The sequence below is a fragment of the Misgurnus anguillicaudatus genome, chromosome 4 (genome assembly GCF_027580225.2).
Source record: "Misgurnus anguillicaudatus chromosome 4, ASM2758022v2, whole genome shotgun sequence".
Lineage (NCBI taxonomy): Eukaryota > Metazoa > Chordata > Actinopteri > Cypriniformes > Cobitidae > Misgurnus > Misgurnus anguillicaudatus.
In genome coordinates, this window is record NC_073340.2 from 3239612 (window position 1) to 3816327 (window position 576716).

The window sequence follows — 576716 nt, forward strand, 5'->3', positions numbered from 1 at the left end:
TTTGCTTCAAAAGTACATAACCCACCTGTTAAAATCATTTAACAACTCCATAAATGTTTCTTAGTTATAAAAAAAACTTTTTATTGTATTTACTTCTTGTTATTGCACTTTAATTGTTAAGATGTTTCTACAATTAAAAACAACTAGTTTGTGATGTATATTCCCATGTCCTTTTTGAACTATAGAATCCCCCACCTTAGCCTGCCGTAAAAAAGTAACTTTTCCTCTGAGTTAAGTTAAAATGGCTTAGTTTTTTAAGTAGATTTTTAGACCAACTTTACTAGTACAAGTAAAACATCATTAAAGTAACTGTACTTTTTCTTGAGTAGAATATTTTATTACTCTTTCCACCTCTGCGCATTGTAATAAAGACACATTGTAATAGAGAGGCGTTACCCCGATAGATGTTAAGATGTTTATTGTGTGCAAAGAATCTTTTGTTCATTTTTACATGTGTTTTTGAAAAATGCCCTTTACACAAACATGCGGTCAAGTATTAGCTGAGCCTGAACTGCTTAAGACGCTGTCACTTTATGAAGTGCTGAAATGTAAATCACTTAACTATAAATTGATTAAGGTTAAAAACAATCTTTGTCCTTGATAAAGACAAATAATCTACCTAATTTATCTTTATCAAGGACAAGAATTTACATTTAGCAGACGCTTTTATCCAAAGATAAGGAAACAATCAAGCGATTTGTCATAAGGAGGCAGTAATACAAGAGGTGCTTATACCAAGTTACAAGCTTTTACAATTCTGAAACAATACCTCTTGAGGGAGAGAGTTAGTTAAAGGTGTGTCTACAGTCAGTATCAAATTGTCAAGTAGCCTATATTTGGAAAAGATGAGTTTTAGTTGTTTTTCGAATGTAGCAAATGCAAAATTTCTAAATAAATTTCTAATAATAAAAATTCTATGAAAGTATTTTCAAATAAAGTGTGTTTGAAATTTATTTTGCTAATGGAATGAGAGATCTTATGTTAATTGAATTCAGCAATCTTCATTAGATTTACAATACAAAATTAACATATTTAGGAAAACGAGTTTCCATATTTTTTAACTCTTTCCCCGCCAACATTTTAACAAAAAAGTTGCCAGCGGCAGCATTTTTTATGATTTTCACAAAAGTTTAATGCCTTCCAGAAATGTTTTTCTTTTATAAATTATAAATATAAAGATTAGAAATATTTAAAAATATTTAATCTATATTAATCACATTATTGTATTAACTCGTGATTAATAGAAAATTAATTGCACATTTTCATTTGTTCTAAATTTACCTTAATTTTACTCTTTTCAAGTTTTTAATAGGGTGTGGAGAAATATAGATGCTTTATTCCAGTATATGTTTACACCAGCCCGTTTACATTTTCCACAGATTCAACTCCGTCTGCCTCCTTATATCAGTTGTCAACTTTTCATAAGCCAAAACTTAAAGTAGTAGGTTAAATTGACTTGCAAAACCAAGTTGTTTTAACATCATGCTGAATTTTTAACAGGGTACTTGAATGAGAAATGATGGATATCTCTGAAATCGTGTGTTAAAATTACACAACATATTTTTGTCAGATTTACTTGATGCATCATGTTGTCTCTTAAACATCAGTGAATGTTTGAAAACCTTTTTGTAAAACAGTTCTGTATTTCGTCCTCAGTGTGAAAAGATGAATCTTATAAAGCTATATTTCAAATAGCCCATTCAGGGCAAAAAAACAAACTACGCAAGAAAACAATTTTTAAAGTGTCTAACAGTGAACCCTTTATTCCTCTTTTTTTTCTCTCTTTTATTCTCTCTGACACTTGTAAATCTTCCTTTCACTCTCTTTCCCCTTTTTGCTCTCATACTCTCTTTGTAATACTTCTTACATGCACATCCTTCCTCACTTTACCTCTTAAATCACAATTTAACCTTATGCTCAAACAGTACTAAGGTTTATTGTGAGTTAACAAACTTTGACAGTTAACAAAGCTATATTGATATGGCAGTCAACTTTCTGCTAAAATTCCAATACACTTACAATATGCAAACAGTAAAGAAAACTACACTTTAAACATAAAGGTTCTTTGGGGATATATAGAAACATTTATTCTAAGAGTGTAGAAGAAAATGAAAAAGAGAGAAACGTATTGCTATCCATATTTGTCTAATCTTGCTTTCAGATATTACAGGCATTGAGATATACCTGTTTCAACTAAAAGATATCTTTATAGAGACACCTGGCTGTGGAGCAGAAAATCCAGTCATAGACATTTTTTTCTAAAGGTTTGATCTGTTCATAAAATTTTATGTGGTCAAAGCTATTAATATTATATAGCACAAACAGATAAAATAATTGATTAAGTGAATGTTTAACTAAACAAGACAGACAGGACAAGATGAATGAAAATGAAAGGTGTAAACAGACTGATCCTGCCTGTTTTCCTAATGAACATACTGAACCCCACATTTGAGTTAGATCACTATACAGCATGCATGTAAAGTAGTCCAGAACATTGGATGGAGGCCAGATTGAATTTTAAGTGACCACTGTCCTAAATGTGTCTTTAGACTCTCTCTCTCCCTCCCTCTCTCTCTCTCTCTCTCTCTCTCTCTCTCTCTCTCGCTCTCTCTCTCTCTCTCTCTCTCTCTCTCTCTCTCTCTCTCTCTCTCTGTCTCTCTCTCTCTCTCTCTCTCTCTCTCTCTCTCTCTCCCTCTCTCTCAAATTGAACATTAATTATAAAGTAGTTTGCACCCCCTTTCACATGTTTTGCACTCAGTATCTTTTTCTCTTGATCACCGCCCACTGGCCCCTGCCCCTATATAAATGTGTTTTTCAGCATGCAATACAAAGAGCAAGAAGCCATCAAAGAATGAAATAGTGTATTGATAAGGATTATGTCCTCATTCCAGGAAATTGTCATGAAGTTTAAAGTCCTGTTTTATTTATGGTTGCTGGGTTTAATAAAGCCAGGTGAGTACTTGTACACATGGCTCATTATAGTAATAACACATTTCTTTATCTATCTATATATCTATATCTATCTATATATATATAATGATTAATTTTTTAATCTCTAAATGTTTGCTACAAAATTGTGTGTGTACACTGTAAAAAGTGAAAAGTTTAATCAACTTAAAAAATTACTTTAATAGGTAACAAATAACATTTTCACAAAATATTTTTCAATTAAACATATAAGTTGAAAAAAATTACATTTCTTAAGTTGATTAAACTTTTCACTCAGTTATTGCATATTCAGTGAATACGCTGCCAACAAGACATCATTAAAATGCACTGCTAACTTATATTCAACATGCTGTACATAGCTATTTGTTTGTTATTTTCAATGCTGACTCACTAGAATATTAAGGGCAATGGGCAGTTAATCAAAGTAACAAACAATTTATCACCCAATAAATAAATTAAAACTAATAATAAGTGTTATTATTCTATACAGTTAGCTTAGGATACTGAAACAACTATATGTTTTGATTGTTGATGATATATTCCTCCTTATACAGCTTCATTACTGAAAATTATTTCTGTCTCTTAATTAAATCATCACTTGTAAATTTTAATCTATAGTACACTTTGTCGAATATTTTTATTATTTTGTTATTTTTAATTTTTTTGAAAAAATACAATTGTAAGGAACATGAGAAATTAATAAAGTAAGACAAGCACATTTATTTCAAAAGTTTCAATTCAATGTTAAATTTGGTTTTGTGAAATTCATACATTTTTGCCTTATCCATCTCATCACAAATACCTGCAAAGGGTGACCATGCACTGTTTCTCCCATGGTACACTAAAGATAGGTCTTTGCTAAAAAGCCCACATTTTCTTTTTGTGCACTTGACTGCTTGGCTTAAGAGCCAGTCTGAGTGATGTCTCCCAATTACAGTTTTAACTGGTGCAGAACACACCGCAAAACTAGACTGACAGAATCAAAAGATGGCCCAACACTGGCTGATGATCAAGTGTCAACTTTACTATTTTTTGTTTAAATAGTTTTTTAAAGAACCTTTTACATCCAACATTCTGTTTCACAAAGGTTCTTTGTAGTGAAAATTTACTTTAAATCACTGTTTCCCAATCTTGGTCCTCGAGGACCCCCTCCCAAAAAGTTTTATATGTCTCCTTATTTAACACACCTAATTTAACTCAGCTTGTTAAGGACACATGACATGTTTACCATTTTGGAAGGAGGTTGATTAGTTGAATCAGATGTTTTAAATAAGGAGACGTCTAAAACTTTTTGGGAGTGGGTCATAGAATTCCCAGAATTGGGAAGCACTGCTTTAGATTATAAAAATGTACAAAATATTTTTTTTTGAAGAACCTTTGACTAAAAGGTTCTTTGAGGAGCCAAAAATGGTTCTTCTAAGGCATCACTGTGAAAAACCTTTGAAGTGCTTTTATTATAAGAGCCTCTAGATTGGGCTCTGAATCCGAATGAACATTTCAGAATGTTCTGGGAACCAAAAAGCTAATGATACCCTTTTAACTTCTATATTCCAGATCCTTTTGGCACCACTGTCTAAACTAATCTAGTCAAACACATTTCCACAGACAATGTTGAGGATTAAATTAATATATTTGATTTAATTTTTCTAATATTTTTCATTACTGGAGTAGCCTAATTTTACTTTAACCCTCAAACAGTCCTTGGGGTCTACATGGCCACAAACGACATTTCATTAGTTAAAAAAAGGTTCCCTTCATCTCAGAGATATAAAACTTTGAGACTTTTCCTAAATAATGTATCTTTACATACACAAAAAAACTGGGCTTGATTCGGTTGTTCAAAATGTATGTAAAAATGTTTTTTATTAATCTGTCCCTTGGGGTCAATATGACCCCAATAGAAAGTGAATGGGGAATGCAAAAAAAATTAATTTGTCAAAAAATAAATATCAATAAATCCAGCATAAATCTGAAAATGTTGACACAGAAATGAAGGCCTGGTTCTTGTGCACAAATGCAATGCAAAAAACACATGCTCACACAAACTCATACAAACACGCACAGATATGACTGCCACAGAGAGCATTTGTATGGAATTTGCAAATAAAATCAGTCACAAATGCAGAAAATAAGATATAAAGGGGTGAGACCTAATGCACGCACATGTACACTCACAAACACACACGCGCACACAGACACACACACACACACACACTTACACTCTGTGGCATTTCAAAATGCATCAAAAATTATAAAAAATTACTATTTGAAATAATATTTATTTTTAGTGTCTTTTCTAACGTTTATAAAAACATAAATTCACAAAATGTATCAGTAAAGTAATGAGCAGTTGTCCATATCTAGTAAAATGAATGGGTCTCTATGGGCCTCTGCTGGTCAAATGATTTAATTCCTAAACAGTCATTCTTTTGTGTTTTTTTCTTCTAAAAACCGATGGCTGAAAACAATTTAAAATCAAAATCTAAAAACAATTTTCATCAAATTTAGATAATAATTTTTATGAATTTTCATACAAATTTGAAATTTTCAGGCAAGCCAATGGTGGATTTGAGGAATTTTGTAGTAAACAGGCACAAAAGTACTTCAAATCTCTCAAAACACAGCTTTATTGTATAGATGAGAAGTAAACAAAAATATATATATGATTTATATTATTGAAAATGTATATTTTTCTTACAATTATGCTTTCAATTTTGGGGTCATATAGACTCCAAGGGCCAGAAGTGTAAACAGAAAACGAGGAGCGTTTAAGGGTTAAAACATGCATCTATCACAAAACTGTACCTCACCATCAAACATCGTATTGGAAAAGAAAGAAATTACTAAAGTAATGTAAGTCAATAAGATAACAAAATTATATAGTATTAAATAGTTTATTAAATAGTTTATATGCTCATAGTAAGAAAGTCGTTTATAATTATTAAATTAAACAAATTCTGTTAACGTCATTTTTAGGATATTTAAAAATACCTGCAATGTTCTGGAAACACTGCATGCTAAACTCTGCCCCTGGATATCCTGATGCACAAAGGGTGATACCGTTCAGCACTCATTTAGCTTTTGTGCTAAGGAATCAAGGGAGCACCTGTGTGTTTAGTTCGGTGGTGTGACACAACATTTCATTCTCTCCATCAGAGAACTGAGACTGTCCTTTTCTGTCACTAGTAGTCACCGTAGATTGATCCTTAATTGTTGGTGACTTTAACATACACATCGATAGCCCACAAGATGCGATAGGACTAGCTTTTATGGATATTCTTAACTCTCTTTGTGTCAGGCTTTTCCAGCATCTTCTGCATTCTAAAGATTTATAAGATTCATCTTTTCAGGACAAAATACAGAACTGTTTTACAAAAAGGTTTTCAAACATTCACTGATGTTTAAAAAGGCAACAGGATGCATTAAGTAAACCTGACAAGTAATGTCAAGTTTACTTGTTGGTCACAACTTCAGAGATATCCATCATTACCAATTCAAGTGTAGAAAAAGGACCCGTATGCACACAACTGTAAACACACCTTAGACTTAATTCTGTCATAGGGATTTAATATTATTATTATTGAAATATTACCCTGATGTTATCTCAGACCATTCCCTCGTCTCATACACCTTTCTAAAACAGTTGAAAAAATGACAAAAAAAAACTGAGCGTTAACAGAATCTAAACTACAGCACAACAGCAATGATTTTATGAGTTTCTTCACAAACAAAATCGAGCTGATTAGGCAATCAGCAACAAGTATATCCAGTAGCACACCGAACGACATACTGTCACATCAACAACTTGAATTATTTACCACCATTATACTGGAAGAGCTGTCAAAACTAATAAAATCATCTAAATCATCATTGTGTGTATTAGATCTTGTTCCCACAAAACTGCAGAAAGAGGCTTTCCCTGCAGTGTCAGAACCTGTGCTCAATATAATCAACCCTTTCACTAGAATTAGCAACCTGATCTCACGAATTTCCGTGGCATAGTCACGGAATTTTGTGCTAATTTTTCCGTGGCATTCTCACGGATCTCCGCATTTTTCCGTGGCCCTGCTACGGACTGCCTTTTTCGTGGCATTCTCACGGATTGGTTACTCAACTGTTTTGTCCTATTTTCTTACCATTTAGGGTACGTTCCAGCCTTCAAACTGGCATTTATTAGGGCCCTCATTAAAAAGACCAATCTTGAACAGGGAGAACAAATTTTACATTGATTTCCATTTTTTTCTAAAATACTGGGGAAAGTATAGTGGCTAGCCAACTTCGCACATTTTTAGAATAACATAGTACATTTAAAAAACTCAGAATTTAGGCCTCACCTTCAAAGAAACAGTGCTGCTTAGAGTTACAAATTATCTCCTTTTAGCATTTGATCATGGAGCAATCTTGCTCCTCATATTACTGGACACATGCTACGTACATCATATACATTTTAAAATATTGCTAATAAATGCCTTGAATGTTCTAGCCCCTCCATATCTTCATGAGTTACTATCGGAGTACAATCCATCACAGACATTCTGGTCTCTCAATAGTCCCTAGAAAATCATCTTAACGAGGTAGATCCTTTTCCTACCTAGCGCCTAAGCTGTGGAATGACCTTCCCAGCAATGTTCAAGATTCAGACACACTCTGTCGAGATATCTGCCAGGTACCTGGTGAAATAACAGTTTAATTTTGATTTAATCAGGATTTTAAGTATATTTTTTCAGATGATTTTTATTCCAAGCATCTTGCAGTGCAATTCCTGAAGCAACCTCTATAAAGTGACATCACCATCATTTGTTCATTTTAATTCCAAAGGTCGGATAATTTATGTGATGGCTAAAATGTATATTCTGTCATATTTTGTTCTCTCAAATTCTGACATCTCTTTCTTTGTTTTTTCTTAAACTCAGGCTTCTCTGCAGATGTTTCTGTGTCCCCGGGCTCCTCGGCTATCCTTAACTGCTCTGTTACATTGCCCCCTATGGTCGATAATTCACTTTTAAGGACCACCTGGTCTTTCAATGATTCAGTCATTGCCTCAACAAACCACACTGAACCCGGCTTTTTCTTGAACACCACTGCCTCCTTTATTGGCGCATCCCCACTGACAGTTTACAATACAACTCCAGAGCAGCAAGGGGTCTATGAGTGTAATGTGACCTACAATGGCACAGACTACTCAACAGATGTGAGCCTGACTATATTTGGTGGGTTACCTGTATGAATTATACTGTATGCTTCAAGGTTCTCTAAACACATTTTTGTAATAAAACAACAAGAGGTCCTTGCTATCTGATATCACTAAAATATTTGGCCTGAGAAAACACAAAAAAGAAAGTAATATAGATATGTATACATAGATGCATAATTTGACTGCTCCATATATGTAGATGCATGTGCCATTCTGGAATGGTCCTGATGCAGACGTCACTCAGCTTATCAGAATAGGAGATTTATATTCCCGAAAAAATTTGATAACTTTTCACAGGTAAGAATATGATGTTTTTGTAACTTAAATATTTTTGATTTACCATTGGAGTGCCTCTGACGTGCTTCCGACCAAATTCAGATGCTCTACAGGAAAATCTGATAAGATAATCGGTTTAAAGGCGGAGTGCACAATATCTGAAAAACACTTTGGAAAAGAGAGTCGGGACGACTACCAAAACACATCTGAAGCCAATCAGCAGTAAGGGGCGTGTCTACTAACCAACATTGTTGCCTGGGTTGCGTATGTGTGGGGCGGGTCTATCAATAGAAGGTCTAGATTCTATTGGGGTAGGGGTGTGTTTGCTTAGTTGATTTTAAATATCAACATTGGCTTTCAAAGATCATGGACCTTTAACCACAAAGACGATCTGGACTTTACCTAGGATTGTAGTAAGGGGGAAATCGGCCCAAATTCATTGAATAACAGTCCTTTGCAGATTCAGGAGACTAACAAATGGTATCCAAGGGTATTAAAACCATAGATATGTATAAAGGCTAGATGTGTTACGACGTAGTCTCTAGCATCATCGCCTGGCGGCCATCCTACCTCAGACAACTCGCTCACCCGCAGCACTCGTGTAGGTACTTTCAAATGACCACAACCTGCCCAACCCTCCACCGACTCTCAAACGGTTTGGCTTCTAACAAACTTTATTAACGTGGCTATAATTCTGGATGCTTTAACATGATTCGTGAAAATTATTCATTAAGTATGCAGTGTCATAGGTACATCTTTGATGTTTATAACAAGCCAAACCATTTGAAAATCTGTAGAAAATTGAGCAAGTTATGGTCATTTAAAAGTACATGCTCCATTAAACACAATGCTACGAGTGAGCGAGCGCCAAATATGTGTCTATCCCGATGACCCTTTGCCAAATACCAAACATTACTTTCATAGCACTGCTGAAAAAACAGCATACCAGCAAGACCAGCATATGTTGTGTTTTGGTGCTGGTTTGCAAGTGAACACCAGCTAAACCAGCATCAGCACCAGCTAAGCCAGCACCAAACCAGCATTAGCACCAGCATCCCATGCTGGTCATACCAGCAAGACCTGCATATGTTGTGTTTTGGTGCTGGTATGCTGGTGACCACCAGCTAAACCAGCATCAAACCAGCATTGACCAGCATAATTCCCATGCTGGTCCATGCTGGTTTGATGCTGTTTTTTTCAGAGGGGGAGATACAGTAGAGATTACCTAAATATTGACAGCCGATGAACAAAATCCTTCCACATTTAACCCGCAAGATAAACAATCCGCATCAACAGTTTTAAAGTAATCCAATTCCAAGGGAAACTACAGATTTGGCAACACTGGTTTACGAACCACTTTCAACTCTTCCAATATGGTGGACGACTTAGGCCCTGTTTACACATACATGGTTATTTTGAAATAGTGAGACATTTCCCTTCGTTTGGTCCTTCGTTTACACACAAACAGAGAACTCGCCTCTGAATCCGATTCTTTCTAAAAACTCTGGACAGAGTGGAGATTTGGAAAATCTTTGGTACACCGTTGCATGTAAACTGAGACAAACGGATGTTTAGGCAGCCAACGTCATACTATGCACCAGAGCATTTTTTGCTGTTTTCGGGATTCTTATTGGCTTACGTGGGCTTGAGCTTCTCATTACACCACCACCTAGAGGTTTGGCATGCTCTTACACGAGTATACACGGGTACTTGTCAATTAACACTTTTCTGAAAACTGACGTGTATTTTTGAAACCGAAGAGGTTGAAATGTCTGTTTATAAAAAATAGTGTAAACGTATCTTAATGATGCATCTATGTATATATATGTATGGAAAGTAGGCCTTATATCAACTATCAGTTTACCTAACAGCTGCATGAGTTGTAATGATGTCATGTCTTATCTCTTATTAGCTGTACTCTTGTGCAACAGCTATGATGTGCATTTTATGTTTATTTTCACACCTTCAGTTTTAAGGTGAATCTTTTTTTAGGTCATTGTAATATTAATTTATTAACAATGTTAATGTTATACATACAGTATATACTGCCATGACAATCGTAGTCCAAGCACACTACATACATTGTAAGAAATCTTTGCTGCCTTAAATTTTTGTTGAAATCAACTCAGATTTATGTCATGTCAACTTACTATTATTTATCTTGACAAGAGATCAGTTGCTACAACTTATAAAATGAAGTTGACTTTTTTCAAATATATTTTATAAGTTGCAACTTATCTGTAGTTTACAACAACTCATCTCTAGTCAAGATAAATAATAGTAATGACTTTTAAATCTCAGTTGATTAAACTAAACATTTAAGGCATCATAATTGATGTCAAGCACACCAATTTGCAGGACAGGCAGGCACACCTACCAGATCTCATTGTTTAGCACCTTTAAACTGGCATGTTTGACATAGTTGGTGTCTAAAATGCCAAAGAACCCGGAACTTACAAATGTCTTTTGTATCTATCAATATGGTTCCTTTTATGTCACACATTTGGTTATAATAGATAATAATTTTTCGGTCTTTCAAATCTGTTACAGTTCCCCCTTCGGTCTACATCAAGTCACCTGAGGTGGTTCTTAAAAGAAAAAGTGAGTTTGAATGTTGGGCGATGGGGTTTAGTCCTCCCGCAATAATGTTTACTTGGACACGTGCAGGAGAGAAAATCCCAGCACCCCATAAGCTGCAAGTTAATCGTACAAAGGATGGTTTTTATGATGCTGTCAGCTGGTTGACCTTCATCCCTGAACTCTCCGACCAGAACACAACATTTGGCTGTGAGGTCCAGCATCCAGCACTGGCGAAACCAACCACAAAAACGTTTAAGCCGCAAGTGATAGGTATGTTTCACAATTTACAGAAGTAATTTGTTTGCAGCTGGAAACATTTTTGAAATGTATTAAGCGATATATAGCATCAATTTCATACTTTGATTGTACAGTATGTTAAGATCTTATCAGAAATGACTGTTATAGCAAAACAGATCATTTACTAGATTATTTGGCCTAAATGTTACTATTCCTAAAATAACAGACTAGTAGTCATTTAGCTCATTAATGAAATAGATAATGAAAAGCTAACATCACCTGTGCTGCATACTGTGGCGGCACATCTATGTAGGGACTGCGCTCAGCTAGTGTTATTGTTTCAGTAAATGTCTGTTCATTGATTTGCTTGCTTAAGGCATTGAAATCTTGACGGAGAAGGAAAAGTAAAAAAGTGGGAACTGCCAGAGCAATCTAAATGCCAATGCCAAGCAACTCCATTTGGGTAAATTAATGGCTTAACAACAAAGATTCATATGAGTTGGCAGTCCAAAAGTGAATTAAAGGCCCGAAACACTACCTCCACTAACATACCATGTGTAACCCCAACTTCTGTGACTATTGAATTATGTCACCCTAGTAGCCACTGTACCAAAGGTTGGATTTAGGGTTAGATTTGGTGTTAGGATTAGGTTGACAACAATCTGTGCTTTCGAACAGTGACAATGTCTTGCACCCTGAGTTTTCTATGCTGCCTTGTTCTCCCTATAGAATCTCAAACATGGGAAAAAACGGTACAACATTTTTTTTGTCCCAATTCTGAGTTTTTTTTATAGTTTGAAAAAGGAATTTCTTAGTTTGTATATGTTTGTATGTGTTAGTTATTTGTTAATAACTTAATAAAGCTTGCCCAGCAGCACCTACTTCAATGACATGGTCACAAAATTCAATGGTCACAGAATTCATTGTAACACCGGACATCGTGACCTATCCCATACACTGTGCATAAGTTTAAAACTATTCTGTTATGCGTTTTTACTTTTCAATTTCAGTTATTGTGTAAAGTTGTTGTTTGAGAATAAAAGATGCACTGCAACTCACTGTTTAATTTCAATTTTGAGGAAGTTTTTAGCTGGGGCCCACTTTTGCACTCTAAGGGGTGGTTTCCCGGACAGGGATTATCTTAAACCTGGACTAGGCCTTAGTTTAATTAGAAAATACAACTAGTTTTAACAAACATGCCTTACTAAAAACATTACTTGTCTGCATTATGATGTAAAACAAAGGGCACTGATGTATTTTAAGATATGTCAGTGCAAGTTGTTTTCAGTTTGGACAGCTCTACCATTTATTTTAGTCTAGGACTAGTCTAATCCCTGTCCGGGAAACCGCCCCTAAGTCTCTGTTTAGTAGTAGATTCAGCTATACCTGGTCTATTAATAGATATCTAACTGTGCAACAGTGCATAACAGTGAACATCTTCCATGTGTGGGCTTATGCCATTGTATACATCAGAGAGAAGCTAGAGCGTATGCTTCCTGGTAAGCTAAATATAAGGTAAGCGGTGGGACCTTTCCAAAACAGTGACCATCACAAGAGACTAATCTAGCTTGACCAATCAAAGCATTTCAGAAAGAGGGTTTTAATAGGGTCCAAAAGTACCAAAGCATTTGAGACAGACTGGGACAAGGATTCAGAAATAAAGTAAAATATGTGGAAAAAAATGTGTTTTCTAAACAGAAAACCATAAAAAAACTCCATTACAACCCAAAAACAAAATCAAGACTTTGAAAAAGAGCACAATAGAATCACTTTAAATGCTTCAAATCCCTAGAAGAGAGATGTATGTGATAAGGAAAACTGTTCTGTCTGAGACTTACTGTTACACCTGAGGTTTGAGTTCAAAGTTATTTACTACTTACTGGTTATAAATTAAAGTTTTATTTTTATTTTGTTTTATATTTTTAATTTATGTTTGCACAAAGTTCAACCCTAAATCCAAAAACAAGATAGTTTTCAATGTCAGTGAAGGCACTCTGTAATCTTGTAATTCAAATTATGTAACAGATGTTAGGTGAGAGACAGGGAGCAGCTGAAGTCAACTCATATGGATCTATACTGTAAATCTTTATCCAAACAATGTTGCTTGACGTTGGCATTCAGTTTGTCATGGTCGTGCCTACTTTCTTTTTCTTTCTTCAAACAATTCAGTCTCTATCAAGCTTTCAATGCTTCATGTAAACAAAACAATGATCTGGCAGCTACTAAACAATAACACTAGCATAGCGATATGCTGCAAAGATGGTGGTGCCTCCCCACATGGCATGATGTAGTTATCTAAGTTATTTAACTGTTTTATTATGTATTCACTTTTTTCCAGTGCTTCCAAAGGTCACTCTATCTACTGTCCCCTCCGCTACTCACACCTCTCCACTCACGCTCTCCTGTGAGATCACTGGTTTCTTCCCTCACAATGTATCTGTTCTATGGATCCAAAATGGAAAAGTTCTTCACGAGCATTCATCAGCTGTACAGAATGAGTATGGATTGTACAGAACACATAAGTACCACACCTTGAGTCTGGAGGAAAGGAACAGAGGGGGAGAAGTGCAGTGTGTGGCCCAACAGCCCCATGTGCTAGAACCTGCCTTTGGAACCATTGACCTATCCACAGTGGACGCACGTGGTACTGTGCAAAAGAGTATTTGATTTAAATACAATGATAAGAAAATGATTACGAATCATTTTAGTGCTAAACAGAACATATGTAGAACCTATGTTACAGAACGTCTCGGTTGCGTATTTAAACGTCATTCCTTGAATGAAGTGAACGGAGACTTTACGTCGATAAGCAGCAGGTGCATTGCATAATTAGCTTTTTTACTGAAAAGCCAAGCATATGACACTCGACCGACTCAGCAATGGTACAGCCCGCAGTGGTGAAGGGATGTGATGTCTCCATTCCCTTCCTTCAGGGAACAAGGGTTACATACTTATATGACCGACGTATTGGGAATCCTACCAAAGTGCCACAGATGCTGCCCCTTCCAGTGCCTTGCATAAGCCTTCTGCCCCCTTCTTTTAACGTAGGAGGAACAGGGCCTTATGCAGAGAAGGCCGGTTACTGCTTGTTCCTGTATAACCCACTTAGAGTAATCTTAGATAACACTGGGAAGCGTACCCACTCGGCAGTAGCTGGGAATGCTGCGGAGCCACATCCCTTAGTGGTTTGTTAGGTAGCAAATTATGACATGGAATAACTGCAAGGGTCTTACTGCATATTGAGGTCTCTGGGGTGGCTTTTCAATAGACGGTGGACTCCCTGGGGGTGGAGTCGCCACTCGCCAGGGCACGCTGCTTGTGACAGCCCATCGGCTGCTCTGAGCGTGCTAGGTATGTGAATGGCACGAAGCGACCTCTGATGCTTCTAAAAGGCTGTTTACACTTGGTATTAACACGTGTTTTCATCGATCGGATCACAAGTGGACGACGTTAATGCCAGGTGTAAACGGTGTTCAAAACGTTTTGAGCTCGTCCACTTTCGACCAATTTCAACCACATCCAGAGGTGGTCGAAACCACTTTCGATCGGATCGCTTTGGAGTTGCGGAACAAACATGTGGTTGAATGTGTTCGAACAGCCACACGCCTTCTCTCCGCCCATTTATCTAATCTGAGGTATTAAACACAAGTTTTACGTCTTTTTTGACTTTTGGCGTGAACATTCGGTGAACAGCGCTATTTTTAGCCTTTCATTGATAAAACTAAGCGGCTGATCTCCGTAATTTCGTTTTGAAAGCGTGTGAAAGTTGCGCAATCCTATTTCATCAATTGCGCTGAAAATTCAAAGAAAGCTCTTACATACTCATGTACAAAACACTGTGCAGTATGTTTACTTGCTAAACAAGCAGTGCACTCCAACATAATATTAGTTTGCGTCCATATAAACTCATAATTACTCCCGCTCGGGTTTGAATGACAGCAGAGAGACTCGCCCACCATCTCACAGACCACCCCCTCATGATAGTATTCAGCACAGAAGCGGTCGAAAGTGGACAAAAGAGACGGATTTAAATACCAGGTGTAAACGTAATGGGTCTCTCTCGTCCACTTGTGATCCGATCGATGAAGACACATCTTAATACCAAGTGTAAACAGCCCCTAATGCTGCACTCAGTGGTGTGTTTACCATTTTGGGGGCCCTAAGCAAAGACCAAGAACCGGGGCCCCCCATGCCCCAACATTGCTTTATGTTTTTCATTTGAATTGTACAACAGTAATATTGAGTATACAGAAATAAGATATATATATATATATATATAAACCGATTTATTTTGTTTTGAACTCCTTAACAGAACACAAGATTTTTACAGTTTGGTATTGCATATATATATATATATATATATATAATATACTGGAATATAAATATTGCTATATATATTATATATTCATATTGCAGAAACAAGCTTACTGTGAGATACAACAAGACATAGACAAGACAAAAACTAAAGATGAGATGTTGATGACATTAATGAGATACAGAAAATGATTTATGTATTTTTTTTGGCGTCTTTATAGCCTATATATTTCTATCTGTATTTTACGAGTGTGGACAAAACATGTGTGTCGCGGATCAAACCAAACTACCAATCACAGGTGTGAAGCCCATGGTCTCAAAAGTCAACTTGACCATCGAGTGAATGTTGTGCAGTTGCGAGAGCACAGAGACAGTCGAGCAAGCACTCATCCCAGCACTTGCATGTGTGACTGCATTTGTGCATGCTGAGCAGAGTTGTGCTTTCCCGTGGAGTCTTTTTCGCTCATGAAGTAGCCTTAATGCGCCCTCGCGAGGAAGCTTTTCCGTGTGCAAATTTTATTCTGCGTGCCTACTTGCACATCTCTCGCTCGCGTGTGTTTATATGTGCCTTAGATTTGGGTCTGAATAAACGCAGCATACTTTTGCACACTTTGTTGCCAGTTGGTGGCCCCCCAAGTCCCAAGCAATTCTGTGGTTTGCCTGGTGGGTAAACACATCGCTGTGTGCACCCGCCCCCAAACCAATCTTGGAAATGGATGCATTGAAAAATGCTTTTCTGCCACAGCATCTTGAACAGCATCTTGTGAAGTGCATGGTTCAGTGAGCGCAAGTCCAAGATCGGTCGTAACTCACATTCTTTCTTGGGTTTTATAAAGTAGGGGCTGTAAAACCTTTACCTCATGTCGGCAAGAAGGACTGGCTCTATCCCTTCCTTCGCCAGTAGGACCGTGATCTCTGCACCTAATACATGGGCATTTTCAACTTTCACTGTAGTGAAGAAAATGCCAGACAACTTGAATCACATAGCCGAGTCTGAGTGCAAAGTGTCACGTTAGGAACCAGGAAGAAGACCGAAGGTAAGTAAATAGTACTTTATTGAAACACACACGAAGTTAGAGAATAAACAGGGGGGTATTTGTAATAGGCAGTTCTTGTAAAACTTAGCTGAATGGTAAATAATGTCTCTTTTGCAGTTAGAAAAGACTAGAGGTGCGGACGAGATTGGAAGAGTAGCATAGGAGTTCCAGGTAAGCGAAACAGGTGAGTCTAGCGTTCTGTGATTAGACCAGACGAAGACTGAATGTGAAGGTGAGGTACTTCAATGGATATGGTGATGGGACACAGGTGGTGTGATTAGTACTCTGGGGAATGGAAACAAGTGGGAGGAGTGAATGAAGAAGTAGATGGTGAAGGTGGTGGATTGAGGTAAGGAATTCTGAGCGTATTCAGCCCAAGGGAGATAGCGGCTCCAGCTGTCTTGGTACTGATGGCAGTAGGTTCGGAGGTGATGACTGATTTCCTGCATTTTATGCTCAATCTGGCCATTGGTCTGAGGATGATATCCCTAAAATAAGCTGATGGTGACTCCAAGGAGTTTGAAAAAAGGCTTGCCAAACCTTTGAGATAAACTGTGGTCCTCGGTCGGAGACAATATCTTCGAGGATGCCAAAGTTTCGAAATACATGATTGAATAGGGCCTCAGGAGTCTCAAAGGCAGTAGGGAGTTTGGGCAAAGGGGAATAGGTAGGGGTACCAGTTTACCTACGGGAAGCTTTCTAGGTGTGCTGGTGATGGCGCAGACTGAGCAACCTCGCACATACCTGAAGACGTCTTGGGAGATGGTAGGCCACCAGTACCGTTGACTGACGAGCGAGAGGGTTCACCTGCTACCTGGATGTCCACAAAGGGGAGGTTAGCTGGGACTTCCAGTGGAGCGGGGTTGTTATGGTTCTCTTGGGTTATTAGCTCATAGATGCCCCAAATTATCGGACTGACAAACATGGCTGGAGGAAGTATAGGCTCTGGCTGAAGATTTTCTGAAGTGGAACCGTGAAGTCGAGAATATCAGCCTTGGTGTTCTTGCTTCCGGTTCTGTAGGTTACAGTGAAATTAAACCGAGTGAAAAACAAGGACCAATGAGCTTGGTGTGGATTTAACCTCTTGGCTTCACAAAGATATTCCAGGTTACGGTGATCGGTTATTACCTCAAAAGGGTGGTTAGACCCCTCCAGCAAATGTCTCCATTCTTTTAGGGCTAGTTTGATGGCGAGTAGCTCCTGATTACCTATATCCTAGTTCCGCTCCGCTCCGCTGGAGATAATTTCTTGGAAAAGAAGGCACATGGATGGAGTCTGGAGGGATTGCCCTGCCGCTGAGAAAGTATGGCTCTGACCCCTGAGGATGAGGCGTCTACTTCGATGAGGAAAGGGATATCTGGGTCAGGATGAACCTGGACGGGTGCTGACTGGATGGCTTATTTGAGGATGCAAAAGGTGTCTTTGGCTTCTGGAGATAATACAAGATTTCTGGGAGCACACTTTAAAAATGAGGTGAGTTGAGCACTGATGTGACTGTATTTTTTACAGAAGTTGGCGAATCCTAGGAACCGTTGAAGGTCCTTCACAGTGATGGGTAGTGGCCAGTTGTGAATAGTTTCCACGTTCCTCTGAGAGAGGTGCGTTGAATCCACATGCATTGGCTATGGTGCTGGAGGAACCGGAGAGGCAGCCGGGGGCAGAGGATTTGCAACAGTAGTGGTTTTGTCAAAGGCAGACAGGCGTTGAGATACACAAATGGTTTTCTGGATGAGCATCTCCAATAAGTTGTCGAATATTGAGGTTGAGTCATGATAAAAGGCTGTCACGAGGGCACTTTCATTCAAATCACTGGAGGCTGCAAAAGTACGGAATTTTAGTGCATAAGTACTCACAGACAGTTTTCCTTGATGTAGGTTGAAGAGAGAGCCGTGTATGGAAAGATTGGACATCGTCTGACCCAACACTTCCTTGATATGCTGATGAAAACTGGACAAAGATTGGATTACTGAGGAATTCAAATTCCAAAGGGAATGAGCCCAAAGGAGCACTCGACCCCACCGACAGAGAAATAATGAAAGCCACTCATTCAGTGTCATTGGAAAACTGGTGTGCTTTTATCTGGAAATACAGAGATACCTGAAGTAGAAATCCGCTGCAATCCTCCGCCTCACCGCAGGGGGTGGTGCGGTCACCATTTCTTGAAGGGTAGTCCCAGCCATCTCCAGGTCGCCAGTCTCGGGGCTGCTTGCTCTTGCGTTTTTCCTCCAGGCTTTGCGGCGGGCTGGACGGGTGGGGTGGCCTGCTTATGACCGGTTCCTTTCTGCTGCTTCGATGGAGGTTGCTGGAAGGCTGCGGAGGAATGAGGGAGGCTGCAGCAGGAAACCCTCGACAGGGAGCAGGCTGAGGCACTGCCGACAATGAATCCCCCATTCATATGTAAAGCACTTTGAGTACTGAGAAAAGCGCTATATAAATGTAAGGTATTATTATTATTATTTAGAGACGCTAACATTCGCAAATTACATGCAAGACACTCCCTTAACAGTAAACTCTGTTTACACATGAGATTCTGTAAGGAAAGACAGAGACAGGATCCCAATGCAAAAGGTACTTTTATTTGACAATAGAAGATAACAGAATAAACTGCTGATGGTTAACGAAGAACAGAAGATGCCTCGACCGCCCACGGCCTTCCTCGATCCGGGGAATTACTCAGGTAACTGAACCCCGATGTCACACCGAACAGAGAGATAGGAGATGCCCCGGCCATCCTCGGAACGGGGAGCTACACAAGCGACTGGACCCTAATATGGGGTGAGGCAGGTAGGCCGCTCCTGTGCGCGCTGCAGCACAGAAGCCAAAACGATCAGGCACTCTCTACCCTACCACCGGGGAGAGACCAACCGAATTACCAAGCCACCGCAGCGGGAAACCACAGGTGGAGAAACAGGAGGGTTGATGGGCTGAGCCAGACAGGCTTTCCACGGCAATCTATGGATATACAGAGAAACAGTCATTAGAACCCGCAACATGGCATATCCTTAAGGGCGAAAACTCTGCTGCTTGCTGAGAGCTCCAAACAGATGGCAAAAGTCTCTGAGGGAATATAGTCTTAATAAATCCAATAGCAGGTTGTAAATCCACAGCGGAGAAATAAACATCCACAGGAGATCAAACAGCAGCTGAATCTCTGAAATAGTGAACAGCAGATAACACAGACTAATATATTAAAGATAACTTGACTAGACAAGACAAGATACGGCGACATACATCAAAAGCACATCAAGTACATTAAATGATGGACTCGCAAATACTGAGGGCAATTAAAAGAGCTTTATACTACTGCCGATTGGGAATAAACAAGCTTCAGGTGAGATGACGCAGTGAGGAAATCACAGAGAACCAGGAACCCCTGTGTGAGGCACGCGTGTGAATCTGTCAACAAACACAAAACAACACAGGGAAACAGGTCATACAGCAAACCGGTAAGACCAAAATCATGACATTACTCCCCCCACCACGGCCGCCACCTGGCGGACCATCGGGGGACTCACCTCGTCGCCGGCGGAGATCCCTTATCAGGCCAGGATCCAGGATGTCCCAGGCCGGTACCCAACACCCTTTCATCCGGACCGTAGCCCTCCCAGTCCACCAGATATTGAAAGCCTCTACCCCGGCGGTGCACATCTAGAAGAGACTTAACAGTATAAGCCGGGGTATCATTGATAAGCTGAGGGGCGGGAGGGACGGGAGCAGAAGGAACAGGATTAAGGGGAGAGAAAAATACCAGTTTTAACTTGAAAACCGGATGGACCCGACCGAGAGTAGGTGGCAATCTGAGCTTAACTGTCACCGGATTGATTACCTTATTAATAGTAAATGGCCCAAGGAAACGGGGTGCCAGCTTACGAGAAGGCTCCCGGAGAGGGAGACCTTGGAAGAAAGCTATACTTTCTGCCCACAAACAAAGCGATCTTATTACGGGCACAAACTTGACAGGCTAATACAAACTGTCTGACATCAGGACCCATAGAGGGCCACCAGAAACGTTGGCGGACGGCAGCCAACGTTCTCCAAACCCCTGGATGGCAAACTAACTTGGACTCATGACACCACTGGATAACCTCAGAGCGTAACGCAACCGGAACCCACAATCAACTCGCCGGACACTCAACTGGCACTTCACCCTCTTGGCCAGCCTGCTCTGCTTTCTGTTCGATGCCCCAACGCAGGGAGCCCACCACCCGCCCTTCCGGGAGGATGGTTTCATCTCTGGTGAGCTGAGGACCTTCGAACATACGAGAAAGGGCATCGGGCTTGGTATTCTTAGAGCCAGGCCGGTACGAGAGAGTGAAGTTAAACCGGTCAAAGAAGAGTGCCCAACGGGCCTGATGAGATGTTAATCTTTTGGCTGAACGGATATACTCTAAATTCTTATGGTCCGTCCAGACCAGGAAAGGCTCTGAGGTTCCCTCCAACCAGTGACGCCACTCCTCCAAGGCCAGCTTGACCGCCAGCAGCTCCCGGATACCTATGTCGTAATAATGTTCTGCTGGGTTAAGCTTGTGTGAGAAGTAGGCACACGGATGCACCTTGGCGTCCTTGGATGACCTCTGAGACAAAATAGCGCCGACCCTGACATCAGAAGCATCAACCTCAACAATAAATTGGGCTGCTGGATCTGGAATAGAAAGAACAGGAGCAGAGATAAACCGGGACTTTAAATTATCAAAGGCCTCCTGAGCCGCACTATTCCACGGAAACCTGGTCTTAATTTAGGTGAGAGCCGTAAGTGGCTGAGCAACCTGGCTGTAGTTACGGATAAATTGCCAGTAAAAGTTGGCGAAACCAAGAAACCGTAACAGCTCCTTACGGGACACGGGAACGGGCCATTGGGCGACTGCTTTAACCTTGGCGGGGCCTGGACGTATCTCAACAGCGGCTATGACAAAACCCAGGAACGAAACCGACTTCTGGTGGAACTCACACTTCTCTGCCTTAACATACAGCTGGTTCTCTAACAGGCGTCTAAGAACTCTTCGGACGTGTTGAGTGTGTTCCTGCATAGAGGGAGAAAAGATGAGAATATCATCTAAATACACAAAGACAAATTTATTAATCATGTCTCTCAACACATCATTAACCAGAGCTTGGAAGATGGACGGAGCGTTCGTGAGCCCGAAAGGCAGAACGCAGTACTCAAAGTGTCCAGTAGGGGTGTTAAAAGCCGTCTTCCATTCATCCCCCTCTCGTATGCATACCCGATTATAAGCATTGCGCAAATCAAGCTTGGTGAAGAACTGGGCTCCCGGGAAAAGCTCAGAAGCAGATGACATTAAAGGAAGAGGGTACCGAATCGTAACAGTAACATTATTTAATACTCTGTAATCAATACGGGGACGAAGGGAGCCGTCCTTCTTCTTAACAAAGAAAAACCCCGCCCCTGCGGGCGAGGTGGAGGGTCGGATGAGACCAGCACGAAGGGCATCATTTATATATTTGTCCATAGCCTCTCTTTCTGGACCAGATAAAGAATAAAGTCTACCTTTAGGTGGGGTCGTGCCTGCGAGGAGATCGATAGCACAATCATACGGCCGGGGAGGAGGAAGGGAGGTGGCCCGGGCTTTACTGAAAACCTGGCCGATGTTGGCATACTCTGCCGGGACCCCGGTCAAATCGGCCGCCGGTACCTGCGAAGGGGAAGACACAAGAGCAGAAACAGCGGAACCCAAACAAGACACATGACAAGACTAAGACCAAGACAAAATAACACCTCTCTGCCAATCTACATGAGGATTATGCTGTACGAACCACCCATGCCCCAAAATGATGGGAGACAAAGCGGCATGAAGTAGGTACAGCACAATCTTCTCACGGTGATTGCCAGAGATAAGAAGACTTACAGGAGTAGTGCAGTGAGTAATCTGTGCCATCTGCTGACTGCGAAGAGAAAAGACTTCCAGAGTAGACTTGAGAGGAACAGTGGAAAGCCCCCAGGAGAGAGCTAAATCATGGTCAATGAAGTTGCCTTCTGCCCTTGTGTCAAGAAGTGCGAAGGTGGTAATATCCTGCCCGGCGAAGGATATGGTGACTGGCATATTAGTGCAGGTAGTAGGGGAGAATTTAGGAGTAGTAGCGCCCACCAGGACTCCCGAAATCACTGATGGGCGAGGGCTTTTAACGGACAAACTTTTGCCATATGACCGGGCTTGCCACAGTAAAGGCAAAGGGCATTGCGAAGCCGGTGTTCCTTCTCCTCGGCTGATAAACGGAATTTACCCATCTGCATAGGTTCGGGTTCAGACGAAGAAGGGCTGGGAGAAGGCTGTGGCCGGCGAGGAGATAAGGATGTTCTGGGTTGTCGCAGAGCTTGACGCTGGGAACGTAAGGATCTGCGGGCTTTGATGCGGAGGGCTAGGTTAATAATCTCCTCCAGAGATTCAGGCAATTCGTGTAAAGAAATCTCATCCTGAATGCCATCAATAAGTCCGTCCACAAAGCGTGCCCGAAGGGCTTCTTCATTCCACCGGCAGGTGGCAGCAAGAGTCTTGAATTCAATAGCGTAGTCTGTCACAGACAACCCAGATTGGGTGAAACGAGTCAGGCGAGCGGCAGCAGCATCGCCGCAGGCAGAACGGTCAAATAATTTCTCCATCTCACCTCGGAATTCCTCGAAAGAACGGCAACAGGGGTCATGGGAATCCCAAACTGCAGTGGCCCAATCACGGTCCTTGCCGACCAAACGGGTGATGACGTAAGCCACTTTGGTGCGTTCAGAGACATAGCGGCGGGGCTGGATAGCGAAGATGAGCGAGCACTGAGATAGGAAAGCCCGACAAGCGGGTGGATCTCCGTCGTAAGGTGGAGGATCTGTTACATGGGGCTCCCTTTCGGATGGAGATGAAGATGGAGAATGCTCGCGTCGAACCTGATCTAGACAGGCGGTGAGGTCGGCGACTCGGGCAGCGAGATCGTCTATCTCTCGATTGGTGGAGGATAACTGGGCTGTGTGCTGACCCAACCAAGAGCCCTGCTGAGCGATCGCCGTTCTCATCGAATCGACCTCTGTGGGATCCATAAATGGCGAGTCCGTTCTGTAAGGAACGACAGAGTCAGGATCCCTCGACCGTCCACGGCCTTCCTCGACCCGGGAAATTACTCAGGTATCTGAACCCCGATGTCACACCGAACAAAGAGATAGGAGATTTCCCGCCCGTCCTCGGCACGGGGAGCTACACAAGCGTCTGGACCCCAATGTCACACCGAACAGAGAGATAGGAGATGCCCCGGCCGTCCTCGGCACGGGGAGCTACACAAGCGACTTGACCCCAATATGGGGTTAGGCACGTAGGCCGCTCCTGTGTGCGCCGCCGCACAGAAGCCTGAACGATCGGGCACTCTCTACCCTACCACCGGGGAGAGACCAACCGAATTACCAAGCCTCTGCAGCGGGAAAACAGGAGGGTTGATGGCTGAGCCAGACGGGCTTTCCACGGCAATCTGTGGATATACAGAGAAACAGTCATTAGAACCCGCAACCGGGCGAAAACTCTGCTGCTTGCTGAGAGCTCCAAACAGATGGCAAAAGTCTCTGAGGGAATATAGTCTTAATAAATCCAATAGCAGGTTGTAAATCCACAGCGGAGAAATAAACATCCACAGGAGATCAAACAGCAGCTGAATCTCTGAAATAGCGAACACCAGATAACACAGACTAATATATTAAAGATAACTTGACTAGACAAGACAAGATACGGCGACACACATCAAAAGCACATCAAGTAGATTAAATGACGGACTCGCATATACTGAGGGCAGTTAAGAGAGCTTTATACTACTGCCGATTGCGAATAAACAAGCTTCAGGTGAGATGACGCGGTGAGGAAATCACAGAGAACGAGGAACACCTGTGTGAGGCGCGTGTGAATCTGTCAACAAACACAAAACAACACAGGGTCTTACAGCAAACCGGTAAGACCGAAATCATGACAGATTCTCTCATAAACCCTTTAGACGCGTCTGCAGCAGGCACTTATTTTGACAAGACATGTTATGCACATAGGATAACTCAGCGCGCAGAACACATATTTTGAAATGATGAACTACACACGTGATGGGCTAAGGGCTATATACATGTTGCAACAAACTTCGCATCAAGTGCCCTCGAAAAAAGAAGTCACCAGCCGCCACTGCTAGCACCATTTCTTTGGTAATGAATACCAAAATAAAGTGCTTTATTACGCAATCCACAAAGGAAACATTTAATGTATTTCACTGAAGGTAGAGTATGCCTTACTAGCAAAACCAACATATAATTACAAAAATATGATTGCATCAAAACTGATTTCCAATACATTATTCAAGATTCCAAAATATTTCCATAGTTAAAGTCTGCTGTAGTAACTTCTAATAAAGAGGTTTGGCTATAAAGGTTTGGCATATAAGTTCACTAAAAACAAAAATAATTGTTACAATGATATTGTCAATAGTTTTTTGCTGTTGTATGTAGCAACTATATAGCAACCATGTAGAACCATACTTGTGTTTCTACATGGTGCTATATAATACTTGGTTCCCCTATGATTACGAGCAAGTGAATCCAATTAAGTGCTATTTAGCACCATTTTTTTTAGTAAATAAACTTGGTTAGCAGTTACCAAACAGTGACCACAACATTTTTCATTGGAACTGTAAAAAGTAGTAACATCAACAAATAATCAAACATACAGACTATCCAAAAAATCCAAAAAAATACCAGATTGTACTGAAAAGTGGGACTTGTTCTGTCCTTCAGAAGCCTTTGAGAGTATTGTTGCACAGGCCTTACCTCATCCCCTGTTTTAATGTGGGATATTAAAGAGTTTAGCTCCAATCCTGAAAAAAACTCAATTCTGTAAAGGCTTAAAATCTTGAAGACATTGACCATCTTGTTCAGGTGTGTTTCAATAGGGTTGGAGCTAAACTCTGCAGGACTGTGGCTTTGTAGGACAGAACTTGCCTACCCCTGTCCAGAGAATAATTCCCTTTAGAGTGGACTTTGTGCTTTGTTACTTTGGAGACCTTTTCATGCTCAAACAGCAACATTACACAAAAAGTTGAACATTTAAAAAAGCATAACAGGTGCTCTTTAAAGAAATGGTCTGCTGAATATGTTGTTAAACACTTAACTGCACTTGACCTGCACAAAGCCTTGAACACTTTTGGGATATAATGGAACTATTTGCCTAGTTTCAATGCATGACCTCGGTCCTATTTAATTTCAAAAGCATGACAAATAGCATTAGTCACTATCATCTCTTTAGTATAGAAAGTGAAAGGCTTTTCCAGATTATGGCTAAATCTGCACCTGCGTTTAGGTTTCATTTGGGCCTTGAAAGTCCTCAGCAGACTGAGGAAAATATGGATCTTACAATGACTTGCTTTCCATAGGTCTCCAAAAAAGCAGGGGCTGACTGAACCAGCCAAACCTTGAACCCATGGTTGAACCATGGTCGAACAGAACAATATTTAAACTGGGATAGGAGAAAGCTTCATGATAATATGTAAAGATATAGTTCACCCAAAAATGAAAATTCTGTCATCACTTTGCCCTCATGTTGTTACAAGCCTGTATTAATTTCATTGTTCTGCTGAACACAGAGGAAGATATTTTGAGCAATGTTTTTAACCAAACCATTTTTAGGAATTATCGACTTCCATAGTATTTGTCTTTCTTTGTGCTCAGCATAACAAAGAAACTATACAGGATATACAGGATTGTAAAAACATGAGGGTGAGTAAATGATGACAGATTTTTTATTTTTGGGTGAACTATCTATTTTATTAAAATACATACTTTACCTTTATGTTGTGAAATAAAGATGAAACACTTTTATTAATTTACTGCACTTATCTTTTTCAGCGCAAAATCCAGGACTAAATAAATCAGCAAAGGCTTCAGTGGCGATGATGATAATTTCACTCACACTTGTTTTCTTGCTCTGCTTTGGATTCTCCTGGAAGAGAAGTGATGGTAAGTCTGCTGATGGTGTATACCAAAGAAGCCTCATATAAAGACAAATCTAATATTCAAATTACAGAGCAGTATATGTTAGCATTCATCAAAATAGAATTTTCTTGAAGGCACATTCAGCTTTGAAGGTCTGTAATCTAGATGCTGACATGCTTTTGTTTTTTACCTAATGACCTAAGTGGTAAATACCGAACCCGTTCTCACCAAAAAGCGTACAAATGACACGCAGTGTGATTATCGTGCAATAGATACGCCAAATTCCGATTTTGCGTGCATATGATACGCCAGTCCTTCCCATTCACTTATATGGCGAATTGTTTTGTGACATTTTATTTATTGTTTTCTCATTTGTTTTCTGTTTTTTTTTTACATTTTTCGCTTGGGTTTAGGGTTAGAACAACTTTTTATTATATAAAAATGACATCCTTACCCAAACCCCAACTCTAACCCCAACTCCAAGCGACCATGGCTTAAATATAGATAAAAACGTAGAGAAACCTGTATATTAAATAACCTGCTTAAACAAATGTGAAATCTAACCCTAAACCCAAGCGAAAATGGTTTAAAAAACAGAAAACAAATGAGAAAACAATAAATAAAATGTCACGAAATGATTTGCCATATAAGTGAATGGGAAGGACTGGTGTATCATATGCACGCAAAATCAGTATATATTGCACGATAATCACACTGCGTGTCATTTGTACGCATCTTGGTGGAACGGGTAGGAACACCATATGACTCCTCTCTCAGAGAAAATAAAAACATAACTATTTTACAATGTAAGAAGACTTGTAGATAATAATACTCTGTTAGAAGAAATGGTCAAAAATGGCCCCAAGCTGTTACTAGGGCATTACCCCTTAACTCTTTACCTGCCAGCGTTTTAAAATAAAAGTTGCCAGCCAGGGCCAGCATTTTTTATGATTTTCACAAAAGTTAAATGCCTTCCAGAAAATGTTATTTTTAAATTAATATATAAACATACACTATATCAAATGAAAGAACAGACCCTCTGCTTTCAAAAAATAATAATGTTTCATCCTCCCTTCATTTGTTCTCTTTTAATCACCTCTCAAATATGTTGATTTCATACAACCATTACATTTACATTTTCACAGTTTATTTGAATGACACATTAATCACTCTTTTCTTATTGTTGTCCTTACTTTTTTCTCAGAGAAACTGAAGTCTCTAAATATATCAGCAATTGTTCTGCCACCCAGAGTGGTTGTGGGCAAGAAGGGCAGAGTCACAATCAGCGTGGAAGGCAGGTTGGCAGACAGAGTACAGACGACTTGGTTCCTAAATGATGTTCCTATAACAGACACTTCAAACACAGGTATCACACATCTTCCAGCAACATCCACGACTCATTTTACCTGGTAACTAAAGGTGATGATGTGAAATGAAAGCGCATATTTATGAGCACAGTTTTTTTCTGCTTGCATTGCCCTAAATTGTGTATAAACTGTTAATGGCTCATTTATGCTTCTTTCAGCCTCTGGGCTGCCACTAATTAAGATGCATTGTCTTGAGAAGCAAAATGTAAATAAGTAAATAAGAAAAAATATAGCTGCAAGCAACGATGGCGGGCCCTCGCATGTCTTTTTATCGCTATATGGTGCCTCCCAAAAAAAAAAAACTGTGCACGGGGCACGTGCATCAAGTGGGTGGACTATCAGTGGACTATTTCATGTTTTTACTGACCCATTTGGGTACTGTAAGTAAAACAAGTAAAACAAAGTAAAACAAACCCCACAATTTAGAGAAACGGGGGCACTAGTAAGCCACTTAAGAGACACATTTTGTCTGACCTTTTGGTCACCACCTAACAGCTGACAACTGTGATGTGTGTGCCAAATTTGCAAGCAAGCAGGCCAAGAGCCTTAAATATGCCTGATTTAAAAGTAAATTTTGGTGCAATGCTATGGCAACAACGTTCAAGATATAAAAAATCTGTTCTCAATTTAGCAGGTCTAATGTCTCTACATCATGTTGACAAAGTGTGGGGTCAATCGCATGAATCGTTTAGGAGGAGTATTTAAAAGTTTACCGCATGCAACTGTCAAAATATCCACCTTTATGACTGAAACACTCCCTGGTGCCTGTTGGTGGCACTATGCTTGAGACCCACAATAGGCAAATCGATGCGATCAGAATCTTTGACCAAACATACACCCCACTTGTCATTACAATAAGACAATTTTTACCTTAGATATTAGAAACTTCCTGTTTCTCTGATTTCGCCATAAATTTGTTCCCTCTCCATGGCAGCATCGTTCCAGATATCAAAAATCCCTTCGCAATTTAGCATCTCCAATGTCACGTCACCATGTTCACCACGTTTGGTGTCAATCACATGAATTTCCTAAGAGGAGTGTTTAAAAGTTCACCGCATGCACTTTTGAAACCATCCAAAATGGCTGACTTCCTGTTGGGCGGGGCTAATAGGTTTGATTGCGAAAGTTGTTCGGGTCAATGAGATCTATATAAGTACAAACTCTCATACATGTGCATACATTTTTTTCAGATCTGTGCACCAATGTTTGATTTGCATAAGAGGGGGTGCTACAGAGCCCTCCTGCCACGCCTGTGTTTCAGCCTTTTTCAGGTACTAAGGACGGACGACTCTGACATCTGTGCCAAATTTCAAGAGATTTCAAGCATGCTAAGGAACCCAAAGTGGACGCCAAGGGCTTACATATGCCTGAAAATGAAAGTAAAGTTTGACGCGTTGCCATGGGAACAGCATTTTCGCAATTCAGCATCTACAATGTCTCGGCATCATGTTGACCACTTTTGGTGTCAATCGCATGAATTCCCTAGGAGGAGTATTTAAAAGAACATCGCATGCAGCTGTCAAAAAATCCACCTTTGTGACTGACACACTTCCTGGCGGCTGTTGATGGCGCTATGCCCGGGAGTCACAATAGGCACATTGATGCAATCGGAATCCTTGGCCGAACATACACACTGCGTGTCATCCCAATAAGACATTTTTGCTTTGGATATTAGACACTTTCTGTTTCTCTGAATTTGCCATAAATTTGTCGCCTCGCCATATCATCGCCATATCATCGAGATATCAAAATCCCTTTGCAATTTAGCAGGTCCAATGTCTCGACATCATGATCACCACGTTGGGTGTCAATCGTATGAATTCCCTAGGAGTATTTTAAAGTTTATCACTGATGGGCCCAACTTCCTGTTGGGCGGAGCTAATAGGTTTGATTGCGAAAGTTGTTCTGGTCGATGAGATCTATATACGTACCAACTTTCGTACATGTTTGCCCGATCTGTGCACCAATGTTTTTTTCCATTACAGGGGGCACTACATAGCCCTCCTGCCATGCTTGTGTTGCAGTCTTTGCCCGGTTGCAATGAAGGACAGCTCTGACATCTGTGCCAAATTTCAAGAGTTTTCGAGTATGTTAAGGCACCCAAAGTGCCCAAAAGTGTCCCAAAAAAAATCTAGCAAAAACAATAGGGCTTCGCACCAATATTTTTTTTTCTAAAATCTAGATTTTCTTAAGACAGTAGATATTTGTACCGAAAACAATACAAAAAATACTAAGTAATTTCTTTGCAGTGAATCTCTGTTTGTGGACAGAGAAATTTTCATATAGTTGTTGAAATGTTGTATGTTTGATTTGAATAAAAGTGTCTCTCAAATGCCTAAATACCAATAAATGTAAATGTTATTCGTGTGTAGATCCATCAACTTTTCCTAATGAAATGCATTGTTTCAGCACAGTTTTTATGTCACAAATGGGGACAAACGCACATAATAACAAGGTTCCAAAGCGTTACAAGGGTTGCGTTTTACACAAAGGATGTTACACAAGTTATGCAAATGATTAAAGGAACAGTATGTAAGAAATGTATATCAATGAATCATAAAATGGCCCTGATATGTCACTAGACATTAAGAAATCATTTTCATTTCAAATACTTATATCACTGACAACAGTGTTCTGGCCAGGATATTGTCGTTTAAAAAGTGGAGTTGCAGCCCTCAACTGATGTTTATGTTGTCATTTTGAGTATTGGCCACCAGTTGTGTGATTGCAGTACCTGTTTTAGCCACAAGTTTTGTGATTGCAATACCAGTTTTGTCCACAATCCTACATACTGTTCCTTTACCTTCCATAATCATAAACTAGCAGTCTGTCTCAATCTGAGTGTGTGTGTCTAATTCTCTCTCTCTCTAACCCTGTTGTCAGGTGTGAAAAAATGTTGTTCTTTCCGTTCGGCAGCCTACACGTCTCGCAGCTCTTGTGTGTCTGAGGCATCTGATAAAGGTCCTCTGCTGACCTCTACTGCTGCAGGATATTACAAACTCCACACTCAGCTGCCACTGCGCTCATCCTCTGCTTCAAACAAACAGCTCTTCTCCTCCCTCACCTTTATACCCAATCTGTCCATTCACAAGGGAGCAGTCTTTAAATGCCGGATCTCATATAAGGGCAAAGACAAGACTGTGGCAGAGAGAGTATCTGATAAGTTTACTATTCTAGGTCAGAGGGCTTGTTGAGGTCTAATCTATCACTTCATATTCAACTTAATTATATTATAATGAAATTATTTTTTATGAATATAAACGAAGCATACTTTATTACAAAGATAACTGTACTTTTCTTTAATATTTGTAACCCCTCACTATTCTTTCCAGTGTTTAACATTAGATTCTCGTTTACTGTATAAAATAAGTAAAAGTGGATTTTTTAATGATTAATTTTAAATGTAAATTTTTCATTGTTAAAGCTTCTATTGGCTTTTTTGTTTAGCACCCCCTGAAATTTCGGAGATCCAATTCTCAGAGCCGAATGAGGAACGAGGTATCATATAGAGATAATATACAATATTTTAGAACATATAAAAATGCATAATAATATGAGATTGGCATTAACAGATCCTATGCTCAGGTGTTGTGACGCTGACAGCCCAGGCCACTCACTTTCATCCAGACATCATCACTTTTCGCTGGTTCTGTGAAGGAGGGGAGCTTTGCCCAGTGTCTATCCCTCCAGCTCTGGCCGCGCCTCGGCCTGATGCCGAAGGTTTCTTTTCCGCAATGAGCCAGTGCAGGCTTCCCAAAGCAGAGCTGGAAAGAGGAGAGACCAGAGTGTGGGTTACCGTTCACCACATGGCCCTCAAGCTGCCCATCACACGGGAAACCAGAGGTGAGTAAACCAGTGGTATGCAATGTATCCACTGGTTGGAATAAAATGCAATGCACTCAACTTGATTTTTCTAGGTTAACAAAGAAAACCAAAATTACAAGATACTTTTTGTATTTTTGGTCATTATTTATATAGGATAAATTCATTCAAACATAAAATTAAATTACAACTGCTAACTAAAAATTGTCGGAGGTGAAATTGGATCCCACTCCTAAAAACGACCTCATGTCATGTGAAAACAATTTTGCTAACTATTTTCTGAAATGTTTGTTTCGTAATGTGTCCTAATTCATATAGATTTTTTTAAATATGCTAATACTGTATTCGGAGCATAGCATAATAAAGTTCAAGAATAGAATGTAAACACATTTATTTTTCCTCCCAAGGGTTCATTAAAAAACCTACGGTTTCAGAAATTACCTCCTCTCCTTCTCCATGCATTGAGGGGAGACCCCTAACACTTGCCTGTGAAATAACAGGTTTCTACCCACCTGAAATCTCTGTCAAATGGCTGCATGTAAAGGGGAATGTGGCTGAGGAGGGAGAGGAAAGCAAGGTGGAAATAAAGGAAGGAGATGAGCTTTGGGGCCCTTTACAAACTCTGCCCAGGACATTTCGGGCAAATGCATTCTTGAAGGAGGTGGATGAGACGATGAGGGGAGATGAAATCATCTGCAGAATATTGCACTGCTCACTTATGAAGCCAATCGAGAGAGTTTGGAGGAATACTCTTATTGGTAAACTGGCACACAAAAGACTAATCAATGTGTAAGTGTCAATCATAATCGTTTGCTGTAAAGATGTATTTTACACCTTAATTCTCTGTTTTGTCTCTCAGTTGCTCCCTCCATACCCTCTTCTTTGTCAGTACACCGGGGCAGTGATGGTGTCAGAATATTCTCCATCCTTCTTATTGGAGGAAACCCAAATGCTGAACTGCTCTGGGCTGCTGGTGGCAAAATGTTCTTTCAACTTTTGTCAAAAGAGAGAGAAAAAATAAACAGTGAGGGGAAACCAGAGCTTAGGAGTGTTTGTGCTGTGGTGAGATCCGTAGGACAAAAGGAAAGTTGCAGAGGTGGACACACTGATAGTAAGTTTATGCCATCAAACACCTGGTTTACTAGACAAACAGCTCTCATTGTGCACTATTTTTCTGATAACATGGGTTTATGATGGTATATGTTTGCCTTATTGTACAGAAATCAGGCCACCTGCTGCAGACCTGAATGCAGAATACAAAATAAAAGAATGTGTGGATGGACTGAGATCAGTAAAAAATGACCAAACGCCTGAGGAAAAGGAGTATATGGAAAAGAATGAACCAGACGAGGACACGGAAGTGGATCCATCTTGTATTAACAGAGTGAGTTTGACTGATAAGCGAGAGCATCTAAGAGTGACTGTGGAGATCAAACATCCTGCACTGAGCTTGCCTGCATACCTTACATGGACAGGTAACTGATGTCTTACAATTCAGTGTTGTTTTTGTACAAGATAGTTTGCATGTGCAATGCTTGTATAGTCAAATAAAACCACAATGGCATCCACCACACGAAATGACTAGCATTCATTCTTTTACATTATTTAAATAGTACTTTTTACACATTTGTTGATAGAGTTACATAAAATAAACCATCAAGTTATATTAGTGGCCTAGGACAGATTCATTGCACAAATGTGTGGCCCACCTTTATGGTGGCTGATTTAAGATGCAGATTTAATATTGGGTAATACAAATATTACAACATTAGCATTGGCAAGTCAAAGACTGATGTTGAATTTATGCTAATATGTGTCATTGTAAGTGCTACTGTGTAGCTTAGTGGTAGAGCATTGCATTAGCAGCACAAAGGTCATGGGTTTAAAAAAAGTATACCTTGTTATAAGTTGCGTCTGACAAAAGGCATAACTGTAAATGTTTAAATAAAAATAAAACATTTACATAACAGAAATGCATTTCTCAATTTCATTTTTGTATTTTTTTGTTTTTTGTTTTGCAGAGCCTGTAGATGACAGATTTTTCTAATGGATCATCAAACCGGCAACCTTTTTTTTTTTTTAGAAATGTACTCAGACCTGACGCCACATCTTTACTGGATACAACTTAAGTTGTTATATTTATTTATTTCATAAAATCTATATTTTCTTTTACTACTAATTACATAACGCACAACGAATAAAAACACTACCAAACACTACATATTTTAAAGCATATCTGTCATCAGGTATTGTAATTAAATAAACCATTTACAAAGCAAGCTATGATATGAGTTTTTTGTAATGCGTCCGTGAGAAAGAATATGAAGTAGCACTGTGACTATTTTTCATGAGTTGTGTCAAACCTCAACCACAACACTTATTTAAATAAGCACACATAGGCTCAATGCAACGTGTGTTCACGCACGCACGCGCGCGCACACACACTTTAATAAAATATCTAATATATTAAAAGTTTAGGTATGCCTAAAAAAAATCTAGTTAGTATTAAACATATCAAGATTAAATATTCATGTTCTTTACATTACGTTGGATGATTTTAGAAAATAATGTAAAAAACAATAAATCACAAAAAATGCATTTTTTTTTACAGACTGGGTGACAGATAGATGTTTTATATGTGGATGTTTTGATGCACAACCTGTAATTTAGAGAAGTGTTTGTCGAAATGATGTGGTTGAATGTCACAGGCCCTTTGACGCTGCATTTATCTTTCTCACCACAAACCAACTCAGTGCTTCTGCGCTTGCTTTGGCTTGTGTTATGATTCACACCATCGTCTTCCTTATTAAAACGGACATATGAACGACATGAACTAAACAAACATGAGCAGCATTACGCATTAAGGATATTAATGACTAAAATAGTTGTGCTTGCGTGGGTTAAAACGCCTAATCAATTGAGATGATTTAAAGAAAAAATCCGCGTGGTTCAGACATCGACGCCAAAACTTTAAAGGGTTTATTAGTTTGTCAACACTTTATCATCGGCAATGGACACTTCTGACGGCTCTGTAAACCGTATTGGTCGCACTATTTGGACAGTTTGGGTGAGTCATTTCTTTCAAATGTTATCCTTATGAGAATAAATGCGACCCTGTCTGTGAAAACCCAGCTAAAGTCTTTTTTTTTATTTGCTGTTTTGTACACAAAATCATCCTAAATAACGCATTATGTGACTATAAAAAATTGCTATCTTTAATACTGACTGTGTAAGATTAAAGGCAATGTGAAAACAATGAGGAAATTCAAACTTTGAAACTTAGTTGTATACTGATACTTAGCCTGGATTTCACAGACAGGGCATGAATGACAGTAAAATGCACATAAATTCGATAAATTATCCGAGTTTAATACGTTATATTTCGCCTTATATATATTTTTAATAGTCTATTTGATTTTTCTGGCTTTTAAAATAATAAGTGTTACAAGGACACAGGTATCTTATAGTTTATTGAGTAATTTAACCTTTTGAATTGTTTTGCTTATGTAGGGTTATCTGTCAGGGGCTGTTGCAAGATATCTTAGCCCGGAAGTCACTGATAATGGAAACCAAAGTGTTAATTCTAGAGCAGATACTGTCAACAGGAATACAGCAAAAAATACTGACAGGCCAGTAAAGGAGATTGATGCTGAGAAACATAAGGAAGAAACAAAATATAATCCAGCAGAGGCCAGATATCATGTTGCCACAGTTGAATGGGAAAAAACTGATGTGGTCCAGGAGGACAATAATGAACTCCGTGTTGATACCACAATTACAGAAAGTAACCATTGCAAAACCGATGACAAGCAAACAGATGAAGCAATAGCTTTAGATGTTCAGGTGAATTATGAAAATGAAGAAAAACAAACAAAAGATGAAGCACATATTGAAAAAGAAGTTGCTATATCCATCAAGAAGCATAGGGCAAAAATTGAGTTAGATAGTTGTGAACGTAAGCAAGAGCTAAAAGAAACTGAGGACACTGAACAGAAAGATGGAAAAGAAGATTTTGATCATTATAATGAAGATGATGGTGAAGAGGGTGTAATGAGGACAGAAGCTTTAGATGACACAGAAGTTACCAACCAATCTGTCCAAGATGTAGATCAGAAAACGCTGATGAGTAAGATGGAGTATGAAGAGACAGAAAACATCAGGATTGCAGAAGATGCCAGAGACCTTCTCGGGGAAAACGTAGTTAAATATGTATTTGATAAAGAAGAGCAAATCATTTATACGGATCAGGAGAAAACTGAGAGTGTTGAGGACAAAGAAACTGAGTCACTAGTGAAAGATGAAGGGCTGCCTTCCAGTCTGGGGAGTTTAACACAGGATGAGGAAGACCTTTTGAAGCCTCTTGAGAATAAAAGGCTCAGTTTATTGGACGAATACCCAAACATTTCAGAAAATGAGGGGGAACAGACACCAGAAAAACAAGTAATAGATGACATTTTTAAAAATGTGGTTGAGATACCTGGAACTAGTGCTACAAGTGAGCCGAATGAAAACATTGAAGAAGATGAACAACAAAAGTGTCTGGACGCTGGTGACTTGCCAACTACAGAAATTTTTGGTGAGAAGGAAGCCCATGAGCAGATGCTGGGAGAAATCCAAACACAATCTCTATTAGAGTCAGTAGAAACACCGTCAGGGGGTTCAAAAGAAATATTTGATGATAGCATTGCACACAATGACATAGGGCTGAAAACATCGGTACATGAAGCAGTAGATGAAATTTGTGATGCATCAGAGGACACCCTGCAGTCAGATTTATTAAAACAGGATTCTCCTGAAACAGAAAATCATTCAGACCTTACTGTCTGTGACCTCCCTCAAGAACCAAGTAACAGACCAGCGATCGGATTAGTGAATTCAGGGGATTTGGACCAAATTACTGCAGTCGCAACATCTTTAGGATCTTTTGAGGAGATGAAGGCCAACATAAGCGAGCTGCACATTCAACCAGAAGATCGGTTACAAAGCTCTGATATGACCCAATATGAACCCTTAAATGACACGTTTGTGAAAGCAACTGAGTTTGAAACTCCAATGTTATCCTTAGAAATTGGTGCAAAACCAATTCAGACACTTCAGGAAATGGCCAAGTGTTCTCTCAAGGAATGTGTTGAATTAAGAAGTGAGCAGATTGGTGAAACCATGAAAACAGAGACTGATTCAGAAGATAAAGGAGAAGTCTTGATGACAGGCAGTGAAGCAAACAATGAGATTCTTGAGCTGAACATAGAAAAAGAAGGCATACTGTCTCAAGCAACAATGGAAACTATCAGTGAATCACTAAATCAAGATAAATATGAATCTTCAGAGCATGACGTCAATCGAACAGAACTTGTAGAGGATTCACCAGATCCTGCAGAAGCAAAAACTGAATTATTGAAGTCAGAGGTTCTGGAGGAAACCCAATATTTGCAGGGGAAATCAGAGAGATACACTGAGAACATCAAGACAGAGGTCGGACTGTTAAGTGAAACAGACACCACAATTACAGAAAGTAACCATTGCAAAACCGATGACAAGCAAACAGATGAAGCGATAGATTTAGATGTTCAGGTGAATTATGAAAATGAAGAAAAACAAACAAAAGATGAAGCACATATTGAAAAAGAAGTTGCTATATCCATCAAGCATAGGGCAAATATTGAGTTAGATAGTTGTGAACGTAAGCAAGAGCTAAAAGAAACTGAGGACACTGAACAGAAAGATGGAAAAGAAGATTTTGATCATTATAATGAAGATGATGGTGAAGAGGGTGTAATGAGGACAGAAGCTTTAGATGACACAGAAGTTACCGACCAATCTGTCCAAGATGTAGATCAGAAAACGCTGATGAATAAGATGGAGTATGAAGAGACAGAAAACATCAGGATTGCAGAAGATGCCAGAGACCTTCTCGGGGAAAACGTAGTTAAATATGTATTTGATAAAGAAGAGCAAATCATTTATACGGATCAGGAGAAAACTGAGAGTGTTGAGGACAAAGAAACTGAGTCACTAGTGAAAGATGAAGGGCTGCCTTCCAGTCTGGGGAGTTTAACACAGGATGAGGAAGACCTTTTGAAGCCTCTTGAGAATAAAAGGCTCAGTTTATTGGATGAATACCCAAACATTTTAGAAAATGAGGGGATACAGACACCAGAAAGACAAGTAATAGATGACATTTCTAAAAATGTGGTTGAGATACCTGGAACTAGTGCTACAAGTGAGCCGGATGAAAACATTGAAGAAGATGAACAACAAAAGTGTCTGGACGCTGGTGAATTACCAACTACAAATGTTTTCGGTGAGAAGGAAGCCCATGAAATCCAAACACAATCTCTATTAGAGTCAGTAGAAACACCGTCAGGGGGTTCAAAAGAAATATTTGATGATAGCATTGCACACAATGAAATAGGGCTGAAAACATCTACATCTGTAAATGAAGTAGCAGATGAAATTTTTGATGCATCAGAGGACCCCCTGCAGTCAGATTTATTAAAACAGGATTCTCCTGAAACAGAAAATCATTCAGACCTTACTGTCTGTGACCTCCCTCAAGAACCAAGTAACAGACCAGCGATCGGATTAGTAAATTCAGGGGATTTGGACCAAATTACTGCAGTCGCAACATCTTTAGGATCTTTTGAGGAGATGAAGGCCAACATAAGCGAGCTGCACATTCCAGCAGAAGATCATTCACAAAGCTCTGATATGACCCAATATGAACCCTTAAATGAAACGTTTGTGAAAGCAGCTGAGTTTGAAACTCCAATGTTATCCTTAGAAATTGGTGCAAAACAAATTCAGACACTTCAGGAAATGGCCAAGTGTTCTCTTATTGAATGTGTTGAATTAAGAAGTGAGCAGATTGGTGAAACCATGAAAACAGAGACTGATTCAGAAGATAAAGGAGAAGTCTTGATGACAGGCAGTGAAGCAGACAATGAGATTCTTGAGCTGAACATAGAAAAAGAAGGCATACTGTCTCAAGCAACAATGGAAACTATCAGTGAATCACTAAATCAAGATACATGTGAAGCTTCAGAGCGTGACGTCAATCGAACAGAACTTGTAGAGGATTCACCAGATCCTGCAGAAGCAAAAACTGAATTATTGAAGTCAGAGGTTCTGGAGGAAACCCAATATTTGCAGGGGAAATCAGAGAGATACACAGAGAACATCAAGACAGAGGTCGGACTGTTAAGTGAAACACATTCATTGGATACCACTGTAGAGGACGTAGAAAAAATAATAAATCAAGTTATGAAAGAACTGATAGAGACAGAAAATAAATGCATACAAGAAACACCTTGTGATGCAGAATTTCAAAAGCCAGCAGAATGTTTGCCAGCAGGTGCCTTATTGTTGGAGGGAGAAAAGGAAATGTTAGGAGATGCAGATCAGAGTTTGGTACAAATGAAGGTGGAAACGGTGATTTGTGAAACCGTCGAGATGCAAAAGGATGAGCATGATGTTTTCTGTCCAGAATTTGAACCAGCTGATGCAGGTTGTGAGCAGAAAGAAAGGGATACAGTTGGAGAAACACCATTCTCTTGTCATGATGAAAAAATTGAAACTGATCAACCGGGGCTGAAAACATTTGATAACACGAGCAAAGATCTTCCAGAGGTTAAAACGGAAGAAGAAGAATCCCTGGTAGACGGGTCAGCAACTGTTGATTTAGATATACAGGTAATGTTAAACATTTTATTGAGTAAATAAGGATGCATCTTAAAATGACCTCTTTGAGTAACAGCACGTTTTTCCATTCACAGCAAACATCTTTGGACTTTAGTGTTCAGAAGTCTAGAATTGCTCTGAAGAATCCCCTAACTCGACCACCAAAAGACCCCAGAAAGCTCATAAACAAGACCTCAACAGAACCGTCTCTTCAAAAGCCTCCACCATGTGGCCTGTTAAAGGCGGGTCATGGAGTTGGCGTTTCTATACAAAGTAAAGGGGTCATTGGAATTAAACTCCCAGGTAAATTTAGATCAGGACATTGCAGCTCCGCGAGGGTATAAATTATTGTATTATAGTATAATTTAATTCACATTTATTTGTATAGCACCTTTCACAGTTACACTGTCGCAAAGCAGCTTTACATGAGGACACAATGTAAAACACACAAAAAACCCAAATCAGAAAATGTAAAAATCAGTAAACAGTTTACAGTTGTAGTCCCACCATAGCAATATTAATGCAAACTATAATTCAAAATATGCTTAAACATATTAGCTAATCTCTTTTATTGTTCAAAAGTGATTGGTGAGCTGCCCAAACTGAGAAAAACAGAGTTTGGCCAGAAAGTAAGAGAAGAGGGAAAGGCAGAGAGCAGACTACAGGTGGAGGTACAGTATATAGACAAACCGTTTTTGAGTGTAAATGAACACATGGCAGTGTTGATGCATAATCTACAATACAGATTCATCTCTATATTATTCTTGTGATTTACATCATTTACGTTTTTCTTTACTTAGTCAAAATCAGTTGCACAAACAGAAAATTCTGTCAAACAAGAGCAAGCTTCACTTAAACCCAAATGGACACCCCCAAAGCATCCTGGGTAAGGCTTATAATATAAGTTATATTTACATTAACATGTATATTTCAGCTTTTACTGTGACTATTTGATGTAAATATTTATTTATTTTTGTCTATGTTTTGTTTTGTGCAGTATGGGCAGTCCTTTGATGATGGCAGAACTCAAAAGCAAACTCAAAGCACCTGTAAAGAAGTAATGCGTGTCATCATGTAATTATATTTGGATGCAGAGATGCACTTTTCATCTGTTTAATATTTGTTGTTTTTTTTTTCTTACTAAGGCACTTTGTGTACTGTTTTATATTTTGAGAAGTTGTGCTATTGCAGAAGTCTTACGCCTGAGCTTAGTTACACCATTTGGGTTACACAACATTTTATTTAACTTCTTCAATTTGATTAGAATCTTTTTTGTTCTCTCAGTAAAGAAGTGTGAAGTTGTGACTTTCTATTTCATGTGTGGGTAATCTTAATATAATGCAGTTGAAGTAAGGAAATATGAAGTATGACGATGTACATATTTATATATCTATATCAATAAAGAATTTATCATTTTTCATTACAAGACTCGTCTCTGTTACTACATGAACAATTGTGATAAGCCATCTCTATGACCGCTAGAGGCGACGGAGAGCCACGAGCGGATATGTGTGTATTTCAGTCCGCCGCTAGAGGGCAGCAGAGAGCCGCTGTCGGTCATGTATGGTGGGCTGCCGCTAGAAGGCAGCAGAGAGCCGCTGTCGGTCATGTATGGTGGGCTGCCGCTAGAGGGCAGCAGAGAGCCGCTGTCGGTCATGTATGGTGGGCTGCCGCTAGAGGGCAGCAGAGAGCCGCCTGGCGGTCACACATGTCTTGCTTTCCAAAAGGGAGGCGCTCGACGACGCCGGTAGAGGGTGGTGGGAGAAAAGGCTGATGAACCGGGTAGAGGACCTGAAATGGCGTTATGCTTGCGTTATATTTTTTGAATTGTACAAGTTTTTACATATCTTTTAAAGACGTGAAATAAGGTAGGTGTCGCTTGTTGGTTTCTTTAACCCTCTTGTGGTTTGAGCGGTAAAAGATTATACATTGGACGTGTAATTTGATCAGATGTCGGGAGAGAAGAGCTGATTTTTTTCAGGCCTTTAGCTGCTCGTGCTAGCTTAGTTAGCTCAGCTAATTCCGTATCGTCGCGGTCGAGTTTGACGTTAAGATTTTTAATAACTTGGAAATGAAGGATTGTCGGGACGGTGATGTGTTGGTTAATGTTATTTGGCGCTTGTTTATTAATTGAGTTTTCAGAAAACTTGTGCTAGTCAAATTACTCTTATCATGTTGGTTCTGATATAGAACATAGTTTTGAGTTTTTTACATTTAAAGTAACTATATCTTATAGATAAAACATTTATGTTAGTTGTTTAACTAACGGTCTTTTTAAATTACATTTTTACACCCATTATTTAAAAGCTGTTCAAACACTCGAGTGGTGTCGACACTGAAATGAAATGTCAGCCGAATATGATTAAAGTCCACTTAAAGTTAGTAAGTTTGCCTTTTAGTTACTTTCATATGACTAAAATCTAACTTGGTTAAATTTTGCGTAGTCAGTTTTAACAAATTGCTAGTTTTGGTCATTTTCTGTTATCCTAAAGTAAAAGTAAAAAACGTGATTTTACTTCATTTTATTAATATAATTGTAAACGCTTTGTAAGTCCATCTTTTAACAAGTATTTTCTTTAAAAGATAACTAAGCCTAAAATAATCATTGCCGTGTAGAATGTTAAAAAACAGCTTTTGCATTTGTTAGATGTGTAATGTGACATCATTGTTGGTGACTAATGTTGACCTACCCAAACCACTGATTATTGTTTTGGACGGATAAAATTGTATGACATCATGTTCTTTACTACGTATTGGGTGTGCTCGTGACAGTCTGCTGTATTCTTTACACCAAACAGGTTGCTGACCCAAGATTTGCCCACCATTTCTCCGCATCTCTTCATCTGGTGTCTGTGAAGAAGTTTGTGTTTGGTTTGCACGAAGAAGGATTGTTATTACTACACCGGCTGTATTCAGTGGTTTCGAGTGTGGAAAAATGAGTGACATGAGTGATCTAGACAGACAGATCGACCAGCTACGGAGATGTGAGCTCATCAAGGAAAATGAGGTGAAAGCCCTGTGTGCCAAAGCCAGGTAATATCTCAAACTGAATCATTTGTGGGACTAATATAATAATAAAATATTTAAAGCATTTTGATTTTGAGGATAAATGTATTCAACGCTAATGTGTTACAGAGAGATTCTAGTTGAAGAGAGTAATGTACAAAGAGTGGACTCTCCAGTAACAGTAAGTATTTGATTTGAGTTTGTGTTGGCACATTTGACTTCTATTCTAATAATATAAATATTAATTTAATCATGCATATGAATGTTTTAATGCTCTTTTCTTCTCTTAGGTGTGTGGTGACATCCATGGGCAGTTTTATGATTTGAAGGAGTTGTTTAGAGTAAGTCTGAGTTCTCACACTTAAAAATGTTTATTTAACTTAGTGATTTATGAGTGATTAATTTTTTTTGTTTGCATTTAGTGTTTTAATGGTTTATTTAAATCAATGTTTATTAACTTCAGGTAGGAGGAGATGTTCCAGAAACAAACTACCTCTTCATGGGAGATTTTGTGGACCGAGGCTTTTACAGTGTTGAGACTTTTCTGTTACTTCTTGCTCTTAAGGTAATTCTGGATGTGTGCGGGAGTGAATACAGACATTGAGGGAGTGATAAGGGCATGTTGTGGGAGCGGGTGGTAATGGTCAGAAATTCCGTGGGAGTGGGATTAGGAAAACAGTCTATCTATGCAAGTAAACTTGAACTTTTAAGTTATGCTCTGGCCAAAAAGTGTCTCGCATTGCGGATTCACTCAATAGCGATAACAGTGTGCTTTAAAGGGGACATATCATGAAAATCTGACTTTTTCCATGTTGAAGTGCTATAATTGGGTCCCCAGTGCTTCTATCAACCTAGAAAATGTGTAAAAGACCAACCCAGTAACTTAGTTTTGGTAAACCATTTTCTGCAAGCCTGTGAAAAAATAGCTCATTGAAATGTGGCTCCCATTGTGATGTCAGAAGGGGATAATACTGCCCCTTAATCTGCACTATCCAACCATTTAGTGCAGAGATCAGCTCATTTGCATTTTAAGGGACACACCTAAAAACAGCACATTTTTGCTCACACCTAAAAAGTGTCAATTTGTTGTAATAAATTATGGTATTTTGAGCTACAGCTGCACATACATACTCTGGGGACACCAAATATTTATTTAACATCTTTAAAAAGTCTTTTGAAATGTCCCCTTTAAAACAAGACCGATCAAAGCACATAGAATTTTCAACATTAATAAAAAGCATTTCATCTGTAGCTATCATTTTAGCAGTTAGCTGTGTCGTCCTTTCAACTCTGCTTGCATCAGTATAAGATGTTATGTTTGTGTCGCCCTTTTGTATGTTATTGGGGGTGGTTTCCTGGACGGGGTTTAGATTAATCCAGGACTAGGCCTTAGTTATATTGGGACATTTAAGTAGTTTTTACAAACAAACCTTACAAAAAACAATACTGGTGTGCATTTTGAGACAGAACAATAGGACTGATATGTGTTCTTTGAATTATGGCAGCTCATACATGCATTTTAGTCTGGGACTAGGTTAAGCTCTATCCGGGAAATCGACCCTTGATGTTTAAATATGAAACGATGGTGCTTTGAACTTGTGACAGCACTGCACATTTTGTACCCGAGTCTGTTTTTTAGTTATATTCAAGTACTTCACATTCGAGTACTTGGCTACGAGTGCCCATCTCTAGTAAATTTATTTTGTAATTGAATGATATTGATTATAAACGTGCCTTTACAGGTGCGCTATCCAGACAGAATTACCCTGATCCGAGGGAACCATGAGTCAAGGCAAATCACACAAGTCTATGGCTTTTATGATGAGTGCTTAAGAAAATATGGCTCGGTCACAGTATGGAGGTACTGCACGGAGATCTTCGACTACCTGTCTCTCTCAGCTATCATTGATGGCAAAGTAAGTCCTTGTTTGGATGGTTGATAGACTTTTATTACCAAGATTTCATGTTACGATTAATAACGCTTATTAATCCCAACCATTACTTTACTCAGTGGTTGAAGGGAAAAACCTCAACACAGCAGTAATGTTTTGTTTTATATTGCAACCCATAGATCTTTTGTGTACATGGAGGTCTCTCGCCCTCAATCCAAACTCTGGACCAGATTAGAACTATTGACAGGAAGCAGGAAGTGCCTCATGATGGCCCTATGTGTGATCTTTTGTGGTCTGATCCTGAAGGTAATTCTGAAGATTTTGTTTGACTTATACCAAAACTATTAGGTGTTTAATGAAAGGAACTAATTGTATGAATTGATCCCTCTTTTGATTCAGACACCACAGGCTGGGGTGTTAGCCCTAGGGGTGCTGGCTATCTTTTTGGCAGTGATGTTGTGGCCCAGTTTAATGCTGCCAATGACATTGACATGATTTGTCGGGCACACCAGCTTGTCATGGAAGGATACAAGTGGCACTTCAATGAGACCGTTCTCACTGTGTGGTCTGCTCCAAATTACTGCTACAGGTTTGTTCAGTTTTGCTCATAATTAAGATGACACGCTTTATTTAATACACATAAAACCTCTCCATGTAGGTTTCAGTATGATGTGATTTTTTTTTCACTTAAGCTCGGTTTCTGGATCGATGGGTCTCATTCACTAAGCATCTGCACTAGGGTGGTCCTTATTTTTCAACTTTTAAAAGTTCATGCTCTCACCCCACCAATATGTTTGAATAAATTTAAAAATTGGGCAATTTTTTTCAATATCAATTCATATTTAGAGGTTGCTCAAGACCTTTGAAGTTTAACACATTGGCATGTTATGTGATACTTTGTGCTAGCATGTATAATTGTTAAATAATGTATAATTGTTAAATAATATATACTTGTGGCAGCAGTGGACTTATTTGACGGTGCTCCGTGCAATTAAAACTCCTGTTTTAGTTGTGATATGTCTTTCAAAGCAAGAAAGCTTCAATGTGAATGAAGCACATTAGACAATATACACTGAGACAATGGCTGAAGCACCACGAAGCAAGTCCGCTATAGGGGTTACTCTGATCAAGAGACTGAAATAACTGGAACAAAGTTACCCTCCAAGAAGCAAGTTTTATGTGTGTTGTGCGTTTTTAAATGGTACAGTTTTTGCAAAAAATATGTGATTTCGGAAGATTTCAAGGCTTTGAGAAACCTTTAGATATTGTAGGAACAATTCAAAATTTTGCACATTGTGTTTTTATTGATATCCTAACACATTTAGGAGGTGAGAGTTGAACATTTAAAAAAAATTGACCCATTATAAAGACCATCCTAATGCGTATGTACGAATTTGTGCGTGAATTGTGCGTACAGATGTTTAATGAAAAAAATCATGATTCAACAAAAACTTTTACCCCTACATTCTATATTATTACATATTGTCATATACAGTATATAATACATTACTATATTAGTCCCTTTCACACATACAGTCTTTACTGGTAATTTACTGGTAAATTGCTGTTAACATGTCATGTGTGAACAGAACCTTTCCGGTAAATCAGTGCTCCCAATTTACCAGTAAGACAGGTTGTAAGATTACCAGTAATTTACCGGTAAGCGCTGTGTGTGAACGAAAATTATAGGATTACCGGCATTTAGAACGGACGACGTCAGACCGCGCTGACAGCTTCGGGCCAATCATAGCCCTTAATACAGATGACGCGTTTACCCCCGCAGTGTTTACTGACGTTTCCACACACATGCTGCTTGAAAGTTGAGCACACCTGAAGTTTACGTCCACATTTCTTCACCAAAGTTGTTTAAAACAGCTTACCGCCGAATTGCCGACGTCACGCCCTCTGTGAAGCCCAAACAGTAGTGTTGTTAAAAACGCATTTTCGGTTTGACGTCGTCTCATTCAATGTTGTTTGGTCATGAGCAACTTCGCGACTGTTTACCACAGACGTGAAAACAACAAAATACGGACCGTGGATATGAACGACGTGGATTGTTTACAAATACAACACTGAGCTCGCCGCGTGCTACAGGTACTACCGCTTTCTCCACGAATTTACCGTTATTTTGATACTGATGTGTGAATGATGTCTTACTGGTAAAATAACGGAACGCCACTGCGTGTGTGAACAGCACATTTTTGTATTTACTGGTAAATTCATTCTGGTAAATTCATGGTAATTTACCAGAATTACTGTGTGAAAGAGGCTATTGGCTAAATATTTTTTTTCTACACATAAAGATGTGCGTTATGACGCATCTTCACGCTTTGCTTTCTCACTTTTTAAAATCTATAAAAGCGTCTGCCTAATGTAAAGGTAGTGTAATGTAATGAGAAGTCTAAATCGCTTGATCTAGGCATCGTGTCTGTTTAATTTTTGATAAAGATGTGTGTCTTTGGTAAAGTCAAATTAAATGGCTTCATTATCGCATTTCATATATCATTCTTTTAACCAATTCCTGTTAGTCAGGTGTATACACTGGCACTGACAGCAAAACTTCCCAAATCAAAAATGCAAAGCAAAACTAAACTTTCCTGATATGATGATCATGGATTAATTTTCTAGCTCTCTTGCTTCGGTGACAAACTGCCTTTAAATTTTCTGTGGACCAGCGCTGTATAAAGCCCTTATATGGCGCTGGTTTGGGCGTCTTCTATGCAAATTGCCAACCTCGTGCATGCGTCCGCATATGTAGATTAATCTATATTATACCACGGGTCTGTTGAATGCTGTATTTTGATTGGCCGAGAAATGTTACGTGGGTATGCATTAATTTCTGATAACAGCACACCTAACTTTTCAAATGTCTTAAAAATAGGCACCAGAGCAATGTTTGTGGTATAAGAGGAATAATTGACTCTGGTCCTTTGAATTATTTGAAAATAATGCACACGCGCGGTGTAACGGCACTCCACGTTTGCACCTTGGGTGTGGGTTATATAATTCAATGGCCCGTCGTCAATCATTTCTTACTTGACTACTATCACAACAAGTATAACAAAAAAATAATATCCGTACGTTGGTGTTGTGACTCAGGCAGAATGTTTTCAAATAAACATCTCTGGACACATCCTCACCTAAACCATATGCATTACCCTTAAAATCAGAGGGAAACAATATTGGAATGGGACTAGTATAAAAGACCGTAAACCTAACATTGATACCTAATCCTGCAATCTGATTCGTTGATAGAAATGTTCTGGGGATGGACGTTGATTTTTTTTGAACATGTACAAGTATGCCCTGTACAACATTGATCTTTTCTGCACAAACGATATGTAGTGTTTCTCAATTCCAGTCCATGTGCACCCCAAAAGAATGTTAGACGTCTCCCAAAAAAACACCATAACTCCTCAGCCCTCCCCATAAAAGGCTTGTTTGTCTTAATGCTGCGCAACATAGAAATATCAGCGTGTGACATCACCGTACCCTGAGAATGATTTGAAAGTGTTCTCATAGTTTATTAATTATGACTTGAAATAGATGCATTAGAAGCGTATCTTGAAACAGCGCAAAACTATATGTGTGCAATGCATGTCAAATGATCAAATCTGATTTGAAGCTTGTGCTGTATAAACACACACATCAATCCGATCACAGTATTAAATGTTCATGTAAACGCTATGATAGGATTAATTAATCGGAATGGTTTCATTCCGATGGAGGCAAAAGGTGTCCGTGTAAAAGTAGCTAGAGTAAATAACATACTAACAAGCTGATGAGTTGAATTGGGGGGTGTGAGGACTGGATTTAACTAGCATTGATGTGGCTGATATAGCATGCAGTTTTTTGTCAGTGGTTTGTAAGCTGATGGCATTTGTAACCCTGTTTTTTCTTTGTCGTAGGTGTGGTAACGTGGCTGCAATTTTGGAACTTGATGAACACCTGCAGAAAGAATTCATTATATTTGAAGCCGCTCCACAAGAAACAAGAGGCATTCCATCCAAAAAGCCAGTTGCTGATTATTTCCTTTGAGCTTCCTTTGTCAAGCACTCTCAACAGGAAGTGATGCCCTGTGTGTACTTTCATTTTCTGACTCTGTTTCTCTTTTCCTGCCCAACTGTCTTAATTGTTTTCTCCTTAGTCTGTAATATTCCATTTTTTTCTACCTTTCAAATGGTCTTATCCTATTCTGTCGTTGCCATCAGGACACACTCGACTTTATATTCTCATACACTGCTCTGCAATCTCTTGCTCTCATTGTGCGCTGTAGATGTAGACATTATATATGTGAATAGCAGTAGAGACAGTGGAACAGAGCACAGTACAGGTGTAAAGATGTGACTGCTGGAAATACAAGGCAGTTAGGGTGTTCCTCAGAAAGCAGGAGGTTTAAACATTGAATTTGTGTTTTTTTTCCTCTTTCTTTTACATTCTCATTTAAGTTGTAAATGTGTCAGAAATATATGGCAATTTCCTGCTTTATTTACTATTTACAGTCTTCTGAGTTATAGTTTCACAGCTTTTTGTGAAGGACAGAATTGCAGATGCTGAGCGTCCCACACTGCAGTAACGTATGGACATTACCTACACTGGAAAACATTTGAAAGCAACACAAACCAAGTTGGATTTAGAAAATCTGTGTTTCCCTTTTGACTGTTCTCTCTCTCTATAGGACTTATTGTTGATTTTTATTTTTAATTTGTGAAAATAAAATGTACTTTTGTATAAATGAGATTCAATTGGTGCCAAGTCATATTTCATCCACATTTATTAATTTAATATGTTGGATTATTGCGTTTCTGGGATTCTCTGATCAGTCAACAGTGGCATTCCACCCACAATTAGTATATTGTCTGTATTATGTTATGATTATGCATAGTGTAATTAATGCACAAAGTTTCCACTGAAACAGGAAGTTAGGGTGGGACATATTGACTTTTCCCTCCCCTTTTGAATGGCCTATAGTGTTTAGTTGACCTCAGCATGGGATCTTTATCGTTCTAACAAAACAATATAGTAATACAACCTTTTAAAAGATATACAAAAGATCTCTCCAACAGGACAATGCTAGATATCTTAAATAAGGGGATAAGGGAAATACATTCCTTTTCTTCTTGGAGACGTATTTGGTGATGTGTAGCGGGGGCATTATTGTAAAATAATCTACATTTTAACAATGTGTCTCTATTGTTATTTATAAACCATTTAAAAATTACATTTAGCTCCCCTATTTTAGTTCTCCTATAAATTAGGCATTCTACTTATTTTGTTTATGGATGTACTATTTACTGTCCAAAATATACAAGTTTATGCTATTCTGCTTCTGTGTATGTAAAAGCATGTAACATCTCAGAACAAAGTTTTAGGAACACCTTCACAGTTTAAAACAAATTAGTAAAATGTTCTCATGTACAGTACAAAAAGTGCTCTATTACCCTTTATAAATTTTTATAGATTTAATTACGCATCCCTTCGGATCTTGTGCATTTAAATATATATATCTAGGAGAGATTTTATGCATGAAAAATTTCCGTTTGTAACTTCTGAAAATGAGGTGACAATTAAATTTATCAAGTCATTTAGAACAGCACAGCCTGGGATCTGATGAGAAGCTGATGTGCAGAATGACATCATCAAAATAGTCAATCCGTGATGCAGGACGCAAGAGACTACGTTTTGAATATATTAATTTATATAAATATATATATATATAAATATATATCCATTTATAAATTAGTTTGTTTTTATTTTGGAGCACACTACTTTATTCCTATCTCTATTCGTTAAATTCTGATTTTATGTGGATTTTAACGACGCCTGTAGTTTTGCTCCAGGCCATTGGGCGGCACTGCAGTTTGGCAGCAATAGGTTTGGCGCCTTCATTGCTTCTTCCTTTCCCGAAAAGTCGACAAGGCTTTGACGCGTGCTGTCGCTTGTGCTACCAAATTGCAAATCTGGATTTAAAGTCTGCACTGTGTGATTTCACAAACAAAAGACGTTTTCAAAAATAACAGGCAAGTTCATTTCTTCGTATTTATATGGTATTTGTTAGGTCTACGGGAATTTAAGATGTATGCGTTACATTACGGTTAGGCCTGAAGGAGCCGGTTGCACGTTTCCGTCCATACGATTACATCAGTATGTACAAAGCCCTACATTAGGTTAATACATGTTTACTATATTTTCATTTGCTTGGTTAGTTTTATTGTTTTCCGCGTGTTTTGTTGGCTGTCCTGTTAATAAAAGCATCCCCCTACGTCTTTCTCTCCCTATTTTTTTACGTTATTTTGTAGCACTACTAATGTCATCGTTCAATAATCGTCATAATTCAATTTTATTCATATAGAGCAATAATTTATATATAAAACTGTGTTCTGAAACTTCTTTATTAGCATTCATATGGCAAGTCATAATTATGTAATATAAGAAGAAGAGTCCAATATGCAATGCATAAAGAGCACTTGTGGATTTTAGGAATAAAATAAAAGGTTAGTGTTGTGGACAGGACTAAAAATAAACAATCTAATGGTTTTCGATACATATTCCATTATGAATTCATCAGCTGTTTACCATTATTTGTATTTGCATTTTCGGCCTTACTCCATTAATGGTGTGAAGTGTATTGCGTTTTGTTTCAGTAGGGGAAAACAAACCTTTTAACACTTTCATGTTTTAGGGGTTATTACAACGTATAGCTTTAGTTAAGATGTCCCATGTTTGAGGTGTCTTAATTTTAAAAACACTATTTACTGACAAATTTTGACACGCATAAGTGTTATTGTTTTGTCTCAACATGCACACCAGTAGAGTTTGTTGTAAGGTTTGTTTGTAAAACTACTTAAAAATCCTAAAATAACTAAGACCTAGTCCTGAATTAATCTAAACCCTGTCTGGTAAACCCCGTAAGGTTCAATATGATATAGATATTATCGTGAACTGAGGGGTGGGGGGGCCACAATTGCATCAGAGTGTGACGACCATCAGAAATAAAAGCATGTGACATGAGGCTGAGCATTGTCAGAGCACAATGTTGAAGCTACGGGGATTTAAAGGTAAAGTAAACTAAGTAAGCCAGGTACAACGTGTTCCTGGAGCAATATTTCTTTCAACCAGGGAGATTTTGGGGTTAGATTACAGACAGGCTTGTAAAACATTCTTATTACTGCAGATTTTAAGTTCAGGTTTAAGTAAGGACCGTGTTTTTTGGCAGGAATGGTTTTTGCCATCTTACTTGACAAAATCACCTCAACCTTCAGTTTTGCACTAGAAACGGTGCTGGTGTGAAAGCACAATGCATGCGTGCTGGGTATGAACCTGTCACTTTACTGTTGTTTAGTGGAAAGGTTAATTTAATCTTTCTTCTTGATTTCTCATTTTAGCGGTAAGACTCGTCTATTATGTCCCGTTTTTTTGCCACCGGATCCGACAGCGAGTCGGAAGAATCATCGTCCGCCGATGAGATTACCCCAAAAGCAAGCGGGACCACTTTTAATAAGCAGTGAGTAAATGTTTTTGTATTGTTTATTTTCTGTTGTGATCTGTTTTGATGCAGTAGTTGACTTGTTTTTCTTTAGGGTCCTGTTGCTAAGTGATGATGAGGAGGACACTAAGAGAATAGTACGCAGTGCTAAGGACAAGCGGTTAGTGCTCACTTACATCAGTCTGAAAGAATGACTGTAATTTTCTTTCTTAAATGTTTTAAATTACATCTTTATCACGTTGTCTAATGAAGGTGAAAAGGGATGTGTGGTGTCAAGTTCCAAAATAATCTCTAAAGCAATTCATAAATCAAGTGCGGCAAACATTCAGACAAAAAGTACATTTAGTAAAAAAAAAAAAAACATTAATAGTAAGAGGTGATCAGAATAGTCTTCAGGTTTTCTGTGGTTTCACCAATCTAAAGATGCTACATTTATAACCTGCTGTTCACACATCCTGATTTTTTCCAGGTTTGAGGAGCTCACCAACTTAATCAAGACCATTCGCAATGCCATGAAGATCCGAGACATGTCCAAATGCTTGGAGGAGTTCGAACAGTTGTGTCGAGCGTTCAATAAAAGTAAAACAATCGTGGACAAGGAGGGGGTGCCGCAGTTTTATGTCCGCCTGCTCGCTGATCTAGAGGACTACCTCAACCAACTATGTATAAGATACTGCAGACATATCAAACAGGAAGTCTATAGTCGCATATTTCGCGAAGAGACACGTTACCGGGTGCTTTGTGAGTGGTGAGCAACTTTGTCTTTGTAAATAGCTATGGGAGGACAAGGAAGGGAAAAAGAAGATGAACAAAAACAACGCTAAAGCCTTGAGCACGCTGCGTCAGAAGATCCGCAAATACAACAAAGAGTTCGAAACGGAGATTGCTAGCTATAAAGAGGTAAAGCAAAATGCTGTTGTTTTGTGGACACGTTTGGGATTTCATGGCTGTTCTGAGGTGTAATCTGTGTTTCTCTGGTTTTTATTTTAGAACCCAGAGCAGTCAGCTGATGAAGAGGAGGAGAAGGATGAAATTGAGAGTGGTTAGCCATCTCCCCACATGTGTCTTTGAACTGATATAGGTTCGGTTGATTTGCTTTTCAAGATGTGTTAAAAACAACGTATTTGTTGAGCAGGCTCATCCTCTGAAAGTGATGACGAGGGTGAAGATGACGGTGCAACGGCCAAGAGCTTTATGAAAAAGAAGCCTCAGGAGGAGGAGAAGAAAGCCCCAGAGGCCAGCAAGTTCCTCAAGGGCGCAGCTGTAAGTCGAATATTTCACAATGTAACTTCAACAGGCACTTGCGCATTAGTGTAATGTATTGTGATGACACACAAACTCATTTCATCTGAATATTAGGATGAGGAGTCTGAGAGTGATGATGACGACGACGATGATGACGATGAGCATTGGGGTTCGGACTCTGTGGACAGCGGTAGTGACAGTGATGACAACGAAGGAACTGCAGCGTCATTGGCCGTAGCCTTCCTTAAAAAGTATGGGCTTTAGCCTCGAGCTGTTTAGTCTCTCGCATGTTTATCTTCACATTTATATTCAAATGTCTTTCTTTACTTGATCCTCACAGAACACAAGATGGCGATAAACCATCTGATCGCAAGAAGGATCCAAAAAAGAAAAGGGTCCAGAAGATTGATCGACTGGTGGAAGGGGGTGAGGAAGAGGGAGGAGAGGGAGAGGAGGGAGGCTGGGAGAAGGTAAAGGGAGGCGTACCACTGGTGAAGGAGAAGCCTAAAATGTTCGCTAAAGGCACAGAGATCAACACTGCTGTCGTGATAAAGAAACTCAGCGAGATCCTGCAGGCACGAGGCAAGAAGGGAACAGACAGGTATGAAAAAGACAATAACAAAAGACAGACTGTTACATGTGTAACCCAGTTACTGAACACATCTCTATGGTGAACATACAAGTTTTTCAAATGTTATTTTGTAATTGACCCAATGAAGAAGTGTGCACTTTCTTAATGATGTGGTGTTGTTGTTTTTGTCTGGCAGAGCTGCTCAGATTGAGCTCCTTCATGCTCTCGCAGGCATCGCTAATGAGAATAACCTCGGTGAGGGCATTCTTGTCAAAATCAAGTTCAACATCATTGCCTCCCTTTATGACTACAACCCTAACCTGGCTGCCTTCATGAAGGTAAGACACTTACGCCGATAAGAATGTGTCATAATGCCCACTCGAGATTTAATTCAGATTTCATCTCTCTCTCTCATTAGGCTGACATGTGGAAAAAGTGTTTGGAATGCATTGATGAGCTGCTGGACATCCTGTTTAACAACACCAATATCTTTATTGGAGAGAACATTGCTGAGGACAGCGAGAATCTGGCAGTCTCTGACCAGGTCAGCATTACACATTCTGAAGTATTCATGACTCTCTTGTTTGCATTTAAGAAATTATATTCACTTTAAGATGATGTAATGTAAGGCTAGTAGAAAACTGTCTAGTCACTGGGTAACCTGAACAGCAACTCATTGACGACCTGAGATGCAAAAGCCGATAAACGCCTCCTCTGTCAAACATGAGATTTGACATTAACATGCTTTCGGCATGGATTATGTTTATCAAATACCTTATGGCGTTTTTCCATTGCATAGTACCCCACGGTTTAGGTCGGGTCTGCTCACCTCACTTTGGCTTGGTTAGCTTTTCCATTGAGTTTAGTAATGGGGATTATAGGCGTGTCATTATATTTGCACTGCCTACTGCCATGACATCATACAAGTGAAAGCGCCGTTGTACATCCCCATACATTTATTTATTTCTCAGTCCGCCACAAAATTAAAATTGGCCACCACAAATAGATGTTTGCACATCGTGTTTATCACTACCTCAGTCTCACAAGACAGTTTCTGTTCAAACACACGTGGTGTCGGTCGATGTGCTCCGCTGAGCCTCATTGAAGTTGCATTTCATATAGACATTTTTCAGCAGTAACAACATAAACAAGCGGCTGTTGCGGTCCGCACGTAACTTTCGGTAAACTCAGCTAAGAATAAATAACAACAAAGTTCCTTAAACATGGTTTATTTATATAACAAGCAAAATTAAACAACACAGATTACCTAGGAAACCAAAACATTTGTTATTTTCGATTAGGCATTTGTTCAAGAGATCAGTTTAGCAACTAGTCAGACCATTAAAAAAACGAAACCGGAAGTAATGTTCGGTTCCAGACGTGTATCACGTGCGTCTGATGAAACGCCCATATGCGAATGTGAGCGTCAAGAATGTGCTGCCACAAACTGCAAGTCTGGAAAAAACTGTTATAGTGTTTCTGATTCACAACATGTTGATGTTTTTCATCACTAAAAGGGAGTTTGGGAACTTACAGCAAAGCACAGATGTCAACAGTTTTACTCGAGACCGCGCAAGCTAGCACGAATGTAAAGCTAATGTTTTACATTATAGCGATGACGCTGGTAGAGATAATTCTCTAAGACCAATCAGTGATCTACGGTGTTTTTGCATCACGTTTTATTATCAGCTCGGCTTGCTTGGAACCCCAACCGAGGTGGTATGAAAAAAAGTATCTGGTACTACATACTGCACCCAATGGAAAATCCCATAAACGTAAACTGGCCTGACCCAAACCAAGGGGTACTATGCAATGGAGAAGCACTTAGTTTAGTGGTTCTCACACTGGGAGCCATGCCATCTGACATTATCAAATGCATTAATTTACCATAAATAAGGCTATAACCAAGAGCTTTGCATTGTATATTTAAATATGTTTATAAAACTTAACACTTTAATTAAAGTCATGTTTTAAGTCATACATTTTCTTTGAGGAGGCGCTGTATACAAAGGGGGGGGGGGGGCACGCAGAAAATGTTTGAGAATCACTCTTCAAATCCACTTAATTTCAGCCGTAGGCCATTAAAAAATTATAGTTTTTTGGCAGAATACACCAACAGCAAACTCATCAAAGTGCACATAAGATGACTGGGTTTCACATTTAAATTTTGGTCCCTTGTGAGTCCTTGGACCTGAATACAACCTGATTTGACTGTGACACAGATCACAACACCCCCTAATGTGTGGTTTAGTTTCTTCTTTTTTACAATCTGACTTTCATTACTTGCAAAGTTTCTAGTTGTATCTTCAGTGATTTTGTAACCTTTTACAGTCTTTCCCAAAGAAAGTGGATTTTTGTGTCAAAAGGCATGCACTTTTGTCTTAAAGGGTTTTACAGTGAAAACAGTCAAATTTGTTAAATACTAATGACTAAAGTGACATTTATGACAGAGAAGGCATTTCAGTTTGTGACCTTTTTATTGCCAAGTAAAATGACTGAACCTAAACATAAGAGCCTGATAAAAAATGCTCATTTACATGAAAACACGCACTTTGACTTCGCATCTGAACTCCTCTATTATTCTTTAGACATCCATACATATTAACTGGGCTGTTTTGGGTTCACCTTACCCCAATTTTGATGCATTTTTTAGGATGCCTGTTTAATGTTTTTTTTTTTTTTTTTTTAATGAACATGATTTATACAAAATGTTAATGGTCTGCTTGACCATGTTACAGCACAAAATGCATTGAGTCTTTCTATCTGCTTGTTTATAGCTGTAGTGCAGGTGCTTTAGGCTAAGTTCAATTAATGATTTTTATAAACTTGCAAACAGTTTGACAAATAATTTTACAATAACCATAAAAATTTTAAAAGTTAAAACGGAAAAATTATCACAAATCTAATCCCTAGCATATTTTTCTTAGCCTTTCCGTGTCCGTGGCTGTATTTTGACTCTGGTGGAAAGAATGGATGAAGAATTCACCAAAATCATGCAGAACACCGACCCTCATTCACAAGGTAAAGTAGATCCTGATTTCAGTCATTTCACACAAGCTCATCTGAGTGGGCCAGCAATCCTGTGATCTATGTTTTTGTGGCTTTATATCGGTCCTTCTCTCGTTCTTGCAGAGTATGTTGATAATCTAAAGGATGAGAGTCATGTTTGCGGCATCATTGACCGACTTCTACAGTATCTGGAGACTAAAGGCAGCACAGAGGAAGTGTGTCGCGTCTATCTGCGCAGGATCATGCACACCTACTATAAGTTTGACTACAAGGCACACCGACGCAGCCTGGGTCTACAGGGAGAGACTAAAGTGAGTCTAGAATTCAGTGTTTCAAAGTTAGACTTTACACAGACTTTAATCGGTGATAAATATGTGTTTCATCTGTTGTCAGGAATCCAGAAGGTGCTAAGCAAAAAAATTCATATAACTGAATAACAATTGTTGCAATTTCTAAAAATCACTACATTGTATAATGCAAAACTGAAAAGCTAATCATAATTCTCTCAGTATATCGGAAGTAAAATGTTGCTTTGTATAAAACCATCTGCTCAGTGCCTAAATGTAAATGGTCCTTCATACCCTCACAATTTCTCTGGGTCATCCTTTTATTTGAGCAGTCTTTGTTTGGTGATGAGAGTTTAAATTTAGCGGTTAACCTTTGCCCTCTCTCAAATATCTCTGTTTTGTCTCCATTAGTCGGAACAGGATCAGGAGGAAAGCGAGGGAGAGGATAGTGCTATTATTATGGACCGTTTGTGTAAGTTTATTTACGCTAAGGACCGCACAGACCGCATCCGCACATGCGCTATCCTATGCCATATCTACCATCATGCCCTGCACAGTCGCTGGTACCAGGCCAGGGACCTAATGCTCATGAGTCACCTACAGGACAACATCCAGCACGCCGACCCTCCTGTCCAGGTACAAACGCACATAACTTACTTTCAAATGTTTTCATCTAAAAACGATCTTTAGCCCAGAAATTGGTGAATGTTTTTTTGTTCTCTTTTTCAGATTCTGTACAACAGGACCATGGTGCAGCTAGGTATCTGTGCTTTCCGTCAGGGCATGATAAAAGATGCACACAACGCGCTCTTGGACATCCAGTCAAGTGGCAGAGCCAAAGAGCTGCTGGGACAGGGGCTTCTCATGAGGAATATGCAGGAGAGAAATGCTGAACAGGAAAAGATCGAGAAGAGGCGACAGGTAAAGCCACATTCCCGCTCCGGCATACACTGTACAAGAATGTGGCATGTTGTGTATGTGTAGTTTTATATAACTTGTTTTAAAAAATATGCTCTGCACACTAAGGGTGTCACGATTTCGATTTTAAATCGAAATCGATCGAAATTAAGTCACAACTTCGAATTAAAAAATGGGATTGTCGATGCTGCCAGGCCCCCATGTCACGTCCGGTTAGCCCGTTTTTAATGATGTAATATTTCAAATCTGTCAGGTGCCATTCCACATGCACATTAACCTGGAGCTTCTGGAGTGTGTGTACCTGGTGTCAGCCATGCTGCTGGAGATCCCTTACATGGCAGCCCACGAGTTCGATGCCCGCCGTAGGATGATAAGCAAACAGTTCCACCACCAGCTCAGGGTGGGCGAGAGACAGCCACTGCTGGGTGAGTGAGAGGGCAAAGGGAGATTTACTTTAATTGGCACGAATGAGAGCTAACATTGCTTTAACCTATGTTTGATTTTGTCCACAGGTCCTCCTGAGAGCATGAGGGAGCATGTCGTAGCTGCCAGCAAGGCTATGAAGATGGGAGATTGGAGAACCTGCCATTCCTTTATAATCAATGAGAAGATGAACAGCAAGGTGTGGGATCTGTTCCCAGAAACACAACGTGTGCGGGAAATGCTCGTAAGGTTCGTAATGCACGGGAGATACTCAGTGTATAGACTCGATGTAAATATGGCGTTTATGATTTTGTGATCAGGCACTGTTTCTTTATACAGGGTTCCCACAAATCCTTAAAAGTTTATTAATCTGAGGAAAAAATTCAAGGCCCTGGGAAGTTTTTGAAAATATATATACATAGATACAGGTCATTGAAAATGCTTGAATCTATTTTCTGGAAAAAAATCCATATTATATTCCCTGTCTAGTGTAGGATGATATCATAAAAATTCTAGCCTTTTAAGCACACGTGCTAAACTGTTCACTTTAAATGTTTATATCTTCTGTATGGGAATGTTGATTCATACTAAAATGCTTTTTTGCATAGTTGTGTTTGACACATGAAAACGTATGTAACTGTTGTTCCCTGAGAAGGGAACGAGACGCTGCGTCTGCCTTGCCACACTTTTTCTGTCCCTGTTAAGCTGTCTTTGGCAATATTTCAGATAGCGATATACTGCCTGGCTCCTGTGTCACCCTGTCTTGTCTTTAAGCTTCAGCATCGGTTGAATTTGATATACACATTCAGACACACTTACCCCTGGAGGCGTCCTCAAAGTGTCACTGCAGTGACGCAGCGCGAGTTCCCTCGAAAGGGAACTGTAACAGTGTATCTTAAAACACGATAAAACCTTGCTCTCGCTTGAAATGTGTCTCCACATTTACTCCTTGAATTTGAGGGTACTGGACCTGGAAAGTCCTTGAATTTGAAGTTAACTAAGGTGTGGGAACCCTGATTATACGTGAGCTACATGCATGAATTTAGGACACTTTTATTTTTAAGGCTTAAAATATCAATGTAGTGCCTTATTTGGTTTTAATTAGTGAAAAATCTAATTGAGTAAATATTTAGGGTTTTCTCAGATTGGTTGATTAATCGGAAAAAGAATCAGCCGATTAATCGATTATGAAAATACTTGTTAGTTGCAGCCCTACTTTGATCTCATTTTTCTTAACTTACAGGAAGATCCAGGAGGAGTCGTTGCGCACTTACCTGTTCACCTACAGCAGCGTGTATGACTCAATCAGGTACTTACACGTCAATCAAATCACAGCCTGATTGTACTGTAAACAAGACTGTAACATATCTTATTATGTGAGGATTCCTCATTTCTATTTCTTCTTCTGTTATACAGTATGGGAACTCTGTCCGAGATGTTCGAGTTGGAGTTACCCACAGTGCACAGCATCATCAGCAAGATGATCATTAATGAAGAGCTTATGGTATACAGATCATTCAATTTTACATATTGAAAGAACAATTGAACTATTCGACCCTCTGTCCGTACATACGTTTGCCCTTCTGATTCACTAGGCTTCTCTGGACCAACCGACTCAGACGGTGGTAATGCACAGGACCGAGCCCACCTCTCTGCAAAACATGGCCCTGCAGCTGGCTGAGAAACTTGGTGGCCTGGTAGAAAACAACGAACGTGTCTTTGACCTTAAACAAGGCATCTATGGAGGCTACTTTAATAGAGGTACATGAGACACTGCGATTTTAGTAAAACCTCACGGTGTTTTCACAGTCTAAACTTGACTTGACTTCTCCACACAGATCAAAAAGGAGGTTACCAACAGAAGCAAGGCTATCAGAGAGGTAACTATTCATGCACTTATATCTGTAATGTAAGCAAAGCTGTATGCCTACCACTTGGCCTGTCGTCACATGATGAGGCTGTTTTGATTGTTGTGCGAGTGTGTGTGTGTGTGTGTGTGTGTGTGTGTGTGTACACGCACATGTTCAGCTGTGTTTCTAAACACTTATTGCTATGCAGTTCCAGAACTGAGGGGAGGTTACCACCAGAAGCAAGGTTACCAACGAGGTGGTTATGAACCTGTTAAATTAATCTTTCATCTTTTCATCCACCCATTTACCTGCTCACTCATCACTTCCTTTTTTTTAATAAATGCGATGGGAATTCACTTTTTGGTCGTTCAGAGGCCCTACTTCACACTTTCTCGTCTTCCTTGACAAACTTAAAGGCTGAATATCTTGAAATGTCTTGAAGAGTACGTCTGTGGTTTTCTAACTGTGTTTTTTTTTTCTGTTTTGTGTCTGTCTAACAGATCAGAAAGGAGGCGGTTACCAGCAGAAGCAGAACTATCAGCGTGGAGGTTACAGGGGTCAGAATCAAGGCTCATACTGATTCCATTGTGCTTTCTCGGTTTGGCTCTCCACCAGTATACAACTTTGGATCCGTTTCATTACATCCGACCGCTTAGCTTGTCTGCCTGCTTACTGTTTTGCAGTACTTTACCAAATCATAAACTAGGTTTTTAATCTAATATCAAAACTGGCAACCTATTTAATCATTTTTCTATATTAAGATAGCTTCTGTTTACACTGCAAGTTTGAGGTATCTGGCATATCAGGCTAGGAAGAAATGTCAAGTTAATTGTGTTACAACCTGAATGAATTTAATAAATGGTATACAGACAGAACATGACACTCTCGTCAGTTGTGTGTTGCATTGTTTTAAAATATTGCTTTTTGTAGTTTGACATTAATTTTTCCACTGGTGTGCATTAAGGCTTTATGGTTGAGTGATGTTCACCCTTGTGTAAAGATTATCGTATATGTGCTGACGTTTGCTTTTAGCATATCTGTCATGTATTCAAACTAAAAGCCTTTCTGCTGTGATTGATGTTACAGGATAAAATAGTAAAAACATTGTCTTTGCACAGCGTATTTAGTAACACAAGGAGCAATCTGGGAATTTTTTGCTTGCTTTTGGCTAAAAGTCTATATTAAATGTAAAGTCTGATATTAAATGTGATCTCACTGAAATATGTGATATTAACCACCCAGCCAAATTTAAATGATTAAAAGGTCATTGAAATCTTGGAAACAGGATTTTCTTCTTTAAATGTGGGGGTGTGTCTGCTTTTTGTGCTGAAACCACGCCCACTCGCAGGAAAGCTGCCCTTTCTCAACTTTCAAACACTGCTGCAACCTAAATGGATACTGAGTTGTGTTAGCCCCGCCCAAATAATCTAGAAAACAAATGTGGAAAAACTATTAAACGCTGTAACTCCACAGTTCAGTACTACATAGTTCAGTCTTTTGTAACACGTTTCAGCAGTATATTCCTAAACATTTGTAATATAAAAAATATTTTCTGAAATGACTTTACATGGACTTGAATACTGTTAAGATTCATAGTGAAGATGCATTTTTCGCCAACAAAATAGAGTTATTTTGGTTCATACTGTAGGCAGGTCCAGGGGTTTGGGAGTTAATGAGTTAATTTTTGCTCCTAGTTTGTTAGTATTGTCTATTAAGAGCAAAGTTCAGCATGGCCTTTTCTCTTACACATCACTTTGCTAAACCCCAAAGTCTGTCTTCTTCCCAAGACCCAAGGTCATCTGACATCTGCTCGGTTCTCTTGCTTATCATGTTTACTGCTCAGCAATGTTACTTACCGCATTCAGATGCATTTGTATGATCTGTTTCTTTACATAAAGGATTAAAATGGGGGATTCTTGATCTGGACATAAGTTTAATGTCTCTTGTTTTTATAAAATGACTTCAAGGGGCGGTTTCCCGGACATGGCTTATCCTAGTCCATACTAAAATGAATGTTTGAGCTGCCTTCATTTAAAAACATCTTGCACTGACGTATCTTAACATATAACAGTGCTGTTTTGTCCCAAGATGCACGCCAGTATTGTTTTTTGTAAGCCGTGTTTGTAAAAACTACTTCAATATCCCAATATAATTTAGGCCTAGTGCTGGATTAACCCAAACCCTGTCCGGGAAACCACTCCCAAATGTTTATAGGTTTCAGTAAAGCTGCTTGGGGTGCACATTGTAAAAAACCTAATCCATGTAAAATCAAAACCTAATCGACTAATTGAGCCAATGTCAACCGTATGTTTGGTGTTGTTCCTTAACAGAATTATTTGTAGTGTTATTATTGATGCTCCATCATATTTAATGGAGGGGAGGGATATTGAATATTTGTTATTTACCCTTTATGTCCCAAAGTTCAGACTTCATGTCAGTGATTAACCAACAGACCTAAACTAAACCTCCCCTCTCTCTACCCCCCATTCATGATCTCTGTTCCCGTTTGTTTATTTGGACTGTAAAAGTTGGACAGAACCTTAGAGTTGCAAGTATTGGTTGTAGCGTCCATAAAAAGGTAAGAAAATGTATTTATTATGTTTTTTGTGACTTTCAAAGGACTTGTTGTGACTACGTTACATACATGTGGTATTAACATGTTTAGGAAATTGAACATTAAACTGATTTCACAACTTTGGCTTTTTCCTTTTTAATGCTTGCAGGTGTCATTGATGAAAAACAATGTTTGTGTTTGTATGTTGAATGACTGTATGTGAGTTGTGTTTGTGAAAACACCATATCTAAGTAAACACAGCAATTCCTCAAACTGAAAAAAGATAACGCTAAAATGGATCACTGTTACAACTATTCAGATTAGAGAATCTGTTAAATACAGGGATCTACTTATAACTGATTGAATAAATATCCTTTAGCTTCTTTAACTAGTATAAGTACAATAGAGATGTATTTTCTTTATCGGCCCCCCACGTTCCATCGTTTTCTGTCTCTGCGGCTCATGAGCATGGCTGACCCGCAGTCTTTGGCGGTAAAGCGTGGAGGTGGTGACCTCTGTAAGCCTACAGCCTTTCTGACATTTGAGGACCCGCAAGCATTTAAGGTGAAGAGTTTTGGGGAACTCATCCGAGCACTGGGAGTCTTCAGACTTTGCTCTTTCCCTCTGCTGGTTAGCAACTGTAATAAGGTGAGGCAAACTGCATCATATTTTTCTAGTTATTCAGCATCACCTGGGGCCTCATGTATAAAGCGTGCGTACGCACAAAACAGGGCTGGAAACGTGCGTACGCCAGTTCCCACGCAAAGGTTGTGATTTATAAAAAAACAAACTTGACAGGAGAATGGGCTTGCGAGGTGGGATATTAGGATGATTCATGTATGCAAACTTGCTGGTGATCTGTGATTTATAAAGGGAACATTGCTTTGTTATAAGTCTTCATAATTTTTGGTGTATGCCATTTTTGGCTTTTGTGCGTACGTAGACTTTTAGTAAGAATCCTACGCACAGTTTTATACATGAGGCCCCTGGTGCATATGCGCTCACATCATACCTAACCTAACCGAATCATGCCCAAGTACGACTGTCCCCCTCTTTTGCTCGTCTCAGTTCTAGTTTTTAGGTTAGTTTACTGTAATTATATGTGTTTTGAAATCAACAGTGCTACAAAGTGAAATGAATGAAGAATATTTATTGTTCCAGACCCCTTATTACAGATCAATGTACTGTCTTTTTAAAGGCAGAGTCCACGATGTTTGAAAGCCAATGTTGATATTTGAAATCACCTAAACAAACACGCCTCTACCCCTATAGAATCTGGACCTTCTGTTGATAGACTCGCCCCACACATACGCAACCCGGCAAGGATCGGTTAGTAGACACGCTCCTTACTGCTGATTGGCTATAAGTGTGTTTTGGTAGTCGGCCCGTCTCCTTTTCCAAAGCGTTTTTCAAACATCGTGGACTCCGCCTTTAAATGTATCACACCAATTCTGTGTACAAACATTGTTGCTTCCTGTCAGATGTATGTCATTAAACTTTATCAGGGTTGGGCAACACTTCAGAAATTAAAAATTGCGTCCCCTTTAACTTATGAGTGGGAATTTGTATTGGACACACTTCACCAGATGTTTAAAATGACAGGACACAAAATTAACTTGGAATTATTTTCTAGGGGATGACATTTGAAACATTTTATTGTACGTCTGTCTGTAAGGCCTTAAAACCTTAAGGTTTTTTTGTAAAAAAAAATATATATATATATATATTGTCATTTTAACCCTGAAATTTCATTAAATTATTGGAATTCCAATTTCTTTTCTTTTGGATTTCTTTGAATTCTGTCAATGATTTGGTGGGAAAAAACACAAAATGATCTTCATCATTTGTAGTTTTTGTGCAGCATCAGATTTTATTCAAAGATTAGTAAAAACATTGGCTTTGATGCATTTTTAGTTTTTGTGCAGCATCAGATTGTTTTCTCCCAATTTAGTTGTTTGGGGCTTTTTGCCCCATTGACTTCCATTATAACAACATTTTAAAAAAAAACTCAAAAATGGCCTCAACAACCCATAAGGGTTAATTGCGATTCTGTTTCTCTCCAAACTTAAGCATTTTAATGTTGAACTGAAATGTTTCTATTGTATACTAAGCATCATGTTTTCCATCTCTTAAATCCTTTGCTGTTAGTCGCCAGTCGTATTGAAACATGACTACATTTCTGTCATCTCTTTCTCTTTTAAAGTTAATGAGCATTGCAAGGATAGTGTTGGGTAAGCGAGTTTTCTCAATGGCCCTGCGTCCATCTGTGTACGCTCAGTTTGTTGCTGGGGAAACTGAAGGGGAGATTGCAGAATCCATGCAAAAGATTGCCTCATTTGGGCTTCATCCCATGCTGGCCGTTCCTATTGAAGAGGACCTAGGAGAAAGCACTGGGTAAAATATTCAGAGAATGTCATATCAAGAGTTTAGCATTTTAACTCTTGCCATTAAATAAAATTACATTTTTAGATATTAGCTTATCATTGGGTGGGCTTTTCTTAATGTGGAGTAACACCACACACTGAAAAAAGTGAAAAGTTAAATCAACTTAAAATATTACTTCAATAATTGGTAACACTTAAACTTTAGGTGAAAACTTTTCACTTTAGGTTAATAAAACGTAATTTTTTAAAGTGTTACTAATTGAAGTGATATTTCAAGGTAGATTTTAAGTTTTCACTTTTAAAGTGCAGGGCCTAATGAAATAGAAAATATCCTTCATAATCATCTTTTCAGTACTCCGAGTCCCACAAAATGGGATGGAGAGAATTTAGTTTTTGATACACTTTTCTCTACACATACAGGGAACGTCGATATGAGGACAACCTCGTAGCCATGTTGGAATGTGTGCACATGTCTCACAGTAAAGGCTGGAGTAAAAATCCAATGATGCAATTGAAGATCACAGCGCTTCTTAGACCTGAGCTGTGTGTAGGTTTCACAACATAAAGCTATTTATATAAAGCTAACACTAACTCATGTGTTCATAGATTTAAAAATCCTTTGTCGTCTTCAACTCTTTTTTTAATTTGGACAGGTTAAGCTGACTTCCCTGTTAAAGACTAAACAGTATGATCTAAACTTGCTTATTAGAGCCATGGAAGGAGAGGTATTAAACAATAGATGTCATATATATGAACTGTATAACTGTATATGTAATTGATATATGTATTTATTTATATATTTATGTTTATTAAACACACTTTGTAAAAAAAAGTTGGTTTAATTAAAAAAGTGGTTGCCTTATAAATTTTGGGTTAATTATTAATATATTAGTTAACAATAAATTTAAGGCAACCAGGTAACTTACTTTTTTAAGTTGAACCAACAAATCTTTTTTTAGAGTTCACAAAACCATTTGTCTGACTAATCTTACGTCATGTCAATTTGAAAAAAAGAAAAGAAAGATGTTGACTCCCTGCAGAATCAAGTACATAAACATTATCATACCCTGGTACAGATGGACAGCATATGGCCGTGGTGACTAAATTCATCTTCAAAGCGTTTATCCCCATAGCATTACATTTTGCACAGTGTCTGATTTCTATATGTATGTACCAAGATTATATATGTGACCAGAGAAATGTTTTTTTCCAATAGCAAATCCTATTTTCTGGCCTATCAGAGAGTGAAAACGCACATTTCCTGTGTGGCCTTCAGAGACTCAACAAAATAGGAGAGGTGCCAATATTTCTAAGAGATAAAACATCAGTCAAAAGCATGCTCCAAAAAAGTCTAAGAAAGCGTTTTCTTCGTGTTTGTCAACTGACAGGCCAGTGCTAATAAAGTTCGTGTTCTGGTGGATGCTGAGTACACTTATATAAACCCTGCTCTTTCGCTCATTACTATGGCCATGATGAAGAAATTCAATCAACAAAGTGCCTGGATCTGGAACACATACCAGTGCTATCTTAAGGTTGGTACATCGTAACTAAAAAATACTGTATATGTTTTCCCCCTGCTGAAAAACAACTTCTAAAGTGGTTTAAGCTGGTCTTTAGTTTGGTCACGCTGGTTTTTATCTGGCCTAGTTGGTCTTCAAATCTAATCAGCTGAAAATACGCAAAACTCTTAGTCTGAGGCCTGGCCAAGCTGAAAGAAGACAGCAAACCAGCTTAGGTTAGTTTAAACTGCTGATTATTTTGACCAGCACACATCTCAATGCTTGTATTAAATGAGTGTCAAGAGCTTTGCTTTGGTTCAGGTCAGGCTGGGTGACCATCATGATCTTAATAATGATCAGTAATAATAATTTTTTTCATGTAAAGCTGCGTGTATCAGTGCAGGTCAAAAAGCGCATGATATGTCTGCAGGAATCAAGGACCTTGTTGCTTGATGCCATTCAGACATCTGCGGATCAGATGTTTTGTCTTGGTGTAAAACTTGTCAGAGGTGCTTATATGGACAAAGAGAGGAATCTAGCGAAAAAGGAGGAGCGGACAGATCCGATACATGAATCATGGGAGAAAACTAACGAAAGGTATGGATACTGAACAATAAATAGTAATTGATATGTAACTGTTAATGACACATTGCCACTTTACATTTTAAATGTGACTTAATGTCCAACGTCTCTTTTCAGTCACTGTATTTATATGTCTACATTTATGTGTAGTTATAATGGATGTCTGGAGATTATGCTCAACCTCATTTCTGAGAAACCTGAACGCTACATGATTATTGTTGCAACTCACAATGAAGAATCAGTCCGGCGGACAGTAACACGGTAAACCTTTAGTGTAACTAACTTGCCATAGATTGGTCATTTCTCAAAGTATTGCCAGCAGGAGGCTATATATGTGTAATGTAATTATATATTTTTTTTCTGTATTTCAGAATGTTAGAGTTGGGGATCAACAGAGACAGTAGCTCGGTCTGTTTTGGTCAACTACTGGGAATGTGTGACCATGTCTCTCTCACTCTTGGTAAGAAGTTCATGATAGGATCATAACATTATCTAAAGTAGCACTAAATGGGGATTTGTTCTTGATTTTTCTCCTCTTTTAGCTCAGCATGGTTTCTCAGTGTACAAGTCCGTGCCGTACGGGACAGTGGACGACACACTGCCGTATCTGGTGCGGAGAGCTCAGGAGAACCGTACAGTGCTCCAGGGCATCCGTAAGGAAAGAGACCTGCTGAGACAGGAGCTGCGCCGCAGAGTTAGAGAGAAGATCACAGCGGCCAAATAAACACAATTCACAAAAGATACAACACAGTGTGAAATTCAATACAAAAGCTTATTTTTATACATTCATAACTTAAAGAGTGTATTTTTCCTGCACGTGTGGAAATTAGAAATACTCCCACCTGGAGGACATTTGGAATAATTCAAAGTCAACTTGAAATGAATAATATTTTTTCCCATTCCACCACCTCTAAAATACAATTTTTAGCAATACCAAGTTTTTTTATAACTTTAGTCTTTATGAGAAAAACAAAGCTCCAGTATTTCAGAAAGCATGGGTTCTAACTCTATATACTTTTCATATAACATTGATATTTGCATGCCCAAAGTTTTAAATCTTACATCACTATTTTGTAGTTTAATTACCCATGCAAAGTCTCTGTTACTGTTTTTAAAGCATTTTCGCATTATTTCCCATGAAAGAGAAATGTCATGATGACTCATGTCCATAATGTTGCTTCTTCCTCAAAAATAAAATGGTCTTTGAAGAGCCATCCTTTCTCCATTTGTTGGGTATTAATGCTTCTGGTTTGTGCCTTTTATTCACAGAATTCCTATTAAACACAAGTTTTTGGGAGACGTTTTTGTCACATCCATAGCACATGCACGTTTCCCTCATGTTAAATAGAAAACTCGTATCTAGACTGATATTTTTCTGATGTCTGGACACTATCATCATGGTTTAATACATTGGTAATACATGCATTCTCTGTGAATTTATATGTCAAGTTTTGACTGCAAATGTCATGTCCATAACACTGAAATTGCTCCTCTTACTTATTAACTTTACTTACATTCAGATCTGACTCAATACTAATATCCCAACCAAGTAAAAATACAGTTGAATGTACTAGAAATATACCAGACCATACATTTATACGGCATGGTTATTTTTCATGCTAAATAAAAGTGTAAAAGTTATACACTACCAATACACTTATTATAAGTATAGTTCTACTTCGGTTGTTCTTCAGTGCACTTAAACTAGAATACTAAATACCAGTAATACATCAATTCATTGGTAATACAATAAGGCTGGATTTGTTAAGAGTAAATGCATTCTAGATAACATGAACTAATGAACAATACTTCAACAGCATTTATTATTCTTAGTTCATTATAATTACCTGCATTTATCAGTACATTCATAAAATCAAATGTTGTAACTGTTAACATTATTTAATGTACAATGAACTAACATGAATAACTGTGTTGACATTAACAAACATTAATAATAAGAATAATACATGCTGAAAAACTATATTGTTTACTGTTTGTTTATGTTAGCGAATCCGTTTACTAATACAACATTTTGTAAAGTGTTACCAATTGATTTTTATGGTATTGAAATAAATGAAAAAAATTAGTGTGTAAAAACAGTACAGTGTACTTGAATAGTGTCTATAGATAAAATTGCTATTGTCCCCTTTTTATTTGTTACTTTATGGAACTGAAAATGGGTTACAATTGCTATTTACCTTAATCCTGACACATTGATTGTGAATATATTGCTACGTGATCCCTTTTTTTTAAAAAAAAAAAAGGTAAAAAATGATCCATAACTGGTGCAGTATCCTTTCAAAAAGTACCCCAATTGTAGAACTTTTAAAAGGGTACTGCTCCAGTGACAGCTTGGCACTGTTTGATCATTTTATTGTGTATTATAGCAGTTTTTTGTGGGGTTTTAAAAATGTAATATCTAGTAGAATTTGTTTTAAATTAAAGTACATCAAATCAGTCATTTAAAGTGTCTCTATATGTTCTTTTTAGTGTTGTGCTGTTTACCTAACCTTTTTTTAAACCCTCTCTTTGTCTTTCACCAAATGGAAAAGGGAAAAGGAATGAAGGTGGAGTAGGAAGTTGAGGAAATTGTCACCTTGACTTTAATGACTCTTCTTCAGTTTCAACACCTCTCAACACCTGATCATGAGCAAATGTCAGTAACTGCAGAACATACAGTGACCCAGAAGGATCTAGAAATTAAAGGCACATCTGCAAACTTACACAATTTCAAATAAATTCAAATTAATTTGAATGAAAAGAAAGGATTTACCAAAATTGTGTCAAATTCAATAGGTTTATGTTAAACTGTGACATGCTTGTCAAGTATGTAACACATACTCAAAATGTGACCTCTGTGTTTAACCCATCCCAGAGTACAGCTATTGCTTTAGCACTCGGGGAGCAATCCAAGTATATATCGCTGCAGCCCGGAGACTGCAGGTGGGAGGACCTTATGCTGCAAATGGGACGGTGGTGAATCCTCTGGAAGTTTGTACTTGATCTCGTCTTGGAATCGACCGCATTTTTACTTGGTCTCGTCTCGGTCTCAGACAAAGAGGACTAAGAATTTTATTTCAAGACCGGTCAAGACCACAACTATTGCACATCACAAATTTATTTTGTATCATTAATTTTATGCAGTTTATTCAGGTTTGACATATGATGTTGACATTGTTTAAGCATTGTTTAAGTTTCTCCCAATGACAATTTTTCTAATTTTATTACTTAAACACCTGCATTGTGTTAAGTGGATGGCAAGCCATGGAAAGACAGTTCAGAATGATCTTATAATCAGTTATGATCTTACAATCATTTATCAAAAATGCATGTGATTCATAAACCGAACGTACACACAGAAACCACACGTACCCCTTTCTTTCAGATGTGAAATCTATAAATCGTAAATGATCTTGAACTTGATCTCTGCCTTTAAAAAATGGTTAATTAATGTATAGACATATAAAAGAGCAGCAATAATGGCTTATATTTTGAAAACCTGCAGCAATTGGACAAGCAAAAGTGAGTACGTCTAATCAGACCCTGACGTGGCGCTATAGCACTTTTTCACGTCAAAATCAGTTTTTATATTTATGGACTTTGCTGTGGATTTTTGTGATCAAATCTGTGCATATCCATGATTTATAAATGAGGCCCCTGTTGTGTTTTCTTATGAGGTACCTTTATACAGTGAGGGTCCTTATTTACTGTCTGGACCCTTCATTGTGTACATGTTTATGTGTATAATCTGGCTATGCCACTGGCGTGTGTCTTTGGACACAATTCTGAAGGCCGCCAACAATACATGGAAACATTTTACAATAGGTTGCATTTGTTAACATGAACTAACAATGAACAATACTTATTCTTAGTTCATTTAACTAATGAAATATTAAAATGAATAAAAACTACTAACATTAGTTAATGCACCATGAACTAACATGAATAACTACAATATTGGCATTAGGTAACATTAACAAAGATTAGTAAATGCTGAAAAGCTATATTGATCATTGTTAGTTCATGTTAGCTACACTGTAAAAAAAAATCTGTAGAAATTGCAGCTGGGTTGCCGGTAACTTACCGTAGATTTAAATTGATGTTTTTACTGGCAACATTTTGTTCAAAGTTTAATGAACATTAAACATTTACAAGTCTTTGTCTTTACAGAGTAAAACTAAAAAAACAGCATCAACCAAAACATTCTGGTAAACAAAATCTGAAGCAAAAAACAGAAAAGGGTTGATGATGATTTCTGGTTCCCAGAATGCTTTGCATGAGGCTGTTATTGTATAGTTTTATTCTGTAAAGATAAAGACTTGTTAATATTTAACATTTATTTAACTCTTGCCAGTAAATAACATAAATTTAAATCTACGGTAAATAACCGGCAACCCAGCTGCAATAACATTGTAATTTCTACGGAATTTTTTTACAGTGTATAGTGTTACCCAATACACAATTTTTGTGATAAAATAAACCTGATTCATCTGATGAATCAGCTTTATCAGCTCTTTAGTCAAAGCTGTATGACGTGAAACAAGTTTATATGTCATATTTGGGGATTGATTCAGAAGGGCTCACTTGCTTACCCAACATCTGTTATAGAAAACACAATCCTACTGAAATGTTAGTTTGAAAAATAATTGTCATTTAATGAAAGGGTTTATTTCTGTCATTTGACATTTCAACTAAATCGTATAATTAGTGAGATATAGCCTTTTAGACACAATCTCTACTTAGTATTACAATAAACAGTTTTGTGGTCAGGTGTCTTAATGCATAAAATTTAAAAAACTTTATTTTGTAATTCTAGCACAAATAAACATGTACAGCTTTGTTTCTTAAAGATTTGATTAAAGCTACAGTAGCTACATTTCAGAATCAAAAACAAACAAACAAAAAATCTTACAAACAATAGAAATACTTCAATGTTTCCTCTACCATAAATGATGGTTTAACGAAATGTGCAGTGCTTTCTTCAGAGCTATAGGTATTAATGCACTAATGCAGAAATCTTGGTCATGCCTTTGAGATATTTGTTTTCTGTTTATTCTCAGTATACAGCTCTTCCTCCAAGATCAAAGTAAGACCCCTGACCATGAGCATGAGCATGCTGTGGCTGTCTATAAATATGCCTGAGGGGTAAATGCAGGGAAGATCGTGGGTCCTGGCAAAGACGTACGGAGTAGGGAGGAAAGGGATTATAAAGGGAGGGTGGGGCAGAAGAGGTAAGTGAGGGATCCAGCGGAGGGAGCAAAGAAGGGTGCAGTATCATATCTGGTAGATAGGGGGCAGCAGAATTCACCTGGGAGAAGGTGCCTATCTCAGTGGGAGCGACAGCGGGGTATGCATTTGAAGAGGCAGTGCATTGTGCGTGGGCTGAGGTGGGAGCGACATGGGGATTTTGAAGGGAAGCATGCACTAAATGAGAGGTGTTTGATGATTGAATGGGAGGAAAGGACTGAGAGGAGATCTGGGAAGGGTTTGCTGTTTGGGGAGGAATGTTAGGATATGACTGCGTAAATTGAATTTGGGCCGTTCTAGGAACACTATGAATTGCGTTGGATGACGGCAGAGTTAGGCTCTGAAGGGGATGTGGACCAGATGGAAGGTGAGTGGGGAAGGGATAAGAAGCGTGAGATTTTGAACCAGGATTAGATCCAGGAGTGTTGTACTTGGGTAGAGATTCGGGGAATGGCGGTACTTGATATGCTGTGGTGGGGTGAAGTGTGCTGGAAACGGCCTGTATATGGCCTTGATGGACAACATTGGTGGGTTGGAGAGAAAAAGGGCCAGCTGTTGGATAAATTGGGTTTGTAACTGATGGGACAGTGCTCAGGCAAGAAGTAGGTAATGATTGGGGAAGTGTAAAAGAACCAGCTGCTGGAATTTGGGTAGATCCATAAGTATTGAGGTGAAGGCTATGATTCTGTTGAACAGGGGGAAAGGGGAAGACCGTGGTGTTGGAATTGGAGGGAGTCATTATAGTGTTAGGGGTGGACTGTGCTGGAGGAAATGGAAAAGCAGTTGGGGTCATGTTTGGTTCAGATGGGGTAAGATTGGGGTTGGAGTTGCACTGTGCCACAGCGGGGAAGGGGAGGGATGTTTGGGGCAGGGTTTGGCATGGAGAGGAAGTTGGGTCAGGATCGTTTGAGGACTGCACCGGAGGGAAGGGGAAAGATGTTTGAGTTGAGTTTTGGTCAACGGGAGTTGATGCATTGGAGGAGTTTAATCCACCATCATCTACTTGATTTTGAGCAGGGTCAATAGTTAACCCAGAACGGTGACAAGAGGAAGGTGGGATAGACTGGAAAGTTGGATCTGTAGGTGTATGGGGACTTAAGTTGTCCTGACACTGAAGAGAGTGATATGATGAAGGCGGTAGAAGGTGCGGAGAGGTGCAATGAGATAGAGGAGGGTAAGATGAGCCTGGAGGAGAGGTTGCGGATGATGGTAAAGTAGTGGAGGAGATCTGAGAAGAAAAATCTGATGAAAGTATAGATGAATATGTGGACATAGAGGGTGGGGAGGCATTCGTGGAGGCCTGAGGAAGCTCAAGGTCAGAATTCTGTGTGGAGGACACACCAGAATAGATGGAAGATGACTGAGGCATAGGTACTGATGGGTGCACTGAGGAGCTGAGCTGATTGGTTGGAAAAGTTGACATGTATGCAGGAAGGTCCATCATTTGACCAGACCTGTTAGAAGAATAGAGCCATCATTAAATAGCATGTTCTCAAACAACAACCTTTGGTATTAAGTGTGGAAAATATATAAAGCAAATGAAAGGACTTACCCATCCATCATGGTGTTGTTTACATTATTGTCAGAGGTTGTTTGCTGTTGACTCTCCATTGAAGAGGGAATGTCAGACACCTCAGAGGTCAAAAATGCTTGACTAAGGACAAGTGGTTGGCCAGAGACCGTCTGTTCTTGCAGAGTTTGTACATCTGTGTGAAAGTTTTGGCCTGTGATAGGAAGGGCAGTATTTATCATTGAGAGGGCAGAATTTGTAAGTTCCACAGATTGTTGGAGGACCTCAGTTGAATCACAAGGGTCACATGACTCTACAAGAGAGGGGCAAAGAGAACATTTTGATGTTTTAGTTTGTGCGTGCGTGTGTGTGTATTATATAGATTCAGAGATAAATTTTCTCACCAATATCCAGGGACTCCTCTTGATTGGATGTAACTTTCCTCTTTAACCTTGCCTCTCTTTGTCTGGGAAAATTGTTAACAACATTTTAATCTCAATTCAGGTTTTGTAACACCTTTGTTATTGTTATAGGAATAGTTCACACAAAAAATGTAATTTACTCACCCTAAAGTTTATATAAACTTGTATAAATTTCTTAGTTCTGTTAAATACATGAAGATATTTTGAGCAATGTTTGTAACCAAACCGTTTTTGAGCACCATTAACTATTTTTCTTTCCTACTATGGAAGTTATGGTGCTCCTGTTTCCTGCGTGATTACAAATATCTTCCTTTATGTCCAGCAAAACAAAGAAATGTGTACCGTATTTTTCAGTCTATAAGCCGCGTTTTTTTTTTCATAACTTGGCTGGTGCTGCGTCTTGTAAGTCAGTACGAATTAATTTTGACATTTATGAGACAACATTACCGTCTACAGCCGCAAGAGTCAGTCATATGCTGCTTCTGTATTTATGTAATTCAATGAATTCGGTAATGTGGAATGACGAGTATGCGAACTTCACGCAAGTTGGCTTGTTTAGTTAATTTAGACTATTCAGCCTTCCAGGTAAGTTCTGTATGATATGGTTAATAGTTTAAATAACTAATAATATTACTTTAACGTACAGACATCTATTTAGCCTGCTGTTCTGTCTGCTATTGTTTAGTTGAATAACTCGCCTTTCCAGATGAAATGTCTGTTCTTCGGCTTGGATTTTGTAAAATAATTTTCGAAATAAACGCGACGTATAGTCCACTGCGACTTATATATGTTATTTCGTCTTAATGACGCATTTTTAAATGATCCGGTGCGGCTTATAGTCCGGAAAGTACAGTACAGGTTTGTAAAAACTTGAGGATGATTAAATTACAACATAATTTTTATTTTTGGGTGAACTATCCCTTTAATTGTTAACTATGTGGATGTATGTGTATAACTCACTTCTTGCAGTTCATTCCATTCTCTCTAAAGCCTTTTGCGAAAGGATTGGAGTTGATCTTTAGGTCAGTAATCTAGAAAAAATCAGATATAAAAAATTAGGAATTCTTGATTTAGCGAACCTGCAAATGCAAAGAGCAGTTTCTTTGGCTTGTAAATAAACATTTTATTCTGTCTATATCTATTTTTTACTCTTTTCTGCACCTTGCTGTTCTGGTATGCAGTGACCGTAATGAACTGTGTTTCAGGAAAGGTGAAGGAGTGCTGAGCTCTTCCCCACATCAGCACATCTCGGGCCTCAATCACATGGATGCGTGGCTGGTATCGATGCAGGGAGTGGAGGATGATCTTTGGAAGAAAGAGAGTTGGAGACCACTTTCATTTTATAAAGCATTACTTACATCTTTTTAATAATAACCAACAATGGTGTCACTTTTAATGAAAAAACATAGACACATGAACATACAATGCATGATTTGTCAATAATTACTCACATATCCTTGTGCGTCTAACGTGTTATTGGTGAGCTTGGCCCGGTGGAAGGATATGGTCCGGTTCTGCCAGTGCTCTCCAGTCGCAGGTGAATCTGGGTGGATGAAGACGCGGTCTGGTAGCCGAGCCTCCGCCCCACCTACAACCTGCCAGCTGTTGTCCTGAAAACGGTAGCGAGAGGAATCGACAGGTACAATGTCCAAAAGAAGAATGTAACGCAGTGATGGGTTCAATCCTGACAACTTCACTCGCAGCTGTGGAAACATTCTCCTGGGAACGGAGATAAAAAGTAGAGGTTTAAACAAGTATCATGGCCAATATTAAAAAATGACTTAAGTAGCATATCAGTCATAAGTTACTTTGATTGAAGTAGTGTCGATGGTCAATAAAATGCGCTCACCTGCCCTTCTTTGTAACAATCATCTCGGTGCCAACTGAACTGAATTGTTACCACAGTGATGCATTCTCAAGTTCCATTTTAACAGTGTCCTGAGGATTCCCAGGTGTCTCGGCAGTGGCAGGAGGCGGCTGCAGCAGCCGTGGAGGAAGGCCACGAGCAGCCATGTCACATGTTGTTGGGTATAACGGCACATGTGCTGAAGGCTCACGATCTACAGGCAACAAGTCAGAGTTAACTACAGTAAGATGCCCTTGTATTTTGTGAGTTGCACTAGGTTTCTAATACACCGATGATCTCTAAACAACACCAAATATTCATATTTAGGTAACACTTCACAATAAGATTGGGTTTGTTAAGATTAGTAAATGCATTAACTAACAAGAACTATCAATATAGTTTTTTTATCATTTATTAATCTTTGTTCAAGCCAATACATTTATTTATGTTAGTTTGTGATGCATTAACTAATGTTAACAAGAAATACAATCTTACTGTAAAGTGTTACCCATATTTAAAATAACCTTATAAAATACAAATACATTTATTTAGAAATGCATATAATTGCAGTTGGAGGAGGAAAATTCAGTGCAGGGTAAGCAACAGTTGTATAAACAGAGTACATGCTTAGATTAGTGTAATGTAAAATATACGATTATTTTTTTCAACTTTCATTTTCTCACTTCCAGTGAGTTGTTGAAATAATTTAAGTGTCACCAATTGAAGTACTTTTTATATAGATCCAACAGTATACTTTATCTAGTACTAGAACTGAAAATAATGTGCTTAGATGTATGTGTCACTTCATCATCAAATATAATTTAAGTAAGGAATAATTGACGACGGGCCATTGAGTTATAAGAAAATAATGCACACCCAACGTGGTAATGTGGGTATGCATTATTTTCAAATAATTTAAAGGACTGGAGTCACAAATATTGCTCAGGTGCTTATTTTTAAGAAATTTAAGAGGTCATGTGTACGGTTTACAGAAAAATAATCAACACCCATTAAAGATTTCTCAGCCAATCAGAATAAAGCAGTCAATAGAGGTGTTGATTCTGATTGGTCAATAGCTGTGATTTATTTATGATAAAACACAGCTATGCACTGCACCCATTCTGTGTATCACTGTGCAGCAACGTCATTTGAAACATTCTGCTGCTCTTCACAGTCAGTCAGGGACTTTTTCTAGTGGAAGGAAGTCTTTAAAGTAATTTTACTTAATGGAAGTTGCACCGATACATTTTTACGGCTTTAATAGTTGTATTCTGTTGTAACCGTTTTATATAAGCAATTAGGTACTAACGCTGAATCATAAATACTTTGCTTTACGTCATGCCTACCCACTCCCATAAGCCATGACTTTCCATTCACAATACATTTTCACAAGCATGTTTTTATTACAAGTGGACTAATCTCTCCTTCTGAGGGTTTTTAATTCTGTTGAAAATAATAAATTCTTTCTTACCTCTGTAAAAGCAGTCGCCCAGTCTCTGTGGTCCCAGGGCCAAACTAGGATACATTTCCACACCTAGCATTTTTTCGGTGGATGACCTTTTCTACTTGCTTTCTGTTTTCTCAGATCAACACCTCACTCATAATAAAGCAATGCTGTTGAAATGGTTTCCTTTGCGTTTCAAATAATCCAAAGGATGTCTGTTCGCTTCTGTATCTTCTCTTCTAATGCCTCTCCGTTTGTCTCTGCGTGTATTATATAGGTGAGTGTACCTTCACACATTTGCCAAATGGTGAGGTCTTCACACGTCCTCCCTCTTCTTCTGTTTCTCCAGGCTTCATCTCTTGGGCCCTGCACTCTTGGTCTTAAAACACGTGTTAAGTAAATACAAGCTCTTTCTCATAGACATAGACTGATAATGGATGAACAAAACTGTCAGGTCAACTTTTCTTTTAGTGTTGTACCACTAAATCTAGTACAGAAGTCTAAAGAAACTGTTATATATACAGACAGACCCCACATCTGAGAAAAAAAGTCTTGTTGCACTTAAATTTTTAAGTTTAATCAATTTATATCAATCAATTCATGCACTGTAAAAAATACTTTGCTGCCTTAACATTTTTTGTTGAATCAACTCGAATTTACAAGTTTTTCAACTTACTATTATTTATCTTGACTAGAGATGAGTTGTTATAACTACAGGTGAGTTGTTATAACTTATAAAATGGAGTTGACTTTTCTTAACTATATTTTATAAGTCGTGACAACTCATCTCTGTTGAGTTAATTTAACAAAAAAATTTAGGCAGCAAAGTATTTTTACAGTGTGTTAACCTTCTTGATTGTGAGTTGCTGCTATAAATTATAAAAATAAAGTTGAAATAACTTAAGCGAATTCAACTAATTTATAGCAACTCCTAATTAGGAAAAGTTGAAATTATTTGTAAATTTAAGTTGATTAAACTTAAGAATTTAAATGCAACAAGAAATGCACACTGTAACAGTTTTAGTTTTGGCCTGTGATAAGTTGACATAACTTATAAAAACAAGTTGAAATTGTTTAAATTATTTTTTTTAAATATATTTAAAAACATTATTTTGATTTGACAAAAAAGCTGCATTTTTTACAATGCAGGGCACAGTAGCATGTAAAACACACTCTTATGGTTCCAAGATTGGTTCTTACATGGCTGCGAAGAACCTTTTAAGCACCTTTATTTTTAAGAGTGTATTTGAAATGAATGACATGTCACAATCTTCAGTATTCATGAAACTGAGAAATACCCAGTGACCGACGGTTTTTGACATGATTGTGAAGTGCTCATCAGATAAATACTTTTCAATCTCATGAGGCCACAGGAGCTGAGACGATGACAGATTCAAAATAATAAATACCATAGATGGGCCTACAGATTAAATTGTACATATTTAACACCTGAGTGAAATAGTTTTTAGTCATAACATAGGTCAATAAATATACAATGTCACATGACAATGCAAACATTGCCGATATAAAGTAGCATGTATAGTATTTTATTTTCACATGCTGATCATCACGCAAGTTCTACTATAGGGTGGTATGACGGCCTCCGAATGCAATACCTACTGCCAGTACACTGCAAAGTTATAGCTACACAGCAGTTTGAAATGAGAATTGTGTTTGTTGTAAATGCTTGTATCCAAAACTGTGACATGTTTTAAAATGAAGCTATAACAGAAGTTGGAGACAAGCAAAAATGGATGACTTTTCAAGGATGCATGGATGATTCAAGAGTGCATTAGTTCTCAGAAATGAGTCAATTCCATATGGTTCTGGATTTTGGTTTCATGGAAATTTAAGCAAAACTAAGTTAGCTTAAGATGATGTCAAACATGACCAAAATGAAAGTTGTATGATGCGAAGCACATATTGACCTAGCTTACTATTGACCAGATGGTGAATAGACTTATTTCTTACGTAACATTTCTATTTTAATTCAGCATTTGCTCTCTGGTTAGTTCAATGTCTGCTCTCGGTTGGTGGTGAGGCGTGGACGCCTGTGACAGACAGTTTGGTCTTACTGCTGCAGTTTGGTCTTCAATGTAAACAAGGATTCTGACACAACATCCAAATGTGTTTTAAAAGACAACCCCAGATTAACACCTGCTTTCAAGGATGCTTTTTTGCATGCTGTTGGTTCACAAAAGATTTAGCTAAACTGTAACAAAATCCCTGACTTAGTCAACAAGTCAAGGATTTTCATGATTTTTTGGCATCATCTCAGTGAATTCTTTAATATCCATCATTGATCAAACCAATAAAGGTACTAAATAAAAGACTTTTTTAATTTGTTAATACCTTACTTTCAAGACTAAAAATGTTTTTAAGTAAGCAATAAGGTACGAGAGACTGTGCTGTATCGTTAATAAGTAACGGCTGAAGGGCGTTGTTAGGCAGTTAGACGAAGCGCAGTACCTGCAACTCCATCCGTTACTTATTGCCTCGAGTACCTTATTGCTTTTATAAAACGTTTACCACACAATATTAAAGTATGTATTAGTGCAACTTTCATGAAGTTAAATCAATAAAAGCATTCCTTCCACTAGAAAAAAATAGTCCCTGACCATGAACAAGACATTCCAATGTGTTATATGCATGAAAGCTTAAATAAAAACAACAAACCGTTCTCAAACTGATCCGTGTGGTGGCTATAAGGGCGCAGTGATAAACAGAACCGTTGGGTGAAGCCGTCATAACCGTGTTTTATTGTGAATAAAGCACAGCTATTGACCAATCAGAAACAAAGATTGGAACTAACCGTTTTATAATAGCTAATACGAGTGAAGTTAAATTTAGATGACCTTGATAAAGGCCAGTTTTGGACCTTCTGACAGCTCTACTGCTCCAGTGTTACCTTAACATTGTTGTTGTAGTTGTTGTTTTTGTTTTTCATTTACGCAGGGCTGTGATAAAAGTAAGGCTAGGAGAGAGAGGAAGTGGAGGTGCGACCCCTCGTGTCTTTCTCAGGAGGGGATGGACGTCATTACTTACCCAAGTGTGCTCACTAAAGAGTTTATAGGGACTCTAAGGCCTAATGGCAGCTAATGTGTTTATGATTGTCCAGGTGTGCCTCTTGTAACAACAGTAGCACCACTATCTCCATTCACATTACATCAGCTGTAATGAGGGGGAACTCTTTAAATCTGTTAACTCTGCTGTAAAAAGCTGATGAAGGATTATGGGTTACTCGAGACATCTCTGTTATCCACAAATCATCTCTATATGTATTAAGTATTATTACACGGCTCGTTAGAAAGCCTGATTCTGATTGGCCGGTTGCAACATTTGCAGGTTTGTTATTACCAGAGGTGCTGAGAATCATTTTGACAGGTAAAGTTTATTATTACATAAAAATTAAATGTCTTTTAATAACGTATATGGCATCATATTTACAAATGATTAAATCAAATAGTGTGTTCATGACATTTGAACATCTTGTATCTCAAAAATATAATATATAAATAATAATAATATTTTATATTAAAAATGAGCAAATAAATTATTTCAAATCAATATTTCTTGTTCTTTACCTTACATATGATGTAAATAGCTGTGTAACAAGGAGAATAATGTACAGGCAACTGGTTGTTATGGTGAAATAACCTGCTTCAGTGTGATTCACTGTCAGGACTTATTTCTGCGATAATAACCGGCTGCCTACTATATACGGTTTCATCGGACGCATGTGCGGTAACGCGATACGCGTCTGGTCCGAACTTTACTTCCGGTTTCAGTTTTTTTAATGGTCTGACTAGTTGCTAAACTGAACTCTTGAACAAATACCTCGTCAAAAATAACAAAAGTTTTGGGTTCCTAGGTAATCTATGTGTTGTTTATTTTGCTTGTTATATAAATACACTGAAAAAAATTATTCATTGAATCTAATCAATTTTTTAAGGTAAGTGGTTGCAATCAATTTATTTAAGCTACATTTAAACAAAAGTTTTATATTTTACTTTGCTTTACTAATTTTTTTTTTTTGTTTAAATGTAGCTTAAATAAATTGATTGCAACCACTTACCTTAAAAAATTGATTAAAGTCAATGAATCATTTTTTTCAGTGTAACTACGTTTAAAGTACTTTGTTGTTATTGATTCTTAGCGGAATTTTCCGGAAGTTACGTGTTGACCACGAAAGCCGCTTGTTTATGTTGTTACTGCTGAAACTATCTATACTGCTAAAAGACCAGCTTGCCCAGCATGAATCTTCATGCTGGTTTAGGCTGGTTTATGCAGCTTTGGTGGTGGTCCTTACTATCCAAATTTAGGGCTGGTTTACCATTTGGCAGGTTAAACTAGTTTTTAAGCTTGATGGGGACACTAACAATCCAAACACACAAGTTTGGTGTTATAACCTATGGTTGGTTAAATAATGGACAGAACGAAGTGCTGGGTTATAAATAGATCAGTGCTGGGTTGTTTTTTATGTCTTTAATCTGTGCTAAAATGTGTTTTCTGTATTGCTCTTTTTTTAATAAAGCAAAATTGTGAAAAGTGCTCTAGAAATACAATTGAGTTGAATTAACATAACTGACATAACATTTTACGTTATATATTTTTTTCTATTAATACCTCTATTCATTTAATACACTTTAAAAAATGTGAATACTCGCAAGCCATTTTCAAGTCAAAGCAAGAATTTGTACACATTTACACCTGTAGTGAATATTTGACAAAGGTGTAGGCATAGGAAATAAAATGTCCTTCATAAAGTACTGCCACACCTGTCTAAAGAATACAAAAACTAATTCAAGTAGGTTGAATTGGGTATAAACGAGCAAAAAAAGTCAAACCTTCAACAATGACTGTGTACATGCACAAATACATAAAAGAGTTGGGAAACATCTCACTTAACACATGACAAATGACACAGCCATACGTTAACATTACAACATATAAGCAAATGCCATCATATGTTCTACATGTTCATGATGACTTCATCCACCATCATACAAAACCACGGGCATGTTTCCCATGAAGAATGCATTATATCTCAGAAGTCTAGAATCACTGTGGTCAAAAAGTCAGAAGTTATGCTATTCATCTGGTGCTTTCGAAACTAAAACTGTGGTCACAAACCACTACAGTTCAGATAAGGGACATATATAGTATATATATTGAGCAAAATCTTTATTTCTTTATAGTTTATGTAGTGTAGTGCATTTCGCAATATCTGAATCTCAAAGGTTATAGTTAAAACGCAGAGATTTGATAGTAGTTTGAGTCCATTGTTTAACCATTTTCATTTTTAAGCAATCCTGTTACGATATTAGTATCATACCTAACCACACACACCCTTGGACTCACACAAATTGTTGTGCATGATCACATGCTTGGTTAGTCAAAATGAACACCAGAAACCCGCATGAGATAAGACATGCACAGCAAGGAAGGACTAACCGCAGAAAACTTCATATAAAAGGCTGAAGAACGCTTCTGACAAAGACCAAGTACCTGCTGCTGATCGAGTACGATTATTTGCTTTCTGTAGCAAAACTGATAGATTTCATTATATCTGCGAAGAGTTCGTTTTGTCACTAGTTTTTATAATGGAAGTGGTGAGTGGGATTCTTTTATTCTTGATGGCTGTTGGAGTTTATATTGTTTGTTCGGTTTACCTGCTACGCAATCCACTTATACTTCATAAGAAGAAACGGCTGGAATTTTACTGCAGACACATTTCACACAGAGGAGGCAAGTACCATTTTAACACATTTTTGCATTTCAATTTCAACAACAGAATAGAACACAAAACACTGTCAGAAAAAAATGGTCAACATATGTACCATAGCTGTTAGATGCAGTACCCTTTCTAAAAGTACACCTTACCTAAAGAGTTCATATTAGTACCTCCAAATGTATACATATCTGTAGCTAACAGTACATATTAGGATCTGTTTAAAGGTACATATTTTGACCATTTTATTCTCACAGTGTATTGACTTTGTTCTAAACTTCACATTTTGACTGACTGTAATGAAGTTGTTTTATCTTAAAGTGATTTAATTTTAATTTACAAGAAATAAAAGGGTTTTTATACACCTTTAAGAGAGTACACTCTTAAAAATTAAGATGGCATAAAAGCACCATTTCATTCATTTCATATTTTTATAGTGTAAATAATCACTTCGTTCTTCTATGACATCATGAAGCACCTTTATAACCAATTAATTTTAAAACCTAGTAATTTTAACCTTTTTAAAAAGGTATTATTCAGATATTATCAATGAATCTTAAGTTGTAAACTTCCCTGTTTAGTGTACATTGTGACAACTCTACCAACGCTCATTTTGCCTAAATGAATGGTCATTTGTTTTTGAATACACTTATTATTTTAGACTTTACTGTTTTTTAGGGTGTGGAGAGAAGATAGAAAGCACAATAGAGGGATTTACAAAGTAAGTTTCTTTTGGAGTGTTTTTTTGTTATATAGTCCCATATTTTCACCATCTAATCAGAGCATTACTGTAACAGTGCTGTTGACATGGGGACTGAGATGTTGGAGATGGACTGTCACCTCACTCTTGATGGATATGTTGTGGTTTCACACGATGAAAACATTTTGAGACAAACAGGATATGATAAAACACTGTCATCGCTTAGATTTAAGGTAGATTCGGACATTTTAATCACTTAAATGGGGCTTCACGCCCATTAAATAGCTCCACGCAATTTAATTTGTTATCTGAGGGATGGTTTTGATTTGTGTTTTAGGATTTGCCTCTTTATAAAGAGAAACTTGAAGTCACATTTTATGTTGGTAAGCTTTTTCTCAAAAGCTTTATGGCTATAAACTGTTATAGTACATGATTTATGGGAAAAGTTAAAAAGTTTTATCTGACACCTACTGTACACATGTTTCGGTTAGGACACTACAGTTCAGGAAAGGACAGAAGGTTTGCATTACTTGAAGATGTCTTCAAAAAATTTCCCAACATGCCAATGATACTTGAAATCAAAGAAGACAATGGATTGCTTATTAAAAAGGTAAGCCCATTTCCCCTATTTACCTAGCTGATATGTAAAGAGATTTAATCAAGTACGACATGTTTCTGGATCAGCATCCTTTTTTCTGATGAAAACATTATCATCAACTGACAGGATTTTAGGATTATGCTTAAAGCTTGGAGTAAAATGATTATCTATTATATTGATGTATTAGACCAAGTTAAAAATGGTCCCTAGCTGTCACTGTGGTGCTACGTTTCCAAAAAGCACACCCCTGCATCCAAAGAGGCCATACTAGTACCTCAGAGGCACTGGTACCAAATATATCTGTACCTACAGTAAATGGTACATGAATTCTAAAAAAAAAAATGCTGGGTTATTTTCAACACATCGTTCGGTTAAATTAACCAGAAAATGTTTATGTTTGACCCAACAATGGGTTAAACAACCCAGCATTTAGGCTTGAAACAACCTAGCACAAATCAAAACACATCCCAAAGGGTTGGGTCCTTTTAACACAACGCTGGGTTAAAAAATAAACCAGCATTTTTTAAAGTGTATGTATCATTAACTGTATGTACACATATACATTTGGTACCATTATGTACCTGTAAGTTACCAATATGACCTCTTTAAATGCAAAAATGTACTTTTTTAAAGGGTACCGCCACAGTCATTTTTTGACAGTGAGAAAAACGATTTGGCCTATGTGGTTTTTATATATATATATATATATACATACATAAACTGTTGTTTCAAAATTAACAGTTCAGCACTGATCAATGAAAATGTCCTATTTGGCTAAATCATGTCATGTTTTTACAAACCATTGTAATCCATAACCCTAAAATCAGAGGACATGATAGATGGTCAGATTTCCTCAACCCATTTGTGTTTAGTTATGTAGATGTAATTCATCTGGTTTCACTCTTTTATGTTGTTATAGGTCTCTAGTCTTGTAAAACAGTATGGAAGAGATGGTATTACAGTTTGGGCTTCTGAAGAATCAAAAATAATGGATAAATGTCAAAAGGAGGTACGGCAACAGGGTTTTCTCTGAAATTATTGAGCATTACAATCCTCACTCATATACTAATAGACTGTAGTGTTTAAATGAAAGAGTACATTTGTAGAGAACACAAATCTCCAAGATCTTTGGTTTATCTTTTCTTTATTTCTGTGTCATTTGTTCTGTTTGTAGAACCCACACATGCCCTACATGTTTACTATGTGGCGTGGAGCAGTGCTTTTATTGCTCTTTTATACCGGCCTCCTCCCCTTTGTGCCTCTGGGTGAAAGTCTACTGGTGTTCTACCTACCCAGAATTATCAACAGGTTGGTCTATATAATCTGCAAACAGTTAAAATTGTGGGAACTGGGAAGGATTGAGATTCGATAAGTTACAATGCCTGAGTTTCTTTCAAATGTTTCAAGAGGTGTTGGCGAATTTCATAACATATGAGAGTAGATTGCTATTATCTACACCAGAGGTTATTAATCCTGGTCCTGGAGGCCCACTGCTCCGCACATTTTGTATCTCTCTCTTATCTGACAGACTCAAATTCAATCAGGGTTCCCACACCTTAGTTAACTTCAAATTCAAGGACATTTTAAGGACTTTCCAGGTCCAAAATGTGGGGACACATTTCAAGTGAGATCAAGGTTACATCGTGTTACCTTTTAAGATACATTGTTACAGTTCCCTTTCGAGGGAACCCGCGCTGCGTCACTGCAGTGTCACTTTGGGGACACCTCCAGGGGTAAGTGCGTCTGAATGTGTATATCAAATTCAACCAATGGTGAGGCTTAAAGACAAAGACAGGGTGACGCGGGAGTCAGGAAGTATATCCCTATCTGAAATATTGCCAAAGACGGCTTTACATGGACGCAGGAGTATGGCAAGGGAGACGCAGCGTCTCGTTCCCTTCACAGGGAACAACAGTTACATACGTAACCCGAGACGTTTTCATGTGTCAACATTTGCATACAGAAGATATAAGCATTTAAAGCCAACAGTTTAGAATGTGTGCTTAAAAAGTCTAGAATTTGTATGATATTATCGTACACTACACAGGGAATAATATGGATTTTTTTCCAGAAAACTTCTTGCATAAAATAGATTCAAGCACCCTCAATGACCTGTATCTATGTATGTATATTTTCAAAAACTTCCCAGGGCCTTGAATTTTTCCCCCAGATTCACAAACTTTCAAGGATTTCAAGGACCCGTGGGAACCCTTTTCAATGAGATCTCTGCTGATGATTTAAATCAGCTGTGTTAAATAAAATAGACATACAAAATATGAGGAGCAGTGTGGCCGGGGCCAGGACCAGGATTGAGAACCACTGATCTACACAATGCATTTGACTTGCATAACTAATGCAATAGTTTGTGTTTTTCAGGACTTATATTCCAGAGGAAGCCATTCTTAAGAAAAGATTTGTAGTGTATTTACTTCAGATGTAAGCAGTCCTCTTCTTAGCCCTTAATGCCAGTAAATTCATTATAAGATGTTTTCTGCAAAAATAAATTTTCAGTTTTTCATTCTTTGAATGGCTCACAAAAATATATTACAATCGCTTTTTCTGATGCTTTATTTAGGTTGACCATGCGGAAATCTTTGTTTGAGCACTTAGTCAAGAGGGGTATACAGGTGAGCATGTTTTGTAACACAAAGTAAAAAAGGTTGCACATGAATCGTAAATCTAATCCAAAGTAAAATTTTTTCATTTCTGTCTCAGGTGCAGCTGTTTGTGTGCAATGAGGAGAGTGACATGGCAGCTGCGTTTTCAATGGGAGCCACAGGTGTTATGACTGACTATCCCACCCGGCTATCAAACTACTTGGAAAAACACCCTCCTCCTCTACCTCCTACTGTTTATTAGACATTTAAAAGCACACTAAACACTTTCTTACCGCTTGATAACTAAATACATTTACAGTACATTTAAAAAGATTTTTATGATGGCAAGTAGCACTTTTAGGAAACTGCAATGTAACATTTACAAAATGAAGGTTATACAATAGAAGTGCAATATTATCATTTGTGATGTACACATGCATAGCACCCTGTGTAAAACTGGATGACATCACACTACCTGCAGCGGATCTCGATCGCTTTCAGAGATGACTAAGCTAACCGTGTGACCCAGTTTTTCCAGCAGTTTCTCTTTGAATACGGACAGGTAGCCTCTTTCACTGTTGCTGTGGTCACTGAGAATCACACTCGTGCCTTTGGCAACAGCATCTAGAACCTCATGATGGGACATCTCACCTGATCCAAAAGAAAGAAAAAAAAGAGTTGGAGGCAGTTACACAGATTGAAAGGATAGTTCACCCAAAATGTTGTCATTATTTACTCACCCTCATGTTGTTTGAACCCCCAGTGTCTTTATTCTTTAGTATTCAAATGCAGTTTTTTTTTAAAAGTGTTTGTTTGGGGTTTACTATGTCAATGGATGGTGACCGAGGCACAGGTCAAGACTTTCATCAAATAATGGATTATATTTTGGTTTGTTTTTTCACCAAACCCTTTTCTGCTCCTTCAAGTCACTTAAAATATATGGCACGAATCAAGTTATTTGTTTATCAGTTTTGGGTCCTTTTGAAGATTGGAGAGGTGGTCACCATCCACTCCCATTGTAACCAGAAAACCCATAAACAACACTTTTTTAAATAGTTTTGGTTTCTGATAAAACCAAATGAGGGCGAGTAAATATTGACAAAAAATAATGACCATGCTCATGGTCTTTGTAGGTCTTCAATAAAATGTACTATGAGATATACCTGTGATGTAGAGATCTGCTTTCACACCCTGTAAGACTGAACCTCCAGACCCTGCACATACAGCAACTGTCTTCACCAGAGACTCTAGAAAACACATCATATAAATGCTGTTATAAGCTAGTAAATATTGTACGCACACTTTAAACAATTCAGTCTGTTTGCATTGCTTGCATGTGTACACATTTCAGTCTTTAAAAAATAATATTAATAATAACCCACCTAACGTTTGCTGGTCCCCCAGAGCCAGTCTCAAGTGGGGTAAACCAAGATGAGTTTTCATTTTCTGTACTGCTACAGCAAGAGACACCGGCTCATCCAGAACACTAAGTCGTCCTTGACCACAGCCTAACAAAGGAGGCTGGATTGAAGAAAAAAGTCTGTTAAAGTATGTGCTTGCCAAAGCCAGACAGATCCCTTAATCACAAGATGACTTAACAGACAAAGAGTTACAGCCTTATTACCTGTTGGACTTGTGTAACGTTTAGAGATTTGCTGGCATGTTGATTTGAAACCAAAGTCTGCACAACAGCAGTTAAAGCTGAACTTGGACAGGTTAGATGTACCTGCTGCCCTCCAACCTCATTTCTGGAGATAAAATGATGAAATTGCAATTTAACAGACAGTGATATATTGTATTTGCCTTCATTTAAACTTATTTGCCTAACAGGATATATTTAGTTATATACTTACTTTACTGTAGATAACTGAAAGGTTTCACTGCCCTGTATGCATCTGAGCTGTGTCAAAACGCTGTCTAGTTCTCCATCATTCAACAATGAGAATTCAAGTCTGTGTTTGTCTTGAGCGCTAGAGTAGGCTTGTCTTAAAACTGATACTTGCCCACTTCCTGTAGAAAAAGGATCATATCTATTAGTCAAAAGAGCAAGCTCTCCTTAATTCTTCATTCACAATGAGGTCTGAAATTTGCTTTCTTCCCATTCCTCCAACAAGCCAATCATTAATGCCACCTTTAATGCTGTCCCATGAGGTGTGCGGAGAAAAAACTGCAATGCCGCCCTCTATTGCTCGGACAGCCAATTTCTGCTTCCAGTCCTTCTGCACCAAGCGCTTGAAAGGTCGAAAAAGCGGTGGGTGATATGAAATAATCAGGTCACAATTTATCGTCGCGGCTTCATCCATAACAGCCGCTGTCAGGTCATTAGTCAGCAGGATTGTTTTGATGGGACGTGGTTTGCTGGGCTCCACCAACAGGCCAACATTATCCCACGGTTCAGCCAAAGACAGTGGCGCAAGCTGCTCTAGAACATCAAGCACTTTCTTTAAATCCATTTCTTCAGCAGGATGGGTGAAATAAGAAGAGTAGCGACAAATTATATCTGGCCTGATCAAAGGAAAATGGGATGCTGGTTGAACAGTACGTTGAAAAGCAGATAATGGGAACAGAGAATAATCCGAAAGAGACGCGAGAAAGGAATGAGGTGAAACTGGGTAAGAGCAATGATGTGAAGTAGGAAGCTTGGCACTATGATAAAATGTGCTGGTTTTGAAAGAGATCTTACAGCCAAGACAGCTGAATTGAAAGAGTCTTCCAGAAACTTTCCTACCTCCACCAAACATGAACAGGTGAACAGCTGTTGAAAAAATGAAAATATTTAACAATTAGAAACATACTTGAACTACATACTGTACACTACAGTTTAAAAGTTTACAAATATTATAAAATATGGAAATTCAAGTCAATAAAAAAAGAGTGCTTCTAAGGAGTCAAAAAACTCATAGCAAATCTTCGTATTACATCACATGACATGAAACCTGTCATCATTACGGAGAAGATAAAAGCACTGTCAAAACAAAAAGATCTTCTGAAAAGTTGCTAAATTTAACAACAAAATTGGAGTCTTTGGTAGGAAATACTACCACCCAGTGTGCGAGAGAAAAGCTGCATCTCAATTAGGGCTGCACGATTACAGGAAAAATTATGATCACGATTGTTTTGCTCAAACTTTTGATCACGATTAAAAATTACGATCATTTCTTATTTACTTCAGTATTTTTATTACACTTTACAGCCATGTATATTTAAGCAATATCGCTCGAGTAGGAGTGTGATATAGCTCTATATCATCACGGCTGTGATTAGGCCAGAGGCACGAGGCCGCAGGCAATCACAGCCGTGATGATATAGAGCTATATCACACGACTCCGAGAGCGATATTGCTTTTATACAACAGTTCGACGGCACACGTTTGAAAGACGAAAACTAGAAAACAACAACGGAGTTATTTTAAAAGCCTCTTTGTTTGAGAACTACTTCTTCCGCCACGGATTTGAGGGCTGCCAGAATGACAGGTAAAACTTTCGGCTGCTTTGAAGCTCATAACAACTCAATGGACGGAAAAGGCGTTTCTTTATATTACCGTTTCTTGGTCACAAAGTGTAGTTTTAAGATTAGTTCAGTCGAGAATGTATCTGTATTATATTTAAATCTGCAGTCGATTAGTAAAGATAGCGCCTGTTTGAACGTTTGCTTAGTGAGATTCGGTACGAATGAGAACCAAAGCATGAGCGGACATCAGTGTTCACTCGCCCCGCTGACCACCGCCCTCTCTGGGCTACATCTCTGACAGGGATTCCCTGGCTCTCATGTTGGCCTTGTTTGTTTATGATCATCAAAATGAGATCAAATCAGCAGTATTTGGTGTCATGATCAAACTATTACTTGTTTTTTTATTCATATTTAGTGTCTTTTGTGTTTGTTATTGTTTTGGCGCGAGGTAAAAGTTAATAAAACTATACTTGTGTAACGTTACTATTGCTTTCCCATTTATTCTTAACGCGATACGAGCACTCGATTATTATTATTATTATTATTAAACTTTGTTCTTGTCAGTACTATACAAAACGGTTTTTTATAAGTGTCAGAGAGATGTTTTTGCATGCTGCTTATAAATATACCAGTGGCGATATCTCATAACATGTTTTAATAGTCACGTCACGATAAAGTAAATGATCAATGTCCAAATTTAAAAGCTGCGGTGCTTACCTGCAGTTCCACGGTGTTTTCGCGTTCTGATAAAAGATATAGCTCCAGAAAAAAACGAGTGTTTATATTCCTCTTTCCAAGTGTTAATCGTCCACACGATGTGACAAGACATTTCTCCCATTAACTTTAACGTAACATACAAGAGCGCTGATCTTTGAAGGAATAATAACTTCTGATTGGGGATTCACAGACTGATTTATGAGCTAGTGAACTAATGAGACGCACGGAGAGTGATTCAAACAGCGCGTCTGTGTTTTTCCATTCAGAGATGAGCCTGTTTAGGACCTCCATTCACTAGGTGGCGGAATGATACGAAAGGTGAAGCGGTTACAGTGCCGTTATCAGTACAATATCGTATGGCTCTTAGCCAATCAGATTCGAGAACCAGAAAGAACTGTTGTATAAAATATTATATACATTTTATAGGCCTATATTATAAAATATTTTATTGTTTTATAATATACACAGCTCCTGTTCTCTAAAACATTTAAAATAATTCCGCAAAATTCTGCATAGATTTTACAAAAGAAATCCGCAGAAATAACAAAAAAACTCCTTACACAGATTCCTTACAGCTGTACTACTATTCCATTTAAAGCAGTTCAGTTTTTTTTTTTGCTTGATTCTAGACTGTCTGTTTTGTGCTTGGTCTTTACACATTAATTGTGACGATTGTCATTAATTAATCGTGGGGCACGCATATCGTTATCATGATAAAAATACAATTAATCGTGCAGCCCTAATCTCAATTCACCTCTTTGCCCTACACTCTAAAAAAACAAACAGTGCTATATAGCACCAAAACTGTTGATTTGAATCGTAACCATAGAAGAACCGGTTTTATTGCCATATAGCACCTGTGAAGCACCGGTGAAGCACCCGTGCAGAACCACACAGGGGCCATACAGCACCACTATAGCACCACATTTGGTTCTACATAGCACTATATGGTTCTACACAGGTGCTTCACCGGTGCTATATGGCACTAAAAATGGTTCTTCTATGATTACGAGCAAAGAACCACTTTTGGTGCTATATAGCACCGTTTGTTTTTAGAGTGTACTACGCCCTAACAGTATGTACTGTTTATGTGTAGGTAAAATAGATCATTTTGGGTGCAGAGCAAAAGACTCAGAGTATGCACACATTGGGACACTAAGGCAAAACGTAAGTGATGACTGTTGCCTGGACAACACTGTGATCCTAAAACAACACAAACATCAAAAATAAAGGACTCATCTTTGCATTTAAGCATTTCTTCATTCATTATTCATTCATTATTTGTAAAAATTGCATTTAATTTATATTTTAAATGATTCATTTAGTTACGCTCTTTAAAGGCCAAAGTATGGTCCACTTTTTATGCATACGCGAGGGTCTGCGTAAAGTGCGCGTGACACAATTGTCATCATCAGAAGGGTGTGTACGTACAGTTCACGCACTGCCAAACTTTTAAAAACCCTGTGTACTTTGTGCGTATAGGTGGCAAGGCTGTGCATTTGACCGTGTGTGCGTGTATGTTTGCGTGCACGTTAAAAAAAACTATTCTCCAGGCATAAGTGTACATGGATCTACACTTCGAATTTTAACTGGAAACAACAGACCATCCGGGAACTTTGAAACTTGTATTTTTAATACTATAATTTGGAAATATTTAGGACGAATATTATGCAAAATGGGGTGCAGGGTAAAATTAATTCTTAATCAGCACCACCTATCCTGCAGACATGAATTGGGCTTAGATCACACTGCATGTCTTAAAGGGGACATTTCACAAGACTTTTTTAATAAGTCAATATTTGGTGTTCCCAGAGTACGTATGTAAAGTTTTAGCTCAAAATACCATATAGATAATTTATTACAACGTTAAAATTGTCAATTTGTAGGTTTGAGCAAAAATGTGCCATTTTGGGTGTGTCCTTTTAAATGCAAATTAGTTGATTAAGAGGTGGTATTATCTCCTTCTGACATCACAAGGGGAGCCAAATTTCAACAACCTATTTTTTCACATGCTTGCAGAGAATGGTTTACTAAGACTAAGTTACTGGGTTGATCTTTTTCACATTTTCTAGGTTGATGGAAGCTCTGGGGACCCAATTATAGCATATAAACATTCAGATTTAAAAGGAAAATTTCAGATTTAAATGACATGTCTCCTTTAATGCTCAGTTTTGGAACTTCTGTGCATGCAGGTCACTTAAAGGACAAGTTCGGTATTTTACACTTAAAGCCCTGTTTTCAGATATATGCGGGGCAGCCGCATATGTCGAAATTTCAGTCAAAACCGTTCTATTTCATCATAAACAATCTGAAAACAGGGCTTTCATGTTCGGTGTGAAAGGGCCTCAACTTTATGGTAAAAATAGTTGTGTTGTGAAAGTGCTTTAGAAAATTTTGTTGAAATTGTTAGAATTCAACGTTTTATTAGTTTAAAAAGGGAAGTTGAAAATGTGTAGAATGAGCCATAACATATTGACCCCGTCGTAATTTTTATTTGCTGATAAGGACGTTAGAAGCTGGACTTCAGTTAAACAATGATATGATTCAGTAAGTTACTAGTGCTGCCCTTTGTTTGCCACTCCATTTAAACTTTTCTGGGGACGCTGTGTTGGATAATTTTCCAACAGTAAGTAACGTTAGTTCCCGTGTATGCAGGACACCTGCTGGCTGCTTTTCTAATTTTTAACGTAGCCCAATTTATAATGTGTATATAATATGTCGTTAATACAACTTGGTGTCTTGTAAAGCATACAGTGAGACCATCAAACGAGCTACAGCGTCTTGCTGCACAAGCAGAATATGAATTCATTGCGCGGTAATAATCTGTCTAAAACTTAAGTCAGAAGTGATCGTCAGAGATTTCTATATAATGGCTGAAAGTAAGTAAGTCACATTACATACAATAAACTCACTGTAATTCTTGCAGCAGTTGTCAGTGTGGAGAGAGTACAAGAATAACGCGTTGCGATAACGTAATATCCGGTGAGATTGTCATTCGCAAAGAATTCTGGTTACTGTATTTTTTTATTAGATCCGCATCTGATTGGTCGTACACCTGCTCACCGTTTAATATCGCTCATGCCCTTGTCCTTGGATCGAGTATATGAAATGAGCAAGAATAACTATCAAGTAATTTACACAGAGACGATTTATAGCTTGTCGGTGTGATAATTTATAAATGATGTGTGCGTGCATGCGTGCGCGTGCATTCCCCATAAAAGACTGATTTTTAAATAATGCTTAAATAATGGGTTGGTGATAGGAGTTAGGGGAAGGTGATACTTTAGTTTCCATAGCAGGTCAAACAAGCAGCTGGTATCATGAATAAGTGAGAGAGATTTATGAGAATGAAACATCATGTTATAGAGATTTCAGGGATAAACTTAAAATATCACTAATAATATAATATTATAATAAAATAATATTTCTAATATTATTAATGATTATACTCTAGCACTATTTTGGTGAAATACAATGAATTAATGTATGTCACTTACTGACGTGCATCTAATTTCATGCTTTGTACATTTATACAGATTTGAATTATAGAAAAACAGAGACCAGAACAAAACCAGAAAGTGTTATATAAGTTTTTAATCAAGCATTTTAGGGCATAAATTGTTGCCTTGGCACTGGACAGGAGTGTTTTAGGACCGCAGGACAGAGAGCAGTTGTAAGACAGATGTGCTCTGTCATATTGAGTACACAGAAAAATCTGAGTTGGTTTACTTTGTGTAATTGGTAGTCTAAGCCTTCAATCCCAGATGTCCAAATTTAGCATTTCGGTATCATTCAGCTATAAGAGAGAAAGCAGAATTAAGTGTAGTGTAGTGTAGTGCAATGTATTGTTTTGTCAAATCTACAGTAACTTATCCATGCTTTCTACCCAATATTCAGAGTTTACCAATATTTCCACATTAGTTTTCTCTTACGGTCTTGAAAACGTGGTTCCGATCTTCATGTTGTCAGGTTTTTGGGGTATTAATCTACCTTTTACCACTGTCAAGTCCCAAAAGCAAACTATGGAAATGGCAAAAATATAATCTTGAAATGGACCATAGGATCTATTTTTTAAGACCCAATGATTTCTGTAATTTCTTTGATGATGTAATAAGGTCAAAGCTTTTTAAACACGTCTGTCTTATGCCTGAGGAGTCAATGCAGTACTCGTTTTTCACCTTTATATCACATAATGCCTTAATCTTTCCAGTAGCCTTCCAATGACCCCTCTCCAAACCCCCCGGTACAGCCTGATCCAGGATGTTTTAGGATTTTGGAGTGTTTACTAATCACATACAGTGTCCTCTGTTCTGTTCTCTGACTGTCAAGTGCCCCACCATTCCTGTTTTATATTTTATCTCTCTCTTTTAAAAATTCTTTAGCATCAATTTGAAAACTAAAAGTCATATTGCATTATTTTGTATTAAAATGTTTTGCTTTAACCCTGAGAAACGTCAGCTTAACAGAGATATTCTCAGTGGTGGAGCACTGCGGTAGTAGCACAAAAAGGTCATGGTTCAAACCGAGGCATGCTGATTAAAAAGGTATGCTCTGTAAGTGCCTTTGGATAAAAGCATCTGCTAAATGCATAAATGTATTTAGTTACTTGAGACCGCATGATCTGTAAATTAAAAAAGACACTGTTTGGTGCAAAACAGATTGAAGTTGTACATTTAGTCCTTGTACATTTCTGAATCGTCAAAATTAGGAAACTTCCCAGATCAGTCCACAAAGATCTTGATATTAAATTGTTTTATTTTGTGCTGATTCTGATGACATGATATTATTGGAGCACTCAATCCATTAACCCAGTTTATTATGCAATTTATTTGTGTTTATTTAAGTGAAACAGGAAATTCAGCAAGTGGTTAAAGGGGAGTTTCTTTTAGTTAATTGTTACAGTTTGATTAAACCATGTAAAGACAAAAGGTTTTTCTCTTTGCCTTTAACAAAATCTGAAAAGTGGGATGTATTCTCTTAAATATTGGAAAAAATATTGTTCCAAATTCAAAATCTATTTTTTTTAAATATTATTCAGACAGAACAGAACATAATTATCAGTATCTGTCTGAGTATTGTCTATGCATTCCTGCTTTAGCAATTCAGAGGTTTCTTGTTTATAGACATGTGTCTCAGTTTTTTTCTGTACGGTTTGTGAAGTGCAGTGCATCCAACTAAAATCCCTTGTGCCTCTCATCCCTTGGCAATTCCATTATCCTCTTAATCTTTCACAGAAAGTTTCTCTTAAAAGTGATTTCTTGTCTTCACCATCTGCTCTTGACATACCGAGATTACCCAGCTTTTTTGTTTTATCCTGTGAAATGTCAGAAATATTGTTGGAAATATTTAGCCTGCAGGATTTGTATCTCGTTTAAATATATATATTTAAATTACACTGTTCAGAAAAAAACGTGAAAGTTAAGTTCAGAAATCAGATATATCATCTTAACTGTGTCTTTAAATCATCAAATTTAGGAAATCTGATCTGAGATCAGTCTGCAGAGCTGCTGACATTAGGCATTAATGCAGGCCAACACTTGTTAGGGTTTTATGATATGAGGAAGCCTTACATTCACATACACAGAGTAAGACATGTATTTATTACTAGTGATGCACCGATGTATCGGCCGCCGATATTTATTGGCCGATTTTTGATGAATTTGAAACCATCGGCATATTGGCAATAGCAGGAGAAAGGCCGATACTGATTGTTTATTAATTAACCGCATAAAGGCAATAAATTGCATGTCTGTTGTTCAAATAAAATGATTTAATTTTCTGGTGTGCACTATACTTAAGCACCGACAGAAAACCTTTGTTGAGCTGGCTCAAATGTCTTGGACAATAAAAGAAACATATAGTGGGGGAAAAGAAGTCCAACTTTTTTTGAAGTAGCAATTGGCATCGGTCGGCCAGAAGTTGTCTGTTTAAACCGGTATCGGTCCCAAAAAATCCTATCTGTGCATCCCTATTTATTACATAATGTTGAATTTTATTGCTGTGAAAATATCTTTAAAAATAACATTTTGAGGACATATTTTGATATTGAATTTGGTTAAATAAAAATAATACTGCACAAAATCCTGTAAGAATCCAACATGTAAAAACATATAGTTCGTTTTTATTGTATTTATATTTGTATGTGCATGCGTTATGCAGGCATGTGGGTATTTTGTATGTAGGGCTTGACATTATACATTTCATGTAGTCTTGATTTGGGTTCAGTAGTCATTTACATTTAAAAGGTTCTAGCTCAATTAAATTTAAGCACTCCCCATGCAGTCAGTTTTAATCATATAAATCAGAATTTCTTAGCAAGCAACCCTGTTTTTCATATCTTTGTTGTAACCATGGATGATTTTCTCAGCAGTTTGACAGCATCCTCACAAACTCTGCAAAAGACAACCATAAAAGCATTATCAGGTCTTTGTTCATAGATTCTGTCAACTCAAATTGTAAAGTGAATTAGCAACAGCACTTATCTTATGTGTCATGCGATAGAAATGGTCAAAGTCTTACCTTCAAAGTCTACTGTACCATCTCCATTGTTGTCCGCCTCTCTGACCACAGCATCAATCTCTCTGTGGTTCATGTGCTCTCCCATTAGTTTACTCATGGCACACCTCAGCTCCTCTGTAGTGATTGATCCATCACCATCCATATCAAACTGTGGATAAGGAAAAAGTTTGGATTGTAGCGATCTGTGTAATGTAGTTTATATTGCTCAGTTGATAGAGCATTGTGAAGGCAGCACATGGCTTAGATTCCCACATAATGAAAAATGAACTTAAATGCTGTATAAAAGTGTATTTTAAAAGTTCTGTATTTTGTATTCACTTCAAGATCAGCATCAGCCAAATTCACATAATTTGAGGATTTAAAGTTTGTAATATTTTTATCCCAGTCTAGACAATTGTAAGTAAGCAATTCATAGGTTGATTTTGGTGGAAAGCCAAAAATCAGAAAAATCAGAAAGCCGAAAGTGTCCATAAACACTGGAGCAACCATTTGTTTGAGTGTCCCTGCATAGCAACATTAGCTTAACCAGTGGTGTGAATTGGGCAAAACTTATTTATCTGTCCAATATCAGATTGCTCAGAAAACCTGTTAAGGGGATATCATTATTTTTAAAATATAATTTAGTAAGAGTAGTGAAGCCCAAATGATACCGTGTGTTAAGACTAAACCGGTTATGTAACGGGTCGGTTTGCTGTAGCCTACCATCACACTACACAAGGGGTCCGGGAAAGCCTGGTGAGGGTTTTAGCACCTTCTGTTTTGAGTAAATTCATACAACCTTTTAAATGATGTGCCGAATTACTTTGGAAAACACATATTTCTGTTTAGTTTGTCTTCTCACCTCTTTGAAAGCATCTCGTAGTTCCTTCACACCAATCATGCCTGCTGTTTCAGCCAAAAGCTTTGGAGCCATCAACTCTACAAAGTCTTCAAAGTCTACCCTTCCTCCTACTGAGAGAAAATTAACATGTTATTATCAAAACTTCCCTTGCATATTGTTTTGTTTTTATATTCTTTATTTTGTATGTGCTGATTAATGGTTTGCTAATGATTTTCTATTATTGAAATTGAGAGACAGTAATAAACGTAATATTTTTAAGGCCGACTGTTAAAATGAAAGTATAATTATAATAATGATGATGATAACCGTGATTTCATAACTAAAAATTTATGCCACTTACAATTCATGTTAATGTTCTGGCCTAACTCGATCAGTTCCATCTCAGTTGGCATATAACCCATTGTCCTCATCAGGTTTCCCAGATCCTTACAGGTAATGAGTCCGTCCTTATCCTTATCAAACTCATTAAATGCCTCTCTCAGCTCTAAAACAATAAGTTTACAAATACTCCACAATAATGACCAAGGCATATAAACAACATATCCTGTATATCATATACAGCAACAAACCTAATGCCATCAAATGGTAATACTTTAAGCAAATACTAATGCCTATAATGTCTACTAATAGTTATTGTCACAGTTCTTATTGAAATTGTTCTTCTAAAAATATTTCAGTACAGAAATACATTTTAATAACTAATAAATAACTGGATAGTTATTTTGAAAATTTTTGATTAAATGTCTAAGAACACATTAAAGGAAAACAGCACTGTTTTTCAATATTTTACTATGTTCTTACCTCAGATGAATTAATAAAAAAAATCTTTGTACAGCGCTTCATGAATGTGTAAGTATTTAGCCTATAGCCCCATTCATTCCTATGGCTCCAAACAAAAGTTTTATTTTGTGCAACCATACTTACTCGTATAACTACTCATGTAACAGTCTTTAAATAGGGAAAACATGGAATTGTTTGGTGGCTTCTAAATTCATCCCTGTTTGGAGCCATAGGAATGAATGGGGCTAAATGTTAACACATTCACGAGGCGCTGTACAAAGATTAAGTGCAAACAGTGAAAAAAGCTATGTATGTATTAATTTGTCTAAGTTGAGGTAAGAACATAGTATAATAGTAAAATATTGAAAAACTGTGCTGTTTTGGGATTCAAAAGGTTACATTCTATTTTACAGCATCCGTGTTACAGTTGATTATGTAGTTAAGTACTGAGTAATGTAGGGTTAGGGTTTGGTTTGCATGTTTATGTGTAATCAACTGTTATTACTATAGTAAGTGCATGTGTACACTCTCAGATAGAAAGGTAAAAAAGGCACAAACCTTGTCACAGGGGTGGTACCTTTTCAAAAAGTACACTTTTGTATCTTAAAGGGACCTCAAAGGTATCTTAATGTACTGTCCCAGTGACAACCTTTGTACTTTTTTCTGAGAGTGTGCATGCGTACCAAAGACACTGTTAAATAAAGTGTTACCCAAAGAGATTTTATCACTTAAAATGCTGGCTAAATATTAAAAATCTGCATCTTTAATGCAGTATTTGCAGATTTATTTGGGCCCCAGTGTATAATTGCTTAGCACGCTGTTTTATGAAGGCTGAAGTGCAAAGTATATGCATGCAAATATTAGAAGATAGTAGAGCTGACAGGTTGTATTTACCTTCAATTTCATCATCTGCCAATTGTCTGTCCTGCAAAACCAAAAAAAGCAGGTAGGTTAAGCCTCTTAAACATGCTTGATGCCCCAGTCTTTATTTTTCATATTAATCTAAAAATCCTAATCTACCTGTCTGGCCCTATTTTGATGACAATAAAAGAGTGCACTACAATTAAGAAGCCAAAACTCAATGGCACGTTTATCCTTTTTCAGTTGAATTAGAGGATTTATCGGCTACATTTGACTGAAGCTTTACTGTGATGACAGATTAAACCCTAACATGATTTTTATGGACCTGAAAATAATTATCTTTCTTTTAAATCAGGCCAAACTTACTGTTGCCACTTCAATAAACTAAAAAATCCATTACAAAATTTCTTATTGTATTTCATTTCTGTTTTTCCTCACATTTGTTTAAAAACAAAACAAACTAACAAGAAAGATGCCAAATAGGCATGACTGCCATTTTGCATTATAATAAAATTCATAATATATTTTGCAATATTTGTAAATTATTTAATTTACTCTCTCAGATATATATATATATATATATATATGATTATTTATTTGACTCTCTTTGAGTGATATATCAACAATATCTCATTTGTACGAGATGGCAAATTCGTATTTGTACGACCATATTCATACATTTTTGTATGATATTTGCTTTTGTCCCTGTGATGTTGGTTAGTGGTGAGGTTCATTACTGATTTTTCTAATGATAATAAAAGTTTGTTTTTTTCCAACTCACTTTGTATGAATTCATGAAATACGTACTAATTCTTGTGAGATCAGGCTGGATGTATTGATAGTGGTTGCACTTTAGGTTTCTAATATGTCCTATCCTAATATACACGAACAATGCATACAATGTAAAGACTGTGTACATACATGTTGTTACTTTAAAGTATATCTGCATGTAATTTCGCTCTTGATCCTAACCCTAAAACCCACCTCTAATCCTAAATCTACCATAAATGTACCCAATAAGCACAATGTATTATAAGCTTTTTTAAGTATAGTTAAAGACACATAATATAAAGTGTGACCCATATAGTAAATAATGAAACATCATAAAAACACTTACAATTTTGCCTCCCCGTATAAAGATGCATGCAGTCATGGCTGTAAGTAGGATTTAGCTGATCAGAGTGCTGTCAGTGAACGCCGTCTGTCCTAAGCTAAAAAAAAACAAAAACAAGGATTTACACAACCCTGCAACTTAAATGCATTGCACAGTACAGTTCTGTTTATTTTACTGTTATGTGGAACATATTTGCTTGCATTTTAAAACTGGCCTTTAAGTTACATACAGTCACATTATACCAAATACAATATTTATGTAAAATATTCTTACCCTTTTCCGTGCTCAGTCCTGAGTGAAATTCATTCAATTTGTCTTCATCTGTTGATCTTTTTTAACTTTGACACTATTTCTACAGACTCCGTCAGTCAATTGCTACGTTGACTTTCCTCCTTAAAGAGTCGGATTGAATGACTGTGCATGTGAGAGCTTTTTGTATGGTGTATAAAGTGTGTGTGTGTGTGTGGGGGGGCTCATACTGACATCAATCTGAAGGATGCACATCATGATATTACTAAAAAATCTAACTAAATATACAATATCAACCTCTAAGAAATATATTAACAGTAGCTTCTAAAGGATTGGTAAGATATTAATTTCCCAGAAAACATATTAACAATTAACAGATGATCCTGTACAAAAATATTCATCCCTTTGGCTATTAATGCTGTCTGTTGGCCAGCTTATAGGGACTGCAAAACTAACACAATATATACAAACTTTCATTGATCAGGAAAACAATACACAACATTAAAGGTGTAAATTTTCGAATAAATTGAGTTCTCTTTTTGTTTTAGGTTTAGTTAATTTTCTCTTATAAATTTACATTGAGGCATTTAGCAGATGCATTTATCCAAAGCGACTTACAAAGATAAAGTTTTAATAAATAAAATATGAAATAATTATGTACATGCTGGTATATTCATTATGGTGTTAATCTGTGGCATGATGGAATAATGTAATAGCAAAAGTCACTTTTCACAAATGTTTTCCTTTATCTATTTTATATAAAGTCCTATTTTTTTCAATATATCTTGTAACCCTGCCTTGAGAACCCCATTAGTGTGATTTTTATGATTACAGTTTTCTATATAAAATCATCCTACATAATGTAAACAATATTAAAAATATGAATATATAACATTGATATTTTTAATATTGACTGAGTAAGATTGATATTAAAGTAAAATCGGTGAGTAAAATCCAACTTTGATGCTCCTAATCTCGTCATTAGATTATGAGGCTTTAGCCTGGGTTTGCTCAGACAGGGTCACAAATGGTTATCAAAATAATTAAAGATTATTCGAAACACGATGATCTTCAATGTGTTCACATTCATAAGCTTTAACTGTTTACCTTGTCACTGTTATATAAATGCATGGATTCAAAACGTACCCTAAAGTCACAAATCTGTCTGCATAAGGGATTAAGTCTGACGCTTTAGCTGTGGCCAACTTTTTATTAATATTTATTTTTCCCTTATACTTTTTTTAAGACAGAGGTCATGCCAGATTGTTACCAGTTGTGCCAGATCAGATCAGCTGTGGCAATTATTACATAAGAGAAGGCAAGAGGAGAAATTAAAGCATGAGAGGGTTTTGTTTTTCTGCAGTGTATGTTGCAATATGAGAAATACTATGACTTTGCCAAATGACTTGGAAATCTCATGTCACCATTGTATGTGTTGGCTCTGTGATGGCAACTTGAGGAAATTAGTCGTTTGATGGTTGTGTGATCCCTGCTGAAAAATACAGCATACCAGCAAAACCAGCATATGTTGTGTTTTGGTGCTGGTTTGCTATTGAACACCAGCCAAACCAGCATCAGCACCAGCATTAGCACCAGCATCCCATGCTGGTCATACCAGAAAGAACAGCATATGTTGTGTTTTGGTCCTGGTATGCTGGTGACCACCAGCTAAACCAGCACATAATTCCCATGCTGGTTTAATGCTGTTTTTTCAGCAGGGATTATAAAGCACTTGTCAAGCAACCAAACCTTTTTGGAAATGTGATAATTGGTACCACCTTATCTTTCATGGGGTGAAATTTTATTGAATCTGTAATTTTTCTCTGCTGTTTGTGGTGAAACACTGGAAAGACATCTAGAAAATTTTTCCTTTTCCATGCTTTTCATGTTCTGCTATAGCTATGTAAATATTGAACATTCCTATGTTGAAATGTTAATGCCGAAGTTATATTGTGCAGCCCTACTTCCAGGTTTTAAATCTACTTGTTTTCAATATTGCATGTTGCGACACACAATCAGTAAAGGCAACATACAAGAGAGAAATTTAGTTGATGATTAACTAAAATAAACTGGGAACACTAGGAACAAAAACACTGGGACTAAACTACACAAAACATTGACATTACCTCTGCTTTCACAAAGCACGTTCTTGCACTGATAAGCACAGTCCACATAAGGAAGGAGGGAAGGGGAAATATGGGAGTTTTGGAGGAGTATGCAATGGACAGGAAACTGAAGGAGCCAGGAGTGGGAAATACCATGAAACAGTAAGGAAGACATCCCAGGTCTATATTGCAGGCCCAAGACAGGTGGAGACAGTGACCTGGCAAACCGGGGTGACACCGGCAGGAGGAAGAACCGAGGTGGAGCCGGAGGAACAGAAAAGGTAAAGGTGATTAGTGACAGCGACCGGTGGAGGGTTAGTGATGGAGGACCACTGAGGAGTAGAGGAAGTGCAATGCCAAGGGGGAGCAGGCAGGATGAGGTGGAGTCAATGGGCCCAGAGGAGTCAGAGGATCCACATAACAGAGCCAAGCTGATAGTGGAAAAGCCTGAGGCCTGACCTTTGCAGTTCCCTACACCACATCAGCTACACACCCTCCTCCCAGACCTCCTCACTTCTTTGTGTGGCTATTATTTCTGTTAGCTAGTTGAAGTTTCTGTGTAAGGCATAAGGGCACACTTTTCGGGAAGTGGCAACATGCTAACATTGGCACGACATTGTGTCTTTGCAGGGCATTGCTATCCTGACACTAATTTTGTGTACGTTCTTACAAGCATGACCTGACAACCGTTTCAGCACAACACGGCCTACTCTGTATGTGCAGTTGTGGCCACACCATGGAGCAGCAACTATTGGTCAATGTTGTGGTGTACAATAAGTGCTTTTAATTAGAAACAGCAAGTGCAAATCCAGTTTAATTGTAAACTGCATTTATTTAAATCATCACCAGTTATGTACAAAATGTTTTGCTTTATATCATTGGTCCCTGCTGAAAAAACAGCATACCAGCAAGCCCTGCATATGTTGTGTTTTGGTGCTGGTTTGCTAGTGAACACCAGCTAAACCAGCACCAAACCAGCATTAGCACCAGCTAAACTAGCACCAAACCAGCATTAGCACCAGCATCCCATGCTGGTCATACCAGCAAGACCAGCATATGTTTTGTTTTGGTGCTGGTGACCACCAGCTAAACCAGCATAATTCCCATGCTGGTTTGATGCTGTTTTTTCAGCAGGGGTGTGCTTAGACCCTGGCTGTATTATTTAATATTTTTCTACATTAGATAAAAAGCATTATCAGTCATGGACAAAACATACACCTAAATGACATTGTAATGAAACGCTATGTAAATTATGTATTTATTTCTATGCACGTTAAGATGGGGACACACATAATGAATTTCGCACAGATTATTAATGTAATTTGATCGTAACGTCTGATCATGCCTAGTCTTAGTTTACAATCACAGATAAAAAATATTTATGCAAGAAAAACTCTTTATGTGCGTTGAGTTCAACAGCAAGTTGTTAGGTACGTCCCCATCATTAGAAAACTCTTAATCTGTAATTTACGCGCTCTTCCGGTTTCCGGTCGGCTCCCGCCCCATTCCGCCATCATGAAGTCCTGAACAAAAAGCGAATGAGACAGAAAACAGGAATGGGCTTGTCTGTGACAGAATGAGGTGAATTAACGAATGACACCGACGGCATGTCAAAACCTGAAGACAATACGACCGGAAGAGGTGGAATATCGGAATGTAATTTGAAGTGTTTATCTGATTTGCTTGACAGCCAGCTGATTGTGTCCGTTAACGGTTAACAGCGGTATTATTTATTACAAACTAATGATTGGAAAAAATACCGGATACTCATCAAGATCATTACAATTAAAATAGATGGATCGCTAATCAAATCGATGAGGACTCTGTGTGTGAAGTGAGAACGGAGAAAAAGAGGCCAGATTTTCCTCAGGCCAGAGAGCTAGCTGACTTTAGCTAGCTACAGTGGATCCCATAAACCACGGTAGGACGGACTCATATAAATAATTGAATGCATTGATAGATGAAATGCACGGATAGAAATATCTCTAAAGTTCATTGTCAATCAATCACATGTGACAGCTGCAGCTATTTAACATTGCATGCATTTGGATAATTAAATTCACGGGTTTACACAATATGCTGTTGGAGACACGCACCAGTTTTTATGTAACTGTATGTCATTAAATGGGTTGGTTCACGTGCAAGATCGCAGCAGTTGTTGGACCTTTCATGGCATTTTCTTCTGATGTTTAACTTAATGTTTTAAAATGACAGTGCAACCATAAATTATACGAGTAAGGTAAAGTATTTAATTCACAGTACTACTAAGTTAAACGTGTCGTGCATGTAACTTAACCCTGGAAAACCAACCGATCAAATCTTAATGCTAAGAGAAGAGTTCTTGGGTTCTCCAGGGTTAAGTTATATCTCTTTGCTTTGTCACACATGGTGCGTTTTCTTCCGAAGTTATACTTTTTTTGTCAGTTTATTAGACTAATCTTTTATGTGTTTTAAACATAGCACAAACCTTGCATGTCTGATCTTAATCTGAATGCGAATAGGAACTTGATGAAAAGTTGTAAACCTGTATGGTGAGCCAGGTGTCTGGTGCATTGCTGTTATGACGATGAGTAATAATCACTTATGTTATTGTTAAGATAATCATTATATAGTGCTGTCTAGTGTATTTACTTTATAAGTGCTGTCTGTTGATGTAGCAAAGTGCCTTGGTCTCAGAAATGATCTTTTAAGATTTTGGTTTGATAAGATACCCATTAAGGTTTGTAGTTGACGTGTTCAGTTTCTTTTATTGGAATCAATTACTTAATATTTTGTCATGCATCATATTATAGGCTTAGCCTCTTATTTGAGTGTTTCTGTATTTAGGGTGTGTTATTGCTAAGGAAGTCCCTTCATTTGTGCTGAAATGTTGTACCTGTATGATTTTTTTCTGTCTTCATTGTTGTAGATGTTACATCAGGTATTAAGTTGCAAACTTTTCTTTGTGTGTGAAGGCGCTGGCCATGCCGTCGAGTGTGCGGGCTGGGAATCTAAAGGACCCAGAAGTGGCTGAACTTTTTTACAAGGAGGATCCGGAGAAACTCTTCACAGACCTACGAGAGATCGGCCATGGCAGCTTTGGAGCCGTCTACTTTGTAAGTGTGGCCATTATGACATTTAGAGCTTGAGTACGGCTCAGTGAACTGAGATGAAGTGATTTGCTATGACTCCGGTCAAACTTCTCATATGTTTCTGACGTTATTTGTTTGCATCTTATAGGCCCATGACATCCGCACCAATGAGGTGGTGGCCATTAAGAAGATGTCTTACAGTGGCAAGCAGTCTAATGAGGTGAACACACACATCCACACAAACATTTCCCTCACCTTTTTGTTAACAAAGAGAAATCATGCGACTTTATGCATGCATTGTGTAAACGGTACAGATGATATTTTGAGTTTCCTGCTTGAGATTTAAAGTGTTATGAACCCCCTTATGAAAATGAACCATGTTTTTACTGTACTTAAGTCACGGTTACTACAGTTTTACTAATCGCAGTTTTTAAAATCATGGTTTGTAAGCCATAGTTTACCATGGAAATAAATTACATTTCCCCTTAGTTATGCAAAAATCTTCTGCAAAATAAACACAGAATGGCAAGTTACTTCTTAATGAAACTTAATGACACTTTTGTGTTCTGGGCCGGAGCATGCTTGCATTATTAATGCAATAGTTTTAAAGAAAAAAATGATAATAAACACTTTTTCTCAGTAGGATAAAGATCCATTGATAATGATCAATTAATTTGTGCTTTATAGGTGTTTTTGACTTCATGCGTCACTGTGCGGACTGCTCATCATATGACATGAAAGTAACATGAGCGATTCTCAAGCAGACTGCTCCATGTGGTTTTTAATTGCTGTCATGGTTATTTGATGTAATACACTGATAGGTCTGTGAGGTGCTACTTGAAGTCAAGCACAGCTATTATTTTGGGTTGTTTGGGACACAGTGACACATGGCTGCATGTAATCGTGCTGCATGGATTAGAAGGGGACAGCTGAAGTGGAGGGAGGAATGTAAACAATGCATAATTGAAGTCAAGCTTACAGAAATGTGCTCTGGAACGTTTAGTGCTCACACCCGAGCTATAATAATATATATTTATTTATTTGAGGTTCTTTTGATCAATTTGTTTATAGAAGTCTGTGACAGACCCAAATCATCTCTGCTGCATAGTTGCATTTTGTCCATTTGCCAAATATGTTAATGTAGTGATTACTTCTCTTTTTGTCGCTATGACATTTCTGCACCATGTCAGAGATGTTAGCATGTCTCTAATAAGATCGGTCACAAACATGATCCTGCACGATCTAATGTGTTGGGTCTTAATAACCCACTGTCATGCATTGTGTGCAACACTTTTTGTCAATTTTGTTCATTTTTCTCTGCTGCTGAAGAAACTCTTAAGCCTCTTAAAAGTCCTCGTCCACACTTCTAACAATTTTGAACCTTAAGACCCCTTTTAAGGGTTAAGAGGCTTTCTGAATTACTTCTTTCTTTACTAGGATCTTTTCTTTAATTTTAAGGGGAAACGCTCACATTTCTAAGAATTTTTGTCACTCAGAGCATCTCTTTGCGCTAAGATTTTTCATGAATATAGGCCCTGATTTAAAAGCACAATGTCGTCTGACAAAATCACCATATATCAACCTACGTTAAAACAAACAAAAGAGCAAACAATATACAGATAAGTGGCTTGTCCTTGGAAAATCTATGTTATTTTGCTGCTGCAGCTGCTGTATGGTCAATTTAATGTACTGCTACTTCTCTCTGCCACTTATGGTGCTTTTTCATGGCATAGTTCCCCACGGTTTGGGTCGGGCCAGCTTACTTTTGGGGGCTTTTCCACTGGGTGCAGTACGTAGTACCCAATAAATTTTTTAGTACCAAACCGGTTGGAGTTCCAATGCAAGCTATGTTTTTTCAAAAAGTCACTAGATTTGTCACTATACACTTTCCCTAAATTAAGTTTCCCAGAGTCTCTTAGTTTGGCAACGCTGGTTTGTGTGTGCGTGATGCAGATCGGAGGCTGATGGATTGTGAGTGACAGATTCTTTACCGAAACAGTGCCGTAAATCTGTAGAGATCTTTGTTATAATGAGGAGTGTACAAATATTTTTGGTTTGTTACGTTTTGAGACTGTGGGTGGGACAAATTAGACTGTTGCGGACTGCTGTAGTTAATGGGAAACTGTATGCAATATGCATCTAATATTATGACTGAATTTAAGAGGGTGTGGACTTAACTAAAATGAGATACCTAGCATTTGGGTCTTTAATAAGGTGCACCAGCCTTTTTTCTTTTTATTAAATTAAAAATATTGAGTAATATTTTTTGGGAATGTTTTTAGTCTCTAGGATTTCATATGTTTATTGATAATCTAAAGCTGTTTTTATATAATTTTACTCATTTAAAAAAACATGCATTAATGGCGCTTTTCCATTCCATTGTACCCCACGGTTTGGTTTAGTTTGGGTCGGGTCAGCTTACTTTTGGGAGCTTTTCCATTGGGTGCAGTACGTAGTACCCAATACTTTTTTTGGTACCACCTCGATTGGGGTTCCAAGCGATCCGAGCTGATACCAAACGTGACGCAAAAACACTGTAGATCCCTGATTGGTCTGAAAGAATCGTCACTACCAGCGTCATCGCTATAATGTAAAGATTAGCTTTACCTTAGTACTTGCTTGCACTGTCTCCAGCAAACATGTTTTCATCTGTGCTCTGCAATAAGTTCCCAAACTCCCTTTTAGTGATGAAAAACAGGAACACCATAGCAGTTTTTTCGCCATTAGATGTGTAATATTGTGTTCTCGTGGACATTTAAAGAAGCACTTAAATGGAAATTCTGGACTGAAACAAAAAGTTGTTTTAGTAAAATTGTATTGATATTTGACTCTTTAATTTTATTAATTTAATTAATCTCAGAAAAACTGCAAGTCAATAAGAATATTCACACTTTTGAAAAAGTAACACATCAAAATTGAATGAAGAAAAACCCCTACAAAATATTATTTTTTTTTCAGCTTTTGTTAAGTTCTTGTTAACATTTATGCAAAACAGTAGTAAAGTAATGCAGCAACTTATCAACCTTGTTAAAGCAACACTATGTGACATTGCTCACAGTTCCCTATGTGGTTGATAAGTGCAATTGTCTGTTACAAGTGTCGTAAATACTGACGTTGTATACACCTCCCAATGGACAGGGCAATTCACATCAATTTGTTCACTAAAGCCCGGACTATAGTTTGTAATGTGTATGCGAACGTACTAGATTTATGTTTGCTGTGGTTCTACTAAAACCATAGTTAATCTATAGGTAATGGAGTAATTTTGTAGTTACTATGTTTCAAAAAATGCTGTGGTTAAACCATGGTTTTAGCAATAGGATGGCTAATTTTCCCACCTGAAATGCATAAACTCAGCAGTAAAATAGCGATAAAGCAGGTAATTACAAAATTACCATCATTTGATGGAGCATTTGAACTGAAGTGGCAGAGAAAGCAATGCAAAATGATGTTCTTTTTCTTTGTTCTTGCTGTAGAAATGGCAGGATATTATCAAAGAGGTAAAGTTCCTTCAAAAGCTGCGGCACCCCAACACTGTGGAGTATAGAGGCTGCTACCTGCGAGAACACACAGCATGGGTGAGTCAGTCTCTGTGTAGGAGGGATGCTGAAAGCATTTGAAAAGCTTTGTTCAGCGAAGGTACTGACCCGCTAACACTGTTTCCATTTACAACAAAAGCACATCCAGATGCACCACTTGTCACTTGCAAACTGCTGTAATAACTTTCTGTCGTTCTTCTTTTTTATCTCTACTTTTCATTCACTTCCTTTCTGATCTGTATCTAGCTGGTGATGGAATACTGTTTGGGTTCAGCCTCAGATCTGTTGGAAGGTGAGTGGATGTTTCAATTGTTTCTGGGGCTAATGGATGTTGGGATTTTGGGTCGGTGGTTATTGGATTCTCTGAATCCATATTGGCACTGAAGTTATTGTTTTATGCATTGAAGAGTATTGGTCAGATCTCACCACTTTCTGAACCAAATCTGGAACTCAAGACTGTTACTGTCAAGTAGGGCCACACCAATATGTTGTTGTATTTACAGTATCTCTGTGCTATTGATTTGGATATTTACTTTTTTACAAAATCTTACATATTGTGCCTTGAAGCGGGATAAAAATGCTTCATGTATTTTGTTGGCGATTATCAAAATTGTTGGTGCATCCAATTAAGCTAACTGTGCTGCGTGCACACTGCCAGCGACTAGCAACATTGGAGCGACCAATCTTATTCATTGCAATGAAAGCTTGTTGATCTTTGGCATCACAAGCGACAGTGACCATTGGCAAGAGAAAGTGGGTGTGTCCGACTACATGACAGTTGAGCAGAGTTTTACTTTATGCGAATGACGAGTAACTTAAGGAACAACAACCAATGAGAGTGAAGCAGTGGAGTTCACGTCATCCATCTTTCGTCATTCACTTAAAGGAGGGTTACTTATTTGTTTATAGATGTTCCTAGGACAACCAGAATTAGAGACGCCTCCTAAAGACCTCATTGAAAGAGACTAGTGACACACAGCGACGAAGACGCTGACATTGTGCACGCTTAGTAATACTAATTAGGACTGCTCAAATATGCAAAACAGACATGAATGCATTTAAATACGTAGCGTTGTTTGGTGTAAATTTGGAGAAACAAAACCAGGAAATCAATTTGACTTCTTCCCCTTTCCCTCAGTGCACAAGAAACCATTGCAGGAAGTGGAGATAGCAGCAATTACCCATGGTGCATTGCAGGGCTTGGTATACCTTCACTCACACAACATGATTCACAGGTATGGAGAAACTTGTGAATTGGCTTCTCTTATCTTGTTAGTTTGATAAAACAAATGTATTAGTAACAGTGTAATTCTCAGCACTTTAATGTATGTGATTTAATCTCAGAAATTAACCTTGATACCCTTTTACGAAGCCCTTTTGATCATGATCAAAGCTTTGATAACCCTGGAAGGATATTTTGGAATTGTGGATCATTTAAGAGGTTGTATTGTTTATTTATGATTCAAAAAGGTTATTTCTGTTCCTACAGGGATGTGAAAGCAGGTAACATTTTGTTGACAGAGCCTGGCCAGGTCAAACTAGGAGACTTTGGCTCTGCCTCCATTGTTGCTCCAGCCAACTCATTTGTGGGCACTCCTTACTGGTATACAAACACTTTCATTAAATTGGCATTAAGATTAACTTGTATTGTAATTGTAACTTATATGAATGTAAAATTCATGACACAGTCTAATTTTTTTAATGTTTAATTTGTCATGTGATGGTTTCCAGGATGGCTCCAGAGGTAATCCTCGCCATGGATGAAGGCCAGTATGACGGAAAGGTTGATGTGTGGTCACTTGGCATCACCTGCATAGAGCTTGGTAAATAAATGCATGCATTGATTGTTCATGTGGTGCTCTATTCATTTTTTACACTTTTGAAAGGTATGGGAATGTACTTTGTACAGTATATTACAATTCACAAATGTTTGTTTGAGTGACTAAAATCAAACAAATTCTGTAGTATGTGGCAAGTTACATTGTGAAAATCTAAACTCAGCAATGGCCATTTACAATGGAAATTTAGCAGCTTACTCTTTTGTTGTTTCCTCTTTCTCTTTTACAGCGGAAAGAAAGCCGCCTTTATTTAACATGAATGCTATGAGTGCCTTATACCACATAGCCCAGAATGAGAGCCCAGTCCTGCAGTCCAATCACTGGTAGCAAACTTTCTTACTTTTACACATCTCACTGCTTATTTCATCTGTTAGCCATTTAGCTTTCCACATGACTCATACATGTGTGTATCTTCTCAGGTCGGATTATTTCCGTAACTTCGTAGACTCTTGTCTGCAGAAGATTGCCCAGGACAGACCTACCTCTGATGTGTTGCTTAAAGTAAAAGATTTGAGGAACTTTAAAGCTGTCGTTGTAACACATTGTACACTTCTTGAAACAAACCTTTATCTGTTTTTTTTTCTCCAGCATCACTTCCTATGTCGCGAGCGTCCAGTAACTGTGGTAATGGATCTGATAGCGCGCACTAAAGATGCCGTAAGGGAATTAGATAACCTGCAATACCGAAAGATGAAAAAGATCCTTTTCCAGGAAACACACAATGGGCCCGCTACTGAGGGTACAGAGGAAGAAGAGGTGGGCTTAGCACCAGATGACTTTCTTCTTCTTATCAAAAGAACTTTGATTTTCAAGACCCCAAACAATAAAGGGACATGCATAATCATGTTCCCTGTTTATAATAAAGTCGATAAGCTCTGTTTGGAAACATAAACAGTGTTTCGATGGCACGGTTGATCAATGTGACATGAAATGTATCCGACTGGGTGTCAACCCTCGCTGGCATTGTTGGGAAAGCTGAAGCATACACTTAAACAATAGGCCTACACGTAATTCAGAGTTTGGTCAACTCTTTGTCTGCTTGAGTTTCAAGCATTTGAAATTGGACTCTTTGTTCTTTTTTACCTTTGTGTGCTGTATTCATCCTGACAATAGATCTGTATAAGGTACATAGAGAAATTTGAACCGTTGTAACTTTTCAGAGACCTTTTGAATCATGAGGACAATTGAGTTCAGTTGCAAAACCCTCTAAGTGCGCCTCACATGCTTTCTTGTAAATTAGCATTTTCTTCTTATGTTAAGGTTTAGTCATTTTGAATTTAATGGCAATGAAAGTGTTATCAGTTATTTTAACAAATGTCACTGTAGTCGTTTCATTGGTACTTAACAAATTTCGCTGCAAACCCCTCTAAGTGCATGCACGCTTTTTTTGGCCTTAACCTCGATTTTTAAAAGAAGTCCAATTCTTTGGACAGGATGTAGTAAACAGTTGCAAAATCACTAAAGATGCTACTAAAAACATTGCAAATCATGAAAGTAAGATTGTAAAAATGAAGAAACTGATCCACACATAAGGGGCATGTGATCCATGTAACTGCCACATTCGGGTGGTATTCAGGTCCAAGTACTCATAAGGGACACACGTTTGAATGTGATCCATGGTTGTTTCGTGCGCCATCGTTCGTACAATTCATCTTCCGTGCACTTGCTGAAAAATCGATGTTTAGTGGATTCTGTCAACAAGCGGTATTTCTGAATAGCCTGAGGCTGACATTAAGCGGATATAAAGCAAAGGTATTTGATGAACACATAACACGTGCAGAGAGTGGAGGTGGCGTTTAGTGCTTTTTGCATCTGAGCTTCTCAATTATTCTCTCATTGTTCTCAATTTTCACTACTGAACTTAGATTTTCTTGAATATTGGTATATTTTTAAGACGAAGTGATTATGTGTCTCACTTCCCATTAATTGTAAAATGCATGGAAATAACCATTGGTACAGTCCATCCTGATATATATTATAAACATATTGTGTTTTGCAGGATGTAGAGCAGTACATGTTGCGGACAGGAACGGTTAATAGCATGGAAAGCTCGCATTCCCTGCCATCCATGTCAATTAGTGCCAGTTCCCAGAGTTCATCAGTAAACAGCCTGGCCGATGGTTCAGATGACAGTGGTGAGATGGCTATGATGCAGGAGGGCGAACATACGGTGACCTCCAACAGCTCTGTACTGCACAAACCTCTGGTAGGTCTCCATGGGTTTGTTTTAGCTTTTTATTTGGAAACTGACACTTGCTTACACAAAACCTTATATACAAATTGTTGATCCGTCTTGTCTCACAGAACCACGACAACATTTACGATGACCCCTACCAGCCAGAGATAGACTCTCAGCAGCAGGGCCCCTCTGGGGGTCGTAGACGAAGGGGACGCGACCACTTTGCCACCATCCGCACAGCTTCTCTGGTGACTCGTCAGATCCAGGAGCACGAGCAGGGTTCAGCGCTCCGAGAACAGATGTCCGGGTACAAACGCATGAGGAGGCAACATCAGAAACAGCTGATGGCTTTGGAGAACAAACTGAAGGCAGAGATGGATGAACATCAGCTCAGGCTCGACAAGGAGCTGGAGACACAAAGGAACAACTTTAGCAGCGAGGCAGAAAAGCTCAACAAAAAGCATCAAGCCATCCTGGAGAAAGAGGTGATTCGAGAAGATCATGTTGACCTCTGTACATACTGTTTTCATTTATAAATGAAAGGTGTATTCAATATTTTGATTTAAAATATACATGATATTCAAGAATCGGTCCCTTTAAAGCTTATTTGTATTTACTGGTGATGAATCCCCAGAATGGGATTTTTGTAATAAATCATTGACTGTACAGCATTTAAATTATATAAGACGGTAGTTTATTCATAAGAGAAGTATTACTTACCAATTGTATGTTCTTTAAACAATAATATGATATGTACCATAACCCCTTTTTATCTTTTCTTCCTCTTTAGACTAAGGCTACTCTTGGAGATGAGAAGAAGTTTCAGCAGCACATCTTGGGCCAGCAGAAAAAGGAGTTGACCAGTTTAAATGAGGTCCAGAAACGGCAGTACAGACAGCGAAAGGAACAGCTCAAAGAGGTATAAGCTTGTTTTTAGATTTTAAGCAAATATATACAGTATTTCATCAAATGTTAGTTTTAGCTGGTAGAGATGCTGAATTACAGATCCTTATAGCTGGGGAAGGTGAACTGCTAATAAAATTAGCCCTTAGTTTTACACCTAAATTGCACTTTAAAGAATCTGATTTAATAATTATATATACATATAAAGCAAAGAGTTCAGATGAAAACCCTCTTATAGCTGCAGTCCATTACTCTGGCCTCTCTATCGCCATCTCTGATTGAAATATAAAATTGCAGTTATTTGCGGAGTAATGTTCTGCGTGTGGGTTACTCTACGCGAATGAATCTGATGTCTGTGATCACCTCATCAGAGCAGATCTGTCATTATACATCCATGACAGAAGTACATCCTAGTACATACGCATCCAAAAACGACCGATCTAAACCAATATTAGTTATTTATTTTCACCCATTCCCCCGGCAGATGTGCCGCCAAGCCTGTGGGAAACACTGAAGTGAAGTTATATATCTGCCGTTTTTGTTTTGACTAAATGATAACGCAAGTGTTTCAACAAATGCCTTACTGGTTCAGAGGAAGTTGTCTACAGTATTTAATCCCTTCAGATGTTGAAAAGCTCGGCTGATATTAATGCTTGTTTTAGCGCGAGCTTACAGTTTAAGCTTTTACTGTTTTACCAGATGATTCCCTAGATGTAAGAACGTAATAAACTGACATGTTTACATGCCGTTCTCCAGAAGATCGTAGCTTGAAACTTTACATATTTAACTCTGCCATCTAGATGACACATTTAAACTCTTAGCAACTGTTTTCTAAACCAGCACATGCGATGAAGCAGCCATTTCCTCTTCTTTGTTTACGGACGTGACGTTATCATCACGCAAACTCAAATTACGTTTTTTAAACTTTTTTTTTTTCGGGAAAACCGTCTGGACCAATCCCAATTATGAATCTTCATTATCATCTTAAGATTGTAGTGTTGGGCAATATGCCCCATAGTGAGATCGTCCTATCGTCAGCCTGTGAGATTGCCGATACACACTAGTATTGGGGGACAGGGCAATAGGTTACTTAGTTTTTACTTGATTGGTGGACAAAAGAAGAAGCTGATTGACTGAAAGAGCAACACTGTCATGGCCACACACGCCTAACCTCTCTAGTGCAAAGAAATGTCAGAGCCACGGCACGCGTATTACAAGCTCAGGTGCGAGAAGGAAACCAGTATTTCTGAATGGCCTGAGGGTGGGATTTAGTGGATTTGAAGCAAAAGTATTTGATGAACATAAATTCCATTAATATCATTCTCATTTTTTATTTAAATTTTGCATCTGAGCTCTTAATTATTTATTTAAAAACATGATTTTTCATAGGTGAGATCTCATATCAGTGAGTCTACAAAAAGCTATTGTATTGTACAGGTTGAGTTGTGTTCAAGAGCATGTGACCTTAATGAATGCTGAACTTAGCATTGTTAAATAAGTCATTATTAGCGAAAATGTGAAAGAGTTTCTCAAGTACCTGAAAACATCTGCAGTTGTGACATTGGTATAGAATCTACACAGTGTTTCCTATAGGACTTTTTTCCGGCTGGAGCGACAGGGGGCGTAACCGCACCCCAACCTCCCCACCCAAGAATCACACTCACACAGGGCATAAATAAGGGCACAGGGCTTATAAATAAATATCATTAATGTTAGTCATAACTCAACCAGGGCTCAACACTGGCAGGGCCAATTATGACAGAATGCACAAATCCATAATAATACAGCATGGGAGGAGCATGGTAATGTAATCCAACCAATCAGCTTAAAGAGGTCTCTATATATAGCCATACCTCACCTCTGTCCCGTGAGTTTTTTTGCAGCATCCCCCAGCACAGGTAAGTCTTCCTCACACTTTTACTGTTGCTGCTCTTTCTGATCTTTCTTGTCAAAGCCTGCCGTTAAAACTCTGCTCCAGCTTCTCTCTGCTTCTTTGATAAGGCACATAATATCACTTAGATATGCAATCAATTGAGCGCTTTACATCCCAAAAACTTTTAACAGCGGTTCAAGTACAAAAATAGCAAATTACATTTTTAAAATCTTTTACACAGTCTCCTCATATAGAGAGCGAGATGCAAGCGCGGACTATCAATTATTTGTTTTTATGCATCGATGCAGTAATTATTCACATTAGCATCGTGACGTATCGTTGAAAATTATTAGATTCACTGACTTAAGTGTGGCGGCCCGCCACGGCAGAATAAATGTAGGAGAAATACTGCTACACCTCTAGTATAAAGCCTGAGACCATGGAAAGAAACTAAACATTAAACATCTAATGTGATGTTTGGCTAAGGAATTTTCTCGGATATCCAGAAAGTTTTGGTCCTGTTTACAGGAACTCAATGAGAATCAGTCCACACCAAAGCGAGAGAAACAAGAGTGGCTGGTTCAGCAGAAGGAGTGTCTCCAGCAGCTCCAAGCAGAAGAAGAGGCAGGGTTGCTACGACGACAGAGGCAATACTATGAGCTGCAGAGTCGTCAATATAAGAGGAAGATGCTGCTAGCCCGCCACAACTTGGAGCAGGACCTGCTCAGAGAGGTAAAACCAGCTCGGGGGTTTCGAATGAGCAACTGTGTTTTTTATACAGTTTTATTAGGATTCTGTAGGAACTTTTGAAAAAATTCGCCAATTTTAGTCTAAAACATACTTCTTTGTCATTATATCACCCGCTTGTTCGTTAGATCCCCAATGTCTTTGTTCTTCAGAGCCCAAATGCAGGTTTTTGTGTTGTTTTGGGTTATCTGGTTACTATGGGAGTCGATGGTGACTGCCTCTACAATCTTCAAAAGGACCCAAAACAAATAACTCGGCCTGACTCGTGCTGTGTGTGTTATATACACTCGGTTTCGTTGTACATCCACTTGTTCAATAAAGAATTGAGATTAAGAGTGTTTGTTACTCACAATGTCTGAAATAAAACTTACCGCGGAGGAGTTAAGGAGGTCTTATGGGGGCGGGATCTGATGAGGTCAAATAAAAATGCGTAAAATGTTCCAGTAATAATTTTATATAATTTTTTATATTAAGTTTTAAAATGCATTTGCTCAAAATACCAAGCTAAGATAGTTAAAATATCCTATTTTGCTTGCATGCTTGTTAACATAATGGCAAAATCAAAAGGAAAGATAACCGTTGCACCTTTTGCCACGTCAAAATATTTTAGTTATCATCTATGCCCCGTTTTCAGAATTGACCAAATCTTACGAGTTAAGACTTGTCAAATGTGTTAACCAAAGTCACAGTCTCAAATATAAATAAGTTGAATTAATGCGCTAAATTAAAATGTACATATAGCAACATATAACTGCATATAATGTAAAAACTTGTCTCATATTTACCTTTAGATGTTTAGACATTTCTTGACTTTTGCTTTTATTTGACTCTTAACCGGCATCCAGCCATCTGTCCTCATGCTTCTTTTCCTTTCCTCCGCTTAACTTCACTATTTCAATATGCATTTTAATTCTATCTAATGTGAGTATATGTTTTGATCCATTGAGTTTGTTAATTGGTTAAAACGGATGAAAAATAAAATGACTTTCTGTGCTTTTGTCTCATATTTACACTTTTTTTGAATCCACAGCAAAAAGAGCAATTTTGCCTTTATTGTCCCAATACGTATGCAGGGAATTTTAAAAATGTGTGGGGTTGGGAACCACTGATATATACCTAAAACCAGGTGACTTGGTGATGGTTATGCCACCATCCTCCATTTATCACTACATTATTCTCAGTTTTCTTTCTGTATCCCAATTTAGGACCTGAACAAGAAACAAACTTTGAAGGACCTGGAATGTGCCATGTTGCTCCGACACCACGAGTCCACCCAAGAGCTGGAGTTTCGGCAGCTGGGCCTGGTGCAGCACACGCGAGCCGAATTGATCAGGACGCAGCATCAGACCGAGCTCACCAACCAGATGGAGTACAACAAGCGTCGTGAACAAGAGCTGCGGCAGAAGCACGCCGTGGAAGTTCGCCAGCAGCCCAAGAGCCTGAGAGTGAGTGACTGTGACATCACAGAGAACATTACAGAAGGGCCTCTGAGAGAAGGGGAGGAGACTAGTGAAGGGGAGGGGCATTGTGTTGAAGGGGTGGGGCCAAAGGAAATGCTAGAGGCTAAAGAACTGCGAGATGAAGAAAAGATAGATGGAGATGAAGGGCAGACTACAGGTGCTTTTGAAGAGACAGCTGAGGAAGAGAAGAGGGAAGTAAGTGAAGGAAATGTAAGTTTGAGTAATGACCAAATATTTACTGACCAACGTCAAAAGATAGACAGTGAAGGAAACGAAGAGGAAGCCAATATTGCAATAGAAGGAAGTGCAGAAGGACAATCAAAGGTGACATTTGAGGTCAATAAGGGAGAAGGCCAAACTGACATAGATGAAGGAAGTGATCCGAGACGAGAAGGGCTTGGGTGGGAGGTGGACAATGTTGGTGAATCAGAGAGCGAGGAAGAGGATAGAGGCGTGGCTGACGGCTGTCCCTCAGAGTTAATGCTCGGCCCCTCTTTCGAGCGTCCCCTTCGTGACCGCGATGCAGATGAACTCTCAGAGTTCTACTTCCCGGATACTTTGGAGGAACTTGAACCGCCGCCCATCTATGTACCTCCCTCCCCCACTTCCTCCTCATCCCAGCCCTCTTTTACCTCCCTTTTCTCGCACGCAATTTGTCTTTCTCTTTCGCTCTCCACCGCCGTACAGCCATCTGTCCTCACGCTACTTTTCCTTTCCATCTATCTTCTTTCTCTCCGTCGCTCGCCGCCTCTTCCCACTCTTGCTTCTATTCTTCTCTCGGGTGAACTTGCCTTCCTGGCCCTCTTCTTTTCATACTTACTCCTGCGTTCTTGTAGCGCTCTCTCGTTTTCCACATACCTTTCTTTAACTTACTGGGGCTTGGGTTTGTTCAGCTTGGGTCTGTCGCTAAGCCTGGGGCTCTATTATGTCCCTGTAGCCCTGATCTCCGCATCGTTCCTCAGCTCACCTTCGCTTTTTCTCACTCTGTACCTCATTGTGGTGCTTGTGGTCCGCCCAGCTAGGGTCTTCCTCCAGAACGCCCCACGTAAACTCAATCGCTTGTGGATGCGCGTTCTCTTCCGCCTGCCGAAGCCGCTCTTTACCGTTTGCCAGTCGCTCCTGGGTGGACTTGCTGAGCGTAACCTCTACGACATGTTCCCTAAAGCTGGCCGAAACTGGGGTGGGCGGCAGTCTCGAATCCCTGTGCCTTTAAAGAGTCTTCCTCCTGAGTTTCAGGCGAAAAGGAAACGTGCCATCTTGTTTTCACGGTATGTGCTTTTGTGCAGGCGGTTTGTAAGGCGACCTTTAGGCACTTTAACAGACTTGGCTAACTCCCTAGTGCTTCGGTTAGCCAAACGTGTACTTCGAGAACTGCCGCAGAATTACCTGAAAAGGATGCAGACGTTCGGTTTGCTCCGCAAAGAAAAAGCAAGCAAGCTGCCGAGGCTTCTGCCCAGAGCTGTGAGGGAACATAAGCGCAGGATGAGAGAGAGGAGAGAGAAGGAGAGGAGGAGAAGGGAGGAGAGTGAGAGAATATACAGGGATGAGGGGAGGTGGGAAAGCGTGTTGAGGAGGACACCCTCGGGGCGGAGTTTGAGAGGAAAAATGCCATGGAGATAGAGAGTCCTGGTAAAGGAAAATGAGTATTATCTGTGATCTCTGTGAGCATGCACATTCCATTCATCCATTACTGTGCATTTTCCCTTTTTTTTTGTGATTTTACTTTTCTTTGCTCACATGCAGTCTTCATTTGTGCAGGGAAATACTCAGTCTATATTAATGTACTGTTTTATTCAACTCTCCCATTCATTGTAAGTCACTAATTGAATGTAAATCTCAAGGCAATATTGTGCTTTTTGTAAAAGTTAAATTTTATTTTATTAACAGATAATTGGCGATCGAGGCCATGTTTGTACAATCTTTTACAAAACTTAACTTTAACTATAAATTTGTATGTTGCAAAACCAGGGCTAACTCTAAACCGCTCTTTGTAAAACTTGTGTTTAGGCCCGATGATCAAGCCATAACAGCATTGGTTTTGGTTTGATAATTGCAAAATTTACTGCATCTACAAAAGATTGCTGCAATTAATAGACTGCTTTACACTACAAGCCCCCCCCCCCCCAAAAAAACTACAAGGTTTACCAAAAGTGCAATAGAAGTTCTTCTTCAGAAATAGTTTAACCTTTAGTTTAATTTTGTTTCCTTTTTCTGTGAAGTCCTCAACACATTTTGGTGTTGAAATAGAAACTAGGCTGTATGTTATCACAAAAAGTGTTTAAAACCCTTTTAAAGCCCAACTTGAAGCAACAACATTTCTATTCATATCATTTTGTGCAGAAATACAGAAGATCAGTCCTCTTACTTATGTTTTAGAGGCAAGACCTCAAACTGCACAAACCTAAGCAATCACATACTGAAATATATTAAACTAAAAACTACAGCACACAGTGAATCGGTGCATATTTTTCACTTCAGTACATAATCTAAATGGTTTTTTTTTTCTTCAAAATGCTAAATATCAGAGAATTTGACTTATTAATTTAAACACATCTTATAACATGAAGTGAAATCTTCATTCCAAAATGTGGGTGAATTCTCTACAAAAATGATATATGCAATGTTATTTATAAGTAAATTTTAAAATAGGATCCCTCTTTTTACTGTATTATTAAATAGTGAGTTAGCTGATGTGCTTGTGTAGCACATATAGATATTAATATACTTGAGATAGCTTAGCCCGCTTTGCACCCACCACGACTACTTAAATATAGACTGGTGTGCTAGGCCATGGGTTGTGCATTTTTATTTATATATATATACACACAGTATAATAGTTTTGTTATTGCACTAGGGGCAATTATTTGACCATATTTACCATGTAAACAAGTTGTTTGGTCGTTCTTATGAAGTGAGTTTATATCAAGCATGTTTATGCAAGACCTTTCACACCAAATATTTGATTCTTAGATTAGCCCTAGTTTCTGATTGTTTGTGTGCAGAGGTAAATTTTATTTATTATTACTATAGATTATACGTTATGTGCAATTTTGCATATCAAAGTATGAAAAGCCATTGTAACAATCATTACTTAAGTTTGGACGAAATGAATGCAAAATGACAACCAAAGCTTAAATGTGACATACTGTAAGACATCAAGAGTTTGATGGTTGGTTTTATAAAGAAAAGCTTGCACTGCTCTGAAACTTATCTTTAAATACAAAAACGCCTTACAATTCTTTAAAGGGACCATTTGCATTTAACAATTTAAATCACAGTTTTTGTAGGCATAATTGTTCCCAGAAAGTGTTTTTTTTTCTACGTAAAGTAAGTATGAATAAGAAGAGGAGATGCATTTCAGTTTATGCCAAATGTGGTCCAGCTGTTGACTGTTGTGTTATTTAAAAGTCTTACTTGGTTTACACATGCTCCCTTTAAAACACACATCTTTTGTCTCTTATCTATTCTTTGAGGAACGTTTGCTGTATTTTATGTTTTGCACCGTCTGTTTAAAGGCCGTTATGTGCATTTCATCCTCATTTTATGTGTTTGTGCATGAATGGATGTTTACTTTAATGTCTAAACAAAGATTTATGTTATACATTTTCTGAAATAAATTTTTGTTTTTGTTATAATAATTGTCCTTTGGTCGTTTCTTTTATTTTGGTTTGTCGTTTTGTCTGAACTATTCTTCTCATTTCAGTTTTGTTTTTACTCATTGTAAAAATGTCATGAACTGCATTTTCCCTAATTTCATAACGTTCTCTGATGTCCACCTTTTAATGCTTGCAATTCTTTTCAAAAAACAATTTAGTTGTAACTTGTAATAAGCTATTTTCTGTTCTGGTTTTGCCCCGCTCTTTGAAGGACTGAATCAAACTTTGATGCTCTTAATCTTAGAATAAGATTATAAGACTTTAACCCGAATTTTACAGACATTTATAAAAACCTTTCTATGCAATTCTCAGAAAACAATGTAGATTATTATTGTTAAAGGGGTCATTCATTCATAAATGCAAATTCTGTCATAATTAATTCACTCTTATGTTGTTCTAAATCCACATGAGTTTCTTCATTTTGCTGAACTTTTTTTTTTATAAAACCCATTGGCTTCCATAGTAGGATAAAAATAAAAAAGTCATTAGATACTGTGATCTTGTGCTTACCATCATTTATCAAAATATCTTTTGTGTTTTACAGAATAAGGAAACTCAAACAACAAGGGTGGATGAATAAATTACAAAATACAGAACCTTTAAAGGCGTATAGAAATGCATGACATTTCAAATGATATGTAACAAAGCAATAGGATAGTGCAACAAAATCTGCATCTGTAGAATTCGATTATATGACATCATAATGAGACAAAATTTGAATTTAAGCATTTTGGCAGCTTGGTTTCAATAAAAGCTGCTTTTTGACAAATGAGGCTGTTATGAGTTCTTTAATTTACAGTATGTTTTCATAATAGAGTGACAGCCGTCAGCCACATCTCAAGATTTTTATAATCTTGTTAGTCAAATTCTCAATTCATGACCCCTTTACATTTTAATATTTGGGTCTAGTAATGTAGTGTTTCTTTAGGTAGAGGGTAGTTTGGTTACTGGGGTTAGTTAGAGCAATTTGTGAAATGAAACAATAAACTTATAATTTCTTACAGAAAATACTGGTTTTAATTTAGAATTTTCACATTCTTTACATTTTTTACTGGATAAACAAAATAAAATAAATCGTTTACCCAAAAATTGTAACTATAATTTAACTAGGAAGGCATTAAGGTGAGTAAATTATCAGGGTTATTTAATTTTTTAGGTGAAATGTTTATTTAACAGTAAATTCTCTGTTCCTTTTTGAATATTTGCCATTATTTAATATTCTTACTAATGACTTAAAGGTGGGGTGCATGATCTCTGAAAGCCAATGTTTATATTTGAAATCACCTAAACACACACGCCCCTACCCAATTAGAATCTGGACCTTCTTTTGATAGACCCGCCCCACACATAAGCAACCCAGGCAGGCAACAATGTCGGTTAGTATACACGCCCCTTACTGCTGATTGGCTACTAGTGTGTTTTGGTAGTCGGCCCTTTTCCAAAGTGTTTTTCAAAAATTATGCACCCCGCCTTTAATGCCACTTCTTATCTATGCCCTGTTAACCCCACTTTTTCTTCTCTTATGCTTGTTTTCAAACTTTGTCACCACCCTATTGTTATTATTCCCGTAGTCTAAAGAGCTGCAGATTAAGCGTCAGTTCCAGGACACGTGTAAAATCCAAACCCGTCAGTATAAAGCGCTGAGAAACCACTTGCTGGAGAACACCCCGAAATCCGACCACAAAGCCTTGCTGAAGCGTCTCAAAGATGAACAGACCCGTAAGCTGGCCATTCTGGCCGAGCAGTATGACCACTCCATCAACGACATGCTGTCCACACAGGCTGTGAGTAAGGCAAGGAAACATCCATCACAATTTCAACCCCATTCTGACCACCAGAAATCTTCACTCGAACCTGCATCATCAGCCCTGTTTACACCTGGTATTAAGATGCGTTTTGGTCGATTGGTAAATAGAGGCATAAAAGTTAGTCTTTTTGAGTTCGACCACTTTCGACCACATTCATTTATCGACTGGATTGCTTTGTGAAGTCGCTCTTGTGGTTGAAGAAATTGTGGCCTATTCTCCATCTATCTGTATTGATCTAATGTATGATTTACCGAGCACAATGTTTTTCCATCGGACATGACTTCTAGCATAAACCCACAGTCTTTGCCACGGGTCTTTAGACTATCATTGTTAAAACTAAAGTGGCTTTTTCATTTTTGTTTCACTTTGCGAGTGTGTGAAAGTTGCAAGTACTTTGAAATATCTGAGAAAGTCTTTACATAGACATGTACAAAACGTTGTACAGCATGTTTACTAACAATACAAGTAGCGGTACTCTGACATAATATTAGTGCACGTCAATTGTCAACCCATAATTTCTCCCGCTCGGGTTTAAATTAAACCAGAGGAACTCAACAATAGACTAGTGATCTTTGGTTCAGGTTTTTTCCAACCCGCACGTCCCGTTTCTATAATGTTATGTGGCCCAGTCCGCCTTGCAACACTGATACAATATTTTTACAACCCGCCCCGCGACCATTAAATAGACATACTTGGGATAGTAATGTAAATAAAAAAGGGCTTTATTTCAGCCTAAAAGTGCTTGGAAACAGCCACATTGCTCTGTTAACTGACAACAACATACGGTTATGAACCATAGAAGCCAACATGGTCATAGTAATAACAAGATAGGATAATGATCAACATTTCAAAGCAGCGTTATATTATCTATTGTTAAATTCCTGACCTTCTTTTCTCCCGCACCTCATCTTTAATTTTCACTTTTATTTCTCTGTTTTGTTGTTGTGACTGGCAGTGTGAGCTGCTGGCTCTTTAGTGACGTGAGGCCAAATGTTTGGGACATCACACACGTTAAATTGCTACGTAGCCCTAGGTATTTTAACATTATCAAATATATGAAAATATATATATTCCCTAAGATTTTATATAGGCGACCCACTCATCAGTACCATAGACCAGTGCTTCCGAATCCTGGTCCTCAACACCTGATTCAACTCATCATCCTCCTTCCAAAATGGTAAGCATGTCTTCCTAACAAGCTGATGAGTTAAATCAGGTGTGTTAAATAAAGAAACATCTAAAACATTCTGGGAAGGGGTCCATGAGGACCTGGATTGGGAAACACTGCCATAGACCATTCCCTCAAAGTAATCAGAACAGAAGTGGACAAAAGAGATGGATTAAAATCATAGACTGTAAAAAAATATGGACGTAGTGTCCCTGATGTCACCCATAGGAGATCATTTTTGAAGCTTAAAGTAGGCGGTGCCTGCCATCGCAATCTTGGTCGTGCATCACTCACGGATATCCGAAAATGGGTAAAGAGGCGGGACATGGGTGAAGCTAAGGGGACTTGTTGCTGAAACCACGCCCGCTTAGCTCGACTCTAGTGACAGCAGTGGCTGTTCGACCATCACTCAAGTGGCCATGTTACTCTTTCATCAACTTGTGATTCGATTGACCAAAACGCATCTTGATATCAGGTGTAAATGTGCTCCTAAAGATTTCACACACCATACATACATTAATGCCCAGCTGCCCATCATCCCTGGCTTTCTACCATCAACTGGGTTTGTTTGTCTTGAAGGTGCCAAACTTCGTTGACCTTTGGCCCTTTTGTTTTCCAGCTACGATTGGATGAGACACAAGAAGCTGAGTATCAGGTGTTGAAGATGCAGCTGCAGCAAGAGTTAGAGCTCCTCAATGCATATCAGAGCAAAATCAAGATGCATACTGACACTCAGCACGAGAGAGAGGTTAAAGACCTGGAGCAAAGAGTTTCCATACGTAGAGCACTGCTGGAACAGAGGGTAAGAAATTTGTATTAATCATGGCTGTAGTCAAACGATATGAATATATTATAAAATATGAATTCGTCACTGTGTGTCGCTTGTAATGTGAACGAGGTATAAGATGTTCATTGGCATTACTAACTGTACTGGGTTTGCATGCTGGTGTTTTTGTAGATTGAGGAGGAGATGCTGGCCCTGCAAAATGAGCGTACTGAGCGCATCAGATCCCTTCTAGAGCGCCAAGCATCTGAGATTGAGGCGTTCGACTCCGAGAGCCTCCGTCTCGGCTTCAGCAGCCTGGCTCTGACGGGCATTCCCTCCGAGGCTCACCCCAAGCAGGGATACCCGTCCGCACAGACCCCCCGTCCTTCAAGCCACTGGAGCCACGGAGGGGCGCCACATCCCCACTCCCGCAGGATTCCCAGCAGGGCCGAATCCTCATCCTCTTCTTCCCATGCCCTCAACCTACCGCAAGACCACCACTCGTCCCGCTCCTCGTCCTCTTCCTCGTCCTCTTCCTCCTCCTCGCATCACAACCGCCATCACCTTCCCCAGCACTACCACCACCAGAGCACACCTCAGCTGTACAGGGAGAGAGAGAGGGATAGAGAGAGGGAGCGGGAGAAAGAGAGGGAGTGGGGTGGAGGGAGCAGGGGGGATCTGGCACACCCCCACGTCTTCTCCCACCACCTTCCCTCCCGCTCCTCCTCCCAGTCCCTCGCTCTCCTCCCTCCTCCTCCTCCCGCTCCTCCCTCCATAACGCTCTCCTCCGCTCAGTCCTCTACTCAAGGAGTGTACGGAGGAGGTGGAGGAGGGCTGGTAGTGAGGGGTCCTAGCCTGATGGCGTTGAGGAACAGCCCGCAGCCCCTGCGCAGAACAGCGTCCGGAGGCGGCCCGGGGGGATCCGGCAGCGGAGACGGAGTCCTGAGCCGCAGTACCTCGGTCACCTCGCACATCTCCAATGGATCCCACCTCTCATACTCTTAAACAAAGGCTTGATTTGGGGAGTTTTTAATGCCAGTTGAAATGGTCCAAACCGTTATGAAAGAAGAAAACAAGAAAGAGAGCACATTTTACTTGCCGTATTGCTTTTTCCTGCTGTTGGTTGTTGTAGTTGTTTCTTTTTAATCATTTTTTGTAAGTGTAATAATATATTGGTTATACCGAAACATCACCACTGCCTTTAAGAAGTCTTAAAGGGATGCTGTGCTTTATCGATATCTTTTGTGTGACAGAGAATTCTTGCGAATGTGCACACACGAACACAGAATGTTTGTAAAGATTACTTTCACACACTTGCGCTTATTACGGTGTGTCGAAAGTTTCTCTTTCAGTCAGACTTTATGAATACATTTATGTCTATGAAGTTGCTCCAATGCATGAGATTAATGTGGTAAATACATTTGTATTTATATGTTATTCAGTCACATTTGAAATGTAAGGATACCTTTCCGAAATCATAGACGTTTAGAGTCACGCTCCCACTAATTGGATCTTTTATGGTGTATTTAAAGTGTTAAAGCATTGTGTCCACAGTTTTCTATAGTCATAATTATATCAACATTTTGATAAAATAATATGTGAAGATAAGTCTAACATTTAATTGCTAGAGAAAAGCAGAAGGGTGGTATTGAATCTTGGTTGTTATGACAGCGTTATAACTCATGGTATGATACTCAGTGTTCAATGGCATCATGATGACACTTTTATAATTTCTCAAAAACATTTGTTCAGGCCATTTAGTTGAAAAAATTCAAACACAAAAATTGCTTTGTTTAGTCCAGTGTGTGTTATGATTATTAATGAATGAATATTAATAATTGTTAATGACCAGTTTGTATGAGTTGGCTGAATGGTTTACGGTCTGATGATGTTGTCACTTTTGTACAAGATTTTAAGGAAGATCTTGCTTACTCAGGAGGGTAAGCGCCTAAAACCCTAAACAATAAAGAAAAACAACACAGACTTTATTTATTATAATGGATTGCAATGACTTTGGGAAGAGAAATCGTTGTTGTGTATTAATTTGACTGGTAAGAGGTACGGTGCATAGGATTACACTTCACAAAGACAAGCATTAGAAGTAAGTCGTATGAAGATGTGACGGCTACTGTGGTTGTGATTCTGTCCAGATCCAACAACAGAAGCATATATCTCTGTGATGGAGAGTTCTCTGTTCATTTGGGGAATTGCATTCTCATAGGACGTGTGGGATTCTTCAAAGTGCATTTGAAAACAAAGTGATCATTGGACAGATTCTCAGCTGAGAGGGAATATCCCTTGTGCATCTGTCGGAGAAATCAAAGAAGAAGAAGAAGAAAAGAAAACCTTGATGAACTCCGAATCAAGAAACACCAGCTCTGATATCTCTCTGTATAACCTACTACGTTATGCTTGGTTTAAAGTAAAACTGTGCATGCAGAACTTCTGATGTATTGAGGATGTTGGATGTAGTGTTAGGAGGGCCAATGAGATTGTACCATTGGATGGATTAACTTGTTTGTTAGATAAGGTTTGATATGACTTCATGATCTTAGGACAGTGTTGCTAATCCCATTCTGATGTTGAATGTTTTAAGGAATATCAACGGAGCAAGTCCAAGGTGAAGGTTAAACTTGTTTGGATCCATGTGCGGTGGTAAATGAGGCTCTCCTAGTTTGTCTGGTGTTTTGATAGATGGAGTCTATCTGTCTACCATCCTGTGTATGTATGTGCTGACTGTCAAACAGATTGTTAGGTCAAAAGTAGAGGTTTTGCTGGAAGGACATTTTCAGTAAACCTTGAAACGTATTAATTATTGAAATCAAGCAGTTTCTGACTTGTAGGGGAAAGACAAGTTGAAGAAAAATGAAATAAAACGTGAAGCAATTTATGATGACAATAAATTGATATTAACGTGAATCGTCTCATTGTCCTTATTATGGTATTTAAATCAGTTTAATATTATTTAGTTTTATAATAGACAAGTGTTTAAAAGAGTTAAACTATTCTCTATTCATACGACATTGATGACCACATCAACAATCCTCTATGCGTCATTGTGACGTGCCCTTTAAGACGTGCTTGAGATTCATTAGTTAATATGTTTTTATTTATTTACTTGTATATTTATTGACAGTAAAATAAATATAGTTTTTTAAGTACAGTTAAATAGTATACAGTGAAGAAAATATACGCGTGTTAAATACAAAGTAAAAATAACTAGTTAGCAGCTTTTGTTCTGCTCAATTTTTTTTCACATACAATAAATATAAGCTTTAGGTTTATTTATTTTCTTCAGTGAACATTAAACTGATAAGCAAAGATTATATAGCAAAACACGGATTTAGGATATTTCAGACCTCAACCCGGAAATGATGTCTGGAACTTCGCTCTTTGAATGTTTTGATGCTACGAAATCATTTGTAGCATTAATGTCTTAATGTTACTAAATAGTTTCAATGTTACTTAATTTCCGGTTTTGATGTGGGAAATATCCCAAATCCGAGATGTCTGGAACGCCAAAACACACAGCAACATATTTTTATTGTATTAACGTTAAGTTTAAAGAATAGAAACATCAATAAAAGCAAATGCTATTTTTTCCAAAAGTGACGTTTGTTTTAAAGTTACGTTTTATGAACCGTATTTGTATGTGTACTTTTTGTTGCTGCTGTAAGTTATATCTAAATATATTTTTTGCAACCCGTTTATGTGGTCTTGATGATGTAAGTAGCGCTGCTGTCATTTTATTTCTGTCGGCTCATGCTCTGCGCGAGCAAGGAGAAAAGCGACGGAAATAGGAGGGGGAGAAACCATCCCCTTTAAAAGCAACTGGGACATAGCGGAGAGCGAAAAAGGAGAGGAGGGGGTAGAAGAAAGAGGAATTAAAAAAGAAAAGGAAGAAAGATACAGGGAGGGAGGGTGAGAGAGAGAGAGAGCGAGCGCGCGATAAAAAAAGAAAGATGACATCCTGTGAATTGAAGCGCCGAGGTGGAGCGGCGGGCTGCGGCCGGGCTCGAGTGTTATTCTTCAGGGTCAGGGTTTGAATTCTACAGCGAGGCTTCGACAAACACCCGATTGGCCTGTCGGGGGAAATCGAGGGGAAAACACAGATTTATCCACAGCAGCCTTTAAGTTTTACTGTTTCAAATGCGTCAATCGCATTACGTGTAACCGTTATTTTAACGTCTATATGCATCATCTCCTGTTTTATAATGCATGATGTTACAGTTTAGAAATTGATCTTAACACTGATTTCGTATGCATATATAGTTTTAAAGTCATTTATATGAATAAATACTACGTTATTGTGATTAACGGTTCGGAAATAAGGGTTAAAGTTAAATAGCAGCAAAGTGAAAACAGTGTTCACATTTGCCTGGAAATCTGGGTTGGTTATTAAAAAAACAAAAGGTTTTAACCTTTGAAAAATCTCTGAAAACATTTCTAAACGTTCACTATTTGCAAAATACCGACGATTTAAAGGACGCCAATGAGGTGCTATTAATCATATTATCGTGTAGTTGATGATATTCATCGGTCTGGAACAAAATGGATGCCGCGTGGAGCAATTTTCTATTTCAGGTGAGACTGACCATGATGATGTGTGTATGTATGTGGACGTGAATGTTTACATTTAGATGCAATCTCTGTCTATCAACATCTATATAAAAATGTTAAAAGCGTTTGACCTCAGTTCAGCAACCAAAAGTTCCTGCACGGAAGTTTTCGATTCAAACTTAGTACTTTTTGATCGTTCTTTCCCAGACCACACCTTCTCAGACCCAAGTGGAGGGCACCCTCCAATCAGAACTTCTGACTGTCCACACGACCTCTCCTGAAACCCCACCCACTGAACACATTGCCCCGCCTCCATCGACAGTGGACACTGCAGTTCTCAATGAAGACCATGTACCTGGTGGGTGAGTGGGAGGGAGGGATGGTGCTCAAGGAGCGATTGGTATGTGGAAGGGAGGGAGGTTTGGAGAGGAAACTGGCAGGGAGGGGTTGGAGGTTTTCTGTGGTTGCTCCAATGTTCCACAGTGAAATACGGTAAAACGGCTCTCTGAAGCACAGTTAGAAAAACAAAGTTCAGCCGGAAGCAACGAAGGCACTTCAGGTGCCATTTTTAATGTTGTTTACAGTAGTCTTGGAATTTTTCAATTGGGATTTCCAGGCCAGGAATAGTACTCAAATCTGAAAGCATTTCTTTGGTCCCTTTTTGAGTCTGTAATTGTTTATCTATAAATCCATAATCAGGAACCAATGGAAAGGTCATGGAAATGTATTGGTCAACATCCTTAATAACTCCCAGTTTTAATCTCCAGAGAAACCGGTGTCCAGACCAGCCCGTGCGGCTCATATCTGCTCCATTTGCGGCAAGCAGTTCAAGAACAGCTACAACCTGCGGCGTCATCAATCCGTCCATACTGGCATCCGCATGAAGGGGGGCTCCCAGAGCCAAAATGCTGTGGCCAAAGAGAGTACAGAAAGGCACGCGGTCCCTCTCTCTCTCCTCCACCTCTCCATGCCCCAGCAGCAACCCCAAACACTTCCTCTTCTGACTGTGCTGCCCCCTCCACACACGCAAGTTCTGGCCACTCAAGATGGAAACGAAATTGCCATGGAGAGTGTGCCATCCACTGTGACCGCCCTCCCGCCTCCTTCACCCGTTGTCATAGCAACAGGGGAGTCTTTACAGGTGGGTGTATTCTCAGGGTACGCTTTCATGTGTCATAAAGTGAATCATATGTAGGGGATAATATGCAGCCATCTGACTGTTATCGCAAAAAATCCGTCAGGATCCTGGCATGCTGCTGGTTTTACGCAGTTATTTGCCACATGACTAAATTAATAGATGCAATTTTTTTTTTTGAAATATTTCATTGACTAATTTGAAACAAATGCTAGACGCAAATGTTTTTTTCCATTGAAGTAACAGTAACATATCAAAACTATACAAATAAAGCAAATGTAACTATAAATATATTGTTAAAAAAAATCTGTGCCTAGAATTGGTGAAAGTGTACTGTTGGCATTTTGTGAGCCAGCTTCTTGAGGTATTACCCTGGGATGCTTTTTAAACCAATTGGAAGGAGTTCCTGTCTTTTGATGGTCTCAATATCTCATTGGCTGCTTTTCTTCATTATTTATTCCAAGTCAACCATTTAAAAAACATAATAATAAAATAACAGTACTATTTTTGGGCATTCCTTATACAGTTGCATGGTCATATAATACATCACTATTGTTTTATCCCCCATCAGAGGCCAGTAAACCAGAACCCCAACACTGTGCGTAAAAACCATGCATGTGAGACCTGTGGTAAAGCATTCAGAGACGTGTATCACCTGAACAGACATAGGCTGTCCCACTCCGACGAGAAGCCATTCTCCTGCCCCATCTGCCAGCAGCGTTTCAAGCGAAAAGACCGCATGAGCCATCACGTCAAATCCCACCAGGGTGGAGTGGAGAAGCCCTACATCTGCCCACACTGTGCGAAAGCTTTCTCAAGGTAGGACAAACTTTTTTTTTTATCTTGCCTTTGTCCCACACTTTAACGCATTATCACAGATGAGGCTTAGCTAAAACCAGTACTAAGCCTTAGTTAAATGAAGCATCTTTAATAAACATACCTTAGAAATAGACGATACTGTGTGTATCTTGAGACGAATCAATGGCACTGGTTTATTGCAAGTTATTTTCAGTTGAGACTGCTCAAACATGTGATTTAGTCTAGGACTAACCTTAAGCCTTGTCTGTGAATATCTATTCCAGAGGAATATCTACTTATTTTCACTTTAAGCTCTTCTAATAGACATAGATTAATAAATTTATAATGTCTGTTTTTTTTCACAGGCCTGATCATCTGAACAGTCATGTCAGACAGGTCCATTCTTCAGAAAGACCCTTCAAATGCCCGGTATAGAAGCAATGACTATACTTCCAATATACACTCACCTAAAGGATTATTAAGAACACCATACTAATACTGTGTTTGACCCACTTTCGCCTTCAAAACTGCTTTAATTCTACGTGGCATTGAGTCAACAAGGTGCTGAAAGCATTCTTTAGAAATCTTGGCCCATAGTGATAGGATAGCGTCTTGCAGTTGATGGAGATTTGTGGGATTTTTCCAGTCTTCAACTGTCCAATTCTGGTGAGCTTGTGCAAATTGTAGCCTCTTTTTTTTCTATTTGTAGTGGAGATGAGTGGTACCCGGTGGGGTCTTCTGCTGTTGTAGCCCACCCGCCTCAAGGTTGTGGGTGTTGTGGCTTTACAAATGCTTTGCTGCATACCTCAGTTGTAACGAGTGGTTATTTCAGTCAAAGTTGCTCTTTTATCAGCTTGAATCAGTCGGCCCATTCTCCTCTGACCTCTAGCATCAACAAGGCATTTTCACCCACAAGACTGCCCCATACTGGATGTTTTTCCCTTTTCACACCATTTTTTGTAAACCCTAGAAATGGTTTTGCGTGAAAATCCCAGTAACTGAGCAGATTGTGAAATATTCAGACCGGCCCGTCTGGCACCAACAACCACAACCATGCCACGCTCAAAATTGCTTTAATCACCTTTTTTTTCCATTTTGACATTCAGTTTGGAGTTCAGGAGATTGTCTTGACCAGGACCACACCCCTAAATGCATTGAAACAACTGTGATTGGTTTATTAGATAGTTCCAATAATGAGAAATTGAACAGGCGTTCCCAATAATCCTTTAGGTGAGTGTTGTTTCTTGTAGCTTATTGCTTATCATTTTAACATGTGGAGGTTTGTGGTGTTTGGTACAGACATGTGAATCGAGCTTTGCCACACGGGACAGACTGAGGGCACACATGATCAGACATGAAGAAAAGGTTCCATGTCACATCTGTGGCAAGCTGCTGTCTGCTGCTTACATCACAGATCACATGAGGGTGCACAACCAATCACAGCATCACACTTGCCACCTCTGCAATCGCAGTAAGTATGATACTTTATACATATCCAACGTGTATAAATAACGGTCACATACAGAATGCAAGGACTGCGAGACGTGACGCAAAGGCTACGTCAGTTTACATAGATTTATTAGTTCATTTACTTTTCGTGTCTAAGAATGCAGAACGCATTATACAAATTAAAAATAGCATGTTGCTAAATGCATTGTTATGGACTGTTGGTCAATGTGGTCATTTACTCCTCAGGTTTCACCACACTGACGTACCTGCGTGTTCATGCTCAAAAGCACCACGGTCAGGAGTGGAAGGAGAGCGGAGGAGGGTTCGGCACCTCAGGGTCTGGCGGTGTTCTGGTTTGTCACCTGTGTGGTGTGCACTGCAAGACCCCCACACAGCTGCAAGGCCACATGGGAACCCATAATCCCCCAGTGAGTGACCCCAACCCTATAACCACCACCACCACCACCAGCGAAGCATTGCCGGGAAGCACGGTCACTCTGTGCAACATGGTGTCGACACCTACAGTGTTTTTGAGTGGGAACACGGTGGTGGACCTGCTAGTGACCGACTGCTCCAGCATCATCCCGCAACCTCAAAGCTAGCAGAGCAGGCTTGATCTATACGCAAGCTAGTAACAATATTGACAACGGAGCATAGTTAAACCTGTATGACTCAAAAGAGCCATTTATATGATTATACACTAAAGAAGCCAAGAAAAAACTGTGAAAGAAAGGAATTTTAAATGAAAGGTGCTCATGTTTTTATGACATGCACACACAGGAAAACACGTATGTACAACTGCTGTAGCATGATGCATTTTGAGAAAAAAAAAACACCTGAATGATGCACATAACCAGACACGTAGTTGCATAACACTTATCCCTCCTAAAACTAGTTATATCTATATTTTCTGGTCTTGCTGAGGGGGCAGGAGGACATTTTTTTTGTCTCTCAAAGCTGTCTTGGTTTGACCAAAAGGAATCAGGGCATAGTGGTGGACAAAGACACAAGCAGAGAGGGCAGTTTCTTCAGTGTAACTCAATCCACTTAGTTGCTTTCTTCTTTTTATATTTTTCGTTTGCATTGGACTCCTTGATGATAATGTGATGGTGTATTTCTACTGTACGTCTTCTGCCCATTGTTATCATTTGCTAGACCTGGCTCAGGATGGATTTATAAGGAAATCAAAAATTGAAAGAAGGTAGCAAAGTCGCAGGAATCCAAGAGTTAAACCTCGAAATGATTTTTTTTAATGGCATGTGTCTTTACTAGCATGCACACACTAAGTGATATGTGTAGTTTTTGTTGTGTGTACTGATAGTATCGGTGCAGTACTGGCCAAATAACTAAACTCGTGTCAGTATTCATTTAGCCACGAGTTAAATGCTTGTGGAAGATTGTGATAGATTCTGCTGTTTGGGTTTGAGAAAGTGACCTTGTATAGTAATTACTGTGATGGCACAACCTGGCATCATTTGTTCATTGCCCACAAAGGACAGGAGATCAATTGTAATACATTTACAAAAAAAAGTTTAAAAGTGTCAGGTGTTTTGCGTGAAAAAGATTGATTACAAGGAAATCGCATAAATGGCATGAGGTTAAGCGGCCTAAAATAAATAAAATGATCATATCTTATGAGAAACTATAGTTGTACAGGGCTCCAGACTAACTTTTTTTACTAGGAGCACAGTGGCCCCCAACTGAAAATTTTATTAGAACCACACTCTAAGTCAACATGCTATCCAAATATTCACATTTCTACTAATTTCCACTGTATTACTAATAAATACTTTAATGATAGATGCAGAAAGTACAATGTGCTGTTTTCCAATTCAGTGTCAAATCACAAAATAATGTAAAATTTACTGGTCGCACATGTGCAACTGGATGTAAAATTCAGTGGCACAATCTCAAATTTTGGTGGCAAAATGCCCCCCTTTGGTGGCAGTCTGGAGCCCTGCTGTGTATTGTAAATGATTTAGTTTGTGCTTGATGTAAAAACACCCGGAATTGATTTTCTAAAGTATTTGTCAAAAACAAAATGGAAAATAGATTTTATTTTACAGTTCTAAGACAGTGATGTTTGCATTGAGTATAAGTATTTGGCCATGACTGTATTTGTGGATGGATAGGCGTTTGATGGATTTGATAGGCGTGTTTAGTGGCTTAGTGATACAGCAATCCCCTTGTCTCTTAAAATGTTCACGTTTTTCATCCTCTATTTCTCTTCTGTGCTTTTTCTGATTATTACATAGACCACGATTAAAACTTCGAAATCTCTACCTGATTTTTGGATCAGTTTAGTTTAGTGCTTATGGATGAGGCCCCGTCTGGGAAAAATTTGGAGATCTTTGTACAATTGTGATCCTGCCTGCGAAAACCAAGTCGTATAGCATCAAAGTTTGATTTCAACCATTTCACCACATTGATATGAACTTACTCAGTCAATATTAAAGATATCAAGGTTATATTTTCACAGAATGTTTTTACTGTAGACTGATTTGATGTAGAAGACTATAAAACACACACAAAATAACTTTAGCTGGGTTTTTACTAGCAGGGTCACATGATCCTAAGCCAGAATTAGTAGTCTTGAATCACTTGACATGCTCAGCAAATGTTGATTAATGACTACTGTGATCTGATAAAGATTTGGGGAGACGGTCCTGCAGTGTTGCTTCCCTTGCCTATTTGCTTGTGTCTGCTTTTAAACAAGACTTTAATGTTGTACAGTCTGACATTAATGACAGCTGCGATCCCACAGTGAGACATGGCTTGTAGCTGGGATCGCATTTGTACAGTTTAAGAAGCAGCAATTGTAAAGGTCTATGGAAATTGTGTGTGCACCTACATTAGCGACTGGCCATCAAAAAGGAGTGCAACTGCATTCACTAAGTATATTATCAAACAACTTATTCGTAGATGATGTTTTCCTTTTTTTCTGGTTTGAATGGTGTGTTTAATGAAGGGCTTAATAATAATTGTTTAAGTGTAATTGAGAATAACACAGAGACATTAAACTCTTTACTAGGTCAAGGTTTCAAAACAGTATAGAAAAAGAATTGTCTTGGTTCCTGGATTTGTACTGGAGTGTTTGATCAGTTTAGTGTTGGTACTGTATACTGATATACCTGGTTAGACTCATTTTAAAATGAAACTTGTTCTTCCTGTTTAAAAAATGTAGTTGTTTTTATAAAAGTAAAATTTTATTTAGGTTCGTTGATATGAAATAATACCTCTAATCTCTGTAAGCTCTGACAATGCATCTTAATGCCATATTGTACACTACCGCATTTAATTCGTCAAACTCTGAAACTGTTTTAAATTCTAGTCAGTGAACAGGAAAAGAACAATGATGGGATGTATTTATATTTATATTTTTATATTTCTCCGCAGTATGCATGTCTATATACAGAGCAAAACAAAATGTTGATGCTTACCATGACCATTAATATTGTTATTATTATTTTGCAGATTATGTTAGACCATGTTATCATTTTGTAATTTTGACTATTAAAAAGAAAATTAGGTCATTCTCTCTGGGTCAAGCGAGTAGTAATGTGAACATTTGAGTGCCGATGTGAGCTGATGTGTTTGTGTGTAAGAGGTCTGACCCTGATTTTCTGTTTCCATTAACTTCGCCTATAAAAATAATCCATATCATTTACCAAAACTTCTGGCTTCCTGAAGTTTAAATGGGGCTATATTCACTGAGAAAACTGAAGTAAAATTGTAGATTAAATCCCTGATGTATTGTAGTTTTCATTTCTGCTTGAGGATCTCTGTCTCAGTACACCCACAGTATTAAGAAATTTGCCTTGAATATATTTATGAGGGTTTTGTTTTGGACCACAAAACCACAAGGGGCAATCTTTTTGAAATGTGAGATTTTTTTAAGATTCATCTGAAAGTTAAAAAAATCTATCATTTTAATCCATACAATGTATTGTTGGCTATTGCTACAAATATACCTGTGCAACTTAAGGCTGGTTTTGTGGTCCAGGGTCACAAATGTGGTGAGCTTTACACCACTACACTGAAAACTAGAATGTTGTCAGTTCAAAATGGGTCTACGCTTTTCACCCATTAAGTTATACTCGTGCATTGTCCTTCCAAGCAGTTCAAACCTATTGTATGAATTGTCTTCTGCAGTTTCTTGTAAATACAAATATTCTTGATTGATTGTTTCAAAAAAGGTTTTGGAAAGATGTACAACACTGATCTGTGAATATAGAACGTGTAGTGTGTGCAAGATAGCACTTTGTTATTGAAGCATCTGAGTTTGTTTGCAAGACTTTGTTTTCACACCTAGTTAGTTTGAGCCTTCCAAACGCTCTCGGAGCAGTTCAGTGTATATGTGAACCAAGTGATCTCAAGCTCCACTAAAAGGACCCAAAAGCGAACCATACTCGGTCCACATCCTTCTGAACGATCTGCAGGTCTGATTCAGAGATACTGAAAGCGCTTGCTTGAAGTAATTGCTGCCAAATGAGGTTCAACAAGCTATTGAAGAAACACTTTTTTTGAAAATAGGCTCATTTTCCAGCTCCCCTAGATTGAAACATTTGTTTTTACTGTTTTGGAATCCGTTCAGCTGATCTCTGGGTCTGGCGCTACCACTTTTAGCATAGCTTACACTTTAAAACCAAATGGTGCTAAATAGCACTAAAAGTGGTTCTTGGCTCATAATCATAGAGGAACCATTTTTAGTGCTATACAGCACCTATGAAGAACCATATGGGGGTCATATAGCACCACATATGGTTCTACAAAGGTGCTACACAGGTATTTCATATATGGCACTTTAAATGGTTCATTTATGATCACAAGTAGGGCTGGGCTGATACCACTTTTTCATGTCTGATACCGATGTCGATACCACAACATTGAGTATCTGTTGATACCGATCCAATGCCATCTTTATCGCTTTTTTAATCAATTAAGCTGGAAATAACATATTTGTTAGCCATACAAAGAGCATCATGTTTAAACACAGCTACAGAACTCAAATGTTTTACTGTGCAACAAATGACTGTGCAAATTCAAGACTCAATGAAACATTGTGCAAAACTGCTGAGTTATATTTATTTAAATGTTGACTAATAGCAACTTTGTGCAAATTCATGTTGCTCAGCAAGTCTTTGCCATGACAGTTAAGGTCTGTGTTGGTATTGGATCGGATTGTACTCCTCGACTTCTACAATATTCGATCCGGCCATTTTAGCCAATAACGGACTAATATCGATACTGAATATCGGATCGGCCCACCCCTAATTACAAGCCAAGAACCACTTTTAGTGCTATTGAGCACTGTTTGTTTGATAATTCATTGAATCTGATTAGACCATTAGCATTGCGCTCAAAAGTAACCAAATGGACGTTTTTCCTATTTAAAACTTGACTCCTCTGTAGTTACATTATGTACTAAGACCGACGGAAAATTAAAAGTTGAGATTTTTTAGGTCGATATGGCTAGGAACTATACTCTCATTCCGGACTTTGTCGGAGCCGATGGTGCTAATGGTCTAATCAGATTCAATGGATTATGCTAAGCTATGCTAAAAGTGGTAGCGCCAGACCTAGAGATCGGCTGAATGGATTCTAAAACGGTAAAAATCAAATGTTTAATGTCAGGGGAGCTGGAAAATGAGCATATTTTCAAAAAAAAAACTGTAGTGTCCCTTTAAATCCAAGTTTTTCTCCAACACTGTGAATGTTTAATGGATGCTTTCAAAAAAGACACAAGAAACTAATTTAGTGTTGTCAGCTTATGTACATTGTGTTTGTCTATTGTTGTAACCTACATGAGGATCAGATCACATTTTATGGCAAATCACTGTAGAAAAACAGTTCAGTTCATTTCTAGGGGTTCACATACTTTTTCCTGCCACTGTATATGGGTGATTATATAATTGAAGGTACATTGATATTCAAAGTCATTATTATTTTCTTCTTTATCAAATGGTTATATTTTTAATTATTTTTTTATAATTTGCTACTCATTATCATGGATTACAAGATATTACAGGTCATAACAATATATTTTCTGTAAAAGTGTCTTATGGATAAAAAACATGATTTCCTGTTGTCTGAATTAGTGTTAATAGTGTTAAACTCAAGGTAGAGAGTGTTGACAGTGTGTAACAAAACTGGCAGTCATACACAGAGAAACACATTCTTCCTCCCTCCCTCCCTCCCTCCCTCCCTCTGTCTGACTGTCAACACTGTTACTCTATGTTTGTAACAGAGACTGACAGTAACAGAATTGACACAGACTAATTCAGACAACTGGAAAACATGATTTTCACATTGTTAGACAGAATGGTCAAAATATGTGCCACAGCTGTCCATGGGGCAGTAGCCTTTTAAAGGGTACCAATAAGTACCAATCTGGTACCAATTTGTACATTTTGTAAGGGTACATATTTTTCTGACAGTGTAGATTTTTTAAAAATATTATATTTGTATGGTCTGTAACATTTTGCATTTTGTGCGCTTGAATAGCTGCACAATATGGTATTGATCATCACAATTGTAAAGCTTCTTTGTTGTATCCATTTAGACAGAACCCAAAATAAGATAAAACAATACCGACCTTAGCACCACCTTTTACAAATTCAAATACAGAAGTCTGTGTGCCCTGCTGAAAAAAAACAATAAAACCATTACAGAAAATTCTAATGGTTTCCATTAAAATACCAATAGCAACCATTAGCTTTTACCATTAAAACTACTAAAACTACTTTTGGGCCATATTCCATTAGAACCAATAAAATTCCCAATCAAACCAATAGAATTTCTGTGATGGTGTCTATTGTTTTTCTTTAGCAGGGTGTATAGTCTGTAACAACGTTGCATAGCCTACTAATAATAACAGCACACGTTTTCCATAAGTGTGGTGCAACAATTTTTAGATACATTAATGCTCTTGAGTGCTACTGACGCATTACTCGTTTATTTCCCTGAGGACTTTACCGAATCCTCTAACAAACAATTAGTGGATCCCACGTGCGTTATCATTTTGTTCTCCTGAGGGACGAACTCTCTGTTCCGCACATTGTTTTTCTCACAACATGAGCGTGAAATTTGCACCTCAGATGGTCTGATGGTTATCTCAAGCAGCCACTGACCTACATAACATAACATAAAAACATCATATGGGTGGAAAAGACCATGCATCGGAGTGAACTATGCTTTTAGGTGTTGAAAATTATTGATCTGGAGTCGGTTGATTTATTTTGTAAGCAGTGGACACGCGCTCTGCAGCAGCTGTGGTGTCATCGCACTGCTGTCCTCTGTTGTGTGATCGATAGACTGTAGCGCACAATATCAGCCAGGATAACCAACGGACTTTATCCAAACACCCTGAAGGATGGAGGAGCTGCTGCGGGCACATTCACGGTTTTAGTCGCGGAAGCAGCGCCTCGCACGAGCCAAATTGTGGGTTTTACGCAAACTGAAGCGCCAGCGGCGACGTCCGGAGATGTAGGAGCAATTTTTTTTGCGGAGAGAGCGAAAACCGGACTGAAGAAATAAGCAATTGCATTTCTGAACTACTGGATCCAAGTCAGCTTCAACGACAGATTAATTCATCGCTCCGAAACTGCAAATAACAAAAAACATGTCATTTGACGAAACATGCGCCCGCTCTTTGTTATTTGTTGGTACGGGGACACGAGGGTCGACAGGCCGCTGACTGTCACGTATGTTCATCCTTATCTTGATTCATGCAGTAGATTTTTATTTATTTTTGTTTATTATTCAGGCCTATACCAGTGCACCATTATACCACCATTATTTTCCTGTTATCTAATGGAAAGACGAGCATTGTCTTTCATCAACCAATAACATGACATTTCGGAAAAAAATGAACGGCAATATTGGCATCTGTCACGTCTTGTATTGTATTAAAGGGTGGTCGAACATTTTGCATGTAGATTGAGTTGCCATGCTGATGTATTCTTAATACTGTTTTTTACGTGGTTACATGATAGCGCATTGCGCATTTTTGTCAGTTCCTGAGCTGTGGTTCACGTGCGTTTACATTGATTTGCGAGTTTCTGTAAAATGAATGAACAGTATTGCTGATTTAATACAGAGAGATTTCTGGAGATCGCATGTTTGCATGCATGGGTTGGCCATATGTATTAGTGATGATAAGGGTTGGAAAAGGGTTCCATCATTTGTTTTTGATAACAGTAGGCGTCTGTTATGTCAGAAATACACACCATGTACTCATCTCTTGCTTTACTGTAGCATTTATAATGTTTTTTATTTCTATATTCTTTCATATATCGTTATTATAGCATGATATTATTGACTCAGAACATGTGACTTGGTTTTCATGTGTTACCCTTACATTGCAAGTGACTGGCCACATGTGGCACCATATGGGGCGTACATAATAACTTGATTCATGCAACATACAGCAATTCAGACCCAAGAGAATCCTTTTTATTTATTTATTTTGTTTTCTTTATCAGACTAAATATCAGGAGAATGTCTTTTTGTTTATAACTGTTTTACTCTATGTTTTTACAGAAGAGGCAGCTGGTCAGTAGAACGGCGAAGGGCATTTTTGAACACAGTATTACCAGAAATCAACTACGAGGAATCATGCTGTCCATCATAGCAGCAGGGTCTGTGTTTTTCCCAGGCCTTTTTCTGTTGTCCAAGCAGTGTCTCAGATTCATTCCTGGAATAAGATGGAATGAGGGGGATGCAGTCATGGTTTCAGCCAGGTAAACCTTTGGTTTTTACAGAGTTAAAGGGATAGTTCATCACCCCCATGTTATTTTAAACCTGTATGTGTTTCTCTATTCTGTTTAACACAGAAGATATTTTGATAAATGATGGTATGCACACACTTGTATTTGTTTCTCCTACCATGGATGTCAGTGGCTACAGTTAACTATGCAGTTACCGTCATTTATCAAAATATCTTCATTTGTGTTCACAAGATTTAAGAAACTGTAGAACAACATGATGATGAGTAAACTGAGAGATATTTTTTATTTTTGGGTGAACTATCCCTTTAAGTCCTTCAAAACATCCAATCCTTAAATGATGTTTGATCATCTGTACCTTTCTTATCTTCAGTTATCTCTTTGCTATTGCTGTATAGTCTGTGTTTAATTGTTGCTGGAGCATCATTGAAATGAATGCATTTACAGTATTATCCAAAATCTACGACTATACAAGTTAAAATGATTTTGTTTTGATGATGCTTTCTACTTTTTAAATAAATAAATTATTCATTAATTATAACACATTTTCTGATTAGCATAACAGTTTGAGCAAAGAAGTTGAATTGAAATATTAAATGCATTTTATAAATTCTTAGTATTTGGAATCCGTACAAATGACAATTTTAAGACTAAGGGCTCTATCATACACCCGGCGCAATGTAGTGCAAGGCGCAACGCAAGTGTCTTTTCGTATAGTTTCAACACAGCGCAATGATCATTTTCACGTTTAGCGCCACGTTGTTTTAAATAGCAAATACATTTGCGCCCAATGTTGCGCCCATGGGTGTTCTGGTCTGAAAACGAGGTGTGTTCAGGCACATTGTTGGCATGTTGCTATTTTGAGGCAACTAAAATAAACTATGCCGTTGACCAACAAAAACCTGGTATAAAGTCAGTGGCGCAATATTGTTTTTGTTATTTAATGAGCGCGTTAGAAATATGCACCTATAAACGGGACGACAAGCGGTTTTGCTTATCACATACATGGATGTGCAGCAGCACAAAAACGCTTTTAAATATGAAAGATTAAAGGATTGAATGTAAAAGATTATTATTGAGTCTCTTACACATAAATGAAATAAATGAGGACTAATTATGAGACGTTAGAAGGCGTAAAGAGCTGCTCCACCTGTAGCCTGGTAAGTAAATAAATGCTTTGCTTTAAACAATGCTACCCAACGGATTTATTGTATATGATGACTCTGTACTTGTGGATATGTGGCCCTAAATGATTAAGTGACCAAAGATGTTTAAAATCGTGTTTAAGTTTTAAAGACACTTTGAGTCATTTATTTATATTATTTTATATTCAAAATCTTTCCTTTAAACACATACCCAAATATCAGTAGATGTTGGATTATGTTAGGATGATTAAAAAACTTTTGTCCAACAATTTATGTTCTCAAATGTCAAGGTAGTACAACTGCAGTCATAGCTACTTAAATGTAATGTAACATGTTGGCTGTGTCTGGTTGCCTACTAGACAAAAATGCTATTTTATCAAACACATTTCAATTGTATTGAAAAAGTATACTTATGAATTTCACATCACAGTCAAGAGCATTCAAGCAGTAGTCTGGTAAATGTAAATTCATTGCAGAAGTCAGGTGGTGCAAACAGAAATTCAAAGTGTGCAACTGCTATGAATGCCCATAAGCAATAAAAACATTAAGATAAATATGAATAAGGTAATACCTTGGCTAATAGTTTGTGTTTTAATAAATGCAAGCTAATTAGTTTGTTTATAATTGTTATCATTTTTAAAATTATTAAAATTTATTATTATATTTATAGTTCTTAGTTTTTATGATAAAGTTATTTTTTACAAATGCAGGAAGCACATTAAAACTTATCTGGCAAATAGACAATAATAAATGATTAGTTGTGCCACATGACATTTTTTGAATACGGATATCAAAAATATTGTGACAAAAATCATTCAAATGTGCTGAATTGTTGTTTAATAAACAAAAAAAATTTATTGTGACTCAAAAATATGCATTACATATTTTTTTGTAAATATATATATTTTTAATATGTTTTTGGAGCTTGTTTTGTGACCCCATATCACCCAGAATCTTAAATGTTTCTGTTCATTTCCAAGTGAAATAACATGCATGATCTTCAATCAGGGCTGTCACAATGATTAAATAATCGTCTCGTCGCGATTGTTTGACTTCATCGCGATGATTTCAGATCACCCCAATGATTGCACATCTCTTAAAAAACACAAGGGGGAGCTGCAGCGCCTGTATAAACGAGACAGTATCAGATGGTGCTCCGTAGCCCCTTATGTAACCCTAAATTCCACAAGGGGGCGTATTTGTTCCTCAGACGTTGCACAATAAACGTGACATCCGAATATATTCATTATAAATCATGAATGAAAAGTGAGATTCGAACGAATGTCCGTTAGTGAACTAATTGTATACAGTATTTATATCGTAATTCGGTCAGAAACGTCAAGATTGTGAGATGAACAAATCGTTTTGGATTAAAGGGCTTGGATATTCCATTTCCTTGGACTTTTGGGGATTTATGAACAATTTGTTTTGGACAATTTCACCAAAGCGGATACAGGGAAGATTTTGAAGGTAAGTAAATTCGCGCCGCCCGGTTCAGGTACCTAACAACTAGATTACAGTTTTATGACTGCTAAAAATCATATTATGCTTTGTGTGTGCTCTTAATGGAATATCAAAAGTCTAAGCTTTCAAACGATGTGCCGCATGACCGTATATTTTGAAGATTTAATGCTTCAAAGTTACAATGACGTAATGCAGCCTCACGTGCAAGGGAGGGGGTATACCGTGTACGACACAGTGTTCCTTATCAGGTTAACTGATACATTGCAAAGCCTTTCAATACAGTGAAAAAACTGCATTTAAAGAATTGCTGCAAAACTTTGATAAGTTATGCAAGATTACTCAGTTATTGAAACATTTATTCTGCTTATTTCTTATGAAGAATTATGAAAGATATATTCATTAAATAATTACTTATATAAATATGTGTTATGTGTATTAATATTTACAGCCAGGTACACCTTGAAAAAGATTTAATTTAAATAATCACAACAATGTGTGAAAATTATTTCATGAACAAACAAAAAAATGTATGAGAATTAAATGTCAAAGCACAAAAACAGACAATTTATCATCAAAGCACTAAAACAGGCAATAAATCGCCATAATCGTCACAATTTATTAGGCAATTAACTGTCAGACAAATTTCATAATTGTGACAGCCCTATCTTCAATGTCATCTAAGACTTTTGGATGTATATTACGACACTCTTTTACCTGTTAATTTGAACAAAGAAACATCTGCATATTATAAAGTATTTATAGTTATTTTTGTAAATTCTCTCTTTAAGGTTGGTGTCATCCATCCAAGCTATTATGGCTTCTACAGCGGGTTACATCATCTCAACATCCTGTGAGGACATCATTGAGGACCAGTAGGTGCAACAGTCATCACTTTTGTGAAAAAAAGATCAATAATAAATCTAATAAAAAAAAATTGAAGTAGGTTTGTGCTGCTTGCATCTCAATGGACTGGATAAAGGCTTAGTGACAGGCAGGCGTATGAGATGTAGTTTGAATCATTTGTTTTAAGATGTACAAAAATTAATAAATCAGATGTATGTATGTGTGTAGTCAGATCTAAAAAAAAATCCATCTTATAGTTTGGTGTTTCATTTGAATTACATGGCTGATCATTTAATATGCCTGGTAAAACAAAAAAATATTAAAAATGTTTTTAAATTGATGACTTGGACCAAATAATAAAGAAAAACAACCAATAAGAGCCCAGAATAGATGGGAATAATAACAATGACAATGAGTTAAGTTACCCTAAACATTTAGTAGTGCATATCTGCTGTACTGTAAATATACATTTTACAACAGCTTAAAATGCACTTTAATCAGATAATTATTTGTTTTATGAAAACATTTAAGTGAAGTATTTTATAATTTGATTTGAAGTGAATGATCTAACTAAAAGCATTAAAATAAACACAGCAAGTGTTTTTATTTACAAACTACCACTGCTATATTATGGTAGCTGTATATGAAAGATCTTTTCTTTTTGGTAGAAAATACAGGATAAATATGCAAAACTATAAGTTCACTTTATGTTTCATTGCACTCCAACATTGGCTGACCAGCTCCTACATCTTATTTGCTGTGCCATACTTTGTGTACGATATCTACGCCATGTTCCTGTGTTACTGGCACAAGCTCCAGGTCAAAGGGCACGAGGTGGACAACGGGTCCAAATCTAAGGCTCTGGCAGTGTCTGGCTATCTTCGCCGAGAGTTCCTCATGGTCTTGCATCATGTTGTCATGGTCACTGTGTGCTTCCCCGTCTCTGTGGTAAGTGTCATTAGAGATATGATGCTTTAATCTTTATGTATTATGATTTTAAATCTACATTAAGCAAATTGACCACTTGAAACTGATTTCTTTCTTTTTCTCCCATAATCACTTCCAGTTCTGGAGGCAGGGGAAAGGCGATTATTTCCAGGGTGTCATGTTCCTGGCTGAACTCAGCACACCGTCTGTCTGTCTAGGCAAAATCCTCATCCAGGTATATTCATTATTGATTAGATGAGTGCTTCTTTGTCCACCCTATGCATCGGCCGTAATAATGTATGTACAACATTAAGCACAAGTTCAGTTACGTTGTACTTTAATACATTATTCATAGTAAAGTGTATTTACAGAAATGCTGACTTCAGGTATACGTGTCTGACCTATTAACAGTGTACAGAGCTTTTATGAACCTTGACAGGGTAAAAATAAATGGTAATGGATTTATTTAATGGAAAGACATGCTTAATGTAAGTAACATGTGTTGAGTTCATGTTAAAATAATTAAGCATTCTTTATTTTGATCAGTAAATATTCTTTGTTTCCAGCCACCCCTCTTAGCTGATCACACATAGCCCTCACGACTTAGCCTGGCTTCACAGACAGAGCTTAAAATGTATGTTTGAGCTGTTTTAACAAAAGAAGCTTGCACTGACATATCTTAAAATATAGTGCCATTGTTTTGTTCAAGAGGCACACTAGAAATATCTTTAAAGTCCCCCCCTCCCCGTAGTTGATAATTGTATCCCTTAAAAATCATCTTTAAAGAACGAAACGGCACATGTAAATGTTTTTTCCTGTGATTATATTGCCTTCATGACTTAAAATAGCTTGAATTTAACTCTGCACCCTTCCATTATATGCGGATCTATAAATATATGCAAATTAGTCCCCGTCTCTACTCAATCACACAAATTCGGACCATAGATATAAATATGTGAATTAGTCCTTGGCTCTGCTATATATATATATATATATATATATGTATGTACATAGCAGTCGCGTAGCTATGGGTGGGCCTGTCAGCTAGGCCCACCCACCTGCCTATCCAGTAAAACCTATTAGTTATCCTAATGAGTAAATTATGTTGCAATTTAAACTCTTGTTTGCTATTATAATGGAATAAGGTAATTTTTAATTTTGTAAATAGTAGTGCAATAAATAGCGCATTTCTAACAGCATCCTCGCCCCTCCTACACCCCACATCATAGAAATGAACACCCGATTTAAGGCTGACACGTAAGGAATAATGAGAGCTGCGGTGCTTCATTGTCTTAGAATGAAGGTCACGAAGACCTTCGCTGAGAAGACTTTACAGCTTGATGGTGCACCCTTTAACATCACCGTTGAGGATTCTGAACATGTGGTGTTGGTTCAAGAGCTAAAAAAAGAAAAGTCTTTGAAAATAACATTTGCGCCCACTTTTGCGCCCATGAGCCTTCTGGTCTGAAAACGAGGTGTGTTCAGGCGCATTGTTGGTGCATTGCTATTTTGAGGAAAATAAAATAGACTCACCACTGACCAACTAAAACCTGCTCTAAAGTCAATGGAGCAATATTGCTTTTGTTATTTAATGAGCGCATTAGTAATATATGCATATAAACGGGGCGAAAACGCGCATTTGCTTATCACATGGATGCGCAGCAGCACACAAACGTTTAAAATATGAAAAATCAAAGGATTAAAATGTTTAAAAAGATTATTATTGAGTGTCTTGGACATAAATGAGGACTGATTATGAGATGTTAGAAGGCGTAAAAAGCTGCTTCGCCTGTAGCCTGGTAAGTAATTAAATGTTTTGCTTTAAACAAATGCAGATATTGCATTTATTTAGAATTTTTTAATGCTACCCCACAGATTTATTATATATGATGACTTTGTACCTGTAGATATGATGAGATGAGAACCGTTTTTATGTTATGCTTAAATTTCAAAACACCCACGGCGCTGTTCTAGTGCTGATACGGCGCGTTTATAAATGATTTATCTCCTGTTTGTTACAAATAAACTATAAGTACAAACCTTTTCTTGCATATTTGTAAATTATTCTTTGAGATTACACTGATCATGTAGGCTATCCATACATTTACAACAATTAAAAGCCTGCTATTTTTACTTCAATGACTGAAAGAAAACGACTTTTAAAGGTTACATGAAGAATTTCGTCGCAAAACTCAGTTTTTAAAATTTTTGTCAAATTGTTATTATTTTATCATGTTATTATTTTGTTTTACAGTGCTACTTAGCTGTATTTTTTAATTCATGAAGGTTTAAATCAAAACAAACCAACTGCAGTTAAGTTGATAATTGGAATGAACAACCAAAAAACGAGATTTCTGAAAAAAAAAAAACGGAGTTAGCTCGTTTTGCAACGAAACTCTTCAAATACCAACAAATTATGCTACTATTTAAAGTATTTTTAAAGTACAAAGCTTTTCTTTCATATTTGTAAAATATTCTTTAAGATAACACTGATCATCTGGGCTATCAATACATTTACAGCAATTAGAAGCCTGCTATTTTTACTTCCATGACTGAAAGAAAACAACTTTTAAAGAAACAATTTCATTACAAATAAAAACAACACAATTTTTAATATCAATCTTAAACTGGTCGTCTTCTTCCACCGCTTAGTTTTTAAGTTTACAAATTCTGCCAAAATATGGAATCGGGATGGCGCCAGCGCAACTGACTTTTAAAGGGGATGATAGATGAGACTCTTATGGGTTTATTGCACATTGCGCTTGGATTGTTAAAATAGGGCCCATACAGGCTTTTGTTCTTATTAAACGGTGATATATTGAAGCTGGTGTAGTTGTGTGTTTGTATATTTTGATAACAGATGCTTTTTCGGTTAAGGCCTACCTGATTTTTTTTTCAGCAATGGTGTTAAATGATGAATTTGCACATGGTTTGTCTTAAATTATATTAAACACACTACATAGACATATAAACAACACTTTAATTTATCGAAGGCTTAGTCTTTGCTTAAGCTAAGCCCTGTCTGTCATACCAGGCTTTGATATAATATCCTCTCCAGCTCCTCCTAGTCGCACACCGGCCGCGCAGCACCGCGCAGCGCCCCCCCGTCCTAAAAAACTCCAACACATTGCTTTCTATGAGTATACGCACATCGGCGCCGACAGGTGGCGCCTGTCCGCGGGGCCCAGCTATGACTCATGAAGTTGTTAAAATCCCTGTTGCGCCACAGAGTGCCACTCACATAGTTAAACATTAAATAACATCATATTTGTCCCAAATCATTAACGATTAACATAGGCTGCTAACGTATATTTTGCATTTTGAAGTACGAAGTGACGAAGTTCACGCTATTTAATGTGCACTTCCGATTTACGATACCTCTGAGTTGTCCTAGACGCGACGCGGCGTGACGCTGAGCTGCGCGGCTGGTGTGCGACCCCCTTTAGGCATTGAATAGTTTACTTAAATTGTCTATTCACATTTTGCTTGGATATGATAATTAAAAAATGTAAATGATGACACGTATTAATTTGAAGTGGTCACTTTCATAATCTATCACACTTTCTTTTCTTCTTTCTACTTTTGCATTCCTTCATCAAGTTTTAACACACAATTCTCCTCTTATTTCTATGTATCTCTCTGTGTTAAGTACAAGCAACAGCACAGACTTCTTCACAAAGTGAATGGAGCTGTTATGCTGATAACTTTCTTCCTCTGTCGGGTCCTTCTCTTCCCCTATCTCTACTTCGTTTACGGAAGGTATGTCTCTTAAAGCTTCCTTAATCTTCAACCAATCATGAAAATTGTCTTAATATTTACCCATCATAAAAGTACAGTAAAAGTAGTCAGCATGACTCATGATCTGTGTCCGAAATATTCCATACTTTATAGTAATAGCATGGACAATTTATGGTATTTGAAAAACAGTAGGCGAAAGTACCTGGATGACCTAATACTTCTGGCTGTATTTTTAAGTGTGCATTCATTGGACTTTACTGTCCTGTAAGGCCACGTGAGCTGAGGAGCCATCACATTCAAGTGAATATAATAAACATACCCGAAATCTATAAACTGGACTTAGATACCAATAATGTATTCCTCGTGATTTAATTTAATACTTGTTAAACAACACATACATAAATTATGTACTTGGTTGTTCTGATTACATCATAGGTCAAAAGAACATACAGGTCACATGACAATGAAAACATGACGGAAGCAGTATGTCGAAATGTATTCATACTTCACCCACACATACTGTTTTAATGATAAATCAGTAGGTACTTTGTCTAATCCAGTACGTACTGTCGCAGTACACGATTTTATGGCTTCAATATGATCTTGTACATCATTAGCTGGGTTTCCATCCAAATGTAAAGCAAATCTTTTTTTAAATATTCGCAAAAAAAAGAAAACAAATATGAATTAGGGTTCCATCAACAGTAAATAAAACAAGACACGCTTATAAAATGGAGACATGACTGCATGTAGTCACGATTGGGCAAGTTATACATTTACTAGAAGTGCAGCTTGTAATTGCCAAACTGAATGCTGTGCACAGAAGAAGAAATGCAAAATTTTTGAGGTAGGCACTGACAGCAAGGGCATTACAACAACGTCAAGCCCCATATATGGGAAAGACAACTTCAGCTGATACAGCTAGATGATCAGTCACGTAGGTTTATTTTTTGCTACGTCAGAATTTATTCTGCAAACGCTTTTCCATCTCCCATTATTCGCTCTATTTTTTGCAAAAGTCAAAAACCACCTCAAGCAAGCGTAAAAACTTTTTTTGAATTAAGGGACTTTTAATCGAAATTAGTCATTTCAATCACTTGTTTCTTGTGCAATACTTTAAAACATGCATAAAATTGGGGTGATGAAAACCCAGCTATTGGTTCCTTTGTCACATATACCCTATAGACGCAACACTACTTTTGAGTTGGTGGCAGGAGAGGGCAAGATTATCAGTCAATAATGTGGTCTGTTTGTCGCAAGTATTTTCTTTACATAAACCGTTTACTTCATGTGAAGGATGGCTTGAGGGTGAGTAAAATATGGCCTAATTTTGGGATGAAACGGTTCCTTTATGAAGACTCACAAGGAGCAATATGGACTACTTACTGTATGGTGTGTTTTGTGATTTGGTGTTTTAGACATGGTTTTTAACAACATAAAGGTGGGTAAATAATGACAGGATTGTTGGGCAAACTTTTCCGTAAAGAGCCAGTAAGATGCCAATTTTAACGTCCTATCACTGTTTATAAGTCCCGGACAACAGGTTTAAATGCATGCAAGGTCAAAACACACATTAATTTTCTCAAAATATAAATTTTAAATGACCCCATTTCTCAGAGATCCCCAAACAATTCGTGTGAAGCCGTTCAACGACTCAGTCTGCCTAAACCCCACCTTTCAGTAGCCTACTCTGCTCTGATTGGTCAACTGAAAGAGTCTCCGCACAGATCAGTGGCACAGACCAACAATAGTGCAACATGTATTGACCTAGTGCTAACATGATTTACTGAGAAGACATTATCGACATCAATACACATCATTCATCATTAATCCAAGCAATAAAAACAGCAACGTTGTTTACACTCCTTTAAGTATTTATGTAAGCTAACTGGGCCATTACAAAACCACAAGTGAGCATACGTTAGCCGCTTGCTAACATGAAGTATATAAAGAGTTTAAACAACGACATCATTCATCATTAACACAAGCAATAAAAACAACGATAGAAACTAACATTTTACACTCATTTAAGCAAGTATGAAGCTATAATCACACTTACAGGTTGTGGTTAGGGGACGCATGTTGTTCCAAATAAAGTGGGTACTGAACCATCTTTCATTGCCAAACGTCTAGTAAATCCTTCCTTGAAAAAGTAATTTGAATCATATTATTCTTCATATATCTTCATCCTTTGGAAGTGAACACAACACAAACTGAAAACACAGCGTGATATGATGTTTACACACTAACTAGCTGTGGGCAGGTCATAGTTTTTGTTTCTCCAGCGGGCAAGGGTGTAGGCGGAGATTATTACGCAAAGTGTTGTAAAGTGTGACTTGGATAAAGTCAGGCTGGAGATTCAATCCATACGACGACTCGTTTCAGCGATTCAGAGTCGACTCCTACTTTAGAAGCCAATAACTTTATTAATCGTGCACTTTTTGGTTCAACTACTTTGCACATTGTTTACATTGATGGACAGCTACATGACGCACTGCAATACAGGTCAGTTTCGATTTTGGATCTGTGTGGCTCTTTAAACTTTCTTCCTTTTGAACCTTTTTCAGTGTCCTCTCTGAAGTGAGCACAAGGTGTCTTATCATCAGTAGAAACTGTACTCTTGTTTACACACCTCCTTTGAACACATGTATTCTTTTTCAGGTACGCCTCTATTCCTTTCTACCGTGTTCCTTTTGTAGTACCGTGGCAGTGTAATCTGGGAGCAGCTCTTCTTATGGCTCCGCAGCTCTACTGGTTTTCCCTGATCTGCAGAGGGGCGTTCCGGCTGTTCACCGGCAGGTCTTCACGCTCCTGCAAGCCCATAGCTCCGGTCAAGCCTGATTCAGAAGGACATGCACCATTGCCTCAGGCAGCTAACGGATACAACGCGGTGGGTCGGGAAACGCCCCCAATTTCACACTGAGGGGAGGAGCTTAAACCGTATGAACAAGACTAAGCTAAAAACCGAATGAAAATGGAAACGAATGCAATGATTAATCGGAAAAAGAAAGAAATAAACAGAGATAGACTAGATGCACTAATGCCGTAACACATTACAGCACAGCATTACATTTAGTTTACAGAGCATGTGTAATGTATATAAGACATATGCTTTTGTAGATCAAGGAATGCTGACAATAAATCTGTGCAAGTGTCTACACAATAACCAGACGTGTGTCAAACCCACACATTTGGGTAACCAAGGCAATAAGTGCAAATTTTATGCGAGAACATTTACCAACCCGGAGAAGCACTTTTTGTTCAAGGCACTTTGATGTGGTTATGAAATGTCAGGAGCGGGGCCGACGTCTAGTGCCTGAGGTCTGTACTCTGCGTATATATTGCGGTATTGCTGCAGATACATAATTTAATGATAATTCCTCAATTATTTACATATAGCACTGGTCTGCAATGAGCAACCCAAAACATCAGGCAATATAAAGATTTACCGTCTTTAGTGAATTGAGGACATTATTGAGGAAAGTTTATGCAGTTAAAAGAAATAGTTGACTGAGAAAAGAAGATGTTGTAATCGTATCCTCTACTTTCAAACTTCATACAGTTGTTTTATTTAGTGAAACATGAGATGTGATGTAGGGTGTCCCAGCTATTGTCTTTTCTGTATACTGCCAAGCTCAAAAAATAGAAAGGGTCGCATCAGTGCTCCACATGACTTTTGCACTGTATTCAAAGTCATATCGAGCCATATGATAGCTTTGTTTTATGTGATATTTAAACCATTATTTACTAATACTTTCCTCTTTAGCATATATTATTAAAAATACATTCACAAATTAGATTTCGGAGCAACACTAGAGAGGAAGAATAATAGTAAATTATTGGGTTTTTTAACAAAGCTAGGGTGGCATAAGATAACTTAAAGGGATAGTTTACCCAAAAATTTAAATTCAGTCATCACTTACTTACCCTCAGTTTATTCAAGGGAAGATATTTTGATGTTTGTAAGGAAGCAGGAGCACCACTGACTTCCATAGCAGGGGCGTAGCTAGAATTTTATTTTCGGGGGGTCCCATCTTAAAATGAGGGGGCAACTCTCTCTATATAGCATAACACCTATATAAATAAAACAGCTTAACACCTGCACACATTTAAAACAGCATATTTACTTCACCGTTTCAGCAGAACATGAAGTAGACTCCGTTGATATGGATGGCATATCATCCATATCATCTGATATTCTTCTCGTTCAACTTATCGTGCTTTTTTGAAAAAGCGTAAAATTGTACTTTGCGCGCCAGCTGCCATTGTCACCAAATAATAATGAACTCTCATGCAAAGATGACAGCATAAGTTACACACAACACCACGTGACATGAACTACTCCAATCAAGTTTGAAAACAGCTGTCAATCAGACTAAGAAATCAACATTTTCTTATTTTATTTTAAGCAATTGGAAATCTGAGGGGGCAGACATGTAAATGAGGGGGCCAAGGCCCACCCAGGCCCCCTCGTGGCTATGCCCCTGTAATCCATAGTAGGAAAAAAACTGCTCCAAAACCGTTTGGTTAGAAACATTGCTTAAAATATCTGTTTTGCAGTACACAGAAATTTATACAGATTTGGGACAAATTGTTACCGAGCCCCTAAGGTGACTTTGGAGTAAAAAAAAATCTAAAGTTTAGTTTCATGTGTTCACGCAAACTTTCATGTGCTCACGCGAAACCTTCATGTGCAGAATTATTTTTTAAGTTTAGTTTTGCGCGCACACGTAAAACTTTCGCTTTCATGTGAGCACGCACAACTAAACTTTATTTAATTTTTGCTCCATGTCCCCTTATGATGACAGAATTTTCATTTTTGGGTGAACTATCCCTTTAATACAGTAAAGTGGATTTGCATGTTTTGTTATTATTTGGGGGTTGGCAGTATAAAGTATTATTCATTTGTAGTGTCTAATATCACTACAGGTAAAAGAGAGACATGCAGGGTCAACTGATGACAAAATGTTCATTTTTTTGTGAACTATTCTTTTAACCAAGCTAATTCATGAAGGGCCTCCCTTGATCAAATATGAATAAAATGTTATTAGATCCTGTCAAATATATAAACAGGGTTTTGGAATGTATTCTTTTGTATATTAACTATACATGGTTTGCTCAGTCTCAGAAAACAGAGCGATATATGTAATGCAAAGTAGCTACACTGAATGTTAGACCTGTAATCCACAATAATCCACAACAAAATGGCTTTAAAGGTGCATTGTGTGACTTTTAGAAGGATATCGACAGAAATGCAATATAATCTACATAACTATATTATCAGTGGTGTATAAAGACCTTACATAATGAACTGTATTGTTTTTATTACCTTAGAATGAGCTGTTTTTATCTACATACACCGCGGGTATCCTTACATAGAAGGCGCTATTTAGCCCTGAACGCATTTTCTTACTTCGTTGTCTCAGCGGCATGTTTGTCCTGTGGCGGTACCGTAGCTTCTCTATGCGTTTCAAAAGAGGGGGGCGAGCTGTGGACCGAGCCGTTGGTCACAGTCTCACCGCTAGATGTCGCTAAAAATCTACACAGTGAACCTTTAAGTCACAACTCTGAATGGCTTTTACCACAAAACATTGTTTAAGATTTGCCGTTTACTCAACAGTATTCCTAGTATAACCTCTTGAGCCCTACCCTGCATATGTTTTTAAATGGGCATTTTAAAGGGATTCAATTATATTAAGCTGCCTTATCCTTATAATGTATCTTTACTTTTGTCCAGAGATGGATTTCCTTTACATAAACCTAATCCAGATATAACTGTACATGAACAATGTGAAATTTATTTGCACTTTATTCATTGTCATTTTTTTCTGTCATTGATTTGTCGCTGGTATTTGTTTCTTATGATTATTTATTGTGGTAACATTGACTTTATTATTATTGTTGGCCGTCTAGCCGGCCAGCTTTAATTTATTTTTGTTAGTTAGTCATTAAATCTCTGTTTAGTCATAAAACATGTTTTCCCACAACAGGTTTTATTTATAAAACAGCCTTTAAACACCTGCAAGTTTCACTGTGCCATTTAGCCTATAAAACATAAATAACTTTGCAAAGAATCTGCCACAAGGCCTGTTTTTGGAAGCTTTAAAGGGACAGTTTCCTAGACAGGGTTTAGCCAAGACTTAGTTATATTAGGACATTTGAGTAGTTTTTATAAATATGAATTACAAAAAAAACATTACTGGTGTGCAAAACGATGCACTGATATATTTTAAGATATGTCAGTGCAAGCTGTTTTCAGTTAAGGCAGCTCAAACATGCATTTTAGTCCTGGACTAGACTTAAGCCTGATCTGTGAAACTGCCCCTAAATGACTGTATGCCGATTTGAAACTGAGAAACATACAGGTGCAAAAAGTCCATTGCACTGAATCTGGGACATGACTTTGCATGTTTATATTTCATCTTTGTCCCTTGTGAACCTTATACTGTACCGGACCACATGCTCACATATTGAGCACCAAACTATTTAATCTGCTTCTGATGGCTTTCTTTGAAAGATTTGTTTTAGTTGGTTGAATTTTTGTTGTCTTGTTTTTACATATGTGAACCTGTTTAACCTGTTAACATTAAGTACAAAATGAACGCACTGTTGTAATTCAGTCTCATTGCAAAATATATACTCTTGTCTCATGTGTTGCATGTTGTATTGTTAATTCTCCTGGTCCATTTGTAATAGGTTTAAAACACACACACACACACACACACACAAAGACTGACATGAACCTCAATTTCTAAGTAATTTGGATTTAAAACAAGCATATATCAGAGACAAACAGAGTAAGACAGATCTAGATTTTCACAACAAATGGTTTCTTGACAGCTTTAAATTTGAGAGGTCATTCTTCCAGACACTAAAATTCAGGCAAAGAGGACACCTGAAATTTGGGTAACACTAAAATAAGGTTGTTTGTTTAAAATTAGTTAATACGCTATTTAATAATATATTTATGATATCAAGGGGTGGTTTCCTGGTCAGGGTTTATGCTAGTCCCAGACTAAAATGCATGTTTAAAGTGTCTTTATTTAAAAACTATTTTCACTGATACACACCCACACATATATATTTATATAATATATATATATATATATACACACACATATATACATATATCCTGATATAACTAAGGTTTATTCCTATATTAATCAAAACCCTGTCTGGGAAACTGCCCCCAAATGTTTTATCCGGTTAATGCACCATTGCATGACAGTTTAACATGAACAATTAATGAACCACTGTATTTGTATTAACTAAGCTTAAGGAATGGTAGAATAATAATTCTTGTTATTGAATGTTAAGTGTTACCAAAATTGATTGCACTGTACAAAATATTTTTCATAAAAAAGTTTGTTTAACATTTCAAAACCCAGTCAGGTAGATTTCTACAGCATCACTACCAATGATGACCTCTCAAGTATTTTGAACTACTTATTTTCATTTCATTTTTTTGTTTCAGGTCAATTTAACCTTTTCTTGCAGTTTTAAAATAACTTTTTTGAAGAAATAAAGAAGAATTGATAAGTAAACATGGAAAAAGAAATGTATGGATCTAAGCAAGACATTTATTTACAGTATAAAAAACTAATCTTCAGTAAAAAATCATGAGTAAATAAACAGCATTTCCTTGTCCAATCCAAAATGTCAAGTTTTAAATTAGGCTTTTTGTGTCTCAGTATCTTCTCTGTCGCGGACTGAAGACCGTGCTGGGATCACTGTCTCTTTCTCTTTCTTTATCCCGCTCCCTCTTACTGTTTGGTGATAAGGGCTGCTCGGACACAGGGCCCGGCCGGGTTTTATCACTTTTAAAAAGGTCACGGCCTGTCCTCAAAATCTGTTCCTCAATTTTCCTGTGCCGCTTCATGTCTGACAGCACTTTGTCTAGCCGAGCCTCACGCTTGACCGATGAGCGGGCAGAGGAACCTTGAAGTAAGAGAAGGAAGAAAATAGGTTAATAAACAATTAAGGATTAACTACTGCATTGTACTACAAGCAGTTTCATGCCCCATTTCAACAAAAATACAACGTTACACAAACACACGCACGCATAACCCCGAATAAACAAACTCTATCCATTGTTTTCATTGGGAAGCTGAACAAGATTAAATTTCCCTCACAAACAACAACAACAACAACACACTTCTTGGTTAATGTTGATTTTGTGTCAGCTCATGGTTGGTGTGCGTGTGCGCTATTCCGGTTAAAGTGCCAATAAAAGGACTTCCACTGTACTTCCTGCACTAAAATTACCCATAAAAGAAATAGAGCAAGATTGTTTCGTATGAATCTTTCATGTTTGGAAAAAACTTTCCGAAACTTCCAACTGCTCTTTTGACACTTTGCCTGTTTAGCATGAGGAATCCAACTCTTAAACTGTGTTAATAAGTCAGAATGCATGAAATAGCTTTAATGTGATATTTCATATGTATTAAGCTTCAATGATTATTAAATTATACCCATCTATGACCACTGCACTACTTTTTCAATATAGCTATATGCAAAAAATACATTTTAACATTTTGGCTTGGGTGGAATGTTCTTTGAAAAATTATATGCTAAAATTTAAAGGCGGGGTGCATGATCTCTGAAAGCCAATGTTGACATTTCAAATAAACAAACACGTCCCTACCACAATAAAATCTGGACCTTCCTTTTGATAGACCCGCCCCACACATACGCAACCCAGGCAACGATGTCGGTTAGTAGACATAGTATTAGGTTAGTATTCATAGTTTTCGAAAACAGTAGGTGAAAAGTACCCGGATGACCTACTACTACTAGCAAGATCACAAAGTGTTCATTCGATGGACATTTTACCATCTTGTAAGGCCACATGAGAGGCGTTGTCATATTAAAAAATGTCGGAAATGAATGCGTTTCTATTTAAATGTAAATACAAAAAGAAAACAGCTGTTCCTTGTGGTTAAATTGCACTTGTTCAACGTCATCCAGGTTAATGGCTCACCAGTTGTTATGACGATGTGTGTGACAAGTGATTTATTAACATTTATACTATATAGTAAACCGTACTGTTTTAACAGTCGATGAGTAGGTACTCCAATATGTACTGTCACAGTATGCGATTTTGAATGCAGGGAATATAGTATGAATATTTCCTGTCCTGTATGTAAAATTGTACACGACTATAAAATGTTTGACACTCATTGAAAGTGGAAGGCACATTTTAGACAGAAACTAGCAAGTTGTATTATTGAATATTGGCACTATATGAGCCTCAGCCCATCACCAAGTCCATACAACCCGAAACAAATATATACCTGGCGTTCTTCTGCGGTTGAGAAAGGAGTTCCTGGGAGTTGCAGTAGTTTGTTCTTCATCAAAGTCAAACTCTGTTGGTGTAAGAGCCCTGAAGAAAACACACAAAAACATAAAATATCAACACTGACCACTAGTTATTAACATGTTGGTTATAAATGTTTTGTAAGCACATCAATAAAACGATTATTAAACAACAAACTATATTTTGTCTCACTTGCGCTCACTCTCCTCCTGTTTAGCATCATGTGAGTCGTCTCCATCTCTCTCAGGCGAGGGGGTGCGTGGAGGGGTCGGAGGCCGGCGGGGCAGAGGGACCCACTGCAGCTCCAGAACTTCCCCTTTAGCCAGGAGTTCATATAGCCGTTTGATCTCCTCAGGTGGAGGCATCCAGTTCTTGGGTTCCTCCATCTCCTCGTCACTGTAAGGGATCTCCCAGTCCTCCTCCACCTGCTGGTGTTCTCCTTCTTTACCTCCATTCATTTCTCCTTCTGTGGTGGTCTCATCTTTCTGCTCCTCTACTTCCATGGAGTCTTTGTCTCGCTGTACATCTTTTCGTACACATGAGCGGGATTGAGGAAGAAACAGGAACATAAATCAAGTTGCTCTTGGGATAATGCATTGTAAAAAATTTTTACACTTTTAGGATTCTTCTGACATTACCCTTAGGACCAAAACATTTGTAAGGTATAAGTATTATTACAGTATGCAAGTTTTAAGTGTTAAGTTTACACAAAACACACACGTTTCTATACATCACATAAACTTTAATGCCTTTAATGTACGCTGTATATTTACATAAAACCATGTTATTTAAAAATGCATTGAGAGTGCAATGATAGAGGCAATGAAAATTGTACATCTGTGTCATCCTCTGCTTTAATGTCATTTCCAGTTTCAGCCTCCTCGACTCTGTCTTTTTCATTTTCTGCAGTTTTGCTCTGTTCTTCACTGACTTCCAGACACTGCACGCGCTCCGCTAGAGAAGACTGCGCGTCCTCTGTTGCCTGCATCACGCTGGAATAACTGCACAAAATATATGTCTTAATAACAATGCAGTACAAATATTTATACACAATAGACCAAATGCAAACGTTTTTTTTAAATACACCAAAACAGCTTGTCTTTTCGACTGCATGGGCTCCGAATCATTCAAAACCATTATTTAATTATTATTTTACGCAATAAAGAAGCAAAACGTACAGTTACTCCAACTACTCTCAGGAACAGTTGCGCGAAACACCAAATCACATTAGTTTGCGGGTTATTTTGCACAATAATACTGCATAAGCTACAATGACCATTGAAGATTGTTTATCTCGGCGCCTAGACATCATCCGCCTTATTTCCCGGATGAGAAGATCCGTTCACAGCGCCGCCTCGCGCCCGAATGACCGCGTTACCGTCTATTTTTATTTTTTTATATAAATGTAAATACACTTTCTGTAATATTTCTGATAATTACAACACGACTGTGTAAAGAACATTAATGTGTCTATGGTGGAAATTAATATCGAAAAGTATTTTACTGTAAATCAAGTGAAACCGTCAGGTTAACTCTGAAAAGACTTTTAATTTGGCGGGTGTTATCTCATCATTCCAGTAGAGCGGAAGCAGACTCACCCGGAGCCACACATTAACACAACTAGTACAAATCTGCAATGAGTTTTGAGTGGCCTTGGCAGTATAATTTTCCTCCGTTTTTCACGTAAGTAAATAGATTTCCTCAACAGTGTCATTGCTGCAGATAGGAAAGCGATGGTCAGTATCCATAACATTATCCGTGTTATAAATCGAAAGTGTCAAATTTAATGTCGTGAATAACGCTAACTTACCGTTTGCCGTCCAGATACTCCGCTTAGGAAGTAAACCGTTTTTATGCATATAAGCAACAATAACACAAGAAATGAAAACAAATGCGGTTAATCTACGTATTATACAGTAAGTTACAGTGGCCTTTATGTCAATACAGCTATCAAACGCTATAGCAGGTGATGAAAGCTATGACGAGCAGAATAATCTTTTTTTTTCATAATGTTTGCTATATAAATTGTTAGTTAAATTATTTACTAAACAGTTAACACCGCTTGGAAAGCCTGAATTTTTATTTTTTTACAATTGTGATTTGCTTGAAAAATAAGTTAAAGTATCTACTTTAGCATGTCAAATGGTTCTATTAAAAAATTGTAATCCAAAAAAAATCCCGAAATAACATGCCATCCTGGAAAAAAGTACAGTATGTTAATGTATAAAATTACTGTATTTCTCTCTCATTGAATATAATGTTTATGCAATTCCTCTATAATATGACCCTCCATGTATTACTCCATGTATTACAGATTACAACCAAATGCTGAGACGAGACAGAAGCAGTTGGCAGCATGGTGTTCACTTGTTCTGTCATACTGTCGCCATCGGAAGCTCTACACACTTGACGTGCTGGAGGCGCAGGAAAGCCCTTTGTTTAACAACAAGAAAACAGAGAGTATCCTTTGATGCCATATGTTGTACAGAATCTGTCCTTGTGGGTTTTTTGTATTTTAATTGAATGTTGTCACAGCTAGTCCCATTTTACACCCAGACCCAGTACGCACATTTGTCTCAATGGCACATTCAGGCCATTGTGGTGTAATCTTGTTGAGTGCTGTTTTTATGTTTCCATAACTTGTGCTGTTCAGGGAAACTTTCAGTTGAAGCCATACTAGTAGTTTTTGAAGAACTAAAAAAGAAAGGTGAGCTTAAGCTTGTATTGTCAAGAAAATACCTTTATTGAAAATTGTGTGTTTTAAAAAGCTGTGCTGTTTGTTTCTATCATAGGGAACCTGGAATGGTTAGACAAGAATAAAACGCGTTGTCTTATAATGTGGAGGAGACCAGAGGAGTGGGGCAAACTCATTTATCAATGGGTGAGAATATCTTCAGCCGTATATATATACAGCATAAACTTAAATTATATACATTTTGTTTTAAATGTGCTAAGTGCTTCATTTGGAAATACAGATGACATTCATAAATATTACAAATGAAAGCACAATAACATAATAATATATTGCAATACATAATTGAAAGACTTTCAGAAAGAGCTCCATGTTTTGTGCTCTGTTGTTATTGATTATTTGTGGAAGTCTTTAGGAAATTAAGTTTGGGCCACAAGGTCGTTTTTTTATGTTGTTACTGCTGAAAGTACCGCTTGCATGTACCAGGTATTTTGGTGCCCTGGCATAAGTTTTAACTAAAGCATACTTTTCTTCCCTTAGGTTTCAAAAAATGGCATGGTCAACTCAGTGTTTACACTTTATGAACTCGCTAATGGGGATGACACTGAAAAAGAAGGTATGAGAGCACTTACAATTCAGTTGTTTACATCTTTTGGCCAATAGGTGGTGCTATCACCAAATCTTTGTGGGATGGTTGTGATGTGCTGCTAATGCCCAAAAAAGCAAAGATACAGTAATTTGATGTTATCACCAATACTTATGATGACTTTATATTGTGTGTGTGTGTCTCCAGAAAGTTTTGCACAAGCAGTGACATGACAATAGACTTAAGTGAAACACATTTTTATGACCCTTAGTAAGTAGCAAGCTCAAACTTGAGTAGATCCCCTTCTCCAGTCATGCATATGATGAACCGTACCATTTAGCCTAAGAATGTGTAATTGCATTGACATGACAGAATGTTTAAATGATGCCTGAAGTCTCCAGCCCAGGAATTTTGGGAACCATTGAGCTTGTTTTCCCCATAGGAAACTAAAGAGGTTTAGGCTACAGTATTTGAAAGTTATAATCCATTTTATATTTTAGAGCAGTAGGTGGCGTTGTGCCTGAATTGTGCATGTTTAAATACAGATGCTTGTGATGTTGCATACCAATATGTAAAGTTTTTTGTAAGAAATGTTAAATTTTATAGGTGAAAATAAAATAATATCTAATAGTAATCATTTTTAGAAGTTGAGCTAAAGAGGAAAAATAATTTAGAAAATAGAAAAATGTTAAGGACTTAATTATAGCACCACCTAGATTTCAACAGATGTCAATTAACTTCTCCAGCGGATGACATTTCTAATCATCCTGTCAAGTTTAAAGTCTGTGACCTTGTGGTCTTTCAGTCTAATCAAAATCCCAGTACACTTAGATCTGTAAATACTGTTCTTTTTACTGTATCAGCAATATAATACATCTGTGCAACATGTTTTGCAATTACTTTGTGTGCCTCATGGTTCATTGTTGATTTTGGGATTGCTGTGTAAGGGTGGATTCATTACAGTGGTTCAAGCTGTTTATTGCCAAAATGACTGAAAAGCAGAAGGTGGGTGTAATACTATGTATTTCTTGTCAATTACCACCCTTTTGCCACTTATACTAACAACAGAAATAAGCAGTTATGAGAGCAAAATATGTGAGAGAGAATATATTGTATTACAATAGGTATCACTTAAGTATTAACATTAAGTCAAAATAAAACAACAGCTTTCTAAGTGAAAAGGTTTAATAACAGTGCTGATTGAAGATTATAATTGTAATAATGAATATATAAATAGTTGCACTACAAATGCATCAAATAGTAAATAATGTAACAATTAACTGTTTCCAGTCTGTATGAAATATTATCCAATACATAAAAATAAAAAATAGAGAAAGAAATAAAGTGTTACGACAGCAAGTGGTAAACATCGCCGATTGGTCTGCGCAGCACCGTATGAACTTGAACACACCTTTTGTCTTTGGAGCCCATCCTTGACCATGTGACCAAACTCAACTTGACACAATCAAACTGACCCATCAGAAGACCACCTTTAACCCCCACTGTACTGAACAAACAACAATAGTCTTTGATCAACACTGTTTATATCTTTTCAGAGTTTCATGGATTGGAGGATTGGATGTTGCTACGTTCACTGCAGGCCCTACAGACTGAAGGAAAGGCAGAAATGATTACCATGGATGATGGAAAAGGTGTCAAGTTTTTTTGAATTAGGTTTTCTCAATTCAGACTTTGGGAGGGGATGTTGGGATTCTGTCAGGCCAGCATGTTGTTTCCTCACAATCCACTGGGATGGTTTTTGGACTTATAAGACACTCCACTGCTTAACTCAAAGTGATAAGTTGCTATTTTGCAGATGAGCCCAAACAAGATATAAAGATCTTCCTTTTTGGAACATGTATAAATTGGTGGTTTTACACCTGACAAAACTGGAGGTGATTTATGAGCCCAGTGATGAAACCAAGATAGGATATTTGCATTATGCATAAGAAATTTAAAATATCAGACTAAATCTATGGTATACTAGAATTTTGATGTAGACAAACACTTTTCTTAAATCTTATTTTTGTGTACAGAAGTTTTTATTTCACTCCTTTTATTGCTGTATATCCTAAAGAATTCTTGATTTACTTGAAGATTTGTTCTGTGTAGAGCTACAAAGCCAAAAGACTCAGTAATAATCTCAAACATGGCTTTTGTGAGACCTACAATGCTTCCTGGTAAAGAGAAAATGTTCTTGAGTTAATATCTTGTTTCTGATAGCAGTGGAATTTGTATCAATGTTTTGCTAAAATTTTCTTAGCATTCGCTCATTTTCCCTGGTTGTCACTGTATCTTACCACACTGTATCTTTTGTACCATTATAATACTGCAAAAATAAACGAGGGGGACATTTTTGGTTCTCTCCTGCAAACAATGAAAGTGTTTTTCACTTATTGAAGAGCAATCGCCCCTAAGCGCAGAACACTTCATTCAAGTAAAATGTCGATCTCTCTTATGTTTAGGATTTCTTAAAACTGTCCTCCACCATTTGTGCAAACATGAGCTTGATGTTCAAAACATGTACTGTTAAAAATAAACACAAGACGGTTATTAAACACTTAACACATTAATAATGAATGTGATCCACACCGTGGTAACTCTAACCCACTCTTGTGAAGCTATAAGATAAACTAACTTTATGTATTTAACTAATAAGTGATTAAGTGTCTTAAGTGATTCCTAACGTTGCCAAAGCATTTATGAATATCTTCTTGCCATAAGTAATAACTGGACTCTACAGAGAAGCCTCCTTCCTGAGGCCAATAATAGTTTTTGTTAATTTTATATTTTTAGATGTTGAATGTTGGTTTGGAAGGGCAGATACAAATATGACACAATTAAAGCCATTGTGAATATATTTAGAATTAGCCTGAATGCAACAGTTATGGCTGTCAGCTCATATTTACAGCATGTCTGATTTTTGTTTGTGAATTGTAAATAGGTTTTCTGTATGTGGGTTTTTGTAGTTGCATCGTCTCTCAGAAATATTCTTGAAAATTATTAACCTCAGTGAATTCCACTACAATGCATTATGCAAATTTAAATAGGCTTTGTTTTTTTTCTTGGGATGCATGTAGTGAAACTCAAAATACCATTTTCAATGGTTTTCATAGTTTTACAAGAACAACCACCAGGGATGACAATTTAAGAGTTTAATTGCTCTTCAATTTCATATTTGCTTTCCATTTCTATCAAGTAAAATAATTGAATGCATACACTAATTTGTACAAACAGGACTGTAAAATAAAGTGCTACACATAAAAGTATATAAGCACACATTTAACACTTTAGTTTAGATCCTCTATTCTTGATATCTGGAAAATCATCATTAAACTGAAGAGTAATTAAATATTTATTATTTTCCTTCGAGTTACGCATTACAGAGTAAACTTAAATTAACATAGCCAAATCAAAGTTATTAAAAGATTATCATTACTAGTTTTTGATAGTAATGAATATCTGTGCGAGTAAGATTGTATTTTTTAATATAAAATTAGCACTTTTTCTAGTAAAACTTTATATTATTGTTGATATAAAAGTTGATATGCATCTTTGGATGCCAAATCAAAGTTATTAAAAGATTATCATTACTAGTTTTTGATAGTAATGAATATCTGTGCGAGTAAAATTTTATTTTTTTTATATAAAATTAGCACTTTTTCTAGTAAAACTTTATATTATTGTTGATATATAAAAGTTGATATGCATCTTTGGATGCCAAATCAAAGTTATTAAAAGATTATCATTACTAGTTTTTGATAGTAATGAATATCTGTGGGAGTAAGATTGTAATTTTTTATATAAAATTAGCACTTTTTTCTAGTAAAACTTTATATTATTGTTGATATAGAAGTTGATATGCATCTTTGGAATTTTTAACAAAGAAATTAATTATAGATATGTAGATGTTTTTTAACAGACATCAACTCTATGCCATTTCAATTTTTTATTAGATTCTTGATATCAAAATGACAATGACATACTTTGCATTACATTTTAACTTTAGATGTAATATATTTACTGTTATAAAAAGTAGCATTTTATTAGTAATGCTTCTATAGCTGATATCAAGGTTTAGTATTTTTTCTAGTGAATACAGTCTGAGTGAGTGTGCTGGCTGGCACAATCAACGTTACTTTAAGGGCAAGTGCCAGTAATTCCTAAATACTGCAAAATTATATAAATAAGGGGAATATTTAATGGGTACTCTGACCATTACAGAATGTCGTCATGGCATTGTTGATAAAGCACTTACGATACGAACGCAAGCCTGCAGTGAAACCCAATGCCGCGCGGGACCCAGGTGAAGGGGGAGGAGCCAACGACATTCACTCACTCACTGTCAAGAGAGCTGAGCACGAGCGCCACTGTAGTAGATCAACAGAATGTGTGAAAGCGTGTGGAGCGAATGCAACGTGCTGTTTCAATTTTGGAGTATTTTCAGACTCTTTGAGTAAGGTAAAAGTTAAAGTTTACTAGTTTGTTTTGTCATCACGATACACGATATATGCATCAAAACAAAAAGCGTGTATTTTGTTTTGATGCAGTTATTATTAATTATGTTTTTTACAAGAGTACTATTAATTATTAATTGTTATTATTAACAATTTGCGCGCATCTCAAAAGCTATTTAGTAAGAAAAATGTAAAATTTCGCGAGCAGTGATCTAGATCAGTGGTCGCGAGGCATAATGAACTTTGGTGCGCATGCTTATGCGGGTTTATTTCTCTTTTTTTCTATTCAGCAGCTTGTGATGCGTTGATCAGTCCTCGTCATGTCACAAACCAAAATTGAAATCCCTGGACGTGGTTTTCCAGGTTTACCTGTTGAATTAGAGGACGACTGTCTCACAAGAGTGCCAATGCTGCGGACTCCCTCACTGAGCGCGAGGAGAAACTCCTATGTGCTTCATAAACTCAATGTGGATATTGCCCCACAAATATACAACGAGACACTCTCCAATGCGCTTTCATGGTCTGCTGAAAACATATTAATATCAGACCGAATAACAGAAGCGGATAAAACAGATCCTCCATCTCCAAATTCTCCATCTCCTATCTCCAGCCCAGAGTCTTCTACCCCCAACCCCAATTCGTCACCTCCAAAAGACTGGAGAAGCGCTGTCGAGACTCCCCTGTCCCCTCCTGCCCAGGATGGCAGTTCAGATTCAGACAATGAGGTGTCCAAGGTCGTGCAGGTGGTACCACGTCGTCCGTTTGTAAGCAGACTGGAACAGGATGAAAAAGAGGACATTGAGACCAAAGCTGTGGCCACCTCGCCAGATGGAAGGTATCTCAAATTCAACATTGAAATAGGGAGAGGGTCATTCAAGACGGTCTACAAGGGTCTGGACACAGAGACCACGGTGGAGGTGGCATGGTGCGAGTTACAGGTAGGTCTAATAACTAATTTAAAAGTTATGTCAATGCTCTGTTCATGTAGAATTCTTGCAATCATATTGGTGGTTATAGAGATCTCATAGACCTTCAAAGAAAGTTAATAGTGATTTATGACACTAATAAACTCTTAGCATCAGGTTTTACATTATGCATTTATCCAAACCTACTATAAGTGCATTACATTTTTTTTATCAGTTCACTGGATTCAAACCCATGACCTTTAACAGGACATTTTGTCAAGTGTATGCTTGCTATGCTGATAATATAAAAAACCAGACAAAAAGTGTGGACGTGCTATTTGCCCGATTCTGCTCAGGTCCAGTCAGGCTTTACATTTTTATCTATGATCAGTCACGCCTCATCAGGTGCCAAAACTAAACAGGAACACTAGCTCTATGTGCAAACAAGCAAAGCCAGCCTTTGCTTTGTATCCACAGTAAGACGTCAGTATTAACCTTATGCTGTTTTAAATAAAAGTTCGATTTGTGAAACTCCCTCTTGTTGTGTTTCTCTGTAACCTCGAGCAGTTCTGTATTTAGCCAGTCGCTCTTGCATACCACCTCGTCCACACTTAACAGTGTTAATGCTCACGTTCCACATGTCTCTGTGCTCATTAGGAGAGGCGTACACACACCAGGGGCTTGCTCATACCCTCATGTATAGGCACTAGTTGTTAACCCCCAATCGTGGTCCCCCAGAGGACAATTGTGTTGCTCTTTCATAGCTCAGGAAGGCTGAGGTTAGGAATTCCCTCTTAAATGAAAACATGTCTCGAATGGTTCTCCTGCAGTTCCTTATGAGGAATACAAAAAAAAAGAAACAAATGAGACAATTGTTGATGATGTACAGCAGTAGATGTGTGGATAGTGGAAAATTTGGATTTTGGAAAACTAGTCTATGTTAAAATCCATGACCTTGGCACAGTTTGAAACAGTGTTGAGATCTCTCTTGAGATTTGTGAAACTCGAGAAGAGCATCGCTGTGTTTTATTACGTGCAAATGCGAGAATCCAGAACATAAATAGAGGTCTTCTTTCGCTCACCATTTAATCTTATTGATGCGTAAAGATGTTAAACATCTCACTTTTAATTTGTGCACTATCAGAAAAATGGTCTAAAGCTTTCAATGTGGCAGTATGCAAAGTACATCTTTGTACCTAAAGAGTTCATAATAGTACCTCAGGGGTACATGTTGATGCCAAAGAATGCATATTGAAACCTTTTAAAAGGGTACTGTCCCAGTGACAGCTATGGACATTTTTTTTTTACTTTTTTATGACATTGTTTTTCTCTTCTTGTTCTTGTTCTGAATTTATAATTTTTATTTATTACATCCATTTATCTTAAAATGCACAGATTTTAAAGGTCTTTTTTGTGTTTTTGAATCTTTGATTGTGTTTACAGTGCGCAATATAATGCGTGTTCATGTTTTACGTGTAAAAAAACGCAGTATTTTTCACACAATTTACTTATCTGGATAACGCTGTTTTCACTGTCCTAAAAACGGGCTGATGTCTTCCTTGTTCTGTGAAGTCCCTCCTTCAGAAATACATATCGAGTGTTGATTGTGTAGTTTAGTGTGTTGTGATTCAACAGCAGCTTAGCTTGCCATTAGCTTAGCTGGCGACTGACATATTCCTGTGGGCGGAGTTTAATCAAAAACTGTTTTATTGACGTCATTCAATCGGAAAGTAGAGGGCTGTAGTCCAAACCGGACATTCGCTGTAGCCTTCGAAAGGCAAATTTTGTTCTAAATTTTTTGTTCGAACTAAAGAGTTTAAATATCAATTCAGCTGCAGTTGGTTTGTTTTGATTTAAACATTCATAACTTAAAAAATACAGCTAAGTAGCACCATAAAACTAAATAATAACATGATAGCATAATAATAAACATGTTTTGACAAAAATGTAAAAAAATTGATTTATCTCGTTATGCAACGAAACTCTTCATATATTGCCTGGCAGTAAACTTTGAGCTTTATAATTTCGCAAGTATTATTTATGCTTTAACAGCAACATTTGAAAAATGGGATCAGGAAGAACGTGACCTTTAAAATAAGCTTTAAAACACTTTATTCTTATTAAGATTTTTAAAGAATTGTACCATTTTTGTATGTTTTTTTAATCAACTATATACCAGCCTGAAATTGCATTTCAGTGATGTTATCAGTATTCATGCTTTGAACCATTTCATTTTGTGATAGCTTTTGGAAAACATGTTTTGTTTTGATAGGAAAGATAGAACTTAACTGAGTCTGCATATTTTTGGGATGTCACCTCTATCCTACAAGTGTAAACACAGGCATGAAACGCACGTCAGGTAGATGGTCGCCATTACGTTGTCCTATGATGTGAGTTTCTCAGGGTGAAGTGAGGTCAGGAATCATTACGCTATTAAACCAAGCCCTAATATTGACGTAACGGGTGTATAGCCGGGTAAGGGCAGATAAACTCAGGACATGCTCATATGCAGGTGACTTAATTCAATTGATAGGTTGTAAGATGCTCCCAATATCAGAGATTCAGTTGCAACAACAATGATTGGATTACAGTAGATGACTTAAAATGTTTTTTTTCAAAGGCGTCACACAACTGCCCATTTTGTAAAAGTATTACATACGTACCAAATGACTCATGTATACACATCAGACTGTCAAAGAACTAGTTTGTTAAGTGTTATTTGTCCTTAAATAAATTAAAAAACCTTGTAACAAATTAATTGCACAACAATGACTGCTTTAGGGGTTTTGTTGCCTGTTCACATTGACATTATTTTCAATGTCAACCGAGTAATGTCTACTTTTACTAATGTTTACTGTATGTGGGTGTGTACAGAGAATTGATTAAGTTGAGAAAAGTTTAATGTTAAGCAAAGTGATGCAGCTACTACCAAGGGGAATGGAGGTAGTGAAGCTCATGTGATTCAAATATGTACAGGAGTACTGTAGTGTATATGATTTGTGTCTGCCCACAGTGAAAAAATGTATGCATGAAAAGGTGTCATAATTGTACATTTGTTTAAGGCTATGTCCACACGAAGCCGGTGCATTCCCTATCCGATCATTTTTTTTCCTTGCTCTAAAAAAATAATCCGTAAACACGAAACCACTGAAACCGACTGAAAGCGGTGTAGTATATATGCCGGACCAGTATGGGGCGCTGTAATTCTGCCACGGATATACACTATACACGGAGAAGAAGACTTTGAGCATGCGCATAACCAACGTATGGTGTTGTCCATTATCGGTTGTTGGTCACCACAATTGCATAGAAGCAATAGATTTTGCTGTAATAAAGCTAGTAGGCTTTAGTAGTTTCTGTAGCATGAACACAAACACAATCACGTAGTCCACCGTTATTGTTGTTGCTGTTACGTGTGACACTTCCGACACGTGATGTGATGACGTTTTCGCTTCACCAAAATATACGGATTGGCTGTACAGACGAAACCGCAAGGGTGTCGGTTTCAGATTTATCCACTTTAGGACCCGGTTTCAAAAAATAGCGGATTCAGTCTCCCAAAACGTCGGATCCGTGTAGATGAAACGCCAATACGATAACAAATTTATGCCTATACAGTGATACGCATCTCCGTGTGGACAGCCCCTAAAGTGCAACTATTTTATTTTGTGTATTTGGTATAAAACAATGTGTTTGCGTCGTTTATGGTTAAAAAAAAACATTATTTTTCACATATCGTACATTTGTATAGCTGAAGATTTTGTACAAAACTCATCGATCTGAAAAGCGTTGTGTCCCTAATTGGCCAGCTAATCTGTACGTTGTGATTGGCCTAAATATCTCTGACGTCAGCCAGAAATGTGACGCTCCTTACCATGTTTGAAAGATTCGCCCACAATGCAATGCTGACAGGAGTTAACTTATAATAAGCTGTGAGTCTGAAGCAGGAGGAATTATGATAATGTCGGCCTTGTCTACATCACCAATGCAAGAGAAGAGATTTACGTTGGATTGGATAACTTGCATCATCGTTTACTTTAGTGTTTGTACCTTTTGCATATCGTTAACATGTACAAATACACAGTCATACACCAAAACAAATGTAAAATCGTAAATCAGACCATAGGTGCTCTTTAATGTGATTAATGCATTGATAGATAACCTTTTGTCATGATTTTAGTTACGTAAGGGCCTTTATACGCGTAATATTTCATGCAATAGCTAGAATACAAACAATATGTATCTGGTTTGGTCTTAGTACATGGAACTGTTCCAAGTTATTTGCACAAGCAGCTTTCTCATTCAGTTCACTAAATAATAATCTATTTGGCTCTTTCTTGCTGCTCGCCAGTGCTAATAAGCGCAATAATGAATAAATGATGTGTTTTTGTATGAAAAAGATGTGTTTATCTATTGGTCTCAACAGCATGTCTGCTGTTCTCATTCATCCTGGCAGTGCTGCTTGGCCCACCCTACTGAAAAATCCAGCTAAGACCAGCATAAGCTGGTGAGCTGGTTTTAGCTGGTCTCCCTGCTTGGTTTTAGCTGGTATTGCTGGTGTGGCAAGCTGGTCTAGCTGTGTTTTGGTCACTTTGGACTTAGCTGGTCAGGCTGAAAGACCAGCTGACCACCAGCTTGACCAGCTTTGCCAGGCCTGGAGGACCAGCTTAAACCAGCTACTGCCACCTTAAACCAGCAAAAAACTGCTACCAGCTTATGCTGGTCTTAGCTGGATTTTTCAATAGGGCAATGAGATTATCCTTGAGCTAAATGTGAGCCGCTGGTTGTCTTACTTATATTCAGTTCTCCTCATTTGAAATGGCACACACTCCAAACAATACCACCAAAACAATTTGATCCTTTATCATTAATGGGATTGAATGTCAGTTTGGCTTGACAATGGATATTTGAACGAAGCTCTCACAAGCACCTTAAGCAAAACTAAATCAAAACTAAACATTTTGAAGAAAACATGAATGGTGCTCATTCAAAAGCCACTGCATTGCAATGTGGATGCTTGACAGAGCAGAACACTGATAAGCACACAGTATCTTAAGCGTAAGGTGTTCTTGTGATTTGTAGCTTGCTGCATTTATTTACATTAACTTAAGTGAAAAACACAACCGGTACTTTATGTTTCTGCATAGATCAGTAGAGCATTGAATAAGTAGCGCAAAAAAGTCATGGGTTCAAATCCAGGCCAGAAAACACATTCTGATAAAAAATGTATCTTGTAATTAGGGCTGTGCAAAATTTTTATACATATAACTATTTTAATATTTTTTCCCACAATAGTGTATTGATATTTCAATCTTTAGTATCGATATTTAGGAAAAACATTTAATCCCTCTGTGTCCGTCAAACTACTTCCTCCGCCACTTCTGTAGTTGTCGCTGTTCAGTTGCCATATGCGGCCATTGGGCCAATATCTCAGAAGTTTGCGGGAATGACAAAATGGCAGAACATTTAAAAATGCGCTTTCAAAGCCGACAAAAAAATTCTGCTATTTTTTTTTTTTAATTTAAAAAAAGTAAAAGTATTGCAATGCATCGCAGCATGCACCGTATTGTATCGTATCATGATACATTGTATTGCGCCCCATGTATCGTGAGGCCCTTGCCAATACCCAGCCCTACTTGTACGTACTACACTGTAAGTCAGTTTGGATATCTGCCAAATGTGTAAATTTATATGCCTAAATATGACATAGGTTCCTTCTTCAGTTTAAGTCTATATGATTTTACATTTATCACCAAAACTATAGATAATACTTATGGTACAGTACAGGCAGGGCTTTGTTCATGTCCCCAACCCTAAATGTGAATTAGCGATATTTGCATTAACATACCACAAAAAATGTACTGATGCTCTGCGATGCTGTTAAATAATAATAGATTTTTTTTATTTTGGATTTTTATTAGTTATGATATAAGAGAACACAATCTACAAACAGCAGATATGTACATATGGGTTGAATTTCAGATGAAAAGATCTGTCCATAATGTCCAAACTAATGCAAGTACCATACAGTTATCCAGCAATAGTGTTCCCCATAGAGCTCTTCTGAATTTGTGCACATTTTTAACGGAATACAAGGCAGAAAAACAATTCAACAATGAAAAATATTGCATAACAATTAATAAACAAGCTAGGATAATAAGAAAACCATAATAACCCTATTGAAAAGATCACCTCTGACAAGCATGCATTTCCATGGACCACCATAGCTTTCTTGATTACCAGCAAAAACTGCTGGCCAACCACAGCGGTCTTCATGTGGCTGATCGCCCAAGGGAGGCTTGCTGGTTAAGCTAAGCCTGGAAGAAACGCATAAAAAAACAGCATCCAAAACACAACATGTGCTGGTGACCGGCAATGCTAGTCTTCAAACAAGCAAAACATTTTTCCGAGAAATAGCATAAAGACAGATGTAATATTTTACAATTTGGAGTTTGTGGCTACACATCTCTTTATCCTGTCTGGACCGCTGTAAATTTCCAGCGTAGTCTTGTGTGAAGTTTGCAAGCACTTGGACCTTGGCTCTTTACTCCCCGTACTTCCTGTGGCTTGTCTGGTTTGTGATGTAGGTAATGAGCCATCCTGTGCTAGTAAACCCATAGTGCTGCAGTTAGTATAGCTGTAAGATGATAGTTTGCTGTGGAATTTTCCTCTGTATTACTATCAGATGCAATACAGTGTGATGTGTTAACGTGTTACCTTTTAGGTAGAGTATTTGGCAAGCACATGCACCAGTGTATACTTTTCTTGATGTTAAAATAGTTTCTCGTACCTCAGCTTTATTATCATGGTCAACTGTATAATCACTGTGTAGGTTTATTTGTCAGAAAAAAAGTATAAACACCTTGACTCAAAACATTGCTGTTTATTGCATTCTAACCAGCCTGACACAGCAAAACTGCTTGTTGAAAGAATAATTCAGTTCAAAATTACAGTTTTGCATTTAGCAGATTTTAAATGCACAAGAGGTGTTGTTGTAACCCAAGGTATTTGTGTTTGGACCCATAATTGATGGTGATCCTTTATAGTGAATTGTTGAGAATTGCAGTAAAAAGTTTGGGTTTCAAAGCAAAACCTGACATGTTTTTATGAGATTCACTTAAATTACGCAGCTAACAACATTGAGTAAGTGCCCAAGGGATCATGAATTAGAGCAAAAATAAGCATAATCAGGTCATCAGCATTCGGGGTCTAACAGCTAAATGATTTAGAGGCACATGGTAACAATTTGCTGTTTTTGCGGTCAAAATGTCCTGTCCCCTTATATCAGGGTACATGTTCACAAGGGCCCTGTGCACTTTCTTGTGTTATGAAAGCAGCTCTTAAAATGTTCTGAGTCGAAACCCTGCACAGCAACTTGACTGCCGTGTGAAGTAATACGCAAGTCTGTAGTTTATCAAACCCTGTTCCTTTGAATTTTATGTCATAGCTGTGCACTAAAAAGGGTCTTTTAAAATGGCCGTGACTATCTTATCAGCAGCTTCCTGATGGACCTATATAATCCTTCTCAGGGTAAAAATGAAGGGGGCTTGCAATGGTGTTCAACAGTCATGCAACCACACCCATCACGTAGAGCAGCTGTACACTGTGTATGGGGGCTGTACGTACTTGAGCAACTGGTATAGGAAGATTACAGCTGTTAATACAAAAAGCTTTAAGTGAACACGTGTGCACAGGGAGAACATTTGTGTAACTGGTGACACAGTGCAATTTTGCAAACACCCCCCCCCCCAAAAAAAACACTTATTTTGATGAAATACTTTTACATAAAACATACAGCATGTGCACAATGATAGAGACAATGTGTAAAATGTTTTTAAGATCATGAACTGATCTTATTAACTTTTGTCATCAAAGGGATCCTGAATGCTGGTGCAATTTGAGACCATTTTTATGCAGTGCAAGCATTTTTACAACTCGTTGCTCATGTGCAACCTGCAGATTTGGATTTCTCCCTTTGCCTTTATAAAGATATGTGTATTTTCTATGAGGACGTGCTCCAGTCCTATTATGGAGCGTGACGCGTCTTCACATCCCCATCAAACAGCTTATACAACATATATATCTCTCGAGGTCATTGCTGCATCATGCATTTTGACCGTTTAAACTTTCATTTTACTTGCAGCTGCTCTTTTCCACGGTGCATATACCTGATGAAGGTGCACAGACTAGTTTAATTCATAAACTGAAGACATAAGCCTTTGTAAAGCCAAACTGCTCTTTGTAGAATTTATATTTGAAGAGTTTCGTTGCAAACCGAGATAAATCCATTTTTTTTACATTTTTGTCAAAACATGTTTATTATTATGTTATCATGCTATTATTTTGTTTTATGGTGCTACTTAGCTGTATTTTTAAGTTATGAAGGTTTAAATCAAAACAAACCAACTGCAGTTGAATTGATATTAATTGGAATGCACAGCAAAAAAACAAGATTTTTGAAGAATAAAAAAAAAACTGAGTTATCTCGTTTTGCAACGAAACTCTTCATTTGTTGTGCTTATTTATTTGATTTTCTAATAAAATACCAAATAATACACCCAATTAAATAATATAACAAAGGCAACATCTGTAGTATTACTTTATCTAGAAAAAATGTTAAGAGTTACAGTCATCAAAGAGCTTGCATATCAGCTTGAAGAATCTGTATCGGGCATTGGTATCGACCGATCATGACGACAAGAAATCGGTAATCGGTATCGGCTACAAAAATCCAGATCGAGGCATCCTGAATGATTTCATGTAAAACACAAAAAATACTTTAGCTGGGTTTTCACTAGGGATGTGAACATTGATGCTGCAGTATCGATAAATCGATACTAGAAGCTAATAATTTGGTATTGATGTTATCTAAAAAAATAAATCAATATCTTAATTATATGAATGATTTCATCATAAGTAAGTGTTCTTGTGTGTTTGGCAATGCACATCAATCGGTCTGCGACTGCGCAGTGCATGACAATGACTATGAATACATTTTAATAATAACAAAACACCAAAAAGGATGACAGGCAATAATCACATACAAGGATAACCAACAACAATGGAGAGAACAGACAGAGTATTCAGGGAATGCATTGACGTCACTTTTCCACGTGACCACGCCGGAACTAGCCCCCGTCGAGTGGCAAACCTTCAACAAAATGGCTGGCTTTCATAGCGTTTGTGGCACAAGTGCTAGTAAAACTGACTATTATCAGCTTAAATTGGATTTAGTTGGACTTGATGGCAGAGGTGGACAATACTTAGTTACATTAGTTACATTTTCAAAGCATCTGTGCTTTATTAGGTTGTTTGTATTGGGAAAAATTTTACTCCACTACATTCTAAAGCATTGAATCATACTGTTTATTATTTGATATTGCATATTGAAATTTATTTAATACCTAATTACATTACTTGTACTTGAGTAAAATTATGTTAATGTACTTAAATATTAAATGTAAAACAAAAACATGTATTTATGAAATGTAATAAAGTAAAAATTATGATAATATGCTTTGGAATGTGTTTCCAAAGAAAACACAGATAAAATACAAATACTTAAAAAATACTTTTAAGTAGAAAGCAAAACCTCTGCTTGATAGTGACCCTGGCAACTGGTCAACCCACCTGTGGTCAGTGGATGTTGGCATGAACGATCTATTTACTTCTCCTTTCTGTGTTTTTTGGCCATCTGTAAAACGATAGCTCCGAATTCTTGTTAAATCTGTTAAAACAGCTTTTTCCTACTTATATGCGTTTTCACCGTGTTTTCGCTGATTTCACACTGAACACAAATGCTGACGCTCTGTCTTTTGCCACTCAGTGGGCATAACCGCAGTCACTTTTGGCGAAGGTGACGTCACGTGCATACCCTCTATATATGAGATAGAGTTAATGAGGATGATAGCTGGCAGTTGTTGATGATTATTATTAACACAGTACAGGTGAGGAAGTGAGGAGGAGGGGAAATGTAGTCCGGATGGGGATGAATATGGAAATTAGGCAGGAGAACAGATTGGATTGTGACAGACAGACAGATAGGAATTAATCAGGTTAATGTGGAAAAGGTGGAAAAGGTCACTCCTAGTTAAATACACACAGTTTGATCGGCAAGGGCACATACACCATTTTTTAAGGGGGCACAGTGTACTCAGCTCACAGAAATGTGTCAACAAACCTACATTAAAAGAAAATTAAAGAGCGTCTTTTCCTTGTCACTTCCACATACATGCTGATGACGTATGCGACAGCGCCGTTGCGTCTGCAACATGTAACCTGATCAAAACCCTATCAAATCAAAATAAGATAAAAAGACAAGTAACACACAAAAATATCCATTTGGCTCAAAAAACTAAGGGGGCCTTCATACACTTAAAGTATTCCTCAGTTACATAACAGTGAGTAAACGTCAACTTTTATATTTGGCAGAACTGTTGCTTATCATGGCAGTAACAATATACAGGACTCTATAGACGTAACGGTTTGGGGATCACTGAAGCATTTCAGTTGACATCAACCCAAAAATAATGACAAATCTCTTATGCTGTCTTTTGTCCGGTACAATAGAAACAACTAAACTTTGTTTGTTGTTAAAAGTATCTATGTTACTTCATATTTCCATAACAATAAGTCACTCAAAAGTTTCCGAAGTTGATTTATATCAGAGCTTCCAAGGCTATCTCATTTGTATGGATTTTACGAGGTGGCTAATTTGTATTATAATTAATTATTAATTAATTTGTAATTTGTATTAATTTGTAAGAGTTTGTTTTGTTATTGCTTTTTGTGATAATTGTAACTTTTTGCATGATTAGCTGATTTTATACAAATGAGCCAACTTGTAAAATATGTACGGAAGCGTCATGGGGCCTGAGCAGGTTAAAGTATGGAGAAAGTGTTTAAATGTGATCAAACAACACTTAAAACAACTAAACTCTTAACTGAGCGAGGGAGAAAGTGAGAGCATCAAACCATAACCTTCAAACAGAGAACAAAGGACTCTGTTTCCAAACTTTTTCACTTAGATTAAATGCTGCCAGCTTACAACTATCACTTCATTGTGCTTTTATATGCTTTTTCAGCTTGAGAAAAACATTGAGTCATTCTGTCTAATGAAAACAACAATGTACAAAATCTAAATAGAAATGAACCAAATAGATCAGCAGAAAAGCTTCAGCTTATCTGTACATTGTGTATGCAAACAGAATAAATACAACTTCTTGTTCTTGAAATGTTCCCCTGGTCTGTGTGTATTTTACTAATCTTCATAATCAGATCAGAGTCCTTATTACTCTAGATGAGTCTCCTGCCAGCGCTGCCCTGTCTGTTTGATCGCAGCATGCAGGCATGAGAAACGAGAGGTGTGGTCATGATCAATGGTGCTCGCCTCATCATCACCGTTACCGCTGCTGTTAAATATATTCCTCACTTCTTTTGTTTGTCCGACATCCGCATCCCGGGAATCCCGTCGCAACCCTCGCACTTTGACAGCACGTTGTGCTTTAATTTTAATTTGAACACCTCACCTCGTCAGACCTGTTTTGTTCAGTCAGTCACATGTTTTAATTGCATGTACATTTTATTTTATTTAAAGGTGGGGTGCATGATCTCTGAAAGTCAATGTTGACATTTGAAATCACCTAAACAAACACGCACCTACCCCAATAGAATCTGGACCTTCTTTTGATAAACCCGCCCCACACATACACAACCCAGGCATAAATGTCAGTTAGTAGACACGCCCCTTACAGCTGATTGGCTACAAGTGTGTTTTGGTATTTGGCCCGACTCCCTTTTCCAAAGTGTTTTTTTTGTTTTGTTGCAACAAAATTATTAGATAAATCCTTACAAAATAGGCAGCGGCAATATGATTCTTTAAAATAATTATTATTTAATTTTTTCTTTCACCAATTGAGCTTTGTTTATGTAACTAACGAGTAGTTTTACTATGGGCGCCCATCTTGATTAAATTAAACTGCTGTGTTAAGCATATTCTACCTGCCTTCTTGATATAAATTAATATAAATTTGATATGATTATTAATACTAATACACTAATTTGGGCAAAGAGCACTAATGACTTGTTAAAGATTTGAAGCTTAAAGTTGATGACTTGAGACTTGGACTTGCGTGTCTTGAATCTGAACTTGCCTTGGGACTTTTTTGACTTGCAAAACAATGACTTGGTCCCACCTCTGATATGAATTATTCACATTATGTTTGTAATAACGCCAAGCATGTCGTTTAGAGGGAGCAATGTTTGACTTCCATCCTAGTATTGTGCATCATACAACTATGTTAAAGAAATATTTACAAATAGCACAAAAATAAAAAAAATAATCTAAATTTTAATTTAAATTTAATACGACGGCTCCACTTCGGTCGTAAGATGGTCATTGGTTCTTACGTGTCATATGAAAAAACACACAGTCTCAAGACATGTGAAAAACATTGAGCATCTTACGTACCACTTTATCTTATTTCTCTCAAAACCAACCACCAACATTTAAGTTTTTTGACTTGTGCAGCTTACAATGACACGCCTGTCTGTTGTAAAAGTTACTCTTAGCAGGTAACTAAACCCGGCCTGCAGTACGTCCTGTTCCACCTTTGCCTCATGCTTGGGGACATTAATCTAGCAGCTATCCTGTTTTAGTGAATCTAATACTGGAGCAGTCTGATTGCTTGTTGGTTTCATGTTTTAAAAAGTTAGACAATGCTGAACTTTATTTCAAGCTTCTCCGTGATATTATCATTGTAGGCATCTGTAGCCCCGGCTGGTTCGGCTTTGTTTCAGCATACAGATGGCAAACAAACATTAACTATTTGTAAAACCAATTGTATTACTACAAAAACCAGGTTTACACTATTACAGTATTGTTAAATTGTGGTAAGCATGGTTAACCTATGGTGACTATGATTTTTTTGGTAAGTAAAACCATGGTTAATTTTGTTAGGTCTTCTACAATATTTTGTTTTGATTAGGAAAGGTTTTGCAGAAGAAATGTTAACTTAGATTTCATAGTTAAATCTATTTAAACAGAAAGTATTTTACCCAGTGTCTGTGTGCTATATATTTTATTCACATTAATAAATAGTAAAATATTAGTAAAACGTTTATTGTAGTAGAATATTGACAACAATAAATGCTGAGCGATAATGTATTATTAGCACATTGTAAAAGTTTGCGATACAATGTCCGGTGCTTGTTTGGCACCACATAAAGAAATAACTGGATATTTTTAATCAGTTTTCTCTACTTTTGCCATATTAAAACATTTAAGCAGGTTTCTGAGGTATGATAAAACACAAATCAGGGTACATCTTGGATTAGCTTAACCCTTTAACACATGCATGTGCGTGCAATCAACAGCGTGCAATAAAGGCTGCTGTGATGCACTTTATTTTGTCTTTACAATACAACACAATGAATAGACAAAGAATAAATTAAACGTTAATGGAAAGAGATGGCTTTACAAATTTTCTCCCTTTTTGTCAAAGAGTTTGCTAATATTGGATTAGAGATTGATTTGGGGTTTTTATCTCCTACTCACTAAGATCTATTAATGCTTTATTGTATTATCTTACTACATTCTTTATTGATCTTCATTAATTTTTCTTTTTCCAAAGACCAATTTCTTACTATTCACCAAGCAGAAAAAGTGCTGACACATATTTCAATTAATATTGTGTGTAAATCTCTATTTTTGTCTCTTCCCAAAGTTATATTCCTCCTCCAGAATCGCTGTTTTTTCTTTGTTTTAATTTGTCTATGGTCGGCTATCTGTTTCTCTCACAGCATGTTGCTGCCTTTGCTTTTGAAATAGTAACACTATCAAAACCTAACTGACAACACAATGCCATAGCCACATGCTTCCTGGTATGACTGATAGTAACATCATTCTCTATTTAGATCTTTAATGTTTCTCTTTTGGGGAATGGTCCACACAAATTACAGTAGCAGAATTGAGGTTTTGCTAACCTTTTGGTAACTTTTGGTCACCCACACACAACTAATAAGAAAGAATCTGCTGCCCCTTAGCCCCATGACACACACACACACACACACATTTTCGGTTTAAGTATAGACATGTTATTGAAAGAATTTGTAAGTTACAACCAAAAACTATTGATAGTCATATTTGTCTTTTTCTCATCTCATTACAATCTGTTTGAACTTATGGACGGCTCCTGCAGTTGAATCTTTAATACTATCTGTACATTCCAGCTGTCATTGGCGTGCATTGCTGTGTGCCTTAGGGCAGCTTCCGACCTACAGGTGTTACCACAAAATCCTGTGACTTTATAGATAATGTGATCTACATTTCTATTACAGTCCCAGACTTATGGGTAGGCAGGTCAATAGGGAGCAGAGATGCAGTGTGGCAGATTGTGTTCCTTTTTAAATATATCACAGGTTTAAAGTAGTTCATTTTACACAAGAAGTGGTTGTGTGGTTTGGTTTTCTACCTATTTTTGCACTTTTGGAGTTGTGCATTGCTATGGAGTTTCTAATGTGTTCTAGCCATACTGGCCCAGTAAACCTGGTATAGTTTACTAGTCACAAAAGCCTCCCACTAGTTCTCTATAATATTCTGATCTATACATATGGCTGTAATTTACCCATTTTAAGATTGATTAATGGATGAACATGTTTATGTAAAGATCAGAAAGGGATGGGACAGTGGAGAAAAAGGTTGCTGAAAGGACAGTTGGTAGACGTAAACGACATTATACAGAATTTTGGGTCCTCTCAAACTTTAATAACACCCTTTTGTCATCTGTCAGGAGAAAGGTTTTGTTCAAAGTAAAAATAATAAAGCAGGACTTATTCCCAAATCCTATTTTTGTCTGTATAGGTTAAAGGTCCGAAATATTTACAGTACTGTGCAAAAGTCTTAGGCCACCAGCTTTGTTGTTTTAGCAAAGTTTCATGTCCATCATTTTTTTTTACTCTTTTTTTAAGATACAAGCAGAAAATACAGGAAATATGTACACAAAATTAAAAACAAAACAGTTTTCAGAGCTAAATGTCTTCTTCAGGCATCAGTCAGTCAGTATTTAGTGTGACCTCTCTTGACACGAGACACATCTTGAGCTTTTTGAGGAGACTGAAGTGCTCAAAAGTTAAAAAATAACTACGACTTTACTTTGTGACAATCATGTTTACACTGTCTCCGACAATTTGGTCCATCATAAAAAAATTGGGTGGATTTAAATTTTCTGCGTTTGTTTTTAGGATTACGAATGCAAAAGGAATGCATACAAAAATGTTGGAATACATTGTGCAAAGATCTTTACAGGACTGTGTTTGTGCTGCTCAAAATACTGAATTTATTAACGCTTCTCCAACAAAGTAATTTTCCCGCTTTATATTCCAGCGTAACTTCTAGTAATAAAACGACCTCATTATCTAAACAAAACTGCTTGATGCTTTTGCCATATTGATTGTTTGTATTTATCACTCTGTAGAAGAATGCATATGTGTGTGCATAGTATTTCTTTACAAAGTAACATCGCCATCTACTGGCCTGGCATGCATAATATTATTGCATGCGGATGCATGAGGATTCATGTAAACACAGTTTTTTTGACAGCATTGAAGTGTTGTAGTGTATATTTCAAAAATGCAAAGAAAAAACTTTTCTGTTTTTACTACATCATTGTTGTGTATACATAGCCTAAGCGTCTCGACTTTCTGTTGTTTTTTAAATGTTTTAGGTCCATAACCTTCCTACCAACAAAATATTTAAATTGTAATATGTTGTGGTAGAGTCCCACAGCCTCTGTGTCACAAAAACATCCTCTCACTCCTCTCTTTACTCTTTATAATGACTATGTTGACAGGCAGTCCTAACCCCATTGGAGCTCTATACCATAAATGCTACTTATGTAACATCCAAATATGTGAAGCTAGACCAAAACCTTTCTGGTCTGACTTTACACATACTGTATGCAGACCCCTACAAGAAGACATCAATAAACATTTCAAGTTTATGGAAGAGTCAAGAGCACCAGTCATCCTAAAGCAATGTCTGGCTTACATGGACACAGGCCACAGGACAAACATGTTGATGAAATTTACTTTGTAGGGCAGTCGCACCTTTAAATGGAAGTGTAAAAATGAAACCCCTCTGCTATTGCTCATAAAAACAGGTTGTTTCATGTCAAAGTCACAAAGTTTAAATGGAATTATACATATTTAGAATTCAGCAACAGAATGTCTTCCAACAGGGTAGATTGCATCCATTTGTCATTTAAGACGTCAATTTAATTCAAATGCCAGGAAAGGAATATGGTGGCTTTTTGCAAAAGCACGTACTTTGTGACGGTTATTCCACAAGCAGTCTGCAGATTTCATGTTGTGCCATGTATTTGAAGCGGATCAAGTGTTGGATCAACGTGAATAAACAGAAAATGAAGTTGAGAGCTGGAAACCCCTGGAGCAGTTTGTCATTACCATTTTTTTCCTTTCTACTAGAACTGCGTCTTCTGATAGTGTTTATTCTTTAAACTGATGTTTGTTTGTTCATCACCCATGAACGATGAAGGAACGTTTATTGATCTTTTTGTTCTTTTTGAACTTTTTGACATCCGTAATTCAACAAGAAGTTGAAGTACCCTCCAGGTTTTAATTTTGTAAACTTGAGAGCGCCATGTCTGATTTTTTGTGAATTTTGATTTATTGGTTTAATCATTATAAGATTTAATTAAAGTACTTAATAATTTTACATAAAGTGTGTTTGTATGTCAAAGGTTTGGAAGACACTGATGACTAAAGGACTCAATGGACATGTGTTCATTGTCCACAATGTGCTCGACATCATTTACAAACCTGATGCAATATGCATGTGTTCATGGTTATAAGATTGATCTGTTAATTTCATTGGCTTATGGTGATCTCAGCTTTTGGCTTTGAGTGAATTGAGTTGAAACATACTGATTTTGTTTTGATTAATAAAATAGTAATTCTTGTTCCCTGTTAAAAAGACAAGCATTGCTTGTCACCAGAATATCTCATCCTTTGGATACTGGCATTGAGATGCTTATTGACCAGCATTTTCTGCTGCTAAGCAACATGCCTATTCTTATCTAGCAGCCAGACCATAACCAAAGACCATCAAGCAAATACAGATCCAGTTCATGGTCATCAAAATGGATAGATTTACAGTTTCATAAGGAATTATTAGTTGGATTATTGCTCGACATGATGCTAGGTTTTTGAGAGTAGTTTAAAAGGCTATGTGGATGTTAAAGGTATTCAGAGTGGATTTAGCCTAGCCAGTCTCACAAAATGATGTACCCATAGTCACGTAATTTTTTGATTCTTTTTCGAATACTATCAAGAATTTCCGCGGTTTTTCTATCCCTTAACCGAAGTGAAAATGGTTTGAAAATAGGACAAAACAGTTGAGTAACCAATACCTGACAATGACACATAAACAGAAATTTGTGATACGATCACGAAAAACCGCGGAAATTCGTGACAGTATCACGAAAAAAAATCAAAAAGTTATGTGACTATGTTATTTTGTGTGACTGGGATGATTAAGCACATTAATATGCATTGGTTAGAGTGCTCTGGGTGGTTTTTAAATAGCCTAAATCAAAACATACATAGACATAATTAATGCCTAGAGGGGTCATTGAGCGATTTGGTCCCTTCCTGCAATATGTGTTGTGCTGCACCTCCCCTATTCACCAATGTGGCGGCGCCTGTTAATTCATGCAAAAAAAAAAATTCATTTGTGTTTCAAAGTTGAACAAGATCATACAGGTGTGGAACGACATGATGGTTAGTAATTTAATGACAAAACAATTCATTTTGGAGTGAGCTAACCCTTTAACCAAGCTTTCTTGGTCCGTGTAGGACTAGAAAGAGTTAAACAGTAATGTGAAACAGCTGCACTCAACCCCCAGCAGTGTGTTCTGATTGAATCCATGTGTTTCTCTACATTTGTTCCTCTAAACATTCAAGCCTACAGTACCAAAGCTATTTACAACAAAAATGCTTTCCAAAAACTTACGTAAGAATATCTTTCAATAACAAACGGTAATAATTGTCTAGGATTTAAAAGCTTAACCCAGATTGGTTAAAATTCAAAAGAAACATTGAGAAAAACGTTATTGTCAATTAAAATAAAATCACAAAGTCTATGATTTTAACCTTAACCTTTCAAATAACTGCATCGGAAAGTACATTAAAAGTTTTGTGTGTATTTATAATAAAGGGTCAAAATAAACTCATTTTCACATTGCTTACCATGCAAAATAAATAGTCTCACTGTCTAAAGCTGTTTAAGGAATAGTTTACCATGTAACTTTAACCAAAACCATAACAGAAAACAATTCATATTTCAAGCTTATTTAGAGATCCATAAGTCACATTTAAATTTAGGCTTTTATAGTTATTTTTTATTTTTGAACAATTGTCATATTCATTTTTCAGTTTAACAAATTCTCTAACATTGTCAAATGATAGGTCAGACAACTTCTGGTATGTTGCTAAAAGGGACAAATGATGCCTAAATTAGGTGCTTTTACCAAATTGACGAGTTGTTTTTGTCATTATTAATGGGTTATAATATTTCATTGGTTCTTCTGCAAATGTAACAGTCTGCATTAACATTTTAATATACAGTATTTAGGGCACCACCAGCTTTGTTGGTTCAGCAAAGTTTTAATGAGATTTTTGCAAACAGAAAATACAGGAAAAATGTACACAAAAGTGTAAAAAATTTCAGAACAAAATGGTTTCTTCTGGAAAAAAAGTCAGTATTTAGTGTGACCCCTCTTGGCACTAAGCACATCTTGAACTCTTTTGAGGAGACTGAAGTTATGATGTCATTAGATTAGAATTACAAATGAGGGTTTTGAAAGTCTGCAGGTTTGTGCTATTCCTCAAGTGTAAGGAGCGCGCACACCAAAGCCTTTAAACGCGGCTGAAAGCATCAGGTGGACGCCGACTGTAGACTAGTTGTGATACTTCTGCTTTGTTTATCAGTCGTTGAACGACGGTTGGTTGTCGTGATATTTGTCCCACCACTCGAACTTTCGACATTGTCGAACTGAGCATTTCACCCAAAGTTGAAACTTTTTCAGCTCTCGTCACTCAGCGCTGGAAAAACATGGACAAAACCCTCCAGCTGCTGCCGTTTTTGAAACGCGCAGTGCTTCCTTTGGAAACAATTGAAAACATACGCTGGCCGCTGGCATGAATGCTTTTGGGGTGAACAGTTTGACTCTTTAGCTTATAATTGTATTCAGTTTTTTTAATACTTCATACAAATTTCATGTATTATGCAGTTTGAGATATAATTGTACATTATTACTGTACCATTGCAAAAACAACAAATCTAATGGTGGCATGCTGGCCTAAAGACTTAAGCCTAAAGCACAGTACTATTTATTTCAACTGAATACCGGGCATGTGATTTTGGACCACTATTGTGTTTTGACTTATTTGTGTTTTTTCTTTGTTTAGCGCATGTTTAATAGCTGTCAAACATGTGTACATTTTCCTTTGCTCTCACTGTCCCACACATACGTCAGTCACATTAGTACTAACATATGGCCAATTCACTCGCAAGCCCTTAGGTTCTTTCTTTCAATCATGATAAGTGAAGGTTGTTATGTGTCATTTTGTAATTACTGACTCACTGTGCCTTAAGCTGTCCTGAACCCAAACTGATAGATCTCTCTAGGGTGGTATAGTCACAATCTAAGATGCACTTTACTCCTGTTTAAGCCCATTAGGTTACAGACTTGCGGTTTATAACATGTTCAACTTAACCCTTAACTAACTGAACCCTTTAACTAATAAGTCATTAAATAAAAGTTATTAAAATGTATGGTCCCACTTCATATCAAATGCCTTTAACTATAATGTGTACTTACATGAGAAAAAAACATTTAATATATTGCACTTATTGTGTATAGGGTCCATTCTTTAAATGTAAGTAACAGCCAATGTAACAGCATTACGTTGTATACAGGCTTTCTTTTGTAAGTACATAATAGTTAAGGACACTCAATACGTTACTATTTTGCTATAATGTTTTTATTGAATAATTAATAAGCAATAACCCACAAACTAATCATTCATTTTAAAGTAAGGGGAAAAACCAGATAGTTTAACCTAAGAAAATGCGATACAGATTTTTGGTCAAACAATCCAGCACTAGTGTGACCAAATGTATTTGTTGTATTAACAGCTATTCACATAAACCACAAATCTATAAGATGCCATGTATTGTGACTTTGTCTTAAGTAAAATTATCTTTTACATAGTAAAATTACAGTAATATAAGACATAAATAAGACATAAATAATTGCTTTTATTAAGAGATGGCATCGTAATTGTAATAACAATTAGAGCAATTATAAAACAGTTATAATTGTTTTATTTATTTATAATGATATTATTTTCTCCGCAGGCCAATCAATGTAAACTTGTTGCATCAATAAATAAACTCAAATGCAATTTAGAGCTGGAGCTTTTCAATTTTCAGAATATGAGGAGCTCAAATGCAAAATCCACTAAACGTCACCAAATTAGGTCCTTTGCTTTTAATGGGCTTAATCCCAGCCTCAGGCCATTCATAAATTGGCAAAATCCGTTTAAACACTACTTCTATTTTTCATCAAAATCCTCTATGTGCGCAAAAGATGAATTAGATGAACAATGACGTGCGTAACCACAGTGGATCACATTGAAACTTGGGTCCCTTGTGCAGGGTTCCCACGGGTCCTTGAAATCCTTTAAGGTTTGTGAATCTGGGGGGGGGGGGGTTCAAGGCCCTGGGAAGTTTTTGAAAAAATACATACATAGATACAGGTCATTAAAAGTGCTTCAATCTATTTTATGCAATGTGTTTTGGAAATAAATCCATATTATTCCCTGTGTAGTGTAGGATAAAATCATACAAATTCTAGACTTTTTAAGCACACGTGCTAAACTGTTCGCTTTAAATGCTTATATCTTCTGTATGCGAATGTTGATTCATACCAAAATGCTTTTTTGCATAGTTGTGTTTGACAAATGAAAGCGTCTTGGGTTAACTTGTATGTAACTGTTGTTCCCTGAGAAGGGAATGAGACGCTGCGTCTCTCTTGACATACTTCCTGCTTTCCTGTAACGCCGTCTTTGGCAATATTTCAGATAGGGATATACTTCCTGGCTCCCACTTCACCCTGTCTTTGTCTTTAAGGTTCAGCTTTGGTTGAATTTGATATACACATTCAGATGCACTTACCCCTAGAGGCGTCCCCAAAGTGTCACCGCAGTGATGCAGCGCGAGTTCCCTCGAAAGGGAACTGTTACAATGTATCTTTAAAGGTAACACGATGTAACCTTGCTCTTACTTGAAATGTGTTCCCATATTTAGTTCTTGAATTTGAGGGTATTGGACCTGGAAAGTCCTTGAAAGGTCCTTGAATTTGAAGTTAACTAAGGTGTGGGAACCCTGCTTGTGAGTACTTAATACAACCTGAATGTGGTAGTGATATGAATTGACGCGTTCTCTAATGCTGAATTCAGTTGACTTTGATCATTTACAGTGTTCTTTAGTGATTTTGCAACTGTTTACTATCTTGTCCAAAGAGCTGAATGTTTTAGAAGTGTAGGTTTTTGCTAAAAAAGCTTATTTGCATTTAGAGGGTTTTTGCAGCGAAACAGTCAAATTTGTTATATACCAATGAAATGACTAAAGTGAAAAAAAGGCCTTTCAGTTACTTACTTAGAACCTTTTTATTGCCATTAAAGTGAAATTACTGAACATAAGAGCCTGATAAAAAAAATTGAATCTACAAGAAAACATGTCAGACACACTTAGGCTGCAGTCACACCAAAAGCGTTTATGGCAGTTGCAGGCGCCTTTTTTGAATGATATTCTATGGGCAGGGCGCGTTTGCGCGCTGTTTATGCGCGCCGAGCGCCTTGCGGTTTTTTACCGCCTGCCGCGCACGCGTTTTTGAAGGAGCGCTGAAAGCGGAGAAGCGCCTGACGTCATTCGCGTCTTCCATTGTCCAATCGAATCAGGGGAGATGCGGGCCTTAAGTTGTGGTGAGGGAAGTTTACAGTTGCTTTGAAGAACCGGACTCCACTCGCTGACTCTCTCCTTCGTGTTTGTGCACCTCTCATCCTCAAACAAGGTCAGAGCAAGCGCCCTCTTTTTAAAGTTTCTGCCAATATGACAGTTAACAGCAAAAGAGCGCTCACGCTTCAACATTTGATTGACAAGACAGCTGACTCGGTGGTTGCTTAGCAATATGAAAAGCCACGTCGCACTGCTCTTTTTTAAAAAAGGCAGTGCGTCGCGCCTTGCGTTTGCAAGCGTTTAAAGCGCTTTTGGTGTGACTGGCCCCTTAGAGGGTTTTGTATCTAAACTCCACATATATTTGCAGCATCTTTTAAAATCATCATTTTAAAATAGTTTTTGTCGTGCTTTTTCATAGAGCTACCGTACAGTAAGTGTTTGTGCACCAGTGGTCAGACTCTACTTACGGCTTGTCAGAAGCAATATTTTTATGGAAAGTTGCTGTTTTAGGGTTGCTTACTTTGGGTAGAGACAACCTAACATATACACAAACATTTCTGCTTTTAGCAAGCATTGGAAAGTCAAATACATGTTTATGATATTTACATCCTAAAAAGCCCTGATTACTAAATGCATGTTTTATTGTTAGTCTGGTGATTGTATGACCCTCCCCAAAACCATGCTCCTGCCAGTTTGTTTTTAAACAGAGATATTTTGGTCCTAGAAAGATATAGCACCTGTATTGGGGTAGATAATCACTTTACCTGGTGTTGAAACGGGTCTTTGTATATACTGTAAGTGGGTCTTAATCGCGTGACTAATATGAGGAGGGTTATGGGCATAAGAGTCAGTGTTGGTTATACACAGAATGTCCACACGGCTTGAATTAAGCAGTCTCATGTCAATACTGACATTTGACATCACTAATAAGATTAGTGGACTTAATATCTATTAAGTAGATATGTGTGTAGTGTATTTTTACAGTATGTTAAAGGGACCATGCTAAACTGAGATAGCGTGAGTGAGTGCCAACACATGTGAATTAAGGGACAATGCCTGTCAGTCATATAGTGTAAAAAATGCCTTAGGCACCAGGGAAAGTGTGGTTATGTTGGGTTGGGAAAGACACATGTTTCAACACGAATATATATAATTTGGTTTCCCAAGCGGGTAAGATTGCTTCTGTCAAATTCTTGGGTGTTTCTATTTTTTAAATCTTTGTTTATCCATGAAAGTTCAATTAAAAGAGATTTAGATTGCGATCAAAGTGAGAGATTTGGACATGTAGCCCTTTACTTTAAAATATTGCATTAGACCAGAATTTGGGTTGCTATCCTTTTACCTAAAAGTTAAATGTAGACCCTATTCTTCTGCAGACCCTCTGTCCCAATCCTATATGTATTCATCATCATACAGTGTGGTCACTGAAGACATACTGTAAACATACGGTGCTTTTCCCAGAACTCATTGAATGTGGGATTCATAGTGCTTGGAGCGGTGTCTCGGAGGAGTTTCCACCCACCTCACACGGCTAAGAGGCACCGGCCAGCTAAATCAAGCCTTTCATACCCACAAGAAGACAGAAATGGCCATGTTGCCAAGTAATTGCTTGTCTTTAGTCCAGTTGCAATTCACTGAGGGTTTTCAAAAGCCTATGTTAAGAAAAGGTTGCAATTATGTTAATGTGATTTTGTAATGGTGTCTCATGTAAATAAGCTAATTCTATGCGGTTTAAGTTGTCCTACCGGCTCTTATCTGCTTTAGCGGTTTTTAAATGCTAATTGCAGTCTTATATCTGCCAGAATATCCAGTAAATTGTGCTTATTAGAGGAGGATGTACGTCATAAGAATTGTGACAAATAAACTAAGTTGTTTTATTGCTTAAGAGTTTATGAAAGATCTCATTCATCCAAGTTTCTTCGAATATTTTTTGTGGTCATCCGGATATTACCAGATTAAAGCATTTACATATGACTTATAATAAATTGACATACTTCTGCTGTAAACATGGCCCACTTGATGGCCTACAGTATGTGGTATTCAATGTACAGTATTTGTTATGTCAGTGTCATGTATGAGGACCTGGGTTAAAAATCTAATGATATATTGAGATGAAGTGAAATGAGACTAGACTTGCATTAATAAATAGCTTTGGTGTTTGAATTCTGTTACTATAACAATAGCTAAAGGGATAGTTCACCCAAAAATCACCGCTAATGTTGTTCTAAAGTTTTATGAGTTTCTTTATTATTTTAAACACACAAGAAGACATTTTGAGAAATGATGGGAACCAATCACACAATTGATGGCTGTATAATGTTGAAAGACCCAAAACACCCAATGACCCCAAGTTACATCACTGATGATGTGTCTAGGTTGCTTATTAAATCTGGAAGTTAACTGGTGCCATCAACTGTGTGATGAGTGGTGGCGACCATTTTGGGATGAACTATTCCATGAAATATCCCAATTCATGTGCTCTGATCTGATTTGGTTGGTGGCGTCCAAAAGTGCTGATATTTGGTGTAACTCTACTTTCCAGACAAACAATCTCTCCAGTCTTGGTTTTTTTTTGGGATGTTTTTAGGTGATTTTTTGTCACTAAATATTTTTTACCCTTCAGACTCGCAAACTGACAAAAATGGAGAGGCAGCGCTTCAGTGAGGAGGTTGAAATGCTAAAGGGTCTCCAACATCCAAACATCGTGCGCTTTTATGACTCCTGGAAGTCGACTGTGAAAGGGCACAAATGCGTCCTTCTGGTCACTGAGCTCATGACCTCTGGCACTCTCAAAACGTGAGTTTTTTTCTTCGTCCTAGGATCTCTAATATCATATAAATGCCTAAAGTGTTTATATATCTGCCCTATAATTAGGTATCTGAAGCGTTTTAAAGAAATGAAACCAAAGCTTCTTCAGAGGTGGAGTCGTCAGATCCTTAAAGGACTTCATTTCCTGCACACACGCACTCCTCCCATCATCCACAGAGACCTGAAGTGTGACAATATCTTCATCACAGGGCCCACGGGAAGTGTGAAGATTGGTGACCTTGGACTGGCCACACTCAAACGAGCAAGTTTTGCAAAGAGTGTGATCGGTAAATCATTGCAAACCACTAAAACTCATTATTCAATATGTTGCTTTTAAATGTTGACTATTGGTCACACATATCCGTTCATTACTCTATCATTTATCATTCTGTCAGTCACATTCATTCCTTCTGTCATTTTATCAGTCACACTATCAGCCATACTGTTTCCATCTCCAAGGTCCTTAAAAAATACGTGATCTAATAAACGTGGCATTGCCCTCGTTCATTTGGATAGTGATGTAATGAGCAAAATTGTTCATACTGTCCTTAACAGGAACGCCAGAGTTCATGGCTCCAGAAATGTATGAGGAGAAGTACGACGAGGCGGTGGATGTCTACGCATTTGGCATGTGTATCCTGGAGATGACGACATCAGAATACCCATACTCAGAGTGCCAAAATGCAGCCCAGATTTACCGCAAAGTCACTAGCGTGAGTTTAATCCTGTCTGAAAACATTTTATTTGGGGTTTATGCAGATTGTTAAATTGTTATGAAATAAGACCTTTTTTTATTCTGAGTTAGTGAGCCTACACAACAGACAAAGTTTAGTTTTCATATGAATGCGTCTGTTTTGCAGGTGCGGAAGGTCATTTAAAAAACAAGACAGAAAAAAGATTTCTGTAAGCACAAATGGACTCACCCCCTAAAGTTCAGTGAAAAATGAAAACCCCAATGATTTACTCACTCTCAAGCCATTGCATTTATCCATCACCTTTCACACAAACACAATTTGAGTTATTTTAGAAATTGTCCTGGATGTCTTTCAGGCTTTATAAAGGTAGAAAACAGGGTTAATGACTTTCAAGATCAAAAAAATGCATCCATTCTTCACAGAAGTAATCCACACGACTCCAGGTGGTTAATAAAGGCCTTCTTATAGGCTAATCGATGCGATTTTGTAATGTGAAACACTTTCCGTTTTACTACCAAAATATGTCAAATCCATTTATTAACTTACAATTAAAAGTTTCCACGACGTCTCGCGAGATTTGGGTAAAAGTCTCATGATTTACATCCTGAACGTGATGCATGACGGGATACGTTTAGCCTTATGGGTTTAGTGTGCGTTAAGGGCACTGCACTTTGCCAGTTTTAAGACATGGGACAGTCTTGCGCACTTACTTCCTGTCGCGTACACACGCTCTCAAGTGGCCAAGACCGCAAGTGGGGGTATTTGGACGCAGCTGAGGTCAGGTGGCCTTTCTGTGTGGAGTTTGCATGTTCTTCCTGTGTCACCATGGGTACTCCGGTTTCCTCCCACAGGCCAAAAACATGCAAGTTAGGTGAATTGGAGATACCAAATTGTCCCTGTGTATGGATTAACTTGTGTATAGATTAACCAGTTCTAGCCATGAATATTACCATAGATGCTGGAAGGGGTATAGACAGAAACTATAATAACTAGCTTCTAAAATATCTCAAATTGTGTTCGTCTGAAAGATGAAGTAAATCATCGGGTAATTTTCTTGCTTTTTTGCTGAACTATCCTTTTAATGGATGCCTACAGTACTTGAAGTAAAATTTTAAATATTTAGTCACATAATTGACCATAACGCTTGTACAGTGTTTGCATCCTAACTTAAATCAATGGATGTCTCTAACAGTGTATACACACTTTAAATATGGCTATTTATCTGTTTTTTAAAACTTGACAATCTGTGCATTCAGTCTAAACCTGTCCTGACATTTTATGAAATTTTGCAGATAAGATCTTTAAACTATGTACATGATAAATATAACTTATTACCTTATTAAAGTAATAGTTATAATAGTGTAATACTTTCAGACATAAACAACAATTTGCAGTGTATTGGGCTATACAGCTTTACATGCATTACAATTAACTGTGACATGCATTCATATGTATTTGTGTATGTGTCTGTATGTCAGGAAACAATTTATGATATATTTAAACATGTACCTAAACTTCATGTATAGTAAACTGTATTTAGATGACGGCAATGCTTTTACTTTATGTTTGCTAAATGACGTGTGTTGAACAAACGAAACAAAGCCTGCACTGAAAACGTGTTGAGTGTTAATGACAAATCCAAGGCCCTCACCAAAGTGTAAATGAAATGGGCAGTCATCCAAGAATCCACACCTCACCAAACTCAATGCTTTATGGACCGCATGCTCCACAAATATTACGTGAGGCTACAGAAAGTGTCAAGGGGAATGACCTAGCCCTGCAAATCAACCCTAAAGTGTTATTCATTAAAATCCTATTAGAAATTGTGTAACTTAACCATTTAAATACTTTTGTATGGCTGGGTAGTAACCATGTCTGAATAGAAAACAGATAATAAATAAAATAGAAATATAGTCAGATTGACAAAATGTAACAGGAATAAATCTGATTGATCTTGTACTGTCATCAACTCATCAATAAAATAGAAAAGTTGTGGTTTATTTGAAAAGATTGCAATGTAAATCAAAACTAAATCAAAACATTGACATGGAGTCAAAGAGGCCACTTGTCTGTTGGCTTTAGGAACCATAATGTACAGCTAAAAAAAGCCGATCATAGGATTAGTCCATTTTCTTAAAAAAAGAAAAAATCCAGATAATTTACTCACCACCATGTCATCCAAAATGTTGATGTCTTTCTTTGTTCAGTCGAGAAGAAATTATGTTTTTTACGAAAAACATTCCAGGATTTTTCTCATTTTAATTGGCTTTAATGGACCCCAACACCTAACAGTTTTAATACAGTTTAAAATTGCAGTTTCAAAGGACTCTAAACGATCTCAAATGAGGCATAAGGGTCTCATCTAGCAAAACCATTGTAATTTTTGACAAGAAAAATAAAAAAATATGCACTTTTGAACCACAACTTCTCGTCTATCTCCGGTCATGTGACGCACCAGCAAGACCTTATGCAATACGTCATTACGTCAAGAGATCACGGATGATGTATGCGAAACTACGGCCCAGTGTTTACAAGTGTGGAGAAATAGGACCGTTCCGACATTGTTGTATGTTGAATGATCCTAATTAATGTCTTTGTGTCAGTTTATTGTTTAAAATGGTCCACAAATGTGCGTTTCATATATATAGCACGTGACCTTTCCACAGCATTATGCAATTACGTGAGGTCGCGCTGGCTCGTCACAGGACCGGAGATAGATGAGAAGTTGAGGTTTAAAAGTGCATATTTTTTATTTTTTTGTCAAAAATGACAATTGTTTCGCTAGATAAGACCCTTATGCCTCGTTTGGGATCGTTTAGAGTCCTTTGAAACTGCAATTTTAAGCTGTATTAAAACTGTTACGTGTTGGGGTCCATTAAAATCCTGATATGTTTTCCTCAGAAAGCATAATTTCTTCTCGACTGAACAAAGAAAGACATCAACATTTTGGATGACATGGTGGTGAGTAAATTATCTGGATTTTTTTAAAGAAAATGCACTAATCCTTTAAGTCTTAAATGGACTTTGGGTGTCAAAGCAGCAACACGGCAAGTAAAGAGAAATAAAGATACAGTAGTTGGGAGAAAAACACGGACATACATTTAAACATTTTGGATATATATATAAATATATAAATATAAGAAACTATACAGTATAATGTGAGCAATACATTGCACAATCCCCATATAGCCTGTATTCATATTGCACAGTTAAAATATACACAAACAAAATAAACACAATGTATATTATTATGCTGACAGAAGTTTTGTGGTTTGTAATATGTTGGAATGTAACCTTGGCAAGCAATTTAAAGTTTTGGTCTTTCCTGTTCAAGCACTGTACACCCAGGGCATTTGTACAGTTTTACTTTTATCAACGCTACTCTTCCCAGCATGAATTGAGAAACATCTTTTTTGTGTTGTTTTGAGACCTCATGACTAAATTCATTAGAAATTATTTGAAGAGTTATAATTATTAATAATTATGAACATCCATGAATCCATTATTAAACTTAATTTTCATTGCTGACTGATGTATATTTTACATACAATGTATTTAATATTTCAGGGAATGAAGCCTGACAGCTTCTACAAAGTGAAAGTACCAGAGTTAAAGGAAATCATTGAAGGCTGTATCCGCATGAACAAAGATGAAAGGTATTGTGCGACTCGACCTATTTACTCCCTTTTAATATATAAGGTAAATTATTTTACTGCTGTTACTATTATGTTTAGCATTTAGGACTTAGCAATAATTATCAAACGGGAAGCACATGTCAAACAAATAATTTTTTTTATTTGACACTTTTTATAGTACACTTTATATAGTACAGTTTGAGTGACTTTAAATCAATGCAACTGGCTACTACTGTAGGTATACCATCCAAGACTTGCTGGAGCACGCTTTCTTCCAGGAGAATAATGGGGTTCACGTCGAATTGGCCGAGGAAGATGACACGGTCAAATCCGGTCTCAAGCTATGGCTTCGTATGGATGGCACCAAGAGACTTCACGGAAAGTACAAGGACAACAATGCTATTGAGTTCCTGTTTGAGCTCTACAAAGATGTCCCAGAGGAGGTGGCACAGGAGATGGTGAGTTTCAGCCAAAAGTTATCGGTGTGGATTAAATTTACTGACGTTCTGCAAAGCTGTGCCCCGGGCAGTTTTCTAAGCAAAGGCCGTTGCTAGCACAACTAGTCTCACAGAGTGTAGTTAGTATGGTGTCACACCCCGGGTACAATTTACTGTGAGCTTTTAGTTTGTTTCTTGTTAAGATCTTATCTCCAAGGATGCGGTTATATTTCTCAATGACTGTCACTTTAAACACTAAGCACAAATATTTCCCTCAGGGATCAACAAAGTACATCTATTCACCCTGAGATACACCACAAAGTGCTCGAGCTGCAAAGCTGTAACATGATATTTAACCGTTGTTTTTTATCATCAATTTTTGATTTATTTTTATCACAAAAATCAATGATGTGTCCCCTTCTGCTGACTTAGATTTTGAAGTCTGTGTAAAATAATTATTTAATGTTTTCTCATTAATAACCACACAGACAAATTTGAATGATAAAAACTCAGCTGAAACCACGCCCACTTGAAATCACGTTTCCTGAAATTTCAAACACCGCTACAACCTCATTGGATGCTTGTGATTACGAGAAATGATTTTAGGCCCGCCCAAAATCCTGAATTTGGAAATGAAGAAAAACAGGTTTAAAGGTGCCATAGAATGTAAAACTGTATTTATAGCCATATATGAATAATCAACCCATTATCATGAAATTACGTACCTACTGTATAGTCACGTAAATTTGTGAGTCCCAAGCGCGACACCGACAAGTTTTTTCGCCTTTTTGTGTGAATATGTCACGCATTTCTGTTTACGTGTCATTGTCACCAGGGCTTGACATTAACACCTGCCAAATGCGGGTACATTTCGGCTGTGGCGGGTAAGACAGCCAATCCCACTAGCCACTTTGGCAGGTTAAATATAATTTTTTAATTGTAGTTCTCTTAAAAGTTATGATAAACAATGTGCAATGCGACACTGGGAGACTACAACTACCATGAGCACTCTGCACCCAGCGCAACGCACAGAGACCGTTTGTTGAGACGCATGCGCGCGCCAAAGTGCCACCTTCCAAAGAGCACGCGAGAGCTGGTGGATTTGCGAATGCACACGAAATCAAAGGAAACCTGCCAGCTGAGAGGTTCGCGCATCATTTTAATGTAACAATAATGCCCTCTCGACATTTCTCATTGAAAGTCTTGAATCACTTTTAACAGAAACTATGATCAAGCTTATAAAATACAATCTGCATAAACAAGTTGACAGTAAAATGCATGTACATTTCTTGACAGTATTTCCTGCTGTTGTTAATAAATATTTAAAGTGGTTGTCGAGGGGTTTTGTGTTTATCTTTTAATCTATTTATGCCTTAGCATGTTGTTCATGCACCTAAATATATGATATATAATCTTTACTGATATACCTGGTATATAAATGTTGTCTTAATTTGGGTGGTAAGACTGCATTTGAAATTCAATCTGCATCTAATTTAGCTAAACCAAGTATATTTGCTTAAATTAAAGTCATTTTAGGATGCCAAAGTCAAGTTTAATCATATAAAATGTATTTTACTAGCAACAAAATTGTGGCCAGTAAAAATGCTGAGTGGCTAGTAACTTTGGAAAACAACTAGCCACTTTGGCTGGTGAGCAAAAAAGTTAATGTCAAGCCCTGATTGTCACAAATTTGTTACTCTGTTTTGTCCAATTTTCTTACCATTGTCGCTTCGGTTTAGGGTTAGATTTACATAAAACGACATCCTTATCCAAACCCAACTCTACACTGCAAAAAAATTATTTTTGTCTTGTTTTCAGTAGAAATATCTAAAGATTCTTAAATTAAGATGCTTTTTCTTGATGAGCAAAATGACCTAAGAAAATAATTCTAGTTTTAAGACAAATAATATACAATTTAAGTGAAATTGTCCTTAAACCAAGCAAAATTATCTGCCAATGGGGTGAGAAAAAAAATCACTTAATTCAAGTAAAATTTTCTCACTCCATTGGCAGATATTTTTGCTTGTTTTAAGCACAAATTCACTTAAATTGTATATTTTTTGTCTAAAAACTAGTATTATTTTCTTAGGTCATTTTGCTCATCAAGAAAATACATCTTGATTTAAGAATTTTTAGATATTTCTACTGAAAACAAGACAAAAATACTAAGTAAGAAAGTCATTTTTTGCAGTGTAACCCTAAAGCCAGGCGACAATGGTTTAAAAATCATAAAATATAAAAAATTAATTATGAAAAAAAAGGTATAAACCAATACTTAAAGTGACATCCTAACGCAAATACCAAATCTAACCTAAACCGAAGCAACAATGGTTTGAAAATAGGACAAAACAGTTGAGTAACAAATACGTGACAGTGACATGTAAACAGAAATGCGTGACATGTTCATGCAAAAAGGCGGAAAACCGTGTCAGTGTCATGCTTAAGACTCACAAATTTACGTGACTATAGGTACATAATTTTGTGATACAAGGTCTGAATAAGAGCTCTGTATATGGTAATGAGCCTCAAACGCGTTTGTTTCTTCATTTTTATGTAAACTTCATGCAAGAAGGGGGCGGTTTTACCAGATATATTAGTAAAGGGTGAAAAATTACAAAGTGTGTCAGAGTTTAAATATCTTGGAGTTAATCGTAGACACTCACTTAACATTTGAAAAGATTTCATACTGTTTATAATGTCCGGACACTCTTCAACTCTTGACCCGCCTGGAACAAAACATCCAGGCACACTTGAGTATTTATCTACAGTCTCAGATAGTAGACCAAAAACAAAGCCTGTTTAACCCTGAACAAGCAATGGGCTAATTTACAAAACAGTTTCAAGGGCAACGTTTTAATCATCAGGGTGGAAATGCAAGAGGGAGGAAGAGGTCACATGATGATGGCAGAATGAAACTGGAGACTTCCTCCTGTCTGTAATCCAGCTTTATTAGTTCAGATTTTCACAATCTGTCTTTTATCACTCAATGCATCTGCTTTCATCAAGAACAAATTAATCAACGTGATCACATAATCTGACTGATGTGCTGATAGAGACGTATGGCAGGAAAAGAAGGCAACATTGGCCTACATTGTTTAGGTCGAAACACAATGTTCCAGCATGGGGTGCAAGGATATAGGGAGTGATGTTTATAAATGTACCAAATGAAGTCAAAATCTTTGTCTTGGATTGGTAGAATGGCATTCAATCTGGACAATGATTACGTGCAGCCATCTCATACTTGCCTGCTTCTATTGTAGACACAAAAAACTTAAAGGTTTGTGACTCTGTGTCAATATTTGCAGACACAGTATAATAAGCGTTTGTCTTTTACAGGTAGTTTTGGGTTTTGTATGCGAGGCGGACTACAAACTGGTTGCCAAGGCGATGAGAGATCGCGTGACGGCCATCAAACGCCAGCGCGAGAAGCATCGGAGGCAGGCAGAGGAGGAGCAGCAGAAGAAGAAGGAGAAAATAATTGAGGAGGAGTTTGAGCCCCCCTCACTCAAACCCATTGGTCAGATGCCTGAGAACCTCACTCCCCCTCCTGTGCAGATTCTGCCCACTCCTCCAGTCCCCGAATCCATGTGCTCTCCTGTTATTGGCTCATCCGATTCTGGGATAAATGGGACTTTTCCACCAGAGGCAGAGGAAACAGAGGCCGACCAGCACTTTCATATCCAGCACACAAGCTGCTCCTCAGCAACCTGTAAGCACTTTTTATTACAATAATGCTGTTTCTAGTGTTTACACAAACATCCACAACAGTTTAGAGAAGTCAAGTCTGAATCCCGACTATCAGTTCAAAGTTTGGACACACCTGACGAAAATGTATCTACCATTCAAATGTTTAGAGTCACTTACTTATTTTATATTTGTGACCCTGTCTGTCAAATCCAGGCTAAAGTTAGGAGCATCAAAATTTTAGTCACTAATCCATTCCATTGACTTCCATTCATTCAGAATTTTCTTTATATTATGCAGGATGATTTTATCAATTTTTTTGGGTTTTCACAGACAGGGTTACATTGAAGAATAATATTAAACTCTTTAAAACTATGGAATAATACAAATGTAATTACAGTCCTTTTCACACAGAGATTACGGAAAATACACAGAAAATGCATCTGGGATCGTTTGGTGTTTAGTTTAGTCACACTGCCATTGATTTCCCAGAATCTGTGTGTGCATTTACTGGTAAGATCCCGTAAAGACACATGACATATTTAAAGTCCTACACTTGGTAGTTTTTTCCCCAGCGTCTAAAGTCTGCTAATAAGTGAAGATTTCTCTCTTAAGAAGAATTAAATGCATTTTTGTTTATGATAAGATCGTAAAGGAGCAGGTGACGTGAAGTGCAATGATGCAGCTTTAGCGAGGATAAGGATGAGCTCCCTGATCTCTGCTTTAGTTCAGTTTGCAGACATTTCTCATCGTAAATGTTAATTTGCATTTAAACCCCGCACCCCCACCCACCCCCGTGTCATAGAGCTTAATGATATTCTTGTTGTGATGACTCGCACATGCCTTTTTTGTTTGTTATAAGCTCATACAGAAGTGCATGACGCCCCTTATGGCATTGATTCTGTTTTTGTTCATGCTTTCTGTAAATGTTACAGCAATGTTACTAGATTCCCTTTACAGAAACGATCCCAGAACATTTACGGGACTCTCTGCCAATTTTACGGAAATTTTCAGTGTGAATTGGGTTAATAAGTAGTAGTTACCCTTGTGCAAAAAAAAACTCTTTTTTCCAACCAGCGTTTGACCTTTTATCCAGGAATACATTTAGGCAGTGAGTGAAGCAAGGACTTCTCATTTATTTTGGCTTTTATTGGCTGCTTTTTCTAAATAATTTCCTAAAGTTATCTATTTCAAAAACATTTTTTTTTATGAAAAAATAATAATATGTTGGTTCAGTTATATATTTCTCCAAATATGTAATTTAATACGCCTTGAGATTATAATGTTTTGAGAAAACATTTGTCAAGTGACCCTTAACCTTTGAATGACATTATTATTTAATGTGTGAAATGAACCGGAGAGTGGCCAGTGCTTTAAACATTTAAGTATAATCAACTCTTTCTTTTACAAAAAAATCATTTTTATCTTGACTAGTGAGGGGTTGATGTAGCTCAAAAAAAATTAATTAGCTTAACTTATTTATTACATCATTCATGAAGGTAGATGAATAGTCAGATTGTAGAGCTTTAATACAGACTTCTTTCCAGAAAATAAAGGGGCCATGGCATGACAATCTGACTTTTTCCATGTTTAAGTGCTATAATTGGGTCCCCAGTGCTTCTATCAACCTAGAAAATGTAAAAAAAAGATCAACCCAGTAACTTAGTTTTGGTAAACCATTCTCTACAAGCACATACAAAAATAGGTTGTTGAAATTTTGCCCTCTTTATGATGTCATAAAGAGCTCTTATTAGAATAATACCACCCCTTAATCTGCACTATCCAATCACAGCACTGTCATTTAGTGCAAAGAAAAGGAGAGAGAAAATAATTCACAACACAATTGAGTTTCAATTGCAACAAACCACCATCATTGTGTTCAGTGTTTGAATTTCATCAGCTCATTTGCATTTAAAAGGACACACCCAAAATGGCACATTTTTGCACACACCTATTAAGTGGCAATTTTAACATGCTATTATAAATTATTTATATGGTATTTTAAGCTAAAACTTCACATATGTGCTCTGGGGACACCAAAGATTTATTTGACATCTTAAAAAAGTCTTGTGCCATGGCCCCTTTAAGTATAATATAGATTTGATCAAATTCTGCTTGTAATTAGACTGATGTACCTGTAATTGATATAATGAAACACCAATGTCAAAGTTCAACAGGTTCAGTAAACCTCACATAAACTCCACTGTCCATTGCCCTAACTTTTCTTAAATGTGTCTTTCTTTGGGTGCACTGAAAACAGCCTGGCACAGTAAACACAGACACAAATAAACTCTTTTAATAGTCAGTGTGTGTACAAGCTTATCAGGGAGGTGGAGTTTATTACAGTTAAATTACTGAATTATTTCATTTACTGAATTATTTCCTCTAGTATTCTAACATTGTTATCGACAGGTATAAGCAAATTTTCCCACTATTGCACGTTTGAGTGATTGTTTAAAAGAAGATCAGGGCAACAGTTGTTCATGGAGCAATAGTAGTCTCTTCCCAAACAAACATCTGTTTAGACAACCAATGACAGATGGCGAAAAAACAGATCAAATATTTCAGAAATGTGGCCGCTAGCACAGAAATTACACACTTCCGCTTTAACTTATCTCTCTTTTTATTTGTGTCTCTTTCTCTGTGTTTTCCAGCTGACTGTGAGACCGATGGATATCTCAGCCCCTCGGGTTTACAAGATGGCACAGAGATTTCAAATGCCAACATCATCAGCTCTCCAGTTGTCCCCACGCCACAGGCCCCACCCACAGAGGCCAGGTCCATCCCTACCACACCAATCCCAGCTCTACGTTTCCCCTCAGTGAGTTTTGACTTACTTCATTACAGTTTAATGACTCACTTAATGACAAGTTAAATGCAGGAGGCCCATTAAAACCCAATTTGTGTAATGTACTGTTCCGGGATGTGTTAGCCTCAAGTCATAATGAACTTCAAACATGTTGCTTTGTAATGACAATCTGATGTTGTCTAAGTACTGAGGACCAATTCTTTTTGTAGAGTATTGCAGTGTCTGCTAACACTGAGGGAGGACCACCAAGCCCTTTCTCCTCACCTGTGGACAGGTAAAGACTTGCATGCTTCACCCTTTATATTGGGTTGATTATTTAGTTTAAATTTAATTGGGATGCCAGATTTCTATCTAGACAGGTAATACCTTGGCAGTGCATATATATATATATCTATGTTAGATGGGAACATAGCATGCTAATATGGGATTGTTGGCTTCTTTAGTCTGCACTATGCTATACTTTCACAGTCATGCAAAAACTTTGTAGTAGTTGTTTAGTTTAAGACCCAGATGTACTGTCGAGTGTTCTTCCCCCACAAGGGGTAAATGAAAAGAATTGGTGTAGTCTCAGCTGGAGTGTGTGTGTGTGTGTGTGTAGAGGGGGTTATGTCATCATCTGGAGTTCATCTTCTTCTCTCATCTTTCGTAACAGAGCACACTCTTATCGTCCTATAGTATACGCTATGAACACCACATGCGCATGTTTCTTGGACGATGTCCTTAGCGATCGCCTGCCATTACAAGAGTTTTTCCTCTCTTAAGAACACATTCGCCAGCAAACAGAGATCTTTCAAATGAGTCAGATCCTGCCAAGTGGTAGGCTGGCTATAAATGTTTGTGGGCCTACAGTATGATTTTGTTTGGATAAAACTGAGTGCGGCATGAGACACAATTAGCTTACAGAAACAAGCTCAGAATGGACTCAGTGTGCCCACAGAGCTCTAAAGTCAAACATGTCTACAAACAGTACTTCAGCAAAGATAAAGCCAGTTTAAATACGACACATGCCTGCTTCTTTCTTTGGGCATTACGGTTGGTTTTAAAGGAAATAACTGGTATATCTTTGCAAGGAAGTGTTACTGTCCAGTTATGTTTTTCTGTGCTTGACTGAACTGACACAAGCTGCGAGGTCAGAGGTCAACAATAAATACAATACATACTACCGTACATGTTTGCTACCTATTCAGTGGGAACATAACACTCATTAAATGCACCATGTTTCATTTTTATATGAAAACAAATAAGGGTGTTGGGATGTAAACATGTTAATAAAGTTAAACAAATAAGAGTGTTGAGATGATGTCATACTACTTCAGTTGTTGATTTTGTGCTAAATGGATCTTCTTTTAAAGTGACTAGCATTTTTTTCAGTTACAAATGAACAAAAATCTGGAAAATAAACTTACCTTACCCCAATGGTAAGCTTATAATAATGATTTATAGCTGTCGGGTTGGTTTTCCTGAAAAAAGTGGTGAGTCTGTGCAAAACTTACTGGCATTGTGTTATGATATTAAAGATCACATTATGCAAAATCCACTATTTCAAGGGGTTTGGACATAAATGTGTGTTGGCAGTGTGTGAACACAAAAAATCCCAATTAAACCAAAGCAGTCTTATTAGTCGTACTGTTTTGATTGTCTTGTTAATGTGACGTCACACAAACAAAGCCACGCCCACTGCCACTGACTGACTGGTTCATTTTACACAAAAGCTTTTCTTAATGTGTTTGTTAGCACATTGTAGCGCTATTGGGGCTAAAAGATACTATTGTCTCGGACTGTATTCACAGGAATCAGATCTATTTTAACCAAAAGCGCTCACTTATTGTTGCTCATTTGCATTTAAAGGTACACACATGAAATCATTTGCTCACACCCAAATAGGGTCATTTTGGTCATGCTATAATAAATGATCTGTGGGGTAGTTTGAGCTGAAACTTTACAGACACGTTCTAGACATACCTGATACTTATAAATGTAAAAATGGACATAACATGTGCCCTTTAACTATAATATATTTCTCAATATAGTCTGGTTATAAGTAACCCACTTTTGTCCCAAATAAACTTGGAATTTGATTACATGTCAGTCTTGCCAAAATAACTTGAGATGTATGATATTGCATCATCTTAGTAAAGTCAACAGTGATTTCAAGATGTTTGGTTTCATTCATTTGTTTATTTTATTTATTTTTGGGCTATGGTTAGACGTTAAGTTTGCACTGACAGCACAAATTTTGCCTCGTTTTAGCCTAGACATCTGTGTTTGGACGGCTATTTAAATGTAGAATTGTTTGGTGGGTCCCAACAAGCCACACAATTTGTTGTTAAAGTTTTAGTAGCAAACACCACGAATAACTACAGACAGTTCAGTTTTTGGCATAACAGAGAATGTAGAATATAAATCTTTGTTTGTTATATGTAACATGCTACCGTTAATATGATCTTCTTCACAGTTATGCTTCAGATGTGACCTCAGGCTTGAGTGATGGTTACGAGGGCCAATCAGAGAGGGGGAGTAAGTTAACTGGCAGACGGACAGCATGCAAACTGTTTAGGAGGAGGTCTCGGTCTCGTCTACGCATTACAGGGGTGAGAATAATGCTGTCTTCCCACTCATTTTATTTTTTATTTCTCAATACAGAGATCAGTAAACAGTGTTAACAGGGTCAACATTAATAGCTTGAAACAGAAATGATATTGCATGGAATTCAAGATGTTGTACACTGTAGGGTACCCTTTGGCCATTGATTAGTGTACAATAAAATATCAAACTGCTTTTTCACAATTACACGATCTTTGGATAATTTGGACCCAATGTGATTTTAGTGATTGCATATTTATTTTTATTTTAAGTAAATAAATATACTTCAGTAGAGAATAATGTATCACTTTAACTTTAGATATGTTTCTCCACACAGCTGTCTGATAAAGTTGACCGAGTGGTTGAATGTCAGCTTCAGACCCATAATGATAAGATGGTCACCTTCAAATTTGACCTTGATGGTGACAACCCTGAAGACATTGCTGCAGTTATGGTAGGTTACTGTAGCCTTCAATCTTGAATACACACATATTGTGTACCTGTCCTTTCACACTTTATCAATGAAACTACACATGGCAGAGCCATACATTAAGTAAGGGATAATGTATATGCAGCCGGTTGTTATTGTAGAAATAAGCCCTGACAGTGCGATCAGGACCCAACGCAAAGCAAAGCGTCTTTTATCACACTGAAACTGGGGTTTATTTCATGATAACAACCATCTTTATTGGACGCAAAAATGACATTATTGCACAAATGATCAGCTATAAAAGCTACAGTAAACAAATTTCCCACTACAGCCCTTATCAGGCAAATCCAAGAAGCAAATTTTCTACTTCCTCTCTGTCACAGATTGACAGCTCTTTTGGAAAACGTCCTGTGAGAAAACCTTCGGTTAAGCACGTATCCAGATATCACACTCATCCAACATAATTTTGAAACATTTTCATCCCTTTTATATATCCGTAATCCTTTAAATGACTACTTGAAATGTAACTTCAAAGTGTTTGAGTGACTTTTTTTGAACATTGATCCTGGTATATTGATCTATTCATGGCCTTGAGCCACCTTGATCCTCCAAGTGAATGTTAGTATTGTGTATTGTGGTAATGACATTTTTCAGTTTTGGAGAAACTAGTCCAAAGCTAGCAGTTTCTACATTTTGCATGTCAGTTGTACAGAGCTATATTGATCATAAATTGTCGCGCACATGATCCAGCTCACCCACTGTTTCAACCATCTGGTATTGTTTGTCCCTGACTATAATTTGCAGGGGTGCAATGTAGCATTTTTTATCTTCCTCAATGACAAAGATGATCTATTCCACAACATCATTAAGAGTTTTCATGTGTTTTGGAGGAAATTTGCATAATGAGTATAAACACTAAAATGTTACCCTACCAATCATTTGAATTTAACAGTGATTTTGTGGGAGTAGATGAATGTCTATTGTCTGTATGGGCATCAACGTGTGTGTGTGTGTGTGTGTGTGTGTGTGTGTGTGTGTGTGTGTGTGTGTGTGTGTGTGTGTGTGTGTGTGTGTGTGTGTTTCTGTGGTGTTTTTTTTGCTGAGATACAGAGGCTATTTGTTTAGTCTCAGAGTGTTGGCAGCGTGGAGTCACTTCTCGCGTGTTATTGGTCGAAGCGTAAACACCCACTGCTATTAGTGGTGTGTAAAAGCTCAGCTTGTGGATGAACTTCATTAAACCTGCCTGAGAAGGGAGTACACAAGTGTGCACACGCTCAATTTAGGCAGTCATTCACTTTAAACAGTCAAGGAATATCCAGTTTGAGAAGTATTGCACAATCCCGGTTTCCTTATTCAGCACAGAGAGATCCCTTGACTGCTAATATGTACGACGTGCAGTACGTGGTACTTTCCTTCGCCACTTTTTCAGAATGGATTGGGTGCTTGTTGCACTTGTCTTTTCTCTCCTAATTGAATTGCCTGAATTTAAGGTGGCCAATTTGCATATAATCGTACTATGTGAATCATACAGAAACGTACAATTATTTAATGAAGCAGAACTTACAAATAACGTGTGTACGACATGAATAAAAGATACGAATGAGATTTATACAAATTAGCCACCTCACAAAAAGCTTATGAATTGCTGTGAGATTTTGTTGTTTTTTTCATAAATGTCTCTTTTGCCCAAAGGTGCATAATGAGTTCATCTTGCCCTCGGAGAAAGAGGGCTTTATTTACCGCATCTGTGACATCATGAAACGGGCCGAGTCGCTGATGAAGAAAGATTCATCAGGTCATCATGAAAGCTTCGGGGTCAATCGTCCATCCCATCATAATACCTCCAACTCGCTGTCTAGTTCCCAGGTGAGCCATCATCACGTATGTACCACTGTATATGCACATATAAACATATACTCAGCAGTATTAGATACACTGGATTAATCTAGATACTCCACCTAAATATTAAAATTACTCAGTGATGTACTCACCCTCAAGCAATCCGAGATACACATGTCCATGATCTTTCAGATGAACACATTTTGCGTTATTTTATTAACTATCCTTACTGTTAGATGCTTTATAACAATAGAAAACAGGGATCAGGTAACAACTTTTGACTTTAAAACACTTTAAAGTGGATTCATCCTTCAGAGAGGTAATTCACACGCCTCCAAGGGGTTAATAAAGGTCTTCTGCGGGTAATCAATGCGATTTTGTAAGAAAAATATTCATATTGCAAACGTTATAAATTATCATAACTAGCTTTTGGTAACGACGCCATCTTGGACTTTCACGAGAGTTTCAGCGTAGTAAGCATTGGTTGCTATAGGTACAGGTCACTCTCATGAATCGTGTGAGTCAAAGATGGCATTATTAGCAGAATTATTAGCTATTTTTTATAGTTTATGAAGTTTAAAATATGGATATTTTTCTTAAAAGATCGCATCGATTACCCACAGAAGACTTTTATTAACCCTTTGGAGCTGTGTGGATCACCTTTGTGAAGGGTGGATGCACTTTTATGGGCTTTAAAGTCAGAAGTTGTTCCCTGATCCTCTTTTCTACTGTTATAAGCTTGGAAAAGCAAGAACATTTACTATAACAACTACAAATGTGTTCGTCTGAAAGATGATGGACATGTGTATCTAGGATTGCTTGAGGGTGAGTAAATCATGGGGTTATTTTGATATGAGTATTGCTTTAACATGGAAACAACCCAATACATTTAGACATAGAGTTAGTTAGTTAGAACTTTATTATCACCTTGGATTTGAGTGGCATGGCTATTGATGCCAAACGTACAGATTTTAAGTGTTTCGGAAACTGCTGACCTGAAACTGGAAATCACAAGCTCAACCATCTCTAGACACATATTGGCAAAACTAGTTCAAGCACATAGATAGGCAACATATGACCACTTATTACAACCGAGTGTATCCCATCATCGTCTCCTTCGTCGTGACACACTCCTGTGTTAACAAGAAAAGTGAGTGGCTCATCATAGCCCTACTAAAGACAATGATGCAAAGTCTGATTCATTTCCGCGAACCGGCTCTTTTCGGACAGTTTGGCTCATTGTACCGGTTCAAAAAGCCGAATCTCCAGTTCCTGACATCATCAAGGAATGACATCACTACGCATTTATTTTCTAACTACTTGTATCAATGAAACATTCAAATAAAGTTGTTTGTGTTAACACATTAAAGCAACACTATGTAGTTTTTTTACCTTTAAATAATGTCTCTAAAATTATTTCAGTGATAGAACAACTTTTAACTGGACAAATTGTACTGTTGCTGCAACCTGAGCAGCCTCCTAGCTGCTACAAGCACACTCTGAAAGTGGCGGTGGAGGGTAGAGCACACAGTCCCGCCCCTCCCCCTGCCTGCAGAGAGTGTCTGATACCAGGCACTGTTGCGCTTTTCAACCACACGGGGGAGCCGTAAGTCATTTTTACATGGAAACTACATAGTGTTGCTTTAACATTCAAATAAAAAGTTGTTTTTGTGAAGGCATAGCTGGTTTATTGCCTTTCATTCACAAGTTAATAATGTTTGTGGTCACAGTTTCAATCACGGATAGTAAATGCCAGGTCACAACTGACCAGTTTTGACTAGCCTACAACTTGGATAAGATTCCTAAAAGTTTGGCACCTACAGCACACATTACAGACACTGATGCACAATTGCAAAAGTATAAAGAATAATAAACTTGTCTTTTAAACTCATTGGTTTTCCTTAAAACAACTAAAATATGATTTGCATGCACAATAAATCATACTAAAACTAAAGCTTTTTAATTAAACAAGCATATCAAGAAACTAATAAAACAAGAAACGCATCAGGCTTGATCAAATCCTCGGTGATAAACACACACTGTCAGCAAGTCAGCCCATCCGCAATCCTTGCCTCGTCAATCATCGACAAACTTCGACAGTTAGTTGAAACCTATGTGTTGAACCGGCTCACTTGGTTCTTTTTAAGTCCGACGTGATATTTCCGCTGTGCGTCCTGTGTCATCAACCCGGAACCTATACCTAAAGTTTTTAAAAAACTAAAGTTCGATTCAGTTCGATTTGTGAACCAACTCGACCGGTTACTTCCTGAAAACCGGCTCAAAAGAACGATTCGTCCAAGAACCTAACATCACTAACTAAAGAAACAGTTTAAACAAGCCTAAGCTTGTTGGTTAATTTTAGCTGGTCTCCCAGCCTGGCTTTCGATCGGTTTTGTACACTTTTTAGCCAGGTTGTAAGCTTTCCTATGCATCTTGGCTGAGAAGGAAGTAGCTGGTTTAAGCTGGTCCTCTCAGCCTCGCAAAACTAGTCAAGCTGGTCTTACAGCCTGGTCAAGCTGGTATTCAGATGGTTTTATCTGGTGGTTAGCTGGTTAGGAACCAAAACTCCTCTAATACCAGGCTGCCAAAACCAGGCTGTGAGACCAGCTTGTTTATTGTGAGTGTAGTGTACTAGTTTATACAAAAGGGGTTTTAGATTTTACCTCATTATCTCGAGGCGTGTTCTGTACCGCCTTTTATTATTCCAAACAGTACAATAAGGAAGGGTTAAATAAAGGAAAACTGGTTTAGAGTGACTATAAAATTATATCTCAGTGCAACTCGGTTTACATTAACCTGATGTGTTTGTGGGCCTTGGCTTGATATTGTCTCATTTATAGTATAGTACCGACTTAATATAGTTATACTGTTTCTAGCTATGGGTGCTTTTATGAGATAAAAGCATGAGTAACCTAAAACATAGTGGTAAATTTAGCTGTTTCAATAAAAAGTTTTACTCTGTGTCCAAACTCATCAGATCATATACAGTACAGTACAGTCTCCTATTACTCTAGCCTGCCAGCCCACTGATCTCAAGATATCTCTTAATTAGTATAGAGAAGCAAAACAATGGAGTGTTTTATCTGATTGTGGAGATCTATAACAGTGTAATGGATGTACACACACCCGCACAATCATGCATGGATCCCTTGGGGTTGCTTAACTACCAGTAAACCCTCCAAGAGAGCTCTGCCAGTGCCTGATTAGAACCAGGTGTGCAAGACGATCCACGTCCCAGACCCCTTTTCTACAGAGGTCTGTGTCTCATCGGTTGCTTGTCTCTCTGGAGTCGTTTTTCACAAAACTAGAGTTTAAATGCTTAGCATATAACAGAATGTAACCCTGTATACCCAAATCACATCACTCTTCTATTATACTGTGTGTGCGGATGTGGAGTTGAGAAGAGAGTCTGTGCAGAAGAAACAGTGTTTGTGTACAGATGAGGAGCTGCTTCAGAGCCACGGGGAGATTTTAATGGTAGTTATGGATTGCGTAAACTGTGCAGCACAATGACTGTTGTGTATACTGTATGACTGAAGTAGAAAAGCTTTAGCTGTTAGACTGCGACTGCTCTTAACCCTAATTAAGTTTAAGGACTCCGTCATTGAAGCATATTAGACCAATACATTTCACTTTAAACACTTCCCAGTTTCTCTGTTGGCTTCAAATGCTTCAGTTTCTAAAACCAAGTATTTACGAAATGTATTTTTGAATATGATAAAGATTGACAGAAAGTACAGCATCGCCAATTTATCAAACGCTTGATATTGATGATGATTGGAAGATAAATAATGACAGAAGAACTTGGATGCCAGATGGTGGGGAAAGTGATGGTAAAATAAGTGTATGGTGTTTGCACAGATGGACTGTCTGCTGACATGTCGTGCATTAGCTCTTCAGGGGACCCGAGTTTGAATCCTGGCTCCTGTTCCACTCTTTAATACCATTAAGCTTCTTGTCTCTCTACCCTGCACTGTCAAAGAAAGCTGTGAAGGCCAAAAAATAACTTTGTTATTTTGTAAAAAAAAAAATTGTGGGGATGCTGCTATGTTGCTAACTTATAAATATAGAGCTTATAAATATTAATCAGGTGTTACTGTAGGTGAATTAATAAAGGGAATATTAATTATTATGTTTATATTATATTTTACTATACAGTAGTAAAATATGTAAGAAATAATTGACGACGGCGTTGAATTATTTGAAAATAGTGCACATCCAAGGTGGTACTGTCCTACCGCTGGCGTGCATTATTTTCGAATAATTCAAAGGCCAGTCATCAATTATCCCTATTATACCACGTTTACCAGACATGGGTACTTGTGACTTGGTGACTTGGACTGGAGTCGACTTGAGTCGCTATTTTTGTGACTTGTGACTTGACTTGACAAAAAATTAAATACTTTGAACTTGACTCGGACTTGGAAGTTAAAGACTCGGGACTTGACTTGACTTGAGACACGATGACTTGAATGACTTGAGTGTTAATCACATCATGTTTTCAGTTTGAATATAAAATATATAAACTATTTAAAAAAATAAACTTTGTGTAACAACGCCATCCAGTGGCGTTGTTACACAAATTTGACGCTCTGAGAATGAAAGGGACATGTTTTTATATTGACCAAATTAAATGTGTTAATGTATTTTTTGCGCTCTATGGCAGGCAGGGTGGACAGATAATTACTTAACATGTTTAATCTGAGTGATTTCATAAGTTATTTACGCCTGCCGGCTGTGTACGAACGTTGCTTTGTTCCGCTATTTTGAATGGAAGTCAATGGAAGGTTCTAGTCTTTTTCCCCCAAAAGTGGGCGTGAACCTGTTCAGAGACATTCTATGACGTTGCGCCGGTTGTGCGTATGTATGTATACCACTCCATAGATGTGTCTGCCAATCTATGTATTTTATATCTATGGCTAACGAATGACACAACTGTTTTTAACACATGCATGTGCTGCTTTTGTGAATACGTGTCAGAGACAGACTTTATGAGGACAAAAAGTATTCTTGCATAGCCGGTTTCAGCAGTAACAACATAAACACGCGGCTTTCGTGGTCATCACGTAACTTCCGGTAAACTCTGTGAAGAATACATAACAACAAAGTCCTTTTAAAGTAGTTTATTTATATAATAAACAACACATAGATTACATAGGAACCCAAAACGTTTGTTATTTACGATGAGGTATTTGTTTAAGAGTTCAGTTTCAGCAACTAGTCAGACCATTAAACAAACAGAAACCGGAAGTAAAGTTCGGACCAGACGCTTATCGCGTCACCCCACGTGTGCCTGATGAAACAGTCTATTCATGCCAGTAATGAGGGCGAGTAACTGACAAAATGTTAATTTTAGGGTGAACTAACCCTTTAAAAGTTTCAATAAATAAAAGGCTTCTAATAAGAGGATGTAATCTGTTGCTCATTGCTTACCGCATCTTAGCATTTATATTATTGCCTCCTTAGAATGAATGGCTTCAATGTTTTTCTTACTTCTGTATGTAGCCTAATTGTAAAATATACACGTGTAATGAGTACTCCTACTTACAAATTGAAAATGCTTCCTCTTTATTTTTTAATGTTATATTGTTTGTACAGTAGATTAAATCTCCACCACAAGTTATTTTATAAAGTAATGGAATAAAATAAATTGTAGATGGCAAAAACTGAAATGACTCACATATATTTTGTTTCCTTTTAGCCAAACCTCCACAGTCTGGAACCAACCAATTCGTCTTCCTCACTACCAGGTAAACATTGAGTATTGATCAAGTAGAATGACGCAATGCCTTTCAAACCAGGACATTTTTTCACACGTGTGTATTGGTTTCTTAGCTGAATTTGGCCCGAGCGCTGGGGCACAGGCCTCTCCTCCAAGAGTCAGCAGAGACATTACCTCACCCGCACGCCCACTATTGCGTTCACAGTCTTTCCATAATGCTCCAGGTAAGTGACCACTTCTCTCTGATGTAAGAAACCTACTACTATTTCCTATTCATGCCTAGCTCACGCTTTAATCCTGTGAGTGGAAATAAACGCTGGCTATTTTCTAAATGTCATCAAGCGCTAGCCGGCGCCTTCTACACATGCTGAAGCTCAAAGATGCAGATTGTGTTTGACTGGCACCAGGGCATGTTGGGTAATTATTTTACCTGGAGGCAGCTTGTTTATTGTTAGTTAATGAAGTCTTTACATGTCTGACTAGAGGTTGTCTTAACCATGGGCGTCAGAATGATGTTGGAAACACTCTAATTTAACGCATATGTCTGTTTACTTGTCAGAGCTGTCAGTCAAATCCATTCCTCTTGAGGAGATTAAAGGATTAGAGGATTCCCAATAGATTAAAGCTTTCTCATATCCGTTTGGTTCTGGCTAGAGGGGATACAGCTATGGCAAAATCTTGTGAGATGTTGGGTTTAGGGTTAGGTGGGGGTAAGAAAAATAGCGGTTCTGGCTAGATATGATACAGCTATGCCCTAAATCCCATGAAATGCTTGTTTGGGAGGTAGGTTTAGGATGAAAACAGCGCTCATCTGGAGAGATTGTCTTAATTTAAAAATGTCTGTCATTTACGTAATGGATAATTGACAACAGTCATTGAATTATTCAAACATAATGCACACCCAAGGTGTTAATGCATTATTTTCTAATAATCCAAAGACTCAAAGTCAGTTATTGTGCTTACACCATGGTTACCACAGAAATGCTAAGACATTGCTCTGATGGTTATTTTAAAGTGCACCTATTTCATTGACTAAAAACAACATTATTTTGTATATTTGGTTCATGTTTGTATGGTTTATGGTTAAAAAAACGCATTATTTTTCACATACTGTAAGTTTTTTAACTCCAGATATCCTGCTTTCCTCAAACACTTTGATCTTGTACAAAACTCATCGATCTGAAAAGCGCTGTCCCTGATTGGTCAACTAATCTGGACTTTGTGATTGGTCTGAATACCTCTGACATCAGCAGGAAATGTGACGCTCCTTACCATGTTTGAAAGATTCGCTCACAATGCAATGCTAACCGGAGTTAATTTACAGGCGGTGAGTCTGAAGCAGGAGGAATTATGATAATGTCATCTTGTCTACATCACCAATCCCAGGAAGTAAACTGTTGCCTACAATCCGTGTGTTTATTTTTGTCCAAGAAAATAGATTTACGTTGAAGACGAGAACTCGCGTCATCGTTTACTCTGGGGTTTGTACCTTTTGCATTATCGTTAACATGAACTAATACACACTTACCCACCAAAGGAAATTTAAGACTCTTCGCTATTTAAGACATCTAAAAAAAATCAAGTGTGTGTTTTACAGGAAAATTATCAACACCTGTGAAACATTTCAGAATAAAGCATTCAATAGGCCTGTGGTATAACAAAATCTACATGTATTTTTGCTGACGCTTTAATTTAAATTGACCTGCAATCAAGTACGCAATGTGGAATCGAACTCACAACCTTTGTGCTGCTAATGCAATGCTCTCACAAATGAGCTACAGAAACGTGTTATTGACAGAAACATTTAAAAGATACATTTAAATCTTAAAGTAAGTAAGTCCAGATTACAAGATTAGATCTGTAGATAAGTACAATAGCAGAGATGGGTGGCAACAAGTTGTGCTGGGAGAATTGTGTGCTACATGACGTGCGTGAACATGTCATCTGTTTGCAGAGCTTCGGTCAGATCAGTGTGATCACAGCAAATAAAATTGTAATACTTTGTCTCATTGCCATTATGTTTACTCAGATTGTTATGGCCTAATCATATTAACATTATCGCATTAATCTGTTTGCATTTAGCATTTAGCTTATGCTTAGTGGTGTACACTTAACCACTTGACTTCACTGAGTGCATAAATAAAGGCAGTTAAAGATACAATTCATAAAATCTCCCGCTAGAGGGTAGCCTGGCTAACACCAGACCTGTCTTATAGAGAATGAGTCGTGGTCTGGGAACCATTTGCTCATTTTCTCGTATTTGAGGCGTGGTGGTTTACGAATGCCTATAGCCGTTTATTGGGCGCTATGAATGTCTATCAAATGCGTCTGTACGTAGCTCATAGCCAATCGTTTCAATTATACCAGATGACGTATGTAGAGCGACATCAATTCAAACATAAACAGCTTTTATCGGGTACAAGTGCAGCTGAAAGCTATGAAACTAAACCGGTAGCTGTATATTGATAATGAAAAGCAACACAATTTAGTGGCAACCACAGTACAGGCATACTGACAATATGATATTAATAAATACTTATCATGTCTTGCCATATACAAACATCCTTCTTGGATATGAAATTGTGTCTTTTTTTAAATAAACTTGCGTTCTTTTTTTTTTAAATAAACTTGCCTTCAAAACTACTTAGAAGACTGTCTAAGGCTGCATTGAAAAGTAACTTCGCGTCTGTTGCTGTGTTATAACAAATAACAAAACTGCTTCGGTTTGTCGCATAGACGTCGTCATCGTCTTGCTGCCCCCTCGCCGTTCTGTGATTGGTTCCCTATTTCAGGGGCAAAAAAGGGCCATAGTTTCCATGCTAGACTTGCAGCGTGAATACATTTGCGCGCAAGGCAGCATGGGGAAACCCAGGCTTGCTAGAGGGAGCATGATTAAAACAATAACAATAACGTAGATTAATGACGCTCTGAAGCAGCATGGAATGATGGGATTTGTTGTCCACCAGTAGTTTGCCGTCTTTCTTTTTTTGTTGTCTACCTCAAAACAGACAAAACAGCAGTGCTCAATTGAGACTAAATTATTAAATAGAACTTTGCACTTTTTACCAAATTCACACTTTTTAGTCTTCCACGATTTTATTTTTACATTACCAATGTAACCAATGTTTTGTCGAGTCCAGGTCTCGCACACCGGACGAGAAGCGCTGTGTCGCGTGTAGGCCAACTCGCTGGTGTAGCACACCGGACATGTATGTTCAATATGCGCAAGTTTAGTCTAACAGAGTCTACTTTTGCTAAATATGCGTTAGCAGCCTATGTTAATCGTTATTGATTTTGTTATTTAATGTTAAAGGAACAGTATGTAAGAAATGTATATCAATGAATCATAAAATTACCCTGATATGTCACTAGACATTAAGAAATCATTTTCATTTCAAATACTTGTATCACTGACAACAGTGGTCTGGCCAGGATATTGTCATTTAAAAAGTGGAGTTGCAGCCCTCAACTGATGTTTATGTTGTCATGTTGTGTTTTAGCCACAAGTTTTGTTATTGCAATACCAGTTTTGGCCACAATCCTACATACTGTTCCTTTAAACTATGTAAGTGGCGCTCTGTTGGGCGGCAGGGATTTGAACAGTGTCTGGAGTCACACTTTATTAGTTATGTAACATAGGTGATAGCCAAGTAATTTACATCTTAATGTGAGTTACCTACAAGGTAAACAGATTAGGAAATTGGCAACACTTTTTATTTACAATTTTTTTTTTGACTACATCAGGATTAAATTGACACAGCGCTGTGCTTCTCGGTTGGTGTGACCTTCTTAACTGTGAGTTGAAAATTATATGGACATAACTGCTACTACACTCAGAAATAAAGGTATAAAAGCTGTCACTGGGTGCATATTAGTAATTTAAAGGAACTGTATGTAGGATTGTGGTCAAAACTGATATTGCAATCACAAAACTTGTGGCTAAAACACAACATGACAACATAAACATCAGTTGAGGGCTGCAACTCCACTTTTTAAATGACACTATCCTGATCCTGGCCAGACCACTGTTGTCAGTGATATAAGTATTTAAAATGAAAATTATTTCTTAATGTCTAGTGACATATCAGGGCCATTTTATGATTCATTAGTCCCTTTCACACATACAGTCTTTACTGGTAATTTACTGGTAAAAATGTACGGTTGATAATGTTTATTTGCAATGTGATCTCTACATGTGTTTGTAAAATCCTCTGTACTCTTTTCTTCAAATCCAGTTGAACAGAAGCAGTGAGCTTTTGGCACATATTAAAAAACCAAGACTCGCAAATCTTGCCAGGCCCCCAACTGTTCAAGTGCAGTGTAGCCATGTCCCGTCAATTTATCTCTCCACCGCTGTCAGTGTTTTTCAGTCCCTCCTACAGAACATTTTGTACTGCTGCCTTCTGGCTTTCTGCTTCTATGACGCATTTTCTAAGTGCAACCCTTCTGACTTATTTATGCTGTAGATTTTTTTTAAGTTGTGGTTTCCAAGCATCCAGCGATAACCAAAGAGCTACTGTCGTAACGTTCAATGCAATTACTTTTATTCCGCTAGTTTAGTTGACGAAATGACTGGAAACCTCCGAAACGACCCGCCAAGCATGTGCTTTGGGATGGGCGCTGGTAATGCACATGTGGTTCGTATTTTCATTAAATGTCAGAGCGACTTACTTGCTTCATCAATGACAAAATCATGGTCATTCATAGAGGATGGTCTGTTGGCTCCGCTGTCAGTGAAGAAATCAATACCACTAAACTTTGGGTGTGTTTAAAATGTATTGTCAGTGTTTCAGGTGTTAAATAGTATTGACAAGGTTGATTCCTTTAATTTTGCAGTTCCAATCAATTTTTGGATGTTTTTTCTATGCATGGGGGTTTAAGGGCCTCCCCTTGAAGTTGGGCATGCAGGGGTGTCCTAAGGGTGCAAACAGAGACAGTTTTAGACAAAACTTCATGTATTGGCACTGTAAGAATATGTTATTGTATAAAGCCCTCTCTATTTGTTTTAGCATTGACAGTTACTGTACAAGATACAGTATGACGCAAGCATGTAGGTGTGTGAAATATAGTAGAACAATACAATAAGAGTGAACATTATCTGGTTTGGGTGGGTTTGCACAAAAGATGTACAAACAGAATGAACTGGTAATGCAGCCTTTTTTGCCATTCATATAAATATTTACATGGTTATAGTAATCATGGTTATTGCTTACTATAATAATTGGTGAAACATGTTCTGCATCAGTAGCTTTTGTTGATTTTGGGTAAACTTGGACAGCGTGCCTTAACAAGATATTTACACTTTTTTTAATGATTTAATTTTACAAAAAAATACCACCAAAAATGTAGTTTGCGTCACAACTTAAGTAGCAATGTTTTCTTTTTGCAGGTTCTCCTCATCCACATCGTGTCCCGTCAGCTTTGGCATACGCTCCTGATCCCAGAATGCTTCATTCCAAACTACCTCACGTGCAGCAGTATATACCCTCGTATATGAACAATCCCACACATTTTACCTTTCCATACCCACCTCACCCAGGCTCTCCCAAACCTACACACGCACCTCTATCACGCGTGCACAGCAACCCAACTTACTCCCTCTCCGCTCCAGCATCTACTTCCGGCTCCCCCGGTCCCTTCAGCCCAGACGTCTCAAGTCCCTTATCTGACATGTTGTCCCCATCTCCCACACCTGCTCACACACCTCAAATGTGGCCACCTCACACTCAACCCCTGTTTTCCCTGGCCAATGTGCTTTCGATGGCCATGAGCATGGCGCATTCGTTTATGCCCACTTCGAGCCTGGCACAGGCCATGCCATCTATGGTACACACCATACCCCCAGGCTACCAATCTCAGATGAGCCAACACACACATCCTCAACCTGGATATCCAACGATGTATGCGTCCCAGTATGCCCAGCCTGTACAAGGAGATGTGCCGTATACTCCAGGGATGGCCGAGTATTACCAGACTATGGATTCTCAATTTCGGAATCAGGAAACTGGGATATTACCGCCTACGTCTACTTCACCCAGTGTCATTCCCATTCCTGCCCAGCAGACAGCTTTTACTGTTTCTCAAGAGGGAATACCGGGAAGCGCACAGTATACACAAGAAACATCCAAGGAATATTCTCTGCATCATGAATACAGACCAACTTTCCCCAGGCACATGCTGGACCAGCGGACGAGCTCTGGGTCTTCATCCGGGCTGTCGTCTTCCTCACAAAACAGCCTTGCAAGCAGAGTAAGCTTTACAAAAACTGCGTTTTCTGCCTTTATTGAGTAAATGTTTTGCTATGCGTCTTGTTTTGTGACTAAAGGGCTATTCAGTGTTTTGTTTAAACTGTTATTGACTTCAGTTATGAAACACAGATTTTGCCTAATGAAATGGTCTTGCACTCTTCAAGGTATCGTCATCCAGTCCTAGATCACTGTCCCCCCCTGCACCACCAGAGACTACCACAGTATCTCAATGCCAAGAAATCTCATTAGCATCTGGTAAGACATTTGACCAATAAACACAGGCACACACATACGCACTTATGCAACCCTACAATGATGTATTCCTCTCTTGTTTTCTTCATTGCACAATGTGGTTTCATCATCATCTCGTAGTTGGTCTAAATACATAGCTTCTCGCACTCACAGAGTTTTGTGGGCAGCCTGTATATGTGTTTGCATGACCAAACTATCTGGTGGTAATGTTCCTAGTAGTATTAATAGCCTTTATGTGTTCTTGAATCTAAAGTATGTTGGTAAGACTTTTCATAATGTACTGGACCATAGTATTCAAACCAAAGACCGGTTAACCTTGCAAAATTTAACAAACATTTAAAAGAACTTGCTGTTTTTAACCTACTGTGCTGAATTTATACTGCCAGTATAGCAAAAGTAGTTTTGTACCGTACTGTTTGTACAGCCAACTACGAAAAACCACCCCAGACGTATTAGTCACACGGCTCTCAGTTTACACACAGCGTGAGTCTGTCTGATCAAAAAATGCTTTACAAATGACAGTTTTTATTTAAAGGTTGCAGTAGGACAATTATTCAAAATTACTCTTTACGCTTTAGTAACAAAAGTTATCTGTGAGAAGATGAGTTATATTTTGTGATTCACTGGAAAGCTTACATTCTTCAACTCTTTATACACCCATCTTTGACATAAATGTGGGCGCCGCCATCTGAATGTGTATGTGGCACATGTACATCCATTATCCACACTTCAATCCAGTAAAACCTTTCAAAGAAACTTCCAGTAAACAAGAAATACAATATTGGTTTAAAAAAAACTGATATTATGCTGATAAAAATATGCTGATTTAGCTGGTTTATTTATTCTGCTACTATATATTATTACAAAATGTGATTACAGTACAGAATATATACGACATAAACTGCTTATTAGTTAATGTTTATAACAGTTCTTAATGTGTTCGCACATACTTTTTTTAAATAGGCTTGTGCCGATAGACCACCCAGTATCATGAAATTACGTACCTATAGTCACGTAAATCTTTTCAGTGACACTGACACGTTTTCCACCTTTTTGCGTTGAACATGTCACATATTTCTGTTTACATGTCATTTTCACATATTTGTTACTGAACAGTCTTGTACTATTTTTTTACCATTGTCGCTTCGGTTTAGGGTTAGATCAAATCTACATCAAATGACAACCTTACCCAAACCCAACTCTAACCCTAACGCCAGGCAACAATGGTTGAAAAATCAGAAAATATAAAAAAAAATCATGAAAAAAAGGTATTAACCAATACTTAAAAGACATCCTAAGGCAAACACCAAATCTAAAGCTAAACCGAAGCGTTGGTTTGAAAATAGGACAAAACAGTTGAGTAACAAATAATTTTTCTAATTTTATTACTAAAAACACATAAGTGCATAAGTGGATGGCAAGCCATGGAAAGACGGTTCAGAATAAATGGTTAAGTTGATTTCAGCTCTTTAGTGTTTGTTCACTTTTATTTCCTTATAGACAAAGATAAATTCCCACATATCTGCAATGCCTTTGATTATTTAATCAACTTTTCTGATGGCATACACACACACACACACACACACACACGCACGCATGCATGCACGGACACACACAGACAGACTAAAAGTGCTTAATCATATGCATATTCCACATTTTATCATAAGTGTTTTAATGCAGTGACTTGCACAGGTCTTGGTCTTGACTTGGTCTCCACCCTTTAAACTCTTGGTCTTATCTCGGTCCCGGCCTGTCTTGGTCTTTGCTTGGTCGCGGTTTAGGTGGTCTTGACTACAACACTAATGTTCACGCAAAAAGGCGAGGGGACGTGTCAGTGTCACGGAAAAGACTACGCGACTATAGGTACATAATTTGCGCGACTATAGGTACATAATTTCATGATACAGGGTTGCGATAGACAATAGTATTGTTCATCAACGATCGTCGGGCATATCGCCAATAGCGGGCTTTCATGACAATAGTTAGCGATTAGTTATTATTATTATCATCATAGTTTCCCATTAACATGCGCATTGCGTGCTTTTCTTTGCATGAGAGGGTTTGTGGGCTTCACTTTGGTTGAGAGAGCTTGTAACGTGTGCAAATTACTTCTTGCATGCACCTGGATTAATGTAAGCGTCTTGGACTCTTGCTCAGACCTGAATGTGCGCGGCATGGCCTCCTTTTAGCACCTGAACAGCGAGTGTGCACATGACTGGCACGCAGGAAATTTTTGATTTTGGATTTAATGACACGCTCTGATTAATGGCATCAGTTTTAAGAAGGTTGGGGTCATGACAGTGTTGCCCTTGCTTCTTTTTTGTCCACCAATCAAGTGACTTGTCATAAATTAGTCAAAAATGGACAAATAAATAAATGAGTAAACTATTGACAACCCCACCCCCCCCCTCCGTTACTATCGTGTACGATACTATCTCACGATCTCAAAATGGAGCATATCGCCCAACAATAGTTTAAATAAAGCAAATAATTTTAAAATAAGGAAATAATTTCATAAGCCCTTGTCTCCATCTAAGAGGTGATGTAATAATATTTCCATAAAACTGAATACATGTAATAGTTTATTATGGCTTGTTCAAATAACTTACAATGTGTTGAGTGAAAAAGATGCTGCTGACCAGTGTTGGGAAAAGTTACTTTTAAAAGTAATGCATTAAGTTACTCCTTTTTGAAAAAGTAACTCCAATATGAATGTGTACATTTAAAAAGTAATGCGTTACTTTACTCGTTACTTCAAAAAAGTAATATTATTACATAATGCACGTTACTTGTAATGCGTTACCCCCAACACTGCTGCTGACTGTTGGACCGTGTGAAGCTTATAAAAACTCAAACGTCGATTAAAAATTGCCATTTAAAAGAAAAACCTCACACCAGAGGGACAGTTGTGACATTTTAAACCAACGCCTAAAAAAGCCTGAAAAAATATGTCTTTCCATGTACAAAGTACACTCAACTGACTTTCCCATTGTAAACTTACTGATATATCTCTGTGCTTTTATATTTGCGCATTTATTACCCATCAACAACATGAAATTATTGAATATATCTTCATATGATATATCAGGCCACTTCTTCATTTCATCCTCACACTGGTTCATACATGGCAGGTGTAGTAAATATTTACCATAACTGTTTAAATCATGTTTTATGTGTGCTCCCACCACACTATTTTGGCAATTAAAATGGACGTCTCGCACAAAGAAGGGAAATGCATCACATCACTTTCGCATTCGAAAATAAGGTGGATATTTTCTTATGTGTGACCCTGCCTCTGAAATACAGGCTAAAACTGTCATCATCTGAATTTAGGAGCATCAAAGTTTGATTTCAATCATTGATTTTATATAAGAGTTCATTTTTTACATGACCTTACTTAGTCAATATTAAAGATATTAAGTTTATATTTCTACAGAATGTTCTTTACGTGATATAGGATGATTTTATAGAAAACAGTCAATCACAAAAAAGACCTTAGTGGGGTTTTCACAGGCGGGGTCACATATATACCCTCTTTCTTGCAGAGACAAAGTCTATTGTGACTGTGGGCCGTTTTCAGGTGTCCCCCAGTAAAGCAGTTCCTGCCCCAGACATTGAAAAAACACCCAGTAAAACATCAACCGCACCTTCTGTAGAAAAAGACAATCTCATCCAGTCGCTGGATCAGCCTTTGGCGACTTTTGCATCTCAGGAGCAAAATTGTCCAGCAGAAAAGACTCAAAATGTTTGTGAAGCACCATGTGATCTATTAGCTTCTGCTAAACCGTTCGAGATGCAGAGCAGTCGGAAAGAAGAGCAAGTTGGACGGGTTGCTCAAGAACAGGGTGAAGAACATAAAGATGAGATCCCTTTAGATAAGAAACACAAAAGGAAGAAGGTTCGCAGAGTGGATTGTGGGACAAGTCTCTTGGGGACATCTGTGGACAGTGGTTTTTCTGTTGCTTTGGACCCAGAAGGACGGGCGTGGGATGGCAACACAGGCAGTCCTCCCTATCCCAGTCCTCTTCAAAACCTCTGGACCAACTACACACGGAGCTCCTCCTACCTGAGCAGCGACGAATCAGAGAGTGAGGATGATGAGATGTGGGGGGAGCTACAAGATCTAAGGGAGAAGTAAGTGGCTTCTCATTTTAATTAACAAACTAATGGCTTGTCTTCAATGTCTCGAGCATAATTGATGCTTAGATTTTATCTTATCAAATCAAAAGGTTGATTTAAGTCGTTTCTTTTTTATCAGGCATCTGTGTGAGGTCCAGAGTCTTCAGGCGGTGCAGAAGCGAGAGATAGAGGAACTTTATGCCAAGATGGGGAAGGTTCCTCCCCCGTGTATGGTATCTCCAGCTGCTATGCTCTCCAGCCGCCAGCGTCGACTGTCTAAAGGAGGAAACTTCCCTTCATCGCGTCGCAACAGCCTACAGAGATTGGATATTCATCCTTTAACAGGTTAAACACTGATCTCAGTATAGATTCAATTGAACCTTAATGAAAAACAATAGGCTCTCTTCCAAAATAAAGAAAATATCTAAATGATATCACTCCAAATGATTACAATATAGTCTGGTGTTAAAATATTGCTACACTCACTGTAAGAAGAAATGATCCCTACGGCTGTCACTGGGGCGAACCCTTTAAAAAGTACACTGTTGCATTTTAAGAGTTCTTATACCACGGGTCTGTTGAATGCTGCATTCTGATTGGCTGAGAAATGTTCTATGGGTGTTGATTATTTTTCTGTAAACCGCACACCTATCTTTTCAAATGTCTTAAAAATAGGCACCAGAGCAATGTTTGTGGTAACCGTGGTATAAGCGGAATAATTGACTCCGGTCCTTTGAATTATTTGAAAATAATGCACACCTGCGCTTCGCGTCGTGCCGCATTACCACCTTGGTGTGCATTATTTTCTTATAATTCAATGGCCCGTCGTCAATTATTCCTTACATATTTGTACCTCAGAGGTGCATATTGGTATCAAATGTAAGGGAGAGCACTGCACAAAGTAACCCTTTTTGGCTTTGGCTCTATCATTCAAAAAATATTTAAGTTAGATTAATCATTAATCATTAACACACACCTCTCTGCTACAAATAAACACTTAGAGGCGGTTTCCCGGACAGGGATTAGACTAGTCCTAGACTAAAATAAATGTAAGAGCTGTTCAAACTGAAAACAACTTGCACTGACATATCTTAAAATACATCAGTGCTTTTTGTTTTGCCTCAAAATGCACACAAGTAATATTTTTATTAAGACATGTTTGTTCAAACTAGTTATATTTCCTAATTAAACTAAGGTCTAGTCCTGGATTAAGATAATCCCTGTCCGGGAAACCACCCCTTAAAGTCTGTTTGTGGGACCTACTGTTATCTTACAAATACACCGAAAGTGACAGGAGTGCAAACATTACCCCATACTTGTAGATGGGGTTCATTGTAACAAACAGAGGATTTTTAAAAACATTAAATTATACAAAAAGGTTGTGCTTTTGCTTAGTAGCCTTATTTTTTTTAGGTTTAACTACACAGAATTCATGATAAATTAATGTATTTCATAAAATGTCATAAAACTGGGGCCCCCTTGGCACCATCTCGCGGCCCCCAGTTTCAAAACCACTGAACTAAACAATAGCAGACAGAACAGCAGGCTGAATAGATGTCTGTACGTTAAAGTAATATTATCAGTTATTTAAACCATAAACCATAGCATACAGAACTTACCTGGAAGGTTAAATAGTCTAAATTAACCGAACAAGACAACTAGCGTGAAGCTCGCATACTCGTCATTTCACATCACTGAATTCATTGAATTACATAAATACAGAAGCAGCATATGGCGGACTCTCACGGCTGTAGACGGTGATGTTGTCTCTTGCCTCATAAATGTCAAAATTAATTCATACTGACTTAGAAGGCGCACCTGACTATAAGACGCAGAACCAGCCAAGTTATGAAAAAAACGCGGCTTATAGACCGAAAAATACGGTATAACTGCCTATAATAGATAGATATCCATGCCATATTCATCCATCCATGATCCTTCATCTAACCATCCTTGTATTACGCAGCAATGCATAGAAATAGATTAAATAAGGGCTGTACATTAACACAAAAAAATCAAAATTGTGAGTTACTTTGCCTCATATTGTATAAACAGTTATTTTGATGTTATTATCATTGTATAGCCGAGGGTCATTTTAACACTGTGTGAGAACTAACCCCGCTATGTAAAAATGTTTTCAATCACAGCTATCAGTTACTAGGTGTTGATGACATGTTATAAAATTGTGTTGTGTTTTAGGTAACAAGACTGTGATTAAAATAATATAAGGTTGGATTTGGTGACTATTTAGAAATCGAAGATGAAGAAATTTACTTGTATGCCTAAAACACTCTTTCAATATCTTAATCTAAACACATCAAAACTTTTCACAAATTCACTTCTGACAGTAATAGAAAAGACCAAAAACACAGATTGCTCGGCTCTGTATAAATATGTAAAGTAGTTGCGTTACAATTAACCCCGCGTTACATATTAGGACCTTTTTAAAGGGCACTGCCCCACTGACAGCTTGGGAACATTTTTTTGACCATTTCTTCTTACCGTGAGTGTCTGGCTGGCACAGTGATACTGTATAGATAAAAAATATCTATTCTATTCATATTTTACTAATACTTTTGCTCATATTATTAAGAAAGTAGAGACATCAACAGTGAACAGTCAGCCCTATAGGCTACAGTACACAATAAAACAACGTAAGGGTACAAAGGCAACACACATATTGATTAAATGTATACCTTGTAATGCATTGTAAGTCACTTTGTATTATAGTACTACTGTATATGTGTTAAATGTATAAATGTAAATGTCCAAACTTTGGTGGAATAAAGGTTATTTTTGACAATTTCTTGCTTTATATTTCTTTTGTGTATTGCATTATATTCAAGAGCTTATTGTTACAATGCATTATGAGATTGACAGGTCCACAAAGGATAAAAGCAATCTTTTGAAACACCCTTTAGGGAGCCTGCCTACAGTATGGAGTCACGTTACCAGATTATGCAGATGTAGTATTGTGCTTTAGTTTCATATTAATTCATCAATGATTAATAATAATGAACCATTTTCTGTGTGATCTTCTGGTCTTTAGGAATCATGAGGAAAAATTCCCTCAGCGGTCACAGTAGCAGTAGTTCCCAGGAGGGTTCACGGCCTACTAAAGGAGTGACGTTTGCTTCTGATTATACTATAATGGTATGTTGCATTCACATCTTGGGTGTGTTTGTGATGTTAAACAAACCTTTAATTACCATCACTTTACTCAAATCAAAAATCACCGACCAAAATGTGCATTCTGGAGGAGTGATTGCCTCAAAATGAATGCTAACTTGTTTAAATACACATAACACAGTATTATTCCAGCTCATATAGACACAAAAAATAGCTTTTGTGTTCTAACAGTAGACTTTTACAGTAGTTTATTTCTGATAACAAGGGAAATAATCGACCTTCTTTCATATATCATATATTACACATATCAACTAATACACTGAGCTAACGTTACTGTAAAATGAATGTATGCAGTGTTAGCTACAGCTCCTTGAATTCTTGCCTGGCAGCCAAACCTCTCCACACAGTTGTGATCCATGCCCGTCCTCTCGCCTCGTCTTTAGCAAACCAAAACATTTATTTTCGACAAGGTATTTGTTTCAGAGATCAGTTTAGCCACTAGCCAGACCAATAAATAAATACAGACCAGAAGTTCACTTTGGTTCAGGTGCGTAACCGTGCATGTCCGATAAAATTGTAAAGAGAAGTTAGATGGTACAGTCTGTAAATAAGACGCAAATATGCTTTAATGTATGTTGTTTTGCGATTTTTTTTATGCAAGGAAAACCTTTATCTATTTAATTTTTAAGTCAGCTCTTGAATGTACCAAATGAGTGTTTATCTCACTGATATTCTCATACAATGACTCTTTCTTCATCTCTTTCATCTTAGTAAGAGTCCTTAGCCAGAACTACATCAGACTACCTCACTGATTCGTGACTGATCCTGAAACACCTGAGACTGAAGCAAAATAATATTCATGGATAAGCAGCCACAGAGGCGAGACTTTCCTTGCTGATCCAAGAATGATGATCTGGGCACGGTCCGCCACAATCACCGTCCTCAGACAGCCTCTCATTGAACTCAATACAGTCAGCACTGTATCATACACTGACATTATATACAGTAATACAGGCCAAACTGGAAGAATAAACAGAAAAGGTTTTACAGCTGGTAAAATGTGATGTACATTTTCTTTAGCAGAAATTGCTGTGTGAAGGTTTGACTTAATCTGCTTTATTTGTGAATAGCCATGTGTTTGGCGAGACTCTGCTGTATGTGATGCTGTTGTCATTGGATGATGCTCATTTATGGCTCAGCACTGAATATAAGTCTTTTTGCACTTTTTATCAAAATATACCCTGGATATGCAACCAATGAGCCCTGAACAGGCATATATCTACAATAATAATCCATTATTGGATCAGTCCTGCTGTTTCTGTTCTTTTGCCTGTGTTTGTGCTGTTGAAATTTCAACACAGACGTGTCTTTGTGATCTTATCCAATCCAACACAATAATCACTATAAACTTACCAGATCCGGACCACAGATTCTTCAATATTTCTGTTTTTTTTTTCCATTACCTGTTGCAGGGTTTTAGGATCTCTTTTAGGACACAATTCAATGTGAATTGAAATAATAGATACATATAAAAAATATATTTTGAGGGTTGGTGGGTTTGATGTTTGTGGCCCCAAGCTGTATTTGGATATTTAGATCACACTTACAACGTATGATGGGTTTTTATATTATACTAAAATATTAATTTATTTTTAAAATGATAGATATTCATCCATCCATTATTCAAATCTTTTTAGGGGTCGCAAGAGTGCCATCTTTATCCAGTACACACGCACTGACACAAGAAAAACATGCAAAGACCTCCTGAACAATAAATGTAAAAGAAGACATTTTCTGGTTGTCAAACGTAATAAAAACACGTCTATAGTTAATGTGAACTCTGCTAGGGTGACTTAAGAGGAACTGAACTTATACACACTAAATATTACCTTGTGATCAGTTAGGTAGAAGTAGTTACTGTAGGAAGTTAATGTTACTTTTGATATTTAGTTATTTAATGCAGCTATACACCTATAGACATCTCTACATATTTATGTTTGACATACATGTCCAGATCCTTTTAGGGGCCAACTGTATATATATATTTTTTGTTTTCATGATTTATTACGCCTGCTTTGAGATTTCTGTTTCTTGAGATGCAAATGTATAAAGAAGCATATGCTTATGTTCATGTATATATATATTTTAAGTGTATTATTTTGACTATGACTATTTTAGAGATAGTAATTTTGTAGCACAACAAAAGTTAAAACACAAGTATATCAGCCATATAAAAACCTTTTTGAAAAAAACAAAAACATGTATATAAATATGCACACTGCACTTTGCATATGCATATGTTTCAGTTTCATTGCGATGGCCTGCCAATATAAGAACAGTACAGTACAGCAAAGACAATAACAAACAGTTGGTTTCTAATGTTTACAAAGGGCAGTCCATTAAAGTTTTGTTTTTATTATGGTTATCAATGATCAGTAAAGTACAACATGAATGCTTTATGCCGTTTTAAAGCATTTTGTCTATTGTATTATATATGGTAGTGTTACAGAAAAGCTGCATATGAACTTAAATTATATTTAGGAGGAAATGACAGATCTAAAACAGATTTATTTTTACTATTAAAGTTGAATAGGGTTTAGATGTAGGCTAATAGATTTAGATGGAGTTTTCTGTCATGACGATGTCTTGCACCTTTGCATACAGATTGTAACATACTTCTGTCTTAAAGTGTTACGTTTCACACATGCAGTACATATGCCAGCAGGGGTTTATTCCCATAACCTGAGAACATTCATTAATGGCTTATTTAAAACTGTGAAATTGTATGAATGCCTTTATATACACTATGAACACACTGCTGAGGAAAGAGTTTAAGTCTTTTATCGATGCTATTTAGATTGGGGTGTATGGGACTTTATGATGGTTACAGTGTGCATTTAAAAACATTGTGGCTTTTCTCTTATGATTATGTATCATAAATCACATTTGTAAATAAATTCAATAAATATGAATAAAATCACTATTATTGGTTGAGCATTTACTTCAAAATCACAATAAGGTGAGGCATATTATAAACCTTATTGTCTTCTTTTGAGGAGATCTTAGATTGTTTTAGATGCATGTTGGTAAAGCTCCAGTAAAACAAATTATGTTGTGGTAGACACATTCAAAGTAAATCTAACAACTAAGATATATGTTCAAACTTTTAAACAATACTAACTGGCCCTCATTTGTTTATAAGCAAATCATACAACAATATTTTGTTAACTTGTAACAATGATTTATTTTCCTTTAAAAATCATACTGTCCACTGTTACTGTGTACAATGTGTGTAAGAAAACATCAGAATATGGAAAAAACTATGCACGTTTACCCTGTCATTTCAAAATGATTAAAATAAGAAAACGTAGATAGTTTCTGTACTCACAGCATATAAGAATGGCAAAATAGAGAGGGTGTGTCACATCAGCAAATACCTCATAATGACAGCGAGGATAGTAATATTAGGCACACATGCAAAAAAATCACTGCAAAAATAAATAACAAATGATCAAAATATCTCGTTTTATCAAATAACTTTTATAGATTTGAAAAGTATTTTTATCGTGTGTCATTTTATGCTCAACTGTAGTTATCCGAGCAATGTGTTAGACATGCCAAAATCACACATAAAAATAAAATAAGAAACATTTTACAAACTTACCATGTGCGTAAATGTTTGACCATTTAAAACAAAACCTCTGCTTAACAATATGTGCTCCTATTGTGATTAACATAAGGTCCCAAAGGTACTTTAAAGTAATTTCCCACCATTACACACCATACTAATATTCAGGACACATTTATTGTGTTTATAAAAAAGGCAAAACAAAAACATTTTTACAACAAATTGCTGCAAATCTTTTAAATTAATTGATTTATTTATATATCTGTGCCTAAAGCAGAACTTCCAGTAAAGCTGATATGTAATTACTGCAGAAATCATAATAACAGTGGATATTATGAATTTCACTTTCCATGTTTCTACAATAACACGGAATTACCATAGTCCATGAAAAATATTTACGGTCAAGACAAATGATTATTTCATTTCAACACAGGCTAGATTTATGTGTTAAAGAGTCTTCACGTATGAGGAATTGTTAAATGTATCTGCTGCCCTCTGTTGGCCGTCGGTTTGAATTGCAGTCATCGGTGACCGTCAGGGATGCCAAGTGCAACATTCTTGTGTTATTTTTTGTAGTATATGCAGAGATAAACAGATGACAGTTCAGTTGGCTCCTGTCTTCGAAGTGTGTATTTTAGCAATCCTTGCTTCTTCATCTATCTCATCCATTATTTTCTCCTGTGATACAGAGTAGAAAGTGTAGCCGTCTGGATGCAGCTGGTAAAGGAATATAGTAGTTACACAGATCCAGTCTGACTACTAGGTTACAGGAACTGCTAAACAAAATAATAATTATAGTTATTAATACTTCAATTCGCATAACCCATGACAAAAACATGACTAGTGATGATGTAACGGTGCACTATTAAGTACTAAAAACGTAATATCTTGTAACATAAACCAATGTACTGTATATGAGTTATGGGTTCTAATAACATGGTTTGGAACAGTACTACAATTAAAAATAAATTATAATATAATACTAAAAACTTTAAACATAATTTACAGTAAACCATTTAACATGACAAACTTAATAGGATATCTGCGCGTTGGTTGATCATGCAATAATGCACCCACGTGTAAATTAGCACATATTATAGATCTACAAATTATCTCCCATTTCTTATAACGTTACCTGTTCAGAAATGTACCAAACCGGATAAATTACCGGACTGAAGACAGTAGGATAACTCACTCTTACATCATGCCATTATAACCTTGTATAACAAGTTGTTAAGGATACAAATGCCAAGTACTACAGCTCCGATGGCGAGTCCTGTCGCAACGTTTCGACCCCTGAGCTTCTCTGTTTTCTTCTTCCATTGGGCCATTTCCACTTGTCGGATAAATTGCAGTTGTTCCCTACTGAGTTCTTCCTTTGTAGGGTCTATTCTCTTTGCAAAATTGGCTTCAGGCTTTGGGTCCCCTTGACTACTCTTGTCAGCCATGTTAGAAGCGCTGTCACTGTGACGTAAACGAGAGGTTATTTACATGTCAATGCTGCACTGTTTTTGCGCAGCTAGCTTTTGCAACCCAACGTTAACCCAGTTAAACACATTTTATAAAAATGTAGAAATGAATGTAAAAACATCTTAAAAACATCTTAAGTTTACTGTGCACTCTAGTTTAATTTAAATGTTTTAAATATATATTGAATACCTCAAGGTATGCGTCATTTTGTCGCAGTGCTTTTTTGTTTCTTTTCTCAGCGCATGCTACTGATAGTCCAATCACAAACGTTTATGATTAATAAACAACAATTTTGAAGAATTAATAAACAATGATATTAGAAACTTATAGTGAATATTTTATTGATACCACCCGTTAAAATAATCTGATTTAAATAATTTTACAGTTTTTTATATGTTAAATAATTTTAACATAAATCTACAGATTCAAAGACGAACGAGCGCCATCTTACGGACATTTCGCCACAGTCGCATAAATAGGTGGATCTTGAAAACCGGACGTCAAATTAAAGACTATTAATATAGTTAATTATTTGTGTAATGATAATTTAGCTCGACGAACATATAATGGAAAAAAAGAGCGACGTTATCATCTCCACACAGCAAACCAAGAAACCTGAGGTTTAGGGATGTGTCTATAGACATTTTATCTGATACTCTCGCCTACCTCAATAATATAAACAGATCCAACTTAAAAACTGTATCGTATCTGTGTGGAAATCTGAAAGATCAAAAAATAGTGGGTAAGTGTTAGCCTCACAATAGCACAATAGAAGTTTGTCTGCTTCTGTCAACCTGTTTTATTTACCTCAAGAAATACTGAGGGTGTTAGCTAGCGTAGTTCACTAATGTTATCAGATGGTAATACAGGCAGATTTTGTCATAAATGTAATAAAATACTGTATTCATGTATCGCAGTGTTTACATTGTAATACAAAAAAAAAAGATTTTACAATTGTACAAAAGATTATACACCATAAACACCATAAAACATTGATAACCATGTTTAGGGGTTTAAGGGGTTAACATTTTTTTTGTATCATTTACCCACCCTGAAGTTGTTTGAAACTTGTATAAGGGTATGTCTCAGATTTAGGGCCAAATTAGGTTACTGCAATTTTCAAAATTAAAATTCCAAATTTGACTAACTGGTATTATCAGTCCTTAAGTCAGGAGCGACGTTATGAGCTTGGCTGAGAGACCATAAGATAAGGGAATTTATGATTTTTTTTGCCATTTTCGTAACGTTAACTATGTCAAGTAAATGTGTCTTTACCATCACATCATCGAATATATGCAAAAAATTAAACTTAAATGATAAATCAGTGCTTGTAAAACATTTTGTGGTTTCACATGTAATCGAATTTATCTTTTAAAGAGATTTTTATTTGCAAGATGAATTATAGTCATTTACGTATTTCTGATTCATCAATCTACCCTGGCTTGGAATATAAGCTTATTTTAAGTGAATGCCATATATCAAAACTTTTTAATAGTGATCATTTAGACTGTTCAACATTGTCAGAATGTATAATTGTAGGAGGCTTTTGTTATTTATACATAATTTATTGGCAAAATTATGTTTTGTGCTGGTAATGACTGTGCTGGTAATGACATTTTTGTCAAAAAAATAGCCCTACTAGCTAAGATGTAACATGTAATGTAATGTACACCATTTTAACTATTAAAGTGATACAAATATTTCAATAATGTTTAAAAATACAGAAATACAACACATATGGTAATGACGCACAATAAGTGTACATGCCCAAGACAAAGAATAAAGAGTAGATTTACTTACTTTTCTGGACATCAAGGCATCAGTCTGGCAGCTTGAAATCCATGTGCTCCACTATGTCATTAGCTTACCATGGCTACCAAATAAACTTTTGATAAAAAACAGTGGAAAAGTCCCTTTATGCAGAGCGTGTTGGTAATGACAGCTAAACCATCCTAGACAGCAGACGACTCTGAGCCAGATCCGCACCGGATCAGCGCCAGATCTGTTGACTTCGGCACAGATCCGGAGCGGATCCGGCCCAGAGTCGTCTGCTGTCTGGGATGGGACAAGTAGAAATTACGCAAAATAAAGTACAAAATGCATATATATGCTTATCTGTGCATGTAGTTTATTAGTTCAAGTAACATTTAATTCATATGCATATATTTTATTTATTAATTTATGGTAAATAATGTTTGAAATATGGCACGACATGTGAAAACTCAACACCAAAAACAGATATTGTACCACAAAACACCAATAAAATGTGATAAAATTATTAGTAAGAGCAGCCATAAAAAGTCTAGGCTTGTTTTTGTTTAAAAACAATTATTGGTGTTCAAATTTATTAGATTTGATTCTTTTTAATAGAATTACACCCTGGCGACATAAATAGGCCCGAATTCTGGGAAATACCCATAAATGTCTTTGTTATGCTGAATACAAAGGAAGATGTTTTAAGAATGTTTGTAACTAAGCAGATCTGGGGCACAATTGACTCTCATAGTAGGACAAAATAATACTATGGAAATCAATGGTGCCCCAGATCTGTTTTTTTTTTTTTAGAATATCTTCATTTGTGTTCAACAGAACAAAGACATTTATACAGGTTTATACATGAGGGTGAGTAAATGAAGACAGAACTTTCATTTTTTTGGTAAACTATCTGGCACCAGCTATTACTTTAAAACTTTTTATAACTGCATTATCACATTTGTGTTTTAAAATGATGCAGATGTTATTTTTATCCACAGAGTCTGTGTTTTACGTTTGTGCTGAACTAGGACTTGACCCTGTGGTTGGATACTATGCCATTGAGATACTGAACAGGTAACTCAAATACTCATGATTCATTTTATGAAGTTTATTCAACTAAGTTCGGGAGGAGCATGGTCATGTGATCCAACCAATCAGTGCAAAGAGGTGCCTATAAATAGCAGTCCCTCACCTCTGTCCCGTGACAGATTTTTGCAGCATCCCTCCTCCACCCCGTCACCTCACTCTCATCTAGTTTCATTTAACCCAGTTAAAGAGGGGGGAGTACTCTGGATTTGGGCTAAAATTCCGAGCTCGGAGCCCTCTCCTCGGAAAGCACGCCAAATATGCTTTATCTGATTCCCTATTTAATGAACAACCTCATTAAAAGCTTCACTTTCTCCTACTGTAGGTTTCTGGCCAAATATCTTGAAGGTCTAATCGTCAGCCAGCGGAAGCAACCCACACGAAGTCTTTCATGTAAGGACAAAGGAAACTATACGGATCTCATCCACCAAACTCTCAAGGAGAAGTTCTTTCTTCTCACCCTCTCCAGTGTTCAGATAGCCAGCAAACTGGACCTGCACTTGAATGTACGAATGCAGAACACGATGAAGAACAAAAACATTTTTATATCACATTCATATAGTGGTTTATTTTGGTTGTTTTCTCATCTAGGTTGTAAACAACGACGTTGCGCTGAAATTTCTGCACTCAGTCAGTTACCCTTGTACCAAAGAGAAACTCCTGGACACGGAGATTTTTATTTTAAAAACTCTCAACTTTAATTTGAATGTTCCAAACGCTTTGACATATGTGGAGACTCTTTTGGAAGTGCTGGGTAAGTTTATTCAAACTGCAAGTATTCAAGGTTCACGCCATAAAGGCTTTAAAAGACCTCCAAGAGTTTAGCTTAAAGCAGTTATAAAATATTTTGATGTGTTTGCCATTGTTGTTTGTGAAGGAATGATATTATGGAGACATTTCTACGCTCCTAAACATGACACGGCACAAAGCAGAACGTGATTGTTTGCTTTACGTGTCGTGAGTGGTTCTCATGAGATTAATACTGTGACTTCCCATAGGCTATAATGATCCATCAGCCCCTGTGGAGCAGCTGCACCATCTCTGTGTGTATGTACTGCAGTTCATTTACCTGCAGAGGGAGTCCATCTACAACACATTGCTAGTATCTGCCACTGGATCCCCCAATCCTTCCTATGAGCAAAGGTACAGGCCTTTTTTAGGGTATTTTATCTTTCCCTGTCCACTCTCTGAAGATGAAGAATACTTTTATTTTGACATTATTCTTTAAAGGCACAATATGTAATATTTTTGCATTAGGAAATTAAAATACTCAATTAAAAGTAGTGTTGAGTTAATCATTACACTGTTTGGTGGTGAACGCTGCCACAGCTTGGAAAATGTAAAATATCTTGTGTTTGTGACAGAGCCAAGTTTATGTCTGTGACTGAAGACTTCATGCTTTTGGGAGTTGGAGTCATTGCTGTTGCTGCCTTTATTCATCATATCTCAACATGGGAAAAGGTATTTAAATAATAATCATTTCCTAGAAGCAGCACCCAGAGAAGTATATGATTTTATCCAGGGGGAATGTAAAAAAATAGGCAGGTTGAGGATTTGAAAAGTTGAGTTTATGTCAAATTTTTATAACTTTTGTCTGGAACACAAATAAAATGATAGGTGCAATGTTTATGCTTTTCTTTGCCCTATATGTTGAAAATGAATAATGACGGATGCTGTCGAGCGCTGTAAATTACGTAGCATCATGAAGTAGCTTTGAGTATTTTTAGCATTTTACATTGATCCATTTTACATTTATTGTGCACTACAAGCTTAATGTATAAATTTTTTTATCTGTATGTGTGTTCCTTGGGTTCGAACCCATGACCTTTTGCGCTGCTAATGTAATGCTCTACCACTGAGCTATAGATGGGGACCACTTTGATTTTACCATTGTGAAGCTCCCAAATACGGTTTTAGAGGATTGGATTGTAGTGGCCAGATGTGTGGATGACATTTTAATACTTTTATGTTTTGATTTTTGGTGTTTGTTTTAGCATCTGAGCCCACATTAAAGGGGCCATGGCACAAAACATTTTTGTAAGATGTCAAATAAATCTTTGGTGTCCCCAGAGCACATATGTGAAGTTTTAGCTCAAAATACCATATAAATAAGTTATTATAACATGTTAAAATTGCCACTTTGTAGGTGTGAGCAAAAATGTGCCGTTTTGGGTGTGTCCTTTAAAATGCAAATGAGCTGATGAAATTCAAACACTGATCACAATGATGGTGGTTTGTTGTAATTGAAACTCAATTGTGCTTTTTCTGCACTAAATAACTGTGGTTGGATAGTGCAGATTAAGGGGCGGTATTATTATAATAAGAGCTCCTTATGACATCATAAGGAGAGCCAAATGTCAACAACCTATTTTTTCATGTGCTTGTAGAGAATGGTTTACCAACACTAAGTTACTGGGTTGATCTTTTTCACATTTTCTAGGTTGATAGAAGCACTGGGGACCCAATCATAGCACTTAAACAAGGAAAAAGTCAGATTTTCATGCCATGGCCCCTTTAATTGTCATTGGAAGTAAAAGAGCAGCATAAACATTTAGCACTTGTTTTTGTATTCCATTGAAAGAAAACCATTTGAGTTTGGAATATCATAAAGAAAGGCAAATATTAGTGCAAGCTGCTTTAGATAAAATTGTCTGCTTAATAAATAAATGTAAATAATAAGTGTTTTAGTTGATGTGCGCTGCAGGTAGTGGAGGAGCTCACAGGTGTCACAGGAATTTCCGTCCAGAGTATTATGGACTATGCATATGTCACCCTGATGCACATCACCAAGATCAAACCCATCTGACTCTTGTGTGCTTTTAAGTGTGAAGAGCCGTTGTGAGCACACAGTACAAATTAGTAGTACAAAAACTGGTTATCTGTATATCTGAATTTTAACAATGAAAGATATTATTATTATTACTACTATGGATTGTCTGAATTGTAAACAATAACTAATAAACGCCAAAAAAGATGTTACGGATTGCTATGCTATAATAATCTCTGAACATTTTTCAACTACTGTTTTTTGACTAAATCTTCCTACTGTATGTGTTAAGAATAAATTATTAATAAAAATAAATGTACTAGCTGGATTGCATTGGTCTGTGGTTTAATAAAAAATGCTGTTGTCATACATTTTCCTGGTTATGCCTAATAGGCTTTTGCTGAGCCTCACATGAACAAACAGGAAAACAGCTCTCATCATTTCCACATTGGTAACGCTCATCCTTGGTAGATCCTTTGAGGGTATTTTGAGTAAAACAGCTCAATACTTAATGAAGCACATACGAAAGATCTAAATCGGAAGGGATTGAACCTCTTTTACAGAATACAGCAGTTTGTTGCACATATCCAAACTCATTGAAACGATGGGAAAATATACAAACAAGTGAGCATCAATACATAACCTAAACAGTCATTATTTCAGCTTGGTCCATTTAGTGGCACAGAATACCACGTTTCACCTTTAAAATCGACTCATTGAGACAACAGTGGCTATTATCACACTGGAACACGTTTAAGAGTAGCCATAATCCTTAATAAGCTGTCTTTTATTTGAATTTCTCTGTATCAGAAAGCCACTTCTTGACTCTATGTGCAATATATCAAGCAGATAAAGGAAGATAACAGATCCCAACTATAAAAAATGTCTCTTATCTGATGGTCCATACAGTAGCTCTAATTATGTAGACTACAATTGTGGATTTTCTATCTCGCTTTGTAATCTTATATATATATATATGACCACTTTTTTAATAACACATGAAGCTGTTCTAACATCATTATGATTATATTTTAGGATGTTCAGTCCAATGCTTTGAGTGCACTCCTGATGAATGGTTGCTGGAAAGCCAGTGTCTTTTGCCAGGTCAAAGAGTGGTTTGGTGGGGGAGATGCAGATGACAAATGCCCCAGGTCATCTATAAACTATAGACTCTAAAAGTTGGCAGCATGTGTCATAAAATAAAAATCAAGGTTGTGAATATTTATGATTTAATTTATATACAGTACAGTAGGCAAAGGTGTTGGGGTTCAGGTCTGGGCTTTGTCCAAGGCAGACCATCAGGCTAATTTAATTGTACTCAAGTAAAAGTAAGTAGTTTTACTTAAAGGGGACATATCATGAAAATCTGACTGTTTCCATGTTTAAGTGCTATAATTGTGTCCCCAGTGCTTCTATTAACTTAGAAAATGTAAAAAAAAAAGAGCAACCCTGCAACCTAGCTCTGGCAAACCACTCTCCGCAAGCACGTGAAAAAAGTCATTGAAATGTAGATCCCCTTGTGATGTCACAAGGGGATAATACCGGCCCTTAATCTTTAGTGCAGAGATCAACTCATTTGCATTTCAAAGGGCACACCCAAAAATTGTAAATTTTTGCTCACACCTACAAAGTGGCAATTTTAACACGTTATAATAAATTATCTATTTTGAGCTAGAACGTCAGATACGTACACTGGGGACACCAAAGATTTATTTGACATCTTAAAAAAAGTCTTGTGCAATGTCCCCTTTAAATAAAAGTACACTGTAAAAAATTTGCTGTAATTTTGCAGCTGGTTGCCAGTAACTTACTGTAGAAGATAAAGTCTAAAAATGTTTTATGTTCATTTAACTTTGAACAAAATATTGCCAGTAAATAACATCAATGTAAAATCTACAGTAAGTTACTGGCAGCTAGTTGCCAGTAATACCCAGTAATACTGTAATTTCTACAGAAATTTTTTACAGTGTAATAAAGTATAGAATATACTAGATTTTTATGTACTTAAGTACACTGTAAAACATTTCTGTAGAAATTACAGTATTACTGGGTATTACTGGCAACAAGCTGCCAGTAACTTACTGTAGATTTTACATTTATGTTATTACTGGCAACAGTTTGTTTAAAGTTAAATGAACATGAAATATTTTCAGTCTTTATCTTCTACAGTAAGTTACTGGCAACCAGCTGCATAATTACAGCAATTTACAGTGTATTTAATGCAAAACGACAACTTGTATTTATGAAATGTAGTGGAGTAAAAAGTATGCTATTTATGCTTTGGAACGTAGTGAACAAGTTTTTCAAAGAAAAACACTGATTTAGTACAGATACTTGAAACATGTACTAAAGCAGTAAGTAAAAATAAACGTCACTGTCCATCTCTGCTGAACAGATAGAGAGGACCTGCAAGATATCACAAAGTTGACTAAAAGACCACAAATTGGCTTTGCAAGCCTACAGTCAAGTGAGCTGATGGAGTTGGTACTGCTCTCTACGTTCTTTGTGAGTGGACGTGTCAGATGCGGGAAAAGTCTGAGAGACTCTCACAAAATGGGAAAGCTGTGGGGATGCCTCTAAGTGAAGTGAATTCTCTGACATGGCAGGATTAGTTCAGGTGATGTTGGTCTTGACTAATCGGAGAAGAAGTGGCTATCAATAATCTCTAAGAGTCAGTGGTGTCATGATTGGGAGTGAATTTCCTCTGTTATCTTTCACAGTTTAGCTCGAACACAAAAAGAAAGCAGATAATAAAGGCCTTTAGGCTTATTTGAAAATTACAGGTAGACATTTAAGAGATTGGGGTCTTTTATTAATGGTGATTGTAGGAGTCGGGGGCATTTGCGTAATCTTTCCTTTTTTACAATTGTTATATGGTACATTTTATGCTAAAAATTTGAGTATTTTATCACCAAAAAAATAAAGCCATATCCTCTACAAGATTTTTGGTTAATCACTGCGTTACAAGCATCTTTGTTCATGTCAGGCCCATTGGAATCCTGTATCATGAGCTGGAAAGACGTGTCAAGGCTCCATCCCTTCCATGAGGTCACCATAGCAACCCGTGTCTTTTACCAGTCACTGGGGAATTCCGTTTTTCACGGCTCTCTTGCCAAGTAAGCAATTGCTGCCCATCCTCTGTCTGCCTTTTGCTTGTCTTTAGCATCCAGTTGCTATGCAGCTAATGTTGCCATTACCATTATCACCACAACATAAAACATTCTCGATCATTCTAATCTCTACAGTATGTGCAGAACAGTCCCAGTTTTGATCAAATAACACACTGACTATCACTTATATTCATGTTGCTGCCCTTGAGTGCTGCTGCTATTTTTTATCGCAAGATAAAAGTAGAATTGTGTGGGCTACCACCTACTGACAGTCAACTGTGAGACATGATAGGGTGATTTCCTTCGAAAAGCAAATGATTCTGCTGATACATATCAGAGTCTCAGCGTCCTCTGAGAAGGAAATAAGTAAAAATAACACATTTAACATATGTATAACACAATATCACATTCATGTAGTTATGAACTTTTTTTTACTTGCACCAATGCATTCAATTAAGTAGTGGTAACAAATTCCCTCAATTATTATTTTTTTTAGATTGAATGACAGTTCTGCTAACTGCATTATAATGAGACTTGTAACGTGTTGGATAATAGTTGTGTCTTTATGTACTGAAAGTGTTTGACTTTAATGGAATTCAAATATTGGCATTGAATGGTCTTTTGTGTTTAAATGCCCTTTAGTACATTAGAGACAGTGGGATGTTTAAGAAAAAGATGTGGTTGAAGAGGCAGTGCTCCACTGGGACCCTGCTTGATTCAGCACAGTGGTGGAGTTTATTAAGAAGTTGTGGGCAGGTGGGTCTATCTATGTAGTAACTGCTTGCCAAATATCAATGGTTCAACTTAAAGATCACCTATTTCATTATTACTAAAAAACAACGTTATTTTGGGTATTTGGTATAATACAATGTGTTTGTGTGGTTTATGGTTCAAAAAACAAATTTATTTCCATATGCCGTACATTTTTGTAGCTTCAGATATTCTGCTTTCCTTAAATGCTCTGATTTTGTACAAAAATCATCGATTTGAAAAGCTCTTTGTCCCTGATTGGCCAGCTATTCTGTACGTTTGTGATTACCTCTGACTAGACGTCTTCACGGGTCCACGTAGAAACGAAAACACGAGGTCCGACCCGAGACCCGTTCAGGTTCGGTTCTAAAAGTTTCACATGTGCCTCGGACACGGGTCGGGTACAATAATAGCGGCTTCGGGTCTCGGGTAATTTAAAAATGAATGTGTTTTTTCTGAACGGACCCGAGAAGACCCGAACTCTCTCGCCTGTGTGCGTCAATGTCCTTTTCAAACCTCTCATCTGTTTGCCAAGAGCGCTTGCGACATTGTGTGGTTGTCGGAAGGTTAATTTTCGTTGAGACAAACATGTCAGTCAATTATAAATGTACATTTTAGCGGTTACGTTGGTGTCGTCGTCAGATAACAAAGTAAAACGAATGGAGCAGCTCGCCAAATTGGTTGCAAGGCCATCGGAGTTTCTTTCTGTCTGACTGCTGCGCGTGGGTCTGCAGAATGCACACACGTCAGTGCCGTTTACATTCGGTTTCAGTCGGGTTAAAATTTTTTTTTCACTAGTTTGGGTCGGACTCGGGTCTAATTTTCTCGGGTTTGTCTCGGGTCGGGTCTTTCTTTAAAATTGTTTTATTTATGCACGTCGGGTTCGGGTATGAAGTGATTCGGGTCATTTCGGGTCGGGTACATTTCTTTGGACCCGAGAAGACCTCTACCTCTGACGTCAGCAGGAAATGTGACGCTCCCTACCATGTTTGAAAGATTCGGTTACCATGGGTTTACACCAGATGTGAGTTCAACGATTTGCGCGAGTAGATTACATACAAAGTCAATGCAAAGACGCGTCCTTGCGTGGGGTGATGCAAATGATGCGATATGGGTGGCTCGTTTACCGCGGAAACACGCGCTATTCACCTCAAACGTGTCTTTGTCCAAGTTGAAAATATTCAACTCGAGCGAAAAATTTGCATGACATAAAGTTAAATCCCGCGATTAATCTAGAGTGAGTAACGTGATGGCCTGTGTTTGTCTGTACTTAGCATTACAGGCTGAGTCCGAAGCGGAAGGAATTATGATAATGTCGGTCTTGTCTACATCACCAATCCCAGGAAGTAAACTGTTGCCTACAATCCGTGTGTTTGTTGTAGTCCAAGAAAGAGATTTACGTTGGATAGGATAACTTGCATCATTGTTTACTTAGAGGGTTTGTACCTTTTACATATCATTAACATTAACTAATACACACTTACACACCAAAGGAAATGTAAAAACATTAATCGAACAATAGATGCTCTTTAAAGTTAGTCCATGCCAAATCCAGACTTTTTATTAGCATTGAAGTTAGAAGTGATGAGTTTAGATGCACAATATCCAAAGTGCGTCCATGTTTTCTTGTAAAATAGTATTTTTTATCAGGCTCCTACATTAAGGTTCAGTAATTTGGTAATTTTACTTTAATGGCAATGAAAAGGTTATTCAAATGCCTTATTTTCACAAATGTCACTTTATTAAATTCATTGGGATTTAACAAATTTGGCTGTTTTGCTGCAAATTTTTGGTATTTTGTAAACTTCATTTTAGTTTCACTATATCTTATTTATATTTCTTTTTAATATGATTTTTTTTTTACAAAAAATAAAAATATTACTAAGTAGACTCTAGTTAATATGAGTGCATAATAAACCTACATGCATACTAATAACCAATAAACTAAATTATAATTAAGTATTAAAAAATTAGCAAATGGTTGTTTAACATAGTTTTAGATGAAATAAATTAACTTAGCAGGACATCACAGATTGTCTGCTTTCCATTTTCCATTTAGTATTTAATCTACCCCTGTGTCTGTTAAGCCTTACTGTTTGGATAAGGACTATTATTCCAAACATGTTGATGGAAATAATGTATTTTGATAAGACAGAATAGCTTCTGAGTGTCTGAATAAGAAGAATGGGTTGTTCAACAACCATTAGTTAGGCAACATGTTAAGTAGACTGATATCATAACTGTAAAACATGCACACATGTATGGTCATTGACAGTGAGATTATAACCTTATTTGCTTCAGAATAAAGTGAAGATTTAATTTTGTATCCCTAGACAACTAGGGTGAAAATTAAACTGGAATTTAATGAGAGAGGGGTAATGATTTGGGCCACACGGGGGAACTACAAGAACAGATGGATTGACTGAATAATGTATTTCATAATCTTCATTAAGTTAACAATGGATTTTCTGATGTCAACTTCTGGTCCTCCAGACAATGCAAGAGAATGTAAAGTTGCGCAAAAGCAGGTTGAGAGAGAATGCACTGTGATTCCTTTAAATGCATAATATTTTGATTGACATCTTAAGCAAAGCTTAATGACAGCAAAGCTTAATGGGGTCCTATTATGCCATTTCATGTTTTCTTTTCTCTTTGGAGTGTTAAAAACTGTTCGTCCGTAAAGTCACAAAGATTAAAGAGATATTTTTTCTAAAAGGCTTATCCATGCCTTCCTAAAACGCCTCATTCAAACACTCCCCCACATATCTACGTCACTGTGTGGGAAGATTTGCATATCTTTGATTTGTGTTAACGCGTCTCATTCACTTTCAATGGGTGACGTCATGCATAGCCGAACTGAATTGTGGATCCGTCAATGTTGTTGCTCGCTGCAGAAGTTGAACATTTCTCAACTTTTCAAGTGGCAACGGGTGCGTCAGCCAATCAGATCACCTTATGCAAATAACCTAGACAGACCGGAGAATGTGTAGCGGCCACTGTAAATGTATGCATTCCCTAATCAAATTATTGTCACATCAGCATGTGCAGTAGTGAGTGTAATGTTAATAATAATACACTTTATTTTATGTAGCACCTGCTTTACAGAAAAAAATAATAGAAGTAAAGATGTGATGCCAAACCATGTAAGGCCTTGTAGGCCCTGACCAGAAGCTAGTGTAAGGCTCCAAAACTGGAGTGATGCATTCAGTCCTTGTTCTTGTCAGGTTTCCTGCAGCTGCATTTTGACTGTCATTTATTTAACATGGTTTTAGAAACCCTCGTAAACAAGGCATTACAATAATCAATGTGAGAGAAAACATATGAGCATTCACACTGCCACCGGCGAGAGCGTCAAAGTGGCCCAAAGTCATTCATTTTCAATGAGAGCCGGAGCTCACCGCAGCGAGTCTTGGACAGTTTGAGCGTTGAGGAGAGTTGAAATCAGGTCAACTTTATGGTAATGAGCTATGACGCGGTTTGCCGGCAACCAATCAGAAGCCGGAAACCTCCGCTTGAGAGGAGTTAAGAGAATGCATTTGAGCATCAGAGCATCCACTACACCTTTTCTATAGCGTCGTTGGCAGGGCAGCCAGAGCTTTTATTGATGCTCTTGCCAGTGGCGGTGTGAATGCACAGTAAGTGTTAACCAATTTTTCCAATGTTATGCCCAAAACACACCCATTACTCATTATAAGAATAGGAACACCCCTTTTAGACTGTGCGTTATGTGCCCAAACCATTTTTCCTATCGTTAAATAAGCAAAAGGGAAGTCACACACACACACACACACACACACACACACACACACACACACACACACACACACACACACACACACACACACACACACACACACACACACACACACACACACACACACACACACACACACACACACACACACACACACACACACACATTCTGGTTTCCATGTTTTGTGGGGACATTCCATAGACGTAATGCATTTTATACCACACAAACTATATATTCTATTGCCCTTACCTACCCCATTCTCTAACCCCAACCATCACAGAAACACTTCTACTACTTCACATTTTCAATAAACATCATTCTGTTTGATTTACAAGCATGTTTCCTCATGTTTCCATCACAAAAACACTGGTATTCCTATCTTTATGGGGACAATTGGTCCTCACAACGTGATAATTACCAGGTACACACACACACACACACACACACACACACACACACACACACACACACACACACACACACACACACACACACACACACACACACACACACACACACACACACACACACACACACACACACACACACACACACACACACACAGATCTATTGAATGAGCTGCTCTGCCAATCAGAGCAGAGCTCAACATTATAATTCATGACCCTTTTAAATAATGTAATAATAGACCATTTCATTCTTGGGGAAATTCTACAGTGGTAAATGGACATGTAAAACCATCTCTGGATTTTTTTTGCACGTAATAAAGCCACAAACCTTTTATGTAGATATCTGAAAACAATTTAACAGATTATTTCGGTGCATTCTTTGGCACCTTTAAACAATATTTAAGGAGTTCACATCTCTTCTGGACTCTTATTGGCTATATATTTTAATAAAATAAAATTGTAGATTTTTAATTAAAAAAATTATATGTTTGGCACAAGTGTATGTTTTTGTTATTTAAACATACACATTATTAAAAGATTTTAAGATGGAAATTTGTCTTTCCTGACCTTAATGTATAAAAACATACATAATATACAAAAGGATATATTCACAAAAGATACACTCAATAAACAAAGTTCAGATTATCATAAAGTTCAACATGGACACTAAAGCAGGTAATGGCAGGCAGTTGAGTTAAGTTTAATGATTTGAGTCATAAAACTGAAAGCACTGTACAGAATTTTTTATCAGATGAGTTTTCGTTAACAGGTTTAGTGCAATTCCATCAGTAGGTACAAAGCGTTTGCAGGGTCTGAAATGATCTTTTGATTGACGTCGACCTTGCGCCCCCCTCTTGCATAATAACGAGCGGCTCGGACGAGTCCCTCCCCGAGTTATGAATAATAAAGCAGTTGGTCAAGGCAGAGGTTGTGCGGTGCCGACTGGATTCAGTTTGAACCGATTACATCGTTTTTTACATTGCAGCAGTGCTGCAGTGAAAGCGCGCCGTTTTGTTTTGATTTCGACTGGACCTCTGCACTAGGGCTGGGAATCGATTCCAAAAAGAATCGATTCTTCGATTCCGAGGCATTGAGCAGCGTGAGTCGATACCAAAGGTTGGAATCGATTCCATAAGGGGAATCGCTTCCATTAAGGAGAATCGACTCCTCTTTAAGATTGATTTTTAATACAAATCGCGGCCATGGTTCCGTTCTTCGTACGTGGATTACTCCGTTAGCTGGATTTTAATGGTGATTTGGCTTGATCTTGGATTATTTGGTTCTTCGAAGCTCATCCTCAAGTTGCTGTCATAGCAACCGGTCCGTAAGATGCTCGGGAGCAGGTTTACTTCATGTAAACAAGATTAGATCGCACCTTTTTAATCAGAGGTGATACGTAAAGTCTGACGCATTCATGTATTCTCCATTATACGAGCGCAATCTGCGTAAGATGCACGATTAATATGAAGAGCTTTTCAAATTCAACACGTAATAAAAAAGGTTAGATTGAATATAACGATGTTATTTAAAATATATATAATATAAAAAAGCTGTACTTGTGGAACTTGTTTTTGTAAAGCAGACGTTTTGATTATTATTCTTAAACAAATGACAAGAAAAACGTATGACCATATTATTGAAAATTGATTTAATAAAGTCATTTAATAATTTATTTAGTAATTTGTATGCTATCTATTCTTTAAAATTCTTTTTACAAAGATGTTACCCTGTCCCTTTCATGTGACAAAAAAATGCCAATAAACAATTTTTTTTATTTTACACCTAAAAAGGCCTAAAAAGATTTTGTGTATGGCCTAAAAGGTTCCATGTGTAAAGGCCTAAAAAAGATTTTATGTGTTAAGGCCTAAAAGGTTCCGTGTGTAAAGGCCTAAAAGGTTCCATGTGTAAAGGCCTAAAAAGATTTTGTGTATGGCCTAAAAGGTTCCATGTGTAAAGGCCTAAAAAAAGTTTTATTTATTAAAAGGACACGCTACTTTTTTGAAAATATGCTCATTTTACAGCTCCCATAGTGTTAAACATTTCATTTTTACTGTTTTGGAATGCATTCAGTTGATCTTCGGGTCTGGCGGTACCACTTTTATCATAGCTTAGCATAATCCATTGAATCAGATTAGACCATTAGCATCATGCTCAAGAGTGAAGAAAGTTGCTCAATATTTTTCCTATTTAACACTTGACTGTTTTAGAAGAGTCAGGTTTTAAATAGGAAAAATATCAAAACTCTTTGGTTATTTTTTGGCACGATTCTAATGGTCTAATCAGATTAAATGGGTTATGCTAAACTATGACAAAAGTGGCACCGCCAAAACCGTAAAAATCAAATGTTTAACTCCATGGGAGCTGGAAAATGAGCATACTTTCAAAAAGTGAAGTGTTCTGTGTGTAAGGGCATAAAAGTTTGTATGTGTAATGAGTCTGTTCCTGAACTGTTTTTAGGTTTAAATGCTTTTAGGAATTTTTGCTATTTTATGATATTGGATGAAATATATGTAGGCTGCCACAAATAAATTAAAAATCTATCCACAAACATTGTGTGTGTGTGTAGGAATGCATGTAAATAAAATCTACCGCATATATGTATATGGTGAACATAGTCTTTACACTGTCTAACTGACGCAGGAAGCACGACGTGACAAATCCCCTAAGCAAATGTCTCGTTCTATTTATGACTCGCAATTAATACATCTAATAGGAAGGACAAATGGATTTGCAACAGTCGCTTTGACACGCCCGGTATAGAGTGTTTCTCGTTGTGTGGCACGGTAAGACGGGCCAATGTTAGACACTGTTCGTATAGAAAAAGAATCGAAAATAGCAGTGAGGAATCGATTCTTGGAATCGATTCTTTCGATTCCAGAAACAGGAATCGGAATCGGAATCGATTCCAAAAAATCCGGAATCGAACAGCCCTACTCTGCACAGCGTTGCAAAGAAACGCTGGGGTTTTGGAGATGTAAAGCGGAGAAAGTCTCTGCGAAAGGAAACGACACACTGAGACTGGCACTGGCAGTGGGCTGAGATGAAAACAGTCACGGGAAGGACAGATGACGCGGGAGAGCGAAGGTGGGACGGAAAGTGAATGATAAGCAAGGTAACTTACGCATATTTGTTGTGTGTAGGTGTGTGTACTGGTTCATCGAAAATATTAAACATATAACTGACGAATTCAGAAACGGATATTTTCTCTTATTAAAAAGACCATGGTAACCATAGTTACAGGCATTGTTAATGATATAAAGTAAATCATAATAAACCAATAGGCTAAGTATGTGATCTTTCAAAGAGAAATTGTGTTTTCTGCTTTGAGACTCTGGTGAACTTTTCATCGTAACTGTTATAGTTGATTGATTTGGTGGAACTGTTACCATGGTAATGTCTATTTTTAGTAAGAGACTACAGTAGTTTCTGCTTTGTGTTTAGAAACTAATTAAGTAGTTCAAGCTGCCTCAGGTAAATAACCTGTGGGATAGAAAGGTAATCAACGAAACAGTTTTGACCAGTTAGTGATGAACAACTAAAATCCCTCAAAGCGAACCATGACTTGAATTTGAAAATAAAGCTCAATATTGTTACAGATAGAATTTTAACTAGTGGGCTCACTGGGCTGATATCTGTTTACAAAACGTGAGAAGTTGGTCGTGTAAGTTCATACGAATTAGCCACCTCGTATATGATTTGCCATTTGATTGTGTTGAGATAAAATTAATATTGTTTGGCTATTAAACGTATTGTTTGACGTTTTATAAATAGCATTGTAAGGTATTTTACATATTTTCCTTACCAATAGCTGTGGTAATAATTATAGAGTTTCCTTTGACATGCTTTCTAAATGGGATGGATACATTTTGACAGAAATATACCTTTTAAGGTCATCATGATGATGATGATGATGTTTTTTGTTTGTTTTTTTTATTCACCCATGACCCCAAATTCCAGTGTATTCGCAACCTTCATATTATGAAAGCAGTAAACAGTCAAAATATGACGGAAGTAAAAGCAGAGGTGGGCTTCTGTGCCATGCTGAGTCATTTTTTCTGGGTAAACTCTTAATATAGTCAATCGGAGAGCACAAATCTGTGGTTCATGTTCAGTTCATAAAGGAAAATGAGAACATATTAGTAATCGGATTTGATTACAAAATGGTTTTGGTTGATTTTACCTGTTCTAGCTCTTAATGAGGCAATAAGCTTCAATGTTGATCAATGACATGACATGCATATTTTTGTGCTCGTGGGTATTTTGTACTATAAAAATAACTTGATACATTTATGTCATGTATCATTTTATTCTTCAAAACTTAGTTTTAATACAATTTCAGTATTTTTTAATATAATAAAAAGAATAATAAATTTGGCATTATCTCTTTCCCCGCCAGTTATCTTGTCAATTAAAGGTACAATTTGTAAGGTATTTGCAGTAAAATATCCAAAAACCACTAGCCCAGTGTTATATATTTTGTCCAGCTAATTACTAACAATATCTCTAAATTATGAGAAAATTGCCATTCTGAAAAGTGACACATCGCAGTGCAGTCGCCTGTCAATGACGTTAATATCCACGTTACGCCTTTACTGAAACCACATGACAACAGTGTCGTGGACAATTTAGTTTTGAACATTACATTAAACCTAAAATAATGAAATAAAACTATCTCATCGAACGCAACATTTATAAAATTTGATTACCTCATTACTATTACTTTACCTCCGTTTACATGATTTCTCATTCCCATCTGATTGATGGCCATCAGAGGTTGAGTAAAAGACAGCAAATCCCATCATTCCACGCGGCTTCACATTGTCTTTAATCTACGTCATTGGTACTGTTTTGGTTGTGTGCCCTCTAGCTGGGGATTCTACAAATTGTATCTTAAAGAGAAAACATTTCCCTGCCAATGACGCTTCCCTGACACGTTTTAACAGTAATCTATAATTCCGCTCTTACCCAATTTATAAACAACTGAAGCATCAACCAATTCAAAAACAGTTAAAACACTGTGTATGTTTTGATCATCTTTCTGAATCTGATCTCTTAACAAAAGTTATTTACAAAAATGACAATTATTTCAAATGTGGTATTCTTGAAGATGAAGCGTTTCTTTTTTGTTATTTTTGTTTATTTGGTTGTTAGTTTGAAAGCAGAGGTTCTGTTCTTTTATTTGATATATAGTATGTTTATTTTTATAGAAAAGAACTTTCTGGAAGGTATTTTGTGAAACTATGTGGGTCTATGTGGGTTATTGTGCGTTTGTCAGTTTGTTCTTAGATTTGACGGGGGTTTCATCGTAGCTCTTTTGTGTAACTGCTGCTAAAGTACATATATGAAGAGGTGCTTCAGGAGTTTTAAACCGCATCGTCTACAGCAGGCTGCACGATTTTGGCAATAAAAAATTTTAGCGCTCTTGTAGTATTAACCCTGCAATGTTCCCTCTCCTTCCCTTCATAGCCAAAAATAAAAAAAATCTAGTTTTCAACCAGCTCGACTCTTTCTTCACACCAAATAACCTCGTGAACAGCAACCAGTCGGGTTTCCAAAGCGGTCACTCCACAGAGACTGCGCTGCTCTCAGTCATTGAAGACCTAACGCTGGCAAGGGCAACCTCCAAATCATCTTTACTGATCCTACTGGATCTATCTGCCGCTTTTGAAACTGTCAATCACCACATCCTTCTTTCGACCCTCAAGGCTTTGGGTCTCTAGTACGGCGCTACTATGGTTCAAGTCTTACCTCTCAGGTCATTTAGGGCAGTTGTTTTCAACCTTGTCCCAAGGGACCCACTGCTCTGCATATGTCTCTCTTAACTGACACACCCAGCAAAATGTGCAGAGCAGTGGGTCCCCTGGGAAACGTTTAAAAAATGACTGATTTAGGGCATCCTGGAGAGGTGACGTCTCTACAAACTCCTACCTCTCAATACTGGGGTACCTCAAGGCTCAGTGCTTGGACCACTGCTCTTTTCGATATACATGACATCCCTGGGTTCTATCATTCGGAAACATGGCTTTTCCTAACACTGTTATGTTGATGACACACAACTCCACTTGCCGTTCCAGCCTGATGATCCCACATCTCAGCCTGACGATCTGACATCCAACTCTGGATGAAGGATCATCATCTCCAGCTGAACCTTGCAAAGACATGACTTGTCATATCGTCCGACCTTAAGATTCATCACAATCTTTCTGTTTAACTAAGTTCTTTGACCATTATGCCTTCCAGGACAGCCAGAAACCTGGGAGTGGTCTTTAATGATCAGCTTAGTGGACGATAATGGGGAAATATGCAATAATTCTGTTGGTACAGTAGGTGCAGTGGCGATATGCCTTGCGAAATGTCTTTCTTAGAGAAATTTTATTTTTATTTGCTTTTATTTTAATCATTTGAATAAATGCTGAATGCCCTTTACTGTTACTTAACTGTAATACTTGTGAAGATGACCCCCTTTAAAGGGATTTATTAACATTGTGAGAGGTGTAGAAAGACTAACTTTAGAGACAATGATAGACAATGCAGGTCTATGGACTATAAATAGGTCTAAAGATTATAAAGTTAATAGGTTTGTCTAAAAGCAGTAAAAGTGCCTCTCTTTCTATTGCTCTCTTGCAGATATAAAGAACTTAAAATAAATATATAAATATATAAAGAATCCGTCATTATTTCAGATTCAAAAGTATACTTTATATAAAGTATGTAGAGCCAGCTTACATAATGACAGTTTCACCGTTTGAGCTATAATGGCTCGTTCAGTGCAATGGGCTTGGCATTAACATTGGTTATCTGCTACCATCTTTGTAGCAAACATTTTAGATATAAAAAGACGGTTTATTAATTATAATATTATAAAAATGGTAGTAAGAAAGTGCAGCGCGTGGCCGTGAGTAAGTTTTCATCGCCATAGAAACCGGAGGCACGCTTGAGACTGCACATGTGCTATAGCGCGTTAGCGCTGACTGACTCTTCACAGCCGTTTTCTGATTGACTCAGGTTTAAACAAACCCGGTACTGACTCGGCCACGATTGACCTTTCAAAATATAGACCAGTGTCCTTTCATGAAGACATCTAATGGATACATCAATTTCAGGAACATGGAAGGATAAAATGTGACACTGAGCTTGCTTTGCGTTGCACCCAATTCATCTTGAAAAAGAGAGCATGCGAACGCACAGCGAACTCATCGAAAAGACACGACGTGCTCTCACGCATAATGTCATTATCACAGACAAAAAGACAAAATTTGATGCCAGATATACGTGGGCAGTTGTTAATATACTTGAGAGAGCCGCTCAAGTAAAGTAAATGTGTGGGAAACACCTTCCCCAGATAGCAAAATTGCTGTGGCCCAGATCTGGTTCACATCTGACACCTTCATCTGGCCCACCTTTGGCATGGAATGATGGCACTTGTGCGGTCCACCTCTTTTTTTCCAGATCTTTACCACAAGCAAACCATAGAAACGCCACATGTCAGCCAAACACAAAGCAAATAATGCAGATCTGGCCCAAATCTGGGTAATAGTTAATTTAAATTTTGGCCCAGATTCGGCCCAGACCCAACACCATTATCTGGCCCTCACCTGGCATGGATTGATGGCACTTGTGTGGCCCACCTCTTTTTTTCCAGATCTTTACCACAAGCAAACCATAGAAACGCCACATGTCAGCCAAACACAAAGCAAATAAAGCAGATCTGGCCCAAATCTGGGTAACAGTTAATTTAAATTTTGGCCCAGATTCGGCCCAGACCCAACACTATTATCTGGCCCACACCTGGCATGGATTGATGGCACTTGTGTGGTCCACTCCTGATTGACACGTCTCGCCCACGAGCAAGCCAGAGTGATGCCACAAACAGAGTATGAATCTCAAAAATGGTGACAATTAAATGAAAAACTTCATGCTGCAATGGATGCTGGGTATTAACATATTACAAATCTCATCCAGGACTCCCAGCATGCACTACGACATTGCTAAATAATGAACTTTTTACAATTTTCTTTGTCACCATGGTTGAGATTCATAGTGTGAATCTTGATGTTTGTACAGTACATCCCAAGTGTACCGGGTTATTTTTTGCCAAAATTTCTAAAACTCCTTAATGACAAACTGCTGTGAAAGTGCTGGATCTCATATACAACATTGACAGAAAATAAACTTTTGATGAGTAAACCCTTTAATTAGATGATGATTTTTACCATTATATACCAACCACCACAGAATTGCACTATTAACTTTACATTACCATAACAAATATGTTTTATACACACAAAGTAAGGCAACCAGGAAAAATTGGTAAAGAAGTCAAGGGTCCAACTAAAACAAACACTAATCACAATAATGTCGACTTAAAATTAAACAAAGCATCAACATCTAAACCTAATAAGTGAATTGTGTTTTCTACAGCAATATTTTTACTGAACACTCAAAAATAATGTTTTATAAAATGCAATGTTTCGCTATCATTTACATAACAAGCAAACAAGTCAATTTAAAAACAGTTGTTGTTTTAAACATTGTGTGAACATTAAAACAGGACATTGTCATAACGTTTGAAAATGGTAAAATGTAACATTGCTCTAACGTTCAAGCAACACAGAAATGTTCTTAGAACGTCAAGAAAACTGGACACTTTTTATGTTGGCAGAAGGTTTTTGGGAACGTTGCGAACTTTCAGGGAACGTTCTTAGAACTTTTCTCTGTTAGCTGGGTATATGGATCACTTCAGACTCACACACACATGAGGCGGTGCTTACTGTGCCATATCTTTGCCAAGACTGGCCCTGATGCATCTTTATACAGCTGGGCCACATTTACAGCATCATATATGGGCCACTTCAGACTCACACCCACATGAGCTGGTGCCTACTGTGCCACATGTTTGCCATTACCGGGCCGGATATGTTTTAAAAGAACTGGGCCACATTTGCTGCAACATATGTGGGCCACTTTGGACATAAACCCACATGAGCCGGTGCTTACCATGCCATATGTTTGCCAAAACTGGCCCAGACACGTTTGTAAAGAGCTGGGCCACATTTGCTGCAGCATGTGAGGGCCACATTTGGTTTATTCCAAGATTAGGCCGTGTCTGTTGTGCAGCATTTTTGCCAAAGGTGGCCCATATTTGTTGTTTGATATTTGGGCCACAATCACTATTTGGCAAATGGGCCACTTTTGGTTCATATTCAGATGACATGTTGCCATGGGCACCGCATCTTTGCCTTAAAAGGCCCACATGTGATTTGATATATTTGGCCCAATTTTGCTATTTTACATGTGAGCCACTTTAGGTTCGGGCCATAAGAAGACCAGCAGCGCCGCATCTTTGCCTGAAGTGGCCCACATGTGCTTGCTATCTGGGTCTGATTGGTGTAATTTGGACAATCTTAGCATGCAACACACAAATGATAGACACGTAAAACAAATGAAAGTTATCGCAGCTCCATGCCACATGTATATCGCATACACACTTATCGTGATGGCAATGCATTTCCGATATATCGTGCAGCCCTAGTTGCCAGCACCACCTGCTCTTGTTGATTTATCCTCTACAACATGAGGAAAATTAGACGTTTCCTATCTGAGCATAGTGTTACTGTCCGGACTCCCAGCCTGCCCAACCAAACCCCTACAGATGATACAGAATGCTGTGGCAAGAGTGGTCTTCAATGACCCAAAGAGGGAGCACGTCACTCCTTTCTTTGTCTGGCTACAATGGCTTCCTAAAGCAGCTTGCATCAAATTCAAAACCCTGCTTTTGGCCTTTTAAACCACCACTGGGTCAGCACTCCTTTACCTTTAATGGCTCATACAGACCTATGTACCCTCTAGGTATCTGCACTCTGCCTCGAGCGATGGCTTGTGGTGCCATCCCAAAGAGGAAAAAAATTACTATTGTGTACCTTCTCTGGTTCTGTTTCTCACAGTCTTCACTCTATGATAATAAACTTAATGCTCAGGTCACATGCACTCCTTCTGTATGAATCACAGATCAATTTCTTTTAATTGTTATTTCATGTTGAAAGATAAGTAGATTGCACATCCACATGCAGTACATTCTTAGAACGGATGTGTTAAAAACAACACATCAGTATTAGTTTGGGACAACACACAAAACGCGTTGTCCCAGAATCCATACATCTCTGTTATTATCGAAACAACACATTTTGTGTTACTTTAAACACCACTTTTAACACAAAATAATACATAATGTGTTAAAATGACACACAGAGCCAGATTTACTAACAGCTTGCGCCAGCACAAACCAACATTTAGGCTTTAAATAATAGTGTTGTAGTTCTCGAGACTGGTCTCAATACCACTTTTTAAAGGTCTTGGTCTCGTCCTGGAATCGACTGCATTTTTACTCGGTCTCGTCTCGGTCTCAGACAAAGAGGACTCTGAATTTGATTTCAAGACCGGTCAAGACAACAACTGATGGCACATCACAAATTTTATGCAGTTTATTCAGGTTAGGCATATGATGTTGGCATTGTTTAAGCATTGTTTAAGTTTCTCCCAATGACATTTTTTCTAATTTTATTACTAGAAACACCTGCATTGTGTTAAGGGGATGGCAAGCCATGGGAAGACAGTTCAGAATAAATGGTTAAGTTGATTTCAGCTCTTTAGTGTTTGTTCAATTTTATTTGCTTATAAACAAAGATAAATTCCCACATAATCTGCAATGCCTCTGATTATATTATTTACCTTCTCTGATGGCATACACACACACACACACACACACACACACACACACACACACACACACACACACACACACACACACACACACACACACGCACGCACACACACAGACAAGAAGTGCCTAATCATATTCCACATTTTATCATAAGTGTTTTAATGCAGTGACTTGGTCTTGACTTGGTCTCGGCCTGTCTTGGTCTTGACTTGGTCTCGACCCTTTAAAGTCTTGGTCTTGTCTCTGTCTCGGCCTGTCTTGGTCTTGGTCATGACTTGGTCTTTGTTTAGGTGGTCTTGACTACAACCATATTACAGTTTTTTTTATTCGCTTTGGTACTATTTTCACAAGTAAGGTGTACATTTTCAAAACTCTTAGTACAAAAATCCAAACTGATCACACTTGTAACACAGCTAGTCATTCTTTCAAAACCTGATTTAATGCTTTCAGTGAGTTGCACATGTTTTCAGTCCACATTATCATTGTTTTAAATACAAGATTATTGTAATATGTAATGAGAACATTTGGTTTAATCACCGAAACACAACAGTATGATCTTCTTTCAGTTTAGTAATTTTAACAATCAGTTCATCCAACAGCAAACATTGCAAGATACATGTTTCAAATCAGACTTAAAAGTCCTGACATTAATACAGTACTAAAAAATACATATTACACAGTTTCACATTAGGCAATACACTTACGTTACTTATATAATCTATCATTTCCAAAATATCCATCCTATGTGTAATCAAGTGAAGGATCAATGAAGACATCCTCTACAATCATTTGAGCAAATTACAGTAGTTTTTATTTTTCAGATACACTGTAAAATGTAATAGCTGAGCTTACTAAAAAGATTAAGTAAACTTAACTCATTTAATTAAGTTTGTTAACCTTACTTAGTTTAACTAAGTAATCCCAACTTTTTTCTATGCAAACTCAAGTCAACTTGATTAAACTTAAAAGATTAATTTAGCTCAACTTAAAATTTCAAGTATTTTCAAAAAGGATGACTGCACAGTAGGTGGCAGTAATGATCCCAAGGAGTAAGTGGTGGCTTAACTGAGTGGTTAACTGAAGAAGACGACAACAGCACATGGTCGGATAAGAGCATGGGGAGGTAAGTTTGTGCTTATATATCATTTTTATTTTTTAATTGCTACGTTTTTATCGCAATATTACAATCACAGTTTGTAAACAGTAATATTTTGTCGGTAATAATAAAACTGATGCATGCTATTTGATCACAATTAGCAATCCAACAACTGCTAATCATGTATGTTTAAAGATAAACATTTTCGTTCAACAGACATAAGTAACTAATATGCAGAGGTAGATTGAGTAAAAATGTAATTATATTAAAAGGTAGTTAAAGTTAAGCCTTATAGTAATAACTGCTTGAGTAAAAGTAAAAGTATGCAATGGAAAAACTGCTTAAGTAGTGAGTTTATAATTCGTGTTGGTGTGGTTTATAATAATAAACTACATGAAAATGCTTAGAACTGCTTATAAAAGGTAAAATAGAACCTTGCTTTCAAAATTGTTACTCAAGTCAATGTAATGCAGTAAGCATGTTTCTACCCACCTCTGGAGAAAAAAACATTAATAATTGTATACCTTAAAATGCCAAGTTATGTTAAATAAGAGATGTGCTGTATTAAAAGTTTTAAGTTTATAGAGTGAATGCTAAAAATATTGTTTTTACAATTGCTTTTTAGTATCTATCAATCAATACTATGTTAATTGTATATTATTATTATTTAGCAGGAGCTTGTTTCTTTGAAGAGAGCGCATACCCTTCATGGAAAGTCAGGTAATTAACACACATTTTATTTAGGGAATGTCAAAACTTTTTAAATCTTGATATGATGTTTCTTTTGTTATCCTTCTTTCATATAGTAACGTTACTGTGGAGTACAACCAAGTCGCAAGCAAAAACCTCAAGCAAGAATTGTTCTCATCCCTTGCTAAACATTGTTTTTGAAGATTTTGAATGAAAGAAAAGTTTAAAAGCTCTCGTATTTGTTTGTTTTAAATAGTTTAAGTCCATTTACTAACTTTTAAGTAATCTGTTCTGACTGTTGATCTCAATGTTTTATGTATTATTTGTCAGAAGAACATCACTGATGTCACTGCTCGGTGGACGGTAGTTCTCCCTGGTCTTGCTATCCTTCTTGCGGAAGACACTACAGACTTCCTGAAAACAAACATGGTTAGTATTCTTCTCGTTTAATCAATATGAGATGTCCTAATTTTTGTGTTAGCATTTAATTAGCATTATTAAAGAAATAATGTGTAAATAGAAGATAATTAAAGGCACCAAGGCACATCCTTTTGTCCCACAATTCTATGCGTGAGCATGCTCAGGATTGGTCGAGCCTGGTTGAGTTTGATAAAATAAAATGGTGGGCAAGAAAGCAACTGAGCACACATTTAGTGTAAATAAAGTAATATTTTCACTTTTGGTTGCATTTCTAGCGAGAAATTTGGATTGTAGTTTTGAACTCTTTCCCCGCCATTGAGTTATTCCGTCAATTAAGAGAATCAATAACTTCTAATAAATGCTGTGAATAAATGAAAACATAATTTATTTGCCAGGTAAAAGTTTTATGCCAATTACATAACCAATTCAAAAATTATAAAGAAAGCAAAACATCAAATATTCAAAGATCAGTCTGAGATGCAGAGGCGATTCTAGGGTTAGAGCTTTAGGGGTGCTGAGCACCCAATGAGCTCCGCTGCCACCACCCGCTCTTTTTTTCCTACAGAAACCAATAATATGTATATTGTAAAATAGCTTTCATTTTAACATTGGTTCAACTAACTCCAAAATAAAGATTTTTTGGAGACCTTTCAGGCATGAAAATGGGTCAGGGGTGAAAAAGATGAGAAGAATATTACCCCTAGGGTCCGGGAGCATGCTCCCCCTTAGAATTTTTTTAAAATTACATATTTTAAAGCATCAATCTGGTGAGTTTTCAGATGCATTTTTTGCCAACCTTTTTATTTCTAATTAATGGTGAGCTAGCACATTTTTGCCATTAATGCCATATTAAAGTCTCAGGACAAAAGGTGGGCTACACCAGCAGTGTGGGTATGGCTTTATGTGAATATACAGTGTATCGTTTGCCTTTGTCAAAATGACAAATCTCCTAATTTATAACTTTTATGCCTACAACATATGGTAGGTTTATTAATAGTTTGTTAATTTGCAGCTTTTATTTTAACAGTCCTTTAATTGAACCATAACCTTTACTATATGTCTAAAACAAAACACTTGTGACTCCTGCACTAAGGGTTAAAGACGTTGTCACCTTCATATTAGTCTACATGTGACAAACTAAAAAAATATTTATTGTCTAGTTTGATAGTCAGACAGTTAGTGATTTCACACATAACTTACCGGTAGCCTACTGGTGGTATACAGTGATATGTAGTTTGTTTTCACTCTGTTCCAAACGCCATGTTTTCATGACGACTGACCAGAAAAGACGCCCGTGATGTCATGTTTACATGACTCCCGATTGTTAAAATAAGTCTCAAATTAACGATAAATCATACAATAAACTTTAACAACGGAGACACACGTATGCAACTACCCACTGCATGCGTCTTGCGGAAGAACATTGTAACCGGCGCTACTTCTCTCCGTTTAAGTCTATGGACGAGTCACCCAGGTACTGTGCTACTCCGCAGCGCGCGGGTACCCGCCGGACTTAAATAATCCGAAAATAAACACTTATTATACGTGTACCATGGTGATTCATTATAAGACAAAAACACGAATTGAAAGATTGATTCGTGATGTACTCGCTCATTATAAACATAACGTAAACATTTTGTAAGATTTGAACAAAAAAGTTGCATCACAACACTATCATTCTCACTCTGCGTGTGTTTCACGCTGAATGACGGACGGGCTAAGCGATGCAGGTACAGAGAAGTAGAAGAGGATGACACCATTTGCTAAGCGGGGAGGTTTTCATTTTCTACCTTATTATATATTTTAAACCACAAACTACGGAGTATGTTTTGGACATTATTTAACCTGGTCAAAGACGAACGAACATTTTAGAATAATTAAATTTCTTGCCCCAAGTTTTAGGGGTGCTGAGCTCCTTTTTAGGGGTGCTGAAGCACCCCTAAAAAGGGGCTAGCCTCGCCCATGCTGAGATGTATACCTGACAGTAGCGAAATACATCAACATGACACTAGAGGTTTTAGTTTATCGCATTATGAGTGAACAAAGCTTAATAGAGGTGTTAACAGTGTGTAAACCGTTTTGAGCTGTCCACTTTCGACTACATTCAGATGTATTCAAAACAGATTAGAACCGCTTAAACCCGCTGTAACCCGTATGCTGGAAATAATTTTGACAGGTACAGTTTAATAATACACAAAATTAAATCAAATGTCTTTTAATAACATATGATGTTATAGTTACAAATGATTAAACCAAATATTGTGTTTGTGACATTTGAACGTCTTGTCTTAAAACTGAAAATAAACGGGTTTTTCTGTATTTGTTAAAAATAAGCTAATAAAATAGTTCAAATAAATATTTAATGTTGCTTACCTTATGAGTAAAATAGCCACATAACAAGTGGGATAATGCACAGACAGCAGGTTGTTATCATGAAATAAGCCCCTTCAGTTTGATACAAGACCCTCTGCTTGACACAGAGTCCTGATCACACTGTTGGGGATTATTTCTGCAAAACAACCTGCTGCCTATACAATATACCTTACTTATAGAAGAGTTTTCTAACAAGATATTATTAATTAAATATGTTCCAAGGATGTTTTTGCACCACCAGGAAAGAAGCTTCTGCTGAAAGGTCCAAATTATTATTGCCAATTCCAACTGAAGCACTGTTACAAATTTAAGTGTCACTTCAAAAACTAGTAACATCACCTTGAACAGTTTAAATTTTTAAATGACACATCCACTTTGCATTTGTATTATGAGAATGTATATTAATATTGCGTTTCTATCTTATTAGGACTGTGATGGTGACCCACCTCAACTATCAATAGGAATTCTCAGTCTGGTGCCGGAGGACAAACATTTCTCCACATGGTTTACAGCAATTATTTGGTAGGGTGTCACAGCCATGGATGGACTTGAGAAAGTATCACATGCCATGTGTTTAGTTTTTGGACTGATCGTTGTTTTAAATATGGAGTACCCCTTCACAGCTTATTTTTCTTTCCCTGGGGCACAAATCACTAAAGTCAAAACTGCCATCACTACAAAACATACTAATGTGAAGTAGTGTGTTTTGTGTGAAACAAGTCCGTGTTACTGTAGATCTGTTGCATTTTGGGGTTTTTATTTTTCGTCAACCTGGATACAAGTTCCAGAAAAACTCAACTTTAATTGCTGCAAAACTTTGATGTTTTAGTTAAGATGTATTTTGCGTGTTTCTGATGGCAGAAACAAGATTGTTACTGTAGGTCTGTTGATGCAATTTGTGATTTTTTTATCAGTCACATGCCAACCTGGATACAAAACCAAAACTGCAGTCACTAAAAAAAAACTAGTTTTGAATTTGTTTGTCAAGGTGTGTTCATTGTGTTTGTAATAACAGAAACAAGACTGTCTTAGGTCTATTGTTGCATTTTGGGTATCCAGATTGATGGGTGACTGAACACAAACCCCTTTCTTGTGTGTGTGTGTGTGTGTGTGTGTGTGTGTGTGTGTGTGTGTGTGTGTGTGTGTGTGTGTGTGTGTGTGTGTGTGTGTGTGTGTGTGTGTGTGTGTGCCGTGTGTGCCACAAAAATGTTTTACTTTGTACACGGTTAACATGTTTAAAATAAATGTTTTAACCTCATTTTGTTGCTTTTTGGCTTTACTCATTTTTGTTAGTTCAGCTTACTTACAAATGTAAGGCAATCAGTTTCCTTATATTTACAAGTAAAGTGAACAATAAAAAGAAGTTATCTCAACTAATGATTTTAAGTGAAGAGTACTTAACTTTACTTGATTAATAAGTTTAGTCTACTTGTACTGTTAAGTTTTGACAACTTAAAATCAATACTCTACCTTACTTGATGAATAAGTTTAGGCTACAAATAATATAAAGTTTTGCCAACTTAAAAGCAATACACTAACTTACTTAAAATTATGAGGCAATCAGTTTCCTCACTTTTTTAAGTAAACTCAACTTATTACATTTTACAGTGTATAATTGTAACATAGCTATACTTTCTGTAATGTAACTGAATGAGAACATAACATTTAGTGCACACATAACATTACTGTAATTTGGATCAAGCCTGTCTTGAGCATTTGGCCGTAGATTTTTGTCCACCTCTTTGAGGTCTCTGTGGGTGCCCATGCCCACCTCTCTGATGGATCCCTTGTCCACAAGATCTTCTTGCTGTCTGTCCTGCTCCATGTTGAAAGAAATTGCCAGTGTTTACACCCCCACTTTTACAGTATATCTACTGTAATGACCAGCTGTGGTTACCACTATGTAAAATCAATTAGCAATAAAGAGTATTTTATCATGTGTGGTTACACATAATTTATATGTTTGTACAAACACACATTTTATTTCTGTAGTTCTCAAAATCCATATACTGTATATTGCTGAAATGAAAATATATAGGTTTACCAAATGGTTCAGTGATTAACCATTAAGATCAGTTGAATTTAGTGCTGGTCAAATGTATTTACGCAAATGAGATGAGAAGCATATCAAAAGTATTGTGAGCATTGCATTGTGAAAGACAATTACTTCAAATGAAAAGTATTTCTTTGATGACACAATGATTAAGTGTGGTGAAAAAGTGAATGTATAATTTTGTGTGTTGTACTAAGTCAATTGAAAATGTGATTACATGTTTGAAAAAACTGACTTTTTGATGATCTGCTGTGAGTTTTGTACTAACAGTTGTGAGGTTTTACCACATACTTGTGAAAATAGTACCAAAGCGAATAAAAAAAACTGTAAATAATGACTGTTTGGATTTATTATAGATGTGCAGTGGATAATTAGCACTGAAAAGGTGTGGTCTAGTTATTTTTGCGACTGACCTTATTGCATAGTTTCAGATGCAACATTTATGGGAGGAGAATATTTAAATAATTCAAGCAACGTGATTTACTATGGTTTGCATGTGTGATGATGTTGGTATTTGCGCCATTATTTAAGGCCGAATAAAAGCATGTCTTAAATCATTTTGCTCTTGAAATGGCTGCAATTGTACTGATAAGAGAGACATCAGAGAGTGTGTGGTACAATGCAGAGGATTGTAAATCTTCGATCTTCAAAACTTACACGGACATACAGCTGTTTGCGTGATTTTTTCCCCCAAACCAGCCCAGACAGGAGCCCCACTCAAACATGAGCTCAGGGGCAGAAAGAAACCCGACCGGCTCACAAAAATGACCAATGAAAGTCCCCAACCGCAAGGCAGCCTCTGCAGTGAAGCAGTTCGAGCTCGCCGTTGGTCAGGTGAGTAGCGCAGATGGTTAGATAGGAATGTGACTGGTTTTGAATTCAGCTCGAAATGTTTTGAGTGTTTAAGTTACATGTTTCCACGTTTTCAGGCGTCTGTGACGACTTTCTTTTTCGTGCCTATTTCACATGATGGTTACTCAATTGTTTTTTCTATTTTCTTGCCATTGTTGCTTGGGATTGGGGTTAGAACAACTTTCTGTTACATAAAATGACATCCTAACCCAAACCCAACTCTAACCCCAACATCAAGTGAAAACAGTTTAAGTTTCTGACAAATAAACGTATAAACCAATGCCATTCTAACCCAAACCCAACTTCATCCTCGTGCGAAAACAGTTTAAAATTAAAAAACACACAAATCTAACCCCAATCCCAAGCGATTATGGTTTGAAAAAAGGAAAAAAAATTAGTAACCAATACGTGAAACTGGCACGAAAAAGAAAGTCGTGCCACGGACACGTGAAAACGTGGAAACATGTAACTTAAACGCTCAAAACATTTCGAGCTGAATTCAAAACCAGTCACATTCCTATCTTACCATCTGCGCTACTCACCTGACCAACGGTGAGCTCGAACTGCTTCACTGCAGAAGCAGCCTTGAAGGCTCCGGTTGAGGACTTTCATTGGTCATTTTTGTGAACCAATCAAATTTCTTTCTGCCCCTGAGCTCATGTTTAAGTAAAACTCCTATCTGAACTGGTTTGTGGAAAAAATCAAGCCAGCTGTTTGCCCTAGGGCGATACTTCCATGTTTTATAATTTGCGGAAAAGGGCCACCTGATGGATAATAGCAGTATTGCGGAAATCCAGAAATACTCGTCATTTGCAGGGAAGCGTTTTCTCTTAACTCGTCAATGGTGGGAAAAGAGTTAAAAGCATGAAGACTTAAGCTAAACTGTAGAGGAAAAATGCTGTCGCTAGCCTCTGAAGGCAAAGATTCTACTCTCAGTTTACACATATTGATACACGGAGATCTGTGTGAAGGATGTGGGCAATTCGGCAAATACAATGCGTTCCAAATGATTATGCAAATTATATCTTTCTCTGATTTTCCTAATTAGTGGATGCAAATGACAGTCTGTATAATTTTCAAGTCATCAACTGTTAGGGTATAATTCAAATTTTATTGGAGAAAACCTCCCAATGATAATTTCAAAAATAAACAAATCAAAATGCACTGTTCCAAATTATTATGCACAACAGAGTTTCAAAACATTGTATATGTTGTAAAGAACTGTAAATGGTCACTTGTTGAATTTGCAGCATTAGGAGGTCATATTTACTGAAATCAACAGCTACTGTATGCCAAGTTTATATGAACCCTCATTATGCGATTATAATGGTATTTTGGCAATATTGCGATTATACTTTACCTCATGTAAACCCAATACTTTGATAAAAGACGTATAATCGTATTAAAACCGGTGGCGTACGCCTTCTTAATCGCAGTACTGTATGTGGCCATGTAAACACTGTAATCGCATCTATACCATTTTTGTCACGCACCTTATTAATTTAAACTTGACATTAGGAAGTTTTTCTTGAACTTTGTCAACATGACTCGCTGTCAGCAGTCTGTCTTCATCCAGAAAGAGCTCAAATAATGCCACAGCAGTGTATAAAACCATTAGCACTGTCATAATATTTCTGTATTATCTGTATTCTGTATTTCGGGTTTAAAGATTTGTTGCTATTTCACCATACGCATTGTCATTTATGTATATCATCTCTACCACCCAGAACTTTTTGTGGCATAAACACATATGTGTTTGGCTGCTATTTTTACACATAAAGGTTTTCAAAACAATTCCCCACATGTAATGACGAAGAATAAAGCTATCCAATCATAGCAATGGCTGTTTACATCCAGGTCTTTAATGCGGCCCGCCCATCAAAACCAAGCATTTCTCGAGCCAGCCTTAAAACCAGGGCACAAGGTAGTCTATTACTTATTGCTTTTGATGTTTTTGAATGTAAAAACTACGCAAACGTCATATGTGGACTTAGACTCATAGCTCCTTTAACATAGGACCCTTTCTTTGATATTACCTTCACAATTCTTGCATCCATTGATGTTTTTGGAGAGTTTCTGCTTGAATGTCTTTGCAGGATATCAGAATAGCCTCCCAGAGCTGCTGTTTTGATGTGAACTGCCTCCTACCCTTATAGATCTTTTGCTTGAGGATACTTCAAAGCCTTTCAGCTTTCTCCCCATGATTCAGGCCCAAAACATGACTCCGCCTCCTCCTTGCTGACGACGCAGCCTTGTTGGGACATGGTAGCCATTCACCAACCATCCTATACTTAATCCATTTGGACCATCCAGGGTTGCACGGCCCTCATTAAGCCTGTTTGAAAATAAGTTTTCATTTATGTGTGGACCCACTGCAATCATTACAGGATTTGTCCGAATATTATGTTTATGCACAAGTGTGGTTTGCAGATCTTCAGATGACAAATACCATTTTGCTTTGTAATGGCATTTTAGCAGTTGCTCTCTTAATCCGATGAATTTGTATGGCAAAAAACTAGTTCATTATGCCTTTATCTGCACAAACCTGTCTGTGCTCTGAATCAGCCACAAATCCCTTCACAGTACGATGATCACACTTATTTCAAGAAAACCTATCTAATGTTTTCATACCTTGTCCAAGGCATTGCACTATTGGACGCTTTTTGGCAGCAGAGAGATGCTTATTCTTTCCCATATTGCTTAAAACCTGTGGCCTGCTTAATAATGTGGAACAACGTTTTTTAGGTATAGTTTTCCTTTAATTGGGCTCACCTGGCAAACTAGGTGGCTAAGTTTGATTTCAGTGATCCAAAGAGCCCTGAGACACGATGCGGTTTGCCTCGCCTGAAATTTAGACGAGAGCGGGGGGAGGGGGGTTGTGTTGGTAGTGAAGTCCCAATCAAACACTTCACCAATCTCACAGTCCAGTCGACCACAAACGTCAGCAAAGGCAGACGGCGGATAAAAAGATGCAACTAAAATACCAATAAATTCATTCAGATGAAGATTTTTAAAAAGGAGAATCAATGAAGGTTCTGTTCATTACTGAAAAAGGCTTCTTAGTAATTGTTGGGATGTATAAATCTAAGTCTAGTGATGATACAAATTATTTTCTGTGGTGTGAAATATAAACAGCTTACAGTACAAATTATTTAGCAACAATACAAAAGTTTAAATTAATTCATTAATAATATAAATGTCACAAGTAAACGCAGGCGGTGGAGAGCAACGGCGCCCGACTGCAGAATACAATGAGCCCACTTTGCCATCACAAGAGTTTTATGGCAAATGTCAGCTTGACATCAGAGCAAGTTGGACGTAACACACTTTTTTTACCGCCATGCATCTAGCAGTGATCACCGTTGATCAATTCTGCACAGAATTAGCTCATGTCAAACGACCTAAAAATACCATCCAGGATTTTAATTGAAAAACAAAAAAAAATGTTTATAACACTAGAATCAAGTTTACATAATAATTTGGAATGCTGTGAATGCTGTGTATATTGGGAAGCTTAAAAAAAAGGTCATTTTAATTTTCTTACATATTTGAAAACGTTTTCTGATTGGTGTTATTAAAGGTTGCTTCCACTCATCTGCTTCCCAATCTAATATTCTAAAGTTTTGAATCATTTTATTAATATTAGACTTAGTTTCATTAATTTAATGAATCTTAGTTGGACTACAAACAAAAAAATATTTTTTTAAAGAAAATTGGATGAAAATAAAACAAAACAAAATATTCTTAATAAAATTAAGATATTATTTTGATAATAATAATTTAAATTTTAGAAAACTATTATATGCAAAACAGCAGTAAAGTAATGGATCAACTCAGCAGCCTTGTTAATACTACGTTTAATAAGATACACAATAATTTTAATGAAAAAACAACAGGCAAGACAAAAGGCTTGAAATTTGCTTCAGAGACATCATCACCTGCAAAGTCCAGCATTAATTACTGAAAACTGTGCACTTCAACATCAGTTACTGACAAACCCGATGAACATATACATCTCTATTTGATAGCCTGTTTTGCGTTTCAGAAAAGGCTTTTCAGAAAAACTTAAAAATGCACAATGTACGTGATCTTCGATGCTACAGATACACTAAAGTGCGATCACCACCAAACACCACAAGAAGAAAATTTTGCTTATGACGTTTGGCATTGGCTCTGCATTATCGCTAATAATGTTGTAAATAGTGTTCAATTTTTGGCAGAAAACTTGCTTGACTCACAAGACGTCAATGTGTCAATAGGAGTCATGGAAATTACGTTTATATTGGATCTGCTTGCTTTTTGAACTATCAAAATGCCGGTACCTGTTTACTTGCATTGTACGAATCACAGAGCACTGCGGTTTTTACAAAATATTATCTTTATTGTTTTACTGAAGAAAAATGTCACCAACATATCTGATGGCTTCGCACCATGCCGCATTACCACCTTGCTGGTCCATTGTCAGTATCTATATATGTAAACATTTCGGTAGTTTGCCTAAAAGTCTTGTCTCTTCTTTGATCCAGTCCACATATGCTATTGTGAGTATGAAAAGTGGCCAAAAAACTGTAAAAAAATCATACACCTGCTCTACGTGCACACACATACAGTATCTTATCTTTTCAGTATTTAAAAGACATCCTGTAGTAGAATTTGTTCCATAATAGCCTGCTCTGTGTACTCCAATTAGCCGTGCACAGAGAATCTATTTTTATGGTCAATGTGCTTATTTGCCTCTTTGAGATTTCTATGAAATGGCTTTTCTCAGGTATCGCATTTGTCAGATTTGTATTTAGTCAAAGTAAAATTTAGCTTTGATGTGAGTCACAACCCCATTTGGCTTCACAAGGATATTTTCCTTTATACCACAGGGCTGTTAAATGCTTTATTCGGATTGGCTGAGAAATGATCTATGGGTGTTGATTATTTTCCGTCTATTTACCGTCTGTCATCTAATTTATCTGAAGGATTGCTTCAAGTTAGATTCTGGCAAACTTGTAGAACCTTTAACTGCATTGTTAACACAAGGAAGACACAGTTGTAATAAAATTAAATTTATTAACAAAAGATGAACAAGAATAACTACAAACACCACTAAATAATACAAAAATACTAAAGAATAGAAAGGATGAAACTAACGTGCAAAGAATAGAGAATAGAAGTGAGTGAGTTGTATTTACGGCAAAAGGTTTTCTGTTTCTAATAAGATGACAACATTATTTATTCTCATAACACAAAAAATTAAAGAATTGTTTTTAAGACATTAAAAATAAATCAGTAATGCAATATTAAAAAGCATTGCCAAGGTTTCAGGAAAGAGGTTTGGTTAAGTGATATCTACGTTCTTTGCGATCGAATGAGCAGTCCGGTGGTGGCACGTCTGGCACGTGTCGGGCTTTTCCAAGCTGCAAATGGGAAAAAGTCAGGTTCAGTTCATCATCCTTGAACACGAAGTGCTGTGAAATGCTGATCTCTTGGAGCACCGAGAGGATCCTAGCAATCTGGAACACACAGATGAAGATCCCTTGAAGTAAAGCTTTGCACTTCTGAGCTTCACCTTGCTGTAGACGTGGGTTATTGCTTTTCTGGATGATATGTTCGGAACGTGGTGTGATCTGCTAAATCTCTGGACGCACAGGCCAGAAACTCAGAACTTTTGATCTGCTTTTAACTCCTACCACATGGGCTGGAGATTCAGAACTTGAGGCCGATATGTTTCAGTTTCTGTTATGAAATGCAGAACGATGAGCTGTAAAACCGATTTAGGTAATACTTTGCGTAGCCATGCTGTTTCCTTAAGGAATTTTTACGATCACCCTGGCTTCAGATGAGGGTAAAGGGGTTTGAAGGGATGATAAGGAGAAATGGTGTGGACCAATCAAAATGTCCTCTTCTTCTCAGCTTTGGCACTGAGGTCAGCCATAAAAGATGTCTGACCAGCATTCTCTGATGGAACTGGACATTTGTGTATGTTTACCCACTAAAATCCAGTCCCAATGTAGGGCACCGTCTGCTTGTTATCTGCTGTTACTATACATCTCACATTACCTAATGAGCTCCAAATTGATTTCTTACTGGATTCCTTTCAGAGACTATGGGAAAGAAAGGAGGGTATTATAACTATTTTATTCAGCTCACCCGCCTTTGCCAGGGTTCCATATGCTGCCTATGTTCTAGGGCGGGTTGATTATGGGCAAAATCATAATCACAATAAAAAAAATTAGCTTAGGTTTGCATATGGTGGTGTGTTCTCAATGACAGCTTTTAGGGATGCACCGAAGGAAAATTCTTGGCCAAAACCGAATAAAAGGAAACACTCAGCCGAAGGTCAAATATCGAAGATATCTTGCATCTTGTGCATGTTTTTGCCACCACCGGACTTTTACATTTTCAGAATTTACATTTTACTATAGTTTGTTTTTCACATTATTTAACAATGAATTTTTTTTTTAACATACCAGCAGAAATTATAGGGCCTTTTTACACCGGGTCACTTCTCTGATCAGAAAGCTGATTTGTTCCATTTACATTCGGCCACATGAATGAGTCTTGGCTAAATGGATATTAATTCAATGTTCTATTTTCCTGCACAAAATGCAATTACATCTTCATTACTTCAACTTAAGAAACTTAAGTTAACAACGACGCTTAAGCCGAGAGTATAGTAATTTTTTTAAGTGTACCCGCACAGTCGAACACACCGCCTTTTTTACTTCTAGCTTTTGAAACAAAAGGCAGAACTTATGTTAAGCAGTGGATGCACGTGTGCTTGCTTAGTTAGGGTCAAGAGGGACGGATGACGAGAGATTGACAGGAGCACTTCTGTAACAAAATGCTTTGGTTAATAGATGTTTTATTTCTCGTTTAATACAAGCATGTTTATCATTGTAGGACTTTACTGATTTTAAATGATAAATGAAACTTGTAATGCTGCTGCATTTATTATTCTTGCTGATACACAGCCCTAGTTGGGGTTAGGGTTCGGGTTAGGTGCATGTAATTACGGTTGCAAAGCTCTGGGATTTTAAAAATATTTCAAGTTTTCCACTTTTTATTATACGAACAAGATCTCACTTGTGATTCTTTCCTGCAATCTGGATGCATAAACAAATCAACAAAATCATCAAACAGTTTCATATTTTTGTCTTAACAAATGCACATAAATGTGTTTGGTGACATTATCGCTGTCCTTGATGAGCTCATTTTTGTTGCGTCTGTGATGATTATGATGCCTATCTCTTGTGTCATCATAGCAATTATTCTCTGTATCACTTCCTTTAAAGTCATTTTTGCAGATAATAAATACGCAAGGGTCTGCCTAATGGTTAGTTGTTGCTTCTTCCACATGGAACACAGCCAGGCCTCCCCTAGGTAGCAGGATTGAGTCATGCATATTTTATGTGTGAATACTGCCATTATCATCACAGGATGACTATCTGTTTCCAATCTCCACATTTGATATCTAGTTATATGACATCAATTTACAGGGGCGCTCGACTGTTTTTGATAGTCAAATTACAGTGCTTGTCTGTGTGATGGTGAAATTACAGTATTGACTATGTTTGTACACACTGATGATGTCTGAATAACTAGAAAATTAGAGTGGATGGATATATAAAATGTGAACAGACTGCAGAAGAAATATTTTAACGCTTGTACACTTACAAAATTAGTGTATATACTTAATGTAGTCGACATTTGTTATTTTTTGTTATCTGAAGACTCTTTTTATTATCTAAAACAGAAAGGTTCTTCAGATGTTAAAGGTGCCAAAGAATGCATTAATACAATGTTACATTGTTCTCTGATACGTAAATATAAGGTATATGACTTTATTAAGTGCAAAAATGATCCAGAGATGGTTTTACATGTCCATTAACAACCCTAGGATTTGTCCCCAGAATGAAATGGTCTATTATTACCTTATTTAAAAAAAGAAAAAGTCATGAATAATAATGTTGAGCTCTGCTCTGATTGGTTTCTCAGAACGGCTCATTTCAGTAGCTCTGTGTGTGTGTGCAGTCAGACCTTATGTTTGAGTCTGTATCAGATGAAGAGACAGAATTTGGAGATAAGACGTCTCTGAGTGCTAAGTTTGTGTTTTTTTCTATGAACTGCAACGTCAATAGTAGAACTCCAGCCTAAACACTAGCATATAGCATTAATTAACATGTAACTCAGGAGTCACAACTTTGTTTTTAGTAGAGATGGGCACGAGTACTCGATTGCTTGAGTACTCGAACGTGGCAGCGATGATTGATGAAGCACGAATACGTTGATCATGTGGGTTTATTTATTTATTCATTTTTTGTGGTTATGGCACCATTTGGATGTCTAGTTAGCAGCATTACAAGCGGCTGTGGTAGTAAAGACTGGGTGCGCATGTTTGACGTTGTGTTGAGCTTCACAGACCGGTGTATGACACCACATCAGTAACGTTACCATGCATGATTCAAAAACAAACAGATAAAGTCCACACACCCGCGCCGCGGCAACCCGCCGAACCAAGCAATGCTCACATCACTGAGGCACTATGGTTGAAGTATACCGTGATTTTGAGATTCACTTTCATTGTCATTTAGGACAAAAATACCAGTCAGATGCAAAATGTACAGCGCTGTCACAAGTTCCCTCCTATCATCCCATCTTTAAACATCAAATGTAAAGAGATACCAGAGAGCCATACGAGCATTAAAGGACAAGTTTGGTATTTTACACTTAAAGCCTTGTTTTCAGATAGTTTATGATGAAATAGAACGGTTTTGACTGAAATTTGGACATATGCGGCTGCCCCGAGAATTTTCGGGTGTTTGTGTTTCACCTCCCACCTCTACAATGGGTTTATAGGTGCACTGGAACAGTCCTTCCTGGAATGCATTGAACTTTCGTTTACAAGGACGTGAAACTCACCGAGTGTTCAGGGGTGTTCACTGATATGCTCACACAAAAATCACTGCAAAAGATGCTTTCCAACAGCTGTTTTACCATTTGTTGTTAACTTGTGGACCCATTTTTCCAAACACCTCACACCCGTACATTCTTCCACTGAGAGCTTGAATAATAGACACTCCAGCCCAGGTGGTGGCGATAATCCGCCTTTGCCAATTGCAAGAATAGAAACAAAGTTCCCGGCGTGGCGTAATACCGTACCTCACAGCACATCTAATACAAGTCAATGGAGTTGGACAAAAACTACGATAGAACCTGTTGGAATGTGTATTTTGCAGCGACCTTTGTGTGAGCATACCAGTGAACATCCCTGACCACTCGGTGAGTTTCACGTCTTTGTAAACGAAAGTTTAATGCATTATAGGAAGGATTGTTCCAGTGCACCATTAAATCCATTGTAGAGGTGGGAAGTGAAACACAAACACCCGAAAATTCTCGGGGCAGCCGCATATGTCCAAATTTCAGTCAAAACCGTTCTATTTCATCATAAACTATCTGAAAACAAGGCTTTAAGTGTAAAATACCCAACTTGTCCTTTAACATTACATCTTAGTCAAGATTACATTACATTTGAGTCAAGATGTGTGTGTTGTGTCATCCACTCACCGGTTCTTAGTCAAGATATACGAAAATTAACCATAGTTCTACTACAGTTAAGACCAAAAAACCATGGTTACTGTAGTAAAACCATGGTTACCACAAAATAACCATGGTTTTGACAACCATGGTTTTCAAAAACCATAGTTAAACCATGGTTAGTGTAGTAAAACCATGGTTTTGCTCATAGTACTCAATTGACCAAAAAACCATGGTTACTACACTTTTACCACAATATAACCATGGTTAATTTTCGTAAGGGATTCTTTACTAAGGCCGGACGTGTTTCAAAGCGCGCTGTTTATGGTGCACATCCACAACAGGAGTTAAACTTTCTATCAAGTACATAACTTAGTTTAAGTCTTGCATCTTGTGCAGATATATGCAAGTTGTATAATACATTTATGTTGTATATAAGGGTTAATATTATGTAGAGTGCATCAGTAAAGAAAGCCCATCAGTTTGTGTTTATTAACCCCTTTAGTTTCACTTCATCACGCAGCTTTTCCTGTTAGAGGTTTCTGTTAAAAACATTTAATTCATTAATAATCTACTGTAGTATGTGTTCATTTTTCTGTCATAGTTTCTTCAAAATTATGTTTTATTTGAGTGTTTTTAATAAAAATATTTTCATTTTCACCGTGACTTTCCTTTGATTGCCCCGCCCCCAGTTAATCGAGTACTGATTTTTCAAACATATGGATTAATCGAAATGAAAAAAATGACATAAATGCACATCCCTAGTTTTTAGCATAACAACAGTTTTACATTCTAAGGGGCCAGTCACACCAAAAGCGCTTTAAACCCTTGCAAACGCAAGGCGCGACGCACTGCCTTTTTTAAATTCATATTGCTAAGCAACAGGGCCGGCCCTGGGCATAGGCGGAATAGGCAAATGCTAAGGGCGCCGCCGACCCCTTGGGGCGTCCGTGCGCCCAAATTATTATTTTTTAATATATGTATATAAACATTTAACTATAAATATTTATATATTTTATAATATAAATATTTTGCACAAGAAATCAGCAGTTATTAATGAATTATTAGTAGCATAGTATCTCGGAAGATCGTGCTTGTTAAATAGTGGCTATACTGCACTGAAGCGGCAGTTTAAAATATAAACCCAGAATTCAGCGAACGTCAAGAACAAGAAAACGGAAACAAAAATCAGACAGAGACGCGGAATTTACATAATGTTACACAGACCATGTTTAAATTTCAATGTTTCTGCACAGAAATACCAACTTGTTCACTTTGTTTGGTATTAATAAGCTGCGCATTGGAGTGCTGGCCGCGGTGCTGAAGACGCGCTCGGACGGAGTACTGGTGGCAGCACAGATGTTTACGTGCAACCTATTGGAAACTATTATTCGTTATTATATAATTATTATTCGTTATTTTACTTTATTACTTCCACTTAAGAAGAGTTCTGCACTTTTTATTTCAATATTTCTCTTTATATAAATACTATTTTGTACTTAAATCTATAATTTCATTATTTTACTAACCCAACTAACTCATCTGCGCTTTCCGATAGGTTGCACGTAATGGGAAAAGTATAGCTTTCTTCCCCTTGAGAAGAGTTCTGCACTTTTAAACTTTAAAAAAAAATATCTCTATACGAAAAAAAACTGTTTTCTTCTATTTAAAAGCTGTAATTTTGTTATTTTACTAACCCAACTAATGACTCCTCCGCTTTCCAATAGATTGCACGTAGATATATCTGTGTATGTGCCATCACGCGTCTTCAGCACCGTGGGGAGCAGCCAGCACTCCAATGTGCAGCTTATTAATACCAGACAAAGTTGGTATTTTTTGTCCAGAAACATTGAAATGTATACATGGTCCGTGTAACGTAATTTAAATCCCGCGTCTTGGCCTTATTGTTTTTTTCTTGTTCTTGACGTTCGCTGAATTCTGGGTTTATATTTTAAACTGCCGCTTCAGTGCAGTATAGCCACAAAGCTATTAAACAATGAGCACAATCTCCCGAGACACTATAATTCATTAATAAGAGCTGTTTTCTTGTACACAATTAAATATTAATATTTAAATGCACAGTGTTAAAACATGTAAAAAAGACAAGATTTGAACAATGTCAAGATCAAATGCCTGAGTAACTGGGTATTGTGTGTATGTGTTCGTGTGCGTGTGTTTGTGTGTGTTTCCAAAATATTTTCAAAATAAAGAAAAACAAGACAAAGCTGTGCAGTTTGTTTCTGTGTAAGTTTATGAACAAAAGGATTGGAACACAGTTGTGATTCTGTGATTCTAAAGGGCACCAGGTGAAATCTTGCCTAGGGCAGCAAATTGGCCAGGGCCGGCCCTGCTAAGCAACCACCGAGTCAGCTGTCTTGTCAATCAAATATTGAAGCGTGAGCGCTCTTTTGCTGTTATCTGTCCTTGTTTGACGGTGAGAGGTGCACAAACACACGGAGAGAGTGAGCGAGTGGAGTCCGGTTCTTCAAAGCAACTGTAAACTTCCCTCACCACAACGTAAGGCCCGCCTCTCCCCTCATTCGATTGGACAATGGAAAGACGCTCCTTCAAAAACGCGTGCGCCGCAGGCGGCAAAAAACCGCATAAACAGCGCGCAAATGCACCCTGGCCATAGAATATCATTCAAAAAAGGCGCCTGCAACTGCCATAAACGCTTTTGGTGTGACTGGCCCCTAAGGCACCTTTAAAGGTTCTTTATAGAACCATGCATTTAGCCAAAGAAATGGTTTATGGGATTGTAAAACCCTTTTATTTTTACAGACATAATTGTTTCAGAGGCCAAGCAAGAACTAATAAATTGTGCATTAACTCATTGTATATTTAAGCATATATTTCGGTCAGAAATCTCTTTGCTATTCACAAGGTAACCATGTGAGATTTGCCGGAGATTGAAAATTGACTGAATATTCAGTGGGGATTGGAATATGAAGATAGGATTCTAGCAGAAACTGATATTTGGCTGCTGTTCCCAAAATGTCTTTATTTCCCTGGAGTGTGAAGGAACTCAACAAAGAGCTGTCAGTAAAAGACATGCGATGTTGCATCAGTCAAAGAGAGAAAGAGAGATTGAGTTTGAGAGAGGTGGTTGCCTGGAAATAATTGTATTTTTTATGAAGCTGCTTTTCTGTGTGACTGTTCATTGTACTGAATGGTACTACAAATCTGCCCTGCAGTTCTGCTGCTCGGGTCAAATCATGGTTAAAATTGTGGATTCTTGGTTCCGAGAGGCACAATATTCCCTCAAGCTTTTAGGTTTTGCTACAATTGAAATGTGCTTATTACCGGCTTAGATTTTACAATGCGACACTTATCACCAGGGGTCTTTTGTTATGATTTCGGTCTTATTGGCTGCTTTTTCTTTGTTTCACTATGTGTTGTGTTTTTGTTTTGACAGCTCCACACGTGCGCGTCTTCCACCTGGTGTTCTCATTACCTCTGACTTCTCTCACCTGCGACCCGCACCTGATTCTCATTATTGTCCAATCCGGTTTGATTTAAATTCCCCTCGTTTCCTTTGTTCTTTGCAAGTTCGTCTTTGTATGTGCCTGCCCGCTAGCTAGTCTAGTTCCAGTCTTGTCGAGTTTGTTATCTGTTTCCCGTATTGTATTACTCACCGAGCTCTCTGCTGCCTTGCCTCTTAAGATTTCCCTGTCCTGCCATCAGTTGTTCCCGATTGGAATATCTACTATCATCCAGCTAAGGACTCTTAGTCTGTGGTTTCTCCGAGCGCTGCTATACACCTTGCGCTGTCCAGCCGCAGTGCGCTTTCGGGCGCGTAATTCTGCGCTTTCCTCGGACCGCTGCAGTGCGCTGTCCAGCACGGACTCTGCTGAAGATTTGACCGCCTCTCTCTCTCTCTCCCACCAGGATTCCTTCTCTGTGCCCTGCGAGGATTTCATCAAGAGTATTTCAAGTGGATGTCCTTCAGTGTTTCCCACTTTGTGACTTTTGCATTTACACATACACACACACACTTATACATGAAGACATTGTTGTTTGTTTATTTTCTATACATACCCACTGATATTGTACATCATTAAAATACCCTCTGCTCTGGGATTTCTGACTTGTGTCATCCGTAACAGGACGAACTTGCCACAATGGATCCCGCGGAGGTTGATGCCCTCCGGGCGGCGCTCGCCCAGCAGGGTTCATGGCTAGGACAACACTCGACTCGCCTCACCACCACTTCTCAAGAGGTTGAGGGTTTGTCTGCCCGTTTGAATGACCTTTCCGCTCGGCTTGATCAGGTCAGTCATGATGCCACCCAGCCCAGTCAGCCGTTGCAGACGGAACCTCACGTTACCCCTCCTCCTCCATATAATGGCGATCCCGCCTCCTGTCGGGCTTTCCTTTCACAATGCTCTCTAGTTTTTGCCCTCCAGCCCCGCCGCTATGCCTCGGAACGCACCCGGGTTGCGTATGTGATTACCCTTCTGGTTGGCAAAGCGCGCGAGTGGGCTACGGCCGTATGGGATGCCAATGATCCTTGCTGTCGGTGTTTTAACGAGTTTAGGGAGGAGATGGAGAAACTTTTCGACCGGTCGGTGCGTGGGGACGCCGCAGCAGCTCGTCTGGCACATTTCGTTCAGGGCAGACTCACTGTTACAGAGTATGCCATAGAGTTCAAGACCTTAGCGGCTGCCTGTCACTGGAATGAGGCGGCCCTCCGAGCCCAGTTTGTTGAGGGGTTATCCGATGATCTTCAGGACGAGATCGCTCTTCAAGACCTTCCTCCTTCACTTGATGCCATCATAGATCTCGCTCTCCGGATCGAGGCCAGGAGATTGCTTCGTGATCAGCGACGCTCCATTCGTCAGCGAGTGTTTACGGAGGAAACCATCACTTCCCCTTCACCTCTGCCAACAGTCGAGCCTGAACCCATGCAGCTGGGGCGTTTGCGCCTGTCACAGAGAGAGAGAGAGAGGCGTATACAGAAGGCCCTGTGCTTGTATTGCGGGAAGCCCGGACACTTTGCAAGGGTCTGCCCGTTAAAAGCCGCTGCCCATCAGTGAGTACGGGAGTCCTGGTGGGCACTTCTTCAAAACTCTCCCCTGTTTCCAGTACCCAACTCCCCGTCATTGTGTCCTTCGCTGGGCGTGATCACCCGTCCACTGCCCTTCTCGATTCTGGCGCGGAGGGCAACTTCATTGATGAAGCGCTGGTTCGCGCCTGGGGTATCCCGGTTGTCCCTCTCCAATCCCCTTTGGATGTCTGGTCCCTTAAGGGGCAGCAGATGGCGCGGATTACACACTGCACTTCTCCTGTGAGTCTCTCTGTGTCTGGTAATCATCGTGAGGAGATTGTGTTGCATATCCTTCATGCATCTCTATCTCCTATTGTTTTAGGGCATGGATGGTTAGTGCAACACAACCCTCACGTTGATTGGCAGCATAGTGTTATCTTGTCTTGGTCTCAGTCTTGTCATGTGTCATGTCTTGGTTCTGCTGTTTCTGGTTCTGTTCTTTCTCTTCCTCAGGTTCCGGCAGTCGATTTGACCGGGGTCCCGGCGGAGTATGCGGATATCGCTCAGGTGTTTAGTAAAGCCCGGGCCACCTCCCTTCCTCTTCACCGGCCATATGATTGCGCTATTGATCTCCTCCCCGGCACTTCTCCGCCTAAAGGTAGACTTTATTCTTTGTCGAGTCCTGAGAGAGAGGCTATGGACCAGTATATTAATGATGCTCTGCGTGCCGGTCTCATCCGTCCCTCCACCTCGCCCGCAGGGGCGGGGTTTTTCTTTGTTGAAAAGAAGGACGGCTCCCTGCGTCCTTGTATTGATTATAGGGGATTAAATGACATTACTGTTAAGAATAGGTACCCTTCCTTTAATGTCTACTGCGTTTGAGCTTTTGCAGGGAGCGCAGGTCTTTACTAAACTAGATCTACGCAATGCCTATCATCTGGTGCGTATAAGAGAGGGAGATGAGTGGAAGACAGCATTTAATACCCCTACTGGACACTTTGAGTACTGCGTTCTGCCTTTCGGGCTTTGTAACGCTCCCTCAGTCTTCCAAACTCTGGTGAATGATGTGCTGAGAGACATGATTAACAAGTTTGTCTTTGTGTACATAGATGATATTCTCATCTTTTCCCCCTCTATGCAGGAACACACTCAGCATGTCCGCCGAGTCTTACGCCGGTTGTTAGAGAATAAGTTGTTTGTTAAGGCGGAGAAGTGCGAATTCCATCGTAAGTCAGTTTCGTTCTTGGGTTTTGTTGTTGCCCCAGGTGAGATCCGTCCCGACCCAGCCAAGATCAAAGCGGTTGCCGAATGGCCAGTCCCCGAGTCCCGTAAGGATTTATTAAGATTTCTGGGCTTCGCCAATTTTTACCGGCGATTTATCAGAAATTATGGTCAGGTTGCTCAGCCTCTTACTGCTCTCACTTCCACTAAGGAGAGGTTTGTCTGGAATTCTAGTGCTCAGGAGGCCTTTGATAATTTAAAGTCCCGGTTTATCTCTGCTCCTGTTCTCTCTATTCCAGATCCGGCTGCTCAATTTATTGTGGAGGTGGATGCTTCGGATGTCGGGGTAGGCACCGTTTTGTCTCAGCGGTCTGCTAAGGATGGCAAGGTGCATCCCTGTGCCTTTTTCTCCCATCGGTTAAACCCAGCAGAGCGAAATTATGACATAGGTAATCGGGAGCTGCTGGCGGTCAGACTGGCTTTGGGTGAGTGGCGTCACTGGTTGGAGGGGACCTCGGAGCCCTTCCTGGTCTGGACGGATCATAAGAATCTCGAATACATCCGTTCAGCCAGGAGGTTATCTCCTCGTCAGGCTCGTTGGGCACTCTTCTTTGACAGATTTAACTTCACCCTCTCGTACCGGCCCGGTTCAAAGAATACCAAACCCGACGCTCTCTCTCGTTTGTTCGAAAGTCCCGGTTCTGATAGGGACGAAACCATCCTCCCTGAGGGGCGGGTGGTGGGTGCCCTGCGCTGGGGAATAGAACAACGGGTGAGACGGGCCGGCCGGGAGGGGGAAGTGCCAGAGGGGTGCCCAGCGGGTCGATTGTGGGTGCCGAATGCGCTTCGCTCCGAGGTCATCCGGTGGGGTCACGAGTCCAAGTTTGTTTGCCATCCGGGGGTTCGGAGAACGTTGGCTACCGTACGTCAGCGTTTCTGGTGGCCCTCTATGGGTCCTGATGTCAGACAGTTTGTGTTAGCCTGTCAGGTTTGTGCCCGCAATAAGGCCTCTCATCAAGCCCCTATTGGTCTGCTTAAACCGTTACCCATCCCCTCTCGTCCTTGGTCACATATCGCCATCGATTTTGTAACCAATTTGCCTAGTTCTAAGGGAAACACTGTTGTTTTGACCATTGTGGATCGCTTCTCCAAGGCGGTTCATTTTGTCCCTTTGCCCAAATTGCCCACTGCCAAGGAAACTGCCCAGGTAATGATCGAACACGTCTTTCGCTTACATGGTCTGCCCACAGACGTTGTTTCTGATAGGGGTCCTCAGTTTATTTCGCGTTTCTGGCAGGAATTTTGTAGACAAATAGGCTCCACAGCTAGCTTGTCTTCAGGGTATCATCCTCAGACCAACGGGCAATGTGAACGGGCTAACCAAGATTTAGGTAGAGCTCTCCGCTGTCTGACATCGCAATATCCGAGCTCCTGGTGCCAACAGTTACCTTGGGTTGAATACGCCCACAATTCTCTCCCTGTTTCTTCCCTTAACATGTCCCCATTTGAAGCGTCCATGGGGTTTCAGCCCCCTTTATTCCCGTCACAAGAACCTGATGCGGTGGTTCCGTCTGCACTAGCCTTTGTCCGTCGTTGCAAACGCACCTGGAGAAAGGCTAGATTTACGTTGCGTCAGGTTTCCAGACGAACCAAAGCCGCGGCCGATCGTCACCGTAGAACCGCGCCCCGCTTTATCTGTGGGCAGAAAGTATGGCTTTCGTCCAAGGATTTACCTCTCCGTGAGCCTTCTCGCAAGCTGGCTCCACGATTCCTTGGGCCATACAGCATTGTTAAGGTCATCAATCCAGTGACGGTCAGGCTCAGATTGCCCCCAGCACTCGGTCGGGTTCACCCAGTTTTTCATGTGTCTAAACTGAAGCCTGTGTATTTTTCCCACCTTAATCCTGTTCCCTCTGCCCCCACCCCTCCCACCCCTCAGCTTATAGATGGTGCCCCTGTGTATTCAGTTAAGTCTTTACTGGATGTGCGTCGCCGGGGTAGGGAATTTCAATATCTCGTAGACTGGGAAGGATATGGTCCGGAGGAGAGGTTTTGGGTACCGGCCCGGGACATTCTGGACCCTGGGCTGATAGAGGATCTCCGCCGGCGACGGGGTGAGCCTCCTCATGGACCGCCCGGTGGCGGTCGTGGGGGGGGAGTCCTGTTATGATTTCGGTCTTATTGGCTGCTTTTTCTTTGTTTCACTATGTGTTGTGTTTTTGTTTTGACAGCTCCACACGTGCGCGTCTTCCACCTGGTGTTCTCATTACCTCTGACTTCTCTCACCTGCGACCCGCACCTGATTCTCATTATTGTCCAATCCGGTTTGATTTAAATTCCCCTCGTTTCCTTTGTTCTTTGCAAGTTCGTCTTTGTATGTGCCTGCCCGCTAGCTAGTCTAGTTCCAGTCTTGTCGAGTTTGTTATCTGTTTCCCGTATTGTATTACTCACCGAGCTCTCTGCTGCCTTGCCTCTTAAGATTTCCCTGTCCTGCCATCAGTTGTTCCCGATTGGAATATCTACTATCATCCAGCTAAGGACTCTTAGTCTGTGGTTTCTCCGAGCGCTGCTATACACCTTGCGCTGTCCAGCCGCAGTGCGCTTTCGGGCGCGTAATTCTGCGCTTTCCTCGGACCGCTGCAGTGCGCTGTCCAGCACGGACTCTGCTGAAGATTTGACCGCCTCTCTCTCTCTCTCCCACCAGGATTCCTTCTCTGTGCCCTGCGAGGATTTCATCAAGAGTATTTCAAGTGGATGTCCTTCAGTGTTTCCCACTTTGTGACTTTTGCATTTACACATACACACACACACTTATACATGAAGACATTGTTGTTTGTTTATTTTCTATACATACCCACTGATATTGTACATCATTAAAATACCCTCTGCTCTGGGATTTCTGACTTGTGTCATCCGCAACATCTTTGAGGTGAAGGTGATAAAGCTGCATTGTTTCTCTTTATATGGATAAAGTTTAGTTATGTGTCCTGGACTGACAGTTAAAGAGCACCAACTATCCGAAGTTAACCCATGTTAGCATTGCATTGTGAGCGAATCTTTCAAACTTGGTAGGGAGCGTCACATTTCCGGCTGATGTCAGAGGTATTCAGGCCAATCACAACATACAAATTAGCTGGCCAATCAGGGACACAGAGCTCTTCAGATCGATGAGTTTTGTACAAAACTAGTGTGTTTCAGGAAGAGAGGGAAATCTGGAGCTACAAAAATGTATGGGATGTGGAAATAATGTGTTTTTTTTAAACCACGCGAACACATTGTATTAAACCAAATACACAAAATAATGTTGTATTTTAAGCAATGAAATGGGTGCACTACATTAAAAAATGTATGTGCCCTCATAAACTTCAATTAATATCTACAAATGTACTTCTGCCCTCTTGTGACGATCATTCTCAGATGACTTCAGTTAGACAGCTCGGGCGGGAGCATCTGTTAACTCCGCCCCCTCCAAGTGCCAGTCTGATGGCAGTTCTATTTCTGAATGAAACGCCTACTTATCTATATCCAATCAAAGCACAGTGGAAAACACAAGCCACACCCACTATTTTCCTCCCATGATATTCTATGGCCCTGTTCTTAGTGGCACACTTCATGTGGACTTTCAGTCTCGTGGCCTTAAATTGTGCATGCTCGCTTAGTCTACGAGCCCAGAGGGTGTCCTATCTGTCATTTTTACACTTCGAAGTGTGCTCATCAGCGCCCCCCTTTGCACCCTTGATGTGGTCTTCGGCGAAGCTCGCACTTCAGCAGGCTTCGCATACTTTTCCAAACCAGAAGTCCTTGCAAAAGAGCAATCAGACCAATCAGAGTACGGATGGGAGGAGTTCACACTGATGGGCAACTTCTCTTCCCATTTCCGGCATGACGCTTGAGTCTGTCCCAAAAGACGACTGCGATACGCCCTCATGGACTCGCGTCAAGGGTCCCTAAGGTCTGCACTACATGATGTCATCAAAGTGAACACTCTAAGGAAGTCCATAAGTCTGAAGTGTGCCATTTGCGACAGGGCCTTAGAAATACGTCACAACCCGGAAGTAAAGTCGACTTCCGGTTCACGGGGACTTTAAAGGTGAATTCCTGATGCAAACAGGCTAGATGCAGTGTTGGTCCAAGGGAGTTGGGGTGTAACATTAGGCACAATTTAGGCACTGCACATTAAACATGTAAATATGTCAAATGTATTACCACATAACATAATATGGTGAAAAGCAAACAAGGAATAATTGTACAGTATTTACACAAATAACCTATAAGTAACATAACAACAGTAAAGAAAAAAATGACAATGTTGAACTGACAAAAACCAAAGTGAAAAACTTGAAAGAAAGGAAGGACAGAAACAACTTACTCGTACCTCACATATGTAAAATCAGTATGATTTGGAATGATATAAAATCAGTTCTCTGATTTAATATGTCTATACAGATGTTACATCAAAATCTTTTCATGTCTGCCACTGATACAGTCTGAGTAAGTAAGCTACAGAGCATAAGATGAAAATTGTCCATTTACGAATCAACAAAAGCACTAAGCACTACATCCAGGAAAATGGGAGAGAGAAAGATTAGATGTGAATTAGACATAAATGTGCATCACTGTAGTGCTGCTTTAGTGCACTACAGTCAGTATTATGGCAGTATCAAGATAATAACCTGACTTTAGCACGTCTGACTACAGGATATCACACCTCCTCTATGGGTGAGAGCAAAATGATACAGTCTTACACACACAATGACTTACAGAAAAGCCAGCACAGATGGGTGACAACACAGTTAAGATTGAGCAAATGTAATAGTATATTGTTTACTGTACTTATTTTACTCCTCTGGATTCAATGAGTTTTCCTTTTTTAGAAAATATGTCTAAAAATATTTTGCCTTTTATGTACACCAAGTACACCAAGTCCAATGCATCCAAATTAAAGGCACAATATGTAAGGTTTTTGCATTAAAATATCGAAACATAACTACACTGTAAGCCCATACAGGTTGATTGAACCTAAAAAATGTATGGAAACTCGTTGCCCTAAAAAAGTTTTTGCCTGGTTGAAATAACAATTAATTTTAAGTTTAATGTACTTAACCTCTCGACGCGCACTAGTTCGTGCACGGAAAAACGTCAGTTTTTTTTAATGCTGCTAACACTATATATATAGCCTACTGTGTACAAACAAACAATAATAATAACATTGCTATACATCGTTTAAAAGGTCTAAGGGTTTAGCATCAGTGTATGGTGTCCGTTTTGAGATACAATTGCTCTAGCGTCATAAATATAGTATTTTGTTACAGAAGTCCAGATGACAACATGCATAAAATAAGCTGACTCCTTACCTTTCTGCTGGTATAAGGAACGCGAATCGAATCCAGTCTGTTTCAGATGTGTGAATAACCCATAAAAACTCTCCAACAAAGTACATCCAATGACCGTTTTTGTCCACAAATGCGTATAATCCGTGAAATATTGATAAATTGTCCATTGTTTACATCAGATTTCACATGCACGTCTTGTAATAGATTATAATATACAATCTGATGACTATTTACACCGTAACACTTGTATATGAGATAACATTAGCGTTCAAAACCAGCGCTCAAACTTGACTGTACAAGTAGGCGGGAGTATAATACATAATATCCAAACAGCGCTGTCAAATATCGTGACGTCATCTGACTCACGCGTTCCTCCAATGACTTCATGGAAAATATTGATAGACAGAACGTGTAGCCAATTAGATAACGAATACAACGATCTTTGTGTGAAGCTTTATTTCCTGGTGTGGATACGGCATTTTATACGCTTATATAAGGATAAACAATAAAAAGAACGAACGTGTATGCATGTAAACAAAAGACTTTTATTTTGTGGCTGACTGGCACTTAGAAAAGGCACTAGTCTTACAAAAACCCTTGTAAGAACCTCATTTTTGGGTCTATTGACTTCAAACGTGAAACATAACTTCTTTAGACTTGTGGCTTTGGCATCATTGCATTTCTAGGTTTCACACATATATTTATCATTAAGATTTTTAGTGTTAAAAAAGATGTTATGAAAAATTTTTTTATTACAATGTACTTCAGCCTCTCTAACTTTTTTAATTTTTATCTTAAAATTATTTTGAAACATGGAAAACGAAGCTCAAAGTGTCTTCTATCTAATGATACCACAGTTATGCTTATACTCTAAATGGTTTAGTAAAAACAGCCCTTTTAGTGAAAGTAGGTATTTTCATGGTTTGGGGCCAGAATGGGGGTGCTTTTCAAGAGGTTAATGTTTTAATTTCTTCCAATGCACTCTTAACCCAGATTAGATGACATTACTAGAAATGTGTGAGGAAACCTGTACAGTAGCATATAACTTTAGTTTTTATCACTTTATATTACTTTTGATGTTATAAATGGTATTATAACAAAAATTAATGACTGACTTTAAGTCAATCATTGAATAAACGTGATTCTCCACAGAAACACACAAAAAATGTGTTTTGACATACATTGTAAGTACAGTGGAGAGAAATACAATAAAATGTTTTGAACAGGCTTCATGTGTCATGGTTCTGCCATCTTGTCCTTTGTTTAATCTAGTCTTGTGGCAGAATCATGACAGACCCATGTTTTGTGTGGGTTCACGTGGTCTTAGTATTGGTTTACTAGACCACGTGTTCCCTGTGTCTTTTACCCCGCTCCCTTGTCATCCTCCTCATTATTGTTTGATTTATATCACCTGCCCCCCTCTTGATTTGTTACCCTATTTAATCCTCTTGTATTCATTGTCCTGTGCTTGTGCATTGTTACCATACCTGTGAGTACTGTGTTCTGCTGTCAAGTCTAGTGTTATCTTTATCAAGTGTTTAGTCTAGGTTATTGTTAAGTGTATCCAGTTTTGTGTGTCAGTGTAGTTTGTTATCCAGTCCTGTTTAGACTTCAATCCATCTGTTCTTAGTTATCCTGTTTATATTGTTTTGCCCCCTCGTGGGTTTTGTTTTCAGTTTTGTCATTTAATAAAAGTCTTCCGTTAGTATATCCTGTCTGCATTTGGGTTCATCCTTCACCATCATAACAGAATGCACAAGCCAGAAACGAACCCAGCAGACAGAGTGGACCCGGCGGAGCGAGCTCACCAAGCCCATCGTCTTTTTGGCCTCCGCCAGAAGGAGGCGGAGGTCTTTCCCTTTGCTGTGGACTTTGTGCGAGCAGCTAGAGACACCAATTTTTCTGAGGACGAGTTGAAGGTAATTTTCAGTCGTTGCCTTAATGAGCCTCTCAACTCCGGCGAGATGAGGATGCTGAGGTACCTGGGCTTCGAGGACTTGGTGCGTTATATCAGTAACCTGCCGGAGCCCAGGGCCTCAGCTAGGGCTGCACCTCCACCTGCCCCACTGCCTCCTATACCAGAGGGTCTCACCGTTGGAGTGCTGGTGCTGGAGGACCCAGCGATCACCACTCCAGTTCCTGCCACCTCTGTCCAGCCACCTGACCTCGGAGGAAAGCGACAGCGAAGGGTATCATGGGAGTCGCCGTCCGAGGGGTCCTCTTCGGAGCCGGCTGCTCTCACCACTGTCCTCACCTCACCTGCCACAGCATCTGCGCCACGTCCGCGCAAGAAGAGGAGGAGGAGAGGGGTTGTGGACCCAGCGATCACCACTCCAGTTCCTGCCACCTCTGTCCAGCCACCTGACCTCGGAGGAAAGCGACAGCGAAGGGTATCATGGGAGTCGCCGTCCGAGGGGTCCTCTTCGGAGCCGGCTGCTCTCACCACTGTCCTCACCTCACCTGCCACAGCATCTGCGCCACGTCCGCGCAAGAAGAGGAGGAGGAGAGGGGTTGTGGACCCTCAGCTTGCGCAGCCACCGCTGCAGCCCCTGCCGTCTGCGCAGCCACCGCTGCAGCCCCTGCCGTCTGCGCAGCCACCGCTGCAGCCCCTGCCGTCTGCGCAGCCACCGCTGCAGCCCCTGCCGTCTGCGCAGCCACCGCTGCAGCCCCTGCCGTCTGCGCAGCCACCGCTGCAGCCCCTGCCGTCTGCGCAGCCACCGCTGCAGCCCCTGCCGTCTGCGCAGCCACCGCTGCAGCCCCTGCCGTCTGCGCAGCCACCGCTGCAGCCCCTGCCGTCTGCGCAGCCACCGCTGCAGCCCCCTGTCACGGTCTCTGTCTTGTCTCCGCTGCCGGACACAACGGCCCCTGTCTCATCTCCGCTGCCAGCCACAGCGCCCCCTGTCATGCCCCCTGTCTTGTCTCCGCTGCCGGCCGCAGCGCCCCCTGTCTTGGCCCCTGTCTCATCTCCGCTGCCAGCCACAGCGCCCCCTGTCTCACCGGCTCCTTCAGTTGCTTCCTCCCGTGCACCATCGTCCTGTTTGTCTGCCTGGTCCCCTGCCACTGTCTCAATGTCCTCCCTGAACTCTCTCCCCTACCCAGGGAGTCCTGGATCGCCCTCGTCTGCTCCCTTGTCTGCCCCCACCTTGCCCTGGAATCCTGCCTTGCCTCCTTTTGTTCCCCTTACCAAATCTGCATCCCCCACCAAGCCTGTCTCCAAGAACCCCACCAAGCCCACCCGGACTCCTCGTCCCAAGCCCTCAACTACCCCTGAACCCAAGACTCCTTCCCCACCTAATCCCACCCAGCCTGGACCACCACCTGTGAACTCTGTTTTGCCTCCGCCCCCCCTCCCTTGTTTGTTGTTTTTATTATGTCACCACAACCCCTTTGTAGTGTACTCTTGTCTGCCCCTGTGGTTATTTGTCATGTTTTCTTGGTTTTTGTCTGTCTGTCAGTCTGTCTTGTCCCGTGTCTAGTGTTCCCCTGGGGAGCGTCTGGAAGCCGCTCCTTTAGGGGGGGATTCTGTCATGGTTCTGCCATCTTGTCCTTTGTTTAATCTAGTCTTGTGGCAGAATCATGACAGACCCATGTTTTGTGTGGGTTCACGTGGTCTTAGTATTGGTTTACTAGACCACGTGTTCCCTGTGTCTTGTCTCTTTTACCCCGCTCCCTTGTCATCCTCCTTATTATTGTTTGATTTATATCACCTGCTCCCCTCTTGATTTGTTACCCTATTTAATCCTCTTGTATTCATTGTCCTGTGCTTGTGCATTGTTACCATACCTGTGAGTACTGTGTTCTGCTGTCAAGTCTAGTGTTATCTTTATCAAGTGTTTAGTCTAGGTTATTGTTAAGTGTATCCAGTTTTGTGTGTCAGTGTAGTTTGTTATCCAGTCCTGTTTAGACTTCAATCCATCTGTTCTTAGTTATCCTGTTTATATTGTTTTGCCCCCTCGTGGGTTTTGTTTTCAGTTTTGTCATTTAATAAAAGTCTTCCGTTAGTATATCCTGTCTGCATTTGGGTTCATCCTTCACCATCATAACATCATGTACGGAAACACTGATCACCTGAACGGTGACTTCACAAAATTATCATTTACAACAAAACAACATCAATAATATAAGAGCTTGAACTTATATGACATTTTATTAACAAATATTTGAATAGAGAAAGTTCTTATCAGTTTTTAATTTGTGAAAAAGCAAAAAATAATCTAAAGAGTCAGGCGCAAAAGATTATGGGTATTCCTCACAACATGAACTAATAATTTTAAGTTCATTTTACTTGAATGTTTTAGTTTAATAGATTTTGTAAGGTTAACAGTTAAATCAACTAAACTTTTTAAGCTTTGGCTTCAAAACAGAAAATATTAATGATTTTTCCTTGATTGTTTGAGTAAAGACAATTTCTGGGTTAACAGTGTAGGACAGTGTTATATATTTTGTACTTTATATATAACATTACCCCAAATGTTTCCAACAGTGTTAGAATTTAGAGAAATATGCAGTTTTAGCCAGTCTAATAATGTGTGCCTTATCCCCCGTTTTTGTATTTACTGCTCTAGAAATTGTTGGTCACTGCATGCAATGTTGCACAGATCGAAAGGCTCATGGATTAAACGTGTTTTGAAAAGTGAGAGAGATTTAAAAGCAATACTGTCGCTCTTGTGATACTTTGATGTCATACACCAATTGATCTGCACAGTGCTTCTCATAAAAAATGCCAACGTAGTGGTTATAACATGACACCAGTGTTTCCCAAACATTGATTTATTTGTGGTGGCCCGCCACAGTATCAACATTGGCCACCCCAAAGAGATTTTTCATGAATCCCATTTACATTTTTATTTTACTACAGTATTTAAAACTCCTTAATTCATTTTTGCGAGTGCTTAGCGCCTCTCTCTCACTCTGTCTCTCATAAAAAAACACTCATAACACGAAAAAACATTAATGCAAAGAGCAACAGCAGTAAAGGCTGTGTGCTGCATGAGACAAAAGTAATAAAACCAAAATCACCTCATATATCCACTCTTCAATGTAAATAAATGGTGATTTTGTCAGATGATGTTGCGTTTATAAATCAGGATTTTAGCAGCAGTTAAAGTCACAGCTGGATTAAACACAAGTGGGCGGTTTCCCGGACAGGGATTAGACTAATTTTAGACTAAAATAATTGTAAAAGCTGTCCAAACTGAAAACAACTTGCATTTCTTAAAATACATCAGTGCCCTTAGTTTTGCCTTAAAAATGCACACAATTAATGTTTTTAGTAAGGCATGTTTGTTAAAACTAGTTATATTTCCTAATTAAACTTAGGCCCTGGTTTAAGATAATCCTTGTCCGGGAAACCACCCCAAGGTGTTATTGGGTGCTAAGTCACTATTTTATACCCGTGTTACGTCAGAACAGATAATATGTAAAAAAAGCATTCAGTTGTGTTAAAATGCAATATAATGTGACAAATCAGACAGTGGAAAAACAGATTTCAAGTGCCAACACTAGACCAAATGCTAACACTATGTGATGATGTCATAAATATGCTAATTAGTGCGTGATCTCAGCAGTGCCACAGTCTCTTTTGGGAGACACTGCATCGCTTTGTTGGCTTATGTTATAATGTAATATCAAATAAACTTTATTTCGGTATGTCAACTGTGAACATCTGTTAACGTTGTTATTGTTTTGCAACCTCTAGTGGCGTAAATTACATGCTTTGCCTTTCAATTAGATATTTATAACTAAACAATCCTAATAATTGTGTCAGAAAGTAATGAGGAAAATTCTCAGTATTGAATGAAGTTTTTTAGCACAACCAAATTTACAACAAATAATCATAAACTGTTACTTGCTAAAGTCGAGTAGTATTTCGAATTTAGTATTTTAAATGTTAGTTTGTACTGTGGCCTATAATCATGTTTTGTTGTTATAAGGTCGATCTTGTCTACATCACCAATCTCAGGAAGTAAACAGTTGCCTACAATCTTTTTTTGTTGTGCTTTCAAATGCGTTTATTTTGCTAAAAGCCTCCTTTTAACTTTTAAAGCTACACTTGCATAGATATGGCCTTTAAGCAGCAACATGTTTGGTTAAAATGTAGACATCCTCTGTCAAAAAATAAATAAATCAGATCTCCCTGGTCTGTAAACCACAGAGGTGACCAGTCCAATTTTTATTCATTCTTACTGAACATTGTTATGATTTCATTGAGCCTGATAGTGAAATACTCTTAGCCTCTGGCTATAGTGTCACATTAGTATCTTCCACAAAGACAGATAGGATTAAAATAGGAAAGTCCCTTTGGAAAGCAAAACAAAGAGTTAGTGTAAAGCCTGTTTGTATGACTGAGCAGACATTAAACGTGTCCTTTTAATGCAGCAGCATATATATCATGTTTGAAGGGTCCCTTTGTGTATCTTTGGCATCCTGTCACCAGCCTCATGGTTTGTGTTTTGTACGTCTGTGCACTGGCATTTGGAATGGGTGTCAGATTTGACAGCCCAAACATTGAGAGAAAAGTGAAATAGATAGAACTGCTCACAGAGAGAGAAGAGAAGGAGATAACATGCATTTAACATAACTAGAAAGAATAAGGGAATGTTTGTTACAAATGGAGAATTATGAGAAATCATTTGAAACATACTAGAAGAGTTCAGAGAAGCATATTTACATACCCAACTTCTTGACACATTAGATCATTTCATCAAGGTCATTTCCATTCCATTATTAAAAAAAGTATCCATAAGTTTTGCCCAGTTATTTATGTGATGATGCAATAGGCTCATTCATTTCGTGTCCGAAATAATAACATAAAATAATATTTATTTCTATAACTCTGTTTTTTTCAATATCTTTTGACTGTTCAATATAAATTATTTAGTTTTTGTCATTGTTTGTAACACATTTTTTGTACAATTAATTATTCCAACAAGTTGCGTTTGGAGTAGTGTGTTTATATTCACGCACGGTTACCCGAAGTTTTGCACAACCAGAAGCAATATTGAGCTCAGCATGTTCTTTCTTCAGCTTTTACATGTTGTAAAGCCGGAAAATGTGATACTCCTTACCATGTTTGAAAGATTCGGTTGTTGACAGGAGTTAATTTACAGACTGTAAGTCCGAAGCGGTAGGAATTATGATACTGTCGATCTTTACTACATCACCAATCTCAGGAAGTAAACTGTTGCCTACAATCCGTGTGTTTGTTGTAGTCCAAGAAAAGAGATTTACGTTGGAGATGAAAACTCGCGTCATTGTTTACTTTGGGGTTTGTACCTCTTGCATATTGTTAACATGTACTAATACACACTTACACATCAAAGGAAATTTAAAAACGTGAATCGGACCATAGGTGCTCTTTTAAGTTGAACCAAGAAATCTTTTTACAGTGTATGATGTCCCAAGGACTTTTCCATCTCTTCCAATACGGTACTGTCATATTCCAACTAAAACCATTTTAGTTTGACTCTTTATTACATGCTGATATTCAGTTGCTCGTCCTCAGTCTTTCTCCTGTGCCACGCCCACTCGTCGCTCTTCTTCTTACAGCGTCCATGCCCATTTAAGTTGCATTTATTAAAACAGTTGTCAGGTAGATCTGAATAAGGGGGTTTCAGGAGGATTCAAAGCAAACACGCTTTTAAATTTGTTTCTATCAGAAAATGAGTCGCCAGTATATGTGCAGAAACATCCTGTTATTATACAAATCCATCTGTTTCTTTGTGTAATCTTCTTTATACCACAACAGTCACAAGTAGGGGTGGGCGATATGACCAAAATCTTCTATCACGATAGGATTCGTTTTATATCATGATAACGATATGTATCACGGTAGAGTTTTTTATGTTTAATAAGGTTTTTCTGTTATTAAAATCTTTAATACCATAGAAATGTTCATAATTCTCACAAAAACCTTATACAAGCATAAAAACAAACAAAACTTAAGCTTTCTTAAGATAAACAATCAATGATAAAGGAATGATAATAAATAATTATGTATGTTTGTATATATTTTTTATTTAAGGTTGAAAAGTGATTTAGTCAAGAGCAGTGAGAGATTTTCTCTTAATGCTGTTTGATAAACATGAGTGACAGACAGGAGCAAAATTAGGTAACTTCCCCTTTAAGACCGGATCTAATACACTGTTACACACGCGCTTTCTCTTTAAGCTGTTTACTTTCTCTTGAGCCTTAAATGGTTGTGTTTATGAGCATACTTGCAAAAACAGGATTTTTGACGCATATATGTATTTAAGGCCAATAAAGCGGGAAAATTGCTCACAAGCTTAATGAGCAGCGGTTGCACGACTTGCGCGCTCCTCACAGACAGAAAGAGCAGCGGTTGCGTTTCTTGCGCGATCCTCAGACACAGATAGAGCGCACGCATATAGATCTGTTGTTTGTGTTTCAATGGCTTAAAATAACTTGTTTTATAACTGCGGATACATGTACAAACCTTACGTTTCCATAACCACGCGCACATGAGCGTGACGTGGGCGCGTAACCTCGATAGAGACGATAGTCCAAAATCTCTACCGGTTGACAAATTTCTACCAGTTAATTATGTCTAACGGTTTATCGCCCACCCCTAGTCACAAGAAAACATGCTGTTGGGAATCCCCTATCAATGTGATGTCACATTGATTATGCTCCACCCATGACCACTCACAGACTTCGCCTTATGAGCGTGTAGTTCAACCTTCTGTCAGAGACACATGTTTTGATGTAGTCCAAAGCACGTGTAAGCGCTCTACCCCCTACTTTACATACGGAGAGGAGAACAGAAGCTTTAAAGAAACACACACAAAAACAGTGCATTTGTGCAGCCACAAATGGCCATGTTCAACATCATATAAAGAAAGATCTGTGATGTATTTTCAGCTAAAACTTTACAGACACATTCAGAGACTATTTTATATTGCTGAAAACACCTAGGTTAGTGGCCCTTTAAGCCTGCTGTTCCTGTTGCTTTCCTCATGTGCTTCACAATCAGTCTACAAACTGCTACTGCTTTGGTCTCTCTCAAACTAGAGGTCTTTAAAGGTAAAATAACAATAGCAGTTTTTTAAACGGTCCTTTATATATACCATTGTCTTCATGTAGTACAACGTGTTCCTTTTTAGCCTGAGGAAATGTGTGGCACCATGTACTTTGCAGATACTGTGATTCAGCTTGACACCCAAGACTGAATCTGGTTCTGCAGATAGAGTGAATAAATGTCTTTTCAACATTAATAGCTGAGTGAGTCATGTCGTCGCAACCATTTTATAAGATTATATAGCAGGCCAACTTGGAATCAGCCTGAGCCTGCTGAAAGTTGTAAAGATTTCTGCACAACCGAATGCTTGAATTAAATTAGCCGCAGTGTAAACACTTGATGGCTAATGCTTTACTCAACACACAGTGATAAAACAATGCTAGATATCCGCATTAGTAGTCACTGTGTGTTCTTGGCTTTACTATACTCTCTCTGGCCATGTCAGTGCTGCATCGGCAGTTCACATTAATGCAAGAGAGAAGTGACAAAAGCACAGGGAGGGGGAAAAAGAGTTGGTGCGGCAGAAAATATTGCTAGTATTCTACAAGTACACTGTAAAAAATACTGCAGTGCTGCGTGCAAGTTTAATCAAATTGGTCATGCAAATCAATTGAACCTACTATTTTAAGTTTTTGACTAATATATAGTTGGCATAAATTATAAACAAGTTTAAATTATTTCACTTAATTTGTTAAGTAAAGTTATAACAAAATCATATGTTTTTGCATAAAAATGCATATATGGAACTTGCTGAAAATATTTACTGTACCAACATACTTTTTTAACTTAAAGGCAGGATAGGCAGGAATTATCTGAAACACTTTTTTACAAATATGTTTAAACTGTCTTTATATACCAATACATAATTAAAATGTAAGTACTCTGAAAAAGAGAGTATAAAACTCGAGTGTCTGTCTCATGACTGTTTTAAACACAGCTAATTATTTCCATTCGGGACGAAACAAATGATTGGCTTGCGTGACTATCACTCTCTCTCTCGTGACCATGGCACCACCCCTGTTGCTATGGGATCTGCCCACACATGCACACACCCGATTGATTTGATGGTAATAAAAAAACTTGTATCAATGCAACCTGTTTTTAGCTTTGTCTTATAAATATAACTAGCTCGTTTACCGAATCAAATAAAAAATATTTTAAACTGTATCGATATGCTAGCTTAATAGTGAGTACTAAAAGCCATCCTATTTGTTAATATTCATAGTGATAAAGTTAGGTGTATTATTACATGTGATTCTGACATGATGTTACTATATGCACCGCGCTCCTTCCTCTCCGCTCGTCTCAGGTAAATGCTTCTCCCAGCAGAGCCAGTCAGCATCGCGCGTTCATGTGTTTTGGGGGAGTGGCTTTAGAAGAAACCCAGAAGGGATGGGGTGGAGTGAATGGAAAAATGAGCTGTGTTTAAAACAGTCGTGAGTGGTCTACAGACACTCGATTTTTATACTCTCTTTTTTAGAGTACTTACATTTTACTTATGTATTGGTATATAAAGACAGTTTAAACAAATTTGTAAAAAAGTTTTTTTTTAGATAATTCCTGCCTATCCTGCCTTTAAGAAGTTTTCTTTTTTTAAATTTTCACTTAGTATGTTTCAAGTATTTTTACTTAAACATACAAGTTGAAAAAAAATTAAAGTAATTGTTTAAGTTGATCCAACTTTTCACTGTTTACATGTTCCCTGTAGTGCAGATTTTAGATATATCATTTATAATTAGCCATTGACACAAACAAATTCTATGTACAGTACAGTTGTGTGAAAAAGTGTTACTGATTTTGTTTTTGCATGTTTCAGATCATGAAACAACTTTAAATATTAATCAAAGATAACACAAGTAAACACAACATTCAGTTTTAAGATTGTTATTATGAAGGGAAAACAAAATCCAAACATAACTGTGGTTTATCACACCTGAGTTCAGTTTCTCTAGCCACACACCCAGGCCTGATAACTTCACACCTGTTCACAATCAAGAAATTAGGGCTGCTCGATTATGGGAAAAATCATAATCCCGATTATTGTTATAAGTGCCTTAAACACATCGTTCCAGCGGAACACGATTCAAATTTTATCACTTATGCTTATAACTTTACAAAAATACACAGGATTACCACCTAGTGATCTAACTTTAGACAGTTGCATGTGCGCGCAGCTCTCTGCACGTGCGAAAGAGAGAGAGAGAGAGCGCCACCACAATGCAGCTGATTATATTTTAAACGCGAGGGATAGTTTGCCTCAGCTTGCTTGAAATGCATAAACAACCCAGTAACTTTGTTTGGGTAAGCCATTCTTTGCTAGCATGTGATAAAAAATAAGAGAGAGAGAGAGAGAGAGAGAGAGAGAGAGAGAGAGAGAGAGAGAGAGAGAGAGAGAGAGAGAGAAATTGACAGCACAATTGAGTTTTAATTGCAACAAACCATCATTGTGATCAGTGTTTGCTTTTCATCAGCTCATTTGCATTTTAAAGGACACACCCAAATATGTCACATTTTTGCTCGCACCTACAAAGTGTCAATTTTAACATGTTATAATAAATTATATATATGGTATGTATTTTACATCTTAAAAAATTCTCATAAAATGACCCCTTTAAATAGGACCTGCATGACAAAGTGAAGTAGACCAAAAGATCCTCAAAAGCTACACATCATGTTGAGATCCAAACAAATTAATTAACAAATGAGAAAGAAAGTAATTGAGATCTATCAGACTGGAAAATGTTATGAAGCCATTTCTAAAGCTTTGAGACTTAAACAGTAGTGAGAGCCATTATCCACAAATGGATAACATGTAACAGGGGTGTACCTTCCCAGGAGTGGCCCAAAATCACCCCAAGAGTACAGCAACGACTCATTCAAGAAATCACAAAAGACCCCACAACAACATCCAAAAGAACTGCAGGCCTCACTTGCCTCAGTTGAGGTGTTCATGACGCCACCATTAGAAAGAGACCAGACAAAAATGGCCTGCATGGAAGATTTCCAAGACAAAAACCACTGCTGAGAAAAAATAATATAAAGGCTTGTCTCTTTTGCTGATCTTGATGATTCCCAAGACTTTTGGGAAAAAACTCTGTGGACTCATGAGACGAAAGCTGAACTTTTTGGAAGGTGTGTGTCATCTGTTTGTGACCTCAAGCTAAAGCAAACTTGGGTTCTGCAGCAGGACAATGATCCAAAACACACCAACAAGTCCACATCTGAATGGCTGAAGAAAAACTACATCAAGACTTTGGAGTGGCCTTATCAAAGTCCTGACCTCAATCCTATTAAGATGCTGTGGCATGAGCTTAAAAAGGCGGTGAATGCTCAAAATCCTCCAATGTGGCTGAATTATACAAATTCTGCAAAGATGAGTAGGCCAAAAATCCTCCACAGCGCTGTAACAGACTCATTGCAAGTATCACAAACGCTTTATTGCAGTTGTTGCTGCTAAGGATGGCCCAACCAGTTATTAGGTTTAGGGGGTAAACACTTTTTCACACAAGGCCATGTGGGTTTGGATTTTGTTTTCCCTTCATAATTAAAATTTTAAATTTAAAAACGGCATGTTGTGTTCACTTATGTTATCTTTGATTAATATTTGACTTTGATGATCTGAAACATGCAAAAAAAGGGAAAAAACAGGAAGGGGCCAACACTTTATCACACCACTCTATAGACGGTTTTTAGCTGTAACAACATAAACAAACGGCTTTCGTGGAACAAACGTAACTTCCGGTAAACTCCGCAAATAATCAATAACAATAGGGTCCTTTAAGAGTAGTTTATTTCTGATAACAAGCAAAATAAACAACAAGTAGATTACCGTAGTTCATATTTTATAGCTAAAGTATATATCAAAAACGACACAGAGCGAGTCTACTTCATATGTACACTTCAGGCAGCTTCATATCCCACAATGCAACACGATTGTGATGTCACTTCAGCAGCTTGCGCTTTGCACAGTGATGGAGGGGGCAGGCTCACTTTTCCATGTAATCAAGGGCTCAGGGTGTTTCATTTGGACCCACTTCAAGTGTTCCGCCAGTAGTGGGCACTCGTACAACGTAAGCAATGACGTACATCCGAGTGAACGGCACTGAGGGAAGTTAGCGAGAAAAGGTCATAAAAAACTAACTGGAACGCAGCCCTGGTCTTAGCACATGGGCCGTGTGCTTTCTTATCTTGTTTCCTGGCCCTGCCCCCTCGTCTCTTCATTAATCAACTTGTTATTGTTTCTTGATTGCCACCTGTTCCCCTTGATTTGCTCCCTTATTTAATGGCCTTGTGTTTGCTGTCCTGTGGTGGTTCGTTTTGTACTTACCTGTGATAGTCTAGTGCAGTGGTCTCAAACTCCCGCCCGCGGGCCATTTGCGGCCCGCCCTCCCCCTCTCTGCGGCCCGCGTCACCTTTCAGAAATATAACATAATCTGGCCCGCAGAAAATGTTTCATTCACTTTGTTTTATATTCGTTTGATTTTTGATTTAAACGTTCTAGTGTTCGTTCACATGTCGCGTCTAACAACGCGTTAAAACGAGTCAAAGCATTTACTTTCCAAAGTGCTCGGGAGCGGAAGTTGCGCTCCGTGGCGTGGGTCGCGTCACCCGTTGCTACGCAGCCATGAACCACGCGCTCCGTATGTCGAGGATAACGGAATGCGTGATCGGATTTTAATTCCTCAACTGAACCTCGCGTCAATCATATCATTGTAACCATGCGATCAGTTAATCTGGTCGGGACTTTGTAGTGTTTGTCCAGAGAAGATTTGTTACTTCCGGGTGGATACTCAGCTGTTACTCAGAGAAGATCGAGCTGCGATGGGGTTAGTTCACATCAACAAGTCACAGCATCTAATGGAGACACCGCATAGAGAGGCAGAGCGGTAGATGTAATGCAACACATTTTAAACTACAGATAAGAAAAGAGCCATCAAAGTGCCCAGGTTAAGAAAAGAGAAAAGATGTACAGAAGATAAAAGTATGTATACTGCTATATATAATGAAGTATAATATATTATCATGTAGCTTACTATTCAATTACACATAGAGCAGTATTTTTTTTCTGTCCAACTAGCTTATATAACATGGACTACCCATTCAAAAGTTATGGGATCACTTTCACTTATTAATATTTTCCCACATATAATAGAAAATTAATTAAAACTGAAATAACATAATGAAGTCAATACTATGACTGAAAACAATCCAAAATAAATCAAAACAGAAACACTTACTGGTGGTAATTTTTTATAATAGTTTATAAATGTATACAGAAATGTAATTTGTTAGTTTAGTGCAAGGTTATAATAGGTCTTAGTTAAGATAAGGTCAAGAAAAGATTTACTTACTTTTATAAAGTAATGTATATTAAAAAGATAAAACCACTGCTTATATATTTTCAAGTATTATATACATTAAATAATAGAAATTAAACATGACATTTACAGAAATATTGTACTTTGAACGTTAAAATAGCACTGCGGCCCCCCGATGAAATTTCTGTCTTAGAAATGGCCCCAAGCCAGTTTGAGTTTGAGACCCCTGGTCTAGTGAATTACTGTCTGGTTTGTTAAGCTGTCCTCTCCTGTCCTGTTTTGTCTTGGTTTAGTGCAGGACTGTTTTTTTACCTGTCATTGTTCACCTTGTTTAACCTCCTCGTGGTTTTTGCTCTGTGTTTTTGTATTAAAAACCTGTCTGTGTACACCTGTTGCCTGCATCTGGGTTTGTTCCTCTACAAACCGTGACAGTCACATTTTGTCACAGTAACGCACGTATATTTACCTCATCTAAACCAAAATAAAACTCTGTTTCTCTGATGTCTAGACTCTATCATCAGGGGTTTAGGGAAATATAAAATGGTTTTGTATATTGATAATAAATACGTTCTCTGTGAAATTATATTTTGATTTTTGATTAAGAAAATCACATCTAGAATGTTCAAATAGCTTTTTTGCATATGTTTAAACTTTAAAGGGATAGTTCCGTAAAAAATGATATTAAACCCATGATTTACTCACCGCGAAGCCGCCCGAGTTGCATATGTCCATCATTTTTCAGACAAACACATTTTCAGATTTCTTTGGGGAAGGATGGATGCACATTTTTTGGACTTGAAGGACGTGGACCCCGTGACTTCACATTTGATTAACTGAAAGCTCTAAAACATTTTCTAAAATATCTGAAAATGTGTTCGTCTGAAAAATGATGGACATATGCATCTCAGACGGCTTCGGGGTGAGTAAATCGTGAAGGACGTGGACCCCGTAACTTTACTGTTTAGCAGCTGAAAGGTATATGACATTTTCTAAATGCTGTTTGGATTTATTTGAGGAAGGATAGATACACATTTTTTTGGACTTGAAGGACGTGGACCCCATAACTTCACATTTGATTAACTGAAAGATCTAAAACATTTTCTAAAATAACTGAAAATATGTTTTTCTGAAAAATGATGGACATAACATATGCATGTCAGACAGCTTCGAGGTTAGTAAATCATGGGTTTAATATCATTTTTGGCCGAACTATCCCTTTAACCATCAATATTTATTTTGGCTCACTTTGTTAGTTTAATTATTATAATTTAATACAAACAAAAATACATGAAATATGTGCACATAAATTGCCTTTTGTGGCAAAAGTTAGTATTTTGTGAAACTTCTCTTGGCACTAAACACATCTTAAACTCTTTAGGAGACTGAAGTCATGAAGACATAGGATAAGAAGTCAATTAGGCTTTCATTTAGATGCACGTTTCTGCTATTGCTCAAGTGTAAAGTGAACTCAAACTAAATATTTGACACTTTAGCTTATAATATTATTCTGTTTTTTAATACTGCATACAAATTTCCTTCATTTTTTGGTTGTATTCTAATAAAGAGACTGAGAGATAATTATATATGCTCAATGTGCCATTGCAAAAACTACAAATCTAATGGCGTTTGCACAGTACTATATATATATATAATAGTAATCGTCTGCAAATGTTTTGTTTTTCATTATTTTTCATATTCTTTACTCATTTTACATACATTTATCTTTCCATCATGTTGGTTGCTTGGAGTTTGGGTTGATTTGGTGGTGAGTGACTCAGTGTGTTACAGTATATCACACTAAACATATTGTCTCACCCCCCCACCTCCAGCAATTATTTTATAAACAGTACTGTCTGACTGTGTCACTCCTATTATTATATACACACCAACACGCACACATTCGGCCTACTCTGCTGCAGTTTTTCAATGAAACTAACTAAATACTGTCATTGTGGAGCTATTAGTATTTTTGGCAGTCTGGTTTCTGTAATGGAGTGTGTTTTTGTCCTGTGAGATTGTGAGGAATTATAATATTGGCAGACAAACTATTTTCATTATTTACTGTACATGAAAATGCCATCTAATTGCCTAAAGCTCTGAATTAAATAGAATCACGGGAAACTCCTAAGGACAACACAGTTTTTGACTGCCTCTTAATAAATTCCCAGATTCCAGAAAGTTTCTCCATCTTACATGGGTTAGACTCCAGCATGTCATTCTTCTTCTTCCTTTATTTCTTAACGCCATTCCAGCATCTACGGCTATATTCATGTCGAGAACCAGTTAATTTATACACAAGTTTTATTCAGACAAGTTGACCCATGCACAGGTTGGGGGAGGGACAATTTGGCATCTCCAATTTGCCTAACTTGCATGTTTTTTGGCCTGTTGGAGGAAACTGGAGTACCTGGAGTAAACCCACGCTGACACAGGGAAAACATGCAGAAACTCCACCTGTCCATAGCCGGGGCTTGAACCAGAGACCTTCTTGCTGTGAGGCAACAGTACTACCCACCGAGCCACTGTGCCATCCCCAGCATGTCATTCACTCCAAAAAAATACTTGGTTATTTTCAACTGAGTTGGGTCGAAAAGGGAAAAACTCAGCTGTTGGTTTAAATTAACCCAGCAACTGTTTATGTTTGACTCAAAATAGGTTAAAACAGGGGTAGGCAACTCCTGGTCCTGAGGGCCACAGACCTGCAGAGTTTAGCTCCAACCCTAATCAAACACAGCTGAAAAATCTAATTGAAGTCTTCAGGACTGTTTGGAAATGACATTCAGGTGTGTTCAATTAAGGTTGAAGCTAAACTCCGCAGGACTGTGGCCCTCGATGCCCACCCCTGGGTTAAAACAACTGAATATTTTGGCTCTAACTAAAATGAGATGATCTAGCCTTCGGAAGATTTCTTATTTGCCCTATCGTCATGTCAAAGCAGCCATGGGGGACACTGTAGAGATGTTTCTGACAAAAAGATATGATGTGTAACTTAAAGTCTCCCTGTAGCCGATAATTTTATCACTTAAAACTCATCTTTGAGCATCATAATAGCATATGTAAGTGAACCCTTTGATTTAACAGCTTGTTCTTTGGCAGCAATTACTTCAAGCAAGTGCTTTCAGTAGTTCTGAATCAGACCTGCACATCATTCAGAAGGAATTTTTCCCATTCCCCTTTACAAAACCACTTCAACTCAGACACATTTGTAGGATTGTAGGACACCAGTCTCATAGAGAATGAGAGGTGGTCTGGGAACCATATGCAAATTTTCTCATATTTGAGGCGTGGTTTATGAATGCCCAGAGTCGTTTATTGTGAGCTACGAATGTCTGTCAAATGCGTCTGTACGTAGCTCATAGCCTCTCATTTCAGTTATACCAAATGACGTATGTAGAGCGACATAAATTTAATGTGACAACCACAGTAGGTAGGCTACAGGCATAACGACAATGATATTAATAAATACCACTTACCATTTACAGTATAAGTTAATTGTACTTCATCGACGACGATGCCTAGCAGGTTGGTCCTATAAAACTCTGTGGCTATCATGTCTTGCCATATCCAAACATCTTTCTTTGATATGAAATTGTTTAACGCCAAAAGTTGCTCTTTTTTTAAATAAACTTGTGTTTAAAACTACTTAGAACACTGTCTAGGGCTGCATGGAAAAGTAACTTCGCTTCTGCTGCCGTGTTGGATAAACAAAACTGCTTAGGTGTGTCGCATAGACATCGTCATCATCTTGCTGCCCCCTCCCCTTTCTGTGATTGGTTCCCTATTTCAGGGGAAAAATAGGTCCATGGTTTTCATGCTAGACTTGCAGCATGAATAAATTTGTGCACAAGGCAGCATGGGGAAACCGAGGCTAGTGTAAACCACTCTCTTGAGGTCATTCCACAGGTTAAGATCTGGGCTTTGACTAGGCCACTCCAAAGAGTGCCTTTTGTTTTTCTTAAGCCAGTCTTTGGTGGATTTACTTCGATGCTTAAGGTCATTGAACTGCTGCATCAACCAACTTCTACTAAGCTTCAACGGGCGGACAGCCCCACTGACACCTATAGACAATTTGTCTAACTGTAGACTGATGGATGTCTAAACATTTTGAGATTGTTTTGTATCCCTCCCTTTTCAGCTTTATGGAGTGCAACAACTAAATGCAGAAAGTACAATGTGCTGTTTAAAATTCAGTGTCACATCACAAAAAAATGTCAAATTTACTAGTCGCACATGTGAGCGGTGTTAGAGTGCATTGTTCCCCTTGGTGTCAAAAGAACACAACGGGTACCTGTGTGCTACCCCCACCTGAGAACTCGGGCGTATAGTCAATGTTGAAGCGGTTTTAAGTGCATCAACCCGAGGGGAATAACCACCACCAAGGATGCCCCAGGAGCCTCTGAAATAATTAAAATTTCCCAGTTGAAAACTGTAGTTCCTGTGGGCGCAAACCAAATCCTACGAGTTCATTAAAATTAGTCATTCCCAGTGATTGAGGAAATTGAGAATGCATATACCCAGCCACCTGAGCGGTGTTAGGGCCCCCTCCGTGACCTTAACACAACACAGGGGACAGGGAGGACCCTGTACTGCCCCCCTCTAAATCAAACCATAAAAATGGTCTATATCGATGGAGAATGTACACGTCCTTCTGGTCGATGCCCACACTTAACATCCAGAACGTCATGCATATGTACAAGTCCAAGATGGGATGTAGCCCCCCTCCCAACTTTGGAACTATAAAGTACAGGCTGTACAAGCAAGAGTACATCTCGGTTGGGGCACATGCTCAATCGTGTGCCAGAAGGGTGGCTCCCTCGACCCACAGCTCAACACATTCTTTCCTCTACAGAGGTAACGAGAGCTCTGCGAACTTGGGAGAGTCTTCTGGCAATTGTATTGCACGGCCGAGATGGATAATTCACAATAAACAAAGCAACAGGCTATCCAAAGAAACTTACACATGAGCAAACAAGAAATGTGCCGTAAATCTGAAACTAACTATAGTACACAAAAGCTAAGTTTGGGGTACAAGCAAGATTAGAGTTTCTTAACAATGGTTTAAACATAATTTAAGAAACTATGGCTCATTGAAAACGTGTTCTGGTGGTGTACTGGTAGTGCAGATTGATACTTTTTTGCAACTTTGAGTGACCAAGAGAGAACGGCCGTTTCTCAACCCGAAGGCTGCAGCCTCTGGAAGTCACACATGCAGGCTGTATATGTCATCAAGCTTGGTTTATTATTTTCATACATTTGCATAAAGTCATAAACATATTACAAAATGTATGATTAACAAATAATAAAAGTCAACTTTATAATTGTTCATGTTATGAAATAAGACTTGCAAATACAACCTCCAGAGGCTACAACCTTCGGATTGAGAAACGGCCAGTATCTTTCCTCATTGTTCCGCCGCCAAGCCAGCGGGTCATCACTGATATCAGTTGCCTTCCCTTACAAATATCGCATTAACTCTGCATCTGCTGGCTGTTTGCGTTAACATGAAACTGAAGAAATCTCACTGGGTGAGATTGTACTTTTATTTTTCATAATTTGTGACGTGCACACCACCTCAGGGCGCACTTCCCCACCGTGGGTCGCATTCCACCATCGCGGTGGTAATTACAACCGTCACAGCCCTAGTCAATATTTTCAAATCTTTCAGGTGTTCTAATAATTTTGGCCACGACTGCTTGTATTTTCACTGTATGATTGCAGTCATACTAAATTGCGAAAGTGAACCGCTATTATTTGTGCTTTTGCATTGAAGACAAGAGGGAGTGACGTGCTGTAAACAGCATTTATGTTCATTTCTGCTTGGGTAGACAACCCACTTTCTTTGGTACAATTGAATTACTTTTTGCCACCTTCTCATTCATAGCCACATAGCTGCCTACAACATCTGTACATGGCTGCAGCTTGATGACGCAAGTGTACCACAGTTCAAAACCAACAGAGACCAGCGGGGGAGGGCAGAGTAATCGAACTCTGGTTCAGACCAGGCTATTGAACCAACTATGAAAACACCCTAAATGTCAGTATTTCCCAAGTGAACCGCAATGGAGCGTTGGTTTTGAATTATGTTTCTTATGTACAGAACTTTGTTTTGCTATTTCAAACTGCATGTAATAGGCTTGCAGCTTTGCAGACTTGGTCTGAAGATCAGTGTGGGCCTCAAGTACCACTTTTGGTGTGTAAGCAATTTCAAGAAAATTGCAAACACCCAAGCTACATCCAAAGCAGCATAAACAAGACGAAATGGCAAAAAAGATATAGAATAGGTCATCAAAGTTTTGTTTGCTCCCTGAATCATGAAAACTGTATTCAGACATCATACTACATTTGAAGTACTGCACTGCATTTTGTAGTAGGGAAGTATGGATATTCAGACTGTCTGGCTAATGAAGTGGAAGGCCATTAAACCTGGTCCCTTCTAAAAGAGAGAGAGAACAGCTTGAGGAATTGAAAGGGGACTGAATAGTGAATGGCATACTCTTTAATTTTGCCAATATTTATTCTTCTACATGCACACAAGTAGTTTTGACAGAATGAACCATGACAGTTGATATTGCCAGAGCTGGTGAAAGTAGATTGACTCTGCTTTTTTAGCTTTAAGTGCTCAACTTCTCTTATGCAGCGAATTGGGAAGATGGAATAAGACCTGACAGGATCTGTCGGCCAGCTGAGCTTTGCCACACAGGTGCACCCTACACCGATCATTAGTACATTATACGAAGAGCTGGGTAAAGCAACTTCTGTCCAGGGCTTTTGAAATGAGTTTCTGAAACATACATCTTAAACATTCCTCGCACAGTCTCTGACACATCACAGATCCCTGGCTCGACTGTTGCCATGGGCCTCAGACGTGGAGTTAAGCGGGAAGGCAGCTGTGAAACTACTTTCTTGGATTGAACTTGCTCGGGGGACACAAATTTATAGGCGCTCATGAAAGAAACTCCTCATCAGCTTTAACCCCTGACAGCTCATATTCCCTACCTCATTTAATTCTTCATTTTTTATAGTGGATGCATCTGGGGCTCACATAGAGTTCTGTGTATTAGGGCACTTAACCAGTTTTCTCATTTTATTTAAGTATTAATGGTATTAAAAATTAAGTTTTTGTTGTTGAAACTTATACTCCTAATTGTTTGAAGCAGGTTTGTTAAATCAATTTAAGCAATGAGGTATGAGAAGCTGTATATCATGGCATAAGTTGCAGCTGCAGGGCATTGTTAGGCACAGGAAGTGGAGTCAATGAACCGTGACTATAGCCGTGACTTATTCACAATAGCCTTTAGTAGATAGCCTTAAGTACATAGAGCAGCTATTACATTGCTAGAAATAATGTTATTTTGTGTATTTGGTGTTTGCGTGGTTTATGGTTAAAAAACACATTATTTTCCACATATTGCTCGAGATATCCGTGCCTTCCTCAAACGCTCTGATTTTGTACAAAGCTCATTGTTCTGAAGCGCTGTGTCCCTGTTTGGCCAGCTAACCAGTTTGCTGTGATTGGCCTGAATACCTCTGACGTCAGACTGAGAAAGGTTTGTTTACATTGACAGTAGAAAATAGAACTAACAATTTCAGATGTTGATTCCCAGAGAACACATAAAGTAATTCATTATATCTTGAATGCACTTTCACTTTGAATAGATGCATCTGCCAAATACATTACTGTAAAAAATGCTGTGCAATATTTTTCCTTATGCATCTCATCAAATTATGCCTAAAAGGTATACAGCTTGTATATCATCGGCCCAAGTATCTTATCTTTATGGTTTTTTTCCACAAGTTTTTTTTATTTGATAATGGCTTTATTTGTGTACACTCCTATACAGGCTAGTGCTACGCAAAGCTCTTTGAAAGCTTCTTCAAAGTGATCTTAGGCTTCTCTAAAAAGTCTTTCTTTATGTTCTTGAAGACATTTCTGAGGACTTTCTAGGCAGTGTTGATGTTGCCTTCACTTTCTAAGAATTGCACCATTAGTTGTCGAGACATTCGGAGAGACCCAACAGAATTGTCACTGGCCCCATCTCTGCTCACTGGGATGGGTTAAATGCAGAGGTTACATTTTGAGTATGAGTATTCAGAATTTTCCACGGTCAAAATTTCAGTGCAAACCTAGTTAAAACATTTACATTTTCATGTAGTCAGAACAAACGGGGCAGACAAATTTTTTAATAATTTCTTTCATGATGAAATATATTTATCAAAGAAAATAGATTTTTGTTTGTAGCCCATATGTTGTCAATTATCTTAGAAAAAAGAAAATTGCAATCTCTAGTTGCGAGGCCATGAGGTCTTACTGGTGTGTGTGGTGCTGCAGACTGCACACACGTTTATGTTGTTTACATTTTGGGTAAAAAAATGCCCCTGGGTTGGGTAAAATTGGGGTCTAATTTTGTTGGGTTTGTCTTGAGACAGGCCTTTCTTAAAAAAAGTATGTATGCACATTGGGTTCAGGTAAAAGGTGATTCGGTTCATTACTGTTTGTGTACATTTCTTTGGACCCAAGAAGACCTCTACCCCAGATCTCAGGTATAGAAAAAGAGCATAAAGTCAGGCCAGAACCCAAGTTCAGAGTTCAAGGATGAAAGTCCATAAGAGAAGAAGAGACCAAGCATATTCAACATTCCCTTTTATCCTTTTCTTGAAATTACATAGTGGATCAATGGTGATGTTTGTTATGTCTGTGCCACTAAGAGCACCACATTTTTTGTTTGAGTACACATCTGGACGTACATGAATCTTCCAGTTCAACCTGTGATTGGCACTTGGTCCTGTAGCAAGTTACATTTAGCTTATGTACTATATGACTCTGAAAAAGAATGTTATAACAATGAGCAATGGTACATCAAATAGTTCCAAATGCATCACTGACACTTTTCTGAGCTATAACATGAAAGGCAACGGGCAGAATAATTTAGAGCTTTAAAATGTTTTAAGTCAGCATATCCAGAAGAAATGGACTAGGATTGAGTAGCAGGTGTTAACTGGGCCATGTGGAACTTTATAGTTTTGTTTAAAATAGTAGTTTTTGTTTCATTGTATCTAAGACAGATTTCCCCGGAATGGGACAATAAAGTCTATTCTATTCTCCCCCTCTTCATTTATTTTTACAGTTTTGTTTGGTGCTGCTAGGGAACCAAAATTGCAACCTTCACCTACAAGATTTTATGAGCTATTTTTTTCTTTGGGCTATTTTTGTCTTCCCTGATTTTCCTGAGATATTGCGGTGCTGGACTATAATAGATACAAACGTCTTTAGCTCTGCCCTTTTGCCCTTATCTCAATATTACATAACAGACTCTGCTCTGAAGGGCAGATGAAAGAAAGTGTTCAGTGAAAGAGAATGACAGGCAGTAACTTACTGATTCATCAACCATCAAGATGAAGTTTGTCATATTCTTGACAGACATCCAAAGCATAAAAAAACATACTGACAAAGTCAAATCCAGTGAACTAGAGATAAAAAATGAATGACTTTCCAAAGACATTTCTAATAATTATTTTTTTTTAAACCCCTTAACCTTACACAGTACATTCTAGCACTTAAACCATGTACGCTACAGACTACAAATCAAGCAATTTAATGAGAAGTGTGCTATTAGTTTTCTTTATGTGGTCTGACTTTTGTTTTCTAGTGGATGAATTAAATCTTATTACAATCCCAGTGATTTACCCAAGCTATAACCATCCAGAACACAAGAAACCACATAGCAATATTATAGAAGCACTCACAAGACTTTATTAACCAAAAGGTGATGCCATGGCACTCAGCATTAGGAGAGTGCATGCTTCACAGTTTAGCATCACTGCATTTTGTCTTCTTAATAAATAAAAATGTGCCATTGCTGTTCTTCACATTTACATTTATTCATTTGGCAGACAAAGCGACTTCACGAAGGCATACAATTTTCAGTATGTGTTCGAACCAATGACATTTTGCACTACTATTGCAATACTCTACCATTTCCCAAAATGTTCTCAATGCAAATAAATCTGTTTATTTGTCCTCTTTGTTGTTGTTAGTTAGGAATGTACCCAAGTTAGTTAACTGCTATTGTAGATACATCAGTGCATATGTGTAAAAGTTCAAATGCATATACAGTAAAGTTGTGCAGATGTTTAAAATGGCTGGTCCCTCTTTGCCTTGGGATCTTAGAGATAAATTGAAGTAATAAAGATCACTATCTTATGCATAACACAAACACTGTAACCATGATACATACGCGTTAAAACCCTTAGCGGGAAATACATTACATAATACAAAAATGATTTGAGTTTCTTTTAAGACAACATGTTGAAAATAGTAGGGAAGACAGAGTGTTACATCAGATGCAAAAGCTGCTCGGCTTTTAGTCTGTGATTTTTTTTCCTGTTCTCTCTTGTGTGAGACAGAGGTGAGCTCTGTCATCTGGGGGAGTCTTTTAATAAGAGAAAACTTACATAAGTAACCCGCTGAAACACAGGCTGCTAAAATATACTTGTATCACAAACCATTTGGGAAATACTTATGCAGAGAAGTAAAAAAGTTCGCTTTTTGTACTATAAGGAAAAATGTATTGAATTTGATAAACTAGCAGACTGTTCAGTTGAAATAACCTTGAAATAATGTTGTCCCAATACTGCAGCTCATTGCCAGATTGTTGTTTTTACAGTAGTCATTGCTTTTAGATTGCAGCCATAATGAGTTATTAATATGCTGAAGTGCAGCTCATGTTCTTCTCTCTGCAATTCTGTTCAAGGTTGAAGTCAGAATAGTAGCAGCATTGTTCTTTTCTTCTCATACACTTTAGCTACAGTATGTATTGATCTATCTGCTTTACCTTGGTTTGAAAGCCTCAAGCCCTTAATGTTTCAGAGCACACACAGACTCACGGGTCATGGAAGGTCTTTGGTAGACTTTTCTCCAATAAGAGCAGTTTCTTACACATCATTATCGCCCAATAAGGAAGGAAGCCTCACCGAAATGTGCCCTTGTGCATTATAGAAAAGTTGTCAATGCTACAATGGAAACCACTGGATTCTGCTCATATGAGATTGCTTATTTGCCTGCACACTGCGTTTATAGCGACAAAGTGCAATGCCATATTAGGGTAATACCACAAATCCATTAATAAATGACAGTATGAGTAGATTACCAACAGCTAAAGCCTTATAAGTCTCTAGACTCATAGGCCATTTTTCAATTACAAGAACGGAAAGAATGGACTTGTGTTCTCGTGGAGACCGGTCTTGCCAGGAAACCTTGGAAGAACGAACTCAGAAGGATGCGAAGACAGAAAATGCATCTTAGCGAGAATTGAGATCCTTCTGATGGCTTATTGGCATATTTTAAAGGGGGTGGGCGGGGGTTAACAGTGTTTATGCATTCTGACTTATTAACACGCCAGGGTTCGTACAATTTTCGCAATGTTTTTTTTCCAATACACGTCCAGCTGACGTTTCAGGGGTAAGCCATACATATCATTTATTTTTATGCGCACTTCCCCTGGAAAACCACGCCCAGAAGTTAGAACCGAGGACGGTATGCATGGCGAAGTCACAGGCATAACTTCACATGACAGCTTTGTTTTATATCAAGACTCAACAAGGCACGAAAGTGTGTTTTTGGATTTAAGGAGAAGAAAGAAATCATTATAGAAACAATAGTTTGATTATTCGGGGTAGCAGCGGAGTTTTGCGTGTGTGTGTGTTTGATTGATGCTGGATTTTAGTGAAAAATCCCAACCGGGTCATGAGTTGCATGTGGTAAGACATGTAGTGAATCATAAGTTATTCAGTGTTGTATAAAGTGTTGCATGACTCGTACTCGCTCCTCCCGCAGCTCGTAACTCCTCCTTTCTAATTTTTTCGTACGTCATAAGAAAGAATTGGTAAAGCTAATCTTTCTGTTTTTAAATCTGATAAAACTAAAGACTCTTTAGAGATATGAAGTATGTAAAACTACTCTATAGGTACTCCAGATGTTTACAAGCAAATTTCTACTTTTACCAGCCTTTTCTTGTCACCTCAGCTAAATCGATAATAACACATAACCGACTAAAGGCCAGATTGCTAAATGGGGCAAATTAAAAAAAGCACAGTTGGGAGTGGTATTATCTGCAGGTTATTTACTAAAAATGTGCAAATTAAGTAACTCTCATTTTCATAATGACCAACGCTATCTTCTAAGAGCAGAGCAAATATTTAGGGTCGCAAATAAGCAGAGCTGATGCTCCTCAGGTGCGGGTGATTTACCAAAGCTGTGGTCACACTAGACTTTTCGTTCCATTGACTTCCATTCATACACATGAGAATGCGTCAGACCGGAAACACAAGTTCGTGCGACGATATTTTACAGGTCGCTGTGTAGCAAAATTCAAGTCTGGTTAACTTTGACCTGCAAATTCGTATCACATGGAGCATAATGACCAGTACCAAACCGGTATGCCACTGTGTGACCTTTTTTACTAAAAGGCACAAATGGACAAAGCCAAAGATCATATTGATGAGCTGCTCCCACAGAGCTGCTTTGCACAAAAAAGACAAAAAGGATAACACTTTATTTTACAATGCTTTTACAGTGTAATATATGTTACATGCAATTATTATAGTAATAACAGCAGATTATGCATATACTTTACTATAACTATAAACCTATACACTATAAAGCTTTCTATTTCACTAGTTATTTTACTAGTACAACTCAAGTTTTAATAATGATTTTTTTTTTAAAACAATCACTTACATTCAATTGGATAAAAATCAGCATTCACAATACGTGGCTTTGCATTTTCTGAGAAAAAATGTAATCAGATTCAAACAGCGATATGGCTTATAAGTTATTCAGTGTGTGAAGCTCATTGGTCACCATCAAGGCCGAAAGTGCCCACACCACTGACTGCCAGTGATCATTTCAAACCAAACGGAAGTTGACTTAAAGTCGGTAAGGCCATTAACTCAGCAGGGAGTCAAATCACTGCAATTATTAATAGTCTCCCGCTGAGAGATGCCTTGGATTTTTTAGCAACTATGTAAATGAAGCTTATAGAAGTACAAACTAACTAAAATATGAAATGCCAGTTTAACCAATGAGATTAAAGCTGTTGGTCAGGGATGCCCTTGATGTTTATCAGTCTGTGCTAAGAGAAATGGTTTATAAATGGAGAACGTTCAGCATCAATGCTGTGTGCTTCTTACTGTCTGCCCTGGAAAAAAGATGACTGCAAGAGTTCAAAATAGACCATTTTAAGAACCCCAGAGAGTCAGCTATGAGAAAACGGGACATCATCATTTTGGGTTGCTTTGCTGCCCCGGGCCTGGTTAGCATGCTGTCATTGACAGTCTTATATCTCTAAGTTTACTAGGACAATTTAAAAAAGAATATAAACGATGATCATCTGTCTGTGAAATGAAGCTCAACTGATATTGGGTGATGCCACAAGACAATGACTCGAGCATAGATGTGACACCTTCAACAAAAGCAAATACACCATCTGGAGTGACACATTCACTTCATCAATTTAGATGCTTTGACATGATGCATTTTCTTAGAAGTATGATTTAAAACCAGAGGATTTTTCTGAAAATTTCTCCAAACCATTGAGCAGGTCTGATCTGCAAGTACACAAAGTCTTTATGATGGTGGTTATTGCTGCTAGGTTAACCAGCCATTAAATCCAAGGTTTACATACTGATTCCAGCCTGCACTGTAAATGTCTCCAGGCTGTGTCTTAAAACAAGGGCATACTCATGTGTGGGTTATTTGTTTTTCAAATTGTAAAACAAATCACAGAAACCCAGATAAATCCATTTGAATTTCTGCAACTGTTTGCGGTAAAGGCAAGTTATTATTTTAAACTTCACTATGCTTGCTGTATGCAGAGAAGGACAAATTCAGTCTTATCATTCCAATGTTAATGTTTTTCTTACCAACATCGATTACTTATCCTTATTGTGGGAAAAACCTCTTGCCCTGGGTCACAACTCCATTTGCTCTTCACAACACCTGTCAGGTGCAGAAACCTTTCATCTCTCTCTCTCTCTCTCTCTCTCTCTCTCTCTCTATCTTTCTTTCTCTTTCTCTCTTTTTATAACTCTTTATTCTGTCTTCCTCACATTCCCCTCCCCATCACTCTCTTGCTGTGGCAGACGCAGGGCACTGGCAGAATACTAATAGATTCGCCTTGAGTCACTGAATTAAATCTATATTTCCAGTAACAACCATCTATTCTCAGTAATTCTCATCTAAAACTAAGACTGAAAGATATTTCTTAGATTGCTTGGGAAAATTCATTACCATGCCTGGTATTAGGGTTGAATCATTATTCAAAAACAGCATTAGATCTCAGTAATAGGTAGGTGAACTTAGTCATTTTGTCCTGATTAAAAACGAGTTATAAATATTACTAAAGAAATAAGAAATAAAAGTCATTAAATTTTTTTTTTTGCACTTTCATGAGATGAAGACCCCTTATCAAATCGCTTTTGCATAGCGCTACAGTACATCCACACTACCAATGAACAACCACAACCATGCGACTTCTGCCATTCTCAGCCAAATAATCCTCATTTTGTTAATCGGCTTCTTGGGTTTTGTCTTTGTTCTTATACAATGATCTGTATTATCCACTCTGTCTTTCATTTGGATTGTTTGGGTTTTAGTGGTAGCACATTAAGAAGCTTTGAAACTCTCTAACCTTTCCAAACATTCATTACTGTTCACAGCGGCAGTCGGGCGGTGTTGGCCTCTCTCACTCCTGCTGTTTTTTTCAATATTAATTAAACTCAGTATGGCCCTGTCACTTCTCCAACTAATGTATCTTACCAGACTAGATTTTGCTGCACAAACAGAAATATTACCCTCGATTAAGTTTGGCCTAAAGCTGGTCATAAATTAAATATAATCATGGTATATAACATCAGCAATGCTAATCACCACCATACTTACCAGATGTTGTGTTGTGGATGCTGGTCTTGATCGGGCCTATTAATGCTGTATTAATCAGGCTGTGAATGAATCAATCAATTAAAGTAAGTTGATAAAACTTAAACTTAAGATTTATACTGGAACATAGCAGATTTACACTTTGACGCGTGCCCCAATAAAAAATGTGTTGCGACACCCCTGAGTAATACATTGCTTATTTATTAGTAAACGCTCTGCTCAAAATCCACAGACTGGAACTGCACATAATTTAACATTACATTACATGTTATTTATTTCAAATTTATCCTAGGTTGAATGATTAATTAAACAGTTTGGACAGAATGGAAAATGCAAGTCATTAACTCTTTCCCCTCCATTGACGAGAGAAAACGCTGCCCTGCCAATTATGAAAATTTCCGGCTTTCTGCAATACCAATATTATCCACCAGGTTCAACATGTTCAGTCGGACTAGCTAACATTAGCTAAATAAATAGATAGTTACTATTATTAAGGGCCGTTCACATTTGAATGATAACTATATTAGTGTCCAAACCACCGGACCATAACGATAACTTGTTAATTGTTAATTTGCTTACGCGTGTAGTACTCTCGCAAATCACTTACCTTCAATGGCATGAACTAATATTGCATATTTCCTAAAATAAAAACTTTTGCAATTGTTTACACATCATTGAACATGTAAATATGCTGCTCTTGTTGCAATTACACAGCAAATAACGGGCAGATGTCGTCCACAAGATGTGTTTCGCGTAACTCTAAACAGTGTATAGTAGTTTGTGTAATCTTGTCATGATTCACAGAGAACGTGACCCAAGTGCAAGGTACGGTGAACTCAAAACAAGGTTTATTATAAACAGAAACTCCCACGAGGGGGCAAAAGACATGACATAAACATATAACAAGGAACAGATAGTTAACAATACAATACTCTAGACTACACTAACAAGACTTGGCTTGGCTTTGAACACTCTCAAAATACAGACATTACAGACAAACCAAAATGATCCAGCACAGGACAGAACACACTGGGGCCTTAGGCCCTGTTTATACTTACATGGTTATTTTTAAAAACTGAGAGATTTACCTTTGTTTGTGCCCCTCGTTTACACACAAAACGGAGAACTCGCCTCTGATACCGATTGTTTCTTAAAACTCCGGCCAGAGTATAGATCTTGAAAATCTTCGGTTGCACGGTTGCATGTAAACTGAGACAAACGGATGTTTAAGCAGGCAACGTCACAGAGTATGCGCCAGAGCTCGCACCTACGTCAAAAGTGCTACCCATGTTTACATGTGACTGCTACTCTGAACGCTTCCAAGATCACATTTATGTTCGTGCAAACTTGTTTCGTGTGTTTGTGTTTGCAAATACAGCTGCTCCATTATGTCGAGGAGCAGAGACGAGTGCTCGGAGATCAGCAATTTTACGCGTGTTTGACTTCATGCGGCGCTGCAAGAACCGACAGACGGATGATGTCAAAGTACCGCGAGAGCAATTCAAAATTAGACCTCTACGTGTGATTCCTCAACTCGCTCTTGCGGTACTTTGACGTCATCGATCACCTACTGCAACAACTCCTCACTCCAACATGAAGAACCAGTTCACGTCACCACCAGCGCTGCCGGTGATTGGCTTACGTGGGCTTGAGTTTCTCTTGACGGCATATATGCACGGGTATGTGTAAATAAACACCTTTCTGAAAACTGACATGTGTGCAAGATATTATTTTTGAAACGAGGTTGAAATGTCCGTTTATGAAAATAGCCACCTACGTGTAAACATAGACTTAAATAAGAAAAGCTAAACAAGATAACAAGGGAAGGTCAGGTGAGGGGAGTTAACCAATAATGAATAATTAACGAGGAAACAAGGGGGCGGGGCAGACACAGGACACAGCAGCACACTACTGAAACAAAAGGCCATGTGCTGCCACACAAAACATGGGTACCGCCACGATCCTGCCACATGACCATGAACTACTATGAATAACTATGACAGACTGGCAGGATCATGACAAATCTATTATCTTACCTTTTGGTGCTATCAATGTAGTAGAATATAAAGCATTGGGTAGTGAATTTCACAGCGACTGCAGCAGCGTTGGGTACCTGAGTTAATTTTATGTTATGGACCACAGCAAAGAGCTTCTCCCCAGTGTCATCGTTCATATCAATTGCGTATGTAACTACTACTTACTGTAGATAAGAACAGACAATTTAATATAGAGCCTCTTCATTGATTAGCATTTAAAGCTTCCCATTGTTTTCCATGATGTATCCCCTTGTATGAGAGCAAAAGTGATGAAAAAAGTGATAAAAATGCTTTTTTGTGGTTCATGTCTGTCTGATACATATGTAAAGTGCTTGATCTGTTTTTGTTTATCTGTGAAAATCTAATATTGGTTTAACTAAATGAATTCAAAATGCCTGACTGCTTCCTACTCATATAGCCTGAAAACTTTAGCAAGTTGTAGGTGTAGTGTTTATTCTGCTCTCCCCATTTAACAGCACGCTATTTTAAGCCAAGATGAGTCAAATTTGTTTGGTCTCACATCTGTGGCTATAGACCAAACAAATTTAACAGAGGAGTTTTAAACTATTTACAACTATTAAACTAACACATTTTAAAGCTATTACAGTTTCATGCCTTTAGTTTTAAACCATGTCATTAATATAATTGCATTATTAAGCTGATGCCTACCAGAATCACAGTTTTATTGTGTCTTTTACCATTTTTTACCAGCAATAGTGCCATTGTTTACGTAAAAACAAATCAAAGACTTTTCTGTATTTCGTTTTTGTGGGTTTTACCTGTTTTTCATGCTTGGATTAATAAACTTTTAGGGTTAAACTTATTTTTATAGGACAACACGCACTTTACTACACACAAGAAGAATGTATCGACCTGTTTTCCCCTTTTTGTTTGTATATACAATATGTGACTTTGTTTGTAAAAACCCAACTAAGTCATATAAAGAACATTCTGTGAACATTGTGTGTTACAGAGCTGCCAACTGTCACACTTTCACCGTGTGACACACGGTTTTGGTTTTCACACGCACTCACGCCACACATCCAATTACTCATGCAAAAAGTATCTGATCTTGGGCCGAGACTCATTCGTATCCTTTTCAAACTCCCCGACGGCACTATATGGTGCTGATGGTGTCTGTAGCTGGCTGCACCCCGAGGTTAGCGATAGAAGAAAAGATACCCCGCAAAAGACAACGAGATAAGTCTGATAATGAGAATCTGAGCTGAGACTACAGCTTGCGCCAGCACAAACCTTCATTTTGGCATTAAATAACGACTGTCGGGATTTACTAAAGATGCGCAGTGGATAATTAGCGTGGAGTTTCCCTTTCAGACGCAACATTTATGGGAGGATATTATGTCATTGATTCACACAAAGCGATTTACTAATGTTTTCCCATGTGATATTACTGGTATCTGAGCCATTATTTAATGCCGGAAAAAAACATGTTATTTTGAGCTTGAAATTGCTGCAATTGTTGCTGATAAGAGAGACATCAGAGAGTGTGTGGTACAAGGCAGAGGATGTTTTAACATGTAACATATTATTCAAAAATATTGTTTGCCAAACCATGTTATTTTTTATTTGCTGGAGGAAATAAAACAGAAATCACTAGGAGAAGTCACACAATAGCAGGCGTTTCAAAACATCTTGTAACCTGTCATTTTTTATCTTCCGGTTCTTTTCAGTGTACTATGGCTTCGTTAGCTGGGATTTCACCCAAAATGTTCATGTCAGTGGTGCTGAACTCAAGCTCATCAGGCGTTAGATCACCCTGAACTAATTTGTGCTGCTCTTAGTAGATTGTTGGTCATTATGGAAATCAGCTGTTGCGTCTGTGTTATTACATTTTTAGTTAATAACTCGCAGATATTACCACTCCCATCCATATCTTTTTGGAATTGCGCTCATGCTAATTGTCCCCATTTAGTAAATCTGGCCTTTACGTATTTAACAATGAGTGCGTTTACATGCACAGAATAAGTGGATAACTGTCAAAAATACTGCTTATTATTGAAAATAATGCGTTTACATCTAAATCAATAAGCCGGCTATGCAGACAACTGCGTTTACATGGGAATTGGAGATTTGTCAGGTTTCTCGCAGGTAGTGACGTCACCGCCTATAGTACATAATAGTAGTTCAAAAAGCAGACGGCATATCTGTCTTAAGCTGTACTGTTGTATCTCTTCTCGTGTCTGCAGAACCTGTAACATGAGCTAATATTTTCGCAGTTTCTCTGCCAACTGCTTCAGTCAAGCGGAGACTTTTATGAGTTACTTTGCGCTTCTGCGTGTGACGTTTATCTTTTTCCACGTGGAGACATGCGCACATGGACAAACCGTGAGAAAGCCTACCCAGTCTCCTGAGGATGCGTATAAATAGCACGAAGTGTAAAAATCGTGCAATATTTACGACAATTTCCACTTTGGCGTGCATATGATACGCCAGTCCTTCCTATTCACTTAAACGGTGCATCTTTTTTTGTCGTTTTATTTATTGGTTTCTCAATTTTTTTTCTGTTTTTTAAACCATTTTCGCTTGGGTTTAGGGTTAGATTTTAGATTTGCTTAATGAGGTTATTTAATACCGTAAAACTTCAAATAATAGCCGAGTTCCAAATAGACACCTGTCTCTTTTAGACGCCTGGTGTGACGACAGGTTTGGGTAAATAAACGCCTGTCTCAAATAAAGGCCTGGTCTGTTTTTTAGTTTCGGGTTGTATTTAATCTTCAAAAACCTGTCAGATAGTCTGTTTAAGACAGTTCTATGGTGCAGATTGAACACGCAAAAGTTTATTTTGCTTACCGGTAGATGTCACGTGACAGACGCAGTCGTTCCTTTACTCATCACTATGACAACACAACAAGCTTTGTCGCCAGGATTGAGGTGATGATGACAGTAGCGAAGTGGCAATCGGGAGAGTCAGGACTTTTCCCGGTGGGCCGGTAGTGTTTTGGGGCCGCTGATAATAGCTGGGCTTTCAGTCTTTTGTCATGCATGCACTCCCGCCACACATTGTATTTCTCACGCGGAAACACTATTTATCATATTTAATATGCTGCAGCGCCTAAAATGTATCTGGCCGCACTGCTCTCTCTCTCTATCAAGCCCGTCTTCCCTAGAGTTCTAGTCGAGCAAGCCAATACAAAAAAAAGAAAGAGGCTACACAATAGCCAATCAGAAAATAGCACTGTTGTATCTGGGTAAGATTTCACGCAACAACCAATAAAAAAACATATTGTTTGCTTTATTTATACTGCCAATAATTTAAGACTGTTGTTATTACACGAACTAATTTGTTAAACACATTCAAATTAAAAATAAAACGTAATATGTGGTAACCTCCTGCTGTCATGCTGGAACAATTAAATTAAAAGCCTGTCTCTTATAGACGCCTGTCTCTTTTAGACGCCTGGTGTGATGATAGGTTTGGGAAAATAAAAGCCCGGGCTATTATTTGAAGTTTTACGGTATACAGGTTTCTCCATGTTTTTGTCCATATTTAAGCCATGGTCGCTTAGAGTTGGGGTTTGGGTTAGGATGTCATTTTTACATAACAAAAAGTTGTTCCAACCCTAAACACAAGCGAAAATGGTAAAAAAATAGCAAAAGAAATTGAGAAACCAATAAATAAAACGACAAAAAAGATGCACCGTTTAAGTAAATGGGAAGGACTTGAGTATCATATGCACGCCAAAGTGGAATTTGGCGTATGTATTGCACGATTTTTACACTTCATGCTATTTATACGCATCCTCAGGAGACTGGGCTGAGAAAGCCGGTTAAGGTGTTTAAATGCCACGCGAAATTGTGTTAATGAGCAAAAAAATACCTGTGACGATCAGTTTTTACTTACAGCTTTTCCCCGAAAAAAAAAAAAACAGTTTTATGCGTTTACATGACCCCACGTGTTATCAGTTTATTAAGCATAATTTGTGACGTACGAAACACGCTGGAAGCAGATGCAGGAAAATAACACAGGTTTATTTAGAATGAAGACAAACACAGGGATATCAATAACACAATGTCCAGATGATGGTAATGGTGCACGAAGGACTACGGTGGTAAAGCGGGTGATGGTGGTTGTAATGGTCGTTGGTGGTGTAGGTCTGAAGTGGAATATAATCCTGGAACAGAGACCGGAACATCCAACACGAAGACGACACGAAACAATCCACACACGCTGTACAAACAATCCAGAATGACACGGAGGCCAAACAAAGAGCGAGGATCTGACGAGGAACAGAGAGCAGAGTGAGTATATATATGGAGAGTCTGTAATGATGAGCAGCTGGAGTGAGACAATCAACACAGGTGAAGGGAATCGGGATAACGAGCACATGCCATCACAAGTGAGTAAACACTATACACGAGACACAGAGAGAACACTGTATTTACCCACCGTGACAGTACCCCCTCCCCTAGGACGTCACCTGACGTTCCTAGCCTGCTGTACCTGTTGACGGTAATCATCAATAAGGGAGTGATCCAGTATGTCCCGAGCAGGCACCCAACTTCTCTCCTCCGGACCGTAACCTTCCCAGTCCACCAAGTACTGAAATCCGCGTCCCCTCCGCCTAGAGTCCAGAATACGATTCACCGAATAGGTGGGTTCCCCTGCTACGAGACGAGGCGGGGGGGGAACCGGGACTGGCGGGTTAAGTCGTGAACGAAAAACAGGTTTAATTTTAGAGATGTGAAACGCAGGATGAATTCTCCTGTACGCAGGAGGGAGGTTAAGGCGAACTGTTACCGGGTTAATAATCTTGGCAACAGCAAATGGGCCAATAAATTTGGGAGCAAGCTTGTTCGAGACGGAACGCATCGGAATGTTCTGAGTAGAAAGCCACACTTTTTGACCGACGACGTATACGGGAGGCTTAGACCGGTGGCGATCGGCTTTAGCCTTGGTGCGCACCCCCACCCGGAGTAGAGCTTCGCGAGCTCTTGTCCAGGTGCGGTGACACCTCTGGACATAGGCGTGAGCGGAGGGAACCGCAATTTCGGATTCCAGACTGGGAAAATTAGGTGGCTGGTAACCTAGACTACATTCGAAAGGAGATAGGCCCATAGATGAAACTGGCAACGAATTGTGTGCGTACTCCACCATAGAGAGATGTTGGCTCCAGGACGAAGGATTCTTGGAGGCCAAACATCGTAACACTCTTTCCACATCTTGGTTGGCTCGCTCGGTCTGACCATTGCTCTGGGGATGAAACCCGGAGGACAGACTAACAGTCGCTCCTAACAACTTACAAAATTCTCTCCAAAATTTGGACACAAACTGGGGACCCCTGTCGGAGACCACGTCTGTCAGAAGGCCATGTAACCGGAAGACGTGGTCTACGACAGTAACCGCTGTCTCCTTGGCTGATGGTAATTTGGGCAAGGGGATGAAATGAGTCGCCTTCGAGAATCGGTCCACTACGGTTAAAATCACCGTATTACCCTGGGAGGGTGGGAGGGCGGTAAAAAAATCTAGCGCAATGTGGGACCAGGGTCTCGAAGGGACTGGCAGCGGTAAAAGTAACCCGTCAGGAGGGCGATTCGAAGTCTTACCAGTGGCACACACCGAGCAAGCCAAAACAAAATCGTGAATGTCACGAGCCATACCTGGCCACCAGAATCGTTGTTTGACTAAAAACTTAGTGCGACTCACCCCTGGATGACAAGCTACCTTGGAACAATGACCCCACTGGATTACGTTGGACCTTAACTTCTCCGGCACAAATAAGCGGTTCGGTGGGCAACGAGACGGAGGCGTTACCCCTTCTAAGGCTGTCAAAACCTTCGATTCGACCTCCCATCTGAGCGCGGAGATGAATAGAGTCTCCGGTAAAATACGCTCGGGAGTAGAAGTGCGACCGGAACGCTCAAAAAGTCGAGACAAAGCATCGGGTTTGATGTTTTTGGTACCCGGACGGTATGAAAGAGTAAAATCGAAACGTCCGAAAAATAAAGCCCACCGAGCCTGCCTGGAGTTAAGTCTTTTGGCAGTTTTAATGTATTCGAGGTTCTTGTGGTCGGTCCAAACGATAAAAGGTACACCCGAACCTTCTAACCAGTGACGCCATTCCTCCAACGCCAGTTTGACTGCCAATAACTCTCTGTTACCAATGTCATAATTACTTTCCGCCGGGGATAACCGATGAGACAAAAACGCGCAAGGGTGAACCTTTCCGTCTGAGGGCGTGCGCTGGGAAAGCACTACTCCTACCCCCAGCTCTGACGCATCGACCTCCACTATGAACTGACGTGTGCGATCAGGGGACACAAGAATGGGAGCTGAAACGAAGCAGCTCTTGATTTTGGCAAACGCAGCCTCGGCTGCGTCTGACCACCTGAACGCAGTACTAGGGGAAGTCAAGGCAGTCAGAGGAGCGGCTAGTTGGCTGAAATTGCGAATGAAACGCCTATAAAAATTGGCGAACCCCAGAAATCTCTGCAGGGCCTTGCGAGAATCTGGGGATGGCCAATTCACCACAGCCTTAACCTTATCAGGATCCATGCGGACACCCTCAGTCGAAATGATGTGCCCTAAAAAAGAAACAGACTGTGCATGAAAAACGCATTTCTCCGCCTTGACAAAAAGCCCATTCTCTAGCAACCGCAGAAGCACTCGTCGTACGTGTTGCACATGTTCCTGGAGAGACGACGAAAAAATCAATATGTCATCCAGGTAGACATATATGAACTGATCTACCATGTCTCGCAACACGTCATTAACGAGTGCTTGGAAGACTGCCGGCGAGTTAGATAGCCCGAAAGGCATCACGCAATACTCAAAATGGCCACGAGGGGTGTTAAAAGCAGTCTTCCATTCATCCCCCTCCCTGATGCGGACCAAATGATAAGCATTACGTAAGTCCAATTTAGTGAAGACGGACGCTCCTTGCAACCTCTCGAAAGCTGAAGACATTAACGGCAAAGGATACGTATTCTTTACCGTAATGTTGTTCAACCCTCGGTAATCAATACAAGGTCGCAAGGATCCATCCTTCTTCCCCACAAAAAAGAACCCCGCCCCCGCTGGAGAAGAGGAAGAACGAATGAACCCCGTTGCTAGAGAATCAGAAATATATTTCTCCATGGCCTTCATCTCAGGAACAGATAAAGAGTATAACTTGCCTTTAGGCGGAAAAGTACCGGGAAGTAACTCTATAGCACAGTCATAGGGACGGTGAGGAGGTAGAGAATCAGCCCGCGACTTACTGAACACCTCCTTCAGGTCCTGGTACTCTGCGGGCACGTTAGATAAATCCACTGCTTCCCCCTGAAACACAGACTCAGAAACAGTTAGACACGCAGACAAAAGACAAGACTTGTGACACCCCTCACTCCAGCTGGTAACTGTCCCAAGACGCCAGTCGATCTGCGGATTATGTTGGTGAAGCCAGGTGTGTCCAAGAACAATGGGTGAGAGAGGGGAGTCTGTGACGTAAAAGGAAATGTTCTCGTGGTGATTGCCCGATGTGATGAGTGACACAGGTTCCGTGATGTGGGTGATGGTAGGAAGCTTGTGTCCATTAAGTGCGAACGGGGCAATCTGGTGAGTAAGCTGTGTGAGAGGTATCTGAAGCTTACGTGCAGTGACGTGATCGATGAAACTCCCCTCAGCTCCCGAATCTAACAGTGTGTGGCAATAGTGAGAATGAGGGGACCACCGTAGTTTCACCGGGAGGAGCATAGATGTTGATGAGGTCTTCTTGGAGGAGATCCCGCCCGATAGTAGCTTCAGGTTTACTATCGGGCTTGGTCTTTTACCCGGGCACTGATGGATAAGATGCCAGGCGCTGCCGCAGTATAAACACAACCCAAGGGATCTTCGCCGGAGCTTCTCCTCCCGGGAAAGCCGAGCTCGACCCACCTGCATGGGCTCGAGATCGTTGGAAGGACTGACCGCACCGTTGTTGCTGGTCTGGAGAGGATCCAGTCTTACGGGTAACGGCGTGGTAGCCCTCCGGCGTGCCGCCTGGCTGAGTCGGGCGTCGACCCTGATGGCCAGGTCGATGAGAGCATTCAGGGACGTGGGTAAGTCCACCACATGGATCTCTTGCTGGATGCGGTCAGCCAGCCCATGTAGGAAATTATCCCACTGTGCTTCTTCATTCCACCTACACTCCGCCACCAGGATGCGAAACTCGATCGCGTAGTCAGAGACGGTCTTATCCTCCTGACGGAGCTCTGAGAGACGTCTCGCGGCCTCTTTCCCGGCGACGGAGCGATCAAAAACCCTCTTCATCTCATCAGATAGAGCGGAGAACGAAGAACAGCAGTCGTCACGGTTCTCCCACACCGCCGTCCCCCAGAGGGCAGCCTTCCCAGTCAGGAGAGAGAGCACGAACGCCACCTTGGTTTGCTCGCTGGAAAAAGTTCTGGGTTGCAAAGCAAAATGGAGAGAACAATGAGACAAAAATGTGCGGCAAAAACTCGGCTCACCAGCGTATTTGTCCGGGATGGGAAGTCTTGGCTCCGACTGAGAGGCGCCCTCTGGTGAAGAAGATGTAGCTGGGGGTGTGGGAGGCGCAGTGGGAGGTAGTTGTTGTTGTTGTTGTAGGGTCAGCTCGGACACCTTTGTCACCATGACTTGGACCGCTCGACCCATCTCCTCTATAACTTTGTCCTGATGGCCCATCCTATGAACCGTCCGCTGGAGAAATTCTTCGAGAGGAGATGGGGAGTGATTTCCCGCTGCTTCCATTTTTGGCCAGATCCTTCTGTGACGTACGAAACACGCTGGAAGCAGATGCAGGAAAATAACACAGGTTTATTTAGAATGAAGACAAACACAGGGATATCAATAACACAATGTCCAGATGATGGTAATGGTGCACGAAGGACTACGGTGGTAAAGCGGGTGATGGTGGTTGTGATGGTCGTTGGTGGTGTAGGTCTGAAGTGGAATATAATCCTGGGACAGAGACCGGAACATCCAACACGAAGACGACACGAAACAATCCACACACGCTGTACAAACAATCCAGAATGACACGGAGGCCAAACAAAGAGCGAGGATCTGACGAGGAACAGAGAGCAGAGTGAGTATATATATGGAGAGTCTGTAATGATGAGCAGCTGGAGTGAGACAATCAACACAGGTGAAGGGAATCGGGATAACGAGCACATGCCATCACAAGTGAGTAAACACTATACACGAGACACAGAGAGAGCAGTGTATTTACCCACCGTGACATAATTGGTGTAAGATGTGCATGTGAACGCACTTAATGAAATGTTGTCCAATTTAGTACTCACTTATATATTTTTAATCTTGAAAGAAATGATTTGTTTGTGCGTGTGTCTTTGAACATTTGGTGTGGTGAATGGTAAAAGCTATGTCAGCTGATTTTACATTCTAATAAAAAATGTCAATTACCTTACCTAGGTCAAATCTTAAACACTATAAATAAGGTTTTATTGTGGTACATAGGCAGTCATTTAGCCACAACAATATTTTTCTAGTTGAATGTTCAGCTCAAGTCTAGAAGGCCCAACAAGTCATGATGCCAAACATGATCAGAATAAGTTCAGGTATTGCACATCTTATGAATGGTATATGTCTAAATGATTAGTAGTGACATTCTGTATAGAGGGATTGGTCACTGAGCCAGGCCTGACATCTGGCCATAACAGAGCAGTTCTGACAGAGTAACCATCACAGACGGTGTCAAGACCAGAATCTGTCCAAATTGCAATATATCCAGATTAGCTAGGGACAGTTTTCCTTTGACATGTTGCAGTTGCAACAAAACAAAATTATAATGTATATTGGTTTAAACCCGTTGGGTCCAATTTAATGACAAAACTGTCAAGCAACTGAGTAATGTTGATATGCATAAATATGTAAATATTACACTTATGCCTGTGACAAATATGTTGCTTTTCACAATGACAACTACTCTCATGTGTCTCTTTTGATCTTGTACTGACGCAAATCTGATGTACTGACGCAAATCTGTAGCAACAGATATACAGGACACCTGGTATCATTGTCTATGATTGTCATTAGTCATTTACAGGGGTGGAAAGAGTGCTGAAAAACCATACTCAAGTACTACAAGTACTGGTACTTCCCAAAAAAAAGTAGAGTAAAAAGTACCTGTCCTAAAATCTACTCAAAGTATGAGGAAAAAGAAGCTCTTTGGAAAATAATAATGAGTAGTGAGTTGTGTATTATGAATGTTATATTTATTACCATCATGGTTATATGAATATATGATCATAACTCATTAGGCTACTGTAATAAAACTTTATAATTTGTATAATATGTTATTTACAATACATGACCACATGAAAATATACTGTTGTATTTACTATAGTAAACTTTGTTAAAAGTTTCTTTGAACCTTACTATAATGAAGAATACTACAGTATTTGCTATAGTTTATCAACTAATAGTAATACTACAGAATATGTTAGTATTCATATACTACTACTACTACTGGGGACTACCATTGAAATCAAACTGAGAGAACATGTTTCATTTTTTTCTCACATAATGTACTGACTGAGATACTGTAGCTCACCTTGATATGTTTATTCACATTTATTGTCAAATTAACACTGATATTTTGAATGGTTTAGGCAAGCAAAGCTGACATGGCTTTATCACATACTGTTATTGCCCTTCATCTTCATCGCGAAAACTTCTTTTAGGTCTGCTCTCACGGCATCTTAAGGTCATGTCTAATCTTTCTGCGTAGCACTTCGAAAAGTTGCACACACATTGTGCCATGCGTGATTTGAAGTGACTAAAATATTATTCCCCTCTAAACGATTGCAATGACAGAAAGGGTTTATAAACGACAAGGAAAAAGTAGCACAGTAAAAGCACCGTTACAGCCCTTAAAATATACGCAAGTGAAAGTAAAGTATTTTTAAACTTTTTAATAAAGTATAATTTCGGGGAAAAGGTAGCTTGTTACAGTAACAAGAGTATTTGTAATATGAGAACATGATTTTGCTGTAAGTAAGAGAGAAAGAGACAGTGGTAGGGTTTGTATGCTAATGTTAATGTTTTTTGTAAATATATGCACATAACAAAACAGAAACACTTAGGCAGGTTCATGACAATATTATTAGGTAATATAAAAACCTTAATTTCTCTCTGCTGTACTTAAACTATCACAAGCATTATATTTCTAATTCATCCACTCTAAACAGGCTCGAGATGTTTTGAGAGGTTTTTTATTATTTTTCCTGCACTGTTTTGACTGTTTTCGAATTAGATTACATGATGCAAAGCAATAAGCCTGCATAGTGTATTACATATAATGGGTTTTGGTCATTTTATTCTTTCCAAAGCCATTGGCATTCTTTTGGTTTATTGTGTCTTGGTTTAAAGTCACTTGCGCTTTGCGCTTCGCACTTGCGTTTCAGATTGTTAAAATAGGGCCCCTAGTCTTTATTATACATATCTATGGTTCACACCAGTAACTGTTCTACACGCCAGTAACTTTAAATCTTATTGGTTCTTGCACGTCTTATGACGCAATAACAAACAACGGCACCCTTACTTTTTAAAAATAATTTCCAAAGTTTGAATCGCTAAAAGTATGTTCCCTCTTCCCATCCACAGGCATTCATTCAGCCTCTCTGCCTGCCACCACCATGTTGAGAAACAGCTTGAAGATGTTGCTGACAGGGGGCAAGACCAAGAGGAAGAGCCGGAACAGCAGCGGTTAGTTTTATCACCTGTATTTATCCACTCAGTAAAAATTTTCTTTTTTTGTGACGTCACTAAAGCATGTTTGATCTCTGAAACTAGCATTTTTTAATCAATATGTCTAAGCATGCATTGTTGTTAAAGCTACAATGAACACAGCTGTTCAAAGAAATACAAAGAAATGTGCAGCCTAAAGTGTAGATTACCCCTCCCTCTGTGCCAAAATATCTTTCTGATATGGTGAGACGTTCTGCCAATGTATGGGTTTCCATATGTTTTCTGATATAACTGAAAAATCTGTAGAAAGCACTGGCTCAGATGGCAAACCCACAGATCGCCCACAGTCTGTTCACTGACAGCCTGATACAGTTTGCAGAAAAAAAATCACTTGTTAAAAGTTCCAATCAGATTGCATATACTGTAGCAACTTTTAGTGTGCAAACAAACATATTTCAATGTGCTTGTTACGATAAATAATACACTAGATTTGCAAAGGCTTGCCATTGTTTTCGGCTTAAAATCTTTAAAAGGTTACGTTTTTTTTAGATGATCAGTAAAAAGTAAATGTAATATTTATGCTCAGATCTCTTTTCTGTTTTATTATCTCTGCAGAAAAAATCATAATGTATCACAAGCCTGATGGGGCCATCAGCATACAAGCATGGAAATATGCTGGTGTGCTGATATGGTGTTACTTTCAGTAAGAACAGGAAGCCTACAGTCGTGTTTGAACTAGGCATGGGCCGGTTACCGGTTTCAAGGTATACCGAGGTTTTAAACAGCCAAGGTTTCAAAACCACTAATATGTTCTGTGATACCGTCTCCAAGGTATGAGCTGTGTTTATACAAAATTCATTAAATCATTAAGTCATGTGATTGATTTGATGTTTACATTTAATATACATTTCGAAAATATTATATATTTTTTAAAAGCATATTATAATTTAAAGGCTTTATTTTTACCTGCTATTTATATAAAATAACACAGTTTTGTGTTGCAATGGCAATACTGCAACACCGTGAAATCGTGGTATTTTTGTTAAAGGTTATCATACTGCCAGAATCTTATACCGGCACATGCCTAGTTTGAACAAGGGTCATTTACTTAAGATCAGATGTGTGGACGGACTTTAGGTCAGCTGATTCTTTTACTCATTTAAATGTACAGTAAATGGTAAATTACTCATTGGTAAATCAAATGTACGGTAGGCTTCACCTCATTCCTGGCCCACTGTGACATCATCATCTTGTGTCAGTCACAAAAAAATGCATACTAGAGCTGAGCGGTATGACGGTATATAAAAGAAATGAACATAAAATAAAATGTCAGACGTTACAGATTTTTCTCTTTCGTGCATTCTTCAGAATGTAAATAAGTGGGTGATTGATGCGCCATTTGGTTATAGTTCAAACTTCTTTGATCAAAAAGAATAGTTAAGGTCTAATAGAAAGTAAAGAGCGACAAAACCTTAAAACAGACTCTCTGGTCATTGCCTCATAGCACCTGTCATATTTATAATATCCATATCTAGAGATCCATCTCTCATATACAGGTTTTTATCTTGCTTGTAGGTTTGTGCATATATTCATACTTTTTTTATACATATTGCCTATTTTTAATGTACTGTATACAAATACAAAACACAATGCTTACTACAGCTTCAATAGTTTAACTGATATAAAAACAAGGTTCTGTCTAAGAAGACTTCAGTATAATTTCACTTTAAACATAAGTAGCGCATTGTTCCTGGTATCTGGTCAGCTGGGACGTCAGGTGGGTCAAAAGTAACACAACAGAACCAGATAAATTTTTGTGTTACACTTGTTTTTAGTAAATATACACGACTTTGACCTTGTTACTATGTAACTGCAAACATATTTTGTCGTTTATCTTTGCAAAAAACTGCTTAATTACATCTATTTTAAATTTCAGTTTCATCAAATGTTTTAAAAGCAACCTGACAGTACAAGTATATATATTTTTTAAACAGAATGAACACTATGAAAATGAAATAAAATCAAATTAGAATAATATAAATTTTTAACATAATGCAACAGTATTAGCAGAGGGACAAAAGTGACAAGTGTTACTTTCGTCCCGACAGGAACTCCTGACATTTAAAGGTCACATATTGTCAAAACTGAAATTTTGTGGCTTGTTTCATGATAACTGAGGTCTAGGGGCTATGTAAGTACCATACAAGTTTCAAAACAGTCAATTACGAGTCAAGTGCACACAGCCTGATTGAAATAGCTGTGATCTGAAACGTTTCGTTTGTACTTGCGTAAAATTGTGATATCAGGAATACACAGTCGCTGCCTTCAGTCTCCACCCCGAGCACTGTCCACCGTCCACCCCCTTTTGGCCAAACAAACCCCTAAGAAATATCACACCATGTAAGAAAATGCTGTTCAATGGATGTCCGGAAACTAAATCAATGCACAGGCATCTGAAAATCATTTATATACAAGAACAATGGCTAATGTCCATTTTTTAAGAAATTCCTCAAAAATTCGTTCAACTTAAGCCATCTGTCCTAAACATTTCACAAGTGACTGCTTCAATGTGACAGAGTTCAATGCTGGTTTCTCCAATAATCTACTCATCATAGCGGTTGCAGTCCATACGGGTCTGACCTCAAATCTAAACCCGTAAGTAATCCCATTTTAAGCGGGGCTGCGCGGTGACTTGCACGTGATTGTCACGGGCATCTTGTTGATTGGTGGTAGGGCGCCATCAGCTGCTTTCATAACCGGCTGCCGATTGTCACTTCTGGGGGCGGCTGATGGTGATTTACTAGTGATCAATGAACCGGCTTTACTGAAGAGGTGTGCGAGACAGTCGCATGCGATTTATCATGCAGCCCTGACTTTTAAGTTACATTATGAAGCTAGAGAAAACTGAAATTATATATGGTAAACAGTTATGCAACACTAACATGATGGTAACTAGATGCTTATGTGTTGTCTTGTAACGTTAAAGTCTTTTGTAGCCATAAGTGTTATATACTGTATGTAGGAAATACAGTATCTGTTGGAAATCAGACGTTGTTTGTTTTCTTACTTTACACCGGCCCTTAGTTAAACATGAGGTTGAAATCTCATAGTGTTTGTTTCTCTGTGTCTCGGTTTACTAACCTAACATCATTTAGTGTACTTCCATGGGTAAGGTTATTTCAACTGCGTATTTCCCTCATAAAACAACAGGCCTATCAGAAGAGAGGCTCATGAATATTTTTTACTACAGGCCAACAGAGCTGTAAACAATATATAGAGATTGTTTTTGGTACTTAAACTACAAATATATATTCCTAAGGACATCATAACCTAAAATTAAACTCTAGAAAGCTTTAAAAAATATGTGACCTTTAAACCCAATTTACTTTTATTCTGAAAAACTCTGAGAAGTCAAACTTCAGGATGAGCACTAAACAACCTGTAGATTGATCAGTACTGTAACACATGAAACCAGAAACACAACGCGTTATAAGAAAAATATTATCGCTTTACTTATCATGGTTGAAAACACCTTTATGGATGCAAAATGATGATGAAATAACGTGATATTGTTCAGCTCTGTCAAGGGTTGCGTGCTAAAGATGCTGTCATAGTTTAATGCAAATGTAGTCAGAGCTCTGAGAAAATCACTTTGTTACTTTCATCATGCGTTATTTTTAGCCCGGTTCTCCACTATCTTCTGGGCATTTTAACTGTAAAACTAACTTTAACTTATATTTTAAAGGTGAGCATTTAGTTAAAAGCTATAGTGAGTTGCAAATTTCTGCTAATTTTTATATTCCAAAAACAGTATAAACTGAAAAAAAAAACATTTACTGTAAAATATACAGTTACCGTGAAATAAAATGACTCACTCCGTGAAATGGATTTTTGGCCCCTAATGCATACTGTAATGCACTATTATTGTTTTAATACAGGCTTTTGCATTATTGTAATATGATTCGCTTTCAGTGTAGATTAAAGAGCAGCTTGTACATTCTGCTAACCTTCTCTTTGGTGCTTCTGCCAAAAATTGTTTACGTTACAAAAACATGTCTGATTTATACCTGTACTCCAAACCAGATGGCCTCAAACGATCTGGGCCCGGTTCCCCGATAACGCTCACTCTTAGCACGCTAAGAAGGCTCAAAAAGATATATCTTAGCAAAGTTGTTTATGTTCCTAAGTGTGTTCCCCGAAGTGTCTCTTAGGAAGCTTCTTAACACGCTGCCTCTAAGTACGACGTAACAATGTCGCTGTCCCAAGTTAAGGTGCTGAATTATTTGCGATCGATCTCTCAGGGATCGATTCTCCACTTCACGCGAAGGTGCATTACGGCGTTAAGAAAGACAACACGCTCTATACACATGGAACATTACTCAAATTATTCCAGTAACATTTATTTTAACACAGTTTAAGTTATCCGTCAAATATAGACTATTAATTAAATTATAAAATTGTCAGTAATACGGGTAGACGAACCGGGTATTCCTCCTTAATCATCCACGTTAAACATGGGTTTAACGACTTTAAAAAAATATTTAATACCCTTTTATACTAATGGTAATGTACTACGATCAGAATTGATTGGCAAGCAGCTGCAGTTACTTCAGTTTAATGCGGTATTGCTGGCCATTGTTTAATGTTTTCAATAAAAAGCAATATCTACAATGAACAGAGAGAGAGAGAGAGAGAGAGAGAGAGAGAGAGAGAGAGAGAGAGAGAGAGAGAGAGAGAGAGAGAGAGAGAGAGAGAATTAGATACAGAATTATGGTCTGAGAAGATCCAGCAGCTCCATAATGGGTTGTCTTGGGAGGCAATTTTTTTTATTTAGCCACGTCAGGCAAATTGTCAAAAGGTTTTAAGTGTTGCCGAATAAAAAAAATCGGCATGGACTAAACGGTTACGGGGTTACCGGTGTTGTGTGAAAGTCTGTTCCCCCTGTGTTTCCCTTTAGTTGAGTCTTTTTATCGCGTTTTTATCACATTATATGTTTATTCTTTATATACATTGAAAGTTTTAATGGCTACTGAGATGTATATGTGTGCATTTATGTAATGTATCTTGACTGTTCTTGATTGTAAGTCAATTATTTTTACAGTATGAATCATATTATATGTATAATATATATTTATTATGTTTGGAAACATAACAGTTTTAAATCAAACAGTAGAGAAAAAAGAAAAGAAAATGACAGGCTATATGTTAAAAGACATAAAACTGTCAAATATGAAATATTTAATAAATTGTGTAATAGAATACATGATATTATTGCTTTTTAGTATAACCAATTGAAATCTTTGATCTTTCGAATTAAATTATAAATATAACGTGATGAAAACGTTATAAACATAGAGGGAACAGACTTCAATGAGGAACAAACACCGGCGCCGTTTTTGATTCATTAGTTCTGATACCAAATAAAGTCAACTGCATAAATAGTCCTGTATCCATTGCAAACATAATCTATTATAGGTATTAAAAATGTTCATAACATAAAATCATTGTCAGCATACCATAGATTGACTTGTACTGCGCTGCGCTGATTTCTAAAGACTGCGGCGATAGCGTTTTGCGCTCAAACAACGCTAAGAGAGAGCTTACGAATGGTCCAGACCAACCTTACGAAAGTGTGACTTACAGAAGATATACTTAGCGTACGAACGTTTTGGGAACCGTGCCATAGAGTTAAGAGAGAGGTTAAGGAATAGGTTAAGAACTACTTAGCGATAAGAACGTTTTGGGGAACCGGGCCCTGATGTTTACGTCCATCTGTGTATTTTATTGAGGAGAAGTGAAAGAATCTTAATAGGGTCGATGTGTTTGATGTAGTTGATGCTTGGATAAATTGAATCTCATCCTTTGTCTTGCAATTATGAAATGAATTAGCAGCCTCAAGGACTTTAGAGTTAAGTCAGAGGGATTTAAATACATTCAGGTAAGATGTAAAGAAAGTGAGAGACATTTAATCAGCACATATTATGCCATAAATGACATTTATAACATTTCATGAAGTGTGTCATGTGGTTGTAAGTGCATGTAAACAGTCTGCAAAAGCTCAAGTTATTGGCTTTCAAAAGAAAAAGTCGACTCTGAGTCGCTGGAATGAGTCATGCAGAGTTGGAATCCCTTTTCCGTAAAGTTGCTGCGTCACTCATATGTAGTTTTTATGTAGTCATGTTGAAAAGATGCTGTGCTCTCTCTCTCTCTCTCTCTCTCTCTCTCTCTCTCTCTCTCTCTCTGCACTGTGTAAGCGAATTCGGTTAATTCTCACCTCCAGAGAAGGAGTCTGTGAACAATCAGTACTTAAAATTCATCTTCTGTATGATACCACAACAGTCACTGAAGAGTCTGCTTCTCCAATCTGTAACCTGGGTTACCATGAAAGATTAACGGGTAACAATGAAAAACCAGTACAAAAACCACCAACATCACATACAGTACCAGGAACATACAAGACCAACGAATAAAGGAAATGCTGGGGTTTAATGGAGATACTAATCAGGGTTATTCTGAGAACAATTAGGATGGGAAAACAAGAAAAAACTACAACAGGAAAGGGAAGTGACAACTAAGAAACTACAAAATAAGAGTTAACCAAATATAAACAGACATATAACACCTGTATGTGGATGTATTGCAAATAAACTCAGACCAGATATAGCAGACTCTGTAAAATGAAAAGTACTTTTTCTCTTTTGTGTCTTTCATTTTTATTTGAACCCTTCATCAACATTGCTCCCTAGTTTCTCTCTTTTTCTTTCATTATTCTTTGCAGTTAACAAACAGGATGTGTACATATGTGAACTGAAGATTTTAGGTTTGAAACACCAAAAATTCTTTCAAAAGTAATCACAGAAGATACATGTTAATATCAGGTGTAAACGTCTCGGTTACGGATGTAACCCTCGTTCCCTGAAGGAGGGAACGGAGACGTCACGTCGTGACCAACGAATTGGGAACTCGCTTAGAGGGACCAATCTGCTTTGATAACTACTAAAACGCCAATGAACTTGGCATTGAGATATTTGCATAATGCTGGCGCCGCCCCGCCAGGTGCGTATATAATTAGCAGGTGCAAATATGGAAATTAGCTTCTTTTCGCTGAGAAAGCTGGGAGAATTTGACTCACAAAGGAACACCACTTAGGGGACGCAATGTGGAGCCCGAGCCAGAAACGTAGGTTCGCGAGGATACAGCTAGTGAAAGGCTGACAGCCAATGCTCCGCAACATAGGCTGCCAAGGCAACGGAGGAAGAACAATTCAAACCATTACGCATTTTTGTTCTGACTTGCGAGTCTGCTCTCCGTGCTCCTCCTGATGAGGAAAGAACACGAGAGGATACAGGCACGATACGAACACTGTGAAATCTAATGAACGTATTAGGTGTCGCCCAACCAGCAGCTCTACAGATGTCTGTTAGCGAGGAACCACGAGCAAGAGCCCAAGATGAGGCAACACTCCGTGTGGAGTGCGCTCTCAAATTAAATGGGCAAGGATTACCCTGCAGATTATAAGCCAGGGCGATAGTATCAACTATCCAATGAGACATCCTCTGTTTAGTGACAGCTTTCCCTTTCTGCTGACCACCATAACAGACAAAGAGCTGGTCTGAGGTCCTGATGCTTTGCGTGCGATCCACGTAGAGTCGCAATGCGCTCACGGGGCACAACAAAGCCATGGTTGGGTCTGCCTCCTCCAGGGGCAGCGCTTGCAAGCTCACCACCTGATCTCTGAAGGGAGTGGTGGGAACTTTAGGCACGTAGCCTGGTCTGGGTCTGAGTGTTACGCTCAAAACAGCAGGACCAAACTGAAGGCACGAATCGTCAACGGAGAATGCATGTAGGTCCCCTACTCTCTTCACGGAGGCCAATGCTAGCAGGGTCAGAATTTTCATTGATAAAAAGTAAGACTCACAGACTGCAAAGGCTCGAACGGGGGTCCCTGCAGGGCTTTCAGCTTCATGGACAGGCCCCAGGGAGGAATAGAGGGAGGGCGCGAAGGGTTCAGCCTTCGAGCGCCTCTTAAAAACCTAATAACTGTGTTGGCCGTGCTGGCCGACCGATCTGCCGTTGATAAGCGAGTGATGAGGAGATATAGCGGCGATATCAACTTTAATGCTGGAGGGTGACAGCCTAAGCTCCAACCGGTGTTGAAGATATGAAAGCACGACATTAATGGGGCATTCTCGGGGGTCCTCGCGTTGCGAGGAGCACCAGGTGACGAACAGGTTCAATTTAAGCGCGTAAGCCCATCTTGTTGACGGCGCTCGTGCCGCGGCGATGGTGTTAGATACCGCTTGCAATAAATCACCAAAACCTTGCGCGCGCTCAACGACCATACATAGAGATCCCACAGGTCGGGGCGCGGGTGCCATAATGTGCCCTCTCCTTGAGAAAGAAGGTCTTTCCTCAGGGGAATCCGCCAGGGAGGGGCTGTCGAGAGGAGCATTAATTCTGGAAACCAATTCCTGGTCATCCAGTAAGGTGTTTAGCATGAAAAATCTGACTCTTAAACGGTGTTAACTCTTTCCCGGCCAGCGTTTTTAAAAAAAGTTGCCAGTCAGCAAGATAATTTTTCACGATTTTCACAAAAGTATAATGTTTTACAGAAAATGTTCTTCTATAAATATATAAGCATACAATATATGAAATGAAAGAACAGACCCTGTGCTTTAAAAAAAAAAAGTTCATCCTACCTTGATTAGTTCTCTTTTATCACCTATCAAATATGGGTAGTTTTCTTCAAATGCACCAAATGTTGAGCAATAAAGCAATAATACATTTTGTGAAGGACTTTTGATAGAGATCAGATCTGATTAGATTCAGAGCGATGATCAAAACATACTCTGTCACGTGAGGCGTTGTTTCCAGGTTGTATAAGTTCCAGGAGAGCGCCACCTGGATAATAGTGGTATTGCGGATTGCCGGAAATACTCGTCATTGGCAGGGAAGCGTTTTCTATTCATTGACAAGTTAACTGGTCAATGGCGGGGAAAGAGTTAATGAGTCAGAATGCATGAAATACCTTTACCCCCTCCCCTTTAAAATGAGGAGTATAACATTCCCAGTTTAAAATTGAAATGTTATGTAGTATGTTAAGAGTATGTGACTGTAACAAAAATACTTATAATATTTTGGTAATCATGGTAACCATCATAAAAACAAGTAAATCTAGTCCTACTTTTATACCTATACTGGGGGTCCCTGCTCCTCCTCTCTATCCATTAAGGAGTTCTAGGCCTGAACAAAGTTGAAGATCTCTGTTCTTCTGTATTTTCTTTGGCCTTATTCATGTTAAGTTTACTATACAGTGTAGGTTTAGGTTCTGCTTACACAAATCTGTTAAATTGAAACTTTCTCTCACACCACCTCTTTAGTGTACTTTTTATTTACTCACATTATTTCCCACCCACTCATGCTGAGAAACTGACAGCAAATGTATTGAGCAGGTAAGAGATAAAGAAAGATAGAGCAAGAGATCATAAACATTAATGATTATTTGCACATCTTCTTTTTGTCTGTATATTAAAATCTGTGTTATTTACATGTTTCTGTTTTTAATCTACATTTCTTATTTCCTGAATTTACCTTTCTCCTCAAACCCACATCTCTCTCTGCCACATTCACCCTTCTACTGTATGTTCCTCCTACACAGCAGGTATAACAGCAGGTTTATTGAAAGGTGTTTGTTTTCTCATATAAAAATGCTGATTAAATGTTGATGCTTCCAGAAGTGTTCGTTTCCTCTGCTATACTTACAATACACTGTTTTGTTTCTATTTGTGTATTTTTAGCTGCATTTTTCTCCTTTTCACATAAAATGCTAACTAGAAAAGGGTTGTCCCTTGCTGTAATAACACCTAGTTCTGACTAGAAATAAATCAAGTAAGAAATCCTGTTCGTGGCTATAACATAAACCAAAAGATTTTGGCTATTAAAATAATAGTTATTTATATACAGTACTGTGCAAAAGTCTTAAGCCACTATGCAGAATTAGACTGCAGGATCTCTTAAACCTAAATAAAATTGAATCCGAATTTCTAATTTTAAAGAAATTAGTATTTTTACTTCATTTTGTTCAAAAACGCTCAAGATGTGTTTAGTGCCAAGAGAGCTCACACTTAACACAGATGATGCCTTAAGAAGACATTAAGTCCTGAAAATTTATTTTTAAATTTTTTTTGTACATTTTTCCTGTATTTTCTGTTTGTATCTTAATAAAATAGATTGAAAAATAAATATGGATGGACATTTAAACTTCTAAAACAAGAGGTCTGGTGGTGGTGGCCTCAGACTTTTGCACAGTACTGTACTTCCCACAACATGCTTGGCTTCTTACAGATGTAACCCAGCTTTCTGTTATAAACTGCATTGAAGATTGTTCTTGAAATTCATTCTTCTGTAATGCCTATCCAGTGATTTATTGATTCATTTATACATTGTTTGGATTAACTCTTTTCATGCCACTGACAAGTTGTCAATTAAGAGAAAATGCTTCAAGTTTTTGTGGCAATCCATATTTCTGCTATGGCGCTCTTTCCCAACTTATAAAACACCAAAGCATCTACTGATCCATAAACAGTAAAAACTCTGTGTATGATTTGATTATCGCTCTGAATCTGATCTCTAACAAAAGTCGTTTACACAAATGCAATTATTTCAGCTTTTTGCTCAAAACTTTGTATTTGTTTAAGAAACCTACCCATATTTGAGAGGTGATAAAAAGAGAACAAATGAAGAAAAAAAAACCTTTTAATTTGGTATATTGTATGTTTATAAATTTAAAGAACATTGAAGGCATTAAACTTTTGTGAAAAGCTAGCACTGGCAACTTTTTAAAATGCTGGCATGTAAAGAGTTAAGTACACTGCAGTATTACTTTACATTTAAAGCATTTTGAGCAGAGAAAAGAAGTCTCTTCTGTAAGCTGTGCTGTGCCATACTGTAATACAGTACTGAACGTTTGTCAGCTGCCAGCTTGGACCCACTTTACCCGTCGTCTGCCAAGAAGTGCCATATCGCATTCAGTCTCTCGGGCCCAGTAATGTTTGTGTGAGTGTGTGTTTGTGTGTGTGAGGTATTTTTGATTGGACTGACACTTTTTCATAACAGTGTTGTTCGCCTGCTGATTGCTCAGCATAAGCTCTGACGCAAACACTCCACATAGACCTGCGTCACCATGAGGAACCCACAGAGTTCTCACACAGACACACACTTTTATTATGGCCAACAAAAATTAGAAAATATACGTTTTTCTCTTCTTTACATTGTATTATCTACATTTTACCTTTCTTCATTCTTGATTACAATTACATTTACACATTAATCCAAAGCGATTATTTAAACATCAGTCTTGACTGGGTCTCAACATTCACTGGTCTTGACTACAACACTTCTATGATGTCTTATCAGCAAATGTGACAGTAATTAATTCACTTAACAAGCAGAGTTTAACCATAAGGAACATATTTCTTGGTACCTCCTGTATCTTACACTTAAAATGAGATGCCCAGTTGAATTTTCTGGTACTTTTTAACTTTTAAAAGTTTTGGCAGCTTCTCAGTTTTCTGTGTCCTCGTGGGATAATGTGTCCATCCACCACCTACTTAAAATCTTGGTGGAAGCAGGAGACCATCTGGGTATTTCTCTTAAATAAGAGTAGTGATCACCTGGGGATTATCCAAGCCATTACATGGCTCGTTGAAATGCTTGATTCTGATAGGCAAGTCACGTCATTTACAGGTTAGTTGTTCTCAGATAACAAACGTGCAAAAATAATAACACCCGGTAACCCGCTTGCTGCAAATCATTTTGACAGGTACAGTTTAATATTACACACAAATTTACTATAAATGTCTTTCAATAACATATATAATATTATATTTACAAATGATTAAGCATTTGAATGCCTAATCTTATCTCAAAACTGGAAAAAAATTGTTTTCCATGTGGAATTTGTTAAAAATGAACAAATGAAATATTTCAAATCAATATTTAATTTCCTTACCTTACTTATGAGGTAAATAGCAGTGTAATATGTGGGATAATGTACAGTACAGGCTGCCTGTTGTTATTGCAAAATAAACCCCTTCAGTGTCATATAAGACCCTTCGTTTCGGGGCCTGATCACACTGTCGGGGCTTATACATTATCCCTTAAATTTTTACTCAGTTGCATGCACACATTAAAGCACATTCACTAACCGCAAGGCCAAATAACTTTTGTAATTTTAAATGATTTAAGTCAGTTTTATTAATAAAGCACATTTAAATTCATCTTACATGGACCAAGACCAAATGACACATTTGACAGTCCCTCCACAATAGACAGTCCCTCCAGAATTTTTTTAAATACGCCGCACTTTCGCAGCATAAATTGAAGATTTCCATCCACAAAATATGCGGGGCTTGCATGGTTTCATAATCCCCGCATTTTCGTAGCAAAAACCACATCTACAGTATCAGCAGAAAGTTAAAAAAAATGTTGCATTTACTTCACACAAGCGCAGCCATGTCCCCTGTTGCCATGGTGTAACGTGTTCCCTGTGTCCCTGTGTTTTGTGTTATGTCGCTGTCCCTTGTGTGTTTCGAGCTCTTGGTTTTTGGCCTTGTTTACTTTTATATGTCTGGAATAAACTGCATTTGATCCGCATCTCGCCTCATCCTGTCTTACCTGGTTTCAGCCGTGACAGAACAATCCACCATTAAGGATCCAGCAGCAATTCCTCGTTCCCGTGATTTCCCAAGTTCTCTGGTGTGTTCTCTGTGTCCTTATGCTCCGTGTCGGCGATATCCGAGTGCAAGTTTCACCCCCCACCACGGAGGAAGAATGGTGGAACGCACTCGCCGACCTGACTTCCCTCCGGCAACAGGGGAAACCTGTGCGCTGTTTTGCCCAGACTTTCTGGTCTTTTTCGCTGGGCCTGGACCTCAGTGAATCGGAACTTAAAAATTATTTTAATGAATGTCTCGATGAACCCGTGCCGCAGCAAGAGGTGGACGGGTTGCAAACACTGGATTTCTGGGGCTTCGTCGGTTACATGCACAACCGTGGCCGATGGAATTTGTGGGAGTTCCCCGCCGAAAGACCCGCAGAGACTGTAACATTACTCGAGCCAGTCATCATGAAACCAACGCATTGCTCACGTCATCGGCGGCGGAGGAAGAGACCCAAGGCCGAGCAATCCGCTGTTAGCATGGAAGCTAATTCCCTGAGTTCCGTTTCTCCTGTGTCAACACCCATTCTCAAGATGGCTCCCATATCCAAACCGACTCACAAAATGACTGCCACACCCACTCCACTTCACCAACCTGCATTGATGAACTATCCAGCACTGCCAAAGTTCCGATGTTTCATCACCAGCCTGGTGGATACCCCATTGGTATCTGTACGGGTGGCTGGGGTTCCCCGTCCTGTGGTCTCCAGATCCGTGGTGCCTGTTAAGTCTGAGGTATGTTCTCTGCATTCTGTAATTCCCATATTTGGCATGGCTGTGTGGTGTGTGTGGTCCGCGTACTGCTCCTCTGTCTCCTGTGATGCTTTCCAGAAACCTGAATCCTCTAAGTCCCCCGAGTCCCGTGAATCTCCTGAGCCGAGTGAATCTCCCGAGTCCTCTGAGCCGAGTGAATCTCCCGAGTCCTCTGAGCCGAGTGAATCTCCCGAGTCCTCTGAGCCGAGTGAATCTCCCGAGTCCTCTGAGCCGAGTGAATCTCCCGAGTCCTCTGAGCCGAGTGAATCTCCCGAGTCCTTTGAAGCTTCTGATTCCCCTGAGTCTTCTGATTCCCCTGAGCCGAGTGAGTCTTCTGATTCCCCTGAGCCGAGTGAGTCTTCTGATTCCCCTGAGCCGAGTGAGTCATCTGATTCCCCTGAGCCGAGCGAGTCTTCTGAGCCGAGCGAGTCTTCTGAGCCGAGCGAGTCTTCTGAGCCAAGCGAGTCTTCTGAGCCGAGCGAGTCATCTGAGCCGAGCGAGTCATCTGAGCCGAGCGAGTCATCTGAGCCGAGCGAGTCATCTGAGCCGAGTGAGTCATCTGAGCCACATTGGTCAGCTAGTGTGGTCACCCCGAAGCTCCAGAGACTTATTGTCATCAAAACTATGGCCACTTTCAACCTCTCTGCCTGTTACAAGATGGCTGTCCCCAAGTTTCCTGCTCTCATTACCTGGTCCGAGACGGCCAAATTTGAACTCTCTGCCCTGTCTAACCTGGCCCAGAGGGCCTCTTTCTGTTGTTTCCCTCTACCCAGGTTCATGATACCACCAGCACCACCCTGGTATCCAGTCCCTCTCTGGTCTCTGGCTCCACCCTGGCTTTCCGCCCTGCCGGCTCCGCCCTGGCTTTCCGCCCTGCCTGCTCCGCCCTGGGTTCCCGCTCTGCCGGCTCCGCCCTGGGTTCCCGCTCTGCCGGCTCCGCCCTGGGTTCCCGCCCTGCCGGCTCCGCCCTGGGTTCCCGCTCTGCCGGCTCCGCCCTGGGTTCCCGCTCTGCCGGCTCCGCCCTGGGTTCCCGCTCTGCCGGCTCCACCCCGGGTTCCTGCTCTGCCGGCTCCGCTCTGGGTTCCTGCTCTGCCGGCTCCGCTCTGGGTTCCTGCTCCGCCGGCTCCGCCCTGGGATCTTGCTCCGCCGGCTCCGCCCTGGGATCTTGCTCCGCCCGCGGCTCCACCCTGGTCTCAGTCTTCGCCCTGGCTGCCTGCTCCGCCCGCGGCTCCTCCTTGGTCCCTGTCTCCGCCCGCGGCTCCTCCTTGGTCCCTGTCTCCGCCCGCGGCTCCGCCTTGGTCCCTGTCTCCGCCCGCGGCTCCGCCGTGGTCCCTGTCTCCGCCCGCGGCTCTGCCGTGGTCCCTGTCTCCGCCCGCGGCTCCGCCGTAGTCCCTGCCTCCGCCCGCGGCTCCGCCGTGGTCCCTGCCTCCGCCCGCGGCTCCGCTCTGGGTTCCTGCTCTGCCGGCTCCGCTCTGGGTTCCTGCTCCGCCGGCTCCGCCCTGGGATCTTGCTCCGCCAGCTCCGCCCTGGGATCTTGCTCCGCCCGCGGCTCCACCCTGGTCTCAGTCTTCGCCCTGGCTGCCTGCTCCGCCCGCGGCTCCGCCGTGGTCCCTGTCTCCGCCCGCGGCTCCGCCGTGGTCCCTGCCTCCGCCCGCGGCTCCGCCGTGGTCCCTGCCTCCGCCCGCGGCTCCGCCGTGGTCCCTGCCTCCGCCCGCGGCTCCGCCGTGGTCTCTGCCTCCCTGGCCCTTGGACTTTCATGGCCTTGGCCCACCATCCCTCCCCCGGGTCCACCTCCATACCACCGCCCACCTGGACTTATGTACTTTGGGGGGGTTTTCTTTCTGGTGGGCGTCTGGAAGCCGCCCTTTAGAGGGGGGGCTATGTAACGTGTTCCCTGTGTCCCTGTGTTTTGTGTGATGTCGCTGTTCCTTGTGTGTTTCGAGCTCTTGGTTTTTGGCCTTGTTTACTTTTATATGTCTGGAATAAACTGCATTTGATCCGCATCTCGCCTCATCCTGTCTTACCTGGTTTCAGCCGTGACACATGGGAACTGTTATTAAGTCACGTGATTATGTGACGTGAACATCATTGAAGAGCGGCAAACAGTTTTTGCAAGTTCCCGCAATTTTTGCAAGTTCCTGGAATTTCATTGCATAAAATTGCATAAATATTCCGCATATTCCATCACATTTTTTAAGAGAACGTGCCACAGTATCAAGAATTTTTGCCCACAACAATCACAAAAAACTGTGTTTTTCTGGAAGGACTGAATAGAATATAGATGCTTTCACACAAGTGTGGGTGGAAGAAATAGAATATACTACTTTATTATGTATATTCTTCCTCTTTCTTTCTTAATTCTGTTTTACTTTAATGTAAGAGAGGTGCTAATCTTGCCTCACACTCAGCTCTTCAATGTCACTTCTCTCTCGGCTGTCCAATCACAGTGGAGGAGGACAAATTCAAAGAAAGAAAGAGAAAGAAAGAAAGTAAAAAAAAAAATAACTGTGAATATTGCTGTATAGTTTTAAACTTCCTATTGGGGCATTCACATTGACAGGAATCTGCAGCAACAAAGCCACCAGGATTTATTTTTTTATATTCTGTGAGAGTTTTACTTTTGACTGTGAAAAAGAGTTCAACTTTATGCAAATGAGCAGCAACACAACTGGCAAAGACCAATGGGGACAGCAAACTATGATTTTCTGCCTATAGCAATTTAATCACTGTCAGTGTGCAGATCTCTTGAGTCCTGAGCTCTGGCAAGGCTTATAAAAGGATGTTGTGACTGTAATGAATTTGATACCCACTGATGTCCAGTAATTCTCTTCTATCTGAGACTGGCCCAGTCACTTCAGGAATGCAGCTGTATTGCAGTCTCAACAGTATAACTCTGCACATCTGAATGTGCTGTTATATGCCTGATACTTTATTCATTTTTAATAATTAAGATGTGTTAAAGGGGTCATATTGTGAGTTTTTTTTATAACATGTAAAACAAGTCTTTGGTGTCCCCAGAGTGCGTATGTGAAGTTGAACTTTTTCCCCGCCATTGACGAGTTATCTTGTCAATTAACTTTTTCCCCGCCAGCGTTTTTTAAAAAAGTTGCAGGCCAGTGCCAGCATTTTTTCATGATTTTCACAAAAGTTTAATGCCTTTCAGAAAATGTTTTTCTTTAAATATATACACAAGTAATATCTCAAATGAAAGAACCGACCCTCTGCTTTCAAACAAAAAAGCGTTTCATCCTACCTTCATTAGTTTTCTTTTTATCAGCTCTCAAATATGGGTAGGTTTCTTCAAAAACACCCAATTTTGAGCAAAAAGCAGAGATAATTCCATTTTTGTGAAGGACTTTTGATAGAGATCAGATTCAGAGTGATCTTTAAAACATACACAGAGTTCTTTCTCTTTCACCTGAGGGGTTACTTCCAGGTTGCATAAGTTGCAGAAGTATTAGTGGATAATAGCGGAAACATAAATTGCCGTAAAAACTCGTCATTGGCAGGGAAGCCTTTTCTCTTAATTGACGAGTTATCTCGTCAATGGCGGGAAAAGAGTTAAGAGAAAAAGAGTTTTTACAGCAATTCATGTTTCCGCTATTATTTACCAGGTGGCATTTTACCCAACTTATAAAACCCAGAAGAATTCCCTCAGGGCAAACAGTAAGAACTCTCTGTATGTTTTGATCATTGCTCTGAATCTGAACTCTATCAAAAGTGCCTCACAAAAATGGAATTATCTCAGCTTTTTGCTCAAAATTTGGTATTTTTTCAGAAACATACCCATATTTGAGAGGTGATAAAAAGAGAACAAATAAAGGTTGGATGAAATATTTTTTTTTTTAAAGCAGGGGGTCTTTTTCATTTGATATATTGTATGTTTTTATATTTAAAGAAGAAGATTTTCTGAAAGGCATTAAACTTTTGTGAAAATCATAAAAAAAATGCTGGCTGGCAACTTTTTTTTAAAATGCTGGCGGGGAAAGGGTTTAACTCAAAATATCTCACAAATCATTTATTACAGCATGTTAAAATTGCCATTGTGTAGGTGCGAGCAAAAATGTACAGTTGTTGGGTATTTCGTTTAAAGGAATACGCCGACTTTTTGGGACTTTAGCTTATTCACCTTATCCCCCAGAGTTAGATAAGTCCATACATACCTTTCTCATCTCTGTGCGTGCTGTAACTCTGTCTGACGCAGACACCACTGGCTAGCTAAGCACAAACACTGGTGGTCAATGGCTCCAGCTAGCATACTGCTCCCAATAAGTGACAAAATAATGCCAACATTTTCCTATTTATATGTTGTGATTGTATAGTCACAGCGTTTATAAATAACAAGGTCATATGAGACACAGCCATGTAATCGTATACATACTGGAAACTATATGCTCAGAAGGCGAAGCACTGCTAAGCCCCCTGCTGAGGAGCAGAGAGTTTGCACAAGTGTTGCACTAATCACTCCGTTATATGTTACATAAAATATATGTTACTTGGTTGTTCTTTGTTTAAATTTTTTAGGTTGATAGAAGCACTGTGAACCCAATTATAGCACTTAAACATGAAAAAAAGTCAAATTTTATTGGTATGACCCCTTTAAAATGTAAATATTATGACAACCCAAGTGTGGTCTTTATGGTTTGGGTCCCTTCTTTTAAAAGCAACACTATGTAGTTTCCATGTAAAAATGACTTACAGCTCCCCCATGTGGTTGAAAAGCACAACAGTGCCTGGACTCTTCTGCAGGCAGGGGGAGGGACAGGGCTGTGTTTCCTACCCTCCACCGCCACTTTCAGAGCGTGCTTGTAGCAGCTAGGAGGCTGCTCAGGTTGCAGCAACAGTACAATTTGTCCAGTTAAAAGTTGTTCTATCACTGAAATAATTTTAGAGACATTTAAAGGTAAAAAAAACTACATAGTGTTGCTTTAATGCAAGTCTGAAGGATTTATTTTACCTATTGTATAATTGTCCAGGTGAAAAGTATGAGTTGGTTTTCTCTATTTAGCCACACAATTTCCTAACCCCCTTTCCTAAAATTCATATCCATATTTTGTATAAAAGAACATTTAAACTGTATTAGATAAAGAATAATTGTGATTTTAAAATAATTGGCTACACAGTAGACTTTTACCATTTTTGATTTTGTCTTTTTTCTTTTGAAATGTTCTGGTGACACCTTAGAACCTGAGTTTGAAAACCGGACCCCAGTTTAAAGAAAACACCTAGATTAGATAATGGAAGTGTCAAAATGTCATACTTGGAGTTAGTTGAAATATCCCCTAAATTGTTGTACTGCATGTAAATAGTGTATAAGACACTCACATGTTGATAATACAAGCATAACGATAATATGATCAGTCCTAATCGTATTAGTATATATAATGTATTATACACTCTGCGTTGGTTGAAGAGCCACATTCAGACTGTCAGCCCACACATCAGGCTTCTCTTTTCTCCACCTCCTCACTTTTACCCTCTTGTCTGCTGGGAACAGACTGAAGAGCAACTCATTTGTGTAGAGGACCTGTTGCAACTGCAGACAAGTCCATCACTATCCTGTCACTAATGTGGGCATCTTGTCTACCAGAGTTTCATCTGTTTGATGGACAAGTTTGATGTGTTGGTATTGTTATGGTTCTTGAGATGTCATCTGTCCTGCTACCCTGCTGATGCCTTTTATGCAGCTGTGAATGAAGAGCAGCTCTCCTTAAACTCGTGCCAATAATCAGTCTGCCAAGGAATTAAAGCCTGACAGAACAGATTTAAAACTACACACACTTAATGTTGTAGCAAAGCCCTGATCATATTGTATTTGGAAATCTTGTGTACAAGCAAAAAAAATTGAAGCAAATCTGCCTGGTAAAGTGAGTCAAAATCATTGTCTGTGTCACACTGCCTACCTCCGTTCATCTCCCTCCCAGCTGTCTAACTTTTCTGATCATTCGCTCTGTGTTTTCTACTGTACTGGCCTGAGTAAGCGATTGAAGGCATGGTCCCGTAGAGGATTTCTCTGCCTTTGTTGAGTGGATGTTGGTAAAAATCTTCTGTCCTGATTACTTCGAGGGGATGGTCATTTAAACACAAGCAGGAAAAATAATGGGTTTAAATTGACGCGCACTGTTATGTTAGTGTACTGCTGCTTGTGTTGTCAGTAAATATGCTGCACAGAGTTTTGTACATGTACTGTATATGTAGGAGCTTTCTCAGATATTTCAGAGCAATTGATGAAATAAGCTTGCCCAACTTTCACACACTCGCGCCATGCAGATTCCATATTTAGATGGCAGAACTGAAAAACTAAGCGGAGGAAGAAGCCCCCAGTTTAAGATTGATGCTAGAAAAAAATGTATTTGTATTGAAATTGTTTTTTTTTTTGTATTAAAACCTCTGGTTCTCTTTAAACATCATTTTCTTTCAGTCATGGAAGTAAAATTATCAGGCTTTTAATTGCTGTTACAGTTTTTTACAGACGCTAGGACACATTTCTCAATACTTAGGTCACTTTAGGAAACTCTTCACACAGTTCTCCTAATCAACTTTCAGCTTGGCAAAGCAGTTCATTTGACATTCAAAATGCACTACAACTACCAAAACACTTTATTCAGGTCTCAAATCAACTCATTCTTCCAGAACATTAGCAAAGGTTGACAGTCGACAAACACACTTTGTCACCCACAAAACAATGACCAAAAAACACTAACAACATGTAGCATTATACAATGTTTTCTCTGTTTATAATTCACTGCAATATATGTTACTGGAATGAATCAGACATGATGCAGAATTCTTCAATATTTTATGTAGTTTATTTGAATTTTTTGGCACTGAGTAATTCCAAAATATAAGAATTTGTATACACACCAGCCACTGATGCAGATACAATAGTAATGCTACAAGTAGTACTAGGTCTTCTCCATTTGGCCAATTCTTTTTAATTTTACGATTTATATTACTGTAGAAATGTAACAATTATGTTATTGTTTTGAACATAAGTTTAACAGTTTTGAAAACAGTATGTAAGCATGTGCATATTGGCTTGTATGTATAAAAAGTTTTGGCAGTTGTTGTGTCTGAGTGACAAAAGAATTCATGAAATTTAAAGAAATGTAGTTATTGAATGCATTTTGTGCCAAAGCAATGATAATTGATCCTAAGTTTAGCCCACATAGACTTCTATCTCAAAGAATAATTTACAAATATACAAGAAAAGGTTGTACTCTAAAAATACTTTATTTGTAACAAACAGAAGATAAAGAATTTACAAACGTGTGGAGAGCCAAAACGTTTCAGCCCCGTCAGTGTTTTGAAAAGCATTACTTAAAAAAGGTTCTCATCACCATATCCACACCAAGTCATTATATACAATAAATCCATTGGGAAGCATTTAAAAAAAACATTTAAAAATAAATGCAGTATTTCCATTTTCCAAGCAAGACATTTAATTTCATTCCAGGCTACAGGTGAAGCAGCTCTTTACGCCTTCTAACATCTCGTAATCGGTCCTCATTTATGACCAAGAGACTCAATAATAATATTGTAATATTTTAATCCTTTAATTTTTCATATTTTAAAACGTTTTCAGACCAGCACGCCCATGGCGCACAAATGGTTGCAAATGCATTTGCTATTTAAACTACGTGAGTCATCGTATGATAGGGCCCTAGGTCAGTAGGCAGAGGAGATGTGTTTTATTTGTGGCTGCTCAAAAACATTCAACCACATGTGCGTCTACACAACATAAGCAATCCGATTGAATGCGTTTTCAACTACCTCTGAATGTGGTCGAAAGTGGATGAGGTCTAAACATTTTAAATTTGCTTTAAAGGCACACTTGTACACACCTAAGGCACACTTGTACTTGTACAAAACATGTTCTGTAAATATGTCTTTGTAAATGTAAATAGAGTTAGTAAGAGAGGATGAGTAAGTAAGGGTGACTAATGTGAAAGTAGATATATGTGCTCTGGTGTTAACAGATGTCTTTGTTATTGCACCATACTGATTAATTCAAGTGCATCTGCTTTTATACATATTCACACTGTACAAAAGAGCTGCACTCATTGACTTGTGCAGATGATGTGGACTTAACCTTAATGGACTATTAAAAAAATAACCTTTATATTGTGTTGTTTGAGAACTTATATTTCCTGCTATTTAATTGTTCTCACCTCTTGTTTAGTACAAAGCTCAAGAATGTCTCAAACTGTGCTTAAAGTTGATTTCAATATAAACACAAACATTTCTAATCAAAAGCATCCAAATTATCTGAGCAATATACATGCAATACAGTTTTAAAGCTCTGTATTTATGCCTCCTGTACTATATTATTTTCCTCTGGCCAGCATAATGTATACATCATAACTATAAAATCTCAACACACAATCCTTCATTTTGTTTATTTTTTGTTGAATGCTAAAACACACCGCGTGCTGTACTGTATACTGTACTTTTGGGTCTTTTGAGCAGTGGTGATTCACAATACACTGTCAGAAAAAAGATATAAAACTGTACATTTTCTGTCACAAAGGTACATTTTTGTACCATTTATGGGTATACAATTCATTGAAATGTCCTGCCTTTTGGGGTATAATATTATACCCTAAGGATCTATTGTGTGCATTTAAGGACCATTTTTGTTCAATGTTGGGGGCACAAAACTGTACTTTTAAAGGTACACAATAAATCCTTAATCTACAGTAATGAATTTTGTATTATGTTTTGTATACCTGTAAAGGTACAAAACAGAACATTAGGGTATCACCCCAGTGACAGAACAGGTACAGTTTTGTATATAGGTATGGATCAGATTACTGTTTACTCTACTGTGATTCTTGGCATAATAATGAAATTGATGTTTTTATTTACCCTCTCACCTCTCATGTTCACTCCTTAATGGAATATTGATTGTTGTGACAGTAAATTCTTATTTGATATGCTGTACAAGACAGCAATTTCCTTAAGAGAATGAGAGCAAGCCATCGCTATATTGTAGACATAATGGCAAAAGTTAATTTAGCAGCAGTTAATCGAAACGTCTGTGAAAAGATGTCTATGACTTTCTGTGGTCTGTAGAGCACTTAGACACCACTCTGTGGTTGCTTAGTTAAAAATGAAATGTTTACAGTAATTTCTGCTCTACTTTCATATATAAACTGTAAATACCTGCTCTTTCAAGGTGGTGGGAATGCCCATTTGCCTTTTGATTGCACCACAGAGCCACAGCATTTACACCGGTCAGGGGAATAAAACGGGTTTTTACACTTTATTCCTCTTAATGGATCCGTTTGGTGTCCGATTGAGTTTGCATGTTTCATTAACACTCGGCCACATAAATGTGTTTATGCAAAATTAATATAAATTTGATGTTAGTAACGGCTGCACACTATAGAGATGTTCCTGAAATAATAATGATGACAACTTTCTATCATGAGGTATTTTGTGTACATTTTTTTAGTTTTTAAAGTCAATATCCTAAATGGAGAGGATCTGGTGGGAGAATAAAGACTCGCCACTTTTAACAAGGTCTTACTTTTCATGTTTTATTTTTGTAAGTTTGTTAAACACTCCTTTCGACTTATGTTAAAATTAACTTTGTTTCACTCTCATTTTGCTGTACAGTATTTTCAACCTGATCTCACAGGAATTCATATTTTTACAAGTTGGTTAATTTGTATGAATTTTGTCCAATAAAAATTACATTTGCATCATTTTTATGAAAGTTAAGACTGAATGGATCTGAAAATGTCAAATGGTGTAACTCCCAATTGCGCAAAAAAAAAAAAATGCTTGATGGCATGTAAACGTAATCATAGAAAAATAATTAAAAAATATCATTTTATTAGTTATTTCTAAATGTACATTTTAATGCGTTTTTGTAATATTTGTATTTGTACCTGACATATGTTGAAAAAAGTTTTCTAAATAATCTTTGACAAATGATGTAAAAATGTAGTATTTAAAGAATACTAGTTACACCAATAGACACCAAGCGTGCCACACAAGCCCTAAAAAGTGAAGCCGCCTCGATCGCCCCCCAGTGACTGGTCCCAGTATAGGTCATAAACCCCGCCTCCCCCATGTTATTCAATGAGAACTTGAGACCAACTGAACAATTTAATTACACTTTAATTACCTTTTTTCCAAAGCTGGTTTCTGTCATTTACTGTAGTTTTTATCACGCTGATGTAAATTCAAGTGTTTGTTTTTAAAATAAGCTTGTTTTTAGTTAGTTATTTAATGCTATAAAAACGGGGATGTCACGTCATGATTGACAGCTGTGATATGCGCATTCTGCGAGAGCAAGGGAGGGGCCTTAATTTCGCAGCTTTACTTCCTGCTCACTACTGTGCAGGACTGGTTCACCAATTTTCACCAATGGAGGAAAGCGAACTGGCGTCGTCCATTTTTTTACAGTCTATGATTGACATTTTTGCAATTATCCCCCAAATATTCTTTCAAAATGAAATAAAACCAGAATTTTCAGACTTGGTCCTCAAAATTGAGAATGTATGCAAATAATCTGCAAATTTGTTTTAAAATTGTAACCCTTTTACATTTAATTGAACCATACGGACACAAAATAATTAACGTCACGTCATTGACCCAAATATATAAAAATACCATTGTAGTTTTCACAAGCTAGATAGTATAAAAGTATTTTAACTTTGAAAATTGTCATTTAAGCTTTAAATGTTCATTTGTGTTTAATCTCATGCATACTGGGAAATGAAATGATTGTTGTTGTTACTAACACTGGCCTACATTGCACGTGTATGCCGTGATACAGTGTTTGACCCTCTGGCAAGTAATATACATCGATCGATTAGGTTGATCTTTCCACGTGCTTTCATGGGCATTGTGTGTGTGGAGGGGACTTTTAATTTCATATCTTTCATATGATGAAATCATAATTTATTTTCAACATTATTTTCTTTCTGTAAGAGAATTTGACTTTCTAAAGAATGAGCTCCTGACCAGACCATACTACAAATATTTACATTGTTGCATTACATGAATAACCGTGCTCTTATTCAATTCTCCAGTATATTTGCCAACTCCACTGATCAAGCTCTATAAAGATGACTGTTGCTCAATGCTCTGTAGAGATGAGCCTAATTCCCATTCATCTGTCCTAATAGTACAGACCAGACATTCCAGTCCCCTGTGGCCAGAAGTAATTGATCCTGCTATCGTTAACTCCATGCTAGTCCATCATTGAACAACTCATTTACAGTAGGCCACTGCATGCTCTCTCTCTCTCTCCCAGCCTCCACCTCTCATAACCACAAAAGAAGTGCAGTCTACAACAGATGTGTGTACAGGCATGAATACAATGCACCTGCATTTCACTTCCTGTCTATCCTCATCAGTCTGTGCTTGATGTAGTCAGTCATTTGATGTCGTCAAGAGTCACTGAAGGGTCATGGGGAAGTTAAAGAAATGGTTTCCTTCAGTTTCACACTTTGCCACCATGAGGAGCAAGCCGTCTTCTCGGCGGAGAAGTGTTGAGGGTCTTTGTGTGAGCACTTTGCTGGGGGTTCTGCACTCTAGAACCTGGTTACTGGACGCCCATTTGCTTGACCTGCTCGAAAAGACTCAAGGACGCCCCACTACCTCTTCCCGTGCTCACTCGCTTTGCTCTTTCTCTCGTACCTCCTCTGCAGATGATGGCAATGAGGGCACCATAGACATTCAGACCTCCAGCCTGGATCCTCTTTACTTCAGTGTACAGGGTAAGCTATGGTTTAGCTTCATCTTTTGCTGAGCATGTATTTTAGAAACTGTCCTGACCTTGTCTCATACTAATTGTGTGACGCTGTAGGTGATTTGGTCAACACCACCCTGGCTAAGGTAGTGTTTAGCTGATCTAGCGTGATGTCCAGCTGGTCTCCCAGTCTGACCAGCTGACAAATGCCAAATCTGCTGCTAAACTATTAAAGAGACCAGCTAGCCACCCTAGTCTAGATAGGTTAGTTAGGCAATTTTCATTTAAACTACTTGTGAAGGTCTCTTAATGCTTATTTTAATAGGATTTAAACACTCGTGATAGACAAGCTACAAAAGCTTCAAAACACACCTTTGTAGTTTTCCAGGATTTTGTGTCATGTTTTTTTAAGGTGATTTGTTGGAGACACTTTACAATATGTTTGTATTTGTTACCATTAGTGAATGCATTTACCAACATGAACTAACAATGAACAACACTTCTACAGCATTTATTCATCTTAGTTCTTGTTCATTTCTTCATTTACTAATTTGCCAATACTTTTTTTCTAAAAGCAAAAGTTGTAACTGCATTAAGTTAAGGCACAATGAACTAACATGAATAATTGTATTATATGTTATTGAACTTTATTGCTACTTGTTAGTTCATGTTACAAAATACAACCTTATTATAAGTGTTACTTTCACAAATTCACAACCCTTTCATTATGTTCAGGATGAAAACATCCACTAAATTAAACAGCTGTAAAAATGTATGGATTTTTTTTTTGCATAAATCTATTAATCAACCCCAGTCCTGATCAAAACTACTAAGGGGGTGTGCACACCAAAGCTTTTAAACGCAGTTGAAAACGCCTGGAGGACACCGAACGCCAGCTTTCTTCAACTGAGCGCTTTGGTTGCTGTGATTCTTCTGCTTTGTTTATCAGTCGTTGAACGTTGCGCCGGTTGGTTGTTGGGATATTTGTCCCGCCCCTCCTCCACTGTGATTGGACGTGACATTGATGAGCTAAGCATTTCACTCAAAGTTGAATATATTTTGGTGCTCGGCTGAAAAACTGGTGAACGCTGACTTTCAGCGTGGAAAAAACGCTAGGGATCCACCTTATGCAGAATTAAACCTCAAGACAACTGATAATGACTTCATTGAATATAAGTCTACATCATTTTAAACATATTTGTAAAATGTACAATTCATAAAAAGAACTTGTGCAGAAAATGAAGAAGAACTTGTGTCCCTTATATTATGCAATTCAATCTATTGTACTTTTCCTTCTAATATTTCTTACATTTACATTTAGTTATTTAGCAGATGCTTTTGTCTAAAGCGACTTACAAATGAGGTAAACAATAGACGCAATTATAGCAACACAAGAACAGCAATACATACAGTAAGTGTAGTGAAAATAGTCTCAAGTCCAACAGAGTATACAGTACATAGCCAAGGGTTGGTTAGTATATATATATTTTAGTATATCGTATTTACACTTTGCATCAGTATACTTTGAATTAATTGTATACCCAGATGACCTACAGCACTACATAAATAAAATAAACATTAAAGTTAGGGATGCACTGGTTGACCGGCCAGAGATCGGAACCAGACTTTTTTTGCGCGATCGGCAACCGGCCGTTTTTTGTATTTTTTCGGCCGATTTTTCCGGAAGTGCACCCGCGTGCAAAGACTACATTTTTATAATTCGCAAACATGTCTTTTGTGTAAAAGCATTTAGAAATCTGTGCGCAGGACATTAAGATTGCAAGCTGCAATGTCTGTAAAGGACTGTCATGATTCTGCCCTCTTGTCCTTTGTTTAATCTGGTCTTGAGGCAGAATCATGACAGACTCATGTTTTGTGTGGGATCACGTGGTCTCAGTATAGTTTTTATTTGACCACGTGTTTCCCTTGTCCTGTCACTTTTACCCCGCTCCCTTGTCATCCTCCCATCCTGATTGTTTTATCATGGTCACCTGTCGTCCTCATTATTTTGTTCCTATTTATAGGTCCTTGTGATTTTGTGTTCATTGCGTGATCGTCTTGCCTTGTTCCTGTCTGTTGCTGTCATTATTCAGTCTGATCAAGTGTAGTACTTTCTGTATTCTAAAGTCAAGTTTGTATTTTATATTTTGTTTATTGTTTATTCTAGTCCTGCTTTTGTTTTTGTTACTTCAGTTTAGTGTTCAGTCGCTCTTGCGTACTCTGGCTTGTTTAGATCTGTTTTGCCCCCCTCGTGGGTTTTGTTTTTCTGTTTTCTGTAAAATAAAGTTTCAGTGTTATCCTCACCTGTGTCTGCGCTTGGGTTCGTCCCCTGCACACCCCTGACAAGGACAAGTTAATCGCAGAGATTCGCAGGGCTCTCAAGTCTCACGCATTCACTGTGAGATACACGCATTTCAGTCAGTTTAAACACTCACACCTTATATTTTTAAGAGACTGATAACTTTTCCTGCTATAAACAATTAATGGACGAGGCGCAGGGAAGTTATCTGTCGAGTTTAGCTGTCTCGAGTTTTTTCTCGCGCTCCTCTGATGTCAATCACGTGGATGCGCGGCACGTGCACGCACAGAGTGAAAGTTAGAAGAGCAAGATCCGATAAATGCTGTAAATAATGCAGGTTTCTTGAATATAGCCAAATACGTGTTAAATTATGCTTGATTTATTAAAAAACTCCCCAACTGCTTTGCAATCTGAAGCTTTAGCTTACCTGAAACTAACGTAGAGGCTTCATGAAATGAATGAAAGGACCAGAGATGTATTTCATTATTATTGTAGTACTGAACATGTAACCTTATCTCTCTCTTAAACACAGCTTAAAATACACGCTGATGGCAAGTGCTGCAATCCTACTTTAATTTTGATACATTTGCATTTTTTAATATGTAGAGCAATTTATTTAATTTGGATAAATTTGTTTGTCTTTTATCAGACTTACCAATTGTTATAAATTATATTTGTGCTGGTCAGTTATGAATAAAGGTAACATTGAACTGCTAGCAAAAACTTGAGAATTTCTCCCCTAACAGATGTTATCTCACTCCAAACTTTTAAATAAAACCTGAGAGGCCTGCATTCACCACAACAAACTTGGTCAGACATTTAAGTTCATCACCTGATAGAACACAATAGGTATCAAAAGTCTGTTGATAATGCAAAACAGGCAAGATCATCAACCCTCACTCAACCATCCATGTCATGGTCTCATTTAACCACTTATGTTTGTATTGAATGTAGCCCACTGCAAAGTTACTGCTTTTAATATTAGATAGTTACAGTTATTGTTTTCAATAGCCAAACCAAGTTTAGCTTGTTAAATGCCAAATAAACATATTTATGTATACTTTCATTCTTTCTTGTTTGTTGCTTGATAAGAAAAAAATCGAATCGGAATCGGCCAATTTGCTTGTTAAGAAAATCGGTATAAAAACCGGCCATGAAAAATCAAGATGCATCCCTAATTATAATAACATCCTTACATTTTTTTCCATGTGTTCTCCAATCCTGTAGGTAGCAGCAGTATAGACAGTGATTGTGCCTTTGAGGGTGAATATGCTGTGCCACCCATTTCCATGGCTGAGGGGGTACAGCACATTCGTCAGATGGAGGGGGTCTCTCGATCTCTGCCCTCATCTCCTCTATTTACCCACCAGAATGCCAGCTCAAGACTCCAGCCTGTAAGGAAGGTCTTCGCCACAGGTACAGAACTCTAAGTGTTATAATTACAAACACAATTTATTTCTTTAGAGTGCTTTTAAGAAGTTTTTCATTATGCAGCTGTTGTGGAGAGAGACAGAGATGCTGTGTTGTATTACTCAGATGCTGTATGTGTGGTGTTGCATGTGTCCACTAGGGTGTGCCAGCCTCATATTCTTGTTGAACACTTCACAGCTCTGTGCAATGCAATGTATGTCTTTGAATTTTTGCCTAGACAAACAATATAATGTCTTTTGCTGAATATACAAGGACTTTTACGTACTTATATAACTGAGCATTTTTGTCTTCTGTGAGCTGGAATACATTGATGGAGTATTACTGATTTGCTGTATTATTGGTATGAGTCACTCGATGGTTCTGTATTTGTTTTTTGTGATGTTAGTGTCAATTATTGCTCTGATTGAAGGTTCAGCTTCATCCAGATGGCACAACTGTTCCAGTAAGGGGTCTATGTGATAAATTGTTAGTGAATCATCTTAACACTCTTTTAGGAGAGCAACAAAAAGTCGTTTTGGTTTACCAGTTTGAGGGTGTATAGTGGTTAGTCATCTTTATTCGTTCCTAGCATTAATTGGAGTGGGATTTTTTTACCTATTTGTAATTCTTCTGTGTACAGTAAGCGGCGATGTGGTGCGTCTCATCTCTTTATGAGCACTGTTTCATCTTGTTTTTTATGCATTTTCTGCATATTTATTAGAACCCTAATTAGGTGTTGCTTTTGCATATATTATGGTTTTATGCATAGAGAAACATGCCATATGGAATGAATGGAGAAAAGCTGATTTTACTCAATTAGATCTGTCAATAGGCATACAATGACAGAAATACAACTTTTACATATAGGGGCAGATTTTAGATTAAGCCAGGACTAGGCCTTGGTTATATGAGGACATTTAACTAATTTCCCGCCAGCCTTTTTTTTTTTTAAAGTTGCCCGCCAGGATTTTTTGTGATTTTCACAAAATGCCTTCCAGGAAAATTTTCTCTAAAAATATATAAACATACAAATATAAAATGAAAGAACAGACCCTCTGCTTTCAAACAAACAATAAACAAACAAAAACGAAAAATAAACGTTTCATCATATCTATATTTTTTTCTCTGCTTATAAACTCTTAAATATGGGTAATTTTCTTCAAACATAATTTTTTTAGCAAAAAGCTGAAATAATTGCATTTTCAGGGCCCGTATTCATAAAGATTTTAAGAAAACTCTTAATTTTGCTTAAAGACTTTTACGAGTCTTAGCTTAAGAGCGATTCGGGACTGATCTGAGAGCAACTCTGAGTAAGAAAAAAAGACAAAAACTTTTATCTTAGTGAGGAGGCGGGGTTGACCCCGTTGCTATGTGTGACACAATCATTTGAAGACTGGGATTGGTTGGTTGTCCAAGAAGAAAGAAAAAAGAGTGCTTTTAATAGGATCTATTATTAGCCATCATATATAAAGTATATATTTTATGTACCATGCTGTTAATGTCATAACTTAACGTATTAGATAGGAAATTAACAGCGACACAATGATTCTGTAAGTTTGTGTGATAACTTTGCTTATAGACATCTGTAAAAGGCCTAAATCATCTTTGCTGCATAGTTGCATTTTTTCTAGTTACCAAATCTGTTACTGTAGTTAATGTAGTAATGACTTTTACTTCTGGCACTATATTATATTATTATGTCTCTAATAAGATCAGTCGCAAACATGATTCCTGCACAATCTAATGTGTTGCATGTTATTAACCGTATATAACTAATGTGTGCAACATTTTTTGTCTCCCTCTTCGTGTTTTGTCCACTTCCTGGTTGGTAAAAAAAACTGTTAAGCCTCTTAAAAGTCCTTGTCTGTGCTCCTAATAATTTTGACCTTAAGACCTCTTTTAAGGGTTAAGATGCTTTCTGAATTACTTTTTTCTTCACTAGGATTGTTTCTTTAATTTTAAGAGTAAACTAAGAATTTTCTTAGAATTGTGTCACTAGGAGCTATTTTTTGCATTAAGATTCTTTATGAATATGGGCCCAGATTCAGAACAATTATCAAAACATTCACGAAGTGTAAAATACATTTTTTGCTTCAGGTTTTTTTAATAAATTGGGTAATCTAGCCATCTAGTGGATTATTGCGGTATTACAGATAACCATAAAAACTCATAAGGAACACGTTTTTCACGTAATTTACGAGATAACTCGTCAATGGCAGGGAAAAGTCAAGTAGATTTACAAACATACCTTACAAAAACAATACTGGTGTGCATCTTGAGACAAAACAATGGCACTGATTTATGTTAAGATACGTCAGAAGATGTTTTATAATTAAAGCAGCTCAAACATACTTTTTAAAGGTTCTCCTGTGTTTTTGAAGCTTTGATTGTGTTCACACTGTGCAATATAACATGTGTTCATAAATAAACATATTTTTCAGACAATTTACTTATCTGTATAGCGCTGTTTTCACTGTCCTAAAAACGAGCTGATGTCTTCCTTGTTATATGAAGTCCCTCCTACAGAAATACGTTATGAGTTCTGATTGTGTAGTTTATTTAGTGTGTTGTTGTGATTTGATAGCAGCTTAGCTTAGCAGAGCCGTTTGAGCTAAAGCTGGTAACTAACGTATTCCTGTGGGCGGAGTTTAATCAATTTTTTTTTATTGATGTCATTCAATCGGGAAGTAGAGGGCTGTAATCCAAACCGGCCGTTCGCTGTAGGCTTTGAAAGGAGATATATCTGGCAGTGAGCTTTATCATTTTCCAGATATTATTTATGGTCTTACAGCAACATTACACACTAACTAAAGTTTGAAAAATGGGATCAGGAAGAACGTGACCTTTAATCTGGGACTAGGATAAACCCTGACCGGGGAACCGCCCCCAAAGTGCCCGATTGGTTTTCACAAAGCTGGAAGCGCAGCCGAACCATGTCCCCATGCTATCAACGTGCACCTATTTATTTACCTTCTTTCCTGGTTAATCTCAATGCACCCCTCTTTGGGATTATCACTCAAAAAAATTATTAATTGGATTAACTCAGTTAAATTGTGGGCAGGATTTTCATCCAATATGAATGTGTACCCCTAACTCATAAAAAACTGCTTTACACAATTATAATATATTGAGTTTGTCCAACTCAGTGTAGTCTGAATTACTCAATTTAGTGTAGTTTGAATAACTCAATTTATTGTAGCTTCAGTAACTCAATGTAGTGTAGTCTGAATAACTCAATTCTGTTATTTTATATAAAATGTTTTTATATCATACTAATTAGCATAAGCACATGTTAGCATGCTAATAATAATAACATGATACTTTGGATGAGCATGTGAGAAGAGACTGATCTCCAAACAGGCACAGTTAGTGCTCATTGAGAGATATACGTCACATCCACAACTTAACCACAAGCGCCACTCTTCTGGTAACCAAACAATTTGAAAAAATATAACACAAATGCTTCTAAACCAATAAGATAAACAGACATTTAACACTATTAGGTCTTTCTCTTTACCTAAAAATGCATAAAATAACACTTGATTAAAAAAATTACTCTCCAAAAGCAGTTGCATGCAAAGCATGCTGGGAAATACAGATCCATGGCCCAGTTAGTAATAGCAATCATTTTTTTGAGTGTAGCCCCTCTCTTCTAGCCTGGTGCAACCAGACTCTCGTACATTCATTTCATTTGTACAGAGAGTCTGGCTCCATTGCAAAGTGTTACTTCCGTTAAGGAGGGTCCTTTGTTGAAGTTTAAAACTATTGGATCTGCCCAGAGTCACTCAGGATCTGCCATAACCAATCGCTAACGTTTGGTCGTGACATATGTCACTCAGTCTGGCGCACGACCTCAACGTCTGCGTTCTTAGCCACTCCCCGCTGGTCGCTGAATGGACCTGCAGATTTTTGCCGGAGAAAACGAAACTCTACACAGCAGTCCCAGACGTTGTTCTGAAGCGAAATGAAAATTAAGCGGAAGAACGTAGGAGGGCGGAGCCAGGCTACCTCTCTTCCCCAGCACCACCTGTCCAGATTCTCCCTATTTCCTTGGAGCAGCATGTATACCTATCCTCTGTAGTTATGTGCATGTTTCAGCAAAAGACTTCACTCATCCCAGCAGCAGCGTGGCAGATAAAGCTTACAGTACAATATAAATACATCCCTTGCCTCATAAAAATGTTAAAACTGCATTGCGAGAGTTGAAGTAATTCAAGAGAAATGACTCTGCAGTACTTTATGTTCTAATGTAAATGTATCCCCCTTTGCTTTTTCCTCTTTTGTTTACCTTTATTGGCCTCATTCCATTAGTCTGTGATTACCTACTGTAGCGGCAGACAAAAAGATGAAAATAGCAGAATGTATCCATCTCTTCACCTTCAGATTTGAACAAAGCCCAGCAAGAGAGCACTGACCTTTTTAACAGATCAATCGCATCCTGATTTAAGCCTCGCAGGATGAGGCAGGGGGTCCGATACAACCCCTCCTCCATCGGTTCAGCCTCAGTGAGCAGTAAAGATGTGTCGTAGCCTCCCTTGAAGAAACACCAGCTCTTGATTGAAAATGCCACTGGGCTTTTGTTTTTAACAGATTGAATTCTGTTTTTGTTAGGTGCATACCGGCAATGGCAATTAACTTCTGTCGATACTTACAGGGAAGCACTTAATTCACCTCTGAACACAACATAGTCAGATGCGGGCCGATTGATGTTTGAGTTTTTATAAAGTTGTTTGTGTCATCTTTTGAGAACATTGTCATTTCTCACCAGTCATTTGCAACCGGTGGGAAAGTAATTGTGATGAGGGTTGACTGCTCAAGCTAGCTGCTCCATGTGTGTCTTTTAGCACAATGTTTAGGACCCTGTCTGTGACATCCAGGCTAAAGTCTCATAATGTAAATCTAGTTAAATTTTATCTAAAGTTTGATTTCAATCTTTGATTCTTTAAACTCTGTCCAGTTGTGAATTAATTACAGTATACATTATGTAAACTAATGCATTTACTAAAGTTAAAGTGCCAGACAGATCCAGTATCAAAAATGACCTGTTTTGCAGTGTGTCATGTAGCTATTCATCAATGTTAACAATGTGGTTAGTGGATAAACCATAACGTGTATGATTAATAAACAGTTGCGGTCAGTGACTTCTTTTTTCGAGGGCGCTCGATGCGAAGTTCATCACAACATGTATGTAGCCCGTCATATGTGTGGTTCGTAATTTTGTCTATGTGTGTTCTGGGCGTCAGGCGATCCAATATGCATCATGTGTCTTGTCAAAATAAGTGCCTGCTTCAGATGCGTCTAAAGGGTTTATGATAAAAGAGACACTCGCGTTTGCCAGATACTCTCATAATACCGCGTTTTCGAGTCATGTTATTTTCAAATCTCTGGCCTGTTGTCTGTCTACGTATGAAGGCAACATTTTGCATAATCTCCGTTTACAGTCTTGCCCGCAAGAAACGAAAACCCTGACCTGCCCACATTCAGCTACAGTAGTTAGTTTGTTACATCATGTCGAGAAGACATTGTGTTTTCAGCTGTAAAGGCAGGTTTGTGTTGTTTTCACTATCAAAGGATGAAGTAGTGAAGAATCAGTGATTAAAATTACTTTACTAAAAGTAAATTTACTTAAGCTGGTTCAGTAGCTACTTTATTTGGAACAACATGTGTCTCCTAACCACAACCTGTAAGTATGATTATTACATTATGGGCCCTATTTTAATGATCTGAAACGCAAGTGCGAAGCGCAAACCGCAAGTGACTTTGTGGGCGGATCTTGGGCGCTGTTGCTATTTTCCCGGCGGGAGAAATAACTCTTGCACCGGGCGCAAATCAATAAGGGGTTGGTCTGAAGTAGGTTAATTATTCATAGGTGTGGTTTGGGCGTAACGTCAAATAAACCAATCAGAACGCTATCCAACATTCCCTTTAAACGCAAGGGCGCAAGTTCCATGGCGGGTTGCTATTATTATGACGGATTTACTAGGCGCACGCCAGGAGCAGTTCACAGCCGAGGAGACCCACGTTCTTGTAAGAGCAGTCAAAGACAGAGAAGTTGTTTTGTATGGGGATGGGAGAAACCCGCCCAAATCAGCGTCGTTTAAACAGGCGTGAGAGGAAATAGCCACAATTGTCTCATCAGCTGGCATCCCCATCGTTGCGCCAAGCACTACAATGATGTCAGGAGACGGGGGAATCCCAAGCTTGCCAGCATAAATCGGGCACGCCGTGTAACGGGAGTTGGATCTGCCTCTACACATGACCTGACGCCAGCAGAGGACATTGCTGCGTCCACCCTCACCGCTGAAAGGGTTTGGGGGCTTTGAAATCGGACCCAAGAAACACAAGCAAGGTCCAACCTTACAAAAGTACCAAAGTACACTTACAAATCAAGTTCATATACATTAAGGTTTCTTAGGAAAACATTTTAATTATTATTTACATAAAATAAACGTAATACAACCACACAACAAACTTATGAAAATATTTTAATCGTTATTTGCATGATAATTTTTTAACGCAGCCACACAATAAATAAAAACTATCACCACAATGCTCACCACTATGATTTCCCTTATCTCATGTGTTAATATTTTTTATTGTAACAATTTATGATTTGCAAAAATAACTGTTGCATCTGTGTAGATTAGATAAGCAAAGTGTGTGCCCGTTGTGCACGCTATACTTTATGGTCAAACATGCGCCCTTAAAATAGCATAATGAACCACATGCAACGCGCCACTGACTTTAGACTAGTTTTTTTTGGTCAGTGGCGCAATTGTTTTTTGAAACTGCAATATAGCATCAGGGATGGTTTGCCCCGGAACACGCCTCCTTTTTTGCGCTGAACCACCCAGGGAGCGCAAGTTCATTCCCTAGTTTGCCGACGTGCGTCTGTGGAGGGAAAAACCCGCTGTGCGCCGGTGCAACATACGAATGATGCATGCGTCAATTGCGTCAATTGCGCTGGGTGCAAGATAGGGCCCTATGTGTTTATTTATGTTATGTGCCCCATTGTTCTGAATGTCTAGTTTATTGTAATGTCTTATCAGTAAGTTGTGCTAACAATGCATGTTGCAGTTAAACTACTGTTGCTGTTTAGCTGTTGCCCGTTTAGCTTACATACTTGCTTACATGAGGGTAAAAATGTTAGGGTCTGTCATTGTTTTTATTACTTGGATTAATGATGAATGATGTTTATAGATGTTGGATTTCAAATCTTAATGTCTTGCCAGTAAGTCACTTTAGCACTAGGTCAATGCATGTTGCACTATTGTTGGACTGTGCGGCGACTGTGCCAGCTGCCCAATCAGAGCAGAGTAGGCTATCGAACACACGCACAGCTCCACATCCGATATGACCAAACTTAAGGCAATTCTGTCCATGCAGTCAAGCCTGTGACGTATCTCTTTGATCCGTCCATGCAAAACAATGCATATACTATTTATTGGCATTCTTAAAGTAAAGTATGGAAACCTTGCCATTTAAAACACAAATTATTTTACATATGGTTCAGAATTATTGACTTATATTTGTACTGGATGAGAAACAAAACACAAACCTTAAGATGTCTGTATTGTTTGTTTAGTAAAACTGTTAATGAAATGATCATGTTAAAGGTATTGCAGAGGATTTTCTTTTTCCGGGTGGATCATCAAGACTATTGGTCCTCCTAGTTGTCAATCAAGAGTGTTGCCCATTTGCATTTTTTTAAAAAGTGGAGAAGGCGGTTCTTTTCTAACATTCGAGAAAATCCTCCGCTACACCTTTAAGACATATTTAAGGGATTGTTGTTTTATTCATGTTCTCATACTTATATATCAAGCTCTGATGTTACAAATACCAGGGTTCTTCAAGCGAACAACTTCTTCTATCCTCTTTTTTGTGTTTGTTTTTGGAATTGATTGCTCGCATTGCACCCTGACGATTCAAAGAATAGTGCAACAAAGAGCGCGGAGACTAGCGTTGCAGACCAAAGCGCGAGTATAAACAAACCTTGAATCTTTCAACGGCTTTGCACGAATCGTTTGGGATCTCTGAGAAATTCAATTAATAGTAAATTTAAAGTAATATAAAATGTATATTTTGAGAAAATTAGGAATTTAAACCTTTTGTTGGGGACTTATTACAATACCAGGGAAGCTTAGAAATTGAACCTGACTGTCACTTTAACAAATACAACCTTATTGTAAAGTGTTACCAAACAAACTAACAAAACTAGCATAAGTGAAGCGGTCAACAGTCCTAAACCCGCCCACAAAAAAAGTCCCAATGTTTACAAACTGTAAAAGAGTCTATATAGCAATTAAGTACTCAGCTGAAGAAACGCTGGCAAGCGCTTTGATGGACACAGGGCCTTACTCAGTCAATATTATAATCAGTATTGGGGAAAGTTACTTTTAAAAGTAATGCATTACAATATTAAGTTACTTAAAAAAGTAACTAATTGTGTTACTAAGTTACTTTTAATGGAAAGTAATGCTTATGTTACTTATTATTAGTTACTTTTGTGTCACTTTTTCTTGGCTGAGGCTTGATCTCTTTCAGGACTTGCAGGTGTGAAAAGTTCTGCATTCAGAAATTGCATTTTCATCACAAAATTGTTGAGCTCTGGCCTGCCATCTCAGTTTCTGACACAAACTGTTCCCACACAGGCATGTACGCATAGAGTGCATAATGTGACTATGTTTAGTTTAACTAAGTACAGAATATTTTTTATCGAATTAATAAAAGTAATTTGCATTTTTTTAAAGTAAGTCAAATATTAATGTGTACATTAAAAAGTAATGCGTTACTTTACTCGTTACTTCAGAAAAGTAATATTATTACGTAATGCATGTTACTTGTAATGCGTTACCCCCAACACTGATTATAATTTTTACAAAAATGATTTTCACATATTGTAAATAACATGCCTACAACTATCCTAACACACTGCATATGTACTCTGAAGCCGGTTTGATTTAAATGTATTTGTTTAGCTAACAATGTGAAGTTACATGATTTGTTGCATTTATTTATTTATTTTATCAATCAATGTTTTATCCTGCTGTCCTTGAAAGACCTGCCATTGATTTTTGCATCACAACTTGTTTATTATTTTTAGATGATTGCTGTTTTCCTTGTTTGGATTATACAACTCCTCCTAGATTTCAATTCTCATCCTACTTCAGTTTTTAAACCCAAATTAACTTCCACAATCAATAGCATTACTGCCATCCATATTGATCCCTATTGAAAATTTCATTTTCTATCAATGCCCATTAATTGGCTTGACAAAATGACATCACCCCCACCACCTTCTGTGATTTCAGTCTGCCTCCACTTTTCTCTCTCAATCTATAGCACAATTACACAGACACGATTAACCCTTGAGCCAAAGCCCTGTTTTTCTGTTTTCTTTTAGAGAATAAAGGATCATTGAACAACATCTTGTGGTAAAACACAGCACAGGGACCACCTCAGAATAGGATAACTTGCTAGATCTTTCTACCTTTATACTCTTTTGACTCATCCAAATCACTTTTCAATTACATCCCCTTCCCCCAGCCCCAGGTCCTCCCACAGTCGATCATTTGTTCAGCTAAATGGAAATGTGACATTTATGACTTGGAATCTTTCTCAGGTGAACAGGTTCAGAGAGAGAATAAGCCCACATTATAAAAAGACGCCAGTAAAATGACGAAGAGCTTAAAAAAGAAGCTCACAGTCAATGTGAATGTTTTGTTCTTTAGGATGATAGACAAATCAGGGCTCTAGACTGCACTTTAAATGGTTGCATTCCCGAGCAAAAATATGTATTATTCATTTGCGATTTTCGTGTTTTTTTCAAGATCGCCACTGTTGACAATGGAAATTACGTTACGTATGGAATCATGTATAGGCAGCCGGTTGTGATCGCAGGAATAAACCCCGACAGTGTGATCAGGACCCGATGCAAAGCAAAAGGTTATTAGTTGTCACAACTGGCCAATCAGAATCAAACATTCCAACGAGCCGTGTAATAAGTAAGGGATAATGTAGAGGCAGCCGGTAGTTATTGGGAAATAAGCCCCGACAGTGTGATCAGGACCCGACGCGAAGCGGAGGGTCTTGTATCACACTGAAGGGGCTTATTTCCCAATAACTACCGGCTGCCTCTACATTATCCCGCTTATTACACGGCTACTTGCCACATAAGAAAAAAAACTGGACATGAATATGAATTTGAAACATTTTATTGGCATATTTGTTTTAAATTAACATTTTTATCCTTCCGCGAACTTTGCACAGATGCATAAAATGATCGTAATACCTTATTAAGATCCGCTGCTTCATACTTGTCTGTCTCCATTTTTTCACTTTTAGCCAGTCTTTGAGAAGTTTTAATCCCCATTCTGTATTTTTGTGTGTGTTGGCTTCGTAGCTGTCATGCTCTATTTTGTCAAGTTCAGTCTCAGTAAGCTGTCTGTGTCTTGTCGTGGTTGCCGAGTGTTTGTCACAAGATGGCGCCAAACAGACAGTAATCTAATCTTTATTGATCTTTATTGGCGCGGAGCGATTTCACTCGTGCAAGTAGTCCGGCTATGCGTTATTAATTTGGAGCGGTTATTATTTGAAAAGAACGAACCTGCAAATGTCTCAACTGACCAATCAGAATCAAGCATTCCAGAGAGCCGTGAAATAAAAATGTATATTTGTGTGTTGTGCATGCAGCAGTAGCCTATCACATCTTGTTACAGTATGTTGATGTAATAAAATGGGATTCTGTGTGTAAAAGTTTCACAGAGTTAGTGAGCCAAAGTAAAATAAAATAAGAGATACAAAATATGGAAACCCATCTCAAAAAGAGAAATATCAGACTTTTCAAACAATCATCATTTTTGTCAAGCGTCAGCGCTGATGACACATCTGCTAATGAACAAGCAACTCCAGCTGTGCCAGCATGTAAGAAAGAGAGAACGACAGAGACAGAGGATCATCTGTCAGTAAACGTGCAAAATAGATTTCATGACAGGGAACGCACAAATAAATTATAATTTGGTACGTGCAGTGTCTCATGCGTGTGAACTGAAAGGTCTAAAATTCAACACATATAATTTGTGAAGAGCTGCCGTTTACCTCTCAGATATTCTAACTCTGATAAACGTGGTTACAATTTGTATTCAATAAATGAATGGTTATTTAAAAAGAAAGGGAATGTTAATAAAACATGGTTACTTTACTTTTACTATGGTTAATTTTCTAAGGAAAAAACTGGGCAGATGTGCGGGTGCGCGGGGGAAAAACTAGCGTGGGGTTAGTTGTAACACGAACTGTTTACATTGTTGCACACGATTGAGCAATTTGATTTTCCGTTTTTTTTCACACTGCCAAAAGACGATCTCACGCAAATTATTGGAAATGTATAATTTTTTCCAGACAGTTATTAATGAATGAGTGTTTTGGTGGCATGTAAGTAAATTTTTTCATCACATGTTTTTTTCGTTTTTTAAGTTGGGTGTGTAAGATACCAAATCTAATGCTATGTCATATTAATCAGTGTGTTGTTGACTAAAACATAGCATTGTTTTGAAATAAGTCTGCAGCTATTAGCAACTTTTTTGGTGGGCTTGAAAATATTTTGACCCAGCGGGGTTAAAAGTAACGCTGTATTACAACTAACCCCTCCCGCTAACGTTAGCTTAATTCTTGCTGTTGTTTTAAACACTAATGATTGCTGGCTGCCAACAAAATAAATGTGCCTGTCTAATCAAAAATCATGTGTCAAATTTATTTTTGTTCATATCTTTAATATTGATTGAGGTCACGTCAAGGATTGAAATCATAATGAAATGAATGCCTAAAATCAGACTTTGATGCTCATTATCTCAGAGATTTGATTTTGTAGTATGATGGTTACAGACTGGGTCACTTATAAAAAAAATGTTTTGTCATAATTGTGCTGCTTTTTCTCACATATTTAGTATACATTTGTATCCATTTATAATTGAACTATTGTTAGAAAAGGGCTGGATGAATGAATACAGTGTGGATACCTGTCTAATATAGACAGATATATAAACAATATCCATTTCAAGTATATAGACAAAATAGTATTGAAATATTTGCCTGCAAACTTAATTTTCAGCAAGTGTTACAACTAACCCCCTGACTGTTATAATTAACCCCACCTATGGGGTAAGTTGTAACGTTTGCACTTCTGTCACGTTTGGTGTAATAGAAACAAACTTCAAATGTTCATTTGTAGCAGAGATGTGTGTGTTGCTTGTGTATAAATATAATTAAAAAAAGCGTTAGGTTGTGCCCCGCTCTCTTCTACACATTAAAAAAATAATTGTATTGTTTCAAAAATAAAGTTAATTCTTATGTGGCATTTAAAAAATAATTTGGCACCTCTTTTTGCCTTAGGAGCACGTGGCTCCTATAAGTGATGTGTTTCTTGAATGCTTAAAGTCCCAAAGAAATCAAAACTAATGTAAAATTGTTATTATATATAAAAATATATAATGAACAAGTTTTCTTTAAATTCATGTGCCTTTATATACTTCAGTCAAAATCTGAAAATGTACTTCCGCCCTCTTGTGGGGATCATTCTCTGATGATGTCAGCTAGACCGTTTGGGCGGTACCATCAGTTAACTTCTCCCCCTCCACCTATGCTGCCAGTTACATTCCTGAATGAAACACTTACTTTTCTTATCCAATCAAAGCACAATGGAAAACATAAGCCACGTCCTTTATTTTCCTCATGTCATATTCTGTTTCATTCTGAAATACATCACAACACGGAAGCGATCGCGACTTTGGGTTCATGAGGACTTTAAGTACATAATTGCAGTGGCAAAAGATTATTTGATCACTAATAGCATCAGTGAATTATTGTAAAATGAGACAAATCAATTCATGCATTAAATAATCTAGATTAATTTCTTTTTTAAAGGACAGTCCATCCCAAAATAAAAAAAGTTGTTTTCCAATAATGTCTTTTTTCATTTAATGGAGGTCAAATGAGAACTAAATATTAAGTTATGTTGAATTCAACATGTTTACACTGTTGCAAAGCAACTTTACAGAAGACAAAATGTAGAATATGCATAAAATCAGCAGCATAGGAAACACATGACAAATCAAATATTTAAGAAACTCAAAACTACAAAGACAAATTTAAATCAATTCAGAGTTCAGATTGGCATCATACAGTATGAAGCCCTTTGAAGTCCTTTCATGGGCCGGTGTCATCTTCCACCGATGTTAGGTCATGTGACATCTTTGTGGGCTTCATATGAGGTTTTTCCATGGTCTGGCATCATCTTCCATTGGTGTTGGGTCATCTGACATCCTTGTGGGAGGCTGGATCCAGACTGAAGCTGGTGTAATCTTTGGATTGGCATTCTGAGGTGGAAGTAGAAGAGTAGATAAATAATAATTAGCATAGCTTCCTGTTGCAACATTTTAAGGTAAATGATTTTGATAATTTAACTTAGAACGTAGTAGAACGTAGTAGAAATGCTGAGTTATTTGGGTCAAAAACTGCAGTAAAAAGGTTAGCTCCAGTCATGTAAACATATAATACTGCGATTAAGTCCTTAATCATAGGGTCATGTCTATCCTATCACATAATTTTCTTCCCACAAAATCCAGGCAAATCTATATTTTGTTTATGTACTTACAGTATTTGCTAATTACTGTAGACACATATTATGCGGACTAGCGTAAAGTCAGCCAGCCATATTAAGTGCTTTAACATAACACAGTGTCCTGCTGCTTTGTGTTGTGTATTAATCACCATATTAAGATTTATTTAGACATGATGACCAGCTGACTGTACTTTATAGACAGCATACAGTACATTGAATAGTACAGTGAAGTGTTTATCATGCAGTGCCGGTACTTGACATTTAGAGGACAGAGAGACAAGTGATATTAAACCCATAAATCTCTGTCCGTTTTTCCAAAAGTATACCGCAGCACAATAAAGGAAAACAAGGCTGTCGAAAAGTTAGATAACTTCTGGCTAGATAACATTAACATTCAAGGCAAATGTTGGCCAGACTACACCGATGTATGAATAATCAATGTGCATTTCTTTGGAGAACATCATTAAATATTTAGTATATTTGCGGGTGGTGTGTGTACCCACAAAGAAAGTAATACCAGTAATAGTTGACCTTGGGGACATTTTTTGGTCCCCGTGAGGAAACAAGTTTATAAATTGTGCAGAAGGATATTTTTGGAAAATCTAAAATATCAAAAGTTTTCCACGAGAGTTAGATTTAGGGGAATGGGATATAATATACAAAAGTCCAAATAAAAGATGAAAACCAGTGTGTGTGCAAGTATGTGTGTTTATATTAAATTTGGGCAAATTTGTATAAAATTCACATAAGATATTAATACAGTTTCTAAAAGAGCTATTTTTAGAACAACATGAAGGTGAGTAAATTATGACAGAGTTTTTATTTGTGAGTATAGACAGCTTGTTAAATTTAAATAAATGTGACGTGTATCTTGACTAAGCTCAATAAGAAGATAAAAACATCTGGCAAACGTGTAAATATAAATGTTAACAGTGTGTCGTCAAATTTCCCATATTTAAATATAGCACAAAAACGAAAAATCCCCAATATGCTTTGTTTTCCCTCTTTTCATTGAACAAGCAGGGGTTACAAATGAATAGATTATGAAAGCAGGACTGGCATGAATATAAGGGGCGCAGATGAAATGAAAATTTGAATGAATGGACTTGTAAGTGAATGTATATTGTGGTGATGGTGCTTTCAAGGATAAGAAAAGGTCACGGCAGCTGATGGATCAGACCTGTGCACCGCCAGCCCCTATTTATAAACCAGCTACAATTACCAGTCTCCGTACATACGCAACTGGCCATCCCAAAGCTACAGTGTCCCTCTGTGAAGCTCTCTCTCTCGCTCGCTCATTCTCTCACTCCCCCTCACCACTTTGCCGGCCTCCTCCCCAGTGGTTACCATGACAACAGCAGCACTGCACCATTCATGGACTGTAGCGGCAGTCACACTATCTCTCTCTCTCACCCTCTGTTTGCGCCGATCGCTGCTCTCTCCAGGTCTGTCAAGGGCTTCTCCCATACACACTTCAGCTAGAAAAGGCAGACGAAGAGTCAAACTGCCCGAGGAAATACGTGAACGCGTCGGGAAGGAAAATAAAGGTGCGTTAGAGGACCAGGTCGAAGTACTTTTACCAGCCCATGGTGGTATTCATTTGGTTTTATAGCTAGTTACGTCTCCGTTACTTCTTCTGAAACATTACCGGATTTTTCGTACAGAACGGGTATTGATTTTAAGAGGAGATACCCCTCTGTCTGTGTCTGGACTTTGGGCTGTAGAGCGTGCGTGTGTGTGTGTGTGGGCACACAGCGAGGCGTTGTGGATGAGCTGGCCATCGCTAAGACGGGCGCAGGGGTTGTGCGTGTCTGTTGACGGCGAAGGAGGACAGATCTACACCCGCCTTCCAGCCCAATGCGGGATTTGGGTTGAGCATGGTGAGCTATTGAACCCCACCCTCTACATATATCCTTACCTAACCCCTTTCTCTTTTTTGGCTTCTTTCTTAGCATCACACATACACACATAAACACACTCTTTCTCTCTACCTGTCCTGCGCTGTGATGTGGATATCTAATGAAAGGCATAAACTGTGTAGGAGTTTTAGGGTGTTAATGGTCTATTCTCTTGTTTATCAAATGTGTGCGTGTTGGACATGCAATTCCTTTTTGATGAGCCAGTCTAAAGATGTAAAAATATTTGGGAGCTTTCTAGATGTGTGAAATAGTTCATGTTGTCTGCTGGTTTGAATGAATTCCCTAAGATGGGCTGGGGTGTTTATGCTGCAGCAATGACAGAGAAGCTAATGATGCTGGTTGGAGAACCTGTGGGAGGTGGAGAGTACTGCAATGTTCTGCTTGAAGATTCTCACCGAGATGTACTTTTGTTCAGGTTTTTTTTTTTGTCGTGCATGACCGTTTGACCCTGGCATATACAGTACATCATTTCAAGCGGTGATGCTTGATTTGTTAGTTAAACTGTACCTGTGTACGTCTGGTTTATTGTGTTTGCGTTATTGTGTGAGGTTTGGAGTGATTGGATGTTTGCTCTTAGTCTTAAGGGAGAAGCGCTATTTCGGAAACGTGTTTATTGTGGCTTCTAAATATTGATATTTATAGCGGTATGTAATATTATGACTGTAATATATATTTAATGGATGGTTGTTGTCAGCTTTGTTACAGTATGATGAATCTTGTCCAAGGTTGCAGGGTGTGACCTTAGGACACAATGATGATGGAATAAGGAACTGTTCTTCACTTTAATTCTTGATTCTTGTTACCTCCAAGGATGATCCAGAAAGTCAATTTGAAGTTCATTCAAAATCATTCTCATGTCAGCACAAACTTTCAAAATGACAGCCTGTCATCTGTTGAACACAAAAAGTGATTTTGCCATAATTTCCATAATGTTAACATATAATAAAATTTGATTTCTACAGTCAAGCAAAAATGTCAAAAAACACCACGAGGGACTTAAATAACTTGATCACACTTGAAATAAAGGTACAAAAGCTGTCACTGGGATATTTGGTACAAACATAATATGAAATCTTTAGGTACAAAGGTGTACTTCTTAAAGGGTCCAGCTTTTGTAGCTTAATTATATATATATATATATGCTGAAATAGTAATGTGTGACAGACAGGGTTCCCACGGGTCCTTGAAAGTTTGTGAATCTGGGGAAAATACAGGTCATTGAAAGTGCTTGAATTTATTTTATGCAAGAAGTTTTCTGGAAAAAAAATCCATATTATTCCTTGTGTAGTGTAGGATAATATCATACAAATTCTAGACTTTATAAGCACACGTGCTAAACTGTTGGCCTTAAATGCTTATATCTTCTGTATGCAAATGTTGATTTATACCAAAATGCTTTTTTGCATAGTTGTGTTTGACGCATGAAAACGTCTCGGGTTATGCATGTAACTGTTGTTCCCTGAGAAGGGAACGAGGCGCTGCGTCTCCCTTGCCATACTCCTGCGTCCCTATAAAGCCGTCTTTGACAATATTTCAGATAGTGATATACTTCCTGGCTCCTGCATCACCCTGTCTTTGTCGTAAAGCCTCACCATTGGTTGAATTTGATACACATTCAGATGCACTTACCCCTGGAGGCATCCCAAAAGTGTCACCGCAGTGACGCGGCGCGAGTTCTTCCCTCGAAAGGAAACTGTAACAATGTATCTTAAAAGGTAACATGATGTAACCTTGCTCTCACTTGAAATGTGTTCCCATATTTAGTTCTTGAATTTGAGGGTATTGGACCTGGAAAGTCCTTGAAAGGTCCTTGAATTTGAAGTTAACTAAGGTGTGGGAACCCTGGACAGAGCAACACTTAAACTCATAGGACCCATGATAATTTTATGGGTCACCCGGCAGTTCCCAGACCCAATAAATAAAATATGCCATGGTGGTCCTTAAGGCTCCCAGCAACATTCATGGTTGACCCCATTCTGACAATGGCCCCTATGTCTGAAGCAAGATTTACACTGAATAATGCTTAAGTTATAGTATGACTTTGGAAGACACAGAATTTAGTGCACAAGTGTTATGGACTATCCTTGTGGTGTTTTAATGCTATAAGCTTTTATTTTATAGAAAAGAGGCTTGGACATTTGGACTTGGTTTTATTCCTGTAGCTCAGTGGTGGGACATTGCGTAACAGTACAAAATTTGCAGGTTCAATCCTATGAACACGCATAATGGTAAGATGTATACCTTGTAATGCATTGCAACACTCTAAAAATGTCTGGATTATTTTTGACCCCTAATGGGAAAATGGTGGACAGAACACGTGCTGGGTTAAAAATTGACCCAATGCTGGGTTATTTTAACCCAACTGCTGTTTATTATACCCCATGGTTGCATAACAACAACCCAACATTGGGTCATTTTTAACCCAGCACGTGTTCTGTCCAATATTTACCCATTATGGGTCAAAAATAACCCAGACATTTTAGAGTGAAGTTGCTTTGGATTAAAGCAGCTGCCATATGTGTTAATGTATAGTAAATATAAAGTTATGCTACCAAAGGTAGAGATATGCATAACAGCTATTAGTCACTTACTCATTTAATGTTGAAGAGACAGATCCTTTAAAATGACAGAAAGCCTCAGCCACCATTAAAGGTTTTTTCAGCTTGTATATATTTTAATAAAGTTTATAAACTGTTTGTTGTTGAACTGCCTTTTTCATTGTAATATTCAGAGTAAAAATTTTTATTGTTTTTTTTTCGCAACAGCACTTTTTGTCCTGTGAAACAACTCAGAACATAACGTTCAGTATCTGTTTCTAATGCTCTTGGAAAAAAGAGAGAAGAATCGAGGATCTATTTCTAAAATCTCCTCCATACCTTTAACTTTAAGGTCTTCTGCGCCTATATCGTTGCTATTTTAAAGCTTAATTTAAATAAGAAGTTCAATGTTTTCCAGTGTCATGCTCAAAGGGTTTCCATAAAGAAACACAGAAGTCTGGCATAGGAGACTCCATTTATAATTGATTTTAACGGAGTTTGATATAAGCATAGTGTTAAACTGCAGGACTCTGTTATCATTTAACTTGGATACTAAAATACACAAACAGAATACTGATACAGACATATACTGTATGAGGAGCTCTTATGCAAAGCCCCCTAAGACATGTTTTCTTGTAAATGAGAATTTTGATCAGACTCTTAATGTATTCTGAATGGCCTGAAGGTGGGATTAAACGGATTTAAAGCTAAAATACTTGATGAACATATAATGCAGAGAGCATTCGAGTTAATAACATCCTTTTTGATGGGGGTTGGCGTTTAGCGGCTTTTCCATCTGAGCTCCTCATTAGGGTTATTCAGCTTTACTCTTAAGTTTCTAAAAAAAAATTGTGCATTTATTTAAGTTTGTTATAGTACATTTTGGAATTGTTTTTTATAAGTTAATAAGTAAGATGCATGCAATAAATTTGGCTAAACTAGTAGGTATCTTAGCAGCATGAGGATGAAACAGGCTTTGCTTCAGGAGTGCACATATGACGTCTTAGATGAGAAAGAGAGAGAGAGAGAGAGAGAGAGAGAGAGAGAGAGAGAGAGAGAGAAGGAAGAAAGAGAGAATTCTGCAGTGTGCCATTAATAGTCTTGATAATGATTTGCTTACAAAACAGAGCTGTGGGATTAACAGTGTGTTGGATCTGTCCCCACAGCTAATACTGGTGCTACTGAGCTGAGCTGTCATTTGCAAGCGTGTGTGTGTGTGTGTGTGTGTGTGTGTGTGTGTGTGCATGTTGAGAAAATATAGAGCTTTACAATTTGTACACTGTTCAATGTTATACATATAGGGGCGGTTTCCCGGACAAGGATTAGCTTAAGCCAGGACTAGGCCTTATTTTAATTAAGAAATATAACTAGTTTGAACAAACATGCCTCACTAAAAACATTACTTTTGTGCATTCTGAGGCAAAACAAAGGGCACTGATGTATTTTAAGATATGTCAATGCAAGTAGTTTTCAGTTTGGACAGCTCTTACATTTATTTTAGTCTAGGACTAGTCCAATCCCTGTCCGGGAAACTGCCCCTTAGAGGTTATAATGTGTTTAAAGCTTGACTGATGGGAGTTTATGCCAATATTGATGTTTAGAGATTAGGGTGGATGAGGACTCACGTGATGCCAATATATGTATACTACAATTACATGTAAGCAAGCACATGATCTGTTGATTTTAAATGAGGACTTTACCAGCTAAAGTGGTTCTGCAATTTGTCAGGGTTTACTTGTTTTACACTCTAAAAATGTCTGGGTTATTTTTTGATAAATATTGATAAACACATGCTGGGTTGAAATTATTTTATAATTCGTTACATTTATATAGCGCTTTTCTCAGTACTCAAAGCACTTTACATATGAATGGGGGAATCTCCTCAACCACCACCAATGTGCAGCATCCACCTGGATGATGCGACGGCAGCCATATTGCGCCAGAACGCCCACCACACACCAGCTTATTAGTAGAGAGGAGACAGACTGATATAGCCAATTAGTATGAGGGATGATTAGTAGGCCAATGGGCAAGTTTGGCCAGGATGCTGGGGCACACCCCTACTCTTTTTCAAAGAACATCCTGGGATTTTTTATGACCACAGAGAGTCAGGACCTCGGTTTACCGTCTCATCCGAAGGACGGTGTTTTTTTGACAGTATAGTGTCCCTGTCACTATACTGGGGTGTTAGGACCCCCGGCTGGTCTCACTAACACCTCTACCAGCAGCAACCTGGTTTTCCCAGGTGGTCTCCCATCCAAGTACTGACCAGGCTCAGCCCTGCTTAGCTTCAGTGGGCAAACTGTCTTGGGCTACAGGGTGATATGGCTGCTGGGTTGTTGTTATGCAACCATGGATTACAATAACACAGCAGTTGGGTTAAAACAACCAAGCATTGAGTCAATTTTAACCCAGCGGTGTGTTCTGTCCAATATTTACCCATTATGGGTCAAAAATAACCCAGACATTTTTAGAGTGTATCACTCTTTGTACAATGAGAAATTAAACAGGTCAATGGGTTATGGCATTAAATCGTAAAAATAAATTCATAGTCTTTTATATATACAGTACTGTGCAAAAATATATACCAATATTATACCCTATTTGTGTATACCTTAAGGAACAATTTTATTCCAAAACCTTAAGGTCCTACCCCAGTGACAGAAATGTACTTTCTGTTCCTTTTATTCTGACAATGTACATAATGTAAAGAACAACCTTGATATCTTTAATATTGACTGAGTGGCCTTGTGAAAGATTGAAATCAATGAGTGAAATCAAACATTGATGCTTCTAGTTTCATATCTCTCATCGATTATGAGATGCTAACCTGCATTTCAGAGGCAAGGTCACATATTGTTGAATATTTCTCTTTGTCTTCAGAATCAAGTCAAATAAAGGACTCAACTACTAATAAATAAACAATGAAATTGCTGAGAAACCTTCTCTTTCAAAAATGCACCACTGTTTGACAATTCAACCCTTTCTTTGTAGAGAAGAGAAATATCTGGTAAATGACTACTAGATGATGAATAATGCAGATGAGGTAATGCGTAGAAAGTACAAATCAGTCTTTGGAAAACATGGGGCAGCAGGTCATTTGCTACAAGTTACCATTATAGTATCAAACAGAACAAATAAATCACCACAGCTGCCGGATTTCGTATCTCTGCATGGAGAAACTCCTGTTGCTTTCATAAATGTTTTATCTTTTTCATCAGTGATAAGTGAATAGGGTCAAATGTTTTTAGGATATTGAATATTTTATCTCTGTTAATACCTCTCATCATTATTTTGTGGTCAATTATTTTACAGATATCGCTCTTTAAATGTCCTGTTTTTCCTGCGTTTTTAAAGCTTTCATTGTTTACAGTGTGCAATATAACGTGTGTTCATGTTTCGTGTGTAAAAACGCATTATTTACACACAATTTACTTATCTGTATAGCGCTGTTTTCACTGTCCTAAAAACAGGATGCTGTCTTCCTTGTTCTATGAAGTCTCTCCTTCAGAAATACGTATCGAGTTCTGATTGTGTAGTTTGTTTAGTGTGTTGTGATTCAATAGCAGCTTAGCTTAGTAGCAAAGCCATTTGAGCCAAAGCTGGTGACTGATGTATTCCTGTGGGTGGAGTTTAGTCAAAAACTGTTTTATTGACGTCATTCAATCGGGAAGTAGAGGGCTGTAGTCCAAACTCCAAACCGGCTGTTTGCTGTAGGCTTTGAAAGGGGAATTCTGTTAAAAAATATATATTGCTTGCCATTGAACTATGAGCTTTATCATTTTTCAGGCAATAATTATGCTTTAACAGCAACCTTACACATTAACAAAAGTTTGAAAAATGCTATCAGAAAAATGTCCGCTTTAAGGCATCTTTAAAAAGGATGGTTGACTTGTATGACTAGGGACATAGATAGTCTTAAGTGGCAAGGGTCAATACAGATTAAAGGAATAGTTTGACAGAGGCCGTTTCTCAATCTGAAGGCTGCAGCCTCCAGAGGTCGCATAGGCTGCATACGTCATCAAAACTTTCTTATTTCGTAATATTAGCGATTATAAAGTTGACTATTATTCTTAGTTGATCGTAAATTGTTGTAATATGCTTATGACTTGCTAATGTAATGTTCAGTTAACTGAAATAAACCAGGCTTGATGACGTATGCAGCCTGCATATGCGACCTCGTGCAGGTTGCAGCCTTCTGACTGAGAAACGGCCAGACAGTAGGCAACTTTTGGAAATGGCCCGAAAAAAAAGCAGGAGTCAGGATCGGAAAAAAGAAGAAACTGCGGGATGATGCCCGTGCATCACTTGCAGGTAGGTCCATCATGTTTAATAATTCCTAAATAAGGGAAATGCGCATGTGCTGCAGCTGCTGCTAATCGTAATGCGCCTCGAACTTGCTGTGCTGACATTAATGTTAGCAAACTATGTTGTTATAATTTATAACTTCAGTGCAAGCTAAATTGAGATTTTACTGTAAAACATTACCTACGCATGTGCATTTTACAAATAACTGACGCCAGCTGTTACTTTCTTTATTATGTTAGATATTGAGCAGTAGTTTATTTTGTGGTTTATTTGGACGTGACGGTTGTTACTTTCTCAGTAAAAGTTACCGTTAGCTGTCAGTGCACATGGTAGGCTAACAATTCCTGACTGTTAAATATATATAAATATAAAATGTCATCATGTATGATATGAGGCAAATGTTACTGTGAAACTTAGTTCTCTAAATTGTTTTTTTATTTAAGAATATTGAGTATTCTTGTTTACTTATTGATGTTTATTTAATGTAATTTATTTAAAGTGACATTGTACTTGGGAACAACATGTCTGGATTATTTTGATAATTTTTTTATTTTGCTATTCAATTTAAGTTTGGTATTTTTTCTATTCTGCTATTCTATAAAAGTTTGCACTTTCAAATGTGTAGTGTGTGTTGACTAAAGCTGTGAAGAATTTACTTTCTGCTATTAAGTTATATGTTTGGTAATTAGTTAAACTGGCAAAAACAAACTTTTTTTCTTTCTCAGGGTCAGGGTGGGGGGCATTATAAAGGAATTATGCTTAGGGCACCTAAATGGCTAGCAGCGGCACTGTTTATCAGAAATCACTTTAAACAAAAACACGCTCTATAAAACAGATGAGATATAAAAAAGATGAGCTTTTTGTTGTTTTTGAATGTAACAGCAGGGAAGGAAAATGAACAGGAATGTGATTTAGTGCCCCTTTGTGAAGGGTTTTTTACCTGACAGGAGAGGTTCTAGTGGACCAATCACATCACTTGTATAAATTGGACTTAAAGTGTGTGTTGCAGGTTAACCACCACTGTCGATTAATGGGTACATAAATCACTCAAGATATGTGTATAATTTTTAAAATGTCTCAAAAATGGTCTTAAAGACCACTTTTTTTACGTTTTTGGTATTAACGTTTTTTTTAACGCAATTCTGCGATGACGTCACGTTGGGGAGAAGTGGAGAAAGGCTCAGCCAGAGCCATAGAGATAGATGAGACATTTATTGCTGTTTAATACTTACGTATATAATTTGGAAATCATATATACATCGTAGGAAATATATAATGTGTTATACTGAAAAGTTACCTTGCTAATTATTATTTATGATATATGTGGAGATAAATAAATCTTCGCAAATCTGCTGATTTGATCCATTCATGTCCTGACCACCAGGCTAGAGATTTTTAAATATCCTTAATCCACACTTACTAGTCTATCAAATAATATCTCAAATATATTGTTTTGTGAAATAAAAGGATGCTTGTTATATTGTTTATGCGATTATAACGAATCACACGATCATTTTATACGCAGAAGCAGCGGTCAGCAGCTGCAGCACACTCGGATCCGACCGCATACATACTGTAATAAACAGGCGTTCGGCGGCTTTTTACATCACGACAGGCTATGCCATTTGAGGAGGAACCGCTCATTGATCACCGTATTTTTATAAATCCTGTACATGTTTGGACCTGCCAAACAGGTTGAGCACTTTTATATACTTTATTGAGCAGAAAGGCTGCTCAGTTTGACCAGCGGGCTGCGGGAACCGGCGCACATCACGCCGCCAGACGGTGTTGCTAATATAACTCGAAATGTATAGCTGTTATCAGGTCGGCCCACCGGGAAAGTCCCAACTCTCTCGATTGCCATTCCGCTACTGGCTGTAAGAAAGCGAGTGCGTTTGGGTCGCTGGTACCCGCGAACAGATGTGACATGCTTCACTCACCTTCCAGGATTAGAGACATGCTGCCAAAACCGTTTGTGCTGAAGATCGCATAAAGTTACACCCATTTCAGGCAGGATCATGGACCCCCTCAAGCCAGCATGCACGAGTATGTTAATTGTTTGTTTACTTTCTACACGACGATATGCTAACGTTATGCTATCTGGCTGTCTGCCTATCTTTCTATACTAGCCTATCCATCTGTCTGTCTATCTGTCTGTCTATCTGTCTATCTATCTATCTATCCATCTATCTATCTATCTATCTATCTATCTATCTATCTATCTATCTATCTATCTATCTATCTATCTATCTATCTATCTATCTATCTATCTATCTATCTATCTATCTATCTATCTATCTATCTATCATCTATCTATCTATGTAAATAATCTGCGATATCAGAACTGTACTTTACTCGTCTTTCTATAGTCATTCTCAATGCTCTCAAGGCGGCTTGGTCAATTCTCTCCCCAGCGTGACGTCATACAGTGCGTTGTGAGGGAAATTTTCGTCTTGGACTAGACTTAAGCCCTGTCTGAGAAACCATCCCTATGTTTCAAAAGTTTGACATCAAGTTTATGTGTGTATTTGACCCAGGGCATAAGTGTGTGTATGTAAATGCACTGTATGTACAGGTATTGACTTCTGGATTATAGAAAAAATAAAGAAAACACTGCAGCATATTCAATAAAAGAGCTTTAAATCCCAGATGATCTTTTGTGAGGGACTTTTTCATACTTTTTCGGGTTTTGTGATACCCAACAACATAAAATACAATGGATAACAGTTTAAATGTTTATTATCAACAAGCAAATTGCACAAATTCGTTGAAAAATTTTACCTGCAAAACGCCCTTTAAGACAAGGCGCCGCTCCTTTGTTGAACATAAGGTTCTGGATGGGGTGTAGGAATGCAGGATATAAAAGGTTTTTATACAGCACTGATAATATAGTTATGTAGATTATATTGCATTCCTAAAAAAAATCCTTTTAAAAGTTATACAATACACCATTAAAGCACATTTATTATGCGATGTACAGTATTTGTTCATTCATTTTTTAAATTAGAAGCTGTGTTAGTGTAAATGTTTGGTCAGATATCACAGTGCGATCACGGCTGAGGTGTTTGTGCAGAATATATTTATAAATTAATGTTTTTCTGTTTATCTGGAGAATGTGTGCAAGAACCTGCTGAAGCTCCCGTCCTCTCCCTGGTTACCATGGTGATCTAGGCCGCACAATTATGATCTATCTATGCTTGCTGTGTAGCACACTGTGTGCTCTTAGTATGCTGTCACTCGGTATGTGTGTGTGTGTGTGTGTGTGTTTGTGTGTGTGTGTGTGTGTGTGTGTGTGTGTTGACTGCCCACAGGTGCAAGTGATGTTGCTCACCCTTTATGGCTCTGAAAAGCAGAATTCATTTCACACTGTTTTACAGTTTTTGTGCTGCTGTATTTTATGCAGTTGCATGTTATCTTATCTGCTTGATGTCACAGTTTATTAAAATTATTAAGCAGTAAGGCTTGGGTTGTCAATTTGTAAAATCATCAATCCATATATTGTCTTTTCTATACTTAATTACGAAAAATTACTTCTTTGCAATGTCAACAAATCTGTCACTATTCTGATCACAAATAATTGATGCATAGTAACACAATTTTGTGTAAGTATGCAAAGTATAAACATTGTGATTTTGTGTTTATATTAAAGGGATAGTTCACCCAAAAATAAAAATGTTGTCGTCATTCACCCCCGTGTTGGTTTAAAAGCTGTATGATTTTTCTTTATTCTATTCATTTGGATAAATGATAATAACATAATTGACGGCACCCACTCACTTCCATACTATTTCTTCCTACTATGGAAGTCGATGGGTACCATCAACTGTGTGGTTACTATTATTTATCATGTGTTTTGTGCTCCTACAGGTTTAAAACAACAAAAGTGTGAGTAAATGATGACAGAATTTTTATTTTTTGGGCAAACAATCCCTTTAACGTGGTAATTCTGTAGCAAGTTCTTTATTGTGACCACAGGCAGGAAACACAGCTAGCGAATCACCTTTTAATATCCCTTCTCTCCAGTGGTCTATTTACAATCAACAAATGAACTGGAAAGATGTAATTTTGATTAGCTCAACAAAGCCGCGGTATTGGTCTTTACTACGGAGAGATTAATTATTTGATTTGTGTGGATGCATGAACATGCAAATACAAACTTGCACACACAGATCTCCATTAGCTCAGCTGACGCTATTAACAGTGTTTTCGTAACCTCATTAAAACATAAGCTTACCGTCATCTGTCATAGTGTCAGGAAAATCCAAATTGTGCATGCAGACATGGTGTCATACCTTTTCACAATATATTCACTGACTGCAAAATTTTGCTGCATTGTTTTTTTTAGGGTTTTTCATGTTAGCACTTGCTCCAGGGTCCCCTTGAGACAACTACCACTTTCTCATGATATTTTCCACTTTCAGTTTTTCAACATTTCAGGACTTCAGGGAAAAACTACAGGGAGATACAGATTATTTTTTGCATGGCACAATCCTACAGTACATTTTTGTTTGTTCAACTGCAAGTCAGTCATGTCCTGAGCTACCAAAGAGTATTTGGCAAATTTTAGATTTGCATTAGCTGATCAGTATCAGTGATGGTCAGTATATGCATATTTTTAATAACATGTTTTAATAATAGTGGGGAACAGTGGCGTGCATAGTGGGGAACAGTGGCGTTTCTCAATCAGAAGGCTGCAACCTGCACGAGGTCGCATATGCACTAAAAAGGGAATAAACAGTTATTACATCAAATTACAAACAAATGTATTTTTTAACAGAATTTAAATGCAATTATTTATTAAATAAATCACCTGTATTTAACTCTCTCCCGCTATTGAGGAGTTATCTTGTCAATTAAGAGAAAAAGCTTCCCTTACAATGACAAGTTTTTACGGCACTCCATATTTCCACTATTATCCACCAGATGGCGCTCTTACTCAACTTATAAAACACTAAATCATTCACTCAGTTAAAAACAATAAATACTCTGTGTATGTTTTGATCATCGCTCTGAATCTGATCTCAAACAAAAGTCCTTCACAAAAATGAAATTATCGAATTAAGATAGGATGACGGTTTTGTAAGCAAAGGGTCTGCTCTTTTATGTGATATATTGTATGTTTATATTATTAAGAACATTTTGTGGAATTCATTAAACTTTTGTGAATGCATGATTGAGCCAAAAAGGGACAAACCCAACCTTTGGGATAAATATAAAACAACCCATCATATTGGGTTAAAACAAACCCAGCATACTCACTCCTAATTCTGCTGGGTTATTTTTTAACTCAATGCTGGGTAAATATTAAACAGAACACATGTTGGGTTATTAACTCTTTCCCTGCCAGCATTTAAAAAAAAAGTTTCCAACCAGCGCTAGCATTTTTTATGATTTCAACAAAAGTTTAATGAATTGCTGACAGGTGATGATGATAAACAAGTGAGGTGAGGGAGAGTGGATGACATTGGGAAATTGAGTCCAAGTGACGATGATATGATGCTGGGTTAAACATTATCTGGGTTAATTTAACCCAATGGCTGGGTTCGTCCCTTTTTGACCCAATGCTAGGTTGAAAAACACCCTGCATTTTTTATGACGTGTATGACAGGGTAAGATTTATTTTGAGGATGTAGAGTCAGAGCTTCATGGCAGAGCATCACTTTTGCAAACCCTTGTCCTTACAATACAGTACAGTAATACACTATCTTCAAAGAAATTGATCTTTTTTTAGTGTTTCTGAAGCTTTATAGTCTAAGTGCCCTTACACTCTCTTCAGCTTATTATATAATTACATCCCATCATAAACATTACATTTACCTTATGTATGCATTTTGTAGACTCATTTTCCCAAAGCATTCAGGCTATAGACCCTTTTACTGTTTGTACACCATGATGACGTAGCAACATATGCACGTGCATTTTGGCAGCGGAAGTATGGCGAGAATCAGCAGTGTGTAAAGCTACGCGAGCGGATTAAGCAACACAGACACATATTACAGGGTTTCCGCGGAGTCATAAAAAGTCATAAAACGTCTTAAATTTAATAATGAAAATTTAAGGCCATAAAAAGTCATAAAAACATCCGGATTTTCCATACAAGGTCATAAATTACATTTAGGCACGTCTTAAATTTATATACTCGTTCATTCATTGTTGCCTTTCCCCACAAAAATGCGCTGGCGATGGCATTCACTCGTTTTGCCTGTTGTAGTTCTGTCTGAGGAATCTGGGTGGGATAAACACAGCGTTCCAGGACTACAAGGTGCATGCGGCAGTGCAGCAAACAGACTTGTTGGAAGTATTTCAGAAACCCGCTGTCCCGCGCGAACTCCGAACTCTCGAGGAAGTATTTCAGAAACCCGCTGTCCCGCGCGAACTCCGAACTCTCGAGGAAGTATTTCAGAAACCCGCTGTCCCGCGCGAACTCCGAACTCTCGAGGAAGTATTTCAGAAACCCGCTGTCCTGTGCGAACTCCGAACTCTCGAGGAAGTATTTCAGAAACCCGCTGTCCCGCACGAACTCTGAACTCTCGAGGGAGTATTTCAGAAACCCGCTGTCCCGCACGAACTCTGAACTCTCGAGGGAGTATTTCAGAAACCCGCTGTCCCGCGCGAACTCCGAACTCTCGAGGAAGTATTTCAGAAACCCGCTGTCCTGTGCGAACTCCGAACTCTCGAGGAAGTATTTCAGAAACCAGAACTCTGAACTCTCGAGGGAGTATTTCAGAAACCCGCTGTCCCGCACGAACTCTGAACTCTCGAGGAAGTATTTCAGAAACCCGCTGTCCCGCACGAACTCTGAACTCTCGAGGGAGTATTTCAGAAACCCGCTGTCCCGCACGAACTCTGAACTCTCGAGGAAGTATTTCAGAAACCCGCTGTCCCGCGCGAACTCCGAACTCTCGAGGAAGTATTTCAGAAACCCGCTGTCCCGCGCGAACTCCGAACTCTCGAGGAAGTATTTCAGAAACCCGCTGTCCTGTGCGAACTCCGAACTCTCGAGGAAGTATTTCAGAAACCCGCTGTCCCGCACGAACTCTGAACTCTCGAGGGTCAGCTTAGTTTAACTGAAATCTCCGGGTCTATCACAATGGGAAAGTGTACATTTAACGAGCTATGGCTTTAAAGACGGTGCGTTTAGTAGTTGAATCAAGCCCGTAGCAAACAATCGGTATCAAGCCTATTGCACACTGTGTAAGAAGGCGCTGGAGCTGTCTAGTTTAGGCATAAAAGCCTTACAATCGCATGCAAAGTCAGAAAAGCATAAAGTTGCTGTAAAAGGTCTTCAGCGGGTGCAGGCGATCAGTCAGTTTTGTTCGGCTCCGTCACTACCCGGTCCAAGTACAGCACTGGATTCCATTTGTCTCCGTTTGTCTTCGTCTCGGCAAATCGGGGTCAAAGATGGCCCAGCTCCTTTCAAAATCAAACGCCCTCAGACGGGCAACCAAAGAAAAATTGGCTAAGCTGAAAAAGGTTGAGGAGGAGATAACCATTAAAGGGGACGAACTGAGAAAAATGTAGACAAGCACTGACTGACTTGTTACTTTAAAATAATTTTTAATTTACAATTGTTAAGTGTTGTTTCTGTGTTCTTGATGCTTAAAGGTAGGGTAACACATTTTGAAAAATGCTAACGGTAGCCGCCTAGCAATGAAATCCCGATCCCACCCTCAAGTCAAACCGCCATCCAAAGTCACGCCTCTTCCAAAACACATGAACACGCACAGATCAGACGGTCACATCTCATGTCTCATTCAGCAGTGAGAAAACTTTGCAGTACAAAGTCGAATAACACTGCCAAAATAACCAAACAACTGGTTTACATCAGAATTAGTTTAAGCACACGTTCGGTTGTGTAGACGTAGTAACTATATCGTTACGGTAATCCGTAAACGAACACAAATTTCATAAGCAACACAACGTTTCATCAAAGTAGAATATCTGAATCCATCTCAATACAAACATATCGCGTACCTACCTTACCAAAATAAACAGTGCAACGACCCTTTCAGACTCTTTGCGTCCTGCAGCTGTTTGCATCTCGTGGTAAAGCAGTAAAGTTACAGATGTTAATTTGGGTTTTTGCTCTTGCTGATCCAGGCAGTTTTTGATGTTGTTGTTATAAAAGATGCCTTTAGTTTTGTGCCTCCTGTGTAGGTTGTCAATTTAGCAGAAAAGTTTGCTGTTCTCACTGTTTACAGACAGGAGGTGAGCGCACGTGAACGCGCCGATGACGTATGGTGTCTGCATGGACTCGCTGCGCGGTGGGCATTCAAATTATGCTTACGTATGAGGGACAAAAATGGAAACGTCTGTTCGGACCGAAATCTATGATTTGTTGAACATTTTTTGGTCCTACGCCTTTCACAGATGACATAAATTTCTACAAATACATTTAAACAACTTAACACAGTGATTGCTATCAGGATGTAAGGAGACTTTTAACCAGCATAACAAAAAATGTTTCAGGATCAAATCTGTTACCCTACCTTTAAGAAAAGGGAGCCTTCAATTTGTTATTCTTAAGAAAGTGGAACATTTACTTATAAAACTTGTTACTAATTTCAATGAAACTTAAAAAAAATAAAATAAAGACTTTTGAAAGGAATTTTAATGGTATTTTTCGTTATTCGTGTAGGTCATAAATTTAAATCATAATGGTCATAAAAAGGTCTTAAAAAGTCTTAAATTTGACTGACTAAACTCTGCAGAAACCCTGTATTATTTTAATAAAGTGACTTTATCAAATCGTATCAGGCTACCAGATCCATGTACCATAGTGGAGTAGATAGAAGAGGTTATTAGATGGCCAAATATATCATATAAATATAAAATATATAATAAAATATACAAATATTAGTGCAACCGTAAACGCAACTTCCAGACATTTTGAGTTGCTAACACGTTAGAGCCACTGGGGGACAACACCACCTGGTTTGCCAAAATGTGCACGCAACTATTTGATCACGTGCGGCTGTAAAAGGGTTTTGATCATTAAAGTATATGTGTTCCACTGGAATTTAACCAATGACCTTTACAATGCTAATACAATGCTCTGAGCTACAGGAACTGAACAATCTTAATATTCTTGAGACCCACTTGTTTGTTAGGATGCTGTTAAGTTATAATTCTGAGCTGTGGAATAGAAAAGGCATAAATTAACCCGGTAAAGCTGAATCCTGTTGTTTTTGTCACGGTGATCCGTGTCATGTTTTGTTTGTCTCTCCGATTACGTCACCTGGACATTCACGGACTGATTCATCACACCTGTTCCCTGTTAAGTGTTGTGTATTTATACTGCTGTCTGTTTCTCACCTGTCGCCGGATCATTGTCATTGTCATTACGTTCATGTCTGTTCCTGTTTCTTCTGTTGGATGTTCCTGTGTTTACCCGCCTGTTGTTTTATTTCCGTTCTGTTAATAAATGTTATTTATTTCATGGTGAACCCAGCACTTGCGTCCTCACTCCTGTTACCAGTCGTGACAGTTTTAGAAACTTTATTGTGTTATACAGTATTTCATCATCTCAAATCAAGTTAAAACAAAAAGTTCATAAATCCATCTCTTGTTTATATTGCACAAGCATATTTCTTGTTAGTCTCGTAAGTGACAGAAATCCATAAAAATGATTTTGTTGTTCTGATCTTTAGAAGCATCTGTTCTCAGGGAGTTTGTCATTTAAAAGATCATCTGGGATTTAAAGCTCTTTTATTGAATATGCTGCAGTGTTTTCTTTATTTCTCTATAATCCAGAAGTCAATACCTGTACATACAGTGCATTTACATACACACACTTATGCCCTGGGTCAAATATGTAGCTCTGCTTTCACACATAAACTTGATGTCAAACTTTTAAAACATACAGTAGGGGTCTTTTCCCAGACAAGGGCTTAAGTCTAGTTCAAGATGTAGGTGCTTGTTTTAGTTGTCTTAAGTGAAATCGGCTTGCACTCCAAAATTATATCATTGCCATAGTTTGTATCAAGAATGCACACCAGTCATTTTTGGTAAGGTTTGTTTGTAAAAAACACTTAATTTTTTCTAGGGGCGGTTTCCCGGACAGGGAATAGAAACAGCAATTTCAGGCATTTCCTTTTTTATAGTGTACTTCTGCACATTTTAATGTTATGTAAATGCAATCGTATATCACTGTACCATGATATACCTGCAATTTTGTAGGTGGAATTTTGCATCAAGCTATTTTGTAAAATTACAGATACTTACAACAGAAACAGAGTCCTGAAATGACATCGATATACAGAACAAAGACAAGTTTATTTTTAAAATGCATTATTTTAAAATACCTGCATCATGTGCTGCACTGAGTTTGCATGCCGGTTTTGCTAAGCAGGAAACATAGGATGTGATAGCCACTTTCAGCATCACTTAAAGTCGGTCAGCAGCAGACATTGAATGCTGTTCATCATATAGGCTAGGCTTCTTTTACTTCATGCAGAACCGACAGGCGGATCACATCAAGGCCTTGTGAGAGCGAATCGAGATATCATACAGAGGAACCTGCTTATTAATGGTTCTCCCTTTACTTTGATGTCACCCGCGGTTCTTGCGGTGCAGCATTAAGTCGAACTCACTTTAAAACTTTGTCTATTGCTGTTAGTAGTGATTGTCGGACTAGCGCACATGGATTTATGGAGGCCCTCCCTTCAAGCTTAAGGCCCTAGGCCAGGGGTGGCGAACGTCGGTCCTGGAGAGCCGCAGCCCTGCAGTTTTTAGCTCCAACCCTGATTAAACCTCACCTGTCTGAAGGTTTCTTGTAACTCTTTAGACCTTGATTACCTGTTCAGGTGTGTTTGATTAGAGCTGGAGCTAAACTCTGCAGGACTGCAGTTGTCCAGGACCGACGTTCGCCACCCCTGCCCTAGGCATTTGCCTACTCTGCCTATAGGTAGCGCCAGCCCTGTTATAGTGTAAGGGAAATTAAGATGGCAGGAATGCAACATATTGGATGCCAGCTGCCGTAAAACACTAAAGAAGAAGAAGAAGTTTATTAGAGCTATATCAGTCGCAATATCCTTCCAGTGCACTGGAACGTTCCATAAAAATTCCCACAATGTAACGCAAAAACCAGTGAGCATTTATGGCCCCTATGTTCCCTTACCGGAAATCATGTGACCTTTTCTAAGGGTCTAACTGAAAAACACGCAAGCCAACTCAGTAAACTTCATGAAATGCGACAGAACTTTTATAAAGACAAACATTTCTTTTAGTTTTAATATAAACATACATCACTAGACAGGAAGGGACCATAATCTATCTAATATTTAAATGTAATATTCCTCTAATTTGACTCATGCTCATAGACTTTTTCGGTTATGGGTTAAATCAGCATATCAAAGACATTCTTATCCAGTGTGGTCCTCGAGGGTCATTGGCTGTTGACCCTGAGCCTGTTTCCAAGATGGCCGCCACATTAGAACCTGTTTCCAAGATGTCCACTTTGTTTGCAAAACGTTTTTCAAAAAGATAAGATGGTGCATTGTCACGAACACCCTATTCTGATGATGCAAGAGCTGAGGAGGGTATAATCTATGTTCTTTTTGAAGAATTTTCGGAGCCTGATGAAATCTTTATAATAAACGTGTTTAAAACTGTGCACTCGATGTTTCAGTCACTCCCCTTGCTGTCCGGAATAAAAGAGAACACATTTGTAAACGGCTTTACTTGGACCCATTGTCCGAGCTATCTTTTCAATACCTTGTGGTTTATATTATGTTGCTGCTAAATGGGGTGGCATTTTTGACACACCCACCAAACAAGACAAAAACGTACCTCAAACCTGTTGCACATCGATGCACACCGCTTCCAGGAAACATGTCGTTCAACCCAGAAACCATAGCAGAACATTGTGCTGGTTTGAGCTTGAACGTGCCCCTGTTCATTGACAGTCGTTGTTTTGTCTTGTTCCAGGTTTCCCGTGTCCTGGATTTGTTTACTTTGCCTTGTTTTGAGTTATTTATTAAACTAAAGCTGCATTTGGATACGCTGCCTTGTCTTGCCTGCCGCATATGTTACACTGGACCACAATTTCAAAATAGAGTATGAATAAATACCGGTAAGTTTTCCATTGATGTATGGTTTGTTAGGATAGGACAGTATTTGGCCAAGATACAACTATTTAAAAATTTGTAATCTGAGGCTGCAGAAAATCAAAATATTGAGAAAATTGCCTTTAAAGGCACCCAAATAAAGTTCTTAGCAATACACATTACTAATGATAAATATATGAAGAGTTTGGTTCCAAAACGCAATAAATCCATTTTGACAAATTTCGGTAAAAATTTATTTTCTATACCAAGAAAGTGACAAGATGAAAACCACTATTTTCTGTTACAAACTTTCACAGAGCATCTTTAGGTTATAAAAACATATAAAATTCAAATCCATAACTTGATTTTCAAAGATTTATTATAAAAATGAATAATTTTTTCCACAAAATGCAATAAATCCATGACAAAATGCAAAAAATCTATTGAATAAATATAAATGTGCATTCATCTTTGCCATGTTATATTCATTTAGTTGACTAGAAGTATGCACTGATTAAAAAAATAAACATTAATGGCATTAATCAAAACACTTACTAAGAACACTGACATTGCTGCGGTTATACTTGGGACGTGTAAAATGTTTTGGTCCTATATTTAACAAATAGTAAAAACAGGTGAGGTAGAACAAGTAAGAAAATTCAGTGCTGCTTAAAATACATAAATAAAATAATAATTACACTTTACTTTATCCATGAAAGCAACCAACTATTTACAAACTATTTAATGCTTAGGTCTAAGTTTTAGTGCACTTAACTTAATCTCTTGTAGAGCAAATGTCTTTAATAAGAAGACAAGGAAAATGTAAACAGCAATACTGATCAAAAAACAACTTAAAAAGAATTCTGAATAACATGCCAATTGCCCCACTTCTGTACCTCACACACCCCTCTTGCCCTATATTAAATGCGAGGGATAGTTAGTTTGCCTCAGCTCGCTTAAAACGCATAAAACTGAACAAATACATGAGGATTTGTGTACGGACTTCGGTCAGATAGTAGAGCGCACGCACGTGGGAGAGGTGCAGTGAGACATGGATGAGAGAGTGCATGTATCTTTGCGCTCCCAGTGAACAGAAATGTTGACAAAACTTACAAAAAAACACTTCTCCGGTCACAAAAGTCATGTGGGAACTGTTTGGAACTAAGTGCTTTGGGTCGAATTTCTTATTTTTTTTTTCGCTGACGAAAATTCCGCGAAACTCCGCGTTAACAACCATAAACGTATGCAACCATGAACTGCGCTCTCCACAATGACGAGAAACTATCAGCAATGGATATTAATTTTTAGCCTTTTACTACTACATATATTTATGGAGATGAAAATTAAAAACCCAGCATGTCCAGCTATGATCAGCTGTTCGGCTGATGACCTGCGTTCGCTTGCGGCATTATGAGCACGCGTCGCGTCCAAACGTCAGACTGGTGGTCGCTGAATAAAACTCCTATAAATACCACGAAATCACGGAACAACGTCAGCATTATTTAATCATATGATGTTCGTAACAGCTGCCGTATGCATACGGTTAGCCTAAAGGCTATTTGAAGCTCCCTAAATACAATGGCAAGCAGTCTTATAGGCATTCGCGTTTTCCATTATGACCACCAAACTTTCTTAGCTATGATTGCACGCACATATAGAGCAACGTGCTTACACTTTCAAAGTATATGGCAATATTTCAGTCAAACAGTTAAAAGATGCTTTGAAGTTTAAAACTTACAAGAGCAGGCTTGGACCGCTCCGCTCTGCTAGTGGGGGGAGGGGCAATGCACGGGCTGCAGGCAGCCTCCAGGAACACAGAGCTGCCTGTGGGCGCTTGTCTGTAATTAATGCCGGGGAAAAGCTATCGGCGAACGCAAGCCGGGAATCGGCCGATGCCGATACTCCTAAAACCTGCTAAAATCGGCCCGATGTATCGGCCGGCCGATATATCGGTCGATCACTATTCTGCAGAAAACGAGGAGTGCGTTTATAGACCATTTCAAAAGATGTAAACAACACTGGTCCAGAAGCACTTCCTGTTTCAGCTTTTTAAACATTAGATAAACGTTGGGATAAAATACAACCAACAGAACATAACTGAATCAAAAAGTAAAAAAAAAACTGAAACAGGAAGTATTTCTGGACCAGTAGTGTTTACATCTTTTGAAATGGTCTATTGCGTTTTGGGAAAAAAGGGAGAAAAGATGACAGAATAACACGGCGGATATTGGATTTTGTGTAAAATTAAGAATTTACTTTTAAATACTGACCTGATACAATACTGATTTTGGCAGTAACTCATTTTTTTTAAATGGCGTTTATCGCATTTTGGATCCAAACTCTTAATATATTGTATAAATGTAACTCTTAATTGAAAATGTAAAAAATATTTTTATGGAACACGATCTTAACTTAATATCCCAATGATTTTTAGCATAAAAAAACAATAATTTTGACCTATCTTAGAAAAATCAAACACACACACACACACACACACACACACAGACACACACACCTAAAACCTATTTTACATCACGGTTTCTTTTTTGTAACAGATCTAGTAAATAGCTGTGCAAAGCTGCTTAACATCTAGACCTTTCGTAAATCCTTTCATAGATCCGGTTAATCTTTGAGAGTGAGGTGATCACAGTATTCACACTCCTGGCTAAAGCACAGCCTCCTGTTGTTGTTCATGCATCTGTCATGTGTGTGTTCTCGTGTGAATACTTCAGATTTTCCTGTTGGCTGATTTTACGTTCAGCTATTCCTTGACTATCCAAACTTCTCTTGGAATGCAGTTTGAGTTATGTTGAAGCGCTGATGCTCTATTACAGAAACAGGAATTAAGTTTGCAAACATTTTCCCATGCATACCACTCGTTTATTTTAACCACAGCTAAACAAGCTGTAGACTGAGATTGTGAAGTTGTCTTTAAGTACTGTAACTGTGAACACATCTATAGGCTGGTCATTATTGTTTTGCCTATACATCATTTTCAGTGAAAAAATGTACTTTGCTTTAGGGTTTAGTTTTTTGTCCCTAATATTTTAGATACTGTTTTATTAAAGCATATTCATTGGTGTACTATATTGTAAATGCCCTTAGCTATAGCACCTCTCATACTGTAGCCTACATACATTCTTAATTCATCATCAAGTAATATAATTAAATAATGGATATGAACTGATTGTAAGGTTAATGTATGTGCGTATGGCCCATTAAATTATGTCCTCTCTAAACAAAAGCAATGTTTTACCGTAGTGAAACCCTATCTTGCCTTTACATACACACACACACAGTATGTCTTGATCCATCTGTTTGCCATTCTGCTCTGACCTTGGCTTATTATCATACTCTTTCATCACCACCCCTCCCATACTGAAATCTGATATATTGCCATAAACATGTGTTTTAAATACATTTGAATAATAACCAGTTTTAGTAGTTTTTGTAGCAAGCTCAGTGTGTGTACCTGTATGTGTGCATGTTCTCAACCTGTCTAGATTCAGGAACAACCTCCGCAGTGTACACTTCATCCATTACCCAAAATCCCATTCACGCACACCTGGTTAAAGCAGTCAAATGTCCTGCTGGGACTTTAAAGCTCTTTTCATGCCACTGTTTGTGTCTGTTGATGGCTCAATATTTCACAAATGCTAGTTAGCCCAGACAACTGTTAGTTGTGTGAGCAGAAGGCACATGCTGCACAGTTTACAAGTGACTTCATTTATCTGTGGATCTTAATCTACCCCAAACACATGATGGTTGACACCATGAAAACCATAGCAGGAATGTTTAATATTCAAGAGGAATATTTAGCAGCATTGTGTATGTAGCCATAACATACGGTAAAATGGAGAGAATTATACCATTCATCTTAATGACAGTGACTTGTGATACATCCAACCGCGGTTATTTTTATTGGGTCAAAAGAATGAACCCAAACCATTGGGTTGTAATTAAACCTATAGTGGGTTGTTTCAACCCAAAGAGCTGGGTTGTTTTAACCCATTGTTAGGTCAAATATAAACATCTGGATTAATTGAACCCAATGGCTGGGATTGTTTCTTTTTGACCCAACACTGGGTTGAAAGTAACCTGGCATTTTTAGAGTGCAATCTATTCTACATTTAAAGGTGGGGTAATTGTTATTTAACTCTTTCCCCACCAGCGTCTTTTTAAAAAAAGTTGCCAGCCAATGCCACCATTTTTTTTTATTGATTTTTATGAAAATGTTCTTTAAATATATAAACATACAATATATCAAACGAAAAAGCAGACCCTTCTGCGGGGAAAGAAAATGCTTTAGAAAAGTGTGTAGAGAAACGCACTTGTAGCCAATTAGCAGTAGGAGGCGTGTCTATTAACTATGCACTCAGTTCTATCTAGGGTTGCAAAAGGACAGAAAGTTTCAGGTATATTTTTGTAATAATTATTAAAAATACATTATTTTCTTATAATTCAATGGCCCGTCGTCAATTATTCCTTACATATTGTATGTTTATATATCTAAAGAAGACATTTTTCTGGAAGGCATTAAACTGTTGTGAAAATCATAAAAATGCTGGCAACTGGTGGGGAAAGAGTTAATATCATTATTTGATGATTAGCTGTCAATGCATAAGAGCCAATTCACACCGGATGCGTAGCGTGAGCGTCTCCGCTGCGTGGCATGTCCATTTTTTTTAGGCTCCCATGTTAGCAGGTTTGACCGTGTACACTGCCTGCATGACACGCACGTCTCACGCGATCCTAAGAATAAGACCGACGCCTATTTTTCACGCCACACGCAAGCGTCTTGGAAGCGTCAGGTCAGTTTATCAATAGGAAACATGCAGCGCAGTGTTAGAAACGCTTCTGGTAAGCAAGGGCATAGAAAACGCCACGCAGCTGACATGCGAAAGATACGCAACAGACACGCCATGCAGCCGGTGTGAATCGGCCCTAAGTCTGTATTTACAAAATTGCTTGTTGCTAAAACCTGCTAATAGCTTATCTGTTTAGGCTGAATTTACATCTCTGGGTCTGTTAGTGCATTCGAGCCATGTCGGATATGTTGTATTTATGCGATAAACGCACGTGAATGCCACCAAAAGTCGTAAACTTAAATTCAAAGCGTGTCATTGAGAAACGGCTGTTGTTGAAGGTTGTCAAACTTTTTACAACAGAATAAGCTGTCTGCACAAAATATGATAGCATTGCAATATACACTCACCTAAAGGATTATTAGGAACACCATACTAATACTGTGTTTGACCCCCTTTCGCATTCAGAACTGCCTTAATTCTACATGGCATTAATTCAACAAGGTGCTGAAAGCTTTCTTTAGAAATGTTGGCCCATATTGATAGGATAGCATCTTGCAGTTGATGGAGATTTGTGGGATGCACATCCAGGACACGAAGTTCCCGTTCCACTACATCCCAAAGATGCTCTATTGGGTTGAGATCTGGTTACTGTGGAGGCCATTTTAGTACAGTGAACTCATTGTCACATGATTCAAGCTTTGTGACATGGTGCATTATCCTGCTGGAAGTAGCCATCAGAGGATGGGTACATGGTGGTCATAAAAGAATGGAGATGGTCAGAAACAATGCTCAGGTAGGCCGTGGCTTTTAAACGATGCCCAATTGGCACTAAAGGGCCTAAAGTGTGCCAAGAAAACATCCCCACACCATTACACCACCACCACCAGCCTGCACAGTGGTAACAAGACATGATGGATCCATGTTCTCATTATGTTTACACTAAATTCTGACTCTGCCATCTGAATGTCTCAAAAGAAATTGAGACTCATCAGACCAGGCAACATTTTTCCGGTCTTCAACTGTCCAATTTTGGTGAGCTCGTGCAAATTGTAGCCTCTATTTGAGGTGGAGTCTTCTGCTGTTGTAGCCCATCCGCCTCAAGGTTGTGCATGTTGTGGCTTCACAAATGCTTTGCTGCATACCTCGGTTGTAATGAGTGGTTATTTCAGTCAAAGTTGCTCTTCTATCAGCTTAAATCAGTCGGCTCATTCTCCTCTGACCTCTAGCATCAACAAGGCATTTTGTGGCCCACAGGACTGCCACATACTGGATGTTTTTTCCCTTTTCACACCATTCTTTGTAAACCCTAGAAATGGTTGTGCGTGAAAATCCCAGTAACTGAGCAGATTGTGAAATACTGAGACCGGCCCGTCTGGCACCAACAACCATGCCACGCTCAAAATTGCTTAAATCACATTTTTTTCCCATTTTGACATTCAGTTTGGAGTTCAGGAGATTGTCTTGACCAGGACCACACCCCTAAATGCATTGAAGCAACTGCCATGTGATTGGTTGATTAGATAATTGCATTAATGAGAAATTAAACAGGTGTTCCTAATAATCCTTTAGGTGAGTGTAACAATTAATATTTAACATTACAGTATACAGTGGCTTCATAATTTAATTAAAAACATAACAAAGCAAAACGCACTCGATGCTCTGTTCTTCATTCTTTGTAAGTAGAGGTTGACACCTGACGTCGTAAACATGACTTCCAGGCTCATAAATACGAACAACGCAGGAGGACTTGAAAGCACCATATCTAAGCTATTCTGCTTCCCAATGTCAGCAGCATACAGTAGGACGATGTCACAGACCGGATCACAGTTCTCCAGCTGTATTGTGCATGCGAGACAGTTGAGTAATGACTGAAATCATTTACACTCGTGAGTCAGCTGGCCTCTACCGAGACTTTCGTGCCTGGCTTCATTCTCTTCCGACTTCCTCTCTTTCTGCCTCTGTCATCGGAGACACACTGTTGTTTAGGATGCTGTTCAGTACGCTCTTGCACTACCTGTGGTGACTCTCAGTAGAAGATAAATCTGTGCGCTGCTTCTGACGGGCGGCTTTTGTGCCAGACTTCAAATCTTTCATGCTCGCACCTGTGTCACAGTCCAGGCGTTTCATGCCCGAAGGCCACTCCTGCTGGGCGAGCATCTGGGGAAAAGATTTTACACACATGACAGACGCACACTCGCTCACCGGGAGCGAGACGACATGCACGCTCCCAGGAAACTACAGCCGCCCTTCCTGCTGCACACAGCCTGTTGCCATAGCAACCATCTGTCTTCTCCGTAGCACAGGAATGTAAGGATGACAGGAGGGAGGAGGAGGTGCGGGGGGTGGATACAAGGAATCGCTTTATGCTTTCTTCTCCCATCTGCATTTCCTCGCTTCAGGGGATATGGGTCATTTCCTTAAAAGTTTCAATGCATCATTTTCCTAAATCTATCTTTGGGTCAGTTGATAGTGTAGTTGTCTAGCATTTGTGATATGCAGTGTTATGGATTTAAGCCGAGTTACCTTCCAGAACATTCTTTGTTAATATTCGCAATAAATCTTTTGTACGTGAGCATCGGTACATCATGTGTATCCTATAGATAGCTGCAGCGCTGTGTATTTAAGGTAGGAGCGTGGGTGCTGTGACTGTCTATGTATAGACGCGTTTCCAGCGCTGACATTCTCACAGCAAACCTGCACACGAATGTACACTAATTCTGTGCAGGAACACACAAACACACACACGCACAGGTTTCTCTTTATATAATCCAACAAATGTGGAGGTTGTGTCTATTTCAAAACCATATTTCCTGAAACATGATAACATGCTGAATACTTTATAGATTTGAGTCATTATGAAATGAAGAGTTCATCATGCTTGATGAAGTCTGTACTGCTTGTCAATCTGGTTTGTCAAGTCCATTGCATAGACTGGGCCGGACTAATCCTCAAATGTATTTAAATCTGTTTCTGTGTTATATATATAAAAGGAATAATGTCAGTGTTGCTGTATCACACATACATAGAGGTTTAGAGTAAGTAAACCTGTAAATTAGCTTTTAAAATAGGTCATGCATTATGGTTGACTGGTCATTTATGAGGTTGACTAGTTTAGTTTTATAACGCTTTCATTTGAGTGTTGTATGTTTGCTGTAATTGAACATTTCTAGTTAGTTCGAAACCTTTTGGAAATGCTTTCATATTCATTTTAACACACCGCCATTCATACACTTGTGTCTTGCGCAATACTCGCGTCCAACCACGAGCGTTGTGTTTTTAAGCAATCCTGTAAAAAAAGGGTTCAGTCAGGGTGAAAAGCGGTCTAACTTCCTTGAGACGGATTAGTCTTTGATGCCTGTAATGTCCAAAATGCTATCTAAATTGGCGGCTTCCTTTTTTTTTTGAGACGCAGCCATTGCGTCCATTGAACGTTGTTTGCTTTAGCTTGTTCCCATGATGTTTTGGAGTGTTAATATGACAGGCTTTCAGAGGGTGTGTCTGCTAGACAAGTTGAGACGCCTGTTTGGTGTTGACACTGTCACTGTTTTGGGTCAATTGTTCAGCCTTTTAAGATCGTATCTGATGCACACACGTTATTGCTAGGGGCTCATTTGGAAAAGCAGTTGGTCTGGTTTATCTCTTGTTGTTACAGAAAGGGGAATTTTGGGTGCCGTAGTGTGTTGGTACTAGTTGGCTGGCAGCTTACTGAGATAACTAATATCTGAATTATTTAGACTAGACAGCAGTGGGAGTACAGGAAACTCATACATTTACAATAGTTTGTTGTTTTAAGATTAAGACAAACATGCAAATGAGTAAGAAAAATGCTTGCATAGTGTATATCAACAAATACACTAGGAATTTCACAGCCCATTTCTCTGGATGGGAAATATCAACAGTGAAACAATTGTCTGGGAAAAGCTTTGCTATTCTATAATCTCTATTTCATATATTGTTTACAAGGGTAGGGCAGTCCACCCCTGACCTTCCCAAAACAGCTGAATGTTTGAAAGAAGACTCATTAGAAACACGCCCCATAACAGAGAAGCACACACAAACTTTTGTCCCTCCCAGACATGTAGTGCTGGTTGTGTGGTAGTAGTTGAGTCGCATGTATGCACACATACGCTTTCGTTCACGTGTGTTTTGAAAGTGCCACATTCAGGATTAATGCATGATGTGTTAAAGGAATGGCATGCCAGGGAACAGGTGTGTTGTCTTCAATAATTTACATTCTTTGTCGCCTTTCTTTTCCTTAATAAACGTTAGTGCTTAGTATTGACAGCAGTGTACAAACTAGGATAACTCATGTGTAAAGCTACACTAAATTCACCAAACTCAGCACAGACCTTCTGTCTGTATGTCGGTCTACTGTTTTAAGTCTCCTCTCTGTGGTTTTGTTATTTGATTATATAACGTGGTCTGAACAGTTTCATGTATTATGTGGCTGTGTACGTCTTGTCATCTCTGTTCATGCTGTAGTCACACAGCAACACTTAAGAAAGACTGCAGGGTGAGATATATTGTCAAAAACAGAGAGGGTAGAATAGGTTTCATTTAAAATCTGTGGGGGATCGGTTATTGAATTGTTGAATTTTCATGCGGAATCCATAATTATGATATACTTGTCATCAGCTGTGGGAGATATGGAAGCTCATAATTAACTTCTGCTCCGCCCGGGTGAGCTAGTTTTGCTAGTTTTGACTTTTATTTCATCATCGTTCTTCCTCTCTCTTTCTCTTTCTTTGATCCAGGGGGGTTAGGTCCAGAAATCGGCCCCCCTCCCTCTGTGGACGAGGCAGCGAACACGTTGATGACTCGTCTTGGCTTCCTACTGGGAGATAAAGTCAACGAGGGGTCTCAAGGGCCACAATACAGTATGGATGAGTCTGATGATGCACAGGTAGGCTGCTTGAGTCCTTATCTTAAAGTGCCCGTATTATGACTGCTTTTCCACAAGTTAAATAGGTGTATGAGTTCCATAAAGCATGTTTCAAAAGTTGTTTGCTCAAAATAGCTTGTAGGAAAAGATTGTTACCCATCTTTAGGAGCCTCTGTTTCAGTGCAGTTCAGATTGTGCCGTTTTAAGCTAGTCATTACATATTTATGAGCTGCTGCTCCTTTGATCACGCCCCACTACTAACATCATGTGTGCGTTCATAGTGATATCGTGAGCAGTACAGACCGTACTGTGTTATTATTTTATATATTATTATTATTAACAGTTTATGTTGCCAACAGACAAATCATGCAGAAAAGTATCACTAATAAGTACACTCCAGGAGAAGAAACTCATGACACACAATGATTCTAGAGTCAATTGTGATGTAGAAGTCTTAACAATACACTCGTTTTCCCTGGACAATGCTAACATATTCCCGTTATAAAACATTTTCAAACGCATTATTTTCACAAATTACAGAAATTAAGACCCGGCGGGGGATGTATACTGCTTGTGGACCGCGTGCTAATTGCTAGAAGCTAGCGGGAGGTCCGGACCGGAAAGTTATAAGAGGCTCGGGGGTTAGCCTCGTCAGAAAAGCCGGGGCGGTAAGGCCCGGTCTCGGTTAGTTTGGCAAAAAACTTTTAGTTTGGCAAAGCACTATTACTTAGTTCTTGTAGAATTGTAAAATAAAGCCGTTAAATATTTTTTTTAACTTTCGAAACCACGCTGTAAACTATCTAGCCTGCAAAAATATCTATATAGCGTAACGTTACTGTCTACAAAAATTTTAACATCACTATACATTTAAAAGGTATAATTTACGGGATTAGCATCAATGTATGATCTCTGTTTTGAGATAAAGATGCTCTAGCATCATAAATGTAGTATTTTGTGACTGAAGATGACAACATGCAAAATATAACGTGACTTCTTACCTTTTGTGTTGATACAACGATCGCGAATCGAATCCAGTCTGTTTCAGATGTGTGAATGATCCATGAAAGTCCAATAAAATACATCCAATGACCATTTTTGTCCACAAATGCGTATAATCCGTGAAATATAGATACATAGTCTGTTGTTTACATCAGATTTCGCATGAAGGTCTTATCGTCTACAATCTGGGGACTATTTGCGTCGTAACACACTGTATATAAGATTACTCCGGGTTCCAATAATCACGCGTTAAAACTTTGTTTTTAAAAGTAGGCGGGAGTATAATCCATAATATCCAAATAGCACTGTTATTTCCGTCAGACATGATGACAGCACAGAGGGTAACGTTATCAGCGAAGTGACTGCTCTCTGTGCTCTCTAGCTACCTGGTGGGTGGAGACCTGCGAGTGGGGTGGTGGGCGGGAAAATTCAAACTGAATGTGACGAAACGGCTAGTTACGTCACTTCGGAGCTGAGTTTGAACTTGCACAATCTGAGACTCAAGGCAGAGGACATTCAGAAACCTGTATCTCACTCAAAACAGCATGGATGTTTTTACAAGTTTGTATGTGTGTGGGAGCATCAGAGACACAAATGAACACCCCAAAACCCAGAAAAAGTTAGTTTTTCATAATATGGGCACTGTATACTTAAAGTATTGGGACAAACTTGTTCTTTTTGCTTTGGGGTCAAGAAATGTCTAAACATTAAAAAGTGAATATGAGACAAAAGTACAGAATGTCACATTTTAAATGTTCATCTCTTTTAAAGGACCACTTTAGCATAGGTTAGCATAATTCATTGAATCTGAATAGACCATAGTCTTGCAGTTGGTGGCAACACACATAAGTCAAGATAAAAGGTTGTTGTTCTTTGTTTGTAAAGCATTTATGTGTTGAAACAATCAAATGTTAATTAAAATGTAACATTCTGTACTTTTGCGTCATATTTATCTTACAAATATCTAGTCTTCATAGCAAACAGAGCAATGTTGTGTTTACTGTCCCAATACTTGCAGAGGGCACTGTAAATTACATTTACATATTAAATGTATTATTGTGAAACTCAAGGAACATCACAATGGGTGAATGTCACTATAAACATATCTTGTTACAAATATATTTTTGCACAACAAAACTACTAAAACATTTGTCATTCTGACATTATTTATACCCCCAAAATTCATATTGCAACTGCATCTGAACATTTTATCATTTTATTTTTAATATTTTTTATCCTCAATAATTATTTTCATTAGATTTTCATTTATTTATATATTTTCATTTTTTTATAGATTTGTATTAAATCTGCATAAATTAAAGGCAGTAACAAATACCACCATGATATAAAAATGTAAACAATTTTAATCTTAAAGGTGCCAAAGAATGCATTGAACTTATCTGTTAAATTGTTCTTTGATATTTACATAGAAGTTATGTAACTTTATTTTGTAAATGTCCATTTACAATCCTAGGATTTGTCCTTTGAATGAATGTCTATTTTTGCCCTATTTGGAAGGGTCATGAATAATAATGTTGAGCTCTGCTCTGATTGGCTTTGCTCTGCTCTGAGGCTCTTGCCAGTAGCTCATATTAGTAAACATGTTGGGGTGTACATCTCGACTGTTACATCAGTCTGTGTTACGTTGAGATTGGCCTGTTTTTCAGTGGTCTTTTGTGTGCACAAGGTTTACATAAAAATGAGGAAACAAACATGTTTGCGGCTCACTATGTGTCATTTATATGCCATAAATACAGGTTTACGGTCTATGGCACCTTTAAATTGCAGTAATGTTACTGTATTTTGGTAATAACAAACTTGTTGGTGGACAGGGTATGTCTTTTAAAATATCATAATGCGATTGGGATAGTGTGAAATATGTTTTTTTATTTATTCTTGGGGGTCCAGTTTTTTGTGAGATTCACCCAAAAATTCAAATTCAACATTTAAAAAATGAGCTGAGCTTTATTCAAACATTTGTCTTTCGTTTTTGCAAAAAAGCCCCCTATGGGAATTCGAATGAATGTATCTCTAATTACATAAAAAACAGCTACTTTGTTATTCTGCTCTGTTAATGCAGCTCTCTTCAGAATACATCTGTCTACTTTTTACAATGTTTACTTGCAATATTGCACAAGATCTCTCTAAAGTGCTCTCTGAGTCTACTGTTCTGCAGTGAAGTCCATTTATTGTGAGATCAGTAATGGCAAAATACAGGCATGTGACAAAAGGCAGTACTTTCACATAGCTGTAATTAGTCAATGCAGTCAGGGTTGGGCAAAGATACATTAAAATGTATTTTAAAATAAAATACCAAAATATCAAAATAAACCACAAAATACAGCAGCCACAACATGTATCAAAATAAACTACTGTATTATTGTATTTTGAAAATACTAAAAAATACTTTTATGAGGGAGCATGAAATTTCTTCACTATTTGACATATTGCGTCATCATTACATTGACTATGATCGAGTCATGCAAAAATTCATGCATTGGTATGCAAACCAAAATATCATAATCCTCCTAAAGAGCTACTTTAACTAGGGGTACAATAGGCAATCAATTTTTGGACACCTATAGACCCCTTCAAGGTTTGTAAACATTGAATGACTATCGGGTGCGCGCGCAGCATGGGGTCAAACTGTTTATACCATCCAGGCTTTATAATTTAATCTAACAGGGCTGAAAAATGATGACTTACCTCAAATGAAGTTTTGATCTTTGCATTGTGCCAGTCTGCACGTTAATTGCTTGCAGCCGCAGATGTTGTAGTTTTTTTGTTTTTGAGATTTTGCATGAATCACGAAAACTTAACGGAATACCTGGTGCGATTTTTAAAGCCCACGACGTAAGTAGGCATTTTTGACGATACCGAATAATACGCAACTCAATCTGCTGTAATGACTTTTCTGACCCCGACATGCACAGTGGAAACTGCCTGTGACGTGAACCGTGAAGGGGTCTATTAGCAGCTGAAAACAAACATTTCAACAATTACTAAATGATCAATATGTTTAGGATTTAAATGTAGCCAGAAATTTCATCTGAAAGTAGCAATCAATCAATTTTTTCCAGTCTGGGGCTGGGCAATCTTCTCAGTAGGCACTAATCAAAGGCCGCATTTCTATGATGTCATCATCTAGACTTCTTACAAAGTTTTTTACAGTATTTTAAAAATCTAAAACACTAAAGTATTTCAATACATTTTCATCAACCCTATCAGATACAAATTATAGTATTTGAAATACATGTATAAAAAATACTGCCCATCCCTGAATGCAGCTATGCCCACATATTTTTTACATGACTAGTCTGCAAATCTGTCTTAACGGGTCAAACTAGTGTTTCCCATGCACTATGATTTTTTCGTGGCGGCCCACCACAATATTAACATTGATCATCACAAATAGATTCTTCTTACATTTTTATGAGTAAGATCTGACATATATAAAGCATAACATGATGTTAAAATGACTCAATGATCTGTATGTTATTATTGACCATTCAGCTCAGATCAATAAAAGTGCTTCTATGGGACAATACAGTAATTACCACTGCAGCGTTTAACAAAGAATGGTTGACTTATTCTCCAAAATGAAGTTAACCACAACAAAACAATATGTCAAAATACAAGCATAAACAAAAAAACTATAATTTACATTGGTCTCCTTCAATCAAAACTTGAAGTCCTTTCTGTGTGGAGTAGTCTACTTATGTTAAGCAGTTGTAATTGTTTTAGCGTAAGGTATATTGCCTCTTCTTATTTAATTGTGGAAGAGGTGCCACGCTTTATTATGCACTGCCTGGGGCCCAAGCGCCTACCCAAGACACCAGCTCAGTCAGTCTGTCTTTGAGCCCTAACTCCGTCCCATCACTCAGCAACCAACAGATGGGGGTAATGTGAGGGGAGGTGGGCTGGAGACAGAGGTCTTCCTGCTGCCAGGCTGTAGACTTCCACAGCTGATGTAGATTAATTGCTCCAGCACAAACAAAGGCACACACTGAGAGCAAAGGTTTTGTGTGCAGGGTTTAGGAGCCAGCGGGAGGATGAGTCCATGTTCCACTCTGACCAGCAGTACCGCCTCCCCGCCTGCCTGCAGTCCCTGCTCCACACTCCCACCTGCAGCCCCGGGACAGCATGTCACCAGCCCTACGTCCACCCTGGAGAGCAGAGACAGCGGCATTATAGGTCAGTCGCAGATTCTAATCAATTCTAATTAACATAAGTACAAATGCAAAAAGCTAAATAAACACACAAATATTTGGTTTATCTTGACCTTCTCACATGAACATTCAAATAAATGCTGTTGATCATAGATTTTGTGAATCAAAGCTCTTTTGGATGTATAAAGTGTCCAACGATTTATCGATACTCTTCACCCTACTAGAAGACGGTGTAAGCTGCCCTACACATTTTGTCTGTGCAAATCATTTTTATTTACTATTTTAAATTAAAGTTAAAGGGGACATTTCTCAAGACTTTTTTAAGATGTCAAATAAATCTCTGGTGTCCGCAGTGTACACACTGTATGTGAAGTTTTAGCTCAAAATACCATATAGATAATTTATTATAGCATGTTAAAACTGCCACCCTGTAGGTGTGAGCAAAAACGTGCCATTTCTGGGTGTGTCCTTTCAAATGCAAATGAGCTGATCTCTGCACTTAATGCAGGGTCCCCACGGATCCTTGAAAGTTTGTGCATCTTCCTTGTCATACTTCCTGCGTCCCTGTAACGCCGCCTTTGGCAATATTTCAGATAGCGATATACTTCCTGACTCCCGCGTCACCCTGTCTTTGTCGTTAAGCCTCACCATTGGTTGAATTTGATATACACATTCAGACGCACTTACCCCTGGAGGCTTCACCAAAGTGTCACTGCAGTGACGCAGCGCGAGTTCCCCCGAAAGGGAACTGTAGCAATGTATCTTAAAAGGCAACACAATGTAACCTTGCTCTCACTTGAAATCTCATATCTCTCAAATCCCGTATTTATTCCTTGAATTTGAGGTTATTGGACCTGGAAAGTCCTTGAAAGGTCTTTGAATTTGAAGTTAACTAAGGTGTGGGAACCCTGTTAATGGCAGTGCCGTGGTTGGATAGTGCAGATTAAGGGGCAGTATGACATCACAAGGGGAGACAAATTTCAATGAGCTATTTTTTCACATGCTTGCAGAGAATGGTTTGCCAAAGTTATTGTACTAAGTTGCTGGCTTGATCTTTTTCACATTTTCTAGGTTGATAGAAGCACTGGGGACCCAATCATAGCACTTAAACATGGAAAAAGTCTGATTTTAATGATATGTCCCCCTTTAAAGCACACTTACACACTTCAAAGTTTCAAAAGTAAAAAGTGCACTTAAATTCAGGAGTGAATTTAAATGATCGTTCCATGTGTGTGCAGAAAAATAACATTGCACAGTGTTAATATCTTGTCTCTTCTCTGGCCCCACGTTTTTTCCAGCCACTCTGACTAGTTACTCAGATGCTGTGGACAGAAGCGGAAAACACGGCGATAGTTCTCGAGGCAGCAGCCTGAAGCACTGGCACTCACACAGATCTACCCTAGACTCCAGCTTGTACCGTGTGGATGAAAACATGGCCGCCTCCACCTTTAGCCTCAACAAGATCCCCGAATCAAGCTCCACCCACTACTCCTCTCATCCCACTCCCCTCTACCTCATGCCCCGCCCTAACTCTGTGGCAGGTAAGCCCCACCTCCTTCCGGAGTCTCTTCTGGTTGTAAGTGTTTGTGTGCTGATGTGCTTTCTTTTTTATTAATTGTAAGTGTTCTTTTCAGTGTTGGCATTTAGTCCAAGAAGCTGGGGCTTCTTACTTGCAAATTTTAAACACACAAGATATATGCTTAAGATATAAAAGAAACTGAAACACAGTTCCCACAGGTCCTTGAAATCCTTGAAAGTTTGAATCTGGGGGAAAAAATCAAGGCCCTGGGAAGTTTTTGAAAATATACACATATATATGAATCTATTTTATGCGAGAAGTTTTCTGGAAAAAATCCATATTAATCCCTCTGTTGTGTAGAATAATATCATAAAAATTCAAAATGCTTTTTTGCATAGTTGTGTTTGACACATGAAAACGTCTCGGGTTACGTTTGTAACTGTTTGTTCCCTGAGAAGAAAACGAGACGCTCGTCTGCCATACTTCATGTGTCCCTGTAACGCCGTCTTTGGCAATATTTCAGATAGTGATATGCTTCCTGACTCCCGCGTCACCCTGTCTTTGTGGTTAAGCCTCACCATTGGTTAAATTTGATATACACATTCAGACACACTTACTCCTGGCGGCGTCCCCAAAGTGGGACCGCAGCGATGCAGCGCGAGTTCCCTCGAAAGGGTACTGTAACAATGTATCTCTTAAAAGTAGGGATGCACCGAATCCAGGATTCGGATTCGGCCGAATACTGGGCTTTTTGACGGGGTTCGGGTTCGGCCGAATCCTAGATTTTTTTTCCAACGAACCGAACCCTAGGCTTGCGCTACGCTGGTTGACGTCACGCGGCTGTTGATTACACACATCGGGTGCTGACGTGGAGATGAGCTTTTTCTTTCGGTGAGTTTTAGGGGCTGGACACACCAAAACTTTTAAACATGGCTGAAAACGCCTTGAGGACGCCAAATGCCAGCTGTTTTTCAGCCGAGCGCTTGGTAGCTGTGACGCTTCAGCTGTGAGCCGGTTGGTTGCTGTGGTAATGTCCCGCCCCTCCTCCACTGTAATTTGACGGCCATGTGAAAACTGACATTGACGAGCGGAGCTTCTCACTCAAAGTTAAATATAGTTTTCAGCGCGGAGCTGCTTGCTTATTGGAAAAACGAGCGTGTCGCAACGCATCGCTTTCATTATGCATAGGCTTATGGTAATTGTCAAAATAGTTTTTCCAACTTGTCGTCCTGGCATAATGTACAGTTAAAATTAAATAAAATACATTGCTGTGGACGTTGTTTACTTCATTAATGTGTTTTACTGTGTTAATGGAATAAGGATGCGAGTAGGATTCGGTATTCGGTTTCTGATTCGGCCGAATCTTAAACGGTGGATTCGGGATTCGGCCGAACCTAAAAAATCTGGATTCGGTGCATCCCTACTTAAAAGGTAACACAATGTAATCTTGCTCTCACTTGATATGTGTCCCCACATTTAGTCCTTGAATTTGAGGGTATTGGACCTGAAAAGTCCTTGAAAGGTTCTTAATTTGAAGTTAACTGAGGTGTGGGAACCCTGAGAGATGTGCTGATGGGATTACGTTTAAAGGAATAGCTACACCTAAAAACAAGAATTTTGTCATTATTTACTCACCCTCATGTCATTTGAACCCCAAATCACTATCTGTTTTCTTCTGAACCCAAATGTTGATTTAAATTCTTTTTTTTTGGGGGGGGGGTTTCTGATTACCATGGGTGTGGAATGGACCAAGGCAGTCACCATCCACTCACATACAGTAGTAACCAGGAAACCTATCAAGCTTCAGAAGGACCCAAAAGTGTTTAATAAATAACTCCACTCATATATTTTAAATGTTTGCATTGATCCATTTGAAACTTGAAGACGTGATCATCATCCACCCCCATAGTAAAGAGAAATCCCAAATTAACACTTGGGATAAAAAATCTGCATGTGGGTTCTGAAAAACAAAGAAAGAAATTAGGGGATTATATGACATAAGAAGCAGTAAATAATGACAAAGTTTTCTTTTTTTCCCCTTTAATTCAAAATACATTTTAAATAAATATAAATGTTTTTATGATGCTTACATGTATTTTCTGCAAAACATACTGGAAATATTCCCTTTACACAATTCCGGTGTAACTCAATCATACCAATACGTTTCTTATGTCATCAAGTTTATCAGTTAGTGACGATAGCAGCCCGGGTCATGTGTATGTTTTTTATTTGGAGTGCTAGGGCAGCTTTAACAGGAGACAAGAGGCATTTAATAGCGGCAGTAATGATGAACGTTCTAGAACAGCACTCCCTAAAGTAAACACTAAATCTATCTGATGATGTTGATATGTCTCTTATATAACACAGCTCCTCTTCATTGCTGATTGTGTTATTGTGTAAGTAATCAGCATTGTTGTGTTTATAAGAAGAGCCTATTCTAAAAGAGCGAGAGCATTGAGTTATGGTTGTCTTGAAGAAAATTGGCTCTCGAAAGGGCAAGCGATATAAAAGATTATTTGTTAATCGAGAAAGCTGGTGGCATTCACGCTTAGCGACCAGATGCATAGGAAAAATCGCCCAAGTCTAGCGGCGTCATTAATCGCACTTGCAAATGTGACTGCGGCAAGCTGTTTAAAACATTTTGGAGAATATATGCTCTTATATAAATGTACAAATTCTTCTTATTATGCAGACTCTTAATGGAATAGACGTTCCAAAAAATGATGTTTACATGGGCAGTTATATTCCAACTATACTAGAGATATTGCTCGGTTTTTGTGAAGTCTAACCTAACCTTTTGTCCATGTGTGCACTTGGGTACTTAAATATGTAGATATCTTCCCTCATCTCTGTTTTGCTGTATAGTGCTCATGTAATTTCTGGTGCATCGGCACAACACAGAATACAATTGCAGCTTGGTTAATGCATGCAATGCATAAAGTCAAGCTACTGTACTTTAAAATCGCATTATCCAGGTCTGTTAATCCAGTTTTGTGTACATGTAATAATGATGTAAAAAACACACATAAACAAATTTGCTATAGTCTGTCAGAAATCTAATATAGACACTATCACACAAAGCTATTATATAGCTTGAAAAGACTGTGTGAGTACAGAATATACTGATTATGTACATATAAGAAATATACTTATTTTTGATATGAGCTTAACAGTTCACATTACCTATTCACTTTAATCATAAAAGCACTGAAAATTAAAAAAATGCATCCTTTGTGTTACTCGAAAGAAATGAGGTCATATGAGGTCGAAACATGATAAGTAGGATAAATGAACATTCATTTTTGAGTAAATTATCCCTTTAAACCCAAATGTTTATTAGGCACATTATTTGGTCGAGGTCACAGACAGTGATGATGTTTATTCAGTGCCGGTTGTGATTGTGGTAGCAGATGTACTCATTAAACATGTATCGTAGCGTGGCTTTTACGTCAGTCAGTCAGAATTGCAATGAGGCAAATCTCCAATGTGCCGGTCTGGATGTCTTTTGTATGCTTAGCTTAAAGTAAAGGAGGGCTTAATGTAACCTGATAGTATTTGAGTGAGCTAAAGTAATAAAGATGTGTGTGTTTGTGGACCGAGAGGTCAGGAGATCAACGTCAAACAGTGTAAGACACCATTAGTAAAAGATAGGCTCTATTAAGTTTCCTTTAGGATGTCAGGGATTTGTGTCTTACAGACATACTATGATTTTAATCAAGAGTTGAACATGTCTGTATTTTTATTACAACCTTAAGCCAAAAAATAAACTGCGTGTCTACCTGTGTTTAGCCTGATATATGCTGGGATAGACTACAGTAGTCCCCAAAACCCCACATCGCATTAGCAGAATAGAAAATGGATGAACGGATGAGAAGATGGAAGGATGGATGAATAAATACTAGGGCTGTCAAAGCATCAACGCAAATTCAGTTTAACGCAACTCATTTTATTAACGTTTGACCCTTAGTTGGATAAATTGAGACGCAGCCTTAGACAGTAAATGTGTCCCATGCTGCCTAAATGAGTCAGAGGTTTTCATAAAAATAAGAACATTAAGCTCTCGTCTAGCGATCCCAAATGCCCTTTATAGTCGTTGAGTATCTTAAATGATCTGTTTTTGTAAGATTTCTAAGAGCTGTACCGTCCTAAATGCTAAACTAATACACAAAAGATGCATGTCCATCCATCTGAGATTTTGGTTTTAAAACATGCAGGAATCAGAAAGTAAAGTGCAGGACTTGCTTGATGTTAAAATTGCTATTAAGAGAGATCAAGTTCGGGACCTGATGACCTGGCTACATGGTAAAATTATGCTAAATTAAGCTGATAATACTACAATATTACTGGTTACAGAAGGCATAGTAAAATGATTAAAACTTTGTCATACGTCAATCAATCTTCACAATGCTGCATTCAGATTGTATCGTCTAGCACGCCACTGTTGTTGCTTCTGTCAAGGCACACTGTGGGCTTACATTTTAATGTAATGGTTATAAAACTCACATTACATCATTCATGAACATGATTTGTGGGTCCTGTAGGATCGATCCCTTTCAGTAGTGAAGGTAAAGACTACACTGTTAGACTTAACTGTAATTTCTACAGTTACTTACCACAAAATGCCCAGTAAAATACCATTTTTTTCTAGTTCATTACTGTAATATGCATTGCATTATTGGTATTAACATTTAATTTACAGTGATTTACTGTATGTCTTGAATTTGCGGTAGACTGCTGTTAAACAACAGCAGTAGTGCTACTGTAGTTGAATAAAACAGTGTTAAAAAGCATGTAAAATTGAAAAATACATTATATCTATGAAATGAAATGAAATACAAATTTTACAGGTTACAGTAAGGGTATTATACTGTAAAATGGAACTGCGGTAAAGGCATCATACTGTAAAAAACATGTACAGTTATGGTACTGTAATGGGGCAGTTACAGTTACAGTGAGTTACCGCATATATACAATAAAAAGTCTAACAATGTACAACTCCCACCGCTGTTATTGTTTAGCGACCTCTAGTGACAAAAATTACGGTGTGCCTTTAATAACTAAATTTAAAGTCGTCTAGAAAACTGATCTTGTCTGTAAATTGCTTTAAAAAGACGTGAAGAGGAAATAATGAAATTAATGATGTGTAAAAAAAGAGAAAGGGTCGGATGATGTAACTTAATGACTTGGGTAAGACATGATGTGAGTGTTTACTGAAACACTATGAAACCAAATGATATAAGAAGAAAGGAATTATAGGGAGTGCAGAGAAATGAATGAGTGTTAAAAAGATGACAATGGTAAGGCAAGGAATTATGGGTAAGAAATGAAACCTAAGATATGAAGATAAAATAAAGGGGATGGAGGGAGTAAGGGGGTTGCTCTGCATTGGCTGAACTTCTGCACTGGAGAAGATCAAAGCTTCAGGCTTTAACCAGATCAAACCCCCCAGAGCACGCTGCCAGATTCTCATCTGCAGAGACTTAAAAGACAGAAACCTGGGAGTTGAGGAGGTGTGAACGGAAATGAATAGTGTATAGTATAGATTATGTAATGCTATGGGGTTATTATGTTGTGTGCAGTTGCCTTGAGAAATGTTGAAGAAGTGTTAAGACACACATTAGAGGTTTCCAGAAAAGGATGAAAAATAAATGATAGAGGATGGAGGAAATGTGTGATGTAACAGTGCACTGTGGCACGTCTATACAAGTTAGCTCACCTTTTGTGACAGTTCTGTCATTTAAACACCCACATGTCTTATTAAACCTGGATGACTTTCATCTGCGAAACACAAATTGTTTGGCAAATCTTTAACAATTCACAAAATAACAATATAAGGACGATAACATTCCTTAAAATCAAGCCAGATATTTCCATTTCTTTGTATTTAGAGCATAAAATATTAAGTTGACACATACACGATTTGTACATCCAGGCTGTTCATCAGACATTTCTTTATATTTACATTTGTGTGAGTAATGAGAATGGTACTGGTCCAGTGAGCTGGATTTTATCGCACTAGAAGGCGCTCACGAAAATGAAACATCTTTAATTACATTCTGCTGGAATTGCTTGTTTTTTAGGCTCACTATGTGTCTTGAGGCAACCGGGTACTGATTTTAAAATCCGTCCACCTGCAGTTTCTTGGAAAGGATGCACCTGTGGCAGTGTCTCAGCACGTACACACATTTTCACACACTCAATTTTAAATGATTATATCTGAATAAGGCTGTATTGTCACAGGTAACACACAAAAGCACACCCAAAATCAATTTCCATGTAATTATTTTTCTTGTGGAGAACCCATTTCATGTGATGCACCAGCAGTAAGACATCCACTTGCACATTCTGAGAACCCTTGAGCGCTGCCAAATGTGTGAAAGCTGTCAGATATAACCATTGAACCTGAAATAACACAAACTCCATCTAAAACAATCCTGCAGAAGTATAAACCTGTGGTGTGTGTGTGCCCAAAAACAGTATTTGTTTGACAGCAGTGATTGTGATTATTAATGAGTAAACCATATTATTAATAGTTCTAACAAAAATGATTATTTCTTTAAATTAAATTTTATATTTACATTTTGTCAATTTGCCACAATGCACACTATCCTCATGTTTACTAATGGACTGACTTGCTTTGTATAACACTCTAAAAAATGCTAGGTTATTTTCAGCTCAGAACTGGGTCAAAAAGGGACAATACCAGCCGCCGGGTTTAGTTAACCAAGAAAATGTATTTGACCCTGAAACAAACCAGCATTTTGTACAACAAAATTATGTACCTATAGTCATGTAATTTTTTTATTCTTTTTCGTGATACTGTCACGATTTTCCGTGTTTTTCCGTCATTGTATCACGAATTTCTGTTTGTGTGTCATTGTCACGTAGTGGTTACTCAACTGCTTTTTCCTATTTTCAAATTATTGTCGCTTCGGTTCAGGGTTAGATTTGGTGTTTGCGTTAGGATGTCACTTTAGTATTGGTTTATAAAATTTTTTCTGATATGTTTTTTATATTTTCTAAGATTTTCAAACATTGTCGCCTGGCGATAGGGTTAGGGTTAGAGTTGGGTTTGGGTAAGGATGTCATTTAATGTAATTCTAACCCTACACTGTAAAAAAATCGGTAAAAATTACAATGTTATTGCAGCAGGGTTTGCATAAGAGCCTCATGCAAAGCATTCTGGGAACCAGAAATCATCATCAACCTTTTTCTGTTTTTTGCCTCAGATTTTGTTTCCCAGAATGTTTTGCTTGATGCTGTTTTTTTAGTTTTACTCTGCAAAGACAAAGACCTGAAAATGTTCAACGTTGATTTAACTTTGAACAAAATGTTGCCAGTAAAAACATAAATTCAAATCTATGGTAAGTTACAGTGTTAAGTTTTTTACAGTGTAAACGAAGCGAAAATGGTAAGAAAATAGGACAACACAGTTGAGTAACAAATACGTGACAATGACACATAAACAGAAATTTGTGATCCGATCACGAAAAAAGCGGAAATTTGTGACAGTATCACGAAAAAGAAAATGATGTGACTACGGTAATATGTACGTAATTTCGTGAGACTGGGCTGGTTATTTTCAACCCAGCGTTGGGTCAAAAATGACGAAATTAATCCTGGAAATGTTTATGTATGACCCAACAATGGGTTAAAAACAACCTGGCATGGGATAAATTGCAACCCAGTGGTCTGGGCTCAACGCTGGGTTGAAAATAACCCAGCATTTTCTAGTGTGTAGGCTACCTGAAATGTACATATTGGTACCATATTGGAGGACCATATTTTTTCCTTTTGAGAGTGTACAGTATATATGTAGTGTCCTGAATTATGTATACCTGGACCAGAAGAGTTTAAGCATTAAACATTTCTATAGGTCAAAACATTCCTTTTATTACAAAAAAGGATACCGCAAGCATCATAATAAAAATGAGAGTAATCAGCCTGTATCTCTAAAGATTCATGGTTACATGCAGGGTCATGCTTAAAAACATGAAATATGTTCTGATTGGCTGTCATTGTGTCACCTCACACATGTTGTTTATTATGTGTTGCCTATACATTATCCCTTACATCGAAAGTAAAATGTATCAAACTGTTGGGACTTATTTTGCAATAACAGCCGGCTGCCTGTACATTATCCTGCTTGTTACACAGCTATTTACCTCATAAGTATGTTAAGGAACATCAAATATTGATTTAAAATGTTTTATTTGCTCATTTTTAACACATGCAGACCTTCCACGAGGAAAACTTGTTTACTTTTGGTTTTAAGATAAGACGTTCAAATGTCATGAACACACTATTTGGTTTAATCAATTGTAAATATGATATCATATATGTTGTTAAAATACATTTTTATATGTCTATACGGAATATTAAACTGTACCTGTCAGTATGATTTGCAACATCCAGGTTCTTGTGTGTTATTAGTTGAGTGGTTGTGGTGCTGCAGAAACAGTGCAGATAGCTTTACTAATTGTTTAAAACTTTGGTTAGATCCTCCTAGCCCATCACTTTGACTCCAAACCCTCCCAGCTCTTGTGCTGAACCCTTATACATAAGGGCTTCGGCTCAGCTCACATCCGGCTACCCGTGTCACCCATGCCTAAATCCACCACTGCAGTCACATTCATGTTACGACTGAGAGACTATGATGATGTTCATTCACAAATTTAAAGAAAATTGGCATCAGTGTTAAAAGCCTTGAGAGTTTTTATGAGGATAAGTATGACATGCATTTTTGCACCTGTCCTTGCTGTTCTGGATTTCATTAGACCTTTGTGAGCAATGGAAAATGTAAACATCATTGATAACCTCACCCTTTCATTTTTTAATGAAATATTGCATGTAAAGTAAAGATCCAGATTACATGGGTATGAGAAAGGGTTTGTCAAACTGTGAAGTGTACTTAAAGATGTTCTACCCAATCTCACAAGGTTTCGTGATATAGTCACGTACATTTTTTATTCTTTTTTCGTGATATTATCACGAATTTCCGTGTTTTTTCCTGATCGTATAACGAATTCCTGTTTTCGTGTGATTATCACGTATTGGTTACTCAACTGCTTTTTCCTATTTTCCAACCATTGTCGCTTCGGTTTAGGGTTAGATTTGGTGCTTGCATTAGAATGTCACTTTATATATTGGTTTATACTATTTTTTTTTTATATGTCGCGTTAGGGTTAGAGTTAGGTTTGGGTAGGGATGTCGTTTTATGTAAATCTAACCCTAAACCGAAGCGACAATAGTAAGAAAATAGGATAAAACAGTTGAGTAACCAATACGTGATAATCACACGAAAATAGGAATTCGTTATACGATCACGAAAAAACGTGGAAATTCGTGATAATATCATGAAAAAAGAATCCGAAATTTTAGTGACTACATAACGAAATTTTGTGAGACTGGGCTGGGAAGTTTATGTACTGTATGAGGTTGAATTACTGGGTTTTGCTATATTATCTTTAATTCTTATTGTAAACTGTCCACTTTAACCCCTATCTTTGTGTTTTGAGATTTTTTCTGCTTATGTTTTGGCCAAATGCGATCCTTGATCATTTTGGCGACATTTTTCTGAAGAAATTGTGGTACGACTCCAGGATGGGGAACACATACAGTTTTCACTATTAACTACAGATTTTGCATCTGAGTGGTGCTTATATTCACAATGCTAAGGTGTTCAGAGAGGTTACCATGGATCTGACTTTCTAAAATATATTTACTAAGCTGTATGAGTACCATTCATATCTAAAACATGATGCATTACTTGGGGTTTAGGGTTTGTTCCTTTTAAATGTAGTACTACTAAGATAACTTGGATGTATCAGACCACCATAATTATTCTTAATGTGTCTTCTATCCTATTAGCCACCAGTTCAGCCCATCTGGAGGACCTGGCATACCTGGATGAGCAAAGACACACCCCACTGCGCACCTCTCTTCGCATGCCCCGACAAAGCATGGCTGCGGGCCGCTCCGGGCAGGACCTGAGAGGTGAGTGTCATCGTGTGTATTCGGTTCAGTTGCTCAGCTTTACATCACCTCAAACCTTTCGTGATGCCCGCTTGCCAATATATTTGGTTTAATTGTCAATAGACCCTCTTCCCGATCAAAAGCTTTGTTCTTCTGTAACCTTTCTGCCTGTGTCTCGTTTACTCACACTTTATCTTTGTAGTTCAAGTGTTTGTACAAGGCAGGGTTGTGTCCCCATCTGCTCTCTGTCTCTGTGTATCAATGTCATGTATTCACTGAGACACTGAGTTTAACCTCACTCCAGGGAACTACATACACAGAGATAAAGGACAAAACAAACAGATTTAAAACAGGCCTGGATGAGGACACAGTTCAGTGGATATTCTCACACTCTTTATCTTTATTTATCATTGGCTAATGTGAAGATTACTCTTACATCATTTAGTATTTATGTTTATAATGTGTCCCTCCACCTGTGCCCCTGGGTAACTGTGTTGTAGGAGAAATATATATTTCTTTTCACACTTATATGGTATGCATGACCAGTTAAAACCTGACATGTCCTACTTTTAGTCTGATTATGACACCTTTGTTAAATTGTTTATTCCTCAACCATCTCTTACATCTCCTCCTGTCGCCTGCCCTCAGCTACTTTATGTTGTTTTTAAGCAGTTCAAGCTCTCCCTCTTTCTTTCTCTCTCTCTCCTGTCACTTGTCTATGCGTGTCTCAGCTTCCGCTAACAGTCATGCCTGGCAGTCTCAGTCACGTAAGTGTGGGTTTTTGCAAAGGCTGTGTCTTTTAACAGTGCAGTGTGAAATGTTTCACTGTTAGATGACTAGTACGATGAAGTGTCGTACTATTGATTGTAATGGGGACAAATTAACAGTGTGCTATATTCAGCCCTGTTCACATTAACTGACGATTACGGGAGGTCACCATGTCGCTGTATTTCCTGGACTCAGAAAGAGATACAGTATCTCACGGGTTTCAGTGTCTTGATTTCTGTTGTTCGGACATTCACATTGTCTCATCAGCAAAAACCTGATTCATCTGTTCCCACTGGTAATGTTTACATGCAAAACATTTTTGTCAATCCGACTGAATTTAATGCGATTGCAGGTTATGACGGTGCGGTTTACATGTACCTTTAACCAGTGGTGTAGTGGTGCCTGGAGAAGTGGGTATACTTTTAATTCATGCCCCCATTTTTTTAAGTAGAAGTGGGTATACCCCATGCCATCTAATAAAGAAGTGGGTATACTCCGAATACCTGCGTATACCCTGCACTACACCACTGCCCTTAACATTGCAATCTGATTAAAATGTTTGGCGCACAGCCACGGTTGCCAGATTCACGTATCAAAACCAGCCCAATAGACATTCTCACAATGACTATTCACAGCCCAAATATTAATGACTTATAAACAATTTAAAAGAGCCCAAATTTGAAGTTCGCAAAAAAACAGAGGACTTGGCAACGCAGTGCACAGCATCTCTCGTCGAGTTCACGCTTTATCTCTGAATAAATGTACAGGGTCAAAGTTTAGTTGAGAAAGTTATGTTTTCAGATATAGGCAAAGAAAACACATTTCTCTAAAGGCACAATGCTATTGTATTGCGTTATGTTATGTTATAAAAGACATGAACGCTGTAGAATGTACAGCGCGTGACCCCATGACCTTACTTATTGCAATGGCCTTGCTATTGCATGTGATCCGTAAATAAGAGGTAAATATAATGCTGCGTTCACAGTCGTGGTAGAGGCGTCAAGCGCGAGTGATTTCAATGTTAAGTCAATGTAAAAATGTGTTGACGCGTATCTGGAGGTCTCGCAATGCGAATGAGGCGTTTAGTGCGGCGCAGTAGACACGATTCCACCTCATTCGCGCATCTAGTTCGCACGAATGCCATGAATTGAGCGTTGCCGCACTTTGGCGGAAAAACGCGCCACATTAACCAATCAGGAGCTTGCTTTAGTAGTGATGTGATTACAGGAAGTGAGCAGTGTCGCTGAGGCCTATGGAAGCCCCTCCCATGATGCGAATTTCTGTGTGAATGTGTCAATGACTATAATTCACACGTGGCTTTCACGCACGAATGAAGCAAGTAAACTCAAAATGTTCAAGCGGAAAACTAGACGCGGTAGACGCGAATTTGACGCCTCAAACGCAGCTGGTGTGAACCCACGGTTAGACATGAACTTAACCACAATTCTTACACAGGGTATTTTTGCATCCGATTGAGAAAATACTATGATTTTACATGCGTACTTTTCTCCTTTTGGTCGGATCACAGATCGGTATACCCCTTTCAATACGATCGAAATTTGCATCCGATCGACCTCAATCGTATTGATTAAGGTGTTTACATGAACGCTTTTAAATACGATTGAACCATCAATATGATTACAAAAGGATTATTTGGTTGCATGTCAAATAAATTACTTGGACAACTCACCAAAAGTTGCTGTTAGTGTGAACGGGGCTTTAGATGTGGGTGGGTTTGTGTCTTTCTATTAGTATCTGTAGATTGTATTTTGGGTTATTTGTTTTTTTTGTGAACCCCTGAAACCTTTGGGTGCATGTACAGTACCAGTAAAAGTTTAAGGTCACTTTTGGTTGAAGTTTCTTAAAAATCTTTTAATCTGAACGTGCTTGCATAAAATGTAGGCAACATAAACACTAATCTGTTTTTAAATGACTGAGTTTGATTGAATAACAAAGAAAAACAGTCAATAGGAGTTTGACCTAGAAAAAATTGCCAAAAAAGGGTCCCTAGTCGTTTTGCGGGCAGTAACCATTCATAGCGTACACTTTTGGATCTAAAGAGTTCATTTTAGTACCTCAGAGGTACATACTTGTACCAAAAAGTGCCTATTAATACTTCAAAGGTGCATTAGGTACCTATACCTAAATGGTTCATATTAGGACCTTTTTAAAGTGTACTGCCCCAGTGACCGCTTGGGAACATTTATTTCACAGCTTTGATGATTATTGGAATTTGTGCATAATAAAAGAATGAGTAAGTGACCCTAAACATTTCACCTGTGTGTAAATGGGAAAGTATTTATTTATTTATTTATTAACTTGATATGCTTTCTGTCCACAGTGCGATTGGCTCCATACAGACTGCAGGACATAGCACTAAAGCCCTTGCTTTTTGAAGTACCCAGCATCACCATGGACTCAGTGTTTACTGGCCGTGATTGGCTCTTCCAAGAAATTGATGCCTACCTACGCACCGCCCACTCTGCCACTAATCGCGGCGTGGTCCTGGTAGGCAACATCGGCTACGGAAAGACGGCCATCATCTCGCGCCTTGTGGCTCTCAGCTGCCATGGCAACCGTATGCGTCAAATCGCCTCAGACAGCCCACAGGCATCACCCAAACGTAAGGTTAATCCCTAGCAAATGTGACTTTATGTCAAATGTACTTCTTATGAAACATTTTCAGTTGCTAATGTATAGAAAATAAAAATGAAAGACTGTAAATTCATTTTGCTCACATCGCACGCTCATCTGTCTTCCGACCATGGTGGTTTTACATTGCACTGAACCTTTCCAATTTAATTTATAAAAAGCTTTCAAATGAAGTGTGTCATTTCTGCACTGCTAAATACAGTAACCATTTTTGTTTTAGCTGTAGTAAAACCATGGTAATTTTCGTAAGGATAGGTGATTGCCTGCATCAAATAGAGTATTATAGTGCTAAGTTTGGCTCAAGTCCCTTCTTCAGTAAAAGAAACAATTCTAGTAGTCAACAAAATCTATTGTATTTGTTTGCTTTATCATCCACAAAGGTTTGAGTTATTATTTCAGTCAGTAGAGTTGGACAGATGGTATCCATCAAAGTTTAATACCTCGAGATTTGTTCAAATCTTGCCTAAATATGTCATGTGGATGGAGAGAATATGTCATTTTTTATGTGATTTGAATGAATCATGATTTATTTGTATGTGGTCAGATGGCGACGGCATCCCTCTCACACAGCCGCAGCCTTCACATGCTACACTGGGTGGAAGTTGCCCTGGAACTCCCGAAATGAAGAGGAGACAAGAAGAGGCCATGAGGAGGCTTGCGTCACAGGTACACACTCAAGTTCTCACATTTTGCCTGTGTCTCAATAATAAAAACACAACAATAGATTTTGTTGATTACTAGAATTGCCTCTTTTGCACACACGCACGTCTCAACCTGTCCAGGCTTGCCATCTCAATCGCAGCTATTGCATTATCCAGATATATTTTAAAAAGAAAATGTAAGTTTGCCAGTGAGCCTCATAAAATATTTACTCAGGCAGAAAGCAATTTTCTTTGGCAAGCTATTAGATCCAGTTAAGTCAATGCATTAATAATCAACTCTCTCTCTCTCAATCTCTGCCCTTTCTGGGTGGTTTAAATTCTCTGAAAACATTTGTATGAATGAATTTGTATTTTTAATGTGGTTCATTCTCTGTGTATGATGTCCGCTGACAGCTCCATCACCTGTAGTTTGATTTGTGTAGCTTCTTTCTCTGTTGCATTCAAAGAGCACTGGACCTAAATTATTGTTTTCACAGTTAGTGTTTCACACCTCATTTGTTTTCATTGAGAGGTCTTTTTCGAATGGTTTATATATATATATATATATATATATATATTTTCTTGGGCACCAAACTAAGTAAAGTATGAAGTAAATAAGTGCAAATATGCCCACTAATTTCTGTAGGCCACACGAGCAGATGAGCCGCCCAATTGCAAAAACATACTGGAAAATATGGACTGAACAGCTCATTACTGCTTTAGGTAGAAAGAAATAATTTAGCTTCGTGATTTTTTAAACCCTGAAAAAAAAGAAAAAAGGATTTTTAACTCTTTTTCCCCATTAAGGTAGCCTGACATTGTCATACTCAATTCTAGTCAGAATTTGAGTCTGATACCGCTCCATTGGGCTGCGATTATGGGGCGTGTCTCAACCGTGCCAGGACAAAAACTGCATCTGCACTCAATCCAGCGGCAGCAATTTTATTCTTTGGTGACGTGGTTGATTACATTACTGTTGATCATCTGTTCATCATCGTATAAAGCCCTCCCTGACAATTTGATTGGTTCGACCAGCTTTGGGTCTAGCATAGTAGCTCCTCAACAGAGGAACTCCAGACCAATCTTCCTTCCTTAAATGTTGTGGGCGGGGCTAAGATCAGCTGGCACCCAGGCTACCATTGAGGAGTTATCTCGTCAATTAAGAGAAAACGCTTCCCTGCCAATGATGAGTTTTTACGGCGATCCCTATTTCCACTAATATCTACTATTTGGCACTCTTACACAACTTATAAAACACTAAAGTGTCCATGGATTCAGAAACAGTAAAAACTCTGTGTATGTTTTGATCATCGCTCTGAATCTGATCTCTAAGAAAAGTCCACAAAAATGCAATTATTTGGTATTTTTGAAGAAACCTTTAAGTGATTTGGGTACACATAAATGTATTCCTCATGATTTAATTGTACTTGTTAAACAAAAGATAAATTAATTATGGTTGCAGTTGTTCTGATACGGGTCATACGGGTCACATGACAATGAAACATGGTATGTATGAATGTATTAGTACTACACTCACACAAACTAATGCGTACTGTTTTGTCTAATTCAGTATGTACTGTCACTGTCTGCAATTTCGGATGCAACATAGGTCTGTCCAGCAACAATTTATATTGTCCATCATTTTAAAGGTCCCATTCTTCCTGTTTTTTCAAAGCTTTGATTGTGTTTACAGTGGGCAATATAACATGTGTTCATGTTTCGTGTGTAAAAACGCAGTATTTTTCATACAATGTACTTATCTGTATAGTGCTGTTTTCACTGTGCTAAAAACAGGCTGATGTCTTCTTTGTTCTATGAAGTCCCTCCTTCAGAAATATGTATCGAGTGATTGTGTAGTTTGTTTAGTGTGTTGTGATTCTACAACAGTTCAGCTCAGAAGAGCCGTTTGAGCCAAAGCTGGCGACTGACGTATTCCTGTGGGCGGAGTTTAGTCAAAAACTCTAATATTGACATCTTTCAGTCAGGAAGTAGAGGGCTGTAGTCCAAACCGGCCATTCTCTGTAGTCCTTGAAAAAATGAATTCTGTTAAAAAAAAATATCGCTTGGCTTTAACCTTTGAGCTTTATCATTTTGCAGTCATTATTTATCCTCTAACAGCAACATTACACACCAACTAAAGTTTGAAAAAATGAGATCACGAAAAACGGCTGCTTTAAAGCTCCAAAAATTACCAAACAAATCCCATACTATGTAGTTCATGCACACTAAAGTGCAAAGTGCACTTAGTATGAACTTGATCAGCCATCATAACCGCTGACAGGCCTCCATCTTAACTGCTACACATTACAGTAATAATCTGCCTCTCTTCTGCTGCATTATGAACAGCTTAAAGCCTCCTACTCTTCATCTTCTCACTTATTTCAGAAGTGTTATGAACATTAGGACAGATAAAAGTGATATTGTAGCTGGGAAGGTATCACTACATTATGCACTAAGGCCTATATGCAAAATTAATTTTTTACTTTATTTCTGCTGGTGGTTAAACTGGTAGTTATGAACATTACCGAAAGACACTGGAATCCAGTCTCTCAATAGCCTGGCTCCGCCCTCCTACATGCTTCCGCTTAATTTTCATTTTGCTTCAGTACTACGTCTGGGACTGCTAATTAGAGTTTCGTTTTCTCCTGCAAAAATCTGCAGGTCCAATCAGCGAACAGAGGGGGGTGGCTGAGAACGATAACGTTGAGGTTGTGCTTCAGTTTGAGTTGTAGTTCAGTAATGGCAGCGGAGAAAGACGTGAGAAAAGCTATTCGGTTCGTTGTTGCAAAACTGCCGAATATACAGAAGTTAAAGCCGGGGCAAGAACCAGGTTTGCTAAGTTTTGTTGGTCTGATTAATCGTACTTGTTGTTTCCGGCCGGTTTTGGCGCATGATATACATCACGACCACACGTTAGCGATCGCCTATGGCAGACCCTGAGTGACTCTGGGCAGATCCAATAGTTTTAAACTTCAACAGAGGACCCTCCTTAACAGAAGTAACGCTTTGGAATGGAGCGTGGCCAGACTCTCTGTACAAATGAAATGAATGTACGAGAGTCTGGTTGGACCAGGCTAGTCTCTCAATGCATGTGTCACCTTTTCTTAAAGGCGCTGTGCATGATTTTCGAAAACACTTTGGAAAACGGAGTCGGGCCGACTACCAAAACACACTTCAGGGCGTGTCCACTAACCGACATCACTGCCTGGGTTCCGTATGTGTTGGGTGGGTCTATCAAAAGAAGGTCCAGATTCTATTGGGGTAGGGCCGTAATTGTTTAGGTGATTTTTTAAATATTAACATTGGCTTTCAGAACCCTGCCTTCAAATGTAAATTTGGTAATTATCACCAAAATAATTTACAAAAAGATTGGTGGGTTCGACATCAACTGGGTCTTTTGTCATAATTTTTTGTGTGCAGTGCAGTGAGAGGAGTATAGGGTTAGTATTGTTTCATATTCACAAATAAATGTAATTGCTGTGTTTGTTCAAATTTTAGTTTACGATGATAGCCTTATTTTTATTTGTAATGCCAATATTATCTCACTCAAATGGTTTTGAGGAGACACTGCCTGAATGATCCTCACAACATACCAATCTGAATTTGTTGTGTGTAGTCTACATTGTGTTTTTTTAGCTGCTTTGCAACAGAGCAAACTGTGAGAAGTGCTCTACAAATAAATGTGAATTGAATTGAATGATGCTCCTTTAGGAATCAGTGGTACAGCATTGCATGAGCAATGTTAAAGGTCATGGTTTCAAACCCAGATACCACACATAGTGAGAAATGTATACCTTGTAAATAATGCACTGCAAGTCGTGTTGGATTAAAGTGTCTGCCAAATGCATAAATGTAAATGTACCAGGTTCAATTTAGGATGAGTTACTCTGAACCGCCTTACTATGACTTAGTGTCAGTCCTTTAAATAATGTATTAAATGAGCTAATTAAACTAATTACTACTTTAATAGAAACAGTTAAGTGCACTTGTCCAAAAGATACGCGTCCCACAGAAGCACTTGATGAAAGACTTGTCACGGTACTGTACCAGATTGAGAGAGAGAGAGAGAGAGAGAGAGAGAGAGAGAGAGAGAGAGAGAGTTCAATTCAGCACCGTGCCACTCACGTCTCTCACGGGACAAATAAAGAAGCACAGCTGCGGTCCGGTATCTTTTCCTACTTTGAATTTGGGCTCAGTTGTCTCATGGGAAATGTTAATCACCAATATCTTACAGACCTTCTCATAATAATGCTGTAATTACAGCCAACTGGCTCCAGATCAAGCTTTTCTAACACTCACCTTCTCTCCGCTGCCCCCTGCAGGTCGTGGCGTATCACTACTGCCAAGCAGATAACGCCTACACCTGCCTGGTGCCGGAGTTTGTACACAATGTGGCAGCACTACTGTGCCGCTCGCCGCAGCTTGCCGCATACAGAGAGCTGCTGCTGAAAGAGCCTCACATACAGAGCATGCTCAGTCTGAGGGCCTGTGTCCAAGATCCACCCACAGCTTTCAGACGAGGGGTGTTGGAACCTCTGGATGCACTTTATAAAGGCAAACATAACCACACGTACAATCTACACGATAGATTAAGATTGGTGTGTTTGCATTTGTATCTAAAAATGTGAAAGTTTGTGTTCTGTTTATCTTTCAGAGAGGAAGATCACTGTTGAGGAAGATCTTATCATCCTTATTGATGGTCTAAATGAGGCTGAATTTCACAAACCAGACTATGGTGACACTATCGTCTCTTTCCTATGTAAAACCATCAGCAAGTTCCCACCGTGGCTCAAACTGGTAGTGACTGTCAGAACCTCCCTGCAGGTAAACACAAGCACAACTCAGATGTATGCCACATTAGACTACTAGATTCTGTTTAGAAGTCTTGTGAAAACATGTTTAGTATGGGTTTTGTAGACTTATATCAGTGACTGAAAAAATTAGCTTTTTTTAAAAACCATGCATAAACATTTTTTTCTCAAAAATACAAACATGTACATACATGTAGCTCATATAATATTGTAGCCCAGTTTGTGCTGAACGCAGTGTTATGAGACACTACCATCATTATTATGTTCTAAAGCAACTGAAAAAAGACCAAATGCATGTCACAACCTCTGCCAGTGTCCCAAAATGGTCCGACCCCAGAGGGTTAAATCTCTGAAAGGTCATAAACCATTTTCGCACAAATGTGACCTTGGCAGTTTTTGTAGGAATAAATCCATTTTTCTTCACATCATTCTTGTAGGAAATTACCAAACCGCTCTCCTTCCACCGAATTTCTCTCGATGCCCCGGAGGAAAATGACGCCATTGACCAGGATTTGCAGGGCTACATCCTACACCGCATCCACAGCAGTGCAGAGATCCAGAACAACATCTCCCTTAATGGCAAGATGGACAACACCAGCTTCATTAAGCTCAGTTCCCACCTCAAAGCACTCAGCCAAGGCTCACTTCTTTACCTAAAGCTCACCTTTGACCTGATAGAACGGGGATACCTGGTCCTCAAAAGCTCGAACTACAAGGTAGTACCCGTCAGCCTAGCTGAAGTTTACCTCCTGCAATGTAACATGCGCTTCCCGACACAGTCGTCCTTCGAAAGGGCACTGCCGCTCCTTAATGTGGCCCTGGCCTCGCTGCACCCTCTTACTGACGAACAGATTTATCAAGCCATCAATTCCGGATCTCTGAAGGGCACCCTGGAATGGGAAGACTTTCAGCAGAGACTGGAGAACCTATCCGTGTTCCTAGTGAAAAGACGAGATGGGACGCGGATGTTTGTGCACCCTTCCTTTAGAGAATGGTTGATATGGAGGGAGGAGGGCGAGAAGACAAAGTTTTTGTGTGATCCCAGGTTAGCAGAGTCAAAAACATTACTTTACATGTCTGTGTGTTTTTTTTTCACAGATTTTTTGACAGCATTGGTGAATAAATTAAATAAATTAACTTAAAAAAATTGTTTTATAGTTTGCTTTTCTAAAGGAATTTTGAGTCCTGTTAAGACTAGCAAACCATATCAGGGCCATTTTATGATTCATTGATATACATTTCATATTGATATACTGTTCCTTTAAAGAGTACCTATTATGCCCATTTTTACAAGATTTTAAGTCTCATGTGTGCCCGAAATGTGCCTGTAAAGTTTCGGCTCAAAATACTCCTCAGATCATATACATTTACATTTATGTAGCTGACGCTTTTATCCATTCAGAGGTCGCACACCTTTGGAGCAACTAGGGGTTAAGTGTCTTGCTCAGGGACACAATGGTGTGTCACAGTGGATTCGAACCGGGCCTCTCACAGCAAAGAGCTGTGTCTTATCCAATGCGCCATCACCACCACCAAATGCTATTTATTATAGCATGTCCAAAATGACCCTATTTGGGTAGGAGAAAAAACATGCTGTTTTTGTGTGTGTACCTTTAAATGCAAATGAGCTACTGTCCCTCACTCCCTTACCAAAAGAGACAATGAGCACTTTCGGTTAAAATAGATGAGACAACAATTTCTCATTATTAAGATATGGAAAACAGAATACAACTCGATAAGGGTGGAAACTATGTTAATGCAGGACTGTCAGTCAGTGGCCATGGGTGGGGCTTTATCAGTGTGATGTCACAGTAACAATAGACTCTAAATGACTATTGAGACTGCTTTGGTTTAATAAAAAAAGAAGGAGTTGGTGGTTTTTTTTTCATTGTCGGATGGTTGTGTTAACACACTGCCAACACACATTCATGTTCAAACACTTTGTAAAATCAGATTTTGAATAATAGGTGCCCTTTAAGCGATAATTGGGAGTCTTATAAAAATGTGACCTTTAGGGATGTAAGTGACTATGCAGACTATTTTGAGACACACATGCCTACTAATAAAGAAAATGTATGTAATATTTTGTGTACCAGATGTGGAAAAAAGATACAATCAGACCCTGCATACAACTCTTCTTCACATTTATTATTATAAATGTGCTCTGTTATGTTTTTTTTTTAGGAATGGCCATACTCTTTTGGCTTTCTGGTTCTCCAGGCAAGAAAACAAACTAAACCGACAACAGACAATTGAATTGGGCCACCACATACTTAAAGCACACATATTTAAGGTAATAAAAACACATATTTGATAACAGATACAATATTCATACTTGACAGGAAGTGTTTTAATGCTAAGACTTCTTTCCTGTAATGTAGGGCCTAAGTAAGAAAGTTGGTGTTTCTTCATCCATCTTGCAAGGGCTGTGGGTATCATACAGTACAGAGAGTTTATCTACGGCTCTTTCATCGCTGAGAAACCTTTACACCCCTAACATAAAGGTAAGTCACCAGACCAAATTAAATGAAATCAGATGAAACAATGAAAGCTCAAACTGTGGAGAGCCTCCGGTGAAACAGGAAATGCAACATAGCTGGTGCTAAACAAGAGTTCATATCAGCAGGGCATTTTAACATGTGAATGGGGTTAAATACTGGTGCATGTCTTAATGTCTTTTTCCTTTGAACACGTAAGACATCAGAAACGTGATTTATGTAAAAACATGTACAGTATGCAGTGCCGGTCCAAGATGCTGGGGGGCCCTATGCAAACCTTAAAAACCATTCAATGTTGCTGTTAGTTATTTGTTAACTAACTACATAGTGTATTATCTTACAGCTGTATATTTTTCCATATGCACATTACTTTGAAACCCTGACTGATAAACTTGCTGATTAAAACATGAAACATGTATTTGCTGTAAAGCTGTTTTGATTTAAAAGAAGCACAAAAATAAACCTGATTTAAATTAAAATTAATTTTAGTTAAAGAGGGGGGAGTACTCTGGGTTCAGGCAAAAATTCAGAGCTCAGAGCCGTCCCCTAGGACAGCACGCCAAATATGCTTAAATATCTCATTTCCTATTGATTACATGTTAATGCGAATTTGGCAAATAACTGCAGTTTTATGTTTTAAACAGAGATGGCGAAAGAGAGGCAAACTTTATGGATTGCAGATTTAAACAAAAAATTGTAATATATTAGTAATGTTTTATTTCTAACTTTTAATATCAACTCTTTTAGGTGTCGCGGCTACTGATGTTGGGCGGTGCTAACGTTAACTACCGTACAGAGGTACTGAACAATGCTCCGGTGCTGTGTGTGCATGCACATCTTGGCTATGTGGATATGGTGAACCTGTTGCTGGAGTACGGTGCCAGTGTAGATTCAGCATCAGAAAGCGGCCTCACTCCTCTGGGCTACGCGTCTGCGGCAGGACACCTTGGGATTGTTACTGCTCTCTGCAAAAGAAAAGCAAAGGTATGCAAGAGTCTAACATGTATGGCTGTCATGTTTACAAGTTCCTTCTATAGACTTCTTTATATGTTGCATTAGTTTCAAAAGTTGGGATATTAAACTTAGAACTTCCTACCCAAATTTGATGGCACAAACACTGCAAACATATTATCAGATTATAAACTAAATCTTTCTCTGAAACTCGAATTGCAGAAAGTAAAAGGTACCTTGTAAACATACCTTTGTTCCCCATATGATTGCAAAAAAAATGGTGTGTCCCAAATACACCCAGCTTTTCAAAACAGAACATGAGTTTTTCCTTTTGTGTGTACACTATACATTATCCAGTCAGTGGGTTGGCATTGTTAAGATTAGCTATTCCCCAACAATGTGCATTTATTAGCAAATAAGCTAACATTATTAGTAAATTGTGTGTTTATTTGCATATGTCTTCACCGTAGCTCGACCACTTAGACAAAAACGGTCAGTGTGCCCTTGTGCACGCTGCTCTTAGGGGTCACCTGGAGGTGGTGAGGTTCCTCATTCAGAATGACTGGAGCAATGGCGGCCATCAGACACAACTCCAAACCCCATCCTCAACGCAATCCCAGGACACCCCCTCTCCAACACAGCCACAGGACACACCATCTCCCACCCAGCCGCAGGACACCCCGTCCCCTACACAGGACATGCCCCAGCAATCCCAGACCTCTGGCTCAGAGCAGGCAGAACAACAGGATGATTCGGGACAGACACCAGAAGAGTCGGAAGAGGTAGCAGAGATCCATTCGGATGAGCGAGAAGAGACTCCGGAAGAGTCAGAACCGCAGACGCAAGCGCAGGCCAAACAACAGACTTCACAACAAGCTGTGACCTTCAACAAGAGTCTGGCAGTACAGCAGGCCCTTATAGCAGCGGCGAGCATGGGTTATACAGAGGTAAGGTCTTTTTAAGTGTTTTTTAAGTGCTGGGCATAAATTAATCTAGATTAATCGCATACAAAATAAAAGTTTTTTTTGCATAATATATGAGTGTGTGCTGTGTGTAATTATTATGTATATATAAAAACACATATATTCATATATGAATTTAAGAAACATGTACATGTGTCTATATATTTATTTATATTTTTGTATATTCCATATTATATATAAACCAAACAAAAAATGGATATATAAATAAAAATGTTCTGAAATGCATATGTGTGTGTGTGTGTGTGTGTGTGTGTGTGTGTTTAAATATACATAATAATTACACACAGTACACAAACATATATTATGCAAAAATGCACTTTTATTTTGTATGCAATTAATCGTGGTTAATCTATGCCCAGCACTATTTTTTATTGTTTTAATTACCCACAATTCCTTGCTTATATACACTGAAACAAATTATTAATTCAATTTACTCATTTTTTTTTAAGTAAGTGGTCGCAATCAATTTATTTAAGCTACATTTAAACCAAAAATATTAGAAATACAAAACAAACTTTTGTATAAATGTAGCTTAAATAAATTGATTGCAACCACTTACCTTAAAAAAATTGAGTAAATTGAATGAATCATTTGTTTAGTGTAGTTACTATTTATGTCCATGTCTTTTAGATTGTCTCTTATCTCTTGGACTTGCCTGAGAGTTATGACGAGGACACTCAACCTGCCCAAATTAACAGCTTTGATACCTTATGGGGTGAAACAGGTAAACCATGAGACTTCTTCGTTGCACAATCTGAGCAAGTAAGCCTATTTATAGTGCTGTTTCAAGGTTTAAAATCACCTAGATGGAGTGTCATGAAAATCACAGAACATATTCATTTTGACATGCAATTTTAAAAGTTGCAAGGGAGGGTATAAGATGCAATGCGAGAGTCAAAGACATCTGAGACCAACAATATGAATTTGATCACATTACGTTCTAGACAGACAAACAGAGTAACTCACTTTAATTGCTTCTCCATTTAAGACATTTACCAAAAAATTACGCTAGCATGTTGGCTCCTGGGGTAACATTAGCTGGGTTTCCATCACCCCTATTTTATGCGCAAGTATTGCATAAAAAATTATTTCGAAAACTGAATTAAAATCCCTTAACTCGCAAAAAAATTTAGATGGTTTTTGATTTATGCGAAAAAGAGTAAATGGCAATAATGGGAGATGGGAACGCATTTTCTAAATAAATTCTAAAAGTAGCGAACGTCAAACCTATGTGACTGATCATCTATCTGTATATGAGGCTCGACGTCATCGTAATGCCCTTGCTGTTAGTGCCTGCATCAAAAATTCTGCATTCCTTCTGTGCAGACCATTCAGTAATACAATTACAAGCTGCGCTGCTAGTAAATTTATAACTTGCCCAATCGTAACCAAATGCAGTCCTGTCTCCATTTTGTAAGCGTGTTTTATATTATTTACTCTTGGTTATAAGGTTACCCATTCCACCATCATTCATTTGAGCAACTTGATGGAAAAACACCTAATTGGCATTTGTCTTTCTTTTTTTTTGACTATTGTTATATGTTTGACTGCTCTCTTCCATACTTCCCATCAGCACTGTCAGCTGCGGCAGGTCGGGGAAAACTGGATGTGTGTCGACTTTTATTGGAGCAGGGCTCTGCTGTGGCTCAGCCCAACCGAAGAGGAGTGGTGCCACTTTTCAGTTCTGTGCGTCAGGGGCACTGGCAGGTAATCAATAAACACTTTATACTGTTGAGGAATTCCTCCTTTATATAGAAAAACTGCTTCGGTTAGTTTATCCTGGCCGAGAAGGAGAGTTCACATACACAAGAGCAATGATTCCTCTTTCTTTCTTTACAATCAATTCTTAAAAAGCACCATCTTTAACTATACATAGAAATTAATTTGAGTGTGCAGATATTTTAGAGGAATTTTCTCTCTTAGATTGTGGACCTGTTGGTGAGCCATGGGGCGGATGTAAACTTGGCTGATAAACAGGGACGTACTCCGCTCATGATGGCTGCCTCCGAAGGACATCTGGATACGGTGGATTTCCTACTGGCTCAGGGTAAATTCAACTGCAAAAATACATTTTATTAGTCCATGCATTTTCTGTTCCCAGTGTTGCCAGTGCCATACTCTACCAGTTGAGCTACAGGAATGCTTAGGTTTGTAATGATATAATAATGCCTATGATTTTTTTCATGTTTAGATGCATCCATGGATCTTACGGATAAAGAGGGACTCACTGCACTCAGCTGGGCATGTTTGAAAGGACATCTCTCTGTGGTTCGCTGCTTGGTAGACAGGGGCGCGGCAACAGACCATGCTGACAAAAACGGACGAACGCCTCTGGATTTAGCGGCCTTTTATGGAGACTCAGAAGTGGTGAGTGCATGTGGTCTATATTCTGGATTCGAATTCCAGTTAATGGATTCTATTGGATCTCATATTTTTGCTTGTGGTAATAACAGATGATGTCCTAGTATTGGAAAACCGATATTGGAATAATTGTATAAATGTGTCTGTGAAATTGGCTAAAGTCTCATAATCACATTAATTTCATTCTTTGAATATTTATTCTAATGGTTTTTCTATTGCTGCTCTCAGGTTCAGTTCCTGGTGGATCAGGGGGCATTAATTGAACATGTTGACTACAGTGGGATGCGACCTTTGGATCGGGCTGTGGGCTGCAGAAACACATCAGTGGTGGTCGCCCTCTTAAAGAAAGGAGCTAAAATCGGTATGAGCGAGTTTACCAGGGTGTTAAGTGTTTGTGAGTGTATGAGCGTGTGTGTTTTTATGTAGCTCGGCTTGCGCTCGGCTGCCCTAGCACGCTGCTGCTTCGTGCTTGACTTCTGTTATCGCAGCCGCTCTGTTAACACGTCTCGCATGCACTCGGTTTATTTCTTTTCCTGTTTCTTTATTCTATCTCAGTGTTACTTAATATCAAAAGTGGCCATAAAAGACAGAAAAGTGGCATTACTGTATATACCAGCTCGGTCCTAAAAGGCCGGTGACCTGCAGAGTTTAGCTCTAACCCTAATCAAACACACATTAAGCAGCTTATTAAGTCTTACTGGACACACAGACGTAATCATGGAATAACTCTTTATGCGTTTTCTCTCTGTTAAGTTTATGGTTGGTTAGACATTATTGTTTGTGCTGTAGGTGTTTTACTTAATTTTGTATTGTATAGCTAAAGCTCCTATTCCTCGCCTCTCACGGCTGCTTTTTTATGTTCCCTCTCACGACCACTGCATCCCTGTTCACTTCCACTTTCTTCCACTCTCACTTCCGCACACTCCACTCTCATCATCATCTCCGGTTGTGGCTCTCACTATTTTACCGCAACCTTAATCCTTATTTACTTGAACTTCTGGCCACAGGCTGCCAGACACTGCCGACTCGGCACAAAAGAGGTAACCCATATGAGGTGTGCCTCATACATCTTGATAAGTGAAGCCGCTGGCTCTTTGATCGCCCCCTGGTGGCTTGCTGCAGTACAAGTCATAAACCTCACTTTCTTCGTGCAAACAAACGGGATTTGGGTCAAAATATAAAAATAAATTTAACTTCCAATAAAATTTTCCGAAATATGGTTTTGGTCCCTTAAGGTCGTTGTTATCACGCTGATATATGTTCAATTGTTCATTTTTGTGATAAGTTTCATTTTAGCTAGTAATTTGATGCTATAGACGGTTTCATTGGACGCACGTGCGCTGACGCGATACACGTCTGGATCCGAACTTTACTTCCGGTTTCATTTTTTTAATGGTCTGACTAGTTGCTAAACTGATCTCTTGAACAAATGCCTCGTCGAAAATAACAAATGTTTTGGTTTCCTAGGTAATCTATGTGTTGTTTATTTTGCTTGTTATCTAAAATAAACTACGTTTAAAGAACTTTGTTGTTATTTATTCTTAGCGGAGTTTACCGGAAGTTATGTGCGGACCGCGACAGCCGCTTGTTTATGTTGTTACTGCTAAAACCGTCTATAGAAACGGGGTTGTCGTTATGATTGACATTTGTTATTGACAGCTTCTCTGAGCGGACTGTCGGAGCTTCGAGGCAAGATTAAAGACATAACAATTAAAGTTTCAATTTCTGTGTTATTTCACACCAACAAAATGAGTTGTATTTAACTTACCCCATTTTAGCAAGCCGGTCAAATGAGACGTTTAAGGGGTGTGGTTGAATTGGGCGTGCAAGCATTTGGGCAGAAGTTTGATACCGCGGCTCCGCCTCCGGGCTCCACGGATGATTTCTTCTGCGAATGCCAAGGCTTCAAACTGATGTTTTTGCGTAAAATGTTAGCGCACATCGTCGAACATTTTAGAGTCAGTTCATTAAAAAAGGAAGAAGCGGCGTCACGTCGTTTATGTTATGCCGTTTATGGTTAACCTGATATAGTCCGGCTATGAGTAACCCAAAAAAAATAACTTGCGAGATGTATGATATCCCATCATGTAAGCATGAGGACTGTGATTACAGGGGTGTTTGGTTTTATTTATTTTATTTCATTTTTTTTTTTGCTATGGTTAGACAAATGTTCACTGACAGCCCAAATATTTCCTTGTTTTAGCCTAAACGCCTGGGCTGTGTTTTTTAAAATTGCTTGCTGGTTATGCTCGTGCTTGGGCTGTTCACATCTTGCTTGTCTTTTCTGGCATCCTGACAGCTCTTTTTCTGTTTATAAAATGCACTCCTTTCACCTCTGAGCATTTTTTGGGTAGACTGTTAATTAGCCAGTACATAGTCAATTTAAATTTAACAGTTAAGCTAAACTATTGTGTGCGTGTGTCAGCAGTGTGCCTGATTGCTGTATTTTATATGTATTTCACATAGTGTCTGTCTGTCTCTGTACTTATACTTATGTATCTCACTGACTCACCACGGTTTTTAACCGGGATCATGAGATTGTGACAGAAATGTTGTAACAATGCTAAATTAAATAAAATTGCATAATAAAAATGTATAATTGTATAAAAATGTTTAAAACGAAATATTTCATTAAAACAAGGTTTAGATCACACAGAAGGCATCTTTTCTTCTCATCTTATTGTCCACGCCATCATTTGTTTTCACTTTTCCTTCGCCCTCCCATGTTTCCCCTCAAACCTTCAACTTTCCATTTTGACCCATCAAACATCATGTTACCCTTTAGGTCCTGCCACCTGGGCAATGGCTACATCCAAACCTGACATCATGATTATCCTGCTGAGTAAACTTTTAGAAGAGGGAGATGGCTTCTACAAGGTCAGATTGACTTACAAGTTACCACGTCTGTTTACTGTTTGCACAGTAAACAGTTACTGTTTTGCAGAGTTTTGTCAAAAGCAGAGTCCTCAGCCGTATCTGTTAACACAGTCTATCGTCATTTGTTCTGCAGAAGGGTAAAGTGAAGGAGGCGGCTCAGCGCTATCAGTATGCTTTAAAGAAATTTCCCCGTGAAGGATTAAGTGAGGACCTGAAGACCTTTAAGGAGCTCAAAGTGTCTTTGTTCTTGAACCTGTCTCGCTGTCGGAGGAAAATGAATGTAATGAACATTTCTAAAGATATCCTTACAATATCACACTGTGAATTTTTTGTGCATACAGTAAGAACCTGCATGTAATATTGTGTAATACCACTTACATTATACAAATATATTTAAAGTATAATACAGAAATAAAGTAGATTTCTTGTTGAACTAAAAATGACTTCGGTTTATATGTTGACTTTCTTGGTTTTCACTTAGGACTTTGGAATGGCGGAAGAGTTTGCTACTAAGGCCCTGGAACTGAAGCCTAAGTCATATGAAGCATTCTACGCTAGAGCCCGAGCTAAGCGTAGCAGCAGGTAGCAGTCTGAAAATAACAGCATTTAAAAATGTATAATTTATAGTTACATATGTTAAGATTAATCTGAATGATTCTTTCTTACTAAATAGGCAATTTGCTGAAGCACTAGAAGACCTGAGGGCCGCTATAAAGCTGTGTCCAAACAGTCGTGAGATCCAGCGCCTTCTTCAGCGTGTGGAGGAGGAGTACAGGCAAGTTACCCAGCCAGAGGAACCTGATCTTGAGCCTCCTCCATCTCCGCCTCCATCTCCCTTACCAGTTGAGGAAGATGAGGAGCCCCCTCATCATACCCCTCCACCTGAACCAAGACTAGATGACATGGAACCTGTCCAAGACTTGTTTGAGGACGATGAATTCCTGGAACAAGAGCTAGAAGCTGTGTCTCTTGGCCTTTCCTCTGATATTCGCTCAAACACTTCAAGTCTGGCCATTATACGTAGCCCACCCCTCTCTCCAGCTCATCACGACACCGGCTACCTATCTGGTGGGCAGGCCTTTGAGTTCCACCCGAGCTCCTCGTCCATGTCATCCCCTACTCATCATAGTTATCAATCAACCTCCCCATGCATATCTCCTACTCATCAAAACTCTCACTATCGCCAGAGCCCACCCCTCACAAACTCACCCGCCCATCAGTCCTCCTACCGGTATAGCCCTCCACCCATGGGAAGTGGAGGAAACCAGGGAATGGACTACCAGAGTCCTCCGCCTTCTCCTCTTCGACGCGGCGTTCCGTTTAGGGGTAGCCCTCCATTGGAGAGTGTGTGTTTATATCGTTCCCAGTCTGGCTCTCCAGTCCGCTACCAGCAAGATCCTCTACCTAGCCGACCTAAATCACCACTGTTGAAGATGAGTAGCCAGCGCTCCTTCCAGCTCCAGTCACAGCCTTCCCAGAGCTCCCAGCACAGCCAGCACCATCAGGCCCAAGGACTTCGTCTTCAGCCCTCTATGGCACAAATTGTCCGTACCAACCAACCGAGTAACAACGTGTACAGCCATTTGGCTCATCCACTTAGCAGCAGGTACCAGGGTAGTTCCATGGATATCGACCGAGAGAGAGAACGGGAGCCCAGGCTGGTGTACCAACCCTCACTGGATAGCCGGTCTATGTCTCAAGTGCAGTCCAGCCTTAGTGTGGGAGGTCTCTGTCAGCATGGGGGTCGAGGTGGGATTCTAGAATCAAACTTAGGGAAAGAAGAACTCCCTCAACGTCCTGCTTCAGCATACCGTTCCACCACAGGGGGACCCGGAGGCATGCGCTTCAGCCAGACTCCCCAGATCAGCCGCAGTCAGTCAGCAGCATACTACCCCGTGTCCAAACATGACCTTGAGAGGGCAGTGGCAGCCTCCGCTCTGACTCAGTGCCAGCTGGGCTCTCCTGAGATCCCCCATCTTGTGCGTAGGCCTATCAGTGCAAACACAAGTGACCTAAAGCCGCACGTACCAACCCCCAGACCGCTAATCCATTCCCAGAGTGTAAATCTTCGCTTCTCTCCCTCTAGCAGTAACATCTCCTCAGGCTCCAGCTGCAATATTGGCCCTGGATTCAGGCCCTCTTCCTCTATGGCCCAAATGGAAATCCCATTGCAGGCTGCGTACGATCGAAGCTTCGATGAGCCATCGGCCCTCTCTCCCTCTCAGAGCGGGCTCTACTCGGGTGAACCCGCTCGATCCCGGACCACTCCTTTCATGGGCGTCATTGACAAGACCGCAAGGACTCAGCAGCAGTACCTACACCAGCCTTCCCGGGCCTGGCCAGTGTCATCCCTGGAATCAGTCATCACTAGTCCCACGTCGCCCGGAAATTTAATCCACCAGGCTTCAACTGCCTCGTCCTATAGTCCACCCACCTCTCTAGGTAATATCGCCTACTACAATAAGACCAATAACGCCCAAAATGGACACATGCTGGAGGAGGAGTTCTATGCCCAGCCGCAGCCCTCCTCTCTAGGCAAGCTTGCCAACGGAGGGGCCCGTGATCGAGACATCCTCGAGCGAGTGAGCCAGGTGCCCACGTACCAGGATGTTAAAGTGGCACGGACAATGCCCGTAGCACAGGCCTACCAGGAGAATATGTATCGCCAGCTTTCCCGTGATGCCAGACAAGGTCCCACCTCGCCCATCAAACCAAAGAGACCCTTTGTGGAGTCAAATGTTTAATAGGCACCCAGTAGGGTGGGCACAAAAGGTGTTTATCAATGAATGTTTGTGTGATAAGATGTAAGGGACTGTGTAAGTGCAGAATGTTAACATCAGTATTTCACGTGAAGAAAGCAGAAAAATTGCTTACAAAAAAAAAACAGTGTTACAAGGTACCTTTGCCTACTTTGGGTAAACTCACTAACCTAGTTTTTTGAAAGCGGGTGGTGGACAGGTTCCAAAATCCCCGACAGTGCCCTTTTGGAGTATTAAAATACAGTATGTCAACGTAAAAATCTTCCTTAAAGCTCTGCACATTTTAGGAAAGCACATTTCTTGACATCCCCACACACAGAGTAACAGTTTACCTTGCCATTGGTTCCAGCACTAAAGTATAGAGAAAACTGGGAATCTCAACCACTTACTATCCTCTTCCTATCGAAACTAAATTGCTCCTGGACATTACAACGTTGGGTAGTTGTTCAATACTGTAAAAAGTGAAAAATAACGTTTCAGTAAAACGAAACTGTAGTTACAGAAGGAAAAAGGAATATTTATATTTAAGTTATATGATGTATAGAGATATTAAAGCCGTTGCCGTGTGAGTTTTAGTTTGTTTAATTTTGTATATGTTTATTTTAAAGACTGGAGATTATCTTAATAGTTATGTTAAAATTCTGTCTCACAAGCAGAAATATTCTTCGTGTTAAAATTAACAGTTGTATAGTGGCAATAATGTTAATTTAAGGTTTCTTTGTAATAAGCTTAATAACGCTAATATTCAAGTAACCCTCATATTTTGTTAGCTCAGTTTGTTACCAAACCAAACATTGGAATGTATCAAACTACGGACGCTAAATATGTGTGCATACTACACAACACAACGTTTCAGGGCAGTTTGTGAGATAGTAATAGAATTTATTCTCTTTTGAGTTTCTTGTTATATTGCACAAAGAAACATTCTAGTATATCAAGTGAAATATGTTTGTTTCAACTTTTAAATTGGTAGTTTTGGTTTGCACTGACTGTCTGTGACATTCTGAAAAAAACAAGAGAGCACTTTATTTATGGATAAGGATTGTCTGGAAAGTAAATATCGATGATAAGATTTTTTGGATATGGGATGGAACATCCTTACTAACATATGTTCAGTGAACACTGGAAAATAACCTGTGATTAGTTGTACTACTAGAAAACAAAATAGCAGTCATCGTCCTTGGTGCAATTCTAATTTTTCAAGCAAATGAATGAACAATAATATAAAAGAGCAAAATTATGTTTTTAAAAAGATTTCAAATGTGTATATAACAGCCTTTATAGAGCGCAGTGTACTTGCTGTATATAGCGGCCAAATGTGTTTATGCATACAAAATCCTGCTCTCCTCAGCAAAATAATCGCCAAATGAAATGAAAGAGACTTCAATGAGCCTTACGTGTCAAACACAGTACAGAGGCAACAAACACACACACACACGATAAGCAAACCAGCTGTTTTGAAATAGTGTATTAGCAGTGTAAAAACATATTCAGCTAGTTCCTTTTGAAGTTTTCTGCTTCAGAATGCAATATTATTAACATGCAGAGCTTAGCTGTGGCTTTGGTCAGGTCTTCTCAAAAATACAGTATATGAACAGACATCTAGGTAGCCTTCAATGCAACCATATTCACATTTCTACTGCTGTGTAAACCTGCTATGAGAGATTATCTTCAGTTATGGGGAGGAAAAGCTAAAGCTTTAACAATACAGATCTCTGAAGGTCTTCTAGAGAAGTTTATATTTTTGCTGTACATAATCTGGCGCATGATTTACGCTCCATTCCCCCAACAATACAGCAAACAAAACCCAGTTACATTTGACAATAAAATCTCCACCAGACCCGACATGAAGGGTTGGACCATTCTTTTTTTATATTTCAGTTCAATTTGAGTTGATTTTATTGTACTTGCTTGCTAAGCAGAGTTTCTCGTCTGTAAATGTGAGCTTTCAGAACGCTGTGACAACGTTTAATGACTTCAATAAACCAGAATGTGTTTTTATCATGTCAGCGGTCATTTTTATACAGTATAAACATATACAACAATAAACAAGTATTGGGATTTTTTGTATAAAAGCTGTTACTGAACCTTGAACATTACCATACTTTATTAATAACATTACTGTACATACACAATTAAAGGGACACTCCACTTTTTAAAAAAAAAAATGCTCATTTTCCAGCTCCCCCAGAGTTAAACACTTGATTCCCACAGCCTTGGAATCCATTCAGCCGATCTCCGGGTCTGGCGCTGTTTTAGCATAGCTTAGCATAATCCATTAAATCTGATTAGACCACCAGCATCGCGCTAAAAAATAACCAAAGAGTTTAGATATTCCTCCCATTTAAAACCCGACTCTTCTGTAGTCACATCATGCACTAAGACCGACAGAAAATTAAAAGTTGCAATTTTCTAGACAGATATGGCTAGGAACTATATTCTCATTCTTAGTACACAATGTAACTACAAAAGAGTCAAGTTTTAAATAGGAAAAACATAGAAACTCCCCGGTCATTTATGAGCGTGATGCCAATGGTCTAATCAGATTCAATGGACCATGCCAAGCCATGCCAAAAATGGTATTGCCATACCTAGAGATCGGCTGAAAGGACTCCAAAACCGCAAAAATCAAATATCCAACCCTATAGGAGCTGGAAAATGAGCATATTTTCAAAAAAGTGGAGTGTCCCTTTAAACAAACCTCTTTGAGGTGTATTATTAAGTTTCTATGCGATTTGTAGCTGGCAGACAAAGACAAGAAAATCCAATTGACTTGCACTGACATCCCAACATGTATACTGTACACCTGAGGCAGTAATTTCCATAGAAACGTGCCTGGAAACCCCTCCGAACACTTCAACAATGAATTAGCAAATACTAGGAGAAATGTCAGGCAAGATAAATATTACTGCTGCTAAAGAAAACACAATTTTCGTTTAAATAAGGCAGTTTTAAAAAAAAAACAAAAAATAACTAAATGGAGGATGCAGTTAAAGCAGAACAGTATTTTGATCTATCAAAAAATATATACACATCTCCAGAAACACTGTTTGGGACGCATACTAAACATAGGCCCACCAGATAGCCCTGCTGTAATTCATGTGCATTTCTGCATAAATAAAGTTAAGAGAGTAACACTTAACAATAAGTTGCATAAGCTAACAGGAACTAACAATGAACAATTCAGCATTTGGTAATCTTAGTTAATGTTACTTAATGCCTACTCTTGTTTGCTCATTGTGCTTTTTTTTAAATATTAGTAAATAAACCAAAATTAATAAATGCTGTTGTTCATTGTTTCCTAATGCATTCACTAATGGTAACAAATCCAACTTTATTGTAAAGTGTACATGTTTAAAAACAACTGGATTATCTGCATTGCTGTACTGTTTTTTTTTTTTAAATGTACCCACACAAATCAGATTGCGTTCAAACTGCTGGGTTGTTTTTGGGACTTTATGTGGCTGGTTTAAAGACGACAGAAGTGTCCTGTCTGTTCCCTTTCAGTCTCTCTTGGGTTTGGCTGTAAGGAGATGCACAAATCCTGGTATGAACACCATGACTACCTGTGGCACAATCGTGTATTTAAGAAAGAACAGAGAGTAGAAGAGCAGAGGAGAAACTGTGGGCAGCTGGAAACTGCTGATGTAGTGGAGTGCCATGGATGAGAGGGCCAGACAAAGAGTCCTGGGTACCCAGGGAAGAGGCCAACCGCCAGGCTTCCAAAACTGTGCAAGTCCCAGACCTAACAAAACTCCAGCATCACGGGTCAAAGAGGAGAAGGGTGCTGTATCCATGCGAACCCATTCTGGGTGAGAACACCACCTTTTAGCCAGTGAAATGGACCTGTGTTTAAAAGAATGTAATAACAGAATATCTGTTAGCCAAACATATTAGCCTTTATATTTAGGCATACACACATAACCAGAAATGTTTAAGTGTTTTGATTCTTATAAGACCTGAATGTTGATGATACTGTAGGTGTAAAGTATTAACTATGTACTTACCAAGACAGATCAATTCCAGTCCTTTGCAGAGCAGTGTGCATTAGAAGAGCACCGAAGAGTAGCATCATGCTGTAGCGTAAGAAGAACAACAGAGGGCGTCCTTCAGGCACAGATCGGTTCAGACAGACTCCCAGCATTGTTCCTATGAAACAACACCACATTATTATAACCTTCAGATCTGGCCTGGTGCTGTTTTTCATATTTATAAATATATGGCATCATTAATTTATTAATACATAATGGTGTTAAGATAGATCTTGATGACAGTTAGATAATTTGTTAGCCTAAGGCTAAATGAAATGAGAAAAAGCTCTGACCTGTCAGAAGACCTGCAATGACTTGGTGAGGGAAGTGAGCCAAGATGAATATTCGGGAAAGACCTACACATCCCAACAAAACCACATAGAACAGGTACGGCACAGCAGCTAATGTCTTACTGTAAGAGAAATTGAACAACTTAGTCATCTTTACGTTTAAATAAATGACATTTATCCACTTATCTAAATTGATAAAGGATGCCTAAACGGGCACCAATCCAAATTTGGTGATTTGCATTTATTCTGAATTGTTTAAATGAATCCCCCAAACAATTTGAAGAAAATTTTTAACAGTATTCGGTACATTATCTCCCCCTTCTGCTTTGATGACAAGTTTTTGCAAAACCTAATGATACGTTATCCCAGAAAAGTGCTTCTGTCTTTTAATTAAATAAAAATAAATTGTGCTGATTTTTAACTGTGAGACTGACCTGCCTGTGCGAGTATAAAAGAATGATGCCAGAGACGAGATGATCACCCACCAGACTGCACTAGTGACCATAGCATGACCTGAAGGACTGCCTGAGAGATGTAAAAACGGTCACGGTCACCAGGTCAATTAAAAAGACTTGACATCAAGTTAGACTAAATGGAATGTTGTTGCTGGTTTACCTGGGCCAGTTTCACAAGTAGATTGGAACTGGTGGACCTTTGGTAGGTTGTCAGAAAACAATCCAGATTCCCTTATCCACCAATAGGGCCTCTCCCCAAACAGGATCCTAAATGTCAATATGTACATTAATAACTAATTACACATAAATGAATAAGCATTAATGGTGAATGTTACATAAAAATAGCTAATCTCGTAACTTTGTTAAGAATTTAATTTGGTGTTACAGTAAAAGCCAAACCTTAACACGTTGATATCTATGTCTATGATGAATGAATTATTACAATATATTCATGAATCATCCAATTGTTATGGTGCTCAAAAACAACAGAGACTGCTGTTGATCTTGAATACGATTTACCTGTATTTTCCATAAATCACCATATGGCTACACATAACTTACCATTTGAGGACTAAGTTAAGCCACTCCGATAAAGCTGCTACCCAGAGGACTGCGATGCCAGTTCGTCGATGTACATAAAACGCGAGTGGAAAGACCAGAAGCACTGCAGCTTTTGGGTCTCCCATATGAGAAGTAACGAGCCAGAAATCTTCATAACTTCTTGTTCTCTGCTGAAGAGCCTCTGCCATCCAAACGCCTTGTCTGTATATGATCTCCATTTCCAGAGGATGAATGGGTTCTATAGACTATGTTTGACGGACTAATAAAGATAAAACCTAAACTAAGTGTTAAGATCCCGTGTGCATAAATACTAGCTACCAGGAAATAAACTCTAGGTTAGGCATTTGATTATGACTACTTCCTTGCTTACATAGTAAACAACCTTTAGCAACTTACATTTAAACTGTGAAATCGGGACTCGGAAAAAACGAGATGAACAGTTAATAAATGATGAATGACAACTGTAAAATTACATTTGTAAAACTGGCCTAAAATAACCAGCACAGATGCTCCTGTAGCGACAGGGCATTATCAGCTTCGGTTTCGCCAACCGGTGCGTTACTACTACGGATACAGCAGTGGGACAAACAAGTGTGGCAGGGCGGAGAAGTGAGGGCGGGGAGCCATCATATTTTACGAAACGTTTAAAAAATATATTTAAATTGATTAAACTTGTTTAATGTTGATGAATACTACTTTTCTATTTTACTTTTTTTTATTAAATTAGCATTTATTAATGAATTCCTTGAATGTATTGCTTGAATGTAGTTAACTAATGTAACCTTATTGTAAAGTGTTGATGATAATATTTGTTCACATTTAATAACCTATATATGTATTTATGCAGTCATTTGTGTATTTATACATACATTTATTGATTGTTTTGCACGTTTTTCCTCCATAAATAATACTTTAGCTATTTATTTATTAAAATTAACATTTAAAGACTTGAAGAGAGTACAAATACAGTGTTGATTTAAAAATAAATCTCATACATTTCAGCACTTATACATGAAGGTCTACATATTCCGGAAAAGTTTGTATTTATGTAATTCTAGGTAATGAAAATTGATTGACTTCAAATAAAATATAAAAGAGAAGAAAACTAGAACGGGAGTAAAGATCGAAAATGAAATTCAGTACACAAATTTATTATACACATGAAGTTATATTTTATGGAAGGTTTTTAACATTTTACATTGTTTTTAACACTTTTTATACTTCTAATCTAATTTTTAAAAGTTGCTGCAGACAGCGAAACATAAAAATACCGATTACATACATTTACTTAAATTGCAAAATTGTCAAATGGCTCAGATTGTCAAAAGCTTCTTCGGCTTCCTTTTTTTATTATTATTATTGTAGCTTTGAAAATTCAATATAACAAAAATGTATTCCACATACTGTACAAAATAAAATAAAATAGCTTATTCGGCTTCCTGTCACCTGATGCGCCTCTGTGTCGTAGCAGTCACGCCGTCGCATGCGTTTACGTAAAGCTAGTGCTCCGGTTTCCCTGGCGGAGAAGATGGCGGCTCCGGGGGAGTGTTTTAGTGTTGGGAGCCATGTCTCTTGCCTCACCTGTTTAGGCCAACGTTTACAGGGAGAGGTTGTGGCTTTCGATTACCCGTCCAAGATGTTGACTCTGAGTATCCTTTAATCCGCGTGGATGTGTGTAAATGGCCGGGCTCGCGTGAGCGGAACCGGGATGTGTCAAAGTGGAACTACGCGAGAGCGTGTTTATGTGTGTGCTAGTAGCCTCATTCAGCGCATATTCTTGCCTTAGTTTACTTCTGTGTTGGGGTTTGACATGATACGTGACGGCTGTCGTTTAGAGATTCCTATGGTTTGTTGATTCGTATATGAAAATGTACTGTTTGTGGTTCGTGTGTTGATTAGCATGTCCTCGCGACCGAGAGCATTAGCCTGTGAGCTAAGCTAACGACTTTACAGTTAATGGCAGATCTCGTAGGACATTTTACACACTATATGAACAACTCGTTAATTTCATACCATAAAATATGCAGTTTGTTATTACAGTGACACGATACTTTAACGGCAAATCAGTTGTAATTATGTCCAAGTGGCGTAGCGTTAGTATGCTACACTAAATAATCATTACCCATCTGACTGTAACTGTTACTGTTTTACAAATCCATAATATCAGATCGAAAGGTCACATTCCTTTAATAATATGTTGTAGTGCTACAAAAACTCAGGAGAATATGTTTTGATTCACCCACATAACAGGTACACGTTTGAGGGCACTGTATTTCAGCGGTTCACTTCAATCCGTATACCAAGGATCTTCTGTACTAGCAGTTTGTTTGCAAAATTGTCATTGCATGAAACATTGCTAGCTTGATACCATCAAGCTCTGTTACCAAAGTAGAGTAACAGTGTTGACAGTATTTAACAGAACTGGCTTTCATACACAGAGAAACACACACAGATACATGACTGCCAACAATTAATCTACCTAGGTAACCGAAATGACATTTGGACAGCAGGACCTCGTGATTTTCAGCTATGCAAGACACTTAATACAGAAAATATATTGTTATGGAGTACCAATTAATTCAAATATAACCATTTGAAAAGATAACTTAAGATACCAAATGTACCAGCAATTATATAATCACCCATTGGATGAAATGACAAACAGGTAAACTTTGGTGTTGTCAAGGGTGTTGTCTGTTGGTTTGAGCTGTTGAGCATCTGCAAGTGTGTTAGTGTTTCAGGTGTCTACAGATTTCTTCTGATGAAATGTATCATAGCAGAGTAGTCTGCTGTCCTACATGACATTTCGAATCTTTAAGTCCTTGTCCCTCTGTTATAGTAACATTACTTTTTGACCTTTAATGCCCTGATCATTTGATTGACACCGAATTGAGTTAACTTATGACTACCAATGAATCGTACATTTTCCTGTTTATGATGTATTGTCATGATCTTTTCATGTGTTTTGGCTTTCTTCTCATGTTAGACCAAGTTGTGGATTAAACACTTGCTTCAGTTGATTTTCAATATCATTGTTGTCATTGCGTTGTATATTGGTCCTTGGGGGTGTTTTAGTGAGGTTTTCCAAATCAAGGTCTTGTTTGGGATATTCAAATTTCACATCAAATTACTGTATGTGTTTCGTTTCAATACCTTGTGAGATTGGTGCCCAGTTTTCTAAAATGTAAACGCTAGAAGTTAAGCACCAAACTTTTGCGTAATGTTTTTAAAATACTGCCACATTCTTGGGTTAGAAAAGTGTTTGTTTCATTGTCTTGATCTCTGTGTTTGATTTGTCCTTAACTTTTTACCCAGAATGTCCTTCCTCTAGTGGTAAGCCCAACCTCACTGATGTCATCCTGATTAACTTAGCCTATGTTTCAGATGTGAAAATGATTAATGATCGCACTGAGACTCCACCTCCTCTAGCATCCTTGAATGTTAGCAAGGTAAGGTCACCTGCAATGCTTTTTACCTTTAAATCAGGTTAGCGACAATACTGTATAGTTTGTCATGTTACTGTAACTTTATAGGCTTGCTTTAAGAGTATAGTTAATGGATTGGTTTAATAAAATAGAGATTTTGTATGTTTTTTATTTGGTATATATTGTAATTGTCACTTTTTTTGTCATAGCTTGCCAGTCGGGCGAGGACGGAAAAGGAGGACAAATTATCCCAAGCCTATGCAATCAGTGCTGGGGTGTCAATTGAGGGCCAGCAACTATTCCAGACTATACACAAAACGTAAGTTTATTGTTGCAGCGTAAAGACCTGTTAAACCAAACTTATTTAAGAACGCTTCCTTGAGATTTTCACAGGTTGGAGTGATAATAAACTTCACATCTTTAAAAGCTGAAATTTAGGAGCTGTTTATAACTGGTATTAAGATGGGTTTTGGTCAATCGGATCACAAGGGAACAAGAGGGACACATTCACGTTTACACCTGCTATTTAAATGTTTTATTTTTTAAGTAATCAGTAAGAAGTCTTTATCAATCTGAAATCACTGTTTGAGTCGTTTATAACATTTGAATGCATTTGAAAAAGCAACACTCGTCAAGCATAATCATTATACATATTCTTTATTATCATGAAAATAGGTTTGAAGAACAATATAAATACATCCTTAAGCCGTTTCCTGGAGATGCGTGTGTAATGGTTAATTAAACTGATCTGAACTGAGAAGCATAGCAAGATAAATGTATCTCAATGGTAAAGTTGCAAAAGAATGCATAGAGGTGAACGGCCACAAGCAGAAAATACTGTTTACTGGCCCAGACGTCTTTTATTCTGGTCCCAGGCAGTCCTGACCTGTCTTTAGCATTGTCCACTTGTGAGCCGATCGACCAAAATGCATCTTAATACCAGGTGTAAGGTGTCAGGTGTGTGCTTACAGACGGTTTCATTGGACGCACGTGTGCTGACGTGATACACGTCTGGATCCGAACTTTACTTCCGATTTCGTTTTTTTAATGGTCTGACTAGTTGCTAAACTGATCTCTTGAACAAATGCCTTGTCAAAAATAACAAATGTTTTGATTTCCTAAGTAATGTGTTGTTATTTTTTGCTTGTTATATAATTAAACTACGTTTAAAGAACTTTGTTGTTATTTATTCTTAGCGGAGTTTACCGGAAGTTACGTGCGGACCACGACAGCCGCTTGTTTATGTTGTTACTGCTGAAACTGTCTATACAGAACATTTTGGATTTGCTACCAAAGTGCACCAAGTAGTTGTATTTATGTCCACTTTAACACTTATACCTAAATACATTGTTGTCTTTTATATCTACAAAAGCATAATCATGCTTGAAGTCAAACATTTAAAATCTACAAAAAAATTGTGTGCATAAAGTCAGGAGAGTAAGTGCACGGTTAAAGACTGGCACGCTGTGCGGTCTTTGACTTCTTCTTGTGGAATAGTCAGCAATTTAAAACAAAGGTGATGAACAAAAGCTGAGCTAGTTAGGTGGTGTTTTTAACATAGCACTACATTGCTTACACCAGCCTTGTTTTCTGAGGTTTGTCCTTGGGTTTATGTTTTTTTATCTCTTTGTTTTGTTTCTAGCATCAAAGATTGTAAATGGCAGGAGAAAAACATCATTGTGATGGATGACGTTATAATCTCACCACCATACCAGGTGGAGAACTGCAAAGGCAAAGATGGAAGTGCTCTAAGTCATATACGCAAAATTGTGAGTATCTTCTTTTTGAATCATGAATGCTGTCTTTGTTTTAGAATTTAGTCACATATCTTACAGGATGTGACAACATTTAAAATATATGTCAGCATTAGCTATGTAATTTCTGCACAGCTAACATCACAGAATTGTTAAACAAATGAAAAATGAAGTATTACTTGTCAGATAAGGGATATTCACATTTGATGTATTTCTGACAATAATGACATTGGTGTTCAACGTCATTATTTTTTTTAAACATTTTAAATTGTTAAATTAAATATTGAATTTTAAAATGTTAGTTCATTTCAATACAGTTATTCATGTTAGTTCACAGTGTATTCGTAAGGGCTGTGCAAAAAATCGGCTGCGATTCGCATGCGTGTTTCATTAGTAATGCCGGTTCCATGATTAGTATTAAATCGCCATCAGCTTATTCGTTAATATTAATGGTGCAATGTGGGTCTTTTAGAAGAATCTTTTGACAGAAATGCAAATACACATAATTATATTATTAGTTATGTATTACCTTACATACTGTACTTTATTGTTTTTATTAGCTCAGAATGAACCATTTTTAACAAGATGCACCTCAGCTCGTGAAGCCAATATGGAAGTGATATAAACCGCAAGGCTGGTTCCAAAAGGGAGTCAATTCTCATAGACCCCATGTTCAAATGCCCAACATTACAGCAGAAATAAATGTGTTTACAGCCTGGGACGAATAGTGTTTTTGGTCTATATAGCTAATTCTGCCCTACATGACAACTGTGTGGGGGTGATTTTTTCATACGAACTTATACGTTTAAATGATATTAAGCCCAAAGGTTCTGCATAATTAAGGGATTGACCACTTGATTGACTGGTAAATTGCCACTGCTGTCACTACCATTGAGCTACGTGGGTGTGGTTTCAGCAACCAGTCACCTTAGGTCCACCCACGTCCCACGTCCCAAGGTGACGCGCTGCTAAGATGGCTATGGCAGGCTCTGCCTACTTTGGCCATAAATGCTCTTCACAAACCTATGGGTGACGGCACAGACACTACATCCGTATTTTTTACAGTCTATGGTTACAACACTTAATTAAAAAAAAAAAAGATCAGTAAATGCGAAATTAACAAACAAACAATCAATGAACAATACTTCTACAGCATTTATTAATCTTTATGTTAGCCAATGAATTAACTAATTGTTAACAAATACAACTTTGTAAAGTGTTACAACAATGTTTAAATGTAAGATTATACATTTTTATTTTTGTAACAAGACATGAAACTTCAGCATTACACATCTGATTCATATCTGATTTATTTTCACATATGAATGAGGCCTGAATATACGTGCCACAAAATACTGAGTCATTTCAAACATGCAGTAGCTGCGGCCTTATGTTTAAGTAAATGTTAGTGTTATAGAGTTCATACAGTAAGCACAAGTTTCAACTTTATTTTGCTTTTTTAAATCAATCTTTTATCGCAGTATTTGTTCTTTTGTTAGGATAAAAAGCGGTACGAGGTGCACCTCCACTTAAAAAGGCCATTGCAGTTTTATCTAAATGTTTGAAATGACTCAGTCATGTCGGTGACCTATAAACGACTGTTTTATTATACACATAGCAGGTTGCCTTACGTAGGTGAATATTAGTCACTTCCTTGTACAAAAGCTGTCACTGTGACCTATAAAAGACTGCTTTATTATACACCTAGCAGATTGCCTTTCAAAGGAGGAAATCAGTCACTTTCTCAAAAATTAGTCATGGTTAACAAATATGTATGTGCTTGGTATTTTTAAAATGGCAGGTGTAATCTTACGTTAATATTCACTGCCATATCAGCCTGCAAAATATAATCAAAAATGACCTCTAGTGACTTGAGTCTTTTTCTTTTGACAGGTTGAGAAACATTTTAGAGATGCAGAAAGCCAGAAGTCGATGCAACGTACACAAGCACAGCAAACACAAAAGGACTCATCTTTATCCTCCTGAGTAGAGGGGTACGGTTCATCTGGGGAGGGCACCATGGGCATCAAGGGCCTAACTGCTGGTCGAAACCAGCAACTCTACTCCCCCCTCTGCGTCGTAGTCTGAGGGTGGATGCACCAAGGGCCTAGGGTCTGGAAGATCAACAAAAGAAACAACTAAAAAAAAAAAACTAAAAAAAGAGCAAAGCAAAAATGTTTTAAGAAAAAGTGAGAGTGAAAAGAGTTCATTCTAAATTAGACTTTATAAAGATAATTTAAAACACCAACCATCAAACGACCATAGGTTTTTTTTTTTTGACTAACTTAGTCTTTTATTCCCCTCTCTGCCCCTTCATCCCCTCCAATGTTTCATCTGATATAGCTTTTCATATTTTCTTCTCCATTACATCCTTCTTTCGACATCAATTCCATTTTGTCAAAAAAAGAAAAAACAACCAGTCAGAAAAGCTTGTTAGCTTTATTTACTTGATGCTTTTTTTCTTATGGCTCTGTTTATGTTCTGCAAATGTCTGTCTGTTCTGTATTTTAAACAATGTGACTACAGATTCCACACGTTACAAAGAACGTTTTCTAAAATAAAAGTAACAAATTCTGACTGCAACATGTTGTTTTCTGTAGCTTTTTCAGGTGCCTGAACCTTAAAGGAACAGTATGTAGGATTGTGGTCAAAACTGGTACTGCAATCTCACAACTGGTGGCCAATACACATGACAACATAAACATCAGTTGAGGGCTGCAACTCCACTTTTTAAATGACAATATCCTGGCCAGACCACTGTTGTCAGTGATATATGTATTTGAAATGAAAAAATTTTCTTAATGTCTAGTGACATATCGGGGCCATTTTATTATTAATTGATATACATTTCTTACATACTGTTCCTTTAAATATGCTTGCAAAAGGTAAAAAAAAGTTTGCCCTCTCTGTAAAGGGTTTGAATGTTTCAAAATTTACAAGTAATGGATTGCCATCAATCATCTTATGATGCTACTACACTAAAAAAGTCTTGTTGGTTCAAATTAAAGTGTTGATGCTGCTCAAAAACCTACACATTTGTTTTAAGTTGAACAAACTTTTTTTTTACAGTATATCCTTTCAAAAATGTCTACCTCTACATAAAGAGTGCATATTAGTATCTCAAATGTATACATTTTCAAACCCCAGTGACTGCTTTTGACCATTGGCTAAAAGAAAGTCGCTGATTAAATTTACATTAGAATTTACATGAACCTGCTGTAAGCCTATGATTGGATCATTATTGCAGAGATTTTAACTATTCTTTCAACCCTAACTAATGCAGTTTGTAACTTCTCTTATATTAACCATGTTAGAAGGTTGAGAAAAAGATGTTATTTTGTTTTAGACAAGGCTGACACGGAAACAACTAAGGAGAATGTGTTTAAAGCTGTCCAAAACATTTAAAGCTGGAAGGAGATGATCTGTAAATTTTTCATATTGGGTTGGAGATTGCTAAACATTGGTGAAAGAAAACATTGAGAATCGAATTAATGGGATTATGGAAAATCAAAGCGTTTCAATGGGCAGTATGACGAGAATTTACAGGATTGGGACTTGATTGCTTTGACTCCAAGAAAGCCAGTTGGATCTTATTCCAGAGAAATATGCATTTTAGAGACGGAGGAGAAGCATCTGCCCATCATGCATCCAACTATACAAATCTCTAATATAGGTGTTATGATATGGGGATGCTTGGTCAATTATGTGCTTACCAGCTATGAACAGGCCATACAATTAATGAATGTTTCTTTTGTGATGGCAATGCTCAGATTGTGAAAAAGGAACAATACTCACACACATTTCACACACTAGCCCCCAAATAGTCCTGTCCTTAAAGGAGCTGTATGTAACATTGACATCTAGTGCTTGAATTTGGTACCACAGTCTAAATTCAAACTTTTGGAGATCATTTCTTCCTGCCCCCCTCTCAGGTTGCCTGACACATACAGGACTTTTTATCTGCTCAATTTTATGTTTGCAATGTTTTTTTGTTGTCTCCAAATTACAAACCGGCTTGTGTGGATTTTTATAACTCAAACTGCTTCTCATTTCGGAGGTCGCATTTATGGGCTATTACAGCAGTTACTAGGTAAATTGGCAGTGAGCAGGATCACGCAGACCAAAACAAATACAGACATTTCGATACGGAGGGTGCATTTCAATAAGAGAATAACTGGTTAACCTTGTTTTTCAGAGAAACAAATTCACAATCTTAGCATGTTTCTTAAATATCTACAAATATATTATAGTATTTTATTTAGTACAGTCCAAAAACTACATACAGCTCCTTTAACCTGTTGAAAGTATTGTGTGTAATGTGGCATTAACAAAACATTGGATGCAAACCAAATCTAAAAGCCATAATTATCATTAATTTTCCATTCCTTGTATTATTTGATTGATCTGCCAAAGAGTAAGAGATTTTTTTGCATAAAAAATGATGCAAAATGCTCTTATTTTGGTTAAAAAAGGTAAACCATTTTTGAATGAACAGTGAAGCAGTGCAATTTACCTTTACAGTATGCAATTCCAGTGGATTAAAGCTATGCATTTTAACAATAAGTTTTGGCAGTGTTTTATCTTTATAAAGTTCTTTGGAATTCAAACCCACAACCTTTCACTCACTGCTCTACCAACTGAGCTACAGGAACACTTGTTAATTTTATCTTATTTATCCTTTATTTAACCAGATAATCTAATTGAGATTTTAAACCTCTTTTGCAAGAGAGACCTTGGCCAAAATGGCAGCATCATTTAAAAAAAAGTTGCATACAAACACCAAGCATACGCACAACATACAGTATTGTTCAAAATAATAGCAGTACAATGTGACTAACCAGAATAATCAAGGTTTTTAGTATATTTTTTTATTGCTACGTGGCAAACAAGTTACCAGTAGGTTCAGTAGATTCTCAGAAAACAAATGAGACCCAGCATTCATGATATGCACGCTCTTGAGGCTGTGCAATTGGGCAATTAGTTGAATTAGTTGAAAGGGGTGTGTTCAAAAAAATAGCAGTGTGGCATTCAATCACTGAGGTCATCAATTTTGTGAAGAAACAGGTGTGAATCAGGTGGCCCCTATTTAAGGATGAAGCCAACACTTGTTGAACATGCATTTGAAAGCTGAGGAAAATGGGTCGTTCAAGACATTGTTCAGAAGAACAGCGTACTTTGATTAAAAAGTTGATTGGAGAGGGGAAAACCTATAAAGAGGTGCAAAAAATGATAGACTGTTCCGCTAAAATGATCTCCAATGCCTTAAAATGGAGAGCAAAACCAGAGAGACGTGGAAGAAAACGGAAGACAACCATCAAAATGGATAGAAGAATAACCAGAATGGCAAAGGCTCAGCCAATGATCACCTCCAGGATGATCAAAGACAGTCTGGAGTTACCTGTAAGTACTGTGACAGTTAGAAGACGTCTGTGTGAAGCTAATCTATTTTCAAGAATCCCCCGCAAAGTCCCTCTGTTAAAAAAAAGGCATGTGCAGAAGAGGTTACAATTTGCCAAAGAACACATCAACTGGCCTAAAGAGAAATGGAGGAACATTTTGTGGACTGATGAGAGTAAAATTGTTCTTTTTGGGTCCAAGGGCCACAGGCAGTTTGTTAGACGACCCCCAAACTCTGAATTCAAGCCACAGTACACAGTAAAGACAGTGAAGCATGGAGGTGCAAGCATCATGATATGGGCATGTTTCTCCTACTATGGTGTTGGGCCTATTTATCGCATACCAGGGATCATGGATCAGTTTGCATATGTTAAAATACTTGAAGAGGTCTTGTTGCCCTATGCTGAAGAGGACATGCCCTTGAAATGGTTGTTTCAACAAGACAATGACCCAAAACACACTAGTAAGCGGGCAAAGTCTTGGTTACAAACCAACAAAATTAATGTTATGGAGTGGCCAATCCAATCTCCAGACCTTAATCCAATTGAGAACTTTTGGGGTGATATCAAAAATGCTGTAAAACCAAGAAATGTGAATGAATTGTGGAATGTTGTTAAAGAATCATGGAGTGGAATAACAGCTGAGAGGTGCCACAAGTTGGTTGACTCCATGCCACACAGATGTCAAGCAGTTTTAAAAAACTGTGGTCATACAACTAAATATTAGTTTAGTGATTCACAGGATTGCTAAATCCCAGAGAAAAAAAATGTTTGTACAAAATAGTTTTAAGTTTGACCAGTCAAAGGTAGACACTGCTATTTTTTTTAACACACCCCTTTCAACTAATTGCCTAATTGCACAGCCTTAAAGGAATAGTCTACTCATTTTCAATATTAAAATATGTTATTACCTTAACTAAGAATTGTTGATACATCCCTCTATCATCTGTGTGCGTGCACGTAAGCGCTGGAGCGCGCTGCGACGCTTTGATAGCATTTAGCTTAGCCCCATTCATTCAATGGTACCACTCAGAGATAAAGTTAGAAGTAACCAAACACATCAACGTTTTTCCTATTTAAGACGAGTAGTTATACGAGCAAGTTTGGTGGTACAAAATAAAACGTAGCGCTTTTCTAAGCGGATTTATAAGAGGAACTATATTTTATGGCGTAATAGCACTTTTGGGAGTACTTCGACTCGCCTGAAAAGTCCGCTTCCCTTCTCCCTCTCACAATGGGAGAGGGAGGGTGTTACTGCGCCGAGTCGAAGTACTCCCAAAAGTGCTATTACGCCATACAATATAGTTCCTCTTTTAAATCCGCTTAGAAAAGCGCTACGTTTTATTTTGTACCACCAAACTTGCTCGTATATCTACTCGTCTTAAATAGGAAAAACGTTGATGTGTTTGGTCACTTCTAACTTTATCTCTAAATGGTACCATTGAATGAATGGGGCTAAGCTAAATGCTATTGAAGCGTTGCAGCGCGCTCCAGCTCTTACGTGCACGCACACAGATGATAGAGGGATGTATCAACAATTCTTAGTTAAGGTAATAACATATTTTAATATTGAAAATGAGTAGACTATTCCTTTAAGAGCGTGCATATCATGAATGCTGGGTCTTGTTTGTTTTCTGAGAATCTACTGAACCTACTGGTAACTAGTTTGCCACGTAGCAATAAAAAATATACTAAAAACCTTGATTATTCTGGTTAGTCACATTGTACTGCTATTATTTTGAACAATACTGTAACATTCAAACATGACAAATAACATTTAAACATGATCCTCACAATACATACACAAATAACCCCATACGAAAAAGAAGTTTATTAAAGTGTGCTATAAGTATACTTTTTTAAAACTTAAAATAAAAAAGTATACTTTCAGTTGACTTTTTATGTACTTCTCTAAAATGTACTTTAGGTACTTCTTAGAAATATACTTAAATTGTACTAAAGTATACTTGACCTATACTGACCGAAATGTCTAAGTATATTTGGCCTATACTTGTTTACTGACATATACTTAAAAGTATTAAGTAAAAATGCAACAACAAAAGCTACATCAAGAAAGCTGCAAAAAGCCATATGAATAGCCCTGGTGAAAAATAAATATACTTTATTGTATTTCAAGTATATTTAACTTTGCAGTAGTACATTACAAATATACTTAGAAAGAAACTATCTTTGAATATATTGAAAGTATGCTTACAATATATTTGTTTACAATTAAACTTTTAACATATTTCAAAATAATTATAATTTAGTATATTTTCTAAAAGTATACTTTAAAAAAATATATACTTGGAGTTAAAGTTTTGTGCAATTTTTAAAGTATACTAATTTGAACTTATTGAACTTACTATGAAGTTTATTTTAGGTATACTTTATCTGTTAAAGTTATCATTATAATGCACTGACAGCATATTTATAAAATACATTATTTAAGCATCATTTAGAAACAGTATATTTGAAGTAAATTTTGAAAGTATATGTAGTGTACAAATGTATATTATCTTTATGGAGAATCTTTAGTGTTAGTAAACTAGTAGGTTATTAATTTTGTGCTGCAGGTATACTTGCAAGTATTCTTTTACTATACTTTTAGTTAACTAGTAGTTTACTACTTAACTTTACTTTAAGTGAACTTAACATCATACTATAAATATATATATATTGCACTTAAAGTACAATACAATGTTCCTGTGTATTAATTTTTATACTTGACATATACCTTTTAATTGTACTTTCAATTTGAAGCTAAATCTTTCGTATGCTATCAGTGAGCTAATCAAACAAAAATAATAAATAAAAAAATTATAAATATATTATTTATATATTATATACTCACTTTCAACATTTGATATGTTATCTATATTCTATTGTGAATAAAATATAAGTTTATGAGATTTGTAAATTATTCCATTCCTTTTTTACTCACAATTTCTACAGTGTCCCAACTTTTTCTGATTTAAGGTTGTATATATATATATATATATATATATATATGGCTGAATCCCCTGAATATTTACTTTCGTTCTGGACTCCATTTCCCATAATCCCGCATACCTGGACTGATTACTCTGCCACCTGAAACTCGTTGGACAGCCTATATAAACTCTCTGGAAACATTCAGTTAGTGCAAAGTCTTGATTTGTACCGGCTGTCATTGCTGAGCGGTTTGCCTGCCTGACATTGCTGTTGTTTGACCTTGCCTGTTGGAATATGAGTGTTTAATAAAAACCTGCAGATGGATCCTCAGTGTCAAAGTGCTTTGTTACACAAGCAGTATACAATAAGTAACCTACTAGTTTACTAAGAGGACACTAACAGAACACTTGCATGTACACTTTCAGTATATGACTAGTAAACTACTAGTTAACTAAAAGTATATTAAAAGAACATTTGGAAGTATACCTGCAGCACAAAATTAGTAACCTACTAGTTTACTAAGAGTACACTAACAGAACACTTGCATGTACACTTTCAGTATATGACTAGTAAACTACTAGTTAAATAAAAGTATATTAAAAGAACATTTGGAAGTATACCTGCAGCACAAAATGAGTAACCTACTAGTTTACTAAGAGTAATCTAACAAACATTTGCATGTACACTTGAAGTATAAGTCTAGAAAACTACTAGTATACTCATGAGTTCACTTGCAGTACAAATGAAGAACTAATTGTGCACTAGTTGTACACTTAAAGTTGACTACTCTTACACTTATAGTACACTTAGAAGTATACTTTTATATACTAAAAGTGGGCCAATTTAGTCCCAAGCGGTATTCAAGCAGTACACTTACAAGTTTACTACTAGAACATAAATGTTAGTACACTTACTACATAAAGTATACTTAAAACTATACTCCAACATTACTTAAGTATACTTAATAAAATGAACTTGAAGTTTACTTCTTTTTCGTAAGGGACATTAACCTACTTAAACTAATTAAAATTTAACTACCATAGGTTTAAACTATTTGACATACTATTAAAATGTTTTAATATACTGTGCAATATTTGTACTGTGTTTTTCCATCTAAACAGAAATGTAGTGTGGGTTTTTTTGGTTAAGCTTGATTCTTGTGTGTTAATTCTATTTTTGTTCCAGAAAAACTTGGGGATTCTAGGTGTACAAGTGGCATCATAATGTATACAGCAGGTCAAATACTGTGTCATATTAAGCATGGGCTTCAGAACCACTATATGTGGGTGGGGCAAGACGCACCCACTTTCTAAGACCACTGATATTGGATCCACTCACTTTTTCTCTAATTTAGCACACATGTCTGTTCACTTGTCAGAGCGCCGTAACTCAAATCCATTCCACAACCATTTAGGCTGAGGGCCAAATCAGAAAAAAATTCCCCTTATGAGGGCCAAACTTTATCATGCTAACATTAACCATACAAACTAAAATACTACTAGGCCAAAAACTGCTTAAACGTAAAGAACTGAATTTACCTACTTGAATAAATCCTCTTAAAATGAACATCAGCACAGTAATAAATAAAACCATTAAATTAAACCCCATTCTGTATTTTAGCTACAGCCTTGACTTCCACGCTGCTGCTTCCTCGGATCCATCACTACTTTCACCTGCTGCACTCCGGGCAGAGCTATAAAGCAATTGTTTAATTAAAAGGCACCAGAATACAAGAAAATGGCATCTACGTGAGTAAATGTTAAGGACCCTGTTTGGCTTCCAGAGCCAATGATATTACGTATTGTTGCTATACAGATCCTAAAGTGTAATTACATGAAAAGGGTGTTGCATTCGCACTTCGTCACAGGGTCAAAGATTAGATGTGGTGTTAAATGCCCTTTGGGTTTTCTATCATGATCTTAAGAGCACTGAGCGTGCTTAAATGTAACGCTACACGTCTACTTTAAAATTGATGGATTCATTTCAATGAAATATTTATTGTGTTCCAAGTACTCTTATTTCTTAAGTGATGCAACTTGCTTGGAAGATAAATCTTTGTCATGGAGATTCTGTAAGAGGTGCATGTGAGAGCCTCAGTATCCAGGTGGAGTTTACTTTTGATCGAAATTCAAATCTGGAGGTCTTTCATTTTTAATAGTAAAGCAAAGTACAGGTGTGGGTTAGGAGTAGTGAGTAGTTAGGGTTCAGGGAATCTGACCATGTAGGAGAATAGTTACTACAACTACTATGCCTGTGGATCTTGTCACATTCGTTTTTTCAACACTGTGCGACTGTTGATGCTATTTACATGATTGTGGTAAGTTCAAATCTTGTAGAAATCCTACAAAAAAACTGGAGGTGTAACAATTAAGCAAGAAGGGATTTATTGTGAACGTTTTTATCTGTGCATCTGTACTGGAATAATGTTGACCAACGTGATTATGATATGCCACATGATAACCGGATTACGGGATTTCCATCTTTAAATAATGCAGATCTCTGTAGATGTCAATTTTGCTCATGAACTGTAAAACTACGAATGGATGAGAAGCTGGAATCCTTTTCAGTAGAAGAATATATTTTTCTTGTCATCTCAAGTAAGGAGGGGAAAGACAAAGAGAAGTGTCATCGGTGTAGATCTCTACCTTCTATGTGTTTATTTTAGTTTCGGAATCACTTTGAGAACAAGTCGAGGATGCTCTGCATCATATTTTTGTTCATTACTTTGTTCGTAGTGGGGGCATCGAAGCTTTGCCCTCATCAGTGTTTTTGTTATGAAACGTCCGACCTAGTGAACTGTCAATCCAGAGGATTCACTCACATTCCACACAGTATCCCACATGGCACGTGGCTTCTGGATCTTGGTGGGAATAAATTGACAGAATTGAGGAGTACTTCCTTTACTGGGATATGGGCACTCCGGGTTCTTCTGATTCCACAAAGCTGCTTGCAGGTCGTCCACTCTCAGGTGCGTTTCTTCCGTTTTTGGCTATTAAAAAAATAATGACTGAAAATATAATAAATGTATAAAATATTTTATTGCAGAAGAATCTTTTTAAATCAGTATCTTTTTAAGTACTAATGAGAATTAGTTAAAGTGTCCTGTGTTTGGCATTCCAGGCTCTCTCCTCTCTGACCTTTCTGGAAAAGCTGGACCTGTCTTACAATGAGCTCCGTGTCCTTCCTCCAGATTTCTCCGAAGGGTTGACCTCTCTTAAAGATCTCAGGCTTTCCCACAATGCCCTGGAACGTCTTGAGACCCACTCATTACAAGAACTAGAAAGTCTGGAGAAGTTAGATCTCAGTCACAACCACATTCAGTTTATCGGTGTTGGGGCATTACGTGGACTTGCCAGGCTAAGGCATCTTAATCTGGCCTGGAATCAATTGATGGTACTTCAAGGAGAAATGCTCACCATGCAACAAGGACTTGAAGTTCTTCTCTTGGGCCATAACAATATCTCAAAGGTTGAAGCAGAAGCGTTTGCCCCTCTTCAGACCCTCACTATTCTGAACTTAGAAGCCAATCAGTTAAAGAGCCTAAAGTTTAAGATATTTTTAAACCTTAGGACAACCAGCACGCATTTGCAACTTTCAGAGAACCCCTGGACGTGTGACTGCGAACTTCATCGCGTCTTCAGTAAAATATTACGCGTCAGGCATCTCCATGTAGATGATTACTGGAATATCACGTGTCAAGCACCTCACCTACTGACTGGTGCATTTTTGGGATTGATGCATAGTCAGCTGTGTATAGCAGAAACAGCCACTGTCCTGGTCATAACCGGAACCGTGATGGTCACTGTGGTGGCTGCTATGGTTATGGCAGAACGGCAGCGAAAGGGGAAGAAGATGAACCTGGAAAAGCAAGGAAGTGATCCTATTCCTTGGGAATATCGGGAGAAATAAAACACTTAAAGTCACAGGAAAAAAAGTGGAAAAGTCAGTAGCTTCAAAAAATGATGTAATGTTTTACAAGAGCCCTTAATTTTTGCTAAATTAGCTCGCAGCACAAGTGCATCAGATTTAAGATGATTTATAAATAATTCCAGGAAAAACAAAGAACGGCACACTGCTACTATGGCTCTCAATATTTATTATTTAAAAGACAACGTTTCGACCAAAAAGGTCTTTGACAAAGACCTTTTTGGTCGAAACGTTGTCTTTTAAATAATAAATATTGAGAGCCATAGTAGCAGTGTGCCGTTCTTTGTTTTTCCTTGATTTAGTGTTTTTGTGATCGAGCACCTGTCTCAAAGTATTTTTGGATGTGCACACATTCTACTCCTTATTTTATTTTATAAATAATTCCACCCAATGCTTTCTTTGAATATTTCTTTCTTGTTTTTAACTATACTGTAAAGCTTTTTGTGTTTAATGTTTCTGAAGCCTGTCATTTTCATTTTGTCATTTTCAATGTATAAATCACAAAAATTAAAAGCTCTACAGAGACCACCAGTCATAATGCAATCAATTTCTGTCCAACTTCTTTTGTCACTACATAGTAAAAGTATAGTTTCAATCAGAAATAAGTGACATTACAGAAGTGTGAATTCGGTTTTATGTTGACTTCCTAGCAAGCACTTTTGTATTTTAAACAAGGATTCTCCATACAATTAGTTATAAGTTATTTTGGAAAAATGTAACCAGAAGTGGGTTAATCATAGCCAGACTGTATTGGGTCTATAGGTAACCTAGAGTGTGGAATGACGGCTATGGGTTAAGATTCCTTCATTAGGATGGTAATACAAGAACAAATGATCTGTTCCTTACCATAAAATTAGCATGTTATGTTTTTTTTACATCATATAAAACTTGTTAGCAAGAATATGTAGTTTGTTAACTTGTTTGCAAGAATAATATTTTGTGCTTTAATGACCAAAATTTTGCAAAAGGAAATGGGAGACTGTTTCGGGTGTTGTGTTAATGATCCTGGGAATGACGCACGAAAAGCCACAGAGAAGATTTGTTTTCTTTTTGGAACTTAACACCTGAAACAAGACTAAATCTCAGGGATTGTGTTTCTTTACATTTACTTTAAAGGTGACATAGAATGATTGAACAGAGTATTTATCCTTGTTCTGTGATGTGACATGTAGACAAATTTTTTTTTGTTTGGCTCTGTAATGCCTTAGAAGCTTTCTAAAAACCTCTCTCAGATAGCTCTATTAGGGTGGGGGATTTCAAACAAGTGGTTTTACACCTATTTGGCTCCCCCTACTGGCTTAACTTGCAATCTCATTACTGATTGGCTGACTTTGCTGCCACTCAAAAAATGTAGCCAATTATTTTAAAGTGGATGGGCAGTTAGATGGCTGTGATGTCATAAGCATCAGTTTTTCAGATGGGCTGTTTTCTGGCTGACATTTCTAAAAGAGGAATTTCTATGAGACTGAGATGTTTAGCATGTTTAGCACTTTTTGTATGTTTGTGAATGCGGGTAGACTACCATTATTCAACAAAGACAAGGTAAAAATGCTTTTTCATTCTCTGGCCCCTTTAAATTAATAAATGGATGATTGCATTCTTTGATGTGCTATGAATTTTCTAGTTATTGCCATCCATTTAACCAAATTCACACCAAAATTCAAGGGTTTTTATGTGTCATATACACAGGTATATAGTGTTGGGCAAAGATTCATCATGATTAATCACAAAATACAAGTTAATTGTATAAGTGTACTGTGTGCAATTATTATGTATATTTAAACACACTCATACATGTATACATTTTAGAGTTATATATATGTACACACACACTCACTTAAAGGATTATTAGGAACACCTGTTCAATTTCTCATTAATGCAATTATCTAGGGATGTAACGATTAAATCGCGTGTCCCATTAAAAATGCCTGTCTGAAATCGATTCTGAATCGCAAGCCTGCGATTCTTTGTTTCATGTACAGCTTGTGCGTGTACTACGGCATTTGGTCAGTAGGAAGTCCTTATTAATCTAAAATCATTATGAGTCGGAGTTCTTTATAACATGCATTTAAAAAAGCAACACTCGTTAAATAAAAATAATTCAAAATATTAATTATTATCATGAAAATACCTAAAACAATTTAAAGAACAGCGAGATAAATATTCCTGTAGACATTTCCTGGAATAGCGTTTGTAATGCTACTTCTTCTGTGGCACAAAGGGAGTTTCTGCATGAGAGCTCTAAATGAGAGACATGTTTTTGAAATAAAACAGCCTGTTGAATTGTACTACTTGAAAAAATATGCATTGTATTAACCGTGCTTGAATTTTAATGCATTGTATTATTTGTGTTTTGCATTTTTAAGGGCTGAAATTCAACATGGGTGTATATTTTAGCTGTGTTTTTTCACTTCAAACATTTCAAACACATTTTCTGTATTAAAAATTCAATAGTCCACATTCACCTTTTAGATTTCACTTTAAAATATTCGGTCTGTTTAAAAATACAACGTAAAATATTCAGTAGGCAATTTTCAGTCCATTTAAATTTGCGTCCAAAAATTCAAGTCCAAAAATTCAATCATACAGATTTCAACATTTAACATCCGGGAACTGCAGGAAAAACAGTAGAGTACCGAGTGATCTCACCAGCACATGTTCGCCAAGATTTTGTACATGTAAGATGATTTATCCACTGCAGCAGCGATGAATGTTGGCTTTTATGTTCAGTTTTAGTAAAACAACTGTAATACACTCAGACAGAGAGTGTATTGTTTGGTTATGTTATTGACAGGATACTAAACGGTTTTTAAATAGGGCCTTTCTGCCTGCTATTGGCTTTATTTCTCAAAAGCTAAGTTGATTGCAGTGGCGGCTGGTCACTAGGGGGCGCTGGGGTGCCACCCCCCAAAGTTGGCCAGAGAAGAAAGCTACTTTAACATGTTACAAAAAGATAAATATATAATGCAAATTAATACAAAATAAAATTGTTTAGTGGTACTACTTCATTGTTAGTCATGTTATCATTTATATATATATAAAAAAAAAACTGAGTTTGTTTTGTGTGTGTCATGTTTGTGTGTCTGGGGCGCACCCCTAGTAATGAGTGTCTATGTAGGTCAGTAAAAGGGTAAAAACATGTGACCTGAGGCTGAGCTCTAATTGGCTGGTTTCGGATCCGCCCTGGGGCGCAGGACTGTGCGCCCCAAACCCTCCCACTTATGTTGTAAGCAAATCAGAATAGTTTTTTATGTCTTTGACTTCATGTAATTGGATCATTTCAGAGTCTCATAACCGCGCTGCAGATTGCCATGTAACTGCTACATACAGTACTAATCAGTGAAAGCAAGTGAAATATCTTGAGATGAAAGAAAATATGATTTTATGCTTACAAAATCACCCTTTACAAGACGTTCAGTTGGAGAATAACTAAAGGATTAAGGAGCTTAATTGGACCAGATTGAGCAGCAGGAAATGATCATGGTCGAGTTTACATGCTTTTCCAGGACTTATGGCAAACTGAGTTGGCTAACGTTAGCTGGATGCTATGTAAGTCAAATTCTTTTTATTATTTCCCTGTTTGCTGTTTATAAGAGCTGCCTTTGCGTGGACATGATGTTCAGATAATCCGGTATTCGCCGTGGCTTGGTCAACTTTGTTGCAACGTACTGGTCTGTGATCAGGTAACTTTACTCTGTGTGTGTGTGTTTGCGTGCATGCATGTGTGTATGTGTGTGTGTCAGATCGCGTTAACTGAAGTGTAATGTAAGAGCATGCGATCAATCTCCAGAACAGAAGTAAAACTGCGTCGTCTATCTGAGGTAAAAACACAAAATCTAATGACAAGAGTCTGCATTTATCTGCCTTCATGCGTTTATTAAACAAGATGGTTTCAGATTGAATTCAATTCAGATTTTACACGACTGTTGCTATTTTAATCGCAATAGTATTTTGTGATTTGATTTTGCATGTTCAGCACAAAGGGTCGCCTTAATTTTCATAAGGGGCAAAGCTTAAACATCAGCGAGTAAAACAAGCGTATACTTGCATTTGGCTCTTTGTGATGCTGTGCGAAGTTTCTGATGAGTGGGGCTTATGTGAAGCCCAGGTGGGCAACACACATGGGGCCCATATTGGCCCCACTAACTGAAGCCCACATTATTTACCAGGCCCCAGTATGGATTTTTAATGGGTACTAGACTGGTCCCTTATTATGTAATAATTATACTTTTAATGCTTAATTGTAATTTACTTAAATAATATATTTGTCTTAAATTGAAAACCAATAAAAGCAAAATAATTTCAGTTCGGTAAATATTAGTTTTCAGCATAAATATTCAACAGTTCATTCATCGAAAACATCACAAAACATGAAGGAGGTGCAATATGAAAATGAAATAAAAAACTGTAAAGGTTCAATATATCAAAATACTTTATTGTCAATTTATAACACTTTCGATGCTAAAATAATCATCAACATTTCAAACTGCTAATGAAGGAAATGACTAACAATTTAACATAACACTTAAATAACAATTGAAAGAAGTCAAACTCTTAAAATACTTGAGACTCAAAAAAAAAAAACACAAATATTGCTCACTGTTCTGGAGATGGTCTTAATTCTGATCATCAATTAATCTTTGCTCAAACATTTTATGAAGAACTTCCATAGCATCCACAGCCAAACTTATTAAATGTCCTTGCACGTTTGTTTTGATTCATCACTGTGCAGTCCGTGAACTTGCACTGTAGTATTACATTTTCTAAAAACACAACTCAGTACATGTTTGTGTTTTTGAGAGAAAAAGGTTTATGCGTGATTTTTAAAAAAGCTAAAATTTTAAGTCACTGATATAAGTTCACAAAACCCATACTAAACATGTTTTAACAAGACTTTCCTAAACAGAATCTAGTAGTCTAGAGTTTTTTCTTTAAAATTATGTTAAAATCATCCTGCCTACTGATTCAAACCAATATATTGATTTAGAAATTGTAAGACACTTTTTGTTTAGAGTGGCCGTATGCGAGAAGGATTGATTGACAGCTAGCAAACAAAGGCTCGCATAATGAGCTGCATTATGAGGCAGGAGGGAACTACAGGTAAGAATGTGAGGACAAATGTACATGTTTGTTTGAGGTTTATTAAGAAGTTAACAATATAATCAAAATAGAAATGAAGGGCAGTAGGACATTATCAGTTTATTTGGAAACGAACCCTATTCAAAAAACTTAACTTGTATAAGAAACTGATAAACAACAGAGCCGTAAACTTCATGTGGCTCATGTTACCATATAACTTTATTTCCAAAGAGTGTAAATATGTTTTTCCACTTCATAGTGTTGTACTGATGCAGACCTGTAAGAGAGTTATGAACAGCTGTTAGCATAAATTGTCCACAGAAATACCCTTACATATATAACTGATGGGTAAATGATAGCACTACATTCAGATAAACTATCATAAACTAAATTAGTATCTCAGATAAACATCTGCAATGATTAGTTATATAAAAAGCTGTTTTTAGATGACTGTTTTCAGATGCCCATCCCCTTATTGTCTAGCTTCTGTTTTAAACGCGTTTCTGTAAGCGAGTATGAACTTTAAAAACACATCGCAAATGGATGTGCGCGAGCTCGCGTCTCCGTGTAAACAATGCGGAGCTCATAATAAAACGGTGTCGCGTGTAAAGCGCAATGTATGGAATGCATTGCATGTAAACAATATCATATTACAGCAGATCCCCCAGTGCAGCATTACTCAAAGTTGCCATGAAGGATACGAAAGTGAATAACTGTGTCTAACACTGTACAGCATGTAACAATGAAATCCGCCATTACGTGATCACGCTTACTCGTTTGAAAATAAGCATGTAAACAAGGAATCATATTAAGCACACACTTAAAAGATACAGCAGTGCAGCATTACTCAAAGTTGCCATGAAGGATACGAAAGTGAATAACTGTGTCTAACACTGTCTGTACAGCATGTATCAATGAAATCCGCCATTACGTGAAATCACGCGCCCTCGTTTGTAAACAATGCGAAAGTTTTTAAATCCGAAGCATGCCGTCTGTTGAGGTTGCTTATGTAGGCTGAACTGCACAAGCCATAACATATTACATGATAGCAAATATAAATGAAGACATATGACTTACAGTTTCTTCAGGAATATATCCTTCTCCATTGCGTCTTCCATTGTTCTTCTTCTTAGGTAACGTTAAACTTAGGAAAGTTCTTAGGAAACGCTTCTCTTCCTCAATGTCCAGACATAAATGAAGATATTCCTCACGTGTGTGTATAAAGTTTATAATCCAAACATGCGGTAAAGTCTTTAAATCTGATAAAACTTTACGCTTTGTTTATTATTGTTGGAACTGCTCGTCTCTTCATTACCATGTCAACAACCTGAGGGCGTGACTGCATTAGAGATAATGAGCTCAGCCAGGAAAAGCGGTACTCTCTTTACTTCAATGCAGATTATATAAACAGAAAATATTTGTTTTTTATTATAATTAGCTTGTTTAAAAGTAGACATTTCAGGCTTTCTTTGGATATGTGTATCATGTTTGTGTGACGAGTATTCGCAGAGTTTCAACTGATTTTTGTAACGTGATTTGAGAGACAGCTGGCGGAGACAGAAATGTCTGAATGCGCACCCTGTTTATTTTCTTTATTTGACAAAAACACAAAGATCTCTTGTTATTGTGAATGTACAGTACTCTATCTTAAATTGGATCTCAAATGTCCAGCAAAAACCTTAATCCCACATCAGCTATGAAGACTGCTTTAGGAGACATAGGACCAGTGATTAAATTAACAACCTACTCGCTTTGTGAAGGTAAAATAGAATTTGCAGGATAGAAGCTGCCCACAAACTCTATCAGAGCTAAAGATGTGGCTACTGGCCCAACTCTTCAGCAATTTATTGAATGGTGTGATACCTCCTGTTTGGAACTCAACGTGAATAAGACTAAAGAGATGATAGTAACCTGTTCCAATAAACAAAAACAGATGGCAATGGAAGTGTCTACTTTTATTCATGGAAAGCATATAGAGCAATGGTTCTCAACTCCAGTCCTCGGGACCCACTGCTCTGCACATTTTGGAAGTCTCTTATATCTGACACACTCAGTTCAGTTCATGGAATCTATCCTAACGAGCTGATGATCTGAATCAGGTGTGTTAAATAAGGGAGACATGCACAATGTGCCGAGCAGTGGGTCCTGAGGACTGGAGTTGAGAACCACTGCTATAGAGATTGTTAAAGAGTACAAGTACCTTGGGACAATCTTTGACAATCTGCTTAAATTTACTTCCAATACAGAGGAGATATTGAGAAAATGTCAGCAGCGGCAGTATCTTCTATGGAAACTTAATTCCTTTGGAGTCAGTAAGAACATTCTTACCATGTTCTACTACTCCTACATAGAAACTGTCAATACATTTCCATGGTCTGCTGGTTTCACTCAATTAGCCTCCAAAATAGAAACTGTCTGGAGCAAACGGTTAAAGTTTGCTCAAAAATTATTGAACTTCCCATTAAGTCTCTTGCTACTATAAGTGAACAGCAAACACTGAGGTTGGCTAGAAGGATTTTAAGTGACAGTTCACATGTTATGTTCCTTGTATTTGAGAGGCTTCCCTCAGGTCGACGGCTTCGTTGTCCATGCTGTAGGACATAACGGCGGAAGGCAACCTTTGTTCCAAAATCGTTTTTTCTTTAAATTCTCTCTCTTTTAAATCATCAACCATCTCTGGCTCCTTTGGTTAATATGATATGATTTTTATAAACATACAGTCCTGTACATTTAATTTACGTAAATATTTATTCTTATATATGGTATGGACTTATTGTTGTTGTTTTTTTAGGCTTCCACTCTTAGTGGACTATGATTTATAGGTATTACGGGTATTGTGTGTTATTTATAACGTATGATGTTTTTATGTAGTTTGTATTGTTTGCGTAACTATGTGGCTCTGTGAATTGCCCACTTGGGGATAAATAAAGTGTTTGAAATTGAAAAATTGAAATTGAAATTACTTGTCAATGGACTTGAATACATTTTGCTTGAAAGCACTAAATGTTATATCCAGTACTCCATCTTAAATTTGATCTCAAATGTCTAGCAGACACCTTAAGCCCACATCAGCTATGAAGACTGCTTCAGGATACATAACCAGTGATGAAATTAACAACCTACTCGCTTTGTGAAGGTAAAAGATAATTTGCAGGCTAGAAGCTGCCCAAAAACTCTATCAGAGATAAAGAATACGCTGTTTCATATTTTCCGTGGCAGGTAATTTAAGAAGCCCAGTGTTATCTGATTCGCAGTGGACCCGTTTTACGATCAGAAAGGTATTTGTTTACAGAATTATCAGTACAACAAATATTTAATGTCTAAACTACCTTAAAACAGATTTTACCAATGGTGACTGCTTTAAATAACGCAATTAGCCTGACAAACCACCGAAAAGGTAAGTGAATGCTATACTTTAGCAATACTAGCTTACTGTATTATGTATACATTATCATTAATATATTTTATCATTTAAATTGCATGTATATTATCATGCAATCGTATTGTTAATTGTGTTGAATGGTGTGTGACGGTAGGAAACAGTAAACCAAACTATTATAAAAATACAGTAAACGAAACTTCTAAAAATAAAAACTCTAATAAAATACAGATGTTATTTTATACGAGTATATTTGTGTTTTAATGTTTCATGATTGATCTTACTATGTACCTAAATAAAATGTAAAAAATATATATGTTAACAGTGCATTATGATGTAGTACTTATATTGTAATTAGGCAAATGTATATTACACACACATATATTACATTTAAGCAATAAAAAAATTATTACGTACGTGTACAATGTAATGATATAATATACAAATAACATGTTATTATGAAAAAAATTATAAATAATTAAACATCGTATAATAGTCAGTAAAAGAGAATATTGATTAACACTAATCAGCTCTTTGTGTACAGCATAGCAGGATGAAGGGGAATGTCATCTTCCAGGCAAGATAAAAGTGTTTCAGGAAAGAAAAACTGCAGCAGTGCCTAACTCGGAAAAAGAGCCAGCGTCAGTGAAACTTGGTTCTTTGGCCTTGCAGCATCTGCCTCTCATCCTCCAGGTTTGTTGACAGTATTGTTGAGTACATTAGGTCAAATTGAAATGTGTAATTGTGGGATGACTTATGATTTGCCTCTTTGCAAAGAGAAACTGATACTGCAGTGGCAGATGCAAACACCTCACATATGACTGATTGTCTAACATAATTCACACATACACATATGAAGCACGTCCACCTTAAGAGGACGGTTCACATAAGTTAGAGTATTCAGTACGTCCACCTTAAGAGGGTGGTTCCCAAGAAGTTGAAGGAATGTTGTGTTGTTTTCATGTTGCTGAAGTTTCGCTTAATATTCACACATCGTGTTTACACATGTACAGCTCTGTCTCCGTGCTTATGTGATAGCTAAAGAGCTACAATGGTGACTCCGACGCAGAACAAATAACTTGCGATGTCGACGAACGCCGTATCTCTAAAGCTGTTGGAGTTATGAGAGCAACAAGCGACCGTGTGGTTCGCCCAAGCCGAGACGCAGTTTGCCTTACGGAAATAACCGCGGATGACACAAAATACTATTTTGTTGTTGCAGCTCTCAGCAGTGTTACGGCTGCACGAGCAATCAGCATCCTGGAACACCCCCCAGCCAGGGATAAATATGCCGCGCTGAAGACGTATTTGCTAAAGACTTTTAGTTTATCAGAGACGGACAGAGCACGTCGCCTCCTATCGCTGCCAGGCCTCGGCGATTCCTGGCCATCCGAGTTGATGGATCACATGCTAGCGCTGCTGGGTGATTACAAACCGTGTTTCCTGTTTAAAGAGTTGTTCTTACAACAGTTACCTCAGACTGTTCGTACCTCTCTCGCAAACAGTTCGGTGACGGATTACAGAGAACCGGCGCAACTGGCGATGAATATCACGCAGCGTCACACAAATGTACGGCTCCTGACTCGGCAGCTGCGTCTTTATATCCCGTGATGAGGTCTGCAGCACGGCACTCTGATGACAAGCCAAGCCCCGCGGCCCGTCCTTCAGCTGATAATGGATTATGTTTTTTCACGCCCGTTTCGAAGCAAAGGCTAAAAAGTGTCGCCTCCCTTGCCCTTTCACTTTAAACCATCAAACGCAGACAGTCAGCAGCATAGTAGCTCATGAAAATGCTTACCTCCTGTTCATCACAGACTCATTATCTGGCCATCATTTCCTCTGCGATACTGGAGCACAGGTTAGTGTCATTCCTGCATCACCAGTGGACAGACATTTAGGCGAAACTTGCGCACCGCTCGAAGCAGCTAACCAAGGCAAAATCAAAACATACGGAAAACGGTTAATACCACTGTGCTTTAACAGACAACGTTTCACATGGGAGTTTGTTTTGGCAGATGTGAGTAGGCCCATTTTGGGCGCAGACTTTCTGTGCACTAATGGACTGTTAGTGGATGTAAAAAATGGCTGTTTAGTCACGGCTGAAGGGTTTAACGTGACTAAACAGCCATTGATTTTCTCGGTCATCGCATAACAAGCGTTGGGGCAGTACCCCTACCAGACAAAGTGAGCGCAATTACAGAGTTCCCCGTTCCTCAAACTACCAAAGCACTGCAAGAGTTTTTGAGAATGGCGAATTTTTAACATTGTTTCATTCCGCGGGCAGCAGCCCTCATGCATCCTTTGTATAAGGCTCTCAAAGGGCACGGCAAGAACAAACCGATTTACTGGTCAGAGGAGATGTCTCAGTCATTTAAGGAAGCTAAACAAGCTTTAGCACATGCAACCATGCTCTCGCATCCAATTCCAGGTGCCCCAATTGCCATCACTACCGAAGCCTCAGATTGTGCAGTAGGCGCAGTACATGAACAGTTTGTGGACGGTGTTTGGAAACCCCTTGCATTTTTTAGTCGGCAGCTGCGCCCTAATGAACAGAAATACAGCGCCGTTGACAGAGAGTTGCTCCCCTTATACCTAGCAGTCAGACACTTTCGTTTCTTCTTGGAGGGTCGTGTTTTCACAGCGTTTGTGGACCACAAACCCTTGGTGCATGCAATGTCCAAAGTTTCCGAGCCCTGGTCGACTCGTCAACAACGTCATTTGGCTTTCATATCTAGGTTCACAACAGACATCAAGCACATAGAAGGAAAAAGCAATGTCGTGGCAGATTGCCTTTCTAGAGTCAAAGTACTGGCCGTGCACTTAGGTATGGACTATGTCCGTTTAGCTGTTGATCAACAGTCTGATCCTGAGGTACAAGCATACAGGACAAGTGATTCCAGCTTGAAAATAGCAGATGTCTGCTTCCCAGAGACGGGTGTGACGCTAATGTGTGATGTCTCCAGCGGCCACCCTCGCCCAGTGGTGCCCACATCATGGAGGAGAGCTGTTTTCGACAAAGTCCACAGTTTGTCTCACCCAGGGCGGAAAGCTTCACAAAAACTGGTCTCAGCAAAGTTTGTGTGGCGCGGTTTGAAAAAAGATGTTAGAAACTGGGTCTCCGCTTGTGTGTCATGTCAACGGGCTAAAGTGCAAAGACACGTCAAAGCACCATTGGAGATTTTCGAGGTGCCAGAGCGACATTTAGACCATGTTAACATCGACTTGGTCGGTCCCCTGCCACCCTCCAGAGGGTTTACTCACCTTCTGACAATGGTGGACCGGACCACCAGGTGGCCGGAGGCAGTGCCATTAACTGCAACAACAACGGTTGAGGTTGCACGGGCTTTCATTGACACTTGGGTTGCACGTTTTGGTACACCTGCAAATATAACTTCGGACCGCGGCTCCCAGTTTACGTCAGAATTTAGTCGGAGTTTGCTCGAATTCTGGGAGTGCAGCTTCACCACACTACATCTTTCCACCCACAGGCTAATGGCCTTTGCGAGCGTTTTCACCGCTCTCTCAAAACAGCTCTGAGGGCCAGTCTGACAGATGACAGATGGATCGAGCGACTGGCCTGGGTACTGTTAGGTCTGCGCACAGCTCCTAAGGAAGATCTTCAAACCTCTTCAGCTGAGTTAGTGTATGGCCAGCCATTACGCGTCCCAGGTGATTTCATCCCAGACAGCAATAGGCCCTGGAATCCAGCTACTGACTGTTCTACTCTTATAGACAGAATCAATGCTTTCAAGCCTGTGCCTACCTCTCGGCATGGCATAGCACCTGCATGGATACCTGGAGACCTCGCTACGGCTGAATTAGTTTTCATATGTCATGATGCTCATCAACCCTCTCTGCGGCCCCCTTACGATGGTCCATTTCGGGTGCTCGAACCGGGAAGTAAAACTTTTCTACTTGACATCGGAGGACGTCATGAAAGAGTGACAGTCGACCGACTCAAACCAGCTCACAGAGAGCTGGGCCAACCGATAGTTCCAGCACAGGTTCCTAAGAGGGGTCGTCCAGCCACTACCAAAGCCATAGTCCGAGAGGAGTCAACTCAATCTGCCCATGCGATGCCACCGGCCACGGAGCCACATTACTTTACACGTTTAGGGAGACAACTTCGCGCTCCAAGCAAGCTGGCGTTGCCGGTGTTGGTGAATTCTGGGAGGGCCTGTTTAGTGGCAGATGCAAACACCTTACATATGACTGATTGTCTTACATAATTCACACATACACATATGAAGCACGTCCACCTTAAGAGGACGGTTCACATAAGTTAGAGTATTCAGTACGTCCACCTTAAGAGGGCGGTTCCCAAGAAGTTGAAGGAATGTTGTGTTGTTTTCATGTCGCTGAAGTTTCGCTTAATAAAGACACATCGTGTTTACTCATGTACAGCTCTGTCTCCGTGCTTATGTGATAGCTGAAGAGCTACAATACACACACAGAGAAAAACTGACACACAGAAACAAATTGACACATCATACATGCACAGAAACAAACTGACAAATACATGCACAGAGACAAACTGACAATACACTCATGCAGAGACAAACTAACACATACATGCACACAAAGACAAACTGACACATACACTCATACAGAGAAAAACTGACACATACACTCATACAGAGACAAACTGACACACACAGAGACAAACTGACACACACACGCACACAAAGACAAACTGACACACACATGCACACAAAGACAAACTGACACACACAGGGACAAAGTGACACATACACGCACACAGAGACAAACTGACACATACACGCACACAGAGACAAACTGACACATACACGCACACAGAGACAAAGTGACACATACACTCATACAGAGACAAACTAACACAAACACGCACACAAAGACAAACTGACACAGAGACAAACTGACACATACACGCACACAGAGACAAACTGACACATACACGCACACAAAAACAAACTGACACATACACGCACACAAAGACAAAGTGACACACAGACAAGATGACACATACACGCACACAGAAACAGACTGACACATACACGCACACAGAGACAAACTGACACATACACGCACACAGAGACAAACTGACACACGCACACAAAGACAAACTGACACATACACTCATACAGAGACAAACTGACACATACACTCATACAGAGACAAACTGACACACGCACACACACAGAGACAAACCTACACACGCACGCACACAAAGACAAACTGACACACACGCACACAGAGACAAAGTGACACATACACGCACACAGAGACAAACTGACACATACATGCACACAGAGACAAACTGACACTTACACGCACACAGAGACAAACTGACACATACACTCATACAGAGACAAACTGACACACGCACGCACACAGAGACAAACTGACACAAACACGCACACAGAGACAAACTGACACATACACTCATACAGAGACAAACTGACACACGCACGCACACAGAGACAAACTGACGCACGCACACAAAGACAAACTGACACATACACTCATACAGAGACAAACTGACACATACACGCACACAGAGACAAACTGACGCACGCACACAGAGACAAACTGACACATACACTCATACAGAGACAAACTGACACATGCACGCACACAGAGACAAACTGACGCACGCACACAAAGACAAACTGACACATACACTCATACAGAGACAAACTGACACATACACTCATACAGAGACAAACTGACACACGCACACACACAGAGACAAACTGACACACACGCACACAGAGACAAACTGACACACACGCACACAGAGACAAAGTGACACATACACGCACACAGAGACAAACTGACGCACGCACACAGAGACAAACTGACACATACACTCATACAGAGACAAACTGACACACGCACGCACACAGAGACAAACTGACGCACGCACACAAAGACAAACTGACACATACACTCATACAGAGACAAACTGACACATACACTCATACAGAGACAAACTGACACACGCACACACACAGAGACAAACCTACACACGCACGCACACAAAGACAAACTGACACACACGCACACAGAGAAAAAGTGACACATACACGCACACAGAGACAAACTGACACTTACACGCACACAGAGACAAACTGACACATACACTCATACAGAGACAAACTGACACACGCACACACACACACACACAGAGACAAACTCACACGCACACAGAGGCAAACTCACACGCACACAGAGGCAAACTTACACATACACGCACACAGAGACAAACTGACACATACACTCATACAGAGACAAACTGACACACGCACGCACACAGAGACAAAGTGACGCATACACGCACACAGAGACAAACTGACACTTACACGCACACAGAGACAAACTGACACATACACTCATACAGAGACAAACTGACACACGCACACACACACACAGAGACAAACCTACACACGCACGCACACAAAGACAAACTGACACACACGCACACAGAGACAAAGTGACACATACACGCACACAGAGACAAACTGACACATACACGCACACAGAGACAAACTGACACATACACGCACACAGAGGCAAACTCACACGCACACAAAGACAAACTGACACATACACGCACACGGAGGCAAACTCACACGCACACAGAGACAAAGTGACACATACACGCACACAGAGACAAACTGACACATACATGCACACAGAGGCAAACTTACACATACACGCACACAGAGACAAACTGTGACATACACTCATACAGAGACAAACTGACACACGCACGCACACAGAGACAAACTGACACAAACACGCACACAGAGACAAACTGACACATACACTCATACAGAGACAAACTGACACACGCACGCACACAGAGACAAACTGACGCACGCACACGAAGACAAACTGACACATACACTCATACAGAGACAAACTGACACCCCTACTGAAAAATCCAGCTAAGACCAGCATAAGCTGGTGAGCTGGTTTTAGCTGGTCCCCAGCTTGGTTTTAGCTGGTTTTGCTGGTGTAGGAAGCTGGTTTTGCTGGTGTAGAAAGCTGGTCTAGCTGTGTTTTGGTCACATTTTAAGCTGGTCTAGCTGGACTTAGCTGGTCATGCTGGAATACCAGCTGGCCCACCAGCATGACCAGCTTTGTCAGGCTGGGAGGACCAGCGTAAACCACCTTAAACCAACTAAAACCAGCCAAAACCAGCTACCATCTTATGCTGGTTTTAGCTGGATTTTTCAGTAGGGACATACACTCATACAGAGACAAACTGACACACGCACACACACAGAGACAAACCTACACACGCACGCACACAAAGACAAACTGACACACACGCACACGGAGACAAAGTGACACATACACGCACACAGAGACAAACTGACACTTACACGCACACAGAGACAAACTGACACATACACTCATACAGAGACAAACTGACACACGCACGCACACAGAGACAAACTGACACAAACACGCACACAGAGACAAACTGACACATACACTCATACAGAGACAAACTGACACACGCACGCACACAGAGACAAACTGACGCATGCACACAAAGACAAACTGACCCATACACTCATACAGAGACAAACTGACACATACACGCACACAGAGACAAACTGACGCACGCACACAGAGACAAACTGACACATACACTCATACAGAGACAAACTGACACACGCACGCACGCACACAGAGACAAACTGACACAAACACGCACACAGAGACAAACTGACACATACACGCACACAGAGACAAACTGATGCACGCACACAAAGACAAACTGACACATACACTCATACAGAGACAAACTGACACATACACGCACACAGAAACAAACTGACGCACGCACACAGAGACAAACTGACAGTGACACATACACTCATACAGAGACAAACTGACACACGCACGCACGCACACAGAGACAAACTGACACACACACACAAAGACAAACTGACACATACACTCAGAAAGAGACAAACTGACACATACACTCATACAGAGACAAACTGACACACGCACGCACACAGAGACAAACTGACACATACACACAAAGACAAACTGACACATACACTCATACAGAGACAAACTGACACATACACTCATACAGAGACAAACTGACACACGCACGCACACAGAGACAAACTGACGCACGCACACAAAGACAAACTGACACATACACTCATACAGAGACAAACTGACACATACACGCACACAGAGACAAACTGACGCATACACTCATACAGAGACAAACTGACACATACACTCATACAGAGACAAACTGACACATACACTCATACAGAGACAAACTGACACACGCACACACACAGAGACAAACCTACACACGCACGCACACAAAGACAAACTGACACACACGCACACAGAGAAAAAGTGACACATACACGCACACAGAGACAAACTGACACTTACACGCACACAGAGACAAACTGACACATACACTCATACAGAGACAAACTGACACACGCACACACACACACAGAGACAAACTCACACGCACACAGAGGCAAACTCACACGCACACAGAGGCAAACTTACACATACACGCACACAGAGACAAACTGACACATACACTCATACAGAGACAAACTGACACACGCACGCACACAGAGACAAAGTGACGCATACACGCACACAGAGACAAACTGACACTTACACGCACACAGAGACAAACTGACACATACACTCATACAGAGACAAACTGACACACGCACACACACACACACACAGAGACAAACCTACACACGCACGCACACAAAGACAAACTGACACACACGCACACAGAGACAAAGTGACACATACACGCACACAGAGACAAACTGACACATACACGCACACAGAGACAAACTGACACATACACGCACACAGAGGCAAACTCACACGCACACAAAGACAAACTGACACATACACGCACACAGAGGCAAACTCACACGCACACAGAGACAAAGTGACACATACACGCACACAGAGACAAACTGACACATGCACGCACACAGAGACAAACTGACGCACGCACACAAAGACAAACTGACACATACACTCATACAGAGACAAACTGACACATACACTCATACAGAGACAAACTGACACACGCACACACACAGAGACAAACTGACACACACGCACACAGAGACAAACTGACACACACGCACACAGAGACAAAGTGACACATACACGCACACAGAGACAAACTGACGCACGCACACAGAGACAAACTGACACATACACTCATACAGAGACAAACTGACACACGCACGCACACAGAGACAAACTGACGCACGCACACAAAGACAAACTGACACATACACTCATACAGAGACAAACTGACACATACACTCATACAGAGACAAACTGACACACGCACACACACAGAGACAAACCTACACACGCACGCACACAAAGACAAACTGACACACACGCACACAGAGAAAAAGTGACACATACACGCACACAGAGACAAACTGACACTTACACGCACACAGAGACAAACTGACACATACACTCATACAGAGACAAACTGACACACGCACACACACACACACACACACAGAGACAAACTCACACGCACACAGAGGCAAACTCACACGCACACAGAGGCAAACTTACACATACACGCACACAGAGACAAACTGACACATACACTCATACAGAGACAAACTGACACACGCACGCACACAGAGACAAAGTGACGCATACACGCACACAGAGACAAACTGACACTTACACGCACACAGAGACAAACTGACACATACACTCATACAGAGACAAACTGACACACGCACACACACACACAGAGACAAACCTACACACGCACGCACACAAAGACAAACTGACACACACGCACACAGAGACAAAGTGACACATACACGCACACAGAGACAAACTGACACATACACGCACACAGAGACAAACTGACACATACACGCACACAGAGGCAAACTCACACGCACACAAAGACAAACTGACACATACACGCACACGGAGGCAAACTCACACGCACACAGAGACAAAGTGACACATACACGCACACAGAGACAAACTGACACATACATGCACACAGAGGCAAACTTACACATACACGCACACAGAGACAAACTGTGACATACACTCATACAGAGACAAACTGACACACGCACGCACACAGAGACAAACTGACACAAACACGCACACAGAGACAAACTGACACATACACTCATACAGAGACAAACTGACACACGCACGCACACAGAGACAAACTGACGCACGCACACGAAGACAAACTGACACATACACTCATACAGAGACAAACTGACACCCCTACTGAAAAATCCAGCTAAGACCAGCATAAGCTGGTGAGCTGGTTTTAGCTGGTCCCCAGCTTGGTTTTAGCTGGTTTTGCTGGTGTAGGAAGCTGGTTTTGCTGGTGTAGAAAGCTGGTCTAGCTGTGTTTTGGTCACATTTTAAGCTGGTCTAGCTGGACTTAGCTGGTCATGCTGGAATACCAGCTGGCCCACCAGCATGACCAGCTTTGTCAGGCTGGGAGGACCAGCGTAAACCACCTTAAACCAACTAAAACCAGCCAAAACCAGCTACCATCTTATGCTGGTTTTAGCTGGATTTTTCAGTAGGGACATACACTCATACAGAGACAAACTGACACACGCACACACACAGAGACAAACCTACACACGCACGCACACAAAGACAAACTGACACACACGCACACGGAGACAAAGTGACACATACACGCACACAGAGACAAACTGACACTTACACGCACACAGAGACAAACTGACACATACACTCATACAGAGACAAACTGACACACGCACGCACACAGAGACAAACTGACACAAACACGCACACAGAGACAAACTGACACATACACTCATACAGAGACAAACTGACACACGCACGCACACAGAGACAAACTGACGCATGCACACAAAGACAAACTGACCCATACACTCATACAGAGACAAACTGACACATACACGCACACAGAGACAAACTGACGCACGCACACAGAGACAAACTGACACATACACTCATACAGAGACAAACTGACACACGCACGCACGCACACAGAGACAAACTGACACAAACACGCACACAGAGACAAACTGACACATACACGCACACAGAGACAAACTGATGCACGCACACAAAGACAAACTGACACATACACTCATACAGAGACAAACTGACACATACACGCACACAGAAACAAACTGACGCACGCACACAGAGACAAACTGACAGTGACACATACACTCATACAGAGACAAACTGACACACGCACGCACGCACACAGAGACAAACTGACACACACACACAAAGACAAACTGACACATACACTCAGAAAGAGACAAACTGACACATACACTCATACAGAGACAAACTGACACACGCACGCACACAGAGACAAACTGACACATACACACAAAGACAAACTGACACATACACTCATACAGAGACAAACTGACACATACACTCATACAGAGACAAACTGACACACGCACGCACACAGAGACAAACTGACGCACGCACACAAAGACAAACTGACACATACACTCATACAGAGACAAACTGACACATACACGCACACAGAGACAAACTGACGCATACACTCATACAGAGACAAACTGACACATACACTCATACAGAGACAAACTGACACATACACTCATACAGAGACAAACTGACACACGCACACACACAGAGACAAACCTACACACGCACGCACACAAAGACAAACTGACACACACGCACACAGAGAAAAAGTGACACATACACGCACACAGAGACAAACTGACACTTACACGCACACAGAGACAAACTGACACATACACTCATACAGAGACAAACTGACACACGCACACACACACACAGAGACAAACTCACACGCACACAGAGGCAAACTCACACGCACACAGAGGCAAACTTACACATACACGCACACAGAGACAAACTGACACATACACTCATACAGAGACAAACTGACACACGCACGCACACAGAGACAAAGTGACGCATACACGCACACAGAGACAAACTGACACTTACACGCACACAGAGACAAACTGACACATACACTCATACAGAGACAAACTGACACACGCACACACACACACACACAGAGACAAACCTACACACGCACGCACACAAAGACAAACTGACACACACGCACACAGAGACAAAGTGACACATACACGCACACAGAGACAAACTGACACATACACGCACACAGAGACAAACTGACACATACACGCACACAGAGGCAAACTCACACGCACACAAAGACAAACTGACACATACACGCACACAGAGGCAAACTCACACGCACACAGAGACAAAGTGACACATACACGCACACAGAGACAAACTGACACATGCACGCACACAGAGACAAACTGACGCACGCACACAAAGACAAACTGACACATACACTCATACAGAGACAAACTGACACATACACTCATACAGAGACAAACTGACACACGCACACACACAGAGACAAACTGACACACACGCACACAGAGACAAACTGACACACACGCACACAGAGACAAAGTGACACATACACGCACACAGAGACAAACTGACGCACGCACACAGAGACAAACTGACACATACACTCATACAGAGACAAACTGACACACGCACGCACACAGAGACAAACTGACGCACGCACACAAAGACAAACTGACACATACACTCATACAGAGACAAACTGACACATACACTCATACAGAGACAAACTGACACACGCACACACACAGAGACAAACCTACACACGCACGCACACAAAGACAAACTGACACACACGCACACAGAGAAAAAGTGACACATACACGCACACAGAGACAAACTGACACTTACACGCACACAGAGACAAACTGACACATACACTCATACAGAGACAAACTGACACACGCACACACACACACACACACACAGAGACAAACTCACACGCACACAGAGGCAAACTCACACGCACACAGAGGCAAACTTACACATACACGCACACAGAGACAAACTGACACATACACTCATACAGAGACAAACTGACACACGCACGCACACAGAGACAAAGTGACGCATACACGCACACAGAGACAAACTGACACTTACACGCACACAGAGACAAACTGACACATACACTCATACAGAGACAAACTGACACACGCACACACACACACAGAGACAAACCTACACACGCACGCACACAAAGACAAACTGACACACACGCACACAGAGACAAAGTGACACATACACGCACACAGAGACAAACTGACACATACACGCACACAGAGACAAACTGACACATACACGCACACAGAGGCAAACTCACACGCACACAAAGACAAACTGACACATACACGCACACGGAGGCAAACTCACACGCACACAGAGACAAAGTGACACATACACGCACACAGAGACAAACTGACACATACATGCACACAGAGGCAAACTTACACATACACGCACACAGAGACAAACTGTGACATACACTCATACAGAGACAAACTGACACACGCACGCACACAGAGACAAACTGACACAAACACGCACACAGAGACAAACTGACACATACACTCATACAGAGACAAACTGACACACGCACGCACACAGAGACAAACTGACGCACGCACACGAAGACAAACTGACACATACACTCATACAGAGACAAACTGACACCCCTACTGAAAAATCCAGCTAAGACCAGCATAAGCTGGTGAGCTGGTTTTAGCTGGTCCCCAGCTTGGTTTTAGCTGGTTTTGCTGGTGTAGGAAGCTGGTTTTGCTGGTGTAGAAAGCTGGTCTAGCTGTGTTTTGGTCACATTTTAAGCTGGTCTAGCTGGACTTAGCTGGTCATGCTGGAATACCAGCTGGCCCACCAGCATGACCAGCTTTGTCAGGCTGGGAGGACCAGCGTAAACCACCTTAAACCAACTAAAACCAGCCAAAACCAGCTACCATCTTATGCTGGTTTTAGCTGGATTTTTCAGTAGGGACATACACTCATACAGAGACAAACTGACACACGCACACACACAGAGACAAACCTACACACGCACGCACACAAAGACAAACTGACACACACGCACACGGAGACAAAGTGACACATACACGCACACAGAGACAAACTGACACTTACACGCACACAGAGACAAACTGACACATACACTCATACAGAGACAAACTGACACACGCACGCACACAGAGACAAACTGACACAAACACGCACACAGAGACAAACTGACACATACACTCATACAGAGACAAACTGACACACGCACGCACACAGAGACAAACTGACGCATGCACACAAAGACAAACTGACCCATACACTCATACAGAGACAAACTGACACATACACGCACACAGAGACAAACTGACGCACGCACACAGAGACAAACTGACACATACACTCATACAGAGACAAACTGACACACGCACGCACGCACACAGAGACAAACTGACACAAACACGCACACAGAGACAAACTGACACATACACGCACACAGAGACAAACTGATGCACGCACACAAAGACAAACTGACACATACACTCATACAGAGACAAACTGACACATACACGCACACAGAAACAAACTGACGCACGCACACAGAGACAAACTGACAGTGACACATACACTCATACAGAGACAAACTGACACACGCACGCACGCACACAGAGACAAACTGACACACACACACAAAGACAAACTGACACATACACTCAGAAAGAGACAAACTGACACATACACTCATACAGAGACAAACTGACACACGCACGCACACAGAGACAAACTGACACATACACACAAAGACAAACTGACACATACACTCATACAGAGACAAACTGACACATACACTCATACAGAGACAAACTGACACACGCACGCACACAGAGACAAACTGACGCACGCACACAAAGACAAACTGACACATACACTCATACAGAGACAAACTGACACATACACGCACACAGAGACAAACTGACGCATACACTCATACAGAGACAAACTGACACATACACTCATACAGAGACAAACTGACACATACACTCATACAGAGACAAACTGACACACGCACACACACAGAGACAAACCTACACACGCACGCACACAAAGACAAACTGACACACACGCACACAGAGAAAAAGTGACACATACACGCACACAGAGACAAACTGACACTTACACGCACACAGAGACAAACTGACACATACACTCATACAGAGACAAACTGACACACGCACACACACACACAGAGACAAACTCACACGCACACAGAGGCAAACTCACACGCACACAGAGGCAAACTTACACATACACGCACACAGAGACAAACTGACACATACACTCATACAGAGACAAACTGACACACGCACGCACACAGAGACAAAGTGACGCATACACGCACACAGAGACAAACTGACACTTACACGCACACAGAGACTAACTGACACATACACTCATACAGAGACAAACTGACACACGCACACACACACACACACAGAGACAAACCTACACACGCACGCACACAAAGACAAACTGACACACACGCACACAGAGACAAAGTGACACATACACGCACACAGAGACAAACTGACACATACACGCACACAGAGACAAACTGACACATACACGCACACAGAGGCAAACTCACACGCACACAAAGACAAACTGACACATACACGCACACAGAGGCAAACTCACACGCACACAGAGACAAAGTGACACATACACGCACACAGAGACAAACTGACACATACATGCACACAGAGGCAAACTTACACATACACGCACACAGAGACAAACTGTGACATACACTCATACAGAGACAAACTGACACACGCACGCACACAGAGACAAACTGACACAAACACGCACACAGAGACAAACTGACACATACACTCATACAGAGACAAACTGACACACGCACGCACACAGAGACAAACTGACGCACGCACACAAAGACAAACTGACACATACACTCATACAGAGACAAACTGACACCCCTACTGAAAAATCCAGCTAAGACCAGCATAAGCTGGTGAGCTGGTTTTAGCTGGTCCCCAGCTTGGTTTTAGCTGGTTTTGCTGGTGTAGGAAGCTGGTTTTGCTGGTGTAGAAAGCTGGTCTAGCTGTGTTTTGGTCACATTTTAAGCTGGTCTAGCTGGACTTAGCTGGTCATGCTGGAATACCAGCTGGCCCACCAGCATGACCAGCTTTGTCAGGCTGGGAGGACCAGCGTAAACCACCTTAAACCAACTAAAACCAGCCAAAACCAGCTACCATCTTATGCTGGTTTTAGCTGGATTTTTCAGTAGGGACATACACTCATACAGAGACAAACTGACACACGCACACACACAGAGACAAACCTACACACGCACGCACACAAAGACAAACTGACACACACGCACACGGAGACAAAGTGACACATACACGCACACAGAGACAAACTGACACTTACACGCACACAGAGACAAACTGACACATACACTCATACAGAGACAAACTGACACACGCACGCACACAGAGACAAACTGACACAAACACGCACACAGAGACAAACTGACACATACACTCATACAGAGACAAACTGACACACGCACGCACACAGAGACAAACTGACGCATGCACACAAAGACAAACTGACCCATACACTCATACAGAGACAAACTGACACATACACGCACACAGAGACAAACTGACGCACGCACACAGAGACAAACTGACACATACACTCATACAGAGACAAACTGACACACGCACGCACGCACACAGAGACAAACTGACACAAACACGCACACAGAGACAAACTGACACATACACGCACACAGAGACAAACTGATGCACGCACACAAAGACAAACTGACACATACACTCATACAGAGACAAACTGACACATACACGCACACAGAAACAAACTGACGCACGCACACAGAGACAAACTGACAGTGACACATACACTCATACAGAGACAAACTGACACACGCACGCACGCACACAGAGACAAACTGACACACACACACAAAGACAAACTGACACATACACTCAGAAAGAGACAAACTGACACATACACTCATACAGAGACAAACTGACACACGCACGCACACAGAGACAAACTGACACATACACACAAAGACAAACTGACACATACACTCATACAGAGACAAACTGACACATACACTCATACAGAGACAAACTGACACACGCACGCACACAGAGACAAACTGACGCACGCACACAAAGACAAACTGACACATACACTCATACAGAGACAAACTGACACATACACGCACACAGAGACAAACTGACGCATACACTCATACAGAGACAAACTGACACATACACTCATACAGAGACAAACTGACACATACACTCATACAGAGACAAACTGACACACGCACACACACAGAGACAAACCTACACACGCACGCACACAAAGACAAACTGACACACACGCACACAGAGAAAAAGTGACACATACACGCACACAGAGACAAACTGACACTTACACGCACACAGAGACAAACTGACACATACACTCATACAGAGACAAACTGACACACGCACACACACACACAGAGACAAACTCACACGCACACAGAGGCAAACTCACACGCACACAGAGGCAAACTTACACATACACGCACACAGAGACAAACTGACACATACACTCATACAGAGACAAACTGACACACGCACGCACACAGAGACAAAGTGACGCATACACGCACACAGAGACAAACTGACACTTACACGCACACAGAGACTAACTGACACATACACTCATACAGAGACAAACTGACACACGCACACACACACACACACAGAGACAAACCTACACACGCACGCACACAAAGACAAACTGACACACACGCACACAGAGACAAAGTGACACATACACGCACACAGAGACAAACTGACACATACACGCACACAGAGACAAACTGACACATACACGCACACAGAGGCAAACTCACACGCACACAAAGACAAACTGACACATACACGCACACAGAGGCAAACTCACACGCACACAGAGACAAAGTGACACATACACGCACACAGAGACAAACTGACACATACATGCACACAGAGGCAAACTTACACATACACGCACACAGAGACAAACTGTGACATACACTCATACAGAGACAAACTGACACACGCACGCACACAGAGACAAACTGACACAAACACGCACACAGAGACAAACTGACACATACACTCATACAGAGACAAACTGACACACGCACGCACACAGAGACAAACTGACGCACGCACACAAAGACAAACTGACACATACACTCATACAGAGACAAACTGACACCCCTACTGAAAAATCCAGCTAAGACCAGCATAAGCTGGTGAGCTGGTTTTAGCTGGTCCCCAGCTTGGTTTTAGCTGGTTTTGCTGGTGTAGGAAGCTGGTTTTGCTGGTGTAGAAAGCTGGTCTAGCTGTGTTTTGGTCACATTTTAAGCTGGTCTAGCTGGACTTAGCTGGTCATGCTGGAATACCAGCTGGCCCACCAGCATGACCAGCTTTGTCAGGCTGGGAGGACCAGCGTAAACCACCTTAAACCAACTAAAACCAGCCAAAACCAGCTACCATCTTATGCTGGTTTTAGCTGGATTTTTCAGTAGGGACATACACTCATACAGAGACAAACTGACACACGCACACACACAGAGACAAACCTACACACGCACGCACACAAAGACAAACTGACACACACGCACACGGAGACAAAGTGACACATACACGCACACAGAGACAAACTGACACTTACACGCACACAGAGACAAACTGACACATACACTCATACAGAGACAAACTGACACACGCACGCACACAGAGACAAACTGACACAAACACGCACACAGAGACAAACTGACACATACACTCATACAGAGACAAACTGACACACGCACGCACACAGAGACAAACTGACGCACGCACACAAAGACAAACTGACCCATACACTCATACAGAGACAAACTGACACATACACGCACACAGAGACAAACTGACGCACGCACACAGAGACAAACTGACACATAGGGGAGAGTGGGGCAAAGTGAGCCAGTGGGTAAGTTGACCCACCCCCTGTATCTAGGCTACCATACAGATTTGTAGCCGTCTGACCACAAATCCAGGTAGCAACTATCATTTCTATTTGACTTTGGTAAAGAGAAGCACAAGTTAAAGAGATAAGTATGATTTTTTTACAAAAAACTGTTTTTATCCCATCAAAGTTAAATTTATACATGTCAAGTATAATGGCTGTTATGTTAAAGCAAATTTATCCAGGTCTAAATATTTATACCATACATATTGGTGATAGGCTAATGTATAAAACCAGGTCAATGATTTAGCTAAAGATTAGCCTGAATTACTAAACTAGGCAGTTTTTCCCAAAATGGTGGCCGTGGGGCAAAGTGAACCAAATGCTGTGGGGTAAACTGAACCAGCGGTTCAATGTACCCCACCATGATGTTTAGTTAAAAACATTTTAAATAGAGCAATCAACATTATTATTATTATTACCCTTCCAAATAGGGCAAAAATAGACAATTTCATTAAAATGACAAATCCTAGGGTTGTAAATGGACATTTAAAAACGTTTCTGGATAATGTTTGCACTTAATAAAGTTACATACCTTCTATGTAAATATCAAAGAACAATTTAACACATTATTTAAATGCATTCTTTGGCACCCTTAAAATTACATTTAAGAATGGTGTGAATTTTTTAACTATGTTCGGGTTTAAACAAAAAAGTCAGTGGGTCAGTTTACCCCTTCACATGGATCAACTTACCCCTCAGCTGGGGCAAGTTGAGCCACAAGAGCACTTTTTTTTGAGAAGCCACCTTTTCAAAGCCCTTTGTTATAACGGCATTCTTATCATTTCATTTGACAGGAGACATCCTTAAATAAAGGTTGATGTTTTTGTTTGACTTCTGTCTCATTTTTTCAGGCAGATAAGGCAACATATGTAAAAAGTGGCTCATCTTACCCCGCTCTCCCCTACACTCATACAGAGACAAACTGACACACGCACGCACGCACACAGAGACAAACTGACACAAACACGCACACAGAGACAAACTGACACATACACGCACACAGAGACAAACTGATGCACGCACACAAAGACAAACTGACACATACACTCATACAGAGACAAACTGACACATACACGCACACAGAAACAAACTGACGCACGCACACAGAGACAAACTGACAGTGACACATACACTCATACAGAGACAAACTGACACACGCACGCACGCACACAGAGACAAACTGACACACACACACAAAGACAAACTGACACATACACTCATACAGAGACAAACTGACACATACACTCATACAGAGACAAACTGACACACGCACGCACACAGAGACAAACTGACACATACACACAAAGACAAACTGACACATACACTCATACAGAGACAAACTGACACATACACTCATACAGAGACAAACTGACACACGCACGCACACAGAGACAAACTGACGCACGCACACAAAGACAAACTGACACATACACTCATACAGAGACAAACTGACACATACACGCACACAGAGACAAACTGACGCATACACTCATACAGAGACAAACTGACACATACACTCATACAGAGACAAACTGACACATACACGCACACAGAGACAAACTGACACATACACGCACACAGAGACAAACTGACGCACGCACACAGAGACAAACTGACACATACACTCATACAGAGACAAACTGACACACGCACGCACACAGAGACAAACTGACACAAACACGCACACAGAGACAAACTGACACATACACGCACACAGAGACAAACTGATGCACGCACACAAAGACAAACTGACACATACACTCATACAGAGACAAACTGACACATACACTCATACAGAGACAAACTGACACATACACCCATACAGAGACAAACTGACACATACACGCACACAGAGACAAACTGACGCACGCACACACACACACAGAGACAAACCTACACACGCACGCACACAAAGACAAACTGACACACACGCACACAGAGACAAAGTGACACATACACGCACACCGAGACAAACTGACACATACATGCACACAGAGACAAACTGACACATACACGCACACAGAGACAAACTGACACATACACGCACACAGAGGCAAACTGACACACACACACAAAGACAAACTGACACATACACTCATACAGAGACAAACTGACACATACACTCATACAGAGACAAACTGACACACGCACGCACACAGAGACAAACTGACACATACACACAAAGACAAACTGACACATACACTCATACAGAGACAAACTGACACATACACTCATACAGAGACAAACTGACACACGCACGCACACAGAGACAAACTGACGCACGCACACAAAGACAAACTGACACATACACTCATACAGAGACAAACTGACACATACACGCACACAGAGACAAACTGACGCATACACTCATACAGAGACAAACTGACACATACACTCATACAGAGACAAACTGACACATACACGCACACAGAGACAAACTGACACATACACGCACACAGAGACAAACTGACGCACGCACACAGAGACAAACTGACACATACACTCATACAGAGACAAACTGACACACGCACGCACACAGAGACAAACTGACACAAACACGCACACAGAGACAAACTGACACATACACGCACACAGAGACAAACTGATGCACGCACACAAAGACAAACTGACACATACACTCATACAGAGACAAACTGACACATACACTCATACAGAGACAAACTGACACATACACCCATACAGAGACAAACTGACACATACACGCACACAGAGACAAACTGACGCACGCACACACACACACAGAGACAAACCTACACACGCACGCACACAAAGACAAACTGACACACACGCACACAGAGACAAAGTGACACATACACGCACACCGAGACAAACTGACACATACATGCACACAGAGACAAACTGACACATACACGCACACAGAGACAAACTGACACATACACGCACACAGAGGCAAACTCACACGCACACAAAGACAAACTGACACATACACGCACACAGAGGCAAACTCACACGCACACAGAGACAAAGTGAAACATACACGCACACAGAGACAAACTGACACATACATGCACACAGAGGCAAACTTACACATACACGCACACAGAGACAAACTGTGACATACACTCATACAGAGACAAACTGACACACGCACGCACACAGAGACAAACTGACACAAACACGCACACAGAGACAAACTGACACATACACTCATACAGAGACAAACTGACACACGCATGCACACAGAGACAAACTGACGCACGCACACGAAGACAAACTGACACATACACTCATACAGAGACAAACTGACACATACACTCATACAGAGACAAACTGACACACGCACGCACGCACACAGAGACAAACTGACACACACACACAAAGACAAACTGACACATACACTCATACAGAGACAAACTGACACATACACTCATACAGAGACAAACTGAAACACGCACGCACACAGAGACAAACTGACACATACACACAAAGACAAACTGACACATACACTCATACAGAGACAAACTGACACATACACTCATACAGAGACAAACTGACACACGCACGCACACAGAGACAAACTGACGCACGCACACAAAGACAAACTGACACATACACTCATACAGAGACAAACTGACACATACACGCACACAGAGACAAACTGACGCACGCACACAGAGACAAACTGACACATACACTCATACAGAGACAAACTGACACACGCACGCACACAGAGACAAACTGACACAAACACGCACACAGAGACAAACTGACACATACACGCACACAGAGACAAACTGATGCACGCACACAAAGACAAACTGACACATACACTCATACAGAGACAAACTGACACATACACGCACACAGAAACAAACTGACGCACGCACACAGAGACAAACTGACACATACACTCATACAGAGACAAACTGACACACGCACGCACGCACACAGAGACAAACTGACACACACACACAAAGACAAACTGACACATACACTCATACAGAGACAAACTGACACATACACTCATACAGAGACAAACTGACACACGCACGCACACAGAGACAAACTGACACATACACACAAAGACAAAGTGACACATACACTCATACAGAGACAAACTGACACATACACTCATACAGAGACAAACTGACACACGCACGCACACAGAGACAAACTGACGCACGCACACAAAGACAAACTGACACATACACTCATACAGAGACAAACTGACACATACACGCACACAGAGACAAACTGACGCACGCACACAGAGACAAACTGACGCACGCACACAGAGACAAACTGACACATACACTCATACAGAGACAAACTGACACACGCACGCACACAGAGACAAACTGACACAAACACGCACACAGAGACAAACTGACACATACACGCACACAGAGACAAACTGATGCACGCACACAAAGACAAACTGACACATACACGCACACAGAGACAAACTGACGCACGCACACAGAGACAAACTGACACATACACTCATACAGAGACAAACTGACACATACACTCATACAGAGACAAACTGACACACGCACGCACACAGAGACAAACTGACGCACGCACACAAAGACAAACTGACACATACACTCATACAGAGACAAACTGACACATACACGCACACAGAGACAAACTGACGCACGCACACAGAGACAAACTGACACATACACTCATACAGAGACAAACTGACACACGCACGCACACAGAGACAAACTGACACAAACACGCACACAGAGACAAACTGACACATACACGCACACAGAGACAAACTGATGCACGCACACAAAGACAAACTGACACATACACTCATACAGAGACAAACTGACACATACACGCACACAGAAACAAACTGACGCACGCACACAGAGACAAACTGACACATACACTCATACAGAGACAAACTGACACACGCACGCACGCACACAGAGACAAACTGACACACACACACAAAGACAAACTGACACATACACTCATACAGAGACAAACTGACACATACACTCATACAGAGACAAACTGAAACACGCACGCACACAGAGACAAACTGACACATACACACAAAGACAAACTGACACATACACTCATACAGAGACAAACTGACACATACACTCATACAGAGACAAACTGACACACGCATGCACACAGAGACAAACTGACACATACACTCATACAGAGACAAACTGACACATACACTCATACAGAGACAAACTGACACACGCACGCACACAAAGACAAACTGACACATACACTCATACAGAGACAAACTGACACATACACTCATACAGAGACAAACTGACACACGCACGCACACAAAGACAAACTGACACATACACTCATACAGAGACAAACTGACACATACACGCACACAGAGACAAACTGACGCACGCACACAGAGACAAACTGACACATACACTCATACAAAGACAAACTGACACACGCACGCACACAGAGACAAACTGACACAAACACGCACACAGAGACAAACTGACACATACACGCACACAGAGACAAACTGATGCACGCACACAAAGACAAACTGACACATACACTCATACAGAGACAAACTGACACATACACGCACACAGAAACAAACTGACGCACGCACACAGAGACAAACTGACACATACACTCATACAGAGACAAACTGACACACGCACGCACACAGAGACAAACTGACACACACACACAAAGACAAACTGACACATACACTCATACAGAGACAAACTGACACATACACTCATACAGAGACAAACTGACACACGCACGCACACAGAGACAAACTGACACATACACTCATACAGAGACAAACTGACACACGCACGCACACAGAGACAAACTGACGCATACTCTCATACAGAGACAAACTGACACATACACTCATACAGAGACAAACTGACACACGCACGCACACAGAGACAAACCTACACACGTACGCACACAAAGACAAACTGACACACACACGCACACAGAGACAAAGTGACACATACACGCACACAGAGACAAAGTGACACATACACGCACACAAAGACAAACTGACACATACACGCACACAGAGGCAAACTGACACACACACGCACACAGAGGAAAACTGACACACACACGCACACAGAGGCAAACTTACACATACACGCACACAGAGACAAACTGACGCACGCACACAAAGACAAACTGACACACAGACGCACACAGAGACAAACTGACACACACACGCACACAGAGGCAAACTTACACATACACGCACACAGAGACAAACTGACGCACGCACACAAAGACAAACTGACACACAGACGCACACAGAGACAAACTGACACAGGTATTGATGTAAAAAAGTTTAATGCTCAGTCAATTTTCCCTGAATAAACAACAGTTGATGATATTTATAATTCCATTCTTTTATACCAATCTTTGGTTTGTTGTTTCTTCATAGAAGTTGAGGAGGATGAAGAATTGGGGAGGAGGATGCTACCCACAAATTCATCTAAAAGGCCACATGAGTGAGAACCACATACATGCTCAAACAAACATACACTTCAGTCCTCTATATGTGGCAGTAAAAGCTTTTATATGTAATTCTGTCTGTTTATGTTATAAATGCTTAAAGTTTACATTATTTTCACTATGCTTTCAGATTCAGAAGTTGTTGGAATCCCAGTGGTCTTACTTCTGCACACTAGGAATGATTCTGACATGAATCAGGATTATCTGTTCTACATTGATTTGTTGCTGTTTGATGGTTAGGACATGTTCAGGCATGTTCTAATTCTTGTGTAAATTGTTCTAACATTGAAAATATTTATATATCATCATTGAGGGTAAGTACAGAGTTTGTGATTTGCATGTTTTTTTTTGCATGTTATTCTTTAAAAGTTTGATATGTACATGATTTACAAATACATGAAGCTTCATGTAATTTGTCTTGAAATGGGCGGACTTTCCGTGTGTCTCAATCAGCTTCCTTGTTCAGTAGTCAGGGCACTGATCAGGGAGTCGGCCATTTTAAGGGCTGTCTCAATCGCAAAATCCGTTCAGTGCACTGGAACGTTCGTTCCCTAAAAATTCCCACAATGCAACGCAAAAACCAGTGAGCATCGATGATCCCTATGTTCCCTAACCGGAAATCACGTGACCTTTTCTGAAGCTCGCCAACCGAACATCACATGATCCAACTCAATAAACTTTATGAAATGTTACAGAACTTTTTTTTTTTTTTTTTTTTTTTTTATTTATATAGTGCAAACACAGAAAGTGACTCTATTTACATGTGGTAAATAACAATGAATAGAACAAAACGGAAAAAACAGAACTTACAGAACTTTTATAAAGACAAACGTTTGTTTTAGTTGTAAATATAAACACACATTGCTACACAGTAAAGGACCACAATCTACTCAATATTTAAAAGAATAATATTTATTTAAAATTGTAAATATATTTATTACATTTAAAATGTAATTATATGCCTCCAATTTTAGGCACAGATATGTAAGAGAATAATGGCAGCATTTTTCACAATGTACTATTTTTAAAATTAAGTTTAAAGATGTTGGTTTTGCCGGTTGTTGATGAGTAACAGCTGTGAGTGATTACAACGCGCTTAAGCAGCCGTGACAGAAAAATAAGTGAACATTGTCCCAATGTGAAATGAGCTAGGGTCCTTACCAGTGCCCGAACCTGTGTACACGATATACTGATTCACGACCTCGGGAGCTAGGGAACGAATTGAGACACACGGTTTAACTGGTATGTTATTTTAAGCATGCAATAAAAAATATGGGTTGATCAGAAATTGTTATATTTATTGCGGATTAGAAAAATATTTACAGGACAGCATCAGAATTGAGCTTCAGATCAATGGTTTTGATCACAATAGCAAACGAACTATATTACAGAACAAGTTTTGCAACAATGAAATCAAAACAATGCAGTGCTGCAGTATGCAATTATGAAGTAAAATCTAATGAACAACATAACTTTCTTTTTTTACTTTTAATTTTTTTATGATCAGTGTTATTTTTTATATATTTTTTGGTTATTTTTTATTTCCACACCAGGGGCCTCATGTATAAAACTGTGCGTAGGACTCTTACTAAAAGTCTACATACGCACAAAAGCCAAAAATGTCTTGCACCAAAAAATATTAAGACTGATAAAACAAAGTAATGTTCCCTTTATAAATCACAGATTACCTGCAAGTGTGCGTACATGAATCTTCCTAATTTCCCACCCTGCAAGCCCATTCTCCCATCAAGTTCGTTTTTTTTGTAAATCACTACCTCTGGGTGTGAACTGCCGTACGCACGTTTCCAGCCCTGTTTTGTGCGTACGCATGCTTTATACACGAGGCCCCTGGTGAGTGTGTGTGTGTAGCTTAATAATTAATTTGTAATATTTATAACACTAGCTTAATACCTTTATTTTTTTATGAAATACAGCAAAAACGTGTCAGACACTCAGGCCTTGTTTACATTAGAGCATTTGCGTTTTAAAACGGCATTTTAAAATGAATACAATCCCCGTTTATACTGCCATTTAAAAAAGAATCTTCATCCACACTATACACGACCATAAACACATGAAACATGACCAATCACGTAACTAGGCATACGCATAAAAGTGTAAAATAACTTATTACTCTAATAATAGCTTACCTTTGCGCATTTATGCAGCCTAGGGGTGTGCGATATTGACAAAAATTCATATCTGGATCCTTTGCCGGCAACTACAACAGACACTATTTTTGAACCTATGTGTTTAGGAAAGTCTTCAGCTCCTCCATCAACAACATATTAATATGATTAATAGGTTAATGTTGATGTGAACCAAACAGAAAGGTGTTTATGTTTTAAAAAGGAAGCATTCATGTGAACAGTACTAAACAGGAGCGAACTTGAAGCAAAAATAAATTTCAGCAAATGCAGCAAATTCAGCAGATACTTATCTTCCCTTACCCGCCGCTGTTCAGTGTGCAACTAATGAATAAAAATGTATATGACGTTAATTTTTAAAAGTATGCGAGGTCCGTGCACGTCCTCCGCTAGCAACACAGAAATAGCGAAAAGCGCAATTGGCTAAACGAGCATTAAATATTAATATGACGTTGATTTTATTGTTTTTAATTTATATTTACAAAACTTATCAACAAAACCTCGATTAAAATTAAGAGACAAATTATATGAAATGAAATTCATTTTAAAGTAGCAAACAAAACTTAAATTAAACTCAAAAATAATGTCTGACCCATTACAATTCTCCCTTCATATTGGCCTTTACAACGCCCTATATTGCGTTTAAAATTACAGTCTATCTTTCCCAATAAGATAACTAAATTTAAACAAAACAACAACAACATTACAACAATATTCAAACCTAACAATACTTAAATATAAATACATAAATATAAAACAGACATTATCTATAAGGATACATGTTAAAACAAACATCTACCCACCAGCTATTATAAACGCTATATCAGATTTCTATTCTTGGCAAAACCTCCGTTGCAAACCTTCATTTACCTGAATAAAAATAATTTGTACTTTTAAAATGATGCGCTGTCACGTTAACATTAGCTGTTGGCTTACATAAGACTCCATCTATGTTCATTTACACTGCAGCGCAACATCTGAGTTCTCAAACTAAAACAGGGCCTGCAGCGTTTGCGAACGAATCCTTTTATGATGGTCGAAAACGGTGGTGTAGTGTAAATGAAAGGCGTAAACGTAGCAAAATTAAAGTGTTTTAAAGTATAAATGCATTAATGTAATAGCCTGAGGGAGAGAGACAGAGAGCTGTTCTGTGTGCGAGTGAGCGAGCAGAGCGGGACACAGCAACACAATACATCTGTAAGTGTGTAGGGGAGGGGCGCTGTTACTACTAGCCTATCACAGAACGCTGACACAATCAGCTACCCAATGATGATTTTCATTCAATCCGAGCACAGATATTGACTCGTATTACTCGTATAATACTCGTACTCGGCAGAAGTGCTTTATCCGTACATTGATTAAGTAAAATGATGTTAAATAGAGATGAGCCGGATACTCGGCTGAAACGAGTATCCGGCTCATCTCTATTTAACATCATTTTACTTAATCAATTTCAAAGCAGATTTAACAAATGTAATGTTCATCTATGACTAATGTCATCCTGCATCCCTCCTCCCAGTGACCTCTGCACAGTCTACAGACTTTACTCCTCCCTGCAGCTGCTGTCCAGTCTTTCTCAGGACTCGCTGCAGCCTCTTCTGGGTACCCCTCAACTCAAAGTGACTGCCCTCATGTCTCCTGTTTCTGAATGTATGCATTGTAATTATTTTAACATAAAATATAACTCTGTATTTTGATTGTTATGAATATCAGTTACATGCAGAAACCTCATTGGGGGAGTTTATTAATACTGGCACAATCCTATTTATAACTGTACTGTATACATGCACATGGGCAGTGTTTAACTGAAAAAGTACTGTGCAGCCTTATTCAGCCTGTTTCTTTTTTATTCTTCCACAGTTCTTTAATCCGTAGATGTTTTTAAACTGTCAATTAATTTCAAAGATTGATTATTTATTTTGGTCATCTTGACATATTTCCAGTATGTGTTCATTCAATCTAATTGCCTTTGTTCACATTTTTGTGCACTTAACATGTTCATATTGTTGTGGTAGAATGCTTGTCTTTAATTAAGCAATATCGCTCGAGTAGGAGTGTGATATAGCCAGGGGTTAAATTGGGATTTGTTATGTGGGGGGGCTCTGCGGGGAGGGTACTTTGAGGGGTAACATGTTTAATACTGATGACAGCAAAGCCACTGGTGTGTTTCAATGACATTCTGGACCTCTGATAGGATTTGATAAGTTTCAACTTTAAATCTGTGCCAGAGGTTGACCCCAAATATTTTATAAAGAGCGTCTGAATTTTAAATGAAGCAAATCTATGAGTTTGACACCCTATATCCATTTGTTGCACAATTGATCAAACTGTAAATGAAGTAAAAAGAATCAATCTCCTTGAATAATTCTATATGCATAAGATAGGCTACCCAAAAAGACTCAATTAACAAGAAAAGGTACAAGACACAGTACTGTATCATCAACATGTCTTATGTTGGACTTTAAGGCGTCCATTTGCATGTTCATAATTAGAGGAAAGGCACGGTATTAAAATTAAACTATTTATTGATCAGATATGAAAAAGTTTTACAGCGCTGGGCAGTCTCAAGGCCACAATAGGCAATCGACTAACAGCCAGCATTTGGAGAAAACAGTTATTTATAAAGTATGTGACGTCGATCTTCTTCTTAGAATCTCCACCCACAAAGGCCGTTCCCCTCGTACATCTGACTCCATCACCACACCCAATTTTAGCCTGTAGACAAAGATAAACAAACCCAAACAAAGAAAAAAACAACTGTTCTCCACACCACCCTGAGATCCATGCAGTCCTTCACTTCACATATGATTGACTTCAGACAGCATACCATAATGCTTTCTTAAAAACAAATCATCAACGAAACATTCATCCATTCACAAAAACACAAGCTGTAAGATGAAAGTGATTATTATGTAAAACACACTTCAACATCATGACATCATCTCACCACTCGCAAAATTGGCCACATGAACAAGGCACACATCAACCTCTCCAGATAGACAAACACACACTACATCTTCCACTGCAATACTACCTCTAAGCAAAACACCCCAATCACCATCAAAAAACATCTGTCAGGGAAGAAAACACACACACAAAGAACAAGCGCAGGAGACTCTGCCCTTCCAAGTTGAGCCGCCATCCCCCCACTAGGCCACTCTGTATGCAACCTTCATTTCATTGGTTAATACACATTTATCAAAGACAACATCTTATATTTATTACATCAATTATTCACTGATTAATACTGATTAAGTAAGAAATATATTGCATATTTTATCCTGTGAGTATTAAAGCATTGGTTAATACATGGTTGTCTGTTTGCTTTTCCCACTCTGGTCTCTTTCTTATCTTTGACAATTTCCAGACATACATTCCTAGTTAATTCTTCTTGCATTTTTACACACACACCCAAGCTGGTAGCTTTCCACTCTCAAACTCAAACACCTCATTTTTACGTAATAACTCAATGCATACAGTATATGAAACACACAGTGTTTGTAGAATAAAATGATTAATTAAAGAAATATAAAATGGAACAAAATCAATTTCCACAGTCCTTATTTGGACATCTTTGTAACTTTAACACGTTTGGCAATCATCATGAAATGTAAGCAGTAAATATATAAAACATAATTATTCAACAACACAACAATACTCCATTGTTCATGAATTGGTTAAATGCATTCATTAGTTAAACATACAAATTTTCACTTTCTCTAAATATAATATAGTTATAAAGCAAACAACTTGTTTATTGAAACCATCTGTTCTGTGTGTTTTCCCTTAAGGGCTTTTCTATAGCCCCCCTGGCTCCCACACACATATCAGCCTCCTTGGTAACTTTCCACACACACAGACAACTTTCTTGTGGTCATCACAGAAATCATTATCGTAACAATACACATAAATTAAGACTTATAAACAGCACGATTAATAAAACAAAATCAAATCCCACAATTCCCTCTCTTGACCTCTGAAAGAGGTCACACATTTTCTTCTTCCTCCTCATCCAGGTTCTGTAGGCCTAATAGGGGCATGCTATATGGGGGCGGATTATTCTCTTTTTTCTCTATTGCTGACACTATTAATCTGTTGCACAGGGATCTAAGACAGGGAATGCAACAACATCCACAAGTGACCAGTATGGCCACAAATACTCCGATGGACACCACTATAGACATTACTATTGCCTCCACAGTCTATCATACTGCATAAATCAAAGGTTTATTACGTCGTTAAATTTTTTGTGTAATTTAATTCAATTCCCCCATATCTCTGTACACACTAATCTTGTGGTGTTGTTTTGGACCTTTTGTCAATTCTCAGATTACCTCCATCGCTTATGCCAAATATTATGGTAATTATAATTGCAGCTATAACCCCTAGGGCCCACAGAACCTTCCAATCTCCATATAGCTTCATCTCTGTGGAAAAATACACTTATGCCTATTTGCAAATACTCAAAAAACAATCATAAATTCAAAAAAAAATGAAATGTAAAATTAATACTGTAGAATTGTATAAGAAACTTAAAAATTAGATTCAAAAGGAAACATTGAAATGTAAGATTATATAAGAAACTTAAGAAATTCAAAGGTCAATATGATATATAGCTACCCAGGTTATAATAAATAAACAGTAATTGTGATGTTCAGGTCCCTGAACACTTCTGTCAGGATTTCCACCACCTTATGGAAGTCCAATTTATCTAACCCACACCCCAGCTGTTGGTAAAATTCTCATATGTTGGTAAATCAGTACAATTTTGTTTTGTTATTAAATAAAAAATCAATCTGCCGTCGTCCTCATGGGTAACTGCACATTCACCTGTGTGTTTGTTCTGTCTTACAACCTTTTGTGTACCGTACTTCGCTTTGAATTGTACGGCTATACCTGCTCCGTAGGCACAATCTGCACTCACACAGTGTGCGAGGGGTTCTGTTGCTGGGCTGGAAAAAATGTCACCTTTTTTATGCGCAATCTTACAGAGTGTTTGTTGACTTTGTTGTTGGTGTTGTGTGAGTGTTACCCCTGATTTTTCACTTCCTGTTTGTTCTCTCTGTATTCCAGCTGATTTACTTTCACTTTCAACACTCTCCCTCTCTTGGACCTGAGTCCTCAGGTCCACACCGATTTCTGAGAGAGGCCTGCTGGGAGAATCACATGGAACACAAGAAGAGAGATGGAACCAGGTGTCGCCTTTGACCTGTAGCTCGACACCATGTTAGGTTTTTGCTTTTACTCTCGGTGGCCTGGACCGTCTCGGTTCGGCCCAGCACCGTCTGAACACCTTCACTTTTATTCAATCATCATTTGTAACAGCTTGGTCGTTGTCCCGGTGTCGTTTAGCCTGGCAGGAAAAATGTTTAATCATAGCAGTTAGTTTGTAAAGATAAACATCATTAGTTAGTGGCAGGATTGGATCCTACACCAAGGCGTTCCGTGGGCCTGGAAACTGTCGACCTGTAAGCAATTCAAAGGGTGTGAATCCAGAAATCCTGTTAACAGAAGAGTGATTATACATTAATGTAATTGGTAATTCGTCAAGCCATGTTATTATTGTCTGTGCACAGATGTTGTCAAGTCAAGTTTTAATGTCAAAGTCAGGTTCATTATTTCAGCTTTGCTCTGTCATTGGGGTGATAAGCAGCCCCGAAACTATATGTCAATTCCAGTACGTGTTTGTCAATTTTGTCAGATCTAACTTTGTCTTGGGAAACCATGGTTGGGGATATAAGTGGTTTATTAGGCAGTTGACAACAACCACTTCATTAGGTACCTTCACAGCCTGTATTATGTGTCAGGCTTCGCTAGCATTTATTTATTATAGGCCGGCCTTTCCTGGTTTCTAACCCACCTATCTGCCATATGGCAGTTCCATATATACTGCACCAATCACATATGCATAGTCACTATAAATAATCACCCTCTCTTCACCAGTGTAGTGCAAGGCTTTGATAACAGCTATCATTTCAGCTGTCTGTGCTGACTGTTTACCGTTCAACCTACCACTCAGTCTTGTTACAAAATCATTTTCAACCTGTTCAACAACTGCAAACCCTGCCTTTAGCGTACCATCTGATGCTCTAAAACAAAGCCATCCATAAATAACGTGATTACCGGTGGGGGAGTTGTCAGTGGTACCGCGAACAAACCATCTCTCAATTTGTTTGCTTTTTCCGTCAATGGTATGCAGTCATATGGCTCACCCTCATTGATTAGATCCGCCATGTTAACTCCCTCATGCGCATACGTAATGTTGGGGCTTGCCAAAATCTTTGCTAACTTCCGCTGCCTGAGGGGAGAGAAAGTGAAATCAGTTGAATTTACAAATGACATCACAAAGTGTGTGGTTAGTACTGTAAGTGCATGGCCCATGACAATGTGTGATGTTTTTGCGATCAATTTCGCAAGTCCTGCTGCGTAGCGTGCACATGCTGGCTGTCTTTGTTCAATGGGGTCCAATAAAACACTACTGTACATCAAAACCTTCCTACCACCTGGCGACTTCAAAGGTTACACATGGTCTGCAAACTTGCAGCTTTTCCCTGCTCACCTTGAAACCTGATGTCTAGCTGTTTCAAAACCAATTTGGTAGCTTTCATGCACGTTTCCATGGACGTGGCTGCTAATAAGAGGTCATCAACATACATAATCAATACACATCCTTCAGGTAGTACACATTTGGTCAATTCTTGTTGCAACACCTGATTAAAAATTCCTGGGGACAGAACAAACCCCTGGGGCAAACGATTATAGGTGTATTGGCGCCCCCTGTAGGTGAAAGCAAAACATGGTTTACATTCATCAGCAATGGGTATGCAGAAAAAGACATTAGCCAAATCAATGCATGTGAACCATTAATGTTCAGGCAACAAATTGGACAGGGCCACATATGGGTTTGGTACATTCAGTGTTCCTGTCTCCACCAAGGTGTTTATAGCCCTGAGATCATGTACTAACCTGTACTTGTTTGAGCCGGGTGTTGGTACAGGGAAAATTGGTGTGTTCCATTCAGAAAATGTTGGAGTTAAAACTTGTTTTAAACCTTCTACTGTAGCCCTCACCCCTTCCTCTGCATCTGGCTTATTTCTATATTGAGGAACCCATACTGGCTCTGAGGTGGATAGTTTGAATGAGACTGGGGTAATGTTACAAAAACCCACATCTGTGGGGCCTTGTGACCATAGGCCATGTGGCATGCTTTCAATCATTTGTTCTGTGCCCTCACCGTCTGTGTTTTCCCTACCATGACTTCTGGCCAGCTGCTCATGTTTTAAAATTGCGACATCCTCAGTTTGTTGTTTGATCCAATACACATCATGGCTATGTGAATGCCATACCCCTGTGATGTGTGTTTTCTGCCAATCAGTAATTGTCAGAAGTTTCTTAACCATACTGCCTAGCTCTCTAGCCTCATGATTAGGATGCAATGCCAGTGAAATGTGAGGTGCAGCTGTGTCAGACATTTTGTACCATTCTTCTTGTTCTGCTGATAAGATTATTGGGGCTGCCACACCCTGTTGACCCACAAATGTGCCATCACCCACCAACCTCCACTTGGTTCCCTCAATGGTCTGAAAAAGTTCCTCATAGGTTGTGGTATCAAACCTGTCATAAAACATAGTACAGTGTAATGGATCTATGGGTGGTAGAAATAGGGCTATGTCTTGTATCCATGGCTTATATGTGTCGTAAAGGGTCACTACACTATTACTGGACATCTCATCTTCCCAATCTGTCTCTAGTTCTGCCCAATAAATGTCAACTGACTCTTTATACTTTCCCCCCACCAACATCCATTGATTTCCTGTCTCTGTTGACCCCAATGAACAATTTATGGTATTCCCATCAGGAAATCCGACTATGACACCATCTGGTGAGCATAGTATGCTGGCCCCTAATTTAATTAGCAAGTCTCTGCCCAGTAAAGGAATGGGTGCATTGGAGGAGTACAGAAATGAATGCGAGACAGATTGATTAGCAATTGTTGTTGGTAAATGTTTAGTTAATGGCCACTTTTCAATTTCACCAGAGCAACCCATCACACTCACTGTTTTATTACTCAAATCTTTTCACTGTAAGGTGGCTCTTATTACAGTGGAGTATGTAGCTCCAGTATCCACAAGAGCTTTTAGTGGTGTATCGTTTACAACTACGTCTATGAGGGGCTCAGCCATTCCCCTCATAGTGGGTCTCTGTGTGCCCCATCATTCCTCTGCACCATCACCCTGACCCCATGATGGGTGCACAGGCGCCATTAAATCAGGTGATGATGAGTTGTGTGGCGCTGGTGGTCCCCTGGCAAAACCACCATTTCCACGCCCGCCACCTCCTCGATTGGGACCCCATCCCCTTGCATTTGGTGCGTTAAGTGGATACCTTACACTGGAATATTGGGGCTGTGGCCCAGCTTGAGGGCATCTACGGGCCCAATGACCTTTTTGTCCGCACACATAACATGTACTACCTCCAGGGCCGCCGTATCCTCCCCTGTTTACGCTACCCCTACCTCTGGGAGCCCCTCTATACTGTTGATACCCTCCCCAGGGATTCCCTGAATATGGTGGGCCTGTATATGGATCTGGTGAGCCATACTGGTTTGGATACTGGTTGGGTCTCTGCTCATTGGGGTGACCTGAAGTGGTGGGTGGTTAGGCTTGTTGTGGCATTTGTTTCTTTTTGTTAGTAGCCTGTTTTGCTTGCTCCAATTGTAATTTAAGTAGTTCATTTTTCAATTTATCAACCTCAGCCAACTCTTTGTTAGATTTATCTAAGGCCTTTTCTATGTAAAATATCAAATGTCTCTCCCATAGTTCATTAGAAGCTGATGGGATGTCTGGATTATTTTCCATGGTGTGTTTGACTCCAGCTGGTGCACCTGCCATTACAGCTGACCTGAATATGTCCCTGGTGACTGGGTTATTTAACCCATTTTCTTCTGTTAATTGTTCCCATTCAGCATTACATCTGAAATAATAAGCTGCTCCTGTCTCATCTGGTTTAATTTTGAATTTGATATTTTGGTACACTGTTGGTGGAGTGGGAAACTGGGCCCTAAGCGCCTTACCGAGGTCTGTACTCACCGTACTATACAATGCTTCGTTGTCTGTCAATGTCAAATTGGCATTTTCTTCAAAATCTTGTACTTGAGCTTTACTTAAAATTTGCCCTAACAGACATCTGATATCACCCACGGCCAGAGCTACACCATGACTCATTGTAATTAATTTATTTAACCATCTCCCTCCACCACTAGTGATTGGTGGTAGTTTACTCATTATAGCAGTAAGATCACTATGTGTCCATGGTTGATATTTTGTAGTTCCTTTGTGCACCACTATGGGAAATTGTGTACCATCTACCTTATCTTGGTCTGGTTCTCCGAAAAGTTGTGAGGTGGCTGTTGGAAGTGGTACTGGCTCTATGTTTAATAACTTACTCCTCAGTGATTGAGATGCTACCCACTGATGAACTTGATGTTTCCGCTCGCTTCCTGTGTCTGGTCTCTCTACATTTAGTTGGCCCTGTGACTCGTGATCAGAAAGTGGGTGGTAGTTTAAGCCTGATCTGGTGCCTGACCTCTCAAGAAACATTTCACCTTGCATAGAGACTCTCAGGGGTTCTTTTGAATCTATTAAGCTGTGCTTATTACGGTCATGCTCTAACACTATTTTCCTTAGTTGCTTAACTTCTCTTTTCATCCCTTCCATTCTTTTATGTTCTTTGCTATGTCTTAATTCTGCTGATGTTTCTGAAGCGTGACTACGAATACTCTGTGCTTTAGAGTGTGTGCCGTGTTCATTCTGTTCACTGGCTTCAGAACGGTTATCTAACTCTTCCTCTTCCTCATTCTCTTGGCCGAGACCACCAAATGTGTCACCCTCAGGGCCCCCACATGCTCCATGTGCAACATTGACATCACCACCACTGGGCGGGTGTATCACTGGTGTCTTTGGTGAATATGGTTGCAGTAGATCAATAGGTTTTTCAACAACCATAGACTTTCTAGGAGAAGACATAAACTCTCCCTGTTTCATAACAGTTTGTCTTAGTTTGTACAGTTCATGTTTTATTTCTTTTAGTTCTTCACTATCCTCTACATCTACATGACCGCTATTGATTTGAAAAACAGGCTGTTGCATTGGGGCTTTGGCTTCCTCATAAGGAGGAGGTGTGGGCAAGGAGGGATAGATCGATTTCACTGGGGGTGGAGCTGGAGGAGGAGCCGTAGGTGTCACACTTGAGTCTGGTTGACTGTTTCCTTGTTCAACCTTTTGCTTTGCAGCAGCACCACTGTCAACTTCGCCTTTTTTATTTGATTTAATAGCCTGCATGGCAGCAGCAACCAGAGCTAATCTCGTCCAAATTCTCAACTCTTTCTCTACGTTTGTCACATTTGGCCCTTTACCAAACCACTTTTTTCCTTCTGCTTTTACAATCTTAATTTTGTTTACCAGTCTATGTTCCATGGCAAAAAGAATAGGCGTGAGAGGAACTCTCTTTTTCTCCTCTGCCTCCCAACAGTTTTCTTCTCTCAACGTGTTCCAGGCTAATGCAACCTCTTTTTGTCTTTTCTTAACATCTTTAGGATCAGTTTGGGCCATCATTAATTTAATTATTTTTTGCCATTGTACATACACTGGCGAACACCCATACTCATCACACTCTTTCTGAAATTCAGCCATTCTTTATACAACTGTAAATACAATTCCTCTATTTATATAATGTCAAAATGAAATATACCCAAATGTAACTGCAGAACCAAGCACACAATAGAATTTCCTGGGCCTTCCACCCAAAGGTTTCCACACCCTTAATTTAATACTGTACTCAATTAGATGATTCCTAGGCCTTCCACCTAAAGGTTTCTCAACCCTTAAATTTAATACTGTAATCAATGAGATTATTCCTGGGCCTTTCACCCAAAGGCTTCTCAGCCCTTAAATTTAATACTGTAATCAATTAGATTATTCCTGGGCCTTTCACCCAAAGGTTTCTCAACCCGTAAATTTAATACTGTAATCAATTAGATTATTCCTGGGCCTTTCACCCAAAGGTTTCTCAACCCTTAAATTTAATATTGTAATCAATTAGATTATTCCTAGGCCTTTCACCTAAAGGTTTCTCAACCCTTAAATTTAATACTGTAATCAATTAGATTATTCCTAGGCCTTTCACCTAAAGGTTTCTCAACCCATAAATTTAATACTGTAATCAATTAGATTAAAAGTTTTTCACTCTGATCAATTTATAAAAAAATTTAAATTTGTAATTCAGTTCGGATCTCCTTATCAACACAAGTAATTTGGTATATCCAATTAGCAGAATTCGATAAAACAGGCTTCTGCTTACCTTATTTTAATAGAGCGCTCTTTTTGTGTTGAAAGGTAGTCCTCGCTTACTCTGGTTTCTTCAATGTGAAACCCTCCTTCCGCTCACTCTCTCCTTTCCCTCCACAAAACGTCAGGGGTCACCAATTGTTGGACTTTAAGGCGTCCATTTGCATGTTCATAATTAGAGGAAAGGCACGGTATTAAAATTAAACTATTTATTGATCAGATATGAAAAAGTTTTACAGCGCTGGGCAGTCTCAAGGCCACAATAGGCAATCGACTAACAGCCAGCATTTGGAGAAAACAGTTATTTATAAAGTATGTGACGTCGATCTTCTTCTTAGAATCTCCACCCACAAAGGCCGTTCCCCTCGTACATCTGACTCCATCACCACACCCAATTTTAGCCTGTAGACAAAGATAAACAAACCCAAACAAAGAAAAAAACAACTGTTCTCCACACCACCCTGAGATCCATGCAGTCCTTCACTTCACATATGATTGACTTCAGACAGCATACCATAATGCTTTCTTAAAAACAAATCATCAACGAAACATTCATCCATTCACAAAAACACAAGCTGTAAGATGAAAGTGATTATTATGTAAAACACACTTCAACATCATGACATCATCTCACCACTCGCAAAATTGGCCACATGAACAAGGCACACATCAACCTCTCCAGATAGACAAACACACACTACATCTTCCACTGCAATACTACCTCTAAGCAAAACACCCCAATCACCATCAAAAAACATCTGTCAGGGAAGAAAACACACACACAAAGAACAAGCGCAGGAGACTCTGCCCTTCCAAGTTGAGCCGCCATCCCCCCACTAGGCCACTCTGTATGCAACCTTCATTTCATTGGTTAATACACATTTATCAAAGACAACATCTTATATTTATTACATCAATTATTCACTGATTAATACTGATTAAGTAAGAAATATATTGCATATTTTATCCTGTGAGTATTAAAGCATTGGTTAATACATGGTTGTCTGTTTGCTTTTCCCACTCTGGTCTCTTTCTTATCTTTGACAATTTCCAGACATACATTCCTAGTTAATTCTTCTTGCATTTTTACACACACACCCAAGCTGGTAGCTTTCCACTCTCAAACTCAAACACCTCATTTTTACGTAATAACTCAATGCATATATGAAACACACAGTGTTTGTAGAATAAAATGATTAATTAAAGAAATATAAAATGGAACAAAATCAATTTCCACAGTCCTTATTTAGACATCTTTGTAACTTTAACACGTTTGGCAATCATCATGAAATGTAAGCAGTAAATATATAAAACATAATTATTCAACAACACAACAATACTCCATTGTTCATGAATTGGTTAAATGCATTCATTAGTTAAACATACTAATTTTCACTTTCTCTAAATATAATATAGTTATAAAGCAAACAACTTGTTTATTGAAACCATCTGTTCTGTGTGTTTTCCCTCCAGGGCTTTTTTCTATAGCCCCCCTGGCTCCCACACACATACCAGCCACCCCCTCCTTGGTAACTTTCCAGACACACAGACAACTTTCTTGTGGTCATCACAGAAAACATTATCGTAACAATACACATTAATTAAGATTATAAACAGCACGATTAATAAAACAAAATCAAATCCCACAATTAGAAATTAGCAATAGAGATTCCCTATGCTGGCCAGCAGCTAAAACAATCATATAGTAAGCTTTCATTTGTGTAATCAAAATACATAATTGTATTTAACTATACAATGAGTTATATGAAGTGTTATCCAGTAAACATACTGTAATTAGATGAGTGACATACATACTTTAGTCCTTAACACATTTCTAGTCTTCTATTAAGTTTCCTCGACGTGGGCACCATTATTACCTCTCTCTCTCTCTCTCTCTCTCTCTCTCTCTCTCTCTCTCTCTCTCTCTCTCTCTCTCTCTCTCTCTCTCTCTCTCTCTCTCTCTCTCGCTCTCTATCTCTCGCTCTTGCTCTCTCTCTCTCATCTCTACAATGTCAAATGATCCTGTGTGAAAGCGCGTTCTTGAAGTTCTTGAGTTTTTTCGCTTGAGTTGCATAACTTGCGCGAAGACGCGTTTAAAAGGAAAAGCGTGTGTTTTCGCGGCAATTGCGCCGCCCAATTCGCGTCATTTGCATCGCCCTGTGCGAGGACGCGTCTGAATGCGTCTTTGCATTGACTTTGTATGTAATCTACTCGCATAAATCGTTGAACTTGCGTTGGTGAGTATGCCCCATAATGAATGGAAACACAGGCTGAATCCCAAACCGCCTACTTCCATACTATATAGTACGCAAAGTAGCGCTTTTTACATACTATATAGTATGGAAGTAGGTGGTTAGGGATTCAACCACAGTATTCCCTTTGCGTCAGTGCACACGCACCAGCGCAGCGAATGCACACGCACAAGCGCAGTGGGTACACTGGCAAGAGCAGAGCGAGACCTTCAGCCTATGTGCCGTAGCTTAGCCCCGGACGGCCCCGGCCCAATTTAAATCCTGGATATTGCTCTATATCATCACGGCTGTGATTAGGCCAGAGGCACGAGGCCGTAGGCAGTATTTGGTGTCATGATCAAACTATTACTTGTTTTTTTATTCATATTTGGTGTCTTTTGTGTTGTTATTGTTTTGGTGCGAGGTAAAAGTTAATAAAACTACTTGTATAACGTTACTATTGCTTTCTCATTTATTCTTAACGCGATACGAGCACTTTGTTCTTGTCAGTACTATATAAAACTTTTTTTATAAGTGTCAGAAAGATGTTTTTGCATGCTGCTTATAAATATACCAGTGGCCATATCTCATAACATGTTTTAATAGTCACGTCACGATAAAGTAAATGATCAATGTCCACATTTAAAAGCTGCGGTGCTTACCTGCAGTTCCACGGTGTTAAGAGATATAACTCCAGAAAAAAACGAGTGTTTATATTCCTCTTTCCAAGTGTTAATCATCCACACGATGTGACAAGACATTTCTCCCATTAACTTTAACGTAACATCCAAGAACGCTGATCTTTGACGGAATAATAACTTCCGATTGGGGATTCACAGACTGATTTATGAGCTAGTAAACTAATGAGACACACGGAGAGTGTTTAAAAACAGGGCGTCTGTGTTTTTCCATTCATAGCTCTTAGCCAATCAGATTCGAGAACCAGAAAGAACTGTTGTATAAAATTAAATAGGCATGCATTTAATTGTATTATTTTAAATGTTAATATTTATTAAAACGTTTTTTTATCTAAAAATGTCCTGAAAACTAGTTTTATACACTATAAACGCTATAAAGTTCTATAACACATTGCATCAGTAAAAAGTATTCAGAAACAAGTTTCATACTAAAAAAAACAAAGTAAAGTGATAACTGATTTATAATCATTAAATATATGAATGAGTAAATGTGTCAAAAGGCATAAATAACATCTTCATTTTCACCTTAACTGGGATTCGAACTGATGTTTCAGGGCGGCCACCCTGTGCCCTCAATTTTTTCATCGCTTCTGATTGGCTAGTCACCGTTCTACAGGTATCCACGGCCGGCCCCATATGGGAGAACTAGTGTTCTAATCCCTAGACTACAGAGGATGTGTTGAAGCTGTGCAGCCAAAATATGGTCCTGTGTATTGCTGCCTATGCTCAAACTGTTGGCTTACTTACATGAATACATTTTGCTTGAAAGCACTGAATGTTGTGTCCAGTACTTTATCTTAACTACGATTTAAAATGTCCAGCAGAAACATTAAGCCCATATCAGCTATGAAGAATGCTTCAGGAGACATAGGACCAGTGATTAAATTAACAACCTACTTGCTTTGTAAAGGTAAAGGAGAATTTGCAGACAAGAAGCTGCCCACAAACTGTGACTACTTGTCAATAGAGAATTCGACTTAGACCTTGCGGGATTTGAACCTGGGTTTCCCATATGGGAGAACTAGTGTTCTAAGCCTTAGACCACAGAGGATGTGTTGAAGCTGGGCAGACAAATTCTGTTCCTGTGTATTGCTGCCTATGCCAAACTGTTGGCTGGCTGGTACAGTCAGAGTCAAACCCACAAATACATGAAAACTATCAGATCTAAAGATTTGTTTGCTTCTTTCAAAACCCAAAGACACTGTTGGCATCTGCTGTATTAATTGCTTATTGTATGTCAAGGACTCTGTCTTAAATAGAAACTTACATGAATACATTTTACTTAAAAGCGTTATGTCCAGTACTTTTGTCACGGCTAGGGGCTGGCTGCTAAACCTAAAGCCACGCCCCTTCTCAATTTCCACCTCAAGGAGGTCCCCAAAGCCAACCCAATGACCAAACAACACGAGAGCAGGTAAGTATTAAAACAAACTTTATTTAAATATTTAAAAGACTGGGGGAAATGGGGAAAGGGGCAATTAAAACTAACTCCTCTCTGCCTTCCAGACAGGCCACAGCACGGGAGAGTGGCAGAAAGGGGAAGAGTGATGGGGGATCCAGGGGCTGGTGACCCAAGTGTAGGGGGGAGGGGACAGGGGAACACAGGCTCCTGCCAATCCCACTATCCGTGGCGCCCTCCTCTTCTCTCCTGGAGGCAAAAGACAAGCAGTATGAATTTGGGGTTGTATCTCTCTCTCTCTACTATGATACCTGCGCCACGTCGGGCCGATACTCCTCTGCTCACTCCACTGGATGTTTCTCTCCACAGGATTTGACTGGGACGCGAAGACTCGTTCAACCTGGGCTAGAATCGCCTTCGCCTATTGGCTGGCCGGTAACTCGTGGTAAGTATGGTCCTCCTTACACAGGTCACTCTCCCGACCTTCGCTCTCGCCTTGTCTCTCTCCTCACAGGCCACTTAGACACAATGACACAGTTAGTACAACTTGGGTACTCCTCACCTCTCTGCTGTTTACAGCTCGGGCGTGTGCGACGGTCCACAGTTCGTTCTACTGACGTTCGCTCTTGGTCTCTCTTCCTTTACAGGCAGCTTGGATACAATAACACAATTAGTGCAACTTGGGTACTTCTCACCTCTCTGCTGTTTACAGCTCAGGCGTGTGTGACTGTCCACAGTTCGTTCTACTGACGTTCACTCTTGTTCTCTCTTCCTTTACAGGCAGCTTGGATACAATAACACAGTTAGTGCAACTTGAGTACTTCTCACCTCTCTGCTGTTTACAGCTCAGGCGTGTGTGACTGTCCACAGTTCGTTCTACTGACGTTCACTCTTGTTCTCTCTTCCTTTACAGGCAGCTTGGATACAATAACACAGTTAGTGCAACTTGGGTACTTCTCACCTCTCTGCTGTTTACAGCTCAGGCGTGTGTGACTGTCCACAGTTCGTTCTACTGACGTTCACTCTTGTTCTCTCTTCATTTACAGGCAACTTGGATACTTCTCACCTCTCTGCTGTTTACAGCTCAGGCGTGTGCGACTGTCCACAGTTCGTTCTACTGACGTTCACTCTTGTTCTCTCTTCCTTTACAGGCAGCTTGGATACAATAACACAGTTAGTGCAACTTGGATACTTCTCACCTCTCGGCTGTTTACACTCTGGGTAAGCGTAGCTTTTCCTCAGCTCGCTATACGGAGTTTTGGTCGACAATACTCAGGGCGGCTTACAACAACTGGCCTGCACAGAAGGCAAACGGCGACGACCTTCCTAAGGGGGCGCCGGGGGCAAACCCTCGCGGCGAATCCGCTGGTCAGCAGGGGGGCGAATCGTCCACCGTCTCACCGGGCCGAGCGCTGCCCCGTCCTCAATGCCCGTAGGCCGATCGAATACCAGACAGGGGCGCCCCTTTGTAGAGACCACGGGGCGGCGGAACTCCTTCGCCCTTCACTCTGCCACAGATGGAACACACAGGTAAAGTAGCAATATACAGGTACGTGTTTGTACTCACACACACACACTGCCAGCTTCCAGGTTTTCACCGCCGCACTCTGCAACTGTCAACACACCGACGGGGCAACTTCCACGGCCCGCACCGTCACTGTTCACTTAAACCGCACACAGCATACAATAGTTGATGTTCACACAGCCGTCAGCCTCTCCGTCTCTTCCTCAGTGGAGGGGATGATGCGGGGTACGTCTGACAAGACACACAGCACTTGCACAGCAACCCACAGCAAATACACAGCACCACTTCAACGTGAAAAGGTTTTCAAAGGACATAGACTCACCCACCACTCTACAGGTGCACACACGCGACGCCCAGCGTCCTCCACTTCGCTAAGGGCAGATGGGGGCGATGACACTATGGCCAGAGCTTTTAGGTCTGCTGCTATGGCGATGTAATCCACTTATTCCTGCGGCTCGCCTACCACGCTCGATCGGAGGTAGGGCCGCTTTTCCTCTTCCTAGAGCGTTCAATCATACACAAGTTGGCAGCTATGGTTTCAGATCAATCTAGAGCCAATACTCACGGCGATCTCCTTGGTAAACAGCTTACAACCAGCTTCGTTTCCTTAATCCTTGGTTACTCCAAACGTGTCACATTTACCGTTGTCTTCTTCTACCCACAGGGTTTCTGCTTACGGTACATCCGCTGAGAACTATGAGAGGGAAAGAGAGAAAGTGCAACCAACTGCCAAACGTAACGGACGAGCACAGCTCCGTACTTCAACTCAACACTAACGCCACAAACTGGTTCACACTGTCCTAAAATACTCCTCTGTATGCTGTCATCCTCCAATCAACCGGCGATTTCCTTAAACGCCCACAGCTGCGCTCCATTTCGCTGATTACAGCCCTTGCGATGCTACCGGATGTCCGGAGTTTCCTCTTCCCGGTCTGGGCGGAAACATCCGGGCGGAACCAAAGTTTCCCGACTTTCGGTTCCGCCCAAAAGATCGTCACCTTGTGACACTTTATCTTAAATTTGATCTCAAATGTCCAGCAGAAACCTTAAGCCCACATCAGCTATGAAGACTGCTTCAGGAAGCATAGGACCAGTGATTAAATTAACTTGTATGTCAACGACTCTTTCTTGTATAGAAACTTACATGAATACATTTTGCTTGAAAGCACTGAGTGTTGTGTCCATTACTTTATCTTAAATTTGATCTCAAATGTCCAGCAAAAACCTTAAGCCCACATCAGCTATGAAGACTGCTTCAGGAAGCATAGGACCAGTGAGAAAACTATCAGAGGTAAAGAAACAACTAACTTGTCAATGGAGAACTACACTTAGACCTTGTGGGATTTGAACCTGGGTTTCCCATATGGGAGAACTACTGTTCTAAGCCCTAGACCACAGAGGATGTGTTGAAGCTGGGCAGCCAAATTCTGTTCCTGTGTATTGCTGACTATGCTCAAACTGTTGGCTGGCTGGTACAGTCAGATTCAAACCCACAAATACATGAAAACTATCAGATCTAAAGATTTGTTTGCTTCTTTCAAAACCCAAAGACACTGTTGGCATCTGCTGTATTAATTCCTAATTGTATGTCAAGGACTCTTTCTTAAATAGAAACTTACATGAATACATTTTGCTTGAAAGCACTGAGTGTTATGTCCAGTACTTTATCTTAAATTTGATCTCAAATGTCCAGCAGAAACCTTAAGCCCACATCAGCTATGAAGACTGCTTCAGGAAACATAGGACCAGTGATTAAATTACAAACTACTCGCTTTGTGAAGGTAAAATTGAATTTGCAGGCAAGAAGCTGCCCACAAACTCTATCAGAGATAAAGAAACAACTAACCTATCAATGGAGAACTCCACTTAGCCCTTGTGGGATTTGAACCTGGGTCTCCCATTTGGGAGAACTAGTGTTCTAACCCCTAGACCACAGAGGATATGTTGAAGCCTGGCAGCCAAATTCTGTTCCTGTGTATTGCTGACTATGCTCAAACTGTTGGCTGGCTGGTACAGTCAGATTCAAACCCACAAATACATGAAAACTATCAGATCTAAAGATTTGTTTGCTTCTTTCAAAACCCAAAGACACTGTTGGCATCTGCTGTATTAAGTGCTAATTGTATGTCAACAACTCTTTCTTGTATAGAAACTTACTTGAATACATTTTGCTTGAAAGCACTGAGTGTTATGTCTATTACTTTATCTTAAATTTGATCTCAAATGTCCAGCAGAAACCTTAAGCCCACATCAGCTATCAAGACTGCTTCAGGAAACATAGGACCAGTGATTAAATTAACAATCTACTCGCTTTGTGAAGGTAAAATTGATTGCAAGAAGCTGCCCACAAACTCTATCAGAGATAAAGAAACTACTAACGTGTCAATGGAGAAATCTACTTTGACCTTGTGGGATTTGAACCTGGGTCTCCCATATGGGAGAACTAGTGTTCTAACCCCTATACCACAAAGGATATGTTGAAGCCAGCAAGCCAAATTCTGTTCCTGTGTATTGCTGACTATGCTCAAACTGTTGGCTGGCTGGTACAGTCAGAGTCAAACCCACAATTACATGAAAACTATCAGATCTAAAGATTTGTTTGCTTCTTTCAAAACCCAAAGACACTGTTGGCATCTGCTGTATTATTTGCTAATTGTATGTCAAGGACTCTTTCTTAAATAGAAACTTACATGAATACATTTTGCTTGAAAGCACTGAGTGTTATGTCCAGTACTTTATCTTAAATTTGATCTCAAATGTCCAGCAGAAACCTTAAGCCCACATCAGCTGTGAAGACTGCTTCAGGAAACATAGGACCAGTGATTAAATTAACAATCTACTCGCTTTGTGAAGGTAAAATAGAATTTGCAGACAAGAAGCTGCACACAAACTCTATCAGAGGTAAAGAAACAACTAACTTGTCAATGGAGAATTCCACTTAGACCTTGTGGGATTTGAACCCCGGTCTCCCATATAGGAGAACTAGTGTTCTAACCCCTAGACCACAGAGGATATGTTGAAGCCTGGCAGCCAAATTCTGTTCCTGTGTATTGCTCACTATGCTCAAACTGTTGGCTGGCTGGTACAGTCAGAGTCAAACCCACAAATACATGAAAACTATCAGATCTAAAGATTTGTTTGCTTCTTTCAAAACACAAAGACACTGTTGGCATCTGCTGTATTAATTGCTAATTGTATGTCAAGGACTCTTTCTTAAATAGAAACTTACATGAATACATTTTGCTTGAAAGCACTGATTGTTATGTCCAGTACTTTATCTTAAATTTGATCTCAAATGTCCAGCAGAAACCTTAAGCCCACATCAGCTATGAAGACTGCTTCAGGAAGCATAGGACCAGTGATTAAATTAACAATCTACTCGCTTTGTGAAGGTAAAATAAAATTTGCATGCAAGAAGCTGCCCACAAACTCTATCAGAGGTAAAGAAACAACTAACTTGTCAATGGAGAATTCCACTTAGACCTTGTGGGATTTGAACCCCGGTCTCCCATATGGGAGAACTAGTGTTCTAACCCCTAGACCACAGAGGATATGTTGAAGCCTGGCAGCCAAATTCTGTTCCTGTGTATTGCTGACTATGCTCAAACTGTTGGCTGGCTGGTACAGTCAGAGTCAAACCCACAAATACATGAAAACTATCAGATCTAAAGAAGATTTATTTGCTTCTTTCAAAACCCAAAGACACTGTTGGCATCTGCTGTATTATTTGCTAATTGTATGTCAAGGACTCTTTCTTAAATAGAAACTTACATGAATACATTTTGCTTGAAAGCACTGAGTGTTATGTCCAGTACTTTATCTTAAATTTGATATCAAATGTCCAGCAGAAACCTTAAGCCCACATCAGCTATGAAGACTGCTTCAGGAAGCATAGGACCAGTGATTAAATTAACAATCTACTCGCTTTGTGAAGGTAAACTAGAATTTGCAGGCAAGAAGCTGCCCACAAACTCTATCAGAGGTAAAGAAACAACTAACTTGTCAATGGAGAATTCCACTTAGACCTTGTGGGATTTGAATCCCGGTCTCCCATATGGGAGAACTAGTGTTCTAACCCCTAGACCACAGAGGATATGTTGAAGCCTAGCAGCCAAATTCTGTTCCTGTGTATTGCTGACTATGCTCAAACTGTTGGCTGGCTGGTACAGTCAGAGTCAAACCCACAAATACATGAAAACTATCAGATCTAAAGATTTGTTTGCTTCTTTCAAAACCCAAAGACACTGTTGGCATCTGCTGTATTAATTGCTAATTGTATGTCAAGGACTCTTTCTTAAATAGAAACTTACATGAATACATTTTGATTGAAAGCACTGAGTGTTATGTCCAGTACTTTATCTTAAATTTGATCTCAAATGTCCAGCAGAAACCTTAAGCCCACATCAGCTATCAAGACTGCTTCAGGAAACATAGGACCAGTGATTAAATTAACAATCTACTCGCTTTGTGAAGGTAAAATTGATTGCAAGAAGCTGCCCACAAACTCTATCAGAGATAAAGAAACTACTAACGTGTCAATGGAGAAATCTACTTAGACCTTGTGGGATTTGAACCTGGGTCTCCCATATGGGAGAACTAGTGTTCTAACCCCTATACCACAAAGGATATGTTGAAGCCAGCAAGCCAAATTCTGTTCCTGTGTATTGCTGACTATGCTCAAACTGTTGGCTGGCTGGTACAGTCAGAGTCAAACCCACAATTACATGAAAACTATCAGATCTAAAGATTTGTTTGCTTCTTTCAAAACCCAAAGACACTGTTGGCATCTGCTGTATTATTTGCTAATTGTATGTCAAGGACTCTTTCTTAAATAGAAACTTACATGAAAACATTTTGCTTGAAAGCACTGAGTGTTATGTCCAGTACTTTATCTTAAATTTGATCTCAAATGTCCAGCAGAAACCTTAAGCCCACATCAGCTGTGAAGACTGCTTCAGGAAACATAGGACCAGTGATTAAATTAACAATCTACTCGCTTTGTGAAGGTAAAATTGAATTTGCAGGCAAAAAGCTGCCCACAAACTCTATCAGAGGTAAAGAAACAACTAACTTGTCAATTGAGAATTCCACTTAGACCTTGTGGGATTTGAACCCCGGTCTCCCATATGGGAGAACTAGTGTTCTAACCCCTAGACCACAGAGGATATGTTGAAGCCTGGCAGCCAAATTCTGTTCCTGTGTATTGCTCACTATGCTCAAACTGTTGGCTGGCTGGTACAGTCAGAGTCAAACCCACAAATACATGAAAACTATCAGATCTAAAGATTTGTTTGCCTCTTTCAAAACACAAAGACACTGTTGGCATCTGCTGTATTAATTGCTAATTGTATGTCAAGGACTCTTTCTTAAATAGAAACTTACATGAATACATTTTGCTTGAAAGCACTGATTGTTATGTCCAGTACTTTATCTTAAATTTGATCTCAAATGTCCAGCAGAAACCTTAAGCCCACATCAGCTATCAAGACTGCTTCAGGAAACATAGGACCAGTGATTAAATTAACAATCTACTCGCTTTGTGAAGGTAAAATTGAATTTGCAGGCAAGAAGCTGCCCACAAACTCTATCAGAGGTAAAGAAACAACTAACTTGTCAAATGAGAATTCCACTTAGACCTTGTGGGATTTGAACCGGGGTCTCCCATAGGGTAGAACTAGTGTTCTAAGCCCTAGACCACAGAGGATGTGTTGAAGCCGGGGAGCCAAATTCTGTTCCTGTGTATTGCTGCCTATGCTCAAACTGTTGGCTGGCTGGTACAGTCAGAGTCAAACCCACAAATACATGAAAACTATCAGATCTAAAGATTTGTTTGCATCTTTCAAAACCCAAAGACACTGTTGGCATCTGCTGTATTAATTGCTAATTGTATGTCAAGGACTCTTTCTTAAATAGAAACTTACATGAATACATTTTGCTTGAAAGCACTGAGTGTTATGTCCATTACTTTATCTTAAATTTGATCTCAAATGTCCAGCAGAAACCTTAAGCCCACATCAGCTATGAAGACTGCTTCAGGAAGCATAGGACCAGTGATTAAATTAACAATCTACTCGCTTTGTGAAGGTAAAATAGAATTTGCATGCAAGAAGCTGCCCACAAACTCTATCAGAGGTAAAGAAACAACTAACTTGTCAATGGAGAATTCCACTTAGACCTTGTGGGATTTGAACCCCGGTCTCCCATACGGGAGAACTAGTGTTCTAACCCCTAGACCACAGAGGATATGTTGAAGCCTGGCAGCCAAATTCTGTTCCTGTGTATTGATGACTATGCTCAAACTGTTGGCTGGCTGGTACAGTCAGAGTCAAACCCACAAATACATGAAAACTATCAGATCTAAAGATTTGTTTGCTTCTTTCAAAACCCAAAGACACTGTTGGCATCTGCTGTATTAATTGCTAATTGAATGTCAAGGACTCTTTCTTAAATAGAAACTTACATGAATACATTTTGCTTGAAAGCACTGAGTGTTATGTCCAGTACTTTATCTTAAATTTGATCTCAAATGTCCAGCAGAAACCTTAAGCCCACATCAGCTATCAAGACTGCTTCAGGAAACATAGGACCAGTGATTAAATTAACAATCTACTCGCTTTGTGAAGGTAAAATTGAATTTGCAGGCAAGAAGCTGCCCACAAACTCTATCAGAGGTAAAGAAACAACTAACTTGTCAATTGAGAATTCCACTTAGACCTTGTGGGATTTGAACCGGGGTCTCCCATATGGGAGAACTAGTGTTCTAAGCCCTAGACCACAGAGGATGTGTTGAAGCCGGGGAGCCAAATTCTGTTCCTGTGTATTGCTGCCTATGCTCAAACTGTTGGCTGGCTGGTACAGTCAGAGTCAAACCCACAAATACATGAAAACTATCAGATCTAAAGATTTGTTTGCATCTTTCAAAACCCAAAGACACTGTTGGCATCTGCTGTATTAATTGCTAATTGTATGTCAAGGACTCTTTCTTAAATAGAAACTTACATGAATACATTTTGCTTGAAAGCACTGAGTGTTATGTCCATTACTTTATCTTAAATTTGATCTCAAATGTCCAGCAGAAACCTTAAGCCCACATCAGCTATGAAGACTGCTTCAGGAAACATAGGACCAGTGAGAAAACTATCAGAGGTAAAGAAACAACTAACTTGTCAATGGAGAATTCCACTTAGACCTTTTGGGATTTGAACCTGGGTCTCCCATATGGGAGACCTAGTGTTCTAACCCCTAGACCACAGAGGATGTGTTGAAGCTGGGGAGCCAAATTCTGTTCCTGTGTATTGCTGACTATGCTCAAACTGTTGGCTGGCTGGTACAGTCAGAGTCAAACCCACAAATACATGAAAACTATCAGATCTAAAGAAGATTTATTTGCTTCTTTCAAAACCAAAGACACTGTTGGCATCTGCTGTATTATTTGCTAATTGTATGTCGAGGACTCTTTCTTAAATAGAAACTTACATGAATACATTTTGCTTGAAAGCACTGAGTGTTATGTCCAGTACTTTATCTTAAATTTCATTTCAAATGTCCAGCAGAAACCTTAAGCCCACATCAGCTATGAAGACTGCTTCAGGAAGCATAGGACCAGTGATTAAATTAACAATCTACTCGCTTTGTGAAGGTAAAATAGAATTTGCAGGCAAGAAGCTGCCCACAAACTCTATCAGAGGTAAAGAAACAACTAACTTGCCAATGGAGAATTCCACTTAGACCTTGTGGGATTTGAACCGGGGTCTCCCATATGGGAGAACTAGTGTTCTAAGCCCTAGACCACAGAGGATGTGTTGAAGCCGGGGAGCCAAATTCTGTTCCTGTGTATTGCTGCCTATGCTCAAACTGTTGGCTGGCTGGTACAGTCAGAGTCAAACCCACAAATACATGAAAACTATCAGATCTAAAGATTTGTTTGCTTCTTTCAAAACCCAAAGACACTGTTGGCATTTGCTGTATTACTTGCTAATTGTATGTCAAGGACTCTTTCTTAAATAGAAACTTACATGAATACATTTTGCTTGAAAGCACTGAGTGTTATGTCCATTACTTTATCTTAAATTTGATCTCAAATGTCCAGCAGAAACCTTAAGCCCACATCAGCTATGAAGACTGCTTCAGGAAACATAGGACCAGTGATTAAATTAACAATCTACTCGCTTTGTGAAGGTAAAATAGAATTTGCAGGCAAAAAGCTGCCCAGAAACTCTATCAGAGGTAAAGAAACTACTAACGTGTCAATGGAGAAATCTACTTAGACCTTGTGGGATTTGAACGTGGGTTTCCCATATGGGAGAACTACTGTTCTAAGCCCTAGACCACAGAGGATGTGTTGAAGCTGGGCAGCCAAATTCTTTTCCTGTGTATTGCTGCCTATGCTCAAACTGTTGGCTGGCTGGTACAGTCAGAGTCAAACCCACAAATATATGAAAACCATCAGATCTAAAGAAGATTTGTTTGCTTCTTTCAAAACCCAAAGACACTGTTAGCATCTGCTGTATTATTTGCTAATTGTATGTCAACAACTCTTTCTTGTATAGAAACTTACTTGAATACATTTTGCTTGAAAGCACTGAGTGTTATGTCTATTACTTTATCTTAAATTTGATCTCAAATGTCCAGCAGAAAGCTTAAGCCCACATCAGCTATGAAGACTACTTCAGGAAGCATAGGACCAGTGATTAAATTAACAATCTACTCGCTTTGTGAAGGTAAAATAGAATTTGCATGCAAGAAGCTGCCCACAAACTCTATCAGAGGTAAAGAAACAACTAACTTGTCAATGGAGAACTCCACTTAGACCTTGTGGGATTTGAACCCCGGTCTCCCATATGGGAAAACTAGTGTTCTAACCCCTAGACCACAGAGGATATGCTGAAGCCTGGCAGCCAAATTCTGTTCCTGTGTATTGCTGACTATGCTCAAACTGTTGGCTGGCTGGTACAGTCAGAGTCAAACCCACAAATACATGAAAACTATCAGATCTAAAGATTTGTTTGCTTCTTTCAAAACCCAAGGACACTGTTGGCATCTGCCGTATTCATTGCTAATTGAATGTCAATGACTCTTTCTTAAATAGAAACTTACATGAATACATTTTGCTTGAAAGCACTGAGTGTTATGTCTAGTACTTTATCTTAAATTTGATCTCAAATGTCCAGCAGAAACCTTAAGCCCACATCAGCTATGAAGACTGCTTCAGGAAGCATAGGACCAGTGATTAAATTAACAATCTACTCGCTTTGTGAATGTAAAATAGAATTTGCATGCAAGAAGCTGCCCACAAACTCTATCAGAGGTAAAGAAACAACTAACTTGTCAATGGAGATTTCCACTTAGACCTTGTGGGATTTAAACCCCGGTCTCCCATATGGGAGAACTAGTGTTCTAAGCCCTAGACCACAGAGGATGTGTTGAAGCCGGGGAGCCAAATTCTGTTCCTGTGTATTGCTGCCTATGCTCAAACTGTTGGCTGGCTGGTACAGTCAGAGTCAAACCCACAAATACATGAAAACTATCAGATCTAAAGATTTGTTTGCTTCTTTCAAAACCCAAAGACACTGTTGGCATTTGCTGTATTACTTGCTAATTGTATGTCAAGGACTCTTTCTTAAATAGAAACTTACATGAATACATTTTGCTTGAAAGCACTGAGTGTTATGTCCATTACTTTATCTTAAATTTGATCTCAAATGTCCAGCAGAAACCTTAAGCCCACATCAGCTATGAAGACTGCTTCAGGAAACATAGGACCAGTGATTAAATTAACAATCTACTCGCTTTGTGAAGGTAAAATAGAATTTGCAGGCAAAAAGCTGCCCAGAAACTCTATCAGAGGTAAAGAAACTACTAACGTGTCAATGGAGAAATCTACTTAGACCTTGTGGGATTTGAACGTGGGTTTCCCATATGGGAGAACTACTGTTCTAAGCCCTAGACCACAGAGGATGTGTTGAAGCTGGGCAGCCAAATTCTTTTCCTGTGTATTGCTGCCTATGCTCAAACTGTTGGCTGGCTGGTACAGTCAGAGTCAAACCCACAAATATATGAAAACCATCAGATCTAAAGAAGATTTGTTTGCTTCTTTCAAAACCCAAAGACACTGTTAGCATCTGCTGTATTATTTGCTAATTGTATGTCAACAACTCTTTCTTGTATAGAAACTTACTTGAATACATTTTGCTTGAAAGCACTGAGTGTTATGTCTATTACTTTATCTTAAATTTGATCTCAAATGTCCAGCAGAAAGCTTAAGCCCACATCAGCTATGAAGACTACTTCAGGAAGCATAGGACCAGTGATTAAATTAACAATCTACTCGCTTTGTGAAGGTAAAATAGAATTTGCAGGCAAGAAGCTGCCCACAAACTCTATCAGAGGTAAAGAAACAACTAACTTGTCAATGGAGAACTCCACTTAGACCTTGTGGGATTTGAACCCCGGTCTCCCATATGGGAAAACTAGTGTTCTAACCCCTAGACCACAGAGGATATGCTGAAGCCTGGCAGCCAAATTCTGTTCCTGTGTATTGCTGACTATGCTCAAACTGTTGGCTGGCTGGTACAGTCAGAGTCAAACCCACAAATACATGAAAACTATCAGATCTAAAGATTTGTTTGCTTCTTTCAAAACCCAAGGACACTGTTGGCATCTGCTGTATTCATTGCTAATTGAATGTCAATGACTCTTTCTTAAATAGAAACTTACATGAATACATTTTGCTTGAAAGCACTGAGTGTTATGTCTAGTACTTTATCTTAAATTTGATCTCAAATGTCCAGCAGAAACCTTAAGCCCACATCAGCTATGAAGACTGCTTCAGGAAGCATAGGAGCAGTGATTAAATTAACAATCTACTCGCTTTGTGAATGTAAAATAGAATTTGCATGCAAGAAGCTGCCCACAAACTCTATCAGAGGTAAAGAAACAACTAACTTGTCAATGGAGATTTCCACTTAGACCTTGTGGGATTTAAACCCCGGTCTCCCATATGGGAGAACTAGTGTTCTAACCCCTAGACCACAGAGGATATGTTGAAGCCTGGCAGCCAAATTCTGTTCCTGTGTATTGCTGACTATGCTCAAACTGTTGGCTGGCTGGTACAGTCAGAGTCAAACCCACAAATACATGAAAACTATCAGATCTATAGATTTGTTTGCTTCTTTCAAAACCCAAAGACACTGTTGGCATCTGCTGTATTAATTGCTAATTGAATGTCAAGGACTCTTTCTTAAATAGAAACTTACATGAATACATTTTGCTTGAAAGCACTGAGTGTTATGTCCAGTACTTTATCTTAAATTTGATCTCAAATGTCCAGCAGAAACCTTAAGCCCACATCAGCTATCAAGACTGCTTCAGGAAACATAGGACCAGTGATTAAATTAACAATCTACTCGCTTTGTGAAGGTAAAATTGAATTTGCAGGCAAGAAGCTGCCCACAAACTCTATCAGAGGTAAAGAAACAACTAACTTGTCAAATGAGAATTCCACTTAGACCTTGTGGGATTTGAACCGGGGTCTCCCATATGGTAGAACTAGTGTTCTAAGCCCTAGACCACAGAGGATGTGTTGAAGCCGGGGAGCCAAATTCTGTTCCTGTGTATTGCTGCCTATGCTCAAACTGTTGGCTGGCTGGTACAGTCAGAGTCAAACCCACAAATACATGAAAACTATCAGATCTAAAGATTTGTTTGCATCTTTCAAAACCCAAAGACACTGTTGGCATCTGCTGTATTAATTGCTAATTGTATGTCAAGGACTCTTTCTTAAATAGAAACTTACATGAATACATTTTGCTTGAAAGCACTGAGTGTTATGTCCATTACTTTATCTTAAATTTGATCTCAAATGTCCAGCAGAAACCTTAAGCCCACATCAGCTATGAAGACTGCTTCAGGAAGCATAGGACCAGTGATTAAATTAACAATCTACTCGCTTTGTGAAGGTAAAATAGAATTTGCATGCAAGAAGCTGCCCACAAACTCTATCAGAGGTAAAGAAACAACTAACTTGTCAATGGAGAATTCCACTTAGACCTTGTGGGATTTGAACCCCGGTCTCCCATATGGGAGAACTAGTGTTCTAAGCCCTAGACCACAGAGGATGTGTTGAAGCCGGGGAGCCAAATTCTGTTCCTGTGTATTGCTGCCTATGCTCAAACTGTTGGCTGGCTGGTACAGTCAGAGTCAAACCCACAAATACATGAAAACTATCAGATCTAAAGATTTGTTTGCTTCTTTCAAAACCCAAAGACACTGTTGGCATTTGCTGTATTACTTGCTAATTGTATGTCAAGGACTCTTTCTTAAATAGAAACTTACATGAATACATTTTGCTTGAAAGCACTGAGTGTTATGTCCATTACTTTATCTTAAATTTGATCTCAAATGTCCAGCAGAAACCTTAAGCCCACATCAGCTATGAAGACTGCTTCAGGAAACATAGGACCAGTGATTAAATTAACAATCTACTCGCTTTGTGAAGGTAAAATAGAATTTGCAGGCAAAAAGCTGCCCAGAAACTCTATCAGAGGTAAAGAAACTACTAACGTGTCAATGGAGAAATCTACTTAGACCTTGTGGGATTTGAACCTGGGTTTCCCATATGGGAGAACTACTGTTCTAAGCCCTAGACCACAGAGGATGTGTTGAAGCTGGGCAGCCAAATTCTTTTCCTGTGTATTGCTGCCTATGCTCAAACTGTTGGCTGGCTGGTACAGTCAGAGTCAAACCCACAAATACATGAAAACTATCAGATCTAAAGAAGATTTGTTTGCTTCTTTCAAAACCCAAAGACACTGTTAGCATCTGCTGTATTATTTGCTAATTGTATGTCAACAACTCTTTCTTGTATAGAAACTTACTTGAATACATTTTGCTTGAAAGCACTGAGTGTTATGTCTATTACTTTATCTTAAATTTGATCTCAAATGTCCAGCAGAAAGCTTAAGCCCACATCAGCTATGAAGACTACTTCAGGAAGCATAGGACCAGTGATTAAATTAACAATCTACTCGCTTTGTGAAGGTAAAATAGAATTTGCAGGCAAGAAGCTGCCCACAAACTCTATCAGAGGTAAAGAAACAACTAACTTGTCAATGGAGAATTCCACTTAGACCTTGTGGGATTTGAACCCCGGTCTCCCATATGGGAAAACTAGTGTTCTAACCCCTAGACCACAGAGGATATGCTGAAGCCTGGCAGCCAAATTCTGTTCCTGTGTATTGCTGACTATGCTCAAACTGTTGGCTGGCTGGTACAGTCAGAGTCAAACCCACAAATACATGAAAACTATCAGATCTAAAGATTTGTTTGCTTCTTTCAAAACCCAAAGACACTGTTGGCATCTGCTGTATTAATTGCTAATTGTATGTCAAGGACTCTTTCTTAAATAGAAACTTACATGAATACATTTTGCTTGAAAGCACTGAGTGTTATGTCCAGTACTTTATCTTAAATTTGATCTCAAATGTCCAGCAGAAACCTTAAGCCCACATCAGCTATCAAGACTGCTTCAGGAAACATAGGACCAGTGATTAAATTAACAATCTACTCGCTTTGTGAAGGTAAAATTGAATTTGCAGGCAAGAAGCTGCCCACAAACTCTATCAGAGGTAAAGAAACAACTAACTTGTCAATTGAGAATTCCACTTAGACCTTGTGGGATTTGAACCGGGGTCTCCCATATGGGAGAACTAGTGTTCTAAGCCCTAGACCACAGAGGATGTGTTGAAGCCGGGGAGCCAAATTCTGTTCCTGTGTATTGCTGCCTATGCTCAAACTGTTGGCTGGCTGGTACAGTCAGAGTCAAACCCACAAATACATGAAAACTATCAGATCTAAAGATTTGTTTGCTTCTTTCAAAACCCAAAGACACTGTTGGCATTTGCTGTATTACTTGCTAATTGTATGTCAAGGACTCTTTCTTAAATAGAAACTTACATGAATACATTTTGCTTGAAAGCACTGAGTGTTATGTCCATTACTTTATCTTAAATTTGATCTCAAATGTCCAGCAGAAACCTTAAGCCCACATCAGCTATGAAGACTGCTTCAGGAAACATAGGACCAGTGATTAAATTAACAATCTACTCGCTTTGTGAAGGTAAAATAGAATTTGCAGGCAAGAAGCTGCCCACAAACTCTATCAGAGGTAAAGAAACAACTAACTTGTCAATGGAGAATTCCACTTAGACCTTGTGGGATTTGAACCCCGGTCTCCCATATGGGAGAACTAGTGTTCTAACCCCTAGACCACAGAGGATATATTGAAGCCTGGCAGCCAAATTCTGTTCCTGTGTATTGATGACTATGCTCAAACTGTTGGCTGGCTGGTACAGTCAGAGTCAAACCCACAAATACATGAAAACTATCAGATCTAAAGATTTGTTTGCTTCTTTCAAAACCCAAAGACACTGTTGGCATCTGCTGTATTAATTGCTAATTGAATGTCAAGGACTCTTTCTTAAATAGAAACTTACATGAATACATTTTGCTTGAAAGCACTGAGTGTTATGTCCAGTACTTTATCTTAAATTTGATCTCAAATGTCCAGCAGAAACCTTAAGCCCACATCAGCTATCAAGACTGCTTCAGGAAACATAGGACCAGTGATTAAATTAACAATCTACTCGCTTTGTGAAGGTAAAATTGAATTTGCAGGCAAGAAGCTGCCCACAAACTCTATCAGAGGTAAAGAAACAACTAACTTGTCAATTGAGAATTCCACTTAGACCTTGTGGGATTTGAACCGGGGTCTCCCATATGGGAGAACTAGTGTTCTAAGCCCTAGACCACAGAGGATGTGTTGAAGCCGGGGAGCCAAATTCTGTTCCTGTGTATTGCTGCCTATGCTCAAACTGTTGGCTGGCTGGTACAGTCAGAGTCAAACCCACAAATACATGAAAACTATCAGATCTAAAGATTTGTTTGCATCTTTCAAAACCCAAAGACACTGTTGGCATCTGCTGTATTAATTGCTAATTGTATGTCAAGGACTCTTTCTTAAATAGAAACTTACATGAATACATTTTGCTTGAAAGCACTGAGTGTTATGTCCATTACTTTATCTTAAATTTGATCTCAAATGTCCAGCAGAAACCTTAAGCCCACATCAGCTATGAAGACTGCTTCAGGAAACATAGGACCAGTGAGAAAACTATCAGAGGTAAAGAAACAACTAACTTGTCAATGGAGAATTCCACTTAGACCTTTTGGGATTTGAACCTGGGTCTCCCATATGGGAGACCTAGTGTTCTAACCCCTAGACCACAGAGGATGTGTTGAAGCTGGGGAGCCAAATTCTGTTCCTGTGTATTGCTGACTATGCTCAAACTGTTGGCTGGCTGGTACAGTCAGAGTCAAACCCACAAATACATGAAAACTATCAGATCTAAAGAAGATTTATTTGCTTCTTTCAAAACCAAAGACACTGTTGGCATCTGCTGTATTATTTGCTAATTGTATGTCGAGGACTCTTTCTTAAATAGAAACTTACATGAATACATTTTGCTTGAAAGCACTGAGTGTTATGTCCAGTACTTTATCTTAAATTTCATTTCAAATGTCCAGCAGAAACCTTAAGCCCACATCAGCTATGAAGACTGCTTCAGGAAGCATAGGACCAGTGATTAAATTAACAATCTACTCGCTTTGTGAAGGTAAAATAGAATTTGCAGGCAAGAAGCTGCCCACAAACTCTATCAGAGGTAAAGAAACAACTAACTTGCCAATGGAGAATTCCACTTAGACCTTGTGGGATTTGAACCCCGGTCTCCCATATGGGAGAACTAGTGTTCTAACCCCTAGACCACAGAGGATATGTTGAAGCCTGGCAGCCAAATTCTGTTCCTGTGTATTGCTGACTATGCTCAAACTGTTGGCTGGCTGGTACAGTCAGAGTCAAACCCACAAATACATGAAAACTATCAGATCTAAAGATTTGTTTGCTTCTTTCAAAACCCAAAGACACTGTTGGCATCTGCTGTATTAATTGCTAATTGTATGTCAAGGACTCTTTCTTAAATAGAAACTTACATGAATACATTTTGCTTGAAAGCACTGAGTGTTATGTCCAGTACTTTATCTTAAATTTGATCTCAAATGTCCAGCAGAAACCTTAAGCCCACATCAGCTATCAAGACTGCTTCAGGAAACATAGGACCAGTGATTAAATTAACAATCTACTCGCTTTGTGAAGGTAAAATTGAATTTGCAGGCAAGAAGCTGCCCACAAACTCTATCAGAGGTAAAGAAACAACTAACTTGTCAATTGAGAATTCCACTTAGACCTTGTGGGATTTGAACCGGGGTCTCCCATATGGGAGAACTAGTGTTCTAAGCCCTAGACCACAGAGGATGTGTTGAAGCCGGGGAGCCAAATTCTGTTCCTGTGTATTGCTGCCTATGCTCAAACTGTTGGCTGGCTGGTACAGTCAGAGTCAAACCCACAAATACATGAAAACTATCAGATCTAAAGATTTGTTTGCTTCTTTCAAAACCCAAAGACACTGTTGGCATTTGCTGTATTACTTGCTAATTGTATGTCAAGGACTCTTTCTTAAATAGAAACTTACATGAATACATTTTGCTTGAAAGCACTGAGTGTTATGTCCATTACTTTATCTTAAATTTGATCTCAAATGTCCAGCAGAAACCTTAAGCCCACATCAGCTATGAAGACTGCTTCAGGAAACATAGGACCAGTGATTAAATTAACAATCTACTCGCTTTGTGAAGGTAAAATAGAATTTGCAGGCAAAAAGCTGCCCAGAAACTCTATCAGAGGTAAAGAAACTACTAACGTGTCAATGGAGAAATCTACTTAGACCTTGTGGGATTTGAACCTGGGTTTCCCATATGGGAGAACTACTGTTCTAAGCCCTAGACCACAGAGGATGTGTTGAAGCTGGGCAGCCAAATTCTTTTCCTGTGTATTGCTGCCTATGCTCAAACTGTTGGCTGGCTGGTACAGTCAGAGTCAAACCCACAAATACATGAAAACTATCAGATCTAAAGAAGATTTGTTTGCTTCTTTCAAAACCCAAAGACACTGTTAGCATCTGCTGTATTATTTGCTAATTGTATGTCAACAACTCTTTCTTGTATAGAAACTTACTTGAATACATTTTGCTTGAAAGCACTGAGTGTTATGTCTATTACTTTATCTTAAATTTGATCTCAAATGTCCAGCAGAAAGCTTAAGCCCACATCAGCTATGAAGACTACTTCAGGAAGCATAGGACCAGTGATTAAATTAACAATCTACTCGCTTTGTGAAGGTAAAATAGAATTTGCAGGCAAGAAGCTGCCCACAAACTCTATCAGAGGTAAAGAAACAACTAACTTGTCAATGGAGAATTCCACTTAGACCTTGTGGGATTTGAACCCCGGTCTCCCATATGGGAAAACTAGTGTTCTAACCCCTAGACCACAGAGGATATGCTGAAGCCTGGCAGCCAAATTCTGTTCCTGTGTATTGCTGACTATGCTCAAACTGTTGGCTGGCTGGTACAGTCAGAGTCAAACCCACAAATACATGAAAACTATCAGATCTAAAGATTTGTTTGCTTCTTTCAAAACCCAAAGACACTGTTGGCATCTGCTGTATTAATTGCTAATTGTATGTCAAGGACTCTTTCTTAAATAGAAACTTACATGAATACATTTTGCTTGAAAGCACTGAGTGTTATGTCCAGTACTTTATCTTAAATTTGATCTCAAATGTCCAGCAGAAACCTTAAGCCCACATCAGCTATCAAGACTGCTTCAGGAAACATAGGACCAGTGATTAAATTAACAATCTACTCGCTTTGTGAAGGTAAAATTGAATTTGCAGGCAAGAAGCTGCCCACAAACTCTATCAGAGGTAAAGAAACAACTAACTTGTCAATTGAGAATTCCACTTAGACCTTGTGGGATTTGAACCGGGGTCTCCCATATGGGAGAACTAGTGTTCTAAGCCCTAGACCACAGAGGATGTGTTGAAGCCGGGGAGCCAAATTCTGTTCCTGTGTATTGCTGCCTATGCTCAAACTGTTGGCTGGCTGGTACAGTCAGAGTCAAACCCACAAATACATGAAAACTATCAGATCTAAAGATTTGTTTGCTTCTTTCAAAACCCAAAGACACTGTTGGCATTTGCTGTATTACTTGCTAATTGTATGTCAAGGACTCTTTCTTAAATAGAAACTTACATGAATACATTTTGCTTGAAAGCACTGAGTGTTATGTCCATTACTTTATCTTAAATTTGATCTCAAATGTCCAGCAGAAACCTTAAGCCCACATCAGCTATGAAGACTGCTTCAGGAAACATAGGACCAGTGATTAAATTAACAATCTACTCGCTTTGTGAAGGTAAAATAGAATTTGCAGGCAAGAAGCTGCCCACAAACTCTATCAGAGGTAAAGAAACAACTAACTTGTCAATGGAGAATTCCACTTAGACCTTGTGGGATTTGAACCCCGGTCTCCCATATGGGAGAACTAGTGTTCTAACCCCTAGACCACAGAGGATATATTGAAGCCTGGCAGCCAAATTCTGTTCCTGTGTATTGATGACTATGCTCAAACTGTTGGCTGGCTGGTACAGTCAGAGTCAAACCCACAAATACATGAAAACTATCAGATCTAAAGATTTGTTTGCTTCTTTCAAAACCCAAAGACACTGTTGGCATCTGCTGTATTAATTGCTAATTGAATGTCAAGGACTCTTTCTTAAATAGAAACTTACATGAATACATTTTGCTTGAAAGCACTGAGTGTTATGTCCAGTACTTTATCTTAAATTTGATCTCAAATGTCCAGCAGAAACCTTAAGCCCACATCAGCTATCAAGACTGCTTCAGGAAACATAGGACCAGTGATTAAATTAACAATCTACTCGCTTTGTGAAGGTAAAATTGAATTTGCAGGCAAGAAGCTGCCCACAAACTCTATCAGAGGTAAAGAAACAACTAACTTGTCAATTGAGAATTCCACTTAGACCTTGTGGGATTTGAACCGGGGTCTCCCATATGGGAGAACTAGTGTTCTAAGCCCTAGACCACAGAGGATGTGTTGAAGCCGGGGAGCCAAATTCTGTTCCTGTGTATTGCTGCCTATGCTCAAACTGTTGGCTGGCTGGTACAGTCAGAGTCAAACCCACAAATACATGAAAACTATCAGATCTAAAGATTTGTTTGCATCTTTCAAAACCCAAAGACACTGTTGGCATCTGCTGTATTAATTGCTAATTGTATGTCAAGGACTCTTTCTTAAATAGAAACTTACATGAATACATTTTGCTTGAAAGCACTGAGTGTTATGTCCATTACTTTATCTTAAATTTGATCTCAAATGTCCAGCAGAAACCTTAAGCCCACATCAGCTATGAAGACTGCTTCAGGAAACATAGGACCAGTGAGAAAACTATCAGAGGTAAAGAAACAACTAACTTGTCAATGGAGAATTCCACTTAGACCTTTTGGGATTTGAACCTGGGTCTCCCATATGGGAGAACTAGTGTTCTAACCCCTAGACCACAGAGGATGTGTTGAAGCTGGGGAGCCAAATTCTGTTCCTGTGTATTGCTGACTATGCTCAAACTGTTGGCTGGCTGGTACAGTCAGAGTCAAACCCACAAATACATGAAAACTATCAGATCTAAAGAAGATTTATTTGCTTCTTTCAAAACCCAAAGACACTGTTGGCATCTGCTGTATTATTTGCTAATTGTATGTCGAGGACTCTTTCTTAAATAGAAACTTACATGAATACATTTTGCTTGAAAGCACTGAGTGTTATGTCCAGTACTTTATCTTAAATTTGATCTCAAATGTCCAGCAGAAACCTTAAGCCCACATCAGCTATGAAGACTGCTTCAGGAAGCATAGGACCAGTGATTAAATTAACAATCTACTCGCTTTGTGAAGGTAAAATAGAATTTGCAGGCAAGAAGCTGCCCACAAACTCTATCAGAGGTAAAGAAACAACTAACTTGTCAATGGAGAATTCCACTTAGACCTTGTGGGATTTGAACCCCGGTCTCCCATATGGGAGAACTAGTGTTCTAACCCCTAGACCACAGAGGATATGTTGAAGCCTGGCAGCCAAATTCTGTTCCTGTGTATTGATGACTATGCTCAAACTGTTGGCTGGCTGGTACAGTCAGAGTCAAACCCACAAATACATGAAAACTATCAGATCTAAAGATTTGTTTGCTTCTTTCAAAACCCAAAGACACTGTTGGCATCTGCTGTATTAATTGCTAATTGAATGTCAAGGACTCTTTCTTAAATAGAAACTTACATGAATACATTTTGCTTGAAAGCACTGAGTGTTATGTCCAGTACTTTATCTTAAATTTGATCTCAAATGTCCAGCAGAAACCTTAAGCCCACATCAGCTATCAAGACTGCTTCAGGAAACATAGGACCAGTGATTAAATTAACAATCTACTCGCTTTGTGAAGGTAAAATTGAATTTGCAGGCAAGAAGCTGCCCACAAACTCTATCAGAGGTAAAGAAACAACTAACTTGTCAATTGAGAATTCCACTTAGACCTTGTGGGATTTGAACCGGGGTCTCCCATATGGGAGAACTAGTGTTCTAAGCCCTAGACCACAGAGGATGTGTTGAAGCCGGGGAGCCAAATTCTGTTCCTGTGTATTGCTGCCTATGCTCAAACTGTTGGCTGGCTGGTACAGTCAGAGTCAAACCCACAAATACATGAAAACTATCAGATCTAAAGATTTGTTTGCATCTTTCAAAACCCAAAGACACTGTTGGCATCTGCTGTATTAATTGCTAATTGTATGTCAAGGACTCTTTCTTAAATAGAAACTTACATGAATACATTTTGCTTGAAAGCACTGAGTGTTATGTCCATTACTTTATCTTAAATTTGATCTCAAATGTCCAGCAGAAACCTTAAGCCCACATCAGCTATGAAGACTGCTTCAGGAAACATAGGACCAGTGAGAAAACTATCAGAGGTAAAGAAACAACTAACTTGTCAATGGAGAATTCCACTTAGACCTTTTGGGATTTGAACCTGGGTCTCCCATATGGGAGACCTAGTGTTCTAACCCCTAGACCACAGAGGATGTGTTGAAGCTGGGGAGCCAAATTCTGTTCCTGTGTATTGCTGACTATGCTCAAACTGTTGGCTGGCTGGTACAGTCAGAGTCAAACCCACAAATACATGAAAACTATCAGATCTAAAGAAGATTTATTTGCTTCTTTCAAAACCAAAGACACTGTTGGCATCTGCTGTATTATTTGCTAATTGTATGTCGAGGACTCTTTCTTAAATAGAAACTTACATGAATACATTTTGCTTGAAAGCACTGAGTGTTATGTCCAGTACTTTATCTTAAATTTCATTTCAAATGTCCAGCAGAAACCTTAAGCCCACATCAGCTATGAAGACTGCTTCAGGAAGCATAGGACCAGTGATTAAATTAACAATCTACTCGCTTTGTGAAGGTAAAATAGAATTTGCAGGCAAGAAGCTGCCCACAAACTCTATCAGAGGTAAAGAAACAACTAACTTGCCAATGGAGAATTCCACTTAGACCTTGTGGGATTTGAACCGGGGTCTCCCATATGGGAGAACTAGTGTTCTAAGCCCTAGACCACAGAGGATGTGTTGAAGCCGGGGAGCCAAATTCTGTTCCTGTGTATTGCTGCCTATGCTCAAACTGTTGGCTGGCTGGTACAGTCAGAGTCAAACCCACAAATACATGAAAACTATCAGATCTAAAGATTTGTTTGCTTCTTTCAAAACCCAAAGACACTGTTGGCATTTGCTGTATTACTTGCTAATTGTATGTCAAGGACTCTTTCTTAAATAGAAACTTACATGAATACATTTTGCTTGAAAGCACTGAGTGTTATGTCCATTACTTTATCTTAAATTTGATCTCAAATGTCCAGCAGAAACCTTAAGCCCACATCAGCTATGAAGACTGCTTCAGGAAACATAGGACCAGTGATTAAATTAACAATCTACTCGCTTTGTGAAGGTAAAATAGAATTTGCAGGCAAAAAGCTGCCCAGAAACTCTATCAGAGGTAAAGAAACTACTAACGTGTCAATGGAGAAATCTACTTAGACCTTGTGGGATTTGAACCTGGGTTTCCCATATGGGAGAACTACTGTTCTAAGCCCTAGACCACAGAGGATGTGTTGAAGCTGGGCAGCCAAATTCTTTTCCTGTGTATTGCTGCCTATGCTCAAACTGTTGGCTGGCTGGTACAGTCAGAGTCAAACCCACAAATACATGAAAACTATCAGATCTAAAGAAGATTTGTTTGCTTCTTTCAAAACCCAAAGACACTGTTAGCATCTGCTGTATTATTTGCTAATTGTATGTCAACAACTCTTTCTTGTATAGAAACTTACTTGAATACATTTTGCTTGAAAGCACTGAGTGTTATGTCTATTACTTTATCTTAAATTTGATCTCAAATGTCCAGCAGAAAGCTTAAGCCCACATCAGCTATGAAGACTACTTCAGGAAGCATAGGACCAGTGATTAAATTAACAATCTACTCGCTTTGTGAAGGTAAAATAGAATTTGCAGGCAAGAAGCTGCCCACAAACTCTATCAGAGGTAAAGAAACAACTAACTTGTCAATGGAGAATTCCACTTAGACCTTGTGGGATTTGAACCCCGGTCTCCCATATGGGAAAACTAGTGTTCTAACCCCTAGACCACAGAGGATATGCTGAAGCCTGGCAGCCAAATTCTGTTCCTGTGTATTGCTGACTATGCTCAAACTGTTGGCTGGCTGGTACAGTCAGAGTCAAACCCACAAATACATGAAAACTATCAGATCTAAAGATTTGTTTGCTTCTTTCAAAACCCAAAGACACTGTTGGCATCTGCTGTATTAATTGCTAATTGTATGTCAAGGACTCTTTCTTAAATAGAAACTTACATGAATACATTTTGCTTGAAAGCACTGAGTGTTATGTCCAGTACTTTATCTTAAATTTGATCTCAAATGTCCAGCAGAAACCTTAAGCCCACATCAGCTATCAAGACTGCTTCAGGAAACATAGGACCAGTGATTAAATTAACAATCTACTCGCTTTGTGAAGGTAAAATTGAATTTGCAGGCAAGAAGCTGCCCACAAACTCTATCAGAGGTAAAGAAACAACTAACTTGTCAATTGAGAATTCCACTTAGACCTTGTGGGATTTGAACCGGGGTCTCCCATATGGGAGAACTAGTGTTCTAAGCCCTAGACCACAGAGGATGTGTTGAAGCCGGGGAGCCAAATTCTGTTCCTGTGTATTGCTGCCTATGCTCAAACTGTTGGCTGGCTGGTACAGTCAGAGTCAAACCCACAAATACATGAAAACTATCAGATCTAAAGATTTGTTTGCTTCTTTCAAAACCCAAAGACACTGTTGGCATTTGCTGTATTACTTGCTAATTGTATGTCAAGGACTCTTTCTTAAATAGAAACTTACATGAATACATTTTGCTTGAAAGCACTGAGTGTTATGTCCATTACTTTATCTTAAATTTGATCTCAAATGTCCAGCAGAAACCTTAAGCCCACATCAGCTATGAAGACTGCTTCAGGAAACATAGGACCAGTGATTAAATTAACAATCTACTCGCTTTGTGAAGGTAAAATAGAATTTGCAGGCAAGAAGCTGCCCACAAACTCTATCAGAGGTAAAGAAACAACTAACTTGTCAATGGAGAATTCCACTTAGACCTTGTGGGATTTGAACCCCGGTCTCCCATATGGGAGAACTAGTGTTCTAACCCCTAGACCACAGAGGATATATTGAAGCCTGGCAGCCAAATTCTGTTCCTGTGTATTGATGACTATGCTCAAACTGTTGGCTGGCTGGTACAGTCAGAGTCAAACCCACAAATACATGAAAACTATCAGATCTAAAGATTTGTTTGCTTCTTTCAAAACCCAAAGACACTGTTGGCATCTGCTGTATTAATTGCTAATTGAATGTCAAGGACTCTTTCTTAAATAGAAACTTACATGAATACATTTTGCTTGAAAGCACTGAGTGTTATGTCCAGTACTTTATCTTAAATTTGATCTCAAATGTCCAGCAGAAACCTTAAGCCCACATCAGCTATCAAGACTGCTTCAGGAAACATAGGACCAGTGATTAAATTAACAATCTACTCGCTTTGTGAAGGTAAAATTGAATTTGCAGGCAAGAAGCTGCCCACAAACTCTATCAGAGGTAAAGAAACAACTAACTTGTCAATTGAGAATTCCACTTAGACCTTGTGGGATTTGAACCGGGGTCTCCCATATGGGAGAACTAGTGTTCTAAGCCCTAGACCACAGAGGATGTGTTGAAGCCGGGGAGCCAAATTCTGTTCCTGTGTATTGCTGCCTATGCTCAAACTGTTGGCTGGCTGGTACAGTCAGAGTCAAACCCACAAATACATGAAAACTATCAGATCTAAAGATTTGTTTGCATCTTTCAAAACCCAAAGACACTGTTGGCATCTGCTGTATTAATTGCTAATTGTATGTCAAGGACTCTTTCTTAAATAGAAACTTACATGAATACATTTTGCTTGAAAGCACTGAGTGTTATGTCCATTACTTTATCTTAAATTTGATCTCAAATGTCCAGCAGAAACCTTAAGCCCACATCAGCTATGAAGACTGCTTCAGGAAACATAGGACCAGTGAGAAAACTATCAGAGGTAAAGAAACAACTAACTTGTCAATGGAGAATTCCACTTAGACCTTTTGGGATTTGAACCTGGGTCTCCCATATGGGAGACCTAGTGTTCTAACCCCTAGACCACAGAGGATGTGTTGAAGCTGGGGAGCCAAATTCTGTTCCTGTGTATTGCTGACTATGCTCAAACTGTTGGCTGGCTGGTACAGTCAGAGTCAAACCCACAAATACATGAAAACTATCAGATCTAAAGAAGATTTATTTGCTTCTTTCAAAACCAAAGACACTGTTGGCATCTGCTGTATTATTTGCTAATTGTATGTCGAGGACTCTTTCTTAAATAGAAACTTACATGAATACATTTTGCTTGAAAGCACTGAGTGTTATGTCCAGTACTTTATCTTAAATTTCATTTCAAATGTCCAGCAGAAACCTTAAGCCCACATCAGCTATGAAGACTGCTTCAGGAAGCATAGGACCAGTGATTAAATTAACAATCTACTCGCTTTGTGAAGGTAAAATAGAATTTGCAGGCAAGAAGCTGCCCACAAACTCTATCAGAGGTAAAGAAACAACTAACTTGCCAATGGAGAATTCCACTTAGACCTTGTGGGATTTGAACCGGGGTCTCCCATATGGGAGAACTAGTGTTCTAAGCCCTAGACCACAGAGGATGTGTTGAAGCCGGGGAGCCAAATTCTGTTCCTGTGTATTGCTGCCTATGCTCAAACTGTTGGCTGGCTGGTACAGTCAGAGTCAAACCCACAAATACATGAAAACTATCAGATCTAAAGATTTGTTTGCTTCTTTCAAAACCCAAAGACACTGTTGGCATTTGCTGTATTACTTGCTAATTGTATGTCAAGGACTCTTTCTTAAATAGAAACTTACATGAATACATTTTGCTTGAAAGCACTGAGTGTTATGTCCATTACTTTATCTTAAATTTGATCTCAAATGTCCAGCAGAAACCTTAAGCCCACATCAGCTATGAAGACTGCTTCAGGAAACATAGGACCAGTGATTAAATTAACAATCTACTCGCTTTGTGAAGGTAAAATAGAATTTGCAGGCAAAAAGCTGCCCAGAAACTCTATCAGAGGTAAAGAAACTACTAACGTGTCAATGGAGAAATCTACTTAGACCTTGTGGGATTTGAACCGTGGGTCTTCCCATATGGGAGAACTACTGTTCTAAGCCCTAGACCACAGAGGATGTGTTGAAGCTGGGCAGCCAAATTCTTTTCCTGTGTATTGCTGCCTATGCTCAAACTGTTGGCTGGCTGGTACAGTCAGAGTCAAACCCACAAATACATGAAAACTATCAGATCTAAAGAAGATTTGTTTGCTTCTTTCAAAACCCAAAGACACTGTTAGCATCTGCTGTATTATTTGCTAATTGTATGTCAACAACTCTTTCTTGTATAGAAACTTACTTGAATACATTTTGCTTGAAAGCACTGAGTGTTATGTCTATTACTTTATCTTAAATTTGATCTCAAATGTCCAGCAGAAAGCTTAAGCCCACATCAGCTATGAAGACTACTTCAGGAAGCATAGGACCAGTGATTAAATTAACAATCTACTCGCTTTGTGAAGGTAAAATAGAATTTGCATGCAAGAAGCTGCCCACAAACTCTATCAGAGGTAAAGAAACAACTAACTTGTCAATGGAGAACTCCACTTAGACCTTGTGGGATTTGAACCCCGGTCTCCCATATGGGAAAACTAGTGTTCTAACCCCTAGACCACAGAGGATATGCTGAAGCCTGGCAGCCAAATTCTGTTCCTGTGTATTGCTGACTATGCTCAAACTGTTGGCTGGCTGGTACAGTCAGAGTCAAACCCACAAATACATGAAAACTATCAGATCTAAAGATTTGTTTGCTTCTTTCAAAACCCAAGGACACTGTTGGCATCTGCCGTATTCATTGCTAATTGAATGTCAATGACTCTTTCTTAAATAGAAACTTACATGAATACATTTTGCTTGAAAGCACTGAGTGTTATGTCTAGTACTTTATCTTAAATTTGATCTCAAATGTCCAGCAGAAACCTTAAGCCCACATCAGCTATGAAGACTGCTTCAGGAAGCATAGGACCAGTGATTAAATTAACAATCTACTCGCTTTGTGAATGTAAAATAGAATTTGCATGCAAGAAGCTGCCCACAAACTCTATCAGAGGTAAAGAAACAACTAACTTGTCAATTGAGAATTCCACTTAGACCTTGTGGGATTTGAACCGGGGTCTCCCATATGGGAGAACTAGTGTTCTAAGCCCTAGACCACAGAGGATGTGTTGAAGCCGGGGAGCCAAATTCTGTTCCTGTGTATTGCTGCCTATGCTCAAACTGTTGGCTGGCTGGTACAGTCAGAGTCAAACCCACAAATACATGAAAACTATCAGATCTAAAGATTTGTTTGCTTCTTTCAAAACCCAAAGACACTGTTGGCATTTGCTGTATTACTTGCTAATTGTATGTCAAGGACTCTTTCTTAAATAGAAACTTACATGAATACATTTTGCTTGAAAGCACTGAGTGTTATGTCCATTACTTTATCTTAAATTTGATCTCAAATGTCCAGCAGAAACCTTAAGCCCACATCAGCTATGAAGACTGCTTCAGGAAACATAGGACCAGTGATTAAATTAACAATCTACTCGCTTTGTGAAGGTAAAATAGAATTTGCAGGCAAAAAGCTGCCCAGAAACTCTATCAGAGGTAAAGAAACTACTAACGTGTCAATGGAGAAATCTACTTAGACCTTGTGGGATTTGAACCGTGGGTTTCCCATATGGGAGAACTACTGTTCTAAGCCCTAGACCACAGAGGATGTGTTGAAGCTGGGCAGCCAAATTCTTTTCCTGTGTATTGCTGCCTATGCTCAAACTGTTGGCTGGCTGGTACAGTCAGAGTCAAACCCACAAATACATGAAAACTATCAGATCTAAAGAAGATTTGTTTGCTTCTTTCAAAACCCAAAGACACTGTTAGCATCTGCTGTATTATTTGCTAATTGTATGTCAACAACTCTTTCTTGTATAGAAACTTACTTGAATACATTTTGCTTGAAAGCACTGAGTGTTATGTCTATTACTTTATCTTAAATTTGATCTCAAATGTCCAGCAGAAAGCTTAAGCCCACATCAGCTATGAAGACTACTTCAGGAAGCATAGGACCAGTGATTAAATTAACAATCTACTCGCTTTGTGAAGGTAAAATAGAATTTGCAGGCAAGAAGCTGCCCACAAACTCTATCAGAGGTAAAGAAACAACTAACTTGTCAATGGAGAACTCCACTTAGACCTTGTGGGATTTGAACCCCGGTCTCCCATATGGGAAAACTAGTGTTCTAACCCCTAGACCACAGAGGATATGCTGAAGCCTGGCAGCCAAATTCTGTTCCTGTGTATTGCTGACTATGCTCAAACTGTTGGCTGGCTGGTACAGTCAGAGTCAAACCCACAAATACATGAAAACTATCAGATCTAAAGATTTGTTTGCTTCTTTCAAAACCCAAGACACTGTTGGCATCTGCTGTATTCATTGCTAATTGAATGTCAATGACTCTTTCTTAAATAGAAACTTACATGAATACATTTTGCTTGAAAGCACTGAGTGTTATGTCTAGTACTTTATCTTAAATTTGATCTCAAATGTCCAGCAGAAACCTTAAGCCCACATCAGCTATGAAGACTGCTTCAGGAACATAGGAGCAGTGATTAAATTAACAATCTACTCGCTTTGTGAATGTAAAATAGAATTTGCATGCAAGAAGCTGCCCACAAACTCTATCAGAGGTAAAGAAACAACTAACTTGTCAATGGAGAATTCCACTTAGACCTTGTGGGATTTGAACCCCGGTCTCCCATATGGGAGAACTAGTGTTCTAACCCCTAGACCACAGAGGATATATTGAAGCCTGGCAGCCAAATTCTGTTCCTGTGTATTGATGACTATGCTCAAACTGTTGGCTGGCTGGTACAGTCAGAGTCAAACCCACAAATACATGAAAACTATCAGATCTAAAGATTTGTTTGCTTCTTTCAAAACCCAAAGACACTGTTGGCATCTGCTGTATTAATTGCTAATTGAATGTCAAGGACTCTTTCTTAAATAGAAACTTACATGAATACATTTTGCTTGAAAGCACTGAGTGTTATGTCCAGTACTTTATCTTAAATTTGATCTCAAATGTCCAGCAGAAACCTTAAGCCCACATCAGCTATCAAGACTGCTTCAGGAAACATAGGACCAGTGATTAAATTAACAATCTACTCGCTTTGTGAAGGTAAAATTGAATTTGCAGGCAAGAAGCTGCCCACAAACTCTATCAGAGGTAAAGAAACAACTAACTTGTCAATTGAGAATTCCACTTAGACCTTGTGGGATTTGAACCGGGGTCTCCCATATGGGAGAACTAGTGTTCTAAGCCCTAGACCACAGAGGATGTGTTGAAGCCGGGGAGCCAAATTCTGTTCCTGTGTATTGCTGCCTATGCTCAAACTGTTGGCTGGCTGGTACAGTCAGAGTCAAACCCACAAATACATGAAAACTATCAGATCTAAAGATTTGTTTGCATCTTTCAAAACCCAAAGACACTGTTGGCATCTGCTGTATTAATTGCTAATTGTATGTCAAGGACTCTTTCTTAAATAGAAACTTACATGAATACATTTTGCTTGAAAGCACTGAGTGTTATGTCCATTACTTTATCTTAAATTTGATCTCAAATGTCCAGCAGAAACCTTAAGCCCACATCAGCTATGAAGACTGCTTCAGGAAACATAGGACCAGTGATTAAATTAACAATCTACTCGCTTTGTGAAGGTAAAATAGAATTTGCAGGCAAAAAGCTGCCCAGAAACTCTATCAGAGGTAAAGAAACTACTAACGTGTCAATGGAGAAATCTACTTAGACCTTGTGGGATTTGAACCTGGGTTTCCCATATGGGAGAACTACTGTTCTAAGCCCTAGACCACAGAGGATGTGTTGAAGCTGGGCAGCCAAATTCTTTTCCTGTGTATTGCTGCCTATGCTCAAACTGTTGGCTGGCTGGTACAGTCAGAGTCAAACCCACAAATACATGAAAACTATCAGATCTAAAGAAGATTTGTTTGCTTCTTTCAAAACCCAAAGACACTGTTAGCATCTGCTGTATTATTTGCTAATTGTATGTCAACAACTCTTTCTTGTATAGAAACTTACTTGAATACATTTTGCTTGAAAGCACTGAGTGTTATGTCTATTACTTTATCTTAAATTTGATCTCAAATGTCCAGCAGAAAGCTTAAGCCCACATCAGCTATGAAGACTACTTCAGGAAGCATAGGACCAGTGATTAAATTAACAATCTACTCGCTTTGTGAAGGTAAAATAGAATTTGCAGGCAAGAAGCTGCCCACAAACTCTATCAGAGGTAAAGAAACAACTAACTTGTCAATGGAGAATTCCACTTAGACCTTGTGGGATTTGAACCCCGGTCTCCCATATGGGAAAACTAGTGTTCTAACCCCTAGACCACAGAGGATATGCTGAAGCCTGGCAGCCAAATTCTGTTCCTGTGTATTGCTGACTATGCTCAAACTGTTGGCTGGCTGGTACAGTCAGAGTCAAACCCACAAATACATGAAAACTATCAGATCTAAAGATTTGTTTGCTTCTTTCAAAACCCAAAGACACTGTTGGCATCTGCTGTATTAATTGCTAATTGTATGTCAAGGACTCTTTCTTAAATAGAAACTTACATGAATACATTTTGCTTGAAAGCACTGAGTGTTATGTCCAGTACTTTATCTTAAATTTGATCTCAAATGTCCAGCAGAAACCTTAAGCCCACATCAGCTATCAAGACTGCTTCAGGAAACATAGGACCAGTGATTAAATTAACAATCTACTCGCTTTGTGAAGGTAAAATTGAATTTGCAGGCAAGAAGCTGCCCACAAACTCTATCAGAGGTAAAGAAACAACTAACTTGTCAATTGAGAATTCCACTTAGACCTTGTGGGATTTGAACCGGGGTCTCCCATATGGGAGAACTAGTGTTCTAAGCCCTAGACCACAGAGGATGTGTTGAAGCCGGGGAGCCAAATTCTGTTCCTGTGTATTGCTGCCTATGCTCAAACTGTTGGCTGGCTGGTACAGTCAGAGTCAAACCCACAAATACATGAAAACTATCAGATCTAAAGATTTGTTTGCTTCTTTCAAAACCCAAAGACACTGTTGGCATCTGCTGTATTACTTGCTAATTGTATGTCAAGGACTCTTTCTTAAATAGAAACTTACATGAATACATTTTGCTTGAAAGCACTGAGTGTTATGTCCATTACTTTATCTTAAATTTGATCTCAAATGTCCAGCAGAAACCTTAAGCCCACATCAGCTATGAAGACTGCTTCAGGAAACATAGGACCAGTGATTAAATTAACAATCTACTCGCTTTGTGAAGGTAAAATAGAATTTGCAGGCAAGAAGCTGCCCACAAACTCTATCAGAGGTAAAGAAACAACTAACTTGTCAATGGAGAATTCCACTTAGACCTTGTGGGATTTGAACCCCGGTCTCCCATACGGGAGAACTAGTGTTCTAACCCCTAGACCACAGAGGATATGTTGAAGCCTGGCAGCCAAATTCTGTTCCTGTGTATTGATGACTATGCTCAAACTGTTGGCTGGCTGGTACAGTCAGAGTCAAACCCACAAATACATGAAAACTATCAGATCTAAAGATTTGTTTGCTTCTTTCAAAACCCAAAGACACTGTTGGCATCTGCTGTATTAATTGCTAATTGAATGTCAAGGACTCTTTCTTAAATAGAAACTTACATGAATACATTTTGCTTGAAAGCACTGAGTGTTATGTCCAGTACTTTATCTTAAATTTGATCTCAAATGTCCAGCAGAAACCTTAAGCCCACATCAGCTATCAAGACTGCTTCAGGAAACATAGGACCAGTGATTAAATTAACAATCTACTCGCTTTGTGAAGGTAAAATTGAATTTGCAGGCAAGAAGCTGCCCACAAACTCTATCAGAGGTAAAGAAACAACTAACTTGTCAATTGAGAATTCCACTTAGACCTTGTGGGATTTGAACCGGGGTCTCCCATATGGGAGAACTAGTGTTCTAAGCCCTAGACCACAGAGGATGTGTTGAAGCCGGGGAGCCAAATTCTGTTCCTGTGTATTGCTGCCTATGCTCAAACTGTTGGCTGGCTGGTACAGTCAGAGTCAAACCCACAAATACATGAAAACTATCAGATCTAAAGATTTGTTTGCATCTTTCAAAACCCAAAGACACTGTTGGCATCTGCTGTATTAATTGCTAATTGTATGTCAAGGACTCTTTCTTAAATAGAAACTTACATGAATACATTTTGCTTGAAAGCACTGAGTGTTATGTCCATTACTTTATCTTAAATTTGATCTCAAATGTCCAGCAGAAACCTTAAGCCCACATCAGCTATGAAGACTGCTTCAGGAAACATAGGACCAGTGAGAAAACTATCAGAGGTAAAGAAACAACTAACTTGTCAATGGAGAATTCCACTTAGACCTTGTGGGATTTGAACCCCGGTCTCCCATATGGGAGAACTAGTGTTCTAACCCCTAGACCACAGAGGATGTGTTGAAGCTGGGGAGCCAAATTCTGTTCCTGTGTATTGCTGACTATGCTCAAACTGTTGGCTGGCTGGTACAGTCAGAGTCAAACCCACAAATACATGAAAACTATCAGATCTAAAGATTTGTTTGCATCTTTCAAAACCCAAAGACACTGTTGGCATCTGCTGTATTAATTGCTAATTGTATGTCAAGGACTCTTTCTTAAATAGAAACTTACATGAATACATTTTGCTTGAAAGCACTGAGTGTTATGTCCATTACTTTATCTTAAATTTGATCTCAAATGTCCAGCAGAAACCTTAAGCCCACATCAGCTATGAAGACTGCTTCAGGAAGCATAGGACCAGTGATTAAATTAACAATCTACTCGCTTTGTGAAGGTAAAATAGAATTTGCAGGCAAGAAGCTGCCCACAAACTCTATCAGAGGTAAAGAAACAACTAACTTGTCAATGGAGAATTCCACTTAGACCTTGTGGGATTTGAACCCCGGTCTCCCATATGGGAGAACTAGTGTTCTAACCCCTAGACCACAGAGGATATGTTGAAGCCTGGCAGCCAAATTCTGTTCCTGTGTATTGATGACTATGCTCAAACTGTTGGCTGGCTGGTACAGTCAGAGTCAAACCCACAAATACATGAAAACTATCAGATCTAAAGATTTGTTTGCTTCTTTCAAAACCCAAAGACACTGTTGGCATCTGCTGTATTAATTGCTAATTGAATGTCAAGGACTCTTTCTTAAATAGAAACTTACATGAATACATTTTGCTTGAAAGCACTGAGTGTTATGTCCAGTACTTTATCTTAAATTTGATCTCAAATGTCCAGCAGAAACCTTAAGCCCACATCAGCTATCAAGACTGCTTCAGGAAACATAGGACCAGTGATTAAATTAACAATCTACTCGCTTTGTGAAGGTAAAATTGAATTTGCAGGCAAGAAGCTGCCCACAAACTCTATCAGAGGTAAAGAAACAACTAACTTGTCAATTGAGAATTCCACTTAGACCTTGTGGGATTTGAACCGGGGTCTCCCATATGGGAGAACTAGTGTTCTAAGCCCTAGACCACAGAGGATGTGTTGAAGCCGGGGAGCCAAATTCTGTTCCTGTGTATTGCTGCCTATGCTCAAACTGTTGGCTGGCTGGTACAGTCAGAGTCAAACCCACAAATACATGAAAACTATCAGATCTAAAGATTTGTTTGCATCTTTCAAAACCCAAAGACACTGTTGGCATCTGCTGTATTAATTGCTAATTGTATGTCAAGGACTCTTTCTTAAATAGAAACTTACATGAATACATTTTGCTTGAAAGCACTGAGTGTTATGTCCATTACTTTATCTTAAATTTGATCTCAAATGTCCAGCAGAAACCTTAAGCCCACATCAGCTATGAAGACTGCTTCAGGAAACATAGGACCAGTGAGAAAACTATCAGAGGTAAAGAAACAACTAACTTGTCAATGGAGAATTCCACTTAGACCTTTTGGGATTTGAACCTGGGTCTCCCATATGGGAGAACTAGTGTTCTAACCCCTAGACCACAGAGGATGTGTTGAAGCTGGGGAGCCAAATTCTGTTCCTGTGTATTGCTGACTATGCTCAAACTGTTGGCTGGCTGGTACAGTCAGAGTCAAACCCACAAATACATGAAAACTATCAGATCTAAAGAAGATTTATTTGCTTCTTTCAAAACCAAAGACACTGTTGGCATCTGCTGTATTATTTGCTAATTGTATGTCGAGGACTCTTTCTTAAATAGAAACTTACATGAATACATTTTGCTTGAAAGCACTGAGTGTTATGTCCAGTACTTTATCTTAAATTTCATTTCAAATGTCCAGCAGAAACCTTAAGCCCACATCAGCTATGAAGACTGCTTCAGGAAGCATAGGACCAGTGATTAAATTAACAATCTACTCGCTTTGTGAAGGTAAAATAGAATTTGCAGGCAAGAAGCTGCCCACAAACTCTATCAGAGGTAAAGAAACAACTAACTTGCCAATGGAGAATTCCACTTAGACCTTGTGGGATTTGAACCGGGGTCTCCCATATGGGAGAACTAGTGTTCTAAGCCCTAGACCACAGAGGATGTGTTGAAGCCGGGGAGCCAAATTCTGTTCCTGTGTATTGCTGCCTATGCTCAAACTGTTGGCTGGCTGGTACAGTCAGAGTCAAACCCACAAATACATGAAAACTATCAGATCTAAAGATTTGTTTGCTTCTTTCAAAACCCAAAGACACTGTTGGCATTTGCTGTATTACTTGCTAATTGTATGTCAAGGACTCTTTCTTAAATAGAAACTTACATGAATACATTTTGCTTGAAAGCACTGAGTGTTATGTCCATTACTTTATCTTAAATTTGATCTCAAATGTCCAGCAGAAACCTTAAGCCCACATCAGCTATGAAGACTGCTTCAGGAAACATAGGACCAGTGATTAAATTAACAATCTACTCGCTTTGTGAAGGTAAAATAGAATTTGCAGGCAAAAAGCTGCCCAGAAACTCTATCAGAGGTAAAGAAACTACTAACGTGTCAATGGAGAAATCTACTTAGACCTTGTGGGATTTGAACGTGGGTTTCCCATATGGGAGAACTACTGTTCTAAGCCCTAGACCACAGAGGATGTGTTGAAGCTGGGCAGCCAAATTCTTTTCCTGTGTATTGCTGCCTATGCTCAAACTGTTGGCTGGCTGGTACAGTCAGAGTCAAACCCACAAATATATGAAAACCATCAGATCTAAAGAAGATTTGTTTGCTTCTTTCAAAACCCAAAGACACTGTTAGCATCTGCTGTATTATTTGCTAATTGTATGTCAACAACTCTTTCTTGTATAGAAACTTACTTGAATACATTTTGCTTGAAAGCACTGAGTGTTATGTCTATTACTTTATCTTAAATTTGATCTCAAATGTCCAGCAGAAAGCTTAAGCCCACATCAGCTATGAAGACTACTTCAGGAAGCATAGGACCAGTGATTAAATTAACAATCTACTCGCTTTGTGAAGGTAAAATAGAATTTGCATGCAAGAAGCTGCCCACAAACTCTATCAGAGGTAAAGAAACAACTAACTTGTCAATGGAGAACTCCACTTAGACCTTGTGGGATTTGAACCCCGGTCTCCCATATGGGAAAACTAGTGTTCTAACCCCTAGACCACAGAGGATATGCTGAAGCCTGGCAGCCAAATTCTGTTCCTGTGTATTGCTGACTATGCTCAAACTGTTGGCTGGCTGGTACAGTCAGAGTCAAACCCACAAATACATGAAAACTATCAGATCTAAAGATTTGTTTGCTTCTTTCAAAACCCAAGGACACTGTTGGCATCTGCTGTATTCATTGCTAATTGAATGTCAATGACTCTTTCTTAAATAGAAACTTACATGAATACATTTTGCTTGAAAGCACTGAGTGTTATGTCTAGTACTTTATCTTAAATTTGATCTCAAATGTCCAGCAGAAACCTTAAGCCCACATCAGCTATGAAGACTGCTTCAGGAAGCATAGGACCAGTGATTAAATTAACAATCTACTCGCTTTGTGAATGTAAAATAGAATTTGCATGCAAGAAGCTGCCCACAAACTCTATCAGAGGTAAAGAAACAACTAACTTGTCAATTGAGAATTCCACTTAGACCTTGTGGGATTTAAACCCCGGTCTCCCATATGGGAGAACTAGTGTTCTAAGCCCTAGACCACAGAGGATGTGTTGAAGCCGGGGAGCCAAATTCTGTTCCTGTGTATTGCTGCCTATGCTCAAACTGTTGGCTGGCTGGTACAGTCAGAGTCAAACCCACAAATACATGAAAACTATCAGATCTAAAGATTTGTTTGCTTCTTTCAAAACCCAAAGACACTGTTGGCATTTGCTGTATTACTTGCTAATTGTATGTCAAGGACTCTTTCTTAAATAGAAACTTACATGAATACATTTTGCTTGAAAGCACTGAGTGTTATGTCCATTACTTTATCTTAAATTTGATCTCAAATGTCCAGCAGAAACCTTAAGCCCACATCAGCTATGAAGACTGCTTCAGGAAACATAGGACCAGTGATTAAATTAACAATCTACTCGCTTTGTGAAGGTAAAATAGAATTTGCAGGCAAAAAGCTGCCCAGAAACTCTATCAGAGGTAAAGAAACTACTAACGTGTCAATGGAGAAATCTACTTAGACCTTGTGGGATTTGAACGTGGGTTTCCCATATGGGAGAACTACTGTTCTAAGCCCTAGACCACAGAGGATGTGTTGAAGCTGGGCAGCCAAATTCTTTTCCTGTGTATTGCTGCCTATGCTCAAACTGTTGGCTGGCTGGTACAGTCAGAGTCAAACCCACAAATACATGAAAACCATCAGATCTAAAGAAGATTTGTTTGCTTCTTTCAAAACCCAAAGACACTGTTAGCATCTGCTGTATTATTTGCTAATTGTATGTCAACAACTCTTTCTTGTATAGAAACTTACTTGAATACATTTTGCTTGAAAGCACTGAGTGTTATGTCTATTACTTTATCTTAAATTTGATCTCAAATGTCCAGCAGAAAGCTTAAGCCCACATCAGCTATGAAGACTACTTCAGGAAGCATAGGAGCAGTGATTAAATTAACAATCTACTCGCTTTGTGAATGTAAAATAGAATTTGCATGCAAGAAGCTGCCCACAAACTCTATCAGAGGTAAAGAAACAACTAACTTGTCAATGGAGATTTCCACTTAGACCTTGTGGGATTTGAACCCCGGTCTCCCATATGGGAGAACTAGTGTTCTAACCCCTAGACCACAGAGGATATGTTGAAGCCTGGCAGCCAAATTCTGTTCCTGTGTATTGCTGACTATGCTCAAACTGTTGGCTGGCTGGTACAGTCAGAGTCAAACCCACAAATACATGAAAACTATCAGATCTAAAGATTTGTTTGCTTCTTTCAAAACCCAAAGACACTGTTGGCATCTGCTGTATTAATTGCTAATTGAATGTCAAGGACTCTTTCTTAAATAGAAACTTATATGAATACATTTTGCTTGAAAGCACTGAGTGTTATGTCCAGTACTTTATCTTAAATTTGATCTCAAATGTCCAGCAGAAACCTTAAGCCCACATCAGCTATCAAGACTGCTTCAGGAAACATAGGACCAGTGATTAAATTAACAATCTACTCGCTTTGTGAAGGTAAAATTGAATTTGCAGGCAAGAAGCTGCCCACAAACTCTATCAGAGGTAAAGAAACAACTAACTTGTCAAATGAGAATTCCACTTAGACCTTGTGGGATTTGAACCGGGGTCTCCCATATGGTAGAACTAGTGTTCTAAGCCCTAGACCACAGAGGATGTGTTGAAGCCGGGGAGCCAAATTCTGTTCCTGTGTATTGCTGCCTATGCTCAAACTGTTGGCTGGCTGGTACAGTCAGAGTCAAACCCACAAATACATGAAAACTATCAGATCTAAAGATTTGTTTGCATCTTTCAAAACCCAAAGACACTGTTGGCATCTGCTGTATTAATTGCTAATTGTATGTCAAGGACTCTTTCTTAAATAGAAACTTACATGAATACATTTTGCTTGAAAGCACTGAGTGTTATGTCCATTACTTTATCTTAAATTTGATCTCAAATGTCCAGCAGAAACCTTAAGCCCACATCAGCTATGAAGACTGCTTCAGGAAGCATAGGACCAGTGATTAAATTAACAATCTACTCGCTTTGTGAAGGTAAAATAGAATTTGCATGCAAGAAGCTGCCCACAAACTCTATCAGAGGTAAAGAAACAACTAACTTGTCAATGGAGAATTCCACTTAGACCTTGTGGGATTTGAACCCCGGTCTCCCATACGGGAGAACTAGTGTTCTAACCCCTAGACCACAGAGGATATGTTGAAGCCCGGCAGCCAAATTCTGTTCCTGTGTATTGATGACTATGCTCAAACTGTTGGCTGGCTGGTACAGTCAGAGTCAAACCCACAAATACATGAAAACTATCAGATCTAAAGATTTGTTTGCTTCTTTCAAAACCCAAAGACACTGTTGGCATCTGCTGTATTAATTGCTAATTGAATGTCAAGGACTCTTTCTTAAATAGAAACTTACATGAATACATTTTGCTTGAAAGCACTGAGTGTTATGTCCAGTACTTTATCTTAAATTTGATCTCAAATGTCCAGCAGAAACCTTAAGCCCACATCAGCTATCAAGACTGCTTCAGGAAACATAGGACCAGTGATTAAATTAACAATCTACTCGCTTTGTGAAGGTAAAATTGAATTTGCAGGCAAGAAGCTGCCCACAAACTCTATCAGAGGTAAAGAAACAACTAACTTGTCAATTGAGAATTCCACTTAGACCTTGTGGGATTTGAACCGGGGTCTCCCATATGGGAGAACTAGTGTTCTAAGCCCTAGACCACAGAGGATGTGTTGAAGCCGGGGAGCCAAATTCTGTTCCTGTGTATTGCTGCCTATGCTCAAACTGTTGGCTGGCTGGTACAGTCAGAGTCAAACCCACAAATACATGAAAACTATCAGATCTAAAGATTTGTTTGCATCTTTCAAAACCCAAAGACACTGTTGGCATCTGCTGTATTAATTGCTAATTGTATGTCAAGGACTCTTTCTTAAATAGAAACTTACATGAATACATTTTGCTTGAAAGCACTGAGTGTTATGTCCATTACTTTATCTTAAATTTGATCTCAAATGTCCAGCAGAAACCTTAAGCCCACATCAGCTATGAAGACTGCTTCAGGAAACATAGGACCAGTGAGAAAACTATCAGAGGTAAAGAAACAACTAACTTGTCAATGGAGAATTCCACTTAGACCTTTTGGGATTTGAACCTGGGTCTCCCATATGGGAGACCTAGTGTTCTAACCCCTAGACCACAGAGGATGTGTTGAAGCTGGGGAGCCAAATTCTGTTCCTGTGTATTGCTGACTATGCTCAAACTGTTGGCTGGCTGGTACAGTCAGAGTCAAACCCACAAATACATGAAAACTATCAGATCTAAAGAAGATTTATTTGCTTCTTTCAAAACCAAAGACACTGTTGGCATCTGCTGTATTATTTGCTAATTGTATGTCGAGGACTCTTTCTTAAATAGAAACTTACATGAATACATTTTGCTTGAAAGCACTGAGTGTTATGTCCAGTACTTTATCTTAAATTTCATTTCAAATGTCCAGCAGAAACCTTAAGCCCACATCAGCTATGAAGACTGCTTCAGGAAGCATAGGACCAGTGATTAAATTAACAATCTACTCGCTTTGTGAAGGTAAAATAGAATTTGCAGGCAAGAAGCTGCCCACAAACTCTATCAGAGGTAAAGAAACAACTAACTTGCCAATGGAGAATTCCACTTAGACCTTGTGGGATTTGAACCGGGGTCTCCCATATGGGAGAACTAGTGTTCTAAGCCCTAGACCACAGAGGATGTGTTGAAGCCGGGGAGCCAAATTCTGTTCCTGTGTATTGCTGCCTATGCTCAAACTGTTGGCTGGCTGGTACAGTCAGAGTCAAACCCACAAATACATGAAAACTATCAGATCTAAAGATTTGTTTGCTTCTTTCAAAACCCAAAGACACTGTTGGCATTTGCTGTATTACTTGCTAATTGTATGTCAAGGACTCTTTCTTAAATAGAAACTTACATGAATACATTTTGCTTGAAAGCACTGAGTGTTATGTCCATTACTTTATCTTAAATTTGATCTCAAATGTCCAGCAGAAACCTTAAGCCCACATCAGCTATGAAGACTGCTTCAGGAAACATAGGACCAGTGATTAAATTAACAATCTACTCGCTTTGTGAAGGTAAAATGGAGTTTGCAGGCAAAAAGCTGCCCAGAAACTCTATCAGAGGTAAAGAAACTACTAACGTGTCAATGGAGAAATCTACTTAGACCTTGTGGGATTTGAACGTGGGTTTCCCATATGGGAGAACTACTGTTCTAAGCCCTAGACCACAGAGGATGTGTTGAAGCTGGGCAGCCAAATTCTTTTCCTGTGTATTGCTGCCTATGCTCAAACTGTTGGCTGGCTGGTACAGTCAGAGTCAAACCCACAAATATATGAAAACCATCAGATCTAAAGAAGATTTGTTTGCTTCTTTCAAAACCCAAAGACACTGTTAGCATCTGCTGTATTATTTGCTAATTGTATGTCAACAACTCTTTCTTGTATAGAAACTTACTTGAATACATTTTGCTTGAAAGCACTGAGTGTTATGTCTATTACTTTATCTTAAATTTGATCTCAAATGTCCAGCAGAAAGCTTAAGCCCACATCAGCTATGAAGACTACTTCAGGAAGCATAGGACCAGTGATTAAATTAACAATCTACTCGCTTTGTGAAGGTAAAATAGAATTTGCATGCAAGAAGCTGCCCACAAACTCTATCAGAGGTAAAGAAACAACTAACTTGTCAATGGAGAACTCCACTTAGACCTTGTGGGATTTGAACCCCGGTCTCCCATATGGGAAAACTAGTGTTCTAACCCCTAGACCACAGAGGATATGCTGAAGACTGGCAGCCAAATTCTGTTCCTGTGTATTGCTGACTATGCTCAAACTGTTGGCTGGCTGGTACAGTCAGAGTCAAACCCACAAATACATGAAAACTATCAGATCTAAAGATTTGTTTGCTTCTTTCAAAACCCAAGGACACTGTTGGCATCTGCTGTATTCATTGCTAATTGAATGTCAATGACTCTTTCTTAAATAGAAACTTACATGAATACATTTTGCTTGAAAGCACTGAGTGTTATGTCTAGTACTTTATCTTAAATTTGATCTCAAATGTCCAGCAGAAACCTTAAGCCCACATCAGCTATGAAGACTGCTTCAGGAAGCATAGGACCAGTGATTAAATTAACAATCTACTCGTTTTGTGAATGTAAAATAGAATTTGCATGCAAGAAGCTGCCCACAAACTCTATCAGAGGTAAAGAAACAACTAACTTGTCAATGGAGATTTCCACTTAGACCTTGTGGGATTTAAACCCCGGTCTCCCATATGGGAGAACTAGTGTTCTAAGCCCTAGACCACAGAGGATGTGTTGAAGCCGGGGAGCCAAATTCTGTTCCTGTGTATTGCTGCCTATGCTCAAACTGTTGGCTGGCTGGTACAGTCAGAGTCAAACCCACAAATACATGAAAACTATCAGATCTAAAGATTTGTTTGCTTCTTTCAAAACCCAAAGACACTGTTGGCATTTGCTGTATTACTTGCTAATTGTATGTCAAGGACTCTTTCTTAAATAGAAACTTACATGAATACATTTTGCTTGAAAGCACTGAGTGTTATGTCCAGTACTTTATCTTAAATTTGATCTCAAATGTCCAGCAGAAACCTTAAGCCCACATCAGCTATGAAGACTGCTTCAGGAAACATAGGACCAGTGATTAAATTAACAATCTACTCGCTTTGTGAAGGTAAAATAGAATTTGCAGGCAAAAAGCTGCCCAGAAACTCTATCAGAGGTAAAGAAACTACTAACGTGTCAATGGAGAAATCTACTTAGACCTTGTGGGATTTGAACGTGGGTTTCCCATATGGGAGAACTACTGTTCTAAGCCCTAGACCACAGAGGATGTGTTGAAGCTGGGCAGCCAAATTCTTTTCCTGTGTATTGCTGCCTATGCTCAAACTGTTGGCTGGCTGGTACAGTCAGAGTCAAACCCACAAATATATGAAAACCATCAGATCTAAAGAAGATTTGTTTGCTTCTTTCAAAACCCAAAGACACTGTTAGCATCTGCTGTATTATTTGCTAATTGTATGTCAACAACTCTTTCTTGTATAGAAACTTACTTGAATACATTTTGCTTGAAAGCACTGAGTGTTATGTCTATTACTTTATCTTAAATTTGATCTCAAATGTCCAGCAGAAAGCTTAAGCCCACATCAGCTATGAAGACTACTTCAGGAAGCATAGGACCAGTGATTAAATTAACAATCTACTCGCTTTGTGAAGGTAAAATAGAATTTGCAGGCAAGAAGCTGCCCACAAACTCTATCAGAGGTAAAGAAACAACTAACTTGTCAATGGAGAACTCCACTTAGACCTTGTGGGATTTGAACAGAGGTGGAAAGTAACGAATTACATTTACTCACGTTACTGTAATTGAGTAGTTTTTTTGTGTATTTTTACTTTTTTGAGTAGTTTTTAAAATCTGTACTTTTACTTTTACTTAAGTATGTTTTATTTAAAGTATTGTACTTCGCTACATTTTAAATCATATCCGTTACTGAGTAAAAAAATATTTTAAAAAGCAAAGTGAAAAAGACGCGAAACGGATGTAAATGGGCGAGGCCCGGGGAACGCGCAAAAAGAACCATGGAGACGGACGAGACAGGCGCGCGCTAATGCAGACCCGCCTCAGTTCAAATCTTATGAAAGAAACCCCTGGTCATATTTAAGCGACCACTTTCCACTGACGCGAAGCGAGTGTTTCATTTCTATGAAAGGTAGGATTCATGCTCTTAAGTACGAAATTGCACGACGCGTTTTTAATACCATGCGCATTATCTTCCAAGGTCTAGCAGCTTCGCGTCAAGTCAAACAGAACTTCAAAATGTCCTCAAGAAAGCGCAGGTCATTAGACATTGCAGAGAGAGAGATAGAGAGAGAGCGAGAGAGAGAGAGAGCGCGAGAGAGAGAGAGAGCGCGCGCGAGAGAGAGATAGAAGAATAAATGTCATCAGGTACCCAGGTCAGGGAAGTAAGAAGATAATAAACGTGTCAAATGTATATAGACATGGCACTCATCTCATTATATGCTCATTTAAACTAGATATATAGTTTAATAAAATAATGTATGTTACCAGCAATACATCAATTACAACCTTACTATAGTGATTGTATTTACAAGCTGCTGACCACCTTCAAAAGTGCATAACTCACATGTAAAAATCATTAAACAATTCCATAAATGTTTCTTACTTTAAAAAAGCTTTTTATTTTATTAACATTTTGTTATTGCACTTTAATTGTAAAGATGTTCCTACAATTAAAAACAACTAGTTTGAGATTTATATTCCCTTGTCGTTTTTGAACTATACTAGAATCCTCCACCTCTCCCCGCTGTAAAAAAAAAAAGTAACTTTTACTCTGAGTAAAGTTAAAATGACTTACTTTTTACTTTTACTTTAGTAGATTTTTAGACAAGTAACTTTACTTTTACTTAAGTAAAATATTATTAAAGTAACTTTACTTTTACTTGAGTACAATATTTTAGTACTTTTTCCACCTCTGGATTTGAACCCCGGTCTCCCATATGGGAAAACTAGTGTTCTAACCCCTAGACCACAGAGGATATGCTGAAGCCTGGTAGCCAAATTCTGTTCCTGTGTATTGCTGACTATGCTCAAACTGTTGGCTGGCTGGTACAGTCAGAGTCAAACCCACAAATACATGAAAACTATCAGATCTAAAGATTTGTTTGCTTCTTTCAAAACCCAAGGACACTGTTGGCATCTGCTGTATTCATTGCTAATTGAATGTCAATGACTCTTTCTTAAATAGAAACTTACATGAATACATTTTGCTTGAAAGCACTGAGTGTTATGTCTAGTACTTTATCTTAAATTTGATCTCAAATTTCCAGCAGAAACCTTAAGCCCACATCAGCTATGAAGACTGCTTCAGGAAGCATAGGAGCAGTGATTAAATTAACAATCTACTCGCTTTGTGAATGTAAAATAGAATTTGCATGCAAGAAGCTGCCCACAAACTCTATCAGAGGTAAAGAAACAACTAACTTGTCAATGGAGATTTCCACTTAGACCTTGTGGGATTTAAACCCCGGTCTCCCATATGGGAGAACTAGTGTTCTAACCCCTAGACCACAGAGGATATGTTGAAGCCTGGCAGCCAAATTCTGTTCCTGTGTATTGCTGACTATGCTCAAACTGTTGGCTGGCTGGTACAGTCAGAGTCAAACCCACAAATACATGAAAACTATCAGATCTAAAGATTTGTTTGCTTCTTTCAAAACCCAAAGACACTGTTGGCATCTGCTGTATTAATTGCTAATTGAATGTCAAGGACTCTTTCTTAAATAGAAACTTATATGAATACATTTTGCTTGAAAGCACTGAGTGTTATGTCCAGTACTTTATCTTAAATTTGATCTCAAATGTCCAGCAGAAACCTTAAGCCCACATCAGCTATCAAGACTGCTTCAGGAAACATAGGACCAGTGATTAAATTAACAATCTACTCGCTTTGTGAAGGTAAAATTGAATTTGCAGGCAAGAAGCTGCCCACAAACTCTATCAGAGGTAAAGAAACAACTAACTTGTCAAATGAGAATTCCACTTAGACCTTGTGGGATTTGAACCGGGGTCTCCCATATGGTAGAACTAGTGTTCTAAGCCCTAGACCACAGAGGATGTGTTGAAGCCGGGGAGCCAAATTCTGTTCCTGTGTATTGCTGCCTATGCTCAAACTGTTGGCTGGCTGGTACAGTCAGAGTCAAACCCACAAATACATGAAAACTATCAGATCTAAAGATTTGTTTGCATCTTTCAAAACCCAAAGACACTGTTGGCATCTGCTGTATTAATTGCTAATTGTATGTCAAGGACTCTTTCTTAAATAGAAACTTACATGAATACATTTTGCTTGAAAGCACTGAGTGTTATGTCCATTACTTTATCTTAAATTTGATCTCAAATGTCCAGCAGAAACCTTAAGCCCACATCAGCTATGAAGACTGCTTCAGGAAGCATAGGACCAGTGATTAAATTAACAATCTACTCGCTTTGTGAAGGTAAAATAGAATTTGCATGCAAGAAGCTGCCCACAAACTCTATCAGAGGTAAAGAAACAACTAACTTGTCAATGGAGAATTCCACTTAGACCTTGTGGGATTTGAACCCCGGTCTCCCATACGGGAGAACTAGTGTTCTAACCCCTAGACCACAGAGGATATGTTGAAGCCCGGCAGCCAAATTCTGTTCCTGTGTATTGATGACTATGCTCAAACTATTGGCTGGCTGGTACAGTCAGAGTCAAACCCACAAATACATGAAAACTATCAGATCTAAAGATTTGTTTGCTTCTTTCAAAACCCAAAGACACTGTTGGCATCTGCTGTATTAATTGCTAATTGAATGTCAAGGACTCTTTCTTAAATAGAAACTTACATGAATACATTTTGCTTGAAAGCACTGAGTGTTATGTCCAGTACTTTATCTTAAATTTGATCTCAAATGTCCAGCAGAAACCTTAAGCCCACATCAGCTATCAAGACTGCTTCAGGAAACATAGGACCAGTGATTAAATTAACAATCTACTCGCTTTGTGAAGGTAAAATTGAATTTGCAGGCAAGAAGCTGCCCACAAACTCTATCAGAGGTAAAGAAACAACTAACTTGTCAATTGAGAATTCCACTTAGACCTTGTGGGATTTGAACCGGGGTCTCCCATATGGGAGAACTAGTGTTCTAAGCCCTAGACCACAGAGGATGTGTTGAAGCCGGGGAGCCAAATTCTGTTCCTGTGTATTGCTGCCTATGCTCAAACTGTTGGCTGGCTGGTACAGTCAGAGTCAAACCCACAAATACATGAAAACTATCAGATCTAAAGATTTGTTTGCATCTTTCAAAACCCAAAGACACTGTTGGCATCTGCTGTATTAATTGCTAATTGTATGTCAAGGACTCTTTCTTAAATAGAAACTTACATGAATACATTTTGCTTGAAAGCACTGAGTGTTATGTCCATTACTTTATCTTAAATTTGATCTCAAATGTCCAGCAGAAACCTTAAGCCCACATCAGCTATGAAGACTGCTTCAGGAAACATAGGACCAGTGAGAAAACTATCAGAGGTAAAGAAACAACTAACTTGTCAATGGAGAATTCCACTTAGACCTTGTGGGATTTGAACCGGGGTCTCCCATATGGGAGAACTAGTGTTCTAAGCCCTAGACCACAGAGGATGTGTTGAAGCCGGGGAGCCAAATTCTGTTCCTGTGTATTGCTGCCTATGCTCAAACTGTTGGCTGGCTGGTACAGTCAGAGTCAAACCCACAAATACATGAAAACTATCAGATCTAAAGATTTGTTTGCTTCTTTCAAAACCCAAAGACACTGTTGGCATTTGCTGTATTACTTGCTAATTGTATGTCAAGGACTCTTTCTTAAATAGAAACTTACATGAATACATTTTGCTTGAAAGCACTGAGTGTTATGTCCATTACTTTATCTTAAATTTGATCTCAAATGTCCAGCAGAAACCTTAAGCCCACATCAGCTATGAAGACTGCTTCAGGAAACATAGGACCAGTGATTAAATTAACAATCTACTCGCTTTGTGAAGGTAAAATAGAATTTGCAGGCAAAAAGCTGCCCAGAAACTCTATCAGAGGTAAAGAAACTACTAACGTGTCAATGGAGAAATCTACTTAGACCTTGTGGGATTTGAACCTGGGTTTCCCATATGGGAGAACTACTGTTCTAAGCCCTAGACCACAGAGGATGTGTTGAAGCTGGGCAGCCAAATTCTTTTCCTGTGTATTGCTGCCTATGCTCAAACTGTTGGCTGGCTGGTACAGTCAGAGTCAAACCCACAAATACATGAAAACTATCAGATCTAAAGAAGATTTGTTTGCTTCTTTCAAAACCCAAAGACACTGTTAGCATCTGCTGTATTATTTGCTAATTGTATGTCAACAACTCTTTCTTGTATAGAAACTTACTTGAATACATTTTGCTTGAAAGCACTGAGTGTTATGTCTATTACTTTATCTTAAATTTGATCTCAAATGTCCAGCAGAAAGCTTAAGCCCACATCAGCTATGAAGACTACTTCAGGAAGCATAGGACCAGTGATTAAATTAACAATCTACTCGCTTTGTGAAGGTAAAATAGAATTTGCAGGCAAGAAGCTGCCCACAAACTCTATCAGAGGTAAAGAAACAACTAACTTGTCAATGGAGAATTCCACTTAGACCTTGTGGGATTTGAACCCCGGTCTCCCATATGGGAAAACTAGTGTTCTAACCCCTAGACCACAGAGGATATGCTGAAGCCTGGCAGCCAAATTCTGTTCCTGTGTATTGCTGACTATGCTCAAACTGTTGGCTGGCTGGTACAGTCAGAGTCAAACCCACAAATACATGAAAACTATCAGATCTAAAGATTTGTTTGCTTCTTTCAAAACCCAAAGACACTGTTGGCATCTGCTGTATTAATTGCTAATTGAATGTCAAGGACTCTTTCTTAAATAGAAACTTACATGAATACATTTTGCTTGAAAGCACTGAGTGTTATGTCCAGTACTTTATCTTAAATTTGATCTCAAATGTCCAGCAGAAACCTTAAGCCCACATCAGCTATCAAGACTGCTTCAGGAAACATAGGACCAGTGATTAAATTAACAATCTACTCGCTTTGTGAAGGTAAAATTGAATTTGCAGGCAAGAAGCTGCCCACAAACTCTATCAGAGGTAAAGAAACAACTAACTTGTCAATTGAGAATTCCACTTAGACCTTGTGGGATTTGAACCGGGGTCTCCCATATGGGAGAACTAGTGTTCTAAGCCCTAGACCACAGAGGATGTGTTGAAGCCGGGGAGCCAAATTCTGTTCCTGTGTATTGCTGCCTATGCTCAAACTGTTGGCTGGCTGGTACAGTCAGAGTCAAACCCACAAATACATGAAAACTATCAGATCTAAAGATTTGTTTGCATCTTTCAAAACCCAAAGACACTGTTGGCATCTGCTGTATTAATTGCTAATTGTATGTCAAGGACTCTTTCTTAAATAGAAACTTACATGAATACATTTTGCTTGAAAGCACTGAGTGTTATGTCCATTACTTTATCTTAAATTTGATCTCAAATGTCCAGCAGAAACCTTAAGCCCACATCAGCTATGAAGACTGCTTCAGGAAGCATAGGACCAGTGATTAAATTAACAATCTACTCGCTTTGTGAAGGTAAAATAGAATTTGCATGCAAGAAGCTGCCCACAAACTCTATCAGAGGTAAAGAAACAACTAACTTGTCAATGGAGAATTCCACTTAGACCTTGTGGGATTTGAACCCCGGTCTCCCATATGGGAGAACTAGTGTTCTAACCCCTAGACCACAGAGGATATGTTGAAGCCTGGCAGCCAAATTCTGTTCCTGTGTATTGATGACTATGCTCAAACTGTTGGCTGGCTGGTACAGTCAGAGTCAAACCCACAAATACATGAAAACTATCAGATCTAAAGATTTGTTTGCTTCTTTCAAAACCCAAAGACACTGTTGGCATCTGCTGTATTAATTGCTAATTGAATGTCAAGGACTCTTTCTTAAATAGAAACTTACATGAATACATTTTGCTTGAAAGCACTGAGTGTTATGTCCAGTACTTTATCTTAAATTTGATCTCAAATGTCCAGCAGAAACCTTAAGCCCACATCAGCTATCAAGACTGCTTCAGGAAACATAGGACCAGTGATTAAATTAACAATCTACTCGCTTTGTGAAGGTAAAATTGAATTTGCAGGCAAGAAGCTGCCCAAAAACTCTATCAGAGGTAAAGAAACAACTAACTTGTCAATTGAGAATTCCACTTAGACCTTGTGGGATTTGAACCGGGGTCTCCCATATGGGAGAACTAGTGTTCTAAGCCCTAGACCACAGAGGATGTGTTGAAGCCGGGGAGCCAAATTCTGTTCCTGTGTATTGCTGCCTATGCTCAAACTGTTGGCTGGCTGGTACAGTCAGAGTCAAACCCACAAATACATGAAAACTATCAGATCTAAAGATTTGTTTGCATCTTTCAAAACCCAAAGACACTGTTGGCATCTGCTGTATTAATTGCTAATTGTATGTCAAGGACTCTTTCTTAAATAGAAACTTACATGAATACATTTTGCTTGAAAGCACTGAGTGTTATGTCCATTACTTTATCTTAAATTTGATCTCAAATGTCCAGCAGAAACCTTAAGCCCACATCAGCTATGAAGACTGCTTCAGGAAACATAGGACCAGTGAGAAAACTATCAGAGGTAAAGAAACAACTAACTTGTCAATGGAGAATTCCACTTAGACCTTTTGGGATTTGAACCTGGGTCTCCCATATGGGAGACCTAGTGTTCTAACCCCTAGACCACAGAGGATGTGTTGAAGCTGGGGAGCCAAATTCTGTTCCTGTGTATTGCTGACTATGCTCAAACTGTTGGCTGGCTGGTACAGTCAGAGTCAAACCCACAAATACATGAAAACTATCAGATCTAAAGAAGATTTATTTGCTTCTTTCAAAACCAAAGACACTGTTGGCATCTGCTGTATTATTTGCTAATTGTATGTCGAGGACTCTTTCTTAAATAGAAACTTACATGAATACATTTTGCTTGAAAGCACTGAGTGTTATGTCCAGTACTTTATCTTAAATTTCATTTCAAATGTCCAGCAGAAACCTTAAGCCCACATCAGCTATGAAGACTGCTTCAGGAAGCATAGGACCAGTGATTAAATTAACAATCTACTCGCTTTGTGAAGGTAAAATAGAATTTGCAGGCAAGAAGCTGCCCACAAACTCTATCAGAGGTAAAGAAACAACTAACTTGCCAATGGAGAATTCCACTTAGACCTTGTGGGATTTGAACCGGGGTCTCCCATATGGGAGAACTAGTGTTCTAAGCCCTAGACCACAGAGGATGTGTTGAAGCCGGGGAGCCAAATTCTGTTCCTGTGTATTGCTGCCTATGCTCAAACTGTTGGCTGGCTGGTACAGTCAGAGTCAAACCCACAAATACATGAAAACTATCAGATCTAAAGATTTGTTTGCTTCTTTCAAAACCCAAAGACACTGTTGGCATTTGCTGTATTACTTGCTAATTGTATGTCAAGGACTCTTTCTTAAATAGAAACTTACATGAATACATTTTGCTTGAAAGCACTGAGTGTTATGTCCATTACTTTATCTTAAATTTGATCTCAAATGTCCAGCAGAAACCTTAAGCCCACATCAGCTATGAAGACTGCTTCAGGAAACATAGGACCAGTGATTAAATTAACAATCTACTCGCTTTGTGAAGGTAAAATAGAATTTGCAGGCAAAAAGCTGCCCAGAAACTCTATCAGAGGTAAAGAAACTACTAACGTGTCAATGGAGAAATCTACTTAGACCTTGTGGGATTTGAACGTGGGTTTCCCATATGGGAGAACTACTGTTCTAAGCCCTAGACCACAGAGGATGTGTTGAAGCTGGGCAGCCAAATTCTTTTCCTGTGTATTGCTGCCTATGCTCAAACTGTTGGCTGGCTGGTACAGTCAGAGTCAAACCCACAAATATATGAAAACCATCAGATCTAAAGAAGATTTGTTTGCTTCTTTCAAAACCCAAAGACACTGTTAGCATCTGCTGTATTATTTGCTAATTGTATGTCAACAACTCTTTCTTGTATAGAAACTTACTTGAATACATTTTGCTTGAAAGCACTGAGTGTTATGTCTATTACTTTATCTTAAATTTGATCTCAAATGTCCAGCAGAAAGCTTAAGCCCACATCAGCTATGAAGACTACTTCAGGAAGCATAGGACCAGTGATTAAATTAACAATCTACTCGCTTTGTGAAGGTAAAATAGAATTTGCATGCAAGAAGCTGCCCACAAACTCTATCAGAGGTAAAGAAACAACTAACTTGTCAATGGAGAACTCCACTTAGACCTTGTGGGATTTGAACCCCGGTCTCCCATATGGGAAAACTAGTGTTCTAACCCCTAGACCACAGAGGATATGCTGAAGCCTGGCAGCCAAATTCTGTTCCTGTGTATTGCTGACTATGCTCAAACTGTTGGCTGGCTGGTACAGTCAGAGTCAAACCCACAAATACATGAAAACTATCAGATCTAAAGATTTGTTTGCTTCTTTCAAAACCCAAGGACACTGTTGGCATCTGCTGTATTCATTGCTAATTGAATGTCAATGACTCTTTCTTAAATAGAAACTTACATGAATACATTTTGCTTGAAAGCACTGAGTGTTATGTCTAGTACTTTATCTTAAATTTGATCTCAAATGTCCAGCAGAAACCTTAAGCCCACATCAGCTATGAAGACTGCTTCAGGAAGCATAGGACCAGTGATTAAATTAACAATCTACTCGCTTTGTGAATGTAAAATAGAATTTGCATGCAAGAAGCTGCCCACAAACTCTATCAGAGGTAAAGAAACAACTAACTTGTCAATGGAGATTTCCACTTAGACCTTGTGGGATTTAAACCCCGGTCTCCCATATGGGAGAACTAGTGTTCTAACCCCTAGACCACAGAGGATATGTTGAAGCCTGGCAGCCAAATTCTGTTCCTGTGTATTGCTGACTATGCTCAAACTGTTGGCTGGCTGGTACAGTCAGAGTCAAACCCACAAATACATGAAAACTATCAGATCTATAGATTTGTTTGCTTCTTTCAAAACCCAAAGACACTGTTGGCATCTGCTGTATTAATTGCTAATTGAATGTCAAGGACTCTTTCTTAAATAGAAACTTACATGAATACATTTTGCTTGAAAGCACTGAGTGTTATGTCCAGTACTTTATCTTAAATTTGATCTCAAATGTCCAGCAGAAACCTTAAGCCCACATCAGCTATCAAGACTGCTTCAGGAAACATAGGACCAGTGATTAAATTAACAATCTACTCGCTTTGTGAAGGTAAAATTGAATTTGCAGGCAAGAAGCTGCCCACAAACTCTATCAGAGGTAAAGAAACAACTAACTTGTCAATTGAGAATTCCACTTAGACCTTGTGGGATTTGAACCGGGGTCTCCCATATGGGAGAACTAGTGTTCTAAGCCCTAGACCACAGAGGATGTGTTGAAGCCGGGGAGCCAAATTCTGTTCCTGTGTATTGCTGCCTATGCTCAAACTGTTGGCTGGCTGGTACAGTCAGAGTCAAACCCACAAATACATGAAAACTATCAGATCTAAAGATTTGTTTGCATCTTTCAAAACCCAAAGACACTGTTGGCATCTGCTGTATTAATTGCTAATTGTATGTCAAGGACTCTTTCTTAAATAGAAACTTACATGAATACATTTTGCTTGAAAGCACTGAGTGTTATGTCCATTACTTTATCTTAAATTTGATCTCAAATGTCCAGCAGAAACCTTAAGCCCACATCAGCTATGAAGACTGCTTCAGGAAACATAGGACCAGTGATTAAATTAACAATCTACTCGCTTTGTGAAGGTAAAATAGAATTTGCAGGCAAGAAGCTGCCCACAAACTCTATCAGAGGTAAAGAAACAACTAACTTGTCAATGGAGAATTCCACTTAGACCTTGTGGGATTTGAACCCCGGTCTCCCATATGGGAGAACTAGTGTTCTAACCCCTAGACCACAGAGGATATGTTGAAGCCTGGCAGCCAAATTCTGTTCCTGTGTATTGATGACTATGCTCAAACTGTTGGCTGGCTGGTACAGTCAGAGTCAAACCCACAAATACATGAAAACTATCAGATCTAAAGATTTGTTTGCTTCTTTCAAAACCCAAAGACACTGTTGGCATCTGCTGTATTAATTGCTAATTGAATGTCAAGGACTCTTTCTTAAATAGAAACTTACATGAATACATTTTGCTTGAAAGCACTGAGTGTTATGTCCAGTACTTTATCTTAAATTTGATCTCAAATGTCCAGCAGAAACCTTAAGCCCACATCAGCTATCAAGACTGCTTCAGGAAACATAGGACCAGTGATTAAATTAACAATCTACTCGCTTTGTGAAGGTAAAATTGAATTTGCAGGCAAGAAGCTGCCCACAAACTCTATCAGAGGTAAAGAAACAACTAACTTGTCAATTGAGAATTCCACTTAGACCTTGTGGGATTTGAACCGGGGTCTCCCATATGGGAGAACTAGTGTTCTAAGCCCTAGACCACAGAGGATGTGTTGAAGCCGGGGAGCCAAATTCTGTTCCTGTGTATTGCTGCCTATGCTCAAACTGTTGGCTGGCTGGTACAGTCAGAGTCAAACCCACAAATACATGAAAACTATCAGATCTAAAGATTTGTTTGCATCTTTCAAAACCCAAAGACACTGTTGGCATCTGCTGTATTAATTGCTAATTGTATGTCAAGGACTCTTTCTTAAATAGAAACTTACATGAATACATTTTGCTTGAAAGCACTGAGTGTTATGTCCATTACTTTATCTTAAATTTGATCTCAAATGTCCAGCAGAAACCTTAAGCCCACATCAGCTATGAAGACTGCTTCAGGAAACATAGGACCAGTGAGAAAACTATCAGAGGTAAAGAAACAACTAACTTGTCAATGGAGAATTCCACTTAGACCTTTTGGGATTTGAACCTGGGTCTCCCATATGGGAGACCTAGTGTTCTAACCCCTAGACCACAGAGGATGTGTTGAAGCTGGGGAGCCAAATTCTGTTCCTGTGTATTGCTGACTATGCTCAAACTGTTGGCTGGCTGGTACAGTCAGAGTCAAACCCACAAATACATGAAAACTATCAGATCTAAAGAAGATTTATTTGCTTCTTTCAAAACCAAAGACACTGTTGGCATCTGCTGTATTATTTGCTAATTGTATGTCGAGGACTCTTTCTTAAATAGAAACTTACATGAATACATTTTGCTTGAAAGCACTGAGTGTTATGTCCAGTACTTTATCTTAAATTTCATTTCAAATGTCCAGCAGAAACCTTAAGCCCACATCAGCTATGAAGACTGCTTCAGGAAGCATAGGACCAGTGATTAAATTAACAATCTACTCGCTTTGTGAAGGTAAAATAGAATTTGCAGGCAAGAAGCTGCCCACAAACTCTATCAGAGGTAAAGAAACAACTAACTTGCCAATGGAGAATTCCACTTAGACCTTGTGGGATTTGAACCCCGGTCTCCCATATGGGAGAACTAGTGTTCTAACCCCTAGACCACAGAGGATATGTTGAAGCCTGGCAGCCAAATTCTGTTCCTGTGTATTGCTGACTATGCTCAAACTGTTGGCTGGCTGGTACAGTCAGAGTCAAACCCACAAATACATGAAAACTATCAGATCTAAAGATTTGTTTGCTTCTTTCAAAACCCAAAGACACTGTTGGCATCTGCTGTATTAATTGCTAATTGTATGTCAAGGACTCTTTCTTAAATAGAAACTTACATGAATACATTTTGCTTGAAAGCACTGAGTGTTATGTCCATTACTTTATCTTAAATTTGATCTCAAATGTCCAGCAGAAACCTTAAGCCCACATCAGCTATGAAGACTGCTTCAGGAAACATAGGACCAGTGATTAAATTAACAATCTACTCGCTTTGTGAAGGTAAAATAGAATTTGCAGGCAAGAAGCTGCCCACAAACTCTATCAGAGGTAAAGAAACAACTAACTTGTCAATGGAGAATTCCACTTAGACCTTGTGGGATTTGAACCCCGGTCTCCCATATGGGAGAACTAGTGTTCTAACCCCTAGACCACAGAGGATATATTGAAGCCTGGCAGCCAAATTCTGTTCCTGTGTATTGATGACTATGCTCAAACTGTTGGCTGGCTGGTACAGTCAGAGTCAAACCCACAAATACATGAAAACTATCAGATCTAAAGATTTGTTTGCTTCTTTCAAAACCCAAAGACACTGTTGGCATCTGCTGTATTAATTGCTAATTGTATGTCAAGGACTCTTTCTTAAATAGAAACTTACATGAATACATTTTGCTTGAAAGCACTGAGTGTTATGTCCAGTACTTTATCTTAAATTTGATCTCAAATGTCCAGCAGAAACCTTAAGCCCACATCAGCTATCAAGACTGCTTCAGGGAACATAGGACCAGTGATTAAATTAACAATCTACTCGCTTTGTGAAGGTAAAATAGAATTTGCAGGCAAGAAGCTGCCCACAAACTCTATCAGAGGTAAAGAAACAACTAACTTGCCAATGGAGAATTCCACTTAGACCTTGTGGGATTTGAACCCCGGTCTCCCATATGGGAGAACTAGTGTTCTAACCCCTAGACCACAGAGGATATGTTGAAGCCTGGCAGCCAAATTCTGTTCCTGTGTATTGCTGCCTATGCTCAAACTGTTGGCTGGCTGGTACAGTCAGAGTCAAACCCACAAATACATGAAAACTATCAGATCTAAAGATTTGTTTGCTTCTTTCAAAACCCAAAGACACTGTTGGCATCTGCTGTATTAATTGCTAATTGTATGTCAAGGACTCTTTCTTAAATAGAAACTTACATGAATACATTTTGCTTGAAAGCACTGAGTGTTATGTCCAGTACTTTATCTTAAATTTGATCTCAAATGTCCAGCAGAAACCTTAAGCCCACATCAGCTATGAAGACTGCTTCAGGAAACATAGGACCAGTGATTAAATTAACAATCTACTCGCTTTGTGAAGGTAAAATTGAATTTGCAGGCAAGAAGCTGCCCACAAACTCTATCAGAGGTAAAGAAACAACTAACGTGTCAATGCAGAAATCTACTTAGACCTTGTGGGTTTCGAACCTGGGTCTCCCATATGGGAGAACTAGTGTTCTAACCCCTAGACCACAGAGGATGTGTTGAAGCCGGGGAGCCAAATTCTGTTCCTGTGTATTGCTGACTATGCTCAAACTGTTGGCTGGCTGGTACAGTCAGAGTCAAACCCACAATTACATGAAAACTATCAGATCTAAAGATTTGTTTGCTTCTTTCAAAACCCAAAGACACTGTTGGCATCTGCTGTATTAATTGCTAATTGAATGTCAAGGACTCTTTCTTAAATAGAAACTTACATGAATACATTTTGCTTGAAAGCACTGAGTGTTATGTCCAGTACTTTATCTTAAATTTGATCTCAAATGTCCAGCAGAAACATTAAGCCCACATCAGCTGTGAAGACTGCTTCAGGAAACATAGGACCAGTGATTAAATTAACAATCTACTCGCTTTGTGAATGTAAAATTGAATTTGCAGGCAAGAAGCTGCCCACAAACTCTATCAGAGATAGAAAACAACTATCCTATCATTTGGAGAACTCCACTTAGACCTTGTGGGATTTGAACCTGGGTCTCCCATATAGGAGAACTAGTGTTCTAACCCCTAGACCACAGAGGATATGTTGAAGCCAGGAAGCCAAATTCTGTTCCTGTGTATTGATGCCTATGCTCAAACTGTTGGCTGGCTGGTACAGTCAGAGTCAAACCCACAAATACATGAAAACTATCAGATCTAAAGATTTGTTTGCATCTTTCAAAACCCAAAGACACTGTTGGCATCTGCTGTATTAATTGCTAATTGTATGTCAAGGACTCTTTCTTAAATAGAAACTTACATGAATACATTTTGCTTGAAAGCACTGAGTGTTATGTCCATTACTTTATCTTAAATTTGATCTCAAATGTCCAGCAGAAACCTTAAGCCCACATCAGCTATGAAGACTGCTTCAGGAAACATAGGACCAGTGAGAAAACTATCAGAGGTAAAGAAACAACTAACTTGTCAATGGAGAATTCCACTTAGACCTTTTGGGATTTGAAACCCGGTCTCCCATATGGGAGAACTAGTGTTCTAACCCCTAGACAACAGAGGATGTGTTGAAGCTGGGGAGCCAAATTCTGTTCCTGTGTATTGCTGACTATGCTCAAACTGTTGGCTGGCTGGTACAGTCAGAGTCAAACCCACAAATACATGAAAACTATCAGATCTAAAGAAGATTTATTTGCTTCTTTTAAAACCAAAGACACTGTTGGCATCTGCTGTATTATTTGCTAATTGTATGTCGAGGACTCTTTCTTAAATAGAAACTTACATGAATACATTTTGCTTGAAAGCACTGAGTGTTATGTCCATTACTTTATCTTAAATTTCATTTCAAATGTCCAGCAGAAACCTTAAGCCCACATCAGCTATGAAGACTGCTTCAGGAAGCATAGGACCAGTGATTAAATTAACAATCTACTCGCTTTGTGAAGGTAAAATAGAATTTGCAGGCAAGAAGCTGCCCACAAACTCTATCAGAGGTAAAGAAACAACTAACTTGTCAATGGAGAATTCCACTTAGACCTTGTGGGATTTGAACCCCGGTCTCCCATATGGGAGAACTAGTGTTCTAACCCCTAGACCACAGAGGATATGTTGAAGCCTGGCAGCCAAATTCTGTTCCTGTGTATTGCTGACTATGCTCAAACTGTTGGCTGGCTGGTACAGTCAGAGTCAAACCCACAAATACATGAAAACTATCAGATCTAAAGATTTGTTTGCTTCTTTCAAAACCCAAAGACACTGTTGGCATCTGCTGTATTAATTGCTAATTGTATGTCAAGGACTCTTTCTTAAATAGAAACTTACATTAATACATTTTGCTTGAAAGCACTGAGTGTTATGTCCAGTACTTTATCTTAAATTTGATCTCAAATGTCCAGCAGAAACCTTAAGCCCACATCAGCTATCAAGACTGCTTCAGGAAACATAGGACCAGTGATTAAATTAACAATCTACTCGCTTTGTGAAGGTAAAATTGAATTTGCAGGCAAGAAGCTGCCCACAAACTCTATCAGAGGTAAAGAAAAAACTAACTTGTCAACTGAGAATTCCACTTAGACCTTGTGGGATTTGAACCGGGGTCTCCCATATGGGAGAACTAGTGTTCTAAGCCCTAGACCACAGAGGATGTGTTGAAGCCGGGGAGCCAAATTCTGTTCCTGTATATTGCTGCCTATGCTCAAACTGTTGGCTGGCTGGTACAGTCAGAGTCAAACCCACAAATACATGAAAACTATCAGATCTAAAGATTTGTTTGCTTCTTTCAAAACCCAAAGACACTGTTGGCATCTGCTGTATTAATTGCTAATTGAATGTCAAGGACTCTTTCTTAAATAGAAACTTACATGAATACATTTTGCTTGAAAGCACTGAGTGTTATGTCCAGTACTTTATCTTAAATTTGATCTCAAATGTCCAGCAGAAACCTTAAGCCCACATCAGCTATCAAGACTGCTTCAGGAAACATAGGACCAGTGATTAAATTAACAATCTACTCGCTTTGTGAAGGTAAAATTGAATTTGCAGGCAAGAAGCTGCCCACAAACTCTATCAGAGGTAAAGAAACAACTAACTTGTCAATTGAGAATTCCACTTAGACCTTGTGGGATTTGAACCGGGGTCTCCCATATGGGAGAACTAGTGTTCTAAGCCCTAGACCACAGAGGATGTGTTGAAGCCGGGGAGCCAAATTCTGTTCCTGTGTATTGCTGCCTATGCTCATACTGTGGG

At 38.7% G+C, this 576716-nt stretch overlaps 21 protein-coding genes, 2 long non-coding RNA genes and 1 pseudogene across 45 annotated transcripts; 17 read left to right on the top strand and 7 right to left on the bottom strand.

The window, feature by feature from the left end:
* Nucleotides 1-2794: 2794 nt before the first annotated feature.
* LOC129420488 (uncharacterized) lies at nucleotides 2795-34004 on the top strand. Of its 3 annotated transcripts, none has more exons than XM_055175439.2 (13): nucleotides 2795-2952; nucleotides 7863-8159; nucleotides 10970-11269; nucleotides 13575-13895; nucleotides 26450-26560; nucleotides 27741-27902; nucleotides 30787-31080; nucleotides 31351-31401; nucleotides 31489-31746; nucleotides 32133-32483; nucleotides 32585-32836; nucleotides 32946-33200; nucleotides 33747-34004. In XM_055175439.2, exons 1-13 carry the CDS (start codon nucleotides 2877-2879, stop codon nucleotides 33770-33772), a joined length of 2754 nt encoding a protein of 917 aa, XP_055031414.2. In that variant the 5' UTR covers nucleotides 2795-2876; the 3' UTR covers nucleotides 33773-34004. The 3 variants fall into 3 exon arrangements, with proteins under 3 accessions (XP_055031414.2, XP_055031415.2, XP_055031416.2); XM_055175440.2 differs by having other exon boundaries at nucleotides 13575-13880; XM_055175441.2 differs by lacking the exon at nucleotides 2795-2952 and adding an exon at nucleotides 5668-5802.
* Nucleotides 34005-34150: 146 nt separating this feature from the next.
* Nucleotides 34151-40828, top strand: LOC129420490 (uncharacterized). The gene is made up of 6 exons (XM_073866546.1): nucleotides 34151-34792; nucleotides 35236-39414; nucleotides 39498-39705; nucleotides 39985-40073; nucleotides 40203-40288; nucleotides 40400-40828. Exons 1-6 carry the CDS (start codon nucleotides 34736-34738, stop codon nucleotides 40461-40463), a joined length of 4683 nt encoding a protein of 1560 aa, XP_073722647.1. The 5' UTR covers nucleotides 34151-34735; the 3' UTR covers nucleotides 40464-40828.
* A 281-nt stretch (nucleotides 40829-41109) lies between these two features.
* ppp4cb (protein phosphatase 4, catalytic subunit b) lies at nucleotides 41110-49040 on the top strand. The gene is made up of 9 exons (XM_055175443.2): nucleotides 41110-41270; nucleotides 42201-42435; nucleotides 42538-42589; nucleotides 42699-42749; nucleotides 42872-42973; nucleotides 44151-44324; nucleotides 44480-44606; nucleotides 44700-44889; nucleotides 48209-49040. The coding sequence occupies exons 2-9, from the start codon at nucleotides 42338-42340 to the stop codon at nucleotides 48336-48338; spliced, it is 924 nt and encodes a 307-aa protein (XP_055031418.1). The 5' UTR covers nucleotides 41110-41270; nucleotides 42201-42337; the 3' UTR covers nucleotides 48339-49040.
* A 1121-nt stretch (nucleotides 49041-50161) lies between these two features.
* On the top strand, nucleotides 50162-60969 carry eif3c (eukaryotic translation initiation factor 3, subunit C). Of its 4 annotated transcripts, none has more exons than XM_073866547.1 (23): nucleotides 50162-50320; nucleotides 51686-51804; nucleotides 51881-51946; nucleotides 52256-52445; nucleotides 52561-52686; nucleotides 52777-52828; nucleotides 52922-53049; nucleotides 53146-53282; nucleotides 53372-53632; nucleotides 53799-53940; nucleotides 54021-54167; nucleotides 56530-56623; nucleotides 56735-56922; nucleotides 57310-57534; nucleotides 57628-57819; nucleotides 58070-58241; nucleotides 58329-58488; nucleotides 59483-59548; nucleotides 59656-59743; nucleotides 59835-60000; nucleotides 60078-60119; nucleotides 60298-60345; nucleotides 60590-60969. In XM_073866547.1, exons 2-23 carry the CDS (start codon nucleotides 51704-51706, stop codon nucleotides 60667-60669), a joined length of 2871 nt encoding a protein of 956 aa, XP_073722648.1. In that variant the 5' UTR covers nucleotides 50162-50320; nucleotides 51686-51703; the 3' UTR covers nucleotides 60670-60969. The 4 variants fall into 4 exon arrangements, with proteins under 4 accessions (XP_073722648.1, XP_055031424.1, XP_073722649.1 ...); XM_055175449.2 differs by having other exon boundaries at nucleotides 54021-54146; XM_073866548.1 differs by lacking the exon at nucleotides 60298-60345.
* A 148-nt stretch (nucleotides 60970-61117) lies between these two features.
* Nucleotides 61118-68322, top strand: prodh2 (proline dehydrogenase 2). 2 transcript variants are annotated; one of them, XM_055175452.2, is made up of 11 exons: nucleotides 61118-62667; nucleotides 62813-63291; nucleotides 64847-65037; nucleotides 65448-65574; nucleotides 65681-65752; nucleotides 66244-66324; nucleotides 66416-66559; nucleotides 66912-67123; nucleotides 67259-67369; nucleotides 67480-67568; nucleotides 67651-68322. In XM_055175452.2, exons 2-11 carry the CDS (start codon nucleotides 63052-63054, stop codon nucleotides 67830-67832), a joined length of 1449 nt encoding a protein of 482 aa, XP_055031427.2. In that variant the 5' UTR covers nucleotides 61118-62667; nucleotides 62813-63051; the 3' UTR covers nucleotides 67833-68322. The 2 variants fall into 2 exon arrangements, with proteins under 2 accessions (XP_055031427.2, XP_055031428.2); XM_055175453.2 differs by having other exon boundaries at nucleotides 66957-67123.
* Nucleotides 68323-71881: 3559 nt separating this feature from the next.
* Nucleotides 71882-81091, bottom strand: tbx6 (T-box transcription factor 6). Its single transcript, XM_055175451.2, has 8 exons — nucleotides 77605-81091; nucleotides 76137-76347; nucleotides 75739-76006; nucleotides 75449-75592; nucleotides 75248-75318; nucleotides 74270-74331; nucleotides 73908-74178; nucleotides 71882-73809 (listed from the first exon to the last, which is right to left on the bottom strand). The coding sequence occupies exons 2-8, from the start codon at nucleotides 76157-76159 to the stop codon at nucleotides 72165-72167; spliced, it is 2484 nt and encodes an 827-aa protein (XP_055031426.2). The 5' UTR covers nucleotides 76160-76347; nucleotides 77605-81091; the 3' UTR covers nucleotides 71882-72164.
* A 1843-nt stretch (nucleotides 81092-82934) lies between these two features.
* gdpd3b (glycerophosphodiester phosphodiesterase domain containing 3b) lies at nucleotides 82935-88315 on the top strand. Its single transcript, XM_055175458.2, has 10 exons — nucleotides 82935-83325; nucleotides 83987-84029; nucleotides 84106-84241; nucleotides 84346-84391; nucleotides 84500-84618; nucleotides 85526-85615; nucleotides 85781-85914; nucleotides 86983-87042; nucleotides 87182-87233; nucleotides 87322-88315. The coding sequence occupies exons 1-10, from the start codon at nucleotides 83181-83183 to the stop codon at nucleotides 87463-87465; spliced, it is 969 nt and encodes a 322-aa protein (XP_055031433.1). The 5' UTR covers nucleotides 82935-83180; the 3' UTR covers nucleotides 87466-88315.
* Nucleotides 87159-94398, bottom strand: nif3l1 (NIF3 NGG1 interacting factor 3-like 1 (S. cerevisiae)). Of its 3 annotated transcripts, XM_073866551.1 has the most exons (8): nucleotides 94283-94353; nucleotides 89887-89958; nucleotides 89298-89708; nucleotides 89057-89209; nucleotides 88828-88951; nucleotides 88586-88724; nucleotides 88367-88450; nucleotides 87159-87854 (listed from the first exon to the last, which is right to left on the bottom strand). In XM_073866551.1, exons 3-8 carry the CDS (start codon nucleotides 89654-89656, stop codon nucleotides 87670-87672), a joined length of 1044 nt encoding a protein of 347 aa, XP_073722652.1. In that variant the 5' UTR covers nucleotides 89657-89708; nucleotides 89887-89958; nucleotides 94283-94353; the 3' UTR covers nucleotides 87159-87669. The 3 variants fall into 3 exon arrangements, with proteins under 3 accessions (XP_073722652.1, XP_073722650.1, XP_073722651.1); XM_073866549.1 differs by having other exon boundaries at nucleotides 89298-89958; nucleotides 94283-94398; XM_073866550.1 differs by having other exon boundaries at nucleotides 89298-89958; nucleotides 94272-94361.
* A 2836-nt stretch (nucleotides 94399-97234) lies between these two features.
* On the bottom strand, nucleotides 97235-101900 carry cabp5a (calcium binding protein 5a). The gene is made up of 7 exons (XM_055175461.2): nucleotides 101759-101900; nucleotides 101489-101582; nucleotides 100405-100435; nucleotides 99071-99214; nucleotides 98731-98840; nucleotides 97890-98037; nucleotides 97235-97762 (listed from the first exon to the last, which is right to left on the bottom strand). The coding sequence occupies exons 2-7, from the start codon at nucleotides 101522-101524 to the stop codon at nucleotides 97734-97736; spliced, it is 498 nt and encodes a 165-aa protein (XP_055031436.2). The 5' UTR covers nucleotides 101525-101582; nucleotides 101759-101900; the 3' UTR covers nucleotides 97235-97733.
* A 3402-nt stretch (nucleotides 101901-105302) lies between these two features.
* taok2b (TAO kinase 2b) lies at nucleotides 105303-129766 on the top strand. Of its 5 annotated transcripts, XM_055175448.2 has the most exons (19): nucleotides 105303-105760; nucleotides 106794-106934; nucleotides 107059-107130; nucleotides 110387-110488; nucleotides 110696-110741; nucleotides 111588-111684; nucleotides 111939-112052; nucleotides 112181-112272; nucleotides 112517-112610; nucleotides 112707-112788; nucleotides 112876-113043; nucleotides 114287-114493; nucleotides 114592-114951; nucleotides 115257-115385; nucleotides 117771-117974; nucleotides 119195-119434; nucleotides 124677-124889; nucleotides 126701-126883; nucleotides 127040-129766. In XM_055175448.2, exons 2-19 carry the CDS (start codon nucleotides 106803-106805, stop codon nucleotides 127850-127852), a joined length of 3348 nt encoding a protein of 1115 aa, XP_055031423.2. In that variant the 5' UTR covers nucleotides 105303-105760; nucleotides 106794-106802; the 3' UTR covers nucleotides 127853-129766. The 5 variants fall into 5 exon arrangements, with proteins under 5 accessions (XP_055031423.2, XP_055031420.2, XP_055031419.2 ...); XM_055175445.2 differs by lacking the exons at nucleotides 124677-124889; nucleotides 126701-126883; nucleotides 127040-129766 and having other exon boundaries at nucleotides 105308-105495; nucleotides 105634-105760; nucleotides 119195-123019; XM_055175444.2 differs by lacking the exons at nucleotides 124677-124889; nucleotides 126701-126883; nucleotides 127040-129766 and having other exon boundaries at nucleotides 105308-105760; nucleotides 119195-123019.
* A 930-nt stretch (nucleotides 129767-130696) lies between these two features.
* Nucleotides 130697-138538, top strand: mazb (MYC-associated zinc finger protein b (purine-binding transcription factor)). 2 transcript variants are annotated; one of them, XM_055175230.2, is made up of 7 exons: nucleotides 130697-131431; nucleotides 131615-131765; nucleotides 132175-132548; nucleotides 133114-133361; nucleotides 133706-133769; nucleotides 134640-134811; nucleotides 135036-138538. In XM_055175230.2, exons 1-7 carry the CDS (start codon nucleotides 131399-131401, stop codon nucleotides 135389-135391), a joined length of 1398 nt encoding a protein of 465 aa, XP_055031205.1. In that variant the 5' UTR covers nucleotides 130697-131398; the 3' UTR covers nucleotides 135392-138538. The 2 variants fall into 2 exon arrangements, with proteins under 2 accessions (XP_055031205.1, XP_055031206.1); XM_055175231.2 differs by lacking the exon at nucleotides 130697-131431 and having other exon boundaries at nucleotides 131615-131769.
* Nucleotides 138539-142043: 3505 nt separating this feature from the next.
* Nucleotides 142044-158284, top strand: tlcd3bb (TLC domain containing 3Bb). The gene is made up of 7 exons (XM_073866552.1): nucleotides 142044-142492; nucleotides 143331-143530; nucleotides 146913-146993; nucleotides 147690-147915; nucleotides 148034-148129; nucleotides 151544-151653; nucleotides 154294-158284. Exons 2-7 carry the CDS (start codon nucleotides 143406-143408, stop codon nucleotides 154553-154555), a joined length of 900 nt encoding a protein of 299 aa, XP_073722653.1. The 5' UTR covers nucleotides 142044-142492; nucleotides 143331-143405; the 3' UTR covers nucleotides 154556-158284.
* A 914-nt stretch (nucleotides 158285-159198) lies between these two features.
* On the bottom strand, nucleotides 159199-162317 carry pagr1 (PAXIP1 associated glutamate-rich protein 1). The gene is made up of 5 exons (XM_073866553.1): nucleotides 162127-162317; nucleotides 161779-161949; nucleotides 161141-161467; nucleotides 160926-161014; nucleotides 159199-159570 (listed from the first exon to the last, which is right to left on the bottom strand). Exons 2-5 carry the CDS (start codon nucleotides 161934-161936, stop codon nucleotides 159320-159322), a joined length of 825 nt encoding a protein of 274 aa, XP_073722654.1. The 5' UTR covers nucleotides 161937-161949; nucleotides 162127-162317; the 3' UTR covers nucleotides 159199-159319.
* A 157-nt stretch (nucleotides 162318-162474) lies between these two features.
* vps25 (vacuolar protein sorting 25 homolog) lies at nucleotides 162475-166480 on the top strand. The gene is made up of 6 exons (XM_055175234.2): nucleotides 162475-162631; nucleotides 163263-163408; nucleotides 163602-163655; nucleotides 163741-163829; nucleotides 164181-164256; nucleotides 165783-166480. The coding sequence occupies exons 1-6, from the start codon at nucleotides 162585-162587 to the stop codon at nucleotides 165893-165895; spliced, it is 525 nt and encodes a 174-aa protein (XP_055031209.2). The 5' UTR covers nucleotides 162475-162584; the 3' UTR covers nucleotides 165896-166480.
* Nucleotides 166481-168565: 2085 nt separating this feature from the next.
* Nucleotides 168566-232998, top strand: wnk4a (WNK lysine deficient protein kinase 4a). Of its 5 annotated transcripts, none has more exons than XM_055175877.2 (21): nucleotides 168566-168687; nucleotides 168977-169621; nucleotides 194251-194423; nucleotides 194502-194722; nucleotides 194991-195148; nucleotides 198698-198786; nucleotides 199004-199223; nucleotides 202539-202911; nucleotides 205541-205707; nucleotides 205905-205969; nucleotides 208151-208286; nucleotides 208616-208732; nucleotides 210401-210574; nucleotides 216249-216297; nucleotides 216383-216493; nucleotides 221659-222518; nucleotides 222682-222772; nucleotides 226315-226903; nucleotides 227028-227233; nucleotides 229938-230041; nucleotides 230789-232998. In XM_055175877.2, exons 2-21 carry the CDS (start codon nucleotides 169004-169006, stop codon nucleotides 230789-230791), a joined length of 4524 nt encoding a protein of 1507 aa, XP_055031852.2. In that variant the 5' UTR covers nucleotides 168566-168687; nucleotides 168977-169003; the 3' UTR covers nucleotides 230792-232998. The 5 variants fall into 5 exon arrangements, with proteins under 5 accessions (XP_055031852.2, XP_073722655.1, XP_055031853.2 ...); XM_073866554.1 differs by having other exon boundaries at nucleotides 230793-232998; XM_073866555.1 differs by having other exon boundaries at nucleotides 168580-168682; nucleotides 230793-232998.
* Nucleotides 232999-233803: 805 nt separating this feature from the next.
* Nucleotides 233804-235124, bottom strand: coa3a (cytochrome C oxidase assembly factor 3a). The gene is made up of 2 exons (XM_055175880.2): nucleotides 234889-235124; nucleotides 233804-234352 (listed from the first exon to the last, which is right to left on the bottom strand). Exons 1-2 carry the CDS (start codon nucleotides 235091-235093, stop codon nucleotides 234249-234251), a joined length of 309 nt encoding a protein of 102 aa, XP_055031855.1. The 5' UTR covers nucleotides 235094-235124; the 3' UTR covers nucleotides 233804-234248.
* Nucleotides 235125-235691: 567 nt separating this feature from the next.
* Nucleotides 235692-241056, top strand: cntd1 (cyclin N-terminal domain containing 1; the record flags this gene model as incomplete). The annotated part of the gene is made up of 7 exons (XM_055177068.2): nucleotides 235692-235857; nucleotides 237869-237944; nucleotides 238282-238462; nucleotides 238548-238710; nucleotides 238955-239099; nucleotides 239321-239417; nucleotides 240661-241056. Coding segments are annotated over 7 exons (930 nt in total), but the record flags the coding sequence as incomplete, so codon positions are not given.
* A 10627-nt stretch (nucleotides 241057-251683) lies between these two features.
* On the top strand, nucleotides 251684-443978 carry tanc2b (tetratricopeptide repeat, ankyrin repeat and coiled-coil containing 2b). Of its 6 annotated transcripts, XM_055176925.2 has the most exons (27): nucleotides 251684-251856; nucleotides 330925-331026; nucleotides 359713-359901; nucleotides 403884-404032; nucleotides 409042-409204; nucleotides 410478-410720; nucleotides 420569-420694; nucleotides 421405-421440; nucleotides 423783-424064; nucleotides 424638-424759; nucleotides 429057-429288; nucleotides 429389-429558; nucleotides 429983-430590; nucleotides 431730-431838; nucleotides 431927-432049; nucleotides 432791-433027; nucleotides 433465-433941; nucleotides 434608-434701; nucleotides 435551-435684; nucleotides 435901-436024; nucleotides 436169-436344; nucleotides 436567-436699; nucleotides 437346-437378; nucleotides 439124-439215; nucleotides 439349-439495; nucleotides 439697-439797; nucleotides 439889-443978. In XM_055176925.2, the coding sequence occupies exons 2-27, from the start codon at nucleotides 330957-330959 to the stop codon at nucleotides 441957-441959; spliced, it is 6441 nt and encodes a 2146-aa protein (XP_055032900.2). In that variant the 5' UTR covers nucleotides 251684-251856; nucleotides 330925-330956; the 3' UTR covers nucleotides 441960-443978. The 6 variants fall into 6 exon arrangements, with proteins under 6 accessions (XP_055032900.2, XP_073722658.1, XP_073722659.1 ...); XM_073866557.1 differs by lacking the exon at nucleotides 437346-437378; XM_073866558.1 differs by lacking the exon at nucleotides 421405-421440.
* Nucleotides 260292-261480, top strand: LOC129450511 (uncharacterized). The gene is made up of 3 exons (XR_012369095.1): nucleotides 260292-260587; nucleotides 261232-261280; nucleotides 261367-261480. It is a non-coding gene; the product is annotated as an uncharacterized lncRNA (long non-coding RNA).
* Nucleotides 261577-265224, top strand: LOC129420774 (uncharacterized). Its single transcript, XR_012369179.1, has 2 exons — nucleotides 261577-261679; nucleotides 264471-265224. It is a non-coding gene; the product is annotated as an uncharacterized lncRNA (long non-coding RNA).
* On the bottom strand, nucleotides 380186-380302 carry LOC129421588 (5S ribosomal RNA; annotated as a pseudogene).
* Nucleotides 443970-447904, bottom strand: g6pc3 (glucose-6-phosphatase catalytic subunit 3). Its single transcript, XM_055176929.2, has 6 exons — nucleotides 447312-447904; nucleotides 446911-447017; nucleotides 446730-446820; nucleotides 446299-446417; nucleotides 445982-446123; nucleotides 443970-445820 (listed from the first exon to the last, which is right to left on the bottom strand). The coding sequence occupies exons 1-6, from the start codon at nucleotides 447527-447529 to the stop codon at nucleotides 445478-445480; spliced, it is 1020 nt and encodes a 339-aa protein (XP_055032904.2). The 5' UTR covers nucleotides 447530-447904; the 3' UTR covers nucleotides 443970-445477.
* Nucleotides 447905-448783: 879 nt separating this feature from the next.
* lsm12b (LSM12 homolog b) lies at nucleotides 448784-454573 on the top strand. The gene is made up of 5 exons (XM_055176611.2): nucleotides 448784-448960; nucleotides 450627-450760; nucleotides 450946-451055; nucleotides 452379-452505; nucleotides 454384-454573. Exons 1-5 carry the CDS (start codon nucleotides 448795-448797, stop codon nucleotides 454474-454476), a joined length of 630 nt encoding a protein of 209 aa, XP_055032586.2. The 5' UTR covers nucleotides 448784-448794; the 3' UTR covers nucleotides 454477-454573.
* An 8942-nt stretch (nucleotides 454574-463515) lies between these two features.
* Nucleotides 463516-464783, top strand: LOC129421359 (uncharacterized). The gene is made up of 2 exons (XM_055176825.2): nucleotides 463516-463788; nucleotides 463941-464783. Exons 1-2 carry the CDS (start codon nucleotides 463516-463518, stop codon nucleotides 464727-464729), a joined length of 1062 nt encoding a protein of 353 aa, XP_055032800.2. The 3' UTR covers nucleotides 464730-464783.
* The last annotated feature ends 111933 nt before the right edge of the window (nucleotides 464784-576716 follow it).

Bases quoted from the DNA above. Each gene is read 5' to 3' on its own strand.
- nif3l1 (XM_073866549.1), bottom strand. From the start codon at position 89,944: ATGTTTGGTGGAGGTAGGAAAGTTTCTGGAAGACTCTTTCAATTCAGC. The intron at 88,952-89,056 runs GTAAGTATATAA...TTTTATCTCCAG, and splicing joins TTTCAGTTATCTACAGTAAA to AAATGAGGTTGGAGGGCAGC. The intron at 87,855-88,366 runs GTATATCTCATA...CTTTTGGATCAG, and splicing joins AGCAGATCTCTACATCACAG to GTGAGATGTCCCATCATGAG.
- LOC129420488 (XM_055175439.2), top strand. From the start codon at position 2,877: ATGTCCTCATTCCAGGAAATTGTCATGAAGTTTAAAGTCCTGTTTTAT. The intron at 2,953-7,862 runs GTGAGTACTTGT...TCTTAAACTCAG, and splicing joins GCTGGGTTTAATAAAGCCAG to GCTTCTCTGCAGATGTTTCT. The intron at 31,747-32,132 runs GTGAGTAAACCA...TTTCCTCCCAAG, and splicing joins CATCACACGGGAAACCAGAG to GGTTCATTAAAAAACCTACG.
- prodh2 (XM_055175452.2), top strand. From the start codon at position 63,052: ATGTATTTTCTTTATCGGCCCCCCACGTTCCATCGTTTTCTGTCTCTG. The intron at 66,560-66,911 runs GTTGGTACATCG...TTTCATGTAAAG, and splicing joins CATACCAGTGCTATCTTAAG to CTGCGTGTATCAGTGCAGGT. The intron at 67,370-67,479 runs GTAAACCTTTAG...TCTGTATTTCAG, and splicing joins GTCCGGCGGACAGTAACACG to AATGTTAGAGTTGGGGATCA.
- tlcd3bb (XM_073866552.1), top strand. From the start codon at position 143,406: ATGCTGTCCATCATAGCAGCAGGGTCTGTGTTTTTCCCAGGCCTTTTT. The intron at 143,531-146,912 runs GTAAACCTTTGG...TCTCTCTTTAAG, and splicing joins GCAGTCATGGTTTCAGCCAG to GTTGGTGTCATCCATCCAAG. The intron at 148,130-151,543 runs GTATATTCATTA...CTCTGTGTTAAG, and splicing joins TAGGCAAAATCCTCATCCAG to TACAAGCAACAGCACAGACT.
- gdpd3b (XM_055175458.2), top strand. From the start codon at position 83,181: ATGGAAGTGGTGAGTGGGATTCTTTTATTCTTGATGGCTGTTGGAGTT. The intron at 84,619-85,525 runs GTAAGCCCATTT...ATGTTGTTATAG, and splicing joins ATGGATTGCTTATTAAAAAG to GTCTCTAGTCTTGTAAAACA. The intron at 85,616-85,780 runs GTACGGCAACAG...TTCTGTTTGTAG, and splicing joins TGGATAAATGTCAAAAGGAG to AACCCACACATGCCCTACAT.
- pagr1 (XM_073866553.1), bottom strand. From the start codon at position 161,936: ATGCAGGCAACAGAGGACGCGCAGTCTTCTCTAGCGGAGCGCGTGCAG. The intron at 161,468-161,778 runs ATTTTCATTGCC...AAAAGATGTACA, and splicing joins GAGGATGACACAGATGTACA to GCGAGACAAAGACTCCATGG. The intron at 161,015-161,140 runs GTGAGACAAAAT...TGTTTTCTTCAG, and splicing joins CAGGAGGAGAGTGAGCGCAA to GGCTCTTACACCAACAGAGT.
- tanc2b (XM_055176925.2), top strand. From the start codon at position 330,957: ATGTTGAGAAACAGCTTGAAGATGTTGCTGACAGGGGGCAAGACCAAG. The intron at 421,441-423,782 runs GTAAGTGTGGGT...TTCTGTCCACAG, and splicing joins TGCCTGGCAGTCTCAGTCAC to TGCGATTGGCTCCATACAGA. The intron at 434,702-435,550 runs GTAAACCATGAG...ACTTCCCATCAG, and splicing joins TACCTTATGGGGTGAAACAG to CACTGTCAGCTGCGGCAGGT.
- taok2b (XM_055175444.2), top strand. From the start codon at position 106,803: ATGCCGTCGAGTGTGCGGGCTGGGAATCTAAAGGACCCAGAAGTGGCT. The intron at 106,935-107,058 runs GTAAGTGTGGCC...TGCATCTTATAG, and splicing joins GCTTTGGAGCCGTCTACTTT to GCCCATGACATCCGCACCAA. The intron at 117,975-119,194 runs GTAAAACCAGCT...ATCCCAATTTAG, and splicing joins AGCAGGACCTGCTCAGAGAG to GACCTGAACAAGAAACAAAC.
- g6pc3 (XM_055176929.2), bottom strand. From the start codon at position 447,529: ATGGAGATCATATACAGACAAGGCGTTTGGATGGCAGAGGCTCTTCAG. The intron at 446,418-446,729 runs GTCAGTCTCACA...TTTCTCTTACAG, and splicing joins TTTTATACTCGCACAGGCAG to TAAGACATTAGCTGCTGTGC. The intron at 445,821-445,981 runs GTAAGTACATAG...TTTTAAACACAG, and splicing joins ACTGGAATTGATCTGTCTTG to GTCCATTTCACTGGCTAAAA.
- ppp4cb (XM_055175443.2), top strand. From the start codon at position 42,338: ATGAGTGACATGAGTGATCTAGACAGACAGATCGACCAGCTACGGAGA. The intron at 42,590-42,698 runs GTAAGTATTTGA...TTCTTCTCTTAG, and splicing joins GAGTGGACTCTCCAGTAACA to GTGTGTGGTGACATCCATGG. The intron at 42,974-44,150 runs GTAATTCTGGAT...GTGCCTTTACAG, and splicing joins TGTTACTTCTTGCTCTTAAG to GTGCGCTATCCAGACAGAAT.
- LOC129420490 (XM_073866546.1), top strand. From the start codon at position 34,736: ATGGACACTTCTGACGGCTCTGTAAACCGTATTGGTCGCACTATTTGG. The intron at 34,793-35,235 runs GTGAGTCATTTC...TTGCTTATGTAG, and splicing joins GCACTATTTGGACAGTTTGG to GGTTATCTGTCAGGGGCTGT. The intron at 39,415-39,497 runs GTAATGTTAAAC...TTCCATTCACAG, and splicing joins CTGTTGATTTAGATATACAG to CAAACATCTTTGGACTTTAG.
- eif3c (XM_073866547.1), top strand. From the start codon at position 51,704: ATGTCCCGTTTTTTTGCCACCGGATCCGACAGCGAGTCGGAAGAATCA. The intron at 53,941-54,020 runs GTAAGACACTTA...CTCTCTCATTAG, and splicing joins ACCTGGCTGCCTTCATGAAG to GCTGACATGTGGAAAAAGTG. The intron at 59,744-59,834 runs GTATACAGATCA...CTGATTCACTAG, and splicing joins TCATTAATGAAGAGCTTATG to GCTTCTCTGGACCAACCGAC.
- coa3a (XM_055175880.2), bottom strand. From the start codon at position 235,093: ATGGCTGACAAGAGTAGTCAAGGGGACCCAAAGCCTGAAGCCAATTTT. The intron at 234,353-234,888 runs GTATCCTTAACA...AGCTGCATCCAG, and splicing joins AGCTGTAGTACTTGGCATTT to ACGGCTACACTTTCTACTCT.
- LOC129421359 (XM_055176825.2), top strand. From the start codon at position 463,516: ATGCTCTGCATCATATTTTTGTTCATTACTTTGTTCGTAGTGGGGGCA. The intron at 463,789-463,940 runs GTGCGTTTCTTC...TTGGCATTCCAG, and splicing joins TGCAGGTCGTCCACTCTCAG to GCTCTCTCCTCTCTGACCTT.
- lsm12b (XM_055176611.2), top strand. From the start codon at position 448,795: ATGCGTTTACGTAAAGCTAGTGCTCCGGTTTCCCTGGCGGAGAAGATG. The intron at 448,961-450,626 runs GTATCCTTTAAT...CTTTTTACCCAG, and splicing joins GTCCAAGATGTTGACTCTGA to AATGTCCTTCCTCTAGTGGT. The intron at 450,761-450,945 runs GTAAGGTCACCT...TTTTTGTCATAG, and splicing joins CATCCTTGAATGTTAGCAAG to CTTGCCAGTCGGGCGAGGAC.
- wnk4a (XM_073866554.1), top strand. From the start codon at position 169,004: ATGTCACAAACCAAAATTGAAATCCCTGGACGTGGTTTTCCAGGTTTA. The intron at 194,424-194,501 runs GTGAGTTTTTTT...CCCTATAATTAG, and splicing joins ACCTCTGGCACTCTCAAAAC to GTATCTGAAGCGTTTTAAAG. The intron at 208,287-208,615 runs GTGAGAATAATG...TTCTCCACACAG, and splicing joins CTCGTCTACGCATTACAGGG to CTGTCTGATAAAGTTGACCG.
- tbx6 (XM_055175451.2), bottom strand. From the start codon at position 76,159: ATGATTGTTACAAAGAAGGGCAG. The intron at 76,007-76,136 runs GTGAGCGCATTT...CTCCGTTCCCAG, and splicing joins ATTGTTACAAAGAAGGGCAG to GAGAATGTTTCCACAGCTGC. The intron at 73,810-73,907 runs GTAAGTCCTTTC...TTCTTCTAACAG, and splicing joins AACAACACCATGATGGATGG to GTCTGGTCAAATGATGGACC.
- mazb (XM_055175230.2), top strand. From the start codon at position 131,399: ATGGATGCCGCGTGGAGCAATTTTCTATTTCAG. The intron at 131,432-131,614 runs GTGAGACTGACC...GTTCTTTCCCAG, and splicing joins GGAGCAATTTTCTATTTCAG to ACCACACCTTCTCAGACCCA. The intron at 132,549-133,113 runs GTGGGTGTATTC...ATCCCCCATCAG, and splicing joins CAACAGGGGAGTCTTTACAG to AGGCCAGTAAACCAGAACCC.
- cabp5a (XM_055175461.2), bottom strand. From the start codon at position 101,524: ATGACTGCATGCATCTTTATACGGGGAGGCAAAATT. The intron at 99,215-100,404 runs GTAAATACAACC...TTATTGTTTTAG, and splicing joins GGCAGATGATGAAATTGAAG to AGCTGAGAGAGGCATTTAAT. The intron at 98,038-98,730 runs GTGAGAAGACAA...CCTTATCCACAG, and splicing joins TACGAGATGCTTTCAAAGAG to TTTGATATGGATGGTGATGG.
- vps25 (XM_055175234.2), top strand. From the start codon at position 162,585: ATGAGTTTTGAGTGGCCTTGGCAGTATAATTTTCCTCCGTTTTTCAC. The intron at 163,656-163,740 runs GTGAGCTTAAGC...TTTCTATCATAG, and splicing joins TGAAGAACTAAAAAAGAAAG to GGAACCTGGAATGGTTAGAC. The intron at 163,830-164,180 runs GTGAGAATATCT...TTCTTCCCTTAG, and splicing joins GCAAACTCATTTATCAATGG to GTTTCAAAAAATGGCATGGT.